The sequence below is a fragment of the Phaenicophaeus curvirostris genome, chromosome 5, assembly GCF_032191515.1.
Source record: "Phaenicophaeus curvirostris isolate KB17595 chromosome 5, BPBGC_Pcur_1.0, whole genome shotgun sequence".
Taxonomy (NCBI): domain Eukaryota; kingdom Metazoa; phylum Chordata; class Aves; order Cuculiformes; family Cuculidae; genus Phaenicophaeus; species Phaenicophaeus curvirostris.
In genome coordinates, this window is record NC_091396.1 from 32,012,158 (window position 1) to 32,555,352 (window position 543,195).

The following is a 543,195-nucleotide window of genomic DNA, read 5'->3' on the forward strand; positions in this document are numbered from 1 at the left end:
ACAGAACTGCAGTACTCATTAGGACTCTCCCTTCAGAGGAAGCTGAGTAAAAAAAAGGCTTAAACTTTTATGCTACTGTAGAAGGAGAAAATGTTACCAGATTAACAATTCTTTATAGAAGTTCTTTGGCTAGTCTCACCATGTGATTGAAGATTTATTGTAAGCCATCAAACCCCATAATTTCCCACCCAGGAGTCTTTGCTTTTCAGCCTCTCACTCATCTGTAGACAAACTTGCTGAGGAGAGGTGCAGAGTCAGCAAAAAAGATAGACAACACGAATAATTAAAATGGAGGTTGAGTTCCCATTTGCTGCTGAAGAGTATCAATTTGCATGAGAACAGAATGAGACAGGGTGTCAGGGGTGCTCCACAAGGGTGGCTGTTGTATCTGTTGGCATTTTTGCTCTCTGGGAGGATTATTCATGACAGGGATATTTAAATACATGGCTTAGAATGACAACCTATTGGAAAATTATTTGGAAACACTCTGCTCTGGATAGCGCTAGAGAGGTGTGTTTCGCAGAGGTAGAAACTGCTAATAAGTAGTAGTTAACTAACGAATGGGGATCTGCAGTGTTCACACCTGTGAGTTATCTGTAGGAAAAGTATGTTATATATAATATTATCTCAGTAACAAAGACAAGCATTCAGAAATGTGAAAACTGAAAAACTAAGGTTAGCTTTGATTTTTAATGTAGTTGTACCATTAAAGACTGTAAAGTACCATGTTTCTGTGGCTTCCTTCTGAATCCAGTGTTAAGGACAGACAGTTCTCACTTGTTCAATACTTTGTTTTCTTCCACTGTTCAATCTTAATAAGCTGGGGTTTTTTTGCACATTAAGCAAATCCTATTTTGAAGCAAGGAATACTAATTTCATCATGACACTAACCACCACCATTACACTTTTGCAGATATTATTAAATTTATTTTCGCAAAGCACTCTGAGTTAAGGGACCTGTCATCTCCACACCCTCACACCCCCCCTTTTAGGGATGCAGTCTTGAGGCACAGAGATACAAAAATCTTACTTTGGGTGCTTAATCTGAGAGGGATATCAGAGAACTTGTCTTCTCAGAGTGCAGAGAATTTTAAAGCACACAACAAATGGCCACCATAACTTTATTTCCAGTGGGGGCTTTGCACATCTATACACGAATCCCTGGTATCAGTCTCCAACAAATGAGGGACTGAAATTACTGGAGAACTGTTAAATGGTAGGTTGAAAAAATGTCATACACCCTATACATGTCTCTCTGACAGATGGGGAATAAATTAAATTCCCAGTTACTGCTCTGACATGCCGTCAGTGAGATGATAACCTCCAGGCTCACTTCACAGACCCTGTGCTCCCATCGATGGAATAGCTGATCTTGGCAGCCCTCCACAAAGGCTCAGGCAAGACAGTTGTGCGGAGCTACGCTAGTGGGATGTCAGGGTATGTGGTGCTCTATACAGCAGGTTAGTAGATTGTGGTTGTCAGTCTAGATAAAAAGCATGTTTGCCTTCAGCGTATGTATATTCTTCCACACACTGAGTGGTGTTCTTCACCCTATAATGACTGGTGATATCACTTCAGAGTCAAAATGGCAACGACCAAATCTCAGGACAGGAATCATGTAGTGTGAGCCCACACTACAATCATGATGGTGTGAGCCCAAACATCCCGTACTATTCCCATAGATAATCTAAATCAGGGCTAATGCACTAAAAATGCATTTAGTTTTTGCAACTAATGACAGTCAGGTTATGTGTCACTCATAGGCAAAGGGCAGGTCACCTTGATGGTTGTGGTGGGTGGCTGGGCCAGCACAACCCTTGGCTTCACACTTGTGTTTCCTTGGCCAATGACTGAATGTTGGGATGAGGGATGTCCTCGCATCGTATTGCAACCCATCCCACCCTACCCCATCACATCGCATCCATCCCACCACATCGCATCCCATTCCACCTCATCCCATCCCACCCCATCACATCCCATCCCACTCCACTCCACCTCACCCCATCTCATCTCATCCCACCCCACCCCATCGCATCCCATCCCACCTCATCCCACCCTGTCCCATCCCACTCCACTCCACCTCACCCCATCTCATCTCATCCCACCCCACCCCATCGCATCCCATCCCACCTCATCCCACCCTGTCGCATCCCACTCCACCTCATCACATCCCATCCCATCTCACCCCATCCTGTCCCACCCCATTACATCCCATCACATGGCAACACATCCCATTCCACCTCATCCCATCACATCCCATCCCATGGCATCGTACCGCATCCCATCACACCTCATCCCATTGCATTGCATCCCACTCCACCCCTCCACATCCCATCGCACCCCATCCCATCGCACCCCACCCCATCCCATCCCATCCTACCCCACCTCAACCCCTTTCTCCCTCCCCACCCCGCCGCGCCCCTCCCTCACCCGCTTGGTCCCGCCCCGCTGCCGGAGGCCCCGCCCGCTCCCCCTCCCTCCCAGTGCGGCGCCGCTCTGTCTCTCGTCTCTGCTGCCGGCGCCGCTCTACCCTGATTCCTGCCCTCGCCGCCTCCCCGGGCGGAAGCGCGCAGCGCGGCCATGGCGGCCGTGGACATCCGAGGTAGGGCTGGGCCGGGCCGGGCGCTGCGCGGGCGCTCGGGGCTCCCCCTGCGGCCCCGGGCTGAGTTCCGACGGCGGGGCGCGAAGGGACGAGACCCTCCCGCGGGGCTCAGGAGGCAGGGCCGGGGCGATGGCTGCTGTGCCGACGGCACCCGCTCCGAGGAGCGTCCGAGGGTGCGAGGGTGATAGAGTTGCTCCCTCTGTTAGTGCTGTGTGGGGGCGCTGGAGCTGCCGAGATAGTTCGTGTGTCTGTGAAAACTGCGCGAGAGTAGCGTTGCTAATGTGTTTTATGTCGTGAGAAGGAGCTGGGAGGAAAAACTGTACAAAAAGTAGTATTCTTGGGCATGAAGCAAGCCAGGAGGTTACGTTCAGGACCACCTGAGAAGAACGAGTCTTTCAAGTGGAATAAGAAGCTCCTGGGTGACATAAGGGGACAGTTCTGAAGTATGAAGGAAAGTGGAAAGCGCTGGCACGTGTGCAACTCGCTGCATGAGACAAAAGCAGTGGGTCAGTCTGGTGACTTAACAGTTCTTCGGGTGGGTGTGATGAGGCAGGCCAGCTGTTAGAAAAGCCAGGAAGAAAGCTGCAGCAACTGAGAACAAGAAAGGTTCAAGTGAGAATTCAGGAATATGAATAAAAAGAAGAGAACATTTTGGAAAAGGGGTGATATTTAGGTGAAGTATTAAAGAAAGATTACGTTGTAGACAAAGTACAGATTAAATTGTTGTGAAGAGTTTGAACTTTGAGAGAGGAAAGGAGGATTGAGAGGACATGACAGGGGAAATTATTTTTCTCCATCGGTGGAGTGTCTGAATGGAGTCTTGGTCAAAGCCTGTGGTGCAGTCTCAGGGAATGACCAAGAGCAGATGCTTAGGAAAAGCTTGTGAGGTGTTAGTTTGGATAATGCCACAGAGGTTTTCCTCCCTTTTCCTACAAATCCTTAGTTAATGAACGTCTACAGTCCTGTTTGCTTTTCTGACTGCTTTGTTTGAGATTGCAGCAAGGAGCTGTGTGGACGCATAAAGGCAGGAGTGCTCTATTAAGTTATTAGCTATGTGAGAACCTTCTGTCTTAATTCAGGTCACTTAAGCTCTCTCAGTGTTTTGTGTCTAATGTGGCTCGGTATATTAGGCTGAGTTGGAAGCATGTTTCTATTTTTAAGCTGTCAAGCTATTTTGCTGTTCTCTGGGTTTGTTAAAGCCTAGTGTTGGGCTATCCATCCGGCAAGGCCAGGTACAGCACATTGTGTGAATTGTTGTCCTCTTATTTTTTGCCATGGTTTGCTGGCTTGTCTCCCAAATTGTCTTGATATTCATGGCAAACTGGCAGTATTGTCACAAGCACTTTACTTTTACGTCTGTGATACAAGTTCCACAAAAATTGCTTTGAACAATATGTCCTGTTTTTTAAAGGAACAGGGAGGCAGAAGCACCATCCTTTCTTTCTCATAACCCAAAATAAACAGATAGTGCTCCCTTCTTACTGGGAATAACAAGGATATCAGGTTCATGGTTGGTTTTTTTCATCCTGCCCTTTTTTCTGAGTCTAGTTTAAGACAACAGTCTTGCTAGTTATAAAGGTGATTATATATACTGGCACTAAACAGCTATGGATAATTGAGCCTTAGAGCCCAACTTTTACATTATGCTTTGCGATACCTTTGACAGTTTATATACAGCATTATAGCTGTTTATATCTGAAGTCTGACATTCCTCTTGAGAAATACAGTAATAATGATAAAAGCAAGAAAATGTTTTATTTGAAATGTAAAATGAGAGTTTATTATGGCAAGAATGCATTTTGGTTTTGTTGGAAAGGAAAGCTTGTCTTTTGGTTTTGAAAGACATTTGGGATAATCAGTGCTACCACAACTTAAGTGCTCAATGATGGATTTTTCTGCCATATTTCTGAGATTTTCTTTTTTCATAGTGAGGAGAGAGAACAGTATACGTGGAATAACATGAATTCTTCTAGACTTTATTTTTCCCCTCTGTTCTATGAAAGAATGAGGCTGGCAATTCTGAGATTAACAAGACAAAATCATTTACACGTGGCTATTCATGCTGCATTTTTCCTGGTTTGCTGGGAACCTAGTGTTACTGTGTATTAACTGTTCTTCAGAACAAGAAGCTGCTAATAGTGCGTGAGCAGACATTTTTGAAACAGATCCAGTGCTCCTTGAGCATGCTGAGCTGTTGCAGAAGTAAAGTATTCACAGTGGAATGATGAGTGGGAGTTCTGGGTATGTACGTAATGCGTTAATGTAAGGGAATGGTTCCTCTGAGAAGAGAATTTTAGTCCTTCATTCAGTATTTGATGATTTCTCATAGCTTATGAGTTTTTTTTTTAATTAAAATCAATGAATGCCTTTGTTTCTTGCTTTCTTGTGTCTTGGAAGTTCTATTCACTGCTTGTGTTGCAATTTAAAATGGATGAATTTTGGTGTGCTTTTCAAGGTGCCTCTTGTGTCTGCCATTTGTTTTTTTTTTATTACAGATTTCACCCACATCAAAAATAACAAGCTCTGAAATATAACAGTATCAGCTGCTGTATGTCAGAGAGACGTATTTTAATAACAGAACATCTTAGAAATGTTACCAATATCACCATTTCACTATTATTTTTCACTTAGAGGTTTAGTCATTGGCCTTAGCAAAAGAAAACTCTTGATTTAATTAATAGATCTCTGAGATGTTTTACCTATTTTCCAGCTTCATAGTTTTCATCCTGGAAACTCATTTTGTAAGAAATAAACTGTTTTAAACATAACCAGGCTCAGATGTAGCGTGAGGTGTATCCATTTTTTTTTTTCCCTGTTAACTGGTCCTAACTTAATTTAGTAATTTCAACTTGCCTGAGACCTAGTTTTCAAAAGGAGTCATGCTTTGGGTTGTCTTTTTACTCAGCTAATGCTAGGGTTCATAAAATAAACTGTAAATAATACTACTGAGTGGATGTAGTGTGATAATATTATATACAGTATCAGAGCTAATTAAGTCCCACCAACACAACGTGCACACATGTGCACGCAGACCCTGCTCACATTCTTCAGACATGAAGGTATACCGGCAGCCAATGGTCAAAGAAAGAAAAATGCAATGAAAGACTATTTCTGTTGTACCTACTACAGAAGGATGAATGATAGCAATTATTATTGGAACTTTGTGTAATATGTTTTTAATTAGAACTGGTTTATGTGAGGCTGTGCTCCACCACCTGTCCCTGCTATAATCATTAACTAGTGACAATTTCCTCTTGGAGGTATTTGTAATGTTTCTGGCCACTTTGGTACTCAGTGTAGATTTCTCTTCCCAGATAACCTCTTGGGAATTTCCTGGGTTGACAGCTCCTGGATTCCAATATTAAACAATGGGAGTGTGTTGGACTATTTCTCAGAGCGAAGTAACCCGTTCTATGACCGAACGTGTAACAATGAAGTTGTCAAAATGCAGCGGATGACCTTGGACCATTTGAAGTAAGTTGTAATTTGGAACTACATCCTGGGCAGTGTCCTTTGTCTCTCCATCCAGAGGTTTTGATGGTTGAATGGAAGCATGCTGAAAACCATCTTCTATTCTGACCTTTTTAGTCCAAACACTTAGAATCATAGAATCACCAGGTTGGAAAAGACTCACCAGATCATTGAGTTCAGCCATTCCTACCAGTCACTAAACTATGCCCCTCAGCACCTCGTCCACCCGTCCTTTTAACACCTCCAGGGAAGGTGACTCAACCACCTCCCTGGGCAGCCTGTTCCAGTGCCCAATGACCCTTTCTGTGGAAAATTTTTTACTAATGTCCAGCCTAAGCCTCCCCTGTCACAGCTTGAGGCCATTCCCTCTTCTCCTGTCCCCTGTCACTTGGGAGAAGAGGCCAGCATCCTCCTCTCCACAACTTCCTTTCAGGTAGTTGTAGAGAGCAATGAGGTCTCCCCTCAGCCTCCTCTTCTCCAGGCTAAACCCCAGCTCTCTCAGCTGTTCCTCATAAGGCCTGTTCTCCAGCCCCCTCACCAGCTTCGTCGCTTTTCTCTGGACACTTGCCAGGGGACCCAGCTTTTTTTGAATTTGGGTATCTCATACTTGCTCTTACACCTTTTCAAGGAAGTGTAAAGCATGCAGGATTCTATGTATGTTCTGATATTCAAGTAAATCCCATTTTAGATATTTATGTGAGCTAGAAAAGCTGTCTTCTCTCATCCTCTCAGCTTAACAGAACCCAAGTGATGGCAGGGTAGTTAAATGTTTTTCTTTGAACAGCGTTTATGTTAGGGGACACTTTGGTTTCATAAATAGTTTGTGTTCCCATATCCTGCTGACTAGGTGCCATAATTAGTATGTAATTCCTCTAGAGAGCTGGCTTTTTAGCATGGGTGATAAAAGTATCGAGTGTTTTAAATAAACTGATCACAGATGGTTGTGTAATGAGATTGCAGCATGCGCAAATTAACTTTCTTTGCAGTTCCTCATCTGCTACACTGAGCACTAGTGAGATGTTTTAGAACTATATAAAGATGCCACAATGTGATAGGGAGTGTGCAAGCTGAGCTAAAATTTCTTTGGAAAGTCACTTGTGCTCAGATGTGGTTGCAGAGAGGCTTTCACATCAGACACCTGGACAGTCACATCATACACTGGTCCTAACGAAGCTATGTTTAAATGACATCTCTATGATGACAGATTATCTTTCTTGCTACTTATTTGTTTTCTGACGTGTTCTACTTAAATGTGTCAGGTTGTTGTAACTCCCTTTGTAAATGCAGAAGGGTTTTGATAGCTAGCTCAGGAAATCATATGCCTTTATCTACCGCACATTATATGGAAGAGCTTCCAAAGCATCAGAACTTCATCCTTTTTCTGCCAAGCCCTTTGGTAGCTCTTCCCATCCTGCAGATTTTACTTGGAGGAGGATACTTATTATGGTTGCTTCTTTTTCAGCCAGATGGTTGGAGTGGAGTACATCCTCCTTCATGCTCAAGAGCCCATTCTCTTTATTATCCGAAAGCAGCAAAGGCAGTCTCCAACACAAGGTAAGGTCACTCTGTTCTTGTCACTATTGAGAAGGCTGGCCAGTTAGTCACTTGTGTTTGTTCCTGATTTGTGTTTTAAGCATCTCTTGTTCCCCATCTCTGACTTTACCTTAAATCTAAAGAAAAGGGTATGAAGCTTTGTGATGGGATGGAGACGTTTTGTCTGGCAGTGACCTCTAGTGTGTTAATAGCAGGGATTGCCATCTCGTGGTAAAATGTGAAGAGTGCAATGAGAAAATGCGGCCCTGTGGTATATTTTGCCATGGGAAATTGATAACAGCATTCATGCCACATCATATTTACCTGTTAGATTATGCAAGAGTTTTCATTTAAAATATTTGATTATTATAAGGCTAATGATACCCTTGTTTGGGGCTGATGAGCTTATCTGAGGTGGCTAGTATGTGAAGTCACTCTTACTTTGCGCTATTTCCACCTTCACCTTGGGATTGGTTACACTGCTGAGTAGTATCTTCTCAGTAGAATATGATGAACCATGTGAAAAATGGCTGTGCGGTGTTGCAGATGCTTGGGTTTTGATTTTTCCTGTAAGAACTTAGTATTTTGGAATAATGAGGGAATCCTGTAACAGCACCACTCCTCCTCACGGTGTCACTGATGACCTTTCCAAGTTGTAAATTAAATACCTTAGCTTTTATTTTTTTTTTCCATTTGCATGAAAGTGGCTTCATTATTCCTTTTTTAAATTAAATTTGTTTCTGCATTTATGATTAAAGTAACCACATTTCAATAGTTAGTGGGCTGTATTCTCTGTTTACTGCATGTATATGTAAGATAATTTAGGTTATTTCAGAGTAAGCTGTACAGAAAAGAAAGGTAGGGCTAACGTTATTTGTTTTTTCTTAACGTTATTTGTTTTTTCTTAACGTTATTTGTTTTTTCTTAACGTTATTTGTTTTTTCTTAACGTTATTTGTTTTTTCTTAACGTTATTTGTTTTTTCTTAACGTTATTTGTTTTTCCTTAACGTTATTTGTTTTTCCTTAACGTTATTTGTTTTTCCTTAACGTTATTTGTTTTTCCTTAACGTTATTTGTTTTTCCTTAACGTTATTTGTTTTTCCTTAACGTTATTTGTTTTTCCTTAACGTTATTTGTTTTTCCTTAACGTTATTTGTTTTTCCTTAACGTTATTTGTTTTTCCTTAACGTTATTTGTTTTTTAAGTGACTTAGGCTCTGCATTTGTATTTTGGTCCTGCAGAGGACTTTGCCTTGTCTAGCAATGCTTCTCTCTTGCTTATATTGAGTAATGGCCTCCTTATATTGCAGTTCTGTACCAAAAAAGAATATACATGATTCCTTTAATAGATTTTTAAAGTTGCTTCTTTAATAAAGATGCCAAATCTAGCTTTCAGAAGGTGAGCATGGAAGTACCATGCAGCCCTTAGTTTCCTATTTTGATGCTTTTTAGATCAAGAGTAGAGCTGAGGCTTCCACAATATGCATGTTTTCACTTGTGCTGTAATGTATGTTTGGAGGAACTTAACTGGGACTTGTTTGGTAATATTTTTCCCATTGTGACTTTATGTTGTGTTCTAGGTACCTTGACTAAGTCACATAGTTCACTAGCTCAAAGGTTACCCATTTGTTTCATTTCATTACGGTGCAATTGCTATTGTGTGAGACACGAGAATGGGGATGAAAAACTAAAATTTAATGATTTCACAGCTGGTGTCGACTACGCAGGTAGAACTGCTGCAGGCCTGCCTTATGACTTCTGGGTGTTTCTTTTTTAAAAAAGTATATTTTCATTTCTTAAAGCCAAATTTTTGCCTATTTGAAGTGATTTTGAAAAAGTCTTTAGATCCAATGTTTAGGGAGAGTTACCTGTCTAGGAAAGCAGGCTGCTCTGTGGATACCAAAGCTGCTGTTCTGTGTCTTGCTCCACTTCTAAGGAAATGCTTGAGAATCCTCTTTCTTTTGAGGAGTGGGTACTGGCTGTAGTATGCACCCAGCTGTCTTGTTCTGTATATTTAAGCAAGCGTTCAAGCTTCGTAAAATGCAAGTGTTGGATGGTCCTGTCAGTAAAAAGCTTCAGACGGGATATGTTAATACAGATGGAGGAATTGGAACAAGCACTGTAGTGCAGAAGAACCAGATGGTTTTAGTTGGTAAGTAGAGGTTCTGAATCTGATTTAGCAAATTCCTTTGAAAAGCAGAAGTTTTTTGGCAGAATGTTATAATTTAGAAAGACATTCTCTGTGTGTGCTTAGCTGCCGTTGAGTCTGGGAAATCTAGCCAAGAGGACTATACAAGTTGGAGAAAGCTGAGGTCAGAAGAATGAGACCTTATGTTGTTGTAGGTTTCTACTGGTAGCAAAGGCAAGTGGAACTACTTTCAATGCAGTTCATTTCACTCTTCTTGTGTTACTCTGAAACCCCCAGCTCTTGTAAAGCGTATTATTTGTTTGTGGTAGGACAAGACTTAGAGCTGAAGCTTTTTTATCTATAAAGCAGACCTTGGGTATTTTTTTTTTTTAAATGCTACTGAAGCTCAGTCTTCAGCCAGAATTTTAAATAGATCCTGCCTTTTTTTTTTTTTCCCTTCTTCTCTCCACAGTTATTCCATTGGCTGACTACTATATTATTGCTGGGGTGATTTATCAGGCACCTGACTTAGGATCTGTCATTAACTCCAGAGCTGTAAGTGTTCTGTGCACTTGATATATACCAGTTTGTATCTGCTTTTACTTTTGATTGTTCCCCAGGCTGTTTAAAACCCTCCTTCACTGTTTTGAGGGAAGATCTTGTGTAGTATACAGCAACTTAAACCTCACTGGTTAATGAGGTGTGCCTTCGACAGTGAAATGAAAAATGGTCCAAACAGTAGGATACATTGTGAGGATTAAGGATTAGAATTGCTGAAGTTACAAAATTGGTGGAACAGCATGAGGTTCAAATAATCAAAAGAAAAATTGTATGACAAATACATATGAAATAGTAATTAAATACATATTTAGTGAAGCTTGCTTTGAAATGTTAGGGTAATGTAATATTTCTCTTTAAATTGGATACTCAGGTTTGTTTTGCTCTCTTCTGCTCTAGTAAACTATTGCTTTTGCAATTTTTTTCTGTCAGTTCAGAAAGGGTCCTGTGAGAGTCTGTTAAAGAGATTACATTCTTGGTCCAAACCTACGTATTCCATGTTCCCTTCCTAGAACAAAAATTAATGTAGAATACTAATTTTAAAATCCCTGCTTTGAAAAAAGAAAATGTACTGCTTTTTCCATTTAAATTCTGAACACTACCTTATGGTCTTATTCTGAAAGCTCACTGCAGTGCATGGAATTCAGTCTGCTTTTGAAGAAGCTATGTCCTACTGTCGCTATCACCCATCCAAGGGCTACTGGTGGAATTTCAAAGATCAAGAGGAGCGTGGTATGTTTCCTAGCTGTTCCTGTGTACTCTGGGAGAGGGAAGGTAGTGTACGGAAAGCTTGAGGCTGCACAGTGATGGTGTAGAGATGAAGCTGAGCATCTGAAGGGCAAGTTAGTGCTTCCTGTCAGGTAGGAGGAATCTTGCTCATCTGTGCTGGTGGGCGATGGAAATGATGGGCTATTTGTCTACCAAGTGGGCAACTCTTCAATGCACTGGAGACCAAAGTACATTTTCAGAAGCCATACAAGTTTGTTAGGAGGTAAGAATTGTCCTTAATCTGTCCTTCACAAAAAAAAAATCTAAAAAACTGATGGAAGAGGGAAAATGTAGGTGAAGTTTTGAGGAGAGATGAATACTGTCTTGTCATACAACAACAATACTAAGAGAACAGAAATTTTGATGCAGCTTTCTTTTACATTTTTGTTACTTGCAGAGAAAGCTAAGCCAAAAGCCAAGAAGAAAGAAGAACCAAGTTCTATTTTCCAAAGGCAACGGGTAGATGCTTTGCTTTTAGACCTAAGGCAAAAGTTTCCACCTAGATTTGTTCAGGTAAGGCACTTGTAAGCGATAGTATTACTGTACCTTCATTAGAACTTAAGGTAAGTAATTTTTGTAAGTACTTGAACGGCTGAAACTTAATAAGAATTTTATGTGCATTCTGCAATGGTATCATGGATTAGATAATAAATTTAAAATGGAAGTGTAGGATTCTCCTTTGTTATTGCAGGAATCATTAAGACCTTGGCAAAACTATGAGGGCGAATTTGATTATACAAATTCCTTATCTAATCACAGAGGGTCTGTTCTTGTCAGTTTTCAGATTTTGCTGCTGTTTCCAGTTTCCTACTTTGTGAGCTCAATCAAGTCACAGCAGGTGTCTTATTTTAGTTACTCCATTGTTCTTGAGGCTCACTAATTAGTGTGGAAATTCTTGGCATTCTGTAAAGTTGTTGTGATTACTTCTGATCATTTCTAGTAGCCATTTGTTCCACTAGGTCTTCTGTTTGGGAGCAAAGGAGATTGTTTACAGCATCTCACAAAACTCTTGTCTTGGGAAAGACTGGCTAACTGCATATTTTTTGCTTTAGTTCTTTTCAGTTGTCAGAGGAAAACCTGGATGTTATATAATGTTGATTGCGTTTTGTTTAAAGTATATTCTGTGATCCCTTCTACCCATAATCCTTATGTGTAAGGGCACATTACTTGGTTTATATTCCTAAGTGAATAGTAAGAATGGTTAAGAATTACGTCTTTGATTTTGCTGATGTGTTTTATTTTTTTTTCCTTCCTCTCTTGCAGCAAAAACCTGGAGAAAAACCCATCCCAGGTAAAATTCTAATAGTCTCACAAGACTTAAAAAATAGACTCCATATAGCAGTCTTCCAGTTGCCATATAAAGTCCTTGCTGATTCTGCTCTGGTGGTTAGTAATTCTGGCATTGTCTAATGCTAGGAAGTACTAGGTAAGAGCAGAATGCTAAGTAAGAGTTTTCTGTGGCAGCCGGAGTGAAACTGAAAAATGTTTATTCTACTTTTGCCCTTTCTGTCTGTAAAACTGTATTGCCTGAAGATCTAAATGCAGGAAATGGTCTTTGAAAGCAAGAGCAGGGTAAAAGGGTGAATGAGGGAACAGTTTAGTCAGTCCAGCATCTTAGTGATTTTGTATGGCACTACAAGCTCAAGAAAACATGTAAAGGCTTTGAGTTGATTGTAAGCAACCTCAAAACAGGAAAAGCATGAACTGTATCTCTTCAATCTATTCCACTTTTCTTACCCATATAGGTATGAATTTAGTCCTTTATACCGTTAGTCCTTATACCTTTGAAATTAGTTTTGCCCCTTTGATGTCAACAGTATTTGCAAAGTACTCTGAGTAGTATTTTAGGAATAAAAATTGGAGGTTTAACTTTCTTTTGCTGTTACTTCTTAAGTGGACCAGATAAAGAAGGAACCAGAACCAGTCCCTGAAGCTGTCAAGCCAGAAGAAAAAGAGACTGTAAAGAATGCTCAGCAGAGTGCTGGCACTAAAGGACCACCGGAAAAACGGACAAGACTTCAGTGAAGGGAGAGGCTGTTACACCTCTGGATTAGTCATTACCTGGAAAACAGGAGAATTCCTGCTCCCCTTTCTTTATATTCAAGCTCTTCAACTGAGGACTGGCAATTCAGGGACTTAAGTCTCTGTAGCAGCTTTTTCTGTAGAAACCTGTTATACAAATGATAGGATGTGACCAGCCTCAAAAAAAGGTGTTTTCAGTCTTCATTTATTTTGAATGTTGGCTTCTGGGAATGTTTTTTACATGGACATACTTTGCAGCTTCCTGAAATCTTTACAAACTCTTGTATCCTCACTCTCTGGGCCCGGCCATCCAACCAGTTTTCCACCCAGGAGAGTGTGCGCCTGTCCAGGCCAGAGGCTGACAGTTTCTCAAGCAGAATGCTGTGAGAAACTGTCAAAGGCTTTACTGAATTCCAGGAAGACCACATCCACAGCCTTTCCGTCATCCAGCAGCCGAGTCACTTTGTCATAGAAGGCGATCAGGTTAGTTTGGCAAGACCTGCCTTTTGTGAACCCATGTTCACTGGGCCTGATCACCTGGTTCTCTTGCATGTGCTTCATGATAGCACTCAAGATCACCTGCTCCATGACTTTCCCTGGCACTGAGGTCAGACTGACAGGCCTGTAGTTTCCTGGGTCCTCCCTGCGACCCTTCTTGTAGATGGGCACAACATCAGCCAGCCTCCAGTCCAGTGGGACTTCCCCAGCCAACCAGGACTGTTGGAAGATGATGGAAAGGGGTTTGGATGAATACCTTGGATGAATCCCATCTGGCCCCATAGGCTTGTGGGTGTCCAGTCGGGCTAGCAAGTCTCTGACCACCTCCTCTTGGATCATGGGAGCCTCATTTTGCTCCTCTAGCTCCTGGGTTTGTACACAGAGGGAACAACTTTCTTTACAATTGAAGGCTAAGGCAAAGAAGGCATTAAGTACCTCAGCCTTTTCCTCATCCCCTGTCACTGTTGTTCCTTCTGCGTCCAATAGGGACTGTATGGTCTCCCTAGTCCTCCTTTTATTATTTATATATTTATAGAAGGATTTTTTGTTATCTTTCACAGACTTTGCCAATCTGATTTCTAGCTGAGCCTTAGCCCTTCTGATTTTTTCTCTACACAATCTCACTTCCCTCCTGTAGTCCACCCAAGAGGCCTGTCGCCTCTTCCAGAGCCCATAAACATTTCTCTTCTTCTTGATATCACTCACTATCTCTCTGTTCAACCAAGCTGGTTTTCTCCCCTGCCGGCTTTTTTTCCGGAACATGGGGATGGCTTTCTCCTGAGCTGCTAGGATTTCCTTTTTGAAGAGCTCCCAGCCCTCATGGGCTCCCTTGCCCTTGAGTACTGTCTCCCATGAGACTTTGCCAACCAGCCTTCTGAAGAGTTCAGAGTCTGCCCTCTGGAAATTTAATGCTACTGTCCTACTAACCACCCTCTTCACTTCACCTAGAACAGAAAACCCTATCATCTTATGATCACTTAGTCCTAGGCGTCCACCTACTGCCACATCCCCCACAAGGCCTTCTCTGTTCACAAACAGCAGGTCCAGGAGGGCACCCTCCCTTGTTGGTTCATTTACCAGCTGTGCAAGGAAGTTGTCTTCCATGCACTTCAGGAACCTCCTGGACTGCTTCCTTTCTGCTCTATTGTACTTCCAGCAGATATCAGGAAGATTGAAATCTCCCACAAGAATGAGGGGCATTGATTAGAGATTAACCCCAGCTGTTTATAGAAGAGCTCATCAGCTGCTTCTCCTTGGCTGGGTGGTCTGTAACAGACTCCCATCACAAAATCTACCTTCTGGTGGGCTCCTCTGATTTTAACCCACAGGCACTCAACCTCCTCATCACCACAATCCATCTCAATGGAGTCCAAGTCCTCCCTTACAAAGAGGGCTACCCCACCTCCTCTCCTACCCTTCCTATCCTGCCTGAAGAGTTTGTACCCCACCATAGCTGCACTCCAGTTATATGAGTCGTCCCACCACATTTCCGTGATGGCAATGACATCATAGGCTCCTTGCCCTATGACAGCTTCCAGCTCTTCCTTCTTATTCCCCATGCTGCATGCATTGGTGTAAATGCACTTCAGCTGAGCTGCCAAGCCTTCAGCCCTCTTAGAGGGAACAGAGTTCATTCCCAATTGCCTGGTAACTGGAGTAGCTAGCTCCAGAGTGCCTGTATCTCCCTTAGCACCCTCAGGTGTGTTCTCCCCCACTTTCTGTGTGGTGAGGTACTGGTGGTCCTCACCAGCACACCCTCTCTGAATCACCATTGCCCCATGTCCAGGCTCATTCCTGTCTAGCCTGGGCTCAACCTCCTCCCCCTTCACATCTAGTTTAAAGCTCGATTTATGAGCTTAGCTAGGTTTTTAGCAAGGGCTTTAGTCCCCGTAGGAGACACACATTTCCCATCCTTAGCAAGAAAGCCTGGGGGTGCGTGAGCCGCCCCCATGATCAAAGAAGCCAAAGCTCCTCTCCTCATACCAAGCTCGGAGCCAGGCATTAATTGAATTCTTCTTCCTGACTTCCTGCTCCTCTCTATTTAGCCATGGGATGGAGCAGAATATTAGTTGTGCCCCAGAGCCCTCCATCATTTTCCCAATGGCCCTGAAGTCATTCTTGATGGTTTTGGTCTTTTTGTTTACTAGATCATTGTTACCAGTTTGGACTACTATCAGAGGATAGTAGTCTATCTCATGGACCAGGGAAGGAAGTTTTCTAGCTACCTCCTTCACTGATGCCCCCAGTAAGCAGCAGACCTCTCTGTGGAGTGGGTTCGGTCTGCAAATGGGTCCCTCCGTTCCTTTTAGGAGGGAGTCCCCTACAACAATTACCCTCCTCTTCTTCTTAATGGAGGATGTTTTTATCTTTTTCTGAGGATGGTGTGGCTTAGGGAAGGATTCTAGGCTGTGAGAGCCATCATCCTCATCCTCAAGGTTGGATTCCACCTGCAGCACCTGGTACTTGTTCACCAGGGGGATCTGGGGTTTTGGTGTCTGGGTGAGGGGAGCAGGTTTCTTTCATCTGGCAGGAACTTGCTGCCACTCCCCATCTCTTGTAACCCCAACCTTGCAGTCTGCAGGTGGATGGTGTTTGGACACACCAGCTCCAGCAGGCTGCTGAGTTAGTGAGAGGGCACTGCTCCACTGTTCTGTCTCCCTCTCACACTCCCTGATGGTCCTCAGCCTCTTTACCTCCTCCCTTAACTCCTCCACCATGTGAAGGAGTTCCCCCACTCGAGCGCAGGTTTCACAAGTGGAGCCAGTAACAGAGGCACGAGCTGGTGTGGGAGGGGGACAGTGCCTGCAGCCCAGGGTCTGGGTAGCTGCCTGCCCCCACTGTGGCTCTGTCTGGGTGGCAGCATCCATCCTGCCTGCTGCAGCACACGGTGCAGCTTTAATCTTCTGCCGGGTGGCCACCATAATCCTCGGTGTCTTCTGTCTAGTCTCTAGGTTCTCTCTGCGCCCTGCCCGCTCCAACTGCCCCGCTCCCAGGGGGACTGTTTAAATCTCCCGCGGTGGCCGCCGGGACCGCCCCCTCCCGTCAGGCACCGCGCGGGACCAGCGTGTGGGGGCTGTCAGGACCCCCGCACCCGCCTGGGTTTTTCTGGGATTTTCCCGGCTCAGGGAAGCTCCCACCGCCTCGAAAAGTCCGCCCCACCACAGAACTCACCGTCCTGCTGCCGGGTGCTGCTGAAGAAGCAGTGTTAATGGCTTCTCCGCGTTAAACTGCAATAAGCAAGGAAAAGGTCTGTGCCTAACAGGCAAAATGCGGATAGGAAGGAACACTAAGATATGCTTAGATAGCTGTGTCAAATTTATTTTGAGGTTTTAAGAGACTTTTCAGTGACTACTAGTTTCAGTAACAAATTACTCTGACTGGGTAGCTATTGAATGATGGAAAGACCCGTGTACTTTTTGTCCTGTAATCCAAAACTGTCCATTAAAGATGTAGATAAACCAATAGCTATTTGCTGTTGATGCAGATACAGACCTAAAATTTACATATAGGTTTACTTAAGTGTGTATTAGCTTCATTTCATATCATGGGGGTCAAGTTTGAACAGCTGTTTCTCTAAAAGTTGATAGAAGCAGATAATAAACTAGTATGAACTCTTGAATCAGGTGAAGATATAGAAAGCAGTTACTCTGGGATGTCCAAAACAAGACAGAGCTTATTATTCAGCATTAAATAATTACAAGGTGGTGCAAATAAACTTAGAACCAAAGGGCCTTTGTTTCTTGTATTAAAGAAATTCCTCTGAAAGCAAGGAGCTCAAGAAGCACCAAAACCATCACTTCATGCATCCCTATGATCATAGAATTACCAAGTTGGAGAAGACCTCTTGGATCATCAAGTCCAGTCGTTCCTATCTGCCCCTAAACTATGTCCCTGAGCACCTCGTCTACCCGTCTTTTGAATATCTCCAGGGATGGTGACTCAGCCACCTCCCTGGGCAGCCTGTGCCAGTGCACTATGATCCCTTCTGTGAAAAATTTCTTTCTGATGTAGTCTGAACCTCCCCTGGTGCAGCTTGAGGCCATTCTCCATTGTCCTGTCACCTGTCACTTGGGAGCAGAGGCCAGCTCCCTTCTCTCTACAACCTCCTTTCAGGTAGTTGCAGAGAGCAATGAGGTCTCCCCTCAGCCTCCTCTTCTCCAGGCTAAACAACCCCAGCTCCCTCAGCTGCTCTTTGTAAGACTTGTTCTCCAGCCCCTTTACCAGCTTTGTTGCTCTTCTGTGGACTCGCTCCAGACCCTCAACATGATGGAAAGGAGGATCTCTAGAAATGTGGCATGAGTGTTGAGGAACCTCAGCAGCCCTTGCAAGACTTCATGTCCAGAATAATCTCTTTGGAAACAGCCATTAAAATAGCTGGATTTCTCTATAGTTACTGATATTACTTAGTACCTGCATGTCATTTGGGGAAGCTTAATTTAGAAAGATGACTATACTGCGCTAAAGAAGATATAGGTTTGTGGGTTTCTTTCAGGGAGAAAAAGTACTTCTACACCAAGGAAAGATCTAACATTACTAGCAGAAGAAAGGCATCTTGCTTATTCATAAAGGCAGGTATAGCTGTAGTAAGAAATGGACTCTGGGACACGTAGTTTAAGCAAAGTGTTTTATCGGTCACTGGACTTCACGTGAAATAAACACTGCTGAACAGCTTGGTGCCTGAAAAAGAATTCTAAAAAGTACAGGGGCTTGAAGAAGGGCAATAAACTGAGCATGAGAATTTTTTTCCTAGGAAGCCACTGAGAGGACCAAGATTTTAGTTCCTTAGAACTTGGATAGGGCAGATTGTTCCAACATCTGTACCTCTTGACAGCTGTTTTGGTTTCTGCAGAAACATCTGATGTTGGGTGGTGCCAGAGGTCATTAAAGAAGATGGACTTCTGGTCTGATCCCATCTGAGCTAAAATGCTGGCATCTAAATCTACTGAGAGGGGAATGTGATAAGCCTCTTCGAGGCGAGTTATCTTTTCCTGGGAGAATTATATTATAAAGCAGCATGGGATATTACCAGTCAGTGTGTTGATTTCATATTAGCTGTTCTTCAGTGCTAAAGATTTGCCATGTGAGGGACTGAAATCTTCTGATCTTGTTACTTGCAGGCAAGATGTTCTAAAATAATTTTATTAGTGAGCTTTAATTTTTTAGCGAGCTTTGATATTAACTTACACAAGTGATGTTATATCAGGTATTATTGTTAAGCTCCAAGTAATTTACTGCCCAAAAGCTCTTAAGCAGCTGTCTTCTAGTCAGTAATGTTTTTCGGTGTATAAGAATTCTAGGCATTTTCTTTCTGGTATTTATGAACCATCTCTTGGTTTGGAGCCTGAACACTGAAGTCTAAAGTCCTTCAAAGCACTTTCAGAATTTGTAAAGTGCATAAATGAAAGCAAGCAGTTTGGAAATTTCTACTGTGTATCGCCTTCTTTTGCATAAAGGAGAGATTTAGTTGTACAGGAGAGCTAGCTCTGCTTTTGCTCTTAGATAATAACTATTTAGACTTTAAAAGGGCTTTTCTTGGTCTAAATCACAGCGTAGCAGGAGCTACAAATAACGTAGAACTTCACTAGAAACTTTCTCCTGAAGGCCTGAAAATACATATAAATGTCTATACACATGAACAGGTATGCATATGTGTGCATATACACACATGTGTATTTAAAAATCCAGCCAAATTATTGGAAGAGGTGCAATCTAGCTATGTCAATTCACTATGTAAAGCTGATGGTGTCTCAGCTGCAGCAAAAATGCTGTTATGCACAGAACAAAGAAATGGTCGCTTATGTGACAAGCGTCCTTCTGTAGCCACTGTGGGTCAGAGATGGGTGGCTGGTGGAGAGATATTTTCGCAGTGGGATGAGTTATGATGCATTACTGCTCTCGCAGCAATCAGAAGGCTTAATTTCTTTCTGCTAAGACAGTGGATTTCAACCTGTGGTCCACAAGGCTGCTGGGGGTCTGTGACCTGGTCCTAAAGACTTGACAGAAGGTAAGTGAAAAAATTAGACTTCCTGCAGTAGTATTCAATTCCATAGGAGCTTACACCTTTAGTGGAAATTTTAGGGGGCTACAGGATTGAAAAAAATTTGAAAAACACTGATAAGTCATGAGAGAGACAGTTACGCTTATCAAAGAAATGTTTCTGCAGTTGAAGTAGTTATGGATTGTTGTGGTATTTTTTCACTGGTCTGCTGTAAGGTCGGTGATTTTTTTTTTCCCAACTTCTTAATTGTCATGTAAGGGGACTCTTCCCTCTCTCCCCTTTGATCTTTATCTGATTATAGGACAGAAGTACAAGGCTGTGGTAACCTGAACACAACAGTGTAATCCCTTTTTTGTGTAAACTCAATGCTGAAGGGCTTGCTTAGGTGCTCAACACGGTGTGGCAAACTTATATTGACGCTTTTCCCCATGGATAACCTGTCATGAGTTCAACAGTGGAGTCAGGGTATTTTCCTGACCATATAGTAACATTTATATTAAAAGAGAAGGAAAATAGTAGGCAACTTCTAAGGGAGCAGGGAGGTAAGATATGTCTAGCAAACTGACAGAGTAATTTAGTAAGGTTTTTCTGTAACTTAAGGAGTGGTCACACAGCAGAAATACGCATTTAAAAACAGTGCTACAGACACTGCACACACAGATTTAGCAACAGGATTTTTCTGTTATTGTGGTCTGAATTATGTCTATTCCAAAAGATGTAATCTGTCATAATTTACAGCCCTGGAATGCAAGACTTACTTATACTTGAAAAGTTGTGGATAATTATTCAACAACTGCACAGAAAAGACTTCACGGAAAATAGTTTTCGTAATTTTAAATTTAAAACTTATAATAAATCTAAGGCTAACACAGGTCACAAATTTGTTCACTTCTAGGTCAAACTAATAAATTTCAAACAGTATACAGTTATGGATTTCTAGAAAGTTCCTGATAGAAACAGGCATCCTGCTGTTTTCGTTCCTTTAGTCTGAGGAACTGTATGACAAGGGGTACACTAATAATGCTGGTGGCACTCGCTAAGAAAGAGCAAGGTGCTTCTTCACACAATCTGAAGCCCCTTTGGACAAATGTTGGTAACCTCGGCAGCTGTTGGTTAGGCCTGGCACGCGCCCAGCTCAGGGTACCAGCCCACCCTGGACCCCGGGGCATGAGGCAGCAGTGTCAGGCTCTGTGCACTCTGCCAGCTGCTTCTCTCACTGCTCAGCTTCCTGCAGGGTGGTGCCTGCCTCAGACAGTTTGAAATGTTAAGCGGTGCTGTCTGTGCCAGAGTGATGGTTGGCACCCTGAAGTTGTTGCTGAAAAGCAGGATCCCTGAGACAGAGATGGGGTGGCTGGAGGGTACACCTGCAGCTGAGAAAGACAAGCATAGTAGGTTGGATTTCATCCCAGAAATGCTTTCATTACTGAAAAGAAAGTTGTGAACAGTTCCTAAAAGGTAACAGTTGCGGCTGGGCCTAATCACAGCACTATGTGCCAAAAAACCAACATGCGTAGCTGTGCTGCGCAGGACATCCTGTCTTTCCACAGTCCAGATCCCTGTCTTACAGCTGTGCCTTGATGGAGCTGCTCCCTAAAACGGGTGGCAGCCAAGCGGTAGTTGTGCCTGTAAGCTCTCACTTCCCAGTGCTCTGCAGACACATACTTTTAGAAAGGCCATTATATGGGGAAAACCGCTGTTGCATCAGTGATGTCTGTAAATAAGACACGTTGCTGTAGGGGTGTAGCAGCTGTGGCGTAGAGATAGGCTTCATGATTTTATACTTAATGCTATTAATTTGCTTCTGTGTTACCAAACATAGTGGAAGTGAATTCCTCTCTGGTTCTACCTTTTTCCTGGGTGTGTGTGTATAGCTGTAGTAGCTTTAGCAAGGTACCTGCTAAGAAAGGGCACCTAGGCATGTGAGGTTCTAGTGACCAGCTAGGAGACTAGGTTTTCTGTACTTTTTCATTTCGGACTCTAAGCTTTTCCAGATATTCTTTTGAGCTGAAGTAGTATATTCCTGCTCTACACTCACAAATTATCCTTTAACAAAAAAGTGAGAGAAGCAAAAGGCAGCCTTTGAGCTATTAAAGCAGATTTTCCCCCTTGTGGTCTAACCAAATGATCCCTTTGCTCAACGCAAACATCTATGACGAGAAGTGTGAAACTGAGCTGGGGCCTCTCCTCGCTGTGCCTGCTCAGAAGGAGAACCCTCAATTAATTGGAAGCTTGTAAAAGGCAAGGAACATGTTTGTGGTGGGCTAATATATTTGTTCCTCCCCACAAGAGCCTCAAAGAGCAGAGGACAGATGTCTGAAAGCACCCTTGCAGCCCTCCAAAATGTGGCCCGTTTCCACGTTTACTGAAATCTTTTACAGTTATGTACAGTTACACTCCTGCAAAGAGCAGAGTGTTGGACTCTGGGGCTCATGGGTCCCTTCTAACTTGAGATACTCTATGGGGGAGGCAGAAGGGGCTGTGATGCTGCCCCCGCCCCCCCCCCCCCCCCCCCCCCCCGCTGGTGCAATTGGAGGGCCGTTGGGGGCTCCATCTCCCCTCAAAGCGGGGTGCCGGGCAACGGCCATGGGGACGCTGCTGGTGCTGCTGCTGCTGCTGGTGCCGGCGGGGTGTCCTGCCGCCCGGGGGGACCCATTCGGGGGGCTGCGCATCACCGGCATGTGGGAGACGTTGCCGCAGCAGCTGAGCCCCCGCGCGGGCACCGAGCCCCTGTTCTTGTCCTACTGGGTGGAGGTGGCGGGGCGGCCGCGGGTGCTGCAGCTGCGGCCCGAGCACGGCTTGGCCACCCACCCCTTCGCCTTGGTCACCTACGGCAAGGACGGAGCTCGCAGGGAGGAGAACGCCTTCATGTGGGACAACTGCTTCTACCAGGGCGAGGTGAAGGGGAGCCCTGGCTCCCTGGTGGCCCTCAGCACCTGTGGCGGTGGCCTCCGTGGTGTGCTGTGGGTTGAGGATGGCACCTACGAGATCGAGCCCGTCCCTGACGATCCAGCCTTCCATCACCTCCTCTACCGCTTGGAGGAGGCCAGCGACCACACAGGTCCCACCTGCCAGCTGACCCCAGGGGTACTGCGGCACCACGAGGAGGTGCTGTGGTCTCTCAAGCACCGCCAGGGAGACGAGGAGGAGATGCTGAAGGACTGGTGGACGCACACCATGTATGTGAAGATAGTAGTGGTCGTGGACAACGTGGGGTTTGTGAAGTGGGGCAGCAATGAATCTGAAGTCTTGAGGCGAGTCCTGGAAGTCATCAACGTTGGGGACTCTCTGTACAAACAGCTTTCTGTTCATCTGTTTCTTGTGGGATTGGAGATCTGGACAAAAAACAACTTTATAAACATTACAAACTCTGTCAGCCAGACCCTGTCAGCCTTTAACAGGTGGCGGAAGGCAGAGCTGTCTCCACGGATGCGCCACGATATTGCTCACTTGTTTGTATATAAGGACTTTGGAAGGACCCTGGGATTGGGATTTCTGGGGTCTGTATGTGACAACCAGTGGTCATCAGGAGTTGCTTCCTTCGGTGATAGAAAGTTGTCCTCATTTGCTAACACATTTGCTCACGAGCTGGGCCATAATCTTGGAATGCACCATGATGAACCAGGCTGTAGATGCAGACAGAAAAAATGCATTATGGCTGAACGCTATGTTGAAACAGATTCATTCAGTGACTGCAGTTACAAAGGCTACTTTGATCTGCTTAGTCAGGGTGCCAGCTGCATTCGTCAGCCACCAGAACCTGGTACTTTTTACACCATGAAGCGTGAATACTGTGGGAATAAGATAGTAGAAAATGGAGAGCAGTGTGACTGTGGTTCAGAATCAAACTGCCGAAAAGATCCTTGTTGTCAGCAGAACTGTAGGTTTACTGCACGTTCAGTCTGCGCTTCTGGAAAATGCTGCAAGAACTGTAAGTTTCTTCCAGCTGGAACACTCTGCAGAGCGAGTACTGGCAAGTGTGACCTGCCAGAGTATTGCAATGGGATTTCCCCTCAGTGCCCACCAGATGTGTACATACAAGATGGAACCCCTTGCAAAGATGATGCTTATTGCTATCAAGGAAAATGTTCTTCCCACACTAAACAGTGCCAGCATCTCTTTGACCAACATGCCAGAGCTGCTCCTTTAGATTGCTTTAGAGCAGTGAATACTCGAGGTGACCGGTTTGGGAATTGTGGTATTCGTAACAATATCCGTTTTACAAAATGCAGTATTGAAAATATCTTATGTGGGAGGATCCAGTGTGAAAACATAAACAAATTGCCTGTCCTGCCGAATCACGTAACACTACTCCAGACCCCTGTTGGAGATAAAATGTGTTGGGGTCTTGACTATCACGCAGGGATGCCAATAGCTGACATAGGAGCTGTGGAAGATGGCACACCATGTGGTAAAGATAAGCTTTGCATCAACAGGACATGTACCAGCCTATCACTGCTGAAACATGACTGTAATGTGACGATGTGTCATGACAGAGGAGTGTGTAACAATCATCAAAACTGTCACTGCAGTTATGGCTGGGCTCCTCCGTATTGTGAACAGGAAGGATTTGGAGGAAGCATTGACAGTGGACTACCTCCAGACAGAAATATTTTTCAGAGAGAAAAACTGGAAGTAACAGTACTTGGTCTTATTGCTCTCTGTCTCTTAGTATACATATGTTATAAACGGGAGATAGTGAGATGGCTTAGGAAGAAAATGGCCCAGTGCCACAGAAGGTAGTATTTTTTTTCACACAGTGGAATTGCCAGCAGTTCCTAAAGATCCACCACAAAGCATTTGCCAGACCAATAAACAGCAGCTTTGGATGCTCCTGGGGAAATCTCCTTGAGCGCAGCAAACTGGTAACTCATGAAAATAACATTCAGCACATTCTGAATAGTTCTAAACTCTTGTAATAACTTTAAATGCAGAGTGAATATTACCTTTTTTATTTTAGGTTAAGAAATGCAGGCAGTAAGGCATGCTGTTCTTTTTTTTTTCTTTGAACTTTGAGCTCTTTAACTGAACTAGTTAGACAAACTATAGGTATAGCTTTTAGGCTTCATATCAACAGTTTACAAATGTAAACTTCTTAAATTACTTGCTCTAATTTACTCCTTCATCTAATGCTTTCTCCAGTTCAGGGATAGAGGTTTTTGAGAACATGTTGCTTCTGTCATTCATTAAAAAGCAAAGAGAAGAAAATTTGTCTTGCAGTCTTTATTTCACATCTGTGACATGCAGGCAGGCAAGAAATGGGTATTGCAGTGAGATGCAGGTGTCTGTGTTACAAGCTCTTCCAATTGTTTTTGGGGGGTAGCCCTTCAGGAGGGAGGTAAAGCATGGGGAACAGGGTCTTCATTTTGTGAGACAGTAGAGAAGTATTATCCAGAACATGCCATTACGTTTCTGAACCATCAGATATACAACAAAAGTGTAGTGACACCAAACCTGACATTCCAGAAGAACAAATTGGCTTTCTTTTCTGGAAAATTTCCAGTGTCTTGACTGCTGTGTTCTTCTGAGAAGTACTATGTATTTTACCATCGCTAAGAGGAGCTGTGAGCTGTCTGTGAGGTTGCACAAGTTAACTGGATTTCTAAAGTACTTGGAACTATTCTACAAGCCTCCTCCACCCAGAGTTCTTGCAATATTTTATAGATGTTTTATCTGACTATGTCAGGGGGTTTCTTTTGGTTTGCTGTGTGATTTCTTCTTAAGCTATTACTGAATGTGTCCTTTCAGCTCTACTGAGTGCCACACAGGAAGAAACTTCATATGTTGCATTTTTTAATAGGACATAAAATGTGTCTAACTGAGGAAAAAATACGAGAGTTGTGGAAATACCATTCCATAAGTTTTATTTTTTTTACATTATATCAGTGACTAGATCCTTCAAGCAGATCAGCATAAAGGGGAGTCTGTAGTCCAGATTTACAGTGAAAAGATTTTTTTAAAGGATTTTCTGGATTAAAGGCTATAATGCACCTGTCTACTACCAGAAAAATTATTTGTATTCAGAAAGCAAAGACCACAGTTTTAGCAAACATTCTATATAAAGGCAGGTAAATACCTTCCAATGTTTGGGAAGAAAGATGTTAGTGTCTCTACAAATGATGAAGGTAAACTCTTGCTGCCTCCCAGTTATGTTGTTTACAGTTTCAGACTACACATTTTCCTGCACTTTTTTTTTAAATAATTGTGTTCTGCATCCAAAAATGTTGCTTACATTATGATTGGATGCAAAATACAAAAGATGTGCTTCACAGTTCTTCATAGCTTTCTGTCTAAACCAAATGGGTCCTTAAATTCTTATCTATCTGTGTCTGGGGAAATGAGGTAACACATTGTTTGTTCCGCAGGCTACACTTATTGTCTCAATACAACATGGATGGTTTTGATAACATTAAGAAACCTTAATGCCGTGCTTATGTCAAAAGACAAGATAACTGGCCCTCGAAATAACACCCTTTTTTTTTTTTTTATGAGGGTGGTGATGGTGCTTTTATTTTCCTCAGAGAAATAAGAATTCTAATTTGGGTGTGAGCAGCAAGGGGTATGTGACAAACAAGGGGGAGGAAGATTAGGTGACAGATGAAGATGAAAAGTAACACAGGCTCTACACCCAGCGCCTTCTAACTAGCTATGCACAACTGGTAAGTACTGGCAGGCTGTTACTTTGCTTTTTAAATACATACACATCAGTGGCAGAAGTGTCAGGCTACCACCTTCATGGCCTGCTGTTGTCAATTGATAGTATACCATAAACTGCTATGTATAGATCTATGCTGAGAGCAGAGAAACACTTTGAGTCAGAGAATTCTTGTTTAGAGACCTACATACTGAAGAGATAGAGGGGTAAAGGAAGACAACTTAGGCTAGCAAGCTTACTTGTAAATGCAGTTGTGGAAGAGACAGCACCAAAATGTGGTGGTTTAAATTCTTCTCCGTGCTTAAAGATTGATCTAAAAACCCATGACTGTTTACTGGGAGGAAGCTTTCAGCAAGCCTCGGACAGGAGTATTTCTCTGCATTTTTCTTCTGTTTCTGCTTAGGCCATGTGAGCAAGACAAACATGCATCCTCCCAAAACAGTCTATGTTTTATAAAATACATCAGCTCCTTTGCTAAGGTTTTTTCCTTGATTAATACTGTTGTTTCTGATTCCACCATAGCAATTAATAACTTGATATCTCCGGTGGTTTCTTAAAATGTCCCACTACTCTAATCTTTATGGTTTCTCCACTTTGCCTTTTTTGATGTTTTAAATGGATGTGAGAAATTTGCTGATGTGTGTGTCACTTGAAAATGGAAGAGGCAGCCTGCAAATGCTGCTGCACCGTCTCCCAAGAGATGTGGGTCGGTTTAGTATGTGAAGCACTGATGGAGTGAAGTGTCTGAGTGAAGAAATATGAAATGGTCAGTGTCGGTGCAGCAAGGTATTAAGTCTTAGGTAGCTGTTAACACAGGGCAGGCCAGTAGTGGTGGGTGAAGCCTGGAACTGCTTAGGAGTAAGTTACAACCATGTTTTACCAATGTTTCTTGTTTGAAACCTCTTCCTGGCTAAACAAGACTTAAATAAATCCCTATTAATATTGCAGTTCAAGATAGAATTGTTTTTGTTCTAAGACAAGGCTGTCATCTCTAAAATACAGTAAAACTGCTGCTAAGGAACAGTATGTATCTTCAAGGAGTTTGCCAAGTACTGTTTAAGCAGAACCTGAGTTTGGAGGAAAAATAATTGATGGCCATTGTGCAAGTTTTGCTTTCCAGTGTTCTTAATAATTGGCAAAAAATAAAGATATCCAGGACAACATAACTATTGGAACTAGACTGAAACAGATGTGAAACTGAATGCTGTGCTTAATGGTTTCAGAAGTCCTCCTTTCACAGACAAGTTATGGTTCTGCTTATCATTGCAGGTGTAATTGGGCCTTGAATGCCTGTCTCCCATATCAGAGGCAGATGTTAGAGCACTCAGTTTAACATTAAGCATTAATTTTGTAGTATTAAGGCATGTGGTGCACTCTTCCTCTAAGTGATCCAGCACCCAAGCTGCCTCTCCCTATTAAATTCAGGAATCAAAATGTGCAGATGATCTTGGAACGAACACATTAAAAAATATTTGTTATTTACACTGCAATACAGAACAAACCAATCGGTACCAATTCGGTACCGAACAAACCAATTGGACCAGAGCACACGGTCCTCATATTCATCAGAGAAGTTCTTGCAGTATGTGGCTGTCCTAAGTGTTCCAAGTTTCCCATTGTCACTGTATTGCCACACTTGCAGCATGTGCTGAAATAGATAATGGTTCAGTAAGGAAATAAACAGGGATAAAGTTTGCCTTGCTATCTTTTTCTCAATATTCTATTCATTCAAGAACTTCCTGAGGAGTCCCAGGTTCATGTGGCTCCTATGTTAGATGTAAAGTTGAACTCCTTTGCCTTTTACTATTTCATAATTATCTGTTCTGTAGTGTTTTGAGAAAAATTTTCCAAATCCTCAAATTGAACGCCTCATACAGGACATGGTTAAGTTCTTATATTCCCAGTGGCTGTGGTCAGCACAGTGATTCTGTGCTATTTGTGGTTCTGAATTCAAGCCTGTGGCTGTATCACACCACAAGATAACCAGGAGCTGGCATGGATGCTCTGTGCTACCTGTCTACCTGCACTGTTTTCCCCCTTCTGCCCACCATAGAATATTTTGGGTTGGAAGGGGCATTAAAGATCATCTAGGTCCAACTCCCCTGCCACGGGCAAGGACACCTCTCACTAGACCAGGCTGCCGAAGGCCCCATCCAACCTGGCCTTGAACACCTCCAGGGATGGGGCAGCCACAGCTTCCCTGGGCAACCTGTTCCAGTGTCTCACCACTTTCATAGTGAATAAATTCTTCCTTATATCAAGCCTATATCTGCCCCTCTCCAGTTTATACCTGTTCCCCCTCGTCCTATCACCACAGACCTTTATGAATAGTCCCTCCCCAGGTTTCTTGTAGGCCCCCTTCAGGTACTGGAAGGTCGCTGTAAGGTCTCCTCGGAGCCTTCTCTTCTCCAGGCTGAACAACCCTAACCCTCTCAGCCTGTCCTGACCCTCCCGTTCCAACCCCCCTGCGAGGGGCAGGGCCACCTGCCGCCAGACCAGGCTGCCTGCTCAGCACCCGCCTCCCCCAACGGGGACTACAACTCCCAGCATCCCCCGCGGCGGAAGACGCGTGCGGCGGCGCCGGGGCAGCCGAGCGCGCCCAGGGCCGCAGCATGAAAGGGGGCGCGGCGGGCAGCGGCGGCGGCTCCGTGTCCGAGGAGGTGATCAGGCTCACCCGCAGGCCCTCAGGTAAGGCAGTGGCCGCCGGGACACCCCCCCAAACCCCTTTCCCTCGCGGGGCGAGGGGTCGGGCTTCGTCGTCGTCCGGGCGCGGGGATCCTCGTGCGCCCCGTCCGCGCGGCTGCGGAGCCAAATCCTGCCTCCGAAGAAGCGCAGGGCAGGCTTCGGGACCAGAGCTGGGCTTGGGGGCGCCAGCCCTCAAAGCGAGCAGGAAAGAAACCTCCCAGCGCCGGAAGGGGGCTGCAGGAAAGCTGGGGAGGGGCTGTTCACAAAGACACGGAGTGATACGGGTTGTTCAGCCTGGAGAAGAGAAGGGTCCGAGGAGATCTTACAGCGACCTTCCAGTACCTGAAGGGGCTACAGGAAAGCTGGGAGGGACTTTTCACAAAGCCTTACAGTAACAGGGCGAGGGGCAATGGCTATAAACTGGAGAGGGGCAGATTTAGACTAGACATAAGGAAGAATTTCTTCACCATGAGAGTGGTGAGGCACTGGCACAGGTTGCCCAGGGAAGCTGTGGCTGCCCCATCCCTGGAGGTGTTCAAGGCCAGGCTGGACAGAGCCTTGTGCAGCCTGGTCTAGTGGGAGGTGTCCCTGCCCATGGCAGGGGGTTTGGACCTAGATGATCTTTAATGCCTCTTCCAACCCAAACTATTCTGTGATTCTGCGATTGTCAAGCGTGGCCTGCATGGCTGCCAGCCAGCCACGGGCCGCTGCACCCGACTCCTTGGTCTCTGTCCTGTTTTCTTTAACCCGGGGTGGGGGTAGTTCCCCCATGGTAATGATCCTGATCCCCGTGCCAGCAATCCCAACCCAAAGCGTGAGCCCACAGGCTGCCTCCTTGCCTCCCCTGCCTGCCTGCCGGAGGGCCTGCTGGTCGGAAAGGTGCACAGACCCACCAGTGCAGCCATGAGCTCGAGCTGCAGAGCCATGCTTGTCAGGCAAAAGTATTGCCTAAATGAACCTGTTCCTGATGGGAAAGCTGTTTCTATATGTTTTCCACATATCACCGTCAGAGTACCTGTAAGGGGCTACAGGAAAGCTGGGAGGGACTTTTAACAAAGGCTTGTAGTGACAGGACGAGGGGCAATGGGTACAAATTGAAGAGGGGCAGATTTAGAGTAGATGTAAGGAAGAATTTCTTCACTATGAGTGATGAGACACTGGAGAGGAGGTTGTGACTGACCCATCCCTGGAGGTTTTTAAGGCCAAGTTGGATGGGGCTTTGTGAGCCTGATCTGCTGGAAGGTGTCCCTGCCCGTGGCAGGGGCATTGGAACTAGATGATCTTTAAGGTCCCTTCCAACCCAAACTATTCTATGATTCTATGATTTCGGAACCTAAAATTTTGAGGGAAATGGAAGGGGATGCTGGAGAGCAGAGTTGAGGGGTATCGAATGGCAGTTTAAATCTCATCACCACCAGCAGTGAGTGTTCAGTCATTAAGATGGGCTGTGTATTTTTAGATTTAGTTTTCTAACTATGTCAGTTGATTTAAAGGTCCTACAATATAGCTCCTGATGACCTTGACGCATTTACCATGAGGATTATTATAATTTCTGTGGAAGGAATGAAATAGTGCTAGCTGTAAAGAGTACAGTGTAATCCTGTAATCTTTCTAAACAGAGTTTTGACTGCAACTTTTTAAGATAGGTCTGATGCTAAACATCTCTGGCAAAAGTTTGCTGAGGAGGTGAACATATTTACAGTGGCACAACACTGTGTGTATGTGTCTTCTCTTTTTCAAATTTCCTTCTGAAGTACTAGACTGAAATCAGGCAGAAAAACCTGGTTTTATGGAAACCTAAATGACTAAATTGGTTTGTTAAGCGTTGTTCAGTCTCTCTTTTCCTGAGTTTGCTAATCATGATCTTTTTAAATTGTATTTTTGAGGGAATTTTTATGTTTAAAGGGATTGATGAGGCATAGGGAGGTCTGCAGCCTCAGGGAGCACCAGAAGTTTAACCCAGAGCCTGCTTTTAAAGACAGTGCCATGTGCTCTCTTCTTCCCTTTGCCCCTTTTCTCCCAGTTGTGCTGTCTCTTTCTACGACCCCATGAGCTGGAAAGGGGGAATAGTAGAGAGCTCAAGGAATGATAGGGAAGATACTTTTAGCCAGAGTGCAACTTTTAAGTGCTGGAAAGGAAAGACACAGGGAAAAGCCCTGTGAATACTTAACTTGGTCTAGCATGAAATACTACCACTTCTTGTCATGAAGATCTGCTCCTGTCTCATGTTGCCTTTGCTGATGAAAGCTGTGAGTTTTAAATTGTTTTTCCAGTTGTGGGTGAAAACTGGCAAAATGTATGCTTTTGTATGTACACCCCCCCCCCCCCCCCCGACATATTTAGGGATTTTTGTATCTGTAACAGAAAATCAGTGTACTTCAAAATTCTGATTACGTTTTCTGGTTTTTTTATTTTTGAAAAGATGTTGATTAAACCTTACGCTTTCTGTAGTATTGATTCCCCCTGTTCCCATGTTAATGGCTTCACGACAAATGATTTTTAGTTTTGTGGGTTTTTTACTTTTTAATTTTTTTGATTCCCATCAAAGGGTGTGTTACTCTGCACGACTGCCCCTTCTTGGAATAGATATTAGTATAGCTGAAATGTCAGCGTTTGTTCAGTTTGCTGCCACTTACATCTTCCTTGTTTGTCTGAAGCTGCAGGAAGCAGGGGGGGCAGGGAAGGTGTGGCAAGATTGCTGTTGGTATTTCTTCCCAGCTGTAGATGCATACTTAAAATAGCATTGCTCATCTTGTACATCCTTTGATCTCCTATGACTGATATAAAATACTGCTTCCCAGCAGGCAAGAAATTGTTTTACTTTCATTTTCAGTGCTTCTTCTCAAAGCTTTTACTCTCTGCTTCAAGAGAAAGTAATAAAGAAAGAGAAAGTAAATAAATCAGCCTGGCTAAACATGGGGAGAATTTGCCTTCCGCACTTCCTGACAATAGGCTTTGGATAACTTGTATGAGTATTGCTTTTTGTTTTGCTTTAAATCTGAGACCTTTGTCTTTATTTCCTGTCATGTTTTGAACTCCTGAAACAGAACAGAGTGACTACATGCAATTTGAAGTGGCTGCATGTAAAGTCTTATTCTTGGAGGTAAAGAACGCCAGTTCCAGCCCCTTTGCTGTGGAAGGGGAACCTTCCAAGCTCTAGGTGCCCTTGAGCTGCTAGCACAGCTCCTCTTGCCTGTTTCCTCATCTCTAGACAGGGTCTAATGCTCCTTGCCTTTCCTAACTCTGTTTTTCCACTCATGAAATGCTTGTCAGTCATGATCTCTTGTTGCTCAAAGGTTATGATTTACTATGGCCTTTTATGAAATACAGAATGCTTTCCTTTCCTTTCATGCAGTGCTGAAGAGTTGTGTTCCTGCTAAGGGCCGAATCGGCATCTCAGAAACAATGACATGTCCCTCAGTTATTCCCCAATACCCACCTGAAAACAGCTCATGGGTGCTTTATGGAATGAAGCATAAGGGCTCACACGCATTCAGGGTCTCTCCTCTGTTTTCAAAAAGAGTTTAATGAGAATAACTTTTCTAGACAGTGATGGTTGGGAAGGATCATGCAGATATGTAAGATGTGAATTTCAGTATTGTGGAGAAAACATGACAACATGGGAGGGTACAGCCCCCAGCAACAACAGTAATGCCTGAAGCTTTGAGCTTTTTCTCATTAGTTTTCTCTTTGGCTTACCTTAGGGCTGGGCTTCAACATTGTTGGTGGGACAGATCAGCAGTACATTTCCAATGACAACGGCATCTATGTCAGCCGGATCAAAAAGGATGGGGCAGCTTACCTTGATGGCCGGTTACAAGAAGGAGATAAAATTTTAGCGGTAAGCTCTTTCTTCTGTCGCCCCGTGTGTTCTTGAAGTGCTGTGATAAGTGATGTGCTATGAGATGCAGGTTTGCCATCACAGTACACAGAGGGGAAGGATGTGATTAATGCAATTAGATGATGTTGAGGAAGCTCCGTGAAAGAGCTACCTTGGGGTCTGGGGACAGCTTGAGCCTTAGGGAGGTGGATGCCTCTACACACAGGCCTATCTCTTCTGCCTTCTTGATTTGTTCTCTGGAGCGTTCCTTGGTGCTGCATTTGTATTTCCTCTGTGACTTAATCCCTAAGTTTTTAGAACCTATCAGACCATCTCTTGCTCACAGCAGATCGTCACTTACACACGTGAAAAAAAGGTATCGGTCTTCAATGTCCTAAGTTTCCATTTTTTGATTGGTAGTTAGCAATGACTGATCCTTTTGCTCAGGTGAATTTTTAGACTATAAAACTCAGCTGTAAAACTTCATTGCAGCTCATCAGGAATAATACAGACTGCTTCTCCTTTTCTTAGAAGAGTGTTTTAAAGTGACAGAGGTTCAATCCCCCTGTTTCTTCAGACAGTTGGCAATCATACAAGATAATGTGCTTTGGAAAGTGATGAATGAAGAAGTAGCCTCTCCTAGTGTGATATGTGATCTTTGAATATTCTTTATTTTTATTTTATAGTTGCTTGTTATGTTCCACATGTAATCATCTTACCCTCTGTAAACAGAGTGCCTCCTACTAGTTGGAGCCTGTTATTGATCCAGTAAATCATATTAAACTGTAGAATGTTATTGTAGCTTTTCTTGACAGTGTAATATTAATGTACTTGAGTTTGGGGAGTCTAAGTATCAAGAAAAGGGAGGCACTAGATGTGGTTGTAGGGGATTCAATTAGGGGCAGTGGGGATGAAACAGATAAATTAGGATGAATATCATTAGTTAGTGAATGAAATAAAGTAGGTTATAAAACCTTCTGCCATGAGAAAATATTTTAAACTAAGAAGTTATAACTTTCACGTAGATGCCAGTATGCATGCAAGTCTTATTTTGTTTTGTTACATCAATATGCTTTTAAATGTATGTTTACAAGACAGTTTCCAACAGAAAGATTTCAAAGGTAGACCAATAGAGTTAACGAAGTAGGAAAGATGTTCATAGTAATGTTGCTGTAGCTGCTCCTTTAGTTTTATTAGCTGGCAGAAGTACACCTTTGATTTGTTTCCAGTACAGCAACAGCATAAGAAGCTGCTGTTGACGCAACTGTCTTCTTACATTCTGATTTTGCGTCTAAGTAGTTTCTTTCAGTTCTTCTGGTTTTTGAGTTTCTCGTATTATCTCTCAACATAAAAATGTGTCTATAACATGAATGGATGAACATGTATCTCATGGACTACAGTAACATTCCTGAAATGCAGAATTTTGTGACACAGGAAGATTTGTCTCGTATCCTTCCTATGCTTTTTGCCCTTAAGCAGCTGATTCTTCTTTTCCTTTTTTTGCTAGGTGAATGGCAGAAACTTGAAGGATTTGCGGCACAAAGATGCTGTGGAACTGTTCAGGAATGCAGGCTGTAACGTGTCTCTGAAAATTCAGCGCAGGGTATGTTTTACTGGTTTCTTAGGATTATTTCTGGCTCAGTTTCTATGATTGAGAGCTCTCTGTTTCATGAGGCAGAAAAATAGCATCTCTAGGTGCTTTGTGTAAATCACGCATATAAAAGTTTTGTTTGAACTGTAGCCTTCTCTAGTTGACTACAGCTGTAATCATCTTTGTATTACTTGTTTGTAACAATAAGTGAGTTTGAAGAAGTCCCTGTGTCTTTGTTTTGCTGGTATATGGTGTGCTTTCTCACAGATCTCCTTTCTCAGAGGCAAAGGTTTTCTGTGAAGACAAAATCTCAGGTTCTCCAGGTTTGTTTCAGAGGCCAGACTCTCTTGTTTTTGAGAGGTCATCTTTCATGTTAGTGTTGAGATGTCTGTGCAGCCCAGCACAAAGGAACAAATGTACACTGCTGCAGTTTAAAAATACTGGCATCGTTTTGGATACAGAAAGGAATCCTAATCCACTGTTGTCATTTGAACATCCCAGGCTAGCATTGAAGTTGATGAAGGAAATACTGATCTGCCTAAAGCGTGCCAGTGGGGGGAGGTGGGTTGAGGCTTCTTTTCTGCTCCCTTAGTAAAGGAGTAAGTCTTCTGGACCAGTGTACAGAGCAGGTAAGAGAGAATTGGTAATGCCCTCTTCCTAGTGAAGACACCAGGAAATAATGTGGTGGGAAGAGCGTGACTGGGTATGTGTGTCATTGCTTCTGCTGCATGAGACCTACCCTGCTTCAGCTGCTTGAGTTCTAATTTACAAAGTGGCAGAGAAACATGAGGATGACTGGTAGTGACTGGGGTACCTGCAGTAAAGCTCAGTCCATCCAAAGCCATTCTAACCCTCCAATATGTGGAGTGTACAGGTACCAGGGGAAACCATGTTGCTCATCCCTGCAGAACCACCTGGGCCTGGCACAGAACTGTGGACTCTCCTGTGATGGGTTCTGACACAAATACTTTTTTTTTTCCTTGTAGTTACAGACACAAAATGGCCCTGTGGGTCATCAAGGCGATGGAGAATCAGGTGGGCTTCCTCTAGCAGCCATTCTTGTGCCAGGCCTGGCGCTTGCTGCGGCAGCAGTCTGGATCTTGCTGAGATATCGACAGCGGATGTGAAGAGTTCATGATCTGGATGTCACTGCGTGTTTTACACGGCTATGATGTAATTTAAAGATAGAGAATCAACGATCTTATCACAGACTGATGTAAAAAAGGATCATTGCCTATCATAAAGCTGCTGCTGATACTCTTTACATATTGATTTCGTTGCAGGGCGGATGGAAGCAGAGAGGAAAAGAGGAAGGGAGATGACTTTTTTTCATATATATAGAATGGGTTAGCTCTGCATTTGACTAATCTGAGGAGGTTTTGCCATCCCCCTCTATTTGGTACCATGAACTTTCACACACACACGCTCGCTTACTCACTCATCTGTTTGATGTTTTTGGTTGAAGGGGGTGGGGTGATTTTAAATCAAAAACATTTACTGGAGGCTTTGCCTTGTTTCCACTGATTTTTTTCTTGAAACTAATTATCCCTGTCTGAACGATGAATAAAGAGAAGCAATGTAGAGGTTATATTATTTTTTTCCATTGAATTTATGTTGGTTGTTGCTAAATAAATGCCTTAAGGAAAATGTATAAAATCTATTCTGTGGTTTCACAGGTAAAATCATCAGTGTAGCTGCTGATTTAACAGTAATATGCAGTATTGGTGAGGTATGCTACCAGTTCTGGAAAGACAGAAGATAGCCTGCTGCTAGAAAAAGACTTGGATTGTCAGAATGACTGCTGATTCTTGAGTTAGAGTTCTAAGAGAAAGCTTTCTCCAAAATGCTAGCATACCAGAGGGAGACAGGCAGACAATTGAATCACAAGGATAAGCACTGGCAAGAGATTTGGGCATGCTGAAGCTGCAGAAGAGTCTTCAAATTAGTAATGAAGCAGTCATCCCTCCATCCATCAAGTGGGTTGAAGTCTGCATCTCTCAGGTTAAGGGTCTATTTTGGGGGTTATTTTTTCTGTGGGAAGTACTTCAAATAAAGTTTTGTGTAGCAGCTAACATGCTCTCTGCAGTCAGAAAATGTTATAATGGTTGAAAGTGGGAAGCTGAGAGCAGCCTGAGTTCTTCCTGGCTATTGCTTGTTTGTGAAGACTTATATGCTGTTCAGGAGATACATTTGACAAGTGTAAGCCAGAGTAAGGCTTAATAAGTAAAACCAAAGGGAGAGGCCCCTCCTCTGGAAAGCATGTTGCTGAATTTACCTGCAGGGTCTCATTTTGCTGTGATTTGAAAGGTTTTAAATACCCCCGCTGACTTGAGCTCTGTAGGGTAAGAACTGTTTCTCTTGTCTCTAAGAAATCAATGTGTTTTATTATTTTTGTAAAAGATAAGCAAAATGCACAGTCTGGTCTGTATGATGCCAAAAAAAAAAATCACATATGCAATATACGTATTCAAACAAAGGAAAAAAAAACTGTCTCAGTGCTTTACTTATCTCTATTCTTTTTTTTGTTCTGTGCTGCACACACGTATTAAGATGGATGATTAGAACTTGATGTTGTTGTATCACAGCCATTAGAATAAAGATGCAGACAGTAAGAAAAGGTCTGTCTGGAACAAAACTCTTCTTAACCCTTGGATGAGTTGAGTCTGCAAGAGAAGGAAGTGTTTGGAGCATGTTAGGATGAGGAATTACACGAGGAGGTGATTGGTTTTATTCATTTCCTATTGAATTAATGAGAGAAAGCAAAGCCTTTGGGTTTCTGGTTTTGGGGTTTTTTTTTTGGTTGATGTTTGGTTTTTTTGTTTCACCTTCGGGAATTTTGATACTGTTCAGACATGATTGCCATCTGTGTTGCGGGCACTTTATTATGGGGAGAAGGGTTATATCCAATGCCCAGGTAACTGATGTGACTTAGTGAGCAAGAAAAGGCCCTTCTGGTGCATACTGCTCCTCTGTATTTCTTTTCACAGTTACTGGATAAATTTTAATGCTATGTCATTAACCAGGTGGCTTTTTCAGAATTTAAAATAGTAGTTTTTAGTTGGAACTTAAACCAAGCAGTCTGACCACCAGGAACACTTTTCTGTGTCTGCCACCTTCAAAGGAGTGCCCAAGGAGTACCAAACAATCCTTTTTCCAACTCCCAGCTTCTTCTTGCTCCATTTATTGGCAAAATCCTTGTGGAAAATGCACCTCAACTCCAAAACCTCCTGTGAACTGTGGCTCATACTACTTTCTCTCAGCAACTGGACTGTCTCGCATAAACTTTGTGTGTTTTCCAAAGTCTTCTCCACTGTGTGGTTTTTGTAGCCTTGAGTTTCATTTTTACATTAAACACCATGCATAAATTTTCTGTCATTGCAGATGTAGTGAATTAAAAAACCACCTAATGAGGACAGCTTGTAAATGTAAATGATGAGAGAGAGTTTTCATTTTTGCTACAACGTAAATCTCTGGCTTTTGAAAAAACAAAAAAGTTGCAATCTTGAAGACAAATAGAAAAAAGCATCCTAACTGTAATTTTTTATTTCTTTTTTTTTTTAAGAACTCATTTGCAAGGCAGCTGAAACTTTTATATCCACGTGTTTCTCTCCCATTTTTGTCTTCTCTTAACCTTATTCTGAACTTACTGACCTGCTGAGGGCTGTATTTTCATATCCATAGTTTAAAGACAAATTCATCTGGTTTGACTTCCTGTAGATTCTAGCCGTTTGTGTCTCTCAGTCTCCTGAATTGCATGTGCTAATAATATGTATTTGACTTTGGCATAACAGTGAGAAAAAGCAGCCAGACTTGATCTGAAGATAGGAAGATGCACTACTTCTAGCACTTCTTAATTAAAACAAGCATGAAAGGAGGGTGTGGGAGGGAAAGGTGCCTGGCTTTCAGTTTGCCTTTAGGTTCCAACAACTGGTTTGTTAGGTTGTCCTGTGCTAGATTAAAGAGGCCTCCAACAGTCCCTCCCTGTGAGGGGTTTCGTGTGTTGTAATTGCCTTACCTCTCACTTTGTTTTTTTTTTTTTTAAGAAATGAAGCTAACTGAGCCCTTTAAGATTCTCACTGTGAGATACTTTCTCTTTTGGAGTAGTTTCTGTATTGCTTTGTAAAATACAAACAAGCCAACCACATGCCGAGTCTTACTATTTGGCATACCAATGCTGTATCCTACAAGTTTTCCATGTAATTTTTATCTGCAAACTCTTAAATTTTTTTTATGTGAAGGTACAGACACCTACAAAGCAAACGTATGCCAACATCTAAGAGCTGGCTTTTCTTAAATAGCTTCTGCGTATTTCTTAGAAGTGGCATACAGCTTTCCCCTTTTTGTTTGCTTTCTCGAGCGCCCAAAGGAACCTGCAAACCACAGAATAAATGTCATTGCCATATGAGAGGTAAATTCCCTTAATTACAGCTTGCACATCAAAAGAGCAATCTGTTTTGGTCAGTGTGACACTAGAAACTCATGTTAAGTGCCTACATCTTCTGACTTCTAAATCCTTGTTCATACACTATGTGACCTGTGTGATATACCACAAAGGTGTCTGTCTTTGCATTTTGTTGAATGACTGCATCTCGCATTTGTACTGGCTGAGCCCAGACAGGCCCAGATTACTCCTTATTTGCCTTGTCTGCTGTATTATTTGTACAGTACTGCTTTTGTCTTCTGCCAGACCATTGGTGAAAATACTGAATGCAGTTTGGGATAGAAACAACTTTCTGCCATTATTATGATCTTTCAGTAAGTGTTGATATCTCCTGATTATTGGATTCTTTGTGTGTTTAATGGATGCATGTTGATAATGTATATAATTGGTTTCTAAAAAATACATACATCATGATGTTGCATAGTAGTAAGTAGGTTACATCCAAGTGGTCAGTAAACTTGATCTGTTCTTTTGCTGGCAGAAGCTGGTATGAGGATGAGCTTTATGAGCAACTGTTACTCCCATCCTCTCTCCTATTTTATTGATGTGTGTTTTACTTCTGGAAGTCATTTTCCTCTCCTCAGGTTGAAGGCAAGAGCAGGTAACTTAGGACACAGTGTCCCACAGGGTGGTCCTTGAAGGGAAGGGTTACTTGGAAAAGTCTGGAGGAGGGCCCTAACTATACCCTCCTCATCAGAGTTTTCCTCATGACAAACTTTAGGCAGACTCATGCTGCATCTGTGCTGCCAGGCTTGGTATGTGTCCTTGCTGGATGGAGTTCTGCTCTGTCTCTCCCCATCTGCAGCTGAAGGGGACTTCAGGACCACCAAAGCTTCCTTGAAGAAGGATCCAGGTATAATGAAAGAGTACACTGGTTTAAATGAAGAGCGATGCAGTGTGGGCTCAAACATGGCTTTCCTTGTCACATTTGAAAGCTTTTGTCCTTGCTTCTGCAGCTGTAACTGCTTGCAGGCAAACTTCATTGTAGACTGTTTATCTCTTACCTGGCTGCCAAAACCAACTTTCCTAGCCTGTCACTCTTAGTAAAAAAAAGTAACTGTGCCAAGTATGCAGGGTAATTATTCAAAGTTGCATGTGTATGACTGGAGGTCATTCACCAAGCTTTCACGCTTGTGATTGTGTCCAAGTCTTCCAGGTACATTTCCCTTAGGTAAAATTCTCATCCCTCTCATCTCTCTTCACCACCTCTCAACAGCCTAGCATTTGTGCCTGGCTTGCATTTTTTTGCTGCAACATAAAAGCCATTATAGAAAAATTGCTGCTTTTGCTCTGTATCAGTAGATACTGATATTTGTTAATTCAACTATGTCTGCTTAGTTGCTCTATACTAGCTTTTGGATGTTACTTATTCCTTTTCTTTTCCCTTTGGAAATGATTATGCATCCAATCCTGGGGAAAGTGCAGCAGAAGTGCATTGATGCTAAACACGTTAGTCTTCTGCTGGGACAGTGTATTTGCAGAGAACAAAGAGAGAAAGATAGGAGGTTTATCAAAGACAAGCAGAGTTTTGGAGACATCTGTGGTTCAGACTTGTGCTTCAGAGCAGGGTTGTCTATTTAATCTGTGGATAACAACAGCTCTGGGAAAAAAAATTGGGAGAGGCTTAGAGCGGACGAGAAAAGAAAGGCTGAAGAGAACCTGTTTGTTCTTATTCATTGTGAGAGTGTGGGGAAGTGTTCTAAAGAAAAGGAAATGACATTTAAAAGAAATTATGGCCGAGCCTAGTTCCGTAAGGCTGCTTGGGCTGGCAGGGCGAGGGAAGTCAGGAAATATGGCTGGGGCTGGTGGGGCAAGGGAAGTCAGGAAATATGGCTGGGGCTGGCTGATTTAAGCACAGTGTTTTCTGGGAATAGAGAAGTACTAGAGTAAGGAATAAGCCATGCTGCTTTTTTCATCTTTGAAGCAGCTGCCCGCTTCAGCTACTTTAGTCTAACTGGTAATAAGCACTGGATGAACCATTAGAACTACTCTGGATGTTCATAACATTCATGCAAACAGACTAGAAGCTCTGTTTCCCTGAATCTCTAAAAATTTAGAGTTCATAGAGAGTTTTCAAGGTAGACTGCTGACATTAATTGAAGGACATTGAGCTGTTAAATGGGAAATAGTCTTAAGTTAGATGGTTCTGCGGTTATGTAGCATTCATTAGTGCAGGAAAATGGTTTGATTCTTAAAGGTGTTTTTTTAGTCTAGAATGATAGATGTACTAGCAGTTTGGGGATAAAAGTTGTTAGCATGGGGATTCCCAGGTGGAACTGGAGACTGTTTGAAAGAAATTACTTGCTGAACTGTTGAAGTCCAGGTGCTATACATGATATAGTAGGTTCACAGTTACCCGAAACGGTCTTTTGCATTCATTGCTCCTCAGCATGTTTTAGTAAACCTCTAATCACTGAAACAATAAGACATGGAATGAGGATAAAAGAATTGCAATATTTAGGGCTTCCTTCACTTCCTTCTTTCTAAATATAACAAGTATAGTACAAAGTTTTGAACACAGTTCAGAAATATAATTTTAAAAGGTGAGTTGTAATCCATGATTATATGGATTTTATTTTATTCTTCCATTGTGTAAATTATGCTCTTCAGAAGGGTTTCTAGTGAACTCAGAGAAGATTTTATGCAGCTCTGCTTATGCTACTCCACAGACTGTCAGCTGATGCACAAAAAGGCATGCTGGGTACGCACTAATGGAAAATACCTTTGGCTGTAAATTGCTCTTGGAGAAGGGAAGTATTCCTGGCTTTGCCATGTTGGGATTGCGTGGGAAGGAAGCAGAAGTCAGGTAGGAAGTAAGGCCAGAAAAGGCACAGAGGTCTTGCAGAAGCAGGGGTAGTGTCAGTAGGACACATGGCAGAGATGCAGTCTGCCTGGCATAGCAGTCCTTCCGACCAAGTTCCTGCAGTGGTGTGGGGCTTCTGAGTTCCAGCTGAGTTGTCACATGCAATGTGGCTGAATTGCACCAAGACTGCTGCAAAAAGTCAGTTTGTCTGCTTTCCCAGCAATTGAAGATTACAATTCTGCAAAGAAATTACAGTCTTAATTAATTTTGTTTTTTAAATTGCTCGAATTTTTGCCCTAGCAGTGGTATCACCTTTGCCAGTTAAATATAAACCAGTGAGGAAGTGTTGCACAGACGTTGTGAAGAAATCTGATCAGACAAACAGGATTTCAGGTATTCTCATGCAAACATTTAGACATGCTGGTGTGAGGTGGAAAAAGCCTTACCATTCTGTATTCAAGTTCTCCCTGCTTGGCAAGCTTTAATTAATTTCTCCTTGAACTGCTGGAATGTTCTATTTTGGCTACTGAATTTGTTTGTAGTGTATAAACACTTAGAAAAATCCTGAACAGAGGATATAAAAGCTTTGATCAGCTGAGTGAGAACATATGGTTCTGAAACTGTGGTATGAAGCTAGAAAATAAAACCAAACACAATCCAGCACACAGACTTCTGTGACTCTGGTTTAAAAAAATAACACAGTCAAAATAGTGCTTCAGGGAAACCACTGTTCTCTGCTACTGCCATCTCTAAGTGCTGTTTTAAATGTTAGCACTAGCACATGTATGATGGTGTTCCAGGTGAACACCACAGCATGAAGATGTGGGCTGGATGTGAAAGGTGCTGATTATAAAAGATTGGCTGGAGAGGGAGAAGGGTTTGAATACCCTTGAGGATTCAACAGTTGTTGCTAAAGGAGAAAGTCTGGGCCACCTTGATGCACTGTTTGTGTGGGCTTCTGCCAATGTCTTTTGAGTTCCTGTACTGATTCTTTGAGAGACAAGCCCTGCTTTCCCAAAATGCAGGCGTATATTTTGCATAAAGCCAATACACCCTTGATTTTAAAGTGGTTAAAGGGATTTGCTCTCAGTGGCTTCATTTGACCAAAATATGTTCTGGCAGTCATGATATTTAAGACTTTTTTTCGACAGGGGCAACCATTTCTGATTCAGAGCTTAACAGCAGAGGATACAGAGGGTAAACATCTTGTATTTGGAAAAGAAAAGCAACGTTAGGCCACCATTACCGCCATGCTTCTTCTGGCAGCGGGGGCAGGTGGAAGGACAGAGAAGATGGCAGGGAGTTGTCTCTCTTGCTTGTCAAATGCTGATCTAAGAGCACCAAACTGGAAGCTGTGCTCTAAAACTTTGCTTTGCTATGGCCTTCTAGGGAATTTTTCAATGCCTGAAAGATACTGCTTTTTTGTTGGGCCATCAGCAAAATATATATGACATTTCTGTACCTAATTCTGCAAGTTTTCCGTCACCAGCTCCTCCATGCACTGGAGGGACATAAGAAGATTTTCAAGACTGAAATGGAAACCACCAACTTGAGGATAAATACAGGCCAAAGTTTTTTCTCTTAATTTAACTTCATTGTGTTAATCAGATAGATAACTTGAGAGAGAAAAATGTTTTTTCCCTGTGGAGAAGAGATCTTTGTTTGCCCTTACCAAAAGGCAGAGAGGTAATTGTCATCTGTGAGACAGGGATGGGTTAGCAGGAAGGAAACCTTAGTTTACCCCAAAGCTCTCTGCTTGAGATGCTGATTCAGAGATTATTTTGAATTGCTTGACTCGTCCTTTAAAGATATTCTGTACATCCCCTGGATGGATTGAATGGTTTTGAAAGTAGGATGCTTGTTTTGTGAAACCAGCAATAATGGCGTATTTATGTCATTTAACAATTACCCTGGTAAATTCTTTTTGATGCGTAGTATTAGTGTGATATAGCCCCCATACTTTTTATGAGGGCACTTGATATACTTTCACCATCAGAACATAATTTTTAAATGTAAAGTAGGGATGAAAAAAATTAAATAATAGAGCATATATACAGAAACTACCCATCTATACAATTACTGCCTGTTGAAGATATAATTCCTGAGCATTAGTGATTCATTAGCAATTCTTAGTGCATTGGTTCCCAAGATGGCAGGCTCAAATCAGTGCAGTGTTCTTTGCTGTGAGCAGTAGCTTATCTAAATATACATGAAACATACGTGTTGAAGGTGGTTGTTTCATGTTCCTGTAAGTTGGGAAGCAGGAATGCTAAGAAGAGTGTGGAGTGAGGAAAATGAGAAATTAATGCAAATGACATGTTGTCACAGACGGTGAAAGAGATGAGTCAGACTTGGATGTGCTAATAGATGTTACTGATGGGTGAACTCTTTCTCAAACAATTGTTAGTATGGTTTGATCGAGCTTATAATTTGGGGGCCTGTGTGTTTATCCCCAGGCTTTAACAACACAGACTGTTCAAGAGCTGACTATCATAGCCACTTCTTCACAGCTGCTTGCATAGAGAGGGTCTCCAGCAAGATGATCTGTGCCAGGATCTGTGACTGGCTGTATTGTTTTCCCTTGGTTAAGAGGATATGTGTTGATTATTGAAATGCCCTTAAAAGAGCAGGAAGAAGGCAGAAGAACAGAGAGCTTTAATATTGTACCCAGCACATCTTCAGCTTTGCAAACTGGAATAAGTGTCTAATTAGAAGTGGCTAGTTATATACACCAAGAGCAAAATCTGCCCATCAGTGGAGCTGTCTGTGTTGAAGCGAGGGGGTATTCTTCTAGCCTTTCACTTCTTTCACTGTGTAAATTGCTATTCCCCTCTTTTAGAAGAGGCTGCATTGCTATATGATTTGTATTTAGGTGGCTGAACTAGCTAAGTGATACTTTCTGCTGGACTAGAGGCTTAGCAGAAGGGAAAATTAAACCATTAGTTATAAAACCTGCTAAGTGACTTTTATATATTAAGATTGTATTCAGTATGAGCTGAGTATATTTTTAAGTCCCAATTATAACTTCTTCCTGTGCTTTTACCTGTGCTGAATTGCAAGTTAACTAGTTGCTTAATTAATAAATAAATTGAATTTCTGAGCTGTGGGAATTCATCTTGCAGGTGAGGTATGTCAGCACATAGTGTATTTTTCTACTAAGGGATGGATGCCAGTTTTGAACCCTGAGTACTACTTCTGTTACTGGCAAAAGACATATAGTAGTGGAGGCACGTGAGTAATCTCTTTATAAGGTGATACTGAAAAAGCCTGTGTTAGAAGAAGAGTCAGTGATAATATAAGTAAAGTGTGTATCATGAAAGTAGTAGGGATAGAAGCACTGCTGCTCTGGAACTGTTCAGAGTTCCTTCCAGTTTGGGCCTGAATCTAGTTCCAGTCTGTGTCTGGGACCAGAATTGAATTGATGAAGATACAATAGACTTCTCAGAGAGTGTTAAGGAGATGGTCTTTTTTGTAAACTTCTGTAATTAGTCATCATCTTATGTTTTGAAGCACTAAGGCCCATCTGAAAATTCTCCTCCTAAATACTCTTGCTGGTATTACTGCTATAAACACCTTTTTCTACAGATACAAGTATGGCAGGTTTCATAGGGTGATGTTATTATCCTTTCATTTGATCAGCTAGTGGAATTGAAAACAGACAGGGAGGTTGGAGGAGAGTTAGCATGCCTAGGTGCTGGCTGTTTTCTACCAGCTCTATTCATTAGTCAAATACAAGTTATTACCTCCCTATATAGTATTTGCTTTTCTATGTAATGGTATCATTTGACATAGTGTTATTGTATTGCTTGTCTTCTCTTTCAGTTCACTAGCACATATTTTAAACAAAATACATACAAGTGTTGAAAGCTGATGGATCCTGCTGCTGACCTTCTGTCACTAAGGAAAACCATTTGTTTATTGCCGTTTTTCTGCTATCAGTCATATATCACAATGGTCAAATTGTACTTCTTGCAGCTCAAACAATAATTATTCATTACTGCAACATGAGGAGCTTTGCTCGATGCCTTCCAAATATTGAAGCTGGTCAATAGTTCTGTCCTGCTAACTGTTTTATTGATACAATCAAAGAATTACAATAGAAGATGCTTTTTCTTTAAGCTGGAATCCTGCAGCAGTGTCTTTAAGATTCTGCTTTCTAGGAACTATTCAGCCAATTTATCAAGAAGGTGAGCAAGGTCCAACTTGCCCAGATTACTACCTGAGCCTTTTAAAATTAGGTAAAACATATTTGCTTTGCAGTTGTCTGAAGAGCTGCTGGTCTTAATAATGGTGCATGTTTTTACTGTGTATCTAGTCACTTGAAAGTTCAACATCTGGGCCTTGTCCTTTGCTGCTCGTAGTACAAATCCCGTTGGGTTTTCTTTATACTGAAGAAACTGATGGTAGAAATAGGATGATGCTATCTTCCAATTTACAAAAATATTCAAGGTCCTTATCTACTACAGCAGGCAGTGTCTGTTTGCTCTCCTCTCTTTAAAGGACATGCACAGATCTCACTCTGAAACTCCCTTGCTGGCTTGTTCTCCCAGCCATGTTTCTGCTTGTTCTGACAGTTTTTTTTGCTTTCTTCTTCTATTCTGGGCTGGTTCCTGTGGTGTTTCTCCTGACTGCTTTTGTAATCTTCTGCAACTGTGTACATACAGACCTCTGAGAAAAGCAAAGTATGCCTTTGCCCCTTTTCTGTAGTCCCTGGGCAGCTCCAGAAATGCCTTTGCTTTGGACAGAGACTTATGCTCATGTTTGGAATGGAGAGCGCTAAACCTTTTCAGATAGTATCTTAAATAATAATTCACAGTTTTTCTACTAGTTTCAGTATGTATTATGTGATTATGATAGGTTCTTATATTTCCTATCGAGCTTCAAGTCAGCTAAACTTCTGCATATGGAGATATTCTTCATGGTGCTGATGTGTCTGGCAATGTGTCGTTGATTACAAGCATTGTTCCAAAAAGAGAGCTCTAGTCCTTCCTCCCGAAGGTGAACTTCAGGTGGAGACTTAGTTGCTGCTTTCCTCCGCGAACTTCAGTCTTCATTTTCTCTCACCACTCAAATTTACCAGGAGGAAGCAGAGGACTCTTTCTGCTTACAGTTCTCTAGATTCCTCACTGTGCTTTTTTTGGAACATTGTACAGTGTTTTCTATGTTCTTGTCCTCTGGAACAGAAGCTGATCTTAAGACATATCTTAAGAGATATTATGATTTTTGGTAGAGACACCAAAGGAAAGCTGCACTAACTCTAGTGTCTTTGCTGATGTTTTGCAGGTCAGAAGAGTGCCAACCGAAAAGGCTCCCTTTGGAAGCACTGTTTTAAACAAGCTTTCTTTTTTCACAAGCTCTGAAATTGTATAGCATTCAAAGCCAGCCCTTTAGAGATGGCAGCACCCAGAAAGATTTAGGAAAGAGTGATCTAATAATACTGCAGTGAAGCATGTGGAAGAGATCCCAGCAGGTAGAGCTTTGTCTTCTGGAAGAATTTAAAAATTCTGGGACAATTTAATGCTACTGTGACTCTGTACTGTTCAGGGAGTAATACATGCATCCCCTACAGGTAGTTATTTCTGTGGAGAACCAAGCAATTAGTGGTGTTCTAACTGCTCCTTCCATTTCCAGGTTGCTCCACTCTTGTTCAGAATTGGAGATCAATTCAGAATATTGGTAGATAAGGTTCTTTTATTCACAAAATGCCCTATCCTTTCCTTGTCTTTATCTTTTCCACTTTCAAACATCAACAGTTATGGCAACAGGAAGGTTGGAGGCTAGTAAGCAGCTGGCAATCTTCCTAATGGACAGAAACACAGGCTGGAGTTTCTCCTGAATTCAGCAGCACAGTGGTGGAATCACACTAGCATTACTAACAGTGGCACAGGGTGCATTTGGAGCTTGCAGGTGTTATACCACGGAATGCTAAGCACGGAGCACGATCAGCGTAAAAAGCACAGACTCTTGAATACTATGTGAGATCAAATTTTACTTATTAAAACAAGAAAAGTGACATAGTAGTGATTAACAACAAGTGAACAATAGCAGCTTTGAAGGCAATGCAAGAGAGTAAATATAGTAATTAAGAAAGATATGTCACCAATTGCCCTATTATCATCATCCAGATCTGCAGATCCTGGGGAGCCCCTTTTGCAACAAAGATTTGGCGAGCCTGTCCTGGACAATTGCAGGGTCCTGTGCAGTGTGTCCACTCATAGACAGGGGTCTCCAAAGATCACTGCAAGAGGGTCCAGCTTTTATATCATTAAAAAAGGTGGAATCTCTAGTCTCAGCTGCCCACTGCCCCATCTTTTGGAGTGTGGCCAAGGTTCCTGAAAGGAGGTGAGGAGACAGCTGGAGAAGCTGCAATTAAGGTGGCACAGCCCAATTCTACTGATAATGTGACTGTGATGCATTTTCTCACACTCTTTGTATTAAGAATAACACAGTACAATTCTGCTGGTCTTACCTGGCTTTAATGCAATGCCATTCTTTTAATCTAGCAAGTTTTCCACAAATGAGAAAGAGTGAGGTTGTGTTTGTGGGGGAAAGTAGGTTTGACAACTATGGAGTTAGATACTAGTATTCCAGGGTTTGGTTTCCAGTGCACTTGTATCTAATTCCTCCTGCTGTTGGTGTCTTTTGTTGGAAACTTACTCTGCAGACTGTTTTTTTGATGTATCTATATTATGCTTCAATCCATTCTTTTTTTATCTGCTGAAAGTTTCCTTGCCTCAAACTGTTCCCAGTTGTAGGATACAAAAACCCGATCAATACACCAATAAAGTGAAAATATTTGGGAACCACTACCTTCATTTTGCCTCATATTTAAATTGTGCAGATTTACAAGGTGTAATAGGACAGACTCATTCTTGATGTGATTGAAGGGCATTGAAAGGCTGATTATGTCCTCAGTTATCTGTGAATGGAGGTGAATACTCCAAATCTCAGATCTCAGTCCTATTCTCCTGAACTTTAAAGAAATTATGACTGTAGTTTCAGTCCAAACTCCATTGCTTGGCTTTGTATACCTACTAGTTTGAAATGGATGTAATGTTTTGATTAAGTGGAATTGAGTTACATGAGTTTGACAGTCTGAGTTCCTCTTTATAATATTGCCTCTTAGGAAATACCTGCACTGGAAGTGTTTCTTTCTGATAGCACCATGGTCCTGAAAGAGCCATTTTATCATGTAATTTTTAATGAAATTAAAGGAGTGAGAGTATTTGAGGACAGTCACTTCTGGATGACAGCTACTTCATCTCCATTTTTGTGCACTCAACTTTATATTTAGAAGCATCCCCTGCTAAGCTACAGCTCAAATACTTGGACTTCTGCATTACCTGTACTATATGGACTACCTGCAATATCCATTTGTCTGACAACTATTCAAGTCAATGTTTAGATGGTGCAAGGTATGAGAGTGTGTGTCTATGTCTGCGTTTGGTCATAGACTTTGGATTTAATCCTAAAATACCTCCTAGGCTGCAGCTATAAACACAACTATTGTAAGCAGTAATGGGTAAGACCAGCTCAGCATGTGTCAAGTTACATGGTGGCATGTGTCAACAAAACGGCTCTTCTACAGTCACAACTATTTTTAGTGTTGGGGCATCCTAGAATACTGCAGCTGCTGCTGCCTGCATTGAGATGCTAAGGGCTTTATGCTGGCTCCTGTTGGCTCCTGCTCCTGGGATCTCTTTTGCCTCTGGGTTTTGGTACCCAGTCACCTAAAAGCAGAGCAGAAGGAATCAGAGTCTTTACAGCACTCTGGGGTTGGAAGGACAGAGGAATCAGAGACTGGGACCGTCTGAACCTGCATGCCAGTGAAACTTTAATAAATGGACTTCCTGCAGTGCTCAGAGCAAGCTGTAAACATGCTCCAAGTCTTCAGGACACGAAAAAGGACTACAGTCTTTATGAGCTCATCTAAAAAGTGGTAGTGGTGTAACTTACACTTGCTTGCTCCTGTGAGTCAAGTCCTCACAAGAAGCGTGTTTGTAATTTGGGGATCAGTAGAGGCACCGACAAGGGATCATCTCTATATAGCAGCGTGTGCCCAGTGATGCAGTCTGTGTTGTGCAACAGAGGAGGTGCTGCCCAGGACCTATTCTGTCCTGCCCCTGAGAATCATGGCCACATCTAGCCTTTGCTACTGTCTGTAAACAGCATGGTGAGCTAAGCTAGGCTAAGTGGGCATTGGCCACTAGGCACATGCTGAAAACTGCGAGAAAGCAGGGAGAAAGGAGGCATTCTTTTGTCTTTTCTGGAGGGAATAATTTTTAATTCCTTTTAAAGAACATTATATTGCAGGGGCATTTAGGCTTCAGTGATCAGAGACTTGACACCACAATCTGTTCTCATCACTACCTGAGAGGCCCTTGGCACCTTGCAGAACTGGACTGGCACATGGGCTCATACCTCATTCCCTACACCTTGTGCTGCTCTCTGAGTGTGGTAGGACATTTGGTCTTTCCCCATGCCATGATTCCCAGACCCATGAAATTGCTGATGTCTCCTAGCACTCAAATCTGATCTGCTCCCTGCGTCTTTAGCATCTGCCTTTGCTTCTGAACTAAGTGGGGCTTCTGACCATAGTTTCAGTGTATTAGGAGAGCAACATTGTTTTTAAAAAGCAAAGAAAACAACATGATTTCTGAGCAGGAAAGCACTTTTAAGGTGTAATTAATTTTATGGCAAAGTGCTTTCAAGGTGTATATAAAATAAACAAAAATCCTAAAAAAATCCTTCAACTACACAAAGCAGAACAAGTTTGGTACATTAAATAACATGTTAATAAGCATCTATAAAGTAGGTGATGGTTTCAATCTTTAATTTTTCAGTCTGTGGAGACAGCTGATGAATCATACATGGTTATGGCACTTGTGAATTGCGAGTCTCCTCATGACTGACGGTAAATGTCAAAGACACCATGTGTTGGAACAAGATATTTTGCTTGGCAGGTATGGCTTATTCAGGAAATAGGCTTCTGTTTTATATATACACACTCTACGTTGCTCAGTTGAGTGTATCGGTTCCTTGGGCACCCATTCTGTAGCAGTCTTGTGTGGTTGAATACCTCCTCCTCCTCCTCATTTAGGTAATGAGTGTTTTCTTTACTAATGGAGAAGGAACAGGGTATGATCAATGCACTTTTTCTCTTTGACACTCTTCTAGTAAGCAATAAGCAGAACACACCTGCCACCTGGATAGTTTGGAGGCACAATGTGAGCTGGGCTAGAACTGAGTTGCCAGAAGGTGAAATATTTGCAGCTGTGTCCTCTGCTATAGCTGACTTTGACTTCCTACCCAAGAGCGAGCAGGTTTCTCTTGCTGGGGCTCAGAGCTCTGGCCTGGCCTTTTTCCACAAACAGAAGAAGTTTCAGACATCCAGACTTAGCGGAGACTATCTGATGCAAAGCTTTCATCTCCTGACCTTCCAGGGCTTCTCTGAGAGAGGCAAAATCTTACCTGGAGGACCTGGCTTTGAAGTAGTTCCCTGGGGATTTTTTGTATCTCCTGGTCTCTTAGTTGCTCACTGCTACCAACACAGAGTGGATTCTGAGGATAAGTGCAACAGCCCTGGTGCTGACTTTTGAGAGAGGAGCAGAGGGAAGTGTGCGTCCCCTTGTACAAGCTTTTGGGCAGGTACAGTTGAACTCAGTGAACTTTGCTCAAAAGTGAACACTGTTCTTATCAGACAGGGTCTGTGTGTCTGCAGGCCAGTCGAAGGGGAAGCGGGAAGAAGATGGAAAATGACATCATGCTTGCAGCACTGCTAGTGAAGCACCCTCCAGAGAATATGTTGTATCCATCAGAAAAGCAGCGCAGAATTTTTCCTGCTGACCTTTGCATTTTCTCCCTTCACCTGAGAAACTAGTGTAGCTCAACAAGACTGGGAGACTCCAGTTACATGGACCATCATAACTTTTAAGACCTCTGTAACACTGGTGTCTTACTGACTGTATGAAAGAATGAAGTGTGCTTTGGCCCAGGCATGAAGGAAGCGCAGGACTGGTATGAGTGAGAGTGATGGTACTGGTTTCCTTGTAGCTTGGCCTCAGCAAGTCAGATGTGGGACAGGTATGACCCTTGTTGAGTACATCTAAAGACTAATCTTTAAAAAAAAGTATTTTGATTCTGTGACTATTCCAGTAAAACATACATCAAGGAAAACTGGAGCTTCAAGATGTGGCAAGCATCTGTACCAAGATGTATCCCTAATAGTCCTGAGTGGCCAGAGGTGCCTTTGTGCACAGTGCTGATCTTCATGTACATGTGGAACGCACCTCTGGTGGCTGCACTTTGATTCCTGTAGCTCCGTATTCTCTTTCCTCTAAAATCCTTGCCTTGTGTCTATCTGCTTCACCTATGGCCACTGACTGCCAGTGCTCCGCTGCTGTGTACTGCAAGGAAGTTGAGGTCCTGAGCCAATCTCTGTAACCTCAGGTACTCTGCTGGATGCTGGTTTTGAACTATCCTACTGTCTTATTTTGGATGCTGCCTTATGGCTGTGATGAGATAACATAGGGCAATTTATAGAGAACTGTTCACATCATATTCTGTAGCAGATTCCTTATTTCGTAGAGGAACGATTGATCCCCTCTTTTGTTGTAGTCCCAGGGAAAGTAAGCTCATCTTTGGCCAGGGATGAGTAACGGTGGGAAGTAAAGAGAGATGGAGACGTAGCCCTGATGAAAGCTTTGTTGGAATAGAGGGTAGAATTATTCCTGTGCTGTTACAGACCCTACACGCGTCTAAAAAGACCTTATATGTGAAAGTCACCCTACTGCTAGCAATGAATCTCAAAGATGCAAAATTCAGGTATTCTGAATTGTTCTGAGTTGTCACAGGTGTATCTTGGTAGAAACATAGCTGAACTGGTGCAAAGGATATTGTTGACTCTCCCTCAGGTCCTGAGGCCAAGGGTATAGTTCTGGGCTGGATGAGTTTAACTGAGTGGCAGGAACAGGAGATGCCACTAAGCAGATTTTAAGAAAATTCCTTTAAACCAACATTTTTCAGAATCTGCCATCTGAATCTCTCTTCTCATACCATGTACGAGAGATGTGATTAGCAGAGCTATTTCAAAAGCAGTGCAGTTCAATATAATGGAAAACACCTGACCTGTATTTGATTCCATTTGGAGTCTCAGTAGCAGCTGCAAATGATGCCAAGCTGAATTCTATCAGCATAGTGAGATCTCAAGAGCCCCTTTGGAGTATGCCCAGAATATAAACTACAGCTAACCTCCTTGCATTTATTAGCATGGCGGCTTTCTGAGTGGGAGTAAAAGGATGTGTGTGTGACTTGGTAGTTAAAGATGGAGTTGTGCTACTTAAATTTCTAAGGATGAATTACTGACTGAACGTGAGCCAGCACTGTGCCCAGGTAACCAAGAAGACCAGTGGCATCTTGGCTTGTATCAGAAATGGTGTGAGCAGCAGGTTCGGGGAGGTTATTCTGTCCCAGTATTTGGCACTGGTGAGACTGTATCTCAAATACTGTGTTCATTTCTGGGTCTCTCACCACAAGAAAGATGTTGAGGCTCTGGAGCGTGTCCAGAGAAGAGCAAAGAAGCTGGAGGTGGGGCTGGAGAACAAGTCTTACAAGGAGCAGCTGAGGGAACTGGGGCTGTTTAGCCTGGAGGAGGCTGAGGGGTGACCTTATTATTGCTCTCTACAACTACCTGAAAGGAGGTTGTAGAGAAGAGGGAGCTGGCCTCTTCTTCCAAGTGACAGGGGACAGGATGAGAGGGAATGGCCTCAAGCTCCCCCAGGGGAAGTTCAGGCTAGATATCAGAAAGGTATTTTTCACAGAAAGGGTCACTGGGCACTGGCACAGGCTGCCTAGGGAGGTGGTTGAGTCACTATCCAAGGAGGTGTTTAAAAGATGGGTAGACGAGGTGCTCAGGGACATGGTTTAGTGGCAGGTAGGAATGGTTGGACTTGATCCAAGTGGTCTTTTCTTTTCCAAGCTGGTGGTTCTATGATTCTATGAATTTGTTGAGGCCTCAATGCTTGGTGAGGCTGGCATTCTTTTAAATTGGAAGGAGAAAGAGAAAGGTTGAATGCTTACTGGGGTTCTATTTTGCAAGCAGTTCCTTTTTAATATAGTGATAGGAGTTCTACAGCAATGTGTCTTAGTAAAAATTGGTTTTTTTGTTGTTGTTGACTTTTTCAGGAAAGCTTGATCTCCCACTTGGCTTCAGTGGGATTTATCAGAAGAAGCAAATTCCCTTCTACCTTCTTCACAGAGAGACTCTGAAAGCAGGTAAGGGGATTTTGGCAAAGAGAGGAGAATAATGCACTGAACTGTTGCCAAAAGTTTATTTTTTTCATGTGTATGTGGATCTATATATACATGTGAATATGCACCCACATGTGTACATATTTGATGAAACCCCAACATTCCTTTTCAGTTCTAATAATCCTGGCTCCTTTAATGATGGTCAAAATCTGTACCTGTGAATTCACCCTTTAGTTGGCTCCAGCCTTTATGTTGGATATAACCCTATTCATTATGTAGCACCTCTATTTTCCTCATTCTCTGATGTTGTGTTGGGCCCATAACCTCCGCACCCTTGTGTACTAAAATCAGTACAGTCTCCTGAATCCCAGAGAGACCTCAAGAGTATTACAGATGATTGTTCTTGGGCAGAATAGGGAGATCTGATGAATTTAAATAATCTGCTTCTCCTTTACTACTCTCCACGTGCCAAGTTCAACACAGCAGATCTTTCTGTTGTATTTTTTTAAATTATTTTTCTTTTCCTTTATTTTTTTTTCTCCTTCCACCCCACTCTTTAGGCTGTACCCTTGGCATAACCATGCCATAATGCTTCAATGTTCGTGTTACAGCAGAGCCTTGTATGGCTGATCTCAGCTGGTCTGGCATTGGGAGAACTGTCCCTGCTTTCTCACCCAGCTAGCAGCATTCCTCCTTGGTATAAGTACATTCATTGCAGCCTTTGTTGTTTCCCACTTAAAGAGGTGTGTCCCAGGCACTAGCAGGCTGGTGTGTCTGCAAGCTTTCCACTAGTAGTGTTAAGGCAGCATAGTTCTCATCTGTCACTACAGCGCATCCTAGCCAGCAGAGGGATTGTGTTGGTCTAGTACTCCCTGCCAGCCGTTTTCCTCTACCTTATTTAGTGGTGAACAGGCAAATATATAGGACACACTGTTTGGGCCTAAATATCCCATAAGGCTTTATCATCACAAAGAATACAGGTGGTGTTCCTGCAGGGCTGTAACTGAGAGGTTTAGCTGTTGAAGAGGAAAACCAAAAGTAGCTGCCATTTCCACAGCTCCTTTGACATGTTTTGGTGTCTAGATTACCAAGGACTGACCATTCAACTCAACTGATTTGCAACCCAACTGATCCGTTCCCCCCCTCTTTTTTTTATCACATCTGAAAATAAAAAGAAATCCTGCCAGCAGGCAGATCAGTTCCCTGCCCTTCATCAAATAACAAGAACTAACTGTAATTCTTAGTGGAAATAAGAGAGAGGTTTGGAACAGACCAGAAGGTAAGCCTGATGTCTCTTTGCCTCTGAAAATAAGACATAAATGTGCCAAGACTCTGATAGGATGGGTTCAAAAAGGGTCAGTTTTCAGCTACTGCCTGCTCCTTTTTCCCCTCCTCTTCCCCTTTTCCTATCAGATTCTCCGTAAATCATCTCCCTCTTCTGTCTGTTCCAGGATTACAGAAACAGGGTCTGCCCTCTGTCCCTGCAGAGGAGCTGTTGAGATCTGTCCCATGTCAGCGTGAGCTCCTTGGCTATGATTTCCTCTTTGACTCAAAGACAAATTCTAGGGCAAGAGAAATCTGGGAGGAAAATGGATAAGACTAGAAAACAGAAGAGCTGAGGGATAATGTCTTGTCCTGTTGGTGAGAAAGGACAGTGATGCTGGTTTGGGGTTGGGGATGATAGGTAGAGGCTATATCTTCCTGCACATTTCTTATCCCAGGACTCTGTTACAGATGCTGTGGGAGCCACATCAGCCTGTCTCCCACTTGGCAAATTCTGCCCAGGAAAGGGGTTTTGTTCATATCCTTGTCTCCTGCCACAGCACTGTCACTTTTTTCTGCCATTCCACACATCTTCTGGGTGAGATGAGGAGTTAGCGGTGAGGTGCTGGTCTAGGAATTCACAGCCCCCTTGCAGGAGATGGAGAGAGGCCTGAAGGAAGTTAAGACATATACTCCGACTGCACTCATGTACTTCATATGGCATAACCAGTACCTTTGGAGCCTCAATGTAAGGATAACTGTTTATGAGCAATGATGCTAATGTTTTGCTATGTATTCTGCAATGATGGTGTCACTGCAACAAAAGTGCACATGAAATCAAGTCAGCAGGTGTGACAGGCTTTAAGAATTACTGGGTTATCCTATTGGAGCAGCTGAAAGAGCAGATGGCATAATTCAAGTCCCGGGGTTCTTTAGACAAGATCTATTGGGTACCAAAAGATATAGTCCTTGTATCATTGTAAAGCATGTCATAATCTTAGATTCAATACATGACAATCAAAATGTAAGTCATAAAGCATGAAAGAAAAATCGCACTATATAGGTAGGAGTTTTGGATTTGAGTAGCTGGAAGATTTTGCTGTCTCGGTCTATTGTTGTCCCCTGAAGTGCTGTGTCTTGTACTTGGCAAGATTCTAACAGAGGCAGGGTAAGGGTGTATTTTGCTTTTCAATAAGGAGTCATTTTCTAAGTAATAATCATGCAGGAACTTTTACTCCAGAAATGCCTGTCTGTCAGGTTAACATCTTCACCCTGTTTCAGAGCTGGAGATCCTTCCTTGCAGTTATTTTATGCATGAGAGTTATTGTTGCTATAGAAGGTGACTGTGATTGCTTCTGTGCAAAGATGCAAGCAAGGGCAAGGTAGAGACTATGTATATTTTCAAGACACATCGAAAGATAAATGAAATCTCTTCATGGAATAAAATAATTGGTTACAGACAGTACACTGTAAGATGGGGCCTGAGCAAGGCTAAAGCATGCGGTCTGGGAGCACTTGAAAATGCAGGGAACCAAAGATGCATACATGTGTGTGCGTGGTGGGGGGAGAGAGTGAGAGAGAAGGTGTCAGGAATGACGTGTACAGAGCAGGGTACAGAGTTCATTGGGAGGAGCAAGCCTGCTATGGATTTTTGCTGTGTTGACTGAAATAGGACCTTGTGTATATTTTTTTTGTGAGCCAGCAGGACTGTACCTGCGTAACAACTTTATTGTTATCATATTTTTTTCTAATATGAATGTAGGCCTCAGACACTGGCATACTGTTTAGGCAGAGTAGGCAACACAGGAAATATGATTTTATTTTATTAATTTGTTTTAAAATTCATTTCAGGGCTTTATCCAGAAAGAAGCAGATATCGCTGCCTCTGTTAGGCTGGGTTATGGCTGTTGATGGGAATGTTTGTGCTTTACCATTCATGATACTTACAGTGGCAGAACAGGCAAACTCTGATATATGTCTGAAGCAATATTGACATTTTTATATACTTACTCTATTACTTCAAGCAAAGTTATGAGGATGAGCAGCACTTCAGGAGAAGTGGGCTCCTATTGGCTGTTCATTCCAAGACTGACCTTGCAAAATTATGTACTTGGGCCTGTTATCGTCTGTTTTTCAGTAACTGAGGATTGAAGAAACCTGTGTTAGCCATGGAGCTTGTTGATAGATTGCCACATTCACTCTAATTAATTCTTATAAATTAATCCATTAGCCTGCAGTGCCACCTAGCCTCCTCATCCTTTGGAGAGTGGGAAGTGTGGCATGAATATTTAGAAAGATAAAAACTATTTGGAAAACATTCATGTAGTGGTCTTCTGTCTTTAAACGAAGAGGGGTAATTAATTACACTTCATCAGAAGATTTTCATCACCAGTCTGAAAATTGTTGCCCTGATACTAGCCAGCGGGGGGTTGGGGGGAGGGGGGAGGCGGCACGGGAACAGGGGAGAAATAGATTATTTTTCTTCAAAATGCAAGTCGTCTTCTTCAATGCAAGTCTTACTCTTGATTTGTAAGGCCTAAGCTTGGGAAGGAAGTAGCCAAGCTGGTGCATGACTATTATTTATTTTAACAGTCTGATTCATCTCAAAGTGATTCAGAGACTATTGATAGTAATTCTATCAGGAGTTACCATCTTTGTGGTGAAGTTGGAGTGGTTAGTGACACACCTCTGATGCTTTGTAGCTTTTCATAGCATTCACGAGTTAAAAGTATGTGGGGAAATGAAGGCAGTAAATAGCTCTACTGGGACACGGATATTAGCACCCCTGCTACCTCAAGAAGTCATCTAGAATTAGCTTTTATCTGTGGGTGGGGCTAAAGTAGACTGCTGATGGGAAAAACAACCCTGGAAAAGGGGAACCAAAGCTCTGCTGCCTACTCTTCCCAGACATGCCTTGTGGAGCCAGGGCTGCTGCTGTCCCATTCCTCCTTCCTTGATTCATCATCAGGTGAGAGGAAGTTGATGTGCTTGGGTTTGGAGAGTAGCTATGGCAGGATAGATGTTTGGCTGTGTTTCATGAGGAGCCGTGCTCCCAGAACTGAAGGAAAAGATTGAGACATTAGTAAGGATGCAGGGTGGGAACAGGATCCCCAAATCATGTTAGATGCAGGTTAGTGACGTGTAAGTAATATGTCTTTATATCCATGAACTCTACCGAATCTGCAAGAAGCCTCTGTGCCTCTCCCAGTCTTTGTACCCTACCTGTCAGTAGAACATTCTCTATCACTGTTGCGAGATAGAATTGTTTTTTCCTTGTCTTTTTGTGTGGATAGGTTCACATATTTTGTTTGCTGTTCAGATAATGATCCGACTTCTGTGGTACAGGATTGTTAATAAGTGATGGGAAAACCAAATTTCAATAACTCACTTCTGACCAATATATTTCCAACACATAGCTTCTACCTTCCTAAACAAAAAATGTATTAAATCTGAAGATTTGGTTTTCTGTAGCTCTGTAGAAACAGATTTTTGTTTTGGCACCATTAGCTAGAATCTCCTTGCATTTAGATTTGAAAGGGTTTAGCACATAGGTACTTTGTGAAAGACTACAAATGGTGACTAAACCTGGAACCACTCTCATGAAGTGAACAAAAATAGGCAGAAAATGTGGGCTGCCATGGGCTGCCTTTGTGCAGTGCTCTTTCAATTAGTTTGTCATTGCCAAGCAAGACTCAAACCAAGCTAAAGAAATATGAGTGGGATGGGAAACCATTGTTGGTTTTGTTTGATATGGATTTCAGCTTATGTTATAGCAGTATTCAAAAACATTGGTAGCCAAATTATGTTATTTGTACCACAGCAGGTTTAGGAAAATTTGGGGGTGGTAGGAGTGAGAGGAAAAAATATTCTGTTGAGTTCTACCTCCAAATTCTGCTAGATTTTCCTCTTTATCAACAGACATTCCTTCACTGTTTGATCTGTTTAATTACTGTCGGATTACAGTAATCATGTTTTTCTGATATTCAGATTAGTCACAACTCAGCCTGGACAGTTCAGAGGTCACTGGGGTAAGACTCTGGTTCTCCCTGTAAAATTTATGGGTTCAGTACTCAGTGGGCTAAATAAGGGCAAAATGATGCCAAATGATTGATCTAAAAGGAATTTATTAGTACAGACATTCTTAGGAATAAGACTGACATTGGCATGCAAAATCTGTGTTAAGGGAAAAGAAAGAAAGAGAGAAAAAAGAGAGAGAGAGAAAAGTACAAGGACACCACTTGGATTCTGGTCCTCCTCTTCTCTCTCCCAGGATGGTGGGTGCATTGCAAATAGCACAGAGTTTGTGGGTGCTTAGGGGTCTGAGGTGAGTCCAAGGTACCATTCGGCCCCTGTTTTCCCTACCAGCAAGACTGCAGCATGACCTTTCTGCAACTTCTCAGTGGTCTGAGCAGTGTGGTTTTTGAAGTGGCCTTTCTCTCTGGATTCTTTGTTCAGCTGCCAACACATGGTAGGAGGAATCGGAGCACATTAGGCAGACCAAGTTATCTGGAAGTATTGTATGCCACCATGCCTATTTTCTGAGTCTCTGTCAGACTGCAACAGGAGCAAAGAACCACAGTGGCTTGGTTGGGATAGTTTTGAGCATGCTCTGCAGAGAGGCAGAGACACTTCCAGGGTTAAGCAGCCTCTAGCTTCTTGGATCACAGCTTATGATATCAGTTCCTATCTTGTTCTTTACAAATGTGGCATTGCACCTTGCTTCAGTTCTTTTTGTTTCTGACTGTACAGCAGATTTGCTGCTTGGCTGAAGTCTGGTCACTTTGCTTCCTCATACCTCTACAACACAAGACCTCTTGCCATTCACCTGTACCATCTCTTTAAATTACCACCTTTCATTGAGTAGGTGCAGTATCCTCCTGTGTGTTCACATAGTTGTTCACAAATGTTGGTCACTTCTCCTCCTTGCAGCTTCTAAGCATGATTATAACGTGATGCAAATAAATAATCTGAAGATGGTGTTGATGAAAAATTCTCTGAAACTAAACCCACTTAGCTCCTTAGACATGCAACAAAATTGATGTTACTGTGTACTATCTTTTTTAACTGCATGCGTTGGCTTCTCTTGAACCACTGTAATTTGTGCTGTGAATTTGTAATAATAACTACTTGCCTAATCCTTAGCATCAGAATGAACATAAATTATCAGCTTTTTCATCCCAGTGTCCAAGATGGAAGTTTCTATGTACATTATTTAGCTATTAGCTGAGAGTGTTGCTTTATTGTTAATAGAAATGATAAGCAGTCCAAACTGCCAGGACCCTAAGGGCACTCATAGGCCCAAATGGCTCTGCCTATACTCCTCTGAGGCCTCACACCATGAGCTCTTGCCCATGGCCAGGAGCACTGTTTCAGCCTAGCCCAGGGCCAGAAGCCCCTGTTCCAGCAACACCTGCCCAGTGACCTGGCAGGATGCTAGTTTCCAGCCCTGCCCTGCTGAGCCCAACACATGGGATGATGTCCCTGCTTGCCTTATCCCTATGAACATGCTTGATGATCTGGACTTGCGGCTGAAAGCGGTGGCCATCTCCAGGCCTGCCCTGTGCACCTCACTCATAGGCTGTGGTACAGGGCCCTGAACATGGAAGGCTCTGCCCTGCCAGCCAGGTTATTGCACTCCGTTCCCCACCCCTTCAGCAGTCTGCCAGCCATTGTTGCTTCCTGATAAACTACCCAGTACTAAAAAATCAGGAAGTGTAGCCACAATGAGAAGGGAGGCAAAATGCAAAATCAAGAGAGATGCGATCAGGAATTAGATGCTAATGTTAACTTTGTTTCCACTGGCTACTAAAATGCACCTAGCTTTCAGCTACAAATCCTCACAGACTTGGATAAATTCTTTTAAATGGTTGAAATAATCCAATTTGGCTATTATTCTTTCTCTTGTGGTGCAATCTGAGTTAAATATTTCACATATTGCCTTACACAAGGCAAAGAACAAGCTCTCTGCTGTTATTGGCATCCTGTGCTGATTTTCCTCTCCCCATTGCTTCCCATATCCCACACTCAAGTCCTATCAGAATCGGCCAGCTCCTTGGTATATTTAAGTGTCTTGGGTAGAAGTGAGATAAAACTCTCAATAAAATGCCTCCTGTGACTCTCCTGGAATAAGGCTGCAAAGCTCCAGCACCTACCCAGGAGATGATTTATTGTTCTAGATAGAGCAAGGGCCATGCAAATCTCTTTACATTCATGTATACAAATGGCCTCCACCATTCTCAGGGATCTGAAGAAATACTGTCTCTAGTTTTTCAAAAGCCATTTTATAGTTTCTTTAAAAAGGGTAGTCTTAGCTAATGTAATAAGAATGGGACAGCTTGACATGGGTAAAAGCACTATATGCAATTCAAAATGACAAATTGTTGAAAAGTATAATAAACAGCCAGGGGTGGTGTACCTGATGTGGAGACCATTATGCGTCTTGAAGTTTAAACTGGGTAGCCCCACTATGAAACATACTTGAAAGCCCCATTTTCTGCTGCATTGCTAAGGAGCCTTTGAAAGTGCATGAGGACTTAAGGCAAGGTGTTAACTTAAACTAGAATTCCTGAGTAGCAACACAAGTAGACAGAGCCTCAGGTATGGCCATCATCTCTAGAATATCTATTAGTTCCCTCTTACACTGCTGTTCTTCTGTTCCACTGTCCCCAGTGGAATGTCATAGCACTGTTTACAGTGCCTAGTGTTACCGCTTATGTGACTGGGACCTGGAGGAGGTGCCTGAAGTTGTCAGCTACTGCTGTGGTTTGTCCCTGCAATGTGGATCTGTTTTAAGCCTCTTAATTTATTTTAGTGAACTCTAGGTGCAGCAGACATTGGAGTTAATTTAGCAAGTAAGGATGTGGACAAGTGTGGGAAGAGCTTGTGTACTGCTTTTCTTTTCCAATTACATCAGTCAGTCTAATAGCAGCTATTCCCTCTCCTTCCAAGGAGGAAAGAAATCAGTAATTGCCATCACCAGAGCAGGAGACACCCAAAAGACACAATCTTTAATAGTTCAGCAGGAGCCCTGTGGGAATCAGTAGGGGGTTTGTTTTACAAATTAGGGCATGAATGATGGTACTTAGTCCCTTACAGATGGAGGTTTTAATTGCTTCACAGTCTTTAAGATGATGATGATAGGGACTCAGTCTGTCCTTTGAGCAGTATCTGGACTCTGAGATCCTAGGATGAAGGAGGAGGCATCTTTTTTCACCAGAACAAACTGCTCTTGCAGGCCCAGGCTGCTGAATCAGATGGTTAAAATCATGTAACAGGGAAGGTGGAGTTGGTGGGCTGGGTACTGGCTCAGCAACTATGAGATTAGCATGGTATTTCTTAGCTCACCCATGGAATCGCTAGCCCGGTTGTGCTGGAGTCCCTGCTGATGCCCAAGCCATGGCTTTGCCCTTTCAAAATGGAAATGCATACTGTTAGGGCAAAGTAGTTCTGGGTCTCCTTTGGCACTGTCTGTTCAAGAAGTTTTATGTCTGAGTCTATCATGCTAGCACTTACCTATGCAAGACGTAGACTCGCTTTCCTTTTATACTGCCTACCTCCACCACAAACCCTCCTGCATGCCCCATAACAAGTCAACAAGTCATTTACAAGCCTACAGCTCTATGGCCTTGTCCTCCTGAGAAAGGGAGGTGAGACTTCTCCCAGATGGGATGGTTCCCATGCAGCTGAAGACAGTATTACAAATGACTGGGGCATGCTGGGCTTTGCTGATGTAATGGGCTCCCTGCAATTTTCATTCAGATCTGGTTGGCTGTGAGCTGGCAGAGAGCTTCAGATACGCCTCCAACTCAGATGAGGTCATCCCCGCTCCTTTTTTTTTTTTTTTTTTTTTTTTTTTCGGCTGCTTCAGAAAGTCTGTGCTGACTGAACATTTAAGGTCAGACTGCCAGTTCCCACACCACGGCAAATCTCCGGGTGCAGGAAAACCCTTCGCCCCCGTCTCTCACCTTCTCCCCCCGCCACGGCTGCACCCTTTCTCAGCACCATCACAGACCCTGCGCTCCCTTTAAAGAAAGAGGAGGAGCAAAAGGAAGATGAATTTACCGCAGTGCATTTTATAATGAACTCTCGCATCCAGCTCAAAGGAGAGTGCTTATTGGCAAGACAGTGCAGAGCTTCTGGGCCTAGCACGAGGGCAAAGTAGCTCCAGGACGAAAGAAACTCCAGACCCTGCCGCTGACAGAGAAAAACTACACGCCTTACTCTCCCTCCCCAGTCGCTCCGTCCCTTCCCCGCCCTCCCCGCGTGTGCCATGCAAAACTGCTTCCAGCCGGTAGAGGACGGAATAGGTCCCCCCGGCTGTCAGTCAATAGGAGCTGCTCTGCTCGGGAAGAGCTGATCCCGAAATAAGGAGTGACCCCGGTGGAGAGCGGAGCACGCATAGCTGGGGGTGCCCAGCCCCGGTCCCCCTCCGTGCCTGGAAGCGTCATCCCGGCTCAGCATCTTCCTTCGTCCATCCCCGGCAACGGGTAATCCCACGCTACCTCCTGCGGAGAACTGCCCTCTAACTTCAGCGCCGCCTCCAGGTCTGCCTGCACGGCTGTGGGCAGGATGGGGGTTGCAGCATCTCCCCTCTGCTCTGGGGGCAGCCAGCTCCTTCCTCTTCCTTCTCCCACGGCCGAGCCCCGCGCTGGAGCCTCTCTGGCACAGCCTCTTCGCGATGTCCTGCCAGAGGCGGAGAGCCCTTCCCGGAGCGACTGAGCGCTGGGCGAGCTCCAGCACCGCGGACAGCTCCGGGCGGCCACAGCTCCAGCACCGCGGACAGCTCCCGGCGGCCCCAGCACCGCGGGCAGCTCCGGGCTGTGGGAGCGCTAGGACCGGGCTCTGCCCGCAGAAGGGACATCAGTGCCCAGTTCTGGACCCGCTTCGTGCCTTGGTGCCCCGATTTATTGTGTGTTGCTGGCAGCCCTCTGCTGTAGCGGCACGCTGCTCTGCCAAGAAGGACGCCGAGAGATACATGCACACACGCTGCTATCCTCCTCTCTCACGAGCCAGAAGAGGGCTTATCTCTGGGCTCAGAGTCTGTTTGTCTTCGGTGGATCAGGATCTACAAGCCTGGATGGTGCATGGTTACGGTGTTGTATAAGTCTACAGACCCCAAGGTGTGCTACAGAGTTAGAAAGAAATATTGAATCTATTGCACTGTGGAGGTGTAAAATAAACCCTATACAAGCAGCCAACCCAGCCCAAGCCTCCCTGCCGCCAGCTTTGCCCCCAGCCCCCTACATCCCTGTAAGTGTTTCCTCCTCTCTCTGTGCTCCTTCCTTTGGAAACTGTAGGATGAGACATTTCCTTCTGCCAGGGTCAGGGTAAAATCATAAGCCGGGGGCAGCAACATACATCTGGCAGGGACTGAAAGGTTTTAATCCAGCCTCTACTGCAATCAACCATGGCAAATGAACCAGTGATTCTGAATGTTTATGACATGGTGAGTATGAAACAGTACTGATTTTGGGGGGGGAGGGAGGAGTGGGGTGGAAGTGGGGCCAGGTGGGAGATTGTGCTTGGAGGCAATCATCATACAAAGATGAGCCAAGCACAGATCCTCAGGGAGGCTGATCCCCACTCCTGCAAATTCCTCATCCAAACATGTCATGTTCCAACTGCCAGAGATGATGCTGATCCTGGATTTTTAGTTTGAAATGTTGAGCATATTGGGCCAGATTACAGGTAAAACCGTGCCTGATTTTCTGCAGGATCTTTCAGGAACAGCACTGGGTCATGGGAGGGCTTTTTAATTTCCCGTGTCCCAATTAAGGAAGGAGATGTGATCACCTCTCTCTTTGTTAGAGCTAATTGGCCTTTAATTTTGAGTGAGCAAGCGTTGCCAGGCTGTGGGAAAGGGGTCAGGATTTCAACCAGGGAGGAGAAACAACTGCAGACTTTCAGTAAGGACAGAGTTTCTAGGCTAATAATCTGGATCAGTCCTTCATATGCATAAGACTGTAGTTAATAATTTTCTCTGAAGGTTAATTGCAACAACAGGAATAAGAAATTGTCTCAACTGGTGAAGTTTCAACACAGGGAGGGGTACAAGGACATACCGTTTGGCAGTGTTTCCTGAAAAGTTCACAGTGTAGCAAGTGGCTTTCCTAGCCCTTATTTTGCAAGGGGAAATGTGAGTGGGAATTATCTGTGCTAACAAATCAGAAGATACAAATCCTAGCCTTGGCACAAGTCCCCAAAGAGAAGAAGGTTTGCCACAACTTCTTTGCTTTCTGGTCTAACAGAAGCTTAGAAGCATGTTCAGATGAGGAACAATTTGATGATGACAGATGTGCCCTCAATTTTTTGTTTATGAACTAATGATTAGAAAAAGTAGTTTTCAGATCTTCCATAAATTTAGTGAACTTTGCTGGGAATAACATAACCTTATGAGGCCTAGGTGCTGACAGAGCTCTAAATATTTAGCTCTAGACCTTGAACATTATGGCATGCAGTTGCTTTTTGTCATCAAGCAGTGATAACTTTCAACAAGAAGCTCGCAGAATAGTGTGGGTTTCCCTGCTGGGGGAATCCAGAGAATAGACACCGAAGAGATTAGGAGTGGGTTGCTGTACATGTCAAACCTCTTCTTACAAAAAAATAAAGTGATCTTTTGTTGAATAAACAAGCTGGGTTGCTTCCTAAGGGAAGAGGGAGTGTTAAGGACTATTTAGGTACAACTCTACCTGTATTGAAGGACAATGTGGAAAGTATTACTCCAGTGGCTTGAAGCTGCCTCTTCCACAGCTATTAGTAAAGTTGAGCTAGGTGGCGTAAAATCCTTCCCTAGATTTTGGTCTTGAGTGTTTAATGGTCAGTTGCTTGGCAGCCTGAACTGTCAACTCCCCCACGTGGTCTTCAAACAAGTCTAGTCACCCAAGCAGAGGTGGTAGCTAGTGCTTGGTAATGAGGAACTGGCATTGCAAATGCAAACAAGTTTCTCCTTAATACTTTGAGGAAGGTAAAGGGGTTGTGTTGCCCTTTATTATATTCACTGTCTCCCTTGCAGTTTGGTAGTTTGTTCTGCAGCAGGCTGTGTTCTGAACTGTCCTCTCTTGTCCACTGTTGAGCTGTCCTAAATCAGTGAGTATTTTGCTACTGAGCTTAAGAGATCTGAATATTGGATGAACATGGTCTTTGCCTTTTTTTCATGTGATTGACACCAAAGATGAAGCCCAAAGGAATTCTGGGAGGAGGGGCTTGCTGTTCATGGCCACTGTGTTCTGAGATGGTCACCTAGACACAGTGAACTGAATTGAGGTCATCAGTTCAATTCAGACTGAGTAATTTTTGCTGCTTAGCAAGCCATGAAAAGCTTCATGTGTGAGTACTAACTCCGTGGGTTAACCACGCATTAATGCTCTGTACCTAGAAACCATTCCATTTTCATATAGCATTTGTTTGACTACTGGTGAGCCACCTCTTGTTCAAGTTCTACATTATGATTATTGAGGCTACATGCTTCCTATTGCTGCTATGATTTTAACACCATGGAGTTTGGAATGTAGCCATACAAAATCTCCACTTTGTTACACTGTGGTGGGGAATTGCGGGGGAACTGGGAAATGAGCACATTTGCTTGAATGACTGTTGGAAAACTGGTCTCAATGGGGAAAAAAATAAGGCAGCTGGGGAAAACAATTAACTGGATGTAAAGCTCTGCTTTCCTCACAAGGAACATGACCCTTGTATGGCATCTGGAAACACTTACACTGCAGGAAAACTTACCCCTAGGGCAGAAGTTCAATTATGGGCTTTACGCAGCTATGAAATACCCACTCTGTATAGTCTTGTGTATTCAAAGATTATAGCCATTTATCCTTTTACTTAGTGGGTATGTACTAGACTTCTTTAGGAAAAAAGTATTTCTATTTAATGAGGTGTTTTGGACAAATAGCTGAAGCAGGTAGAACTATTTGTAGACTTATTTTCTTCAGCATAAAAGAATTGAGCAAAAATCACAGATTATTCCAAGTGTTCAGAATATACTAATCAGAAGCCATTTCCCTCACCTCTAGTATGCAGAGTAATTATATCCCATTTTATCTGCTGCTAAAGACCTTGTACACACTTGTAGAACATTGCAACTCAACCAGGAGATTTCAAAGAGCAAATACACAGGATACTGAGCTCTGATTTAAGATGTAAGTGTGAACACAGAATAACAACATGGATTAGGGGTTTGATCATAGATGAATCTTTTTGCCAATCTGAAAGCAGCTCTCACATGGACTTAATCTAAGCCAACAGCTGTTTGGAGAACTGCATAAAATAACTAGGTCTATAAAATCTATGACAGAGTTTGCTCTGACCTGTTAGTTATCGCTTTGCCTTCAGAGGGGTAAATCAAATTCCCCTTCATAACTTGCAGCTCTCTTAACTCTACTTGCCTCAATAAGCTGTTTATCATGGATCAGATAGATCAGAGAGTAGACTTTCTTCAGCCAGGACATCATCCTGTTTCCTCATCACTTTAAATATTTGTAGCTTAGTTTGGAATAGTTCACTTAATCACTGTACATTAATAAATGTTGCTTACTTAAATCAGATAGAAAAGTAACTGTAATTAGTGCCTAGGTTTAAATCTTTAACAAGCAAGATAAAGACACTCCACTAAAAATAGTCTGCTTGGCAGTGATTCACATTGGGGGCTCTTATAATATTTTCAGCTTATTGCATAGCACATTCATGCTATCAAATTAAAAGCAAAGATATTCATATCACTGCTGTCTCTCTTTTGTTACAGATACAGTTGTCCTGAATTTCCACTGTGTTTGCAGCTGATAACATGCAAAATTGTCATTTTGATCTACTGGTATTTTTGCTTACTCTTTATACTGAGCAAAATGAGCCCCTGAGATGTCCAGCAAAGGAGGAAATCCTTGGTCAGCAGGGAGCCAGGGATCAGTGATGTAGGGTCCATTTGGATGAGAGGGTGAGACTCTTCCTCAGACTCCATTGACTCAATTGACATAACTTATCTTCTCTGGAATGAATGAGAGGAAAATAAGATTCAGGTCACTGTAGATGCACTAGCTCTGACACTTGTCCCTGTCACTTCCAGCCTCAGAGAGGTAGCCAAAATGTAATTATTTTAATGGTCCTCCTATATTCTTTCAGTTCTTTATATAATTTATATCAATTGCCAGCTAAATGGCTGAAGGCAAATGGCTGATGGCAAAGGGTGGCCCTGCAGGGGACTGACTGGCGTCTCTCTTGCTTCATTGGTCAGTGGATAATGGTGTCATTGATTTGATTTCTCCATCACACGACTGAATGGATCATCCAAGTGGTCCTGAAAGAAATTCAAACACAATAGCATTCTCATCTCCACAGCAGTGATAAAGGCCCCTGTTTTGTGTTTCTGATATTACAGCAAACAGCCTCTGTTGAAATAGGGGTGGTATTTTGCACTGAGGATGCAAAATCTTATAGTCATGCATGTAGTTTCTAAGAGTTTCAGGAACTTGAATCTCACATCTGGTTTTTATTGGTGTGATGGAACAGAGCATCCTAGGAGGATGCATCTGCACAGAGGGCAGCATTTCTGGGGAGGAAGAGAATGAAGGTTGATATTACAAAACATAAGGGTTTGTAATGAATTTATCTTCCTCCGTGAAAGGAGAAGTAGTTTCAGTAGAACCACCAAGAAACGTTGACCATGAACTATATAGCCAATCAGCTTGTGGTCTCCCAGCAGAGGCTGATCAAAAGATAATCACAACCTGAGTGGCTTAGGCAGGGAGAAGAGCTCTGATGAGGTTTTTTATATCTATTAGAAGAAGCAGTCTGGCTTTTCTGTCAATCCCAGGAGCGAGGAGTTTGGGGCAAGCAGTTGTGGTGTGACAACCTGTATATGGGATTCTACAGTAGGCCCTGGAATAATGTGAAAACATATATTTCATGTGTTCTGAGAAAAGGATTATGAGAGAGTCCCTGCATTAAGAGGGCACACCAGCTATCTACAAGGAAAGGCATAAAGCTAGGGGGTCTGTATGGCCACAGAAGAAATGTTCAAAACGTTAGTGCTTTAAGTCACCTTCCCTGATACAAAATAGTACTATGGAGGTGGGAATTACTTTTCCTCTTGCATTTTTCAGCTCTGTCTTTTTCAGGATTTTGCTTTAGAATTTAGTGCCTGCTTGTGATTTGGAGGTCATGACCTGTGTGTACCATTGAAAACCAGCACATGCATTATTCCAGCATCCCTTTTTGGCTTCATATGGAAGTGGAAAAGACAGAGTATGACTCTTGGCCAGTATAATTACATGCTTTGAGACCAAAGGAATAAAGGTGTTTTGAACATCTGGCTTCAGTACATGAGAAGCCTTTGAGTCTATCGTAGAAGAAGGATTGCAAGCGGAGCACTTCATGTTGTGAAGTGATTGTTTTAAGCACTGACTAGATCGTGAAACATTTTATTATCTTTCTGGAGGAAAGAATAAGTCTAGTTACTGAGAACAATGTCAACGTGTTTGTGATTGCTGTTAGCAGAGGTCTCGAATACTCTCAGCTTGCTTAGTCAGCAAAGTAAGAAATCCTGTTAAAGGTGGTGGTCCACTCTCTGCACTATTTGTTAATTCTTTGTGAGCTGCTATGTGTGGAGAAGTGAGTCATTGCCTGACTGTATTTGGTATTCCAGGAAGCCGCATAGAGAGCAAAGAGACTTTTTCATCAAGTAGGTTGATAGCTGTGGAGTTTCTTGCTGTAATGAACTGAAGAGAAGCTCTGTGTCAATAGAGAAATTTGTGGTCTTGAAAGATTAAGTGATAAAGAAGAGACCCTAATGACTCTCTATGTTTCCTCCTTTATATGCTGTCCAAACTGAATGTATTTAACAAATGGAAAGCAAAATGCAAAATATTGCCTTTGGGAGATTTTAATTAAATTCTGTCAATTCCTAATATAACTATATAGAGAGAGTTGTTCTCAAATAAAATCACCACTTTTTAAAACACACTAAATGAAATGTTTTGACTCTTCCTTAAAATATTTGCCAGTCATCTCTGGCCAAAACTATACACCAAATCTGAATCATTTCAGTTCTCCAAAACACACTGTTGACTCAAAAGTTTGTGATTTTCTTGGAAGGGCTTGGTAGGTGTGTCATACTCTTATTTATTCTGTAGCCACTCTCAAAGCTCATAAGAATTCCCTCTTCCATTAAGAAGCCCTGGCTGAGGAATATCTGTGGTGTTTTATTTTCTTCACAGTCTTGTTCTGGGGGTAAGGTCAAAGGTAAACTGTTAAATTCCTGAGGGAAAGGAGAAAGACTTCGGCCTTGGAATTTTCCTTTGTCACTGGGTCTTTGCTTATACAGTGCATTATTCATTCTGCTGTCTTCAAACTATATCAAGTATACTGTACTGGGCAATAAACCAGAATGCTTAGATAGCAGTTGCCTGGTGTGTAGTAATGGGTTCCCCACAGCGCTATAAACATACCATACACTAGTGCTATAATGTCTTTGTTTCTAAGAGTAGTTGAACCTAGTGCTAAGCTCAGGTAATAGTGTGAGGGGTCAGGTAGACCTCAGATGCTTGTATTCTGTGCCTTCCTAGAGCTTTTAGTTGGCCTTCTGTGCTGTTTTGTTGTTGGGTTTTTTTTACAAGACTGAGTTTAGACTGTTAAACTGCACTTATGCATAATAGATGTGGGGTTCATAATCACTCAGGTAAAGTAACGGTCCCACTGCAAAATCTGTAAGAGTGATGCCATGCTATGACCCTTGTTATTATGGACCCAAAAACTCACTGGGAAGACTTCTGACTAAAGGCCAGAGACGCCGGATAGACCACTGTTGTGAATGAGAGAGGAGGCAGGGAAAGCTGCTCTCATTGCATGTCAGCAGAGACCTGAGCCAAAGATCTGAGAGGGCTGTCCAGACTGCTTCACTTTTCTTGGATGCAACATTTCCCCTCAGCATTCTCCTGGAAAAACTGGCTACTCAGAGCTTGGACAGGTGTACTCTTTGCTGGGTACAAAAGTACATGGATGACCAGGCCCAAAGAATTGTGGTGAATCAAGTTAAATCCCATTGGCAGCCAGTCACATGTGGTGTTCCCCAGGGCTCAGTATTTGGGCCGGTTCTGTTTAATATCTGTATCAGTGATCTGGATGAGGGGATCAAGTGCACCCTCATTAAGTTTGCAGATGACAACAAGTGGGGTGGGAGTGTTGATCTGATTCAGGGAAGGAAGGCTCTGCAGAGGGATCTGGACAGGCTGGATCTGTAGGCCAAAGAAAACTGTACAGGGTTTAACAAGGGCAAGTGTTGGGCCTTGCACTTGGGCCACAACAATCCCATGCAATGCTATAGACTTGGGGATGAATGGCCTGGTAGAAAAGGACCTGGGGATGTTGGTTGATAGCTGGCTGTGTGCCCAGATAGCCTTTGGCATCTTGGCTTGTATCAGAAATAGTGTGACTAGCAGGACTAGAGAAGCGATTGTCCCCCTGTTCTCAGCACTGATGAGGTTGCACCTTGAATACTGTGTTCAGTTTTGGACACCTCACTACAAGAAAGGCATTTTAGTGCTGGAGTATGTCCAAAGAAGGGCAACAAAGCTGATGAAGGGTCTAAAGCACAAATGTTATGAGGAGTGGCTGAGAGAACTGGGATTATTCAATCAGGAAAAAATGAGGCTGAGGCAAGAGACTCTGTTGCCCTCTACAACTACCTGAAAGGAGGTTATAGTGAGGTGGGTGTTGGTCTCTTCTCCCAAGTAACAAGTGTTAGGAGAAGAGGAAATGCTAGGAAAATATTATTTCACAGAAAGGGCTGTCAAGCATTGGAAGAGTCTGTCCAGGGAAGTGGTTGAGTCACTGTTGCTAGAGGTGTTTAAAAGACCTGTAGATGTGGCGCTTTGGGACACGGTTTAGTGATGGGCTTGGCAGTGTTAGGTTTACGGTTGGGCTCGATGATCTTAAAGGTCTTTTCCAACCTAAAGAATTCTGTGATTTCCCACTGCAAATGTGCTTCACTTAAAAAAAAATACAATAATTGAAAAAAAAGAAGACATTATGGCAAATCTGGTGGCAGTGAATTAGACTCTTCAAATAAATTGGGCTGAGAATCCTGGCAGGGTGTGCAGGTGAGGAAAACTAGGCTTTCTGTTTCTCTTTTCTTCTCAGACTACATCAAGTTAATCTCAGTGACAACAGGCTGACCTCAGGCAGGCAAGTCATAGAGTGAGATTGCTGCCTTGGCCTGCCTGAACTCAGAAGCAGATGGAAAACGTAAGCATTTTGGTGACACAGGCCACTGTGTTGTAGTCAGTGCCTCGTTCAAGCCTGTGAGAAAGTGATGAAATGCAACTAGACATCCCTTCTCTCTTGTATCTTTGAAGAGAGGATATCAATTGGAGGAATAAAAGATAAAAAGCCTAATACAGTGAGCTGCAGCTGAGTCCATTCCTTCAGGATGAAAGAACCCAAACATGGCATCTGATCTAAAACAATTAAGAAGTTAAAAAGTAAGTGGCATGGCCTGGATTAGCAAATCCAGTGATGAAGACAGCCCATTTATGCATAAGAAATTGATTTTTGTTTTCTTAGCAACAGCCTGGAGATGACCTCAGGAGAACAGTCTGTTTTCATGTTGTCAGGGTGGCAAGCTGGCTACCTGTCTGTGTTACTGCTGATCTTCTCCAACACCTCAGTTTTGTAGCTGACTGCTCTATGCTTAGGCATGAGATATTTTAAGAGCTGTCTCTTGACTGTGCACAGAGCATTGCTATCTCTAGCTATGGCATTCATCTCATCAACAAGCTCATTGAACCAGTACTCTGTTGCCTAATGGACTGACTTGGACTGGCTCCTCCAGGGTGACATGGAAGTTCTCACTTCTACTAGTTCTGCATGTGCTTGGAAAATTGCTCCACAACATGCTCTCCTTTACATCAGCAAATATAACAAAACCCTTACGAGTGAGGAGAACTTAGGAAAGCTGACAAAGCATAAAATATGTGTGAACTCTGCTTCTAGAGTAAAGCTTCACAGGTCCTGCTGTTTGCTATGTTCCCACATCAGTGCTCTTGAGTCAGTTCCTGCTTAGTGTCTCTAAAGTATTCATTTCAAGGCAGCCTGAACTCTTGCTGTCAAGATTCTTATGTGCAGGGTTTCAGGTGTAAGCCCAAGGTCAGCTCTAGCCTAGAGATATGGTAAGCTTTTGCTGCCACTGGAAGTTATACTTTAACACCATCTACAGTCAAAGTCACAGTCTTCTGGCCTGTTTCTGAGCAACTCTGAGAGAAATGATTGTTTCCTCTTGAAACCATATGGAAGCTGGTTTCCGATGAACTTTCTCTGGTGCTTTTTGGGGTTTTCCCAAACAGCAAGGCAGACTTCTTTTAGAACATGACACTTCTGTCAGCAAGATTTAGCCTCTGGCTCATTAGGCTGTCAAGGTTCCTAATGTCACTTGGCTATCCTTTAAAACAAACAAACAAACAAAACCCAAACCCAAACAAAACTCTCCTAGTATTAATGAAAGCTGATGTGTTGACAGTTCTGGAGACTGTCACTCTCCTACCAAATAAATTTATGCTGTCAGCAGCAAAGCAGACTCTTCTGCCTTTTATACCTCATCCCTGGTTTATAGATTAAGCTGCTCTGGTGTGGTGGCTCAGCTGGTTATCCAGTTTCCTACTTAGGCAGCCCACAGGGACCAGTTATGCATGCAGTGGGAGCTTCTGCTGGGGAGAACTGAGCATTAGTGATAGAAACAGAGCTGCTAAGTTGGAACAGCTGTCAGATCCATTTCTGAGTATGGTTATGGGAAGGTACCTGGCTGTGCATTAGTGCATTGGACTGAATTTAAATCAGTGTCCTAAGGCCAAAAGCTACGTTAGTGACCTAGGTTTCCCTTATTCTAATTCTCTGTTTGTTTCAGTCTCTCTTGTTCCTGTCATTATGCCAAGATCATGTAGATGAGATGGGGGATAGAGGGAGAGATCAATCAATACATAAAACCTGTATTTCTGCTGTGAAAGAATAGAAACAAAATTCACAAGTCTGATGATTCTTTCTCTAGCAAACAGATTCGAACTGCTAGGAAAGACAAAAATGTTTGATACCATTCTACGTAAACACTGGATGTTCTCATGTAAGTAAGATCTAGATAAGTTAAAGTATATAGCTCCTTACTTCAGAGTTTTATCGAATGAGCATGTGAGTCTATGAGGCTATGTCCAAAGAGTGAAAAATTGTTTTAAGTGGTAACTTATTTTCAGCAATGAACCTTAAGGTGTCTGGAAAAGAAATTATAAGTGAAGAAGAAATGCAGTGAGTTACGAATGATCTCTGATAGATAGGAATTCTTATCTACAGAACCAGATGTCACATGCTAGAAATGTTGAAAGCATTTTGTCCTGTTTAGTAAGTGCCTTCATCACGTGGGTCAACACATGGGTCAAATGCCATGTGGCTACTGATAGATCCACATCTTGGGGAGATGAAGGACATGGTATAGCATGAGCTCTGTTGATAATATGGTTTGGTAAACCTTCAAGATGGATCTTACTGTGCTTTCCATGCAGTCTTATTTAAACTCGTTAGGAGTTATCAAGCCCTTTTCTGTTCTCTTCAATATCTTCTGCTAGTAATTGATTCGTACTGAATACGGATGCAAGAAAAAGAAAATCTTCCTAAATGCTGGTTGCTGCATTAGGGTTTAGAATGCATGAGGACCCTCAGTGTTGCTTTCTAGAGAGGATTATAGGCTTTGCCATAAGTTAGATTTCTCTATGTACATTATGTTCTCCTAGACATCTGGCACTGGCTCCACTGTGTGTCTTGCTCTGTTTGGGACTTCTTGGAGCAGATTATTTTATAATTGCTCTGTATTTGTAATTTCCCCCAGTTCTGGATTAGCATGGTGAATGTGAGAAATAGCAAGAAGAGAGGACAAAGATGTTAAGCATGGGACTAATCTGATAAGTCATTACCTCTTTCATTAACCTGCACTCTCGGGCAGTAATCGGGGCAACTTGCTGCTTCTGGTAAGTAGAGGCCAACCTTGCTCTTGCCTCCTCTTTGTTTCATCCCTGCTTAGTTTCCATTCAGGGCATTTTTAGAGAGAGGTCAGGCTTTGTTGCTATGAGAGGATCTTTTCTGCTCTTTCCTCCTTAACCTTCTGCCTAACCTGGAGAGTCAATTACTTGGGCAGCCTTTTTTTTCTGAGTCTGTCCCAGCACTAGGAATACACAGGCTACAGCACTTCTAGAGTAACAGTGTGATGGAGGCATTGGGAAAGATGGAAAGGCAATGCTGGAGGTTTCCAAATCTGCAGAGGCCAGAGCTAAAAATTCCCATCCCCAGCTGAAATCCACCCACCATCTGTCTCCAGTTCCAACATTCATTGTTCTTGTTTGCAGTTTGCTACACCCTTCTTCACCCTAAGTTTTATGGCTGCTCATTATCCAAGGCAGCTGGCTATCTTCTCTTTGGCAGTTCTTTGGAATAGACCTCTTCTATTTTCTGCTGCTGGATTGCTCTGCTTCTTGTGCTTGGACTGTGAGAATATTGGGGGCCAATATATTGAGGAATGTGCTGTACTGAACTGAAACAGAGCAGATTAATTTCAGTGTAAGCCAAGGAGAAACAAAAGAGAAAGAGAGGGACAAACAAAATGGGTCCATTTTAAGCTAGAATGTTCTTGAGACTCAAAGAAAAGAAGTACTATAAATCCTTTTTTCCCCATGGGTCTCATAATATAAGCAAAAAAGCTGTTACTTCTGCTGAGCAAAAGCCTCTGGAAGGATAAACAAATGCAAAACACATGGATCCATGGAAATTTCAGCTGTATTTATTGTCTGGGTTAATTCCCTCAGGTAGAGTGCTGCTGGCAGGAGATGCTCTGCACCATAGTAGCCAGAAGCCTTGGCAAAGCCAGGCAAGCAGGTAGGACATCCTGTGGTTGGGGGAGGGCAGGCAAGGGAGGACAGGAAGGTATTTGTCCCAGCACCCTGTTAATTGGATTGGGCACATGTCTCCCTGACTACTGAGCATACTCTTCTGTTCTTAGTACTCAGGGAGGAAACACTTCATCTGGGAGCTGCACTAGGAGGCAAGAGAAAAGGGGAACGGGGAAGATGGTACTCATTGTACTTTTCCCTTTTACAGTCTTCAACCCTATAGGACAAATCAGAACTTGAATTCTTTCAACACTTTAAAACACCCTCTACTTCAGAGAGAAAGGCAAGAAAGCAGGAAGCAAGATGGTGTAAAACTGACATCCTATCTTTGAAATTTATCTCTGCAGTAAAGTTATGCTAGGAGGTTCATGCATCCATATGTGGCTTTTTAAGTGCTGTTTGTAATAGGCATGTTGTTGAAATGCTTCAAGGATTCCCTTTGTACTGTGTGATTACTTTGAGATGTGCAGTTCAGTGCCTTTTGCACCTGCTCTTTTTGGATAATTTTGATACAGTTAAAACTGTTGCTGGATCAAGCAAATTTATGCAGATGGAGATTTTAAAGTTAGTGTAAAGGAAAATTTTATAGTCTCTAACACAACAGATGGTAAAAACACCTGTGCTTGGTACCTCTGAACTTGAATTCTTCTTTTCATACCCACAGGACTTTGAAGCACGTTTCCAGCTGTCTATTACCTCTTTTGAGGTCCCAGAGATGTTTCATTAAAGCTGATGGTAAAGCCTATTAAATACATGAACATAGCTTCTAACGATGCATCTCATTTAGGTGAATTGTCACTAGGAATTGGCAGGGGTCATTGCTGCTCTGGTCCCTCAGTGACTAGGGTAGTGAAAGCCACCTGGAGAACTGAGGCATAATACTGTCTGTGTTGAGAGACATAAGGTGAAGTGTTTGAAAAGGCTGCTGACTTCCAGGGGCACACGAACCTTGTCACGTTATTACTCTAGCAGCTCCCCTCCCTGCCTCCTGGAAGGTGCAGCCTCAGCTCCCAAAGCCTGCAGATGAGAGGCATCTGTCCTTGGACCCTCAGTGTCTTGTGACCACGGAAGAAATGGGACAACACACAACGATCAATATGATCCAAGTGAAGCCGCTTTATTTGGGTTCGTTCTGCTTTTATAAAATTGTTTAACCTTAGCCCGCCTTCAACAGCCAGCTTCATAATTTGCATAACATAACGGAGTCGTTATAACCTTTTATAACCTTGAGGACCCTGGCTAAGGCTTCCCAACTCCACCCAGCCACAGTGCTTGGGCTGCTCAGTGTATGCTGCCACCCATCAGTGTCTCCAGCCAGTTAATTATTAATCGTCACAATATCCCCTATGTCAAGCATCTGAACTGCCCGTGAAGCATGGAGAACTGTTTTACCAGTTATCAGAAAGATTTTACTGCCCTTCCACTCATTATTTCTAAAGTTGTTCTTCTGTCAAAGAACTCAAGCACCCAGAAGTGATAGTCATCTCGCCTGAGCTGCACACCATATGACCTGGTGCGAGCAGGCACAGTAAATGGGTGAACAGGAGAGAAAGTCAAGGTTGTATCTTGGATCATGCAATAGAACTGGCACTGTAGCACTGGATATTTTTAGAATTGTAATACTGCTGCAGGATAGGTATATTGCCCATTATGAGCGACTACTGGGAAAAACACCTAAGTATTCGGTTCCATTGAAAGAAACCTAATTTCCTGTGACTGTTGACTGGCTGTTGCACGTCTCTTACAGGTGCTTCTTCTTACCATTGGTCCAGACATATGAGCTGTTGTGGGGCTTTAGGGCTTGCCTGCTCTCTGTATTCAGACTGTGGGAAAGTTTAAAAGGGAGAAATTGAGTAAAGACACACCAGAGAGTAGTCATAAAAGAAGAAAAAAATCACTCAGCTAGTATCAAGGCATGAGACACTTCTTACTGTTGGGAGTATTCAGACATGAGAACCCGAACCCTGGCTTCTTCTAGATGGGACTATTCTAGTGGGAATGGAATGGCACCAACACTTGATTTCTGGATTAGTTTTGATAACATATATTGAAACATATCTGAAAACAACCTGAAATCCTGGTTACTTTCCACTCCTTTGCAGGGCATTTTTTACAAGGAATAAATTTGATTCCTTCTGTCTTTCTGCAGAAGAAGCATTTTAAATAACATCATATGCTCAGGAACATGCAAATAAAAAGAAAGGTCCTGAAGTCTGTCTTAGCAATGTGGCATAAGATACCTTCACTAGGCTATCTCACAAATCCTTGAGCTCGCACTTTTCAGTGGTAGCTCTCACTAAACACTGTCAGCCTCTGTGCCCTTTGCAAAAGTTTTCTGGAGTACTCTGAAGGATCTCTCCTGTGAAGTCACATTTCTGATAAGCTGCTAAAGCTGACAAGTGGAGGCAATATTACACTTTCCAGCCACCATTTAAAATCCTACTGTGGGAAATCTTGAGTGATGCAGGTAAGCACACCCATTAAAATGGGATGATACATGTGACTTAAACTGTGCTCTTTAGTGTCCCTGTGAAATGATTAGGTCCTAAGGTATTTCTGTATGCTCCTTTACCCTTCCTTCTCTTCCAGGATACTTTCGTGCAGAGTGAAAGAAATGATGGTGGATCTGGCAGGATGATTTTTTGTTTCAGTAAATTGATCATAGATCATCAATAAAAATTAGCACAGGTAGGGTCAAGCTCACTCTTGTTTCATTTTCTACTAAGAGAGCATGATTGTAGGAGACCAACTCTTATTTATGTGTAATAGTAGATGGAGATTTTTTTTCTCCTTTCAGTTCAAACATAGCATTATGTTCAATGACAACACAATGTTTTATGAAAAGTGCAAGTGCTTTGAAAATGTGGGAATCAAAAAGCTCTAAATAGATTGCGTTATGCTGCCAACAAAACATGTCCTTGGACCCTAGCCGAGAACAAGCAAACCTTAATTTCAAGTAAAGCACTCGATGTTGAAAAATAAAAAACCCAAAATATTAATCCTAGTTCCCACTTCAGTCACACTTCTACCAAGTCATTCCAATCTCTGCCTTGGGTTATCTTGCCTGTAAGATGGGACAAAGTGCTCTTGTTGCAGGGGAGGAGATGCTCATGGGATCCTTGGGAGGTTGAAACCCCAACTGTTTTTTGGCATGAGATGTAACTGCCTGGGTTGACGTGACTCCCAGATGCATGGGAGGCAGCAGCGGGGTTTCTGTGCAGCAGGCTGAGGGGCAGCAGCAATGCACCCTGCTGGCAGGGCCCACCAGACCTGTGCCCAGGTGAGCATATGCCCTGTTGCAGCCTCTCTCCTGCTGCCTCAGCTGCTGTCCTTGGCCTTCCTGTCAATCAGGAGGTGGTGGCCCCCTCCCTTCTCCACCAAAGCCTGACCAGGGAGAGTAGGAAGGTTCTGCAGTCAGCTCCCACACCTGCTCCTGGCCTTGGCATTTTACTGCCCTTTGACCACATGTAGCAGATGAAAAACATAGAGTCAGCTGCTATTTCTGTCATTAGCACCCAGACATCTTTGGAGAAAACTGCTGGCTTTGTGACAAATTAAAACTGATTCAGAGGGAGCTTTTTACTTCAGCATGTACAAAAGCGAAGGGAGAGTGAAGTAAGGGGAACGGAAAGACAGCACTCAATTTGCTATTCGTTTGTCAGGGAAGCCCAAGCAACTCAAGATGACAGTGTGCGAATTCCAGACATGCCTATTGCAGCACGGTGGATATTGTTCAAGGGATTGAGGATGCAGAAGCATTGAGTAAGAATATAACACAGCATGAGCAGGCTGCGTGCTATGCTTCTTGCCAGGAAACATTAGCACCCAGTGAGCAGCATTGTGCTCCGGAAGCTGCTGATTGTACTTGCCAGTTTAAAGCAAATTTGAGTATCTCTGTGTTGTACTGACATTGCCAGCACTGGTACAAGAGATCTCCTTAGCCTTCCCCACCCCAGTGCACAATCCTTTCCCAGTCTTCTCTAGGGTGGTACTTCTTATTTCTCTGGAGAAGGAAAATGCTGTTATTCCTATTCTATAGCTGAGGTGCTAGCATGCAGAGAAACTGACTTGTCTGATTCTAGGACATGAGGAAATAGAATGAAGATGCATCAGGAGAAATTCAGATTGGACATTAGGAAAAAGTTCTTCACTTACAGGGTAGTCGGTCACTGGAACATGTCCCCCAGAGAAGTGGTCACAGCACTAAGCCTGTCAGAGTCTAAGGAATGTCTGGATGATGCTCTTAGTCATTATGGTTTAGTTTTAGGTAGTCCTGCAAGGAGCAGGACTTCATGATCCTTATGGGTCCTTTCCAACTTGAGATATTCCATGATTAGGTGCCTTGTTGCTATGTCATCTCTTGGGCTTTAACGTGGAGTTATGTTTGCGAGACTGTTCTTCCTCTTACCCAGCTGCTGCTGCCAATGCTCTGATTTCTTTTTAAGAATTGTGATAGATGTTTCAAAGCAAAGCTTTCCAGTTTACCTGTGCTCCCTTATGATGGAGTTCAGATAGCTTTGTGGAGGGAACCGTGGGTCAGAAGCACTCTTCCAGTGCTCAGGCTTTTTGAAATGAAAGTGCAAGATTCCTGGTGCTATCATGATTTCCAGTTTGAAAGAAAACTCCTAGGATTTCATATCCAATAGAATCAGAGATGGTTCTTCCTAAACCAATTAATTTATGGAGCAGTTCTGATAATATAATTCAAGAGGCTTTCTGAAAATATGTCCCTTAGTAAACAGGGATCCATGAGCTAGAGCATGAAAGATTAATGCTCTCTTGTTTCCCATGACTCTGTATAAGCCTTGAAGATAGGAAGAGGTAAGGGGAAACAGTTGGTCCTATTTTTACTCAATGACTTGACAAGAGGATTGCATGCATGTTAATCTACTAAAATTTATCCTCTGCTTTCAAAAGAAAACAATTGGTCTGAGCCAGCCTGAAGTCTTTACGCTGGCCAGTTTACACAGGTTGTAATTTAATTTGAAGGCAAATAGAATTGAAAATCTTGTGTTTTATTTGGGACTTGTCATAACAAAATGCTATCTTGGATTTTGGGGGGATAGCAACACAGTTACATTACAAGCTAGGGTTTCAGGAGGTGATGTCGTTAAACACTGCATGCACATATGTGCTCTAGGCACAGCCTGACAGACTGCAGGCTTTTGGAAATAACTAGTCTTGAAAAGGATGGGGGGAAGCATCTGTCAGTAAATAGATGGATAAAGATGCTCTGTGCTGCTTTTAAGAAGCACCAATCATCTTTACAGCTTTGACAGGTGGCAATTGGGCAGGAGGGGAGGAATAGATTGAGAGAATTGTGTGGGTGGTGAAGAAATTAATCCTAATGAATTGGAAGAGCAAATCCGCAGCGGGCAGAAAGCTTTGGATTTTTGCCCTGCTGGGTATGGATAAATGCAAGAGAATCCCTTTTGCATGCAAAAGCTAATTGGGCAATGTAATCTCAAAACCTTTGCTCAAGCTCAATTCTGACTTTCAAAGCATGAGGCCTATTCTCTTCCAGTGGCTTGCCTATAGTCTTTCAGATGGGTGTTTGAAAAAACTCCCTTCTTCATTTTTCCCTCTCTTCTGTGAAATAAAACCTCTCTGTTACACTTTTTTTTTTTTTTAAATCACTGTGCAATGGTGGGAGAACTAATTTCCAAGGCTTCTTTTCAATGTTTTAATTCCTCTTCACACAGAAGAATACATGAACAGAAGGGTGGCTAAACTGGCTCAGACCAAGGATCCATCTAATCCAATATTATTATTCTTCCCTCAGTGCCTGCTTCTGGCCACTGTTGGAGACAAAGCATCATGAGCATATATGACATTTCCTTCTAATGCTTTCACAGCTTCCAAACATTTTCAGCTCTGAGGCTTCTCTGAGCTTGACCTCTGTGTCTTTACTAATTCCTGATGGCTCTGCCTCCCATTCAGTTCTCTTGAAAATTTTTGTACCAACATCACTTGCCAGGGAGTTTGCAGGACTACTACCTTGTGGTGAAAAGCCAAGTCCTTTTTTTCATCTTTCTTTCCTTCCTTCCCTCCTTCCTTCTTCCTTTCTTTCTTTGTTTCTTTCTTTCTTTTGAAATGTCTTCATTTTGATAGGTTTTGGATCTGACAGAATAGTCAATTCCTTCCACTTTCTTCATGCCATATGCAGAACCTTAGTATATCTCTTTGTCTCATGACTAGTTACATCCTTAAAGACGTTTTCTGAAAAGTGTAATCAAAACCATTTTTTCGATAAGTTAACTATGCCAATGAAATCACTGATTTCTTCAAAGAACACTAAGAGATGGCTGTCACAGTAACTCCCTCCATTTTCTGGCACAAACAAGAAAGTTCTGATGCAAAGATTGAGTTTATTTTCTCTGCAACAACAGTGTCAGATCTGGGTTCTCCTTTTACAGGTTTGTCATAGCTCAGCCCTACAGACTTTTCTGACATGTTGGAGGAAGGATTGCAGGAATAGCTAAATGTTACTGGAGAGGCCATCCTTATAGTTTTTAGGTCTATCTAGAAACTAAAAGTGACAATGTTTTCATCTGCTTTAGAAAGCTGTGGATCCTGAGAAAATTTGAATGAGAAATAATAAGTAAGAGAGCTCTCTGTCTACAGTGCTCTTTGCTGTATACCTTGAGGTTTTCCCAACCCTAATTTGTGGGTTCATATTGTCTAAATCTTCTATGTGAGTCTACTTAAATTAATGTTTGTGTGCTACAGTGCCAAGCAGTTTCAGACTCCAAAGAAAAGAGAGCATTTATGTGCTTCCAGAAGCTCGGGTAATCTATCTTAAAGCTTTAAAACTCAAGACTTATTTATGTTTACTCCAACCACCTTCCAAAGGCTTGTTTGTGATATGAAGCATGTCATTCTCTTTCCCATCTCTCTGCTGAACCTAGTTGGTATTCTTTTTGTTGGAGGGAGTGTTTTTCTTTAGAACTGTCACCGACACAGCGTCAATTCAGCGTCAGGCTGGCCTTGCTCACACCCATTGAGTATTGCCATCTGATCACACAGATGCAAAAGAGCTTGTGCCTTGCTAGGATGGAGTTGGAAGGAAAAGAAGGTATTTTCAAGTATGGATGCCCAAACCCCTATGCTTTTAGTGATCAAGTGACATAGCAACCATGGCTACAAGACTACACAAAACAGAAAGGAAGCTCGCATCAGCATGGTGTGTTTTTATAAAGAAAGGAAAAAGACATTATTGGTGGCTAATATTGTCTGTGATACCAACTATGAGTCCCAGCCATGAACTGGGTTTCTAAGTTACATGATGAAGATACTGTATAAATGGGAACATAAGAGAGAGTTCTGGCTCCAAAGAGATTATGAGCTACATTTCATCTAGATCTGATAGGATGCATGCAAATGGTGATTTTTTTATTAACTCCATCTGGTGACCTTAACCCTTTCCAAGATGAGATCTCCCGCTGATGCAAACACTCCTTTGGTTATAATTCCCAGTCAAATACAACTTTGCTCCTTTGATAAAGTTTTACACTGACTGATTTTTTTTAATCCCTTTTTAATCTCCTTCAGGAAGAGAAGGTGAGAAAGATTTTTGAGGTTTTAAAGTGAAGCACAGTAAAATGAATTATATAATTGTTACCAAACTCATAATTCATAGAGCAAATGAAAGTTTCACATATGATGAAATATACTAGGCTGGGCTGCTGATCTTGTTTGTTTGATGAATCTGTTTACCTCTTGCATGCATCTATCTAACTTGGGAGAAGGCAGATATATAGAGTGGAAACTGAATGGTCTCAGACCTATCCATTCATCACTTGCATGACTGTCATTACTGGAGTGTTGAAATACTTCCCTGTTATATAGGAATGGAAAACTTTCTTTTCTCTTGGACTGCAGAATAATTAGCTTAATTGATAGGTTTGTAATAATTTGTATTCCCTGGCTTGCATGAGTGCACTTAGAGAAAAGTAACTCAGGGGAACCGAGATCCGCATCTGTTGTACGATATCCTTCATCTCTTGTGGGAGTTGTGTCCATATCTAAGCTGACCCTAATTGTACGGTATCCTGCTCTTGTTCTCTTGCCCTGTGTATCACTCTGGAAAGTGTGTGGTGATTTCTTTAGGTCTTTGGTTCTCTGGGAAGCATTTTTGGGTGAATGTGGAATACTACTTAAATGCATATTGTCTTATTAAGAGCACAGGCTCTTATTTTTGGTACTAATCAAAATGGAGGTGTGCTTGGAGTGTGCTTCTTCACTCCTAGAAATGAGCTACAGTCTGCTTTTGAGAAAGGTGGTGGGCCATTTTGAGCTAGGGCTGAGTACACTCTTGTTTTCCTTGACATCTGGGCATCCAGAAGGTTCTTAAAAGAGCCAAATTAGAGGGATAGTTTAATCTCAGAGCATATTTGATATTAGAGGATGTGAGCTAGATGAGGCATTTACAGTGCTTACCTCTTTTTCCTACAGTAGCCTGGACACAGTTCAAATTAGATGTCTACTCTGTGTGCAGGAGAATTTTTTGGCATGTCTCTGAGGGATCTGACAGACTATAGCATTTGCATGCCATAGTACAAATATACAACCATTTTTCTTTTCACTAATATAAGTACAAGCTAAGATGTATTTCCAGTATTTAATGAATTTCCATAGAAATAAATACAAATGGGGGAGAGGGGGCAGGAGTATTTCCAGAGAAACCTGCTACGTAAGGCAAGTTCTCCTCCTTGATCTTACTGAAATTATTTTCTTAACTTCCTTTTTCACCTTCTATTCCTGATCTCACTGGGTACATTGCATACGTGGAAATACCTCAAGATGCTTGTCCATGAAGAAGACAGCTCAATCAGTGGGGTCATTTCAGGTCTGTTTCTAGGTATACGAAACACACAGTGGACTGGCACAGAAGATTTGCCTTAGCACAAGTGCAAAATTGTGCCCAGCAGAAGGGAAACACATAGGACAGCCTGGATGCTAGTGCAACACTGGTATCCTACATGCTGAGCTGTTTAGGAGGTGAGGGAAGGAGAAGAAAGAAATTATAATTTAGTGTTTTCCAAAGAAGCTGCACTGGTGTGTTTGTGCATCTCACTGTGTAAGGATGTGTGGCTCTTGGGAGAAGCAAGCACAGAGGCTGCCCCTTTGAAGGGATAAATGCCCACATTTTAATCCAAAATGGTTTTCACCCAAAAATGTATCTTCAAAGTACTAAAGATTGATGACTAGTTGCCAGGCACTGCTGCTAACCATCATCTTTGTCTTTCAGCAAGGAATGGCTATCAAATGATATTGCAGAATTCCATGTCCAATGTCTGCCCATAAAATTAAGACAGTGGGAATACTTTGAGGGGAGGAAGGAGGTAAAAAAATGCCCCGTAGCCCCCAAATAAACCAGAGTAGAGCACATTAAACTCAAGTTATTTAAGATACTCCCACAGCTTTTTAATATTTTCCCAGCCATCATGGCATGCTGTGCATGTCAGTCATTCTGTTGTGTCTTCGTGGGGTGGGGGCAAAAGTATCCTTAGAGCAGTTTGTCAGCATCCAATAGCTAAATGCTGATAGTCAGAAATTATTACTTATTTCCAAAACTATTACTGATTAGTATTTTGATCATTTAAACAGTGTTAAAATATTTCAGCATAGAAGGCCTTAGGTCATGGATTATAAATGAGTTTCTATCTGAACTTCCCTGATAGCTATTTTTATATCAGTTTTATGGTTTGTAGAAGATAATTCTTCCAACAATGCAATTTGGCATTGTGCTAGGTTATACAACTACCATTTCTTTAGACAGTTCTGTTCTCAAGGAAATGCTCCTTGCTCTGCTCTTTTATTGTCTTCTTCTGAGCAGCAGAGACTGAGTTTTGGGGGAAGGTGTATTTGAATCTTCATAGCACAACAGTATTTCATCATTGCTATACTCAAGTCCTTTGCTTTCTGTTTTATCTCTTAAATTCTAATCTGGAGACATCACTGCAAATGCAGTTCTTCAGTAGTTATGCAGGAACAGCAGGGAGAGTGTATAATTATGGCAAAAATGCAACCCTATAGTTTTTCTTGCAGGAAAAGATATTGCAGAGAGATAAGACATTGTGTGAAATTGGTGCTGTATTTGGTGAGTTTTATCCATGACAGAACAAAGCACTGTGGGGAAAAAAAGAAAGGACAAATCACTAGCTGCAGGAATCTGTTTCCCAGTATTTTTCTAAGCTAAGCTGGTTAGGCAAACTGCCAGCCAGACTTGGCCCCTGGAACTTCTCCAGGGAAAAAAATCTCAGCTCACATTGTGAAAGGGTTTCCCCATCCATGCTGGGGAAGAGATTCCCTTCTGAGAATCTTAGAGATAAATATTGATTTTTTTTTTTTTTTTTTTTGCAATAGCAGACTAATGCTAATGGCATGCAGCCAGTTTCTGTCATGGGCACTGTGAGGTATTTTGAATATATGCCACCAAACCCTTATGTGCAAAGAGTCCTCACCCCACTCTTTTTCTGCTGCTGCTGCTGTTGGCTCACAGGATAGGCACAATGGGTTTTGGCAGGTGAGTGGAAATGAGACAGAGAGTGAGAATTTAGATGCCTATATGACATGTAAATGCTGGACTGGATTTTGGCCTAACATAGCACTTGCGTGGAAATCCAGATTCACTTGTGGGTTGGTTTGACTCCAGGCTATGAGTTGCTATTGCTGCCATTAGGAACCCCAGGGTGAAACCTATGTCTGTGGATTTTCACCAGCAAATGACCAGTGCTGGAAATGAGAGCCGAGATCCACATATTTATTGGGGATTCTCATTATCTGGATATGGATCCCACCTGTTTTAGCTATAGTGGCATGGGAAGGTCTTCCATTCAGACTGTTGATACTGGTGGTGTTAAACACTTCAGGGTAAATAGGAATTTGAAGAAAAATTTGGAGGGTCACAGTTTTGAATTAGAATGTAGTTTCCTGCTGATGAGATTTTAGGTTTGATCTGGTCCACGGTACATCTGTATCGTGTCCATAGCAAAGCAGGGAATATGAACCTCTCAAGCCCTTGTTTGGCATCCTAGCCATGGGACTATCCTTCACCAGTTTGTCTATGGATGTGTGAACATCCTTCCGCCTCCTGTTTGAACCCAAGATTTCTTCTCTGCTTTCTTTTGGACAGTAATTTTCTTTCCCTTGAAGTTTGTCTCATTTTTCTTTTTTATTTTCCTACTGAAGATGTTGGCTCTTGTCTAACAAATGTAAGCCTGTCAGCCTGCAGATCCCTTTGAAGTAGTCTGCTGTCTCCTTTGGATCTCTGCACAACAGGTTTGAAACAATATGCTATTGTGCTCTGCATTAATGTGATAGAACAAAAGGAACTATTTATTCCATTTCCTGTGGTCTTCTTGGTCCTTCTGTGACATGATAAAGGGACTTCTTGTCCCTTTGTGATGGCTGTAATTACAATGACTTTCTTGTTGCTTCAGCCTTCTCCAAATAGTTATCCATGCATGAACTTGGAAAAAGTCAGAAGTTGTTTTAACTATTTTCTTATACTTTCTTGGGCTGTTGTCCTTGGTGAAAGAGTTAATGAATAATCTTGCAATGCAAATATGAGTACAGTGTTGTCAATAAGAGGTTTGACTTTTGAGGCTAGAACTCCTTAGGAGACAGTTCAAGCTGAAAAATCACAGCTGAGACTGTTAAAAAGTCTCCTCCATGTTCTTCTTTAATTCTGTTTGTCAATTATGGTGTTGGGTTTTCAGTAGGCTATAGTGTGTTAGGCAAAAGAAGCCACTGAGATATCCCTTTCCAGAAGAGGAACTGTGGTAGATCAGCCTCACTTCTTTCCACTCCAAGAAGACAGTCCTGTAGTTCACTTCATGGTGGGAAGAACAGCAGTGGTGTTGGATTGTTAACCTTTGAGCTAGAATGTTGAGCTCATCTCTGCTCCTGATTTGCTGTGTCTTCATAGCCATAGTACAATCTATATGCTGCTATTTTCTTCCCCTACCTCTGAAATGAAGAATGTCTCCCCAGTTCATGTAAATGGTGTGAGGCTTAAAAAATTAATGCTTGTAATATATTTTGAAATTTTGCAAAATAAAGAAGCAGAGTGTTGTTGAATCACCTGACCTGAGATAATAAAAAAACCAAAAAATGCCTTTGAGTATGTCTTTAAATTTATAGAAAGTGTATACCTCAATAGTTGCCTTCTCTGCCATGCATAGGAACAATTTTCAGCCTCATGTTTTCCAGAGTAGCAATTGCTAAGCAACTTTCCCCTCTGGTATTACATCACAGGTTTACCTCTCCAGGGACAGGCAAAGAGCCAGATGGTGATGAACCTGCTCTCTCTCTCTCCCCCGCCTTGCTCTGGGTTTTTTTTGGCTTTTAATCCTTTCATCTTTACAGAAATTTCTAGGTCTGAGTCAAGCTTGATTCCTGATTCCTTCCACTTCGTAGTCATCTCTGAGGGTTCCTCTCCCCATTCCTGCTCTATATCAGCACAGTATGCCTTCAGATGGCAGCACTTAAGGGAACGTTCCTGCCAAAATAAAGCTCAAAGTGGCCTGCATGCATCCAATAAAAATTTTTAGGGTCATATCTCTGACAACAGGGGCTTTATTATTAGTCTGCTGCATCACATCCCTTCAGGATGGTCACAGCCCTGCACTTTGGAAATGATTCTCTCTTCCCCTATAACTAATTACATACAGTTTGGAGAAAAGGCAGACTGATTTTGGTGGGTAACAAACCCTTATGATGTGGAAAGAGGACTGAGTACGTTTGTTTGGATCACCTGGCAGGTCTAAGCAACTGTCAGAAGATAAACGAAAGAAACACCATTCAGGAAGAAGTACAGGTGCTCTAGTCCACCAAGACATGGAGCTCTGCCCGTTGTTAATAGGATAAGCAGACTGACTGTTTTTGTCATAGGCATTTTCTCTACCAATTGCTCTGATGGTTGTACCTCTGGATTGGATCTTGCTGAGCAATATTTCATTCCTGAATTACTTATGAATGGAGACAGCATAGTAGAGGGTGTTCCAAACTACTGTGTTTCAAACTACGCTGTACTTTGAAAGACATTAGTGTTCTGGATGTTCTCATTAGAAACCTGAGAAAAGATTCCAAGAAATCTGCCTTTGGAGAGAAAGACTTGTAGAAGTCCGCAGAAGACAGCAAAGAACTTAGTAACTGGAAGAAGGTGGTGTTAATGTTTCTTGGTCTGAGCAGATCCTAGCTAGTCACAGCATTATGCCATATCTGAGAAATCATTCAACAGCCCTATTTATTAATACAGTTCTTAGTTACATCTTTCCTGCAAGATGAAGGAAGAGGCCATATTGCTGACACTACCAGGCATGTCAGGGCCAAGCTAGTTCCAGAGTCAAAGCATCTGCACTGTGCTTCAGATATCTCCTGGTGAACTGGGGTGTAGGGTAATTATGTCCCTATGTCTTTTTTTTCCCAAGACACCTGAATCCTCTTCGATGGGAAGCCTACTTCCTGGCACGCTCTGAAGACAGGGCTGGGTGCTTACGATGTGCATAGATTTGCAGGGGTTGAAATATGCTCAACTGAGGATGTTAACAGCCTCCTAGCCATTAACAGAGGAAAGTATTTCAGACCATTCATTAGTCTGTCCTGCACAGGCCCACTAAGACTTTCATGATATCTGGCTTTCAGTCATACAAATGTTTCCTTGCGCTTTCTTACTGCCAAGAAACTTCTAAGTACTTAGCCAAAGTCCTTTTTTTTAAGCTCAATATGTTATTCCTACTTGAATTCTTTTGTATCGTTCTTAAGAAGCCTTGTATAATTCATGTCAGCCCTTCAAATGTTTGCAAATTTGTCATCTGTAGCCATTGCTTTGCCAAGCTATTAACTCTTCTGAATTCTTTTATAAGTCAATCTCGTAATTTCTGATCATTTTGCTGCTGTTCTTTTTGAATACCTCTCAATTTGTCATTGTGAATGCATATAAAGCAAAGACATTTTCACTTTACTAAGTTTATAACACATCCAGGAACCTCAGGCATGTTCCCTGAGTAAATACACTTCAGTGTAATCTTGCAAATGGACACTCTTTTTTGTTTTTTCTTACTTCATATACTTGAGATTAAGATTGTACATGAAAGTTGTCAAAACTAAGGAGACACAGCTTATGAATGTGCAATAGCATGGATAGTCCTTCTGCAGGGCTGCTTATGAGCTTACTGTCTAGGATGCGCTCTCAGCACTGGCACATGCTTCACCCATCTCCAGCAACACCCCCTCAGTGGTTTCTGCTTGATGCCCTTAGTTCCACTCTAGCCCCTTCAGCTGACTCCTTTGGGCACAGTCAGCACTGAGATTAAGAGAATCAGGTAGAAGTTGGAAAAATCCCGTATTTCTTCTCATATGGTGCAAACAATGTACTACAATACCATGTTGTATCCACAGACACTCAGGCTGGGCCATTAGTGTCATGACTGGTGTGACAAACACTTGAACTGGTGGATAAACTTCTGTTGGCTTCTCTGTGAACTTGCAAACAGAAGAGACAGGGATGTTAATTCTGCAGAGAAAGAAAATAGTTCCTTAATTTAGGCAGCTACTTAATGTTCTCTGGTCTGAGCAGGTCCTAGCAGGTCCATTAACTATCTTTCCATTAGTAAGGCTCTGAAACATAGATTGGATGAAGCATAGGCTGGATGAAACACAGGCTGGATGAGTGTTCTCTGCCTCCAGCAAGATTCAACTGTATTCTGAACAGCAGGTTACACACGTGTACAGCTTGAAGCAAAAGACACTGTAGTAAGCTTCCCCTAGAGTGGATGCAGGAAGGAAGCTCTGCTCAGGACAATGCCTCCTATCAGTGCAACAGGATAGAAAGTGGAACAGTAGTGGAGAAAGCAGAAAATTGTGAGACTTGAATTAATATCTGTGTATTGAGCTAGGACTGGTCTGCCCTTTTGTAGGATAAGGTTCTAAGTGGAAATGCAGAAGGTATCCCATTCTCACAGCTAAATCTTGTGTATTATTTTTGATTTAAAATCTTCCAAATGCATCCAAATGTTAACTGCTGAAATGCGTAGTTTCCTTTCTAAAGCATGATTAAGATATTGCTCTGTCCTGCTAATATTTTCTTCTGTCCAGTGAAATCACATTGCATCACAACATTGAAGCTTAAGTAGATTTCCAACTCTCCCTCATCATCGTCATCAGGCTTTAATCCGCAGCATTTTAGAAGCCACTGAAATAAGCTCTTTATGCTTCATGATTGCAAAGATTTTTGTGTAGGCTCATGCATCAGGCAATTCAGAAGCATACCATAATGTCTGAAAAGCTACAGCAACTTCCAAAGAAATTGCTCCTGGAGAGACAGCTAAGGAATGTACTTAGCCCAACCTGAGAGGAAAAGAGCAGGATCTGGCTGAAATAGAAGAACTGCTGAGACAGATGTGGCTGTCACAGTCCTACAGAGGCTTGGTCTGTCATTCCTCTCAAGGATGCAGTTGAGCATCTTATCTTGTGTCTCGTTTCTTAGCATGTGTGGATTTTCATATGGGAAAGAGGGAATATGTTTAGCAGTATAAATTGTAAATTTCAGGCTGTTATTTCCCAGGCAACTCCCAGTCTATTAGAGTATATTAATCTGAAGGGTGGAGAACTTTCCTCTGCAGAAGGTCCCAAAATGCAGCAGAGTGGAGTCAGTTGCATGCCAAGTGATGCCTCATCTTTTTTTTATTTCTGTAATGTGACTCTGGTCCTCAGATGTCTGTTCTCCAGCCAGTTCTCCTCTCCCAGTCCAAGTCTGAAGTGCCCTGGCCGAAGTCTGAAGTGGGGTCCTTGAGTGGGCTCCTTGTATAACCCAATGTTGCTGCTTCACCAGAGCTACACCAAGCTCTCTGGCTGCTTTGAAGCTGCAGATTTCTCAGCACTTGGATGCTCTCCTGGAAGAAAACCCATAGTTCCTCAAGCTCTGATCAGTTCAGGGAGTTGGGTTGTTTGCAAATATGCTAGTGACCACACTCGGAGAACCGTTTCTCTTGAGACTTGCAAGTTATAAACAGAGACCTTCTTACTGCAGTATTTTGTTTCCTTCACTGCTGCAAGTACTACTCAGGGAATAAAGTCTGTGATCTGTTTTGGGTTCTCTCGTCCCACTTCTGTGAGCCCAAGATTCTGGATCATGGTTTAGAAAAATGTATAGGGGGAAACAAAGTCCTCTGAAGATTCTGAGTGTTTTGCACTTGACCTTTTAGGGGTGGGATTTCACTCACCAGTTTCCTGAAGTGATGTTCCCCAGCTTCATCATTTGTGCTCTCATTTTTCACATCTGGATCAACAGGTCTCAGAAAATAATGCTGAGCTATTACTTTGATGCTCCCTGGCACACAGTACTCAAGCCTGGCTGGTCTGCATCAATCTGATGTTGCCTTTAATACTGGCTTTTGTCTTGAAGTTTAACATAGAAGAGGATTTTCCTGGTATTTGAGATATGATAGATCAGTGCATTTATTAACGCTCACACTACTCTGCATGTTTTCATGAGGCTGCTTAGGTAAATTGACTGCAGGGACCAAGCACTGTCACGCCCACAACTAAGCTTCTGGGAAAAGATTTTATACAGTGTATGTAATAAAGGCAGAGGTGTGCAGAGATGCTTCTTAGAAGTCTGAATCCTTTCATGGAGCACACTATTTAGCAGCTGGAGACTTGGGTGTCCTCCTTTGGATTTGTTGAGCCAAGGGGCTCTTCTGTGGTTAGCAAGCTCCTCCATCCTACAGAGAGGAGACATCATCTTTACAAAGGAGAACTTAATGTTATGGTGTGTGACATGGCTGTCAAAGAATAAAGGATTAAAATCAAGCCTAGGTGGTAGGGCAGACAACCTGCTATTGGACCTATCTTTCCAGGAGTGCTCCACGATCTGAAGACTAGCAGAGGGTGAGGTGATCTGGACATTTCCTTCAATCCCTTAACATGGTCCTTGCTCACTAGTAATGTTAGAGTACCGTCTGTAGCTCTAGTTCCTCTTTACTGTTATTCTCTTGCTCCTAGAAACAAAGTTTTGCTAGGGAAAAGAAAATAAACCTACTGAATTATGTGCAGATGGTGCTTTGAGAGGAGATATGGTTAAGCTAGTTACAGGTTCATCATCTGCACCTGTCCTTGGTAAAGATGTCTTTTTCAAAGTAGTATGTGTGGGCATGCACAGACATCAGAGCAACGAGGCTAGGTCAGAACAAAACCCCAATGTACCCTGGTATTCTGGCTCAGGTAACGTTTGTGTGTGATAACTACTGAAGCGTAGAAGAACATAGCAAGGATCTACACTTCCTTTGAATACAGTTTGCAACTATTTGCTAAAACCAAATTTGTTTAGCAAGTCCCAGTAGATTTCTTTTCTATGTGTTCATGCAGATCACAAAATAGGATGGGCTAGTGTCTGTTCAGCAAGGGATGGATGTGGTAGAGTGGAATATCCAGTCTGTACTAGGGTGATAAATGGAATATCACCTACTGTGTTGGCTGCTCAGAGAACATGATATCTGAGATAGCCACAGATGTGGTCTTGTCTCCACCCTCTAGGGAGCCGATTATTTAAGCTGCTGAGCACAGTTATACATGAAAGATTTTGTTTATGCACCATGGAAAATAGTGGTCTGAAGTAGAGAGGTAAAGAGAAAGTCAAAGACAGAAACTTCAGTATTACGGTATGATATTAATTGATGGTGGAAGTTAGTAGTTACACAAATGAATTGGCCTCTCTTGTCTGGAAACCCATGTTTCTGGTAGGAGTTCCCAGGAAATCCTGCTCTGAAAAGTCCCAGAACGAGATAATCTCCTAGTATCACACCATCTGCTTCTCCATCCTAGACCTACCAGAAGCATAACAATGTAATAAATATTTTTAGTTTCTTTAAATTTCTGTAAAGTTAGAGCATGGTTCACTGTCCTGGTGACACTTTCACTTCTGCCTCTGTGTGAAAGATGGATAAATGAAGACAATAACACAACAACTGATTCAGAGTATCTCCTAGAATCTAAACTATCTCCCCAGACACTGGGATCTCTGAACCAAACCAAACAGGAAATCAGGGATGGCTTAAATAAAAACTGGGAAATTTCAAATTGAACTTTGGCAGTGACCTGTATTAAAGATCTTAACTGATGCACTACAGTCTGTAAATACAGAGGTTCCTCTCTGGGTTTGAATTTTTAGTCCTGGGCTATCTGCTGCTTTCGTGAAACAGTTGCAATCTGGTTTGCTTTCCTCCCTGCTTCTCTTCACTTCTGAGCTATTCTCTGTCTCTGCTGAAGATGGAAATGAGACAGAATACTCCAGGTCCCTTTGTGTAGGGTTTCCAGCACGTTTTTGCAGGCAGTATGCGATGCAGGCATGAATAGCAGTTCTCTTTAAGGTACCACTGTATTTCATTCCCTGGCTTTTCCATCTGGCTCAAAACAGGCTGCAGATTTTTGTTTCTACTCTAAGCAATAGCCAATTTACTCCAGAGATAAATGATCACTGTTGCTGCTGTTCTTATGTTCAGAATGGCAAACCCCTTGGAAAATGAGGCCAGCTCGTGTGCATGTGTGTACAAACCTGGTTTCAAATCTGGCTTGGATTCTCTCTTCCAGCTTAGTGACTGACATGCTCACTTCAGCGCAGCTTCCTCCTGAGACAAGCCGTGGGCGATGCCAAAGTGCTGTGAGGCATTCACTGCATGTTCAGTCGCACACTGGAGGCAGATTTTGGAACACGCTGGAGACAGGGGTGAGATGAGGACAGTGACAGCCATGATTCAGAGTTGCTTTACATTTTGTTCCTGCTAACAGATTATACTGAAAAAAATTATATGCAGTGAATCAAGAGGCAAATCAGATCTTTTCTTTGAAAGAAAGTACTAAACCAGTATAGCTAATGTTCAGTTCAAATGCAGGTATGGCAGAGGTTGTTGCAGTTTGGTCCATAATACTACATTAAAGTAATTCATACACACCATTTAAATGCAGAATTGTCTGTGTGATGATTGTAATCCTGCAACACCTGGCATCAGCCAGAGAAACACTTCTGCTCTCTCCTTTATCTCTTGTAGAACCTCCTCCTAACTTGTGTTTCCTGAACTGTCCAGCAGCATGGCTCTTAGCTCCCAGAGATTGGCAGGGTGGGTTTCAAGTACTGTGGCTTTGTGCTGGGAATAAGAGTGGTTGTAGGACAGCGTGGGCTTGTGATCTGGCAGTGCTCTGCACACATGAGGTGATCAGGTCTCAGTGCATTACTCTAACATTTTTCCTTCTTGTTTACTTATTTGTTGTTTGGATCCAACATAAACTTTAACATGGAAGAAGAAAAAGCTATGGCTGAAAATGTCTTCCAGTTTAAGTTTCCTGTTTGAAATACGAAGCCTTGTTCAAGCCAGCCTCTGCAGATAGCTCTGACTTTGATAACTGGCAAGAGCAGTTCTAATTTAAAAGGCCTCCCTTCTCTTCCTGTAAGTTGCTTCTCTAAGCAAAGCAGCTGGTATGACCTGGGCATATTGTGCTTTCATTGTTGCTGTGAGACAATAGCTCAGCCTGAGGGAAGAAAACAACCTACTTACCGTACCCTCTGGGAGCTGTTACAGTAGGTCTCTAGAAACCAGTGTTTCTGTGAAAATTACTGAGACTATCTGAGACTGTCTGAAGAGTTATTCCATGAGATTTGGGAATTCAAAGAACTGAAATGAGGGCTATATGTCCATGGGAGACAGGCGTTGGTCTGATGGCTTTTGGTCTTTATCTGCTGGAAGGCTTTTGGTCTTTATCTGCTGGAAGTACAACAGAGCAGAAAGGAAGCAGTCTAGGAGGTTCCTGGAGTGCATGGAAGACAACTTCCTTGCACAGCTGGTGAATGAACCAACAAGGGAGGGTGCCCTCCTGGACCTGCTGTTTGTGAACAGAGAAGGCCTTGTGGGGGATGTGGCAGTAGGTGGATGCCTAGGACAAAGTGATCGTGAGATGATAGGGTTTTCTGTTCTAGGTGAAGTGAAGAGGGTGGTTAGTAGGACAGTAGCATTAAATTTCCAGAGGGCAGACTCTGAACTCTTCAGAAGGCTGGTTGGCAAAGTCTCATGGGAGACAGTACTTAAGGGCAAGGCAGCCCATGAGGGCTGGGAGCTCTTCAAAAACGAAATCCTAGCAGCTCAGGAGAAAGACATCCCCATGTTCCGGAAAAAAAGCTGGCAGGGGAGAAAGCCAGCTTGGTTGAACAGAGAGATCTTGAGTGATATCAAGAAGAAGAGGAATGTTTATGGGCTCTGGAAGAAGGGACAGGCCTCTTGGGTGGACTACTGGAGGGAAGTGAGATTGTGTAGAGAAAAAATCAGAAGGGCTAAGGCTCAACTAGAAATCAGATTGGCAAAGTCTGTGAAAGATAACAAAAAAATATATAAATAATAAAAGGAGGACTAGGGAGACCATACAGTTCCTATTGGACGCAGAAGGAACAACAGTGACAGGGGATGTGGAAAAGGCCGAGGTACTTAATGCCTTCTTTGCCTCAGTCTTTAATTGTAAAGAAAGTCGTTCTGTCTGTGTACAAACCCAGGAGCTAGAGGAGCAAAATGAGGCTCCCATGATCCAAGAGGAGGTGGTCAGAGCCTTGCTAGCCCGACTAGACACCCACAAGTCTATGGGGCCGGATGGGATTCATCCAAGGGTATTGAAGGAGCTGGCAGATGTGCTGGCCAAACCCCTTTCCATCATCTTCCAACAGTCCTGGAAGACTGGGGAAGTCCCACTGGACTGGAGGCTGGCTGATGTTGTGCCCATCTACAAGAAGGGTCGCAGGGAGGACCCAGGAAACTACAGGCCTGTCAGTCTGACCTCAGTGCCAGGGAAAGTCATGGAGCAGGTGATCTTGAGTGCTATCATGAAGCACATGCAAGAGAACCAGGTGATCAGGCCCAGTGAACATGGGTTCACAAAAGGCAGGTCTTGCCAAACTAACCTGATCGCCTTCTATGACAAAGTGACTCGGCTGCTGGATGAGGGAAAGGCTGTGGATGTATCTTCCTGGACTTCAGTAAAGCCTTTGACACAGTTTCTCACAGCATTCTGCTTGAGAAACTGTCAGCCTCTGGCCTGGACAGGTGCACACTCTCCTGGGTGGAAAACTGGTTGGATGGCCGGGCCCAGAGAGTGGTGGTAAATGGTGTGAAATCCAGCTGGAGGCCAGTGACAAGTGGGGTTCCCCAGGGCTCAGTGCTGGGTCCAGCCCTGCTCAATGTCTTTATCAATGACCTGGATGAAGGCATCAAGTGCACCCTTAGCAAGTTTGCGGACGATGCTAAGCTTGGTGGAAGTGTTGATCTGCTGAAGGTTAGGGAGGCTCTGCAAAGGGATCTGAACAGGCTGGACCGCTGGGCAGAGTCCAATGGCATGAGGTTTAACAAGGCCAAATGCCGGGTCCTGCACTTGGGGCACAACAACCCTGTGCAGTGCTACAGACTAGGAGAAGTCTGTCTAGAAAGCTGCCTGGAGGAGAGGGACCTGGGGGTGTTGGTTGACAGCGACTGTACATGAGCCAGCAGTGTGCCCAGGTGGCCAAGAAGGCCAATGGCATCTTGGCTTGTATCAGAAACGGCGTGACCAGCAGGTCCAGGGAGGTTATTCTGCCCCTGTACTCGGCACTGGTGAGACCGCTCCTCGAATCCTGTGTTCAGTTCTGGGCCCCTCACCACTAGAAGGATGTTGAGGCTCTGGAACGAGTCCAGAGAAGAGCAACAAAGCTGGTGAAGGGGCTGGAGAACAGGTCTTATGAGGAGCGGCTGAGAGAGCTGGGGTTGTTTAGCCTGGAGAAGAGGAGGCTGAGGGGAGACCTCATTGCTCTCTACAACTACCTGAAAGGAGGTTGTAGAGAGGAGGGTGCTGGCCTCTTCTCCCAGGTGACAGGGGACAGGACAAGAGGGAATGGCCTCAAGCTCCGCCAGGGGAGGTTTAGGCTGGACATTAGGAAAAAATTTTTCACAGAAAGGGTCATTGGGCACTGGAACAGGCTGCCCAGGGAGGTGGTTGAGTCACCTTCCCTGGAGGTGTTTAAGGCACAGGTGGACGAGGTACTAAGGGGCATGGTTTAGTGTTTGATAGGAATGGTTGGACTCGATGATCCGGTGGGTCTCTTCCAACCTGGTCATTCTATGATTCTATGATTCTATGATGTCCTACCAGCAGATGTGGCTGGTGTCATATGGGCTCCCATATGCAGCCTCCATTTCGGTATTCTCTCTCATCAGAGCAGGGATATTCCTGCTACAGAGAACTGTGGAGAAGTGCAGCAGAAGGCAAGGGCACATCATGTCCCTAAATACCAGGCATGGTGTTCAATAGAGGGTTCACTGCTAATGCGCTGTCTCAGCTGGCAGAGGTTGAGAGCTACCTGACCTAGCTCCAGTCCAATGCTCTGATATATCCTGAATACAAGAGGTTGCATAAGTTAAGTGAAGCGCTAAATGGAGGTTATACAAGGTCTGAAAAGAGCAGTGGGCAGATGTCCAGATGGGGTCAGGTTGGTTGCTGCCCTCCTGCAGTAATACTTAATTTGTGATACCAAAACTCACAAAGAACAAGAAGCATTATCGCATTTTCTGGAGGGAAAGAAAACTGCTGTACTGCTACAGGCAAGCATTTTGTGTGATATGGTTTAAGGTATCAAGACTGGCTACGCATTAAGCCAAGCTTGGGACTGCACATTTAATATCAAAGCTACTGTGTTTTTCCACAGCAGCAGTGGTCTCCCAGAAAGCATTTCTAGGTGATTTACCGAGCTAGTGCAGTATTCAAAACTACATAAGGACGCAGTGTGAAGAAAGTAGATGGACTATGCCAGGTCTCTGGTTACCTGACAGCAGAGGGATTCTCACTCATACCTTGGCAATTCAGTGACACCAGGCACCACAAAAGGTGCAGCTTATTCTGGCTCCAGCAGAAGCAGCTACCACAGCCAAAGGAGAATTTTAGCCGAATGAACTTGTCATGTCATTGCATGGGGACAAGTGTACAGCATTCACTTTTCTTGTAGTGCTTGTTTAAAATAAGAATTCGGTTGCCCTGAGTTACTAGAGATGCATCTTCACTGCACAGTAGTCATAAATGAGTTGTAAATTTAGCAGGCAGGAGCAGTTCCACCCATTGCCTGGAAACACAATTTTTGTAGCAGCACAGATACGCAGCTAACCTAATAAATACTGCTACTCAGCAGCTAATTATCTCCAATGCAGCATTGCCCTGGCATGGCCATACAGCTTTCTGCTCCAGAATTAGTTCAGCTGGGACCTGTTTGGGTGTCTGCACTGCCCTTCATGGTATGGTGGAAACAGTGGGCAGTGCTTCATGGAGGAGTGTTGCTTGCATGCACTGGACTGCAGTCTTCATCTGCTCTAAATGTACCAGGGGAGTGCTGAACTCCAGAGCAATGAAGTCACTTAACAGCTCCTCCTGAAAATTTGTCTTTGACTTGAGTAGAGTTGTGGTCATCTTGGACCTGATAGTGGAGCAGCAAGCCATTGTCCCTTCTGGAAACGATGTTTGATAGTATAGTGTTCACTATAAGTATAGTGAACTCTAAACAAACTGTTCACTGGTATGCTAGGAGCTTTTTTTTTTTCTGTAAATCAGTTACCAGTGTCATATAGATAACTACTAAATGGTGCTCCTCTGACCTACGGGTGGAATGCATCTCTGTCTCCAAGATCTCATTGTGTAAAAAGAACTTAACAAAAAGTAGATTGAGAGGTGACATACAATGGTATGCAGAAAATATCTGGGGATTCTTTAGCTCAAGATTTTGAAGATCAGATAAGACAAGTGAATTGGTAAAACTGTCTCAGTGTCAGCTATTTAAGTGAGAAGACAGATAAATAATCACACATCCTGTAGCCCCTGGATTTATGCATGTTCTGGTCCAGTTACATCAGGGACTATGGGTAAATGCCTTATGTAGAAAGGATTAGATGAGCATTTTTTTTAAGACATAATCCCAGTCAGTTGTGTGAACACAGTGCCCACTTCCGTTGGTCTGTAAAGAGTTTCAATTTGCTTGTCTCAAGATAATTTCAAAATCCCTCTTGTCCTTAAGAGAATTAGCCCCAAGGACAGGAGGTGGGGGATATATCCTAGACCAAGATAGTGTGTTTCTTTCCCACTAATGCTTCCAAATATGGCTTTTGTTTTACTCTAGTACTGGATAAATGAATACACCTCCACCTTGGGGATTGGTGTCTTCCACTCTGGCATCGAGATCTACGGCAGAGGTATGAAGAACTTCCTATTCACTACCTGCAGAACATGGGGACAACTGTATGGCTAGTCTGCTGTGGAAAAGCACCACAAACACAGCTTTTGGCAAGGGATGTTTTCAGGAGTGAAGAACTCATCTAGTTCTCTTCTTAGAGTCTGTTGTGGGCTCTGCCAGGAACTTGTGCAATTCTGTCAAGAATCACATAGTCTTTCTTATTTTCAGCATGTAACTGCAGCCTCTATAGATTGTACAAGTATGTAGCATAATGGCAGATAGGAGGGACAAAGCAATGTGGAAAGCCATTCTGTAGTGAAGGAAGGGGAGAGAGAAGGGGAGAAGTGGAGGAGGAGAAAGAGAGGCAGATCAGTGGTTGTCTTAAGAACTGCTCATGTATGTTTGTGCTAATTCTGTGTAAGAGTAAATGCATTTTGCAGTAACTCTTTATGAATGTCTACAGCCTAGAAATCTTGGAATCCGGATTTCCAGATCTTAGAAACAGTTTTTTTAAATAGTACAGTTACAAGAAAAAGAAAATGTCTTATAAGACTTGAATTAGTCTGGATGGAGTTGAAACTGATTCAAGGACCCATTGCGAAATGAGCTGTCAAGGGATTTGGGAAAAAAAGCTGTAGTGCAATGAAAGACAGACTAGCATCACAGACTCTCCATTTCCTCCTTCAGTGTTAAATGGGAATGATGTGGGATATCTCACTCATGGTATTTTTAGCTAGTGCCATGCAACAGATAATCCTTGTGGGGTGCCCTGTTCCAGCTTGAGTGCAGAGGCCATGTGAGATGAAGGCTACAGGTTGTGCAAAATGGCCTGTATGACATGGAGGGACCCCCTGGCTCTGCTTGTGTGCTTGAGGCAGCGGAGCACAATCAGCTTGGCCTTCTGCAAAGAATTCCCAGTCACTGCCTGTAAATCCCTTTGGAAGAAGAAGACGACTTGTTTTCTCCCTACTCTGGAAAAGACTTCTTCCAGCTCAATACCACCACCACCAGTCTCTTGTAGTGTTTCTAGGTGCCTCCACCACAGAACTTTCCACTGAAAGGAAGTCATGTGGGTGGGCACAGAGACAGCCTCAGAGAGTTTTCCTGGCACCATGGGAAAGCATAAGTGCTAGCAAGGAGAGAGGCTGTGGGGGCATCCTCAGGCTGACAGGTAACCGGACTTTAATACTTTGGTTGAATGGCTTTTAGACTCTGTTTGAAACTGATGTTGGCAATAGTCCAGCCCCTGGTGCTGATGCTGAGCTGCACAGACAGCTGCCATAGATGTTTTCCTGACATTGTGTTCATTCAATTACTCACAGTCTGTTTCTTTCTTTGTCAGAGTTTGCCTATGGAGGGCATCCCTACCCTTTCAGTGGGATTTTCGAGATCACACCTGGCAGTGCAGGAGAACTTGGCGAGACCTTTAAATTCAAGTAAGGGACCTTTTCTACCTTTCCTGCTACCTTTCCTGTCTCCCCTCCTTAGCCATCAGTATAGACGAAGCAGAGAATTCCTCTCCTCTGGTCCCCCTTTCCCTCTTCTCATAAGCATCCCCATTACATCTTTTACATGATCCTGGTTCAAAGGCAGCCCTGCAGGGGTTTGGAGGTCAATAAAAGAGCATGTACACCTAAACGTGTACAGGAAACAGTGCTTAACTGTGTTTATAAGGGTTTAAAAGCATACTTACAAATGAATGCAGCACTCTTTTCCCATTTATTTGATTTCTGTGCTCCCTGTTTCACCTGTCAGCAAGAATGGGAATGACTGTGTGTTACAAAGGCAGAGTGAGAAACGCAAAACATTTTTCATGAGTATCACCTCTCTATGAATATTGCACACAGCATCGGAAGTCATGTCTTGTGTTTATTGCCACTCTGTCACAAAGGACAGGCCTGCTGCTAGACAAGCCTGAGAGGATGCTGCATTAATGTGTTGTTCAAAGTGCTCAGACTGCGAGGATGTGGATCAAGGAACCGCCCATGCGAAGTGGGGTTTGTCCTTCCAGACCACCAGTTTACGTTGAGAGTTGCTGGTGACTTTTAGAATAATGAATGCTATTATGTGAATATTGGGAGAAGCAATAAGTTTCTGTATAAAGTTTTCAGTCTGCTCCTTCCTGGCCCACCCCATGGAAACCCTCACAATCATGAAAAAAACCCATCTCCTTTGTCCTACTGGAAATTTCCATTGTGGGACGATGGGCAGAGTGGGAGAAGACCCCCAGAATTGAGACTTCCCTGGTGTGAGCAGGAAAGTCTTGGGGCTGTTGCCTGTACTGTAACCTGCTTTGTGGATAAGCTGAGGATACCACTATGCCATTTGGCAGTGAGAGGCTCTGATAGCCCCAGATATGCATGTCCATGTTCTAAGCCTGTCCTTCTTGCCGATGCCTCATAATATCCTTTTCCCTGGATATGTATTGCACTCTTCACTGTATCTTTCTGTGTTTCCTGTTGTGTGTTTTCTTTTTAACTAGAGAATCTATTGCCTTGGGCACTACAGACTTCACAGAAGATGATGCAGATAAGATTATGGAAGAGCTGGGCAAGGAGTATAAAGGCAATGCGTACCACCTGATGCACAAGAACTGTAATCACTTCTCTGCTGCTTTAGCTGAGGTGGGCACAGCCATATTTTTCATTATTATTATTTTTTGCTGCTTCAGAACTGTAGTAGTGCTTACAGAAAGGGAACTGCATCAGCACAGCTTGCCAGGCCAGAGCCGATAGCCAATTCTTCTATATCTGCCCCTAATGTTTTTGGAAGTCCTCCACTGTTGCAAGGGATGGGATCAGGAGGTGGAGATGCAGCAGGTTTATCACATTTGGTCTGAACTGTGTGGAAAATTAGGAGTACCTGCATTTTGGTTCCCTGAATAGGCACTGAGCAGAAACTGCAAGGATAGACCTGGATAGCATGCATGTGTGCATCATTTTAATAACAAGCACAAGTAACCCTACATGATCTGCAGAGGAATAAAAATGGCTTATCAGTGTTCTGCAAATAAAAATGTGCAGTATTCAGGAAGTGGGTATGATTCTGCCCCTCTACTCTGCTCTGATGAGATCACACTTTGAATACTGTGACCAGCTCTGGAGCTCTCAGTACAGGAGAGACACGGACCTATTGGAGTGGGTCCAGAGGAGGGCCACAAAGGCCTGGAACACCACCCCTATGAAGAGAAGGGGCTTCTAAGAAAGATGGGGAAAAACATTTTGTCAGAGCCTGTAGCAACAGGACAATATGTAATGGTTTTAAACCTCCAGTGAACATCTTTACAGGAGTGGAATTCAGGGTTCAGTTTTCCTGCAAGAGCTTTCTCAGTGCATTGTATGTGCTTCTTCACTGCCCCATAATCTGTCCAGATAATAAAACTAAAGCCTAAATGGCTAGTTCTGACACTTCTGCTCCCAGAAGCAGAATTTACTCAGAATTTAGGTCAGTTTAAATAAACTCTTCATAGGCAAGCAGGATTTTTTTTTGCTGTTGCTCTTCGCACATGCCTATGTTTATGGTCCCTATCTAAAGTATTACAAATGCAAAACCAGAGAAGGAGCACTTCAGGCCAAGGCCCTGGATGGTCTCTAGCATCAAGACAGAAAATCGGAGCTGAAATTCCTAAAGAAATAGTTAGTGTTAAGACACTAAGCAAAAATCCTAGCCATTCAATGTGCCTCAGTCAGCAATATAGAAATACATGTGCCTGCCTTATGACAGATGTTTACATTCTTTCTGGTAAACATGGTAACTTGGCAATGACTGTGCTTTGGAGATAGGTAAGAAGTGGCACATGTTACCTTGGGATACTTCTGATCACTTAGATGAAAGACTGCTTAAAATCTGTTGAGGCAATACTTGCTTGAACTGAAAGCAATGACAGTTCTGTTCTCATTTCCCAATAGCTGAATGCTTGTTTAACTTTACAGCCTTAGTGCTTTATTTTTTCCCATTAAAACTAAGTAAACCAAAAATCAATGCATTACGGCCTATCTTGTAGAGCTGCAAGGTACAGCCTGATAGTATGCAGAACATGCTGACTACATGATGACTGGCTTTCAAGACCATGTACATATGTGTCACCATAGAGGGCAGAAAACAGAAATGATATTCATGCCCTAAACCCAATCCTGAGATTAGTCTCTTCAGTGTTTGTAATGCCTATTCTTTCAGTCTTTCATCTGTGAAGCAGCAATAATAGTAATAATTAGCATCTATTTATGAATTGACATATTATGTGGGAGTTAAAGACAGGAAACTGGAAAAAGGTATTCAAAGAATTAAAAGAAAAGATGTAGAACAAAATTTTTTACTGGAGCCAGGATTTAGCTCAGGCCACATGAAAAGCAGTCAAGGATTTTAAGTGAGTATAAATTCTTGGTCTCTGTATTGCTGTAGCCCATCCAGAAGGTGATGCTACCAGTACCACAATGCCCTTTCATCACAGAGAGGGGTCAGGGTGAGAGAGGGAATGACTAGCTCCTCTCCCTACAGCTGTTTAGGCCTTTCTGCTCATGGACATAAGCAGTTGTGGTGAGTTCAGGAGATGGTTGTTCAGAGCCTCAGTGGGTAATTCCAGGCAAGTCACATCCCTTCTTTGTGCCTAAGTATCTCTCCTTGTATGCTGGATTGCTTTGTTCATTTGAAAAGGGCTCTGAAGTCTTTTGAGGACATCTCTCTTATCTGCCAAGGTTAATTATCTGGTTTATGGATTGTATTGTTCTGCATCAGCATGAAAAACCAGAGCTTTTATAGCTCTGTGGTGATGTATGAGTCAATACGTGTTTACTAAATCTGTTTGGCAGGCCTTGAGATCTGGCTGTACAGCCATGTGCAAGGTAGCTTGGGTTTGCTAATTAGAATCCATACAGATGTTGCCCCTGTGGCTGGCCCATGGGTTGGGAAGATACCATCTGGTGACGTGGTCTGCAGACAGATGCAGCATGTGGCTGTATCTATGCAGTCCTGCTGCATATTATCAGTCCTGCTGACTGAGGTCATGATTTTGCAGAGGGAACGGGAAGGAGGTATAAGGCTGGCTCTCCCTCCCAGATCAGCTTCTCAGAATCACACCATGAGACAACATCTGTTTGTCCAGCTTCCAAGACTTGTAAGCCAGGTTCCTCATCCTCAGGTGGACTGCTGAAGCCACAGGAGAGGAACTTCACTTTCAAAGTTTTTGTTCTCTTGTTCTTTACCAGTGTTTTCTCAGCAAATAGAACACAAATCAAAAAAATACTCTCTCTACATCTGTTTAGGAATGATTTTTCTGTCAAATTCATACTTAATACTATGATGCCTCAGGTTTCACCGTGATAACTGGAAACTGTTATCTTTAACAGCTGTACATTTTGTGGTGTAAGTAGATGATGCAGGCTGACTGCTAACAGTTGGGGGCATGTCCAGACCTATGATCATGACCGTGCCATTTGGCCATGCATCTTGAAAAACCCCAGGACCGTGCCAAGTCCAGCACAAGCAGACAAACTCTGTTCAACAATTAGGAATGCCTTTGACCTGCTATCTACCTCTGAAAAAAACCCCTTTGTAGTGCTATTGCAGCTTAACTGTGTGCTGCTCTGGCATTGATCCTTTCACCACAATGCCAGGCATCTCTTCTGAGTTATCTGATGTTCCTGGCAACACTCATAAGCTGCAAGGGTCTTTGTTACTCCCCCGCTGGCACTTAGTTCTGAATTTTCCCTACTCCCTGCTGCAGACTGCCAAGCATATTCATACTTGCTCAAGACTTCGATTCCTCCCCACTTTGCCAGTTCCCTATGGACTTCTAATGAGCAGCTACTGGATCAAAGAGGCATGGCTGGTTCTACTCAAAGCAGCTTCTGTGTAAAGAAAATAGAGAATGCCCTGGTTTCAGCAGTAGTTTCTCCAATGCCATTTCATGGCAGCTTTCTCACTGAGTGATTCAGTGAACTTGCTGCATGATCAGGAGTCTCTTTCTGTGGATTTCCTAAGAAATTTTTCTTTATTGGGGAACTGGTTTATTTAAGAAGTAAAGAACTACCAAAGAGCATAAGTCTCTGCCTAGCAAGTGCCACATGCCATTACAGTTTTGAAGGAAGTTCTGATGTAAAGCAGGGCAGAACTTCCTGGTGAGTAGTCATGAGAGAGAAATCAAATGCACTACCTATGCATCTGCCCAGACTCAATTTAAGGTAGCTGGTGCACACACCACTTAATACACCTTTGCGGTCTCCCTTCACCCTCACAATCTGTATCAGTGTGGGAAGGTGAAGGGAGCTTGATATACACAACGAAAATCTAGTTAGGGTTGCCTCAGTCACTCTTCTACTTCAACATAGTCCCATGGTACCTATATTTATAAACCACTTAAGGAAATTGTGGGTTAAAATTAATAGGTTCATCACACTGGAATTAGCAATTTATCTACAAGAAGCTTATTCCTTTCATGTTGCTTATTTTGGCTGTCCCAGAAATCAAGTAGTATCAGTACCATGCTGTCTGAAAAAAACACCCAGGAGGATGGGAAATCCTTTGAGGGGTCTGACAACTGCAATTTCTGCAAAGAAAAATCAGTCAGGTCAGCAGCAGCACAGCCTAAACTTCCCATCCTGCTTTGAGCTTCTGTCCCTTTCTGCGTGTCAGTACTCCAGGCTGGTAATACTGCTGGCACACAGCAGGGATTTTGGCATTCTGCTAAGGTTATGCATGGATGGGGAATTCAGTTGGGACCACATCAACATTATGTAAAGTCCTCCTGTATCATTATCTGTTGTTAATTCACTATATTCCTGACAGCCTCTTGTGTATACTTACAGCAATATGTTCAAATGGCTCTTGAAGGAATTGCAAAAATATATATATTCTTTATGAATCGTCCTGGCTGATAAAAGAGGCTAGTTAAATGCTGACAGATAGAAAAAATACCAGCTTTTTAACATTAGAAAAACTTTTTAAAACAAAAAAGAAAGGCTTAAAATAATTAGTTTTTTCCACAATGTGATTTGTTGAATTTCCTGGCTTTTCAGAACAAGGAGATGTGAGACAGCAAAAGGACAGAAGTTACAAATTCCTGTAAAGCAGACATAAAGGAAGAGCAAGTGTTCACGCTTTCAGGAAAAAGCCAAAGTAGTTCCTGGGCTGAGTTTAAGGTCCCAGTAGCACTTGTTACTGCAGCAGTGGGACACTAGCAAGTGTTGCATGAGGTGCTAAGAAAGACATGCAGTTGCACAGCTTGTCATCATGACCGTTATTTGGGCAGAGATAAGGGTAGGTGCCTGTAGAAACAGGGAATTGTGAAATTGCTATCAGAGGGCTCTTTTCAGCACAAGACCAAGTCTCATGATTGTCCTGCAAGCGTACAATACAATTTGGACTTGTGGAAGGCGGATACTAGGCAAGGCAAAAGTATACTTTGTCACAGCTTATCCTCCCAAATATGTGTAAAGGTGAAAGACTGACTGCTTGGGGTTCAAATACGGGTATATTCGAATATAAGCCCTGCTGATGTATAGGCTTAAAGTGAGCATACAGTGCCTGAGGACAGCTTCTTTAGAGAAGATAGAAATAACTAGGGCATTGTTGGGGGGTGGAGGTTTTCTGCTTCCAGGTTCTTCTCCAGTCTGGTGATATTCCTCAGCATTCAACATAAGGATCACTCCATGTTGCTACAGATTAAAGACTCTGAAAAAGCTTTTGCTTCTTAGCCCATTCATAAACAGAAGATGACTCATTTGACTTCCCACCAGCAATTGTTAATGCTCCTGAAGATTCTGATCTAAGATAAGCTATGGAACAGTGTTCTTACCAGAGTGATGACAGTTGCTACAGCATGTCTCAGAACAGGGCAAAGCACCATGGGAAGGGAGAAAAACACCCTGAATCAGCTCCAGAACTAGAAGAGAAGGGGAATATCTCAAAGAAAACAGTCCTTCTCCCTTTATCTATGTGATTACTGCAAAGCAACTGGAATGATCCCTGTTTAAGAAAACTCTTCAGCACCTTGGTATAGGACACAACTATCAAAGAAATGTGACTTCTGAGCACCAGGGAAGACAGCCTCTTCTATTCCTCAATAACCTTACCAGTGGTGGAATCACAATAAAGGCAGTGGGTCTTATGGACCCTTTTGATAGGATATGAAGTTGGTGCTCATCATAATTAGGAAATTAATTGAGAGGTAATGATATGATTCACCTTAAAACTTGTTGATCCTGGAACTTTAACTGAGGACAATAGTGACAGGTTTTATTCTTTCCTCATGTCTTTCCTCCATCGTTCTGAAAGGGAAATAATTTCAGTCTGATTTGTATGTGTAATTTATCTTCAGTACCAGAAAAGGTCAAAACTCTTTGTATTTTGTAGCAGTTTCCCAGCCTGGAGCTACTTGTCTGTTTTGCAGCTGCTCTAGAACTATCCTACTTTATTTTTTTTTTCTCCCGTTAAGGAGGAGGCAGGCAAAAGAAGCCTGAGTCTGTGCTAGTAGGACTAGTTTGCATTTTTTTTAAATATGATCAGAGAATGCAGTAGCCCCCTGCACAAATGCGGCTCAGAAAAACCTGAGTGATCTGATATGAATGCCCCTAGAGTCACTGAAAGCAAAATTTAGTTGCATGACTGAGGGATGGTGAATAGTTAAGTATCCCTACTTGCTTTCTAAATTATTATGACTTTCTCTTATACCCAGAGAAAGCTATTAAAAAAGACTAAAACCAACACTGATGTTAGTGCACAGGGTTCACATCCACATGAAATCATTCTTCAGAAGGTTCTTTAAGGTCATTTGGATTTGAGGGATTAAAAACCCTTGAGGAAAACAGATTGGTATCTCATTATCCAGCTTCCTTTTGTACCCACTGATTCTTTTCACCACTTTCTTCCTTTAAATATTAAACAATCTGTTTCCTTATTTCTCAGCATTTCTTGATCCAAAGGAATAGATCCAGAGGACAGTGCTTGGAGATATTATCTTGGTAAATGGCTAAAATTTTAATTAATTGTTAGAGCTGAACTAGGATTTTCAGAGTAAACCTAGTCATCAAAAGCAGTGCTCTTTAGAGGGCTCTGACAGTTTTATAAAAAATTTTGCTACATCATTTTGTGGGCTCAAACAGAACTTTTAGCTGGTGAGACATACTCATCTGCAAGTATCTGAGATCTTTCCTGGACAGAGAAAAGCTTGCTGAGGTATGGGAGAGCAAGTTGGACTAGAGGTTTATTTATGTTTATTTATTTTATGTTTTCAGCAAAAATTCTCCCTGAATATCAGACACAAGATGTTCTGAAGCAGGAAGTCCCTCTACCTCTCCTGTGGGAACTGTCCTACTTTAATTATTTGCATAAACAGGGAGATAACATATTTCAGCATGAGAAGAGAGAGGCCTAAGTCAGAATTTGTATGATTGTGATTTTAGAAGTTCATTTTGAAGTTGTAGAATTTGTAAAAGTTTCCATGGAGAGAAAAAATATCTCGGGGAATTGGAAGTCTTGTTCTTGGGCTGGAGGGGCATTGGAAAACAGACCTGGAGGTTAACGAAGTGAGCTTGTCCCATTCATTATTGACACAGGAGGGGAAGAAAGTCTCCCAAAAATCAGAGGTGGCTTAGGTCAGCCTAGGAAAATTCTTTAGCATCCTAGATAAATCTGGCTGTACAGGATAGGGATTATGGACCTTGCCACACTCAAATGCTTTGCAGCCAGATGCTTAGATCTGCAGTGCTGCAATACTCAACCTAGGAGGTAAGTAACTCCCACTGCCCTGAAGACAGCAGGACTCTCTCAAATCAACCTAAACGGATAGTCTCCAACAGATAGACTCTGCCCAGTGATTCCTGCAACCTGATGGTTACAGAGTACTGAAACAGGCATCTGGCATACCCACTATTGATGCTGACACCATAGTGATATTACTAAACCTGCATGCCAGATTGGATGGAAATGCTTGGTGAAGACACAAAATCTGAGTCTCCTTGGGAGGCAGAGGATGATCTTGGTGCAATGAGGCTTGCTTACGTGTGGGTCTCTTCTAGGCTGAATGCTCCCTTTCCTTTGTACTGTTGGTACAAATCTGTTCTCACAGTAGCAGAGAGAGGCTTTGTCTTGTGTATCAGCGTGACATCAGGAAATATTCACCTCTCTTCCCTGATGGTGTGGCTGTCTTGGTTGTCCTTTGTCAATATGGTTGGAGCTTTGGTTGAACAAAGAGATCTTACTTTACTGGTAGAGGATGCGGAGCTGTACTGAAGTGACAGGAGATGGTACCCAGTACCTATTCTTTTCTCTGTGGCTATTCACCAGTCCTTTTTCAACCATGATAAAGCTGACAACATATAACAAACTTACATCAGAATCCTACTTTCCTCAGTGGAGCCTGACTTTCAGTAAATTTTCTGAAAAAGGCATGTTTGCTGAATTAAGGACCAAATAGGGGGAGTTTTTTAATCATCAGTGAATCAAACCTAAAGTTTTTCAGGTTCATCCTTAGGCACATGTGAGCTCTTATCATAATGTCATTAAAAAAACTAGGAAGCTCTCCTTAGCTTGAAAGCTATCAGAGAGAAAGTATTAAACACCAGAGAAGGGAGCTTCAGCTGGCATGACAGTCACAGTCAAAATCAGCAGAAGCTTTTATAAACCAGTCTTCAGCAGTTCCTAAGTATACAAGTAATACCCATGTTTTCCTTATTCAACAATTGCTTTTCAGTTGCCTCTGTTGTAGAGGAGGAGATAGGTGTGTTGGTTGGCAAAAGCCTACGTGCAATTCTTTTAATGGCAGGGGACACAATGCTCCCAAGCGACAGAAGAAGAGAATGAAATGAACAAACAAATACAATAACCACAGGGCATGAAAGAATATTAGCAAAGCTGTATTTCCTGGTGTCTGAGCCAGTTGTTAGTGACACTGATGGAAAAGACTTGCTTCACTGCAGCAGCTTTTGAATGTTGTTAGCTCTATGGGGAACAGGCTGTGTTTGTTTTCTGGATTTTAACTGCTATGTAAGTTTAAAAGCAGCTTGTTAATAAAGACATCCTGCACCCATAAATTATCCTCGTAGTTTCAGATGGAAGTAATTTTTTCTCTTGTTTCTGCCCATGACTATGCACAATTTTCACTGCACACAGTTAATAAATTACTATATTGTATTCCAGATGTGGCTTCTCTGCAGTGGCAAAATGAGATTTCTAGGTGTAGATTGTATATTAGTTGAAATTTATGAAGTATTTGGGAAGCCTTTAGAATGAAGGCCACTATAAAAGTATAAAATTATTTTCCCATCATTAACCTTTCCAGCCTTTCTATCCTAAATGGGTTCTCTAGCCCAGAAAAAAATGATTAGTGGGATAATTCTTATGTGCACCTTTCAGCTCTTTGCCCCTCTTGTTTTTCCTATCTACTTGTGCCAGGGAATAGTATGAGGTGGCAAGTAATTTGAAAGAGAAATCACATGCACCTCCCCAGATGGCAAGCTTTCAGCATGTCATTTCAATTTTCTGAAATAGGTCTGATTTTTCCACATGTGGTTCTGCGGTTATTTCAGGTTTTCCCTTTGATGTGATCTATCTAGCCAAAACAATTAAATGTGAAGATATTTTAAGAGTAAATTTGAAAAAAAAACCCAAACCCAAGACCTTAAGCTCTCTGGGGCTGATGTAAATATTAGTATTTTGTACCATCTATTTTATTTTATCTGCTTTTTGCATCTGCCTTACCAAACCAAACCCCCTTAACTGTTATAAGTAAGCACAATACCTTGGTGCTAAATCGGTTTATACTGTCTGGTGAACTCATCTCTAGCCATACCATCATGAAGCCTTTGAGTCTTTGTGTGTGCAAATGTCTGGAACATATGCCTCCTTTCCACAAATGAAGATGGCAAGGAAAATCCCTGTCCATTTCACCACTGCCTGTTGATAAATGAAAAGTGTCGTAGTGTGAATGAGCTGTCTAAGTGTGTTGATAGGCTTTTGAGACTGGAAGCTTTTACTTAGGAGCCCTGCCAACACTGCCAGACAGAAGGTCTTTCCCTGTTCTTATGAGTTCCTGTATTGTCTCTTCTATTTTATCTCCATCTGCTGTAGCCTGCTACTCACTAGTCTAAGGAAATAGGGCTTGCGACTGAAACACAGGATTTTCTTGGTTAGCTATTCAGCAAAAAAGTAGATGCTCTTGATGTCCATCCCTCTATGAGTATGGATTGATGTGGTCATGTTCAGCATATGCATAATGCCGGAAAGCGTGTCCCTGTTAGGCAACAGCTGTTCTTACCCACTGGTCTCGAAACAGCACCTGCTATGAGAAGGCAGTTCCTTTTCATGTCATCATGATGATAAGAATGAATTGCAATTGCTCACCCATTTGGTGGGGGAGTCATTATTTTAAATGTCACTAAAAAGCGCAGACTTAATTATATTTAGTATTCCCCAAATGGTCATCTGTTATGAGGCCACTTGCTGCCTACCTCGGCATCCTGCAGCTGCTTGATGTATGTGTAAGTGGTGGTTACAAGGATCTTCATGCTCAAAGAGGATATTGTCATACTCCAGTGTTGGTGCATAACTAATCAGCGATGCTGCTCATAATTCAGCTCTGAACATGGTTCATCAAGATGTCACATTTGCAGCTACCATGGTATAGCTCTCCACCAGTATAGCCTGGCCAGTGAAGCTGAAACAGTGCCTTGAGTGCTGATGTGTTATAAGCCAGAGCTATCTACTCCATTATCTCTGTTGTTGGCATCTCTCTGCATGCAGACTCCTGCATAGAACTAGCTCTGTTCTTCCACCACAGAACCACAGAGGTAACTGACATGTTCCAACTAGCATTGTAAGGGGAGCAAGAGTCTAGGTATTCATCCCTCTTTTCAGTGTTTTCCCCTTTCGTCACTCCTGGCTAATCTCAGCCAGACACTGCAGATGCTTCCTCTGCTTTACGTGAGAGAAAAGCCTGCAGTCCTACAGAGGACCCATAGGAGCAGCAGTGCCCTGTCTGCTGTGGAACAAAAAGGGATTGCATAGGAGAATGTGGGCTTAAATGAATTTAAAAGTTTCTTCCTCCTTTTGACTTGGGATACTACCTCCTAGAATGCAACCTTATTACTGAGCTCGTTCAACTGCATCTACAATTTCTAAGTCATACCCTTTCCTCTGCAAGATGCAGGCCATCCCTAGCTCTGCTGAATGCATATTGCATGCAGCTTCACAGCCCAGTGTCACCTCATCTGTTCTGCTAATTTCCACAGACTAGCTATATTCCCTAGATTAGAAATTGTCATTTTTTTACACAGTAACTATACAATAAATCTGTTTCAAGCAATTGATCCTAGCATGCCAGCTTTGCCAAGGTGAAACTGTACTTCAAGTGTGTTGCAAAAGCTGCATCTCAGTTCTTTTTTCAGGAATGTTATTTTCAGTGTAAACACCATGTGCATCAGCTGATCAGGAGTGCAGAGCTAGAAATATGTCCCTCGCTGATGCACTTAGATTTCCTTATTTCTGCCAGCACGGAGCACTTATACTAAGAGTTTAGTTTTTGCAAGGTGGTTAAAAAGGAGTTCCTGTGTTGTGGGTTAACAATTTGTTCCAGATGTGTGCAAGCACTAATTTCATTGTGTTGCCATGCTTCTCTTTCTATGTATATTTTTTGACTGCCCTAGTAGAGTCTACAAGCTTTGCCTGTGCAGATGTTCCAGTTTGTATCTAATGGCCTTATTCTGAAATTCTGATAAGCATCATCTATGCTTATCTGTATTGTCTAGGCCTCGTAGGAGCCAGCTCATGCAAACACTGAAAAGATTTCCCTTGGGTTTTAAAGGCTTTGATCTTAAAGTGCTATGGGGTGTGTTTTAGAGTCCTCAGGCACCAGTAAAAGCCCTCTGTATTCTCTAAGACACACCAAGGGGAATATGGTACAATAGCTTAAATGCATACATGCCCCATGTGGATGCCACCTCATTTTCAGCAAGGCTGCTAAGTGGAAGTGGCAGTGGGTGGTGTCACAGATGTTCAGTGCTGAGCACTCCAAGCCTCAGTTTAAAGACAAGAATTGAAGTAATTAGCATGCATTGTTTAAGGAATGTTTCCTCTGCTCATATTGATTTTCATGGATTGGAACACTACATGGTGCCTTTGGGAGGGCTCACTTAAAAAAAATTTCTTAAGTGTCTCAAGTTATACTTCTGTGCATCGCCTGAATTGCCCTAGTTGCGTCATCTAGCACAACACAGAACCTATTGCATTCAAAAGCTTTATCTACAACTAATCACCTCTTCACTTTATTTTGAAAGGGGCTCAGTCTCATAGACCATCTCAGATAATGTCTACCATATGACCCTATATCCAAAGCCTTCACAAAATGCAGCACATCAGTAACACTACCCTCTAGAAAGCAGAAAACTGAGCTTCTTCCATTGCTGGATGGCATTTAAACCCATGTTTCCCAACTGCTAGGCTGTTCCCTTGCCCACAATAAAGCTTTACAGGGAGGTGTTAAGGCCTTGATGATCAGTGATGCCTAGTTCTTGGGGCACTTAGGAGAAGAGTGATGGGGTACAGTCCTTACTCCCAGGGCAGCTCGTACAGTTTATTCAGTGACTGTTTAGTGCAAAATGAGACAGCTGAAGATGCTTAGAGGATCCTTTTGCATCCCTATATGGCTGTTTCTTGATAAGTTGAAATCTTGGTGTGGATTTGACAGCTGCCTAGAAATAGCACCCGAACTGTCAGGTCCCATTTTTCCCGTGTGTTTGGCTTCAGCCACAGATGTCTGAACTGCTGTTTCCACTTGACTCTGCAGATGCCAGCTGGGTCATTTGCAGCTCTTATGCAGAGTTCCCAGAAGAAGCTGCAGGTATGGAGACTTGGCGCTCTATCACGAGGTGCCGCTCAGTGGAAGCTGCAAGTACCTGCAGTGTCCGCTGAAGGTTTTGCCTGAAACAGGGACTTGTCTCTCCGTGGGCAATCAGAAGCTGTGCTCTCTGTCCCAAAAGCTGGATTCCAGTCTGTGGCAGGGACTGGCTGCCTCTGTGAGCTGAGAACAACTCACATTTTCAGGGACCTGACAGCGCGAAAAAGATGAGGAAGTGCTATGCTTGACAATGACAGCTGGGCACAGTTCACAGGAGGTTTGCAAAACTTAGGGAAGCCCTGCATTGGCTGAGGTGTTCAGACTGCTAGTAGTCCAGCCTCTCATGAACTCTGCAGGATTTCCCATCCCAAACACTTACCTGACTCAGATAAGCTATAACTAGACCCTGAGCTTACATTTCGGATTTATATCTCACATAGGTTTAACCCTTCTATGTGTGTTTCTTTAAAGTACCTTCCCTGGCCAGCTACACAGCAAAAGCCTCAGCTACTTTCTTGTCCAATGTCAAGCTCAGGCTCCACTACAGATATGTTCAATGTTATGAAGGGATTGTAGCAGAGCAATTTGATATGATGGTCAGGACTAGCAATTTGTAACTCGTAACAGTTAATTATTTATTTACTGACTCTGACTGGACAAGTATGTGACCCATCACAGAGAAGTTTACCCCTTTCAAAAGAGAAAACTCCAGTTGTTTGTCAAGGAAGAAAAAAAGCCTGTAAAATCCTAGATTCTAGAAAGATCTAAAAAAGAGTTCTGCTGGTGGAAACAATGGATGGTAACAGGGTTCTCTAAGTTTATTGTTCCAGTCTGTAGTTTTTAACTGAGACTTGCTCTGAAGAGCTGCAGTAGGTAGATTTTTCTGTGGCTTCATATACAATTGTAAAACTCCCAGTTCATCTTGCTCATTCTGGTTTATTTAAAGTCAGTTGGCTTAATCCCACTGCAGTCAGGTTTATTTGATGTTTCCTGATTAGCTAAGTACTGCTGGATGCTCCAGCACAATATCCTTTATGGCAAGGGGTAAAAACCACAGTCTTACCTTGTGCAGTTTGGTGGTTGCATCTAATTTTCTGAAGAATCATACCCTGCTTTTGTTTTTCTATTAATATCTGGGGCGAAATCTTTATTAAGACTTAGGACTGCTTGAGAACTAAACTCACATGCATGCATACATCACGTGGAGCCTGAACTGAGTCACTTCCTATGCTGACAATATTTTGCCTAAGTTCCTGGAGAGGGAGAATGAGAAATGCTACAAAATCTAGATGCAATTTTGCTGCATTTTTTGGGTTTGGCTCAGGTTTAATGTTCAAATAGAACATATCGAATACGGTTGTGAAAATTCAGCAGTATTCTTGTGAAAATGATCAGATGTATCTGATGAGATAAACAAGTAGATCAGCAAATTATCTATGAATGATCCTTAAATGCAGGTGAAGAGGTCAACTGCCTACAGACTCTGGCAATGACTCTAGCAATGGAAACCAGGGACCTGGAAGGAGATAAAGAATTGCTAATAAAGTAGTTGTCCCCAGATTAAAAATTAAAAAAAAAAAATACAGATTTCATATAGCTGTATCTGAGGTTAAGTAGAATGCAGCACTGAAATAAAAGTCCTTGGGGTGTATTAGGTAAAGAACTGTCTATGCTCCCATGTAATTTTAGCAGCTAAATGACTGCTCATTCTCTGATACCTAATGATAATGTCTTCAGTTTCACACATTGATTTTTAAACAGTGTATGTCAAAATGAAGTGAATTCCATAGTCAAATTAGCACAGTCACAGTTTTGCCGCCTTCTCCACACCTCATCAGAAATTCTATGGTGTTGGAACAAGCTAATTCCCTTATCCTCAAGGTGATTGTTGGAGTGCAGTTTAGGTCATTCTGCCCAGGCTATATACATGAAGGGCCATAAGAATTATAAAGTGGCACAGCCCATGCAGTAGTAACTGCTCCAGACTGGTTCCTGAAAATCTCTTGAAATCTCTAAGCACTGCATTTCCATTGTCAATAACAGACATCTCATCAAATAATCTCCTTAGTTGATTGCAGACAAACGCCCTCTTGGTTTTTGCAGTAATTAGTACTAAATTAAGTGTAGTTTTAGATAGGAAGAGGATGGCAGGAAGAGCTAAGGAATTTAGTATTGGCAGAGGGTGCAGTAAGAACTACTAATCCACAAAAATTGTGGGACAAGGTCTGCAGGGTGGTGTTTCCTCCCTGACTGTCTTGCTCCATGGCTCTGGGAGGGAAGGAGGATTTGGGTACTGACTAGAGTACCTGCCACAAACTTTAGGCTCCAGTATACTCATGCAGAGCCACACGGGCAGTATATTTACTAAAGACAGGCTCTTGAGGCACCCTGGCTGATCTGTTCCATATGCCTCTTCTGTGTCTGGTAAGGGAAATGCTAAAGTGTAAAGGGAAACCTTCCTTATGTGGCCTAAGCCAGACACAGTTACTAAAATAAGGCACCTGTATGTATGTGTGGTCAAATACTATGAAAGAAAGTATCTGTCATATGCAGCAGGTAGTTTCATTGGGCTGAGTATAAGATGACCTAGGAAAACAACATCTGTCCTAGCAGAGTGTAACCAAAATCAGTGCCAGGAGCATCTATGAAGAAATACAGCCCCAGTGAGAAGCTAGTATTTTCCTGTTTGTTGTTGCTGTCCCACATTTAGGAAGTACCGTATGAGGAGAAATTAAAGGGTGATGTGCTAGGATAGGAAAAGGACCTCCAGATACTGTAACTTGACAGACCCAGCATGTCAGCCCGAGGAAAAAAAGCGTGCAGCAAGAACAGCTTCTTAGGCAGCCCCATCCACCCAGTCAAGCTCAGCTTCTGGGCTCCTTGAAGTCTGGCCAGCAACAGCCTAAATATTTTTCTAAATTTTTTGAGCTGCTTGGAAAAGGAGTGTCATTGTCTTGGTTGAGAAGCACCAGCAGAACTGTCCTTTTAACCATGAGCTGCCTGGAGAACAAGAGGCCAAAGGCATTGAGAGCCATGAACTGTTTTTCCCAGTCTCTGCTATGATGCTGACAAGGGCTATGGCTAGAAGGGCTTTCTGAGTGTGTCAATCTGTTGTGTAATCATTTGCATTTACAGCTGTTTCTGACCGCAGAAGACGCTCCCTACATTTCAAACAGCTCTCTTCTGAGCAACAGGAAATGCACCCTGCTAAGGTGGTAGTGTGGATGGGGATGACATCACCACCATGCATGTGTTTTGGTACTATTAACCATGATCCCTTCTGATTTGCTCCACAGATACTGTGTGGGAAAGAGATCCCTCGCTGGGTGAACCGCCTGGCCTACTTCAGCTCATGCATCCCCTTCCTCCAGAGCTGCCTCCCCAAGGAGTGGCTGACCCCAGCAGCTCTGCAGAGCCACATCAGCCTCGGCCTCCACAAAGAGGAGCAGGAGGACACAACAGATGAGGAGTCCCCTTCTACCTCTGCAGCCCCCTCAGCCTCAGGCATGTCGCGAACCTGTAGACACACTCGAGTCTAAACTGTGCCCAGTACGCCCTCAGATAACATCCTCCTCTCTCTTGTACTATTTTTCTCAAACCTTTTTGCACACCTTAGTTTCTCTCTTCTTCAGCAGACAACACAGGGGAAGGAAGATCCTTTCTACTAAGGAGGTGAAGCTTCTGTCCCTTTTCCAAGGGGAAAAGGTGCCACTACAGTTGCTTCGCAAAATGACTGTGAACCCCAATGCTGAACTGAGGAGCATGGCAACTAAACTGGTTTCCTCTCCCAGGGCCTCCATGCTCCTTGATCCATGGATAACTGCTGTCTCTCTTGGGCATAAGACCATAGGTATGGACAAGGGAGCACCATACTGTGAGGTTCCTTCTCTGGAACTCTTTTATCTTTTTATCTCTTCCCCTACCCATGTGACTCTGGCAGTCTCCTCTCTATTTTATCTGGGTTTGCCATTCCCCTATGACAAATCTCCTGCCTACACCCAGTGAAGGAAGCAGAGCCAGAAACTCAACCTTCTCATCTCTTAGACCAGCAACAATCTCCACTCAGCCCCATCCCTTTTGGAATTATCAGGTTTCTAACTCATGTGAAGGACAAATGAAAGGTGCTGCTGTTCTACAACACCAGTTGAATGAATATGTTAAAACTGCTTTTCTTTGGGGTCAAAAAGAGGATGGGGTTAGGGCATACAGGCAGCTATTAAGTAGGTGTGGAGGTGACTGTTGACAATTATTGGTGCTTTTTGGCACAGGCCCCTTTTAGTTCCCCTAATTCTAGACAGTGTTCCTGGTTTTCTTTTTATACTAAGATTCCCTGAGAATCTCTCTCCTAGCTGGTATTTGCTGGTTGTCTTTGGGGAAATGGCCCTCCTGAGCACAAGAAGGAGGAGAGAGAATCTGTTTGGAAGGTTAGTATTTCCTACAGCTTTTCATCCTACACTCACAGATCTAAAATGTGGCTTTAGAACCACCCTTCCCCAGCCTATTTTTGAGTCAGCCTGAGAAGATAAAAAATGCATGTTGAACCCAAAGAATGTCAATCTGTTTCCTTCTCCTCCCTTTTTGGAGGTGGAGTGGGAAACATAAGGCCACATCTGGAAAGCATGGATGACCCCTCCATTGCATGGGCCACCATGGTGCCTTCCATTGTGTGCACTATTTCAGTGGCATGAAAAATGGGCGCAGCTGGCTCACTGGCCTCTCCAGGCTGGCTCTTGACAAGAATCTGGTTTTTGGACATATTTATGCTTATTCTGACAACTGACGAGAAAGCAAAGGAGGAGGAAAGGACAAGTACAGCAACTTTTCCTCTCAATTACATCACTAGGAGTTCTAGTCAGAAGATGTAGGAGAGAATAAAAGGGGAAATCCAGCCCCCCTCTCTCCCTTGAAACTCCTCTTGGATACACAAAGTAGGATGAAAACAGAGCAGGTGTAGTGTTGGAAGGAGGTTGCCATTTTAGAAATGCTACTACCAAGTCAGGAGTTCCACTTTCCACGCAGAAAGAACTACAAGCCCTTAAGTTGGGTTGTTATTTCCTCCTATTGGTTGCAATAGCATGCTAAGTCCAACCAGCTGTTTCTTTCACTCAGGTATATGGACGTGTGTGCTGTCAGGGCTGAAGGTCTTGGCTATGGTGTATATCATGCCTGCACAGACAGTGCTTAGTATTTTGCTGCGTGTGCGTGCTCTTAGTGAAGCAGGAGGCTTTGGAGAGATATGTTGGGTGGAAATATAACTCATAGGATGGCCTCACTCCACCTCCTCCTGAAGTGATGCATGTTTGGGCAACAAAATCTTTACAACAGGCCTCTCATTTTCATCCTCTGAACAAATTGCTGCAAGTTCTGTACTGAACTAAAGTCATGTTCCTTATTAACCTTGTCTACTCACAGCCAATACTGCATTGTGAGTGATTCTGCAGCTCCTGGTGTCCAGTCCAGCACAAATCTTGATTACCTTGGATTGCCCAGGGATGTTTAATAAGATTTCCATCCTGTTCTCTATCCTGCTTCCCAGAAACCACGTTACACAATGTACTGTTGCACTCTCTATTCCCCTGCAGTCATGGTCATTGTAGCCTAAACCAGAAGTGCAAGCTTCATTTGGCTGAAATTCCCAGGGTGCCTGCCAACAGCCAGCAGCACGTTATGTGCAGTGATTTTTAAAATATCTTTTTAGATCCATCTCTGGAGGAAAGTGAGAAGAGGCTTTCCCAGAGCTTTTGTCGAGGTCAGGGAAACCGCAGTCAGAAACACCTAGTTCCTGATATGACAAAAAGCAGTCAGCCATCCCCATTATGTTTGTGCTCTGCACCTGAGCTCCAGATAAAGCACCATATATACATCTAGGAGAGAATTAGACCTCCATAGGCACATTTCACACAGAAGACCCTTTCAGAGTATTTCACAAACTAAAACATGCTGAACTGGCCGTATGGTAACCTGCGCAAGAAAGCTGCATTCAGCTTCCTTGGGGACATGAATATGTGCTTTAAGTATTGGGAACAACATTTGGGGCAAGCTGTCAATGTCATTGAAAACAGGTGTTTGTTTATCTACTTCTATGTTTGTCTGTCTGTTTATGGTAGTAGGGGTCACATCAAGGAGGCATCAAACCTTTGTTGTAAATCAAAACCAGAATATATTGCAATCTTCAAAAGCATTTCTCCTCACTCCTCTCTGTTCAAGGTGACTGACCAACAATGACAAGAACAAAGGGATACTGTGCAAATAAAACATATATTGATCATAGCTTTACCTCTGTAATTTAATAGCATTTTGGATTATCAAACATGAAGACATTTTAAAAGTCTACTTTACTGTCTACCTCTGGCACAGCATGCTTCCAGTTATTACAAAATTGCTATTCTTTAATTATATCACATTTATATTTAGTTACGCATTTGCTTTCTCTTGCTGTTTTAGGGCATAACACTATGGGAAAATTTAAGATACCAACAGCTACCAATGAAAACAAAAGAGCAGCTTATGGATCTTAACAAGAGTACCTCATTGCACTGGCACAAACGCTTTACCCTTCTTCTTACTGGCAGGAATTCTGGTGCCCTTTTAAAACTTGGAGTGAGAGGGCACCAACTTTGCATATGGGCATCAGCAGCTGTGGGTGATGTCTTGAGCAGAAAGCTAATAGTACTCGGGCGAGACAGTAAGACTGAAGGTGAGGTTAGCCTAATGCTGGAATGCTAGAGTTACAATACAAACCACTTCTGGAAGTTAGCATGAGAAGAAAGAGGAAAGTAATAAATTCTCTTCTCAGCACATCTCTATCTATAATATCAACTCTCTTAATTTCTGATCATTCTTACTGAGTTTTTTTGACAGTTGGTTTCCACTTCCTGAGTTTATGATCTGAGGCCTATACCTCTTAAAAAAAGTTTATGATGTTTTAAAAGGGACAGTTGTACTTTCAGAGGCCCTGGGTGAGCTAGACCCCCAGCTCTGAGCTTGTGCTCTGTGATGAGTGCATCGTAGCCTCAGTACAGCACGGGGATGGACACAGATCTGTTCTCTTGCTCTTATTGCTCCCAACTAAGAGCTTGCATTTCTGGAATTCAGATCTGTTTTGCCTTCATGTCATTGAGGTGTCCTAGAAGCAGTCATTTCATGCTACGTTGCTTTTTTATTCTTCAGTTCTGTTTATTTGCCTCTAGGCTGGTGAGGCTCTCAGAACAAGTTAGTGGCCAACAGATTGCAACAACATTAGCTTATCTTCTTATTATATGTGTTTTATTTTCTTCTCATTTTAGTTTGTAGGTGTGTGGTGCCTTACTGACATGTTCAGAAAACTTAAGTGAAGTACCTCCACCAACTCCTTGATGTGATAAATGTAGAAGACCAAAGGAAGTAATCATCAGTGTTTTATTTTCAAATGGTTTTAAGTGACTCTGAGTTGAGGCAGCAGGTGCCGTGTTCCACTTTGTCCCTGCTGTGCTTGCCATCAGACAATGACTGGGGTTGTGGAAAGGCTGTGTAGTGACTCAAGAAGTAATTAAAAGAGGAGTTTTCATTCTCCCAGCTCCACTCTTCCATTGCCACAGGCTATCAGAACATGGCAGAGCCTTTGGCTACAGTAATATATGAAAACACCACAGCCTCTGTCTGATGGAATGGATTTGTCTGCAGAAACATGTTCCTCTCTCACCTTCAAGGTTCTTGAAGGGAACTTCTCCTGAGGGATTTCGTGTGCCAAACCACCCGGCCATGTGGTAGAACCGAGCTCCTCATCAGCCTCAGTGTTATCTCGAGAATCTTCTTCTCTACAGTATTTTGTTGTTGCTTTCTCATTTCTGTGACTTCAATGCTAGCTTTACTGAATGTGAATTCCCCTTTCCCATACACATCCAAAAGGAAATTTATCTTAGTAGGATAATTCAGGGTCAGGCCTGGCTTACTGCAGTTTTGTGGACAGTGCTTTCACCTCACCAATACGGACCACACTGTAGCAAAGACCTTTGCGACTAACTAACTGGAATTCAGACAGGATGAGCTGCCACTCATGGATGTCATTACCTTAGTATAATAGCACAATATAAGCTCATAATGTTTTGTGATACTAGTGAGCGGGCATTCACAGGTACCAAACGTAATCAATGGTAAGAACAGCATAATATGCAGCAGCCCTAATACACAAAATGAGAATGCTGCTGTGCCAGGTGTGAAACAAACACCTAAAAAAATAGTATGTTTGCAAAAAATGACTCAGGAGGGGCTTCAGGACAGCTCAGGTTTTGCAGCCATGGAGCAAAATCATTTTAAGCCTTGATTTCCCTCTCAGCACACATGCTTCTTCTGGCATGACCTGATCTTAAATCCCAGCTGCATCCTTGTACAGGTGACAGCATAGCTCGAGCCCTATCCTTTTCTTCCCACAGGTACAGTGGGAAGCTTCGTAAAATATAATTGTAAAATCCAGCTATGTAAAATGTGACCACCCTGGCTACGGCTGATTTGGGACAGGGGGACATGCTCCCTGACAAACATTTCTCCTCAAGAAAGCCAGTGAAGTGGATGAAGACATTTATAGGCCAATCCTGTACCAGCATGTTGGTTGTGTGTTCAACAAACAGCTGATACCAAAAATGCCAGCAAATAAACTTTCTAAGACTCATTCTGGAGTTTTAGAAAGCAAGCACCCTTTATCAGGCCTGGGCAACCCAAGGGAGCAATCTCTATCAATGGTGTGCAATGAAACAAGAGCTGGGGACAGAATGGATTTCCCATTTCCATACATATATATAAATTTTCCCAGAAATCTTATGCATATTTTAATACTTTCCAAGTTCCAATTTTCATGTTATGAAACTTTGCAATAGTCAAAACTCTTGCTAATTTGGAGCTGGCTCCAGCTCTCTGCTTGACCTTGGCTTTCAGATTAGTTAGGATTCCAAACAGAGGTGATGACAGGAGACATCTGTTTAGCACAGATCATTCCTTACACAAAATGTTATCATTTTCAAAGAAAGGATAGTGTCTGAAAAATACCATTTTAAGGAAAACATGCTATCAGAAGGACATTCTGTCCAACTTTGAAAAATGACAGCTCCTTAGATGAAACTTAACTGTACTTTAGCTTAAATCAAAATCATAGAATTATAGAATCACTCGGATGGAAACGACTCACTGGATCATCGAGTCCAACCATTCCTATCAATCACTAAACCATGCCCCTCAGCACCTCATCCACCTGTCCTTTAAACACCTCCAGGGAAGGTGACTCAACGACCTCCCTGAGCAGCCTGTTCCAGTGCCCAATGACCCTTTCCGTGAAAAATTTTTTCCTGATATCCAGAAACCTCCCCTGGCGGAGCTTGAGGCCATTCCCTCTTGTCTTGTCCCCTGTCACTTGGGAGAAGAGGCCAGCTCCCTCCTCTCCACAACCTCCTTTCAGGTAGTTGTAGAGAGCAATAAGGACTCCCCTCAGCCTCCTCTTCTCCAGGCTAAAAAACCCTCAGCTACTCCTCGTAAGACTTGTTCTTCAGCCCCCTCACCAGCTTTGTTGCTCTTCTCTGGACTCGCTCCAGAGCCTCAACATCCTTATTCTGGTGAGAGGCCCAGAAATGAACACAGTTGAGGTGTGGTCTCACCAGACAATATTCCACTCTGAAATATTCCACATATTGTTATCAGCTCCAGCTCTCTGCTTGACCTTGCACATGAGACAGGGAAAGGCTGCAGAGGTGAATACAGAAACAGACACATCTGGTCGGCATAGTACACACTGCACACAAGATATTATCTTCCTAGACATAAGGAAGAACTTCTTCACAATGAGGGTGGCTGCCCCATCCCTGGAGGTGTTCAAGGCCATGTTGGATGGGGCCTCGAGCAGCCTGGTCTAGTGGGATGTCCCATAAATCAAAACTATTCCACTTTTTGAAATAGCAACTTCTTCCCGCATGACAGCCCTTAACCCAAAGGGCTTTTGCGCCCGGATGCAGGGACACACTCTGCCCGACCCCCGGAACGCCGGTTTCCGGGCGCGTGGCGGCAGGGGGAACGCTCCGGCTGGCGGACCCGGCCCCGCCGGAAGCGCCTCCCGGGGCCCGCGGGGAGGAGGCGGATGGAGAGGCTCCGGAAGCTGTGGCGGGGCCGCACCATGACCTTCGGGGTCCCCCTGTTGGTGAGCGGGGGGCCGGGGGCAGGCACGGCCCGGGCCGCTGCGGGGGGTTCGGCCGGAGCACGGGGGGCGGCGGCGGCAGCCGGGGTTACGCTGGAAGGTGATGGGGAGCAGGTTTTGGAGGGCCTGGGACGTGCACCCTGCTCCGCCCGCAGGGTCGGCCTTGGCGTCAGGGAGAGGGTGAGGAAGAGGTTCAAAGGAGGTTGTATAGAAGAGGGAGCTGGCCTCTTCTTTTAAGTGACAGGTGATAGGACAAGCGGGAATGGCCTCAGGCTGCGCCAGGGGAGGTTCAGACTGGATATCAGGAAAAAAAAATTCACAGAAAGGGTCATTGGACACTGGCACAGGCTGCCCAGGGAAGTGGTTGAGTCACCATCTCTAGAGGTGTGTAAAAGAAGGGTAGATGAGGTGCTCAGGGACATAGTGACAGATAGGAATGGTTGGAGTTGATGATCCAGTGGGTCTTTTCCAACCTGGTGATTCTGTGATTCAGTGTTCTGGACTGAAAGTGAGGCAAGTGCATCTTGGTGGTTTTCCTTAAAAAAGCTGCTTATACCTGACTTCCTTTAGCTTTTCAATCTGAAGGAAGGAATTTTGTTATGTTAAGGGAATGAATTAGGATCAAATTTTATTTAAGTTAAAGTAGCAGTAAATTTCATTTAAGTAGTTGTGGTTTTTGAAAGTCAGACAGAATGTCCCTCTGACAGCGTGTTTTCTTTAAAACAATGTTTTTCCAGGCACTGTCCATGCTTTGAAGAGGATAATAATAGAATCATAGAATAATTTGTATTGGAAGGGACCTTAAAGATCTTCCAGTTGCAGCCCCCCTGCCATGGGCAGTGAAGGAAGGAATAAATCATTATGTTAAGAGAATGAAGTAGCTTGAGCAATAATAAGAAGAATCAAATCTTGGTGAGCTTGCAGTTAGAAAGAATGTGATTGTAGCAGGAGTTTAGCTTGTTTACTAGTTGAAACAAGGAACAAATCAAGTATTGAAAGGATGGTCCAGAAGGAACAAAGGACAGACCTGAGCTCACCAAGAGGGCTCAATGAGGAAGGGGATAAGATAAAGACGATCAGAGGCGTCTGAAGACGCAAAGAAACTGTGATGTGCCTACAAGAGTGGGTGATAAACTATGATAATGAGTTCCTGGAAAAGATGGATATGTAACATTTTTCTGGGAATCTATATGGATATTTATGTGTAACCAGTATATAAGTCATGTAACCAGCCTCAATAGTTGGACACATTAGGTGGGTTACTCCCTGTGTACCCCAGTGCCATTTATTAAAAGAATACCTGCTTAATAATCAAATTGGCATTGATTATTGAGTTTGGCTTTTTCACAGCATCAAACTGAAGCAGTGGTTTTGGTTTGGTAATTTGTATATCTCAGAAAATGAAAAGAATTTAGCTTGAATGGATTGATGGGTTTTAGTTACAGTTGTTCTCAAAGTCAAAGGTGAGGCGTAACTATTTAGAGTAGTTGAGATTAGAGAAGAGCTGTAGAGTCAAAGAAATAAACTAAAGTTTTAAGACAGGCTGATTGTACTTGCCTGTCCTAAGTAGAGGAGGAAAGATTAAACAACTTGGATGCACTTATGGATAAAAACTTGGGAAGAAAGACAAAAGCAGCAGCCGGGACAGTGACTTGACTTAGGCAGTCTGTTTATGCAATTTGTGTTTCATTTTCCATATATACAACTGGTTTAGAAAAAGCAGGCAAATTTCAAGGTGGATAAAGAGTAGGGCAAAGGATAATTCCAACATTTGTGTAATACTACTAGAGGAATTAGCATTATCCTCCTCAAATATTCAGCAACGTGCCTCAGAAAAATAGAGTGATCCAAAAAAGGACAGTGGCGCTTCATAGAGTTAAAGTTTAACATGACAACTTCATGAATAATTTGCATCAGCAATTCTACTCCCTGATGCTGCAGACAAATTCTTCACGTAACACTTTTCGTAAAGTGATCAAGCATAGTGTAGCAGTTGTTTAGATATCCTGCTGCATACATGATGTCCAGAACTTTGCTGCTTTCATGCTTAGACTGAATTTATTTTGTGTTCTAATTTTTTGCGACATTTTTTGGGTGCTCTGACATTATTCTTTAGTTTAATAGCACCTTTCTTAGATGCTTAAGGTTGGATATTGTTTTAGGTCACAGTCCTAGTGTTTATGTAATGCTTTGAAAGTGATGGGAGCCCAGGCAATTTAGTACTCTTTAGCTCAATTTTAACTCCATAAAAGACTTGGAGAGAATATTGAGTGATTAAATTATAGCTGTTTGGAGGTGGTGACCTGGTTGGGTAAAAAGTCACCATTGCTTTCTGATAATAAATATACAAGATTTGATATTTGATAACTAGTATATTTGATTAACTAGTATAGTAGGTGAGAGATGGAACTGATAGAAAACATCATGTCGTTGATAAAGCCTCTACATTATCTTCCCTGTGAAAATTGCATGTTGGAGAAAGTATGGCAAAGATATATTTCTTATCCTTTGTGTTCTCAAAGGGTTGTAAAAATACTATGAAATGTAGTTATTGGGTGCCTTCCAAATTGAGAGATGTCTTAGGTAGGGTGGATCCTGCAGAAATAATGTGGCTGTAGTATTGTAATGATGTTTCTGTTTTGTCATGAGACACAGAACCTTGTCGAAAGAAAAGTAAAACATGGACCAGGACTCTTCCAGTCTAGTCAGAGTGCTCAGTTGGAGTAATTTTGCAGCTTTGTGATACCATTATACAGATGATGAAGTCAAACCGTAAAGTCCAGAGGACAGCAACATAAAAGATAGAGCAGGTATTTCACCTTTACGGAATGCCTATAGGAATTGGCTTAGTTTATTTTAGAAAAGTCTGAGAAGTTCTGTACACCATATATGGAGAGTGGTGATTGCTTTTCATAGCTTGGGAAAGAAGTACCAAAATAAATGAGCTTTAGATCAGATGTTAGGAAAATATTACTTTTTGTTAGGAAGGAGCACTTGTAATGCATTTTTAGGGGAGTTGAGGAGAGATTAAACAGCCATCTTGCAGTGATATAGATTTTTCTCAGTAGTTCTTCAGTACTGGAGCTGGGACTTCAGCTTCCCAGGCCAAAGTGGACCTGTGGTTGTCCTTTCAGCCCTCCTAGTGGTTTTGCATGATTTGCTATAAGTCATAGCAGAAATTTTTGAGACTTTTATACTGCCTAGTTTCATTCCATTTCTGTTACCGCAGAGCTCCTTCCTCCAGAGACGACGCTATATAGAGAAATATTCTATTGTATTTCTTTCCAGGGTTTCATATCTCCCTGCCTTAAAATTATTCTCCCTTGTGAATACTTCAGAATATATCTCTGTTGCTGCTCAAAGGTTTCCCAAGGAGTAAGAAAAAGAAAATTTTTGCAATTCTTGTCAGTTCCCCAGCTATCTATTGAACTCTGAAAGCATCTCTGAACCTGAACAGAGTTGTGCTAGAAGATCAATTACAGCAAAAGAGACACTGAATCTGCGCACAGAATCAGAAGGAGCATGCCTTTGTAACTCTTTAAGTTCTACTGGATTTGTTGATAATGCTGAAACTGAAGGTTTCTGCTGAATTCTTGCATCTTGTACATAATTTTTTTCATTAGATAGATGCTGAACTTAGTGCTGCTGGACTTTTCATCAGTACCATGTTGTCTTTTTTACAAAAAAAAAATTGAACAGCTTTCACATCTTCCTTTTTTACACTGCATATTGGAATGAAGAAAATCCCTGTGCAACTTTTTCTAAAGGCCCCAAGATTAAAGAGATCATAATTCAATGTGGGAATATATGCTGATCTAATGATGTGGCCTTATCAGGTTGTTAGGGAGAAGTTTGGAATACATCAAGGTCGAGAAGCAGCTACAGCGTGAGAACAAGAAGGCAGTCTACATGCAAGATTACTTATACAAAAACTGCTAGGGGAAACATTGGGCTTTAGCCAAGCGTTACGTAAATATTAGACAAGATAGCAGAAAAGTACAAAAGGCTTGCTTGCTTGCTTGCTAATAAATGACTTGATTTCCAGTCATATTGATTGTCTGTGATCTTGTCCGGGGTACCTGCATGGGTTCAGTCTCCCACAATTAAAAGACGAATGATTGTCTCATTATACACATGCATATCACAGAATCACAGAATCACAGAATAACCAGGTTGGAAGAGACCCACCGGATCACCGAGTCCAACCGTTCCTACCAAACACTAAACCATATCCCTCAGCACCTCGTCCACCCGTGCCTTAAACACCTCCAGGGAAGGTGACTCAACCACCTCCCTGGGCAGCCTGTTCCAGTGCCCAATGACCCTTTCTGTAAAGAATTTTTTCCTAACGTCTAGCCTAAACCTCCCCTGTTGGAGCTTGAGGCCATTCCCTCTTGTCCTGTCCCCTGTCACTTGGGAGAAGAGGCCAGCACCCTCCTCTCTACAACCTCCTTTCAGGTAGTTGTAGAGAGCAATGAGGTCACCCCTCAGCCTCCTCTTCTCCAGGCTAAACAACCCCAGCTCTCTCAGCCGCTCCTCATAAGGCCTGTTCTCCAGCCCTTTCACCAGCTTTGTTGCTCTTCTCTGGACTCTCTCCAGAGCCTCAACATCCTTCTTGTGGTGAGGGGCCCAGAACTGAACACAGTATTCGAGGAGCGGTCTCACCAGTGCCGAGTACAGAGGGAGGATAACCTCCCTGGACCTGCTGGTCACGCCGTTTCTGATACAAGCCAAGATGCCATTGGCCTTCTTGGCCACTTGGGCACACTGCTGGCTCATATTCAGTCGGCTGTCAACCAACACCCCCAGGTCCCTCTCCTCCAGGCAGCTTTCTAGACAGACTTCTCCCAGTCTGTAGCACTGCATAGGGTTGTTGTGCCCCAAGTGCAGGACCCGGCATTTGGCCTTGTTAAACCTCATGCCATTGGACTCTGCCCAGCGGTCCAGCCTGTTCAGATCCCTTTGCAGAGCCTCCCGACCCTCCAGCAGATCGACACTTCCACCCAGCTTAGTGTCATCCGCAAACTTGCTAAGGGTGCATTCGATGCCTTCATCCAGGTCATTGATGAAGACATTGAACAGGGCTGGACCCAGCACTGAGCCCTGGGGAACCCCACTTGTCACTGGCCTCCAGCTGGATTTCACACCATTTACCACCACTCTCTGGGCCCGGCCATCCAACCAGTTTTCCACCCAGGAGAGTGTGCGCCTGTCCAGCCCAGAGGCATATACACAAGTATATGTTTAAAATATTCCTTACTTTTTAGTGTATCTTGATCCTTTGTTCTTTTGGGCTTGGGGCTGTTAGAATATTTCAGTGCAAAAGGAATTTTCTTCATTGATCTTTAAACCTCAAAATGACAACAGCTTTCAGAGTAAGATGTGTAAATCACAGTTTTCAGGCATACTTTCTCAGAAGATAAGAGTGTTTTTTTGTGAGCACCAATAAGACTACAGGAGGTAGGAATGAAACCTGCAGGAAACCTCAATTTGTAGATGTTTCCTTTAGCTCTGTAAACTTTGAAGATAAGATAGCTCTGCATGACATGAAACAGTAAGCATGCAGGAGAGAGGGATGTCACCTGGCATGGAGTATCTTAACAGCTTGAGTGCTGCAGGGTGAGTACTTCTGAAGTGTTGGTAAAGATGGCAACATCTGTGTAGATGTTGGGTTGAACTTAAGCAACCTTACAGCTGTATCTGCAAAATCTGCTGTTATGGTAGAGGGGTGTGACACTTCTGTGGTAACTTAAATGTCTTTGTCAGTTATATTGGCATCTCCATTTCCTATCACGATAATGGGAACTCTCTCCTTGTCACATGAAGCCTAAGTAGTTTTCAAGATATTTGGTTCTGTTATAGAAGAACAGCTTCATTCACTGGTACTTTATATTCCACAGTCAACTCCACCTGACCAAAAGGGATGTGTCTATCAATGTCCTGTTGCTGCTGTGCTGCTTCCATAAGATCTTGAGAGAGCAAAGCTTTTTGGTATTACAGCTAGTGGATTCAGTGTTGTACCATCCTTATGAGAGACTGAGCATGTAAGGTTACTTCTCTAGCGTGATTGGAATGTTCGAAGGTTACTGGAAAGTATTTCAGGTAGGGTATCAATGGTGATTCTAGGGCATTGAGGAAACATGTATGGATTTCAAATTGCGAAGTAGTAACAATTTTAAAAGAACATGTTAAAAAAAAAAATCCATATGCACGCACCACTTTCCAAAACTTGGGTTTGTTGTTCTGTCTCTATCTGATTCTAGACAAGGATTCTTCATATTCTGTAAGTTGCAAAATGAATGGATAGATGCAATTCCAGTCTTAGCTCCAAGATGCTCCAAAGCTAGTCTGAGACTGCGTTGTTGCTGGAGCAAAGAGGCTGTCAGTGGGATTCCCGCCTTTGATGCCTTTCCCATGTCACACACAGGGTGATATACGTGCTGTGCCTACTGTTGCCAAAAGAGAAAATGGAAGTAGTTTGGAACAGTGAAAGACTTCTGTGAATAAACATGTTTCTAAAATATATTTCTGTCAATGTTTATGCACACAGATTGTACTGCAATGCCATCTACATTGCTGCCTGCAACAGTTCAAGTTTACTTTGATAAACACTGTCAAGAGATGCCAAGAATGCATGTCATGTACAGGACAAGAAAACAGGTCAGATTAGACAGAGTCCCTAATAATGTTGCATCAACATGGTCAGTGCTTCCAGACACCATTAAAGAATGTCAGTGGCATCTCAGGCCCTTGTTAATGAACTAGTTGTCTCTCAAGCTTTTTGACAAACAAAACAAAACACCTTTCCCAGACCTCAGGATGTGAAATTATGTGTCTGTTGGTTAGTTTTGTTCACTGAGGAAGTTGGGGTCATCTGGAAACCATGACTTCTGCTCAGAAATGTTTTACAAGTATTGTGAAATGGTATTATATTGTGCTATGAGTCACTGAAAGTGAAAGCTTTACAGAGTTAATGGATAGAGAAACTGTTTTCTCATTTAAATGTGCTTAAGTAACTAAGTTTCCAAAGATTTCTTCAAATACAACATTCCTAATTAATTTCATGAAAATCTGTTGGAATTCTGAGCCCTGGGGTATGCTGAATAAAAGCTATACCTTTTATTCCCATAGATTCTGGAGGATCTGCACATAAAGGTGAAAATTCTTCTCAGGAGTAGTCATGTTTCTGAGATCTGTTGTTGCCATCAGTGTTTATGTGTAGAAACTGTTATTACATTATAGGATCATAGAATGGTTTGGGTTGGAAAGGACCTTTACAGGTCATCTACTCCAACCCCCTTGCAGTGAGCAGGGACATCTTCAACTAGATCAGGTTGCTCGGAGCTCCATCCAACCTGACCAAGAATGTTTCCAGGAATGAGGCATCTACCACCTCTCTGGACAACTTGTTCCACTGTTTTAGCACCCTCAGTGTGAAATTTTTTTTCCTAATATCTAGTCTAAATCTTTCCTCTTTTAGTTTAAAACCTATTGTCCTGTTGCTACAGACCCTACTAAAAAGTTTTTCCCTGTCTTTCTTAAAAGCCCACTTTGAGTACTGAAAGGCTGTTGTAAGGTCTCCTTGGAGTCTTTTGCAAGCTGAACCACACCAACTGTCTCAGCCTTTCTTCACAGGGGAGGTGTTCTAGGCCTTTGATCATTTTTGTGGCCCTCCTCTGGACCCACTTCAACATGTCCATGTCCCTTCCATGTGGAGGGCTCCAGGGCTGGACACACTATGCCATGTGTGGTCTCACCAGAGCAGAGTAGAGGGGCAGAATCACTTCTCTCGATCTGCTGGCCTTGCTTCTTTTGATGCAGCCCAGGATATGGTTGGCCTTCTGGGCTACAAGTGCACATCGGCAGCTCATGTCCAGCTTCTTATCCACCAGAACTCCCAGGTTCTTCTCCATGTGACTGCTCTCAATCTCTTCATCTCCCAACCTGTATTGATACTGAGGGTTGCCCTGACCCAGGTGCAGGACCTTGCACTTGGCCTTATTGAACCTCATGAGGTTTTCACAAGCCCACTTCTCCAGCTTGTCAGGGTCGCTCTGGATGGCATCCAGTCCTGCAGGTGCATCAACCTCACACTCAGCTTGGTGTCATCCACAGACTTGCTGAGGGTGCACTCGATTCGAACTTCTGTGTCATCAATGAAGATACTAAACAACACCAGTCCCAGAATAGACCCATCAGGAGCACTGCTTGTCACTGATCTCCATCCAGACATTGAACCATTGACCAATACCCTCTGGATATGACCATCCAACAAATTTCGTATCCACTGAGTAGTTCATAGATCAAATCCATATCCAGTTGAGAGAGAAAGGTGTTGCGGGGGACTGTGTTAAAGGCCTTAGAGAAGTTCAGATAGATGACATCCATGGGTCTTGCCGTGTCCACTGATGGTAGTCACTTCCTCATAGAAGGCCACTAGGTTGGTCAGGCAGGATTCCTAAGCAGAATGCTGTGAGAAACTCTGTCAAAGGCTTTACTGAAGTCCCAAAAGATACATCCACAGCCTTTCCCTCATCCAGTAGTCGAGTCACTTTATCATAGAAGGTGATCAGGTTAGTTTGGCAAGACCTGCCTTTAATGAACCTGTGTTGACTGGGCCTGATCACCCAGGTCTCTTGCATGTGCTGTATGATAGCACTCAAGATCACCTGTTCCATGATCTTCCTTGGCACTGAGGTCAGACTGACAGGCCTGTGGTTCCCTGGGTCCTCCCTCCGACCCTTCCCGTAGATGGGCACCACATCAGCCAGCCTCCAGTCAAGTGGAACTTCCCTGGTTAGCCAGGACTGTTGGAAGATGATGGAAAGGGGTTTGGCCAGCACATCTGCCAGCTCCCTCAATACCCTTGGATGGATTCAGGATCCTGACTTTATTCTTCACTTGATCCTTATACCTCATGACCTTGAACTCTACCAGTGCATGATTGCTATATCCCAGGCAGCTTCCAACCTTGATGTCCCCAATTAGGTTACTTCCATTGGTGATCACCAGGTGTTGCATCTACCCTGGTATTCGTTACCTGACTTTAAAAGTTGTCTTCAATGCATTCCAGAAGTCCAGGAGATTGCCTACAACTTGCTGTGCTGTTCTTCAAGCAGATTTCCGGGTGGTTCTGATATTGTTTGAAAATGGATTACTGATTACTACACTTGGCATTTTTTGCTTTTAGATATGTCAGTGGTATTGTTAATGTTATTCACATTATTGCCTTGACCAATTCATAATATTAAATTGCAGGACTTTAATATCTGTTGCTGCATGTAATTTTACAATAACATTTGACATATGCAGAACAGTTGATTTAAATGTTAATATGCTTTTGAGAGATGAATAGAAGTTAACATTTTCCCATGAGAAGAGCAATTCTGACTTCTAATATTTGTAGATAAATTCTGATTGCCTGTAAAAGTCACAAGTGTTACATTTGTAGCCTAGAAAAGCAATAAGTACAAAACTGGTTTTAGAATTTTGAAATGGTTGATCCCAATCAGCAAATCACAGAGTGTCGCTTTTATGCTTCAGTTATTTGTATTATAAATATTGGGTCTCTAAGCTTATTATGGTGAGATACGTCTTCAACTTCTGCTGTGCATCTTCTGTTCATCTGTGTGTATTTGAATCCACAGCAGAGTGTGGAACTGTTCCAGACAAAACCACCCCCTGGAACTGTTTGTGCTGGGGTGGAAGTCAGCATGTTCAAGCTGAATAGGCTTCTGTGGACTCCAGTTTGTGGAGCTGAATTAGTTGACTTGCATCTTTCAGCTGACTGTCAGACCTTAAAATTTCTGAACTCAACTTTTGAATCATCATCTTAAACTTTTCTTTTGATTCTTAATCTTTGAATCCTGTTTTCCAAATAAATGTTAGGCAAACAAATAGGTACTCTTTAGTACTCCAGATTTCCCCTCCATTTAATTTCAGAACCTAAAGGGACTATTTGAATTGTTTAATGCTGTTAGAATGGGCTAGTTTGGCAGTCAGGACAACTGAACTTGTGTGTTGAGCCTCAGAACCTAAAGGGACTATTTGAATTGTTTAATGCGGTTAGAATGGGCTAGTTTGGCAGTCAGGGCAACTGAAGTTGTGTGTTGAGCCTCAGAACAGGAACATAAGAACAGACTTGCCTATTTTCACTTTGTGTGTTTAGTCCTGCTCAAAGTTTGTACCTTCTTTGGGGGGCAGTGAATGTAAAGATGTAAGATTAATATTTACACTATAGTATGTTTTATCTTCATCCCCTGTTCAGTGTTGTCAATAGGGAAGTATTGCTTGACTGGTATTGGTTTCTTTTTATGCTTTGCTGCAGGTTTCAGTTTATTACTGCTTTGATCTGTGCCTAACACATCACAAGAACACCAGGTTGCCGTGAGATGTAAACAGTTTCTCATTGTAGTGTACCTCGGCTACATTTGAACCTGTGAGTAATGAGAATGATAATTTTAATAATTAATTGAAATTTTGGCTTTTTGAAAAAGAGAAGGTGGTGTTCAGAAACTGCAGCTTGGCTGCCACGGCAGGCTTGGTTTTCAAACAGCTGTAGCTGTTGGGTGAAATTCCCTTGTCATCTGACCAGCCCAAGCAATGTGTGTAATGCAAAATGACAGTGCTGTGGCTGAAAATGCCTTTTTTTCACTAATGCTCATGGAGAGGAACATATGCGTTTCTATCTTTTCTGCATTGTTCTTAGATTGGTTTCTATTAAATGCATTTTCTGTGCTTTCCAGCCTGTTATGAAATGAGCATTTTAATAGACAAAGGATTTGTTTTCTTTCTAAGACATAGAATAGTAGCATTGAAAGGATACGGAGAGTTTTTGTTGTACTTTGGCCTGTAGCCATTTGTATTTCCAGTCTTCAAAATCATTGCTTTGAACATACTCTAAACTGAGCCAATTAACCTGATACCTTGGGTCAAGTTTAATACTCTACAAGTTCTACATGCTGCATAAACTACACTCTTCTGTTTTATAACTCAGTTAGGATTGTCTCCACTTTATACCAGCTGCTGTCCTGGGTTGCCAGTATGGTATCTATGTGGTCATCTACTGGCATATTCCATCCATTTTTTAATGTAATGCAGCTCAGTCCTTCTGCAATTTGTGAATTCTAGTATACACGTTAAATCAGTGCATTCTCTTACTTTGTCATGCTTTTGAATGAAATAAGTACTAAGAGATGCATAGTTTTGGGTTTTGTTTTCCCCTAAAGGAGGCCTCTAATCTGAACTAAGGATGGTTTCAATCTGTTTCTGACAAGAAGAAAAGGTAGACTCAGTTCTGCTTCCATCAAGGGTGGGTAGAGAATTTAGCATGTGCCTGAGAAGACTCTGCTGTTTTTCTCTCTTGCTGCAGTTTCAGTGTTAGAACCAGGTGCTGTAATGGCTATTGGAAATAATTTCTTGAGAGTTAGAGCTGGCAGAGGGGGGCGCTTCAGGTTAAGACGACTTGCTTGGGTCTTCTCTGGGACTGGCAGTTAGCCTTGCTACTTTACTTAGGGAACAAATAAAAGACTTCAGTCTTCTGGGCTGTCAGATTGCCATCTTTCACCAGTCCTGCACTGCACATGCAAAAGTTCTTTAAAAAGGAAGCCCCCAAAACCTTTTTACTGTGAACACTGCTAACTAAAATAAAATAATTCATGTGACTGTTCTAGTTTTAAAACTCATGATGAATAGCTGGAGGGCTTTGCAACAGCAGTCTTGAAGAAGAGGTTAGAAAATTATCATTTTTCTTCTTCAGTGATATGTATCGTAACATTTTCCACCACTGCATAATCTGTGTTGCTAGCACTGAATACTGTCATTTGGTTAATTTAGGAATTTATGACAAAGGCAATTTGTAAACTGGCTTTCACACTTGGTGCGATAGCAGTAATGGCATTTTCTAACAACAGGGACGCCTGTAACACCTGCTGGTGCTGCCAAAAAAATTGTTATTTTGTTGACCTGAGGAACTGAAGATGGCTGCTTTAGATTATGCAGAAAACAAAAAAAAAAATAGAGATCTGCTTTAAGTCCCAAGTTCTTTTGCTGTTAGGAGTCCTCAGTGGACCTCTCACTGTAGTTGGTGACACATACAAGTGTTTTGCATCCTAAGATGCAGTTCAAGGGATCAGTCTGATGCCATCCATAACTGTTTGCATAACATACTTCCCAATGGAGAAGTGAACAAATAGGATTTTAAAAAGAATGTTATAGAAGAGAATTTTGTGTCATTTTTTTTCATAAAACATTCATTGAAGTTGCTGAGTGTATGTGACAGATGGTGCTCTTATGTCACATCCTATCTTTCATTTTGTTTTGCAACATGCAACTCTTCCATGCATGCATGATTGAATTACAACATTGTAGGGTTGAGGGTTTTTTTGTGTAGTCACTGAAACATAAAGGAATAATCCAATGGGAGATCTTTAATGGGGGGTTGTGCTAGTAGTGCTGTTAAGCTGTTTGCCTTGGTGTGAAGAAAACAGTGAGAAGTTACTTCATCAGTCGGCTGAATACATTCGAGGAACTAGACATGATGTTCACTACATCATAAGATTTTTTCCTCTACATTCTGAAGCACACAAATAAAATTGTTCCCTCACAATAAAAGCATGCAGGTATAATAAACTTCCTGGCTTGCGTACTCTTCAGATGCTAATGCCTTAACATTTAATGATGCAACTTAAGTGTATGATCCTAAACTTGGAATGAAGAAAAGTATATCTTAATTGTCATTATATGTGGTATTACTTTTCCGTTTTTGGTTAACTGCGGAGTGCTCTTGAGCTTGACTTAATTAGGATGTTGCCAGTCTGCTTTATTTGTATGGCATCCTGAGTAGCTTCTACTTCTCTCTTATGTCTGGACTAGTGGATGGAACACACTGGACTTTGCTGTTGGCCTTGGCTTACGCTGAGCAGATCCATCCATTGTAGTGCTTTTTTAACTGAGGAGTATTTTGCAAAGAATGTAGAGATTGGCTGTTTTACAAATTGGAGAGCTAAGAATACATGCAAGGCATACAGAATATGCAAAGCCAACAACTGATAATGTTACTGGAATTTTTAGTTTTAGTCTTATCCCACTTATAAATTATTCTGACTGATGACTCTTGATGCTTCATTGCTGTTTGTGTGTATGCATTCTTCTCTTTACATACAGTTAACTTAAATGAAGGTGGTGAGGATATCTTCCCTTGTCATGTAAAACCAGAAAGGAAATGCTTAAACTAAGACTAATATTTCCACTCAATGCATTGTCAGTCATTGAGTCCTTTACTAGCTCTAATGCTTCTATAGTTGCATAAGTTAATTTTTACCTTCTTTTATTGGCTTTTGAACACAGTTTTCAAAAATCTAATTGACTGAATAGCTGCCCATTGCTGCTCAGGCTTGTGTAGATCTAGGTAATCACACTCAGGGTTGTCAGCTAACTGTATTGACATGCTGTTGGCTGATTAAATAAGTGCTGAATATGACTGGTTCTGGTCTGTTTTTTCAGCAAAGTCTCAGACATCACGTTTGGTTGTTTTGACCATTGCTCAAGTAAAATTGTGAATGTATTATTTATATTTTTGTGTGTTTTCTGTGCTTTTGAAAATGATTTAATCTTAATCCTAACCCTTCTGCTAAATGAAAAGCAAAAGTACAACAGAAAGCAATTTTTGTCCTTATAGTAATATAAGGGTGATCTGAGTAAGTCTCAGAGCAAGGAACTGAGAGGTGTGTGTATGTCAACTTCTTTATTATGTAAATGTAAAATGCACTATATAATAGATGGTTGCTGTCAAACAAGTGACAGAACATGATGTGACAAAATGAGAAGCACATGACTTATTTCATGCAACAACCTTCTACTTGATTTCCCTTAGTTACAGTGTACATAGCATGGGTTTGAATGATCAAAGCTACAGAATGTAATATTTCTTTTTTTAGCTTGGAGCATGGTTTTGTAAGCCTCAACGTATCTTTCCATTACATTAATAGTTATGAGGAACAGGCAAATTAAAGGTTTTCTACTTGTTCATATTACGTCTCGGAATGGTATATACTTCATGCAAGTTTGTTGGGCAAACTAGTTTTTAATTGATGTCACAATTGCTACTTTCTGCCTAGTTAAACTACTGCGTATTGAACTATTTCTAGTGCAGATGCTTTTGCTCTGCCATAGCCACTATTTGACAACACAGTAATATAAACAAAGGCAATAAATAAGCCATAAGCTTGTCTATAGTGCTTCTGATTTCTGTTCATTAGGAGTCAAAAATTTTAAATTAACTTATTGGCTGTTAATTAACATCATACTTGTTAGGAGTTAAAAAATATCAGCTAATGAAACTGTATGGTGGGGTGTCAACCCTATTAAAATTCAGTTACAGTCTGATCCTCAAGACTTTAAGCATTATGTTTTACCCTGTCTTCAGCTGACAAATCTTCTGCTTTGATTGATTAAATCTTGAATAATTTTCAGGTTCTTTTCAGCTATTTTGAATACTTAGTTTTCTGTTTCCTGTTATGCTTTCTTACTGAAATAGTGACACATGGAGGAAACTTTTTTTTTCCCACTTTATATGAATACTATTTTTTCTGTTGTGTGTTTTGATGATTACATGTTTGCCAGGCCATCATTAATTCCTTGACCAGTTATGATACAAGTATGGTGCCAGATTTCTAGTTGCTGAAAATTCACTTGCTACCACATGATGAGTTTCTGATTAGCTTTCTGAAATCAGAGACCTGTGGCCTAGCAGCTGGGTGTTCCTATCACAAAATTTTGGTCTGTTTGTTTCTAATTATCAGTCAGATTCTTAGGCTTATTAAGAGGGCCAGGCCAGAAAGAAACTGTGGAGCCTTTATCTCCTGGCTGTTGGTGAAGACAGGAGAAGACTTCCCTGTTCTGTGAACAGACCACAGTAATTCTTGGGTACCAGTCTGTAACATATCAGCATCTAAATGTATTTGGGGACAGCCTTCACGCGATAGTGAGTAGTTTTACCTGTTTGATGGGAAATCACATTTTTTTAAAAAAAATTTAAACTAATGCGTATGTCTGTGGCCTCACTGACCTGAACTTTGGATTCTATACTTTTTGGAAAGAACATAGGTATTACCTACCTGTGCAACGTAATTGTAACGGCTCCTGGACATGGGACGCTGGTGCAAACCTCATATGTAGCATGTAGTCAGCCAGCATTGTGTAGTAAAGAGTTACCAGTGCAGCAACAGCCTGTAATGAAGGGCTGTAACAGCAGTGTGGTATGATGAAACAGGGTGGTGTTGGGGTTGGTTGGTTTGCTTATTTTTCACTTGGGTCCTTAGGGCTTCTTCATGCTTCTACCTTCCTTAGATGCGCATCTCTAGATAAAGCCTTTTGGCTTCCTGTGCATCTGCCTTAGCAGAGAGCAGCAGACGGAGTCTGTCAGGTCAAAACAGGAGCAAGAGGCTTGAGTCTTCCACAAAGTAGCTAGATTTCTAAGCTAATTCTCGAGTCACTGATGGTGTTTGTTAACAATACTTGATCTTTTGTTTCGCCTGTCCATTTGAAATGGTAAAAATGTGTAGGCAGTTTTTTATATCCTTTTGTAATACGAAAGAATAGTTTAATGATCTCTTTATGTAAATATGAAGGGTCCCTATCCCCCTATTCCTGCCCCCCCCCCCCATTTCTCTCTTTATTATTCATGTTCATGACCTTCACAGGTGTGGAGGGAATTGCAAAACAGCTAAGGAGGCAATAATAAAAGTTATGGTGTACTGGATATGATTTCCTGGCCTATGTGATAATGTGTCATTGAACCACAGCTTTAATCAGCTGGTCTGTTCAGTAGCTTAATTAGATTTCATACCCGTCAGAGTAAGTTCATGTGGCATTGTTACTTCCCTACAGAGTTTGAAAATGGTGAGACTACATGAGGTGGCAGTGAGGTAAAGGTTCCTTTGCTGCAGTTATGTTAGGAAGCCATCTGGAAAGGAATAAGAACAGTTAAAAGGAGAAGTCCCTAGAAAATGTGAGTCATGAAGCATCTGTCTTTGTATGAAGGAGGAGATTTGTGAAATCCAGACCCACAGAGTGGAAGTCTCTGACTTTACATTTATTTCCTCTCCTCCTGTACATATCTTCCATTTGATTATTTTCTTCAGTTCCTGGTATTTCTGGTGGAAGAATAGTGGGGTCCCTTAGTAAATTAATTTGGTCAGTATGCAAAGTGTTCTTTTTTGTAGTAGTCCTAACACACTTGTTTTCATTTTGTTGTTTTTCAGCTGTATCTTGTTGGAGGATCTTTTGGACTCCGTGAATTTGCTCAGATAAGATATGATGTCCACAAACTTCAAGGCAAGGTAGTTGAAATGTTTTTCTTTACGGAAATTTTTTCTTTACTTTTTTTTCCTTTACTTTTCTTTCCTTTTCTTTTTTTTCTTTCCTTTTCTTTTTTTTTAATTTACTTTTTAGTTTCATTTTGTGTATGTACTGTCTTCTAAAAGGTTACTGGGACAAGCAGACTGTTGGTTTTGGGGATTTGTCTTTCACCACTGGCTGAGTATCTTAGGGAGTGAGTAGTGTAGATAACAGTAAAGGGGCTGTCCTGTTTGCCTGTTGTGTTTCTGTGAAGTTTTTTATTGTGAGATTCATACTTGGTGAACTACATTTGGCCTTCATGATCTGCACTGTGGCGACAGCGCTGGGAAAAAAACTGGTAGTAGTTGTGCTTGTTCAGATCTATGAGCCTTCTTGTCCTATAATCAAGCAAAGCATCATAAGCGTGGTACATATGCGCTTTGAGGGGAAGCTACTACACCCTGGAGTTCTTAAGCTCTGAAAAGCTAGAAGGGGATGTCTGTATTCTGCTCTAACCAGTATTGCTTAAGACTGCAACGTCTCTTCTGTGTTTTCTTTTTCTTTTCATTATGATTCTATTTAGGAATAGTTGAAATTTAAATAAAGACCAATGCAGTGTTGGCTGAGAACCAGCAACACCAACTTTGGGCTTGTTTGTAGACAGACAAATCAAAGCAATGTGTTCTATTACTGTCTGTTTCTGTGTCCATAAAATAGAGTTAAGAATGATTCTAATTTGTTAAATAAGACATTAAAAGAGATTAGAATGTTTTTTAACAGATAAAGAGAAACAAACCTAGTGTAAAATTTACATGAAACTCGGGAAAAAATATTAAGTAATTTAAAAATGCTGTTAAAAATTCTGATGGTCGTAAAAATCTGTTTATTTTTTCACTGGTTGAAATGTTTGTGTTGGAGTAGAATAGGCTTTTCTTGTATAATACACTGACTAGCATAAGTCCTTATCAGAACAGGGACAGGTGCTTCTTTTGGGGAGTTGGACAGTTATATGCAAATTGCATATAAAATAAATAGGATTTTTTGTTGCAGTTGCTTCTTTGGAATAATAACAATATTTAATTAAATAACATTTCTCATACAGTGAGTTCAAAAGACTTTCAGAGTGTTTAAAAGAATTAAGCTTTATAGCCTTACTGTCAGAAAAAGCAGGGTTATTATTTCCATTTTACTATTGAAAAAATGGAAGTTGTAAAAAGTTAAGCAACTTCTCCAAAAGTAGGCTAGGATTTGTAATATCTGAGTGCATACTGTTTTTGATCAAGTTTTAAGGATGTGCCCCCTTTTGCAAGAAGGACTCCTAAACTTGTTTTCCTGCCAGTTCAACGGCTACAGAGACAGGATATAGAGGATCTTTTTGTGGTATCTCTCTGCTACATTTGAAATGCTAAACTATGATCCCTTTCCTTCAAAACTATTTGTCCTTTTACTTTTTCAGTCTAACAATTCTCATGGTGTTGAGAGAGAAACCATGTTAGTAGACAAGTTCTGTGATCAAAAAAAGCATTACGGTAGAACAAGTGTCTGTGTTTGAGTGACTTAAAGGTTAACTGCCACTTTCTTTGTGTATTCTTGTGGCTGAACGAGCAAAAGCTGTATAAAGCCTCTGTTATTGATGTCAAACTCATGTTTTGATGAACATTCCTTGGTAGTTTGATTTCTTTTCAGGAGTATGTTTTGGTGGTAATGCATTGGGATGGGCTTGGAATAGGGCTGGGAGATAGAGACAGAGCCTAGAGCTGTAGCTGGAGTGGGCTGGGAATGGGCTGCAAAAGGAATTCTGTCCTTTTGTTCATTTGGAATCTGGCTTGGAATCTTGAGCTAAGGCTCAGCCAGTGTGTAGGATAGAGAGACAGAGCCTAAAGCTGAAGCTGGAGGGGGGCTATTAGCATCTCCAGAATAGATGTTTTACCCATTAAGAATAATATCTTTGGATATCAGGGCTTTGTATATGCCCATCTCTTGCAAAAGTATAAAAAACCTTTTGGGTACACCTTGATTTACTCGGGGTACTAAATCAGTCATGTTCTTTCAGCCTGCTGAATGTTCTGTGTTTAAAGTGAACTTAAGCTGAGACTCTCATTGATTTAAATGCCTGTTTATGCTAGTCAGAATTCTCCTGAAACTAATCAAGGATTTCTTCATTTTCTATTGTTGCCAAAATGTCCATTAATGGTGAAATCGTTAGGTTAGGTAATTGTTTCTTTTCTGGGAAGAATTTATGCAAACCAAAATTGGTTCTAGAAAACCAGGTGTATTTACAGGAAAATCATGTGGAATTAATGGAGAAGAGATGAGGAGGTCTGTATAGACATTGTTCCAAACACCTTTATTATAAAATGGAAAACTAGGACCATGCTTTTTCTTACTCCTTGTTGTGTATGTAATTGAGTAGAGATGCTTATTTAAGGAGTTGTTTTACAGAAATTGCAACTTTAATAAATATACAGAAAATATTTCCTTTCGAGTATATTATAATAATTTATTTTTATTTACTCTGCCCCTATTGTTGTCATTCAAGGCATGTTAGAGACTTGCTGATTCAGATCTAATTTTTGAGATAAGAATCTTGGACGTGTGGAATGGTCTGTGCTGTTGGCTGACAGTTACTGTAGAGGGTTAAAGAGAAGCGACATATTAACTACCTGGGAATATTTAGGCTTTTAGGCCATCAGCAAACCATTTAGACTAAGAAAATAGAGTTTGTAAGCTCCAAAACTGCTTTGTTGAGTATTATTGCAAGACAGATTCTCAGAGTAAGGGGTAGGTATATGACTGAGCAGATTCCTCTAGGGTAAACACGCAGCAGGAGCACTTCCAGGAAAGCCAGAACCTCCAGGTCGTTTTTTCAGGAATCAAAACATCAATTAGCTTTTGAAGTCTAAAATAATTCCTGCTGCTGTTTATGTACCATAAGTGTTACTGTGCTGACCTCTTTACTGTTTACAAATTATGTAGATCCTGTTCACTTCTCCTTTGTCCTAATGCAAAGTGAGTGCACCCCAAAAGTAGAATGCTAAGAAATGAGAATAATGATAATGTTTTTATGTCTTACTGAGTCAGAGGCAGTGAAAAATGAAAATAAGAGAAGTTAGACCATTTCTCCTACATAAGATTTACCTGTGAATCAGCTGTTGCACTTTAAAGGAGGGATGGCCATTCCATGATACTCTAGAGTTAAACTCCAGTTGAAAATAAAGATACATGATCTGTTCTTTCAGAATGCCATCCTCTACGAACAATAAAATTGTAAACCTGGAAAGATTATAAAGAAGTGATGGTGATTGTGTGAAGCATCCTCATTAGTAGTGTGCTAGGAGTGTAAACCTTTCTCTATGCAGCCTAAGTAGATTGTCTTTAAAATTTCTGTAAAGGAAATGGCAGTGTTTTGAGCTCCTTAGCTAATCTTTTTGGCCAATTGACAGGCACATAATTACCTTTGCGACGCTGCTTGTAGACACCTGCAAGGTGTTAGCATTGCCATTGTCAATTCTTATTTATTGCACTTGGTGTCTTGAAGTCCTAACTTATGAAATTATATAACTGTGAGGATCTTAGCTTTCATTTTGTAATCGTAGACCTCGGAGCTGGGAAGGAGAGCACATAGATTGTCCTGGAAGCTTTACTGTCCTTTGAAAAAGAAAAGAATGAGGAGTGGAAGAGTAAAGAAGGCTAACGCGTTAACTTATGAAATGCTGACATTTTACTGTTTTACAGCAGTTCTCATAATTGTGATTGATAGTGATTTAAAGATGTTGACTGTCTGGTTGGTTATACCCAGTATTACAGTTTTAGAAAATTGTTGGTGGTTCCCTGGTGGTGTCCTTTAACATTGTGTCTTGAAGCTCACAAATGAGTGTCAAGGGACCCACAGCAGCATGCATTTTAAATAACTTCCACCGATCTGGAAGCCGATTTCCATGTTGTTCCCGTTCTTGGTTCAATTCCTTCCTCTACCACGGAGCTCCTCTCTGCCTATGAGTAAGTCACTGAATTCTAGTGACTGTCACTTTCTCAGCCTGTAACAGGGAGATAATTAATGCTGCTTTGCTTTACATAGGGAATAGGGAAGTTAATTAATTAAAATAGAAGGAATTATTTAAATTCAAGTGAATATATTTAAAAAATGCTTCCTTTAGGTTAGATCCGTTAATTCAAGTGTTTTGGGTAAGGATGAAATAGTTTAGGAGGAAACGGAAGCAGAGAACTGACCAGTTTCCATGAAGCCTTTGTATCAGGGGAGGACATAACTGGTATTTCCCTCAGGGAGGCACAGGAAACCCGTTCAGCATTTTCTCATTATTATAAGTAGGTAGTTGAGAAGTAAGTGGTATCTGCTTATTAGAATGCTTCTATGTTGCAGTTGAAATATTACTGTGGTTCACAGACATATTGTGGCCTGTTTTATACAGTGGAGTTGAGATGGTGACAACTGCAGCAAGCACAGGATTTAAATGAGGTGGCAACATCTGCCTAAGAAGGGGAATAAATTTGCGAGTAACCAGACAAAACTAAGCTGTCTTGCGGGCTGGCACATTCATGTTGCTGTCATTATGTGAAGTAGCTCAGGTATGTCTACAGGAGTTGCACACATAGGAATACCCTTAGGTATTCCAACTAAAATTGTCAGTTGGTTATTGCTTCTATTTTACCTGCCTATGAACTCCACCTGGATAGGATTTTTGTTTCCCAGCAGAAGTTTGTTTTGTTTCATTTTGTTTCATTTTGTTTGGCTTTTGTTGTTTGTTGTTTGTTTTTTTTCCCCACCCCAAAAGAAGTGTTACAGGATGAAATGTAGTTTAAAAGGTTATTGTAAACTTAGTATGGTTTCTGAACAAACTGTCATGTTTCTATATGTCACATAATTTTCTTCCTTTAAATAATATATTAAATAATATGTTTTATACAAGGTGAAGGTTTTAAAACAGAATCATGTAAACTTCTCAATATGCCTGTGGCATTTAAAATGACACAAATAATGACAGTTTTTACTTACAGCTGTGAATGTCAGCAGATTGACCCCTTCATTAAACATTTTGCAAGCTGCTAGTTCTAGATAGAGTTTCTTTATTGAAAACCATCTTGTTTATCTTATTTGAGGACCCCTATCTGTGTTTGGAAATAGTATTTGCTCTATTTGCAAAGCTACCAAAGGTACTAATAATTTAACTGAGGTAGCAAACAGTATTATAACTAAAGGTGTGTTTTCCACTTTCTTCCCCAAATTGTTCAACTAACTGAAAATTGCAAGGTATTTTTATTGCATTTTTTAATAAACCTTCATGCTTGAAATCGTGTTACAGCTCAGTGTTCCCAAAGCCTTTCCAAAACTTGACAACTTCACCATTTCAAGCAGTAATCTGGGTAGGCGAAGTTCTTGTGATTAGACTGGACTGGCAAGTCTGTGGTGTTTTTTTTTTTTGTTCTAATGACAACTAATGGACTTAACACTATTACTGCCATCCCAGGTCGTTCCATGCACTCTGCGTGTGTTATGCAGGCTTTACGCTTGATTTTGTTCCAAATAGATTTAGACTCATCCTCTAGACTTTCTGGTGTGCCAAGATTCCATACCAATGGCAAGGTCAATTTAAATTGACACTGTTATTCATAAAAATTGTTTAAATGGGTTATTTGTATTATTAGTGTTAAGAAAGCGCAATTTAAACACTCAGTACCTGCTCAGCTAAATCTAAATGTGTGTTTGTGGTGCTGTGCACTAAGTCAGGGGTTTATCTTGCTTATATGTCCATTGTCTTAAATGAAATGCCTGGTTTGAGATAGCTATCCAGGCAGCCTATACAGATGGTTTGAGAGAGAAATGCCCCCATAATATGCTTCATTCAGTTTTAAAATAGATGCTCATGAAAGATGTATTATTTTGACTGGTGTGTAAGTAAAGAGATAGAGCTCAATTCATTGTTACTAGTGAGATGAGTATCATCCTTGGTGTATGAATATATTTATATTTAATTTGACCAGGGAATGGTAGAGGAGGCCTAACTTCAGGTGCAGATGAGTTACATTTTTGGACGCATATCTTAAAGTGGGATTTATTTCTCTAGAAATGCCTACCTCTGTTCAGATGACTATAGGAGGAGCCTAAATAGAAACTTTATACTTCAAGTCAAAAGTTTAGATGTCTAAAATAAGGTGAGATGAAACCCACCCTAAATATTGTTTCCCTGGAGCTTCATTGGCAAACTAGCAGATAGCTTGAAGTTAGGGGAACTCTTATTTAATCCGTTGTTTGTGGTTGAGGTGTTATGTGATTCTGGAGATTTTCCTCCATGATTTCTTAGGAGGTTGTATTAAAAAGATCCTGTTTGATTTGAGTGTGAACAAAATCAAATGAAAATATGTTTAATTGTGTCTGGTGGAATGTTTTGGATGGGAAAGATACCCTTTCTAAACTTGTCAGCAAGGGAACATGGAATCATTTTAACGCCTGTCACTGAACTTGGAAGAATTGAGTCCTCTCATCTAGCCTTTTAGCATTTATTTATTTATAAATGCATCTTCATGCATTTAATTAGTTTCAGTAAGCTAATTACACAAGCACAATGTGGCAAGGGATTGGTGTTGGTGATTATTGTTTTCTTCTTTTTTTTTTTTCCTTAAGCAGATCAGGTTGGCCTGAATCTCAAGTCTAATGAAGACAAACAAACTTTGGCTAATTTCCTTGTGTAAGTAGATTTAGTTGATTTTCAAAGACTAAATTCATTAATGAGCTTAGCCCTAGGTCCTGCAAAAATCAAGAAAATAATACACTGAATGTTGTTTGGTGCTTTAGAGAATGTGAGAGGCATACATTTATGATTGCTTATAGGTGAAAAAAAGAAGAGATCTTAGTCATTTATCTTTATGTAACGAAGCACATTTTGCTAAATTAAGCCAGACCTTGCTTTCAGGCCTGGCCTGCTTAGTGGACAGTTTTAGAATTGGATGTTAAGTGAGGCAGCCTGGCTCCTGATTGATGGCTGTGCAGGTACCCTTTACAGTGTCTTTGTTTCTGTTGGCAGGGGGAATTTGGAACTTGTTACATCTTTTGACTGTGGTTCAAAGTCATGCAAGGTATTAATTTCCATCTTGCCATATGGTATAGAAATGAAAGGGTAGTAGAGCTTTTCATACTCTGTATTGTAGTGGTACCAGATTTTCAGACATCAGTTTTCTTTCTTGTTTTGGTTCAGTCCAGAGGGATTGTATGGAAATACACTCTTTATTCATTGTATTCTTGAAGATTTTGAATTTCAGCTGCTAGTGTTGGGTTTGTTTTTGCATTGATTTCAGCAAAAACTAATCCATTTTGCTTGAGCTCAGATGATTTCTGAACTTTTTCCCTAAACAGCTGCTTACTGAATTTGCAGACAGAGGTTATTTTTTCATTTTTCAGACATCCTTTCAGTTTAACATATTAACCACCATTTTTCTATAAAAGGCAAATATGGGTTAGAAAGATTTTTGTTGCTGTATTCTGTGGCTGACATTGTGTGTATGCTTTTGAATGATTTCTAGTGGTTGGATCTGCCTAGACGCACAGCTTGCTGTCACCACAAACAGCTTAAAGTACTATTGGACAACCAGGAGATAAGGTGTTGCCTGTACCTGCCCCTTCATACCATCTGGTATCAAGTGGAAAAAAGTGAGACCAAGGGCATCTTGCCTCTTCTGATGAACCCAGGAGACATATCAATACCAGGAGACTTAATAACCTGAAACAGATATGGGCTCTCAAAATCACAATGTGGTTGTTAAAAGTTGGGACAGTCTCATTAAACCTGAATATGGTGGTGTTGATACTAGTAATATGGACATTATTTGGTAATATCTGTGTTTACTGATGAAGAATCGAAGCTGTACTAATATTTAGCTCTGAACTATCTTTTTTAAAAATTAATCTTTAGGGTCAATCTTGTAATATTGTGCCAGCATATTATTTTGGCAATGAATATGAAAATATGTTGTTGAGTTTGACCAGTGAAGTGTTTTGTTGAATCCTTGTCAAGCTTTTTCTTATAAGTTCAGTTCCAGTTCCCAAGGGTCATTGGGCACTGGAACAGGCTGCCCAGGGAGGTGGTTGAGTCACCATCCCTGGAGGTGTTTAAAAGATGGGTGGACGAGGTGCTAAGGGGCATGGTTTAGTGTTTGATAGGAATGGTTGGACTCAATGATCCGGTGGGTCTCTTCCAACCTGGTGATTCTATGATTCTAAGTTCTTCTTTATGAAGAAAAGCCCTTACCTATCAGCTTCCATGTATACAGTGGTTGCTACTACTGTAGAAATGCAGGGGTTTTCTGCCTTCCATGCTATACCCTGTGTATAAGGATACATTAATAAACATTCCATCAAAAATGGCATGCCTCTCAGAGAGAGAGAGGTCCTGCGTCTTATATAAAGACTGGAAAAAATGACTTAAAGTTTCAGGGAATTAATATCTGTCTAGATTTAAAGTTTTTATTCTTAAAACTTGAATTCTGCACCTGCCGGGATGTGTACCATTTTTGAACTGAAGATCCTTTATGTACTTATGTACTGCTTTTGGCCAAGCTCTCTACTACGATAATTTTCATGGTGCTGCATATTGTAGCATCTATTAAATATGTCAAAAATCTTTTAGGCATTAAGTATATGTTCCTCAGTCTGTGTGAGCTGAGTTGTGAATGCCACTGAGCTGTTGAGTTTGACTTGTGAGTGTTCATAGAAAATGGCTTTAGAAGTAGGGATGCTGCTTCCTGTGACCTGCAGGTTCAGCCAGAGTTACCTGGGGTGTGGATGAGAGTTTCAAGGTACATCTCTTCTCCATAAGTTTGTGGATTGCCTGGGGATGTAGACATTATCAGCTTTACTTTTTAAAACTCATCTCTGTATGGAATAGTTAAGAAATTGGAAGAATGAGTGAGAAAATGAGATTGTGACCTAGTGATGAGATTATAGATGTGAACTAGGGGAAACCTGGTTTTTAATTCCTATACTAATTAGAACTTCTGTATTTTTATCAAATGAGTATTAGATATTAAAAATCTTGAAGCTGGGTCTCCTTTTGTTAGGGTGTTACTTTTTCTCTGAAATAAGGGATTTATTCTTTTTCTTTAAAACAAACAAAACCTGGTCCACCTCAGTCAGAGATGGCTAAAGAGTGTGAATCCCAACTGGAAGGAGGTATCTTCTTGAATCTCAGTATAAGTTGTCTAGTACTTAAAGAGATATGGGATGAAGACAAATTCTTCAGCCTTTCTCATGTCTGTCTATAGGTACTGCTGCTCTAGTTATTTAGCAGCGTGTATCTGCTTTCTAAGCATCTAAATAGTCTCTTGCATTTTTTTTTCTTTCATTCCAGAAGTTTAATTCAGTCTGTGAATTTTGCTACACAACCAGGTGCTACGTCCCTGCAAATCTAGTTCTGAATCTTCAGATGTGTCTGTTAAACACATATGTTACTATTGCTTCAGTACCTGTCTTGAACTAGTAAATACCTTGATGGCCCTGGGTGGTGTTCCAGCTTTCTCATATGCATTTGTAAGTTGTGGATGCACTTAAAAGATTGCCTTACAGTGAGTGCTTCGTGTGAGGCCTTTCATATTTATGTCCCTGAAATTGAGGACAGAATTTGAGCCCTATCTGGCATGTCTTACTCGAGAGTACTTGGTAAAAGGGAGCATGCTAGGTGTGTTCTGCACAGAAGATAACTGTTTGGATGCACAAAAGCCCAGTGGATATAGATAGTCCAGCATTTCCAAGGATCAAGTAGCTACACTACAGCTACCACCTGACTGTGCTGTCCAGCATCTGGAAATTCCAGGCAAATTGCTGAATTTGTATTTTTTTTTCGGCCTGGAGAGAATTTCTTTAGGGGGGAAGAATGTCTGTGTGTAGATAAACTTGGTCATCTGGCAGCTTTGCTTCAGATCTATTGAGCTTCTCCGTAATGAAATACAAAATGGAGTGCAAGTAGTAAGAATTCCTTTTTTAAAATGGAAGTCATTTTTCCATTTCATAATTCCTGATGGTGTTTCTGTTGTCAAGATTAGATTCAGATGAAGAAAAGGTTATTAACTGGAGAAACTCATTCTAATGCCATTGCAAGTGGAACTAATTTCAGTATGCAAAATGTCGATAGGTTTCAGATTTTTATATACTACCGAGATTTCTGTTTGGCTGCTTTAAATCTTGTCACATTGCCACAATTAATTACTAGTATTTTTGCCTTGCAATTGAAGTGATTACAAGTGTGTAATTTAGCTTCAGGCAGCTTTTAGCCAAAACATAATTTAATATCCAGCTGTTTTTCCGCTCACCTCCCTCAAGCACTAGAAGACATCTAGCTTTCCATACTTGTCTCGTGAAGCCAATAGCCATGATGTCAGCAGTTTGCAGCTCAAACAGAAGTACTGAAGTACCAGTTCCTAAATCAGGGTTTTCTACATTTCTTGACTTGTAGATCACTACAATTTTTACCAAGAAAATGTTGAAAACTCTTTAGCCCTAAATGTTTCCATTTTAAGTGTGATCTCTGTCTGCCTTTCTTCTTCTTTGTATTTTGAGGCTAGAAAGAGTCAAGTCATTTAGCTCTAGTTTGCAACAAAACCACACAGCAGTCTGAAAAAGCAGAGCCCAAATTCATGTCTGGAGTGCAACCACTAATAAGAGGGGAAAATGCATAATCTGTCTCTCTTCAAATATCTGTCACTGCAGAAACCATTTATAGGTTTGTTTGTGATTCAATAGGTGATAAATTTTCTCTGGAGTTGGTACTGATCCTCCTGTATGTGGTGTTAGGCAGTGCTTAATTGCTTTTTTTTGTTGAGGCATGACAACAAGACTTTGCCTTTAGAAACTTAATGAGTGCTGAAATTAATGTAGCTGGTGCAATGTCATGTCTTGCCTCCCTGGAGCGCAGCTCAAGGAGCATTGAAGGTATCTGAGATTGTATGTTGTCCCTGTGTGAATAGATGGGCAGCTCTGGGGTCAAGGAATTCACAAGTTCTCCCTAGCAATCCCTCCACTTCTGCACCCTCAATGACTGTGTGTGCCATAAAGCTGACTAAATGTAAGGTCAGGGATAATTCAAAGTAGGATACTAATTTAGGTATTCCCAGGGAAGTCCCTCTTTCTTCATTGATTACAGAGAACATGTAAGAATACAAGCTTTTTGGATACTGCATAGAGGAGAGAGATGACTTGTCTTATTAATATCTAAAATGTATGAATTAAAATTTTTTGCATGCATAATTCCCACTGAATTTAGTAGAATTGTTTTGTTTATGTTGGATGTTTAGCACTTGTAAGTACATCTGGCATAACAGGAAAACAGTAACTTTGCTACTCATGTTTTAAATTTAATTACACTAAATCTTATTATTATAACTTTCTTGGAATGTCTGAGGCTGTGGCAAGTAAACGTGTTATTTATTAAAAATATCTTTCAAAAGAAAAGACCACACGATGTACAAATGTCTTCCAAATCCTAGTAATCTAAAATATATGTAATTTGGAAGATGAAAAGCTTTCAGCAAGTGCAAAATATTAGAATAGGCTTTTTCTTCTTACTGTAAAACTTCACTAGATGTCAGTGTGGAAAGTATTTTTAGTTAAATGTTATGTGCACTGTAGAATCAGAAGTGTTAATTCCCTTAATACATGCAAATTTAGGATGACAGTTACTAGAATTTAGTAGTTGGGGGGTTGTCAATACATAATTTATTTGTATAAATGCAATTTCAGAACAGCAAAAGCAATTTTGATAAATTGACGCTGAATTATGGAAATTGTTTCTGTTCAAATAGCTATTGAAAAATCAAGATCTGTTTCAGTACTTGCAGGAAGTTTTGAGATTTGTATCATAAATCAAAATGACATTTTAAAACATAATTAAAAACAACAGACTTTTTGATGTTGTTTTATATCGTTGGTTATTTTGAGTCAGCGAAAAATGTAATGTGTATTTTCCTTTTTTGGTTTGCAAAAACTGGACTTATTTGTATGAAGGTAGCAAATACATTTTCAGATGGATCACGATGGAGCTTAGGTATTTAATTACACATGTAGAAAAGAAAAAAAAGCATTTATATATGTTTTAGTTTGATTAAGGAAAGGCTGAGAGAGCTGGGGTTGTTTAGCCTGGAGAAGAGGAGGCTGAGGGGTGACCTCATTGCTCTCTACAACTACCTGAAAGGACGTTGTAGAGAGGAGGGTGCTGGCCTCTTCTCCCAAGTGACAGGGGACAGGACAAGAGGGAATGGCCTCAAGCTCCGACAGGGGAGGTTTAGGCTAGACGTTAGGAAAAAATTCTTTACAGAAAGGGTCATTGGGCGCTGGAACAGGCTGCCCAGGGAGGTGGTTGAGTCGCCTTCCCTGGAGGTGTTTAAGGCACGGGTGGACGAGGTGCTGAGGGATATGGTTTAGTGTTTGGTAGGAACGGTTGGACTCGGTGATCCGGTGGGTCTCTTCCAACCTGGTTATTCTGTGATTCTGTGATTCTGTGATTCTGTGATTCCTAATGTGTAAGGTGTGCTTGTGTGTTCTGTTGACTGTAGGCTTATATGACATCTGAAGAATCAAACAATTTCTGTTCCTGCATGAAAAGTTTGGTTGTTGTGGGTTTTTTGGTTTTGTGGGGTTTGGGTGTCTTTCATTGTTGTTTTATTGAAGCTTCAGTGCTTTTGTTGAAGCGTTAAGGTTTGGTTCTATGAGATAGTTAGATCTCTCCTTTCAAATTAACTCCTTTGTGTTTCTGAACTGACACACCAAGCGAAAGACAGTGGTTTAGATATTGTTGCCTTTGGTGTTGCTGTACTGTTGAAGTAAGCTGCTACCAGGACTAATTTACCAGGAGAAGCCTGATTGAACAGTCCGTGAACCCCTGAACACAGATGTTTCTGCTGAAGTACAGAACTAAAGAGGACACCCTCTCCAATACTCTTCTGTCTGCTAGCAATGAAAAGATTAAGGCAAGAGGAGCACAGACTGCTTGCATGCTGGCTTCAGCTGCCAGTTCATGGTATTTCTCTTGACTTTACTTGCTTTTAACAGAAGCCTAATTGACCTTTCTGGTTTTTGGAGTTACCACAAAGAGGTTGATTCTGTCTGGAGTTAGGGTATGACTAAGGGAGTGATAAAGAAAAGCTTAAACCATGTGCAGTATTTTTCGAGCTTTAATTTGCATGGTAGGCACATAGACATTCAAAAGCAACGTTTTAAAAATATAATAAGAAGTGTTGACTCTGCTGGAATTGCATTCAAAAGTTGTATTTTGTCTTTATTATTTACTGCTATTAAGTATCTTTCATTTAGAGGAAAAAAAGGGGTTTTTTTTGCCTAAATATTGGCATCAGAAACTCACGCTCTGTGTGAGTCCTTACATACAACCTTAGGTGTGCTTTCAGTAGTATGTGCATTAGTCTTAGAAAGTTGTCACAGATGGAACAAATTAACCCTATAGTTTGGATATAGCAAATAATTCTTCAGTAAATATGCAAGAAATCTTATTAAAGTTCCTTCTGTATTTGTGCAACTTTTATTCAAAATAAAAACTTCTGCTTTTGCCAGTAAAGACCACATGATTCTGAATGCAAGATTTTGACATTTTTCATATTAGAACTGGACTTTCCTTTTGGCATATGTTGGTTAATCATGCAGTAATTGTAACTAAATAACATGGTGATGGTTTGGCTGAAATATGCATTTGAAAATGTAGATGTCAAGTATATGTATTAACAGCAGGTGCATTATAAGGAGTTTTGAGAGGTTTGTTAAAAAATTGCAGAGCTTGTATGTAAGTTAAGGTATGATGAAACTGGTATTTAAGAACATAAAATCTTCGAGTAGATATTACTCACTTTTCATGAATGATTCCCACACATTGGGAAGGAAAGAAATATTTTAAGTACTATTTAATGCAACAAAGGCACCTTGAGAAATTGTCTTTTAATGGTTATAGAATAGGAGACTTACTCCTCTTGCTGTTTTCTTTGTCAATGTGTTGTGATAGCTGACTTGGCAAATTCTACAACTCTTGTTCCAGGCTGAGAATCTTTTTGTGACCAGTGGTCCATATTTTTGCCTACTGAAAAGAACATGCTGTTGTGTTACTTTTCATCCTTTCTGTGATGATAAATGCATTTAGTCCTCTGATAGTAAGCCAGGTGGAACCATTCTTGCCTTTTGGCATGGTTTACACCATGGATCTTCAGCATGTTCTATCCGTTTCCCTTGGGAGGTCTTACACTTCTGTTTCTTGTTTGGAAGAAAGTAAAAAGGACATTTGGATAAAAAACCTGCACAGAATACTTAGCAAATTCCTCCCTTTGTGTTATTGGGTTGCAGGGGGAAACCAAGATGTAGCAAAGACCAGAAATGCCAGCTACAGAGATCCTGTGTTGGAGAGCTCTACCATTCTGACTTTAACATGACGGGTGTGGTTGGGTCTATACTTAGAACTGGTTCATCTTTATGCATGTGTCAATTTTTTTTTTTTACTTGCAGGAACCTTTCAAAACCAGAAATTGTCTTACTGTTAGTTCTGGACTTGTGCATTTTTTTCAGTTTAGGAATATTTTATTTTATACTGGAAGGAACAGTTTTTGCACTGAACTTTACTGAATTTACTAGCATACTCGGAGTCAGTGTTTAAGGCACTAATGTATGTTTTATAAATCAAGTAAATAAATAAATAAATGTGCACCTACAAATCAGGCTGGATGTGAAAGCATACACATTGTTGATTAGATGCTTGAGTACTTTCTTCTCAGAGCTGAAAGGCATAGAACTCTTGTTATTTTTGATGACTTTATGTTTGAGAAATCTAGATATGCTTAAGTGCTTGCTGAAGTATGGGGTGGTTCATTCCTCATGTCTGCCTTTAACTTGATTGCATTTTCTATGGCATTATCCTGTGAAAATACATGGTCCAGAGTTTGGGATTGCAGATCTTTTCTTGATCCATCTGAAAGCAAGTAGCAGATTTGGATTTTGAGAGATTGGTGCACCATGTACTCTATCTAACTCTGGGAACTGCTGCTGTAGTAAAATTTTGTTTTGCTCCTTTGCAAATGTCTGCATTGATTTCTGTCAGAGGCTGGATGAAATATTTTTTTTGTTTAACTGTCTGTATTCTATGCAGATCTTAGGAAAGAGACAAAGAACACAAAGACAGGTTTTTCAGCTAGTCTCGGCTGTCTTCCCGGTGTTGAGAAGTATTCCTATATAATTGTATGCAGTAGTCTTACCTAAGTGTATTAAATATTATAAATAATGTAGTTAAAAGATATTGTGTATGAAGTTGCATGAAATGGTGTGTTTTGCCTTGTCCTTCTCTGCTACCAACAAAACGTGACAAGTCTTCATGGGGACAACTCTGCGGGGAGGCTTAGGGTTAGGTTTGTCCCCACACAGAGCTGGTTGCAGAGCTGTCTAAGACTGAGTACCAAAGACTGTATACCTGATATTTTGGCATAAATTCAACTTTTGTTGGACTTCACAACCTTTACAAGCTTTGTTCCTTTAATTCTTTAAGTAGAATGGCACTCAACTTGGCTGCAGTTTACACTGCACTTCCTGAGTCCTGGGATTTATCCTCTCTTGTCTGCAGCTTTTCCCTGTGCTCATAAACCACAGTATGGAATATTTATGATACAGGCTTTTGTTACAATTTATGGGCGTCTTTTCTTCTCAACAAAGATTAAAGTTCACTGATCCATACAAGACTGCTGATTTTCCGTTTAGAGGAGTAAGGCATATGGTAAATGTTTTCAAAGAAGATATTCTATTGGTAGAGTCAGAACTGGTGGTTCTGGTTTACTCTAAGTTTAAAAAATAGGTGGGGAGATCAAAATGAAGAATTTCATATAAACAGTCATTTTGTGGACTTAGTGTTGTGGATACTGCAGGAGAATTTTGTCCCATCTATTTATGCTGGTGTGAGCAGATGAAAAAAATAGCTTAATACATGCTCATTGTATTCTAGCCATCATCCTTCCACGTTTACAGAGTAAAAGCTGAAGCCTTTCTCAGTGGGATATTATTTTGTGGAAAATAGGGAGGAAAGGATACACGTGTTTTAGTGAAAATAACTAACTAACTTTAGGGTAGCGTATATCACCTTATGGAAATGCTTGCTAGAGCGAGTTTTATAAGACTTTGGCAAACCAATATTTGATCAGTACGTGCTGTTATTTGCAGACAAGTGTACAACTTACTGCACTGACTTACATGGAGGGAGACTATTAAAAGCACAGTTCTCTTCTCATGGCATGGTCATCTCCTGACAGTTCCCTTGTAGTAATTGAACCCTTAATTTTAGAAGATATATTTGAGATGCAGTTTGCGCCAAAACCCATGGCCACAAATATTAAGTGTAGAAATAAATAATAATGATTATAGCTGAGAGACTGCTTGTGAAAGTGGCCTATTTAAATTACAGATCTAGGCAAACATATATTGTGAGTGACTGGGATGCTGCCTTGAAAATTAGAACGTGAATGAACCAACTCCTCCTCTCTTAATACTGAACGGGAGCGACTGTGCTAATCTGCTTTGTATTGCTGGAATGGTTTGGGTTGTAGGGGTCCTTTAAAGGTCATCTAGTCCAACCCCCCTGCAGTGAGCAGGGACATCTTCAACTCCATCCTGTTGCTCAGAGCCCTGTCCAGTCTGATCTTGAATGTTTCCAGGGATGGGGCATCTACTACCTCTCTGGGCAACCTGTTCCAGTGTTTCACCACCCTCATCATAAAATATTTCTTCCTTGTATCTAGTCTGACTCTTCCCTCTTTTAGTTTAAAACCATTACCCCACGTCCTGTTGGAATTGGCCCTACTAAAAATTTGTCCCCGTTTTTCTTACAGACCTCCTTTATGCACCGGAAGGCTGCAGTAGGGTCTCCATGGAGCCTTCTCTTCTCAAGGCTGAACACCCCCAACTCTCTCAGCCTTTCCTCACAGGAGAGGTCTTTCATCCCTCTGAACTTCAAAAGGGGATAGTGATGGTGTTCTTTGGGCCCCTTTTGTGGGAGACCTATCTTTTTCCATATCCCGGAGGTAAAGTTAGTGACATTCATAAATTTCACAGTTGCTCTCTGTCTGTTTTATTTGTTTCTGAACTTAAATGAACTGTAGTTACTGAGCATCAGTGCAAAAGTGTTACCTAGAGAATTTTTTTAGTAGCAATACATTTAGGCTTTTAACTGTACCAGAAATATTTGTGTCACAAACAAAAATCTCTTTGACTGAAACGAATGTGGAGAGGCCAACAGTTTGTTACAGTGCACTGCAGGAGTACCTGGTTTGGTAAGCACCAGGTATTCCTGCTTTACTTTGAAGTGATGCCCCTTGTCTGCACCCTGAGGTGTACCATTTTTTTCTCCCTAGAAATTCTGTCCACGTTCTAGTTGAAAAACTGAAATGTCAGCCTTAAAATGAGAAGCGGCAGCCACATTTGAAAAAGTTTTTAGGTATCACAGACTCAAATGGTTGCCTGCTTAGAATTCTAAGAATATTTTTGTGCTTAACCCCTATTACTTTTAGCCACCTAAGAATTCGTTTTAAAGTCTTTGTCTTCAGGAACCTTTCAAAGTTAAGTAAGGATAAATCTGAAGGAACAGAGGGGTGTGAAATGGGACAAAATTCTAATTTGAAAACTTTGTTCTTAAACCTCTTTCTAGATTTGTCTATATGCCTACCTTTACACTTCCAGTTAATGTAATATGAAATAAGCCTGTGTGCAAAATACTCTGAGAATGTTACATTCATTTTAGCCGCAAGTTCTACATAGGAAAAAACCCAACACCACACCCCCCAAAAAATAATAGTAAAGCCTTAAAAACTTATGTTTACAGCATTGGTTTTGAAGCGCAGACAGAATTTAATGAAAGCTACTATGCATCAAGTATTTCAATAATTTTTCAGTAAAAACTTAATATGAAGTTATAGTGTAAGTCCACACGTCTTTTCTACATTTAGAGACAAAGCTTGAATTTAAATGGGTCTTAAAGGAGCATTTGAGTTTTTGCGTGACAAGCAGACTTCTAGTACAAATGGATATTGTTTACTTTTCCTTTCTGCCTCCTAAATAATGGTGCAAGGGACACTGCCAGGCTGTTATGGCATTTGGGCTTTGTCTGCTGCCCCCATCATATTTACTAATAGAGATTTATATTCATAATTTAGCTGATGGTTCATTTGCCATTACATCTAGCTCATTTTGGCAGTATGTGTGTTGGCATAGCAGTTACAGTGGAAGCAAAATGTATGTGTTTGTATTTGGATCTTGTGGCAGATGTGTAATATAAAGGAGCTACCACTTTGGCATGGGCACTTTCCTGGCTCTGCCCACATTTTAAGTGTTCCCTGGTTATGATCTGTGATCATGGCTCATCTTGATGTTTATCACTGCTCTGTTTTCACTTCTTTTGTTCTTGTGATGTTTCAAAGATGTTGTAGAATGGTACAAACACTGTGGAAATAAAATTTTATAATATATGTTTTCTCAACTGCCTTATTGGTTCTGGAAACAATTTATAACCTGTCTGTCTCCGTTTGGCAACTGAAGAGCAGGGGGTTGCAATCAGGGCTTTAGAGATGCAGGTGACTCAATTTCTGTGCAGAGTCAAGTATGTTTAAATTATTCTACATGGATAAAGTATGTAGGACACAAAAAAGGTAAAGATTAGAGGAAATACATATTTGCTTCCTTTTGCGGGGGGACAAGGGGAAACTTCAAGCAGAATAACGTGATCTGCAGAGTGGACGTAAATCTTGCATGTACCTGTATGTTAAATATTGAGAACTTGCCAATATATATGTATAGTTTGCCTTCAAAACAGGGTTTAACTACTCTTACTCAGGGAACTAACTTACTAAAAAAAATCCTGCTTCTAAGGAAGCATTGGTTTCTTTTTATTTCTGATTTACAGGATAATTTTTACAGAGACATTTCAATCAGCCTCCTTAATTTATGTGGTTTTGTTAATGTTAAAGCTACAGCATCAAACAGTTACGAGCATTGAGATGCTGTATCTCAGTTTTACCTAGTCTTCTCCCTTTGTGCAGGCAGGGAAGAATGAATGTACGAGGAAGTCTGAGGACAGAAGGACCTGGAAGAGAACAGAAGCAGCTGTAACTTCACTGCTTGTTTCCCTTTACCTACACAAATGTGGCCGTGCAAATGCCACACGTCAGATGAACACACTAAAAATTGCTAAAATAAGGCTTGGCCATGGGTATATTGAGCTGTCTTTGTAAGTTAAATTATGGCTATGGTTAATTAAATGAAAATACGGCTCCAGCCATGTTATCTTGGGTGCTTTATTATTAAATGGAAGAAAAACATAGGAGGAAATAAAACTTGCTTCTTTACTTGCTAGAGCATTCCCCTTGTCCATACATGTATTGTGATAACACCAAGCATAATAAATAGAGTTTGCATTTAGCTCTTAGTACAGTGAGGTCCGTGATCTCTCTTGCTTCTGTGAAAGCAAGCTCCAAAGCCTGTCTGGCCGCTGAAAGAATTTGCATGTGTGATGGATGGGTTCATTTTTCTAATGAAGCATAGCTGTTGCTGGAGGTCATGGTCACAGAAGGCGAGAGGCAATCCATCTTTAATAAGGGGCAGTTCATACTATGGAGGCCTTGAATGCCGACGCAAAGATGTAGCATTTCATTTTTCATTTGATGTAGAGGACCAGTGCAGAGGCAGTACCATGTTTTACAAATTGGTTTTTTACTACAAAGACTGTGGGAGCTGTATCCTGTAGAAACTTTAACCATTTTAGGTGCTTTGGCTTAGTTCCCAAGTGTAATGAGTCTGGAGGTTGCAAATACATGTATTTCTGTGGCCAAATCTCTGATCAGATAGGGAAATCAAACCTCTGGCCATGCACAGATGGTGTCAGACTTGCCTGTCTGAGCATCCTTAGGAACTGAAGTCTCACAGGCTGCATGCTAACTAGCAGGCAGCATGCTAACTAGCAGGCAGCATCTGTAATCAAGGGGAACATTATGGCCTAGGGAAATTCTGTAGAGCAATTCCCATCAATATAGATAGAAGGTGTGTATTTTAAGTACCTCTGAGGATCAGAGGCTTGTGCTGGGGCTGAATCTGAAGGTGGATTTTCTCATTGACCAGGCAGATCTTGTAATCTGTGTTCCCTCCTTTTTCTCTTCTACAGTACTTATAGATATTTGAGGTTGGTTGTTATGAGGGTGACTGAGCTCTTTTCATTCAGATCAAGAAGAAGCAAATTAAGAATAACAACTTTTCTTCACTAAACTAGTCGTAGTTGGACTACTGTACCATGGATAGTACAGTAGTAAATGGTACTGTACCATCTAAACACATTACCAGTCTCCTTACACATCTGGTTCATTTAACACTGGTTGTGCTTAAGGTCTGAGAGTGAGAATGTTTTATTTGATTTTTTAAAATTGATTAGTCTAAAGACTGTATTTGAATACTGCATATGTGGCTGGTATCTGTTTGAGAACATAAAACTGTTTCTTTAAGTGTGAGGAATGCTAATTATCTTTTTTCCCTTTGCTTCTAATCTTAGGCCTGTGGGAGTATGTGTTACTTAGCAAAGGGAGGGGTGAACATAACTTCTTCTGGGTTCAGAAGAAATTAAAACATGGAACATATCTGCTGTGGTTCACTGACATTTCTGTTCTTAGATTTGTTCTTTGAACAAGTTTCTCTGAAAGATGGCAGGAATCAACAGCATTGTCAGTACAAACAATAGACTAAGAAAGGGCTGTGTGTTCACCAGCAAACTGGAAGTCTGGGTTTCAAATTCTAAGCATGAGTCAGGATATATTGTGTACCTATTCACTGAACACAACATTCAGGAGTAAAATATGTAGTGTGACCACAATTTTCTCTTTCTTGGTCTTCCGTGTTTCATTTGTTTAAGGCTTTGATTAGTTTGACAGCTTCAAACTAAAAAGTTACAGATTTAAGTATCTAAGGTAGTGCAACTGCAAGGTTTGTTAAATGTGATTCCTTTTTGATTTGAAAACTTCGGCTGTTGACCTTTTTCTTCAGACCAGTTCTTGTACTGTGTTCATCATCATGGTTTCTGAACAAACAACACATAAATTCATTTAAAGGAGGGGAGAGTTTGCATGTATCAACATTTAGTTTATTTGAGGTTAAGATTTCTTAAAAGCAAATATTTTTGCTGTATTCTTGTTTGTCTTGCAGGTTGATCCAGCTTTGAAAGAAAAACTAAAACAGAGCACTGTAACACTGGAATCTGAATATGAGGTAAAATAAATCTGTTGCTTGGGGCTCATAACCTTGGCTACCCTTGATTACCCTGGCTGCTGGTGGGTTGTATGTGTGTCTAACTAAAATTAGATCAGCCATCTGCCTTTGACTCACTGATGTCCAATAAAACCAAGTTTTTATGTAAAGAAAGGTTTTTGAACATGCAGTGCTTCTTTCTGAACACAGCTTTACTTTGATGTCCAGGTGCCGGGTACAGTGGCTCTAATAAATTACACACAAATTAACCACAAAATAAATTTCTGTGGTTGACCTAGTCTGTAAATATAGAGCTGATGCTGACCTTAGACATAATATGGAATGTGTATACGTATACGTTAACACTTCTACTGCATGAGTTATGATGATCTTGAGTCCAAATTACAGAACAACGTGCTTGACCTGCTTTCTCTTACTTCTTGCTTTTGAAGCTTATGTCTTTCAAACAACTGTGATTTCTTTTTCACTATTTCAGAAAATTTTATAGAGAAATATGTCACTCTTTTCTCAACTGTATGTTTTCTTCAAAAATTACTGAGCTCCAAAGTGGCTATTTTGGCCAGTTTAATATCCAGAGTTTCATAAATCTGCAGGTCTGCAAAAGCCGTGTTAAGAGAACTGGGAAAAAGTCTCCCTGAATCCAGATAAACAGATAAAGCTGAACAACAGATAAAGCTATTTAAAATAACTTGTAAAGATTTAAAATAACTTGTAAAGTTTTAAAATTAATTGGATCAAATGTCCAGTTAACACTTTGTCTGTCTCTATGACCTTTATGCTGAACGCAGGTTTTCTTTTTCTTCTCATGCCACATTCCTTTCACAAGCCGTTGAAGAGCTTGATTGCACCTGTAGCTCTCCCTGTAGCTCTCATACTTAGGTGTCCAAATGGCAGTATGTGATCTTGCTAATAAAACTTTTCCATTGTATTACTCTTTTGTGATTGGTCTGAAATAATAGAACTTACCTTTTGTATTTTTACATGCCTAATTTCACAAAACATCTGCCTACCTGCCAGGTTTGTGATGGTGTTTTTCTCTTATTTCAAACAGTTTTGGGCTGTCCCCCTTCTACAAAGAACTGTAGTTTATGGTGGAGAGAATAGAAAGACTTGATCCCTGAGTACATATGGAAAGCTCCATGAAAAGTCGAAATATAAAAATCCATTAAGTTGTGATTGTCTCTGGGGATTATTGGGTGCCTCACTTTCCGCAGTATATATTGTAAGGCTACTCTGATTGATTTATGTGGAAGAACCACAAGCAGTAAAAAGAACCACATTTCTCTGTTTAACTCGCTACCTAACCTCAAAATCAACTGATCTGTATTCAGTTATGCCTTGCTTTCTCTCCAGAAGATAAGTAAGTAGTTGAAGGATAATATTTAAATTGCCATAATTGCATTAGCTTTATGGTCAATGGTAATAAAATACAGTGGGCATAACAACATATTAGAAATATACTTGTGTAATAAGGCTCTTTTCTGATGGACAGAAATGGCAGAAGCAACCTTATTTTTTTCTTAATCTAAACTCCAGAGAGTTCCCAGGCCAAAATTCTTCCGTAGTGGTGTTTGGGTGTTAGAGAGGGCAGACCATTTCAACGAAACAAATGGATTTGCATTACCACATAATGAAACTAGATTTAGATTATTGCTTTAAACTGATCTCAATGCATGCTTCACTATGGGCACCAGCATGCAAGCATTAGGCATATTTATTTTTTGCTTCAGTGAAACCTGCGGAACTGCCAGCAGTCATGCATATACTCTGCAGGCTCTGCACTGTGTGTGACAATTTTGGTTAAATTTACCTTTATATGCTGGTGAAAAGAAAATCTAACCAATCGTTGAGTTACAGCTGACATTTAGGAGAGTGGTTTTCTGTGGACCTTGTATGTTCCAGGCTGAGGGGGGGAGTGTCTTTTTTGCCCTTTCTTTATGTTTTCACTCGTCCAAAATACAGCTCTTATGAATGTCTTCTAATTCTATATGTAGGTCACACTGGAGGGTTACACTGGTGGCTGTTACTAAATATGGTATGATAAGAGATCAAGGGCAGTCAAAAAAACAAGTTTCTGTTTTGATATGTAAAGTGTTCTTTTACAATATTATTAGCATTATATCTGCAGCTGTTACTGAAGATACCAAGCCAGCTCTTTTGAAGCATGATTGCCTGATGCATACAAATGGCTATTGGCCCTCCCTAAGACTTTTAAAAATATCTTACTGGCCTTACAGAAATGCACATCTTGAATACATACTGAATTCTTTTAAAATCTCATAATTTCTGCTATAAATGTACACCTTTATGGGCATATTGCAAAGAAAAAGACATTTCTGGTATATCAAACATATTAAAGTCTGCATTTTGTCTCAAAAGTAGTGGTGGTGATGAAAAAGGTTGTAATCACAGATTTAATCAGTTTACTGTGAGGAGATTAAAATAAATACATTTTTATCACCTTCTAATTTACAAATTTTATCTTCTCAAGCTATACAAAATTTACTTTATTTCATGTAGGAGTGTTTCTGGCAAGGATATCTCAGATCTGTTAATAATGCCATTTATCTTGTGCCTTGGGACATGGCAGAGGAGCAAGCCACCTTTCTATGTGTCGTCCACTGTTTATGAAGTCCTGTCACACACTTATGTCCACATATGGCCAGTTAGTCTTTGCCACCCCCCTTTGCCTAATGAATCATATCCACTAGTGACACTGGTACTAGTGTGAGCGTAGTTCTGCTGCTAAGCTGGGCCTTTTAGAACACACTGCAAAAATGTCAAGTGTGTGACCTGTGGCATAAGCCTAGAGTATTTTATTGTATTTGAAAGAACAAAAATATTGTGTGAAAGAGGGGGATAAAAAACTCATTAATGTGATGAGTGAGAAACATCCTTGTGGGTATTTTACAATCACAGTATATTCCTTTTCATTGGTTTAGATGCAATTTCAAAATAACATTCCTTATTTTAGCACTTGGTTTCTGTACTTCTGTGAAAATAATTGTCTGGTAGACACTAAAAAATCTGGCCTTAGTCAGTTACATCAGACCACAAAATAATGAATTGTTGTTTAGGGGTTTTCAAGCAAGTAAAAATATGTTTAAGAAGAGTTTATTAACATTTTACAATGGGAAAATCAGTTAGGTTTGAATAAAATACATGATATCCAATGGAAACCAATGTCAGCTGAAGGCAGAGCAAAAAACCAGTATCACAATAAATAAAAAATATGAAGGATTGCTATGGAAACACTAAATGAGTTATAACACAGAGAAGATTGATAAAAGATGCTAAGGACATTGGAGAGTTGTCTTATAAATAAGGTGACAAGAATATTTGTAAAAGCAGCAAAATGTTGCATGTGTTGCAGCAAAATAAGAATAAATTAATGAGGTTGTAAAATCATGAATAACCATGTTGGCAGAGTAGCAACATCCAAAAAATATATTTATATTTCTTTTAGAGAAAAACATCCTTTGTGTTCAAATTAGAAAAGGTGAGAGATGTACTTCCAAACCTCTTGATAACTAAACAAGATATTATTAATATCTATTAGACTCTGATGGTTTATAGCAGCGTTCCACGATAATGCTTGGAAGAATTCAGTGGCTACTGAAAGTCTCAATCTGGGAATGATGGTTCTCTGAGAATTTTCTCTAGGCAGGAAGATGGTATTTTTAGGTGTTCTGTGAGATTCGGCACGGATCAGGGCAGTACTGAAAACTTTTCTTCAGTGATACAGAAGAAATTGTAGAATCATGATGGATGTGCAAGCGGCACAGAAGTATTGAAGTAGTAAAAGTATAGCAAGACAGGGACAGAGTTGTTTGTATTACTTTGTAAACCAGACCTATTAAATGAGTGAAGTACTTTTTAAAGTGACCAAAGGTATTTGTTTAAAACATGGAAAGTGCAGGCCAGAGTGGACTGTGTTACAGAAAGTTGCAACCCTGGAAAATATTTAAGAGTCAGTGAATGAATAATTCAGATTGATCTTCTACTGCGATGCTATGCCACAAAGACCTAATTCAGTCTTTATGAATATAAACAGGGTTGGCAGGTATTAGGAAGAGTTGATTTTACTTCTGAGAATGGCACTGATGAGGCTAGTACTGAAATACTGGATCTACTTCTGGTATCTACACTTTAAACAGAACTTTAAAAATGGGATAGCTTGCAGAATAGTCTGAATATATTAACTCCAGGCTCCAAAGGATGCCTTAAAATAATCTTAAAGACTTAAATATTTTTAAAGGTATCGAAAATAATGGTAGCTATACAATAATATATAATATATGTAAATAAGAAGAAAGTGCTAGCTATTGAAGATTTTTTTGAACTGCAACAAAGATACTAAAATTATAACTAAGCTCCATTATTAATAGATGGGAATATCATTTGAAGACAACAGCAAGAAAAAAGGTGTTCTCTATCTTTCAGAATATCAAACCCTTAAATCTTTTCCTTCAACTGGTTGCAAGCTGTTGGATTCTGTGTGGGATAAGTGAGGAAGTATGGTGGTCAGGGCAGAGAATGCTGCTTTCTTGGCTTAAAATTTATGCATATTGAACAGGTTTTGTTCATCATAATTTGACAAATCACAAAAGGTCAATGTTAGCTCTGGACACAAGTTGTGTAAGTGTTTGTCCTTTGAATTACAGGAAAAGTATTGTAATTGCAGTATTGAAATGTTTATTCAAGAGAGTTCAAAAAGTAAAAACAGGTGTATGGAGAGGTGGTTTGGGAATTATAACCTGTATATTTATTCTCTAAAGAGTAAAAGAAGAACTTGAAGCCCTTCTAAAAAAAGATTCAAGCCACCTAATGCTCATTTGACTTAACTTTGGGGATTGTAGGGCAGAAGCATTGTTTTCCACAAAGGGACAGTGTTGTAACATAGTAATTTATAGTATTCAGTAGATGCATCAAAGTGTGTGGACCTGAGGACAGATCTAGAAGGAAGGTGATTCCTGAATGCCAGTAGCTGAAATCTGCAAATATCTTGTTGCTGCCATTATCAGTACCAGATGATTACAGATTTTGTTCTTGTTGGAGAATTAACAGTTAAGTGTATTGAATTGGTTTACTTCAGTGTCTGTGAAGATACTAGTGGCTAAATACCTTGAGCTGTTTAAGAAATGACAGAGATGTTGGGGAAAGAAAACCTCTCCTTTGTGACCATTGTGACTCTAAATGGGGTTGAGATATTCTTCCTTCTCCCTTTTATCACTCCATCCCTTCCAGGTTGTCTCCCTTGTTGGTGCAAAGTCAAGCCTATTCACAGGATTCTGACTGTCCTTCTGGTTGCGTCTGGGACAAGTGGAGTTTTCTTGCATTTCAGTTTGTTCACATGTGAGAGTTTTTATTTCACTGTGAGTCCTAATCGCTTAATATTTTGTAAAGAATGGTATTAGTTTATCACTAGTGGAAACTACTATGACTAAGATGGGAAAATTATTTTAGTTAAAAAAGTTTGTGCTGTGCATTTTATTCTGATTGGATGTTCAGACCATAGCCAAGCTATAATTTTGTTAGTGCCATCTCAAGTCTCATGTGTCATAGTTCAAAATGTGATCAAAGAAACACAAGAAGGTAGAATTCAGTGATGGGTATGGCACAAGGAGAGTTCTAGTGGAAAAGTCTTACAGGAAGACAGATATTTAGCCTCCAGAGGAAAGTTCACAGAGTATTGCTTTTTATTGGTCTTATCCCTGGAACTCATCTCGATTAAATGGTCCTGAATATTCTGTCCTGGTCTTGTTTATAATAGATCTCTTTGAACAGGATTTTTCTTAGCTGTGAGCTGTTTCTTTCACGTGGGTTGCATTTGCACTTTTTTATCCCATAAGAAGACACTCATTTCTCATAGGTGGAAGACAAAGTTAACAGTGCAATCAGACAGCAAACGTGCTTGGGACATACAAATGCCCATTATAAACAATCTTTCCTCCTCACTCTTTCTCCTCTCTCCAAAACAGAATCTTTTGTAACTGCTTGCACTCCCTGTAAGCAGTGTTTTAATCCCAGAGGAATCAACCAACTCTTACCATGTTAGGGCTGATGCAATGTGTTGTCTCAGTCACAGAAATATGTTTGAGTAGGGAAAGTGGCATCCACACAGCGTGGCTGAATTCTTTCATTTATTGTCCTAGGGATGATGCTGGCTTCTACCAGGCAGTATTGGGAGCATTTTCTTGTGCAGCTGACTAGGTGGAAATGTTAAGCACTTCTGTCATACTAATGGGCCCACAGTGGGGAATTGCTGGGTCCTTGGTATGCAATATCTCTGAAGTAACCTTAGTATAGTGTATTAGAATTCAGCTACACCACTGAGGCTCTATACATTCTTCTCATTGGCTGCCTCTGAAAACGATGCAGTAAAAAACAGATAGTTTTGAAGGAAGCTTTTGCAACCAGGCAAAGTAGCTTTTTGCAAGCATATCCTCTTGTTTGTTTCAGTTAGCCTTTTTTCCCCTCCACTTTTTTGGCCAATTTCATAAACACTATCTGGAATATTCTGTGATTGCCAGCATATGTCCAGATGATGCCCACATGGACACTCAGGCTAATTTTGAAGTACTTTAAAAGCTGGTTATACAATTCTCGCATGTTCTTTGCTTGTCAAATTGTTGTTACCCATCTTTATTTAGTGCTCAGACTATACTGTACGAAAGTACTCTGCGGCAGCAAGTTATTGTCAGAGTGAGTCTGTCTTAAGAGGCTTACTGATCAAATGGAAAAATGAGATGCAAGATAATGGTGAAGACTCACTGTGGAGGCTGCATGCTTTGTAACTAAACAATCAAACTTTTAAAAATTGAATGGCAAAGTTTCCTATTTCAACCTCTGACTTCATCATACATCTGGTAAGACTTGAATTTTGCTCAAGCGTAGCTGGGAGGTGTCACTGAGAAGTTTGAAGGCCAAGGAAAATGCGGTTGATAATTCAATATGTAATACTCCATCTTGTTCCAGAAAGTCATGGGAAGGCCAGTGTCCCACTGTACCATATTACAGCTCTGACATGAAAATAAAGAGTCTTTAAGTGTGATGCAGTTCAATAACAAAATATCCTCCAACCGTAGAAATACCCACTGCAGACCTTACCTTCTAAAATTTCCCCTTCATTCTTGTAAAATTTTAGGCAGGTGCCATGATCCTTCTCAGACAGAAGTCTTTCTGATTTGATTTTGAAGATCTGTTGGTTCTGATAGAATGAAAGGTAGATTTATTCACAGGTTACTTGTATACGGTACATGCAGCTGTATTGCTGAGAAGTAGCTTTATGATCACTGGCAATAGGCAATATAGCGAGGAGCCAACACTCTTATTACTCTCCTCGTCAAATAGGCAGAGCATGTTAGTCACAGAGAAGAAAGAGGAACGTTGTTTCTTCCAATGAGAAATTTGCCAACAGCACAAATCAAACAAACACCATTGATGTCACTGAAAAAAAATATGGCTGAAAGGATTGAAGTTGCTCTGTTAACGCTGAGCCAAAACCATAGTTTCTACACAGAGAAAAGCGTTCTGTTTCATTCTATAGATTGACAAGCAAGTTCTGGAAGAGAGGTGAGTGGAAAATCAGCAGGAAAGAGCAAGTAGGAAACAAAAGTCCTAAATTATACTACCTCTCTGTAAATGTTACCTGAATGAACTGAAGCTGGGATAGAGGAGCAAGCATGTAACCGGCAGAAGATTTGACTCACCAGTTCAGAAGGGTTGACTTTTAATAAGGTTGACTGCAGATTTGCTTTAATGTAGTTATTCAGTGGCCAGGATTTAAGTTTAATTTGATATTATTGTCTTAAACCTTGTTTAGTTGTTTCTTTCCTTATGCCTACACATTTCTGTTAGTAGTTTCATAGCGGTAACTGATCTTTTGTTGTTGTGGTAATCTCTTAGCCCTTTGCTAAGAGATGTTCACCAGAGCTTTTTCTTCTCACATAAGAACCCTGTAAAAACTTATTTTTCAGATCTCTTCAGAAGTAAAAACATGATGTGTTACTCAATATATATTTTGATCCTTGTACACCTCTTTCTTTTTTTGATTAGAGTATTTTTTTATCATTATTAGAAAGATGTACTGTGCCAGATTTTATATACACAAAAGTAAAAAAGCTCTCCATGCTTCAAGTATTCATAGTCCTAGCAAGATGTTTCAAATCAACTTTTTCTACGGTGTCAGGATGCTTTTATGGACTCCAGACAGGGACATGCTGTGGAAATCCTTCCTACCAGCCACAGAATTGTAGTTGTTTTGCTTTTACTGCACTCCAACATTGGAAAAGATCAAGCATCCCGCTCAGCCAGGCTCACTTTAATATAGTTGAGAAAGACTGTGGAAACATCCCCAGAAGTCTATCTCTGGTTGCTCCTCTTTTAGAGGATTGTGCTGCAGTAACTAGCACATACCTTTACAAAGTTTAATGTGATAGAAAGTTGGCAAGATAAAGCACTTAAAGTTGGGAAATTTCTTGGTCCTATTAACTTGGCTAGGTCTTCAAAGATGTAGATTCAGAGATAAACTTTAATAAGCAGCACCTCTCTTTCTGGTGCACATTAACCATAGCTTGATAAAACTCATGTGTGAGGGAAATATAAACTATCCTACATGTACTTCATTGCTTGAACTTGGAAGTTGCTGAATTTGGGATATTTGATCTTGAAAATGTATTATTGCACTCATGCTGTTCTTTATGTTGGATATTTCAGAGTTTCATTTTTGTTCAAGAAAAGAAGCTGAAAGTAAATGACCCATGCTTGCATTCTTTTGACTTCACCTGTAGAGCTTGTGAGTCCTTTGAACTGAGGAGTCCAGCTTGGGTCATCTGTAGGTATAATGCATAAATGACACTGAGTTATCCTCTGACTGTTTGTCAGTTAGGAGAAAACCCTGGCAAACCCTAGTTCCTAGATGAAAATGTCTGACTGATGTTATTTTGTGTTAAATATTCAAGGCTGTATATTCCTGTAGTTTTAACCTAGTGCTATAATTGCTTGGCTTACTGACTAATTTGTATCACTATAGCATCTTCACGCAGAAGTGAGAGCTGTCTGCAAACATTAATTATACTCTTTGACACCTCTGAGAAGCAGGCAAGTCCAGTTCCCATTTTTCAGATTGGGAAAATGATGTACAGGTAAATTCATGGTGCAGTTCTTTGATATGCATCTTTTACAACATAGACACTTAAAGAAACTTCTGCGCTCTCTCTGCCCAGTGATTCCCTCAAGCGTGCCAGTTCAACTCTTTGCATAGTCTTATGCTTAAATAAGATTAATTCATGAACAGTGTGTATTTGTTTTCCTAATCTATTTCGTTTTTCTAACTGAGGCACAGCCCCACATAGTGTTGAATTGGCATAATTAAATGGAAAATAACCTATGGGAAAAGAGTCTCCTAAACAGATTCACCATAGGTTAATTAATTATGCCATAGATTAAAAGTATTGGATCCCACTGAAGTAAGCAACAAAACCTCGGTTAGTTTCATCACTGCAGTTTCTGTCAGTCTTCAGCAAAGTTAAAAAGAGAAGCAGCTCTCTGGATGCTTACATGCAAAAAAAAAAAAAAAGAAAAAAAAAAGAAAAACCCCAAAACTGCCCTATTTCATCCTTTATTGAACAAAAGAACTTTGTTCTAGCCATAGCATACTGCTTACTGATATACTTGTGTACTAATAACATAAAAACTAAGCATTCTGCATTTGGGAAAAAATACCTCTTTTTAATCTGAGGATTAAATCACTAATCATGGGCTATTAAAGTACAGATTATTAAATCACTAATCACAGACATTCAGTTATGTCACATTCTAAACAATGTAAGCAACACCAAATTTATATTAAGAAAATAAGATGTTAAAAGGTGACTCTCAGAAAGAGTTGTAAGAAAAACAATAAGGCTGTATCAGTGTGATATTAAGATTTTCAGTCATGTGCAAGATAGCAGATTCAGTGTCCACCTTAATTCTGTACCTCTGCAACTGTATGTCATAGAGTTCCTCAATATGTCTTTTGTAGTCTTCAGACTGTTTTGACATCCTTGCAGGAGCAGACTAGTTTAGTGCATTTCTTTCACTGATTCTTTAAGCCATGAGGATATTCTTCCCTGGCTCATCTGTTATCTGCAAATACTATAACACTGGGAAATAATTGTCTCTCTGAGTTAAAGCAATTTCTTTCTGTGGTAATAATCACAGAATTATTCTATCAAGCTGTAAAATAAGCAGAATTTTCTTATCCCTTCTTCCACAAGTGGGAAGCTGAGACTAAAGCCAAACATTTTAAGTGACCAACCTGAATTAACTCAGCCTAAGCACCAATAGTTCTAAATGAATTTCTGCAGATTTCAATTTACTTATTGTGGCATGAAGACTATCCTGCAAGAGTAGAATTCAAACTCTTTTTAAAATTTTATTTTATTTTAAGGCTGACAAAGTATTAGGTCTCTTACTTAATATGAAGCCAGACATTTGAACCAGCAATTGAAAACTGAAGGTCTCTCTATGTCTGTATCAGTACCTTTGCACCAGACAAACTGTTTAACAAAAGTCAAGTGTGTGGCAAATAGTTGAACCTTTTTTTTGTTGTTGTTCACTATGCCTCTCTGCATAGCTGCATTTTTTTTAATGAATTTACAGCTTCTGTCAGTCCTGTACTTTTAAGAGACAGTTTAGCTGATTTAGGAAGTGAATCAGTAGATTTAATGGACTGCACTGATCTTACTTTAAACAGCTAATTTTCAATATACTTTGGGCTATTTGAGACAGGCAGGAAAAGCGGTGCTAGTTTCATCTGATTACATGTCATTGTAGTCTCCAATGATTGACTATTCAGTACATTGAATTGGGAGAAAAAGCTTTCTGATATTTAAACTGCCGGTTCATATGGATTCCAATTTACTAAAAGCTGGGAGTAGTTTACCATCTTTACGTGACGTTTCCATGAATTCAGGTGGACAGAGTCCAGGTGGCTAAAAAGAAAAATAAAATAAGAAATTAAAAAGACTCCGCAAATAAAATGAAAGAGGTTCACTTCATCTGAGAGTGGAGCTAGCCACAAGCCTGAGTTCTCATGGTAAAGCTCAGGCAATCTGAAGGAGCTCTGAACTTTGCAGCTTGTGCTGCACCTAATCAATAGAAGGACTGTCAGTTTGTTCTTATGCTCTATACTAAGATTAATTTAAAATGTAGCAACGTATGTGTCTTTGGCCTACATCTAGTGTAGCCATTTATTCTGGGGTGATAAATGTCATAAGAATTTCCAGGTCAGTGACCAAGCAAAAAGGTTACATTTTGTTTATCTGAGGTAGTGTCATGGTTTAACCCCAACTGCAACTAAGTACCTTGGAGCTGCTCACGCAATACCACCCAGATGGGATGGGGGAGAGAATCAGAGGAGTAAAAGTGGGGGAAATCTGTGGGTTGAGATAAAGGCAGTTTAACAGGTAAAGCAAAAGTTGCACACACAAGCAAAGAGAAACAAAGGTTTCAATCACTACTTCCCATTGGCAGGCAGGGCTTCAGCCATTTCCAGGGAAGTGGGGCTCCATCACACCAACTTGGGAAGAGAAATACACCAGTCACTCTGAATGTGTGGTTTGTACTCATTCCCCACCCCACTCCCTACTCCCTTCCTTCTTCTTCTTGCACCAGCTGTTATTGTTGAGTGTGGCGTTATATAGTGTGGAATATCCCTTTGGTCAGCTGGGGTCAGCCACCCTGGCTGTGTCCTCTCCCAGCTTCTTGTGCACTCTCAGCCTCCTCACTGGTGGGGCAGCACAAGAAGCAGAAAAGGCCCTGACACTGTCTTAGCACTGCTCAGCAGTGACTGAAACATCCCTGTGCTATCAACACCATTTTCAGCACAAATCCAAAACACAGCCCTGTACTAGCTGCTAGGAAGAGAATTAACTATTCCAGCCAAAACCAGGACAGGTAACTTGCAAAAATATCCACACAATAGGAAAGCATTGGAGAACTGAGATTTTTGGGTCCCCTCTTACTGATGATAATCCATTTTATGCTTATCCGCATGGACAAGGAGTCCTCTATTCTTTCAAAACTTGATAGTATCAGTTTCAAAAATCGGATAGTCCAATTGTGCTGCCTTCTGATGACTGGACAGATACCTGTCCTGTGAACTACTGATTTTTGCAGTTGCTGTTATAGGCCAGTAAAGAAGGTGCTTTCTTCTTTAATTGCGGCAAGATGTCAAACACAATCTTTATACATGGCACAAAATTGATCTCTATAAATATAATCTCTCTATATGTTCATTAGAATCTGTAATTCCTTATATCTTTAATTGACAAAAATTAATGCTCTCAGTAGATATTATCTGTTCTGTAGTTTGAGACAAAGCCATTCAGTTGTATATAATTCTTGATTGTTTTATTCTGTGAGTATACCACTGTTTTCCAGGTAGCTTTATGTTTTACTTTGAAAAACTGCCTGTTTTGTACAAACCTCCTCTCTGAAAAGCCTTTGTGAAGTTTCAAGAGCAGATTAAAATGAACTTTTGGTAGAGGTCTCCAGTGTGCATGTCTTTTTTGATAGGCTTCTTTATGTAGCCTATCTTTAGATACTACAGGTTCTGTTGTATGTATTTTAAATGTTGATTCTTGTTCAGAGTTTGAGAGCTGTTTGGAAATAGGTTGCATCCTCACAGCTGCATGGTAGTTTGTGTTTATTAAAATAAGCATTTTCCCCTTCTGTTAAAGCAAAAGGTTATTTTCAGTGCAGTTTCCTTGAAGCTTCCATTAAAATGAGATGCAAAATTCTGATTTTTCAGTCAGAGCAGATAATCATTGCTGTGTGAGATAATGCATACCTTCTCTCCTTCTCCTTTCCTCCATGTCAGCTCAGATCCCTTCCAGATGAAATGAAGTACCAGCTAATCATAAGTTGTATAAAGTAGTGAAGACAATTCTTCAGAAAGACCTTTTCCAACTCTTGCTCCTACCTTGTGAACATTTTCTGTGTTTGTGCATGTGTTCTCAGATATCTTCTGGTGAATGTTACCTAATTTCTTCTGATATCTGACCAACCTCGTTGTAATTTTCTCAGTTGCAGAAGTGGCAGAAGACTTTTACATAACATGAACTATTAGCAGCAGGTCTGTTCTGTTATAGCTGCTGAATTATTCTGTGACTATTATTCAAGTCTCTCAGTGTTTGCCATTTATTTGGATGATTGATAGTAAGCAAATTAGACCACAGGCAGAAGGCAGGATTAATTATTTTCTGGTGTATTTTTCCAGCATTTGCTGAGATGAGGTCTTGATCACAAATCAGAGGTTTAAATCCCACTGCAGTACATCATATATCATTGATAATATGCAGTGTTGCTCTATTTAGTAGCATGTAGAACAGCCCTGGTTCTGGCAGCAGTGCAGACCCCGTCCTCAGTCTCCTGTTGTCAGAGCCCCATTGTGTCCGATATACTATTCCACTGGCTGGGATGTGAAACTCGATGTCTATGTCTGCTGAGAGGTGACGTTGATGTCTCTGCCAGTAGGACTGTGAAGATGCAGTATATGTTTGTTATCTTCAACTGTAGCATGTGGTATGTGAGGTCAAGAGGATGCCTGTTCTTCATTTTTGTGCCCCTCTAAGACTAGATAAGTACTGCTGTCATTGGCACTTCTGCATGCCGTTATAGGAAGAGGCAAGGTGGTAATTGAAATCTAGATATTTTTTAAGTGTCTGACAGTTTGGTCAGTTAGCATCTCGCATATATGACGTAGTGAGAGACCTATCTGTGATGGCTGGGTGCCATGAGAAACTAAGCAATAGAAAGTGTTCCATTCCCCTCTCTAGTTAGGCACATAGATTGAATGGAATTGCACCATCTCTCTTTGTGCTAGGTAATTCGTGTGTTTTAGTATACTTTGTATTTGTGCTGACAGGATGCATCAGGTCACTGACTACTAATCTTCTGTTTGAGCTGTACCAATATTTTCACACCTACTACTTCAGTATATGGAAGACTTGCAGTTGAAGAACACATGTGGAAAAAAGAGTGAGAGAAGAAAGAAAAGGTGAATACAAGATTTTTTCAGTTGTGTTCAGATACTATAGTGCTTCCTGTCCTTACATGTTATTTATCTGCTGATAAGCAGATGCAGTAATGACTACCCTATTCATTTATGTAGCTATATGATTAACTCACTAATTTTTTTGCCTTACAGTTGAACTTCTTTTGGAGGGTAGATGAAATTTTATCCGCATAGTAGTGATACTAGTTTTCTTGTAAGAAATAAGAAAACAATTTAGAATAATACATACTTTAAATCATGGAACTGTCAAGGTGACGCTCTTATTTTTGCTGTTTATCTGCAGAAGCTGGATAAGTCTGACTTGGATAACTGGGAGAACATCAGAGGACCCCGTCTGTGGGAAGATTCCAGAACTGTTCAGAAGCAACAGCGAGAGGCTCTCCGTCTCAAGACAGAGTGAATGAACAACTTTAAGCAACTGCGCTACTTCAGTGCCTCTGGAAAAAAAAAGTCTCAGGCTGGACTATATTATTTTGTAATCCAGTGTCGGGAACAGATATGGGAGGTGGGGGTTGCCCTGAGAAATTCATGCTAGTGTATATATAAATAACTGTGAGATCAGTCCAAAAGGCAGTGTATCATATGAAGCTCCTTGCATCCATTTGCACAGAGTTCCATAGGCTGTATATATGAATTCTGAATAAAAAAAAAAAAAAAAAGCTGATTATTCTACTGAGACTATCCCATTGTTTTTCATTCCCTATCATTCAAAACTGGGATGCTTCAGCAAGGAATAACATTTCAGGAGTCACTTGTCAGTACCAGAAGTTGTCATCCTAATGAGAACAACAGTGCTGTCATCTAGATGTGTATGACCAGATAAATGCTGCTTCAGGGAACCCTTGAATGACTTCAGGCTCTTAGTCTTGGAAGGGACTCCAGAGGCATCTAAGCTGTTCAGAACAGTGAGTCCTTTTTTTGGCTAAATAATATCCTTGTGTTTCATTTCCAGGAATTTTACTGTCCTGTACAGTGTGTCAGCTGGTAATTGGTTAAGTAACATTTGTTGAGCTGTGGTTAAATTTTTGTGATTAGTTTAATGATACATTTGTGCAGGCAGGAGCTTTGCACTGGAACTTCTCAGTTTAAGTTGGAAGAATTCTTCCTCACCAAGAGCTGAGCTGTTTCTCCATGGGCAAGTATTGTAGCAGAATCTCTATATAGTGGCAAATCTCACCTTCCATGTATTATTCCATGTATGTTTCTGCATGTGCACAGGTATCTTTTTATCTTTTGATGACTTCTTCTGAAATGCTTGTCTTTTTACGTTTCTCTTTGAATGCTAAGTGTTTGCTGTTAGAGGAAACCCATGCTAACATTTGGACCCTTCTGCTGAGACAGTTCAATGAAGAAACATCCAGGCAATTCTTCAGATTAAATGAAGCTTTTGATAAGGTAGTACAACAGACTTCTAAAACCCTTCTTCAATGGACATCTTATTTCAGAAGGTCTGGAATGCAGTTGTAAGTAATTATATCTAAGGAGAACATTTTTTATGTCATAACTTAGGATCCGGTTTTAGTTGGTTGCTTGCTGATTGTGGAGGCCCCATCCTCCCTTTTTCATAGGCACTGAATTTCCTGTAGTTTCTAAGTGCATAATTGTAAGTACCTTTGAAGTGGCATCTCTGGAAAGTAATGGATTTATCTTCGCATCTCTGAGAAACACTGACATGCAGTTAGAAAATTTTCCAACTTGCCCGTCTCTTCAACTTCCGTTTTAAGAGACGGCTCTTATCTATTGACAGTCCACTGAAAGAATTTCCACCATTTTTTATGCTATTGACTCATTTATGAATTAAAAACCCAACAATCACTTTTGACAGGTACAGAAGCTATACTTTTCGCAAAATGGGGAGAGCTATTTCAGCAATTTCTCTTTATTGCCATGCGCTTGGACAATGGTTTCATGTTTTGTGCTGTGCTTTTCTTAGCCAGTGAATTGGAAATAATACTTATGAAAGGCATGTTGAGAATCAATTAAAGTCTCTTAAGTTCTTGAAGGCATTTCAGAAAAGTGGAGAATTATGCTTCACAACACTAGCAAGAGGGGAAACTTCAGTTGATTCAGGAGTCATGGTTAGCTTGGCTGCTTATTTCAACTGTCCTTTTGAAAGACATGTTACGGCACTTCTGGTTACCTCTAAGGCACCTGGGGACAACCTCGTTAAATTCCTGAATTGTTATTCTAAACATCTGTGACTGAGGGGGTGGGGGGCAGAGGTCATTACATGCAATTGTTAGTCTGAGACACTGATTGATGTTTTTGCATCCTCTTTGTAACTGGCATATACCGGTCTGAGGGTAATGAAAAAAAGGCTTTAGTGAGAGGTGTGAAGTACTAGACTGAGGAAGTCAGGTCTTCAAGTTAGTGTTGCTTAAATTAGAAATAAGGAAGTCTGGCAAGGTCTGTCTGTGTATGCTTATTGAAAACGCCTTCAAAATCCCTGCTTTGACAGTAAAGAAGAAAGAGTTCATCTCTCAAAGAAACTGTGGCAAGATTGGTCTCTTATCTTCCACAACAAGAAAAGCAATATGGCATAGAAGTGGAATCTGGGGCACTGTAGGGGTAGGGAGAGCTCAGTGCAGCACCAGCAGGTGCTGGATGGTCACCGGCAGCAGCTATCTGCAGCCCAATATGCTAACCAGGTCTTTGCATACCCTCAGCCCTGTGGATCATGCTAATTGAGTGTGTTTCTCCCATAGCAGTTCGAATTTGCAGACTCATGGATGACCCGAAAGAGATGTTCAATATCTTCTTTCAGCTGTAACACAGATGGAGAGGCTTAGTGAAAGCTGTAGCTACTGTGATCCAAAAAAGGTTTCAGAACCTGCTCAATAGCATAGTGGTTGAATTTCAAAGCTCCTAAATACATCTGAATGAGCAGCTGGGTCCTAAAAACTTTCAGAATTAAGATGCAGTTAACAATCTTGCAGATAGTGATCCTCCAAGGTCTTAAAAATGTCTTCAGCTACCCTAAAAAGGTAGGTTATGGTGTAGTAAGAGATGAGCGATGTGAATTTTAGACCAGAATATAGAATGCAGAAGCTTCTGAAAAACAACGTTAACATACCCCATCATCAGCTGGAGATCAATCTCCAAAAGCAGAGGGAGAAATCTATTTTTTTAACAAAGAAGGAGAAACCTGGAGTGATTTTAAGTTCACTGTTCATTGAACGTTTTACGTGGTCACTTTTTGTTTAGCTGTATGTGCATGTGTATAGGTGAAACTTAAAACAGTAGCTTTCATCTTCTGAAATAACTATATAGACCCTTGTCCTTCTGATGATCTTGCATTTGCTCTGAGTCGCTATGTTTCAATTTCCAGCACAAGTCCAGGGCAAGTTTCATTTTTATATCTTGTATTTTCCAGAGGCTTTTCTGTCTGCAAGAAATGAGAAAGCACAATATCATTCTTTGCAACTAACTATTTTTGTCCACTGAAGAAAAAAGTAAGAGTAAAGAAACAGAGGAAAGAAGGGAATGATCTGAAGCTCTAAGGAAAGCAGAATAACTATTTTTACATTAACATGGTCGAAGAATTTTCCATATACTTTTGTGGTTAGAAAGGCTGCTGTTTGTCTATGTTTTCAGTGTAAAACCTCTTTTCATTCTTCAGTGGAGTAAAGCTCACAAAAAAATTTCCACCCTATTTTAGACTGGCTAGCTAGAAAGTCTTAATCAAGGGAAGGTAATTGCTCACTGTTATGCCTTGTCACACAAGGACTTGCAGCCAAACTCAGCCAACAGTCTCTAGACTTAGAAACAAAAACTCCATGCAGATGTTTTTCCAAAACTTGTCCTAACCCCAGAAGCCCAGAGCAGGCTTTCATACCACTGTATCAGACCAACCGTATTTTCTTGTTGAACATGTGCTTTAACTTCATGTTTAACTGTCTTGCTTAACGCAGACAGGCAATTAAAGTTTCACTCTCCATGCTTCCTGGGCGTTGTGTTAAAATTCAATTAAGTGAGAGCAGCAGCTGGTAGTGCTGCAGAAAGAACATGTAAAATATAGTTATACACTGCAAATGTGGAGAGAAAAGTAGTATGTGTGTCATAGTTTGTTATAGAATAACATTATGTGGGGGGAATGAGAACCCTAAATTTTTCAAAAAGCCCTCTCCCCAATTATGGTTTGGATATTGTGGTATTGTAGAGCAATTTCAGCTTTCTGAAGCACAGAAGCAGCACTGCTCAAAGCCAGTCACTTGCCATGGAGATGGCCATTGTGACCAAACTGTATGTTCTGCCTCACTGGCACAAGGGACTGGATGTTGCTTTCAGGTGAGGCAGCTGTTCTTTGAGACCAAACTGCAAAGAGAAAATGGCAGGCAAGATGGATCACAATTGCCACTTGCCCAGCCAGAATATAAATGTTGCGCTTTAGCTGAACTTTGGTCATTATAGTGTCATTATAATGTCATTTTAATGTAATTAGCACACCTCCTGTCACACCCATCCATGCCCTTCATGTCTCCAAGGCAAACCACTCCCAAACCAACTCTCACTGGGCGTGCACAGTTAATTTCTAGCGCTATGCCTTTAAACTTGAAGCAAGAGCTTTTTCTCCCAATCAGAAGTGGAAAAGTGTATGACTGAAGTCAATCAGTTTCTATCCAAACTCTGCCAGAAAACAAAGGGGAACATTTTAGGGAAGAGTCCATAAAAACTTCATGGCTGAATTTTATATTCCACCCCACCCCCACTGGGATGCCATTGGGTAAGACTCTTGTGTGAGATGCACTATACGTTAACATTACAGGAGCTATGAGTATTTTTTATATATTTGTGTTTTTTCATATTCTCTACCTGCATATTGCTTCCCTCTACAGTTGGTGCTTGATTGCATAGAATCAAGGTTGGAAAAGACCTCTTAACATCATACAGTCCAACCTTCAGCCCAACACCACTATGCCCACTAAACCATGTCCTGAAGTGCCACATCTACGTGTTTTTAAGCATGCTGCTTAAGATATGTTTTTGCAAACAGTATCTTTCCCCTGGCCACCACTGAACCATTATTCTGTCACAAATTGTTATAATAAAATTGGCTTGTGTGCACACATACAAATTTCTGGAAACTTTACTAAATGTGATCCTGGTGGGTTGGACAAATTTTAAAGGACCTAAGGCAGCCCTCCTTAATGTAACGGATTTGTGCCTGTGACGCTGCTAGTGTAATATAAGGGATACAAGACATTAGTCCTAATGAGGTTCTTAGTGTGATTCTGGCAGACTGGTCAAATTGTAAAAAGCCCAAGGAGGCTTCCTTGTCGAAACATGGCAATAGTCACAGGTCATTTCAGAAAGAAGGGGAAAAAAATCTGAAAACCAGAAATAAGGGAGTACTGTGTTTTGCCAGTACCTCTGTAGAAGAAATTTGCGCACTTTGACCCAGCATATTTGGAGTCTGGCTGGGTGTTCTCCAGTTGATGGAAAAAAAAGGACCATATTTATTTAGCATGCCTGTTTCAAGGTAGTTGATGAGATCCTTGACATTCAATACCAACACCATAGTGCACATTCAGTACCAAATCCATTATGGTATCAACTATTAACCTCAAGGAGGCTCCGTGGCCCCCAGGAGTACGGCTTCCTCAAAGGCAGGATCAGAGTAAACCCATCCAAATGCATTTTCCCTCCTCTTTTTGACCTGTCTTCCAACATTCTTCCTGAGAATTAACAGCTCAGTCTCTGAGCTGCTTTTCTAATGGAGTTTGCTAATGGGGTTTTCTAATGGAGCTGTAAAATGTCACGCTCTTTTTTTTGAAGTTCATTGTAAACCAAGAATTGAAGAATAGTGGTTTCTAAATTAATTTGAAAATGTCCTGTAAAATGTAAGCCTAGAAAAAGAAACCCAGTATTATATCCCCTTAAGTATGGCACCCGGCATACACTTGGTCTCTTTTTATCTTTAGATACACAATGCTGCACTCTCTATTTTATGTACAAAGGAAATTAAATGTACTTTTTTCTTTAAAAGATGAGATCTTCATCCATCACCAGCCGTCAGTTCCTAATAATGTTGCCCAGAGAAACGTTATCTGTGATTTAGTGGCTTTAGTGGACTATCTTTTGTTGAACAGAGGACAGCAGAATAAAATTTCAGCTTAATATAGCTCTTTTCATACTCCTCCTGAATAAACAGAGGAGAAGAGGAGAGCGAGAACAAAGAATCTCGGGTTTCAGGCTCAAGTTTCTTCTGTTTTGCAATAGGATAGGGCATTTTAAGGAAGAAAATGAAGGAAAAGGAAAATGAAGAAAAGGAAATAGAAAGGAAAATGTGGAAAGAAAAAAGCTTGGGGACAACAAATAGTAAGAGAAAACAATGTTCTTTCTGACTAGTCCCTCTGGTTTAAGTAGGAAGGAAAATTTTCTGTCTCAGGAAAAACTTTTGAGCTCAAAAAATACTCATCTTAGGTCAGAAATAAAAAGCCAAGTGTATTTTGCAAGCTAGTGGTTTTAGAAATACTTTTATTTAGGTGAACTGCAATGTTTTATTTTGCTTTTTGTGTTATTCCATTCTTGATTCTCCTTCCTCAGGTACCTTAACTGTGGAAATGAAAAACCACTACTGATCATAAAACTGTGGTTTTCACTTAAAAGACTGTCAGCACAAGATGTTTCAACAGTTTCCAAAACTTTTAACAAAAAGCGTTCTCAGTAAGAGTAAGGATTGAATGGATCCCTTTCAATGATCAGGTTTCAAAATGGCAATCAGCTGGATTAAAAAAAAAATATTGTAAAAGATTTTTTTTCAGCTGTACCAGTCAGTTCCTTTTTTAATTGGTGAATGCTGGTCCTGCTTGTGGACAGGTGCCTGCCTGCACGCCTCTGTGGCTTCATATGCCAGCATTCTCTCTACCCGCTGCACACACGTACATTTGGAAAGTTCCGTGCTTGACAGTTTAACAGAGGATTTTGTTACTCAGTGACTTGTGAGAAAGGACCTACCCCTTACTGCATCCAGGATTCTTCTGTCCAGGCAATGACTTTGTAAATTTTCCTTACACTGATGGAGTTGCCTCTAAAATCTAGTTCCCCTTCCTCCCTGCTTTTGCTAATTCTACAACCTAAATTTGTTTCTGTTTAGTTCATCTTAAATAGTGTCATTTTTTTACTAGATATTCAACCAGCATGCTTATATGTCGTAACATAATAATAAGGAGCCCAAGATTTTTCCTTGTCTAAAAAAAAAAGGCATCACCCCTGTTTAAGTCCTGTCCTACTCATGTTCATATATATTTGAAGTGACTGTAGTCCATCCAATTTTGGAGTCATGTCTTACCATTATTTGGCTATCCACCCAACTGCAGATGCTTTTTTTTTTGCCTAGCAAACGTCCTGACTGGGCTGTAGATGTGGTTAAAATTAAACACATCTCTTTCAATACAAAAGTCTGAGATCACACATGTCTTGTAACAGGCCTTTTGGGTTGTGTGCTCCCTGTGAAGTTCAAACACCCTTATCAGTTGTGCTAAAATGATAGACAGCAATATCATGTGTTTTATTTTTATTGTCCTTCAAATCAAGATGAACTTGAATGCAGTTTGATCAAATTTTTAAAAGTTTACCCTGGCCCTGGTATGGGGTTTTTTTTTGAAGGCTTAAAGGTGAATTATGGCAGACAGCATTTTGCAATTTGACTTAGGGAAGTCATTGCTGAGGAACAGCTGGGAATATTAACAGTGTGTTTTGGTTTAGCTAAAACCCCCTATATTTTAGATAATCAGAAATTTAAATGTCTGAAATGCTTGTTTGAATGTCTGGTTTTGTTTATCTTCTATGATCAGCATAGAATGTGTCCTTTTTTTGTTAAGTGGGCTGAGGTTTCTGAATAATCCAGGTTATTCGGACTTTGCAGGAAAAAGCTAGGTATGGGAACCTGTACTTTCTATGGACAGACCCAGTTGGCTAGTCATTTTGGATATGGAGGAGTCTTTTATCTCTTATCTTTCATCTATTCAAGAAGATTTCTTACCCCTGTAATGCATTATTCACAACAGAAATTAAAAATAGAGCAGTCTTTGTCCCTTGAAGTTATACAGGGATGTGCAGTGTTATCTGACAGGTCCATTTTTCTAACACATACTGCAAATGATCTTAAAAGTGCAAATATAATTTCCTGGCAAAGCCAGATTTGCACATTACTACTTTAGATTAACCTCACTAACTTGATAGTGTTCTCTGCATGTATCATATCATACATGGTTCTCCCAGTTATTTATCCTGAGGTGTCTATTTTTTCCCCTCCATCTTCTTTGCTAGCAGTAGAAGGATGCACAGGATTTTATACAGCTCTCTAAGGTTGAAAACATCAATATTTCTTCTCCCCAAAAGGATAATATCTTCAGTTTTTTTAATTTTTTTTTAAGTTCTGTTGCTAACAAACACTATCCACTTTAATTGACACATATACTATACAATATAGTCTTTTTGCATTCTCTTTTCCATGTGTTCAGGAAATGCCAAGAAACTAGTGGAAGAACTGGTTTTAGTTCTCTTCTGTGCTCTCTATTCAGAGATACTGCAGCAGTTGACCAAGGTATTTCTGTGCCTTGTTCTTTTGTACTTGAAGAAGTTTCTTTTGCCTTCAGAGGATTCACCACTGTTGGCTTTCTTTGCATAGAGAGGTATAGCAGAACATCTGAAATTTGGAAAATACATAATACCTTAAGGTTAAACGTGTTTTTTAGAGCGAGTGCTCTATGTACCAAATATATATAGGTAGATACACACGGACATGTTTAGAAAGCCCCAAAGACTGCCTTCCCCTTTCTATATACGCGCAATGTAGAGCTGGAGCGTAGCATCCCTTTGCAGTCACTGCTCTTCCAAGGCGGGGACTTGCAGGGATCACCTCCGAGGGGCAAGGATGGTTGCCTTAGCAGGAACTGGCTCTGCAGTGTGATTGCCCACCAGCATACATAGAAGAGACTTTATTTACTCTCTTGTAAATGTAGCAACTCTGTAGAAGTCAAGTGTCTAGGCAAACCTTAACATCAAGGCACATGAAGACAGTGATCACCTCATTCAAAGGTATCAAAGGTAGATGTCTAGCAAAGTGGGTGTTGAACTGTGCTCCACTGCTTCTTCCCCTCCACTGATCTTGGAAGGTGCTTAGATGATAAGTTTTGATCACTTTGCCTTTATAAGAATCACAGAATTCTTTGGTTGGAAAAGACTTTTGAGATCATCAAGTTCAACTGTACCTGTCCACTACTAAACCATATCCCCGAGCACCTCATCTAAGGTTCATTTTGAGTGAGCTGGATCCCAAGAACTGTCCTTATTTACTAAGCAGTCTGGGGAACTTCATTTTTGGCTTTTGAGGAAGTTAAGACAAAACCTTTGGATGGGTGCTAGCAAAAACAGCAAAGGCCTGTGTTCCTCTGCTGTTTGCCTTGAGCTTCTCTCCCTGAACCCTATGTAACGGGGTATGTGGACTTTGAATGAATTTGAAAATTAAGGCAGTTCTAATATTGCCGTATTTTTTAAATTTATTATTTCTTATTCCTCTTGTACAGCTGCTGAGTTTCTTGGCAGCTTAAATAAAGATTATCTCAGTAAATTATTATTACAAAGGTTGACAAATATCTTGCTTCATCACACTGGTGTTCAGATATAAATCACAATCCCAGCATTGCCTACTGCAGAGGTAATGCAACTAAGCTACCTTTCTGAGGAGCGGAGTCATGGCGTGGACAAGGGGAAGGCATATTATAGACTTCCTTGGGCACAACTGAATGCAGTCCTGCCTGCTACATGAAATAAGCTAAGGGAATAAATCTCTCCTACTTCAAATCTCTCCTCCTTCCCGCCCTGTTCAATGTCTTTATCAATGACCTGGATGAAGGCATCAAGTGCACCCTTAGCAAGTTTGTGGATGACACTAAGCTGGGTGGAAGTGTCAATCTGCTGGAGGGTAGGGAGGCTCTGCAAAGGGATCTGAACAGGCTGGACCACTGGGCTGAGACCAATGGCATGAGGTTTAACAAGGCCAAATGCCGGGTCCTGCACTAGGGGCACAACAACCCTGTGCAGTGCTACAGACTAGGGGAAGACTGGCTGGAAAGCTGCCTGGAGGAGAAGGACCTGGGGGTGTTGGTTGACAGTGACTGAACATGAGCCAGCAGTGTGCCCAGGTGGCCAAGAAGGCCAATGGCATCTTGGCTTGGATCAGAAACGGTGTGGCCAGCAGGTCCAGGAGAGTTATTCTCCCTCTGTACTTGGCACTGGTGAGACCGCATCTGGAATCCTGTGTTCAGTTCTGGGCCCCTCACCACAAGAAGGATGTTGAGGCTCTGGAGCGAGTCCAGAGAAGAGCAGTGAAGCTGGTGAAGGGGCTGGAGAACAAGTCTTACGAGGAGCAGCTGAGGGAGCTGGGGTTGTTTAGCCTGGAGAAGAGGAGGGTGAGGGGAGACCTCATTGCTCTCTATAACTACCTGAAAGAAGGTTGTAGAGAGGAGGGTGCTGGCCTCTTCTCCCAAGTGACAGGGGACAGGACAAGAGGGAATGGCCTCAAGCTCCGCCAGGGGAGGTTCAGGCTGAACATCAGAATAAAATTTTTCACGGAAATGGTCATTGGGCACTGGAACAGGCTGCCCAGGGAGGTGGTTGAGTCACCTTCCCTGGAGGTGTTTAACAGACAGGTGGATGAGGTGCTGAGGGGCATGGCTTAATGTTTGATAGGAATGGTTGGACTCAATGATCCTGTGGGTCTTTTCCAACCTAGTGATTCTGTGATTCTGTGAAAAGCAAAGTTTTGCTTAGACTAACCTTCAGCCAAAGATCATTTTGTATGGGCAACAAGGTCAGAGGATCCATGTCTCCTCTAACTCAACAGGGAGAAATAAGAAGATGTTTTCTGCCATTAAAGATAATCCCACATACAGCAAGGGCATGAACAGTGTGTTGGCAATCTGCCCCTGGGAGACTGCTTTATTGATGCTGCTTCAGGTTTCTTGCAACATGCAAAATGGCATTTTTACAGTAGAGAGCTGGCATAGACCTTTCAGGATTATATATTGAGAGCACCAAGTTAAATACCATCTGCCTCACATGGTAAATTCTAAGTATTATTCCAAAGAGATTTGCCTGTAACTCCTCTGCAGAGTGCATAGAGGCAGCTGCCAGTTGCTTTTCCCCTCAGACCCCTTCCCATTAATTCTTTGTGGCTAAGAATAAGTGTAGTATTTGTTGAAGCCTTGACTTGTCCTCTGTTTGGGCACTCTATCCTGCCCTGGCAGCAAGCTGGGCTCTGTGACCTCCAAGCTCTTTTCCATCTGTAACTATTATCATTCCTGCTCTTAAAGAGACTTGGTAGGTTTTAGAAGTCAAGTCCTGTTTAACATGCCTTGCAAGAACAGTTGAGATGCATTGGCCTGAATTAGTTCTGTTTCAATAGGCAGGTAGGTCTCCGCTTTCTAGAGTGGGAGAAATTGCAATGCAGCTGGTGGGCTTTGTTCCTTTCTGTTGAAGGCCAAGGAAAACAATTTATCTGTAACTGGAGACTCTTTCTTCCAGTTTTGGAAGAAGACAGCACAGGTAAGTCATCTGAGAGCTTTGCACCCCTGCATCAGTGGGGCTATGGTACTAGGCAGAAGAAGACCTTAAATACTCTCATGATAAAGCAGTGACAATATGGCCATATTTATCTAGTTTTGGTAATTGTAAACTTCCTAAATCAAAAGCTAAGTATCCACAGGAGACACTGTAATTGCCAGCCAGACTTGGTGTCTGAAGACCTTCGCAAATATTGGCTTTCATACATTTGCAATGAAAAAGAGTTTGTTGGGCAGTCAGAATGGGGGCATGAAGGGTGAGGTGAGGAAGATGCTGATGCTCCTGATGATCTTTGGATGCTGTTTTATCTGGGTTTTTTCATGCTTTGCCTTCCTGAGATGTGCCTCATGCTAACTACTCTGACAGGAGATGTGTGCCTCTATTAGAGCCTGTGATATAATGTGGGTGGTGTGTCCCTTCCTTCGCAGTCTGTTTTTCATGCTGATGCAGTGGCAGCAGTCTAACCTCCAAGTGTGGAGCTCTCCACTAGTAGATTTTGGCCAGAGTTCTGTGCATGTTTTTCTGGCAAACTTTTCCGAGCAGTCCCTGGTTTACTTTCTGTAGTTGACCTACCTCAGGGATTATATGGAACAGTTGTATCAGTGTAATTACAGGATACATGATTTTTCTTTTTTTATTTTCTTAATTCACTTGTGGAACAGGAAAACATATATATTATCTCTTGAAGAGACCATAAAATGACATAGTGGAACGTCATGTATAAATAAAGGAGTTTCACTCCAGCATTCCTACAGCAAACCCTGTAACTACAGGGTATCTTCCAGTCTTTGTTCTGGGGGACATAATTTAAAAACTCCACTAGTGTCTCTGCATCTACATTTTTAGAGGAGATACATGGAAGATGTTGTGAATTTGCCTTTCACCTAGGGACAGCTGGCCACATACCCTCCAAAACCACTTTTGGGGCAGCACCAGACAGCTCTACATCCCTTTGCACAGGGGGAGAGATGTAGGAGACTGCTGCTGCAGGAGACCTCTGGATGGCTTCTGTGGGAAGGTAGCAATGTCTTCCAAAGTCTTAGACTCCCAGCTGGTTTTATCTCAAAGATTTGTCTAGTCTAATATCACAAATTGTGGGAGGCCAGGTTTTGTTCAGTGCCTCTTGCTGCTATTTTTGGGATGTGATTTTTCTATTTCAGTTGGCTGAACATGGAAGGAGTGTTGCTATGCTTTAGGGAACACTGCAATTAGATTCACTCAAAACAATCATGATTAATAATTATGACTGTTTTGTTACTAAAAAAGGAAAAGGTAGAAATAAATAAATAAATTGTGGTTACTTTGAAGGCAAGATCTGTCTCTCTTTGTGTCTCTTTGAAGGGCTTTGAACAGACCTAGGAGCATTTGGGCTATCCTTAGGGGATAGCAAAGCCCTCATTTCCATGCGTGGCAGTGAGCTTTGCTCCGGTGTAAGTAATCTGAATTCCCTGACAGAACAAGTGCATTTACCAGTTGGTGACTCCTGTTTGGTAAATCCCAGATAACTGCAGCTGCTGGGCAAATCAAAACTGTGTTCCAAATAATTAGCAGAAGTATTTGAATCAATAATGGCAAGGAAGCCACTGGAACAGCTTTCCTGAAACAATTCAGTGAATAAACATTGAAAATTCTCAGTCCAAGAGAAACTTGTTTACCAAAGATAGCTTTTTTTCTCCCTATGAGTACATGGCCTGAGGCCTGTGGTGTCTAACAGAAGCCGTTATTACCTGAAATCACACTTCATTAGCCCATCAGAAGCTGAACTGGAGAAGTGTCACGCTAGCTATTGGCTCTGTTTGGCAGCCTCTTGCTCCTCCTGATGTCGCAGTGGATAGATGTCTTGGTGTCAGGAAATAGTGCTGACCTGGGAAGCTGCTGCTTGGTGCTGGCAGCAGTGCTGTAGACGGGCTGGGATAAGCAGTGGCAAGCGCGGGCAACCCCATGGAGCTGTGAGCCTGTGTGCTGGGAGGGCAGGGCAGTGCTGGTGGCTCAGTGGAGAAAAAACATCTGTTTTCTTCAAGCTTCTGTGGAAATGGGATATACTGTGCAGTGACAGCCTGGCAGTGTTGCAGCCGCTCTCCATGTCTCGCCGAAGCTCAGTGCCTGGGTTCTGGCAGGACTTCTTCGCCACAAACAGGCAGTCTGTTCAGGGGTGGGGAGGGCGCAGTATTCCCTATCCTTGTGGCAGCAGCTCTGCAGAATGTCTCTGGAGCTTTTTGAGACGCTCTTAGTGTTTATTTTATATATACACACACCTAAAGATATATTTGGTTCACCTTTGACTTTATTTCATAGGAGCTGAAAAAGTGTTTCAGTTGGCCCAAGCACATGTGAAAGTGCCTTTGAGTTAAACGCATCTCTTAAAAAGTAATGAGTCTTATATCCTGTATTGAAACAGAAGGTAATCTACCCTGTGCTTAAATTTTCTGGAGAGGTAACTCATGTTTCTGAGTTTACTAAGGAACTCATTTCTATATTCCCAAAGGACTAAATAATTAGCCATTAATACAAATTTTATACTTAAACAATCTGATTGGTAACTGAAACGTAAAGTGAGTGTGCTGGTTTTATACACAAAGATGTTTTCTTCATCTAACCTCACTGTGAAGTTGTTACATGAGGCTTGCATGCTGCTCCAAGACATCTACCTCAAAAGGGCTTTCTGATGTATGAGCAAATGTCTGGTTTTAGCAAATCACAAATTTAGGGACCACAAAAGGTGTGGTTACAAGGCTTTCAGTCATCCATTTCTTCTATGAAGTTTTGCAATGAAAATTTTGGAGTGTTTATTGAAAGAAGTATCTCTCCATAGTCCTTTTATGTGTAAAAATCAGAGACAGAAGGGCCTTTTCTTCTTAAAGAACAGTGAAATCCAATGTCAGTCCATGAGTTTTGGCTACTGACAATGATCCTAAGTAGAAATGTTTGTATTTTCTTAATCTTCCTAATGCAGAAGTGTTTCACAGAATCCCTTGCTTGAGGTAAAATCCTCCCTCTAACAAATGAGGTCTTATACCAGACTAATGTGTCTTGGCTTTAGATAAAAACAACCATGTTGCTGCTTTTTTCTTCCCTTTTGATCCTCTGTTGCGGAGATTTATTGCCTGCCATTTATAGCATTTGCAACTTGCAATTAAGGCTTCTATTTTGAATACCTAACGCATAAGCAAGAATTACCATAATTTAGTATTTGGATATGCCTCTCAAACCATAGCAGAAAAAGAAAATGTTTCAGATGTGAGGTAAAAGCATTTATAACTAGAGAAAGTTTATAGTGACCTAATGTTGTATGAATAAACTGTAATTTTATTAATATTTTCCCATCAGTTTGAAGAGCTCCCTTGCACAAAGTCTGTCTGATATCATCAATAGGCCGATTTATTATTATTATTGTTATTATTATTTTTAGCAAAATTGTGAGTACATCAAGCATATGGAGCAAGAGAAGTTTAATATTTGCACAATTAACTCCTTGTTATCTAAAATTTCCTTGTTTAAAATGCTAAGCCGGCTTTGTGAAGTAGAGACTGATTGGACATTCATGTCTGGTCTGTAATGAATATTAGAACATTTGATCTATGCATCCATGAGCATAGAGTCCTTCCCTGGAAGGACAACTTACCCAGCCTGTGCACTTGTCCCCAGGCCCCTCTCTCCCCAGGGCCACCCAGGAGTGGCAGGCAATTGGCAGGGCTTTTCTGGTGCCTGTCTACTGGGAGGCTTGTGTTTGAGGGAGCATCTGGCTGCTACATGTGTGATGAACCCCACTTCTGTGTGTCTACTGTATCTATTTGTACAATCTTATGTCAAGGACATGTGAGGACTCAGAGAGTAGCTAAGGTGGCAAACAGCATGGGAAATTTGGGCACTACAGGGCTGGTCCTTTAATCATGCTGAAGGACTGGAAGACAAGGATAGGCAGGAGAAAGCCTTGCCTAGCCCAGCCAAAGAGAAGAGACCCTGTTTGACTGTTACCTAAAGAACTATGCTGAGCTGTAAGTCTGAGCCTTGGTTGTTAGTGTTATGTAAAGGAAAGAAATAATAAAAAGAAAGAAATGCTCTTGTTCCCCCAAACACCTTTCAGATTAAATCACCATTTGTTGGCTAACAGGAAAATTGGAAATTCCATTCCAACAGAGATGGGGGAGTGGAATGAAAGTCCATGTATATTTTTAGCATCCCTTGTAATCATGTCACCTTTAGAAATGAAAGCATCAGTGCATTAGAGTGGAGGAATTGGGAAGAGGACATATTCTACCAAGAGAAATGTCATGCTCAGAGTGAATTGACTGAGTCACGCATTGACTGAGTGATATCCGTGCTGGCCAGGGCAGACTCATCTCTTCCCTCCTGCTCTCTTCCTCCCCCTCCCAGCTCTTCAGTTTTGTTTGACTTCCTCCTTCATGCATCTCTGCTAGCTGTCTCCTCACACATTTCTTTCCAGATGTTTCTGCCCTCTGAACTATATCCAACCAGAATAAAACCTGGCACGTGCAAGGTGCTTTGGGATGTTTACCCAGAGTCCTGCCCAGAGGTAGGCAGCCCTGGCAAGGTGACATTGCATGCCTTAATGGAAGCTACTTAGTAGTACCTTTTTTCTTTTATCTTTTTGAATAAGAAGAAAGTAGATCTAATACAAGGAAGAGAGGGGGCATCTGTTCAACAGTGAATGTTTATTTGCTGTTCACCTCTGAAATGCCAGTGAGCATTTGTGCTGTCTAGTTTGAACTGACTCTTGGCCTTGGAGAAATTACTGATGCTGCTCTTGAAAGAAATTGTCGCTTACTTTCTAAGGAGGTAGAAAAGGTCTGTCACAGTCTTCTGCTGTAATCATGGATGGATTGTGTCATTGCTCTGCTCCATCCAGGAAAAGGGAATAATTCCTCTTTATTCCTACCCTTTGCCTAGCCTTTGTAGTCCGATGAGAGGCCAAAAAATAGTTTCTCTGCTTTTACACAATACCCAGAACAATGATCCTCTGCAGTGGATAAATTCCTTGGTGCCGTTAGCATGCAGCTCAAATCGTTAGTCACTTGTAGCTGTTCACCCTGTGCCCCTGGCTCAGCTCTGGCAGGGGTGTGCAGGCACGAGCTGTTTTGCACTAGTTTTTCAGCAGCTGTTCAGTGATGAGTGTGATATTTTCACCCCTGGCAGTTAAGTAAGCAGGAGAAACAGGTTCTTAAGGAGAATTGACTGCCGCATGCCAGGCCACTCACTGCAGCTCTCTGTGCCTTGGTGAAGGTGCCATCTGTGCCTCATATCACCTTCCTTACCCAACAAGGTGGATGTGTGATTAGTGCTGTAGTCTTTTAAAAGGCTTCTGTTGTCCAGGAGCCCCCTTTATGTGCCTATGAGTGGTGGACAACCCCCACCTCTTTCCCCTTCCTCCCTCTGCTTCTTCCCTTGAGCACGACATTAAATCCATTCTCCATTGTACTGGCGCTGGCAGAAGTGTGATGTTTCTTCCATGTGCCAAGACTTTGGTCTCGTGTTTACACTACTTCCTGCTGCATGACAGCCACCCATAAATTAATGAAGCCACGGTGGTTTTTTTCTCCTCTATCTCGTGTGTCTTCACTTGACACACAGCTTTATGACTTGAATGAAGGCAGAAATTGAAAACTTCACACTAAGACAATGGAGGTTACTTCTGAGAGCAGTAAGACCACAAAAGCATCAAGCAAACATCACTGGAGGAAGGTGACGTGAGCTGGGAGGCAGCCTGCTCCTGCAGCTGCTGTGCTGCCCCTGGAGCTCCTGAGACAAGACATGTGTTCTGCCCCTGAGATAGGGCTACACAGGGCTCCTTTGGCACCTGGGGAGAGGTGCAGGCTCAGAGTAGCCACATTAGGCTGCCTGCTCAGAGTTGCTTGCTACTTTTATGTGTTTAGCCTGATCAGGGATGAGGAAATTTTTCAAAGAGTAAATGTGGCTTTAGTAGATTAACATTGTTTTTATTTTCCCCAGGCAACAAACCCATCAAAAAAGGTCTCCTACTCACTTATTTTTTCATCTTACCCACTTGTTAATTATGACAATTTCTATTTGTACAACACTCTCCTAAGGATCTCCAGATATTTTTTTCTAAAGTTTGGTGTCTATTTTTAACCTAATTTTATAGATGGCAAAATTAAGAAATAGAGAGTTTGATGCAACGAACTCCTTAGATCACAGCTGTGCTGGGGTGAGAAGAGGTGAGTTGGCTGGCTGCTGGAGCCTTGCTGGCAGATGGAAAGGTGCAGAGTTGCTAGGAAGGCTTTAGGGCTGCCTACTGCAGGGTGTGGATTGAGTTGTACAGCCTTCCTCAGCCTGCATCTGCCCCTCATCTACCCTTCTTCTAATAAAAGTGAGTTATTCACATCCAGAGTTGTTCTCTCAGTGACTTGGGATTGTTTTACAAATCTGGGGCATGGCTTTGTCATCCACTTGTGTGCACACACTGGTGTAGGGAAAAAATCAGAAGGGCTAAGGCTCAGCTAGAAATTGGGTTGGCCAAGTCAGTGAAAGATAACAAAAAATCTTTCTACAAATATATAAATAATAAAAGGTGGACTAGGGAGACCATACAGTCCCTATTGGACACAGAAGGAACAACAGTAACAGGGGATGAGGAAAAGGCCGAGGTACTTAATGCCTTCTTTGCCTCAGTCTTTAGTCGTAAGGAGGGTCGTTCCGTCTGTGTACTAACCCAGGAGCTAGAGGAGCATAATGAGGCGCCCATGATCCAAGAGGAGGTGGTCAGAGCCTTGCTAGCCCGACTGGACACCCACAAGTCTATGGGGCCGGATGGGATTCACCCTAGGGTACTGAAGGAGCTGGCAGATGTGCTGGCCAAACCCCTTTCCATCATCTTCCAACAGTCCTGGAAGACTGGGGAAGTCCCACTGGACTGGAGGCTGGCTGATGTTGTGCCCATCTACAAAAAGGGCCGCAGGGAGGACCCAGGAAACTACAGGCCTGTCAGTCTGACCTCAGTGACAGGGAAAGTCATGGACCAGGTGATCTTGAGTGCTATCATGAAGCACATGCAAGAGAACCGGGTGATCAGGCCCAGTCAACATGGGTTCACAAAAGGCAGGTCTTGCCAGACTAACCTGATCGCCTTCTATGACAAAGTGACTCGGCTGCTGGATGAGGGAAAGGCTGTGGATGTGGTCTTCCTGGACTTCAGTAAAGCCTTTGACACAGTTTCTCACAGCGTTCTGCTTGAGAAACTGTCAGCCTCTGGCCTGGACAGGCGCACACTCTCCTGGGTGGAAAACTGGTTGGATGGCCGGGCCCAGAGAGTGGTGGTAAATGGTGTGAAATCCAGCTGGAGGCCAGTGACAAGTGGGGTTCCCCAGGGCTCAGTGCTGGGTCCAGCCCTGTTCAATGTCTTCATCAATGATCTGGATGAAGGCATCGAGTGCACCCTGAGCAAGTTTGCGGACGACACTAAGCTGGGTGGAAGTGTCGATCTGCTGGAGGGTCGGGAGGCTCTGCAAAGGGATCTGAACAGGCTGGACCGCTGGGCAGAGTCCAATGGCATGAGGTTTAACAAGGCCAAATGCCGGGTCCTGCACTTGGGGCACAACAACCCTATGCAGTGCTACAGACTAGGCGAAGTCTGGCTAGAAAGCTGCCTGGAGGAGAGGGACCTGGGGGTGTTGGTTGACAACCGACTGAATATGAGCCAGCAGTGTGCCCAGGTGGCCAAGAAGGCCAATGGCATCTTGGCTTGGATCAGAAACGGCGTGACCAGCAGGTCCAGGGAGGTTATCCTCCCTCTGTACTCAGCACTGGTGAGACCGCTCCTCGAATCCTGTGTTCAGTTCTGGGCCCCTCACCACAAGAAGGATGTTGAGGCTCTGGAGAGAGTCCAGAGAAGAGCAACAAAGCTGGTGAAAGGGCTGGAGAACAGGCCTTATGAGGAGCGGCTGAGAGAGCTGGGGTTGTTTAGCCTGGAGAAGAGGAGGCTGAGGGGAGACCTCATTGCTCTCTACAACTACCTGAAAGGACGTTGTAGAGAGGAGGGTGCTGGCCTCTTCTCCCAAGTGACAGGGGACAGGACAAGAGGGAATGGCCTCAAGCTCCGCCAGGGGAGGTTTAGGCTAGACGTTAGGAAAAAATTCTTTACAGAAAGGGTCATTGGGCACTGGCAGAGGCTGCCCAGGGAGGTGGTTGATTCACCTTCCCTGGAGGTGTTTAAGGCACGGGTGGATGAGGTGCTGAGGGATATGGTTTAGTGTTTGGTGGGAACGGTTGGACTCGATGATCCGGTGGGTCTCTTCCAACCTGGTTATTCTGTGATTCTGTGATTCTGTGATAATATGTTGCTAAAGCATCCCCAATGCCGCCTGAGCGTGGCCTCTCCAGCTCCCCAGCAAGTCTTGGCCGAGTTAGGGAGCAGACCTGTGTACACATAAGCATTTGCTTTAGGGACTTACCCATCAGTTAAAGTGGAATTACATGCTTAACTTACTAAATTACTCTAGGTTTCACTTAAGTATGTAATTAAGCATTATGTACTCAAAAACATTTGTAGTGCTGGGGCTTAATGTCCTGCTTCCATTTCCCTAATAATACGGGCAAATTACCTCTCTTGTCTTGTTTTGCCCAGGTAACATTTCCAGATGCTGGGATCAAAGGACAACTGAGACAGGAGGAGATACAGCATGCAGGTCCACGGGAACACTTCATTGCCCTGGAAGGCCGTCTCAAAGCATGAGAGCTTTTCAGAGGTCCAGATATAGCTGGAGTTGCTTATTTAAATGTTGCACAGGGCCATATCTTGGCTGTCCTTCAACCCCAAGCCTCTCTTCAAGGGATCTTTCCCTCTGTGGGTAGGTTGGGAAGGAGCCAACCATGGTCATTCTCAGCCCAGTTGCCAGTGGGGCTGTGTCCCAGAACCACCTCGCAGCCAAGGGCTACTTGCTGTTTAGCGAGCTCAGCTTTGCAGACCAAAGCACTTCCAGTACTTTCCCTGCCAGTGGTTTCTCACATTTCTCTTACATTGGCTTGTATCAGAAATGGCATGACCAGCAGGTCCAGGGAGGTTATCCTCCCTCTGTACTCAGCACTGGTGAGACCGCTCCTCGAATACTGTGTTCAGTTCTAGGCCCCTCACCACTAGAAGGATGTTGAGGCTCTGGAGCGAGTCCAGAGAAGAGCAACGAAGCTGGTGAAGGGGCTGGAGAATAGGCCTTATGAGGAGCGGCTGAGAGAGCTGGGGTTGTTTAGCCTGGAGAAGAGGAGGCTGAGGGGAGACCTCATTGCTCTCTACAACTACCTGAAAGGACGTTGTAGAGAGGAGGGTGCTGGCCTCTTCTCCCAAGTGACAGGGGACAGGACAAGAGGGAATGGCCTCAAGCTCCGCCAGGGGAGGTTTAGGCTAGACGTTAGGAAAAAATTCTTTACAGAAAGGGTCATTGGTCACTGGAACAGGCTGCCCAGGGAGGTGGTTGATTCACCTTCCCTGGAGGTGTTTAAGGCACGGGTGGATGAGGTGCTGAGGGATATGGTTTAGTGTTTGATAGGAACGGTTGGACTCGATGATCCGGTGGGTCTCTTCCAACCTGGTTATTCTGTGATTCTGTGATTCTCCAAATTGCTATCAGCGTCCTGGAGAGACAGCAATGGGTCAAGGCAAGCTGCCCCTTCCTTATGGTTAAACCAGTATTGAAGGCTATGAATTAACAGGGCTGACGAGCCACTGTGACCACAGCCTCCCACCGGAGACAACCATCTGCAGAATGAGGCCAGGAAGAGCATTTTGCTCAGGAATCCAGACTGCAGCAGATAGGGAGCTCATGAGCAGAAAAGTATCTGAACCAATAATGGCTGCAGGTGATGCCCCATGTCCATCAGCTCCTAGATGCTGGTGTCTCCCAGACAGTGCTTTTCAGAGGGAGGGTTCGCCTAGTCCCCATGTAATTTTGACAGGCTTAGTCTACAGCATGACAGCAGGCAGAGGAACGATATGTTGCCTCATAAGGAAAGGAGTGCTGTGTAACTTACGCTTTCTTGTCACCCTTCTCAACTTTCTCATTATGTGTACATGACCTGTAAAGATGGGGAATGTAGGTTAAGGAGCTAAACCCCATTTGGTATTTGTATGGTTTTAAATACAAGAAGAAGGTTCAGGGGAAGTTAATCCTTTTCTAATGCCTCACAGTGCCTTTTCAGAGCCAATTTGCCAAAGCTCATAGAAGGTGATTTCACTTTCTCATATGCCTGACTTTTTGGTTTTTTTGCAGTTTGGTTTGCCCTGTGTTCCTTTCTTCTTTGACCTGACTGGGTCTGTCTTCTCTTCTGACATAAGCATTGTCACAAAATCTTGGAATAGAGCTAGACTCCCTCCAGGCTGTCTTCTTGCACAAGCCACACCATCTAAACTCATTGAGTAATCCCTGCCTCAGGCCCAGACCTTCTGCCTGAAATAGAGCAGATCAGTTACAAATGTTAGATATTAATTTTAAAATATGAAGTTACCAAAACCTAGCTGTGTTCCAGAATGCGTTGTACCAGTGGCTGGTTGATTCCACTACTCTGCATGTGGGGCCTGACTCTATCTTGTTCTTGCATACCGCTAAACTTCGCTTGTCTGTGCAGGTAGTTCCAGGTCTAAAATCTTGTGGTGTCTGAAGAGCCTTCTCCTAGCCAAGTTTAGTGATTATTTCCCCTAATTTGTAGAACCATATTCCCCAGTGTTATTTGGATGTTGCCTCCTACATCCTCCCTCTTAAAGCAGGTGGCCTGATTATATAGGTAATGAAACCTCTGTTGTGCTCCTCCAGACTGTTTCATTTCAGGGATGGATGGACTGACTCTTTGATCCGTGGGAGAAGATGAACAGCAGCATGACTGGTGCATACTCTTGCGTCCCGTGGCAATGAGCAGGGCTTGGTCTATTCCCAGTTTATTTTCTCTTTAATAAAGCATGAGCCAGCTAGGACATTACTTTAACAGTGTCACCTACGGTATGTCTAGTCTTTAAGGAGAGCCAAGCTGCTTATCTGAAAAGATGCCTTTGGACCAGGTGTTTGCTTCAGCCTGCACTAGAAAGGGAGATCCCTGGCCCACAATGAGTGCCGCTTTCAGTGCCCTTGGACTAACCTGGCTCTCAGGGTAAGACTAAGAATGCTGTTTCCACTATTCAAACAGAGGATCGCCTGCCCACACTGAATAATTTCTGCTTCTTTTTTTTCCCATTCTAGAGATCCCAGTGACAATCTCTGTGTCACTTCAGTCTTATTGTTTAATTCTTCCTATGCTTTCAATTCAATTTTACATAGCTTGTAGCAGCTCTATTACTTCAACATAGCTTCATCCCACATCTCCTCCCTACTCAACTCCTCTCTCTGGAATAAACCTTGGAAAGGTGAGTGGGTGGCTGTGGGGTTGTGTGTCTCAGAGAGAGAAGCAGCTCTTTCCAAATTTCTGCCCATCATGCAGTTGTTCAGCAGCTGAACCCTCTACCACCACCATTCAATTTTTATTTTTTTTTTACAGAGGCGCGTCCTTGTCTCTGATCTGCTGATAGCAAATGTCTCCTTTCATGTCCTACATCAAGGCTGTTGCTTTGGCCTCCTATCCCATTGCTCCTCTTTTTAATGCTGTGCCAAGCATATTAATGTCAGGCAGCGCCTGGAACCCTTGGCTTAACTCCCAGTGCAAAATCCTCTCTTTGCCCACCTGGGCTTTGCTGGGCCAGGTCCTTCCTGGCCCCATGTGTGGTGTTGGTACCACCCAAAACATGGCTTTAAAATTGTCCTATTTATTGTTCTTGGTGGTGCAGAGGGCTGGACAACTTGCAGCCCAGCTGGCCCTGCTATGTCCATCTCTAAATGCATCCTGCTGCTCTCTAGTGAGAAATGCCTGTGGTCCAAGCCTGGCATTTGGGACCAGTAGGAGAAGGGGCCCATGAAGTAAAATACCTGTTGTGGGCAAATATGGGTGTGTTGTCAAAGCAAAGCAAGTTGGAAGACCTGCTGCTGTTCCCAGTGCCCAGCTCCTTTGGGAGCACATGCCACCTCCTCCCCCGGGCTTTGTGCGGTTCTGGTCTGCTGCCTGCAGTTCAGCTACTTGCATGTAAGCTTTATCCTTGGTCTAAATATATTGCAAACCCATTGAAAATCAAGAGTAGGCTGACAGGGAGAGAGACTGGCTATAAGGCAATGGAGGAGAGTGGGAAAGGGTGCAAGTTATTTGACAGGTGATTTATAATTATGGCTTTTCTTATTCATCCTGGTGTAGCTGCATGCGAGCCAGTTGGACTGCTTGATATATACCCTCGTGCAACTGGGTATTGGCTGTGGCATTAGTATGAACGTTGCCTCATTGCAATACAGAGGGAAAGGCTCCTCATCATCCACACCCCTAGTGCACAGGAGGGGTTTATCCAACCTGCCTGATGGCCTGCAACGTGCTGCTGATACCCAAGTTAATAAGGCAAGGGAGGATGTGGTCACTGTGTTGCTGACAGCCCCCCTGGGCAGCCTGAGTACTGCACATTGTGACAGCTCTGGCTGGCTCCCCGCTTAGCTGGTGATGAGTCACCTTGAGTGCCTGACTTCTTGATGAATCCTGGAAAAAACAGGGCAGTTAAATGTCAGCCAGTTGGGAACATTTTCAGCTGGGGTAAGTTAAAGTAGGTCCACAGCAATCAGGAACACTTGGCCACCAGCTACCCACCTTGAGACTTGGCTGGTTCAATAGCATTCACTGACAATGAATTTGCTGGGATGAGGCTGGTGAGATGGTCCACAGTTTTTAAGGAAAGCCTAAGTTGCTCTTACCATTTTCTCCCAGGCCCCAGCCTTATTGCTGGGGCCAGATATGTAAAGAGAAAGGCTCTGTCTTCCCCTGCTTCTCAGGAATTCTGGTAAAGAAGCAGCTAAGAAAACACCTCAATTTCTGCTTAGTATACAGTTCTTTCCAGCTTCTCAGCTGTCTCTTTAGGCACTTTAAAAGCTGATAGAAATTATTGATCTCATTTGCCCTCTGTATATCTTGACTTATTATTTATTTGGAAACCAGAGTCTTGAGATGCAGAGGAAAAGCAAAGTTCTCCTCATGGGCTGGGACAAAAATGTGCTTTAGTGTGTCTGAAATCTATAAGGCAGCATTGTGTTTCCATGGGTTGTGTGAAATATCATGTCCCCACATGGAGAAGACTGACACACTTTAGTGCTGTGGAGAGGATTCTGGCCTCCTGGTCCTCTAGCAAGAACCTCTCTTGCTACCACCCTTGTGTGCATTTGCTCAGGTGAACTCACAGATCTGGGGAACAGTAGTTGCTGCTCAGGAGGAATGCTGCAGCCAGCATTTTTGCCTATGCCCAGGCAGCTCCTGCCTTCTAGAGTGGGTCTTGATGGTTCCAACTGAGGCATAAGAGATAGAGATAGATCTAACTCTCCTTTTCTAGTTAGTGTTGGACAAGCTTCCCTCAGAGCTACAGGTCTCACATCAGTTCTTATAAATGGCTTTGATGGTCAGTCCTAAGAGCATGGAGGGAATGCTCAGTAAAGAATATGGTTGACTCTTGAACCCTAGGGGCAGTGAATCACCTTTTCCAACAGCTGCACTCAAGAATGACACAAGTTTCAGATGACCCACCTGCAGGAAATAAATATTAAAAAAAAAAAATCTTAATTCTGGACACTTCTTGATCTACTTCCCAGCTATGTTCCTTCCCCACCACCACCTGTTGTCTGCAAGAGCACAAGTTTTGCAAGGAAAATTGCTGTGTGACTGCTAATAGTTAAATGCAATTTTGTTTATTGGTTGTTTTAGAAAACATAAAGAACAGCTAAGTGCACAGACAGACTGTTGCATCCAAATGATTTACTGTTTTGCCTTTTATAGCTCTTGATTACATCAGGTTGCTGCATCAATATCTTGTCTGTTACAGTCCAGACTGATGAGCCAGTAAGGTAAGGAATATTATTGCTGGGTGGTTTTCTAGTTGATGTGGTAATTAAAATAGCTTTCCAGGGGGATGTAGTGAAGATCACTCAAAGCTTGGAAGCAACTTAAACTCATGCGTGTTCAGATGCTTGTCCAGGCTAGAGATCTAAATTAAAAATACACTGTTTTCATAAAATTTCCAGGGTATTTTGCTTACCACTGGCTGGCTGTACTTGAGCAAAACCCTCGCCTGAGTATATTACTGCATCTGTCTTTGATCCAGGCTGCAATCTAGAAGTGAAAATATCTGTCTGTAGCAAGAGATGAGTGAGGGCTGTGAATCCAGATCCTGATTTACAGCTGTCATGGAGCTGGACTCCAAAACCTCAAGGATATAAAGCTGTTTGAGTACAGTTGAGAGAGAGGCACCAGTAGCAATGACCTTCTACAGGCCAGGATTCACAAATTTCATCTCCTTCAAAATATCATCAGGGTAGGATCTAGGACTCAGTGCCCCAGCGCCACATTAGGGTTTGGCTTTGCATCTGCAAGTTCATGGCTCTCCTGGAACAGTGCCTTCCTGCCTGCCCAACAGCTGAAGAAGCGTGTGATGGGATTTGGCTTTGAAGACCCAGCAAACCTCTCAACAGCAGTGTATTCCCTATGTCCTGACAGCTCCTGCAAGGCCAGATCTGAATCCAAAACAGACTTCACTATGTATTAGAAAATCTACACCTGCCATGTTGTAGTCCTTTTCTCTTCTCTGTCCTCTTCAGCAGGCAAAACAGCTTTTGCTGTAGGATGCAGAGGGTGGTGGAGCAAAAGTGACTAAGGTTGTGTGCTCAGCATATTTCCACTGCAGTGGCACAGAGCAGCTGGGGCAGGGAAGAAGGATGAAGGAAAGGGGCTCTATGCACTTTGGTAAAACTTTCCTCACAGTGAACAGAAAAAGTGGAGTTAGAAAAGCAAGTACTAAACCAGTTCATTGGTGCCTTAATGAAAGAGACAATAGTTATGACTTTAAGCCACAGATGCACAGAATAGGGGAGGCAGGGAGAGGAGAAGGAGGCTCCCTGGCAAGAACCATTTTTGTCAACAATTCAATTTCCTACTGTAGCCAGAGCTTGTGCCTCATTCATGTACATCTCTAAATCAGATACTCTTCATACTCCTGTTTTTTGCTGTGAGCTAGACACAACAAGTGATGGCAGGAAATTGAACACAGGACTGCATGTCTACGGCTGCAGGGAATGTGATGGCACTAGTAATCCAACTGTCTCTTTCTGGTGGCTCCAGAACTTGCTGAAATACAGTATAGAGCCTCAGATCCAATTTCCTGCTCTCCTTTATCCTGGGTGTACGCTTCAGTTAGAGCAACTGCCTGTCCTTATCAGGTGATCCATCATATTAAAACAAGGGAGGAGGAAAAAAACACAGCAAAAAGGAAAATGAATGCTTTGCAGGCTTTGAAGTATTTCCCCTTTCATCCTAGCCCATAAAACTTTAATTTAGTTTTGTATCCTGGCTCAAGAATTTCTCTCTCTGTCCCAGTGCTCTGATCTGCTCAGTCCAGTTTGCACACTGGTGGAAACCAAGCAGCACCTGCACCCACATGTGCTAACCTGGCCCATTCTAACTTTCCCTTTTGGACAGGGTGGAGGCAGGTGCCTTGCAGGACAGTGGCTTCACATGTGCTGGCTAACACCATCCCATGCCAGGGATGCAGGAGGATTGTTGCTGCCTAGGATAATTCCCTAGCTCATCTACTTCATTAACCAATAAAAAGCCAGAGTGTAATGCCAGGGACCTTATCCTGGGCTGGTGTGTGAACTAGGAGGACCTGCAGTGTGCAAGGGAGATGCAGGCTGTGCCAGAAGGTCTTCATGCATGTTGTACTCTTCTCTCTGAGAGGCTGAGACAGGGCCAGTGGGACTACAATAGCTTTCAGTTCAGTTCAAGGTCAGGAGCAAACCAATGACCTCTGTCTATGATCTTGCCTTTTATTAGCAGACATCAACTCAGCAGTTGTCATTAAAGGTCTGGGGCTGTGATGTTCTGGACAGAGTCAAAATTTCATTCTGCTTCTATTAATTCATCTTAGAAGATGTTGGATGCAGCCTTCTGCTGCTCTGCACTGCTTCTCCAGGCTCTTCTGCAGCTACCGTAGTGTTGTGAGGACGATACTTCTCAAAGTGACAAAGTTCCAGCTCCTTTCTGTTGGATCAGAATTTGGCTTGATCTCATCAGAATCTGTACTCTTCTAAAAGGACTGGAAGCTCTGTACATCCCCCCTGTGCATTGCAGTAACATTGTGCTGGTCAAGACCTTGTTGCACTTGTGTGTGTAAATGCATTGGGTAAGTGAGAGGTCCCGCATTGGCAGCTGTGGGTGAGGATGAGGATGGATTGTCCTCAAGTTCTCCAATAGCCCAGAGAAAGCTGTGCAAAGTTCATGAGTTTGTATTTTCTGAATTAATCCTACAAGATGCAGAGACTCTTGACCTGGCTGAGAGCAATGCAATGTTAAGACAGTGCCTGGTGGCTGAGCCTAGGTGCTTGATGCTTCACAGTCAGGGCACCCAGACTCAACTTTGCTGTCATGGCTGCTGAGAGGTGCAAGAACCTTTTTCAGGCAGCAGAGCTCTGGAGGAAGTATGTGCATGTTTTATTTGCTGTGTGCTGATGAGAAATCTGTGTAGAGAACTTCCCCGGCTCAGTCTCTCAGCATACTGGGAAGTTTTTGTGGCAAGGACTAGCACTTACCTGCATGCTTCCATCAAAAGACAGAGGTGACCTGTTTTGGAGTGCTTCATCTCGTCACTTTCCCGAATGGTACCTGGGGTAAGGAGGAAGACTCGATGCTGAGAATGAGCCCACAGCTGCAATTACCTTCAGGAGAGAAAGGTTTCAAGTCCCTACCTTCTGTCATGAAAATCACAGTCATAAAATTAATTGCTGATTTCACATTTCCTGATACACTATGAAAATGATTAGACACAGCAGCAGCTGGGCGAAGTGATGGGACTCATCGAGGCTTTGCTCCTTCTAATAATACCTTTTTTCTCTTTTATTATTTTCTCCCTTTTTTGAACATGCATTCATTGTTCATAGAAGCTGGCAAAGGACTTAAAATCTCACTTGAAGAGGCCCTAGAATGATGTTAAGTGGAATACCATAGGACTGTAACTATATTGGGTTAAGTAAAGTCTCAGTCCGTTTCTAGATGCAGCTGAAAACAGTGAGAAGATGGCAGTAGGGACAGTAATGAGAAGCAGAGTGCAGTAGTTCATAGCAGAACCAGCTGAAAGGGAATCCAAACACTGCAGGTGCTGCTCTTGTAGCGTGAGCAAAACCACGTGACGCTAGGGAAGGAGGCTGCTTTGAGATGCTGCTGCTCATGCAATGCCATTTGCCTCAACCAGTAAATATTAAGTCCTGTAATGAGCCACATAATGTGTGTGCTGAACCACACCTTCATCTGCTTCGGCTTTGCAACCAGTTGTCAAGAAATTAGCCCTTGCAGCATATTTGGGAGGTGTGTAATGCCCCCTTACATTCAAGGGGTTCCCTGGCACTGCTGAGGCTCCTGGGGTAAGCCAGGGCAGGGCTGGGAGCAGCTCCTGGTCAAGTGACTTGGTCTGCATGTTGCTGGGACTCATGAACCTGTTCTGCTGCATGGGTGGTGACTGAGATATGTACCTGGAAATTGCTTCTGGTATTGTGAGTATCATTGACTTCTATATCAGGAATAAATTGAGGCCCTTCTGAGGACCTGATGAGCTGAGTGCTGGCTGAGGCAGGGAAAAGCACGTGGAGGCAGTGGATGGTGAGCTCATATGAGTTCACAGATGCTCCCTGTCCCAGGAGGAGGGGCTGGTCGCAGGACAGGGGTAAGGGCTCTGCCACCCCAGAAGGACTCCTGTTAGAAACTCCTTGGGCATAGCAGAGGCAGGTATCCGAGCAAGGACCTGCTCCCTGGCATCAACCATTGCTCTCCACACAGGCAGCAGTGCTGGGGCAGCAGCACAGTTCCAGGGGGCTGGACCACACCTGCAGCTTGTCGCTAACCTGTTCCCACCCTATTGGACAGCCTGCTCTGAGCTTGCACCTGCTGCCTGCACCTCCCTGAGCACCACAAAGCTGCTTCTTCAGCTCCTGCCAGCACCACAGGGAACGTGGCTCTGTCTCTAGCTCCTGTATGCCGCTGGCCTTTGAGGATACATTTCCTCTGAGCTCGGGTATTTGCATGAGGTTCTGCTGCTCTTCTTATTAAGGTAAATGGCATTTTCTTGTGGTTTAGCCTTTGCAAAGGGCTTGTGGGGTTAGCACCTAATCTGCATGTATGACATCTGCAGAGAGCCATGTTGTGACTTCTGGGCTGGGGTCCTGAGGCAAGAGGGTTGTGTGGTCTTCCTTTGCTATCTGTATTTGTCTGGTGGTCCCTCCCATAGCTCTGGTACCTGCTGGCATGCTGCTATGGGAGGGACCACCAAGCTTGGAGAGCTACTCCAAGCTCACAGTTTATGTGATGTTTTGACAAAAAGAAACATCTAAATCCACATCCCCACAGCAATAACATAAGGGGGGGTTGACATTTAAGGAGAGTGTGCAGTGAGAGGAGCGAGGGCGAGAGGCATGAGCAGGTGGGAGATGGTGTACAGAATGGGTAGAGGACAGGACAGAGGCTGAATGTAGGACTGTGTACAAAGCATGGGATAAGATACATATTGTGTGTAAAAGAAACCCCTTTAGAAAGAAAAGCAGGGCTACGAAAGACCACTATGTCTTTTGTGCACATGGCTGAGCGTGCCTTTCTCCTCCACAAATTTAAATTCCTTCCATCTGAATCCTTTTGACTGTTCTGAGGCTGTGGTCTTGTCACAGCAATACTGTGGGACTGCTTTGGGCTGTGACAGTGTGCCTAGGACAAACAGGTTATGTTCAGCAGGATTGAAGCTTAGATGTATGATGCATTGTAATTTTGCATTTTTTTTAAACATTGAAACAAGGGATAATACTCTCCTAAATTCAAACTTTAGGAGAACCTATTTTAGGAGAACCTATATTACTACTTTGAGTGAGAACCAATGTTTTATCCACCAAAACCAAGACACATCAGAAGGACAGTTTGGTGACATAATTAGAGACTTAAAGTCAAAGCTTCAGTGCTGAGGGTGGTGGCAGAACTCGTGTGGAGTCCCAGTGGCAGGCCTCTCCCCAGGTAGACTGTCTCTGTCCCTGGATCTCACCAGAACAGTCTGGGGCCAGACCCTGCACCCAGAACTCATCCCATAAGTGTTTCCTGAGTCCAGCCAGATGTGGACAGAGGCTACGTGTCTTCGAGGTAGATGTATATCTCCAATCTCTACATGCACAAGCCTCTCACTCCTTTAATTAAACTGTTTACTTTCCTTAATGGTCAATGTTAATTTAATTTATAGGGTTTCTTTTCCCCCTGTTTTTTATAAACCAGAATCAAGGTCTCCTGGAGGGAAGCACAGCTTTCTTCTAACCACTCAGGGGGAAGAGACAATCTGACACTCTTCACTTCATCCAGATTTTTACAGGAAGAGACACTATTGCATAGGAGACTTCTATAGATGTATATGTATATTTTTAGTAGGTCTCAGCAATTTTGCTAAGAAAATTATTACAATAAACTTAGGGAATAGTAAAACCTTATTCTGTCTTTATCCAGCATTTATTGTTTTCCCCATTGGACTGTACTATCAAGGTCTGTAGTTGTGCTGTCTGGTACCATCCTCTGAGGTTGGGGGCCTTCAGCTCTGGCATCTTGCATGTTCAAAGTGGAAACAAACTGCAGCATGAAACCTTGTTTACAGCCCCCACAGAAATTGCTGTGAGGTTAAAGGCACGGGCACCTACAGCCAGAACGACATTTTCTGCCTGTGAACTGAGCACCTACAATGCCTTGGCAGGCACCACTAACGTACTTAGGTGGCTACAGGGCGGCTGTGGGTCTATTGGCCACCTGAGCTGCAAAATGGTTGGGAGGATTTGGGTTGCTGATGGTGTGGTATACCCTTAGGAACTGAAAGCCAACACAGGGGACAACAAGCTCCTGCTACCTGTATGCTACCTGCAATATAACCTAACCCTAACTGCTTTTCTTTACCAATAGCAGCACTATTTATCCTGTTAGCAAGCCCACTGACCAGGGAGTAGCTTACCCAGAATTTGAAGATACAGGTAAGGGGAAGAATTTGAGAGAGGTAAGAGAAACCCAGCCTGAGTGTGACATGTGGCTGAAGAACCATCTGCTGCTCTAGAATCATTGTGACTCCTCCTCTCCATGAAGCCCTGGCTTAGTTTTAAAAATGTGCATTTGTTTTTATGCTACTACCCAGTACATGGTACAGGAAGCAGAAAAAAAAAAATCTTAGTGCCAGTATTTAACAAAGAAACCAGAGTGGTGGAGGTACAATTGATTTTTGTCTTTGTTGGGTTACAAAATCAATGAAATGTGAGATTTTCCCATTGATTTTTGGAATTCAAAATTATATGGGGAAGTTGTTCAATAAATTGACTACTTTGGAAGCCAAACCCTTTTCTAAGGCTTTGTAAGACATGTATGACAAGCCGTCAGAATATGCTGATGTGCTTGCAGGCTTCTCACTATGCTGCTATCTGTTGCTGTTGTCTGTCATGCCAAACTTCCTCCTTCGAGGCCAGGCTCTTTGGTCTTCACTGGTTGTGAGGAGTAGAACAGATCCAATCCACTATTGTAATCTGAGCCTCGGGTACTTGTTCTGCAGCTGAGAAAATAAGCGTATCACCAGAAGTATTAGGGCTGGTTGCTAGTTACTAATCACCGCGTTTGAAAGGAGCGTTATGGATGTGCCCTTTGTCCTGGAACACACCCCAGTCCTGTAAGAAATAGAGTCCCATTGGTCCTTCCTGGAAAAAAACTTACATTATAGAACACCTCCAAAAAAAAAACCCCATGTTTTGTAACAGAGTTGCTATTAAGCTGTTGCTGTAAGATGCAGTAAATAAGGAATGTCTCAACCTAAGAAGGTCTCCCTGAATACCACCTGTGGTTGGCATTTAAAATGCTGGAAAAATCCCCTTTGAATGAATGCTTGTTTCCTGCGCCAGGATGCGCTGACTTGGCAGGCCTTGTCTCAGGGTGTTTGCCCTGTGTGTGTATGCTCCACCACAGATGTCTGCTTTCTCTGCAGTGGTCAATTTATGGACAAACACAGTTTCTGAATCCAATGTTAAAATGGAAAAGTTTGGAATTAACTTGTGTCCTGGATTCCACCATGATCAAACTCTGGTCGTGAGGTGTGCCCTTGCTTTTCACTGTCATGTGGATTCTTTGGAAGATGTCACTTCTTATCAGAAGTTTTCAAGGTTTTGCATGGCCCTGGACTCCAAATGACTAGCTCTCTTTAGGGGTTTGTGTGTGTGGTGTTGTCTGTGTGTGTCCCATGTTAACTCACTTTAGGTCCTTGTTCATTTGCACAGAATACCTTTGGCCAGCCCAGACCAGGATATGTTTGTGGTATCAGCCACCTATACAGGGGCTTATCTCTACATTTCTCTGCACTCAGTTGTGATGATGGTGAAGATGATTGCACAAAGAACTGCCCTTCCTTCTGAGCTAGACCTGAGGAATGTGGACTCTGACCCCAGACTAAATCTCCTGTGAAGCTCTGCAATGAGACTAGAGGATCATAAAACAACATATACCTGTCACAGACATATCTGAGAGATTAAATGTGTATTTCAACCATTCTTGATCAGTGCACAAAGAACATACAAGAAATGAGCAATGCTTCATCCTTCCTTGTGCATGTGAGCAGAAATCTATCTGCTATGACCTGTGGAGGAATTGCCCACTGGTCACAGGAAGGGCCATGAAGACAGTGTAGACTGTTCCAGGTGTCCCATGGCTTGACCAATATGATCTTGTGCACTGTTGAGAGTGTTTATGTAAAGCCCAGCTTGGCTTGCAAAGCAGGCTTTTATCGGGGGGAAAAATAAAGCACAGAATTTTACATTTAAAGTGGGTTCATCTGCTTTGTAATCATAGATAGCCTTGAAGCTGCCCTCTCCGTGGTGGTTCCTTTTCACTTTCCCCTATAAAGTAATTTTTTTCTCAGATTTGGAACTTATTTCAAGGCTCTGCAGATGCATCATACCAATAAATGTCATATTATCCCGTCAATTCTGACACAAACATGAGCAGGGACCTGATGAGGGATGAAAAGCAAAGCTATGAAAAAATAGCATGACGTATAACCCAGGTTCACCAAGACAAAATCTTGAATGAGAGAAAGGGGCTGCTTGTATTCAAGCAACAAGGACAACTGTAGATTCTGTTTGTGGCCATTCTTGGCTCCTAAGGCTGAGGGCTGAAAGATCAGAGGAGGACAGCAAGGTAGTGGGAGCAATTTGTATAGCCTTACTCAGCTAGACATTTTCCAGGGAGTAGCCAAACCTGCAGCCTGTGTTGTCTGATGTAATATAGCTGTAATATGGCTATATCTGCCTGAAATTTTGGATGGCAACTGTGTGAAATTCTTACCTGTAAGTGTGGAACATGCAGTTGGTGAACGAAGGGGAAGGAATAGATACTTTCTGACTCAGCTAACGCTCCCAGAGTTTCTTCCAGAACTTGGACACTGGCAGGTTTTTCTGTGCCGATAGATGATATTGGCCTGGCAGAACAAGTCAATGCCTGTTGCGCATGTTGTCTTTATCAACAGTGTTGATAAAAACAGTGCCAGCAGAAGATTGAAGCCATGGGATGCTGAAACCACGGATTAAGTTAGAAAAATCTTTTCTAGTCTTAGATGGACAAGGAAGGGAAGAGCAAAGCCTGCAATTCTTGTTCTGCTCCAAATCTCAAGAGCTTAGAGACAAGTTTGAGAGTGGGGTTAAGGTCCTGACTGCTCATGGGAAAAGCATCTAACTGATGCCTTACTGGTTCATGAACAACATTGCTTACTTCTGGTTTCAGTTTCAAGTGATCATGGAAAGAGTCTGGATGGGAATGGGTTTTGCTTTACAAATTTGCTGTTCTTGTTGCACAATGTAATTGTTAATTATGTTTGTCATTCAGGGAGAGTGAGGCAAGCTTTTAGGAAAGAAATAGTGTGTGTTCCTTCAACATATTAGTATTTGATAGTGGTTTTGGTTTAGGTGAGGTAACACTTGAAACATCAAGTGATCTTGGTATTCATTAAAAACTGACAGCCAGGTTTGTTTAGTGATATTGTGCTAAGCAGCCCAGGAGTTTTAAATCCCTATATTTTATTAACTAAAGCTAACATAAACAAGAGGGTTTATTTTTTGCTTGGTTTACTTTTTATAGTGGTATTCTATAAAGGGTTTGGATGCTTTCATCGCAAGGTAGTATCCTGCAAGCTCACCCTTAACACTAAGGAGATAAAAAATTTAATATACTCCCTCTTGTGATGAACAATTGCTGTGTGAACTGAGCAACATAAGATCAGGCCCATGTGGAAGGGAAAAAAAATGATGGAAATGCCAGGGAGCATTTCTGAAGTGTGTTAGGCATAATTTTATGTATTGAGTTCAGAAGATGAGATGAAATGAAAAAATTGTATAAAATAAAGATCTCTATCTCTTTTAAGTTATTGTCAATTGTAAATTTGTATGTTGCCCCTCTTCCCCTTCCCCCCGCCCCGGCTTGTTCCTACTTATGAAGAGTTTGCACCACTGTTTCTTTACTCCAGACCTGCTCTTGCTGAGTCTTAAACACAATGGTTGTTTGGAACCACCTGATGATGAGCTATGGGTTGGGAGAGTTCCCCTATACCACCTGAGGCAGTTTCCTTCCCTCAGTATCAGAAGGGACTAGAGACCTGCTGCCCTTGGAGTATTTTCTCCTTGGCAGGGTTGTGAGGTTTGGAGGTGACCTCCTGGAGATCAGGTGACACTGGCCACCATCAGGGTTCCTGCATCCACTCAGTCTTGGATTTCAGCCACTGATGCTGTGCTGTTGATTTTATGTGTTGATGTTAATAAGGGCTCTTCCACAGCTCCAAGAAGACTGCTGGCCATTTTAATGCCTTGGCCCACATGTGCGCATGTGCCCGTTTGCCCCTAGGCACCAGGAAGCCCTTCCACTCCCTGAAGTCACACAAAAGCATCATTCAGGTGTGCAGCCCTCTGTTGGGCTGGCCAGAACCTTGAGCTCGGGCATCTCAACATGTGTTAGATCTCACCTAGTCCTCTGGCTACATGTTCCTACATGGTACCTTGCTTTGCTTGGGTTATCTGGGGAGATACAGGGCCGAGTCAGGGAATCACAAGGAGAGACAAACTTGTGTTCAAACATCACAATGTACCTTGTGCAAAGCATAAAGCTACTGCCCTCTTCCACTGCCCTGGAAACTAGCCTTCAGTCATCTTCTGCCAAAGTTAAATGGCAACTTTGGAGGCAACGTGTATTTTTTACCTTAAGATGACTTGCTGTCTCACAACTTGTTATTTGACTTTGGTTAAAAAAAATGGCTGGGTGGTTTCTGCAAGCAGAAACTGAAGCATGCAGCTTCAAATGGGGATGCCAAGACCAACTCAGCCCGTGTAATTACGTAGCCTATATTTAACCTCTTAGAATTGTTTGGCAGATGCTTCAAATTTCAGATATGCAATCAATATCTTCTGCTCTGAGGCTCAAGAACCAGGGTCTTCTCCTCCCTCACTTTAAATACACAAAGTCAAGTCAATATAGCTGGAGGGCAGAGGAGCGATTGCAGCTCAGTGAGTGTATATTTCTATCTTTACATACCCGTGGAGATCTCACAGAGGGGTGGGGGTGTGTGTGAGTGTGAGTGTGTGCACGTTACATGCCTTTATTTAGTTTGGAAAGGGTTTGCTCTGGTTTCGTCACGCCTCGCTTTAAACGATCTGAAAATCCTCCCCTGGATTCAGAAGAATAAATATGCACGGCTTGTAATTCTGTTGCAGCTCTCGCTCCCAGCTGATAGGGTGACGTGGAGTTTTGGAGGCTCGCAGATTGGCTTTTTGATTTGGCTTCTCGCTGCAGTTGTGCAAACCTCGCTGGCTCCCCGGAACCGGGCTCAGTGCTTCGCCGAGCACCGTAACGCTGGGGAGCCCGGACCGAGACCCGACGGTGGGAGAGCGGGAGCGGGGAAGCCCGGCAGTGTCAGGGGCAGTCTGGGGTACAATCCATTTTCCCCTCTCCCTCGACCCCCATTCATCTCCGTCCTCCTCGGCCTCCTCCTCCCCCTCGCCAGATCTCCCTTCCCTCCCCGAACTCCAACCGCACGGCGCTGAAGATCGAGGCCGGTGGATTTATCAACGATTTCACCTCCACCCCCACCCCTTTTTCCAGATGCGCCTCCCCGCTCACCCTGACAGCTGCAAAAGCGAGCGCAGGTTTTGTAGCCAGCGAGGCAACTTGGACTGACATGCCAAGGCGACCCCCCCGCACAGCCCGTCGGTGAATCACCGGGAGATGCGATGAGCTCCCTTTAGGAACCGGAAGGATTTGTACTGGGGAGACAGCGGGGGCCCCCGACCCTCCACGAAAGAAAAAAAATATATAAATAAAGTCAGGAAAGCGACCAGAAGGGGTAAGTACGAGGGCGCTCCCCCTGCTCCGTAGGAGACCCGAGGCTGGCGGGGAAGTTTCAGGGCTTCACTCTTCGCAGGCGGGGGGCTCGGGGGGGGTCTTTGCTGTCCCTCCCGCCGGGCTCGGGGGGAAGGGGACTTCACGTTGCCCGGGAGCCGGGAGCTTCCTTCCTTGGCGGTGTTTTCCCGGAGCCGCGGCGGCTCCGTGTGTGTGTGTGAGTGTGGGGGTGTGTGTGGGTGCGTGTGTGTGCGCTGCGGGGGGAGGGCTTTGCCTCCGGAGCGGGCGCTGCGGGATGGATGCGCGCTGGGAGGGGGCACTGCGGGGCCTGGGAGCAGCCCCAGCACCGGCATCCCTGCCTCCCTCCTCTTCCCTTCCCTCCCTGCCGCCCCACACCGGCATCCCTGCCTCCCTCCTCTTTCCTTCCCTCCCTGCTTCCCCAGCACCGGCATCCCTGCATCCCTCCTCCTTCTTTCCCTCCCTGCTTCCCCAGCACCGGCATCCCTACATCCCTCCTCCTTCTTTCCCTCCCTGCCGCCCCAGCACCGGCATCCCTGCCTCCCTCCTTCCTTCCATCCCTGCCTGCCTCCTCCTTCCCTCGCTGCCGCCGCGGCCCGCAGGAATGCCGGAGAGGCTCTGCCCGGGGCTGCCGGGCGGGGGAAAAGCGCCTCTCATGCAGTGCTATAAATTTCCTTTAAAAAAAAAAAATCCTTTTTTGATGATTTTTTTTTTTCACCCCGGGCGGGGGTCCCGGTCAGCTGTCGCGCTCTGTCTGCCGGGGCCGGCTTGTTTACCCTGGGTGTCAAATATAGCTGCTGCGCCAGGCTCTGCCCTAAATAGGGCACGGGGCCGCTTGCGGGGCCCCCGCAGCCCCTGGCTGGCAGGGGGAGAGAAATTATACACGCACACGCACGCATGCGAGCTGACCTAAATGTTGGATAATTTCATACTCTTCCTTCCCTCCCAGCCTTGTTTCAGGGCTTTGTTTTTTTTCCCCACCAGCGCCTAAAGTATCCGTCGCCCGGGGTGGGAGATGAAAACCTTGCAAGTGTTTTGGGTTTTTTTTTACAGTTATTCTAAGACATGAGGCTGTGGCAGTTTCTCCCTCACACCCCCAACCTCCCTCCCCTCCAAGTGGAGCTCTAGCGTAATGGTTGGGTTTGTGGCTCCTCTGTTTGTTCCCGGGCTTTTTCTGTGTATTTCACCCTAAAAATGTGTTTCAGGTTTAAGGTGAGATGCTAGAGGAATGGTGGTGGTAAGAAGGGGTGCCTTACGCGCATCCCTTCCTCATGCTTGTATATGTATTCCTTTAATTTCTCACATCTCTCACAGAGCCAAAGGGTGATTTTGTTGAGCTGGTTTTCATTTCTGGAAAGGACAGGGCTGGAAGACTTAGGTAACAGCCAGCGGCATCTTCCCATTCAAGAGTGCTCATCCTGCTCTCTGGGTGCCTGGCAGGTGGCCCGGGAGAGCAGAGCTGGCTTTGGGGGCTGCTGAGACACAGAGGCTTTGAAGGTGCTCGCTGGGTTTGGTGCAGTGGGGAGAGGCATCACTTCCCCACGGCACAAGCATTTCTAGGGAGTCCCTAATCCTGCTCCGTGCACTGCTGTTGCAGGCATTTGTTTACCCTGATCACGATTTAGCTAAGAAAGTAAGTCGTGTTTGGTGCTTATGTTCAGGCTCCTGTGGTCAACTGGAACAAGACTTGTTTCCTGAGCTGAAGCAGTGATCTTAGAAAAGAGCACGTCCAGCTGCTGCTGCGGGCTGGCTGGGGAAGAGTGAAAGCAGCCTGGGAGCCCTCAGCATGCAACGTGGTGGCAGGCAAATCAGTTACCTCCCTGTTGTAAATGAAAGGATGTAGTATCAGCCAGGATGGAGAAGGAGAGGACGGAGTGGGAATGGATAGAGCGCTGTAAGTAGAAGGTGCAGTACAGCAGTTCTAGTAAGCTGATGGTCCAGGCATTTCCCAAATGCCCAAGGTGTGACAGATTGTGGTATTCCTGCTGCTGAGTTCCTCTGTGAGGGCAGTGGAAATGCAGGTAGGCTCCCAGTCTCTGGCAAGCTTCCAGTGTGCTTCTGGGCACGTCATTTAATCTCCCTGGGTCTTGTTTGTATTGTTAATGATATTTTTCTACCTGTGTGCAGATGCGGTGAGGACATGGTTGCAATAACTAGTGGGTGATGGGGTGCGAGAGGGATGGTGGATGGGTAGCCAGCCATCCTACCGCCTCTCTGCACAGTACCTGTTCCTTGCAGGTAGACTTTCCATTTCCTCTGCAAAGCTGCCACATTGAAAAGATGGCACTGGGGATTGCAGTTGCCATCACCGGGTAGGATAGCTCATTCCATTGCCCTGGGCAGCGTGGGAGGCATGCCCTGCGCTGTCTCAGACACCAGCACCCAGAGTGCACATGGAGTGGGGTACCAAGCATGGCCTGGGTCACGCACCGGTCTGTGTTCCACAGGCTCTTGCTAGGCTGGTGCAAGGGCAGGAGCTGCCCAGCCTGACCAGAGCAGACTTTGTTGTTGGTTCATCGTGGTGGTCACAGGGCATGTAGGTCACTGCTCCTCGGCTTGGCTGACTTGTAGGAAGGAAGGAGGTACTCTGTTTCCTCTGACTTCTTCTGGAGCTGGGGGGACTGAAGTCAGGTGTGGCTGGTCTGAGTGTGGCAGATGGTATGGTACTGCTGATAGGGCAGGAAAGGGGTTTTCTGAGGTTCTGGGCTGACCTGCTGCCATATCGTATCCCTTGGTTTCAGAGGGTCCTTCCTGCAATAGGCATCCTCCATCCCCAAGGCAGGGAAGTGCCATAACAGAGTGTGTCAGCACTTTTTATTAGAAATCAAGTTAAGATGTATTCCATCTGCCAATATTTTCAAGTGAAGCACTATACAGATAAATGGTCTGTCTGTTAGGCTTTTGTTTGCTCGTTTTAAACAAACAGCATCAGTCTCCTCCCCTAAGCTTCCCCAATGACCAAGTGGCGTTGACAAATAGTTCCTTGTTCTTTTTTGTTGTCATGTTTCAGATGCCTTTCATGTGCTTCAACAGTTAAAAGAAGATGGTTTTGACTGCTGGCCAAATTTCCATTTTTTTTTAAATCAGGCAGTAATATCTAATTTTATATATAAATACAAAGCGGAGGAAATTAAATTACACAGACAAAAGCATGTTCTTAATATGGAAAAAAACTCTGAAGCCAAGAAATTGATAGTTGTGATGCTCTGGCTACCGTCACCCACTGTGTTTAGGTATTGTGGCATAGATTAATACTGTTGTTGATTTACTGTTTAGATAACTGTAACTCCTAAAGCCATCAGGCTGGTTGGGGGACCATGTTTCAAAGTGCCTTCCAAATGTCTCGTAAATTATAGTCTGTGTCCTGAAGAGCTTAATGCATTGAGAGATACATGAGATCACAAGCTGTTCTTGGGGCACCTTTAGAACGCTTTCTGTGCTGCTGAGCTCATGGTCCTGCATTTGCTGATTTCAGTGATGTGGGGCTGTGAGATTTGGGTCTGAAGACAAGCTTGCTGTCCCTGGTCACTTCCAGAATGACATCCAGGAACCACCTTGAGTCTCCTGCAGCTTAAGTGGGCTGCTGGGTCGCTTGGGAACCGTATTTGGATAGTAGCTGGCTTCCCTCCTTCCCTTCTGTTCTCTCTGCCTTAAAGCTTTAAACTAGAAGCTCTAAATGAGGGTCATCGTGAATGTGCATAGTCAAGGTTTAGCACAATGGCCTCCCAGTCCCCCCTCTAGGCATTTCTGTAACAGGACGTGCAGGAATAGCACAGAATTGGGCAGCAGGGATGTGTGATGCCATTGTGAAGGTAGCACCACCACCCCATCTTGCCAGTGTTGCAATGAGAAGACCCAGGTGCCAGTGTTCCTGTGGCACAACATTGTGAAGTAATTAGTTCACCCCATAAGATGCGTGTATAAACAGGTGATGATCATGGCCCCGTGCTCCTTCAGCTCTCAATTTTCTGGTAATACTGTCTTTAAATCTGCTTGCTGGAGCCTTTGATCACACAGCTGAGCCGTCGCTGATATGTCTGACGGTTGACATCATGGGAGAGAGGGGAGCTTAGGGCTCTTAATGTTTCTTTTATGATAGCTTGTTTTCTAATGAAACACTCCAATGAGGATTTTCCCTCATAATATATCAGGGAGCTTTTCCAGAGCACTCAGATTTAGGGAGAAGCTGCTGTTTTCATTCAGCATTTCCATTCACTAGCAGATTATTTCTAGGCTGCAAAACTGGACTTGCTCTGTTTGCTTCCTTCCTCTACTCTGCTGTCTTTTACCTGAGCCTCCTAACTCAGGACAGCAGCAGAGGCAGCCAGGTCAAGAGCAATCAGAAATACTAAATATCTTGTGCTGCTAGGCATGTTTTGCAACCAGAGAGGTGTCAAAGAGTTTTAGAAACTATAGACTTATGAGAATGCTTTGCCACTGCTTTCATCATCACCCTCTCCACAGCTGATACTTGGAGGCTATCTCAAAACAAACAGCAGCACCCTCCAGGAGCAAAGCGGGACACTGTTTTAATCAAAACATATGTAGCAATGCAGGGATGTACCTGTGAGAGGGCACTTAGGCCTTGCTACTAAGGGTGTGTTGAAAATGACCCGTCCAGGAGTGAATGGGGGCCTCCAGTGCCAACAATGCAAGGTGCCTTGCCAGTGTGCTCGTACGCTGTGTGCAGATGAAAGATGCTTTCCTCCCCTGGGCCAGAGCCGGGGCAAAAGCAGGGAGAGTTAGAGCATGTCTGCACCTCACTCTGTGGTTGGGCTGCAGCTTGTTTTGGATGTATCCTAGCTCACCTCAATGCAAGTAGTGGTAGGAGAGTCTGTCACCAGGGTCTTGGCAGTCAGTGAAACCCACTGCTGCGTCAGCTCCACAGCTTCCTGCACCCCAGCTGGGGAAGGCAGCATGGCCTCTGCCATGTACTGCTGGTCTACCCTGGCTGGTGACAGATGGGGACTCGGTTTAATGCTTGGTGTAAAGAAGCTGTCCTTTTGCCCTCTCTACTGTTTACAGTCAGCAAAATTTGTTTGGGGGCATTAAGGCCTGGATGTCTTGTTTTACCAGCTTGAGGTGGACCTTCCGTGGTGGGAAGTAGTATCTTGATGTTAAGCTTAAAGTTCACTTTAATAAGCAACCTTAACCTCTTCCATAGTTCTGGTTGGGATTGCTCAGTGACCCTTGAATACATGTGTTGATTAGGAAAAAATGGAGGTAGAGATACGTCTCTCGTTTGTGTAGCAGAATGAGGCTGTAAAATGTTCCAGGAGGTGTTGCAGGACTTGCTGCTCCAAGAGGCAAACCTGCCCCTGTCCATGCCGCTAATATCCTTGCCATACTTGTCATTTGTACTTAGGTTTCTGCAGCCTTCTCACCCTGGCTGCTTGTTCCTGCTCCTGTCCTACCCTCTGCAGGATGCTGTGCAGTGGCGTGTGGCCAAGTGATGGGTCCAGCTGACTTTTCAGCCAGATCGGTTCCTGACTTTATTCATGGCACAGCCATGCAAACAATTATGCCAATGAAAAAGGGAGAGCTATTGCAGAGTGGGAACAAATGAACAGGGGTGGAAAATGCTCAGGTTGGCTTAAGAAGCCCTTCTTCCACCTGTAAAACCGCGGTCTGAATTGCCTGCAGCAGTTAAGGCTTGGAGTTGCTTCAGCCTTGAAGTCTGCTTTTGATGAGATGGATAATTCTGAATGCAAATTAGTTGCAAAGAACTCAAGAGTGATGGGGTCTGTAAAACACTTCTTAAGCTATTAAGAGGCACAAGAATTAGTGGGGAAAAAAAAAGGCAAAATAATTTTTTGTATAAGATCTTCCCAAGAACATACACAAGAGTTGATCCTGATCTAAAAAAAAATTAAAATTGGAGAGTCTAGGACAACCTGTTTCTCAGATGCAACATGCCAAATGGACTCAAGTTCCTCAAGAAGAGAATAAAATAAGATCTTCCCGTCTGCTCTCAATTCTTTCAAGTCCCTTGAAAGCTTCACACTAGCACTCAGCACTTCATCAACAACAATCTCTCCATGTTGAAGCCTCCAGACTGCATTCCCTGGCAGTGCAAATGGGAATGGTGCCAACTGTTTTGTTAGGTTTGCACCCACGAAACCCACTAGCAGGGAAGGACCTGGCTCCTTGTCCTCATGAGGTCGCAGCAGGCTAAGTTTATGCTGCTGCCCTGTTCTTGCTGAGGGTGTTGTGCTTAGGCAGTATGTATGTCCTTGGGGGACATGTCTGCCCCGAGGTTGACTCTGGCTCCCGTGGGAAGATCTGAGGATCAGAGCGAAGTGCAGATCTCGGCGTTGTTGTTTTCAAGGTGCAAGGCAAGGTGGGTGTCTCTGTGTGTGCTTTTCCTTTACCAAGGATCCTGATGAGGAATAATGACATGCTGCTGCTTTTGTTATGGCAGCCCCCAGACAAGAATGAGCCTTTCAAAGCTTGGGTTGTAGGAAGCAAGCAGAGGGGATGCTGTTGGAGTTACACACGATGAACTCTTCTCCTGTCCGATGGTCTTGGAGATTGGTGCGCTAGACTTCACCCTCACATGAACTACCACCTGCTCTCACTCTTTAAGCATAATTTTTTCCTTCCGTTTATAACCTTCCAGAGTAGTTTCAGGTTCAGTTCTTCTAGTAAATGTTTCTTTTTCTCTAACTTAAATAATCCATCTCCCCAAACCTGACCTGACAGATGTTTCCCCGGCAGTGACCCTGTGCATGCAGCACACTTCATGAAACCCTGGGAACACATTGGGAAATGCAGCACCAGCAGTGACCCTGCTGGTGTCTCCGCTAAAAATAAAGCCTATCCCTCCTGGCAGTGTTGGGGTTTGCTTTTAAGTAGGTAGGCAGTTTTACCCATTGGCTGCAATGTGCTCTGCTGCCAGGCAGAAGGCACAGCTTAACCTTCAGAGCACGGTGGAGCTGCTTTCCCTCTGGGGAATCACACCAGGAGACTGAAGGTGAGAAGTTGCTTAGCTGCACTTGATGCACCTATGTCACTCCCAGCTTCCCTGTTACCTGCCTAGATGCATCTCCTTGCTGCTTCACAACCTCTCCCTCTTTCCCCAGCTTTGGCCTTTTTTCTCCTCTGCTTTTTGTTCTTAAATGTATAGATTTATTCATGATTCTTCAGTAACTGCCCCAACTCCCCACTTCCCGCAACAACTCCATGCCTTCTAGTCTTCCAACTGCATCCCTCACATGTTCAACACCCATTTTGTTTTCTCTGTGTAGCTTTCTGCCTGTCTCTCCAGTCCGTATGGACCTTGCTGCTGGGATGAAGGAGGAGGCTGGCCCACTCAGGAAGCACGTGCTCAATTAAGAGTTGGAGTTGATGGTCTCTAAGGTCTTTTCCAACCTAATGATTGTATGATTCTAAGAAGGACCTTTCCAGTGCTCACCATACTGGCACATCAGTGAGTTTCACAAAAACTGACAAAAGGTTTGGTGGTCTTTTAAATGTCACGTTCTTGTGCACTTCATTAAATGTGCACTGGTGGTGCTGGTGGCTTGCTGACTGGCTGGCCAGCACAGGGAGCTCCAGTATGTGCTGCCTCTTGTTTAGCTGGTTGCTGGGTTTAGGAAGAGTTGCAGGGTTTGCTTTGGGAGTAATGGTTAGGGGAAGGGGCATGGAAGTGTTTGCATGTGTGTCTGCAGGGATAGCAGAGGGAAGGGAGAATGGGCAGAGGGATTACTGCAGAGTGAAGAGTTGCAGGGATATAGGGCTCATTCATTGAAAGCCCATTTTTATTCATTTGCCTGCTCACTGAGCTTCTACAGCAAAATGGATTAATTTAAAGGCTTTTCTTGTCTTTAAAAGTGGTCGTGCTTTTGTCAAAGGCCTGTTGTATTTGTTCTTCTACCTGCTTGTGTCACTGACCTGAATGAAATTGTAATGGTGCCCCTGCCTCAGGTAATGCTCTCCGTGTCCCACTGCTCCTCACCTGCTGGCAGTTGGAGCCTCTTGCTCCTGTTCTGGGCAAAGAGTTTTTCCATTGCTTGTGATAGGTTTCAGAGGCGACAGGAATTACTGTCATCAGCAATGGCAGGGACGACTGGGTTTGGGACACTGCAGAAGTATGTCTGAGCAGGAGAGGCTTTATGGGTTGAGGGAGCAGGGGACATGGGCACAGTGTGGAGCAAGGCTGTGAAAACTGGTTGTTCGTTCCTGACTTAGCTGTTGCTCAAGTCAGTCCTCCACTGAAAAGCCCAGCAAGAGAGGGACACTGTAATTTTCTTACTTTAGCCTTGTCTAGGTAATATTTGGTCTTCAAAGCAAGTAGAACACATCTCAGTTTTAAGTTTCTCTTTACAGAAATGGATGGAAAGACAGTTTTTTCAGTGCCCTAAGGAGACTCAAGCTTCTCAGTAAAACTGGGACTAGCATCAATAATAAAGGCTGTACCCCTCAGTGGTAGGATAGAGGCTATCCTCTTGTTTTGCTTCAGTGGCTTATATAGACCATACAGCAGGTGGCTGTGTGGGATGAGCACCTGCATTAAGCTGGTGACTCCTGTCATTGTGCTGCCAGGATGAGGCAATTCATGATGCTGATCCAAGGAGACAATGGGCACATGGTGGAGCAAAACAGCTCCAGGCCTTGTTTGCTGGGGTCTGGGGTTGTGGGGGAAGGAGGATTTTCACCTTCCCTTGTCTCTTTTCAGTGCGTTTGGCTGGTGTGGTCATCTCCCATGACTCAGCTGCTCCTGTTGGCAGGGCTAGTTGTACCAAATTCAGGGCCACTGTGGAGCACTGGGAGGAGTGAGAAACCAGAGTGGGATAGACAGGGATACAGTTGGTATGGAACAAGCAAGAAGATGCCCCCAGCTGATATGCGTGACATGACTTGCAAAGAGGAAATAGGTGAGACTTTTCTTTTGGATGTTTATGTTATATAAAACGTTGCCAAAGCTTCTCAGGCAGCTCCTCCAGTAGAATAAGCTGGGTCTGCGACTTGGGCTCATTGGACCTATGCTGATTTACTCGAGAGAAAATCCGGTCCTGAGGACCTTCTGTCTTATCTCTTTTGCCGGTCTTCAGCTGATGGTATGAAGGTTGACTGGGCTGGAAAGGTAGTCCTCACTTTTAAGATGACTTTGTGTAAAAGGAGACTTTTGGAAGGAAGAGTCAAGGGAGGGAAATTGGTGTTAAGTAATGCTCTGAATACAATGAAAATGCTACTGCTTCCACTTTGGAGATAAATCACAGCATAATTATTATATCTTTGCTAGAAAATCTTCTGATGCACGATGCCCAGCATCCAGCGTTCAGATGTTCCTCACTAGTATCTAAAACTTGCTGACTGCTGGGAATTACAGGAGCATCATTGCAGGCATGCTAAATGTGGCAAGGGAGGAGCCTTTTAGTTTTCAGATAGGATGCTTTGTTGTATGCAGCACTCCCAAGCTGGCTCACAAATTGGCATATACATATAGGGAATCTTGATTTTCTTTTTTTTATCTTCTTGAAGGATAGTCACGTATTTACCTGGTTTAGCCCAGTGCATTTTGGGTGTGGGACCTGTTTGGTGCTCTTGGCAGAAACCAAGAAATAAACCTCATGTCTTTCTTTGGAGAAACAGCAGTGGCCCCTTGTAGTCATCTGTTTCGGTTTTTTTCATGGGAATTTTAAATCTTTGTTTTTGTGCCCAGTGGAAAATCCATGATTTCAATGGGGTCAGGGTGTCCAAGTGGGTTAAAAAGCAGCTCCATTAACCTTCTAACAACCCTGTACAGTCTGGTCCTTTGCGACACCCTCAGAGAAATATCTGACACATGTTGAGACCATGGATGGGGCAAAGGAGGAGGTTAGGGCTGTTGCAATAGTGGGAGAGAAAAAAAAAAATGGGTATTAAGAATGACTAGCTCCAGATGATATTTTGGATTACCTACCCTTGACAGGACAGAGTGGGGCTGGCAGCCAGGGAGGACGGGCCTGCAGCTGAAACAGACTGTAAGCAAAATGTGAATTATCCTGTCTGGTAATGCCATAGTGAAGAGCAAATTTCTGCCTTTCTTTGCTGTAGAGATCAGAGTGGTATATGGCTTTATACAGCCCACAGGGAAAGCCATCAGAGTGTGCAGGGAGAAGAAATGAAGGTGGGGTAGCAGGTAGCCTTGAAACTGCTGCCACTTACTGTAATTGCTGTAGCAGCTCGTCTTCCGCTGTTTGTTGTCCATGCTGTCTCTGCAATTACCATATGGTAAATATGACTTGAGTCTCTAGCAAATAACAGAGCTAATATTAAGAGAGAATTTGTAAACAGCTAGTGCATAAATGAACAAAGAGCAACAAACAGCCTGGACTTATGAAGAATGAATTAATCATGGTACATGTGGGGTTTTATTTTTTTAAAAACAGTTGCAGAATTAGCAGCTGAAAAAACACTGAAGGATTAAGATATCTAAATTGTCAATAAGAGATATGTGGGGAAATGTGCCAGTAATGGGTGAATTCTTGTTTGATAACTGTGTTCAAATGGGTGGATTTACAGGTTTTGGCACCTTCCAAGTGAAGTGGGAGGTATTTTAAGGATAACCCATAGCTCAGTGCATTTTTCATGCCTCCTGCTGTGCTTAGATCTGCAGAAGCAGTGAGCGTGTTACAGTGTATTTCCCGCCTCTCAGCTGGAGATCCTTCCTTTTTGGTTGAAACTCTGGAAATCTCTACTTTTGTTCTTTGCGTGCCAGTCAGCAGGGCACATCCCATGCAAGCCCTACCACATTGGGGGCACAGCAAACAGGCAGGAAGAGCGTCGAAAGTGAGTACCACAGTGACCTTCTGTATATCAATCTCGATTTAATCTTTGTAACACTCCAGTACCTCATGAAAACCTGCTGTACAGCAGAGCTGAGGAGTGAGACTTCACTGCCCAGGCTCAGCTTTCCTGCTCCAGTAAGAGCAGATCTGCTGCTGGTTTTGTATGGAGCAGGCACTGAGGTACAACTCTCCCAGATTCTCGGCTGCTTCTGACTGCCTTGAAGATGGAGAACCCAGAGGAGATGAAGATAAATGATTAAAGTGCAGCTTGGGCTAATTTATAAAGATTAAAATAAATTTGTGTGCTTTGGCCAAAGAATAGCTGCAGAGGAGAACAGCTATTTACAAGTATCTGAAGCATGTAAATCTCAGGCAGAGAGGAGAATAGTTGAGAGTGCTCCAAGGACAGGATAATGAGAACTAGCAGCATAAATTTTTTTAATTTCATCCTAAATATAAGGAAGATGGCTAAAACCTCTGAGATAAATTACATCATAACAGAATCTCTATGGGAAGTTGTGGAAATGCTGTCACTTGGGTAATTTAAAACTGAGCTGGACAAAGTGTTGAGAAATAATGTTCACAAGGGGAACAATGCAGTGGTGACCCCTGAGGCATGGGCCAGACACCCCTTCTGGCTCAGATCTGACTAATTCTGTGAAACCTGTGCTAATTGGGCTAAATGAGAGCCTGTCCTGTCTACTTTGTTTCTGTTAATAGAGAAGCATAGAAGTCTTCAGTCTAACATGACAAATGACAAGCCACTTATTCCCTTCTGCAGTGGTTAAAATTATTTCTGAGTGTAGCTTTTTCCTCCTCCTATACCCTCCCTGTTTTCTGCACAGTTTCCTACTGCTCTGTTTGTGCTGCTTCTGCTTCCATTAATTTTTTAAATATTTTCTTTCCCACCAAGCTGGGAATGAGCCCTTCTGAATAGACTTGCAGAGGACTTATAATTTCTGTTGTGCATGGTGTGGCATTTTTGGTAAAAACATTTTTTGTTGTATTTGGGCCAAAAAAAGAAAAATCCCCAGAAATTTTCTTTCTCCTTGGATGAGAACTTGAGAAAAAAAAGAGGCCTATTTCCAGAGGACTGGAGCAGTGTGTGCCCCTGCTGCCGAGGTTAGCACCTGTCATGACTGGCTTGTGGCTGCCCAAGGAGCCCACGAGGCAGCCCGGGAAGGGCTTCCTGCCTGGCTACTTGTTGCATCAAATCCCACGCATCACGTTGTTTGTTTAGTGGCTTCAAATGAGTGCTTTGTATCTTCCTTAACCAATTCTGGATCTAATGAGGGTGAGATATGACTGCAACGCCTTTCCCCCCTTATTTACCACTTAATCCGGCTCTGTGTACAAGTAACTACTGGCTTTGCAACACAAATGCACTGTTGACAACAAATCATAAGATCTTTAATAGTAGCTGTTGCAGATCTGTTACCAGAGTGCTAAAGAAATGTCACGAGTTGCAACTGTCATCTTTCCTCTAGGATGCTGTGAGTCAGAAGGTGATAAGTTGCACTCTGATGGTGGCACCTGAACCAGCAGTATAATATGTCCGTGAAGCGGAAGCAGTAAATAACACACCCTGTGTGACACCACCAGCAGTGCATAAAACGTCTTTTACTGACAAGAAGTTTGCCTCACACTGCTGGAATATTTTTTTTTCCTTTCATACCCGCTCCTCAAATGGTCTTCGCTGCTCTTTATAAACCAGCAAGGCAGTGATGACAACCAGTGCCTTGAAGGCTGCTGCAGAGGAGTCAGTGCCTGTTGCAACCCCATGCATTGTTGGGTGGCTACTCCAGCTTGTCTCTGTCAGCTGCAATCTGTTGCGCAAGGAGGGGGGCCACCGAGTGGATGACCCAGTAACTCCACTTTTTTATTTCCGTCACCGTCCTAAACCTCAAAGAAATTACTTTCAGCCTCTTGACTGTGCCTTTCACATCATAGGCATAAAATCAAGGGCCCAAAGAATGCGCTTGAAAGTACCTGCCCTCTCAATTTGGGGCTGTTTGGACTGCAAAGAATGGTGGTTTCAGATGTGCATTGGTATTCAAAGTTTGCACTGTGTTTAGAAATACATCAAATGCAATAAAAAGACTGATGTTTTAAGATCAGCCTCTAAATGTGCCTTCCTGGTGAACCAGAAGATCATGACCTTTTGCCAAATGTGCATATTTTTGCCACCAAAGTGCTACAGTGAGCTCCCAGGGCAGTTAGTACCGAGTGCCCCGAGTACACTAACACTGACTTTGCTTGGACTCCATACCTGCACTTCTTTACTTTTTATACTGTGAGGTTGGCTACTGAGCACTGGCACAGGTTGCTCGGAGGGGTTGTGCTCCTTTGTCCGTAAATTCAAAAGCCAACTGGACATGGTCCTGGGCAGCTGGCTCTAGGTGGCCCTGCTTGAGCAGGGGGGAGGTTGGTCCAGATGACCTCTGGAGGTCCCTGCTGTCTTTCTTCTGTGTGAAAAGACCACTTGCAAGTCCTGCAAAAACAACAGCGAGATTGTGTAATAGTCATAAAAAGATAAAAAACCAAACCTCATCTAAGAGCAGATAATACTGCTTTTATGCAGGAGAAAGGCAACTACTAATCTATATGTCAGCCTAAATACCAGGTTTTGTTTTCTGAATGTGAAAAAGTCTACAGTTGTGGGGTGAAAAAAATGAAAAGGGTAATGCTCACTGTCCCCTTAGCATGAGGAATCTCAGATGTATGGATGTGTATGGGGAATGGAAGAGCAAGCACACTGCAGCTCCCAGGGAGGCTGCATTAACCCACATCATAAATAAGGACAGCTCTCAGAGTGTGGCTGTAGCCGCTCATTGAAGGGTTTTCTTTGGTGTCTACCTCCTCCTTTGCATGTCTGTGTGCAGAGCATAAACTGCAGCCTCTATATCCATATATATCCTTCTATCTTGTACAGATGTTTTTCAGCTGGGGTGAGAGTGAGGAAATGAAATGCCCCACCAGTCAAGTGCAGCCCGTGCAGTATTGGAAGGGGGCAATTAAGTATGAGCATCTTTACGGCTTAGCTATTTATAGCACTGCTTCTCCAGGAGCATTACGGGTACTAAAATACAGAAGCAAACATCATGGACCAGTTCCCTGGGGCAAGTTGAGTGTTCGGAGGTTGCTCCTAGCCATACACAGACTTGTGCTCCATTTGAGTCAGCCCCTGGGATCACCAAATGTAACTGGATTCCATCACTGCAGCATTTCTATAAAGGATTAGTAGACCTTAATTGTTATGTCAATTAACAACCATTTACCCCACTAGAATTGTAGGAACTATTCGAATTAGTAGAGACACCATCTTGTAATTATTAAAAGACTTGCTATGAGAGCTAGACTCTTTATGGTAGCTTTTTACATGGTCTTGAGAGGAAAAAGAAAAAGCTGCTTCTGACACTTAACGAGGGGGTTATTCTGTAGGCAGCTAATTCTGGGTTTTGACATGTTTACTGTGAAATGCAGAGCAGCAGGCACCTACAGCTCCCTGCCATAATGTTTCCATAGAGCCAAACTGCAGGGATCTGTCATAGCCTAAGCATGAGTTGCAGTGCTTTTTTTTGTTTTCTCATAAAACTTAGCTGATGTGGTAGTAGGGAACTGAACTGCCTCTTGTTGTGCAATAACCTGTGTAAAGTCAGTTTGGCGTCTGCGTTTGTGCTCATGTCAGATAGGCATGTGCCATCAGTGTGGTGGTTTAAGGCCAGGTCTGTGCTTGGAAATTTGCATTTGCATCTGACAAAACAGATCTAATTACACTGCTCTGGCTTTTGGCTTAGAGGTGAATCTTAACTTACAAACTGAGTTGTCTTGTACTGTTGAGCAAAGGGTTTAATAGTGCTTGAATAAAAAACAATTGAAAAGCATGCTTTGTTTTATATTAAATATTTTATTTTACTTCTGGTAAGGGGGGAATGTGAATACCACTTCTGTTGAAATTCAGTTATTTGTGTTCTTCAGCAGAAAGGATATAATTTCCATTTTTGCCAATGCTTATTTAAAAAAAAGTGCTCAATCAAAAAGCTTTTATGTGTTTTAGAGCTGAGGAATAAGAGACCCTATTATTAAACTGAACCTTATTTCTGTCTCCTCCAGCTTTGGAGTACAGCTATAAGATGACACTAATATCAACGCTGTGTCTGATCTGTTCTGTGACAGATGCTTGTGGAGTACACAACCCCCTTGATCTTGAGATGTCTCTGACTGGCCCTAGAGCAGCACCCAAGGGTGAATGGGACTCACCAGCACTCGAATCTGATCAACAGCCTTTCCTGGCAAGTCTAGAGTAAGGGGAAAGAGGTTATATGTCCACATATGTACTTTGTGTGTCTGATTTATTTGGGGGGTGGGAGACAGAGGGTAGGAGACAGTGGTGCCAGACAACCTCTTCTTATTTGCAGGTCAGATTCAAATGTTTTTATGATGATTTAAGGGGAATTTTGTCTAAATTAGAAATTATTAGAGACTTAGAGCTATGCCTTTGGTTTTGTATTTACTGAGCAGTCATCCTGGGAGTTTTGTACGTGGAGGTTAGATGTTAGCAGCCATCACTGTGTTATGTTGTCTCTTGATTTGACTGCTTGTTGTGAATGCTTCCTTTTGAAAGTATCCTTGCCATTAGAGTCATGTGAGCAGCTGTATACTGAAAGCTAAATTATAAGGCATCAATATAGCCTTTCCAGCTTCCTACCTCACTGTAGGTCCACAGCAGACAAACCATCAGTGTTTTGAACTCAGCTATTATAGAAGATGTTAGGAGCCTTATAGTTATCTAAAAGTTATTTTCTATTGCAGGCTTAATTGTGACAGGCATGGTCTATGTCACTTTCTGGACTGTCTCCAGAAGTATTTCAAGAACTGATCTTTTTATTTATGGGTTCTATTTATGGATTTATGCATCATGTGGCAACCAATGCCAACTTTTGTAGAGGAAGGAGTTCCCTCTGCTCAACTAACTGTTATGCATTTTCTCAGAGCCTTGCTATTGAAAACTAGCTCGTTCTGTTGCATAGATGCTTTCAGTTCTTTCCCTCTCATTTGCACTCATTGTATGCTTTGAATTTATCCTACCAGACAGGGGACACTCCGTTCAGTACTGCTGCCCCTATTGGCAGGTATTCAATGTGATAGCAATAGTAGGACACAGATTAGTGAGGGAAAATTACATCTGATCCTAATGGTATAAGGCCAAAGATAACCCAATACCAACTGACTGCACTGTTGCTGCAGTCTCCTGTTGTCTGCATCCTGCAGGACCAGGGCAGTGACGTTGTTGGAATGACACTTCTGTGTGTCAGATGTGAATGTGTTGCATGGGCATCAGAGGACTGACACTCTGATGCCTCCTGTGTGACTAGCAGTGACTCAGGACTGTGCTGCAAGCCTACCTGGAGGCTCAGTCCTCAGAGCTGGACTTGCACTGAAGGGTGGCTCTTGTCACAATTAGACCTGCTGAGATCAAAGCTGCTACTTAGTGGAGGGGCACAGGACATGTCTACTCCAATTTGAGCAGGCCAGAGCTGTGTAGATCCCTTTCAGTGATTCCTGGACTGACTTTAGTTGATATATTTTAGGGAAAATGTGCACCTTGTGTAAGCAACTTTGCTGAACTAGAGAGTGAGTTTTAACTCTTTTGTCCTCTGTCATCTGAATGTTAAAACTGTTTCCTCAATGTTTTATTAACAGCAGTTTTAAAATTTAATAGTTTTATTCTATGTTATAAAGCCCTTTTGCACCAGTTCCCAAGAGGGGATGACAGTAAGAATGCTTCATTGTGTTTTTCAGATTGGTTAGGTTAATGCTTTTCATGTTAATGAACCCATATTAAGATCTTATTAGACAGTGTTTCTGTGGGCAGAATTCCTGTTTATCCCACTGGGGAGTTTTATGCGTGTCAGAGTTGCAGGATCAGGTCGTTACTGTATCGTTTTAGAAAATGATGGTGACTTCCCTTTAAAGTTAAAATGTTTGTCAAAGCAAGTGGAAAATAGTGAAGAAACATTACGCATTCTGAGATTTTAGTCTACAACCTATAGCCTGACTTTAGAGGTCCAAACACATAACCAGAGGCTACTCTGATAGAGATTGTTTTTGAAATATATGATTAGCTTGAGGAATAATAATAAAATTACTCTCTGCTTAAAATCAAATTAAAAATTTAAGAAGGATTGGCAAAGTCCTGAAGCATGGTGAGGAATGGCGAGCAATAGAAGCCATCACAGAATTACAGAAGGTACACAGATAATGTCAATTACAGAAGGTGGTTGTTCAGCAGAGAGGGAGGTTGGTGGTAGTAGTGATTTATTTCAGAAGGCAGTTTAGTCATTGTACTATTCCTAGGCAAGACTCTGAATTTAAGTGATATTTAGACTCTTAAATCATCTTTGAAACCAAATTTAGGGGCTTGAGTCACATAGATGTTTTTGAAATTACTCCTGTCTTTCTGTCATCCATTTCTACATGGCTGATCTTGGAAAACACAGCACCTACTGGCTGCTGTACAGTTAAGTAGGAGCTGAGAGCTGGAAGTGTCAAGAGGTTGGTGGATATCTGCCAACAGTTGCAGTACAGAAAAGGATGATCTGATGTGCCCGGAGTGTTTTTGGAGCTGTTGTGCTTGTGCTGTTGGTCTCTGTGTGCACCTTGAGTCAAAGGCACCTGGAATGTGTCATCTTTACTGTGCATGTGCACACATCTACCTTGCAGCCCAGAGATTTTGGGCTTGCTGCTCATAGCCCCTCTCCACATATTCACTGGCCCTTTCTTGGGGATTTCCCAACATCCTGCAGCCAGAGATCTGATAAAATACCATGTGAAGCGGAAGACACAACGGGAGTGTCAAACTGAACTCAGGCTTTATGGGCTGGCTAGCTCAGTCTTCCAGACTTCAAAAGCTAGGACTGGGGCTGGCTAATGTCTCATAATCAGGCCAGGGTCCCTCTACTCCCTGGGGGCTCACTCAGGCACTGGGGTGAGGGTAGACAGGCAGTTAAGTAGGCTAATGTGAGACAATATGTCTTTTCTGAATTAGTCCAGGTAGCATGAAGAAGTGTATTGTTTTTTCATATCAAGGGTGTCAGATATGGATTTGTGATCCTGATACTGCATAATCAATTCTCTCCCCTCTGCTGTGCTTTGTCAGGAGCAATTTTGTTCATTTGCAGTCCTTGTTCACGCTTTCCTTCCTGTTTCACTTGTCTTTATAGATTTTTATCTGAAAGTTGAAAATGTTTTTGTTGATATCAGGAAGACTGCACCTGCTTTTGGAAAGAGTCGAGCAAGAGAACATGATGATAAAATAGCCATTTGAGATGCATTTGTTAATGCTGATAGCATTAAAATGTTGCCTGGAATATTTACAGTGCAAAGGAGAGAGGAGGGACCTGCTCAGGTGCTTAGGGGCCAGTTCATCTCTTCGAACTGCTGCCATCTGAAGGTTAGGCATCTGCTTTAAATTCTCTGTCTGGCCCTCTCGAGACCATGGAGAGACATGAGAAAGGAAAAAAATCCCTTTTGGAGGTGTGTCTCTTAAGTACATCTTTTTGGTCAGAACAGGGGTGGGACAGGAAGGATTGTCACCTGGAAGCAGCTGTCTCTTTCCTCTGACTACAAAGGGAACCTAAATTACTTAATTTAACTTACTGCCCAAGATTTAGAGAGTTTCAGTAGGGGAAATTAATCCCAGCCCTACTGATTTGGCAGTACAGACCTCAATGAAAGTTAGTGGGAGTTAAGGCTCTTGAATCTTCCAAGTGCTGTAGATATTGTTGCTATTAAGTTTGATGTTTCCTGTGAGATGCTTGGCTGTGTCTGGACTAACAAACGGGATTTGTCAGCTAAGCCTGATACCAAATTCTTCCAGATGCCTGTTATAAAGGAAGGAGAATAGTGTAATCTATGGCAATGTGAAGGGTTCAGAATCCAATTTGAAGTGGTACAAGCCCTATAGCGATGTAGGCTGTAAGTGACAGAAGCCATTTTGGGGCAGTGATATGTCCAATCTATGTGATTCATCGATCAGCTCCTTTGTTTTTGCATGGTATTTTAAGTTAGAGATTACTTTCATTTTAGAGAGCATTTTAAAATATATCAGTTTCTTAGGGATGCAGAGAGAATATTGGTGGGTACATGTATTTTGCATTATCTTCTGGATTCATGAGCACAGCTTTTTCTAACTGTGGTGTTTTTGTAGGTTTCTGTGGCCTTTTAAAAGCAGGATTATTGATGTAAAATGTGATTGTCCAGATCACAATGGAAAGGTTTGTGAAAAGTGGGCTTTACCGAGCATGAGTTTTCTGCCCTGTTTCTGGGCTGACAGCTTTACCTCCTAATGTGGAGGCCCTGTGCCTCAGAAGGTTAGGGAAGCCTTAGGACCCTTCTGGAGACTCTGCAGCCTACTGTGGGGGGGGGGAGCTGGCTATGGGGATGGTTTGGTCACTTAAGTACTCCATAATTCATAACTGAATTATGTCCTACAAATGCACTTCATTTGGAGGTTGCTCACTGGCTTTAAATGGTGCTTCTTGTATTGCTAGTGATTCCTTGACTTGTTTTATCCCATGGGTGGTGAGACGGGGGAGCCTTTAGATGTGGTTTCTTGTGCTGAGTTGAAGTGCTGTGTGCTGGGGAGCACCATGACATCACTAGATGAGTGGCAGCTGAGCACTTAGTACTCCTCTTGCATATGTTGTAGGTCAGTAGTGGGCTATTATACCTACGCACTTTTCCTCTGAGTTACTTTTGTAGCAGTTGATCTTCATCTGCTGGGCATGTAAACGCTGCAGTTTGTTAGTGTCCTTGCTAAATACCTTCTTCGAAATGACAGAGGCACAACCCATGCATCTCTACCAGTACACTTCAGTGGTGACATTCTGAAGTGTGTTTGGGTAATGTTGCATCTTTGTTTTCTCTCATGCTTCCCTTCCCCCTCTCTGTTTTGTTTGTTTCAGGTTCTCGGCCTTTTTGGATCTACACAGTGGAAGTTGCATCTTGTATATGGCGTGGTTAAACTTGCAACCTGTCACCTCGGCCTTCCTCCATTTTGGGCTGGTTACTTTTGTACTGTTTTTGCATGGTTTGCAGGTGGATGCTGGCCTGACGGGAGACTCAACAAGTTCAGTACAAAACAGCTCGTGTTCAGGATCTTTTGACTGCAAGGAAGGTGTTATCTTGCCAATATGGTACCCAGAAAACCCATCCCTGGGGGACAAAATTGCCCGTGTTATTGTATACTTTGTCGCACTGATCTACATGTTCCTTGGAGTCTCCATCATTGCAGATCGTTTCATGGCATCTATAGAGGTCATTACATCACAAGAAAAAGAAATCACAATTAAGAAACCTAATGGAGAGACCACAACAACCACCATTCGAATTTGGAATGAAACTGTTTCCAACTTGACCCTCATGGCTCTGGGCTCCTCTGCTCCTGAGATCCTTCTGTCTCTGATAGAAGTGTGTGGGCATGGATTCATAGCTGGAGACCTGGGGCCATCTACAATTGTTGGCAGTGCTGCTTTCAATATGTTTATCATCATTGCCATCTGTGTCTATGTGATCCCTGATGGGGAGACCAGAAAGATAAAACACCTGAGGGTTTTCTTTGTCACAGCAGCATGGAGCATCTTTGCTTACATTTGGTTGTATATGATCCTTGCTGTCTTCTCTCCAGGTGTGGTTCAGGTCTGGGAAGGTCTGCTCACACTTTTCTTCTTTCCACTTTGTGTCCTTCTGGCTTGGATAGCAGATAGACGTCTACTTTTCTATAAGTATATGCACAAAAAGTACCGTACTGACAAGCACAGGGGCATTATCATAGAATCAGAAGGTGATCACCCTAAGGGAATAGAGATGGATGGCAAGATGATGAACTCCCACTTTCTGGATGGAAACTTAGTGACTATGGAGGGAAAAGAGGTAGATGAATCTCGCAAAGAGATGATCAGAATCCTTAAGGACCTGAAGCAAAAGCACCCAGAAAAAGACTTGGACCAGCTGGTAGAGATGGCTAACTACTATGCCTTGTCTCATCAGCAAAAAAGCAGAGCCTTTTATCGCATTCAAGCTACCAGAATGATGACAGGAGCAGGCAATATTCTGAAGAAGCATGCAGCTGAACAAGCCAAGAAGAGCACCAGCTTGCATGAGGTGCGGCCAGATGAACCTGAGGAATTCATCTCCAAAATTTATTTTGATCCGTGCTCCTATCAGTGTCTTGAGAACTGTGGTGCTGTTCTCCTGACAGTGGTGCGGAAAGGAGGGGACATGTCCAAGACCATCTATGTGGACTATAAAACAGAGGATGGCTCTGCCAATGCTGGTGCTGACTATGAATTCACGGAGGGGACTGTTGTCTTGAAATCAGGGGAGACCCAGAAGGAGTTCTCAGTGGGAATTATTGATGATGACATCTTTGAGGAAGATGAACATTTCTTTGTGCGACTTAGTAACCTCCGTGTTGTAGAGAGTGAGGAACCTCCAGATCTCAGTAACTCCCCATACCCAAAGGCCATATTGGCTTCTCCTTGTGTGGCCACAGTGACTATACTGGATGATGACCATGCTGGCATCTTCACATTTGAGTGTGATGTTATACATGTCAGTGAGAGCATTGGTGTGATGGAAGTCAAAGTCCTAAGGACATCAGGTGCTCGGGGTACAGTCATAGTACCATTTAGGACAGTAGAAGGAACAGCGAAAGGAGGTGGAGAAGACTTTGAAGATACTTATGGGGAGCTGGAGTTCAAGAATGATGAAACTGTGTAAGTACCCTCTTAATTTCTGTTCCTGGGTCTATTTTTGTTGTTTAACCCCACATTTTGCTTCCATTACAGGTGAATGCTGTAGGCAATGAACGCTCCTTTCTTCAGCTTTCCTTCAGTTTCCCTACTTACCTCTTTCAGGCAAGAACCGGCAGCAGGATTTAAGAGCTCAAAGCTCTTGTCCCTTCCCTCTTGGGAACAACAAAGCAAGGCTTAGAAATACTGCAGGGGGACAGGAGTGTAGGAGGAAAATATATATCATTCTCTGAGATCCTGTACTAAAGCTAAGCGTTAAAGGAGGGTTAAAGTGGAGAGAGAGAAGAAAAAGGGTGAGCTTCTACCTGGCTGAGCAAATACGGGAAAGCCTCTTTTTGAACACCAGAGATAGAGAGCACAGGAGTTTATTGCTAACCCTAGATGAAAAGTTTACACCAGTTATTCCCAGGCAAGCAAAAGCTGCTCAATAGTCATGGGGCTTTATTTTCACAGAAGCAACACATCATACCAATGTCCCTATGCTGCCTTTGCAACTTGCAGGTCCATGTGGCAGCTGATTTGCAGCACAGGCACGGCTGCAAGCTGTTCTGCAGGACTTGTGAAATCCTTCAAGCCTCTTTGTCCTTGTGGTCTACCATATTCCCCACATCACCTTTCTATGATGTCACTATGTCTGTTCTTGTACTACCTGTGGTTTTCCCCCTTGAAAAATACCATGGCAATTGGCAATAATGGTCTAAAGCACTGCAGCTCACAGCCTGTCCACGTGGCTCCATGACCCAATGTTTTCACACAGAAGAAGTGAAGCAGAATAGTCTGCACCAGTCTTGTTAATTCAGCTCTTTTATTGTGTACAGAGTGGCTGATGTGAAACTAGGAAGTAATAAAAACCAGAGAGGTGATAATGTCTAATTGCTTTAAGTACCTGCTGTTAACGTTAGTGGGGAATGAGAAAAAACCCTTAGCTGAGTAGGAGAGGGAGGAGAGTGTGAACCTGGTGCTAAAACTCCCTAGCTGTAAGTGACTAGGTTCCTCTTGTTAACACCTAATCACTTGAGTCAAAGGAAGAATTGTACATACTTGCAACTTGTGGCAGAGGAAGGAAATCTTTGTACCAAGCCTGCCAATACAGTACCCAAAAGGATGTTAATGTATTAAATGCTATGGACTAGGGATGCCCTAATTCAATAGCACCTTCTGCCTTAGCTCACTAAACCATTTAATCCAGCTAATATCCACAGTCCTGATGCTTGATTGTAAATACATGTTCTTCCCTATTAAGGGAAGAGAAGCTCCTGGTTAGCTGGGTTCAGCCATTAGCAGAAATGGAAGAGAATCAGCTGTCCTCATCTGGCCTTGTCAGGGAGATGTGCCGTGCAGGTTAGTCTCCTTAATTGAGCCACAAGCTGATTTCTCTTGAGAAAGACAAGAAGAATGTCAGCTGTGTGGTTACAGTCTCCTGTGAGTAGACTACCTAAGATATAAGTACTATCTTGCTTCAGCCAGATCTTGAATAAAAGAGACTTTTCTTTCTTGAAAAAGACCCATCATTAAAAGGCCAGCAGATTTTGGGTACCAGAGAAATAGCCCATGAGCCATCTTATTCCAAACTGTACTTAATTTTGTCTTTGAAAATTGTGACAGAAGGTCAGAGCATACCTACAGAGATGATTCAATTAGATTAAAACTTATCACATTCAGCAGGACTGTGTGAATCCTTGTGGGACAGACAGAAAGTGAAGGCAGCCCAGAAAACAAGTACATGTTGGTTGCTTAACGCTGTGGTTTGTGACCAGAGACAATGACCTAGAGCATGAATGAGGCGCTTGTGGTGTGCTTAAAACTGTGCCCACACCTAGTGCATTCATGTGGCTTTCACTTCTGCATCAGAAGACTGCTGGGAATAAAGCTGCTAGCCACAGTGGCCATGGAGACCAAGTGGCTAGCAGAGATTAATTTCTTTTGAAGCTAGAATTAGCACGGATGACTAACGTAGCACTTAATCAAACTAATAAGCCTAACAAAGAAGGAAATCATGTCAGCCAGCAGGCTGCCTTTATTCACTCCTGGGTTTAATTTTAAATCTCCAGGTCTCCTGGGAATGGAGTTTGGGGCTGGGAACACGTGAGGGTAGTTTTCAGTAATCAGCCCTTGGCCTTTAAATTCAGTGAACACAGGTCTGTTGCTGTACTTCGTTATCTCTTCTTTAAGGTACAGGTGAAAGCTGTAGAAACTTGGATGTAATAATAGATGGGTTTAATCTCTTCCTCTTTCATGCTTTCTAAATGTAATGGAGAAAAATAATTTTGAGCAAATACTCAGACTGCAAGCAAGCTTGAGGTAATTCAAGTATGAATTTGAAGTTCAGATTGCTAATATTACTATTCCAACAAGTCCTATATGGATTTCGTCAACCCTAATTTGGGTAGATGGGTTAATAGGGTGTTTAGGACAGTTTTGCTAACCTGGAGGACCATATATAAGTGACTGCTCATGGTATTTCTTGGTACAAGCCTGTATGACAACATTGGGTCACCAAATAGCTGGGGTTGCCTGGCTGAATGTTTTAGGCCCTGCCTCTTAAATGCCTGGGCACTGAGGGGAACCCACCATGAGCTACTGATGTCCCCTATATACTAAAGGGGAGACTGAGCAGTGCAGAACAGAGGGGAAAGCAGGGAGAATAAGATGGACAATGCCAAGGACAGGGAGTCAGAAAGCAACGAGAAATTACGTGCTTCCCCGCTTCCATCTAATCGTTAGGCCCTTGCTTAGGAAAGGCAGAACTTGGGTACTAATTTCCATGCTGGTGCAGGAGCTGCTTGTGGATCAAGTCCTGCCTCTCTCAATGCTTTAACCTTGTCACTTTGAAAAGATTTTGACTCCTGGAGGAAGGACACGTACTAACAGCATCTCATGAACACAGTTAAGACAGTGCTAAGCTTTGCTGTGACTATGTACGTATGCTAAGGATCTGCAGAACTGCAGCCACTAAGGAAGCACTGGTGGGTGTAAACTAGAGGGGAATAAAAGCTTTAATTCATGCTCTTGACTTGTTTTTGAAACGTACACATTAAAAAACTTGAAATTGTGTTCTGTAGCAGCAGGTGATCTGTAAGTAGTTTGTAGGTTGGCCTCCTTATGTGTAGCAATGGCTAGATTAATCTAAGGGGCATTGGATTACACAGCATCCGTGAGATTGAATTACAGGAAATGCGCTACCATCTACCAAATCCCCAGGGCCAAGGATAAGCACTTTCCCTGAAAAATAAATGGAGAAAGAATCTTCTCTTAAATATAACAAGGTAAATTAAACTATCTCACTGTTGTTTTTAAGAGGCTTTCCCTAAGATATGTGGGACTCAAATAAGATGTATTGGTGCAAACATACAGAATGAGAGGGAAGTGGATCCTGCCACCGGCTCTTGCTTATTGCCTCTGTGATTCTTTCTAGACTAACATGGTCAAAGTTTCCTTACTCACGTTTGGGTGGGAGCACAAGAGAAAGCAGGATGAGATGAGGAGGCTTGAAACAATGCTGTTATTACTGAATATGGTCTTAGGCAATGTGTGTATATGTGTGCATGGATTTGTATGGGTGTTGGATAGCTATAAATCAAGCCCTATAATCTTGAATGCTGTCACCTGTTGAGAATGGAATTGATCAGATATCAAACATTTGATTATACAGCCACTTTTTCAATGCATCTGTTATTTCTAAACTCCTGCTTCAGTAAGGGTCAGAAATGACCTAAACCACTGAAGCAGAATCCTGGTTCTCTTGTTGACTAAAAGGCAACTCAAGAAATCAAACCCCAAACAGGTTTTTTTTTTGCAAGATGACTGAACACTTTTCTATTAAATGTTTTTGTATGGAAATAACTGTTATGTTTTTGGAGGTATGAGAATGTAGAAGAATTATTGACCCAGCTGCTTTATCCTGTCCAAGCAATAAAGAAATCATTAAGAGCAAGCAGCAAAAAGTAAATTGGGTTTTAAAGGATTTTCTTTTAGCAAAATAGAGGGAACTCTCAGGAAGTTGTTGCATTTAATTTAGATTTTCTGTGTTTAAATGTTTTCCTCTGTTTAAAACTTTAATTTCATATGGAAATTTGTCTATGTTGCTTTAGAAGGTTTAGGAAGAGACACAAATTGCCAGTAGCTAATATATATGCTAGCTAGAAACTAAAATGATAAGTTCTGCTGTGGCCATGTCACTTGCAGCAGCTACACTGAATTAAGGTTTAGGTGGAGCAATTGACTTTGTTACTTGCCTGTGTTGCTGGTTGCTCAATTACTTGCAGGACCTGAAGGCCACTACAGGTGTAGCTGCCTGCGCTGAATCTGTAGTTCCCAGAGTATTGCCTGCGTCTTAGGAAGGAACCGGATGTTGGGAGACGCTGTGGTATTAAACCGATACTAAATGGCCTGCAAAGCTTCTTTGCAAAGTCGACACTGCTGAACTTCGGTAACATGTGGAAAACCACAGTCACTTACCTATGAGTGTGTAAGGCAGAGCTCTTAGTCACAGAAGGCCCGTCTTCTCTGTTCATGCAGAGACTGCTGGAGACAAACATGTGGAGCCTACCTAAACAGACAGTGAGATTTTTTTTTTTTATTTTATTTTTTAATCTTTAGGATTTGGGCAGGATGTTTTGTGCAAGTTGCATGTTGCCTCTCCTTGTTTCAGGCTGCTGCGTGAATGGCTGTGGCTGCTCCACAGAGTCACTGTGAGCGTTGGGCTGTCTCTGAGTTCATGCGTAGCTTGGCGGGTCTGGTCCTCTGAAGTGCTGCCACAACACTGAGCAGTAGAAAACCTATTACATTTCTTCCTCTTGGAGGCTTCAGGCGTTTTCTGCCTGGGGGCTCGTGGAGCGTGCATGTATATATGTATGTGAAGGCCAGAGCTGTGCTAGAGGTCCTGCTGTCTAAGTCAAGCTCAGGTCAGTGCTGTGCTTCAAGGCTGGTGGTTAACAACTGGTCCAGGCAGCTACTACATGCTGCTGCTGCCACCCTCTTGCCTGTGTGCCATGTTTGGTGGGAAGGTCAGTCCCCCTTTCTCCTCCTTTTCCTCTCCAATTGTCCCACACTTGGAAGCAGAGATACCTGGGCCCTAACCCCTTGTTTGTGGTCCTGCCACGGTGGCTGTTAGCTTCTCTCAGCAGATCTGGCAAAGGTGATAGTGGAGAAAGGTGAACAACATTGTCTGTTTGAAGGGCATCATACTGAGGTTTGGTGTAATTAATTGTCCTTCCTTTTTGCCATTCAGTGCTTGAGGAAACTGTCAACTTAATTTTTTAATTTGATTGCCTACACAATCATGGTTGTGGCATTTTGAGGGGAATGCTATTAATGATGCTTAGTTAAATGGTATGATGTTTGTAAGCAGATCTCAGCACTTTGCAAAGGAGATTGAGGGACATTATTCTTATTTTGTAGTTGAGGGAAAAATACAGAGAAAGTAATTTCTATTTCCTCTGGATTACCCAGCAGATCAGAGGCAAAGACAGGAATAAAACTGATCTCTCTGAACTGTTGGACTGTTCTGTATCAAGAGAAAGGTCTGTGACCATTGAGCTTGTAATTTCCTGTTACTCAGCACCACACTGAATTTATACGGGTTCACTGACCTCTCTCCAGCCATTGCAAATCAGAATGGTACAGGTATAGTTGGTAGCTGCAATAGCTCACTATTCCCCCAAGCTGTCAATGGTAACTGTGGTTTTGGGTGCTCATTTTCCTAAATTAAATTTTGGTCAAATGGCATGGAAGTGTGCTGAACCTACAGACCTTGGTTGATCTATAGCAGCTGTCATGATTTCAATTAATGTCTGAGGTCATAAAAAAATTATTTTGGTAATGTAGTCTGAACTCTTGTTCAACAGCTCCCCTAGACCATGCTCTGATCTTAATGCTCTGGGCTCTGAGGAGAACAGCTCTCAAAAAATTAAAACTAATTGGTGAGACTCCAAGTGATGCAAATTTGTTGTGTGGGGCTGATGGTTTCCTTCTCTCAGAACACTTCCTTCCTATTAAAGCCTTATTGAGATTGAACTTGAGACTGGGTGCTCCAAACTCTTCTCCAAGTTGTTTCCATCAGTGGGTAAGCTCCTTCTGGCTTTCTCTTCTTACACCTTCACGTAAATTAGAAGTTCTTGATTCCTATTTTAGTTCAAATTAAGGGAAAACAGTAGCAGCTGTCCCCAAGTTAAAAAAAAAAAAAAAAATCATAATTTCCTTTGCTATGCTGCCAGTGGTGAAAGGCTATTCTATTTGCTTCTTGCTGTAAAATTCTCATGTTAGTGTTCTTAACAGTACCAGTTTCTAATTTAACTGAAGTTCTTCACATACACACACACGTGCTCTGTGTTTCTGCTGTAGTCCTGCTGTGAGATCTAGGTGGTGTGACCTGCAGGGCATTAGTGAAAGGCGTCAGGGGGCTGTTCCTGAAGTGCACATAAAATCAGCCAGCAGAAATGTGAGACTGTGGTGCCATCCTGGGAAGAAGAGAAGCCCTCAGCTGACCTTTACCTTCCCAGATAGCCCTGTTGGCAGGTTTCAGGGGGGACAAATTTGCCATCTGTTCATGAAAAAGGACAAATGACATTCTGTCTCAGAGACTGCGACTTCTTGCCCATCAAAGGAGAGGGCATTTGTATGAGTTTATATGACAACATTAAACAGGGGAGGCCTGGGACCCCAGCTAAAAAGAGAGGCGTGTGGTAGAGATTGGCTTTTCGGAGCTGGCACATGCTCTAATCTAGCAAAGAGGCTCCTGGGAAGCTCAGGGGTTCCTGTAGTAGGAGGCCCTTGGAAGGGACATTCTGGTAGATATCAGAGAGGGCACTGGTATTCCTAGTCTAGCGCAAACACAGGGAAATTCCCCCTGCCAAATGACACAACCAAGTTTTGGATTTCAAAATGAACAACAGTCCAGAACTGGTCCAACATAAAACAAGTTTACTGTGGTTTGTGTGAGCTTTGCCTCTTTTACTCATACTGGCTTATACTGATTTAGCACAAACACTGGCTGAGTAGAAAATGGATTGAGAGCAGACCTGAAGAGAAGGCCTTGGAGTGTTGATGGATGAGAAGCTCAACGTGAGCCATCAGTGTCCACTTGCAGCCCTGAGAGCAAATCGTATCCTGGGCTGCATCAAAAGAAGTGTGACCAGCAGGTCACGGGAGGTGACTATCCCCCTCTACTCTGCTCTCGTGAGACGCCACCTGGAGTACTGCGTTCAGTTCTGGAGTCCTCAGCGCAGGAAGGATATGGATCTGTTAGAGTGGGTCCAGAGGAGGGCCACAAAGATGATCAGAGGGCTGGAGCACCTCCCATACAAGGACACGCTGAGAGAGTTGGGCTTGTTTAGCATAGAGAAGAGAAGACTCCAGGAAGACCTTATAGCAGCCTTCCAGTATTTAAAGGGGGCTACAGGAAAGCAGGGGAAGGAGACTTTATCAGGGAGTGCAGTGATAGGATGAGGGGTAACGGTTTTAAGCTGAAAGAGGGGAGACTGAGATTAGAAATTAGGAAGAATTTTTTTCCTGTGAGGGTCATGAGGCACTGCAACCGTGAATGCCTGGAGTTGTAGATGCCCCAACCCTGGACACATTCAAAACCAGGCTGGCTGAGACTTTCAGCAACCTGATCTAGTGGAAGGTGTGCCTGCCCAAGGCCGGTGGGTAGAACTGGATGATCTTTAAGGTCCCTTCCAACCTAAACCATTCTATGATTCTATGACATATTGGAGGGAATCTAACAAAGCCCACGAAGATGATTATGGGAGTGGAGCATCTCACCCGTAAGGAAAGGCTGAGAGAGCTGTGACTATTCAACCTGGAGAGAAAGTGACTCAGGGGGATCTCACCAATATACATAAATAACTGAAAGGAGAGTGCAAAGGGGATTGGAGCCACTGACAGGACAAGAGGCACTCACAAAGCATATGAGATTGTCTCTGAAAATTGACAGACCATGTATCACTCCAAGTATGTGCTGGGTATTTTTTCCCACCCACAGTGGGAATGTTAATTACAGCAGTAAGTGACTGATCAGAGTGCCAGCAAAGTTTCTGACTTAAATATGGGCTTATACTGTTCTAAATGAGATAAAGAGAACAACAGAGTCTAAAATTTCCGCAGCCAGAGATCCTTTAGCATGTTTCTGTTGTGGCTAAATAGGAGCAACTGATCCTGGTGAAAGGAGGTGGCTGTTTCAAATAAGAGGTGATTTACTTGTTGCCACCAATGTGGCTTGCTTATTATTTACCTCATGTCAGGATAAAAGGTGATAAAAGAATTTGCAGTGCTAGCTGTAGAAGCGCTGGGGACCAAGTTCATCCTCTGTTTAGCTTCAGTGCAAACAGCAGATTTAAAGCTTGGAGGAATGTGGTACATATTTACAGCTGTCGCTGTCTTAGCAGATGGGATGTTGACAGATGAGGCCCCTCAAGTCTCTGTCTGGGTGCCAGCATGTAATGCTGTGAGCATTTCAGCTGAAGCCAGTCCTGGTGTTGAGCAAACCCTGGCTGCTCAGCGTTTTGGGCCCTTTGGGCGGGTTATACTGGAAGGGCAGCAAGGTGGAAGTCTTAGCATCAGATGGGACCAGTTCTTCCTGCCTGGGTATGTAGGACCTGACCTTACGAGGCTGAAGGAGATGACTGCAAGGCTGCCTTAAAGCCTGAGCAGCCTCACATGGCAGAGCCCCAGAGTTTGACTGTTGTGCCTGGAAACCCTCCTCTGGACATCAGATCCCTGACAGTCTCCAATATGTCCTGCTGCTGTCCTTATAGGTGATGGTGTGGAGCACTTCTTAGTGTAAAGGGCTTGATACTCTACACCCTGTGAGCAAAAGCTATTGCTCTGATTGCCTAGTCCTTCTGTTACATGGTGAAAGAACTCCTTTGGTGGTTTTAGGTACTATGAAGAAAGGAGACTTTTTCTTTCTGCCCTGTGCGCCTCTCCAAACAGAGCTTCCAGGAGTGGTTGCTCCTGCCTGTGCTGTGGCTGTTGTGCTGAGTGTTTCATAGAAGGTTTAGCTGCTGCTGTATCTCTTTGGTGCTCCATGTAAAAGTACGTTGTGAAAGTGACATGAAATAGGAGTTACCTTTTGTGATTCTGCTTTTCTTTCCATGAGATAAGCAAGCCAAGCCAAATGGGCACTTCCCTTATAAAAATCCCCACCTGAGCGCTGTGCTTGCTCTGCTTTTATCCTTCAGAGAAAAAAGTGTCATAAAGGTATCAATATTTAATGTAGAAATTCTGCTCCACCTATCTATGCTTTATCTATCTTCCCTTCTGGGTTGGTGTTTCCTTCACCTCATCTGCTTGCAAGTTTTGGCTTAATACCATTAGTAAAGACAACTGGACCACAATGCTGATTAGGAAGAGGATTTGCCAGCATGAGTGTATTGACTGTGCGAGACTAAATAAGCACTAAGCATACTGTTTTCTAAGACATAAGAAATGCTTCTTTATTTTGGGGTGGGTTGTTAACTTTAATAGCTCATAATAGTTTTATCTTTCTGTAGTAGAGTTGTGAAGACAGAACATGTGAACTGACAATTTTTCACAGTTGTGTCCTGTTAGCTGACACCACCAGAGGTGAGCAGAGCTGTGAATAATGCAGAAGTGCAGTGACTGGGCTATGTATGAGCAATAATTACTTGCCTAGCAGCCATGCTGCAGGATTTGATCAGCTGTATCCTGCAGAGCATTACCTGAAAGCTGTAGCAGGGTGAACTATATCAGATGCCAGGCTACTGCTGGTGTGCAAGTCTGTAGCACTGTGGAAGTGTGAGGAGCTGTGTGCGCTTTATTTCAGCAATGACCATGGTGTTTGTCCTATAGAATTTTCTATAATTAGCAATTTCTTGGGATAACTGACTGTCTTGTTCTTTTGCAGCCTGACAAGTGGAACAGTGCTAGACATGGTCTGTGGGAGTCAGAGCTGATGGCAGCTTCAGTAGGTCATTAGACTTTGTGGTGGGCAGCTGGTGCTAGCTTTCCCTTGAGGTGACAGAAAAAAAATAGGCTCTGGGGCCTGATTATTCCATCCTTTGTGTGGCACAGAGCAGCAGAAGAAAAGCATAACAGATGTGACATCTCCCCTGGCTTCACAGTAAGCTGTAGACATCGGTGGTGGAGCAGGAGAGAAGTGTAGAGTGGTTTCCTTGGTGCGTACCCCCTATAGGAGAGGGTAAAGAGCACAGGAGCTGTTGCCTTTGATGATGGGAGAGCATCAGTAAGCTGACAGATGGATTTTTTTCTTCTCTGAGCTGTGTGGGGAGCAATAGGTCCCACATATGTTCCTGTGTGGTGCTTCTGGGAGCCCAAGGAGCTGATGTACGGAGTATTCGAAGGGTACCAGTCCCCAGGCAGGCTGTGCTAGGACCGTAGTGCAGCTGATTTTGCAAGCTTGGTGCTGCAGCACCCCTGGGGAGATCTAGTTCATGAGGAAAAACTGAATGAGTCCAGACTAAAATGGAGAGCAAAATCCAAGGGTTGACATAGGCCTCTGGGAGCATCACTTTGGGTATTCAAGTGATAGAAGCATGGTCAGCCTTGGGGCACAAGCTGCCTTGCCCTGAGATTGCTTTGGCTGTCTCTGAGGAACCAGAGTAGTCATTTGCAGTTCTGAGGTCTTTGAAGGCAGGACAAATGTATAGGCAGGCTGATGCAGGGCAGGAGAATCTTGCCAGTGTGCACTGGAGCCCCTGTTTGGCCTGGTCTGGGGCTGTCAATCTCCTGCCTTTGGGAACTGCTTCTCAGGGTCATTTCTAAGGAGGCTTAGACCTCCCTAGTACATCTAGCCTGCCACATGACACCTTGTGTGGTGCTCTGCCTTCTGACCCTCACTGGGAATGGAGCCCAGCAGCCACTCAAATGAGGGATTTCTCCCTTGTGGTGCGGTTCCCCACATCACAAGGGTTTCTCCCAGGTGGCAGGGGAAGGAGTTCACAGGCCTGTGAGCTTGTGAAGGAAAGGCTTGGAGAACAAGTGTGCAGCAATAACAAGCTTCTGCAAGGATACCTTCCTTCCAGTTTTGGGGGGAGGTTTCTTTTTAAGTGAATTACATAGAGTAATGGCCCGCTCCCTGGAGGGTACATCTAATGGAATTACAGGGTATCTCTATCTTGTTCTGGGCGGTGAGAGCTTCCTCAAACCACTGCCCAGAATACTTGTGAGACACCCTATAATTCAATTAGAAGTACCCTCCAGGGAGCATATAATTATATCATATCTATGAAACCTAATGACAGCCCATTCGTATCACATGGTGAGCAACTCTCTGCTGCTGCCCAGAACCTTTCACCGGTAAGGAACTAATCTGCTTAGCGCAGATTGAACTCAGTGGTGTACAGCACTTACCTAAATGCTTCTGAAGGGAATCCCTGCCAGCGGAATAAACCTGTTAGCAGCATGTGAGCATCACTGCCATGGTATCCCTCCTTGCAACCCTTGGACCACTCCAACTGGGGCTACTTGCCTCCACTCTTGCCATCTTCTCTGACTGGTGTGGTCTCTGAAGCTTCCTTGGAATTTTGAAGGATGGAGAATTTTCTTTAATATTATAAAATTGTCTTTTTGGTCCTTGTTGGGAAGTAACAGCCTGTGATGCAGTATGTGCTGAAGGGATTGAGCTCCATAATAGGCATTGTCCTACCTTCCTGATAGTCCGTAAAATTTTGATACAAGTTTATATGCTCTGGAGAGAGAAATAATTGTGCCTGTTGAAATGCAGCAACCTCCATTGTGAACCACAGCATCTGAAATGGTTCAATGCTAGAAGTGAGGAACACCAAAGTCCACCACCACCAAGGGGACTTCCATAGGGTACTGCAATTCAATTAGCTCTCACCAGAGGCATCAGCTTGAATCGATCTTCAGAAAAGCAAAGAGGGAGGGAAGAGTGGGGACTTGGAGTGATTTTGAGTACCTAAAGAAATCAAGTGGAGGAATTTCCTTCCCCACAGTAGAAGTCCTGTGGAAAAGTGTCAGCTGCCTCATGATTGAAGGATGCGCCTAGTCCATACAGGTCTGACAATGCACTGCTGAGACTGTACTGCCCCCAGTCCTCCTGTAGTTCAGCAACTTCAGATGGTTTTCCCACAAGGTTCATCCACACACATGAATAATTCCATCTGCTTGTCACGAGATTGTAGTTGCTGTGAGTACTGTTGTGTTGATGGCTGTCAGCATCAAGGTGTCTCTTTGCCCTCAAATCCCAGAGCTCTGAGTGAGCTGAACACCTCTGGAACATAATATGGAAGGGGGAAGGGACCTTTTAGAGAAGATGGAGGCAATGGGTGAGTAAGGCAGGAGAATGTTACGATGACCTTGAAGGCAATGGATCTGAATCCTAGTGCATGTCCTTGACGGGCATTTTGTGGGTGAATCACCAAAGATGGAGCAGGTGTGTTTAGATAGCGTTCTTTCCTTGGGGACAGGGAAATAGCAATTCACTTAGCTGTGATTTGCTAAATACTCTGGAGTAAGGCAGATAAAGAACAAGGTGATTGCAATGAGAAAAAGAAAGGGATGAGAGTTTCTTGCTGAGAATCCCAGGGCCTTGATCTTTTCCCCTGACGTGGGGCTGTGGCTTGGTTTCTTGTTGTAAGGCTAATACTTCATCTAGGACTTCAGTCAGTGGAGGTGTCTTAGACGTGGATTGAAACGTATCTCCTAGGTTCTCCTCCACTAACTGGTAAGAGAAGAAACTTTTCAGCCTAGCTGAGTCAAGCCAAGGGAAGGAGGATCCGTTTTCTGCTTCCTGCTCTTTCACTGCTGTGGTTTGTACTCTGTCCCTGCCCACTCCCCCCCCCTAGAATAACCATAGCACCTTGGAGCCTATCTCCTCCCACTACCTATTTCCAGTGAATGCTTCAAGCCACACCAGGAAGCCATGTGATCTTTTTCAGACAGCACTGCATTTAATTGAGTATGAATTGGAGCAAACAGGGAAGCATTATGCTTACCCATGCACACCTTCTCCTTTCCTTTTGGCATCTAGGTATCTGTAATGACAATCCTCAACTCTGAACATTCCAACAAAGCAAGAGATTTGGCATGAAAGAAAATGCTGGAACATTGTCTATATCCCAGTAGCTCTCAAGCACCATATCCTGTCTAGAACAGGAGACATAGTTGGGCAAACAGTTGTAGCAGGCTCTTTCCTGGCTGTGTTAGGATTGTGTTTTCACCACAGCTCTGCAATAACTCTTTCCACAAGGAAATTATTTTGGATAAACACTTTGGTTTTCTGTTCCTAGGGGAACCGCTTTTGCCAGCTGTTTTGTGCTTCACCTGGCCTTGGAGTTACATGCTTTTTCTGTAATAAGGTGGTGGGACAGTAGTATGCCCAAATTTATATGACCTCCTGTAGACAGAGCACAGAGAGTGCCCGAGGAATGTTGAGGTAATATTATTTGGTTACCTCAGGCAGTTTCTTGTACCAGTTAAAGATATTTTGTGTTTATATTTCTCCTATGATATGGAGGGGTCCTGAATCATTCAACACGTTGGGCAGGAGGATCATTTTATTTACCAAGCAAAAGCCAAGTGCCTATAGGCACACTGTGTTTGGCAGCCTGCAGTGGTGATACAAATAAGGCAGGGGATGACTGGGGCCAGAGGATGCCTGTGTCAGGCAGGTTTGGGGCTGGCATGGTTGACAGCGGTGTGCCTGTCCCACAAGGAGAGGTACACCACTCTTGGGGAGCACGCAGAGACTGAGGTGTGAGCATCTGAGTGCTGAGCATCCTTCTGGGTGCTGAATATCCTTCAGTGCTGGACTGTTTATGAGAGAGAGTTTGTGTGGTGCTTAGTTGAAAACACAGTCTCTGGAGAGCAGGGCAGTCGGCACGGCTGAGATGCAGGGACTCAAAACGTTTGCTTCTCTTCAGCAAGAGCACTGCTGCTGTGAAAATCACAGCCTGCCTTCCTGCATGGCTGATGAGTAGGACCAGGCGGGTGGGGACAAAGGCTCCCTGGACTGGTCTGTCCAGAATCACCTCTGAGATGCTTCAGTCACTGTGCCCAGATGGGGTGCTATGTTAATCGTCTTTGGGAACAGAGAAAGGTTGATGAGCTTTATGACATGTTGTGGCACTGCTGCCCTCGTAACCCCCAGCTCTTGCAGCCCTCTCAGAGGAGTCTGCTTGGATCTGAATGTCAGCTACTGCTGCAAGGCTCCTGCAGGGATATGGTGTCTTGCCAGAGCCCTGCCATTTAAAGCATCAACCTCTTGCTAATCCCTTAGCAACTGTGGAAGGACTGGTCTGTCTTTACCTGTTTGCAACAACTAGGCACACCATCCCCTCTCTCTGTCACATGCACAACACATCTGTTGTGAGCAAAAGGTGGTGCTGCTGTCTCTTCCCTCATACTGTCCCCAATAAGGACTTGCTTCCAGACCCTGGTGAATATCTCTGTGAATTCTGGAGCCTGAAGACATGTCTACAGAGGTGGTAGGGGCCTGCTTATTAGCTGACATCAGGGTGTATAATGTGGGTACATCCCCATCTCAACTTGTGTAATAAGCCCTTACTCACTCAAGCCCCTCTCCAGAGGTTATTAGGATCTCTTAGCAACTTTAAGTTTCTTTTAGCCTTGTCAAGCCTGAGAACCTACAAGGAAAAGCTTTTTTCACAGTGAAGGACAATCAACTTGGACTGGATATATGTTAGATTTTGCTATTTCTAGGAGCAGGAAGGTGCCTGGGAACAGTCATCATGAGTTTACTTTAGCATATTTTGTCTGACTAACTCAGCTGCTTTCTGTGATGAGATGCCCAAGTCATTGGCTGTGGAGAGAACCGTAGGTATAGTTTACTTTGGCTTTTGGTTTTTGATGTGTTCTTCCAAAGCATCATTATAGCCAGGCTGGGGAGATATGGCCTTGATACGTGACTACAAGATGAATTAAGAACCTGTCTGATCTGTCAGGCTGAAAAGGTAGCAGTCAGTGCTTTGAGCTTTAACACGTGGTCATTTCCTAGTCACAGCCTTGAGGAGTCAAGGTAAGGCCTGAACCATTCAGCATCTTCATCTGTACAAGGGGTGATGGGGTGACATGCAGCCTTGCCCTGGTGAGCCCATGGGGAACATGGTCCAAGGGGAAAGTTAATATGCTGGAGTGTGGGTTGCTGGCCAGACGGGCCTTGGTGTGTGGCAGAAATGGGCCAGTGGGGGCCTTGGGAGGCTGGGCAAGAGAAATGTAGATCTAGTGCCTGGGATGGGGTCAGCCATTGCCCAGGTGTGGGTGTGGGCCCCCTGGCTGGTAGTGGCTCTGCAGGGAAGCAGCTGTGCTGTGGGGAAAAGCTGCTTAGTTCATGCAGTTTAAACCAAATCAGGATTGAAGTGGTGCATTGATTTATCAGCTATGTATAATTAACCAGCAATCAGTGAAGTATATAAGGAGGATCAATATCAGCAACACAGTAGAGAAGCCACAGCACTGGGCACCTACGCGATGCTGGTGTTCAAGTACAAATGTCTAAGTACCCTTCTGTAACTGATCCCCAGAAGTGAACTGCATGCTCATGCATGCAGTTACATGGCACCGCAGTGTTTCTGCCTCAATGGCTCATGGTGCCCGGGGTAGGTCTTGTGAGACCCTATGGGCTTAGCGGTCCCTGTGGGAGTAAGTCAGAAGCATAGCATATCTAATGTCTTAAACATTAGCCCAGTAAGTCACTGCTACTGACTTGAGTTTTTGCAGGCAGTGGCAGAGAATTATTCTTTGTAAAAGGTGGAAGCAGCTCTGGCCCTCACTGGGATGTCAAGGGAAGGTCTCCCCGGGCTGCCCACTCTCTCCCCTGCTCCAGAGGATGTCCAGGCAAAGCTGTTGAGCTAGAATTTTCCACCCAATGTCCATTTTCTGCTTTTTCTCCCATCTGAAACGGGCAAGTGCTCTTAAATAATGACCAGCTGAGATGTTGCTTACACACATCAGAGCTCATGGGGGGAGCACTAGCAGCTCATATCCCAGTCTGGCATGGGTCTTCCTTGCTGAACCTCCTAGGTGGTGTTAGAGGATGTCCCTTTGCATGATGGCTATGCACGATATGTACTCACCATGTGTTGTTGATCTTCTGTCTGCACAGCTGCGCATGGACATTGTTGGCTGCTGGAAATGGCTGAAGACATACAGCAACATACTCTCGTGGTGATCTGTTGCTTTGACCTTTGAGTGGTATTTCTAAATTTTAAGAATCTGGCACACACTGAGGTTGCTGGGACAGAAGCAAGTGCCACTGGGCTATGCTGTTGTATGAAACTGGCTGTGGCCAGCAATAGCAGATTTGGCAGAAAGGGAGAAAAAGCAGAAGAAACATTCCAGAAATAATAGTCAAAAAAAGTACTAATGATAAGGAGGGGAGAAGTGCCATCTTCATATATCTGAGATATCATGTGGAGTAACACAACAGCCAGCCTACCTGTCATTCAACCCTGACATCTACTTGAATTTCTTCTTTTTTTCTGTTACCATTCAAATTATAAATAGAGTAGTCCTCTGAGGGCCTGAGCTGAAGCCTCTTACGTGTGATAGAAGGACTCTTGCCTTAGAATGGGTGGAGTGAGTTGTGTTAACTATCTCTTTGCTGGTATTTGCTTTTTTTAGTTGTTGGCAAAGTTAGTTCCATGTCATTTGGACTTGATCAGTTAAGAGCAGAGGCCATGCAGTCATGGCCACTTATTTAAAAAACCCCTTCTCAGGCAGTCCAGGTGTCTCTAGATAGCCATGTGCCATGGGGACATGTGAATAAATAGGCATAAAATTGGGCTATTCGCATGAGATTTTAACCAAGGTCTGCCAGAACTGGAATGTAAGTAAGCACTGAAATGCTGAAGTCTCCTATGGAGTGGAAGGACTTTCTTTTCTTAGCTGAGAGGGTGTGGAGATGTCACAGGCCCAGAAGATGAATATGTGAGATATTCTTTGGGAACTTCAGTTTTTTTGGTGCTTTTTCTTTGTGAAAAGTAGAATAAAACAGCAGTTTAGACCCCTTTGGCTGCACACCATTTTTATTTTTGCAGTAAGTTGGAAGTACAATAGGAAGCAATAAGAAAATGCGGTAAATGGTAATCCCTACTATTAGAAGCCTTTCCTGCAATTGTTCCTGCTCTCCCTGGATTTAACTGGGAGCAGTTATTTGGCACTTCTGTTGTCTTTCTTGGCCTGGATAAAGATTAGGAAGTTTTCTTCCGAGACTTACAGGACTGGACAGGCGCACACTCTCCTGGGTGGAAAACTGGTTGGACAGCTGGGCCCAGAGAGTGGTGGGAAATGGAGTTAACTCCAGCTGGAGGCCAGTTACAAGTGGGGTTCCCCAGGGCTCAGTGCTGGGTCCAGCCCTCTTCAATGTCTTTATCAATGACCTGGATGAAGGCATCAAGGGCACCCTTAGCAAGTTTGTGGATGACACTAAGCTGGGTGGAAGTGTCGATCTGCTGGAGAGTAGAGAGGCTCTGCAAAGGGATCTGAACAGGCTGGACCAATGGGCTGAGTCCAGTGGCATGAGGTTTAACAAGGCCAAATGCCAGGTCCTGCACTAGGGGCACAACAACCCTGTGCAGTGCTACAGACTAGGAGAAGTCTGTCTAGAAAGCTGCCTGGAGGAGAAGGATCTGGAGGTGTTGGTTGATAGCCGACTGAACATGAGCCAGCAGTGTGCCCAGGTGGCCAAGAAGGCCAATGGCATCTCGGATTGTATCAGAAATATGACTGGCATGACCAGCAGGTCCAGGGAAGTTATTCTCCCTCTGTACTTGGCACTGGTGAGACCGCATCTGGAATCCTGTGTTCAGTTCTGGGCCCCTCACCACAAGGATGTTGAGGCTCTGGAGCGTGTCCAAAGAAAAGCAACAAAGCTGGTGGTGGGGCTGGAGAACAGGTCTTAACGAGGAGCGGCTGAGAGAGCTGGGGTTGTTTAGCCTGGAGAAGAGAAGGCTGAGGGGAGACCTTATTGCTCTCTATAACTATCTGAAAGGAGGTTGTAGAGAGGAGGGGGCTGGCCTCTTCTCCCAAGTGACAGGGGACAGGACAAGAGGGAATGGCCTCAAGCTCCCCCAGGGGAGGTTCAGGCTGGACATCAGGAGAAAACATTTCACAGAAAGGGTCATTGGGCACTGGAACAGGCTGCCCAGGGAGGTGGTTGAGTCACCATCCCAGAAGGTATTTAAAAGATGGGTGGATGAGGTGCTGAGGAACATGGTTTAATGGTTAATAGGAATGGTTGGACTCGATGATCCTGGGGATCTTTTTCAACTTAGTGATTCTGTGATTCTGTACTCCAGTCATTGGAGGGGTTAAATCTCAGTGATCAGGATTGGAACTGTGACATCAGAGATTAGATCTAGAATCCCATTTTGCTGGTGGCTGATAACAGGATCTTATCAGCCTGCCACTCTTATTTGATTACCAACACTGCTAATGCAGAAACTGAGAGGGAGAGATGGGAAGTTGCTATTGATGGCAAATCAATAGGGATGAAGGTGTTTTCATCAGCCTCAGGGAAGGTGGCATATTCACCTGCTAATTGCAGTCTGCAAATCCCAGAGGGAATGCCCTGGGCACTGGATATTGTCGTGGCAGCTTGTTGTGCTATAGGCCCAATGCTAGAAGAAATCAGACTTGAAATTAAAGCTTTTGGCAGTGTCCTCGTGTAAGCTGTGCAACAGTGTGACAGAGCCACCCAGCTCCAGCCTAAGGTTTGCAGCATTCACTGAATTTATCAAACATACACTGGGAGGATGGAGAACAACTGGCTATTGTACAGTGGGGCTGACTGCTCCCACTGTTTGCATTCTGATTCTCCATTAAACAATAGGGGCTTGTGCGGTTGGGAATAAGACCAAGCCTCCACTTTTTTTTTGTGGAAGAAGCCAGGTGGAACTTCATTTTTTTTCTCACTATTTTTCTCTGTGCATAAACTTATATGCATCTTCTATTTCGTCTCTCTCCCTGCCCCTCCTTCATTTTTCAGTTTGCTTGTATTTTCACCTACAAGTGCACCTGTGCTTCATATGCTTTAAAAGTCCTTGGAAAAAGTAGCCAGGATTGGTAAGTAATGCAAATATAGGAAAAGCTGAGGAACATCATACATGATGTCGGTGTCACCGTAAATGAGTTTTAGGAGATTGGAAATGGCAGTCTCTCATACAGGCTCTTGTATTCAACATGCTGTGGTGGATACAGACTGGAGCACAGATGGTCCTTAAGTTCCTGGTGACTGGAAGCCGGAATATGGAGGGGACACCATCACATTCCCTTCTGCTCTTTCCTGAATTAGACTTGATGATGAGCAGGACCAAGCTACGTCCTACCATCACTAGTTATCTGTGCAGAGTGCTGCACCCTGACACAGGACAGTTAGTGGCAAACTGGGACATCACTGGACCCAGCTAAATGATGTTAAATGCTCAGTGCATGTAAGCAGGTCACACATTTCATGGCACTTTTGGCATCAGGTAGGGAACATAGCTTTGCTCTGCACTGTTGATTGCTGATCTCTGTTCAGCCATGGGAACCACATGAGACGGAGACTTTTAGACATGGCTAAGTTTCAAATATATTTGTTCATAAATACCATGTGTTACAGCCATTCCTACTTTGCTTCTTCTTAGGCTTCCTTTCCACTATTAAGATTACATTTTTTCTGTAATAAACCATGTGAAGCTGAGTGTGGCTCTGCCATGCCTCAGTAACCCACACCTGCACAGGCTGCCTGAAGCAGGAGCTGGGGCAGGATGCTTGCCAAGAGGGTCTGCAAGGGTGCACCTCTGTCTGGTGGCCTCTTGAGCACAGCTGCTTGAGATGAGCATATGACACATCCGGTGAAGGGTGGTTTTGTGCAAAATCCTTTCCTGGGTTGGACAGACACCTTTCTTCTCTTGCATTCTCCATTTAAGACCAAAAGAGACTATTTTAAAAAATCTTGTGAAGAGCATGTTCCATTTGTATGATTAAGTCCTAGAATTGCCAATAATGGCAATCACAAATTAATTCTGCCCCCAGTGTGTATAGCTATAAAATGATATTTAATTACACAATTACAAACTGTTTATCTGATAATCAAATAAACTCTCAATGTCTTCTACATGGAGAACTTCGCATGTGAAACATCTTGTCAGATTTTCGCAGTCTGCTGTAGTCTCATCAGTTTAATTATCCTGATCCTGCCACATGCATCTGAATTGACCTATGCCTAATTCTCTCCTAATTTGTACCGAGCCACTGGTATCCATCAGAAGATGCTCCCTTCTCATTAAGAGAGTTACACTGGTGTAAGCCAGGCAAAATAAAGGAGTTTGTCCCTTATATAGGGGTTGTCAGCCCTTCTTAATTTTTGGGACCTTCAAAATATTCTAGGGGTATATGAACCTCTTTAGAAACATCTAACTTTGTTTTATAGTGTATAGCGGTCTTGGTTTTTGCAGTAACCTTTCATGAATCCCTCAGGAGCAGTCTGCGATCTGCCATCAAAGTGGCAGGCTGAAAGCCGCTCCTTTAAGCCTTTTAGGCAAAAATTCCCTTCCAAGTCAATGGCTGTGTATTATTCCATTCACTGTCCATTAGCACTCCACTTTGGAGGGTGAAACAGTTAACTTCGGAGCTATTTTAGCTGCAAAACATAGGTGGCCTAAATATGCCTGCAGCAGTTCACTCTTATTATGTGCTGTTATGTTTAATTGCCAGTATGTTGTGTAAGAGCAGTGTACTAAACTCTTTTCTCATGAATGACTCTCAGAAGTTCTGTCTGTAATATATAAAGAGGTTCACTGTACTGAGAGGTATTGTGCTTACCAATATAATGTGGCTTTGTGGTATTTAAATAATGAGATGTGGTTATGTTGTTGATGTCTGCAGTGTATGTAAAGAGAAAGAAATACATTTGGGTACTCATTGCTGTCATGCCATGGGAAAAAATTAATTCTGCCATCATAGTGATATCCTTGATATTCCCCCTTAATTTGGTTGATGTAGTAGATGTGTCTGAATGCTACTGAGCTAAGACCTCAGGCTCAAAACATCACTTTCCATAGCAAAACCAAATCATGCTTTTTAGTGGGAATCTTTCTTTTCTTTTTAACAAATGGCTCTTGATTTACTGTTCCAATCAAGAAGCAAGCACTTGTCTTAGCATAATAAAATAATAAAATAACATCCAAATGATAGTGATAGGCTGGCATGTAGTAAGGTCCTCTGCTGACCAGCTGATGTCTGAAGCATGTGCCCTTCCACCTGCTAAGCCTAAAAGGTGGAGGGACCAGACAGGCTGCCGTATGTCTACAGTCCTCACAGATATTGGCAAAGGCCACTTGAAACCACTGTTCAGGACCGGGCTTTTGTACCAGAGTCTGAGCTATGGCAACAGGGGGGTTCCTCTGCAGTGCTAGCCACAGAGCAACCAGCACAGGCACAGCTTGGATTCCAGCCTGGCACAGGTCTGTTGTATTGTGCTTCTGGCAGCTGCTGAGGCAAAATCCACCTTTGCTGGCAAAAGAAACAAATCAGACTTTTATGTCTCCATTTGCCATAGCTGAACAGGCTAAGATTAGATTAGGTATAATTTCTGTTGGGATTTTTTCCCAACAGTGATACAGTCGAGCATCTTATCCCATTTTGGTCAAGCTTAATGGCCTTATATGATGAACTCTTGCAGCTCTAAGTGGAGTAGTTTAAGAAGTGGCTCTGCTCAGCTACTAGCAGTCCTTGTGGCAAAAAAAAGTAGTGAAAGCATGTGTGAGGGGGCATCTAACCCAGGCCAGGACCAAGGCTCCTCGTTTAAAGGCTGGGCAGGAGGGCTTTGACTGGCCAGACTTGTGAGCTGGGACTACTCACAGGGAAGCTGAGGCAGCTGCAAGAAGGAAAATCTGTTTAAATCTGTTGCTAACGTGACTATGGGTACTGCAGACCTGCCTGACTGCAAGTAAGATGAAGGAAGCTCCATTTTTCTCCTGGACCTGCCTTGGGTTTACTGTGCAGCCTTGGGGAAGCCACATCACTGCTCTCATCCTCAATTTCTCCATGTGCAAAATGGGGGTAATGTAGCAGCTGTTACCTCTTCTAGTACTGTGTTATCATGGAATGTCTCTTTCTTGCCTTGGGTCTTGTCCCTTGTCGCTGTTTCTTGCACTGCTCTGTTCCAGAGAGACCCAGAACAGGGCATCTCTGCCCTAACAGGGGGTATATAGGAAGGGTCAGAGTGATTTTGAAGATGACTGAAACTGAGTCAGAAGAGTGTGCTGCCTTACCAGCCTGCCCAGCTGTAGGTAGGGATGAAGCTGAAGACATTTCTCCTGCATTTGGTGCCAGTATGGCAGGGCACTGGCTTCAACAGAACTCCGTGTGGGATCAGGTCCTTACACATATCAAACAGCATGGGATCAGGAGAATGCAGAATCCAAAACCCATGTAAAGCATGGCATCATCAGTGTTACGGTCCACACAGGAATCAACATTTCTTCCTCCTGGGGAACAAACAGGTTTTTCAACTGCATTAATTGAACTACACATTAGCTTACAGCTTAGCATCCTTTATTAGTAATGCAGAATACTATTACTTGGTATTGGACTGAGCAGAGTAAAATCACCTCCTGCATTAGACTCTGGGTTTAATGTATAAGTAAATATTATATGATAAACATAGAAGAACATTTTATCTCAGATGGAAGGAAAGATCTTTTAAATTTTACTTTCAGGGTATTGCCAGCTTAGCAATCTCAATACTGTATTTCTTAAAGAAGTGTTTGGAACACTATCCAAATGTTCCTACCTGTGTTATAAATCTCACTGTGTACAATTATAACAGGTCATTTTTGAAATCTGAATTACTTCTCATTGCTCCTATGAGGTCATGTACTACTGTGAGCACTTATACTTTCTCCACTCTCCTTCTAGGCTACTACCTAGCTCAGACATGTCAACAGGCTTGAGGTGTCTCTTGATAACTGGCATAAAGTAAATGGGCTTGTTCCAAGAGGTAAAGGGAGAAGAATAGTTTTTTCAGATGGAGGCTTGGTCAATAGGAGCGTTTCTTTGCTGAAGGACTGCATTTGTGCTTGGCTTAAAATAGACAGCTAGACAGAGTGCACAGAGACTAACGTGGCAACTCAAAACCTTGTGAAAATCCTGGTAGGGTTTAGTATGAATTCTCCCGTAGCAGAGAGGGGTCCCACTCCAGCCTGCTAAAAAGGTCACAGTCCTTGAGATCTGGCGCTTCCCCATCAGGTGCTTATTGCAGATAGCAATTTATGAAACTTTGGTTTATCAGCAATTTAGAATTTATTACAGTAAGATTGCAAAATTCCCATTAACACTTAATGAAGTAATTAAAAATTATTCAATTATGTTATAACAAATTGATCAATTAATTTATTTGAGTAAAAAATAACAAGATTCACTCCTATTTACTATGCAGTATGATAAATATATATATGCAAACACAGAGAGAGAGATGTATGCATACAAGGACATATAGATATCTAGGCATAAGAAAAGTACAGGTCATGACAGATAGAGAGAGGCTAGCCTGAAAATTTCCCTCTTGAGATCAGTGAGAAGAGCTACATTCAATGCACCAGCATTCCCAACAGGCGATGGTTGGCTCTCAAGGGGGAATGACTTCACCTAGGGCCTTTTCATTTGCTATGTTAGCAAATGAGATCACGTATTACACCTGAGAGGCATTCCAGCTCAGGGAGAGCCAGGTGCTCTTTTTCCCCAGGGTGCCTAGTCAAGATGACTGATTATCAGTCCCTTTATTCATGTGATAAGGGAGTTTTTTTCCCAATTATAACAGTTTCAAGTAGGCTGAGGGGCTGCCTTGGCATCCCCGATGACTATGGTCTCTACACAATGGGAATTTTTCTCTCTATGAAGGCTGTGTTCCACTGGATCAAATAATAGCCCAAATAAAGGAAAGAATGCTTTTTTCTAAGTTCATCAAAAAGGTAATGCAAGGCAGCACAGAGTGGCCTGTGTGGCTAGGGAGAGTGAGAAGAAATCCCACTACTGGTCCTGGTGCTGGAAGAGTCATGGGGAATAGTGTCCTGGCTCCTCCAAGCTCAGTGGCTGGGTTTCCCACTGTGGTGGTGAGCTTTTCCCACTACAGGTGAGCTTGGTCTCTATGGGAGAGTTGTCAGCATGATGTTGACTACATGGTATGATATGCTGCCCTGGCTGTGTTGTTGGACAAGAAGCATACAGTACTTAAAAAAAATTAATTTTCCTTTCCCTTTTTCCAACAACTTCACAGCTTTAATGTTATCCAAGCCCTGGTCTCTCTGTGTGAGTTACCTCTGTTCATTAGCTCGTATAAGTAAGCTATTCTCAGTTTTCCACAAACAAGATAGCTGTGGAAAAAGAGACTGGGATGCCTTCTGACTTGTCTATCAGAATCAGGTTTTCCTGTGTAGTTATAAGGCCTTTCTTACTGGAGAAAGCAGACAAGGCCTTGGCTGACTGAGTTCCTAGGTTAGGCTTGCAGAAGTGGCATTTAACAAATACATAAAGAAAAATATGAATCTTGACTTGAAGAGCCTATTTCATATGGGAACATTTTTTTGGGGGAAAAAAACCCCAAACCCCAGCAGCAACAACAAAACACAAATTACAGAGTCCTTCTAACACTCACTGCACTCTAGGGATCTAAATATGTCTCCCTCTAGCTTTAAAGTATCCAATTAGCAAAGCCAGGCAGTCACGAAGGAGGCCACCAGCCATCTCTGAGATAGACACATGTGACTTGCTTGGCAGTGTTTGCAAGGTCACCCCTTTCCCGTCTTTCCCACCCCCAAAACAGGCATAGCAGGGAGCATCTGCCGTCCATCTCCCCCTAGGGAGTGACAGGGAAGGTGCACTGGGAAGATGGGAAGCATGACTGATGGCAGTGTAGCCATGCTGAATTATTGCCTCTTGTGTGCAGAGCGGAGATTTGCTTTTGAGATGCTGGGCTCTGAATCATCCATCTCTTTCTTTTAAAGGTGAACTGAAGAGCTTTGCATGGGGGAAAGAATTAACCAATTATTTAAGAGCACATTAAGCTTTGAGCACAGTTACATATACTTACTGAAAATGAGGATTGAAAATCACTCCCTCCTTTATTTATTCTCTATCTGATTTTTGGTAGTTGCTTTTGTCTAAACAACAGTACCAAGTAAATGAGTGTTGGAAAGGGTTACTGTGTTTTAGTGCTGTGCTTTCTTAAGTACCTTGTGTTCCCTCCTTTTGTCTTGAAATGCAGTGATCCTGGAGTGGAGCTGCTGTTGTATCTTGAGATACCCTGCTCCAGGAGAGTGGGCAGTGCTGTGCCATGGGGGAAGTTTTGGGGCCAGAGCAATGGTTATCATATGGCCTGGGCCTGAGGTGCAGTGATTAAAGTAGAAGGGTGGAATTACTCTTGTGTGGCTGTCTCTCTGTCCTCCTGCTTGAGCATATCCTGTTTCATCCTGGCTGCTCTTCCACTCAGGGGTTTTAAGAATCCAGAGCTCAATACTATTTGAATTCTTGCTCCTGCCCTCCTGCTGTGGTATCACATGAGGATGGGCTGACATTTCCCTTTACAGTGGATGAATTGCTTGCTGATGTTTGGTGTGGTCTCTCCCAGAGATCAGCATCTCCCCAAGACCCTGCTTGGGCTTTATTGAAGTACTGCCTGCCTGCCTTGGAGGCTCCCCAGGATGTTTCCATCTTTTTTTTTTGTTTTATTGCTGTAATGAATCTTCCCAGATCTCTCTAGCTGGAAGGGTGGGAGGGATGGAGAAGGGAGGTTTCCTACCTAGTGCATTGCAGGCTTTTATTGACTGCTAGAAGTACCAGTAAATCTGGAGCTGGAGGTGGACTGGCATCAGCGAGTAGGGCACTGAGTTCCTGATGGGGATTTATCCTGGTTCCAGGGGGGTCACTGCTGCTCCACTGACCCACCAGCAAACATAGCTCAGCTTCAAGATTGAGCTAGGCTTACAGTCTTGGTGCAGCCGAGTGAGGTGGCTTAGCTGCATCTCCATGGCTTGGGTCAGCGTATCTTTGCAGACCTTCAGCAACCTGGGGTGATATAAATCTGACAGAAAAGAAACCTACCCTGAAACATCCTGGCTGGCACTGATACGATGCTCAGCTGCCTGGCTTCCAAGAAGTTTCCAGATAGCTGCTTTATTTTAGCCGATATATATATATATTTTAGAATTCACAGCCTCGAAATCCAAAATATCTCTATTTTTAGGCTTAATTTTTTTTTCCTGTTAACTACTTCTCTGTGTTTCAAAAGCAGTGTATGTCATCAGTGAGGCTGGTGTGTGGCATGTTTCCCTGCAGCCTAGTGGGACTGGACCCTGCAGCCCCCAGTACTGCAGCACATGGCAACATCTAATTAGAGGTGATAGCAGTGCTTTGATAGTGATGAAATCTCTGTTCTTCTCCAGCCTCCATTGGGATATTTAAACTCTAGATTGGATAGCCTGCAGGGCTTGCATGGTCTCTCTTGTTGGAAGATTTAAAAATACAGATTAGGTGGCTGTGTGTCAAGATGTAGCATGGGTAAAGTTTGTGTTGGCTGGAGGTGGTGTCTGCCAGTGCCGGCAAGGGGGCTCTCCCTAATTTCCTCTGTGGGATACCTGCCCTTTGGCACCAGTGCTTCCTGTAGTGTGGAGATGGGACCATCATGTCTGGAGCAAAGGCAATAGTATCAGTGGTCATGCATCCTGGAGGACCATGAGCTTTGAGAGCACTGCAGGATCCAGCCTGGGCAGCTGGAGGCATGGAAGACAGGAAATATGGAGTTATGCGCATTGCTGTGCTGTGCCTCTCCTCCTGCTCTGTGGCTGGACCACAGGCCCTGAATATCTTTTCAGAAAGCATTAATGCAGTCAAACCTCAGGGTCATCACACAGATGTCAGCTCTGAGCAAAGGTGTCAACAGTCCTTCCTAGCAGCCTTCAGAGAGGGCACACTATGATTTTGTAGTAAACAAGTATTTAATACCTACCAAAACATTGTAAACAGTATTTGAAATACTTATGAATAGGGGTTGTTTTTTTTTCAAAAGAAAAAGCTATTAGGCAGTAAATCTACTGGGGTTCTCTATGTAGATTTTCCCACTTTATCACATTTAAATATGAGGTGCCAATTTAACACTTGCGCTTCTTAACTTCAGCACATGCATAAACAACTGCATCCTCCTCTGATTTTCTTTCAGAGATGCTTTTGCAGATTCCGCAGTAAAAGATGTGCGTCACCTGAATTCCTCTAGGCTGGAAAGAATGGCAATGTTATGTCTCTTTTATTTTTGCCATGTCCCATCAGAACTGTGTCAACCAGGTGAAATCCAGGGATCTGTACAGCTCACGACATCTTGCTGTTAGGATATGCATACAGTGCTGTCCTCAGTTGTGAATAAATCATAAAACCTCTAACCTGCACTCCAGGTCAGACAAATAATAAAGGGGCCTCCCTGTAAGAGAGCCTGTCCTTGGTTTTCTCATTGAATGTCATTTCCTAACCACTCCACCCTCAGAAGTTCAGCAGGTTTGATGAGAATCCCCATCTCTGCTTCTGCGAGCTCTTCCCTGCTCTTTTAAAGGCAGCATGAATCCCAGATCAGTGTGGTGACAGAAGTCGTGGCCCCTCCAGCAATGGCAGTCACTTCTTCCTCTGAGTCGTTCAAATGAGCAGTAGAGACAAAATGTAACTGCAGCAAAGGGACTGCCTAGTACTTAAGCTAGAAAGCCCAGCTTTTATAACTTGTGGCATATAAGGTATTGATGTGGCTCATATCTCATCCTTCTGGCTTTCATGTTGCTTAATTACCACCTTAAGGAACCCTTCAGAATGTGGCTCTGCAGTTACAATGAAGCATCCTTGCGATATGACCCCTTCTCCATCCTTGGATAGGAGAGACCTACACAGAGGTCTGTGTCCCTTCCTTATGCTCCTCTCATTTCTTATGCCCTTTAGATAAATGCTGGACTGTGAAGCCTGTATGCTGGCTCAACACCTAGAAGGGACATTCCTGTCTCTCTTGTGAAATCTGGATACTTCTTATAGTAATTCAGCTAGAAGCAAGACTATCTTTTCAAATTAGATTTCAGTACACTGACTGCATTTCTGGCCAGGATCTGGCAGTTTGTTGGCCAGACAAGATGAAAAGAAATAGGGGGAAGATGTAAAAAATGTCAGATTCTTAATGATGTTCTAAAACTGGTGATGCTACAGAAATGGACATGGATCTCAGCTCTGTGAAACCAATTCTCACATCCTTAATTCATAGTTTGTATCACCTGAACAGTGGGGCCAAATGTCTTGGCAGGGGAGATGATGGACAGCATCTCTACCACAGTGCACTCAGTGTAGTGCTCTGACTTTTTGAGGTCAAGCTGGGTAAGCAAAGGGCTTTTTTTTTCGTGGATTGGCTAGCCAGCTCTCAAATTAGCCTTACTGCTCATCCTCTGTTGTCTCTGGAATTTATAGAGAAGAATGCCACTACTCTGCTGTTGTAGTTTACCGTCAACAGTCACCATTAATGCCTGCTTTAACTCGGAAGAGATTTCTCTCTTCCCTGCTGCCCCTTTGCCTCCCAACAACTGCAGTCAATGCAGTGCCCTGTCTTACAGGGGAAGGCGGGCAGGGAAGGAGACAGCTCTTGGTGAATTCTTTACAGAAAGGGTCATTAGGCACTGGAACAGGCTGCCCAGGGAGGTGGTTGAGTCACCTTCCCTGGAGGTGTTTAAGGCACGGGTGGATGAGGTGCTGAGGGATATGGTTTAGTGTTTGATAGGAACGGTTGGACTCGATGATCCGGTGGGTCTCTTCCAACCTGGTTATTCTGTGATTCTGAATTCTCTCTGGAGAAGCAGCTCAGTTTGTGAAGTGTTACAAGGATGACTGATAGTCTACAAAGTCCAAGAGGTAATCCCTCTGAAGAAAGGAGTATCCTTCTTTTTCTATCCCAGCTAAGCACAATGACTATTTTGGCTTTTATAACAACAGGACATTCCTCGATGACTCTAGCCTGTTAGGGAGGGATAGAATCCACGTGTCTAGAAGAGACAAGGGAATCTTTGGCAGCAGGCTGGCCAACTTGATGCAGTGGGCTTTAAACTGAAGGACTTGAGGAGCCAGATCCAACGTGGCAATGCTCATGTCATTGCAACCATTTGAGGAATAAGCCAGTCCAACCAGAGCAATGACAAATATTCTTTAGCTGCCTCCCAAGATGAAGACTGGAAGACTAACCACCTCAAGTGTGTGTATATTGATGCACACAGCCTGGGGAACAAACAGAAGGAACTAGAGCTCTGTGCCCAGTCAGAAAGTTATTATATTATAGGAATAATTGAAATGTGATGGGACAATTCCCATGACTGAAGGATTGCAATGGATGGCTATAGGCTGTTTAATAAAGACAGGCAGGGAAGAAGAGGAGTAGTTGTACGCTATGTTAAGGAGAACCTTGAATGTATAGAACTCAACTATGGCACTTGTGGATGACCTGTCCAATACCTCTGGGTCAGAGGGGTTGTCTCCAAGAGGGCTTTTACAATAGGCATCTGTTAGTGACCTCCAAACAAAAAAGATAAGGCCAATGATGAAATATTTGGGTCACTGAAACAAGCTTTGGGTCAGCAGAACCTGGTTCCTATACATGACTTCAACTATCCAGGCATTTCTTGGAAGAACAATACAGTAGCTCATATGTCATCCATCAGGTTCCTGGAATATGGAGAGGACTGCTTCTTTACACAAATGTTAGATGTGCCAACCAGAAATGAGGCACTGCTGGACTTTCTACTCACAAACCAAGAAAACCTGCTTTGTAATGTATTGGTTAGTGACAGTCTTGGCTGCAGTGATCACAGTATTGTGGAGTTGAGGATCCTGATGAGCACACTGAAGGTTAGTACTAAGACAACGGTTTTGATTTCAGAAAAGCAAACTTCAGTTTGCTAAGAACTCATTTGAGATTCCATGGGAAGCTTCCATGGAGTGAGGAAGGATAAAGGAACTAGTGAGTACTGGGAGTTTTTCAAGAACACTCTCATAAAAGCACAAAAACCAGTTCATCCCCTTCAAAGGTAAGGATAGCAGGCAGAGCAAGAGAACCCCTTGGCTTAACTGTGAGCTTCTGAGTCGGCTCTAAACCAAAGGGGATACACACAAGAGATGGAAAACCAAATTAATTCCCATTGAGAACTATAACGGCTTTGCCAGGGTATGCAGAGATACAGTTAGAAAAGCAAAAGCTCAACTCAAATTAAAACTGGCCAGAGATGTCAAAAATTACAGGAGAGGGTTCTTCAAGTACAAAAACAACAAGCAAAAATAGAAGGAAAGTATTGGCCTACTGCCAGGGGTGAATTAATCACCAACAATGCTGAAAAGGCAGAGGTTCTCAACACTTTCTCTGCCTTTGTCTTTACCAGCACTGTTTGGTCCTAGGCCGTGGGAACAGAACCTCAGGTTCATGCAAACACAGACCCACTGTCAGTGAAGAAGGAGTTGATATGTGAACTATTACAGGAACTTAATCCCTACAAGCTGATAGGCCCTGACAATATCCCCCTGAGGGTGTTAAGAGTGTTGCCTGATGTTGTTGCGAGGCTGCTCTCCATCATCTTTGAGAAGTCTTGGAGATCAGGGGATGTTCCAGAAGATTGGAAGAAGGCTTATGTCACCTCCATCTACAAGCAGGGCTTAAAGCAGGACCCAGGAAAGTCTTACTTCAGTTCCTGGGAAAATTAGGGAATGAATCCCCTTGGGGGCTATCACACGTCAAATGAAGCACTTAATTGGGAAAAGCCAGCAGGGGTTCACCAGGGGCAAATTGTGTGTGACAAACCCTATTGCATTCTTTGACAAAGTAATTTATGTCATTTCTGACAGATGTTTTTCCAGCCTGTTCTTGAAGATCTCTGATACAGATATACCTTGATACAGATATACCTTGATACCTCTGATGCAATATACCTTGGCAACCTGTAGCAGAATTTCACTATCCTAATCAGTTAGAAAGAAGTTCCTAATTTTTAAGCTAAGCTGGCCTTGCTTCAACTCCAGCCTCATATTGTTTATTCTGTTTATTGGGAAAACAAAATGTGCATTTTTCCCTAGATTCTTTGTTCCCTCAGTCTTTCGTGGATAAGCCTTTTGCGTCCTTGAATGCTGTACTTAAAAGTTACACTTTCCCTCCTGTATTTTCTTCTGTAGAATCATCCCAGTTCCTTTAACCTTTCTTCAAACAAACCAGTCCTGCTCACCCTCCAGTTTTTCTCTTTGTTCTTCTGTGGACTTATTCCATTTGGTCCACGTCTCTCTGGAGCCACAGCACTCTGAACAGCTGTACTCCAGCTGATGCCTTTCCAGTTCTAGGTAGCATGGAAAGATGGATTTGTTCCCACGACAGCTGGTCCATGAATATCTCTGCACCCTCTCTAGTTCCTGACAGCCCATTCTGATAGTTCATTCTTTCAAACCCTTATTTTGTCCTTCCCAAGCCAGTTAAAAGTGAGTCTCATCTGTCTCTGTAATTAGCACCGTGGGCAGAAAAACCTTCCCTGTTTGTTGTGGCTGGAGGCACACTTGCTGTGGTTACTCTTCCAGCTCTCAGCCCTCCCTCTCAGCTTTGTGCCACTGCAAGTCCTCCTTTTCCTCTCTTCCGGCCTCTCCTGGTGCTCTCCAGGACACCTGCTTTCCTGTCTCTGCCAGGATGCACTGCCTGCTGAGCACAAGCTTGCAGGCCTAAGGACAATTCACTTCACACCCTACTTATGAGAAGGTGATTTTTGGGAATGCATCTGTCCTGATATACCAGTATTCAGCCTTAACTGGCTGCTGCAAGTGACCTGTAAGTCTTCTTCCTCCTGTTGCATCTGAGTTGTGTTTGTCGCTCTGGCTGTGGGAGGAAGGACTTTACTAATGCCTGTCTAGCTCTCTATATTTCTTGAAGAACTGTGAAGTCTGTGACATGCTAAAAATATCCTTTTTCATACCCAGCTAATATTTTGAAATGTACTACTGGTCTGGGGCAGACATCTTAATCCTATTTTTGGAAGATCATTTGGCTAATTAGGAAACCTCCTGGTGTGTCTGAGGGGACATTGTATTTCTACTGCGCCTTGGTTTGAAGATGGAGCAAAGAGAGAAGTATGTTCTTCTCTGGATGGAGGGCAAGAGGGAGATTATCAACAGGATGTGCTCTGCACTCCTGTCACGTGCTGTCTTGCCACTAGTCCCCTTACAGACGCAGGAGACCTTGGGATGGGATTTGCACATTCACAATGTGCTTCTCCCCAGCCACAAATGGCAGGGGTGACAGGAGGCACTGTGGTGTTCTGTGTGCTTACAGAGCTGTTGGTGACACCCCACACAAGGGTGATGCTGATACGTCACACAGACATGCTCACAGGGGTTGGCAGGGGGCATCCACTTGTGATGCCTCCACTTGCTGTGAAATCTTGTCCATCCATATATGATGGGCTCATGCCAGAGTCAATAGTGCATGGAATCAAAGGAATTTTTCCCCATGCCAGTGGTACTCAATAGAGGTAGATGCCTGTGTGGCCAGGCCGGCATCACTTCTTTTTCTCTGTCTTGCCTCCCAGTGTAACGTAAACCTGGACAAACGTGATTGTAGGATCATATAGTCATACAATGGAATGGGTTGGAAGGGACCTTAAAGATCACCCAGTTCCACAGCCGCTGCCACGGGCAGAGACATCTCCCCCTAGATCAGGTTGGTCAAAGCTTCATCCAGTCTAGCCCTGAACATCTCCAGGGATGGGACATCCATAACTTCTCTGGGCAACCTGCTCCAGTGCCTCACCACCCTAATTGTAAAAAATTTCTTCCTATATCCAATACAAATCTGTGCTTTTTCAGCTTAAAAATATTAACTCTTATCCTATCACTGCACTCCCTGATAAAAAGCCCCTCCCCATTTTTCCTGTAGGCCACCTTTAAGTACTGTAAGGATGCTACAAGGTCTTTCTGGAGCCTTCTGTTCTCTAGGCTAAACAAGCCCAACTCTCTCTCAGTCTGTACTCAAAGGGGAGGGGGTCCAGCCCTCTGATCATCTTCATGGCCCTCCTCTGGACCTGCTCTAACAGATGCTCCCTTTGTGGAACAGCACGAGGCAAATGCCTAAATTCTTCTTGGTCTTATCCCTCCTCATTCCGTCCTCCCACTTTGCCTTTCACTCTTTGTCTCAACATTCCTTGTCTGTGTGCATGAAGATTTTGGAACTATCTTGGAGAAGGTGGCTGAATTGCCACCTCTGATTTAGCTACACTGCTGACACAGCCTGGACCTAACTGTGTGGGTCTTCTGAGAAATCAGATTGAGGTGCCATCCATTAACCACATTCTTCATCCCCAAAAAGCTGCATGCAAGCAGAGTACCTGAGGCACCAGGTATGACTAATCTGTTCCAAAACTCCTCTGAGCTAATAAGAGTTGCTGCTGGGGTGAGCAATAGATGTATGAACAACTCCTCAAAGATCCTACGAGGAAAGGAGCAAGAGTTTCTCATTTTCTCCTGCAGTCACCTGAGTGAGTTGGTGGGGCTGGGTATTTCTTGGAGGAGTCTTTCAGTGCCAAAGTATTATGCAACATCAATAATCAGACAGTTGAAGAGACACTGGGATAACTGGGAAGAGACCAGGGTGTGTGTTGGGGATTTTCAGAGAGAACTTATAGAGAAGAGATTTTCTTTCTCAAACCAAATGGGTCTGTGTATCTACCTGTGAACTAGAGATAGCCCAAAGAAAGAGACTAGTGAAAAACATTGGGGAGGAGGGAACGGGTGAGTATGGTCTGGCAGATAATAGCAAGGGGTAGCAAAACCATGATACGTGAGCCTGGAGCAGGAAGGGAGGGTGAGCTGTGCTGCTGCCCTGTATTTAGTAGGAGCTTCTCCTCTAGTGCACAAGGCTTTTTGCTCCCATTTGTGAACAACGTTTCTATGAATTAGACATTTCTCTGAATAAGAATAGCATCAGCAGTTGTACAAATTATCATGAAAGAGTCTTCAGGCTTCAAGATGGGAGCTGAATGCCAGCCAGGGACAGGAGAAAGCAAAGACTGTTTTAGAGACTTCTAACACAGCTGGGGGTGCTGCAGGCACCATGCCCAAACCAGCTGGAGTTGGGCACTGCCAGGATGTCAAGGTGGATCCAACAGGTCACTTGCTTGATGTAGCAGATGTCTGTTATTCTGTCATGGGAAGCAGGGTAAGGACAGGGCCCATGAGGCACATTTTGGGAAGTAAGGAACTGCAGCTGGCTTTTCCTCTTGGAAAAGCATGCACAGCTGGTGGTGACAACTGCAGATGAAGAGGTAGAATGAATGCCTGGCATGCTTTCTTTATCTGCTTTTTGAAGATCTCAGGAGGCACTTCCAGGAGACATCACCTTGACAGCAGAGATCTCAAAATTGTTTCCACCCCTCTGAGACATAGGGAAGTGCACCAACCTTTACTGTGGCTATATACAGGACTGCTTCCATGAGTATCTTCTAAAACATCACTCTTGGAGATTGATGTAATGTTTGCTTTACACAGCATTTCTAGCATTTGTTATTTTTAACTGCGTACCTGTGGTATTCTCAGCATGTTGATTGCCTCTTTGAAACTTGCTCTTTTTTTTGTGGGATGTCATAGTAATTTATTGAATGTGAGATGAACCCTAAGTTGGCCATCAGCTACCATTCTGCCACCCTAGTAATGCTGTGTAGGTACCAGCAACTTCAAGATGAAAGTCCCTCGGATTTGCTGGCACCCCTCTGATGTACCCAGATCCTAGAAACCAGTCTGAAAACATTCATCTTGTCCCATTTCTTGTGGTGAGCTCTTAAGTGGTGAATGCCTAGAGTTCAAAGGAGACAGCATTGTATGGTGGTTGTGACGGCACCAGTCAGACCAGGAGCTGCAGGCAGGAGAGATACTGTAACGGATCTGTAACCTGCAAGTGGTGGTATAGTCCTAGCATTTCTCCCTCTGTTCCCTCATCAAGACCTGCATGCACCATGCATTTCTGGGCTTTGAGTGTACCCACCTCCAGCTGTTTTGTGCAAAATAGGGATGCTGGTACCACTTGATCATGTCCGTGGCTTCTAGCCAAGTGCAAGGTCTACTGGAGCATGAGCCCGTGGGATACCGTTTTCTGCCTTCCAAAGTCAGGCTTAGGTCACAAAAATTTGGTGTCACCATTTAGATGTATGCATACATTTAGATGTATGCATACATTTAGGTGTATGCATTGCCCCCAGTCTGATGCTCCAAACCTGAGAGCTTCCCCACATTCTGGAAGGGTGTTAACCACGACACAAGTACGTATGATACTTTGGCCTCCAACACTGTGGAAAATGTGATGGAAAAGGAATTTCAGTCCTTGATAGGAAGCAGTACAGCTAGACATGGTCTTTTTAGCTCTAATCTTCTAGGTAGCTTGAAATTGAACCTTTCATCTCTCTCTAAAATATCTCCACTGGCCCCTTGAGCTCCCTCTCCCTCCCGCAGAAGTGGCTTTTTTCAGGTCAAGTGTTTTTTGTACTAAGACATCTCCTTTGCCTGCTTTCCTCAATGGGCACTGATGTGACATGCAGAGCTGAGCTGTCAGAGCTCTGGGGTATTTTTTGTTCCTCCCTGTGATAAGCTGTGACACTCCAGCATCCCAGCTCCACAGGCCATTTCTCCACGCTTTTGTTCACGTTTATTTGTGATTGCAGCAGGGGTCAGGAGCAAAATGCAGTGGCCAGAGGTGTGCCCAAGACAGGGGGTATTTTTGAGCTTTACCTAAAGACTCCATAAGGTAAACTGCAGATTATTCCTTCTCCCTTTCTTCACTATTCTTCTCCTCCCACATTTTTCCCTGTTATTCTATATTGTTGTGGCCATTATCTTCTTCCGTCTGCTTCTCTGTGTCTGGCTCAGGGGAGAGTTTTGTGGGTGGATCATGGGCTGTTTGGGGCAAATTTACATCCCTTGGTGATGCAAATGAGGAATCACATTATTGGAGTTGGTAGTGCTGAGCAGCATAAATGAAATGATCCCTGCAGGCTTATTTCCGTGGAAAGAAATAATGCTGTATATGAGGAAGGAGCTAGCCAAGTGCAAGTGGAGCTTTTTGTGTTGCATCTTGTTTGACAGCCATTGCAATGAATGAAATTTCACCTGTGCCTCATACAAGAGCCAGCTGATATGTGGGGCACTGTGACTTCAAGATCTGGGCCTCCAGCCAGCCTGCCGACCAAGGAAAGCTGGAAGCCTGGGAGAAGCTACCTGAGTTCAACTGAGAAAAAGCAGGTGGAGGAGACCTGAAGTGTGGGATCCCCAGGGCTGTGAGGGACATCTCCTTGTAGCCAGCCTCACGCAGGGAGAGAACCTGGCCCTTTTGCTAGCTGATATGTGGGCACTGACCTTTGAGTGAAAGCGGATCTGGTAGGCTGATCCTATTAAGATTTTTCAGCCAAAGCCTCCCTGATGTTTTTACCCTCCGATGTATTCAGGCTGACCTCTGTCTCCTATCTATGTTGCAGTAGCATCTCTGGCTTTAACCCTCTGGTGGCCTGGTGCTGTTTAACCCCGATGAATTGGTGCACTGGGGTTCTTCAAAAGAGACACCTGGGCTGTGAAGACAGCAGGGACCTTGCCAGCAGTGCTGTGTGCAGAGGGAGGAGGCTTTGCATTTCCAGTAAAATGTGAGAAGGGTTGGATTAATACCAACACAACGTCTGGTAACACCCTGAGCTTTGCACTTTTATATCTGGAAACCTGAGCACTGGCACACAGGATGCTGCAAGAGGTTCGTGTTCTGCTCCCACCACAATTCAGAATGGTGACTGTTGCAGTGTGGCATGATGTCTTCTGGCAGCTGCACATTTTCCCCTCAGCTGCCTCCTGTGCAATGGCAGTGGCCACCAGATGCTGGTACCTGGACCAGCAGGAAGAAACATTCCACCACAAGGACATTCTGCCACCACTTCTAGTTGTTTAGGTCCCCGTATCCCTTGGCAGCATCCCCCATGGAAGTCTATCACCTTTCTCTCCTGGGCTGGTCTCCCTGCAAGTCTCATCTATGTGGAGTCAGGCACTTGATCCACACAGTTGCTGGGCCGGGGAAGAGGGCAGTGTGCGGCCGTGCACTAGCACAGCTCAGCCAGCTGGCCGCCACTGCCTCCAGTCAAAGGCCATCACTTCATTTCTGACTGCAGCCCGATTACTGCAAAGCAGTTGCGGTGTGCCAGATGCCCGAGCAGGCTTCTGGGGCTGGAGACAGGACACGGCTGTGGCTGTCCCCATACTATCGTTACTGGGGATATGGGGATGCAGCTGTCCTGGAAAGGAGAACTTCAGTCAGAACTAGATGAGGGTCCTTCCTGGGAAGAAGACAAGCATCTTCTACCTCCTTAGGGTGCTAATGGGATCAGAGTGGGGAAAGTGTGATGTTGTCTTTGGGGCTTCCTCTGAGGGGATCCAGCGTGCAGGAGAGGTTCGCTGTTAGGGATGCTGCTGAGCAGTTTTACTAAAGGGGTGTTTGCATGTCTTCAACCAAGCATTAATTTTGTCTAGGACTATTCCTCCCTTTGCCAGACCATCCCCAGAATCTGTTTTAGAGTAGCTGGTATGCACCTGTGCTGTTCCCCCTTGCTGCAGGGGGGAATGTTTCCAGTGGGGAAGCACTGAGGTCTCAAAGCAGAGACACCTGGTTATAAAAGAGGCAAGGTCTGTCAGGAAAACCTCTAGCTCATTGGTTCCCAGTGATCCCATCAAGGCTGGAGAAGCAGCGAGCTGCAGGGAGAATCATGTTTTGCTCTCTCCACGAGGCTCAGTTTCTACCTTTCACTTTCCTTTGACCGTGGGCAAGGTCAGAATGTGTCACTAGTGCCCTCGGCCATGAGAGGAAGCCCAGGCTCCTGGTAAGCAACCCTGTGTACAGAGCGGAGCAGCAGGGAGTAGATTTTGCTCTTGCCATGTCAGCTTAGGCAGAGCTGGAAGGAGAGAAGTGGGGAGCCAGAAAGTGTGGTCAAACTGGGGAGCAGAACTCAATCAGGACACCTCCCCCCCCCGCCCCAAATCAGGGCAGGCTACTGGAAAGAGCAAGCAGGAAAAATAACCTTTCCTTGTTTGAAAATCTGTATAATCCAATTATGTTTCCCACTCAGAAGTCCTAGGCAAGGATTTTTTTTTTAAGAAATCATGCATATTGACTGTGTTCAAGATGCTGTAGTATTGAACAAGATCAAATGCTGGAACGTATCAGTTCTCATCTAGCAGGTGCCCTGACAGGGAAGCCAACTGGAAATCCTTAGAGAGATTACCCTGATCTCCTCACAAAGAGAGAAGCATGGAACAGAATAACTTATTTTAAATATTAATTCTAATTTAACATTAATTTTGATTTTGTTGCTAGTGGGTGGTACTACTCTGACATTCCTAACAAGCTGAAATCGTCTTAGATACCTTAGTCTTACAAAATTGAAGGACAGCACAGATGCTTTGTTGTGCTTTCCGCAAACTGGTGGAAAATCTGCAGTTCATTTGAATGTTCATCCATTTTGGTGCTTCCTTGAATAGTGTGGAAAAGCTCTTGGAAAAAAACCAACCCACCAATGTCTCGTAGTGGTGGCTTTTTTTTTTATTCTAAGGTAGGGGAAAAAAAGCTGTAGTCATTCCAGGGGGAACAGTTTAATTTGTCAGTACAGCATCTCAGAGGATTTACAGAGTAGGTATAAACCACTTGTTGGCAAATGGGCTCTCCATAAAGAGCACTTTCCACAGCAGCAGTGGTAACAGTAGATATACATGGATGCTAGTATACCTGAAGATCTTCCAAGACCTGAACACTGAGCCTTGTACTGCTGTAATGATGTTGAAAATATTGCTGAATTTGGAAAAGGAATCTATACATTAGATTTGTTGCTGTAGACCACTGCCAACTATGGGACTTGTGCTGTCTCTGCAAAAGTCAGGACTAACTTTGGCATTCACTTCAGTGCACCTTGGCCTGAGCTTGGACTTGGATAACTTCGAGATTTTTTGGTAGCTGTTTGTTGATAAAGCCGTGCTGTGTACAGATGTCAAGAATGGCCAGGCCATCTCTTCTGCACTTGTGTGCACTGGTGTATGTTAGTGTGCACTGGTGTACGTTAGTGTGCACTGTCAGGACTCATTACTAGTTTTGTTGGGTCACCGTAGGGCTGGGCTGACCAAACTTACAACAGGTTCTCTAAGCAGCATTGTAGGGATTAGTCAGGTTGGGGCACGCTGCTAAAAGAAATCATAGCCCATTATGTGAATTTCATGAGAGGTATAAGCATTTCTCCCCTGTGCCTCTACACCCTAACTGTGCTAGAGATTCACCCAGGTATGTGATTATGTGGAAGTGTTATGCAATGAGGACTTAAAAAAGCACCATTCTGTTTTGCAGCAGTTGGGAGGTTTTTCCAAAGCATTTAGCGACAGAACTGGTACAGCCATACCAGCATCCATGGCTGGGCAATTCCTACATCTTTTCTGGATGCAGCAACATCTGTTTGCTGCTGTAAATATGTTATGTGATCCTTTTTGTCCCTGTTCCACGAAATTTGCAGATTTGCTGATAGAACTGGTTGAAATACAGCCAAACTCATATTTGTTGGGATATTTCCTCCACAGCACTGAAATATCAGGATACTATCTTTGTGTCCTGACTATGTGAAGAAAAGAAAGCCCAAGATATAGCCCCTGCTTCCCCTGAGCTTTGTGTGAGCGTGTATGTGCATGTATTTAGGGATCTTTTTTCCTCATATGCTGTTTATCTCACAGGTTTACTTCAACTGATAAGATTTTACAAACTTGCTGTTTAGAGCATGCATTGTAGACAAGGAGGTGACGATACAGCCTTTGGGAATCAGACCCTACTCTTGCTTTTGCAAAGAATCCTACCCTTGGTCTTGTGAAGGGCGAGGGCGGAACTGAGCATAAATGATATACACTGAGACAGAGCTGTCTTTCAAAATAAGATGCTTCAGATTGTTCTAACGAAAGTAATGAAAATTCAAAGAAAAACAGAAGATGACTGCAGGGCTTTCTTTTCCATGCTCAGTCAAACCAAGACTTTGGCCTTTAAGCTTGGGGCTCTTAGAGTCACTTGGACAATAACCTCTTCTCCCTCAACCCAGCTATCATGCTTTTGGGATGGCTGCTGATGACCCTGTTTCGCTTTGGCAGGGATGAATCATGCCTGTGCATATTTCAAGCTGCAAGAAACAGCAAAGAAGGGAAGGAAGAAAAAGTCTTTCTGCTGTAGGAGCACCTCCCCTCATGGTTGTTCCTGGTCCCTCTCTGCTGGCATCCTGTCTGGACCCTCCTTTCTTTTACAAAAAATCCAAAACAACAACAACCACCCCCTCACCCCCCCACCCCCCCAAAAAACCAACCCCAAAAAACAGACAAGAAGAAAGGCCCTGCTGCAGGTCTCCTGCCTTTGGCTACAGTGTCTAGGGTAGAAGTAATGAGTTGTTGTGCCTTCGCAAAGGAAATAAGACCTCAGCCATTATTCATGAGCTGTAAGGGTTAAGGAGATTAGCTGTTTCAGTGGATTAGTAAAGGGCTGTGAGATCTGCTCATTTCTTTGTGGCTAGCTGTCTTGTAAGTGGATGTGTTGAGCATCCAGAAATAATTGAATTATTTGTGCAAAATATGGGCCAGGCTTGTTTCACTGAGGCAGGCATTCCCTTCCTGAGCACTGCTTTTGCAGCGCGAGGTGCCAGCCAAAGACAAATAGGAAGAGAACCCTGACACAAATGTAGTGCATTAAAGCTGGGGTTGTTTAGCCTGGAGAAGAGGAGGCTGAGGGGAGACCTCATTGCTCTCTATAACTACCTGAAAGGAGGTTGTAGAGAGGAGGGTGCTGGCCTCTTCTCCCAAGTGACGGGAGACAGGACAAGAGGGAATGGCCTCAAGCTCCACCAGGAGAGATTTAGGTTGGACATTAGGAAAAAATTCTTCACAGAAAGGGTCATTGGGCACTGGAACAGGCTGCCCAGGGAGGTGGTTGATTCACCTTCCCTGGAGGTGTTTAAGGCATGGGTGGACAAGGTGCTAAGGGGCATGGTTTAGTGTTTGATAGGAATGGTTGGACTCGATGATCCTGTGGGTCTCTTCCAACCTGGTTATTCTATGATTCTATGAAAGTGCCAGTTCCTCATTTCTCCTTCTCCTTCTCCCAAACCAATAAGACTCACCCCTGAAATTGTTTCAAGTGAGGAAGTTCCCCTTTTCCCCTCTACCTCTCCACAGCTCAGCCAGCCCCTTGGCCATCTGTTCCCCAATGCTGATGGCTGGGGATGGCTCTGGTACCTGGGCAGGGCTACTGCAGGCAGCCCCTGTGGGATCTGGTGCAGCTCCAGCATCAGTGCAATCATGGGGAGCATGTGTGGGGACTTCCCTGGGGACAGGGCAGACAAGCTGCTGAGGATAGTCTCCCCGCTTCTCCTCTGGCTGCTGGGGACATTGCTCAGCAGGAATAACTCTGTGCCAGACAGCCAGTATTAGTCTTCTCCAGTGTGAGTGTAATAAAAATCAGTTGCCCTGAGTGGTGTGAAATGAATTTTGGAGGCATACTGAAGCCTTGGTTGTAGATTCTCCACCTGTTTCAATATCTGAAAAATAATAAATTTTTTATAGATCCTTGAGGCATCTCTTAGGTATGGGAGAACATACCAGCTTTTTGTGCTGGTGTTACTTCTGCTTGTGTGTGGCTGCTTGGGCTAGAGGTCCCTGAGGTGTCTGGTCAGGGTTAAAGCCATGGGGAAACGTGGGGTGGGGAGGTGGCAGAAGCTTGGATTCTTTCCCTTTTTTTTCCACTGAGCTCCTGAGCACACTGACAAGTTACTAGCTTCACTGTGTCTCATTTTTTGCTGTTTGTAAATGGGAACACGTTTCACCTCACAGGGCTGCTGCAAAGCTTAATTAAGGTTTGCAAAGTGTTTTGGTGCTGTATGAATGCCAGTCACTTTAATTAATAAGATGAAACGGCTGTGCTCTCTTAGCTTCTTCGTTTACCTGGGTGTGAGCAAGAAGCATCTAGTGCAATGATGTGCAATACAGCTGATATTCCACACAGTTATGTTTTATAGATACCCTGTTTTCTTGAAGGCCCTTTGGGATGCCTTACTGACCTGTTAGACTTGCCTGCTCCCAAAATGGACATCATCTTTGGAAACCAGGGATGAATAATACCAAGCCCTAAGTTGTGAGGGCTACCTTACCACTGTGGGTGGTCATCTGGCAGGGCCTGTGGCAGGATGCAGCAGCAAGCGTGTCCGCATGTGTTTTAATATCCTGCTTTCTGATGCCCAGAAAGCAGAACAAGCTGCATTGTGCCTGGACCCAAAGGGCTCAGTGGTGTGTAATGTCAGTGGTGAAGATCAGCTGCTCAGGTTGAGCACTGTCTAGCAATGGAAAAGCTGTGATTGCAGGAGAGGAGGTCTGTGGTGATGTGACAGGAATGGGGAGCACCTGAGGCTTGAGCTCTGTCAGTGGGGTCTGTGCAGCCAGGCACAGCTGCGATGCACACACGCTAGCAGTGTGGCTCAGGCATGGATCAGGGGCAAGAGCCGCAGCTGAAAAGAAGCCCCCCTGATGAAGGAGGGGATGAAGGTCCCAGTTGAGACTCTGGGGGTGAGCTGGCCTGGGGAGGCTCTGCTGAGGCTACTTCTAGTTTGTTCCTTCACAGCAGGTCTCATCAGCCAGTCAGCCTGGAGCACTGGGAGCTGGGGCAGCTCACTCAGGGTTCTGCATTGTGGCAAAGAAAAGAGGACCAGTGCAACCCATGGAAATTCCTTTTCTTTCACTTTCCTTAGTTTTGCCTGACCATGTTCAAGGAAGGATTTTGCCAGCTGCATCATCTACATCTTTGTAGAAAAAGGTAATTTCACATTCTTGAGAACCAAAAATGTCTTGGAGGAAGAAGCTAGCAAGAAGCTTGTTAAGATAATTTTTTTCTTAGTCTTCCAGGTGCTAAATGCTCTAGAGAGTGCTTTCAGGTCTGTCCCTCAGTGCCTGGCCCAGATCTCCAGCAGTTGCTGTGTCCAGTGCCATGCAAGGCAGGGTTGCTTTGCTTTGCAGTGACCCAGTAATGTCACATGCTGGTCCAACAAGAGCAATCCAGAGACCAACAGCCCTACATTTCTGGCTGCTCTAGATCCAGATCTGAGCATCTTTGGTCTGAAATAAGGAATGAAAATGTGAGATCTGCAGTCTCTGAGTTTCCAGTGGGTTTGGCTTTGCATCTGGAAAATGCACCATAGCTACTCCTGTGAGTGCTCTGCTATCTGGGTTACTGAGGGCAGGTTGTTGGAAGAGTAGTCCTAAGTAAATTTCAGTATAAGGGAGAAAGAATTTACATGAGTGCTCTCTGTTCCTGGGCAAGTACCCCAGATGAATACTTGTGGAAAGAGCCCTCTGAAAAGCCCTTTCTTGGAGCTATTAATAATCTATCTTTGCCCAAATTCTTGTCTGATGTAGACACTAGGTACAAGGCCTCCTCTTCTCTTTCTTTTTTGTTTGTTTGTGGGAACTGAATGCTGTTCCCCTTATGAAGTATATTCCTTTCCTATGGCTTAGACCTGTCGTTCTTCACACTGAGAAGGATGGAGCAGCTTTGGAGCCCCCATCTACACAGTAGTACCAATCTGTTGTCTTTCAGCCCTTCCATCTGAGTGTAAGTGCAGTGTGGATAGGTCTAAGCCTTAGGTCAAGGGGATGGTTTTCTGAATATGAAAGTTTTCCCAGTCTGCCCAAGGCCAAGCCTGTGGAGGCTGCCTAGTTTGATGGATCCAGGACCCTTCTGCCTCCTCCTCCTCCCTTGCTTGCCTCCTCCTCCTCCCTTTCTTTCCTCCTCACCATGGCCTCCTCAGCAGAAACAAGGAGGAAGGAAGATATTCTGCCTAATGTTCACCCACCCCCTGAGGCTGGTCCCCACCCTTCCTTCCCCCATCAGTGGGTAATGCTGCTGCTGAAGGCACTGCAGGCTGGCACACCAGCACATCCTCTCCTGGAGGAAACAGTGTGGGCGGGCAGGAGATCTTGTGTCTCCTGATGAGGATGATGTTTAAGCAGGTAGGTATCAATATTGGTACACTCTGTTAGTATGCATTGCTGTGTCTATCTCCACAGCTATTATTTGTACTACAGAGCAGCACTACCTCTTATCTGAAAGTCTGCACCACAGGATGAGTAGGTGTATGTGTAGTTGACTGCTTTATGTGAGCTGCCGAAGTTGTATGTGCAGCCCACTGAGGTGCTTGTACTTGAACACCAGGTGCATCTCTCTCTTTTCCACCTCAGCCCTCTGGGTCAGGGTTTTCTGGGTGATTTCTCAGCAGTCACCTGTGTGCTGGACTAAAACTAACCTTTGGCATCTGATTATCGCACCACAGTTCAGCCTTCTGAGCAGAAATCCGTATCATCTTTCTGACCTTGTAGAATATGAGTAACTCAAAGCATGGGCAGCAGCAAAGGATCAGTGTACTCACAGACTCTCATGTTTCTTCTTACTCATCTATGTGTGACCCTGATGTTATATCACATCTTAATACATTGTCCACGATATAGTGTGTTAGCGTAGTAGCAAATACCAGAGAGAGTCACAAGATCAAATTAAGATCCATGACACTGGCAGATTTGATTTCAGGAGTGAATTTACAGCAGGGGCTGGATACATAGAGTCTAATCTAAGGCAAATATTAATTTCAAAAGTATAAGCTGGATCTGTAAAGGCTGATGGAATTATATTAATATTTTTACATTTTATATAGCCCTTTCTGCTTATAGAAGTCATAACATGCTGTTATTTAAAAGGGTGGTCAACAGTCAGATTCAGCACAGATAAGTAGTAGGTGGAAGTAAGATGTGTAATTCTTTGAGTCAGTGTTACGAGACTCTCAATACCTCCTATGCAAAGCACAGAGGAGTGTGCTTTCCTGATGGCATCTTCACTGATGAGAAGGTCAGTGGCCAGTAAAGGACACTGTCTGGGTGCAAGACTGGAGAAGAAGTGAAACTACATAACTCCATCAGTAGGTTTAACTCCTTTTAGAGGCTTCCAGACCTTGCTGAGGACATGGGGAGAGGTAGGCAAAAAGCCACACCACCACCATCAATGATGAGGTGGAGTTCAGCCCACCTTAACTCAGAAATATCCTCATTAGAGGACCAGTGATACACAGTGGCTGAGCTGTGATGGAAATGTGGATGCTTCATTATTGGAGGACTAGTTGGTACCATACCAAGCAAATATAGAAGCATTAGGTTTGGTCCTGACTGGGTAGTGCTGCTCATTCTGAAAAGAGCCACTGACTTTGGCTGAAGTCAGAGCAGCATGAAGTCATGGGATGTGCTCCTGTCTGAAATAAGGAGGCAGCGAGCCCTAAAGGTGATCTCAAAGGATTTGATTGAAAGTGTAGCCAGAATTGGAGAGTTTAAATGAGTTCAGACCTCTTCAGAGAGAGTGAGGCTGGAACTTCAGTTCAAGAGGCCTGGCATTGCCAGGATGATGCCAAACACAATCCGCACACTGTGAAAACAGTATCGGTCTACTCAGCCTTTTCACTGTCCAGGTGTGGAAACTCCTTTGAAATCTCAGGAGCGGGGTTCAGTTCAAATGCTAGCAACAGAAGTTCAGAAAGCGATTTTTTTTTTCTTGCTATAATAACATTTTACTTCCAGGAGCATTGGCTGAGAAACTCAAAAAAACCCCATTCATTCATTGACAGATTTCAGCTTCTCAGATACATTGCGTGACTGTCCCACCATTGCCTGGAGAGCCCTGCAGGCCCTGCAGGCAGGGGGATAGGTGGCTTATCTCCCTGGTGACTGGAGAGGGGAGCCTGCAGAAAGGTTCCTGCAAGTTACCTGCGGTGAGGACCAGCTGTCTACATGCACCCTGGCCTAGACAGAGCAATTTCGACAGACGAGTTGGCTGCATTAGAGCACCTGCCTCCTTGTAAGGTATTGTTTTGTCAAAGCTGGGGTGCCCTGTCTTAGTTGCAAAGCTGCATGCAGTGAGGCTGTGGGAGCAGGAGCATTTCCATGATAGGGGAGTTGCAGGGCTGCTGACTCACTGTGCATGCCAGCGGCACTGCTCTGCCACAGAGGGGGAGGGAGACAGAGCCACTGCAAAGATTGGTTGAGAGATAAGGTCACCTAGTGCCTCCAGTCACCAAATCAAAGTAGCTAGGATTTTCACCATGTCATTTGCCCTTGCAGAGAAGAAACAAAACCCCATACATGCTACCCATGGATAGATCTGCTAAACAGCCCTGAATTCATTCAGATGCCTGATTTAAAACTACGTGTCTCAGGGACGCGATTCAAGAATTAATGAGTATTGGGCTGGCCTAGTTTGGTGCATTACTGTGATGCTTGTGGTTAATTCTTCCCAGGCTTGAACTGTAAATGCAAAGGTGCTGTGGTGTTTTCTTTACCGGGGAAGCCCATGTCAGGCAGCAGAGTGGCTTCCTGCAGGAGCAAGGAACCTACTCAGACATTGTCACCTCCCTAAGTGCAGGGTACCTTCCTGCAGCTTGCTGCAGCTGACAGGACTACACAGCAGCTAGTACTTTGGAAAAGGCAAACCACTAAACCCTACCAAGACAAATCTCTGTGCTGCATCCAGAACCTTCTGCATCCAGAACCTTCTGCATCCAGAACCTTCTGCATCCAGAGCCTTCTGCATCCAGAGCCTGCAGGGAGTATGGGAGTGATGATAAAGCACACGTGACAAGTGTTAGTCACATTGCTAACGAAGGGCTAGAAGGCACTCGCAGACCACAGACTCTGACTGGATGAAGGCTGCTCATGTGGGTTTTCTGGCCCTGAAGTAAAAGAGAACTTGTTCTTACAAGATTTCAGGTCAGGTTTTTCTATCAGAGATGCATCTATTCAGGATAACCATCTAAGGGAGCTCTTCAAAGTGAGATGAAAATGAAGGGGGTTGGGAAATTCCTCTTTTGCTTTTGAAAATAATCTACTAGTATGGCAACTGGGGATTTCCTTGGGCTGGTCCTCTTGGCAATTTTTAACTTCCCCATCATCTTCCTGTTCCAGGCTCCCAGTTCTTGACCCCAGTCCTTCCCTGAGGTAAATAAAATGTCAAGGCAAATTATTTAAAGAGGAAGTATTAGCAGATGTTGTAGGAAGAGTATGAGGTGAAAGTCTTTTCAATGTGGTGGACACGGCTGCCTGGTTAGAGTATCCTGCCCAACATGACACTACGGCTGTTTGCTTACTTTCTTTACAGACCCTTTGAGACAGATGAGTTGCAGTGCTCCTTGCATGGTTTGTAGTCCTCTGCCTGGCATTTTTCATGGCTCCCTTTACACATTTCAAATCAGCCATCAAAACACAGCCACAGGAGAGCCCGATGCAGACAGACAGGCTTAGGCTTTCTTTTAGCCCAACTGGTCAAAAATAGACTTGGGAAACCTGTGTGAATCTTGGACGGGAGTAGAAAGAGCAGGGCAGGTCACTGTTTAAAAAGTGACAGATGCTTTGCTATTGCGGCCAGTCTGGTGATCACATAGGGATGCTCTGCAGGCCACCGATGCTCCACAGACCATGGCCTAAGAACCACTGTCTGCAATATGGATTTTTAATAACTTGGCCGCCATGTTCTTTCAATCACTGAAATATTTACTATCCTTTTACTGCTCTGCATTGGCTGTTCTAGTTCAAGATCCCAGAAGTGTAAGGTTTGACTTTTCTCTCAACAATTTTCAGCTTTCATAATGAGCAGGTTGCATTTTCCGGTCAGAACAGAGGGATAGGAAGTAATTTCCCTTAATCTGCTCATCGAAGTCCAGCCAGAGATTTAACCTGTCTCAGAACAGGGGTCACCAATCCTCTCTCACCTGTGGACGTGTCATTGAATCAGGGGAGCAGTGGGGGGACTGTTCCCTGCATTTATCCAGTGGCGTAGCAAGCATTTTCAGGACCAAAGGTGGTAGGTACCAATGTGTTGATTACACACATGCAGGCCAGTGCAACCAAGCTCGCAGCCAGAGACATTATTGCTGTTATCAGCTTGAGTCTTACAGGCCACTACATGAGTCCCAGGCACAGCGCCAGCATGCATGTGCTCTGCTTGTATTAGTTTTATCACAGTATTTCCAGCATATGCCACCATTGCTGGGCTATTTTGGATTTGTGTGGGTTGACCATGGCTGGATGCTAGGTGCTCACCAAAACTGCCCTATCGCTTCTCCTCCTCAGCTGGACAGGGGAGAGAAAATATAACAAAAGGCTCATGGGTCAAGATAAGGACAGTAAGATTACTCAACAGCTTCTCTTCAGGTCTGCTCTCAATTCATTCTCTGCCAGCCTGTATTTGCACTTGGGATTCCCCTGACCCAGGTGCAGGACCTTGCACTTGGCCTTGTTGAGCTTCATGAGCTTTGCACAGGCCCACCTCTTAAGCCTTTCAAGGTTCCTCTGGATGGTATCACTTACTTCCAGTGTGTCAACCGTGCCACACAGCTTGGTTTCATCAGCAAACTTGCTGAGGGTGCCCTCAATCCCATTGACCATGTCTCTGACAAAGCTGTTAAACAACACCAGAACCAGTACTGACCCCTGAGGAACACAAGTTGTCATTGGTCCTGGTCTCCACTTGGACACTGAGGTATTGACCACAACTCTGTGAGTGTAACCATCCAGCCTGTTCCTTATCCAGCAAGTGATCCATCCATCAAATCCATGTCTCTTCAATTTAAAAACAAGAATGTCATGTGGGACAGTGTTGAATGCTTTGCACAAGTCCAGGTAGATGATCAGTTACTCTTCCTTTATTTACCAATGCTGTAGCCCTATCGTAGAAGGCCACCAAATTCATCAGGTATGATTTACCCTTACTTGAAGCCATTTTGCCTGTAACCAATCACCTCCTCATTTCCCATGTGCCTCAGCAGAGTTTCCAAGAGATTCTGCTGCATGATCTTACCAGGCACAGAGGTGAGACTGACAAGGCTGTAGTCCTGGGTCTTCCTTTTTTCCTTTTTAAAAATGGGAGTTATGTTTCCCCTTTTCCAGTTAATGGCAACTTCACCAAACTGCCATGACTTTTCAGATATGATGGAGAGTGGGGAGAGATCGAGTGTGGCCTAGTTCAGCTCTCCTTCCCCCTGCCACAGTGATAACAGAGGCAGTTATCTAGGTCCTGACATCAAAGAGACCAGCCCTGCAGGCTGGCAGGGGTTTTGTGTAGTCTAGTGAGTAGTCTGGAGGAGCCACAGCCAAAACTCTCAACCAGAGGCAGCAAGAGTATAAATGTGAAGAAGTGGGATCTATGTCTATGCAGCATACTGCGGAGTGGCTGGGTTGTAGAAAGGATAAAACCTCTATTTTAGGCCTTTAATTCTGGACATGTCTGTGATGCAGCTTGTAGAAGAAGAACTGAGAGTTTAGAACAGTTGCAGTAGCTTGGAAAGTAATACAATCAATTTTTCATCAGATTTACAGGTAGCTTTCAGCCTGTGAGTAGCTCTGTACTGCTGTGGCTATGTTGCTAGCAGCCCCCAATCTAGCTGCTGATAGCCAACGTGAATACCTTGACACCACCTATAGTTACAACAGTGATTGCAGTACAGATGCAGCCCTCAGCCTGAAAATATTGGCCACTCTACCCATATGTAAATCTCAGTGCTTATATTTATTTGTGTCAAGAACTGAATTAAATGGAAATGGATGGCTTGCCAGGACTATAAAAATGTCAGGTCTTCAGAAGAGCCCCATCTCTGCAAGAGCATTTGAAATATTGCATATATATTGGAGGGCATTAGAGCCAAATGAAAAGATACCAGACAATGCAATAAACTCAGCCTTGCAGCCTATTGTATCAGGTCTTAGAAGAAAAGAGACTGCAGATCCACCTTGTGATAAATAAAAGTTACTCTTAAGGAGCACAGAAGGCTCTTTGAGTATATGTAGAGGTGGACACAATTTCACTACATTATGTGAGATCTTTTTCCTCCCATTGAGCTTAACAGACAGGCTCTCTTTCATGAGTTCATGTTCAGCTTCTTCAGAAAATGACATTAAAGCAGGGAGTAGGTTTTTAACATGGGGCGGGAAGTGAGCATGGCATGCAGCAGTTATGTGAGAATATGTGAGAATGAATATTCCTTTTGACAATTTAAATATATGGTGCTCCTTTAAACCTGAGCAGTTAGATTGGAAAACAAAACTCAAAACAATAAAAGCAAACTTTCCCCTCAGTCTCTAGCCCCAAGACCGAGCTGACTGGAATATGAGAACATGGTGAGAGCCAGATATTTGCATAGTCCGAGTCTTGTTTCTCAGCCTTAGGTTTTCTGCTGTTGCTGCTTTAGTCTTTGTCTGATGTTTCCTCCTCTTGCATCACAATTGTTATTTTTTTGTTCCCTTTCACAAAGCAATATCTAACAAACAGGCCTTTTGTGCATTTTGGTTAATAAGATGAGGCTCAGTTCAGACATCGTCTCTTAGTTTCCTTATGAAGAGGATAGGCTTTTATCCAAGACATACACTACACATCTGTCACCTTTGGTACTTCTGGCAGGCCGTTCTCCAGAGACGATCAGGACTCAGATGAGAGAACCACTTCTGAGATGCAGACCAGAGTCGCTTGTTAAGCACTCTTTAACAGAAGCTTCATCTCTAGCTTGTTCTCTACAATCCAGAGTATTCAAAAAAAAAAAAAAAGTGTGATGATTTTGTTATCTCTCTTTCTTGTCCTGTTGCTTGACCCAAATGCAACAACAGCCTGCAAGGAGAGCATAATCTACTACAGTCTTCCCTTGGCAGCCAGCACACCAGATTGTGTGCCTATTCATAAGAAAACAATAACAAAAAAAATCCTTCTATCTTTGGATGTAGTCTTGTCTTACGAGCTCTTGAAAATCATGCCAAATAAAAGGCAAAGCTTGACTCCTCCTTGCTCACACATTGCTGGCATTTGAGGAGCAGTAAAGTAGTACAGATACATTTGCAAACGTTCCAAAATCATAGTATGTTCTCTAAGCCTTGGGCTCAGCTTTCAGCACTCTCTCTGGGCTTCAGACAAGAAGCAGACTGCCTCGTTCTTAGCTGGTAAGTTTAGACATGCCTGTCAAGTAAGTGCAGCTCTAGCTCTGGTGGTCTTGGCTATACTCAGTTTCTGTCCAAGAGCTAACGTGGCCCGGCTCAGAGGGGTTCATTCCTGATGGGCTGGTGCAGCCAGAGGAAGCTATGAAGGCTTTATGGGGTGGGAGTTTCAACCCGTGAAATTTCTCTGGACAGTCTGGTTGGAGCCATCAGACCTTGGCATTGTTCAGTCATCATTCTTCATCCCTAGCTGCCATCTACAGGAACCCTTGTCTAGGAAAGGGTCTTCTCCCCGCCTGGGAGCCACAAGAGCTCTGTGGTGCCTGCTGGGTGCTGTGAGTGGAAGCCACAGCTCTGGCTTTAATTCTTCCTTTGATTCCTGTCTCATTGGCACACTGCAAGGGTAAATGCATGAAAGGACTTAGCATGTTAAGTGTCCTGTAAGAGACCAGGTTGCTTGAAATGGCTGTGGCCTTCCTGTTCACAGCAGGACTGTAAGCTCTGCCAGCAAGCCTCGTAATTGATAACCAGCAGAGGTCTAAGGGTATGTGGCTAGGTTTTATCATTCTTGACAAATCTGCTGACTTCTTGGTCTGTGAGAGCTGGGGACACAGCAGGGGTCTTCAGTGGACTAAGGAGTTGAGCTGACCCCAGCCTTCATTCGGGTTGTCTGCCATGTGTCCCTACCTAGGTGCCATGCTGCAGGACACCCTCCTGCCGGCAAAGAGACAAGGTCCATGGCAGTCAGGCTTGTCCTCTCTTGACAGCTTTGTCCTCCATACAGACAGCTCCCTGCCTGCCTCTGTGCTGTCGTGTTGGTCCTCCCAGGGATCCAGACAACATTGCAGAGGAACTGCTAGAAGTAGAGCCGGGAAGGGTGGGAAGAAAAGGAAAATGAGGCCCGTGTCCAGGAAGACTGTGCTGCTAAGGGCATCCCTAACGAAAAAATCCTGGAAAGGGAGAAAACACAAAAAATCATAATGAATGTCTGAGGCCAGCTGGCTGAGCTGCCTGGTGAGATGGAAACCTGCCAGAGTTACCTGCCTCACTGTGAGGTGTGAAAACAACCCACATGCAAAGCCTTCAAGAGTTGCTTTGAGGCCAGAAAAAGCCATTGTCTTATTTTGTATATAGTAAAGCAAGATTTCCAGTCTGCCTGGAAGTGACAGTACATGGCTGGAGGAGGGCAGGCAGGAGAGGTGGTGCTTTGAGGTTACTCTAGGGCATCTTCTCCACTCCTGTTCTTCAGGGTAGGGCCCTTGCCTCTGCAGGAGAATTTCTCTGATAGCTTACCTTGTTCTGGTTCCTGCAGCATGACTGGTCATCTCCAAACATACTGTGCTTTTCTGATATCTTTGGTAGACTTCATTGGGCTCTGCTCTGTTGAGGAAACTGGAAGCACGTTTGTATTTCCTAAAAGCTAACACCTACCCTTGCTGTGAGACGGAGGTTGGTTTTTACACGAGCTTTTATCAGGCAGGCTTTCCTCTGTCCTAGTGAGGACTGAACAGACACTCGAGAACCTTATTAGGAGTTTGGCCTGTTACTATTAAGTTCCATGTCTTGCCATTTCCTATAAGCTCGTGTTTGTTTCAGCAGATTATATGATCTTGTGAGCAAGGCAAGTGATTATAGGGCAAATTATCTCTCTGTGTGCTGCCTTTCCAATGACTCTAGCTACAAATATGGTGCAATAATGGTAGAACGTATTATTGCAGTAAATATTTAAAGTTGCATCTTAGGCTGTCTGAAGCCAGAGCCGTGGTGGAGAGCTGAAATGTTTTCAGAAGCTGATGAGGATGCCAGCTTGATTGCTTTCTTACTTCTAAGTAAAAAGTTAATTAGCTATTTATGTTGTTGCAAACTGTGATGGCCTAAGGATATGAGTGGCAAAGTCTCTAGGGAGAGGAAATACAAGCCCAGTTGATTGGTGTGAGTTCCCAGTAAAAAGCAATTTGAGGCAATGCAAACCTTTCTACAGGCTTAAACAGAAATCCCAAATTTGAAACCGAGAACATTTTGGCTATAAATCCCTCATGCTCAGAAGCTTATACAGCAATATTAGTTGAGCTAGTAAAGCATATTACCTCTCCTTAAAAACCTTGCTTCTATTTATTTATGCATTTCAAGCATTCTCTCCCCTGTAATATTGAAGCATCTTGAATTATTAATGCATTCATGCTTATGAATGTGCTTCAGAGGCAAAGGATGACTTGTTATCATTTTACAAGTGGGGAAAGAAGTGACTTTCTTGGAGTCACAAAGGAGGACACTGGCAGACACAAAGCAAGAACTGCATGGTGACACCTCAGGTAATGTGATTCCTCTGATTAGGAGCCTGAAATGGAAGAGGCCTATGCTCTCGCTACGTGCCATTTGTAATTTAACTCCACGTTATAGAAAATATATGGGATTGTGCTGTAATTTAAAGCAAACTTGGCCTTCATCTAAGCGAAGGTGTGGGCATGGCTGACTTCCCTATTCCTCACTGGTGCTGCACTCCAGCAGCCCAAGCACCTCCTTTGATCAAGTTGATGCTGCATCAACTCCTCCCTCACACCCTCATCCAAGAGAAGGACATACAGAGCCTTGATGTTCACTCATTTATTTCAGAACTCAGTGGGATAATGAGTTTAGATTGAATTGCATGACTGTATAAGGCAAAATGACTGTCCAGGCTTATTTCATGTCAAAAGTTATTTTTAATAGACCTCTCAAAGGGAAAGGAGAAAAATCTTGATGAAATGTGACTGCTATGGTTCAGACTACAGTTTCCTGAGAAAGAAGGTCTGTCTGAGCTAACCTTTATGTTCATCACCTTTCCAAAGAGGACACCAGAGAGAGCTCCAGCTTTACTGAACCAGTATGAGCCTCGTGCCATGGAGGATGGAGGTCTCATCAACCCTTGCCTTGATTTTAGGGATGCTTTATTTTATAGGCACTTGATTTTTGCCAGAATTTTCAATAACAAGCTGTGATTCTGAGGTCTTTGAGTTTTATTTTCCCAGTGACAAATACATAGATTTGGGTGGAAGCTGGGCATTCCCTTTCCCAATGAAATTTTTCCATGCCTCAGTTTTTCATGACTGAAGTGAAAATATTAGTATTTAGCATTATTTATTAGTTGCTTCTATTCTGTTTGTCCTTTGATAGGAAGAGTTCTGGTACAGGGTGGTACATTACTCTGTAAAAAAAACAGGAAGAGATTCCTGAAAACAAATTGTTTTTTTGAAAAATACTGTACCTTTATGATTGAGTCTATGATTTATAACCATTTATAATGATTCTTTGATTTATAATGGAAACAGGAACTTTGATGTGTGACCCCATCAGCATTTTCCAGCAAAGATGTCATTCTCTGAATAGCAAATTTAGCCAACTAATGAGGATAGCATGTCTGAGGTACTTTCCTTATTTCACTGAAATAATGCGTAGATCCCTAAACACCTGTGAGCCACAGGACAGCCCCTGCTAATCTAATACTTTGAGTTATGTGCACCAAAGTGAGATTTTGGCCAACATATATACTTACTCTTACAATGTAGGATGATCAGTATGGAGAGCAGGAGGCAATAGTCTCAGTTTTGTTCTTTGACAGCCAGGCTTACAGCATCTTTTAATCCCAGATTTTTCATCAACCGTGGGGTTTTTGATTGGTTTTTTTTCCTTCCCTCACCCTACACTGGCACAGAGGACATCATCCATGAAACATCAACCAATGCCACTTCCTCTGTGACCTTAGCTGTCCTCGGGTCTCTTGGCTCTGTACCGGCCAGTTCTGCCACTGTATTTTGTGAGCTCTGGCAGGAGCCTGTTTTTACTGAAAAGGAGGTTTATACGGTTGAAACAGGCTCCTTGATTTATCCCTATTTTAACATTTCTGCCTGTGGGTGATTGAGTTTAATTAAAGCTAACTAGTAAATATTTATCATGACAGAAATAGGTCCAGGTTTGTCTGTTAAAAATACCACACAGCTTGCCTCTTTGGCTGCAGCTAACTGAACTGAAGGCTTGGCAATTTAGTTAATACTAGCAAGGAAAAAACCTCAAACCCTGCTGCCACAAGCTTTTAACCATGCAGCTCTCCCCTGGCCAAGGAGCACCTCTCCCCTGAAGCGTTGCTGTTCCCTGCATCCACATCCCTGCCAAAGTGAAGACTGTTGCCATGGAAGCCTCATTAAATCTGCATCTTGCCAGGCTAGGGCTGCAGGGGCCACAGCTGTATTTTTAGCCGGAGGTGGTTGCATAAGGGGAGCGGGGTGGGACAGAGATGTGCCTTACATCTCGCCTTGATGGAGGCTTGCCAGGAACCACCACAGGCCAAAAGACATGTCCTGCTCAGGAAAGCTCTCTTGGATCAGGCAGCCCTCAGTGTTGTTAGAGCAGAGCACAGGGAACATGCACCAAATGGAGCTGGTCTTAATGGCCAAGCAGCATTTTGGGTGGTGGCATAATTCTGTGGAGCAGCAAGGGCTCCAAAGAACAGCAGTTTCTTTAGATTAGACTAAAAATAACAAATCTCTCTTGACTTGGGCAAAACCTTAACACCTGGAGCAGTAGGAAGAAACTTATCCAAGCTCAGCTGAAAGGCAGCACTGCACTTGTAGCCATGAATATTTTGGGGGAAAGCAATGCCACATAAGCATATAGCCCCCCCCAAAAGAAGGAAAACACAGAATCATAGAATGGTTGGAATTGGAAGAGACCTTAAAGGTCATCTAATTCCTTCCCCCCACTGCTATGGGCAGGGACACCTCCCACTAGATCGAGCTGCTCAAGGTTCCATCCAACCTGGCCTTGAACACTTCCAGGGAGGGGGCATCTACAACTTCCCTGGGCAACCACTGTTCCAGTTCCTCACCACTCTCATTGTTAAGAGTTTCTTCCTAATGTTTAGTCTAAATCTTCCCTTCTCCATTCGCCCTAGTCCTATCACTACGTGCCTTTGTAAAAAGTCCCTCCCCAGCTTTCTTGTACACCTCCTTCAGGTATGGGAAGTACCCACTTCTCCAGCCTGTCCAGGTCCCTCTGGATGATATCCCATCCTTCCAGTGTGGCAAGTGCACCACTCAGCTTGGTGTCATCTGCCGACTTGCTACGGGTGCACTCAATCTCACTGTCAATATCATTGATGAAGATATTAAATAGCAGTGGTCCCAGTATGGACCCGTGAGGGGCATCACTTGTCATGGATCTCCATCTGGACATGGAGCTGTTAACCACTACTCTCTGAATGCAACCATCCAACCAATTCCTTATCCACTGAAAAGTCCACCCATCAAATCCATATCTCTCCTGTTTAGAGAGAAGGATGTTGTGAAGGACCATGTCAAAGGCCTTACATAAGTCCAGATAGATGACATGCATTGCTTTTCCCATGTCCACTGATGTGGTTACCCTATCATAGAAAGCCAATAGACTGGTTAGGCAGGACAGAGAAGTCTGGCTAGAAAGCTGCCTGGAGGAGAGGGACCTGGGGGTGTTGGTTGACAGCTGACTGAACATGAGCAGGTAGTGTGCCCAGGTGGCCAAGAAGGCCAATGGCATCTTGGCTTGGATCAGAAACGGTGCGACCAGCAGGTCCAGGGAGGTTATTCTCCCTCTGTACTCGGCACTGGTGAGACTGCTCCTTGAATACTGTGTTCAGTTCTGGGCCCCTCACCACAAGAAGGATGTTGAGGCTCTGGAGTGAGTCCAGAGAAGAGCAATGAAGCTGGTGAAGGGGCTGGAGAACAGGCCTTATGAGGAACGGCTGAGAGAGCTGGAGTTGTTTAGCCTGGAGAAGAGGAGGCTGAGGGGAGACCTCATTGCTCTCTATAACTACCTGAAAGGAGGTTGTAGAGAGGAGGGTGCTGGCCTCTTCTCCCAAGTGACAGGGGACAGGACAAGAGAAAATGGCCTCAAGCTCCACCAGGGGAGATTTAGGCTGGACATTAGGAAAAAATTTTTCACAGAAAGGGTCATTGGGCAGTGGAACAGGCTACCCAGGGAGGTGGTTGATTCACCTTCCCTGGAGGTGTTTAAGGCATGGGTGGACAAGGTGCTAAGGGGCATGGTTTAGTGTTTGATAGGAATGGTTGGACTCGATGATCCTGTGGGTCTTTTCCAACCTGGTTATTCTATGATTCCATGATTCTATGACTTGCTCTTGGTGAAGCCATGCTGGCTGCCATTAATAACCTCCCTGTCCTCCATATGCTTTAGCATAGCTTCATCTGTTCCATGATCTTCCCAGGTACAGAGGTGAGGCTGACAGGTCGCTAGTTTCCAGGAGCCTCCTTTCTACCCTTTTTAAAAATGGGTGCAATGTTACCATTCTTCCAGTCATCAGGGACTTCTCCTGACTGCCGTGACTTTTCAGGTGTCATGGAGAGTGGCTTGGCAATTAAATTAGCCAATTCCCTCCCAACTCTGGGATGCATCTCATTAGGTCCCATAGACTTATATATGTCCAGGTTCCTCAGGTGGTCACGAACCTGATCCTCCCCTACGTGGGAGAGGCTATACACCCCTGGCCCCTGTCTTGCTGTCCATTGACTCAGGAGGAGTGAGGAGAGCAGTTGTCAGTGAAGACTGAAGCAAAAAAGTTGTTGAGTACCTCAGCCTTCTTCCTGTCTGTTGATGAGGTCACCATTTTCATCCAACAATGGGGTGCACTTTCTTTAACCTCCCTTTTCTGTTTGATGTACCTGTAGAAGTTCTTCTTGTTAGTCTCCACTTCCCTTGCCAAGTTCAGCCCCAGCTGCCCCTTGGCCTTCCTGACCCTATCCCTACACAACCAGGCAGCATCCCTATACTCTTCCCAGGATCACTGTCCCTGCTTGCACTGCCTGTGCAGTTCCCTCTTGCTCTTCAGTTTCATTAGCCTGTCATGACTCAGCCACACTGAACTCTTCCCTTCCTGATTTCTTACATCTGGGGACTGAGTGCTCTTGTGCTTTATGGAAAGCATCCTTAAATATTTGTCAGCTCGTTCTGCTCCCTTGTCCCCAAGGACTATATATCCCAGGGGGTCCTACTGTCTAACTCCTTGAAGAGCTGGAAGTCTGCTTTCCTGAAATACAGTGTCTTGACTATACTCTTTGCCTGTCCCATATCCCTCAGGACCTTAAATTCCACCAGTGTGTGATCACTGCAGCCCAAACTGCCTCCGATCTTGATGTCACTGATAAGCTCACTTGCATTGGTGATCACCAGATCCAGTATTGCATCCCCTCAGGTGGAGGTGTCTATTAGCTGAGTTAAGAAATTATTTTCAATTCACTCTAGGAGTCCCATGGATTGTCTAGAGCTTGCCGTGCTAATTTACCAGCATATGTCAGAGTGGTTGAAGTTCCCCAGTATGAGCCTGTGAGTGTGAAGCCTCCTGTAGCTGAAAGAAGAAGGATTCATTGGTAGGTTCTCTTTGATCAGGTAGCCTGTAGTATACACCAACCAAAAGGTTCCTTTTGCTGCCATGGTCTTTCATTCTGACCCACAAGCTTGCAGCCTGTTCATGGCTACTCTTCAGAGACAGCTCTTCAAAATGGAGCTAGGTGATATCATAGATGCTCAGGGTGAATCCAGTTGTGGGTGCAGTCTTACAAAAAAATCCATTTTTCTAATCCATTTTGGAAGGACGAATTTAAGCCCATCTCACTGTTTGAGGAACACAGGGCACTGAAGGATCTTTAATCTTCACTTACTGAAAAAAAAACCCAAAACCAACTAACCAACCAAACAAAAAAGCATTCCACATAGTATAGTTACTATTAGTCATTTCGAATCAGATTTGCTGGCTGTGGAAGACAAAAAATCCAGCAGATTTTAGTGTCTCAGCACTATCAGGATTTCTTGGCTCAAAACATGAGTCTGGCCCTTTCTCTCACAGCACTGAATCCTAGCAGTGCTAAATTCTCAAAAAACCCAGATTCTATCTTGAATTACACCTGGGCAATCTTGCAGTCTTCAGTGGGTCTCACAGAAACCAACTAACCAACCAAACAAAAAAGCATTCCACATAGTATAGTTACTATTAGTCATTTTGAATCAGATTTGCTGGCTGTGGAAGACAAAAAATCCAGCAGATTTTAGTGTCTCAGCACTATCAGGATTTCTTGGCTCAAAACATGAGTCTGGCCCTTTCTCTCACAGCACTGAATCCTAGCAGTGCTAAATTCTCAAAAAAACCCAGATTCTATCTTGAATTACACCTGGGCAATCTTGCAGTCTTCAGTGGGTCTCACAGATGACCAGGAGATCCTCATTTAGCCTGCAAAACTGTTATTGTTTTTGCTGAGGCATGAGAAGGAAAGAGTCCAGCTTGACTGTAAACGAATAACTCTTGTCTCTAATAAAAGCCATCTCTTTCTTTGGAGGCTGTGAAAATCTGATCTGAAGCAGTTGGGCTAAAATTAAAATAGGCTCCAACACTGTCATCCTGTACAGTCACACTCTGTCAGAACAAAGTCATATGTGAAGCTCCAAAGGCTAGTAGGGACTGTTACTATCATTGCTTTTCAAAGAGATGGCAATATCATTAGAAGCTTTTTTTTTTCCTTCTTTCCACAGTCACAGATCTCCAAATGTCTCTCTCTGCAGGAGACACCAACTGGTAAATAAACATTAAAAAAACTCCTAAAAAACCAACAAAAAACCCAGCAAACAAACAGAAAAGAAAATAAAATTACTTCTAACTTACTGGAAATGGGATGTGACCTGGTTCTCTGTAGGTGAGTGCATCTAACAAAGCTTTTGCAGCTGCAGGCTACCTCTGCTCTAGGCCACCTCTGAGTCCTCCATGGGGAGTTATTTCCAAGCTTGAGTCTGGCTCTGCAGAGCCTTTGCAACATTAGGACTGTAAACAAAGTCATTGCCTGTGGTTTGCAGGGGTTCACAGGCTCTATCTACTGTTGTAGGACATGCAACTCACCTTTGGTCTTGCTGTGAGAGTAGAGCAAGTGATGTTTTGCACAGGCAGTCTTGTTTCTCCTTGTCCAGTGTCATGACAGTGAGTCTTTCACAGCTCAATTGGGAATAAAGTGGGCTGCTCATACTACTTCAGAAAACCCTAAATGTTCCTCTGACTATGATGGCTCTGACTCTGTATTCAAAGACCCAAGCTGATGAGCTGCCTGCTTGGTCGTGCCCACCAACCCAGAATGGCACCTGTGGGCTAGGGACCTGGCAGGCACAGGGCACTTCTTGCTGTACTTTTGTAGCCTCTGTGCACCAGCAGTGCTGCTGCAGGTGGGTCACAGGGCAGAAATAGGCTGCTCTGCTGAGGTATGGAGCTAGTACTGCACCACTTCGGCAGCAGCCCCTGGTGCAAGGGGTACTCCCAACAGGGGGGAGGCTGGGCGACTAATTAGGGAGTGACCAAGGGGGCTCTTGCTCGTGTTAATTGTGCCCAGCTGCTCCAGATGATTGCTGCCTATCAAGCCAAGCAAGTCTTTGTACCCTCTCTGCTTCAGCTCTGCTCTGGAGAGCTAAGAAAAGTGCAGCCTACGCACCCGTGTGCAAAGGAAAGTGCAGCCTACGCACCCGTGCAGAGGCAGGGGTCAACCTCAGACCAACGAGGTGCATGTTCAGTTCCAGTTCGTGAATGATCAGCGTCAGTCTGGGGGGCTTTTAGCATTTACAGAGAGTTTGTTTCTTAGCATGTATTTTATTCAAGTGTCCTTCTAGGGTGCCTGAGGAAGTGTGATGGCAGGGAACAGAGCTAGGGACAGCATCTGAAAAATACAATAAACCACTGATAAACACAGACAGACACCCCAGTAAACAGACAGACAGAGCAGAAGGCTCCTGCTCCTGACATTCTCCCTGGCGTATAGCAGTTTCCTTGTAAGAGCTCTGACACTCACTGCAGGGCACATGTGAAGCGAGCTGGAAGAAAGCGGAGGCTGGAGCAGGGAGTGGAGAGGGAGCAATGCTTAGGCACCAATGGCATTGCAATCCAATTACGTTCTAGCTGGGCAGAGATCTGGCATGGGACCTCCTTTCAGAAAAAAATCAGAATCAGCTCAAAAAAAAATCAAGCACGCCTTTTTCTTCAGAAGCTCTTTATCTTGGGATTTCAAGTCCTAAAAAGCCTTCTAGGTCCCATTAGCGGGGAAGGCTCTTGATGGATTCAAGAAGTTACAATTTTAAAAGAGGTCTAGGGGGATAAAGGGAAAGCTCATTAAACAACAGCCCCACTTCTAAAACCACAGGGAATTCATTATAGTGGTCTGCATGAGGTTTTTCAGAGCAGTTGTGTCACTAAACCCCCAAAGACATATTTACTGATCCTGATGTGAAGCATGCTGCACTCACCACCAAGCTGAGTGGAAGACCAGGGCTGAGAGAATGGTTATTTTCTGTTATCGAGTTAAGGTTCTAAACAGATGGCGAGAGGCATGTGACGGCAGCCTGCAAACACAACGTTCAGTGAGAATTTGAAAGGATTTACACCAAAGTATGGCTGGGCTTTGTTAGGACAGGTCAAGGCAAACAATTGTTCAGCAGTGCCATCGAAAATTGAAAGGAAGAAGACAGAGTATTCAAGGTGTTGAGGGAGTTGCAACAGAAGGATTTAGACAGCATGAAGGTGAATAAGATTTGAGGAGCACGTTGGATGAGGGTAGGGCTAGCTCTTAGGACTGATGAAGGGCCTTCGCACTAACTCTTGCCATGAGGGAGAGGAGGCAGAAGGAGACTCCTGTCTGTCAGTCGGAGGCTCCAGGAGGAGTTCAATCTGTCTCTGATGTGGACTGGTAAGCAGGCTTTGCCAAAAACACTTCCCAGAAAGCTGAACCCACATGTGAAGGCTGAGATGGGACTAAGTGTTAGGGTGGAGATTGTAGCATAAAATGACAGAGGGATATGTTGATTAGAGGAGAACTGCTTGGGTAGGTTAGGGCTGCACAGGCTGTGGTCTGTTTCATTTGTTTGATGTGGTCATGCCAGCATGCAGCCTTGTTTCTTTCTCTGGCTGTCCTATGAGTAGGCAAGCTGTGGGGAGACAAGAGGACGTCTGGCAGCCACGAAGTCATCTGCAAAATCAAGCAAGGCTCAAAGGTTGCCCTGCTCCTCGGTTTAACCACTCTGAAACATTCTTCTTCACTGCAAAGCTGACTGATTACACTATTTGTGTTGAGTTTATGAACAAAGAGGTGCCCTTTTTATGGTACAAAGCTCTGGATTCTGGAAGCACAAGCCCAGAAAGGCTGATCTTCTCCTGAGAACCTGCAGCTTCTCCCAAGGCATTAGCTCCTGGAAGCTAATGAATGGTCCTATTTGCTTTATCCAGTGTGCTTTGATAGGTAAGAAATAGACTAAAAACAGTCACGAAGAAATGAAATAGTGTAACTGAGTATCCTCTAGCCTATTTTCAGTGCTACAGAAGAGAAAAAAAACCAGTAAATCTGGTCCAGTGCACAGGGCCTTGCATAAAGATGCAAGATCTTGGCTCTGTGTGAATGGGTGGATATGCAACTTCAACACTGCTGTGGCAATTCAGTGTGCTGCCCCTTATCTTAGTCACAAGAAGGCTGTGACTGAAGCCAAAGCACCCTCATGCTGGCTCCAGCTCCTTTTGTTCATGTATAATAATTTTATTTGCAGCATGCAGAGCGGACTCATTTCAGGCTGGCAGCTGCACAGCATTGTTTGCAGCTCATTAATTTCCTACAGATTGCTGCCTTGCTGCTCGGTTGAATGTAGTGCAAGTCCAATGGCTGGGCTGATCACTGCCCACTCAGCTGAAAGCACCGTCTGCATGTGTGTGTGGGAAGAGCAGGGCAATGGAGGGAAATGAGAGACTCACAAGGCTGATGCCTGGAGAGGTTTGCAATGGGAAAGTTTGCTTTGCTTCCCATTGTGCTTGATGTGCTTTCAGCACTGAAATCTGGGGATGCTGTCACATGCAGGACCCAGGAAGAAGGTCTAGGTAGGTGCAGGAGGTTGGGATGTGCCAGCAGCCAGGCTGAGAATTGGGATGGGTGAAAATGTGTGTGTGGGGGTGGTATTCTGAGCTTTCTTGGAAAGCCAAATTTTGTTGCAAATGCAGTAGATGTAGAACAGCAAGTCTTGGGAACAGCCACCTTAAGAAGAGCTTTTGGTCTCCAGCTACATTGTTTGTGTTGGAGAGAGCAGTGCTGTGGGCAGTAAGTGTGAATCTCTGCTCACAGCTGCATGTCTGTGCTGTTCCTGTGGCTGTTGCCAGCCTGATGGACATGAAAGTGGAGATTGAGGACCTGTAATCCCTGCCTGTAATCCACCTTCACTCCCACCACAGCATGGCTCCTGTGGCAGTAGGATCTCTCTGGCCATCAGCCTCCGCTCCTGTGCCAGGTGGCTTGTTCTTGCCAAGGCTGGGAAGCCTTGGGCAGCTCTGTCCCCAGCTGTGGCTCTCTCTCTGAGACAAAACCACCCCAAATACGCCAGGAGCCAGCTGAGAACAAAGTCAATATAAGCGTGTGAAGCAGCAGGGCAGCAGAAGGACTTGAGTGAAACTCCCAGATGGCTGCTTTTGGCTTTCAGGCAGCAGTGGCTAACATGCCTCTGCTGGGATGCCATGCAATGCTACAGGTTTGATTTCAGGCACCCCACATCAGAAGTTTTTTTTGCAAACTCGTTGGGAGTTCAGAGAACTGAATCTTGAAGAAAGATTTAAAAAGTTGTATAGACCTCAACTGAGCGGAGTTACAGCCAGCAGCAGCTGGCACGCAGCCCTCCAGAGCTGTGCCAGAGGGGAGGATGTGGGTGATTGTCTTCAGGTTGTTCAGGGGGCAGGGAGGAATGACCTGAGAGTGCAAGTGGTTTTCAGCACTCACAGGAGTAATGAGCTGAGGCAGGGATTGGCTCAGTGCTAACCCATGGGCAGCGAGCTCAGGTCAATGCAGAGCATGTTCTCCCAAAAGAGCAGCCAGTGCCCGAAGACCAGCCACTTGGGTCCCTTCAAACCTGCATAACAAAGCACTGAGTTATGCATGGCAGGGCCATGCCATCAGGCAATGCTGGGGGCTAATTTTGACTAACAGCCTTCAGCGGTTTTTGCCCTATGAGGAATTTAAAGCCTTCTGGGGCTGGTGAGGGTTGTTTTGAATCTAGCACTTCTCGTTCCTCAACTTCATCTCCCCCTTCATACCCACCTTCTTGTCCTTACCACCATCTCCATGGCAACCTTGTTGCTGAAGAATACAGAATACATCTAAATATAGCTTCCAAATCTCTATGCCTTCAATGAAAAGCCTAAAACCAGGGGTGACAGCTTGAAGCACTGGGCTGATAATACCAGCCAGTGATGAGTGTCTTGCAGGTGGGATTCAGGAGTGCTGTGGTAAGACAGAAGTCTCTTCAAGCTGAATGCCAGTTCCATATTTGCTCACAACACGTCAAGGGGCTCTGAGGTAGTCCAGCCTACCCTCTCCTGTCCAGGGCACTCCTACTTCTGCACCCTGTCAAGTTTGTTTTGGAGCCAACCTTTAGGCCAAACAGAAACATCTCTAGTACTTCATTTGGCCATCAACATCCACCAGGGGTTTTGACGTCCTAGGCTTTTGTTGTGATGCATTAGACTAAGCTGGAAGCAGAAAAAATCGAAAGCCTTTAGTAAGGAATAAATTCTCTTCCTTTCTTCTTTGTCCGCCTTCTATTTTTTTCTTAAATACTATACTGTGTGAGGTTGTGGCTGAGGTTTTGCTCCTTTTAAGGTACTTTTCTGAGGGAAAAAGGGCACAGCATTTTCCCCAAGGAGGGGAGAAGAGAAATGTCTGTGCCCAGGGCCCTGTCACTACTTTCTTTGCACCTACACCAGGCTGGTACCCACCAGAGCTGGTTTCATGAGCTGCCAAGTTGAATTAACTCTACAACATAAGTCTTTATCATGCAGACCTCAAAAAAATAGCTCCACAAGTCATCAAGACTTTGTCTGCTCTCCCCTGGGCCCTGAAGCATCAAGTCTGGTAGAGTCAGCAAGAAAAAGCTGACCTGCAGCAGACCAGGCAAGAACCTGCTTGTGTCTGTACACACAATTTCAGTATTCAGGGCCAACAGTTGTGAAGGTGATGCATAGATCATCTTTTCTAGATCTAGATATCTTTTCTTTCAAGATGAACTTGACAAAGATTATAGCTGAACCTGAAAACATTTAATTTATTGAACTGAATAAGGAGAAAAAAAACTGTGGAGTTGAGGTGTTATGCTTGTAAACCCTAACTTTAATATCTCAGCTCAGCTGATCAGCAGCATGGACTCAGCTGAGAGAAAGGGGGTTTGACAAACTCTGGTTTTCCTCTTTGCAGAAATTCTTAAAACTTAATTGTGGCATCTTTCCTTTCATGATTCTTTGCAGGGTTGTGTGGCAGTGGGAAGTGAAGGTTGGGCTCCTGTGGCAGGAAACAAGTGAAACTGACTAGAAGCAGAAAGAGACCCCTTTAGTTTTGCCATTCATGACACAGGAAAGATAACAGGCAATTTTATTTTTTTTTTATCAGCTATCTCTATACATCTTTTTTTGGTAACACTTTGAAGTTTTCTGATACATGTAAAGACTTTTTAAAAATGTGGCTTTAGTCTCGGCTATGTCCTTTTAATTATCATGTGTCAGCTACTAAAGCTTTTTCAATAGTTCTAATGGAAACATGAGGCAATTTACTAATTAGCCAAGATTACATGGGGAATACACAAAGGAAAATTGCCTTTCTGTGTCAATATTTCTTCCTTTATCCATTATAAAGACCTGGTGTGATGTGGCCAAACTGCACCACTGACAGCCAGGCAGCCACGCAGAGTCCCTGAGCTCCCAGCAGTCCTAAGCAAGGTCCCATGTAGTCCCAGGGCATGGAGAGGCATGCATGGGTTTGGACTGGGTCTTGGTTTCTGCCTCAAGGTACAGCTACTTGTTGCACGCTGTCTTCCTCTGCAGAGTTTTTCTGCCTACCTGTTGCTTGCTGTAGAGGAGATGGATGTTTGTGGCCCTGGCTCTTGCAGGAATGAAGTAGAGATGCCCCGTGTGCTCCATGTATAGCAAGGGTAGGAGCATGCAGAAGGGCTCTAGGTTACCTAGGCAGGTCCCAGCCCCTGCTTGAGTGAGGGGGGACAGCAGTGGCATGGTGAGTTCTCCTTGCTATCTGTGCTGGGAGGCAGCACCAAAAGCTCCCCTCCCCTCCCCTTCCCTCCCCTCCCCTCCCCTCCCCTCCCCTCCCCTCCCCTCCCCTCCCCTCCCCTCCCCTCCCCTCCCCTCCCCTCCCCTCCCCTCCCCTCCCCTCCCCTCCCCTCCCCTCCCCTTCCCTTCCCTTCCCCCACCATAACTTCCACCATAACTTCCCATGACTTCCCATAACTTCCCTTCCCATAACTTCCCATAACTTCCCATAACTTCCCTTCCCTTCCCATAACTTCCCATAACTTCCAAGTTATACCTTGTCAGTCAGGATGGACATTGGGAAGGACTTTCTGAGGGTAAGGGAATGAAATACGTGGAAATGTTGATGAAAAACCGTCTGTATGGTGAAATTTTCAATAAGAAGCTGGACAATCACCTCCCTGTAAGGAACGGCTTGGTGGGGCTGGCTCTGCCCAGAGGCAGGGTGATAGCTGAGTGCTGGCAGTTGCTTCCAGCCCTGTTTTCTGAGGTCTTTTTGGCATAAGGGAACTTCAGCAAGGAAGAGAAGGTGTCCTGGAGAAATACAGAGCTCCCTTTAAATAGGAGCCAAATCAGATGAAGCAGAATAAGTTGATACTTATGTGAATAAGGCATGCTTCCAACGCCACTTCAAGCTCTCTCTGTTCTCCTTGCTTACCTTCATAATGGCTACATAACTGTAACATCTTCCAAGTGACGAGCTCAAAGCAAGTAGGGGCTGTCCTTTATCAAATAACAATCACAGCCAAGGCATGGATATAGAAACTGAAGCACAGAAGTACGAAGTGACTTGCTTGAATGGCTTCAGGCTTGCCTGGAGAAGTATAATATGTAGGTCAAGTAGTGATTAGTGCTGCAGGGAACCCTATTTTAATCATAAGATGGTAACTAATTATCATCTGGTTATCCTTCAGGCCAACTTGAAGAAAAAGATAAAACATCCCTTTTTTGGGGGTGCTTGTGTCTATGACACCTTACAGCTGACTGGTCTGATAGTGAGGTGGTCCAGTCTGCCGCCCATGTGCTTGCTGCACAGAGTAGGATGGTTCTTGCACAGCTGCTCTTCCAAGGTCCTCATGAATGACACAACCACTTTCTGGAAACTGGCCTGCAATGGCTTGTCTTCATCTCCTGTACTAGCACCAGTTTTTCTGTAACTCATACATCAGTAACTTACATATCAATGATCTGCTTGAAGCTCTGTCCTGACAGCTTCTCTGCCCTGTTGACATCTGCTTAGGCAATTCGTACCAACGTCTCCTCTGACCTCAGAGGCACCTTCAATTCTTACCCGGCTGCTACAACAAGCTGTGACCATCACCAGTGGCTGCAGCTGAATTACTTCAAACCTGTTCCTCCCTTTGTAATCCCCATAGGAGCCCAAAATCTTCTTCATGAGCATGAGCTTAAGCCTAATATGCAATGTGTCTGTCTTGGTCATACTCTGGATAGGTTCCTAAATTATCAGGATTTCCTGTTGAAATGGGGATCACTCAGCATCTCCTTGGTGAGTTTAGTGACTCTGCTTTGGGGTCTTATGACTCTCCCCTTCAGAGAACTCCCATCTTTGCTTGTGCTATGTGACAGTATAATCCTTTGTTCAGCTGGGTTCTTGATGTGCAGCTCCATGTGATCATGTGCATCATACCAGGGCTTCTCTTGCTGGCTTCTTCACCTTGCCTGTCAGCACTGTCTCGTTGCCCTATTAAATATCCACCACCACCACCCCAGCAGTGAGGAGAGCAAAGACAGCTCCCTACTGTGCATAGCCTGATTTAATCCCCTCTGGTTTACCTCAAATGTTAACATCTTACCTATTCAAGATTTCTGCAGTAGGACTTCTCGATGAGATCTTCTGGCAGAGTGAATAGGCCCTGTCTGTAGCTTCCTATTGAAATCCCAGACCAGTACAGAGCTCTGGGGAAGGGTCAGACTGGTACCACACACTTTTAAGTTCATGTTGGAGGAATGTGCACGCGCAGCAAAACAGGTGAAGATTTGGGTGTATCGAGACACGTCAAGAATTCTATGACTTGATCCAAGGTGTATGCATTAATGATTCATATTGAGTTACCGAAGATCTGGTACTTCTCACTGTCCAAGGGATGTTTACCTTGGTGTCCTGGCTGTTTTCCATCCAGTCTAAGAGCATCCTGCTGGGGGCTGTAAATCCTGACCTTGCACAGCCCTGCCTGTTTCAATGGTGTACATTATGTGACATCTTCTGACTTACACTTTTTTTAAAGCTGAGCCTTGTTTCACATTCCAAAGTCACACAGACACATCCTCTTAACCTCCTCAGCAATAATTCCTGCAAATGAGAGTCTCCACACAGAGAAATACTCAATATTTTCTAGCACATTAATCAAATAACCATCCAGTTGTTGCCTTATATGTTGGAAGTGGACATGTTGTCAAATAAAATGATTTTATAGATTATTCTCTGTACTCCCCAGATGGGGAATTTAGCAACATCATGTGCACGAAGTCCTTTAGGAGAAGATCGATGTCTATTCATTTCATCTTCTGTTGCTTACTCAGGGAAATCTCATACTTAATGTTGCTCCCTAGAGGAGCTTTAACATGCCTAACTTTTAAAATCTGTTGTTGTTTTTAAGTGCATATTGAAAGGAGAGCACAGACTGCCATCATCTGAGGGCTGCTAGTGGCAGCTTACAATGACCCTAGAGAAAAAGGAGAGAACAAGCAGCTATTCTGACTTCTGTAAGATCAGGTGGTCCCCAGGAATGCCAGCTCTTGGCTTGCCCTGCTGTGTCACAGCTGAAACCAAAAGGATTGCTCAGTCTGCTGAAAACACCGACAGAACCTGAATTAAAGAACTCTTCCCACAATATACACATGCAAGGGCTGAGACTGAACTATGCTATGGCTTGGTGCTGGTGATGAGGCTTTGGAGTTTGCAGAATGGCTTCTTGCTGCCAGCTCCCAGAGATTCCAGGATTTTGGATGGCCTTTGTTTTGCCCCACTTTTGAGGTGCCTGAGACATGTCTTGGCCACAGTGAAGCTGTGAGAGAGAAAGGGGAGGTCTGGAAAGTGTCCTCCTTGCCCCACATGGGGCAAACAGAGGCTGGGGAATGAAAACTGGTTGGCTGAGCAAGGTGGGTTTCAGATCCCTTGCTTCCCATCATGGTGAGAATGCCATCAGGGCTGCTGCACCGCCAGCCCTTCTCATGCCCACCTCTGACTCTTAATTTTAAGAAGTTGTCAGGATGTTTTTGCAGCAAAATGTTACTGCACCTCCTGCTCCCCTGCACTCTCTGCCTCTCGGTCTCCTGTCACATCTCTTGTATTAATGCATTAACGTGATGTCTTCCCCAGGGCGGTGTTTCGCTCCAGCCCTTCTCCCCATCCATCTACTCCACTCTGCATGCCTTCTGAGGAGGTAGCTTTCAGTGTGGCTGCAGGTGAGAGATGAGATTGTGAGGAAGCACTCTGTGTTTTGGCCTCCCGACAATTTATAACAGCTCAGAATGCAACTGTAGTTATGGTTGCTTTCATAGCCGTGGAATGGAGCAAGATGCCTGCAGTGGCTAGAGAAGCTGCAGGGCCCAGGGAAGAGCAGCCTGATGGGCCACTGGAACTGCCCTCTGTCAGCGCTGACCTTTCTGTGGTGGCAGTCACTGGAGCAGCCAGCCAGCTGAGAGAAGGGCACTTACCCTCAAGGGAGCAAGCCCAGCCTCATGCCCCTATCACTGCAGGCTGTAGAGCGACCTGGGAGCAGTGATGCTGCTCTTCCCTTTGCTGCAAAATCCTAGCAGAAGGTTTACCACACCCCATCATCTGGCACTGAGTCTGTGAGCTCTCACCCACCTCCCAGTTTCACTGCTCAGTCCCTGTAAAGTTCTGCCGTGCTCTTTTTCTCCTTGCATGGGAAGGTCTGGCAACACACTGGCTCTGGAGCAAGAATGGGCAGTGGCTGTGGTTTGATTGGAACCCTCCATCCCACACCACCTGACCACAGATGGTGCCAGGGTCCACACAGCCCACACCTCTGGGCTCCTGCTCTGGGTCCCCAAGGCTTTCAGGGTGTGGTGGATCTGCTGAGCGCTCCACCACCTCTCAGAAAGCTGGGGAGGTTGGGCACCTTCTTCTCTTTTGAGACTCATGTTGGGCGAGGGGTGTGAGGTTTGGCCTGTGTTCATGCAAGGCATGTGCAGCTTTAGTATATGGAAGTTCTGCCCCTCACCTATTGTTTCAGAGCCAGGTAAAAGGTTCTTTCCTCTTTATGGCTCATAGCAAAGGAGGAAAAAAGCAACTTACTGTATTGGTCACGAGATTCAAACACCCTTTTTTGAAAAGCCGCCTGAGGCTTGAGTGTGCGGTAATGGTTCAGTTTGCTGCAGTGCTGAGATAGTCTTGAAGTCCAGAGGGTTTGCTCTCACTGTTACCTGACCCAAGGGGACTTGCTTTGCAAAGCCAGCGTTTTACTGGGTGGCCCTCTGTGGATTCCCACCATGTTTTCTTTCTCTTTCTTGATTTTTGTTTTTTAACACCAAAAAAAGACTGCTATAAGGAAGTCTCACTGCTGTGGGACTACTTAGTAGGCTGCATAGAGTTCTCTGTACTTAACAATATGTGCACACCCTGAGTTATTATTCCTTGAGTGCACAGCTCTGAGTATTCATTGCAGAGATGAGGGACTTGTGTGACATCAGGCTTTCTATACAGACAGCCTATGGCCAGGGATATAGTCTGCTGTGCAAGCTTCCTCATTAAATGAGCATTCCTCCTCTGCTCTGGTGTGCACATACACCACTCATGGGGATGGGAGAGCCACCTTGTAAAAAAAAAAAAAAAAAGAAACTAACAAAGAAAGAAAGGAAAAGAAAGTTGCTGTATAAAAGCAAGCTCAGATGATGTATATGCCTAGCATTCATAGCATAAAGCCTTAGAATAGCTTTGTTGCAATACCTAAGCTGGCCCATGGGAAACAGAGTGTGTGGGGTTTTTTCTAAATTTTTGCAGACAAGCAATACTGAGTAATTTGGAGTTCCTAGGATGAAAAAAAAACCCCAACCCATAAGCAAATGATAATTATGGATAGGATTTTAAAAAGCATCCCACGTTCAGGAAGCACTGGCTGCTTTTGAAAATCCCACCTTCTGTTTTGTAGTATATGAGTAAGGTTGAGCAAAGGTTGTTCAAACTCTTCCCCCTATCCTGGATGCCATCATTTGAAAGACAGGGTTTGGTACCAAGATAAAAACAAAAGCCAGCATAGGGGATAGGATTTCCACAGTCAGAGTGCAGAAACAGTTATGACGTGAGGGTCACATTGTGGGAGGGCTGAATAATTTTGTAGTCGTTACTGATATTGGTAAGATGCAAGTGATAACAATTAATCAACCCTCCTATTCTCTGTTGTGAAATGATGATTTTCAGGGGACTGCTGGCAGTGGTAGCATCCCCAGGATGCAGGGCTGGACTGCTTCTTCTCTGAAGCACTGTGGGATCAAAGATACTGGGTCTATTTAATGCCAAGGGCTACTGGCTGAGGTACTTAGAGATTTTTAGCTTGGGGCTGTTTTTCCAGGCTGCACAATTGCTGGTCCTGCTTTTCTCCTCCTTTGCAACCCCAGTCAAGACCAGTTGCGCACAAAATGCACCAGGAACTGATCTGAACATTGAGGATGGGCAGGGATCAAGGGGCGGTTGTCGCTGCAGGGCCACGTGTGGGTACAGAGCTGAGGGAAGAGGGGTTCACTCTGACAGGCAGATATCAGAGCTGCAGGTTACAGGGATTCTCCATATCCTGTGAGGTCAGTGGGCATCTGCCTAGCAGGTGGGTGTTGCCAGCAGAGAGGCAGCGGCATGGTGCCTGTGGGAAGGGTGTGCCCATCTGCTTTTGCATGTGTGTGTGTGTAAGCGTGTGTGCATGGTGGGTAACAGAGTGAGGGATGCCTGCTTCTCTGGTGGCCATCAGACGTCATTGCCCACACACTGAGCCCTGAGCTGCTGTGCTCATGGCTCCTGTGCCGCTTGCTGGTTTGCTGGGGTATCAGAGCTGTTCTTTTCTAACTGCTTTGCACAGTGTACCCTGCCATCATGTCTCTGGGTTAAACAGAATATTGGCCAGTGTCACTTGCAGGAGTGGGACTTTAGCCTTTCTCAAGGGCCATGTTGATCTTGTTCAGTGGGTGAGAAAACTTTGACTAATGTCCCAATTCAACTCTATACCTTCTTCCACTGTTGCTTCTCTATTCCCTTCCCCCTTTATGCCCTTTATGACACTTACTATTTTTCCATTCACAGCAAAACAGTTCACATCAAGGTAATTGATGATGAGGAGTATGAAAAAAACAAGAATTTCTTCATTGAGCTGATGCACCCCCGCATGGTGGATATGAGTTTGCAGAAAGGTGTAGTACTGGCCCTCCAGACTAACATTAACGTTCTTCTTTCCTCTTCTCTACCATTTCCTGCCTCCTCTTCCTCCTATGTCTCGTCTCCAACTGCTCTGCCTTAAACACTGCTGTGCGCACCCACTGTGTCACATGGTACCCACAGGGAGGGGAGTGATACTGAGGCTGGGGAGAGGCAAAGTGTCAAGGGGGGCAGAAAAGAAAGGATGGAGGGCAGTCCTACTTGTTCAGATTTCTACGGCAGCTTGAGATGAACCTTCTGCCATCCCCACCAGAGGGTCCAAGCAAATTTTGTAGTGTCAGTGGGAAGATCCTGGCTAGAAACACGAGTACCTCAGGAGAGTGTTGCCTGGCTCAGGCCCTACAGAGTGTCCTGGTCAGACCCATGTTAGACGAAGAAAAGAATCAAGGCTTGGCAGAGAAGTGGCTCCTGTAATTTCTGAGAAGGACTTGGCAAAGGCTGTGCAGCCCCTGGTCTGATTGCTGCAGAGCAGCTCTGGGAGTGGGAGACGGGGGCAGGGAGGAGCTGATGTCCTGCTTTGGTTCACCTTAGGTCTTACAGCAGCTCTGTGCATTGCAGGGGTACTGGAGGGAGCCAGGTGAGGTAGCAGCAGGAAGAAGGGGCCAGCCTACTGCACTGCCCAGGGTATTTCTATTTGGCCTCAGAGGCATTTTAGTCACATTGTGATCCCTGTGAGACCCCAGAAAAGCTGTCTGCTTCTAGGGAATGCTGTATCCTCACTTGAGGAACAGGTCAGGAGGAAGAGGCAGATGCTATTGAGGAGAAAAAGCAGTAAGAGGTGCCAATTTTAAAAAAAAGGAAATGAGAAATACCAGCCTCCTTTGCAGCTAATAGAGCTGTAGCCTGCCAACAGAGATTCACTTCACCCCACTGGTGAATGTGTCTGTGAGTGCCCATCTCTCTGTCTTCACCTCAGGCCCCCAGCTTTGAGTCCCTGCAGATTTATTATTAATTGTAAGGGTAGAAGAAGCCATTGATCTTCCAGCTAAAATGCAGTGGGTACCCCAGGGTGGTCCCCGGTGATTTCCAGGCAGCACTTTCCATTACCATGTGACACTGAAAAAATGCACTGCAGAAGTCACTTTCCACTAACCATCAGCAAGGTCCTCCTCCCTGCCTCCCTCCTTCGTCACACCCTCACCACCTCCCTCTGCCTCTAACACCCTCCCGCTCCCCAAGGAGCAGCTGCGATGGATGCCCCATGTCCAACAGGCAGGCCAACACACACCGCCCCGCCAGGGAAGGGGCTGTGTGCCAGGAGCCTGCACCACCACTGCTGCTACTGCTGCTACCGCCTCGCCTTCAGCCAGCTGACCCGCTGTACACGGTTGTCTCTCTTATTGTCCCTACAGGAAGACCATAAGGGTTAAGATAGTAGATGAGGAGGAATACGAAAGGCAGGAGAATTTCTTCATTGCCCTTGGTGAACCGAAATGGATGGAACGAGGAATATCAGGTGTGAGATCCTTTATGAAAAAAAAATGAAAAAAGAAAAAAAAACCAGAATCAAGTCTCCAAACCCCAAATCCAGAAAACACAGCCCTCATTCTCCTCCCTCCCCTCCCTCCTTTTCTCCTCCTCCTGTAGATGGGTCGACTTTTATTCTCTGCCCGCCTGTATTCTCACTTTCACCCTTCTTTGGTGTCATTTCTGCCTTTTAGAGACCAGCTTACTTCTGATCCTCCTTTTGTGCACTGCTTGAGCCTTAGAGGATGTATTATTTTGATTAGATTTTCTTGTCTTGATCTGTTTTTTGTTCTGAGCACACCTTTGCTGTTCTCCCCTTCTCCTGCTCCTTTGCCAGGACCCTGGGGAATGTGAAAGGCAAGAAAAGATTATAATGCATGGCTGCCCCTTTGGCTCCTCCCATATGCCCCTGTGTCTTTCCCTCTGTTGTTGCCTGCCAGTGGCATTGCCTTGGTGCTCTTGGGTCCCTATAAGGCACAGTGAAGAGTCTATGAGAGAAAAGGGAAGGTATGAGTTATCTTGTTTTGCTTTTTTTTTTTAAAAAAAAAAAAATGGTTCTCCATGTCTTTCATCTGAAAACCCCCTTATTGTGTTGCAAACAACCAGTCTGTTGTGCAGAGGGTGTGGAGCTCGGTTAAGGTCCTACTTCATCAGCAGTAAGACCCAGGATCTCCCAGCAGAACAGGATTAAAGTGGGAATAAACCCTGACTTATGGTTGTGCCTTGCCTATGTGTGTCTTCGTCCTTGTCCTTTATGTGTTTGACCCCTTTCTCACCGGGCAAGTCTTGCCATTCATTGGCTTCACCAGCTTTGAGGTGGCCTGGGAGGGCCAAACTTTAAACAGAATCCACCTTCCAGGTGTCTGATACAGAGTAGAGACAGATGTGTGCCCACAGCCTTATTTCTGCTCCCATGTGCTGCTGCCGGTGATGGGAACACCTGGCAGCTGACCGTGCATCTCACAGCTTTCCAATGTTGAAACATCTTCTGTATCTTATCTGACCAGCATAGCAGCTGCCCTCTGGCTACTCTGAGCTCCAGCGCATGGCTCTGCAGTATGTTCAGGATAGACGCAACTTGCACTAGCAGGTTGTCAAATAACAGTGTCATTTAGCATCCATGAATTAGTAAATTATAAACTGAAAGAGGATTCATAGTTTAATGTCATTAGATCACCTCCTGCATCTTTTAGACAATGAAGGACGTTAGGTTAGGAGCACAGGACCTCAGGTTTCACCCAAATCCAACTGCCCTTGATCAGAAGCAGTGGCCAACCTGCCATATGCCATAAGGTATGTCCCAGCAGTTAATTGCCCTCCAGGGTAAAGATGTGAGCACAGCTTCTAGGTAGTTGTCTGGCCTCAGCTTGTAGCCACTATTCTCACACTTTTCTCCTTTTGCTGAAGGAACTATATAGCATACTACACCTTCTGTGTAGGTACCTGCTCACTGTAGTTATATTACACTCAGATTTCTTTTGGGAGTTTAAGCCCTTTTAATCTGTGTTAGCAAAGTGTTCAGCCCTAGATCAAAGTCTTCAGTTCTAGAATCACCTTGGGGTCTCCTCTCCACATGTTCCTCTTCCCATCCACAGGGCTCCCACCTCTTTCTCACCAGGTACAGGAGGAAAATCACCTGCCTCTGGATCTCTCCTTCTTATGTACTTGGCATCTTGGAGCATCACACTGAAGTTTCTGCTCTGCTGTCTGCTCTCTGAGAGACCTGCATTCATTTCTAAGCCAGTAAGCTTCAGGATAGAGTCAGGATCAAGTGTTTTTTGTTAAGTAAGTCCTGCATTTCTTTTTCCTGTATAGGCCATGTTGCATCTGGCTGAATAAAAACACGTTCAAAAGAAAACCAGAATAGCCCTTAAGGTGGTTCAGTTTTAAAATGTCCTCATTATTATTAGGATCGTGATACCAGACTACTGTATTGTAGGTGTCTCATTTCCACCAGCATCAATTGGAGACAGTATCTGATTTGTAACAGGCAGAGAGGAGATCAGAGCTGGGCTAAATGAGCTGCAGCACAGAGCTTGCAGGCTAGCTGTTTCCCCTGCTGCAGGTGAGGGTGCACCCTTGGGTGGACCCTCTTTAGCCAGAAGAAATGAAGGGCCATGCCGAGGAGGAGATGTAGAGCCCTGTTTGGCCTCTTCAGAGAAAAGTCAGAACAAGAGCACCATGCTTTTAAAATCTAAGAGGCAGGAGATTAAAATGCATTGGTAAATCTTGCTGGCACAAGGTGGCACAGTCGCTACACTAATTCCAGGGCATCTGGAAAGATCCCCAGTGCTGTAGTGCTGCACACAGGGGTATCTCCCATGAGTGTACCTTTTGCCTGGGATGTTACACGAGGCTTTCCCATGCGGAGCATTGGGAATGATCACCAGCAGATGCTGTTGCCAACACTTTCACGAGGTACACACATGAATGGCTGGCTCCCAGTGGAAAGAAAGCAGCCTGGAATGTGCACAGGCTCACACGTATTTGGGGAACCATGCATCTTGCCGTACCACAATGGGACAACATGATCTTGCTGCCTTCCACTCACATATTCTTGCCATCATCACGCTATTGCAGGGGCAGAGTTTGGATGGTTTATTTCTTGCAAAGCACATGCACAACTGATATAGCCCTGAAGACTGCAAGGTGAGCACAGCCATCTCGGCGCAAACAGGCCCCTGCAGTGCTGTGTGGATGCTGCCATTGCCATGCATAAACAGATGGGGAAATTCCAAACCGCAGCCATGTAGCTGGGACTTCACTTGGTTTTGCTGTGGTGATGAATGGGCCTCACGCAACTCACACAGCAAGGGCATATCACAGCTCCTGCCTCTCCTGGGAGGTTCAGGCTGGGTTACTTCTGATGAAGAGTCTCTCTGAGTTTTGGCTGCCCATGTATTTTTTTCCAGCACTGCAAAAGATGTGGTTTTCTTGACAATATCTTTTGTTGTTACTCCCCACTTAGATCTGTCACACTGAACCGGTGCCTAGGGTGCTGGTAGGAGTACTGGATGTTCTCAAACAACTCTTCATAGTCTCTTCAAAACATCTCTTCTGGCCCTACTGGGAGCAAGGCAGTATTGGGCACCTCAGTTGACTGGCAGGCGTGTTTGGAAGTAACCTGCGATCCGGGTCATGCAGAGACAGTCAGACTACTGCAGTCATGCCTGCACTATCACAGCTTTGTGCCAAGGGCCTGCACTCCCTCAGGACCTCACCTTAAGGACACAATCGAAGCAGCAGTAATGAAATCAGTGATGAAAGTTGGTGCCCTGAAGGGCAGGCAGAGCTGATGGCTGGGCCCGTGATCAGGGAAATAGATGTGTGCTTCTCAGAACAGCCTGAGGCAGATCTTTGGCAGTCTATTTTGGATACGGAACTTGTTCTGGAACCCCATGCTATTAAAATCCCCTGTACTGCCCCTAAGGGTACCCACACCGCTGCTAGCTGTTATGGCAGCAGTTTTAGGTAGACACACAGTGAAAGAGGATAGCAGGCAGCAGCAGGATTTGCATTACTGGCTGTGCTGTCCCATACATGTGTTGGTACAAAGCAGTCACCACCAGTCAAGGGAACATCTGCTTGCCCTGCCTGGAGCCATGAGGTAGAGAGAAATGACCTTTTTTGGGGCTTCACAGTTAGGTGAGACTGTGCATCTTCAGGAAGGTCTCTCTGAGGGCCAGGTCTCATCAGGGAATTCATCCTATTGCTCCTGCTGTTTGCACCTACAAGCACCTTACCAGGGAAAAAACATCTCTATTCAGGAAGGCACCTGTGGTGGTTCAAACATGAATACCTGTATTCAGGTTGCTCAGGACTTGCACAACACAAGGCAGCCACTGAAACAGCCTTTTGACTGAAACATTTTGCATCATCTGTAAATGCTGCACCTCACTGTTCATCCCCAGTTATATCAGTGCCAGGCTGTTTTGAGTCTTTGTGGCACTCAGTTCTTAAACCTGGTCATAAGGAGAGATGACCACTTACTCCTGTTCTTTACTTCCCCTCTATGTAAATGCTATGCCTTACAATACCAAACTTTGTGTCGCAGCCCATTTATTCTTTTTCACCAATTGCTTTCTACAGCTGGACTTTTTCAAAGCCTTTCTGACTATCCAAACAAATCACATCAAGTAGTTTTACTTTAGCAGCTCTTTTTGTTGATGTGCTCCAATAATTCAAAGAGATGAGAACGGATCTGAGATGGGTGTCTTGCCAGCCCAGCCTGTGATGAAGACCGATACTGACTCAGTAGTGGCATATCAGATGCAAAGAACACTAGCAAAGACGGCGGTTGCTGCAAGCTGGTTATATCGAAGTGAATAAAGGAAAAGAAATCAAAGGGAGGCTCCCATTTTTTGCTTGGCAAAGATGATAAATGTTGATTTTCTCTATCCTCCTGGACACTTCACAGGTTTCCTGATATTTTTTGTCTTTTCTATTTCTAAGAAATGAATCTTGGAATCCTTCTTGGCTCACCTTTTCTCCTTATGTGCAGTCATGTAAACTGAATCCTTGTCTACTGAGCACTGCAGTGATTTGAAACCTCCCAGCACCCTGAGCCATCTGTTTTTCAGCACCATTTCAAAGTGTTTTCCTTTATGACAACATGCTGTCCATTGGTTTGACTCTTGCTCTTGTGGCAGCTCTGGTGTAGTGTCAGCTCACAACTAGGACCAAGGATTTTGCTGCTGTCCACCCAGCAGGATTTTGGAGACATACTTTCTTTACAGATCAGTTTTCACATTTTGTCTACAGTCCTGGATTAAAGGAGAAAAACTTGCTTTGTTTTCCCTGCATAAAGTCAGTCTTCTGTTGAAATTGTGGTTAAATGAGAGAATACGGCTCTTGGCACAGTACTATAAGATTCATCCTCTGGGTTGGTGCATAAAGGCTGAGTCTTGAGGGTTACACTTTGTAACAGGGACCAACATCATTCATGCAAAACTTTGCTTCAGAAAGCTTATCTCCCACAAGATACAACTTCACTGGAAACGGGAGCACAGATGGCTGGCAAGCACTATTAAACAGTTTGCCTGTCTTGGGAAGATTTTGTCTGAAGTCCTCTCAGCTTTCCAGCACAGAGTCAGCTCCTGTGGACCAATCTCATAACACTTCTTCTAATCAAGCATCAGCACCCCTGATGGGAAAGCTATGTGCCCCAGAGAGAAGGCGTGGCTGGGAGCTGCAGAGTAAGGATTAAACTGTGAAGGAAAAAGGATTCCTAGCTTTGATTGATCCAACAATTTATCTGTATCAAAATATTGATGAAATGATGTGACTTGGTAAAAAGATCTGTGCCTGGATAAGTTGCATCAACACATGAGCACATGTTCTGCAGTTTTCTGAAGTGTGGGCAGATGCTGAGAAACCTCTTCTTCCATCAGCTGCTGATGACAATAGCAAAGAAACATTAGCTCGCTGTTACCTCCTTCCCTGAAGGTTTAATAATTTTCTTGCAGCTCTGTGATTAAGCTGAACACTTCTGATTCTCCTGATGGAGAGGAGTCTCTTGAAGTCTGCAAGAGCTTTTCTATTGACTTCAATAATAACAGCATTCAGGTTAATGCTGCAAAATCTCTTCTTTGTTTAGGCTATAAAAAAGACATGTTTATAGCTCTTCACAGTCCATAAGGGAAACAGTTTGCTCACCTCAATGAGCAAACCTGGAGGCAGAGTCTGTGGACAATTAGATCTGAAAGACGGCGGGGGGATCCTTACCTCTTTGGGGAACTGAGCCTGCAGTTTCATGATCGCTGGGCTTCTTTGAATGCACATGGGGTGCAAGCATGTGTTCTCCTTGCCTTTTGCTGCCTATGACTGCCCTGTTGTGTGACTGCCCTGTTTTATGACTAAGGGTCTTCTCAAAATCCAACCTCCTCTCCCTCCTTAGAGCTCACTCTGTAAATCCCAGGTTTTTAACAAGGATCCTCTTAGCTGTTCAGTGACTTCCTGGAGTTTTTAGGGATATTGATTAGACAAGATTTATGTTAATGAAGAATGAGTCCAGAATAAAACATGCAGCCTCATCAAACTCTCTCTGCGCGGTAAAGAGCAGAAGAAAGATATTTCACTATTTAGAAAAAGGCTGTGACACAAAGTTAGCATATTGGGTAGCTGTAAACTACAGGATTGTCCCATTGCTGGTCTCCTGCCATATCAAGCCTGGTTCCTCTTGGTTTAACCTTCTTTGGCTTCAGTAGAATTAAAGCAGGAGGGAATTAAATTCCTGATCTGTAACTCACACCAACACGCATGTCACAGCAGGGTTTGACCCTAATGTATGCTGAAAACATGCGGATGAAAGAGTTGATTAGTAAATGGGCTTTTTTAGCAGCTACATTTAGGTCTAAATTGTCTGGTTTCAGGGGTGGCAGGGGAAGCTGAGTTTATGCACACGGTTTTGACTTTGCCTAGTATAAACCAGTCCTGCAGGGCAGAGAAATACCAGTAAAGGAGGAACTGGAATCCCAAGCTGAAGGCTTCAGGTCTCCTGAGAGAGTCAGTGTCACCTACCCTGTCTGTGGACCGGCGTGTTTGTCCGCATTCACAGCATGCAAGGGTTAGGTAAGGGGTACTTGGGTCTGCTTGTTTGGCTTTGACTGCGGAGCTAATTTTAGCAGCCCTCTGTAAGAATATGCATGGCAAGCCTCTGAGACTACCTGAGATGCCAACAACAATGAGGTGGCCTGGCTTGGCCCTATGAGGAGCATGGCATGCAGAGCAGGAGTGCAGGATGGGGAGAGGTGCCCTGGCAAGGGATCGAGTGATGCAGCCTGGGCTGGGGGCAGTGGAGGGAGGCTTGTGGGATAGGAACAGCATGGGGGCCATCAGCAGGACTGGTACAGGTGCAGCATTCCCAGATGGACTGTCAGGAAACATTACAGGTCAGGGCTAGGGGCACATTAGCAGATGCATCTGCAGGAAGGAAGCTGTAGTCCGTGAAATAATTTTCTTGCTTGCGTGCACAGCATTCACTCAGAAATATAAAGATAAAATAATCCCTTGGCTTTCTGTTTGCTGTATTCTTGATGTTTCATTCATAGCTTTATAGGCTTCTTCAAATATTCATGTGTCATATCATAAGTGAAAGGGAGAAAAATAGTTCTTTTGCAGGCTCAAAAGCAAATAGTGAAAAAAATAAACTCAAATCCCAGAGCACTAGAATAATGGTTTTAAAAAACATAGGGAACCAATGATTTTTTTTTTTTTAATAACCACGGTAGCTTAGGGGCCCAGTAATATTTCATTATACTAAATTTGAACACTGAATTGACCCATTGTACTAATGCTTGTAATTGGAAAAGGCAAATTAAATTTCCCCACATTGTCTGGAGAACCAGAAAATCATGGAATAGTAAGGAGGCCACAGGGTAGCATGGAGCTGCAGCAAGAGAAAGCTACAAGGAGACTCCAGATTCATATACAAGGCAGTTAGAGGCCTGTTGGAGATGTCTAGGCAGAACTGTGTGGAGGACAGGAGCGTGTGTGGGCAGAGCAAACATCCCAGTGTTTCTCGTGGCTCTGTGGCACTGTACATGTTACAGAACATATTCACAGATGGTTCCTCCAGAGGTTTTTGACTCTGAAAAGGAAACACGAGGTATGTTCAGCAAGGAGCCCCTTCACTGACCCTTCCCCGTTCGCTGTGCCTCTACCTACCTGCACAGACAAGGGAGATCTCCCTGAGTGCCCACAATATTTACAGCTGAGGAGACAGATAGGCAGATGAAGACCTTGACTGGGCTGATGCCTGTCTGCAGCCTGCCGGGAAAGCTGTGCCTGTGGGTGCTACCCAGCGAAGCAGAGACGTGACTGGGAGCTGATACTCAGGATTAGTTTCCCTGGCTCTGCTACTGATGTGCTGTGCAACCCTTGAGGAATCGCTTAGGAAATCACTTTTAAACCAGCACAGATACAATTAGGTGTCTCTGTATAAAAGCACTTGCTTTTTAGAGGCTTGAACTGGCAAGCCTGAGTAAATTAGCACTTCTGGACTCCAGCCCACTTCTGAGTTTGCAAAATGTTCCCTTTAGCTTCTCTTTGCTTGCTTTACCATCTGTCAAATGGGGCTGCTAATACTGACTCAGTCTTTGTACAGAGTTTTAAGCTTCTGAGACTAGAAGTGCATGATAATAAGTGTTAGTAATTACAATACTGTCATTGCATGCAACCAAGTCTTCAGGGACTAGTTTGCTGTTTGAAGGACAGGCAGAAGTCAAAGATAAGGCACTGAGCTGGTGCTTGGCCCTTCTTGAAGAGGATTCAGGTGTTTCTTCTATATGGACTCTCCTGTAGTTAGTTCAAAATTTGAATGGAGGCTGTGGCTTCCTAGGGGTAATGCCTAAGAGGGATCCAGCCAGATGTTTCTTTATGATAGCCCTGGAGAGTGGGCAAATCAAGGCAGGGGAGGGCCAGGACGTAACTGCCCAAGGCAGAAAGAGGGTTGGGCTGTGCCTGTATGGAAATTCAGGGTTACGTCGTCCCTTGTAAGGACCTTTGTCCCCTTCTCCCCCTATCTTTCCACCTCTAATCTCACAGGATCATTTCCTGTGAGGCAGTGGCAACCTGCTGCAATGATGTTGCACAGCATGTGCCCATGCAGCATTGTCAGGCAGACCTGCACTTGGGAGCAAAGAGAGACAGGAAGACTCAAAGCAGTGATGCTTTGCATGTGCCAGTGCTCCTCTCTGCACCCTGACCCTCTGGGGTGTGGGGTAGGCCTAGGTGACCCAGGATGAAGATGGTGCACAGCATTGTTACCTCCTGCTGTATTCCACACTGGGGGCCAGCACTCATTTTATAAATGCCTGCCTCTGATGGTGCTTCTCTCAGTGAGCTGTCCATTGTCCCTGGCCGCCCTCTTTTCTCAGTCACCCATGGGTTTACTGAGGTCTCCTCAATTGTGCCAAGCCCCACCACGACCACATGCTCCTGGCTGAAGCAGGGGTGCTTCCTGTGCCTTCAGATCAGTTTGGGTTGTGTTAAGCCCTGATGGCAAGTGTAACTGTGCCCTACCCTTTTTCCCTTCCCCTCCTCACTTCTCCCCACCCGCATCTCATCTCTGCCTTTGCTTGAGAGGTTATGACTTTGGGAAGCCGGTGCCTCTGTGCTCTCCAGCCTCCTCTCCATCTCACTGCCATGGGGTCTTCTCCCCAGCCTTCCCCCGGCATGCAGCCCCAGCAAAATCGCACACTGCCTTGCGCCATGTCCATTGCTCACTGACAGCTGTCTTCTGCAAAACAGCTTTTTCCTCTGGGATATTAACATTTTCCCTCTTTTCTTCTCTCTCCCCGTCTTTCTCATGTTCTTCTCTCCCCACAGCCTTGCTGCTTACTCAAGGTAAGTGCTTTTTCTCCTTTCCTCTGCCTACTCTGTCTCTCTTCTCATCCCCTTTAGTCAGCCCCCAGAATGTTTGTGTTTGCTGTGTTGTAGACAACCCCACCTCATGGCGTTCACATCCAGCCAGAACTAGTTCAGAGCAATGCATTAAGAGCATGACAGTGATTGACGTCTAAGATCCTTCTCAGTATTCCAGGTTTTTCCCAGGGTTTTGGGAAATGATCCAGCCAAGGTTGCAAAGGACAACATGCATCTCTGGCCTGGTGCTGTGACTCAACCCTCTCTTCAGGCAGCTCTTGTGCTTGGCTTGTGCTGGTGCACTGGGAGCACGGAGCTTTTCTGCATGGGGCATGATGTAATGTTGTCTAGGGTGAGAGAGGGTGCAGGTCTGCACAGGTGACCCCTTCCCATGCAGGATCAAGCCATGCATCACCACTCAGTGCATGCACCTGGGTGCTCTTCACTTTCATCCTGGAGGATCCCAGGGATGCACCCAGCACCAGAGCAGTACTACTAGGGTGTAATAAGCATCAGTATCATTTACCTTGCACCCTCAGCTCTGGCTCTGCACTCTTCATCTCCTCTCCCCATGGCAAGATTTTATGTGTATTAATACTGAGCCTCACCCCCCCACAGTCCTTGCCTGAGATCCCTGTTACATCAGTCTCTCTTGATCTCACTATGATGCAATGTGCCTCTCCTGTATTTTTCTTATTTCTCCAATTCCAGATACGATTATAGTTGAATTTGCACTAAAGAAACATTTGTCAAAGGGTAAGGACAGACATGCAGGGTACAGAGAGGAGCTCAAGTCTGACAGTTTTGCAAGCAGAGTTGAAAACTCTGTGTTTGTGTGAGTGTTCATTACGTCTGAGCTGTTCTGCAAATCAAAGGAGCAGCATCTGCCGCACAAGCTTCAGTCCGTACTGCTTTTCAGAGGATGCCCAATCTGCTGTGCAGGGGATGGCCTGAACCCATTGGATGTTGGGCTAATTAGGAAATTGCTAGTGGCAGGCAGAAGTCCCCAGCTCCCCAGATATCAGCTTAGGGTGTTTATGGAAAACTCCTTGGAGCAGTTTGGACACTTTCCTTTGTTACTTCTTCAGGTCCAGAAGGACTAGAAATAAGTTGAGCACAGCTTCTTTCCCTGTAATTTCATTGCTTTAATTCAGTAGCTGCCTAATTTGATCAGAAACCCCGGGAACCAAATAATTTCTATTAAAATGACATAACTTTCCTACCTCTGTTGTGATCCAGCTCGACTGCTTTTGGCAGCCATTGTTGGAGAACTTGATCACCTGCTATGGAAAACTGCTTTCCAGTTAATACAGTAAAGCCACTTCTCTGTCTCGGGGGGGGTTCCCTGGTGTGTCCCCCTTGCCGAGCTGTGCCAGGGTGCCCTCCATGCACACAGGGCATGCTTGGCCCATGGTTTGAGCTCACAGTGCTCATCCCGTGCATGTGCTTCAAGATAGTGGCTGGTTGGAGAGTAGAGCCCTGCTCACCGCAGAGACACGTGCTGGAATGTCACTCAGCGGCAATCATGGCTAATCAGCAGGGAGAGAAGTGACGTTCGCGTTTAGTCCGTGTCATGTTAGATTTAGGTTACATGGAGGCGCAGCAATCTTTGTAAAAAACCCTACATTATTGAACATTTCAGTGGAATCTGTTGGTCCCACTCCTCATCCCCTCCGTCCCAGAGCAGCTCGAACAGATTTTCCCAGGCAGAGCCCCGTTCCCTCCGGCTGTCTCCCTGAGACCACTGGGTGCCCTGGCTCTCCTCTGCAGCCCTGGGGCACCCCGCATCTTCAGAAATCCATGAGGGGCCAGCAGTGGCATGGTCCCCACTCACTGCAGTGGCTCTGTCTCTTTGCAGAAGCCCTGGGCTGCCACAGTGGATGAGCCCAAGTGAAAACGCATCTCATCCCAGCAGACTTTACCTGGGGATAAATGGAAGATGCAGGTTCTGCCTTCCCTGCTTCCCCCCACCCCCCAACCTTGCAGAGCCCTCTCTGGGAAAACAGGGCTGTGAATTTTACGCAAGGAAAAGTAACTGGACAGGGGAGAGCCTTTGGCACAGATTCAACTCAGCATGTTTCCTCCAAACGGGCTCTCCTAGCTGGACTTGCAAGGCTGTCCAAAGCTTTTGAAAGCCTTGCTTGGCCAGGTGTCCAGTGCCAGCTGTGGCAGCTGCAGAGGACCAGAACTGTGTAAGGTGGCTGTGGAGTGTCTTTGAGAGTCAAACATGGACTTTTTTTTCAACTTCTTTGTTGCATAACCTTTTGTTTTGGCACTGGCAATGATCTTTCAGTATACTCTTCATACAGGTAATATGTGATACCAAAGAGAATAGCTACTCCCATTGTCTCAGCTATTGCAGGCAATAGATGGGCTGCTGTGGTGGTCTTTCCAGCCTTTGAAAAAGTTACTGTAAGCCTGAGCAGGGCCTTGGCCTGCAAGTTTTGGGGCTCAGGAGGTTCAGATCTGTAAAGGGATGAGGAGTTATCTAAATAGTAGATGCTTCTCTACCCTCATTTCTGCATATTCACCCAGTTCAAAGAAAATATTACTAAATATGTTTCTTTATGTATTAAAACTCATGGGGTCCACTTTGCAGTGGGGGAGACTGGAAAGCAGAAGGCACGAGCTGATTGGCCTGGCAGGGACAGTCATGTCAACAGCAATCTCAGGGCAGAGCCAGCAGTGGAATAATGTGCAATTCCCAGCCCTGTGCCTTAGCCTTACTCTCATGAAAGTGCAGCATTTCCCAGTTAGCATTAAGGACACTGGGGCATGTATATGGATGTATCACGCCTCAAAAATAGCTTTCAGGGCTAAGTAAGCAGATTCCTCCCTTTTTAGAAAGCAGCCGGTGCTTCTGTGTGTGCATGTGTTTCAGTAAAGGGCATATCGATATGCTAACCTCAAAGCCAGAGTGTCTTTTAGCCAGCGGTCTTCCCCAGTTGTGACTGATGGCTTGACAGTGCTCTGGAGAGAGAAACTCATTCATGCTTATTGTTTACTTTGTTTAGCCAGGATTGTGTTTTATTGAGCTGCAACAAAATATATCCCGTTTTAATTGTCGCTTTAATTTCTTCTTAGCAGCACAGTCCCCAGAAGGGGTGACCTTCATGCAGATACATGCCCACTCTAGAAATGGATGGAGACGAGATAGCTTGAGGGGTGTGAAATGGTCTTCTTAGCAATCTTTCATAAATACATTGCTGCTTTTAATCCAATTTATTCAGCAAGTGACAGAATACAAACTGGTATTTTGTAGTCTTGCTGCATTGCCTAGATGATGGGTAGCTACCTCTCTAATGGTGTTACAGGGCCTTCCCATTGCCTGTTTCAGCTTAGAGGGTGCAGTAGCCTGATTACCCCATGGAAATGGGCTGTATGATGTGTCCAGAGAACCACAGGCAATGTCCAGTTCCCATTTGGTCCCCCTAGTCTGAAGATGGTTGAGCTAGCCAGCACTCCTGGGGTACCTAACTTCCAAGAGCAACACATGGTGCGGTGCAGCAGCCCCAGCTTGCTTAATCTTAGCGGGCTGTGCATGCTTCTGGGCCCCTCACCACAAGAAGGATGTTGAGGCTCTGGAGCAAGTCCAGAGAAGAACGACAAAGTTGGTGAGGGGGCTGGAGAACAGGCCTTGTGAGGAGTGGCTGAGAGAGCTGGGGTTGTTTAGCCTGGAGAAGAGAAGGCTGAGGGGAGACCTTATTGCTGTCTACAACTACCTGAAAGGAGGTTGTGGAGAGGAGGGAGCTGGCCTCTTCTCCCAAGTGACAGGTGACAGGACAAGAGGTAATGGCCTCAAGCTGCACCAAGGGAGGTTCAGGCTGGACATCAGAAAAATATTTTTCAAGGAAAGGGTCATTGGGCACTGGAACAGGCTGCCCAGGGAGGTGGTTGAGTCACCATCCCTGGAGGTGTTTAAAAGACGGGTGGATGAGGTGCTGAGGGGCATGGTTTAGTGGTTGACAGAAATGGTTGGACTCGATGATCCTGTGGGTCTTTTCCAACCTGGTGATTCTGTGATTCTGTAGCCTAGATAGGTTGCTAGCAGTTGATGATGGCACACACCTACACACCAGAGCAGGCAGGGTTTAGGGGGCTCCTCTCTCCCCACCTTCCCAGGGAGGAAGTGGAAGCAACCCATGAGGTCCTGCCAAGCTCTTGTTCGTTGCTGGCATAGCCAGACCTTATCAGGCTTAATTGGGGTTGACAGCAGGGAGTCCAGGGTGCAATTCGCATAGAAAAGTAGGTACTGATGCTGATACAAACAGAAATCAAGCTAGTTAATAATTAAGCTGCAGCTTGGTGGTATTCACCTTGACAAACTTGACCTTCCAATTTAAAAGTCTGTCTCTTCCCCCAGCCCCTTGTGTTTTATTTATCACAGCCCTTTGCAGGCTGATGCACCAGGGTTATGTGTGATGCACCTCAGCAATGCCTTGTCCTTCCTTCTTGGAGGAGCCCCTCCCAAGATCTCATCCCTACACTCAGTCCCTCAGGACATGGAAGCCTGTGGCTAACGTAGCCTGTGTAGAAGCATGCCCCGTGCTTGCTGCAGAGACAGTGGCCTCCTGCAGTTCTGAAGGCAGACTGGTGCCCCATGCTGCTGTCTGAAGTGCTTCTCTGAAAGGCAGGAGTATCAGGAACGTGCTCTGCCATTGGAATTTTGCAAGTGTGTATTCGCTCTTGGCTATTGGATCTGTACACACAGGACTCAACTCAGTCCTCAGCATCCCATGGGAACAAATAGACTCAGCAGGCCTGGGGCAGTTTCAGGTTAAGGTCTGGTGTTTTGCAGGGGTTGGCACTGATTCATGATACAGCATGTTTAAGTGTCCTAAATGATAGGTGGGGTGAAGTGGCAGATTCATGTAGGTGCTTTGTTTTGCTCTTTGGAGATGCCTGACTCTCCCCTGAACTGCATGGTGAATATAGAATGGGGAAAGAGACATGTCAACTGGACTCTTAAGCTTGCCCTTCCTACTACAAACAGCACTGCTCTAACTTCATAGGACAATCAGCAGCCTGGTGTGTGGCACCTGTGGATCACTTGCATGAGCGCATTGGGGAAGATCCAGCACAATGCTGACGTGTGACTCAAACTCTGTTTGTCTCCTGTATTAGGATAGAAGCTCAGTAAAAATACGATAGCAGGTCTGATGTTTTCAGATGCACCTTTGAAGTCTGCTAGATTTCTGTGCTTTGCTTTTCTGTTCCACATTCACAAGTGTGGTTGCTTTTTAATGAGGCGTGAAGGAATTACCTCCTTTTTTCATTATCTGCAAGCATCCTCTATCAACATTTCTGTGAGGTACCCATTTGGAGATGCTGTCTGTGCCTGTTCTCCTGCAGCTGACATTGTAAGACTTAGACTAGAAGTGGTATTCAATCAGCTGCCCCATAGGACGTCCTTGATGTGGCTCCTTCACTGCCCCAGTTCACGGTATTCACCACAGAGGAGCTGCGTGGTGACAGCAGGGCCTCCATTATTCATGTCTTGGTGGACATGCTGTCAGAAAGCTGCAGGTCTTTGTCACTGGTCATCTTGTTCCTTCACCATAACTGGCCTATCTTGGCCTTGAAGGTGCCTCTGGTGGCACTTCTGCTGACAAGGTGCCCTCTGAATGCAGCACAAATCCCCCAGCCCTTCAGTGCTGTGCTAAGCACCAGTATCTTCCCTCTGGTGAAGTATCCAGCCCCATGCTCATGTTGCAGCCAGCACTGGGGCCAGCAGAGCTCTCTGTCAGCTCCTGGACGTGAGCATGTCCCTTGATTTACTCTCTTCTGAGAGCTGCCGGGCAAATGATTGCTATTCTCATCAAATCATCGAGTAAGCTACAAGTGTCTTGCAGAGGCAACAAAGCCACCTGCCAGCAGCTGAAGGTCCTGCCACTGACCACAGACACAGGAATTCCCATGCAGCCTGCCTGACAGCCTTGGTCACAGTCAGAAGAGATGAAGGAGGTCATCCTCCTCAGGGGAGGGTTTCAGGTCACACACTGACTTGTCTGGCATGGATATATAAACCAGCATGAGCAAGACACCAATGTTCTGGAAAAAAGCTGTGTTGGATAATGCTTCCTACAGAGAGGAGAAGGCTTTCTGCACTGTGTGTGCTTAGAGACGTGCCTGCAGCTCGGCATTGCCTAGATAGCTAATATTTGCATGAGGCTCCATGTTGTCCTACCATGCCAAAGGCTTTTGTCAAATCAGTTAAAAGTGGAGACAGGTTTGTTGCATTGTTTCTCCTGCAGATGTTAAGCTGAGGGAGTTCTGCCGAATATTCCTCGTTTTCAGGGCAGCTCCGCTGGTTCCAGATATTTGCATTCCATGCTGTGCAACTGCAGCCAGTGGGCGAGAGCCCAAGGGACTGTGCTGCCAGCTGCGTCCCTCAGTCATTCTGATACAGTTTACTTCTCAGCAAAGGTTGTAGTAAGCCAGACTGTCCCCAGGTCTGGGCTTTGCAGCCCTGCTGGGATGGCGACTGTGCTTTTGCTCAGCTCAGTACTGTCAGCACATGTCAGCATGTGCTCGGCTTGTCTGCCAAGCTGGGCTTTGCAGAGATGAAGGTGCTTCTTCCCCTGAGGAGGTTATGGTGGAGTTCAGACAGGAGAGAACTGTATGGCAACTGTCATGTGAGTACTGTATTTTCAATGATGAATATACCTTGTCATCTTCATACACTTCCAGGTAGAGGTGGAGACAGAGGCAGAGACTGGACTTTCTAGATCTCTCTCTTAGTAAACTCCCCGTTTAAGTGAATATAAGTAACCTGAATCTTGTTCTTGATTATTGTCCCCTCATACTTCCAAATGTAGCATATAGCATAACTTTTTGTCCATGTTCACTCCTGTTTCTGCACTTCTCTAGCTCAGCTGCCTCGTCCCCTCTGTGCTTGTTTGGCCTTTGCCTGTAGTTGCTCCTCGGTCTCCTGGCATCCTGCATTGTGCACCTTTTACCTACTCTTGTGCTCCCCTGTATTTGTAAACTTCTGGAGATTCTCAAATCCAGAGTACACTGTTTGAGCTGAGCAGTGATGACTTTAATATACATCATTGATTTCAGATGATGGATGTAGTTATTTCTGCTTCTGTGATGGGTTATAATGTCACCTGCCACAGGAGTTATTATATATTTTATTAAGTCTGCAGGTTTTGCAAGGCTTACTGTCTTTGCAATCAGTCAAGGTAGATTGGTGAAGAGAAGGCAGAGTTTAGAACTAGATTTCACTGGGACTTTATAATTTCTGTGTGATTTTTGGTGTAGAGTATGAGATATGCTGGAGCCTACATGGGATTAATCATACCGGAGGAATTACATGGGGTGTTTGTAAAAGCTACAGGAAACCTTGGGTAACATCTGGCCCACTTCTCAGCCAGAACAAGGTGTTCTGCGTTTGTGATACCCACCCAGGTTCTGCAGAGCTCCAGCTCTGCAGAACTGGGTGTCAGACATAGGAAACTGTCAGAACATAGGAAACTGTCAGAACTGTCAGACATAGGAAAGCCAGGGGAAATCCACCTTCTTTCTTGAGATGTCAAGTCTTATCAGAGAGCCCATCAGCACATGCCTGCACTTGAATGTGTGGATGGGAGAGAAGACCTGAGTTCAGGGCCAGGGACAGTGCTAGGGTACCTTTACTGTTGGTTGGGATGCTCCTTCCCATTCACACAACCAGAACCTTCCCAGGTACCTAGCTGGGTTTGCTGGGGCATCAGCAAGGTGAGCCTGACACAAGGTCATCTTGGCATGCTTCACCTCCTGGGAAGTCCCACAGGGCACCTCTCCTGCCTCATGGTGCATCTGCTGACCTTGGGTCCTGGTTTAGTTTCCTCTAGCAGAAACTAAATATGAAAAAACCCCACTTGGTTTCTGACTTCTTCCTGTTCATTTTTCCAAATGCTAGGAACACATACGTGTGTGCATGTGTGGTTGTGACTGTGTGTCTCTGAGCATTAGCTCAAGCATTGAGTGGCACAGAGTGTCAACAGTGATTTTTTCCAGTAAAAGGGGAATAAATAGATCCTATCTCTTGTTAATTCAAACCAGGAAACATGCCAGGGCATTAAAGCTGTCTTAAAGGACACTTGTGCCAAGTGGCAGAATGAATTGGTACCTCAGTCTCCCCAAAGATGTAGCTGCTGCAGGGATGATGGGAGGATGTATGTCATCCAACAGCGCCATTGCTGGCTGAAGAAACATTGTTGTTGTTGTTTGGGGTTTTATTTTAATAGATTAAAACCATATTGTGTATGTTCTTGGTGACTAATTGATATTCAGAAATCTTGGTCCTTTATTTCTGTGGTCCAACACTCCACCACTGTCCCCCAGATTGCTGCGTGAGCTTAGCAAGCTGTGAAGGGGCTACAGAAGCCCATGCTCAGGCCCTGCAGAGAAGCCCCTGCAGTGCCTCAATGCTCCAGGGCTGATGTCTGCAGCTTGGTGTTGACCTTGCTTTTACAGAGGTGGCTGAGAGGAAGCTGACGGTTGAAGAAGAGGAAGCCAAGAGGATTGCAGAGCTGGGCAAACCAATACTTGGCGAGCATCCCAAACTAGAAGTTATCATTGAGGAGTCCTATGAGTTCAAGGTCAGTAGTTGTCCCAGGTGTCCTCCAGAAGGGGAATACTGTGTGGCATTGAAGAGTACCCATGGAAAGAGGAACTGAGGAAGCTGAGAGTGGCCGCATCTGTGGGGAAAGGGCTGCTAGAAGATGAAAAGGCATATGAAATGCAGTAAAGTATGGGGAAAAAAGTGGCAGGGGATGTATCTGCTGGTAGGCAGAGGTGAAGGGAGGAAGACAAAAAGGCCTGCTTGTAGCAGAAGCCAGCAGGAGCAAAGCTGTCTCTGGTGAGGCATGGGTGAGGGAAGAAAGAGTCTCCTCTGGAGTAAGGGGTGTCAAAGAAGCAGGCCCTGGTGATGTTTGAGTCAGCCTGTCCAGGGAGAAGGTGGGTCCAACTGCTATCATGGCTTCATCTGACTGATAGGAGAGTCCTTGTGGCACCTCAGCAGTTTGGGAAGGGTCAATGAGACCACAGTGCCCTGCAAGATCAGCCTTGCCTGATAGCAGCCGGTTTAAATGCTGTGCATCTTTATTCCCATAACAGAGCACCGTGGACAAGCTGATTAAGAAGACAAACCTGGCTTTGGTTGTAGGGACACATTCCTGGAGGGACCAGTTTATGGAGGCCATTACCGTCAGTGCAGGTGAGGGGGATGTCAGAAGACCCACACCAACATCCACAAAGTTCATGCAGCCTGGAATGAGATCTGTCTGGGCTCAAGAGACAGCATCTGCCTATTCAGTCATGCTCAGCTCTTGCATGTGTGATGGTCATCAGCAAAGCCAGTACAAAGAGTTCCTCTACTCCATATGTACTGGACTTTTGCAGATGCATTAGGTGGGAGCCCAGAAGATACATCTTGTGTTGTGGAGCTATCCAGGATGCCAGTTTTCAAAGACTTTACTTCTGCTGGTTGTGCTCCTGCTGCTTCAGTGGTCTGATAAACAAGCAGCAAACTCCTATAATAGCCAGGCTGCTGGCACCTGGTGTGCCCAGTGCTGTCCTGTTCAGGTAGCTCCTGCTGCTGGAAGATGTCCTGTCTGCTATGGCCTGTAGAGTCTCTGGGAGTAGGGTGTGTTACTGCTTGTGGACAGGAGATGTGGCCCCAGGAGATAGCAGCTGGTGGAGGGAAAGGCACAGACACCTTCCAGCTGTTGCCCAGAAAGCCTGAAAGAGCTCATTGCTTCCAGAGCCGGGCAGCCATGGAGCAGTCATTTTAGGCATGCCATGTCCCCGCCCTTAATGGCACTTCAGTGCCTTTTGGATCCTTTTCTTGATTGCTTGGCATCTTTTCCAAAGGGCTGGTTTCCACCCAGCCATAGTGCAGGCCGCAGACAAGCAGCTAAGCAGGCGCTGTCACCATTGGCCACAAGGGCTTCTTCTGATGTGAAAGAAGAGGTGCTGGTATTCAGTTTTCTTCTTTCTAGCAATTAAGAGGAACTGCTTCTGTGGAAATAGTGCTTCCATCCTTGTAACAAGCAGGCCTGTCTCTCTCTTTCTCCATCTCTCCCCTTCTCATGCGATCTTCTCTGTGCTCCCTACATGCTTTCTCTTTTTTACTGATTAATTTACATCATCCTATATCTGCACAAAGACCAGCAGTACTTCCAGCCTGGGGGCTGATCTGGCCCACCAGGCTAAGGAGGGAACCCCTTACAGGAGCTGCAGTGCTGCTGCTAATACCCCTACACACATGAGGAATTTCTTGCTGGGGCACTGCTAGTGAACGGCCCATGCTCTGTTGCAGGATGACCAAGAGGTCACTCCAGTTTCCCACTAGTATCACTTCCTGCTGGTTTACCCCACCAAAACATAGCTTGCCCATGTGACTTCATGTTGCCCCTCAACAGTAACCTTCACAGGCTGACTACATACTCTGTGACTACCTGTAGATGGAAACGGGGACGGGGATGGACCTGCTCCTCTGCATTGCTCTGCCAACTCCCAGCTCTGCAGGCTCTGGGGTTTCCCAGGAGGCACCCCTCTCCCTGAGCCTCACCCCTGCCACTGAGGGACCTGGTGTGCCCTGAGCCCACTGCTGTGGCCAGCAGCACACCACCTTGTCCCAGGAGAGTAGCATCCCTGGAACCCTGGGTTGGGGGGACAAGCATAGACTGCAGTAACCCTCGTATTCTTGACCCATCCCATCAAGAGCACTGGACTTTTCCTTCTGCGTTGTTTGCAGCGGGTGATGAGGATGAGGACGAATCCGGTGAGGAGCACCTACCATCCTGCTTCGACTATGTGATGCACTTCCTGACAGTCTTCTGGAAGGTGCTGTTTGCCTGCGTGCCCCCCACTGAGTACTGCAATGGCTGGGCCTGCTTCATTGTGTCTATCCTCATCATTGGCATGCTCACGGCCGTCATCGGTGACCTCGCCTCCCACTTTGGCTGCACCATTGGACTCAAGGATTCAGTGACTGCTGTTGTCTTTGTCGCCTTCGGCACTTCAGTACCAGGTGGGGTGGCTGCAGGGAGGGCATGAGGTGGGAGGAAGGTCTTCTGGTATCTCTCCTGCCCATGAGGAAGCAGTTCCATTATGGAAAAGGGGTTCAGGCTGGGAAGGGGCTCCACAGCACCCTGTCTATAGGCAAGGTCTGCACCCCACTTGGTGGCAGCATGAGGTCCTTGGATAAGGGAGAGTGGATGTGCATCAAGAAAGGTCCATGTCCCAACCAGGCCAGTGCCACACCTGAGCCTCCCTCATCCCGTAGGCATAAAGGCTTGCCCATTTCTCCTGTCAGACCCCCATTGATTTCTCCTTTCCTTCTCTTCCAACCCCAGACACGTTTGCCAGCAAAGCTGCAGCCATCCAGGATGTGTACGCCGACGCCTCTATCAGCAATGTCACAGGCAGCAATGCCGTCAACGTCTTCCTGGGCATCGGGCTGGCATGGTCAGTGGCAGCGATCTACTGGGCATCACAGGGGCAGGAGTTTCAGGTGTCAGCAGGCACCCTGGCCTTCTCTGTCACTCTCTTCACCATCTTCGCCTTCATCTGTATCAGCGTCCTCCTCTACCGTCGGCGACCCCACCTCGGCGGGGAGCTGGGTGGCCCCCGGGGGTGCAAACTGGCCACGACATTGCTCTTTGTCAGCCTCTGGCTGCTGTACATCCTCTTCGCCACCCTGGAGGCCTATTGCTACATTAAGGGGTTTTAGGCGGTGAACGGAAGGTGCCGCCGGTGGGGGGGACCCCCTTCCCCATTACCTCACTGGACACCAGTCCTGGAAGCACGGTTTCACCAGAGGGGACAGCTGTTTGCTGGGGACCGTCGCTGCCCAGACTGTCCCATGGCTGGGTGCCAAGGGCAAAACCATCACAGAGTGAAAAACAAACAAAACCCACCCAAAAAGATACAAAAGGAAAGAAAGCAACAATGGCAAGTGTTGAAATAAAACAATAAACCCAGCCACTGACCCCATTTAATGAGATTAAGAAGTTTCAGTCATCTCCAAAGGCCACCTCTCCCGTAGGGGCTTGTCTGCTTTCCTCTAAAGCACCCCTCCAGTGTAAGGAGATGTTTTCTTGTTTTTACTGGTTAGGAATTGCAGAAGGCTGATCAGGAATTTTTTTTTTTTTCCTTTTTATTTCTTTCTTTTGCTTGTTGCTTTTTAGTTTGGGGGTGGGGCACGCTGCTTGGTTATATTTTTTTTCTTTTTTACTACTAAACCAGAAAAAAATGTTTAAAATCTACTCTAAAGCTTCAAGCTGCCGTCAGTGCTGGAATTGAACATATGTATTTTTTGAAGCCACAAAAGACTGTGACACAGTCAAAGAACTTTTTCACTATTACTCATTTTCTCCCTTGCCACCTTCCATTTCTTTCTTTTTTAAGAACATCACAAGACTGATATATTTTTAATACAAACACAGACACACAGATACACACACACATTCAGTGACAAAAGGCTGGAGCATGTAGCATCTCAATCACCTGCCTGGGCTAAGACAAAAAAAAGGAGGGATGGGGAACCCAAACCCCAGCCTTCTAATATAATAGGTATCATGTATATTTTGACTATGGCATTTCTCTTTGTATAATTAACTTTGAGCTTGTGGTATTGCAGGGAAAGAAGATTATGTTAATTTACAACTGATAAAGAAATAAATGGCTACCCAGGAACAGCCAGCCCTTTGCGGGGAGCAAGGGGGGACCACAGAAAGCAGTACTGGCTCCTTGGCATGGTGGTGGTGGATATGCTGCATGGTCCTCCTGCTTGGAGGCAGAAATTAATTCAGGTAAACCTGGATAACATATCCATATGTTCCTAGCGCCATCTGACCACAATCTGTGGCTTGGCTGCCCTTTCACTCATTTGCTACCCCCGTTTTCACAGTGCCTGCATCTTGCTGATGGTCTTTGGCCATTGAAAGTTATGGGCTTACATCCTGCCACCCACATCAGGACTCTTGTAGCATCTTGAGTACATTTTAGGAACACAAGACAGACAAAAAGGCGTCCTTTTAATTTGAAGTGGATTTCTTTTTAAGGAAAAAAAACCCCAACCCCATGAGAGTATGTTATGAATTATATTAATGGCTGCAAATTGAAATGTTGGGTTAATAAAAACAAATAAAAACCATACCTATATCTATATAAACAGTGCTATCTAGAAACATATTTCTTAATTGAGAGCCCTTGGAAGTGGAAAAACCCAGTGGTTAAGCGGAAAAAAGTGGTTAAAACCTTTTTTTTAAAGTGTTTTCAAGATGAAGTTAATTTCGTCTATCAAGAAACAGGTGCTGTAAAGGGAAACATCTTCATGAAGTTCCCTGTAATGAGCCAAACCTTAGGAAGTTGTGAGTCAGAGAGGAGTTGCCAAAAGGTACAGCTCTGTCTGCTGCAGTGCTTTCTGCTGCCCCAGGAGGCAGGGAAGAGGTGGCCGCAGGTTAGGAAAAAAGTAATGGGAACAAGGTTGTCACGGACAAAAAAAAAAGAGATATAACATTATAGCAGGTGACTAGATGAGAGTGATGGTGGTCTGTAACACACAGATGAAGTATTTATTTTCATACAAAATGTTTATCAGATATCAATATCTCTATATAAATACGTATACACATAAGGCAGGGAAGAATGAACCTTCTCAGAGGAGCAGCAGAAGTGTTGCTGTTGGAAACCCACTGTGGGTGAAAGCCGTTGGGTTTGAAGCTAGCAAGCATCTGAACTGCCTCCTTAAAACCCCTTCATCATGCCTTTGGGAAAGGGCCTGAAAAAGACAGGCAAGAAACTCCGAGGCCAGGCTCCACCAAGCTTTTTTGGTCCTTCTGGCCATGCCAAGAGCCACCGAGAGCAGCTGCTGCCACCACCAGCCACCACCACCACTGCTTGCCAGCTGGGGACCCCAGAGTGCACACATGTGAAGCTGAAAGTAAAATTACAAAAGCTCCCTGAAATGCTTTCTGTGGGGGTTTAAAGTGCAGCTCCCAAGGGGGGCTTTGTTATCATTGCTGGTTTTAATTTGGGCATATAAAGTCTGTTGAGCTCTTATTTTACCTGTGCCAGCTCATCCACTGCTGGGTAAAGCCTGGCCTGGGGAGCTGCCTTGCTGTTCTGTTGCTTGTGCTGTATCCGCCATGTGCTTTTCATCTGCTTCCTTCTTCAGCTGACCTCGAGGAGGGGGCGTGGGGGGAGAACTGGCTGCCGTGAGTACCAGCTGCATGGGGACCTTGATGCCCTCCATGTACGCGGGTGATCTGCGCCAGGCCAACAACATCTGTGGAGTGTTTCTTTCTTTTATTTTTACTTTTTATTTCATTAAAAAAATGCAAGCTAAAAAAAAAAGTAAGTTTGGTGCCTTTGGGGAATTTTAGATGGTTTTGTTTGGTTTTTTTTTCTTGCTGAGGCTTTTATGTTTTATTTAGGTCTAGCTATCAGTTTGCTTCTGTTTTCCCTTGGGCAGGTGCCTGGACTCGGTCACACTGGCTCTCGCTGGTTTGCTTCCTATCCTTCCAGGTCAGTACTGCTGAGAAGACCCCACAGCGCTTGCCCTGGCTGACTGGCAGAGAGGAGATGGTGTTTATGTTGTCATTGCTCCTTCTGCTTTGGTTCTCCCATCAGCTTCCTGTGGCAGCCTGCAACAGCAGGCACACGCTTACCTTTCAGCATCTCTCTTCCCTCCATCCCCTCTGCTCGCCAAGCCACCTTCACTGCTGTCGTTGACAGTAAATAATATGCCCTGACATCAGGAGGGGAAAGCAGAGGTGATCAAAGGAGCTGCTTTGTCCCTGGCAGCTGCCATGGCATGGGGACAATAGTGTAAAAGGGCCACACATGGTGGAAGCCCAGCAGTACCTCTGGCTGCTTTCCTGCTCTGGTGCCACGGAGAGGCACCCCCAGCACCCCACAAGCTTTGCCATCCAGGTGGTGCTGCGCTACATAGATGCCAGTCAAAAATCAGCCTTTGGGTAAAAATCAGTTTTGCAAAGAGGCATCACTCGCCCATCCCTCTCAATCTGGTCAGGAATTGTGCCCTTGTATCACGCTGCCTCCTCACCCACCATCACCACTGACTGCCTTTTTTCACAGCTGGTGCAGCCCATAACCCTGGTGGGAGCCAGGGTAGAAGGACCCCCCAGTAGGGCACCTGCGATGTAGGAAAGGTGGCTTTGGTGAAGTGCTGCACATCACTCCCAAGGGGCTCAGCAAAGCACACTGGCCCAGCCACAAAAAAGCCACTGCCCTGCAGGACTGAGTGACAGGAGCATGCAGGCATCAGGAATAGGCTGCAGTACGGTACAGTGAGAATGAAGTGTTTATTAGAAACAGAGAGCAATTACTGTGGTGTTGGTGCAATCAAAGCTTTTCTGAACGAGCACAAATTAAATACAAAAATATTCTGCGATGCACATTTCCTCTGATTCCGTGGCTGGGGCTGCTGGACTGATACGTAGGCCGTTTGTTCCTGGTGTGAGAGGACACCACCACCACCCTCCGTCTCAAAGCAGCAACATGACCTCACCTCAGCCGGATCTGCAAGGAGAAGCCCCCATCAGCATGCAATTGATGCCACCTCAGGTTTCAATTACCCTGGCCCACTGCTGCAGTGCCAGGTAGAGACATGCCTGCCCGCATGTCTCCATCAATATAAGCACGTTGCTTTGGGAAAACATTTTAGGGGACAGACAGTAGTGCTATACCTGTAAAGGTAAAAGGTTGGTAACAAGACTTTTGAGGAACGACCATCATCTAGCTTTTGATAGCACAGTAGGACAGATACAGATAGTAACAGGAGGGTATTCAGGAGATCAGGTCATGCTTGAACATGTCATCATTCAAAGCCAGGTATTTTCAATCTATCCTCAGTTGCACTTTGGTGTTAGCTGGTGGCAGGCCATTCCTCATTTCATTCACCTGAAACTGCTTTAAAAAAAAAAAAAAAAGACAAAAGCTTTTTTTAGGTTAATTTTGCCAGGAAGTGGTTGCAGCCCTGATCTTAGTGTAGGAGCCAGCCTGCAGGAATAGGAGCAGCAGTTGCTGAGCCCTGCCAGCCCCAGCCACAAGCTGAAAAGTACTCATCACAAAGAACAACCTTTGGAGTATTATATGGAAAAAAAATGCTTTAATAACTACTGCCATCTGTGTGCATGTGACAGCAGCAGCCAGCTTGTTAATAATGGAACTATACGTGCCAGTACTGCATGACACCCAGCAGAGAAGGCAGGGATTCCAGCTTGCCTCTTCAAGAGGAAGCGATTAAGAACCTCCCACAATTTAAGATTTTTTTGAGATGTTTAAGATACCTGAATTAACACCATGAGTAGATTTACCTGCCCAGAAACATACACATCTGCCTTTCTTTCACCCATGGGGTTCTGCGCTTTGCCTAGCAGCATGTGATGGTGGAAAGAGATCAGCAACCCAGGCCCAGAAGGCATCCCGCAGGCAGTCAGGGAGTCGCTCACTCTTACCCATGGCGCCAGCAGCAGAAATCCTTGGTTCTTCTCCATGACAAACTGGGAAACCCAGCCCTTCCCCACACTTGGCCGCAGAATGTAATCTCTGGCTAGACGTGGAACCTGCAGCCATGATGTGAAGTTGATGAACTCATCTGATGTTCCTACTGCACCTAAATGTGAGCATTCACCAACATCCCAGACGGTATCACTGCTATTGCCACGTATGTGACAAGCTGAGTGGGAGCTGTGGCTCAAGGAAAAATTGTGACCTACCTGGAACTCACTGCTGGACATGCACTCAGAAACTGGCCTGCTTTGAAGAATGGCATAAAAAATAACATAGGTCTAGGAAGCACTTTGAAACTGGTAACAAATCTAGATGAATTAAAGAAATAAACCATCCAAGTAAGACTAGATGGTGTAAGAAGTTAAGTTATAAATTCCTTCCTAGGAATATGTCTCTGTTGTCTCAGAATATAAGCAAGCAATTACACTAACCGTGGTCTCATTTTGTGAGGATTATTTGCCTACAACTTGGGTGCATGGAAAAGACATAAGAAAAAAAGAAACCTCAACAGAAAAACTTCAACAGTGCTCTCAGAAAGTCCCCATGGCACCTCCTTGGCACTAAGGCAGACTGTACAGAGCATGTGTATACCAACACCATGGCTGTCCAATAAGCTCTTAAAAAAGCTACCAAAAGCAACCCATTGCCTTTTCTTCAGTAGCATCTTGGGTAGAAAAATAACAGCAAACCCAAAAGCGGGCTTTTTCTGGCCCTGCTGTTTTTTTCCTTCTTGTTTTATTCACAAAGGCATGGAAAACACCTGATTACTCTCCTTGCTGTAAGAGCATTCTGTATGTGGTAAAGCCCTTTCAAGTTCTCCACTTTCTCCTCTTCTACCTTTTCAGCAATTGTTTCTGCTGGATTGCTGCCTGCTGGGTCTTACTTTGTGTTTGCACATTCATGCCAGCTGCTTCACTGCAGGTCATCACATGCTTCTCTGCTGAAACTCATCCTGTTGTCTTTGCAATTTCTCAAACATTCTAGTCTTACCCTTCATTGGTACTCACCGCTCCTCTCAGCTGGATGTCACCAGGAGATTTCATAGCAAAGCAATTTCCTAAAGCTGCTGATGAATATCCTCAGTAGACCTGGACCCTGGACACCCACTTGGAAAGACTTCCGCAGAAAGCTGTCTGACTTTGACACTGAATTCAATGTATTGTGAGTCTAAATAGGTTCTGTTTCCTCAGCTCACTTACAAGAATGTCTTCTGGGACAGTGCCAGAAGCCTTACCAAAGTCAAGACATATCACATCTAGAGCTGACCCCCCCTAGCCATGAAGCCAGTTATCCTGTCAAAGAATGGAATCAAATTAGTTTGATGTGATTTGTCTTCAACAAAACAGCAACAAATCCATTCCAGACATTTTTTTTACAGGTTTATAGATCTACCTAGGGGATTAAAGAATAACTGGTCCGTAGCTCACTCTTGTAAGTTTTCACAGAGAGATATTAGGACATTAGGTCTACAATTCCTTAGATTTTTCTTTGTCTGTAGTTAGGTGACGTTGCTATGCCATCCTAAAGTTCCCTGGAATCTCACGTGTGGTCTACAACGCTCCAACACTAATCCCAGGTTTCATATTTTTCCTTTTCATGCTTTAGGATGTCAAAGAGCTTTCAATCCCCTTTATTGGTCTCTACTTCATTTCCCTTGCAGTAGGATAAGTTTCTTATTGGGATTTTGACCTTAGCTTTTTCTACCAGTTCTTAGGACTGTTTTATCCTTGGAAGATCTCTTTACAGAACTTGCCCACTAGTTTTCTGAATTAAATCAGTTTAAGTACTCTAGATTAACTAATTTTACAGAGGTCTGGCATTCAACTACATTTCAGGTTAAAAAAGCTTGCAGCAAACATCTGAATCTTAAGACACTCAGCTCAAGAGATGTAACAGTTCACATTCGCATTAGGCTGCACATGAACAGATCCAACTTCAGCCACCTTCACATAGATTTGCCTGTTATAATCTGCCAGCTCATAGCAAGAACATCCAAGTCACTTCAGAAATAGCTCCATCTCTTCAGCCAAATGCTGTGTCAACTCTTTTCTGATATGTTGAAGTCAGCAGGGCTTACTTGAGTGGTCCCAGCCAAAATCATGACTGAGGGAGGTAGCAATGATACTTCGTACTGTGTAAAGCCAGAGCTGTCCTGTTAATGGGCAGTCAAACTCTGCAATTTTTATTGCTTTGGAGCACAGCACCGAGACACCACGGAAGAACTCATTTCACCAAACTGAGGAAGGCGGTCACACACAGTCCTGAGTCCTGTGTTCCTGCCAAAAGACAATGAATAACGATCTGTTTTGTACTGGGACTGAATTTGCCTGTTTTAGTAAGGTGAGCTGAACTCATCTGCACTTGACTCCCAGATCTTGCACTGAGGAGCTAATCTGAGCTCCAAACTAGGGCCACCTAGTTGTGAGTTGCATGCAGGAGAGCCGAGGCTGCCATTCCTGCTGGCACCAGTGAGGAGGCAACCTCAAGCTCTGGGAGCCACAAAATTCTGCTGCCCTCCCTCATCACTCAACATGCACCCCTCTGCCTGCAGCACACGTAGGTCTACCATAGGCAGGGAGCAGAGAGCCACCCACCACCATTGTCTTGTCCCAAGGGGATGCCGGCTGGCTAAGCAGTGAGGCCAGGACTTCCCTACCTGGGCTGAAAGCCAGAAAACCCTGAGCCCAGTCCCAGTGCGCTGAAAGAACTTAAGATAGAACGTATCTTTATTCATGCTTCTATGAGAGGTGGGAATATAGGTTCTTGCTGCAACATGTAGCACAGAGCTTGTGTTGTTTTCTGAAAGCAAGCTAGACACCTCCTGGTGTGCCCAGGCAAGGCGCTTTTGAAAAACAAAACCAGCCATTGAGATCAGTAAGCAGACCCTTGCATACAGAATGGCAGGAAGCATCATTGCTTCTGAAAGAAGCCAGCATCAGGTTCTCAGGCAAACACTGCATAGAATGTACTTGCTGTTGTACTTCTAGTTCCTGAGGCAATGTATTTTTAGCCCACTTTGTTTTCAAGGTGTTTTCCGAACTAAGGAGCACCATTTCTGCAGATCCTGCTGTCCAATTTAATATCAGCTTTTGGAGCGTTACCAAGTTATTTTGCCTGAAATGGCTTGCAAGGCTGGCTGCTGGGAAGTCAGAAGGTCAGCATTCTGCATGTGGATTTTGTTAGTTATGTCAAAGATAAGGTGGAAAGAGGCAGGGGAGGAGGAAAAGTCTTCTGGCAATATCACCCTTGGAAGCAGAGACAGAAGCAAGCTCTTTGTAGTTCTTTTGACTTGCTTACAGAATGACTGCACCACCAGGGAAGGGGTAAAGAAAGGCATCTCGCAGTACATCATGTTGACCCCAGAAACAGGAAGTGTAACCAAAGAAGTGCTTTTTAGTTTTAGTATTTTTTCCTATTTTCAATTAAGTCTTGGAGAACTCCAGACATAACTATGGCATCTCCCTTAGCCCCAAAACCTGTTACCTTGGTAATAAAAGGAAATTAGCTTGATTTGCCATTTTACTCTTGACAAATTCACACTGGCTGCCACTCATCTCTGCATTTTCTCCTTTCATCATTGAGTTTTCATCTAAAGCTAACAGTCTTCACAGAGCTCCTCTCTTCCATCTACAAAGAAGTCAGGCTGTGACTACTATACAAGCAGAAAAACCTCCCCTTGGGACTGCAAGTGTCTCCCTTTTGATATGCAACAAATGAGTTGGCTCCTTATTATTTGCAAGAGATTTACGTGTGATTAAGTGAAATGACATAGACAGTGATGAGGAAACTGCTCACATCTCCTTGATGGAAATGGTGTGTGGCCTCATCTTTCATAGACCTGCTGCTGCAATCTCTGATCAACAGCACCCCCTGTAGCCTAGGAAATAGTATATTGTATATTTTACAATAGCGGCAGCTTCCCAGCATAGCTTGCTACTTGTCACCTCTGAGGATTAAAAGGCTTTGGACAACACCTAGAAGACAGTATGTCAGGCTCTTCTGTAGTGAAGCCCGACTTGCAAAACTAAAGTAAGAAGGCTCCCAAGGTAAGCAGGGACGAGGAGACATGTGGTGTAGTCCCTGTCTTCTATCCCTAGCTTAGAGAGACTGTGCTATGAGATCCTACCTGGCTGCAGGTCTCACCTTCTGTAGGCACCACTCTCCTGCTGAAGCTTCATAGCCTTTTGAAGCAGCCTTGGCAGATTCAGGCAGCTACCATCAAACCACAGAGAAGAACTCTGGGGCATGTTTCAATTCGACGTGGAGGCTTACAGGCAGGAGAGAAACATCCAAATACCTCAGATCCCAACCAGAGCCTGACACTTGACTCTGGGAGCACAGAAGTCCCCTTCTTTCTTGTATTGTACCACACAGGCAAAAGAACATTATGTGGAAGGCAGTAGTTCTGGAAAGCAAGATGCAACAAGAAACCACCACAAGACACTGGAGCAAAAGTTATCTATTTTATTAAAAAAACAAAATCAAACAGATGCTTTTCAGTCTAACAAACAATGCCATAGGCAGAAGCGCGCTAGGCAGAGTAAGTTCAACAGAAACTCAGGCCATGTAAAACAGTGCCTTCACACAGATGAATCCCACTGTAATGCAGTTCCCTCCAACACACTACATCCATGCAGAAAAGGAAAGATTTTTGCTTCTGGGAGGTAGAGCAAGAAACTTGTGCTGTGGAGTTCTGGTTCTCTTCTCTGTCCCACCTGTTTTCAGACACCATTCAAAGCAGACCTAGAGAGGCCTATGAGGACTTGAAGGATGAGGAGAGACATGCCCAGGGTCTGCTTCCAAGCACAACACTAACAGCCTTCATGCCCCAGCTTCAGCAGGATGCTACTGGTGGAAGGCAGAGAGAACATGCTTACCACTGCCAAGTGATGACATATTTGGCCTGGCAGCCAGGGGGAATGGCCATTTATCTGGCAATAAAAGTGATAAGGGAAGAGGGAAGCCGAGGCAACTGCTCTCTTCAGAAGTTTGGACAACTCACGATGGGCTTTACAAATCAGGACAATACTGTCTGCCCAATCTTCTAACACACAAGTCCAGAACAAGTAACCCAAACTCTATCCAGACATTATGCAATCATGCTGGTTGGGTCTTACATACCAATGCACAAGTGTTGCCTGTACAAACCCAGCACATCCCAATGCAGGGACTCTGACTTTTCTCATGAACATAAAAGGGAAAGCAATATGATGCCTGGACCACAATCCATCCATAAAGTCAGCTCTAGTATAGCGATATGAATACCCACCAGTACCCAAGATAACATCAACAGCCATCCCTTGTTTGGCTTCCTTGAAGAACTGACCCAGTTTTAATTGCAAACTACTTGTAAATGCAGGCCTTTTACACGGGAAGGATCCAAAGATGAGGGAAAGGAGGTCTGCAGAAGGATTTGTGTGATAGGCAGGAGCGACAGATGGCTGGTTTACTGACATTTCCAGAAGGAAAGGATGCTGTGACTTTTAGCAGCTCTGAATTCCCCCTGCAATCTTGTGGGGCGTTGCCTAATCCCAGTGGCTAGCTGACAGAACTCCTATAGGCATTGAAACGGCTGCTTTTGCTGGATGCATCTGTACATTAACAAAACAAAATACCACAAGCAGCCAGAGCATTTAACTCCTAAATCTAGCATGTTAAAAAAAAATGAATTGTTTATTTTTTTTTATATACAGTTGGATTCACTCTTTACTCCTACAATAGCACTAATGGGACAGGGACATTTGTAAGTATACACTAAACCAAAACATATCAACACAAAAGGTATGCCCTGGGCATTTAAAAAGAGCAATCAAGGAGGTGGGAGCTTGCAGGCCAAAAAAGCACATACATTGTATGTGAGAAGCCATGAAGATCCAGCAGCTAGATCTGCTATTGCTAGAGACAATTTCTTTATATTATGGTGGTGTGATGTGTATCAGAGATTACCAGAGGTGTTTTCAGCCATGCCAAATACTCTAATTAAACTCCAATCTACTTCCCAGAGGAAGAGTTATTACTACTCTTAAACAGTTATTTACGAAATTTTTTTTTTAAACTTTCCATTTTGCCAACAAGGCACTAACTTACTGCATGAGGACACTCTTCCTGTGATGTGTTTATCCCATACTATTGTCATGATGACATGCCACACAGAGAAGATGCTGTGTTGCAACAACTTTTACCAAAGCAACAAAGCCTAAAGGGGCAAGCCAAGTCTCTCCAGTAACACAACACTGTTACAAGCAACTGTTGGTATGACCTCATATCAGCACAGCATGTCATCATGCCCAACTACAGGTTCTTCATCCAGAGATGGGAGGCACAAGGATCACCAGGTCTGAAGTGGGTGGCTGCTTAGAACATTTCCTATGAATGTGCAAGTGCTGCCAGAGGTAGGAAATGCACAAAGCAAACCTACATGTGCCCCATCACACTCTGCCCAAACCTAGGATTGCTGATATGAGTGCCCCTGCCCTAGTGCTGACTTTACAATTGTATCTGAGATTAAGTAAGAAACAGCTCTGATAAACTACTGGTAGCTGAAACAGCCCACGCGGCATCCAAGAGACCAGGCTGCTCAATCCAAGCCTTCACTGTTACTGTAATGTGACACTGGAGTGTGATAACACAGGAGGTACTGATAACAGTGGATTGGGTGAAGAGGATACTCTAAGCCAGGCAGGCACACCACTGTGTAGGAAAGGAGCTTGGGATTTGTGACCACCAAAGACAAGAACAGTCATTGCAGACAGTCCTTTACCAGTGAGAATGGCACAAGAAGTAAATCAGACTCTTGGGGAACAGCAGCATGACTGTGTCTTTCTGCACTGAAAAATACGCTCTTTGCTCTTCAGCAAAGCAGAACAGGCAGGCTGATGCTGCTTTTAGCAGGCTTCTCAAAATTTTTATTGCTGTACAACATACAGATAAACATTTTCTCAGAGAGGAAGATGCAAGACTTCACTCTGCTGACAATACTAGGCCTATGGCTCCCACATTCTTCCTACAGCATTAGATCCAATGCGTGGCACGTTTTTGCTAAGCATGTCTTCTGAGCCTGAACGGTAATGCATTTGCAATTCATTTCTGTCCTGCTTGCAAACAAGCACAGAAACTACTTTTGTATGTCCCTAATACAACCCTCCTCTCTCCCTACTTTAAGCAGCTTTGCAGTGCACCAATTCTTAGGTGAAGTCTGTGCTCTCTCAGAAGCCCAATTGCCTGTGAGCTGCACAGGGCTTTACAGTAAGAAAAAGAGGAGTTCAGCTGCTCTCAAGAAGCATTTGGCACTCTGTACACATCTGCAAGCACTAGTCATGCCGATACACTTGCTCCTTTTTGCATGGAGGTGTTAAGTTTTGCAACTGGATGATGATTTGGTAACAGAAATGAATGCATTACTGTAATCCATTAAATGCAAAGTGTCCCTCTAGCCCTAACAGCCTTCAAAAGCAAAGGGAGGAACAGAACAGTGACTCCAACCCCTGTACAAAACAACTGTACAATTTACATATATATTTATATACAGTAAATAAAATTCTCTTTGAGTCCCAGTGAACTCAATTTTATGTCATCAGTAGCTGTTCCAATTTCAAAAGTCATGATCCTGCTTCCTACCACTCTCCAAAGTGTTAGTATTGGCATTAAAAAGCAATTAAAAACAAACCCAAACCAATTATTAAAAAGTGCAAACATTCTGGGTGCAACTTCAGCTACATTGGATGTTGCTGATGCTGCATGCTTGCTCACAAGCAGCAAGGTGTCTGTCCATCTGTTGCTGAATTTTTCTTTCCTTTGGGTCGTCTCCTTCCTTCCCTTCCCATCTTCTGCTGCTACACCAGGCGACCTACTGAAAAGTCACAGGGCAAAGAGGAAAAAACACAAAACAGAAGCAATTGAAGCAAGGAAGAAAGGCAAATTAAAACCAAAAGAGCACCTGATTGATAAAGATACAGTAACAGCCTCTGCTGCAGCCATGGCCCCAGAAGGCTGAGATCCCAGAGTAAACTGTGAGGCTGAAAACAACCAGGGAGTAATGAGACAGCCTTGCTGAAAGGTGTTGAATGAGTCACAGAGAGCCCTAGGGACTGACGTATTTTTAAACACAAACCACCACTTTCCTCTCTGCCCCCCTCCTTGGAAATGGGCACGCAGTCTGGGCAAACAACTGGTCCCACCCGTCTCTCCCTGCTCTTCCGCCTGCCATGGCTGATGGAGAAGCCAGGCCACCCTGCCACAATCTCCCCAGCGAGCCGCAGCCAGCTGCCTCCTCCCCTAGCAGGCAAGCAGGCCTTGAAGGAGGCAGGCATGCAGCAGGGGGAGGGCAAGCCACCGCTCCCCACCTCTGCAACAGCAAAATGGTCTCCCAGCTCAACACTTCTTAGAGACCTGCCTGCACCAGAAACTCTGAAGCTTATCAAGCTACTGAATCTGAGGCCGGTATACAGCGTACTTAGAGCTGGTGGTCCCAGGACCCTCCTGAGCTATTAGTGTCCCTGTGGAAGGTGCAAGGATGCTGTTTGGCATCTCAGATATGCATATCCTCACACCTACCTATTCAGGAAGCTCTTGTTAAGCCTCTCAAAGGTTCTTAAAGAATCTAAGCTGTTATGGAATCAGAGTGACAGCTTTGTGGAGTATTTACAGGTGAAAAAACAGTGAAGAGAAGGCAGAAGAGTGATTTTCAGAAAAGAGAAAGGTTACTAGACAGACTTTACTGGGATCGGTGCTAATTGACGTGCCCTGTCACAAGGGGTGAATATTGTAAAATGCAAAATTATTCTAGACAGTCATATTTGAAATTGACTGCACAGCTCTGCAAAAGGCCCTCACAGAGCTCAATGACCAGCTCATGAAAACAGCAGATTGATTTCAGTGTTTATACATGCAATGCAGTGTGTGAGCAGGGACGACCTGCCCTATACTGAGCACTCTGAATGACTAGGAAAGAGGTTGAAGCTGCAGTACATAGCTCTTAAAATGCCTCTGCTCAGCTTTTAGCAGCAGACAAAAATCAAACACATAAAACTGAGGACATGCCAGGAAACATCACTACCTCAATTTATAAGGCTTAGCTAATCTTTATCTTCAGTTCTCTGTTCAGCCCATCTTAAGAGGACAACACAGTAATATAAGATAAGGTAACCAAAAAGTTAAGGAGGATAGCAAGAGATGCAAGAGGACTTCTGCCATTAAGGAAATGCACAGCTAAAGTCATTTCAACTTGGAAAGAAGTCTAACAAGATGTGTGTTGGAGGCCTATGGAACAACAAGTGGCAGGGGGAAGACAGGTAGGGGAGCACTGCACACTTTTCTCACAATCTAAAATAAAAAGCACCCAAAAAAGGTAAAAGTTGTTCTTCAAGCCTGATAAAAGGGTGTGATTTGCTGCCACAAAACAGAGAGGAGAGCAGACCTTCACCGAGACAGAAGAATCTTCATGGGAAGTTGTTCATGTTGTAATGCAATGTCAACAAACCAAAACACCTAAATCATTACTTGCTAGAAGCAGGGAGAACAGGGTAGGTGAGCATTCACCCCATAGTTGCAGTATCCTATTTTAATCCCTTAGCAATGTACTGTCTGTCCCAGCTGATGACACAGTGCTGGACTTTGATGATGCATCAGAGCTGCACGTTGTTATATTTACACCTCTTATGAACAACGTTGGCTTCAAGATGTTTCTGTATTGCTATTCGTGAACACAGGAGAGCAGAGGAGAATAAGTTTTGGGAGACATGGTTATCATGGAAGAAAAAAAATAGACAAGATACTCACTGAAAGGATTAAGGCCTTGTCTTTTTCCATTTGGGAAACTGGTCAGGCTACCTGTAAAACCCAAGAACTGTGTTAAAGGCAATAAATGATGTGGCATGAAAAGGGGGCCTCCCCACTGCCTACTGCCAGAGGGCAGGTTCAAAGGAGCTCCTCTGAGCATGCACACAGCAAGTTCTGCCAGCACTTCTGAGGATTCATATGCAAGAGTCAGACTGATGTACTTCAGATGAGATCTTAAATACCTGGTGGTGTATTATCTGAACGCCATGAATTCAGTGGTTTGGTGTGGGCAAGAGGCAACACTTAGATGGTTAAACTAAACTGCAGAAGGAGGAAGAAGAAAAAAAGGATGCAAGCAGTGCTAAGTAGTTTCGCAAAACAGTTTTTGCCAACACAAAGATAAGCAAAATAACATGTAGACAGGGGGCAGGCAGAAAAGAGAAGGTATAAGCAACATAGATAGCCCAAGTTACAAATCTTTAGCTTGGACCAAACAATCAAACAAGTGTCTAAAATCAAAGACTTGAACTCACACCTGGCAGAAGAGCACAAACAGACTGCAGAGCTATGACTGTGCCATGAGACACAGGCTCATGCACCCTACACCAGATGGAGCTCAGGGCAAGGGCTCTCACCTCAACAGTAAATCTGTTCCTACCATGTGCTGGGTACAGACAGCTCAGGGATTAGAGGAGCTCTCGAAAGCATGTTACATTTCCTGCTGCTCAGTCTGATTTAGATGAGGGATTTAGCTGGAAATGGGAAGTTCTGTCCCTAGCCAGAAGCAGTAAGCCTGTTGCCACCCTCCACTATGCCCCAGCCTAAAACTTATCTTTGATTTAAGCATGCATCTGACCTGACTGCACAGCTTGCTTTCTACATTAAGTACTCTGCACACCCACAGCTAAAGAAAACTTAGCTCTGTACAAGAACAAGATAAGCAGAAGCTCAAACATCAGGGGCGAGACTGCAGAAGCCCTGGAGGATGGGGAATTGGACTGCAGGACAGAAGTGGAACCACTGAGAAGGAATAGAAAGGGCTGAGGAAAGGTGGCGGTGGCCGAATCTGAAATGGACTGTAAAGCACAACCTGTTGTCTTTAGAGATCATTAATAAGAGAAACCGTATAAACACAGTAAGTTACTCCAAGTATCCAAAACACCAGCCTTGTATCGGCCATCTGCCCTGGAGAGATCAGAGGAACCATTGTTGTTCACTTATTTCTGTGCCTATGTATGAAAAACAGAGTTCTGTTGCTAAGAGGTAGATTCTTCCAGATCTAATTTGGACTCTCTCAGGGGGCTGACAATTAAAAAACTCAGGGCCTTTACCAGCCACTGCACACAGCCCAGCACCAGTCAGCTGCCAGGTTAAGCGAGAATGTATCTGAAAAACCCCACCTTTTACACTCGATGCAGCTAAGATCACTGTGCATTGCTGTGAATGAGGCCAATTTGCCTTTGGAAAGGGTTAGAGAGCTCCAGGTAAGTTGATAAAAAAGGCAGGAGTGCTCCCGGCTGGGCAGAGCACAACATCCCAGCAGCTTGGTAGGGCTCTGTGCTTTCTGTCAGTTTGGCCCCAGACATCCATGCTGGGAAACTACCCTGAAGTTCATCACTTGTCACTCCAGAGGCAGAGAATTGTCTTCAGCTGGCTGTCTTCAATACAAACACAGGCCCATACATGGATACCTACAGAACACAAAACCACTCCAAAACAACACTTCACCTGTGCATAACGCTGAAATGAAAGAGACGAAGGACAATGGTCTATAGTGACAGCAATGTACTAACATACACCTGGGAAGCCCTTGGGTATTACAGGTTAACATCCTATCATTCACAGAGTTTCATAATGCAGAGTATTTGCTCAGCCTCACAACTACACTGTTTTGAGTAACAATTCCAGCCACGCTAGATTAGGACAGATGCCATTCAAAAGGAAAAGCCTCAAGAAAATCCTGGCAGCTTATTACAGGTAAAAATAATTCCTCAGGTTTACTGTGTAAAGCTCTCGCCTTTGATGGTGGGGACACGTTACCACAAGTCCTTTTGTCCTCAGCAGAATACTGATGTCCTAATTCATACTGTTAGTATGTCAGTAACTTTCCTCGAGATTAAAGGTGACAAACTATAGCATCTAAATTGAGGTTGAAAGGGGGATGTCTGAACAAGTCAGACAAACACAAGCCCTGAACCAGTGGAGCTTGTTTACATTCTGATTAAATTGTAATTGGATGTACTCTTAATTTCCTTTTATAAATTGTCATTACCTGGTTAGTTTTTTCATAGCCTCTCAGACTGCTGTCAGCTTTATACCATCATTTGTCCAGAGGCAGTGATATATAGAGCATCCTCATTCCCAGAAGCCTCCCAAGCACGCAGAGAATCGGTCACTTCTGCAGATACCAATAAGAAAGGTCCCAAATATCTTTGAATTAAATCTGCAGTTTAGATTGCCCATTCACTGGAAACCTCTCTTCCCACACCTCTTGAATGGATGGACAACAAGACAGGGACCAGGGGAACAAAGTCCCTCCCACTGTAGGAGGAGAACAGGTTGTGACCACCCGAGGAACCTGAACATACACGAGTCTATGGGACCTGACAAGATGCATCCCGAATCCTCCAGGAATTGGCTGATGTGGTTTCCAAGCCACCCTCAATTACATCTGAAAAGTCATGGCAGTCAGGAGAAGTCCCTGGTGATTGGAAAAGACTAACATTGCACCCATTTTTAAAAAGGGTAGAAAGGAGGCCCCTGGAAACTACCGACCTGTCAACCTCACCTCTGTGCCTGTGAAGATCATGGAACAGATCCTCCTAGAAGATGTGCTAAACCACATGGAGAACAGGGAGGTGATTTGAGACAGCCAGCACAGCTTCGCCAATGGCAAGTCCTGCCTGACCAACCTAGTGGTCTTCTATGACAGAGTGACTACAGCAGCAGACAAGGGAAGAACTACTGTTGTCATCTATCTAGGCTTCTCTAAGGCCTCTGACATGGTCGCCCACAACATCCTTCTCTCTAAACTAGAGAGATATGGATTTGATGGGTGCACTGCTCGGTGCATGAGGAATTCATTGGATGGTCGCATCCAGAAAGCAGCGGTCAATGGTTCAACATCCAGATGGAGATAAGTGATAAGTAGTGTCCCTCAGAGGCCCGCACTGGGACCAGCCCTGTTTATCTTCATTAATGACAGTGAGATTGAGTGCACCCTCAGCAAGTTTGCAGATGACATCAAGCTGAGTGGTGTCACCAGGCTGGTGGTCGATGTGCCTGAGAGATGGGATGACATCCAGAAGGATCTGGACAAGCATGAGAAGTGGGCTTAGGTGAACCTCACAAGGTTCAACAGGGCCAAGTGCAAGGTCCTGCAATAGTCAGGGCAACGCTGCTATCAATACAGGCTGTGAGATGAAGGGATTGACAACATCCCTGCAGAGAAGGCCTTGGGGATACTTGGTGGATGAAAAGCTGGACATGATCCAGCAATGTGTGCTGACAGGCCAGAACAACCACATCCTGGGCTGCATCAAAAGAAGCGTGGCCAGCAGGTCAAGGGAGGTGATTCTGTACACCATTCTGGTGAGACCTCACCCGGAGTATTGCATCAGGCTCTGGAGCCCTCAGCACAGGAAAGACATCGACCTGTTGGAATGGGCCCAGAGGAGGGCGCCAAAAATTATCAGAAGGATGAAACATCCCTCCTGTGAGGACAGGCCAAGAGAGTTGGGATGGTTCAGCCTGAGGAACAGAAGGCTCCGTGGAGACCTTAGAGCTGCCTTTCAGTACTTAATGGGGGCTTACAAAAAAGGGGACAGACATTTTAATATGGCCTGTGATATGACAAGGGGTAATAGTTTTAAATTAAAAGAAGGGAGATTCAGACTATGTATAAGGAAGAAATTTTTTACGGTGAGGGTGGTGAAACGCTGGAACAGGTTGCCCAGAGAGATGGCAGATGTCCCATCCCTGAAAATATTCAAGGTCAGGTTGGACGGGGCTCTGAGCAACATGATCTAGTTGAAGGTGTCCCTGCTCACTGCAGGGGGGTTGGACTAGATGACCTTTAAAGGACCCTTCAAACCCAAACAATTTATGACTGTAATATTACTTCTCCTTCTTTCTGTAGTATTTGCTCAGCTCAAGTATAAAGTGACATATTGTTTAATTACACACCCTGTCTCCTCCACCTTCCCTTTTTAATTAAGACATTTTGATCCTGTTTCTGGATTGCACTCTCTGTAGCTGGCTGTTGGCACAGATGGTGTCTGGGTTCCACCCCAGAAGTCCTCATGGCCTGTGAAACACACCCAACACCTACCATCTGACAAGCTCTTGGATAGCAATGCAATCACGGGATCTAAACTGGCAGAAGGAAACTTCCCGTCAGCTGGCAGAGGGACATTTCACCACTTAATCCCTTCGATCCTCTTTGGGCATGCACAAAATGCTGACTTTGTCTTCTGAATTTGGAAGAATATAGAGGTAAAACTCAACTCCAACATTTTGCAGCAAGCACAACTAGTATAAAGCTTTACTCAGAACTACAGTTGTCGTCTCTGAGATCACTGAACTCCAATTAATCTTAGGTCCAGTAACTTTCCAGCAAAGCTTTACGGTGTGTGTCTATCTCATCTCAAGGACCCTGCCTTTTGACTAATGCATAGAGCTAAATTTGTTCTTTGATCACAGATGGTTCCCCCCTTTAACTCAGGCTTCGCAGACTGCACTGATGAACGCTAACTTTTAACAGGCTGTAAATCGGTCTGTTTTCCTTCCACAATTCCTTTAACAGATCAAATAATGGCAAAGACTGTTTTCTGGCATACTCTGAGCTACAACCCCTCTCTGCCTATTCTGTCCCAGTTTAAGAAACCATTTGCAGGCTTCTGCAAGCCCTCAAAGGCTAGCTCTTCGTGGCTACTCCATTCTGAGATCTAGAACAGCAATTTTCCATCTGAGTTACCCCTGTGATAGAAACACATCTGGTTTAAGCAGAGGGGCAAGAGCTGTGCAAAAAGGCCAGGCAGCAGATTTCCCATCAACTTTCTGGGTCAACATAAGGATTGAAAAGCAGAAGGGATGCTGACAGACTGGACAGTTGTTTTCCTCACTGAAGAACCACTGGCTGGCAGCATCACACATTAGGTTACCACAGGCATCAATAACCTACTGAGGAGGGGAAGACAGACAGAACTATGCATCTCAAAGATTTGATCCAAAGCTGGGAAGAGCTCAAATTCAGGTTTGTCCTTATGTATATCCCAGTTAAATCCCTCCACATAAATCTCATTTAAGACTATCTAGTGCCCAAGAAGCATATAACAGTACTTATTAACCTATGCCCTTTACTTCCTTCTAGCAACATTATTTCCATCTTTGGATGGAATTGGTTGCAAATAAATAAATAAATAAATGAGAGAAAAAAACAAACTAAAAGCAAAACACTGACAAAATTGCATAAGCCTTAACATTTGTTTTCCTTAGCATCTCAAACCTTGCAAAGTTTGCATTAAGTCTTATTTTCAAAATCATTACAAGTGTTCAGTTTGCCTAACAGGAGGTGCACTCACCTGGAATGATGACCTACTTCATTTTAGTCCTTACACTGCTGGATACCCAACCAGGATACTCAATGAAGTATATCAAGAGGAAACAATGACTTTCCTTGCTTCCCTCCAACCCTCCCACAACCAATCTAGACCAGACAAACCTTCCCAACAAAGCTTTTGTTGAAAAAGAAACATTTCCATGACAAGTTTTTGTTTCATCTGACTGGCAGTTTACAACTGAAAGTACAACATCAAAAAGGTTCCCAACTAGCTCTTGGCTTGAACTCAAAGCGACCGTATCCCCAGCAGATGTCTGGAGGCCATGGTACTAAGAAAGAGAACAAATACACAGACTAGTTGACTGGCTGCACGCACCCACGATCAGGATAAGGGAAAGCTGGAGAAGGGGTAAGCTGCTATTTATTTCTCAATTTAGAAGTTCTTGTGAACAGAAACCGGAGCAAATGTCAACTACCACTTCTCAAATTCATGGCTTCTTAAAAGAGATCCATCACAAACTTACTGCACCTCTAGAGTACTCTCCCTCAGTTCTTTCCTACACATTAGTACCTCCTTCCTGCATTACTTCCTCTTATGCATTTTAGTCCTCACCATCATTTAGCGCCCCCTCAGTCCTCCTTCCACATAACTTATCCATTCACCTTTGATCCTCAGGGCCTATCAGGCCTTTATTAGCTATGTGGAGCAGTCTCATAAAACAAGCTCAGAGCCTCTTTTTACTCCTTGTTGTCCTCATACAACAGAAGAAACTATGAAAGGTCAAGGCTGTGTTCCCAGCCTTACTTGAGAGTAATCAGGACAATGTCTTGCTGCCCTCTTTTCCTTTCGCAGGGGCTCAAAGATTCACATTTTTTTTTACTTCTCTCTTTTTTTTTCCCCCTTCCTTAAAAGAAATTTTGAACAGTTGGTTGGCCAAGGTTGCAAATTCCAGGGAGTTTTATTCCAGGCCAAATAGCAATAAAATTCATTTGGCATATTCATCTTAATGGGAAGGTAAAAAAATTAAGGAACAGGGTTGCTATTTTTGTCTGTCATTCCTCAGTAAGGTACCAATGACTAAGAAAAAAACTTCCACTAAGCTAGGGAAGCTGAATGCTTCTCACAGCTGACGAGTAATGCAATAGGCTTATTATGATAACTAAGAAGTCTGCAAAGCACCTAGAAAGGGAAACTTCCCAAAACCCAAAAGGACCTACTCACTTCCCACTCATGCTAAGCCTGAGGAAAGAACTAAGGAAAGGTTAAGCCTGGGTAAAGAAAGCTACCTACCCTTCCCAACAGGCATGACTGTTATAACCAGTTGTCCACTCAGCCAAAACACCTGCACAGGAAATGAGTCCCCTGGAATCTCCACATTTACCTTCTCCTGCCAAGCAAGTCTGCCCACAGTCAAGAATGACTGATAATTACTGAACTCGGGCAGAACAGTTTCAATCCATAAAATTTCCAAAAATAATTTGGTCCAGGTCCCAACAGAAGATGAGGTGAAGATTAAAGAGGAAGAAAAGGAAGGAGGGTGGGTTGGTTGCTCATGCACTAATCAGAAAGGAAAACATGTTATTCATATGCCCTATTTCTCCCTCAGTTCTAGAGCTCAGTTTAACTGTGAAAAAGGGCAACAATACAGCATTGCACTTTGAGTTGTTCTCTCTGCATCATCCACTTTCCTGTACACTGGATTTAGCAATGAAAATAAATATTATTTTTGTTAGTCAGCAGGGTCTCTGGAGGATGACTGGGTCTGTGCTGGCTCATACATCATCCAACCTACATGGCTGAGACAACAGAATACTGTTAGCAGTGTATTACTCAGAAGAGACCTGATCTGAACTAGAGTTTCCAAGGACTTCTATGGTACAAGCAGGATTCTGAGCAAGGATCGTCTTTTTGCCCTATTTCTGCATAGTGCTTAGCAGAAAGGTCTGTGATGAGGTATATAAGATAGAGCCATAACAAAACTAATGAATTACGTTTGCATGACAGGGTACTAATCCCATTCATTTTCGCACACAAACTGTATGGCACTTTTTCTCACTTCGGAGAAAAACAGATTCCCAAGTTCCCTGTAACTCCAAGACAGTCCTTTATTCTCATGCCATGGGGAAGGAAAGGCACTCACCTCCTTCTTTGCTGACTCCCAAGCACCCTTTCAGCTCCTGAAGGGAGATTGACTTGTCCTTGTTGAGATCACAGTAGTCAGTGAAACGTCGAGCACATTTCTTGGGCTTGGCTTTCTTCTTTACATAACGCTTGAAAGGCTTCAGCTCCCGCTTGTTGATGTCATTGCTGCTGTTGTTGTCCAGCTGGCTGAAGTACCAGTGTACCACTCGCTCCTCAAGTGTGTGGCTGGGGTCTGGCTCAGAAAACCTGAAAGAGAGAAAGAGCACAGGCCCCCAACAAGTGGGTGCTCTCACCAACACTGTCAAGCACATGCTGAAGACCCAAAGCTGCTTGCTGAGTCAGATAAGCACTATGCCATATTTAAAGCAGGTAAAATATGCAGGTCTTATAATCTTCTCCTTTTGGCTGGATTCTTTTGAAAAGGGTGAACTTTTTCTGCAAATGTCGTTTAGCATTAAAAAATGGTGCCAAGCAATTCCTGGAGACCAATACCCTCAGTAGCTCTGGTTGTCCTCACACCAGCTGCTGAAACTCTGCCTAATCCCAGAAAGATCCCCTTCAGAGGGCAAGAGGCAATCTTCACGGGCCTTTTGACCTTTGGACTTCCATTCATATTGCCATCAGGAGAGCCATGAGTGTCAGCTGTCACGGTAGATTCTGTGACACCAACATCTAGACTTCAGAAAGTGAACAAGTTAATTTAATGGAAAATACATTCATTATTTGAAAGTGTCCTTGGCAAGATGCAACATTCTTGCTCTATCCACTTAGATCATCTGAACTCCTGTTCTGTGTTTTCAGCATATTTAATACTTGCACATGGCTGATTTATATACAAGAATTCCACAGCAGACAAGCCCCACAAATCCATTAAAAGCAATACTACAAAACTGGCAAGTTCAGTTTGCTTCATTTCTTACTCATTGTGACATTACAAGTTTGGCTTTATTTGGTTCACATTTTCTCTCTGTGGACGACAACAAACAATATACGAGAGGAGGAGAAGAGGAGCAGTAGGAAAAGTAACAGCTGAAGATGCAAGAATACAGAATGCTGTCATTCAACATCAGGCCATCACTGAACAGGCACTGTCATACCGTTTAAGGGGTACCTGTTGCTCTGCAGTAGCAGTGGGAAAGGGGTTCTTCCTCAGTGATACCAAGAACTAGGGAAGAAACACTTTCTAAAGAAGAATTCTTTTAAAATTGCATTAAGTTAGTCTGTCTTTTCTCCAGGTGATGAGTGTGCCAACAGAGAAAGCTGAAACGATGCTGACTTGAGCGTTTTTACCTCCCAGAAGTAAAGCATTTCAGTGCATGGAAATTAGTGGATAGGTAGTCAGACATGCTACACTGGCACCGGTTGCTCTGACTTACGCCAAAAGACATCTCCAGTTGCTGCCTACATTCCTTCCCCAGCAAGGAGGGGGGTCAGTTGCTGCAGGAAGCCAGATACTGGTGCAAGTTTGGGGCATTCTAGCTGATGGGGAAACATGAACCCAAGTACCCTATAAAATGCATTTTAAGACTGTCACCGACCTTATCTCAGAAACTGGTAGGATATATTTAAATGGTCGCTGAAAATTTCTTTGTTGGGAACTAGAAAGGAGAAAATTCTTTTGACCTTCCAGTATGACCAGTTTTACCTCTAAAACACAGTTCCAGACGGAAAAATAAAAACTCCACCCTACCACCATGGTAATTTAAATCACTAATGAAGGGAAGCCTGCAACATGCAGAAAGCAAGTGCTGGAGCTTAGATGGAGAGCAGAGATCCCATTAATCTTCTGTGATAGCTTTTACAAACGACGACAAAATTTGGAAAGGTAGCCCCTATCCAGAGACAAGTAAACTCACAGTAGGGAGACGGGAAATAAATGGTACAACATTTTTCCCAAAGTTTTACTTGAAACTTTCTCCATCATTTAATTCTTAGCTGAGAAGCAGTCTAGCATTCAGTCACAGCATCTGGTCAATGTGAAGTGGCATAAACACAGTGGAGGTGGAAGAAGAGGTTGGGAGTAAGTCTGGCTTAGTTTTGGGAGCCACCTTTGGACAAAAAAAAATTGCAATAATCTCCCCTGGAAGCTAAGGGAGTGCCCAGATTTTTCAAAGCCTTGAAACTGTATGCAAAGACAAGAATGACAGGAAAGAATGAAAACACATCCTGTGGCTTGTTTTTATGACATTTAACACAGCCATTGGCTTCTCTCCCTTTTGAATATAAGCTGGCTATCATTTGTAGACTAGCATGTTTCCAACAGCCACAGGGAAGTTCTGTATTGAAAAGTACAATATTCTGCTTTTACTGAGAAAGTGGAATAAAGCCTGAGCTTTTGGATGTGAGATTCCCCTTGTCCACACCTTAGCCTGCCCTTGGTTTCCTTAAGGTGCACAACTAGAGAAGCAGAAATGGAGAAAATAGCAGAGCATCTTAGAACCAATGGCAGAAAGACAACAGTCAGGAACACAAGCTTCTCTCTGCCTGCTGAAGAAACACTCAGAAGCAGGACTTAAGAGTGCCTCTTTTTCAGAGGTACACCAAGCAGGAGCTCTTATGAGTTACCGAGAGAGGTAATACAGCTCTCTTTAGTACTTCCATAAAGAAAATAAAGGAAATCCACAGGCTAATACAAATACATTGACTCATGATGATATGTCTTGTCTGAAAACTACAGCACACTATTGGAGCTAAAGACAATTAGTTTAACTGCTGTGATTGTAGGAGGAAGAAAGGCATGACCATTTTTGAGTTTTTACCACTTACTGTTGGCTGGTTTTGCAGGACTGCAGTTTCTGAGTTGGTTTTTGATGATCATTCAGAAGTCCAGCACAGGACGGATTCACATCATCTCAGTGCAGCCATATTTCCTTGGCTCACAAAATTACATGATACACTAAAGAAGGCTGAGATTACAGAACAATAACTAACTATCCTGACTTTGACAGCTGCCCACTCAAGACACATGCACCATCCATGAAACATGAATTGATGCAACTTCACAGAACTGCTAAGCCATCTAGCTTTGATGATGTGCCATGACAACTAGAATACCTGCTGGGTCAGCTGAAATAAATCTGGGGGCTCCAATTGTCCTGCAAGAACAGACTTTGTAGGAGTGTACCAGGGGAATTTCCCTCTGTTACCTCTCCATTGCTGTTGCAATAGAAATAAATCTGCCCTCAGATGCAAGCTTCATTTGCTAGACTGCCTCTCTACTCATTCAGACCATAAAGGAGTTGGAAAAAAACAAGAAAGAACAAAGCTGCCCTATACATTCCCAGCTCCCAGCAAAACAACATCTCTTGCTCCAAAACCAGTCACACAAAAATCCACTAAATTCCAGTCTCTCACTCCAGTGCTGTAGCAGCTTTGTAAGACCTAGTAAAGACAGACATAAACAAAATGCACACAGCCTTCTCAGTCTTCTCATGTTGACTACATTACAGCTGCACTGTTTCTTCCTAGCTGTTCCTCTTTAGCACTCTATGGCAAAACAATCAATCCTAAAAAAATTGAGTGCTGGGGAAGCGAAGAGCTCCGTGCAAGCTGATTTCCCAAATTTAACTTGCTATTGTTGGATTGCTTCTGTACATAAGCCAGCAAATTTAGCTTCATCATGCAGCATAAGTCCACCCACAGTCCAACAACTAAAAGAAGCATGGTCTGTCATTAACAGCCTAGGACAGGGAACCTGGTCTCTCAAGCTTTCTTACTAATTTGTTGGCATTAAGTATATAGTCTTCTCTAAGTAGGCTTTTGCTCCCCCCTTCTGTATAATGTGCTATCAGTTGCCTAATAGGAAGAGAATGCTTATTTCTTAGATGTCTTACATTTCAAGATATGTGGGTTAAGATACTTTTACTTTTAACAATGCTATTTTCCAGTCAAGACAATTCTACAGGACACCTTCATATCATCTGGTTTAAGTGGGGTACAGGCAGAAAGCAAAAAGGCTATGAAATATAGAATCATAGAATCATAGAATAACCAGGTTGGAAGAGACACACCGGATCATCGAGTCCAACCATTCCTATCAAACACTAAACCATGCCCCTTAGCACCTTGTCCACCTGTGCCTTAAACACCTCCAGGGAAGGTGACTCAACCACCTCCCTGGGCAGCCTGTTCCAGTGCCCAATGACCCTTTCTGTGAAGAATTTTTTCCTAATGTCCAGCCTAAACCTCCCCTGGCGGAGCTTAAGGCCATTCCCTCTTGTCCTGTCCCCTGTCACTTAGGAGAAGAGGCCAGCACCCTCCTCTCTACAACCTCCTTTCAGGCAGTTATAGAGCACAATGAGGTCTCCCCTCAGCCTCCTCTTCTCCAGGCTAAACACCCCCAGCTCTCTCAGCCGCTCCTCGTATGGACATGAACTCATGTGGACATGAACTTCTGAATGACATGAACTTTCTTGAATCTGCACTTTGCATGCAATCTGTAACACTTTCCAGGCCTTAAGGCCTGTTGCAAGAAAAGAGTTAATTCAGTGGCGAAGAGCAGGGACGAAGGGGAAGTATATAGGGTAAAATATACAAAACCACCCAACGCTAGACATCACTCATTTACAGATCCACGTATAGTGTGCAATCACATTATCCTCCACTTACCTCTACCATCAAAATGTCATATGTCCCACTAAATTCTACTGAGTAACCTGAAGTCCATTCCTACCAAGGCTGATCCTTTGCTCCCTGCACACTGTAACCCTGTTGCATCCCACTGCACAGACCCACAGTACTGTTGCTGTGACAGAAAACCCCAATACAAAATACTGCTTTGACAGAAGGCAAGGTTGCAATCTCTGATGTACCCAGCAGATGATCACCTGTTTAAAGACCTTTAGAAAACAGATTATTGTGTGATACCAACTTTACGCACCAACAATAGCAGCTAAGGCAGACAGAGGAAAAGGGAGTAAGACCAACTTAGCAACACCTAACTGGACTGCAGAGACTATAAATCTGAGAGAGCTATTCCAGGATGAAAGAGCACTGATGGACAAGAATCTGCTGGCAGAAATAGAGCAGAAAAACAGTTAGCCCAGTTTCAACTCTTAACATACATGGCATGTTTGTAGTTGCGATGTCTACAGAAATTAAACGTTTTAAGTTTCTATGACTTGAAAATATTTGGCAAGGATGTATACCTTGTTTGCTGAACAAAGGATGGGTGAAAGCAAAGCAAGGACAGGACTGACCCTGCCAGTCAATGACCATGACAGCATTCATGATACCCACCAAGGTGCCTGGGTGAGTAGTAGAAAGCAATAAGCTTAAATTGAGGTAAAATTTGTAATTGTTCTTGCTTTCACTTTTGAATCTCCTTTTGTTTGTGGTTGTCTAGTCTGAAGTTAAAAGCTGTAACGGTGGAACACAGCTTGAATCAAAGAGGATTACTCTAGTGGAATTGCAAAAGGATCATGTATTTGTTTTCTTATTCTCCTTTTCCTGTAGCCTAGGAACCAAGAAGCCAAAAAAAAAAAAAAAGCTGTGTTCAGACTAAACAAAAGGGCACTTATGGAGACCAAATTCATTATCTGGAATGCATAATTCCTTTGTAGCTAAAACAAGTTATCTTCCTATTACAGGCCCAGTTTTTTCCTCGCCTCCAGCTAAGTTGTGTATGAAACACTATTCTGAACAACTTTTCTGAAGATTGAGGGATAAGCAGGTTTAAAAATCACCTCCTTTCACTCCTCATTGACTGTTCAAAGATCCCCCTCTTACATGAATTCTGACGTATCCTTAATTAGGCTAGAATTTCCATAGGAGCACAAAGAAATTTGTACCCAACTTCAACTGAAATGCAATCAGAGTTGGTCATTAACTTCTCTGCACTGTTTGAAAGTGTCAGTCTTTATTAAAACATGGCTTGGCTTCAGAACACCCTGGAGATGTGCTGAGCTGTGCTTGTCTGCTTCAAACTGCTCAACGAGAGAATGAAAGGGAACCTTGGGGGCAATTTTCTGAAGTACTTTTTAGGGCTATTACATGGAGAATAATTGGCAAATTAAAACGAAGGGACATAGCTGCTGTGTTACATAAGGAGGGGCTGTTGTAAGCTGCCCTTTTAACTCGAAATGCCACAGGGCATTAATATTTTTGCTGATAGTGTAGCAAGCCATAGTATACATATTTTGGCAATAAAACCAATTTCTGAATTGGCAGGGACCAAAAGGAGTTTCTTAGATAAGGAAACCCAGGCCAGGATTCCCAGCTTAGGCCCTGTGTAATATGAGTAGGTCCAAATTAGAAAATAGACTGAAATTTACTAAAGTCTAAATTTTAAGTAGTGCTGGTACTACTATATACTATTTATATGTAAACAATTTCAACTATGCATCTTTCCAAAAAGGATACCAAACACTGGTTAATAAACCAATTTCCTACAAGCCCTCCCTTTATGACTTTAAAAACATTTAATAACAAGATGTGCCTTGGAGTTATTATATAAACTTAAACTAAAGAACAAATTTACCAGAGATTTTCTGTTTCAAAAGTCTAAATTAAGTCTACTTGGTTGTTTTGCTATAATATAAACCAGGGCTATGAGGAAGGGAAGTTCTCATCTCATTTATATTATTGTAAAAAAAGAGTAATTCAATTAAAGTCAATAGCTTTGAACTTGCTTAAATGAGACAAGACCTATAAGGGATTACAAGTTTGTTTTAAGCATGCCCAATTAAAAAAAAAAAAAAAGAAGAAAAAGAAGTAGTCTTATCAGGTTTTACTTACATGGCCTGCAGCAATCTAAGTTGCACAGACTCACTTTGCTGGTACTAGATTGTTTTGTTTGTGTCAAATTTAAAGTGTGCAGTTTAGCATAGTTTGATGTAGTATTTTAAATGCAGATCGCTACCATTTCTCCCCATGCTCCCCATCCTCCTTCCCCCCCCCATAAAGCTAATATGGGCATTACAAGCCACAGATAACTTTACAGCATAAATAGGTAAAGCATTGAAGACATTCAGCAAATGCAAGAAGTTTTCACTTCTCATATCCGGATTCAGCCTAAAGGCTGCAGGGCCATCTAACCTGATTTCCTGTATATTAGACTCACAGAACATGAACCAAATTACTTTTCGGACCACAACTTGGGTTTGACTAAAGCAAATCTTTCTGAAAGGCATCAGGCATAAGATGAAAGCCTTAAGAGTGAGGGAATCTGTCACCTCCCTCATGACTTCATTCTGCCTTAGAACTGCCCTTACTTTAAAGAATTTTTGATCACAAGTTTGTTTATACTCAGCTAATCATGTTCTTCCCTGCTAGACTAAAGAGTCTGTGCAGAGCTTTTGTCCCTGTGGAGATACTGACATTACACAAAGTCATCTTTCAGTCCTTTTTTTTCTTTCTTTTAATAACCAAGGAAGGCCGAGCTCCTAAAGGCTTCTCACTGCTAGGCTTTTTCAGCCCTTGGGACTTTGGAAAAGCCCTTCTCTTATATTTTAATGTTATCACTGAAGATGCATATTATGTGCCAATATAATTTCTCTGCTGAGAAACAGGAGTACTCCCCTCTCTTGCCCAAAACTTCTGCGTGCTCCTTCTCTGGTTGATTAAAATATGGAGGACAATATATGGGGCCAACTGACATAGGGTACAGCTTGCTGTTTGCCTGGCCTGCCCTCCACAACAGGTATAAGCTTTGCTAGTGATACATTAAAAGATTATGTTAAACCATTGAATGCATTTGTTCAAACACTAAAAAAAAGCCCAGGAGGATGAAATGTTTAACACTGTAAAGGAACAGAAAGAGGGAGGCTACAGAGGAAACCAATGTGCATTTAAATACAGAATCTGCTCTGCAACCGTTATGGCAAAGACGGAGACAATCCTGCAATAAGTGAAGCTTGCCTCAACTAGTAAGACGACCGTCTTTAAGACATTAAAACTGACAGGACTGACACTAAGAATCAAATAGCCAGCTTTTCTTTTCAACATGACCTTCTCAGCAAACCTGGGCCTGGAAAACAGAGGGTAAGCACCCTCATAAAACTGGATTTTGTTAGTTTTTAAGGCTGGAAAATGAATTAGCCCTTTGATTGACTGTATAGGTAAACTATCCCTTCATCTTGGAAAAGAGCTTTCATTTCCAGTGCCAAAGCCAAGTTAGGTCACCCTGACAATTTCAGATATTCCTGAAGAGAGAACTCAGGCTATTCCTTCCCATGGGAATCCTGGAAAGCAGGACTCATTACACAGACAGCTTCCCAACTCTGCAAAATCATATGAAATGAAAGTTGTACTGATTGGATTTTTATATAAGTACCAAAAAAAAATCCTTGAAATGCCTTTTTTCCCCTCCAAATAGATGGTCCCATCATGGCTTGGTGGGATGGAAAAGCTTGACCCATGTTCTTTGGGATATGTGCTTAGCCTCGCTGATACACATGAAAGTTTATGCCAGAGCAGTCTCCTGAATTTAATCATGGCTGTGGTCAGGCAGAGTATTTGGGTGGAAGCAGTCTTTCGCCTTACGAAGGACAGCCTGTGAAAGGATTTCTATTTCCCCTGGCAATGGTCTGCCAACACTGGAGCTGAAAATAAATCAAAATGACTACTGTGTGAAGAGCTGGCAAGTGAAATATTGGACCAGAAAGGCCTCTATTGAAAGTTGAGAAATACACAAAGCTCGGGGAACATGAAGAAGCAAACCTGCTCATTTATAGAAGTGCAGTGGGTACACACATCCCCAATCTCTACAATATTGGTTCATATTAAGCTTTACTTCAAGAGTGATGATTACAGTGGCTGGGTTTCAGTCTCAGTGTCAAAGATGCCAAATAAATTTCAAATACTCTCCAGGGCTTCCTGCCACCCCTACCCACTGCATTTGAACCATGCAAATTAGACAGAATTGACATTGGAATGCTTATGGCTCAGAGAAAACTATGTATTTCCCATCCTTGGGGCATTTTTCATCCTGTTGATATGAATAAAGACATTCTAGGCACATACTGCTAATTCAATAGGTTATGAATACTCAGCATGCACAGCCACTGGCATGATTTGTAAGATCCAAATGGCAAAGTTAAAACCATATGGGTTCACTAGCAATCCACACCAAAACCAAGAGGCACAGAGGTCCCACCCAAGAAGATTTTTGTTTTGAACACTTACAGATGGCACTGCTTCCTTCTACATTTTTAAAGCGGACAGCAAGGGATCAACATTAATCTCAATAAGCTGGAGCAACACGCACAGGTGTAACATACGTACAGATGCACCTGTTTCATCTCTACAACCCTATGAAGATGAACACATCAGTCATCATGACACCCCTGCGTGCTAAATTAGCACTAACTCCTTGTATAGTCAGGGGAATCTAGAACCAAATAAGCCTTGCCTAGCTGAGGCAATATAGCACTTTTAAAATCCATCATGTTCCATTCTCGCTGTTCTGTCCTGCTGCAGTGCATTGCAGCTGCCGCACTAAGGGGATTTGTTATAATCAAGCAGAAGGGGGAGACAAGACCTCAGCTTTCCTCCAGTTCCCCAGAAGCAGAATTCTGTCCACCTCTTTCAACTGGCCTGAACTGCTGCTCCTTCCAAGAGGGATAAACAGGCAGCTGGTCAGAGGGGACAACCATGAAAAACAGCTCCTCTCCTCATCAGCAGGCTGGCTCTGGCCTCACAGCAAAACCACAGCACTAGCACTGCCAAGAATTTGGTTCGCATTCTTCACTCCCTGTGGTAGCCACTAGGCCACACAGTCTCCTTCAATCCATTTGCATTTTATTAGGCATCTTCATGCACCAGGGGACAAAAGAGCAAGCCACTTCCTCCCACTGAGCTCTCATTTCACACTTCAAATGGGCCATATACTAACCTTTATGGTGGAGCAGCTGCCAGGGAGGAGGGGTGGGAGGAGGCAGGCAAGGCTAGGATGACAGGACAGAGCAGTGTCTGAAGATGCAGCCACAGGTCCTCTCCCAGCAAGCGAGAGGAACCTGCATCAGCACAGAGCAACACCTTTTCCTCCCACCCCCACCTCAGGGCCATACAGAGCTCTGCAGTCACCTTGGTGGCGTTCAGTCCAAGTGCTTTCTGGACTCACCTGCCACCCCCAGTAGGTGCTGCTGAGTTAATAGCCTGTACCATGTCCGTAGTTAAAGCATCAAGTAAGCTGGTAATAAATTCAACTTTCTTCCCTTCAGGGCAGCCTGCAGAAAGAAGAGAGAAGGTTTAATAGAAGAAGACACAGGACTGGTCTCCCACCCCAGTTCAGCAAGGATCAGACAGAACCTCCTTTGTCTGTAGTATGGCAGCCATCATCACAGTCCCTAAGGAAAGGCAGAAGAATTCCTCAGTGGGTTTCTCTGCATGATAATTTGTCCTGCAGCTTTCGTCCAGGCACACACACAGGGTCACCAACAATATCTGGCAGGAAGACTGTCATTAGCTTTATGGCCTCTCTCAGTTTCTTACCAGCGTAACCACAGGGATGTGCTGGAAGTGCATAGCAGATGGGAGTTCCCATGGTGACATTTGCAGAGAAGTTTACAATACAAGTCGTTACCCCCTGGTTCATCCTCCTCTGCAAACATGGCTGTTCTGAGGTCCTAACTGACCGCTTAAAACTTGCAAAAGCTAGGACTGCTGCTTGTGCTCTCCTCTTCAGGCACAGAGTGTGTTGCCTGCCAGCAGCTATCACAATAATTCAGTTCTTTGCATGATCACACTGCATGGGAAATACATCAGACTAAGTCAACACATGGCAATCACCCCCAGTCACCGCTGCCTTAAGCAGGACAAAGCAGGCTGAAGACAAGCTTGGTAACGATTTCCATTACTTAGTGCTGAGGCTGTCTAGTTCCCTACCATCATAACCGCAGACTGACAGAGCTTCCTATCCTTAACACTGCCAGCGTGTTATAACACAGCTGAGATGAAATTCTCCATCTTCTCACCTTTATGAGACAATCTACGCCATTTCCTTGCTTCTTAAAGGAGCAAAACCAGGCTCCATTTACTACCACATTAATACTGTAACAGTTGCTCTAGCCTACAAAAGAACATGCATACTCAACTTCACCATCTCCAGAACTATTGTCCAAAATCCATCATCTCCCATCCTATTGTCTTCTCTTGAAGCAACAGAAACACCATCACCACATCCCTCACATCATCTCTTTCCCCAAACCATGATGCACTACAAATTAATCAGATAATTAAGGCAGCAGGCATCAGAAAACAGCCTACCCTCCCCCTAACAACACATAGCAGTGTCAACACTTTCTGCTTTTCTCAGGCAAGCAGAGAAGCATCTGTACCCCAAACGGAGCACTAGAAAACTTACTGTAATGCTCTGACAGCTGAAAGCAGCTTGCAAATTGATCTGACAAAACTCCCTCCTTCGCAGCATTACAGGCTCAGTTCTCTGCAACAGCTAACCAACAGTCCCTCGCCTGTCTCCATATTATGTGCACTACACACACGCACACCCCTCCAGCACTTGTTTTGGCACATGGTCCAGAAAATGTCAGCATTGTAATGGGTAAGGTGCTATGGCAGCCAGAGTAGACCACTCACTTAAAGAAGCTTTTTGTTGTAGTAATGAGAAGGTTGAAAAAACATTCGTTAGAAGTCATCTCCCTGGGGCCTCAGCATCTCACCGTCTGCAGGAATTAGCAGCTTGCCATTTGCTATATGCAAGCAACATTCTCCTACCTTCTTTCTTTCTTCTGGCCACAACCATGACGGAAGAGGGTATGTATTGGTGTTCAAGGATTATATCTTCCCCACCTTGGCCTCTGCAGGGTCTCTTCACACAGGCCAAAGAGCACACCACCTGCAGCACTGACAGTCTGAAGAATGGGCAAACCTCTAGAAAAGGAATAAGCTAAGGGGTCCCTCTTGCAGATCTGAGTGCAAATGGAATGATAAGTCCCAAATTAAAGCAGGAATTTTTCTTAAAATTCAGCTCTGCTAAGAAACAAGAGTGGAAAAAAAAGTAAAAAGAAATATCCTCTCATCCCCTGCAGTTCTGGCTCACCAGTGAATTTTTGCATACAAGAGCAGCTGATCAAACAAACTTCAAGTCTACATCAAACGATCATGCAGCACAGCACCTCTCAGGCAGACAAACCAGGATCAGAGCCTGCATCTCCTACTGTCTCCACAGACAAGGGTATTTTCAGTGACAAGAACCATCATGCTAGCCAATGCAGCCAAGCACGGAGATGAAAATTTACTCAGGCATGGAAAAGTGGCTTGAGCTGGAGTATGATGCTGGGAGCAGACCACTAAGCTACAGAGCATCATGTGTCCTCTTCTGTATCAAGCAGTTCTTACCCCCTTGTCCAGCTGCAGTACAGAAGGGGAGGGAGAAGAGAAACAAAAACATTTTGCCCTCCTCAGAGATCAATGTGTCTCATAGAAAAAGCCAAGAGCAAAGGATTATCACAGAGGAGCTCTGGAGAGGCAGGGGGTGGGTGCAGGGAGAAGCAGTAAAGCAAGGGGAGAAGGGGAAGAGGAAGAAAGGAAGCAAGGTTATTTTATTTTAGCATGATTTCCTAAGGAAATCAGCCTTAATGCAATAATTTAACTGGTTTCCCTTCCTTTGCCCTCAAGTAATACTTGAACCAATTGGCCAATTTCATTCTAATGTGAGAGGGATGCAGATAGGAAATTTTGACATGACTTGTGGAAATGAGAAGCTGCATAGAAGAAAACCCTGCTAGGGACTGCAGGGCATGAGGTCAGGAGCCAGCAGGAGGAGAATTAGGAGACACAGAGCCAAATATGGAACAAATCTCATTTCCTTCGCTAACCTGCTCTGGGACAACTCACTTTACACTAGCATGAGAAGGAACCAGGAGAAAGTGCATCTAGAGCTGCTAGCTATTTCTGCAGAGTTCTTGGTCTGTACCACTCCCTTGTGGTGGAGAGGGACCAAATGTGTATTCCGATTTCAAGCAGTCAGTCCCCACCTAGGGGACCCACATGCCAGTGAGGGCCCTCACTCTGCTCCTTAGAAAGGTAGTGGGACAGGAAGCCCAGAGCATAGGCAGTTAGGATAGCATTTTTGAGAGCTGCAGAGACACCTATGCCCAGCGTGTCTTCCTAGCAGAAACAAGGTAGGCAAACAGTAAGTTATGGTTTGTCACTCTGTTAAAAGGGAAAAGCAGAATACAAACCAAGCAGCTATAAGAAAAAGTGGCTCCTAGGCAGAAAATCAGAAGTAAATTCCAGCCAAGTGAGCAGCCAGTATTAGTTAAGTTACCTTAGTGTAGCAGGAACACTGCCCTGCCTGGTCTCTGCAGTGTCAGGGAGCCAGTTGGTCCACTGACAATTGCCAGCTGTGTCCTTCCTCTTTTGTTGCTCAGAGGGCATCAAGCTGCTGAGAAGCCCTGCTAAATGGAAAGGATCCTGTCCTGGCCAGACTTGGAAGATCTTTCAATGCTGAGCCTGTCTTCCCCCACGGGACATCCAGGCATCCAGGTTTCTTTCCTGATTCCAGACATGTTTTCAAAGAAGGGCAGACAAGCAATAAACCAGCCCCCAGAGCACTCTCCCAGCCTTTTCCAGTTCACTGCTGAAACTGGAGGCAATCCAAAATAACACAGAATAAAACCCATGGTAAAACATGCGCAGCAAGAGGAATTCCCCATCTCCTCAACAATATTCTTGGCCTCACAAGGAGGCCCAAGAGGAGACAAAGGGAGAAGGCAGAGACAGGATCCTGTTCCTCTCTGACCTGGAAGCTCTCTGTCCTTGAATGGATCATCAATCTCTGTGCTCTTCGATCTGGCATCGCTTTCACACACTGGGGTCTCATAGCTGAAAAAGGAGAACAGCAGATGCTAAACTATGTGATGTAGCTTTAGAGTCATCAGACTGTAGAAAAGGGGTGGTCTTATCTGCTTACTGCAGGGGAAGCAAATAAACCTGCAGAAGAAATATTCTCAAGCATTTGTCTGCTTACAGACAGTCAGCAACAGCAGCAGAAGTGAAGAAAGAGGGAAGACTATACTCTGAAGTACAGTATCAGCCCAAAACCACAAACAGCACTGGGCCCACTTCAAGCTCTTGTAGGCACAGGCTGAGCTTTATCCAAAGCTGCCCCAGCTCTGCAGAATCACTGTAGCTAGCAGAGTTTAGGTCCCAACTCCTACTGGCCTGTTTTTATAACTTGTCAGACCAACAGTTTGTTTCCAAACACCAAGAGAGAAAAATTCCCCACGTCATTTTAAGATAGAGTAACTTAAAAGAAAAATCTGTCATGGCTTAAAAACTATCAACAAACAACCAAGCAGTCTTCTTAACCTGTTCTGGTCAGGACCCAAGTGGATGTAGCATGGAAATATAAAGCAAAGGATAATGCAACAAATCTACTGCTCTTTTCAACTGCTCGCACCCCTGACCTGTACTCTTGAGCAAAGCCCTGGTTCCAGCTACCACCCAAAAGCAGCAAGCCAGAGGAAAAAAAGGCAGCTTTGCATAGATACTTAACTCAGAGGAAAGTAAGGGTAGCTGCTACTATGCACCAACTCCTACAGAGAAGGAGTTGCACAGTAATATTTCAACAGGGAATATCACATACAGCATTACTAGCTCTCGGAAAGGTAGTACAAAGCTGACTGCTTCAGAAGTAGGAACTTATCTGATATAGCAACAGTATTTTTTTATATTTCATCAGGCCTATAGTTCTTACCGAGTAGAAGTACCAGGCAGGGGGCGTCCTGTGTCCACCAGGACACACCAGCAGTACCCAGTCGACTGGTGGCATTGTACTGGTTTGTAGAGCCCTCCAGGAGCACACTCAGGAATAACGATGCCCTCGCGGGGGTTCTGCCTGGCCTCCTCCAGGGCGCTCTGCCTTTCTTGGTCACAGGAGTGAACTTTCTCTGGAAGGTGGGAGGTAGGTTGGATGGGGTGGGGGAAAAAAAAAAAAAAGTCAAATCAAGATCACCTTCCTCAGCTCAGCAGGATATGGGTAGCCTTCACATCAAGAGACCTTTGTGCCTGTTTCCTTCCCAAACACCTGCATATCTACATCCCTAGGCACTTGGGGACTTCTGGGTTGACAGTTTTCTCCTGCATTTGGCTGTGACATGAGCAGATTACGGATTATAGACATTGACTGCCAGGTGCCCAGCAAGCCAGAAACAGCAGGAAAAACTGTTCCCGTTCACCTGGGTTTTGGAACAGAGCTATCAGATAACAAAAATTCACTATTACTGCAGCCATGGGGTAAGCATTCCCCAGATGATATTTTCATATACTGAGCTATCATTAATTGTGATTTGTATTTTCCTGTTAAACAAAGGAGGCAAACACTCTGCCCTGCCTCCACTGTCTTTGTCCAGACTGCAACACATTCCTCCTTCTCAATAGCGTCTCTCCAACACTATCCCCAAGAGGAGCAGGAGGTTGTTTTAACACTGCCTTATCCAGTGCAGAGAACACCTGCACACACCTTGGTAGGGAAAGAATGGAATACCCCATGCAACCCACACTGCCACCAGCTCTCCAGCACACGCCACCATTTTCATCACTTGGAGGACAGATGGCACTCAGCATTGCTTCCTTACCCATCCAGTATGAAGTAACACCCTGTCCTTCAACAGAGTATTACACAGGTATTTCTGAAGGCACCATCAACGAGAGAACACAGTACACAAATGGCACATATCAAAGAACAGGAAGAAGCTCAGAAGTGGCTTCTGCAGCCAGCCTGCCATCTTCAGTCCTAATGCCACCTCTTCAACCACTGCTTGCAGAAGTGTGACACGTGGAAACGCGCCAAGCTGCTGCCTCTCACTTGGAGCAGGTATTAGAGGTGAGAAAGATGCACAGAACACCTGCAGGACTTTAAGACCTATTTGTCTTGACAGCCAGAAGTTCTCAACCACAAGCCTTCAAACATTCTGGCCCTTTGAGGAGCAGAAAAATTATTTCAACTTTGGAAACCACTGAAGGTATCAGAGAGAAAAAAAAGCACGCATGTAGGACAGAAAGCAGTCAAGGCAGCTGATCACAGGATTTTAAAACACATCTAAGTCTACAGTAAAAAAGACAACAAGAACTCCTAAATTTTGTCTTTAAGAGACTGACAAAAACCAGAAGCAGGAAGAGTTGTTCTCTCCTTCCTTAACTTTCCTCTCCCTTACAGTTTACCCTGATTTTCTTTTCATAAATAAGCTGCAACATCCAAAGTTCCTTGCTACAGCCAAGAATCACCTCAAGCTTTCAATACATAAAATGATCCAACACTGACAGGACATGACACCACAGGTTCGTACCAAACCTGTAGATTTTTGCATGTCAGCCAGCAGGCATGGCATGACCTCAGCATCCTGCCCCCATGACAGGCTTACCACACAACCAACACATGGTCACTGTTTCCCTGCCTGTTTGTACCCCATCAGTTACATATTATATTTTGGTGATAATTCTGGGGTAGAGAGCAGGATTTGTTCTGTATTTGGGGAACAAAAGGTATGCTGATTCACAACTAGAATTCCTCAGCTTGGTAGCAGCAGGTACAGCAGAGAAAACTGCAGCAGGTCTGTACAGTATCATCCAAGTACAGCACGCTTTGGGTACCAGAAGTACTTTTGCTGTTTTATAATTTAACTGTAGCTGCTAGAGAGTCTCAAAGATCCTGAATGATCTCCCTCTCCTCAGCATTTCAGATCACCGTTGAGGCTGGGAATGTGAAGGGCACCCAAACTTTGCCACACACAAATCCACACAACCAAAACACAGAATAAAAACTTCTAAGTGTCGGCAAGTCTGACTCAAGCAGAGGGAAACTTGATCAGGATGGAGCAGGCGGGGATAAAATCAACAAAACCTGAAAGGGAGCTTAAGCCTCAGGTGATATTTAAGTTGATTTCACTTTGTTGACAGATTTCACATCTGAAAAAAGCCCTGTGACTGTTCCCAAACTGTACGTGGACAGAGAAGTCATTGAGCGAGAGGCCTGCAGGCTCCTTAAACCACTTACATCACAAGGGGCCCCCCACCTGCCCACAGACCACTGACAGCATTTCATACTTTAGCCCTCAGGTGAGGAGGATCATTCATGCAGCTTGGGCAAGGAAAAATGGGGCAGAATTCCCTATCATCATTTTATATGATAAGCAAAAGGAAAAATCCATACCAAACCAAACGAAAAAAACCACCCAAACCCCAAACTTCTGCTGAAGAGAACTACATTCCAGGAATTTTTCTGTCTAAATCCCCAAAGCTTCCTGAGTGCATGAAGTCAAACCAAGATCTTTCAAGTCCTTTGAGTCTTACAAAACTAGCACTAAAAACATCTCTGAAAAAACAGTGGCTTTTTGGTGTATGTCAGGATGAAAAAATAAAAAGCCACTTATTGAAATCAAGACAGAAAAGAACAAATGTCTTTTAATAAGATAGTATCTTATTTTACATACATTGCAGTTAGGTATGCAAATTGCACAATATGTGCAAACTTACAAATCAGTTTGTATCATACCATAAAAAATGATTCAAATAAAATCTCTGCATGTACACTTATTAAGAGAAATCTGTGTGAATGCAATAGTCACAGTGTTTACTACCAGAATACAGAACTAACTGGTCATTCCTGTTTGAAGGGTGTTTAAAGGTCAAGAGAAACAAATGTTACAGGTTTTGTTCAGTTGACATCAAATATATGCAATGATACAAAATTTGCCATTGTTGCCAATATCCAGTGTCCTGTCATCAGCAATGATAACAGGAGAACTGAAATAGCAGTGAGATTTTACTCATTTCTAGCATATGCCTAGAAGTACCCACTATGAAAGTCCCATACACTCTATTGCATCCTGAAATAAAAAAACACAGACATACCGGGTCACACCAAAAGCCCAACTTCTGTTTCACCTCCAGTCATGACCGAAGATAACGCTTAGAGAACAGAGAAATGGGATGAGCACATACTTCTTTCCCCTGTGTATTTCATATGTCAACCAGTTGTGAATCAGAAACTTGCAGAGATAGACACAGAGTTTGTATTTAGTGAGTAGCAATGTTTTTTCCCTTCCAGCATTTTGCCTTGCCTCCCCCTCAAGCTTTTACTGACTATGACATCCCACAGCTAGCTCTGTGCCTTGACTACATGCTATGTTGCATACGGATCACAGCACATCCTTTGGTTTGATCTAAACCTGGCTCCAGCTAGTTTTGTTTGCTGACCCTAGTTCCTCTGAAGGATGAAACAATGAACAGTTTGCAGTCATCCCCCCTCCCTGCCTCTCACCATTTTACAGATTGCTACTTCACCTCTTTTACATGCTGAAGGTATGATCCAAGATCTACCTTCCCCAAGCCAGAGTGCATAAGAACAGCAAACACATTTACACTAAATGGAGGATCCGACAAGAGCCTTGTGGAAAGTTCCTTCAGTGACTTCTGCCCACTAAGCAGAAGAAAGTATTAACCAGCACTAGTCCCCAGAGAGGCTCTTTCCTCCAGGCTACCACTCTAACAGCACTCAATTCCCTTAAAAAATAAACATGAATGTTAACAGTTGGAGTCTATTTCAGCAGCCAGCAAAATCAGCTGGGAAATCCATACCATCAGCTTCCCTAGTATGGGACTTGGCACAAACTGCATACACTGTCACCCTGAAAGACAGTCTCACGGGTAATGAAGGGACCATCAAATGCTATCCCAGCTCCAGGACACTGAAGTCAGCCTGTTCCTGTCAGACTGCTTACTGGAAACTTTGCTGTTGTTGCCAAGGCCAGGTTTATGAAGGATAGCAAAAGCCTATGACCAAGCTGGAAGGTTTAATGCCAGCTATGAAAATAAGCTGTCATCTTAGAAAGAAGTATATATTTATTATGCGTGCAGGGTACTTAAAAGCCCATTCCCTGTTTGAGTTAATGTGGGTTGCAGGCACAGAAAGATAAAGAAAAAGGTTTTCCTTCTTTCCCTATATTAAACATTTAGAGAAGAATGTTTAAGACAGCATGTCAGTGGGACACAAACAGCCTTCCCAGGAGCAACAATAATATTACACACATCTTTTTTTTTTTAAAGACACTGTCTTATTCCCATTTTCTGCCATCTTTGCTTTGACTTAAGACAACCATCAGTAAAGAAGTTGTGTAACACTTGCCAACTTGCTGTTGCTGGGAAGCAAAACCTTAGGCAGACAGTAAATCTAGATTACAACAAATCAAATTACAGAAAAAAACTAGGGAATGCACACACAAAGGAGATGATAATCACTGGCAGAAATATCCATTTTTCCTTAACTGCTGAGCTGAGCTCTGAAAGGCTAATTGTTTGTTCATTCTTACCGTTATCTGCTTCTAGAACTCCGTAAAACATTTTTAGAAGTAGTGTCTCTGAATCCATGAGCTATTACAGGAAAACAGGACTTGGAGGTTTGGACAACTGCAGTTATATATTATTTATGCAACATTTTTCCCCTAGTAATGACCTTCTGTGAAATACATGGTCAGATTCATAAAGAGGTCTCTCATTCCTGATCCCTTAAGCACACGCGTTCAAATTTACATCTAGTGCCTGCACAATAAAAATAAAAAAGATGGATGCGGTAAGGGACTCATATGACTGTCTTAATAAACTAGGTGGTCATTAAAAAGATGGGGTGTTTATTTACCTCACAAAGCCCAGGAGAGAGGGTGTCTAGCAGCATCTAACCTAAAGGCTCATGCTTAACAGCTTTCATGCTTGGCTTGCAGGACTACATGGAGGTAGCAAGCTGCTCTGGGGACAAGGCAGCCTCCCTCTAGCTGCTCTACTGACACATACCTCTCACTGCTATCAGAGCCAACCACGAAGGCTGAGAGGATGCTGTAGATGATTAGGGTGGGACATAAGGAGGATTTGCCATCCAGCCACAAGAGGTTTGTTTTTTCTTTAATATTGGTCTTCTACACACAAATTGTTTCTTATTAAAAGATGACTGACTGCGACACCAAAACCACCTACCTTGAAAGGATCCCTACACCCTTAAAAGACAGGAATCCTTCTTCCAAACCAAGCAAAAGAGGGCATGCAACCTCCCTCCATGCTTCTGTCCAGCCCCAGTGAACCGCTGTGAATAGCCTAATCACAGAGCTACCGGCTATGCCAGGCAGGGCAGATTTCCTTCTCTTTGCCTCTGTCATTTCTTTTGACCAGAAATTCTGTCTGGACTGGGGAAACTTTTCCCATGCAGCTCCCACAAAAAGCTTCAGTTTTATTGAACAAGCATTCATCAGAAGGGGAGGAAAAAGTCTGAAAGATTCTTGACCAGCCCTCATTGTTAGTGCTGTAACAGGGACCTGACTTCAAAGCAGCATTACAACAAAACTGAACACATGCCTTTCCCAAATTTCTTTTTTGTTCAACTTCCAGCTCTCCCATCCATGAGGAACTAGAGCAACACAGAACGGAAGGCAACCGTATGGCAATCTAGTGCCAAGTTCCTACTGACAACATGTGCCAATCTGAAAGTGAGGACTAAATGTCTTTGTGCCCCAGTTCTCCTTAGCGAGAGAAAATGTCTTCCTGTCTCCCAGGGAAGCTTAATTTAAGGAGTGTTGATCTCATTTTTATTTTGCCTGTCTTTATACTGCTTTGGCAGAGAGGAGGAGTCTTGAACTGGTTATTGTATCATACCATGTACACCAGCTTAAAGGTGCTTTTGCATTAAGGTCCTGTAAGTGAACAGGACCCAGGGCCGCTCTTGGATAACATCCTGGTACAGAGCTTACAAAAGCTGCAGGCAGAAAGTGCAGCCTCATTCCACAGAGGACGTCGAACACAGGTTATATCAGCAGCCCAAATCTTGGAGAGGAAAGAGAATTTGAAAAGCCCAGCGTATGGACATGAACAAGGACTGTCAGGATTACCAAAGCAGCATGGCAAATAGGCCCTAGCAGCCTGTCCCCTGAGCAGGGCTGTGGGTGGAGGGAGAGAAACAACCCCTTCAGTGTTTACAAAGAGCTCAATAACAGCTGAGCAAATACAGCTCATGGGGATCGCATAAATCTCTCCTCACCTCTGTTAGTCATCAGCATTGCTACCCACTCCACCTCATTCTGTCTGGAAGCATGGTCCTTCCAGGGTATTCTGACTAATGTAAAGGTAAAGAGAAAAAACAAACTTTGCAGGTGCTCCCCATGCTGTACCATTTGAGAAGTCCTTGCTTTACCTTGGTACACACTCAATTTTGCTTCTCAAGGCATAAGCTACAGAAGCAGCACAGGTTATTACACGTTCCAGTGCTGAACAAGTACAATGCAAAGTTTTAACAGATTCCTAATAATTCTAAAACATACATTGTTCCAAGTGGCTTATTAAACTTCGGCTATCCAGGAACACATCCTTGCCCTACCATTTTTCTTCTGCTTAAAATGATAAAGCTGCACTGCATTTCCACCAGTGGTAAGTGATTAGAAGTCTATTCAATCTCTACCCTCTAGCTTGAAAATAAGGAGGAATAGCTGAAGGAAGCACTGTCCCAGGAATTACAGTGAACTTGCTGGGGGACATTTTGATGTGCACTTTATGCTTACTTTGCAGAACCTGTGAGCATTGGGTACTGCCCAGCTTATCTGCTTCACAGAGTTTTCAAACTATACAAGAATAAAGCTCCATGCCAGTGCATCCTACAACTTGCTGGTTAGAAGCTACCTGTCCCTGCAATTCTAACTCAATTGTCTTTCAGGTAGGGCATGGACTCTTTCTACTACCCCATCTCTCAAGCAGTCAGTCACACAATCCTAGCTCTCCTAGAGCTGTAGCCAGACTAGCTGAAGGAAGGCAGAAAGAGAACAATATTTTTTATGACTACAGTACTTCATCCTGGAAAAAAAATGCAAATATTTGCATGTTCATACACAGTGAATTAGACAAAGCTCTGATTAAATTCCAGTTCATTAGAGTGTATGTTGTTTCATTCTTATAGGCAAATGAAGAAAATGTAGACTACATATAATTACTATGAGATAGTCACCTAACACTGCAGTTAAAAACATGCTTCAAAAGAAGAGGTCTCAAAAGTTCTCTGTGAAACAGTTCAGCATTGAATGTGATCATTAGATTTGTCTTGTATCAAATTAAAGGACATTTTGGCTAGTGGAACATAGCATCCAATTTACAGACTGAAATTCAGGGAAGAATTTGAAGTCATCTTGATAAATGGTTCTAAATCAGTGGGATCACAACTTAAAAGTATAAACCATAACCATCAGCGAGGAGAAATCCAGTGCATGGAGAAGAAATTACTGGTGAGACAGTCAGACTTGGGAAAAAAATGGTCAAGAGCCTAAGTAGATGACAAAAAAGTCTGCAACTTCATGACACTGCAAACAACAACAACAACAACAAGTCAAAAAAAAATGCCAGTCTAACTGTGGGATGTAGTGACAGAGGCTTCACATAATAAACAAGCACTAAAGATTAGTGAGCATTTCAATCAGCCCTGTGTCCATCTCTGGGGACTGCACTTTGAGGGAGAGGTGGACTGTTCGGCAAGAGCAGGAGAGAGCAGAGGAACAGGCAGTGGTCTAGGAAACTTGATCTGTGGGAAGAGGCTGAAAGAATTCCATTTGTTTAGTCTAGGGATGACATTCAGTCTTCTGAAACATAAAAGCTGTTATTAAAAAAAAAAAAAAAAGATGGTCATAGATAATTTTTTCTCTTCCCCACAGGTAATTCAAGTAGCAGTCAGTTTACTTGGAGAAAGGAGATTTAGGATGATATGAAAAAAAAAAATGGTGATTAACTGTTCATTCATTGGAAGTGGCAGTGGGATCCCTGTTGCTGCATTAGAAACAGGTTACTCTCATCAGAGCTCCTGTTAACTGGATACAATCCCAAGTTAAAATGGGGAGGAAAAAGCCATGCAACCACTTCAGATCCCACTCACACAGACTAAGGTTGCTCCAGCAGATCCTAGATGACTGCAGCAACCTCTTTACAAACATAGCCTAAAGTCTTCAAGATATTTGATCCGGTTCATGTTTCTAGATCTTGGCATCTGATCTTCCTGATGCTCTTGTTTGCTATATTCGTATGACAGCTGTAGCTGTGCAGTACCTTACCACAGTAAGTTCCTGCAGTCTGGCAAAGAAAGTTTGGCACCAAAATGCACTCCTCTTCAATTCTTTACATCAGGATGGTTCCTCAGCAGCAGAAAAGCTACACACTTTAGAAAACCTTAGAAACCACCCTTGTGTTTTTGAGGGGAAGCTAGTCAGAGCCTGTGTTTTCTCTTCCCTAACTTCTCTTTTCCATTTCACACAGTCTCTTAGCACTGTTAGCTTGTGGCATACCTAGCTTTGAGATAAGCCACCTGTCTTCAAACACTTTCATTCATTTTCCCTACATTCCTTTCTGGCTGCACTCTTTTCACATTGAGGAATGCTACTCAATAAAACGAGAAGCCATAGGTGTTTCCACTAGAGTCATAACATTACTGGGAAACTATTTTCACTTCCACACCTGTTTTTAATAGTGCTTGGAACAACTAGCACAGGAATTGTTGGAGAATAGTCTACCTCTGCCAGCTGGAGTATACAAGCATGCCATTTTTACAGTATTGTAAGCATATAATTATAGGACACCAAATAGAAAGCTGTAGAAAACTGTCATGGGGGTAAAAAGTATTTCAGACTGGTCCACCTAACTACAGTAACATATCTCTTTTTATGCTACTTCTGGTGAATAAAAGGGCATAAGGGAGACAATTTTATGGTGTGATGAGTTATTTCATGTAATGACTGATCAGCTTTTTCCTGCAGTATTTAGCACTTTACGAGGAGGCAGAGGGAATTGCCTCTGACAGAAGTGCTAGCACTCACTCTTGGACACTTAGTTTGAGGATGGCTGATGCTGGGAAAAATGTTCAGGCTTTGGTAGTTCAATGACCTAATGTATGGTATTCAGACATCAGACACAGGACAAACTGCAGCCACTGCATCAGTGTCAGGAGATGGAGGTAGTCCTCTTCTACGCTCTGGGTTTAAAGGCAAGGGAAGGACTACAGGGCAATAGTATCTTTTCCTCAAATGTCCCAAGCTACTGCTCCACAAGCCCGCCTCATATTCCTGCAGGGCCTCACACATTTCACTTTTATGATCTAATCTGTTACCAAGATCCACTGACGTGAAGAACCTCTTCTTTACTCTAAGCCTTGCAACAGAAGAAGGAAGCTTTTGTGGGATAGGGTAAGTTTTTTCCAGCAGTTCTGGAATGCAGCTCTGCTCCCTCACAGCCTTGTTCTCTACTAGGTGAAATCCATGCCTCCCTGGGCAATACTGGGGGCAGCAGACACTGGTGGGGGATACACTGGTCTGTGTATCACTGAACACATTTTTTTTAATTCAGTTGTCTCCTGGCAAATCACTTGAGTCCTCAGGTCCATTATCTCCAAACCCCATCCAGGCTTTTGGTTTCAGGAGAAGCCTTGGACTAAACCTATTCTAGGTGGAATCTATGAGCACAGAATCATAGAATAACCAGGTTGGAAGAGACCCACCGGATCATCGAGTCCAACCATTCCTATCAAACACTAAACCATGCCCCTTAGCACCTCGTCCACCCATGCCTTAAACACCTTCAGGGAAGGTGAATCAACCACCTCCCTGGGCAGCCTGTTCCAGTGCCCAATGACCCTTTCTGTGAAAATTTTTTTCCTAATGTCCAGCCTAAATCTCCCCTGGAGGAGCTTGAGGCCATTCCCTCTTGTCCTGTCCCCTGTCACTTGGGAGAAGAGGCCAGCTCCCTCCTCTCTACAACCTCCTTTCAGGTAGATGTAGAGAGTAATAAGGTCTCCCCTCAGCCTCCTCTTCTCCAGGATAAACAACCCCAGCTCTCTCAGCCGTTCCTCATAAGGCCTATTCTCCAGCCCCCTCACCAGCTTTGTTGCTCTTCTCTGGACTCACTCCAGAGCCTCAATATCCTTCTTGTGGTGAGGGGCCCAGAACTGAACACAGGATTCGAGGAGCGGCCTCACCAGTGCCAAGTACAGAGGGAGAATAACCTCCCTGGACCCACTGGTCACACCGTTTCTGATCCAAGCCAAGACGCCATTGGCCTTCTTGGCCACCTGGGCACACTGCTGGCTTATATTCAGTCGGCTGTCAACCAACACCCCCAGGTCCCTCTCCTCCAGGCGGCTTTCTAGACAGACTTCTCCTAGTCTGTAGCACTGCATAGAGTTGTTGTGCCCCAAGTGCAGGACCCGGCATTTGGCTTTGTTAAACCTCATGCCATTGGACTCTGCCCAGCAGTCCAGCCTGTTCAGATCCTCCCTACCCTCCAGCAGATCGACACTTCCACCCAGCTTACTGTCGTCCGCAAACTTGCTAAGGGTGCACTCGATGCCTTCATCCAGGTCATTGATGAAGACATTGAAGAGGGCTGGACCCAGCACTGAGCCCTGGGGAACCCCACTTGTCACTGGCCTCCAGCTGGATTTCACACCATTTCCCACCACTCTCTGGGCCCAGCCATCCAACCAGTTTTCCACCCAGGAGAGTGTGCGCCTGTCCAGGCCAGAGGCTGACAGTTTCTCAAGCAGAATGCTGTGAGAAACTGTGTCAAAGGCTTTACTGAAGTCCAGGAAGATACTTTGTCATAGAAGGCAATCAGGTTAGTTTGGCAAGACCTGCCTTTCGTGAACCCGTGTTGACTGCGCCTGATCACCTGGTTCTCTTGCTTGTCCCTTTAAAGGTTAATAAATAAAAAAATTAAAAATTTAAAAAATAAAGGTTGAGCCTTTATTTTTAAACAGGTCCTCCTTATTTGTGGCATCTTAGAAATTTTACAGTTTTGCTTGTGAAGTTGACAGGAACTTTTCAAGAGAGGCAGGAAGGTGAGTCAATACATTTCATCTGTCTGTATGTATCAACATATGTTCAAACAGATGTCTGAAATACAGATCCATGTAGAAGCCTGTGCTGACTGCTGCTGGTATATACAAGTGCAAAGCACTTCACTACTAAAGAATTACTTCAGCAAGTACACCTTCAACAGGAACCAGCTTCTGCTAAAAATCAAACTAAGCTCCATTTTCCCTTTATCTCTGTATGTCCTAGTAATGTCATGTCTGGTGCTGGAACACACTTCCTTTCCTTTTCCCCTCTAAATCTTCAGTAGTTTTAAATGCAGGATTTCTTCCCCACTACCTTTTACCCCAGCTTCTTGTACCTTTGACACCCATTGCCCTCCTCCTACTGCTCCCTATCCACTTACCTTAACTGGCAGCTGCAGAGCCGGAGTTATGACTCCATGTCTAGAATAAGTTTTCTTTCTTTGGGGGATGGGAGGGGGGAGTGACTGAATTCTTTGGGAATGATTTATCACAGAGTACTCAGGGGGAGCTTCATTTATTTGACTAGTTTAACACCTATGGATGCATGCCGATTATTATACAATGTTAATTTTCCCACTTGTATACTTTTCAGCTTTTCATAGAGCAGATTAACTGGTCCCCAATGGCATGTTATTTAAGACTTCATTTGCTGGCTGTCTGGGAAGAGTCCTGGTCCTAGATTCTTCCATTCCCCGTGCTTCAGTGCTCCCCTACATACTTCACCACACCTGTAACACTGAGACCACGAGATAATCACACTTAGGTGTGATATACATCGTGCCTTCAACTTCCGGGAGGGCAAGGAGACACCTTCCAAGCAGTGGTCAAAAGAGGAAGGGGTGGTTGAACCACAGTTAGGAAAGTAAGGACAGGAGGGATAGAAAGTAAGGGGAAAACATCACCACACATCCTGACTTCCAAGGAGGCAGGAACTCAGAGAAGAGCATAGAGATCTGCTATGAAAAAGTAATGTAATAAGTAAGTTTTCATATTACGCTCAACAGGAGCTTCTCTTGAGATTGTTTTGTTTGGTATCAAGCCAGAACTTAAATGAAAATTAATTCAAAACCAAAGCAAAACAAATCCTCGCAAAAAGGAGTGGGGAGGACTAATGCAAAGGTCAGAGTTCTGGCAGGTAGGATAGTAAACCGACATGTTTTAGTCTAATAGTTTCAAATGGTCAGAGGAGCAAAAGCTTTCTGACTCACTGTTTTCCTTCCATGAACCCTTGTTCTTGACATCACTGACACTTCTTTTTTCCTCTTCGGTTATGGGTAAGTTCAAAGGCCACAGCTCCCAGGTGTTATGCCCAGAAGGGATGGAATTATCAAAGCATCCACCAAAGAGGACTGTAGTCAGCGTTAAAGATGTCATTCCCAGGCACCAAAATTCTCCAATTCCAATGCTACTGTAACATCATATTCAGATGTCACTAAATCACACTTGTGCTTGGCTACCTCCCATCCTCAATCTGCTTTCTTGCTGAAGTGAAAACAAGTTTTGCTTCCCCACCATCTCCTCCACCTGGTGGCCAGCCACGGACTTTGAGAAATAGCCTACAACCCTGTAATAGACATTTGGACACCAACATTAACACAACTGACACGGAAAGACAGTCAGTTTGTAAGTAACACAACCAGTTTAGCACAAAATAGGAGAAAAGTAGAAGAAGCAGCAGCATGAGGTGGAGTGTGCCAAGAACAGGGTGAGACAACTAAGGAATGAGGCTGAGAATATGCAATAAAGATAGATGAGAAACTGCCCCTGTTCAAAACAGTGCTCTGCCTCATCTGAGGCAAATCATCTGCAGAGGCAGAGCTTTCTCTGAATTTATCTCTAGCTTCCTGGTTCTCTGCAGTGTTCCATACTTCCAAGCACAAGGAAATTTGCTCCAACTCCAAATAATCTATTCCATACAAATTGGTGCACTGTCTTCCCACTCTGGAAAATAATGTAGGTGTTCAAGCTCCTTGACATTAGTCCTCAATGCTAAAAAGACAAGTCCTAAAAACAAATCCAACTCCTGTCTTGGTTGGTTCCAGTGTATCCCACTGAAACAGGCATATTCCTTTTTAAGAGCAAATCAGTAGGCCCTCTTATATGTTGATTGGTCTCACCTGACAATCTGACGCAGGAGGAACTACACCGATTCTCAATATAGGTAGCTTTAAAGCAGACTCCTTGTTAATGTATGGGATCCTAGAAAGACTCCGGATTTAGATATGGCTAAAGCAACATACCATGAGTACATTTCCCCCTAAAAGCAATCATGATCTCTGATCCTTAAAGCATACACCAAAATGGTATCATTTCCTAGGGGAATACTAGAAAGAAGGAGCTATTTTGGGGTGCCATGTGCATTTTCTTGCCTTTTTTTCTGCAAGTGGGAAAAAACATAAGGTGAGAACACAGAAGAAAAACAGAGAATTCAGGTCCTGGTAGCACACTTGATATAATCACATCACAACTCACTATGCAGACCTCTGGGGACAAACTGCACCCAAGAATGCACAGACTCCCTTTGGGGTAGATGGTGGGGGTGCTTCTGCTTCTTGCAGAAGTATATGCAGACAAGTTGTTCAAGTTGTTCCTCCATTTGCAAAGCCCTAAAGTTTGCGCTTGAAGTGGATTCTGTTAGCAAAAAGAAAATGTGAATACCACCATTCTTGTTTCCATAGCTTATTTACAGTTACACTCTGTCCATTAAGAGCTCCTGACAGCAGAGAACTGTTACTGGAAAGCTGTCATATGAGATGTCTGCATGATGCCTTGAGTGCCAAAGCTGAACAGAATAGGCCACTGGGAGTTGGCCCCCATTCAACAAGCAAGCTTTTGAAATAAACAGATACTGGTTTCTTCATTAGTTCTTTTTTTTTTTTTTAACTAGGTACACACAAACCTGTCTTCAGCTGCTAACCTCTATATATTACTCATTCTTCCTTTCAAATAACGTCATGTTCAAAACCCCAGTGACTGCAGAATATTTACTTGAGGCTGCTACTGCTGCTTTCTCTAGAGCTGTTTATTTTTCCATGCATAAGCTCATTACATCACTCTGTGGTTTTCTTAAAGGTCATCAGGGTAAGCTGGATACAGGCAGGAATCTCTTGCTAACCAAAACCAAATCGCTAAGTAGCACAAATGGATTTGGAGATAACCCAACTCTGGAAATGAACAGCCATGGATTCCTCAGCAGAGATGGAGTACTCCCAAACAGGCAGCCATTATATTTATTTTGTCCAGCATTTTAACAGAGGATGCATTACTAGGAGCTTCCCTAGATTAAGAACTGTAAAAGAAAAATCATTTGGACTGTTCATGCTGGAATATGTAAGGCAGGAAAGTAGGAGGCAGAAACAGTGAAAGTATTATGAAAAGACAGTTCCCACCCATGTCAATTAGAGAATAACCATTGCAAAGGTCCCATCTCTATTGCCTCCTGCTTTGGCAGTGTTCAAAATGACACACTGCAGAAGGCAGTGCTAAATAACAGGCTTAATTTGGAATGAGTGTATGCACATACGTGGGTATGCATGTTTGGGGGAGGTGGAAATCAGTTAAAAAACCAAAAATGTCTTTGGCATCTTGCCATAGTGAACAAAATAGTATTTTGATCTAGATTTTTCACTTGCCCCGAAAAGAAAAACTGACTTTTAGGCTTTCAAGATTCAGTAAGAGGCTGAAGACTTAGTATTCAAGTACAGAAAACCAGTAACTTTTCTTCTACTCCTCAGATCAAGTGTTACAGCATGTTCACGTTTTGGTTCTGCCTCTGGCTGAGAGGATCTGAACCCTGCATCTCATCCCACTGAGAAAGAGATTTAGTTGTCATTTCATTCTTTAAGGTGAGCTGTGGTAATAGCACTAGGAATCCATCCTAGCAATGCTGTTTTACCTAGCACAAAAAAATACACCAGCAAAACACCTAAAGACACAGATTCTCATTTAAGTGCTCTGTTCACCAGCTAGAGTCATTCTGATTTTCCTGATATCTAGCTTAATTAGCATTTACACATGCCAAGCAAAACATAAATGCTCCAAGAGAAGACTGTTTCAGGAGAACCTCTTCTGTTTGTCAATACTAAATGAAAGGTGGAACACTGACTTCAAATATAGCTCTTGCAAGATACAGGCTGTGTATGCAGCATGGAGCGTCACCAGCTCTACAATGCTCAGCTACCTGCTGGTTGGTTCATTCTGAAGACTAAGATCGATCAGAGACAATGACAGCAAACTACAGAACCTCTTTACCTCCAAACAGCAATTCTTACATTCTTCTCATAGTTGATACAGCGATGGTGCTAGCTTCTAAGATGTCCAACCAATGTTAGTGCTGATTAGACAGCAGCACATGTCCTCTGACAGTAGTATCTACTGCACTTCTCTTCAATGTAAAGAGAGACATGGAACAACCACAGGGAGGAGAGAGATTGGGGTTAAGCATTTCAGCATGCAAACTCCAAGGAATAGGGAAGGCTTTCAAGAACAAGGCTAATGAAAAAGAACAGAAATAAAAGAAGACTTAAGCTGGATATTACAAAGAGAAAAATGCTAAGACTGAGTTCAGACGGCAGAGCAGCTTACTGTAGGAAGAAGTGAAATGTTTATTGCCCAAGACATTTATGCTACATTAGAAAATACTGCTCTTCATACAATACAAACATTCACTAGCCCTAAAACAGTAGACTAGATGACCTAGGCCTTTTGTCACCTCCAGTTTCAGTCATCCAATTAAATGGCTGCATGAGGATACCAGGTTGTATCTGCTTCAAGACAGTAAGTGCAAGCTCAGAGAGATAATATAGCTGAGCAAATACCAAAACAAAAAAATCCAATCTTGCATTAACAGAACTTGCCTTCATCCCTTAAAAATAAATGAAAAATCAGAAGCGTGCTGAGCATTAATATTTCCAGCTGACAAGGGCCAAAAGCAATTAAAAACATCCCCTAATTTTGCATGCCAATCTCATGACAGCTGTTCAGTCATCTTCAGCCAAGACAGACTTAAAAACATTTGAAGAACTTGGTTCTAAATGAAAATTATCTTCCCCAGCTTTGTTGTTTGATCCCACCAACACTACATTGCGTTTTAACAAATATAAGAGATGAAAGGAATGAAAGGTACTAAACAAGAGGCCTAGGCTTTGCTGGTTGAAAGAAACAGACTAGAGTAGCCCACAATTCACATCAGCTAAACCATAGTGTTATTTTGATGAGGCAGTATTTCTTGATATCAATAATTTGGTATAAGTAATGAAGATGTGGAAATTTGGGTCTAAAGTTGGCAACCCAGTCTCTTAATGAGATCCTAAAGCAAATGAGTGCCCATCAAGGCAATCAGTGAGGCTGAGTCAGATGAACCACATATCCTTTTAACTGACTGTAGGAAACCACCCCTTATGGAACTCTTGACTTTTCCAGAAGATCATTTATTTTTTATTTGTAGCATGCATGCAGAATAATTTTGTTTGAATAACAGAAATGATGTTAGAACCGATTTAAAAAAAAAAAAAAAGTGGACAAAAGTAAACTCACAAAAGGAACTCTTCTATGAACAAAACTCCAGTTTACATCAGGCAGCTTCCTGAGGAAATATTTGAACAAACTGACTGGCTTTACAGCATGAAAGCCAACCTACTTTGGCTCTGTTGGGGCAAGAAAGAGCCCATATCCTTTCTAGGCCTTCTGACAGGCTCTCAAGTAAGAGACCCTCCTGCTCTCAACTACCTTTGTAGCCTCCTAGGAAGCAGATCTAGGAACTCTTATTTCCATTGCAGCTACCACATTTGCTGCATTAGAACAGAAGCTGGTCTCCAAGACAGGTAAGAGCCATTACGTAGGATTTTAATATTAATTGTCACCTTTAATTGCACTGTGAGCTACTGGTTGTTCCAGCAGCTCAAAAAAAAAACCCAAAACTGCATTTGGTTTCCCATGAAAGATATCCTTAAAGAAGAATGCTGATACTCCTACAACAACTGAAGCTTCTGGATGATTCTCACTGGCAGTTTCTATGCAGATCACACTGCTACAAAAACAATCAGGAGGTGAGGCATAGGAGACTTTCTAAAACTGGTATCTGAGCAATGATGGATATCATCCTGCTAAGAGCTCTTCTCCACTCCACAGTAAAAGAATCTCACTAACCTAGCACTGATTTCACTCTGCTGTTGGGAAGGAGCACAAGAAGGTTAAGGGAACTGCTGAGTGCCATGAACGCTTTCTAGCTAATCCAGAAATAGCAGATGACCAGGTACTTCGGGCTATGACAACTGATCTGTTCTGGGGACTGGAGTTATTCCCAACAGCTGTCCTAGGCATATATTGTTTCATAAAATATATGCAATAGTAGGCGTTCCTATTTCAACCTTAAAGTAAGCCCATGGCTTCTTAAGGCAATGTTCTTCTTTTGATATCCCCTCTACCTTCTTCCTGATCAGACAGAAACCGTTCTTACCAAGAATCCCTAACATTCCTCTTCAGATTCTTGTGATTTCAGTGACTCCACACAGTTTAACCCTCATCTCCAGTCTCAAGATTTACATACTAATTTCACATCTTCCTGCTCCCCTATATCCCATTCATGTTCATGATCTTTTCTTTGCTGTCCTTTTATGGTTGGCTCTTCCTTTATCCACTCTATTACCCACAAAAGTACTTTTGACATTTACTTAGGCCCAGACATAAATAACCTACTTCCAGGTGTGAAAAAATCCAATCTCCTTTTTTTATCAAAAAATATCCCCTGCAGAGGAGAATCTTGAAGTTGCTAAAAGAGAAGGCCCTCCTCTATATTTTCTCACCTGCTTAGACCAAAACAAAAGCCCTGATCTCAGAATCAAATGCATCAGTTTGTACATCCATGAAAGCATGCTGAACAGCAAAAAGAATAAAGATGACACCTGGTTGGGACGAATTAACAGATGAAGGCATTAGAAATTCCCCAGTTTTGGTTTGGGGAAACAGAAACACCCCTCATCACACATTGATTGTGGCCTTCTGGAGACAAAAAAGGATGCTATCAGAAATTATTTTACAGCCTGCACTTCAAGTCCTGCAACACTGAAAAGCAGCAGCATAGCTAAAACAAAGGAAGAAAAAAAACAAGAACAGACAACAAGGGACTACAGCCTAGTTAAAAGAAACCTTTTTTTTTGTTTTTATGGAACATTACCTGAATTCCTTATACTGGAGCTGTTTAGTTTGGAATCTTTGATGACCAAGTGCTTAATCCAAAGGGTGGGTGCTGTGATTTCTGAAAGAGAAAAAAACCAACTGCCTTAAACTACAGCAAATAGTGAATACACATGGTTTTTAATTATGAGGACAAGACATTTGCTACAATCATATCTTAACTGATCCACCATCTTTGTAGAGATCAGCTCATCCCCTGGTGAGGTCTTCCACCTCTTATGAACCACTATTTCTAAATATTCCATAAGGTTATCTCATCTTCCCATGGCAGAGAGGGAAGCTCTCAGCTTGCAAAACATTTTGTTTTGGGAGTTTGGGGGTTTTGGTTTTTTCTGCCCCCTCTCCCCACCCCCGACCCCCCCTCATGCCTCTACCCTTCACTTCCTAAACTCTCAAGCCTAAATGCTTTCTCTTCAAAACTTGAAGATCTCAAAGATTACATTGTGTGCTATAGCATATGTTGGTTTCCACTAAAGCACATATGAACTCTAGGCTAAAGAGAAGTCAATCCAGCCCTTAAATATTGCTTTAAAAGACCATAAAGAGCTGACCATAGCTTTGTCGGGTCCCTAAAACAAACAGCAACAAAATCTGAAATAAATAGGCAGAGAAATAAAGATATTTCTGGAAAGATTTTAAAAGAAGCCTGTTAAGGAAACAAATTATGGTTAGAAAAGCACATCTGATGCACTACAACCAAGATATTCAAACATAAATTGCTGGAAAAGTGCTTTGTAACACCTCAGAGGAGGGGCTCTATCAATGTCAATAAGCAGCAGAACCTGACCTAAGCAACATAAATGGCACATCACCAGCATTTGCTTAGAACTGAGCATACCAGCACTCAGTATCGTGGACTAGAGCTCCTAAAGTGACATTTTCAGAACTGATATTTTCAGAAAAATTTTCAGTTTCCACAACAGCATGCTTTTAATACTAAATCTTGGAGTTTGTCTTAAGTATCTCTAAGAGGTAATTCCATCAGTTTTCCTGCTCCCTGTTGACATTTACATGGATCTGCTCAGCAAGGGAGAAGCTGGCTGACTACAAAAGAAACTGATTTTACATTATAAGAGCATGAAGGAAAAATTGAAGGGAAATTTTCCTTCCTAAATGTTTTCAGCCGCTTTGATTGAAAGCATCATTGTGACTACATTTAAGGACTATTTTTTTTTTAAATATGGAAATACAGGTTTACTACCGCTGGAATATCACTGTTCAAAGTTGGTTTAACAAAGGCTGCCTTATCTGCAGGTTTCACTACACTTTTACCAACACTCAGTCAAAATATGCTCCTATAAATACATATGCCTACATACTTCAGGTTTTTTTGGTGGGGAGAACTACATCAAATTAAACACTGGGTGAGAGGCAGGAAAGGGAGAAGCACAGAACTACAGAAAGTCCATAAACTAAAGTGATGGACCCAAACTCCTAAATCCCGGATGAAATTTAGCTCTGGTTCTGCATTGTATAGTCTGAGTATATCTACAGCTGAAATAGGAGGAACAATTGAAGTAAATAGGTGCTAAAGAATGGGTCAGGGCCTTCAGATGCACAATAATGCATATCTGTTAGTAAGGTTGAAAGGTGGAGAAAAAAGAATTGTGGTAAAAGAGGAGAAGAGAAAAGAAAGAAAATTAATCCTTCAGGGTCTACCATAAAGATTTATTTTCCATCCAGTTAACCCAGACATCTTTTGGAATACAGGTAAGCAACACAGACTCCTCCGAAAAACAGATCTGTGGAAGGAGTAGATTCTCACTGAGTTAAGAGGTGCAGTTTATCAAAAAGACAGGGTGTTAAAGAAATTATTCCTTAGGAAATGAATACAACTTGCACATTGAAACTAAACAGAGGGCAGATACAAAGGAAACAGAGCCTAGAAGTGCAGGAGAGAATTTTTTTTTTTTAATTTAAAAATACAGCAAAGACAATAAAAAACACTCTTCTGCAAAGGAAAATCATGTCCTAAGAGAAGATTCACCGGGATCTGCATTGCAATGAAGTGAAATAATTTTTAAAGAGATTGCTGCTTTGTGATTCAAACTATGGACAGGAAAGTTTAAGTTATCTGATCTACATTATCTCTGGCACTGCTCTGTTATGCCTTTAGGGAGTGGGAGGGGAACTTATGTCTGAAATTTGAATTTTCATTATCTTTAATATAGGTGAAAACATAAGAAAGGTTAACCTCCATCTTGGAGGTGTTTAAGTCCAAGAGGTATCACATTTCAAAGGCAGCTGAGTGTATTTAATGCCCTTCAAAAAAAAGTCAGCCCCTTGTGGACTGAAGGTAGGCACCCAAAAACAAAGCATGAAAAACATTTCATGTTTTTATTGTCCATTTATGTTGCTATCAGCTCCACCCTGGTTGCACAACTTTCAATACACTTGTTTTCAGGAGCCCAGCACATCTCAAATTCAGTAAAACTGAATGGAATATGGACTTTAAGTCCTTCAAAAATCCATGAAGAGTCCAGCCCTGACAGGTAAATTGTTTTGTCCTTTTATGTTACCTGACATTTCTGTAAGACACCAAGTAAAGCTATTCCTCAGGAAGACCAATCCAAGACACTGGGACAGTATTCCAGTGAAGTCCTGTTAACACTTTACTCAGATAAAGTCAAGAGATTGTCCAGGATGACACCCTGAGATGCTTAGTTCAAACTTCGGCTCCAGACAGGGTCGGCTATAAGTACAAACCAGGTTGCTCATGGTTTTCTCCAGCTGGCTCAGAAGGGAAGGACAGAATATCACCTCTCTGGACAATGTGTTCTAGTGCTTCATTGTGTTCATGGTGACTAAGTTTTCTTTCAATTCAGCCAGAAAATTTTGTTTCAATTTATGACTGTTGTATCTCATCATGCATTGCTGTGAAGAGCCAACCCCTACCATCTTAATAATGGTCTGTTAACTACATCATTTTTCAAGAAGTTATCTCAGTTCTATTTGAATGACCAAAATGTTGATTACTCACTCCTGCATTTCATTAGTGCATTCTTTCTTTTGAATATCTATGAGCACCATAAGGCCAGAAACTTAAAGGCCAGAAACATGCTGTGATTACAAACAGCACACTAATACAACAGCTTGCTGCCAGGGCCATCTTTCTTTTGATATAAACAAGAGATAGCTGGCATGGCTTTAGTCTTCTGTTTATTTGAGGATGCGTTTTGCTCTAAAGGCTTTGTTTCTTAAAGTTCACAAGACGATTCTCGGACACCTGTGATTACTAACTGGAAGTGACAGCTACAACATATGGCTACTAAATAAGCTTATTCTAGCAACAACAAAAAACACCATGCCATCACCTCTTTTTACAAGAGTGCAGGAGGTATCAACAGCATCACCTACCCTTGCGCAGTAGTCTCCATTTCTGCCTTTGAGCCAATTTAAAAAGTCAAGTATAGCAGTTCAGTATGAAAATGTATAGGCTTTCCCTCACTGCTTCAACCTCCACTGTTTCAAGTGGGTTAGAGTTGTTCAGACTTCAGTCTTTAACTTGACTATATTGGTTGTGAGTTTAAATCCACAGAAAATATGCACTACTTCTAAGCAATACCCAAGATCAAAGCAGCTGCTAATAGCCTATTCACTATCCAAGGACCACTATCTCCACTGGTAAACTTTTATGTTTGTATGTGTAAAAGTCTTGAATCCTCTGTGATGACAGTAATTTTATCCTTGTTGCAAGGCTTCCAATGGACTAAGGTCTAATATTTCCTCTCAAAAACACAATCAAAAGATTAGTCCATTTGAGAAGGAAACTGCCTTGGTGGGCCATGAATTAAGTGGGCGCAGAACACTGACTTTATTTGCTTAAATAGTATGTGCGTCAATGAAAGTAATTGCTAAATAAAGAAACCTCCCAGCAATTTTATTCCAAGTCAACATTCACAAGCTGTGGTTTAGCACCACCCTCCCTTTCGTGAAGCTGTAACACATTGCAGAGGTTGTGAAATTCCCAGCATTGGTATCATGAGCATGGCAAGAGCAAGGGGGTAAGAACAGTCTGAAGGAAGTTGCAATCTCTGAGTCAATTCACATTTTTTTCACTGTGACACTTCTTCCTCCAAGATTATCCTAGGAATCTGGTCAACTGGTGTTATTGTTAGATTCCAGGGAAGAGGGAGGATGTAAAAGGATTAGGGAAAATGCCTGAGGTCCCAAGGGCATTGTGAAATTTGGATAACTTATGAGATTCACTGACTTTTCTACTTTGCAGGATAAAGAAAGCATTTGAGCCATAAATCCTACAGAGGGAAGCAAATTTGTTACTATTATTTTTTTAAGGAACACTCTTACCTTCTCCATCGAAAATAGGCTGAGTTTCCATGGTAGGTGTTGGTTTCGAACCATCATCTGAATTGAGGGTTAAAAAGAATCGAAAAGAAACTACCATTATTGAGGTAAATACTATCTACTCTCCAGTACTGTTGAATGATTGGGATTTGTACATGGCCCGGCCAAGTCCAGAAGAGAGAGAAGACAGACAGAACAAAAACAAATTACTCAGAGTATACACCAACAGCTGTTTTACATAGCAAGCATGCACTGAACACTATCCTTAGACTTAAATGAAGCCTCCCTCTCTCCCTCCCTTCTCCCTCCACAAACCATTGCTCTGCATCTCCTGGTAGTCACCCCTTGTTGCACCAACCAGGCAGTCGCCTTTAGCTTCAAGTGGCTATGTCCCACACAGGACATTTCCTGAGACGGAGGTCTAGAGCTTGTTTTCCCACTGTTTCTTCCTCCTTATTCTTTTCATTCAGAAGAAAAACTCTTCTTCTGAAACTTACCTGTGTAGAACATGGCACCAGCATTCACTTGCAGAGCTGTTAAAAAGGGATGGTCAAAACCAAATCTTTTTTCTTACAATGCATCAAGGTGTTCTCCAATTGCAGTGCCGTGACAATGTTTACTAATTGCAAATTTGTGAGAAAAGAACTTCTCTTGCATTAGGTTTTTCATGTGCAAGAGTGCTCCGTGTGTTCTGACCACAAGTCTTTCATAATTTAGCTTCAACTAAATAAGACTCCACAGAAAATACAAATCTCAAAATTTAGAGATGGACCACAGGGAAAGTGTTGCGTTTACAGTCCATTGGGCTTAGTACGTCTACCTATCCTATCTACAGACCCAGCATGGATTCAGGCTGAATCTAATTTCCTCAACACTCAGAGGGATCTGGATGTCAAGCCCCAGCTTGGACCATCGTTACATAGCACTAGGACAGCAGCGTACGGCAAAACTTGTAACTGCTGCCAAGCTAAGCAGGAACACACTGTAGAGGAAAGTATTTTGTTACTTTGCAAGATAAGAATGTAGAACACTGCTGGAATATAAAGTAAAATGAGATTAGCCTAGAAGAGTCATGCCCCCCCCCGCCCCTTTTAAAAATGCAGCAGCTTTAAAAACCTACAATTTGTAACAACTATTTTTCACATAAATTATGGGCAACGATGATACTAGACAATAGCAAATTGGGCAGCAATCTAAAATGGAAAGCTGCACAGCAACAATAAGTTGCAGGGAGAAGTCTATGTAAGAAAAGGCAGGCTTGCCACCATCTCCACAACTTTATCATATGCACAAGGAAGAGGCCATTTGGAGGAAAGATGCATGGGACAGCCCCTCCTAGAAGTAGCAATAACTGCTTTCAGCCTTCCCTTCTCCTAAGAGACAACTGGAAGGGGAAAAGAAGGGCAGAGATGGAAAACAGAGGTTTATAAACCATTTTTCCACCAATACTGTATTTTCAGTTTTATAAAGTAAGCAAAAGCCTAAACACCTATTCCACAGATCATTAATTTTATGCATTTCCACAGAAAGCAATCTAATTAACAGAACGCAAAAACATGTTCATAATTCCATTTCAACCTCAGTTCCACTGAAGGAAAGGTTGACACAGGTGAGCAAGAGAAATCTTGTTGTCATTCTCCCTCTTCAACATTGTACTGGGGTTTGTGCTTAACTGCAAGCATAAAAAAACATTTGGAAAAAAATACTTACCATTCCTCAAGTTAACTCTTGTTCTGAGCTTTCCCGTTACTGAGTATTACCAGTAGCATACATAAGCGGTATTTTTCTTTAAAAGATGAGCAGCTGATTTCTTGGAAAAGATCCCTGAATTTTACTTAATTTACAAGAAGAAAGATTTAGCTGTTTAAAGAAATCTTTGGATAAAAGTAGTTAATCTTCACTTTTTTGACAGAATATGCTGCTCTGCTTCTGCAAGATTCCAGTAACCACATATATAGCTTGCTGTTTCATTAGAATGACATTTCACACTAATGTAATCGGCATGGTTGGCTTTATGGATTGGGAAACCAAATCAAAACTGCAGAATTCACAGAAAAGCTGGAAAGGTGAATAATTACAGTTATATGAAATAGGAAGAAACCTGGCATAAAAAAAATTACTAGTATGTTAATTAGTTTATTCCTATTGTTCTCATGAATGCTTCTGCACAAAGTAATTAGACAATTACTTTTCAGATTTAGAGCAGCAACTCAGAAGCCAACAACGGAGAAAAATTAGAAGTAGATCTGAGCCAAAAGACTTTATCCAAACCATTATATGAACTTTGGCAGAACAGAGGATGCTTCCAGTTCAGGGGGTTTCTCTTAGGCTTGTATCTCTCAAGAACAGAGACAGTAGCAATTATAATTTGGGAAATACATTCTTCTTGAAGAAAGAGAATTTTGTAGAAATTTTGTATAAAGTTAACCGTTAAGTTACTGAAGGATATCAAACAGTAACAGAATAAATGGAGCAAATAAACAAAAATTCCAAATTAATCTTTGTACTGCTTTGTTTTTAAACTAATCTCAGTAAAATGGCTGTGAACAACACAATCATTTCCTTACCATGTTACTAAGGCCAAATTGTCACCAAGTGCACATTGCAGCAGCACCCAGTACAGTGTTAAAGAGTTTTGCAAACAGAGGGAAGTATAATTACTCCCCTGTTATTCAAGCAAGCACAGTTCTTTCATCACACATACAAGAAAAAAAAGCAATAGACAAAAGCCCTGTAATTACTTTCACCATATTTCAAAAATCAAAAGCAGGGATATTTCTGATCATTTTTTAAAGGTCGTGAAATAGTCACATAAAAGACAAAAATTACACTTTATTAAAAACACCATGCTCACTTCCCAGCTGCCAGTTTCTTACCCTGAAACTACAAATTTCTTTCTTAAACTGGAGAATTCTCAGTAGTGTTCAATGTTTCAAATTAGCTTATGGCAAAACGTTTCACTGCCGTTCCCTGTAGGCAAAATAACAGCCTTAATACTTGTCTCTCGTTCAATACACTGTTCATCACACTGAACATTCGTTCCACTGGCCTGTTCGCTCCTGGTAAACAAGGAACAAGTTCTATTTTGCATACTTGAAAATTCTGAACAAAAATTTGTACTTCTTAAAGAAGCATTTTTAAGGAGAACAGAAAAGCCAGGCTATTCCAGAGACCTGGGTTCTTCTGTGATATTATACCAGACGAACAAGATATTATTACTTCAGAGCCAAAGGTCATGAAATACATCCATCAGGTACAACCTATTTCTTTATTCAGAAAGCTATTAAATTCCACACTTTCAAAAAAAGGTAATTAAAAGCAACAATTCCTCATGCAGAGCACGTCAGAAACAGAGGGATCAAAGAGGTCAAGTGCTTCCTAATCCCTGTAGATGGCAATGCTTCCAGATCAGGAACTCACATAGTACAGAACCATCAAAGAATTTCCCTTGGTGGCAGAATATTCTCAGAGCCTTGATGAAGAGTGTATTGGCATACTTCTCTTCCATGTTTTACAACCCACCATTAATATCCACTTTGGTTTTTTACAAGATAACCACTTGAATACAGACAGCGTCACTTATCAGAATACCTCTGATGGGACATAGTTTTAAAGTCATAAAACTCCTTTCCAGTCAACCTCCTTTTCCTACAGTACACCTGCAAAAGCTGAATTGACCTTTTTGATGCAATTGGTGTCATCTTAAAAGCAATTGTTTTATCTTATCACTGGTAAGAGTGAAACTCTCCCTACGCGATTTTCACATTCACAGCTATAAGAAACCCACTTGCACTACCACTGCCAGAGGTTTGTAAGCTTAAGAAAAGATTCTGTTGTATTAGTCTGACTATAACTCGGACCTCCTGTTAGCGGTAGGCAAGAACTCTTTATTCTCCCACTAGATCTTCCCTCCCTTACTCTTATCCTTTCAGAATATCTAGCAAGCATCCACATCCAGAAGGACTGCAGAGCGCACTGGGGTTGAGGGACAAGGGGATTCAGCTCATGAGAAAGGTGACTGTTAATGTTTTTTAAGCTGAACAACAAGTGCTGAGGCCACAAGCAACTCAGGTTAGGTCAGGAGAAAAAGTAAACTCCCCAACATAGAAAAAACCATAAATTGCTATGGAACAATGTGAAGTAACTGCTTGTTGCTGTGAATCACTGTTCTTGCCTCAAGCCACCTTAGGGAAGTTGAAGAGAGTGGAAAAGTTAAGCAACTTCTCATATCCCATCTCCTACTAGGAAAAACAAAGCCACTGCAAAAGTCATCCATATACTTGCATTACCATGTTAACAGACCAAGATCTATATTCTTCCTATGCAACCTCAAACCTTCAGTACATCCCTTTGTGTTCTCACTGGAATCCCTGAGACACTCTAAACATTTCTACCATTTAAAAGAAACCCATTGGAAGGGAGAAGAGCTTTCCTAGCCTTGAGCACTCCTCAGGGACTTAAGTGATGCACACACCTTTCTGTGGCTTTAGTGACTCTGGTCAGATGCAAGGAAGATCTGCCAGGTCAACTCAAGCTCCCTGTATCTGTGCCGTTCCTGAATGTTGAAGCTGCAATATTACAACATTGACATTTCTATGTATTATCCCCTGGCTTGGGGATAATGTTGAAGCTGCAATATTACAACATTGACATTTCTATGTATTATCCCCTGGCTTGGGAGTGTTGTTTTAAATGTTTTTAAAAAAAAAAAAAAAAGACAACAAAAACTGTGTTTGCACTGTATAGGAGTCTTACACAAAATCACATGTTCACAATCCTTCCTTACATCAAGTGAAACAGTTTCACCAACTCGTAATTAATTTAAATCTATGCAACTCCTATGCAGAGACACATCGCCAACATAAATGCAGAAAGTTAGCAGTCATGCCAAAAAAATGTGAAATTCTTCTCATCCAGCCAAATCAAGATAATTTCTTGCCAAGCAGCTGAAATGGAAATGTATGAATACAGACAGACCTCCCTCCCAGGTTTTCACACCCTTTTCCAATTCTATCCAATTCTATGCACGGAGATTAGACAGCTGTTAAGAAAAAAAACCAAACCAACTTTTGAAACCAAATTAGCAAAAGCAAGTTCCTCCTCTTCATTGCTTTCATTTTAAGAAACTGCAACATTGTGCTTCCTTCAGATATAACAACCCACAAACACTTGGACACAGACCGAAACATGGAAAAATTTTGCAGGAAAAAGTAAAATATGCCTAAGTGCTGAACATGAAAGAGCTGTGTATGGCTTAAAGAGCTCTTAACTGCAAAGGCTGACTTGCACTGTCACTACAGTGATTTTTCCTTTCCTACATCAACTACTCTGTCTGCTGTACAGATGCAGGCAGTATTTACTGCAACACCACATTCCAGGCATCATCCAGATAGGACAAGAAGCCTTACCCTGCGCCTTATAGAAGGCATTAGTTCCCCCCCTCTTCCTCCTCACATCTCCATTGCAGGTGCGTCAACATGAAAAAAGCCACTCAAGCCCCAAGGACTTTGTGGTCCAATGTAGTCAGTGCATTTGTATGGCAGCACAATTCTTTGTCCTGCAAGAAAGCCTATCCCACGCACAGACAGCTGGAAGTAACTCTGACCCTGTGACACAATTCAAAGCCGCCTCTGTTTGGCTTTTTGATTCCAGATTGACACATTCACTGCCAGGCGGAGATAAATGCTGCTGGGAGGACAATGCTGATCTGCTCCAACTATTCTTGTGAAGAACATTTTCAGAATAATAAACAAAAAAAAACATTGGTGTGCTTAAGTGTCTGAATAGAACAGGAGATAGACAGAGAGGGGACAAGAGGCTGGCAAGTCGATTGAAGAGTTAATTGTCTGGGTGTACAATGAGTTTATTCTGGCTGCAAACAAAGAGCTCCCTCTTTCTGGGCCTGGTCCTTCAAAAGCAAATGTATCAAAAGAGGTCTGGAGCAGGACTCTCTATTAATAGCAATGCTCTAGTCTCTGGGATATGGTGGCTTTAAAACTGCTGAATCCTGAGATTCAGATACAATCTCTCTAAAATCCAAAATCCTCACTTACTCCTTAAATTCTCAAGGTACATCTACAGTAATTAGCCAAAACAAACCTGCCCTCTAATGTCTCATTCTTTGTAGCTTTCAGAAAACAGCTTATTTTGAAAAAGAAAGGCACAGCAAGATATTACCCCTCAGACACAATGCTGCAGACATCTTCCCCAAAATGAGATCCAGTTTTATTATTTCAATTATGTATCATTTAACAGGAGTCAGTTTAAACAAAACAAGTGGCCCTGAATGTCTCATACTTCGGAAGATACAGAATCCCAGTCCACATCTGAAACTGCATTTCAGAGCTTGCACTATAATAGGTCAAACCCATACAATGTCCAAATACACCCCCTGCCTCTGGGAAAGTTCAGATCCAAATTCAGATTTGAACTTTGCAGGTTGAACCAAGTCCTATGGTAATTAACACTTAAATACCTGATTCACTTCTATAAGTTATGCAAACCTTTCTGGGGAGGAAAAAAACCAAATCTGCCTAGTACTGCTGCTTGCAGCTGAAAACTACACCATTACACTTTACCATTCTGATGGCAAAAATCTTTACAGATTTTGGTGCCAATGCGGAGACACATACATGTTATTCTAGTATTCCATATGCTGCAATCACGAAGATTCAGAGAATCAAGCTGAACCAGTTGTAAACATTTTAATGATGTAAATTTACTTCAGTACTTGCCAAAAATTGGGGGTTTTAACCCACTTATAGAAATGCAGCATTCCAACTAATATTTTTTTCAGTTATATAGACATGCTTTCAAGCAGAAGCCAAAGCAATAACCTTAAAATAATTACAGCCAGCATTTAGAGCACTCACCTAATTCAAACTTAAGACCCGTCCTTCGCTCTCCCCTCTCTCAAGCTAAGATGCCAGCTATAGTGCTATCAGCTCATTTGGGAAGACAGCAGGGAGCCACAAATTTGTGATCTCTTGTCCCCATGAGTAATAAATGAGAAGTTCAAAACCTTGAAAAGTGAAATAATATTCCTTCATTTTCAGCTAGTTTGTCTCACAAGTGTGAGCAGTAAACTGCAGTTTTAACCAGTTGTGTAGGCTTGGACTTTTGGACAAGAAGCAGCAGTATCTCTCAATTAGCCTGAATACAGAAGTAAATCAGAACAAGGAATCTGTACACAGCCCTGCTATTTGTTCAAAACTTCAGCATTTTCAGTTCATTTTTGGGCCAAAGTCCAGCACCAAAATATTCTTTCCTATCAAAGCAATTTGTGCATAAAAGATGGGCAGAGGAGCAGATAATCAGATTTCAGTTTGATTAATGGAGCATTTCTATGGTCAAATACAAGGAAGTCTGGATGGAGACCTGTCATTTTGCATAGGTTTACCTTATGCAAATTCACAGTTTTCAGACTCTACAGCCAAACTCCTACCTAAAAGGAAAACCAGGTCTCTTCAAATATTTGGAAGTAATGGGAAAATAAATGCCCAAGACCAGATTTGAACCTTATCTGCTAAGAAGGAGAAGCAGGTAATAAAAGGTAGTTTGAGACCATTTCCAGTTTAGAGTTGCACAAAAAGCTTTGTTTTGATCAATGTGGAATCACTCAAGCTGTGAAGGCATTGTCCGCTGCCATCTTTGGAGACTTGTTATTCCCACCCTCCCTCAACAGTCCCCACAGCAGTTTCATTTGTCAAGCTAGACATAAATCACGTGGCATCACATGACTCAGAAGTACACCCTGTTGTCACCAGCCCTGATCTACAAAACCAAGCCTTAAGTCCTTCAGTTCCTGCCCCAAAGAGAATGACAACTAGCTTGGCAATGCTTGAAATTGTCTTGATTTAAGTAAAATTCACTTCACTCCCAGAGTGACTCAAATTGATAAGAGGGGAAAAAATCCCGAAAAAATAAAAACCTATAAACCATTCAAAGGCTCTTGAGGGAGCTGCTAAGCTGCAGCCATATATATTTTTTTGCTAATCTATCATTTCCACTGTATCAGATTCGACCATTTCTCTTTTTGAGGAGAGTTCCTGTCTTCCCTCATAAGCCAAGTAGCCTAATTCTTTAGAAGAAGTCAGTATTTCCCTGGTATTGCCTCATCTTTTCTAGCCTACTGCTGTTCTTGTCACCCTGCTGAGATAAAAATCAAAAAAGTAATTTCTTAATAGTATAAACTATGCAATACTTTCATCTTGAAAAAACATATTCCCAGATCCACAGAGTCAGAATTCATCCTCCTTTGTATTTTTCATATACCTCATGAAATCAGCTAGGCAGGAGCAGAGACAACACCAAAATCCCTCTTTGCCCTACAGTCCACTGGTCCCTCTGTACAACTTGCCTAGAAAAGCTAAATGTGTTATACACCTACACGTAAATCTGTTTACCTCACAGTAGATAACTTCACAAGAGAGCATTTTGCAGCACACAAGCTGCAAACCTATCCTCACCAGACATGTGTGAGCATGGTTGAAAAATGCTAGTTCAACTACTCGTTGAGGAATGACAAGTACAGCAAAGCTCAGAGCCCCTGCTCAGTTTTCAGGCTCTGCTTCGGTTATCAGCTAAGTTTTTCAGACACTATCACAGCCTGCCTGTTGCAGCAGACTGATATTTCACAGGTTCCAGCAATGGCTAAAGACACCTGTGACCACCACTGAGCCTGTCTATTTTCCTTATGTACCAGCAGCAGTTTTCAGTGGTATAAAAGCCTCAGCTACAATGACACATGGAAAGGTTATCAGAATACCTTCAGACCTGCAGAAAGCAGCTCCCTATAGAAGTAAAAAATATTTTTCAATCCACTGCATACTTAGCTGTGCTTCAAAAGTCTAATGTCATTCCCCTACTGATAAACATACCCAACAAGAAATGGAGAGATAGCTAAAAGCACCAAGTGGACTCGATGGCTTTTGAGATCAGTGATAACTTATACCATCGAAAACTATTTGTTATTAAAAATCATGACTACCTGATGCTTGCTGAGGAATTATGACATATTCCCTAATGGACAATGCTAGCTGGCTGTGGGGATGGCACTCAGTTGCAAAACCGAGTCTCTTAAGCTCATTTTGACCAGCAGACCCCTTCACGAGTCAGCTGGCATAAAAAAGCCTCACTGTGGTAAATGCAACTCAGCAATTATATGGCTGTAAATCCAGCACTTCCTGTTTTCTCTAGAGAAACGGATCAATGTAATGAAAAGGAGAGTTAGTATCGGAATAAGCTTGTTCTTCAAGGAGATAAACAACTGAAAGGAAATGAAACAGCTCTAATACACAGTGAATAAAGAAGAATCAGGCCCCACATCTGCATAACAAAAGTTGTATCCAAGTGCATATCAATATAAGTTACAACCAAATTATTTGGAAAAGGGCATGCCAATCTGTAGAAGGGATGTTAAGCCATCTTGTCCCAAGGAGCACTGTCCATAGCAATAAAGGGACAAAAGGGAGGCGAGTCAGGAGAAGCAGTACAGTACACATAGCTGCTCCAGATAGTCCTGGCATTAAGTTTCCTAGGAGAAGTGGAGAGGATAGGCAGAACACAGGAAAACAAAGCAGCAAAATTATAAGGGCTGGGTAAATCACAGTCGTCTTTCAGCAAGAGTTGGAATACACACTATTAGGAACGTCTGTTAGGGTTTTTTCCCCCCCACAAGCAGAAACACCCTCCAAAGCATCAAGACTACTTACGCAGTGGAGTCACTGATGAGATCAAGGAATCAGCAATAGCCAGCATTGAGAAATATTAAAAATAGATAGAAGGAGGGTAGGAGAGGAAGAGAGGCTTGCTTTTTTAACAGCTTCCTACTTGGTAGGAGAACACATTTTCATCTCACCCTGTAAGCACTAGAAAAATGATAGATACTGCAGGATTTTAAACCACAGTATCTTAATTTTGAATCATCTTCCATTTGGCTTACTGCCTTGAATGACCTTTGAGATGGAACAGGAAGCAAAAATGTTTCTGCGCAAAGAAATATTTCATTCAAAGCACCGTATCTCATCACAAGGACTTGAGATTGCCTCAGACTTGGAGGGGAGTTTGCAGAAAGCTCTACAGGACTGTTAACAGCTGCCTGATCACAGCTGGCAAAAGCAACAACCACCATATTATTGTTCAGTTTAGCCTCTCTGCTTTAATTCTACCTACAATATACCTTGCTTTCTCTCAGGAGCCTCTGCTTTGACATGAAATATTTTCTGTTCCCCCCAACCCCACCTTCTTAACTACCTCTCCTGAAAAGCTGTACAGAGTCTACAATGAACTCCACTTGGCCACTGCTAGGCTCTGTTAGAGACCAGAGATCCTGCAGCTCTGGGAAGGAGAGCACAGATCTGAAAAAGCAAGAAAGGATACTGATTCTGATCGTAGACTGTTTTGCTGAAAGACGAAAAAAGTTAGTAATTGTTATGCAAGCTTCATATGAGTAATGATCAGATCCCCAGCTTTGGGAATGCTTTAGTAGCTACCCGAAATATATGGTGGCCTGGGGCAAGGGGCATGAAGCATGTGATTGGAATCAATCTCTGCCCTCTCTCCCCAACATCACACACATTGCCCTTTCACTCCTCTCCTTCCAGCTCTGGTCGCTTCAAGAGACTCTATAAATTCCCCCACATCTTCAAGGAATGTGGCCTATAAGTCGGGGGTGGAGACAGCAGCAAATTTCCCAGATCAATGGCCATTTGAAATTCAGACATATGGCTGAAGCCCTACAGCTGCGTGTGTTAATTACCACACGTGCCCCCTGTAAAGCAGTCCGTTAAACACAAAAAGAAAACAGAAGAGAAAAAAGTCATTCCAAGGGATTAAGTAAACAGTCTAAATTTTTGACCCTGCTCCCCCAGACACATGTCCGTATACATGAACATAAGCTCTCTTCCCTTCTCTCATCACCTGCATGCTGAGGAAGCACAAGACCCCTTCCACCTCTACACATGTGCGTTGAGCCTATCTCAAAGCATACTTTCCTCCTTCCAGATACCCCTCCCCCCTTCCCAGCCTCTTCTCTTGCCAGCCCCTCTGCCTCTCTCCTTTAGAAGACCAATTCCTGGCTGACAACCAGGCTACTCGTGGGTTTAAAACATGCCTTTTCACTTCCTCGGCAGGCAAAGAGAATGGATACCTCACTGCTACATCTATAGTGCATATGTTCAAATGAGGGAAGAGGGGGGAAAAAAAACCTAATTATACTTTGTTCACTGCTTGTTTTTGCAGTTTTTCACCCCCAGGATCATTAAGAGTAGAGATTCAGAGCTTTAGTGAGCAAGCACAGCACTGTTCTCTAACTATGCTGCTTCAGCTAGTTCAGCCCAGGATGTGAATTTAGTCTTAAGGAGGTTTTGCGTTTGATTATGAAACTGAAGGAGTAGTTTTTCTATATGAGGGAAGGAACGGGGAAGAATAGAGGGTGGCAGATAGGCAGAGCCCCTGAGTAGTGCTGGAAGGACCACCAAAGGATCTAATGTGCTTCAGAAGGAAATTTGTATGTACAGAACAAAGCATGTCCCAAATGTACACAGGGTACAAGCGACACTACATTCTCAAAACTAAAATACTTTTATTTTAAGAGGAAGTTTTTTTTCTCCAAGTTACAGACTGCCAGCCATCTACACACTGACTGTTTAAACGAGCCCAACACAATAGTTCAGAACCATCACTTAAAGGCATATTTGTGACCAGCTGAACAGTCAAGATAAAACCTGTCAAGTCCTTATACTTGAGAATTGTTTTGCTGCAGCACCTGAAAGTCCCTTCAGAATCTGAGCACCAAGCTGAGCACAGTGACTTGCAGTAAAAGACATGGACACAGCCCAGAGAAATTTAGTCTTTCAGCAAGACTTCTCCCATGCCTAGCCTTTGTCAAAGCATTTTGCAACGCATCTTCTTTGCTATCAACATAAAACAAAAAAACAGGATAGAGCACATGGAGGTAAGTATTATCTTCACTAGGTCTTCTCTAAAGAAGCTTTAATTCCCATAGCTGCCATCTCAGGAACTTGAACAAACATTGTGGTTGCCTCTCTAGCGTCCCTGTGCCTTATTTACAAGCACACGTGCTCTGTATGCATTCAAGCTCTCCCACTACAATTTCATCCTCTCTTATAGAGAAATCTTGACTAAGCTTATGGGGAAAGGAGTTGAAAGGAAGATATTTCCAGTCCCTTGACCGAACCCCCTGCATCTACAACAAAACATTTCCTGGTGCATTACATTGATTTGAAAGAAAATACCACTAACATTCAGATGTCCAGATTCTTCTGAGGATGTGAAAACTCAAAGAAAGTAGGGGCATGTTAGCCTGGTTACAGGAAAACAACTTCCAGCCTCACTTATCTGCAAACCCAGCAATTACTGCAATTTATCCTCAGGTTTATTTTTAAGAAACAAACAGCTACAGAAGACAGGAAGTCTAGGACTATTAATTTCAAAGTTATAATGATACCGTTTTAAGGGATCTAGGGAAATACATAGAGTAAAAATAAAACATCATAGCACGTTCATCCAGACACTCAAAGATCATGGGAAGAATTCTTTTAACAACTCTTTAAAAAAGAAAAGTTGAGGACATATAGCTACAAAGTATTTAAGTGACAACAGGAACCCACAGATTCCCAGAACTATTCCATTTCTCTTGATCTGTAATTGGTCACACTAGAAAGCCATGTATACCACATAAATAGTTAATAATACCTTAACAGATGTTGCTTAATCAATTGTTAGTCTGCTTATTAGATCTACTCACCAGGCTGCTCAATACCATGATTTAATAATTTAAAAACCTGTCCTTAAGACATTAGACATGAGTAGTCTGTAGATTGCTATAATAACACTTGTAAACTACAATTTTATTAAGTCATATTATATAGACTAACCTACCGATTAGAACTGTTGCTTTATAGATGAAAGCAAAATTCTCACATTATATCAAACAAAAAATACTTTAAACTGGGATTTGCCCTCTGCTTAAACTTGCCAATGAAACTTTCTTCAGCCTCAAATTTGATACATATGTTTTGAGGCCCACAAAAAAGGTCTTGATGAAAAGTAAACAATTTCAGACAAGCTGGTGATGTGGGGACGCAAAAGGATTTTTTTTAACTTTACTGTTCATGTAGCACATTTAAGGTTTAATTTTTCTTCTAGACCTTAATATTTCAAAAATCTGTTCAGTCTACAAGATAAATCTAAGTGTTTCTCAGAGCAATCCTCTACTCTGGTAAAGTGATACAGAATACACAGTATTGTAAAATTACATTCATCTGTTCTCAGAAAAATTGATCACAACTCCCAGGTAAGAGTTGGGTTCTATCAATCTCATAAAACGTGTGATATTGGCAAACTACAATCGCCATTCCTGTGAACTTCACTTGCTTTCTACAATCACGTTTAACTGGAATTCAATAAATGATTTTGCAGATTATGTACAGTATGGGATAGCGATAGGAAACAGAATTCTTAGTACCTATGAACTCGCAAATCTACCTATTAAAGTAATAGTATTCTTTACAGAATTATTTTTATAATAGAGAAGCAAACTTCAGTTCCACTGCTAAGGTTGCTCAGAAATATGAATGAGAGAAACAAAATCTTACGTGCTACAAATTCCATCAACATAATTTTTTATTCACAGCCCACTCAGGCCTTTGCAGGACAGTGATTTTGTTGTACTAATCTCTTCCAGTTACTTTTCAGTCACCTGATTTTCATTCAGGTTTAATGAAAAGCAACGCACATTCTCCCATGGGTGACTTCTTGTCCTCTGTTAAATTTTATCAGGGTAGACTGAGAAACTGTCACCATCAGCGCACAGTAGGACAAATCAAGCTTTTGCACATCCAGAGGACTTAGAAGCATTAACGTTGCACACAGAGCAAAATACTGTTTTCAGAAAACAGACTTATTATACATGCATAGCACAGTGATTTTCCACCTAGCTAGATTGCGACAGACAACTCTGTCCAGAAGCACCAAATTGTATATGAACACTTGGCGTACACATGTATGTATTATCCAGAAAAGACCTGACAGAAACATGTTAGCCCTGGTCTAGGAATATTATGTAACAAAGTTAAACACTTCAGAAAGCAGTTTTTGCATTAATATTCTCCTTTATCTAGACTTATAAACCAGTACATTATTTATTTTAAAATATACGTAACACACGAGATCCAGAAGAATTGTTTGTGTGGCACTGCATACTTAGTACTTGCTAATGTTCTGCAAAAAATTCATCATAGGATGCCGTTCACCAGCTAGAACCATCACTTGACTTCGTATTGCCCTAGTAAAGTGTGTTTCTTCTACCCTGCTCATGAGGGCCAGACAAAATTTCTTTATCTTTCCTGTATCCTCCACAAGCTGCTAAAGACATCACAGAGCATTTTCTCAGTATTTATGCGGTTGGAGAGGTAGGAATAACTAGGAACTTGAAGCTCCCTTTGTGTAATAGTACAGTTTTGTTGAGATATATCAATACCCAGTTGAATCCAGAAAGAACTAGAGAAGGTAAAGACCAAAGTCCCAGTCTCAGGTTTTGGTAACATTTCAACTTGACATTTTTGTCAAGATACTATCTGTCTTCTGAGATATTAACCACTGTGGAGGTTGTATGCTCCTCTTCCTGCGAGCAGACAGCAGGCAAATTACTGCAAGCTGCACCTGACTTCTTACCACCAGCAGACAAACCTTCCAGGACTCCATGTACAAATGGTTCCATTTATTTACATCAGCACAAGCCATTCTCTGCTTAGCATTCCCTGAGGAGAGTATTCACTCTTTCTTGCTCAGTCTAATTACTGACTCAAGCTAATGACTCATTACTCATTCAAATTGCTCAGTCTACTGGCTGCATAAGTAGGCCAATAACATTTTCTAGAGGTAAAACTCTTGGAAACAAGCAGGAAGAAAGCCATAGAGTAGGCCAGCTTGCCCACAACTGCAGCAGTGCATTTCCCTGCAATGAAGCATTTAAGCCCATTTCTCACAGTTAAACCCACAAAAAGGAACCCAATTCTAGACATTTAATTGATATGAATTTCAAGTTGTTCACCCTAGGTTCTTGAAATCATGTCGGTGTATCTTCTGTAGGCTGCAAGCTCCTTGGGCAAAGCTTTTTGCAACTCCATACAAGGCTCATGTCTATATAGAATCACAGAATCACAGAATAACCAGGTTGGAAGAGACCCACCGGATCATCGAGTCCAACCGTTCCTATCAAACACTAAACCATATCCCTCAGCACCTCATCCACCCGTGCCTTAAACACCTCCAGGGAAGGTGACTCAACCACCTCCCTGGGCAGCCTGTTCCAGTGCCCAATGACCCTTTCTGTGAAGAATTTTTTCCTAATGTCCAGCCTAAGCCTCCCCTGGCGGAGCTTGAGGCCATTCCCTCTTGTCCTGTCCCCTGTCACTTGGGAGAAGAGGCCAGCACCCTCCTCTCTACAACCTCCTTTCAGGTAGTTGTAGAGAGCAATGAGGTCACCCCTCAGCCTCCTCTTCTTTAGGCTAAACAACCCCAGCTCTCTCAGCCGTTCCTCATAAGGCCTGTTCTCCAGCCCCCTCACCAGCTTTGTTGCTCTTCTCTGGACTCGTTCCAGAGCCTCAACATCCTTCTTATGGTGAGGGGCCCAGAACTGAACACAGGATTCAAGGAGCAGTCTCACCAGTGCCGAGTACAGAGGGAGGATAACCTCCCTGGACCTGCTGGTCACACCGTTTCTGATCCAAGCCAAGATGCCATTGGCCTTCTTGGCCACCTGGGCACACTGCTGGCTCATATTCAGTCGGTTGTCAACCAACACACCCAGGTCCCTCTCCTCCAGGCAGCTTTCTAGACAGACTTCTCCTAGTCTGTAGCACTGCATAGGATTGTCGTGCCCCAAGTGCAGGACCCGGCATTTGGCCTTGTTAAACCTCATGCCATTGGACTCTGCCCAGCAGTCCAGCCTGTTCAGATCCCTTTGCAGATCCTCCCTACCCTCCAGCAGATCGACACTTCCACTCAGCTTAGTGTCGTCCGCAAACTTGCTAAGGGTGCACTCGATGCAGATCATCCAGATCATTGATGAAGACATTGAACAGGGCTGGACCCAGCACCGAGCCCTGGGGAACCCCACTTGTCACTGGCCTCCAGCTGGATTTTACACCATTTCCCACCACTCTCTGGGCCCGGCCATCCAACCAGTTTTCCACCCAGGAGAGTGTGCGCCTGTCCAGGCCAGAGGCTGACAGTTTCTCAAGCAGAACGCTGTGAGAAACTGCGTCAAAGGCTTTACTGAAGTCCAGGAAGACCACACCCACAGCCTTTCCCTCATCCAGCAGCCGAGTCACTTTGTCATAGAAGGCGATCAGGTTAAAAGGCAAGACCTGCCTTTTGTGAACCCGTGTTGACTGGGCCTGATCACCCAGCTCTCTTGCATGTGCTTCATGATAGCACTCAAGATCACCTGGTCCATGACTTTCCCTGGCACTGAGGTCAGACTGACAGGCCTGTAGTTCCCTGGGTCCTCCCTGTGACCTTTCTTGTAGATGGGCACAACATCAGCCAGCCTCCAGTCCAGTGGGACTTCCCCAGTCTTCCAGGACTGTTGGAAGATGATGGAAAGGGGTTTGGCCAGCACATCCGCCAGCTCCTTCAGTACTCTAGGGTGAATCCCATCCGGCCCCATAGACTTGTGGATGTCCAGTCGGGCTAGCAAGGCTCTGACCACCTCCTCTTGGATCACGGGAGCCTCATTTTGCTCCTCTAGCTCCTGGGTTAGTACACAGACGGAACGACCCTCCTTACAACTAAAGACTGAGGCAAAGAAGGCATTAAGTACCTCAGCCTTTTCCTCATCCCCTGTTACTGTTGTTCCTTCTGTGTCCAATAGGGACTGTATGGTCTCCCTAGTCCTCCTTTTATTATTTATATATTTGTAGAAAGATTTTTTGTTATCTTTCACTGACTTGGCCAATCCAATTTCTAGCTGAGCCTTACCCCTTCTGATTTTTTCCCTACACAATCTCACTTCCCTCCTGTAGTCCACCCAAGAGGCCTGTCCCTTCTTCCAGAGCCCATAAACATTTCTCTTCTTCTTGATATCCCTCAAGATCTCTCTATTCAACCAAGCTGGCTTTCTCCCCTGCCTGCTTTTTTTCCGGAACATGGGGATGGCTTTCTCCTGAGCTGCTAGGACCACCCTTTTGAAGAGCTCCCAGCCCTCCTGGGCTCCCTTGCCCTTGAGTACTGTCTCCCATGAGACTTTGCCAACCAGCCTTCTGAAGAGATCAAAGTCTGCCCTCTGGAAATTTAATGCTACCGTCTTGCTAACCACCCTCTTCACTTCACCTAGAACAGAAAATTTTATCATCTCATGGTCGCTTAGTCCTAGGCATCCACCTACTGCCACATCCCCTACAAGGCCTTCTCTGTTCACCAACAGCAGGTCCAGGAGGGCACCCTCCCTTGTTGGTTCATTCACCAGCTGTGCGAGGAAGTTGTCTCCCACGCACTCCAGGAACCTCCTAGACTGCTTCCTTTCTGCTGTGTTGTACACCCAGCAGATATCAGGCAGATTGAAGTCTCCCACCAGAACGAGAGGCATTGAGCTAGAGATTGACTGCAGCTGTTTATAGAAGAGCTCATCAGCTGCTTCTCCTTGGCTGGGTGGTCTGTAACAGACTGCCATCACAAAATCTACCTTCTGGTGGGCTCCTCTGATTTTAACCCACAGGCACTCAACCTCCTGATGGCCACAATCCATCTCAATGGAGTCCAAGTCCTCCCTTACAAAAAGGGCTACCCCGCCTCCTCTCCTACCCTTCCTGTCCCACCTGAAAAGCTTATACCCCACCATAGCCGTACTCCAGTTATATGAGTCGTCCCACGACGTTTCCGTGATGGCAATGACATCATAGGCCCCTTGCCCTACGACAGCTTCCAGCTCTTCCTTCTTATTTCCCATGCTGCGTGCTTTGGTGTAAATGCACTTCAGCTGAGCTGCCGAGCCTTCAGCCCTCCTAGAGGGAACATGGTTCGTTCCCAACTGCCTGGTAACTGGAGTGGTTAACACCAGAGTGCCTGCATCTCCCTTAGCACCCCGAGGTGTGTTCTCCCCCACTTTCTGTGTGGTGAGGTACTGGTGGTCCTCGCCCGCGCACCCTCTCCCAATCACCAATTCCCCACATCCAGGCTCGTTCCTGTCTAGCCTGGGCTCAACCCCCTCCCCCTTCACATCTAGTTTAAAGCTCGATTTATGAGCTTGGCTAGGTTTCTAGCAAGGGCTTTAGTGCCCCTAGGAGACCCACGTGTCCCGCCCTTAGCGACAAAGCCTGGGGGTGCGTGAGCCACCCCATGATCAAAAAAGCCAAAGCCCCTCTCCTCGCACCAGGCTCGGAGCCAGGTATTAATCGAATTCTTCATCCTGGCTTCCCGCTCCTCTCTATTTAGCATTGGGATGGAGCAGAATACTACTTGTGCCCCAGAGCCCTCCATCATTCTCCCAATTGCCCTGAAGTCATTCTTGATGGCTTTGGCCTTTTTGTTTGTTAGGTCGTCATTACCAGTTTGGACTACTATCAGAGGATAGTAGTCTGTCTCGTGAACCAGGGAAGGAAGTTTTCTAGCTACCTCCTTCCCTGATGCACCCGGTAAGCAGCAGACCTCTCTGTGGAGCGGGTCCGGTCTGCAAATGGGTCCCTCTGTTCCTTTTAGGAGGGAGTCCCCTACAACAATCACCCTCCTTTTCTTCTTGATGGAGGATGTTTTTATCTTTTTCTGAGAATGGTGCAGCCTAGGGAAGGATTCTAGGCTGTGGGAGCCACCATCCTCATCCTCAGGGCGAGGAAAAGAAAGAAAAGTAAAAAAGCAGTAAAACAAGTTCAACCTAACCTTTGCCTTTTGTGAGGTCATACATTTCACCAGCACCACTGTACCACCCCCAGGTTCATGGAACTGCAGATGCTATTTCCACCTTTTGCAACAGGGAAACAAAGAAAGCCAAAACAGGTGTGGAGCTTTACACACTGCAAAAGACTTTATGAAAGAAAAAGGGAGTACATACTGCTCAAGACTCTTCATGACTGACACTGACAGTCCACTCAGCCTGTATTTACCCTAACCACCACCTTTTAATCCCAGATTACAGAACCAAGCCCCCTTTCCCATTTTCTTCATTCAGCTCATACTAAAATGGTATCAACACCTCTTCGCAGTGTCCAGAACTGTTAACCACTACTGAACAAGTATACACACTTAGATTTTTCTTTTTTTCCTCTTCACACATTTCCAATCTCTCCACTTTTAATTAACTGTTTCCAGTTTTAAGAAGGAAGACCAAATAACTTTGTGAAGATAAGCAATGACATGGCTGCTTTTTATATTCCCTTATCTCCTGACCACCCTCTTTTTTTAAAATCTGTTTAATGACTGCAAAAGACATTGCTCATGGCGGCAATATGCCAAATCTATAGCTTTGAGCTCCTAAAGCCCCAGCATTCCTCAGAAAAAGAAAATAAGGTTTTGTTTTGTTTCGCATTTTCTTGTTTTGTTTAAAACGTGTGGCACAACTTCCCTTTGAGTTGAAAGGAACATTCTGCATTCTTTAGGCAGGGAAGAAATCCAGTCATGTTGGCTCCAAGGATGCCTTTCACTGCTTTTTAAAACATTAACAACCTCTCAGTGGGAAAGAGGGGGCAGATCCAGCCCTCTAGGGGACAGTGTGCATCTTCCAAGCCTCTCAGGCCTTTCAAATTAAGCAGCAACTGGAGTAAATTAGTCCAAGAAGCTCCTTACGAGAAATGACTGTACAAGGAACAAGCTGGAATAAGGAACAGAAAGCAACAGAAAGCTGCAGGTTCTGGATATCCTAATCCCACCCAAAGATAACTGCATTCCTTGACAAAGGTCCTGGAAGCTTTTTCTTCACTTGCAGGCCAATTTCAGCATAGAAACAACAATGGTAAATGTCTGAGCTGCGAAGTCCACACACCAAGCATGTCCTGGAGAACCTGGAATTCCATTCCACCTCATACAAACATGCCTCCATCTCCCTTGGCACCAATCTGCTCTGTTTTCCAGCAACAGAGCACTTCTCAGACTTGAACAAATCAATAAGTCCTATTTTAAAGTTTTAAGTTTGGTGCCAGTTTAACTTGATTTAAATTACTTTACAGGGCAAAACATATGAGTAACTAGCATCACATCATGCAGCAGTGTAAATATGGACAACCAGAGCATGAGATTTGAAAATAAAAAGGATTTCTTGCCATCACTATTGCCTATTCTCTGCAGAAAGCTCCACAGAGCCACTTCTGGAACTACATGCCGAGTCACATGACCATAAAGCCATTTCATTTTCTTTTCATCAGTAGTGAGCTTATGAGTGGAATCTCATCTTCTAGTGATCCCATCATGCCAACTGACGCCCAGAAATTAGGGCTGAACAGGAGGCCAAAACATTTGGAGAAAGAGTTATTGATAACCAACCCTTTTGTTCTTCCAATATTGGTTTGTCTCTTCTAAAGGAGAGCTGATATGCTAGTAAAGTCTTCAATTATTATCCAACAGCTTAAGCCTACCAACCTGCACTGTTTCTAATGGAGAGCTGCCTCCATCCAAAAAACTATTTTGCCCTGAAGACTTGAAAGGCACCAACACCACACAAGTTTATTAGCTCCATGTTTTACATTCCTTTGAATGTAAAACATTACACTGAATGGGACAAAAGAAATAACGTTAGATTCTTAGCTATTCCTTTTCTTCCTGATAGCACCTATTCTGTGCCAGATAACGTTCTTTGACTCAGAGACTCTCATCCAAGAATGGAAAGAGGAGTCTGCTGTGCAGTGGGCAAAGTCTAAAAGCTCCTATGTAAGATGGCAGTTGTCCAAAGTTATGTCCTAAGTTTCTAAGATGTGCTCTTATAACAGAAAGGTCATCACTGACCCAGTTCTGGCTGGGCCCCTCCTCATCTTTTTGTCTTTTTGCAAAGGGCAGTCTTTGCAGGAGGAGTTCAAACACTCAGCTAGAATGGATTGTTATATGCATGCTGGCTAGCCACCAGTCTTCAGAAAAGCCAGACCTCCAGCGATGTCCTTGCTTCAAGGAAGCCAGGCTGGCTGTTCTTCATTCCAACCTCTTTACAACAGGACCCGATACTGGAATTTTAAATCAAGCTAACTTAAGTCAAGAAAAAACACTGATAAAGCCAAAGTCAGTTTTAGATAAGGTATTCATCACTAGCTGAAACAGTAATGCTAAGTTCATCCAAATTTTCAACTAAATTATTTCAGCTTCTAAAAGCCCTCTTAATTTTAGAAGGCTTAAGTAATTGGTCACAAAACTTTTCTAACATGATGGAGAAAGGTCAAAGTGACTTGCACAGGGTCTTCCAACAGATATGAATATATTTAGAATTGGAGGGGACAGAAGGTTTACATGATTGCTTGAAACATGCTGGCCCCAAAAGGAAACATTTTCCTTTTCTTGACAGCTACTGCATAGGATGTTTCTGCAGCCACATGACCAAGTACACCATTACTGAAACAGAATGCCACAGGCAGCACAAAGGAGAATCAATGTATAATATAAAATTTAGATCGATTAATTCCATTTACAATTGTTTGGGTTTGGCTTTTCATATGTTCCAACCTCTCAGTTAAAGGGAGTGAAGTAAGAAAAACAAGTTTAGATGTCTTCCCCTTTTGCTCCTGTTTCTTACAAAAACCAGTCAGCTGCTTCCCATCCTAGAACAGACTAGGACATTCAGGTAGAAGCCTACAAGCAACGCCACTCAAAAATGATGCAGATTTCAAGAGCCATTTGACTTGCCTGTACTTCATGCTAGACTAGCAATGATTGCTAAGTGAATTACAACAATGTGTTCAGATGAAAATTATACGTTAATATGTAATTACAGGTTTATACAGACATATCCTTATATAAAATAAGAAGCAGGCTTTGGTTTTAACTAAGCAGCTTTCCTTGCATCTTTCTTTGTCCTACCTTTCCCTAAACTCCTATACACAACCAATGGACTGGACAGCAGATATGCTCAAAATGCATCACTGCTCTAAACATAGCAATCTATAACTCCTGTTAAGTGTTTTCAGGACTGGACTGAGAGTCCATGAAAGATGTTCTAAAAATTAAAGTGTTGGGATCAAGGTAGGTATTTTCCTGTGTTTTGAAGTGTCTGGAATAATGGGTTCAAGAGAGTGAGCAGTAAAAATCCTGCTTAAGAAATCAAAAGAGGAATTTCTCCAGGAAGCAGCCTTCATCCTCACCAGTAGGAATGACAACACATTCAGCACTGTTTCACCTTAGTAAGGAAATTAACTCAAAAGTTGACTCTTAACTGGGTGGGGGAGGAAGAGGAGGGTAGAAAATCAGGGTGTGGGACAGCCTAAAGAAACTTGACTTCTCAATGCATACTTCAGTGGTCACCTCTTCCAAGACTATTTACAAGACTACTTACATTTCCCATCTACAAGAAGGGTCGCAGGGAGGATCCAGGGAACTACAGGCCTGTCAAGTCTGACCTCAGTGACAGGGAAAGTCATGGACCAGGTGATCTTGAGTGCTATCATGAAGCACACGCAAGAGAACCGGGTGATCAGGCCCAGTCAACACAGGTTCACAAAAGGCAGGTCTTGCCAAACTAACCTGATCGCCTTCTATGACAAAATGACTCGGCTGCTGGATGAGGGAAAGGCTGTGGATGTATCTTCCTGGACTTCAGTAAAGCCTTTGACAGAGTTTCTCACAGCATTCTGCTTGAGAAACTGTCAGCCTCTGGCCTGGACAGGCGCACACTCTCCTGGGTGGAAAACTGGTTGGATGGCCGGGCCCAGAGAGTGGTGGGAAATGGTGTAAAATCCAGCTGGAGGCCAGTGACAAGTGGGGTTCCCCAGGGCTCAGTGCTGGGTCCAGCCCTCTTCAATCTCTTTATCAATGACCTGGATGAAGGCATCGAGTGCACCCTTAGCAAGTTCGTGGACGACAGTAAGCTGGGTGGAAGTGTCGATCTGCTGGAGGGTAGGGAGGATCTGCAAAGGGATCTGAACAGGCTGGACTGCTGGGCAGAGTCCAATGGCATGAGGTTTAACAAGGCCAAATGCCGGGTCCTGCACTTGGGGCACGACAATCCTATGCAGTGCTACAGACTAGGAGAAGTCTGTCTAGAAAGCTGCCTGGAGGAGAGGGACCTGGGTGTGTTGGTTGACAGCCGACTGAACATGAGCCAGCAGTGTGCCCAGGTGGCCAAGAAGGCCAATGGCATCTTGGCTTGGATCAGAAACGGTGTGACCAGCAGGTCCAGGGAGGTTATTCTCCCTCTGTACTCGGCACTGGTGGGACCGCTCCTCAAATCCTGTGTTCAGTTCTGGGCCCCTCGCCACAAGAAGGATGTTGAGGCTCTGGAGTGAGTCCAGAGAAGAGCAACAAAGCTGGTGAGGGGGCTGGAGAGCAGGTCTTACGAGGAGCGGCTGAAAGAGCTGGGGTTGTTTAGCCTGGAGAAGAGGAGGCTGAGGGGAGACCTCATTGCTCTCTACAACTACCTGAAAGGAGGTTGTAGAGAGGAGGGTGCTGGCCTCTTCTCCCAAGTGACAGGGGACAGGACAAGAGGGAATGGCCTCAAGCTCCGCCAGGGGAGGTTTAGGCTGGACATTAGGAAAAAATTCTTCACAGAAAGGGTCATTGGGCACTGGAACAGGCTGCCCAGGGAGGTGGTTGAGTCACCTTCCCTGGAGGTGTTTAAGGCATGGGTGGACGAGGTGCTAACGGGCATTGTTTAGTGTTTGATAGGAATGGTTGGACTCGATGATCCGGTGTGTCTCTTCCAACCTGGTTATTCTATGATTCTATGATTCTATTTCAATGAGTACAAATCAGAGGACACAGAGAAGGGCTACAAATAAGAATAATGACACATCTAGTGAAGGAAGGAGTGTAAAGAAGGATCACTGCCTAATGCACGGAAGAGTGAGGTTTCTAAGTGCAGCTAGGGTTTAATCCAGTGCTGCTCCAGCTAGCCAAATAGTTTTATGTTCTGTTTAAAAACACTTTCAACACATATAAAGCCACAGTCATGACATTGGCTCTCCTGACTCCCAGTGTACTAGACACAATGATAGCCTTTCTGATCTCTAGGGATTTTACTGAGAAAAGCTCAGTAGTAAACTTCAAGATGAATAAGCAGAGGTTATTCTATGCCAGCTGCCCCTTTGGGAAGATTTGCTTTCAAGCACTGCATCTCAGCTGAGGAGCAGAGAGTACCATTTTCGGCTCCACAGTGTGGTGCACAAACTGTTATCTTATTTCTACTACTGAATGGGGAGGTCTAAAGGCACACATGCCTCCCATACACTGAACTGGTTAGAAGCTCATGTTCTGAGTTCTCAAGGGACTTGGCTGGGCAACCTCTATTACAAAATAAGTTGCTGAAGCACAGGACTCCACTCACCTTTCCTTCCTGAATTACCCTGGCTTGATGGCTTATCAGTTACAGAACCTAAAGGAGAGGAAAAAAGAAAAGACATCTATTTAGATGCTGCACGACCACACATAAATACAGTGAATATCTCAACCCAACAAGTGCTTTACTTGCCAACAGCACAGTTTAGGACTGAGAGAACTTGTGGCTTCAACTAACTGGGATGGCATAAGAAAATTTTATGCATTAAGTTGTTAAATCAGGATGAGGATAAACAAGAAATCTTTAGTAGCTGGACTTGAAAGAGCTCAGAGCAGTGTGCTAGTAAGAAACCTGGAATAAATCCAAGGGCAAGAAGCAAAGATCAATGAGTCACTTCTTTCATTTACAAATGTCAGGAAGAACAAATCAAAAACAGGTGGAGAGAGTGTGCAGAGAATGTGACGGGCAGTATTCTAAAGGAAATGGATTAAGTGGGACAATTTGCAGAAAATGCATTTCAACCAGCCCTTGAACATCCCCCAGCTGTTTGAAAAGATGTACGAATGAGATCCAGCATGTACTTGAACAGAATACATCTTGGCTTTTTTAACATAATTTAGATCTTAACATAATATGTGGTTCTACACTTGTTTCTGCAGTTTGCTTTAGTGTTTCACACAGTTTGCCACTAAAACTTCAACTGACAGTGAAAGTTCTTTGGAAAAAAATCCATTAACAAAGTGTACGAAAATGTACTACAAGTTTTGTGTTTGTTTTTTTTTAACAGCATTATTCCCAGGAAACTGATTCTTCATGCACCATTACTAAACAGTTCCAGTGATTACTTATCCTTTAGGAAACATGGATCAAAAGCCAGCTCCAAAGGAGGCAGCTCTGACAGGCCCAATAGTCTGGTCTAGACAAACTGTAAATGTAAGCTTTCTTGCCTAGGCATTTTCACTTGCAGATCAGTTCACCACAGATCTACAGCTGAAGTACAAGTAGAAACCATATACCCAGTGCTAGTCAACACAGGCTCAACTTCCGTGTGTCTTTCAATAAGCCATGACTACTTTCCTGGTAACACAATTTTATAAATGGCTCAAGACTAAATGAACAGATCAGCAAAACTCAAACATGCCCTACTAAAACTATATACTGGGAATGGTGGAAGAAAGTCATATTCCAAGGTTTAAGACAACTTACTGTAACAGTCCACCTTACACAAAACCAGGGTATTTAATCTTATTTTCTTTCCATGGACCTGTGAAACACCAAGCATCCCCTCAAGCTACATTGACTCACAGGTTCCCAGACAGTTTTCCCACTCAAATCTAACTCTCATGCAAGTCACTACGTTTGCTTGTCTTGCCACAAAACATCCTATAACCAAAAGGGCACTGAATAACATCAGAAGGACTTAAAAAGAAACAAGAAGTTTGACTGCTGGTGTGTTCATATCTAAAGGGCAAACACTGCAGGGCCATACGAAAATCTAGAGCCCAACCTCATCTAATTTGACCCATGGGCTGCTGTACTGAATGATGGGGAGAGAAAAAACAAACATAGCTATGTTTCAGGTACAGAAAATGACTGATTCGAGCCCAGTAAACCATAGTGCAAAAGAGCAGTTTCAGGCTGAGAGCCCAGAAGTACATCACTTAATAAACCCATGAGTAATAGTCTAGCTCTGGATCTCCCTCCTGTGAGCTCTGGTGCAAGCCCAGTGCCATCCAGCCCCATAATACAAACATTAGGATTCTGGAACTGAGCAACATGATCAGAAGACCCAAATCCACTATAACAGCAGGACCCCAGATTTGGGGGCTAGTAGTCAACAACTATCTTTTTTTTTTTTTTTACAGAACCACCTTATCAAGCTTAACTAAAGTCACTCTACAGGCAAAATGATTCCACGGCCCACTCAATACAGATCGAGAACCACTTCTTTAAAATACAACTCATGGAAAAACATTATCCCATCTGTTATGGGAATTTCTAGATTTGGTGTACACAGCAGCACTGCAACTCTTGCCTGGGCTACCATTCTCTGTTGCCTTAGTATTTTTTCTCAGCTTTGCAGGAGTGTCTGCACCTTAAGTGCAGGGCAGACGTGCCACGGCCTAAGGTCCCTTGCTGCTTCCAAATGCCAGCAAGCTCAAGGGAGATGCAAGCACACACAGCAACACAAGCACAACCCCCTTCAGTTATCAAATTAGTATTTGTTGAAGCCACCTCCACAGTACCTGAACACACAGGAGTTTTGTTCTGTACAGAAGAGCCACTAATAGGCTTGCCATCAGGTGTCACACACCAGCAGTATCCAGTGTAGGTATGGCACTGCACCTGTTTGATAAAACAGAGAGCGGGTGTTTAATTTCTCACACTATCATCCACCACTGTCCCAACCCAGGCACATCACACATGTATCAGAGTGAGAAGATCACACAGAAGAGTATCTTCAACATTGTTCTTTTCTTTCTCCCCTTACCTCCTTCCCCAAAGTAAGGCTATTTTTCCTATTCCAACTCCTTTAGCTGCAAATCAGGAGGCAAAATTAGTTACAAGTAGTCAGCTAAGAACACTTCAGTCTGGCAACACAGCAGTTGTGTCTCAGCTTATTACACACTCCACTAAATCCCATTTACTATTTACCATTAAATACTTGTCCCACTGCATCCAAGCTGGGATGTGGAAAGGCCACTCTGGCCCAATTCCACAGACACTGCTTCAGAATAGCATCTGTAGGTGTTTTGAGAGCATTTTGTTCAGTAAACATGGCAGGAAAAACGCAACAATGACTTGTTAATAAGCCTTCTCCAGAGACATTTAAGTTCTTTCTTGTTACTATGTCTTGTTACTACCCTTCTAGTACAAGCAAGATCCAACATGCTTGCACTTCATGTATTGACAAGGACTTAAGAACATTTGATGAAGGCTCTGATGAGCCAAAAGGTACACAGCCTGACATTCATCATGCTTAACTTTACAGCTCTGCTTCTAAATTGAACCTCTAGAGTTACTCAGTTCCTTCCTTCACTACAGAAGAACATCAGAATTACTAGGTCAGATGTGGACTGCTAAAACGCGAACAGATAAATCCCAATCTAGCAGGCTGGTCTTTTTAACATCTACACAGATATTAAGCTAGATGAAAATACCGTGCACCTCTGAACTAACAAATCTAATTATAGCCTTTGCCTCAGCTTTCTCGGAGTGGTCAGCATTTGGATGATAATTGAGATGTCTTTGACTTCCCTTGAGACAGAAGAAATTGATCATTGTACATTTGCATAGCTGGCATCTGTGTAAACACTAACAGGTTCCAAAATCCTACCTAGCAAACAAGCTTTCAGTTGTGGCTGAATGTGCACATAGTATTTCCAGCATCTTGAAATGGTACAGAACTGCCTATGTTACTATAAGCCAGAGATAGATCTTTCAATAGATTTCTGAAAAAAAGCCACGATATGAGAAGGTTTTAAAAACTGCCTTTGTATTTTATTTGTAAATTGCAGTCTGTCCATTCTCTCTTTTCCCAAATAAGTTCCTTGAAACCCATTTCCCATTCCAGCCCTCTCCACACAGAGGAGTGATGGGGTATTTGTGCCATTCTCTTCACCAGAGATCCTTCAGTGCTAAACCAGTCATTCCCCCTTGCTGACACTGGCTCTGATTCCCTAAGGTAGTAGAATTTGTTCAGAGGCTTAACAGTCCTTTTTAAAAGGCTTTGAGTATCACATAAAACATGACCTAAGAGCAATTATAACATGGTACCGCATGTTTATCTTGGGTTTTACTAAAGTGCAAATCAATCATTTTGCCTCAAGCAAATTCACTTTTAGCAGCCAAAATCAATGATAACCTCATGTACCTATGTTACTAAAGTCACTGTCCCTGCTTTCTGCACACCTTCATTTTTATTCTCTCAATATTTCACAAAATTGATTGCAAATTACTCAGAAGTACTATGACTATAATTAGTAATAATCCAGTCGCAAAATCTTGTTGCTCAGTTTATTCAATTGCACATACAAAGCAAGTGTCATGGAACTGCTTGGATTTCTGTATTTAGTATTTATGTTTGCTGACCATTATTACATTCCCAATACCACAAGAAGCTGTCTTGATGTCTGAGCATTAATTGCAAAAATCTTACCCAAAGATGAAGCCAAATTCCAGGAGAGAGTCTTGAATTCATAAGGCAAGGCTATCCCATGTTACACTACAGAAAAAATGCAGTGTACCCAGCATTTTTAAAAATTAAAGTATTAAGGACTTGATAGCCCTTTAGCCAAACCTTCAGAAAATAACAAACTACCAACCTGTCAGCCTCACCTCTGTACCTGGGAAGATCATGGAACAGATCCTCCTAGAAGGCATGCTAAAGCACATGGAGGACAGAGCAGTGATTCAAGACAGCCAGCACGGATTCACCAAGAGCAAGTCTTGTATGACCAACCTTTCTATGATGAGGTAACCACATCAGTGGACACAGGAAAAGCAATGCATATCATCTATCTGGACTTCTGCAAAGCCTTTGACACACTCCCCGACAACATCCTTCCCTCCAAATTGGAGAGATATGGATTTGGTGAGTGGTCTGTTCAGTGGATAAGGAATTCATTGGATGGTCACGTTCAGAGAGTAGTGGCCAACAGCTCCATGTTCAGATGGAGATCCATGACAAGTGGTGTCCCTCAGGGGTCCACACTGGGAACAGTGATGTTTAATATCTTCATCGACAATACAGACAGCAACATCATTACAACCTCAGCAAGTCTGCAGATGACACCAAGCTGAGTGGTACAGTTGTCGTGCCAGAGGGACACAATGTCATCCAGAGGGACCCGGACAAGGTGGAGAAGTGGGTCTGTGTGAACCTCATGAGGTTCAAAAAAGGCAAGTACAAGGTCCTACACCTGGGTCTGGGCAATCCACAGTTTCAACACAGGATGGGGGATGTTGTGATTGAGAGCTGCCCTGTGGAGAAGGACTTGGGGGTTCTGATGGATGAGAAAGCTTGACGTGAGCCAGCAATGCATGCTTACAAGCTAGAAGGTCAACTGCATGCTGGTCAGCATCAAAAGAAGCATGGCAGTAGGTCAAGGGAGGTGATTCTGCCTCTCTATTCATAGAATCATAGAATGGTTTGATTGGAAGAGACCTTAAAGATCATCTAATTCCGACTCTGCTGCCAAAAAGTCCCTCCCCAGCTTTCTTGCACACCCCTTTCAGGTACTGGAAGGTCTGTTCTTGTGAAACCCCACCTGGACTACTGTGTCCAGTTCTGGAATCCTCAGCATAAGAAGGATATGAAGCTGTTGGAACAGGTGCAGAGGAGGGCTACAAAGATGATGAGAGGGCTGGAGCACCTCCCAAGGACAGGCTGAGAGAGTTGGCATTGTTCAGCAAGGAGAAGATAAGGCTCCGAGATGACCTTCCAGTACCTGAAGCTGGGGAGGGACTATTTACAAGATCATGTACTGATAGGACAAAGGAGAATGGCTTCAAATTGGAGAGGGAAAGATTTAGAATAGACATTAGGAAGAATTTCTTCACAATGAGAGTGGTGAGGCACTGGAACAGGTTGCCCAGGAAAATTGTGGCTGCCCCATCCCTGAAAGGGACAGGTTGGATGGGGCCTTGAGCAGCCTGGTCTAGTGGGAGATGTCCCCCCCATGGTTGGAACTAGATGATTTTTAAGGTCCCTTCCAACCCAAACCATTCTATGATTCTATGAACTGGGTCCTACATCCAGAGTTTTCAGCTTAAAGGTTGGGGAAAAAGAAACAGGTAGTGACATAGCATTGAAAAAGTGTGAAGGCAATAGCTGATCCAGTACCATTTCTAAATACTGTGTCTAAACACAGTCTGCACAAAGTGTTAACTATTCCAGAGCACTTATAGTAAGGAATCTTGAAAATTCAGGTTTTTACTTTAAATTTTTCCAACGATCCTAGGTTTGCAGTTTTGTTTCAAAACGCCATTTAAATCTTCTACGTGAAAGTCTACCTCAGTCTAATCCTACTCCCACAGTACCTAAATTTTTAAATACTATTATAATCAGAAGTGTAACTGAGTAGAAGTGACACCTGTTTACTGCACAGATCTATTCTTCAGTTATTGAGTTCACTTGGGGTCTATCAAAATACATCTTAGAAAATGCTTAACTTATTTTGGCTCTCAACCTTCTACAATTACGCATTGAGTCAGAGAAGCACATCATCAATTTTATATGTAAAATGAACTCGATTGCCAACCAACCTACAGCTACAGAATGCTCATTACTGCTGGAAAGGCACATGATAGAATTTGATAGCTCAAATTAACATACACCCGTCCAACAGCTGACCAGTTTAAGTTATATAATAGGGAATCAAGAGAAATAAAACCTGCGAATCATGAGGTCTTCCAACAGATTCCTCATTAACAGCTGCACTTTCAAAAATCAAACTGCAGTTTAGAGTCCTGCAAGCACCTAAATAAGACACTGTTCCTACTTTTCAGGGGTGAGAGATATACCATCTCAACTGTGACTCAACTGAAGGATGAAAAGCATGAGGGACAAACCCCCTAAAAATTGCTTGCCACCATTGCTCAAATTAAGAGTGCAACAGCAGCGCCTCAGCTCCCCCCTGCCATTAAAATGTGTGAAATCAAACAGCAGCTAACAATAGCCACTGGCCACATGAATAAACACCTGGTCTTATCACATTCATTACAATATGAAAACACTAAAAGCAGAGTCACTGGCAGATGACTCTGCCTCTTAATTTCCTGAGGGAAAATGACACTGTTGTTTGGATTTCTTCAGTATCTCCCTGACAATGCCAGAATCAGATTATCAAGCAGTCCAAAGCTTCTCAACAAGCAAACAGCAGCATCCCTTTGACAGAGGAGCATCAAGATAAAACATAAATAGGAGAGAAATTGCATGCACATGTATGACAGAACAGGGGCAAACTAGTAATTCTGTAATGGCTGAAACCACTCTCTACAGAGTTACCAAAACCAGAACTTTGCTGCCAAGGGCTGGAGAACACCCTGGACAAGCACTGGGCTGAGCACAGGAACAGCAGCACTCACACTAGCCTTTCATTACTGTTCAGACAAACATTTTGGCAACTGATTCCTATCCTGTTGCAGATCGGACACATTTCCTAGTTCCTTCCACAGTGGAGGGCAGAGAGGCGAAGGGAAGTAAAATGTTCCTCCTGCATTCAAAGCAATACCTCTATAAGAGAAGAAAAAACATACAGTTTTTGAATGGCCCTGGTGAAGGTGAGGACAAGCAGCAGAGCCTCATGCCATGAGCGCAGGCAGTAGCAAGGCACCAAACTCCAGCTGAACCCAGTTGCTCCTTATTGACACTGTAAAAACAGCTAAATAAATTGTGTTTGATGGGCATGGTTGGACTTGATGATCTGGTGGGTCTCTTCCAACCTGGTTATTCTATGATTCTATGATTCCAAGCCAGTATGTCTTCTAGTCTGACCCACAGGGCAGAAGCCTCAGTATCACACCACAGTTCTTCAATGAAGCCTTTAATTTGTTCAAGCCATTGAGGATCATTTATAAAGTCCTCTGAACTCAGGCTAGGGGTGCACATTCAGCACACTGGGGTGATGGCCGTTCATCCTAATTCTAAGTGATGATGCCTCTGTTCTGGTTTAAATGACTTGCCGTACTGCTTAGAGCCTGGATCTTGTCATACATTCTCCTAGATTAAGAGTCAGCTGACTCTTGTCACAAACCCGCTTTGTCTTTACAGTCAATTTTAGGGAGCTATGAATCAGTCCACATCTTAAGTTTGAGCTTCTTTGGGACTGCAATCCCTTAAATCATTCTAGTCACATTTTCTGTTCCCTGTGCACATTTAATTCTTCCCAAACAACATTGTGTAGATAAATATTCCCACCAGAGCTTTACACAGCAGCCACCTCTCCAAGTCTATGCACTATTTGAGAAATGCTTCCTCCACAGGAATTTCACTATTCATATAACTAGGGAAAGAGGTGATTTATAGCAAAAGAATCTTACCCATGGTCAAGGGTATTCCCAACATGCACTCTGGCATAGATACCATTTTTAGCTCTGAAAAGGGATCTTCAAGAGAGGCTCTCTGCTTCTGACACAGAATGTGACCCTTTAAGGTTAAGAACGATCTTACATTGTCACTTTTCTTAAGAATATCCACTCCTGCTTTAAGAACCTAATCCTTTGGTCTCTTGGCTAGTGGTACTTTGAAGAAATCCTGTATATAACTGAAGTTGCTACCTCCTTACCCATCCATGGGTTATCTTTAGCTCAACATATAAACAAGAAATAACGAGAGCAGCAGGAAGAAATTGAGTATATAAGTAGCAGATAAATCTGCAGAGCGGTATTCAGAGAGCTCCAGCTACCATCTTTTATAGAAGAGATGCCTTAAAAAAAAAAAAAGCCAGAACCTTCTATTAATTAAAACCCAGATTCTTTATGAAGAAAGAGTTTCTTTAATTTAGCAAGACAGACTGTGTTCTTTCCTTCTGAAAGGAGAGGTTAAGTCCTTGAAAGCTTAGTACTGCTAGAGTATGAGCACTGAATAATGGAATAATAGACAGCATCCAGGGAATGCAAGACATGTCTACACAGTGCCCTGCAGCACGATGCTGCATTAAGGAATGAGTTTGTAATTCTGCCCAGCATCATGCTATGCAGAAAAAGACTTGTGAGGCCACACTGAAGGCTAGGGTTCCCCACTTTAGAAAGATGTCTGTTTGTGTGATTTAGGAGAAGGCAGGACTTTGTACATGCATTAGCATAGAACAAAAAGAAACTATCGCTATGGACCACAATACAAATCACATTTTCCAAAGAGACTTGTATTACCAGATGTGGAAATGCTCTGGAAGCTACCTGATAAAGGAAAAGTGCTCTGAGAAAGTCAGCCTAATCAGTGATCCCCTCATAAAACAACAGGTTTAACTCATGTACTCACTTTAAGAGAAATCCAAGTGCTGCATCATAACTGTACCAGCAGTTGCATTTTTGAGAGCCCTATAGTCAAAGAAGCTCCCAAGGAGACTCGCTCTCAGTCACTTGTATGCAGACTTGCAAGAACAAAAAAACACAGCTACACAGTGGAAGGTGGCAGCAAATAGCAAGACACACCACAAATCCCCACAGGACTACACCCCCAATGCAGGGTTAACATTATTCATGTTCATATTAATCTGTCTGAAATGGATCTTGTTTAAAACCTCAGCAACCTTTTCTAAAAAACTGCTTGGGGGAAAACTACGAAGAATGCAAGTCTCTCTCAGTCCATGGCAACAAGCCCAATGGCACTAGGCAGCAAAAGAAAGTGTGCAGATTAGCCAGTAGAGTCTGTTGTTTATGAAGAACAGATCACAGCAGGTTAAGTGCAGCATGGAAAGGGAATGGCATTTATGCAAAATGCAGCATAACAGCAAAAAGGAGAGAGAAAGTATTGGGAACAGAAACCAGTTTTAGTCATGTCCAATTTTGCACAATGGTACGTGACCTCAGTTATACAATTAATCAAATTACTCATATAAAAAAAAAAAAAACATTCTTATGTTGTGAATAACTCAAATTTTATCTAGTTGCTTATATTACTGTGGGCTAAGTGCAGAGAGCTTTTGTTACAGGAAGTAATATTCCCCACGCAGCCTGAAACAGAGAAAAAGCAATTCCAGAGCAATTCATCAGGTCTACTCTCATTTACAGGCATGTCACCAAGCCTACAATGCCACCACCTCTTTCATGCTGCAAATCCATGCCACAGTTTTAGATGCATAAGCAGTGCCAAAAAGGGATTTGATAAGATCTCTGCAATACACAAATTCCCAGAATAAGGGAAACAGCAGACATGGTGCACATAAACAGTTATGAAAACCAGTGCATTAACAGGTGGCTGCTCCTTTTCATGCAGTACGCAAACCATTGTAACTAGCCAAGTCTAGGAAATCTGGCCATCCAAGCCATAGAATTGGTGGCAACACTTCTTTTCAGTCTAGACTTTACAGACAATGAAAAAGGACAGATTATACAAGTGTTTAAGACACACAGGATGTGTCTCTAAGGTAAGGTTTAAATGCAAGCTGAAACAAAGTCTTTGCCTTCAGGCCTTCCTCCCTTCCACCCTTGTAACCACATTTAACTGTTGGGTCTCTGGGCCCTACAGGGAAGGGTAGGAGTAGATAAGGCAAGTTTGGCCTCTCCTCTGCAGCCCCTGCCCAATGCTGCACATGCTGCCAGTCACAGAACATAGAGTAGCTACGTTCCCTTCACCGCCCTACAGCCCCATCCAATTTGCAGTGGATCCAGTCCAAAATTCAGTTTTCATAGAATCATAGAATAACCAGGTTGGAAGAGACACACCGGATCATCGAGTCCAACCATTCCTATCAAACACTAAACCATGCCCCTCAGCACCTCATCCACCCATGCCTTAAACACCTCCAGGGAAGGTGACTCAACCACCTCCCTGGGCAGCCTGTTCCAGTGCCCAATGACCCTTTCTGTGAAGAATTTTTTCCTAATGTCCAGCCTAAATCTCCCCTGGAGGAGCTTGAGGCCATTCCCTCTTGTCCTGTCCCCTGTCACTTGGGAGAAGAGGCCAGCACCCTCCTCTCTACAACCTCCTTTCAGGTAGTTATAGAGAGCAATGAGGTCTCCCCTCAGCCTCCTCTTCTCCAGGATAAACAACCCCAGCTCTCTCAGCCGTTCCTCATAAGGCCTATTCTCCAGCCCCCTCACCAGCTTTGTTGCTCTTCTCTGGACTCGCTCCAGAGCCTCAACATCCTTCTTGTGGCGAGGGGCCCAGAACTGAACACAGGATTCGAGGAGCGGTCTCATTAGTGCCGAGTTTTGCACTGCATGCAGTTTCAGGAGCTTAAAAGGACAGACTCAAGATACTTTCAGAGGAAGAGCCACTTAGTGCTGCTTTCAGTGTTTACCCATTGTGACTGCAATTTAGTTTCTAATCAAGAGGATGATGATAAACCACAAAAGCAGCAGTTCAATCTGGTTAAGATCAAGCAAGTTGTGTGAACTACATTTACCACTACCAAACACAGCTCCCAAGGCTTCACTGTTAATGTTTTTCACCCCTGCAAAACTATCAAGGTTTTCCAACAACTAATTAGACAAAACCCCAGATGTTTTGCACTCTGGTGGCGAGGACAATGGTAGGCCTGAACACCTGTGTGCACATCTACAAAAAAAGAGGCTGAGCTCAATATTTGAAAGCAAATCATCCACATCCTGACTGCTGTAACAATTAAGATATTAAAATATACTAAGTAGACGCATGTATCTTTGTTTCCCATTCGATCAGAATTTTTCTTCTGCCCAAAATATCCCACCAGTAACAGATACACAGAAGTCAGAAGTTGTTGAAAATGTTTCCCTAGCCAGCTCTATATCCAGAGCGTACACTGAGACATATGCATCTGCTTACATTCTTGTTGGGATAGGGATTCAAGGCTGAAGAGTATGGTGGGTATCTCTCCTTGAAACTTTGCAGAATGGTGCTGCTCAGTTCTGGATTTTGGAGTTTGGATGAAGCAACTCTCTAGGTACTGAATCAGAAAAAAAAATTAATAATGGTTCAGAACTGACTTCAACAAGACCTCAGGGATTTCAAGAACTGGCCTACACAGCTTCCACACAGAGCGGAACCTGGGGGTGCCAATTTTGTGCTGAAGAGATGTAGTATCCAAGCCACCTTTTTTCATGAGTTGCTGGAAGAAAAAACTGTTTAGAAACTTCACAAAAAAAAATATCAAAGTTTAATTAACTTGCACTAGGAGCTAAAGAAAATATTTGTCTCAAATGCAGGTTAAAACCAGCTAGCTTCCTTGGACGTTGTTTTTCATTCACACCTTATCCAGGGACAATGATCTTAAATGCTGCAATATAAAAAATGAAGCTGTTTCCTGAGGTATGTAGAACATGGGGTATTTTTATTACCCAAGGAATGATATGAATTTCAGTTAATTCCAGCTACAAAGGGATCAGAGGTTTCCTCCATCATGCCAGGTAAAACAAAAGCATTTTAGTGTTCACAGATAACACAGAGCAGATGAAGAATGTGAAATACAGCTTGGCTGCCAGCTGAAAACACACAGGTTTTGTAAGCAGTTTCACACTGCCCCTCCACTGGCAACACACGCTGGCCATGGAATGTGAAGGAAAGAGGCCCAGCAACTGCTCCAAAATCCAGACATTGGTACCAACCTTCCAAACAAAACTGTCTGAAACAAAGCTTTATCAACTGCACTCTCAATCCAGCTTGTTAGGAGAAAAACGTCACCTGTGATCCCTGCTTTACTCTCCAAAAGGTTGATGGACAACTGACAGACATTGGAAAATCAGCTTTACTTCACCCTTTTTTTTTTTTTAAATAAAGTTTAATATGGAACGCTTTGTTGGCCCACTGTGCAAGGTTTTATAAGTATTCCCCTCCAGTGCCAACATAACCTAAGTAGCTCTACACAAAATCATACTTCCAACAATTGCATGTAGTTAGAATGCAAGAAGCTACAGCCACCTCATCCCACCCCCACCTTCCCAAAATGCTCCATTGTACACAAATATGATGTTGCTCCAAAGAAGCATGCAAAGTTGGCAGGATAGATAAAGCTTTTTCCACTTTACCATTAAAATAAAACAAAACCAAAAACACTCCCACACACCAGATAATGAGAGGGTAAAGCTGAGGGGAGGGGGAATAAAACTTTTTGGTGGGTTATCACAAAAAAAAAAAAATCTTTCCTCTCCTCTTCCCTCAGGCATCACAGTGTTTGAACAAACCCCAAAGCTTTGCCTTTCTCATCTTCTTAAGGCCAATATTGATTGTATTTTAGATTTTTTTTTAACTTCAAAGGATGTTGTAAACAACTAATGAATCCCAAAATTTAAGGCACAAGATCTCTAGAGTAGTGCTAGATGTAGGGAAGTTAAGGCAAAAAAAGTTGCATGATTTACCCAAGTTCAAAGTAGAGGTCATCAGGGTTATAGGATCTTGGCTTTTGAGGTACATACTAAACTGAGCAGACAGCATAACCCTCCTCCTCCCAGTTAGGGAATGGCACATGAGCCACTTTTAACAATTAGTTCAGTTAGCACTGGAACACTACTCAGTATGCTAGTGGTAACAGAACAAAGTATCACTCTTCATTTCTATCTGGCCTCTGCAAACTATTCACAAACTACTCTTCCTCTCCGTCTCCTTCATGAGAGCTTTCTTTTTGCCATAAACACTTCTTTGGAGTTCTGTAGGACCTCTCCCAGTCTAACTGCTTCTGAAGGATGCTCAGTGACCAGGACTGACTATTCATTTTTTACAGAAATTAAAGGCCAAATCATAACCCTCTTCTGCTACCCCTGCCAAAGCTGATTGCTTCTCAAGAGAAGCAACATTAGGAAACAGTCTGCAATATCAGCACATCATTTAGTCCCAGCAAGTGAACAGTGAAGAATCAAAAATCCAAACAAAGCTGTCATCACCCCTCTGCCAGACCTTCAAACTCGAACAGGACATAGAACAGGAAACCAGGAGTCTGCCACTAACAATTACTTTGTAGAGGGAAAAGAATAAACCATGCTTTTGCTTGGATAGATGAAGCACAGGTAACTGCAAAAGCAGTGTGGTCCACTCTGTTCTGTGTGAGCCACAGCTCTTTGCGGCTCATCTTCAGGGAAAAATTGATTTTCCCTGCAAGCCGTTTTTGTTTCTGTGCTATACTGGGAGGTAGATGCCATTACATTTGCATATGTCTTTTGAGGTATGGTGACTGAATCAAAGCTTCCAGTTGGTTGAACAAGCTTTCAATGCTTTCACTTGACTGAGTCAGAGTGTGCACCTGCGCTGCTATCATCACATGGCTCATGCCTTAATAGTGAACCTCCTGTAGCCATCAGGAGCCTGGCAGAAGGAAGCCAATGGAAATTTTACCTGCGTGAATGATCCATCCTCATTGCATTCTGGGATGAAGACTGCTTCCTGGGGTTTCTTTGCTTGTTCCAGTGCTTGAGCTCTTTCTAATCGACACTTGCTTTGACCAGCATCTACAAAGAAAAATCCAAAACCCGCTTAGATTGCAAACACTATTTGACGTCTTCAAAACCTACACAAGATGCACCACGCAGCTTCATGGGGAAAAAAAACCCCAAACAAATAAAAGGCACCAAGGAGCACTACCTGCACATTAACAAGGCACCTATGGAGTTAGCAGTCATGATCCCAAAGACAAATCAAACTACAAGCCAGTTAATGAAGAGCTTCCTAATTTTGTTAGGCAATAGTTTTGATAGTCATCCAAAGCATTTGGTAGCTTTTTCCAAGAAATACTGGAGCAGCGTCCATGCAGTGAAAAGCCTTTCCAGAGGGAGCTGTGTTTGTGTTAATATTAACAGCCTGAAACCGGATGGCTGAGCATAAGCCAAGTAATTAAGGCCCAGAAGTGAGGAATGTGGAAGAAGGGATGGCCCAAGCAAAGCTGCTTCTCTGAGAAACTCTCCTTTTACAATGCGAAAATAACCAGCCACCCATCCAAACTTCTACCTTTGCATAGTTCAGATAAGATAGATGTGCCATTGCCTGTGCTTTCCTAAAAGCCAGCTTCTACCTCTACTCCCAGTGCTTACAGCCAAGTATTCATTATGTTTCCTCATATCAGTTACCCACTTTGCTGCAAAGAAGAAACACTGCTCTGCAAGCAGAGCTTGAAGGGGTTAAGATCTCAGCTCTGTACTTACTTCAGATGAGGGCAGCATGTAGCATGACCTTAAATCCTTCCAGGTCTAGCTCACTGTTACAGAGCATAGAGCCAGATAAGCCTAACACTGATGACTGATAGGTCAAAGAGGAGAGGTTCTGCCCTGCAGAGACACCGATTTACTCAGTGTTTACATTTTAAAATACATCTAATGGTACTGCTGTTCATTCTGGAAAAAAGAAGGAAAACAACAAACATCTGTTTCCATGGGACTGACACAGGGACTAGCACCATCTTCCTTTTTCCACTAATACAATGACTGAACGATTTTCAGTGCAGAAACTGCAAAATCTGATCAGAATCTTTCAGCAGCACCATAGGGAATGACTAGGATTTAATCTCCATTCTACAAGGCACAGAAATCAAATTGGTTAAGAAAAAGAACACTGGATGCCTAAAGATCCCATATGCTGCTTTAGAGATCACAAGCTTCATGAACAGACTAACTAATACCAACACTGAATCAGAAAGCCAGCCTGGGTTCTCAGAGGTACTGAATTCACATTGCACAGACACAATAGCAACTTCCATCTGACCACATCTAGATACAGAAACCAATGACAATTGTAAATAGTTTTTATAAAGAGAAAAGACCAAAATTTTCAAGCAGAGTGCTTTATTTACAGAACTGATGACTCAAGAGACTAAGTTTCTGGTTTGCCAACACAGTTTCATTTTATAATATCACACTACTGCCCTGGAAGGATTTCACAAATTTTCTGAAATTACAGAAATCAAACCCTTCTCTTTGGAAAAAGTAATTATTCATAGCAATAGTACTCAACACAGATGCCTGTAGCTTATAGGCTCTGGGTTACAAAGCAAGAGTGCATATATCAACTCTTCCATTGACCCACTAAGCGACTACGAGCGGTTCATCTCATCTCCCCAGGACCTTGTGTCCTTTCTGATCCCATGTTACTCTCCTCTTTAGGCTGTAATTTGTTTGTGGCATGTTTGCATTATACCCTTAGTGCACAGAGCTTTGATCTCAGGTGACCTATTACAAGCTTGTATAAAGAATAAGATTGTTACTCACAGAATAAAAAGACTTTCTTGAATAAAACTCACACTGAATTTTGAGAAGCAGTATTTACTTTCCTCATAAGCCATGATAAGCTGGAATTTTGTTTTTTCCCCTCTGCTTGCCAAAGTGACCAGATGATCAGACCTTGTTTGCATACCTACTGGAGGACAGTCCCACCAGTAGTACTCATTTTTTCAGCTTAAGAGAAAGCACTGGTAATGCTGTTAACTGAGACACCTAACTATCACCGCCAGATCTCCTGTTCAAGCTTAACAGTCTAGTCGTGCTTGGCATAACAGAAGACATTATTACAAAACCAGATGGTGTGGCTGCACTCTGTTCTATACCTAGGTGTCTGACTGAAAAACACCTTCAAGTTCTGCTTCACAGAACACAATTATGTAGCAAAAAAATCAGCACAGATCATGCAGACCTGAAAGAAAAGGAAAGCAAAGAGTTGGGAATTTTTAGGTGACATTCAAAGCATAGAATCACAAGTGAAAGGATTGTTTCTAGCCTCTCCATCTGATGATACAGGACTGCAGGCACGCATGTACAGTTCATCTGCTGAACATAAAACAGAAGCGTAAAGCATTTCCACCTAACACCTACTTTAGAGCTCGCACATTCACAACTACATGACTGAAACTGGATGTTTCACCACATATAGCTGGTAGGAACAAACGTTTTGTGCTGTCCTTTGTCGTGCAAATATATTAGGAGATCAGGCAGAAGGGAGACTAACTCCAACCTTTGTCCAATTTGTCTAATGAGAAAGCATGTACACAATCAAATCTTTAGTATAAGAATATAATGTAAATGTTACTGCTAAGGTGACAGTGTTCCTCCTGGAAATTTTAACTGGCCTTTATAGATTGAACTCTCTATTCCACCCAGTCACCCTCACTGCAGCACACCACCACTACACCACAGTGTTTAAGAGCTCGTCAGTGTTGCAGCATCCCCTTTTGCAATTCAACCCTTGGCTCAAGTGATCTCTCTTCACAAACTGCTGCTGAAGTGTAGAGAAAAGAATTTTTCTCCTGTTCATGAACATTCAGCCCTGATCACTTCTCCCATTCTTCCTCATTGATTTCCAAAGGTCATGCCAGTCCTTTTACAGCCTTGACTTGAAACAACCACCTATATACCATGCTGGCTGGAGAGCTGTGTGCATACTGCTATCTTTTCTGTCTGTCATTCTACAAATCAGTTCCAGTAAAAACAGTGCCTTTAATATCAACATTTACCAGTTTGTTTTTAAAAGGACTGTCAATCCTTCTCTTCCTCACTCCATAGGCTAATATTTTTACAGCGTTTGCATCAACATGTGATTTTAGCAGGATGACTTCACCTTGCTATTTTTGCTTTGTTAATTAGAAAATGTAAAATATTACATAAGTGCCAAGTGTGAAAAAGTAGCTAACAAATGAGATGCATTACAAATTTCACTAAAGCCTAATGTTGTGATGTAGATTTATATATCCTATTCTGCATTTTGATTGTTCACCTGAGTGTTTCAGCACTTTTTTCTTCCTTCTTAAAAGAAGTTCTGTAGGGTATCAAACACCAAGCTTATAAAACAAAATGGCATTAATGCATTCCAGCTTCATGGTCCAGACAGAATAAATAGGAATTTCTCCCCTCTCTTACATAAGATGAAAAATTGAAAACAGGATGACTTTTTTTAAAAGGAACTGTTAAATAATTTGACTTTAAATATCTTCAAATTTAGGACAGTTTTACTGCAGCTCAGAAAGCTGCCTTTCAAAGAAAAAAATCATTCTCAAGTTGGTAGCTGGCAACTGCAAGCTATGTTTTTGACATCTGTGGTCTAATCTGCACAATGCAGGTGCACATAATTTGGGATTTTGCAATGAAGTTGGCTAGTTACCATGGTTGATCTTATCCATGAACAGTTTATTCAAATAAGACCACCATGTCCCTCCTAATATATACACCGCACTCTTGAATGGGGCCCTAGAATTCCAGCACCCTCTCTTCAACAGAGAGAGGCAGTTTTGACACCACACAACATCATGGTATAAAGACCCAAGCTATCCTAATACTAGAAAGAAAAAAATCTTCAGCCATGCATAACACCAGCAGTAAATCTATAAAATGCAACCAAAAAAAACCCCAATTTAATTTTAATTCTACTTTGCTTTTATCAAAAGCTCAAAGGGCAAAACTTGATCCAAGCAGCTTATGAGCTATTCCTAGTTCCCTTAGGTATCTGCCTCATATACAGGCCAGGTCCCCACCACGCATGAAGCAGTCCAACTACACTGAAGTCAGCAGATTCATACCCATTTACTCCAGGCAATGATCTGTGTCTTTGCATAAAACACGCAAAAACGGAATCTGAGAAAACTACAAAAACATGCCCATCTGTCCCACAGGCTGTCAATCATTCTCCAATCACCCCATTGTTTCCCATTTCATTTCTGACAAGTCCTCCCCCTGCAACCTCCAACTTCTTTCTTTTCATGCCGATGTGCTTTGCTCCTGCTTTGATATCCACATATCATTTCTACTTCAGTTCCCTAACCTCTTTGGGGCATACCTAAATAATTTTGCAAATTTAGACGTGTGTTAAGAGCATCATTTCAGATTTTATTTAGTAACTGCTGCCAAGAAGAAACCCACTTTATCCTCCCTTGACTAGGAATAAGAAAGTTCAAAGATGACACATATGTATCTTGCAAGTGGACTAAACAAAAGAAGAACGGCTTCAAAAAAAATCACCTACTGACCAAAAAGAACAATAGCTAGAGGCAAAAGATTACCTTCAAACAACCCATCACTAGTGAGAAGAAAACCTTCCTTTCCAGCATATTACTCGGTTCATCCGGATGTCCCAGGAGATGGGCTGAAGACCCCCGTTACATTTCCCACCAGTAACCTACAGGTAGGCTCATTCTACATTATGACTTGTGACCTAAGAAAAAGCTCTATACCAACAGACTTTCAAAAGCAATCATTACAGATCTAAAGGGAAGTTTTTAAAACCCTCTTACCCCTTTAAATTAAATGGTCCAAACAAGTTCCTAGAAAAAAAACAGTTAACATAGAATTTTAATTGGTTTTAAGCCACAGATATCCAATATACCCTAACAATCACCACATAATCTTGACTGCTTTCCAGCACTCAACAACAACTACTTGTCCTTCAACCCTGCAAGTTTTGAGGCACAACTCTAATTTGACATCAGATCTTAAGATGCCTGCTGACAGAAGATTCAGGTAGGAGTGCTTGGCTGTGTATTTTATGCACAGCTATGCTATCTGGAACTATTCCCTGGAATCTCAATTAGGCTCCATTTGTCATGGATGCCGTAGTTTGACCATTTAAAGCCACTCCTGACTTTTAACCCTTTGTGATGTGTAAGGGTTCTGAGGGAGTTCAGATTATTTAGCACCATAGGAATTTCATTGAAAGTACATGAGGAAGCTAGCAAGGAGCAAGAGCTCAATAAGTTAGAGTTCCCAAAGTGCTGCCAAGATTTCATCTTTAAAGGTCTTTAGCATTTTGAGAGAGAGCAGAGCTAAGCTGAATAAAAAGGTTCTGTTCTCACTATGGAAACCATTCTGCTTGCCTTGGCACAAGCACAGTTCAAGTTATCGACATATGAAATTGGAAACCAATGGTAACCTGAGGTGTGCAGAACTATGCCTTGCTGTCTACAATACACTTTTCCTAATTTTAATTACCTGGGTGTTTCCCTACTCAGAAAGGAAGCACAAGTAAAAATCCTCATTTCATAAGGATAAGTTCTTTAATATATTATCAAACACAATTGCATGTGACAGGGCTCAACGGCCCATGGGAACCCTTCCAGTTCTACAGCAGTTCCACTGTAGAGCATCTCTGTCATGCAGAAAGCAAGCAAGCTGTTCAGGGTAAACCCAGTGCCCTACTGCGGCAGTAGAAGGTGCTCAAACACTGCTGGTGAAACCTTCCTTTTTGCAAATACAAGATCCAACCTGGTTATTCTATGATTCTATGCAGACGTGGCCAACTGCCTGTAGTAATTCCAACCAATTTTTATAACAGTAGAAAAACTTTCATAAACAAAAGTCAGGTTTAAATATATGCCTATTTATCCTTCCACAGAGATTTTAATGAGTTTCTCCTGTCACATTAACCAATTGCTAAAAACATCTGTGCCATCTGCCCTCTGAGTCAATTGTGTTCTCAGGAAAGGCACTCAACTTGATTTTTCACTTCACTGCAGAAGCAAACCATTTGTGTGACAAGACCCCAATATTCCTTAAAGTTGCGACTTCGTCTTTAGATAATGCTGAAGAAGTGCTGAACTGAGAGAGCAGTATCATCACTTTTAATGTATAGCAGCAGACGGGCAAAAAAAAAAAAGAGGTCATGTAAAAGCTTGCATGTATTGTCTTCTTAATTAGCTCGGCATAGAAAGGTTGTGTATGTCTGAAAAGGGACTAGACATCTAATATGCACCACATATTATTCCCCATTCCATATTTCTATCACTCAAAAGGTATTTCAGGTCCTCACAGGCACAGGTAGTAAGGAAGATTTCTTCATTGAGGATTTGATTTTGCATTTCCACAGGACCAGCTCCTTTTGCTTTACAGACACATATTACACCCCTTTTTAAGTGACGTCTGTGACCTCTTCACCTTCTTTTGATAATTCAGTTCTTACTCCTGCCACCTAACCTAGACTCTGATACCTACACTCACATCAATGCACAATTTCAATCAGATTACTCACAGACCATGGCACTAAACTCAAAGGTCTATGAATCCAGTTTCTTATAAGGTAAGACTCCCATTCCTGACCTCAAAAGCATTTGAAATCCACCTACCTTTGCACCGGCCACGGTGTGTCACACTCAGACTTGACTCGCGGCATTTGGCTCTCTGGTAGTCACACATTGACTCGTATGTTCTGCCATCAGAGGCACAGAGAGGTTTGGACTGGGATCTGGAGCAATGCAGGTTACACTGAGGGTCTCTGTCACGATCACTTATTAAAAACTGAAAGAAGTGAAAAAAGGAGGGAGAGAGGAAAAAAAGCATTGGTTTTGTTTGGTTTCCCAAAACAAAGCACAATGTATTTTGTTTTTATGACAATAGCAATATGGCCTATAATGCAGTTTAAGCTGACTCTGCCTGAAGGGAACTTAAAATGAAATACGCACATCTTTACAAAAAAAAAGCTGTTTTCATTCTATTTTCTTTAATGGAACGGAAACATTACTCACCCTGCCTCACCTCTGAAAACATAAGATGTGCAAAGCCAAACACAACCCACACGGGAAGGGCAACACTGAGTCACAACAGCCCAGCTTGCCCCGTGCCCTGCTGCAAACAACATCTGGCACTGGACAATTTTAGTCAGAAGTGCAAGAAACTTATCACCAAGGATGAAGGAACCCAAAAAACTTATCAAGATCAGCCTTGGTAGCTGAACCACAGATGTAACCACCTTTCTATCACTAGTAATTTGGGCTTTTTGAAGCATTACTTATGTCATCTGTGGACACCACCTGCAATAGCATACCTGCGCACTCTCAAAGCCACGCTTTGTTCCTTCCTGATGACATCCTGCTCAGCTGGCAATTGCATTCCACACATCCCACAACCTAATTTCATGCTATGTGAAAAGCCATTTCCTTTTAGAAGTTTGAATTTGTCATCTTTCTCAATACATTTTCAAACATTTAGTTCTGATGCAGCCTGTTTTATATAAATGTGGCACTGTTTTCTGGTCAGTCTTTCAATGTGAACAACCCCAGCCTCCCAGTTCCTCACCCAGACATCCTCTGTACCAATCGCTCCTGTTTCCCTTCTCTGAAGACAGTCTGGTTTCTGCCTTACCTTTCAGAGATGAGGAAACCCACAATGCACATGAATGAGTCCCCATTTTCTGTCCTCTTGTTCCCTGCAAATCCCAACACCTGCCAGTAGTTTAATGTTGTACCCTCACACTGTACTCTGAGCTGCGTATAGGGATACCCAAGTCTCTTTCCCAAGTTCATACTCTCTTCCCAAGGACCCTAACTGCCAGTCCTCTCTCCAGAACCATTGGAAGAGTTTCACCAGGACATGATAGTAGCAGCCTTTTCTATTTCCCATGCTACCCCACTTAAAGGTCTGACAAACCACTATTACCCAAACCCAACCACCTGCTCACAGGAAGATTTCAGGGAACTCTTGAAACAAGTCTCACGAGGATTAAGCAAAGAAAAGGGAAGTTAAACCTGCCTCGCACTTCCTCTTCCCAAGCTCTCATCTCTTAAGCCTCTTGCAAGCCTGGGGAGGACCAGATTTGCACTCTAATACACCAACAGCCCAGCTTGCTGTCAAAGCAGTTATGAGCTCAGCAGTTTGGAGCTGGCTGGCACGTGGGCACTGACTGACACCCTGCCTGCAAGCACAAAGCCACAGCTCTCCAAGTGTGTTGATAGCTGGATGCCTTTACAGGGAAGTGTGAGTCATTGCCATAATCACCTTGGTGTTACAGTTGCCTACAAAGCTGTCTGCTGTATGCTTTGAGGTGAAAGCTGTTGAAAAAACATTGCCTGAAGCCTAGTTTGGGTTGGTTTTTAACCACTTCAAAAACATGCATCTCTGAAATTTGTTTTTTTGACATTAAAAAAATTCTTCACCCCCTTTCTCTCCCCAGTTAAGTAAGATGAAAAACAATTGAAAAGTTGCATATTTTCATACAAAAATATATTAACTCTGTACTGCTAGATCTTTTGAAGAGCCATGCATTACTAAAAAAACCCTATTTAAACATGACAGCTGGGAGAAGTAAGCAAGGTCTGCACTTGTTTTAATTTGGGTGGGGCAATTTCTTCTCAATATCTCATCTGTCAGGGACCTGCCAAAATTTGTAACAGCACTGAGTTTTTAAAGTGATTTTGTTCCTTTTCTGCCACACTTTCTATAACCTGGCAACACCTGTTCCAAGTGGGAAATTGGAAAATTTAAACCTGAAGGCAATTTTAAATGGTTTATAGAGACCTGGACTAGACTATAAAAACACTGTAAAGCTGTACCAGATTTTTGCCTAATTCTTTGTCAGGCGTTGGACATCACAAGTTAGCTTGGAATTGCTTTGGCTACAGTAATATCCTTCTGTAGCCTCTGAGGTGCAAAGATCATCAGAGACTGTAAACATAAATCAGACTGAAGATGCTGAAGCTTCCTTCCAGCGTGTGATGTCAGGGACTCTGAAAGACTCAAGGCTTTTCAGCTGTCTGTATAAACAGCCTTTAAAAGCAGAGCTGTCCGATAGCACAGTATGGTGCACATAGAGGGATTAAATATTCAGTTAAACACAGAAGCCATTCTGGTTTAGAAGGAATGCACGCATGTGCCATTTATCACAACTTTAAGGGCTTGAGCTACTGGCATGAAACTTTTTGCAAATTCCTGGTGTCAGAAGCAGAGTTTCATGGACCAGAGGTGCACCAAAAAAAGCTAGAATACTGGTTCCATGTGTCAAAACACATTACTTATTGAAAATTCATCTTGCATCACGAAAACTCACCTAAGCCTTCTACAGCCTGTATCAAAATACTTAGCATAAAGGAGCCTTGCAGGCCAGGAACACCTCTCCTCCCATAAAGAGCAGCTCTAAAGTACAGAAAGTCCTTCTCAGGGCTGACATAAACAAGCTAAAACTAAGGCTATGGAACAGCTTTCCTCTGGTGTTTCCACGCAGAGTGACAGGGAAGAACAGCTCAGCACTGATTAATTACGAGGGCCTGAGGAAACACGCCGAGCACCCCAATGCAGTCTATGAAGTTCTTGCCTACCCAAATTAAGCCAAGAACCGCTCTATAAATGAAAAAAAAAAAAAATCAAAGCATTTTTAGCATTTGTAATTTGGATTACAGTAAGGAGCCCACACAGCATGTTAGGTGCTTTCCAGACACTGAAGATGCCACACCTGCCTTGCCAAAAAAAGTTTATGGTTTACATAGTTGCACAAGATGGTGCTTGTTTCATTTGGCTAGATTATAATTGTAAAAGTCTGCCTTAATTTCCACAAGGATCCAGGATCATGCCTGTCTGATCAGGGTTCTTCTCACGTGATCAGACAGCATTGCCAGAAATGCATCTCCTTGAGATGTTACTGAAGGCCTTGAAAAACTTCCCTTTTCCATAGGACACTCACTCCACCATATCTCAGAGCCCTCATGTTTGCTTGGCAACCCTACCAGCTTTCAGAACGTGTAACAGTGGTTCCTTGTCCTGTTTCTAGCTGGTAAGCATTCTGGCCAGAAGTGATCATCACCACAGACCAGCCAGAGACATTTAACATACTGTTTTGAGTGTCCAACCCCTCCTGCCCAGCATGGAGTTTTCCTTCTAGCATTTGGCCTCTCTAAGAATGCCAACTGCCCTCCTTTGCAAGAAGCCCTGGCTAGTTGAAGAAAAACACTGTGCAAATGCCAAAACGTGTCTGCCTGTTGGGAGAGCAGTTTACCATTTTAACAGCTACAATTACAACTCCCAGTTCTTTATTCTCACTTCTGGCTACTGATCCTCCCCAAATATGATCAAAGCAGTAATACGATTCTCTGGTCCTTTCAAACCAAGCGAAGCATGGCAAGATTCCACCTTTAACAGCAAACGCCCTATTATGACCCTTGAAAGTCAAATGAAAGCTTGTACTTCTAACAGCTTCAGTATGCCTCCACAAGCAAAGTCTTTGCAAACATTAGAACAGACGTGAACAGAGCTATGCTTGGTGCTGTCCACAGAGACATACACCACAAACAGATCTGGACTCAGGGAAAAAGTAACCCTGCAGAAACATGTACAGCATCAGCAGATTTCCAAGCTTTCTCTAGAAAAAAGAGGGGAAATTATCTTCACTCTGAGATTTCTCAAAGTTTGTTTGATACCTGTGTTCCCATTTGCTTCAGCTTCCAAGACAAATGGGACTGGGGATGGTGTCACTGGCTTATCAGCCTTTTCCTTTCCTCCCTTTTCCTCCATGAAAGAAGAACTATTAAAATCAAAATTAAAGAAGAGGAAAACCCATAAAAACCTCCTTAAAAAAAAATCACAAAAAACTATCTGGAATAATCTGTTTTCCAGGGAAATGTTAAAATTGACCAGATTGCAAATGGCATCCCTTAAATGTATGCTTAATACTAAAATAAGCAAAAAAAACCACCAGTGTTAGGCAACAGTATGCATATTTTCATAGCATTTGTTTATATTTAATGGAGCCTGCAAAGCTCCTATACTGGTCAGTTTGAGTCCCAGCCCTAAAGAGCTTCCAGTTCTATGAAGCTCTCGGAGCATCTTACACTAAGCGCTGTATCTGTATAAGGACATAAACCTCCTCCTTTAGCAAATAAATTTACACAGGTGCTTGCAGAAACCACTTCCCAAACTACTTTCTGCTTCTTCAGACTTGAAAAGAAAAAGGAAAGATAAGAGGTCAGAATGAAGTTAACTTCACCAACAAAGCATATCTGTTCTTTTTCTCCACACCTCAACACCATTGCTGACAAACAACAAACACTGATTAAAGGCTTTTTAATGCCTGTGAAGGAAAGCAGACTCCTTGCAGCTGCACAGCAGCTGGGAACACTTGTGTTATTTAGCAGAGAAAGGTCTGACCCCACAAGTGAAAATGAGCTTGGTGGTCACTCATTCTATTCACCATCTGGGTACATTATAAGCACAAACAGAACAGCACAGCCCTTTGTGATGGGGATAACAAGAAATGGCCAAGGCATTTCAGGACCAGAGTTATGTGCTTTAGTAGGGCTTCAGGGAAGAGGGAGCAAGGGATACAAGCGACATGAATGTGAGAAAGTGGAAGTCTATTAAGAAATAAATCTACAAGACAAGAGTCCCTACAAAACAATACAGAGGTACCTCTGCCATTTAGCAGCTTCTCTTCCAATTAGTACTGCAGGCCGCTGCCTAACAAAAGTAAAGAGATTGAGAAAATAGCACATGCTATGCCTTACTCATGTTCTGTCAGACTTCAAGTTTCAAGACCCTTAGAATATGTCTTCAGAAAAAGTAATCAATCTAGGCATGCTCACATGGCACAGCTCACCCACCCATTGTCTAAGCACGCACACTGGTCCTAAGTATAAATGAGCAAGCCTTTCCCAGGGAGAATTCCCCAGGAAAACCATTCCATTTGGTACATTAGAGGAGACTATATACTTCTGGAATATTTTGTTCCTGTTGGAAGGCATCGTTTCGTGTGTCCTAGTTTTAACCTCACAGATTCATGCCTTGGTTTAAGGCTCCAAACTGGTACAACCAGCCATACTGGAGGCAGAACTGGAGCCAAGTCCCAGTTTTAATCATGGCTAGACTCTCAGCCCCATGGCTGGTTGCCTACAGGGTGCAAAGATTCCACTTCAAGCACGGGTTTGGGCCTTCAGCCAAGTTTCCTGCCCTAGAACCAGAAGACTAGCAGGCCTCAAAGGTGTGAAAGATGCTGCTTTAAGCCAGAGATGAAAAATAGAAATTTTAGAAAAATAAAAAAGAAAACTTGAAAGCCTTATAAATTCTGGCAGAAATGAGACTGCCAGGATTGCAGTCTTCCAATGCAGAAAGATATCAACCAGACAGAACCACCACAACTACCAAAAGCTAACCAAGGTGTCCAGCCTCTGTCTTGAAAGTGCCTGTGCAGCTTCAGAACGCATCTTGTGAAGAAAAAGTTTTTGAAGCAAGCTTCTTGGTAAATTTGTGTTTTAGAGTAGGGGGAGGAGGACATTTATTTTAATATTCCCTCTTTGTAAATGCTCACAAGTTTGTACTTCACTCACATCTGGATGACTTTGGTTTCAGAATGTGTTTTTAAACCAAAGTTTCTCAGAGTCCTTAATCTTAACAAGTTCCAGGCCTTGTGTGGGTATTTTGTAGCATCCTATGGTTTTATACCTTAGACTTAAGGTTTTCACAACAAATATTAGAAGGACACAGCACTTTCCCCAGATAGGAGGACTTAGGAGACGAGTACCAATCTTTCATTCCTCGAGTCATCTCACCTGCAAACTGAAGAGTCTAGCCTAAGTTAAAGCACCACTTACGTTTCAACCCCTTGCCCCCCAGCTGTGCAAACAAGAACAGGTTCAAAGCACACAGCCTGTGCTTGAGGATGATGGAAGCTAGACAAACATATGGAATCACACCACAAAGCAGGCAAATCCTGGATGTATTTGTATGACTTGAATTCATGACCGTTTTCTGCCGTTACAGGCTAGAAACCTTACTTTTCTACAGTGATCCTCCCTTCCCCCCTACCATACTCCCTCAATCTGTTTTGTGTAAGCCACTACAACGAAGGAGAGCACTCAATTACTGAGCTTCATCTGCTAGATGACTTCTAGCTAGGAAGCAACACCTCAGTTTACTTCCCAAACTGATCCCCAAACATGATGCAGCAGCTATGCTGTTTTCAGCAGATGAGATACTATATCCAAAGAAGTTGCTTAATGGCATATTTGAAGAACCAAATAGTTCAGCAGTAACCCTTAGGCTCTGACCTCATCCCAAAGAAGCTCTACTGGGGTTTTTGTTGTTGTGGTTTTGTTTTTAACAGAAAAAGATTGCAGTCAGGGAGTGGACTTTTAAAACTTTATCTCCTTTTTCCTTTTGAGGTGCAAGCTTATACAAGTGCTTAACTACAGTTGACTTGTCAGAAGAAAAGTGTCAGAGACATCAAGGACAAGAAGCTAATTTCAGATTTTAAAATAATCCTTTCTTCCACAGATTTTCTTATCTATTTGCATGTATCACCTTTATAAAAAGTGACTTTGATTTTATAAACATCAGGTTTGTTTAAGCATCTGCTAAGTTGTACCACAGATCAGTATACCAATCAACTGAACCGAGAAGGAAACCAAAACTCTGAAATAAAAAATTAATTTAAGCTCAAGTCTCAATTCTAACACACAACTTCTAAACCTATCTAGTAAGTTTGGCAATATTAAGGTAGAGACTAATTTAATTGCTTTGAAATAACATTACTTAAGCTTCTGTCAAAGCTCGTTCTCCTACTGAGATTATTCTTGCAGCCAAGATGACATGCAAGCCTAGAACAAACTTGAGATTAAATTTAATTTGTCAAACGCATTGACAAGAGAAGGCATGTTTAACTTGGACTACTTCTACTCTTTAGCTTTGCTACTATACATGTTGAAGCAGAAAGAAAATCCAGATGTTTGCATAGTCAGGCAATAAACTTCTGGTACCAAAGAAAATGACAGCAAAATTTGCATCGACATAAAAGGTAGAATCTTGTCTTTAGTAAATCGTATTGTTTAATAACCCGATCCAGTCGTTCTGGTTTAGGGAGCCCTCTGCTTATTCTGCATAACTTTAAAACAAACTCAAAACATCCTTCTGTATAACTTAAGCCAAGTCAGACTCCTTTGATTAACCATACTTCCAATTTCAGTTTGTCATATTGATATTAAGGCTGCTGTTCTCCCCTAGCAAATATAGCAGGATTACAACTTTGTACGGTCACTACACTGCAAGAAGTCAGTTATTCCATTGTAATGGGATGTTTTCATCAAATGAAGCTCTCAGGAAAGCAGAAAGGTTAAAGTAATGTCAGGTGAATACTTCAGCAAAGGACAGTACATCAAGCAAGATTTCTGGGAAGAGTTTTTTTACACAAATGCTATCATGTTGAACGCTTAAAACCATTGCATGCATTCTTCATGATATAGAGCAAACCCTCTTTGCCCTGATTCTCTTGAACCATGGAGGAGACTGGGGTACATGCCTTCTTACCCTTAACCATATAAACCACTAAAAGTCAGTTCCAGGGTTTGTAGAGTTCTGTGCACTCAGATGGGAAGCTTTTCCACATACAGAAAGTGGCTATAAAAGAATACTTTCTTTAGCCTATTTTTCCCCCTTGTACTACGTCTAGTAGGACTGCCTTTGCAGTCACCATAGGAAAGCTTCTTGCCCATTTACACGAGCTTGGAGCACTGCCAACAGAATGGGCAAGCTGTGGGGCCATCAGTTCCAAGTTCTTTAAGTGTTAGAAGATTGACATTTACCTAATTAGATCCAGCTGTGTAATCCAAAGTAATCTTCCCCTCCACCTATACTTAGTTCCTTCCTGCCAATTCCACTAGAACCTTTCTGGGGCCTATCACTGCTCAATAACAGTGCAAAACCCTTCCTTTCAATTTGTCTCAAAATTTCACAGAATCATAGAATAGTTTGGGTTGGAGGGGACCTTAAAGATCATCTAGTTCCAACCCCCCTGCCATGGGCAGGGACACCTCCCACTAGACCAGGCTGCCCAAGGCCCCATCCAGGGATGGGGCAGCCACAGCTTCCCTGGGCAACCTGCTCCAGTGCCTCACCCCTTTCATGGCAAAGAAATTCTTCCTTATGTCATTTCTACTAATGTGAGCTTGCCAGTGTTACAGTAATACATTTCACTATGCTATGATGAACACCATAACACTTGTTGTTTCAAAGGGTAGAAGGGTCTTGATACCAAATAAGCATCTTGCATGAGTCTTTGCTATGCAATGCGGAGCGCACATTAACTGCAAGCATATTTTGCTGAAGCTTTCTTAAATGAATAACCTATTTGATTAAGTACAAATTCTCTGTTGAGCTTCCATCATTAGCCTGATAGCTACAAAGGGCTTCCCTTTAAATCCAAAGCCCTTAAATTTTGGCTTTAGCACCTACATCAACTCATACAGACCTCTTTCTCTTAAGCACGTCCTTATGCCGTCTTTCTCTCAAGGATTCAAAGTACTTTCCCCTTTCCTTCCATGCTACTGCTGAAAAGCAGGGCACCTACGTTAAGTGGAGTCTCCAAGTCAACTGATAAGCTTTCTAAACATCCCAAACTGGGAAGATGATAAAACACATTTTCTCCTCTCATCACTCATTCTCACCAATAAGACAAAACCTTCTGTACATGCCAGAGACCAACCACTGCAGAAAGCATATGTAAAGTCTTACCAAAGACAGCTTCGAAACCCCCTGAACGCTGTCTCCTATGCGAAAACCATCAATTCCCTTTACATGCACACACACAACAAAACAGACATAACCAAGCTTATGTCAAGCCACATACTCTTTCCCCACTGTCTAGTCAACACCACAGTCTCACTTGAATAACAGCCATATGCATTAGACAGTATTATTGTAAACAAGGTGGGTATACAAAGGGGGACTACCATCTCTGGAACCGTTCTACTCTGCTAGCAGATCATCACATGAGAAGATGCGATGATTAAACATAGTTTACAAACAGTTTGCCAAGCATATCTTCAGAGCTGAGCTCCAATGGAAATACAACTATACAAAGGCACTCCTTAGACTAAAATTGTTTTGTTCTGTAGATCTTTGAGGATGGAAAACGCCACCCATTAAAAATCCATAGCTCTACAAGTTTCATTCCTTCTTAAACCAATTCTTCTAAAATGCTGAAAGAGGAATTCAAAGTGAAGCTGGCATGCAGCCTTCATTATGGCTAATGTTACTGCTGCCAACAGCAGAACCAAGAAGTAGATGTTAGAAATAGCTGAGCTCATTAGTTCAAAACGCCGCAGGGGCTGACTGCCCATCAGTAGAGGCATACTAACTGTATGCCAAGACTAAAATTCTATTGCACAAGAGGGGTATGAAAAAAAGGAGATACCATAAATGTTAAAAAGTTTGCTTTTATTAACTATATTCTTTACCACTACATGATCCAAAGACAATGATTAACCAAAAATAACTCTCTGTGGAAAATGGCTGCATCATTCGACTTTACATGTGCTATCATCAACACTTCAGTGTCAAAGCTTCTGAAGCACTATTACTACTTCTGTCTGGAGACATATCTGTCTTGACATCCCTCATTCTATAGGCCTACCTTTCCACCTCCAGAGAGATGTTCAGCATTGGGTTCTAGCCCCATCAGCTATGTAGAGTAATAAGGGAGGTTGCCCTTATGTATTTTATTACTCCTTTAAAGTATCAAAGACAGTGAAACCGAAGAAAAAAAATGATAGGGGTTTCACCTTATTCATACATAATACCACTTTCTACTCTTCAGAATAGCCCTCCAGTAGGGAGCTTTTTTCATCATAAGGATCCCTGGCTTGGCTGCTTAACCCTCACTGCTTCAAGCGTCGAACCCACCTTGGTGGATTCTACAGTGACCTAAACAGACATATTAAGTCTAAGGCAAAGTTTAAATTCAGAACCAAAAGAACAGTACTGCTAACCAAGAAATCTGCCAGCCAGGAACTCAGAGCAAGAAGGAAAGAATTGGAAGAGGATGTATGAAACAGAACTAAAACTCCAGTCAAATGTCAGAAAAAAATAAACTTTTTCCCCAAAACTCCCTAAGGGCAAGAGTCATTGTTTCATTACTTTCTTCTGCAGTTCCGTTTGCATTGTATTTTACAGTATTAATAATTCTCATCTTTCTACTTACATTTAAATGAAATGCTTCCATTAATTTTGTAGGGGTAGCCACCTGCAGACTTTAGCCCTTTGTTCGAATTTAGTGCTGGACAATACTTTCTCAGACTGTAAGGCAATCAAAGCTTTCTGGGACAGCACAGGCAGTAGGAAAGAAGGTTCCCCCACTGTTAAAAGTCTTTCTGGATCACAAATGAAAACTTGCTGTGCACAGAAGGTTCAGGATATGAACCTCAGTTCTGCTGGTATGAAACTAACTTTGCTTCTTGTTCCCACCTTAAAAATAAAGTCACTTAATATGACTATCTAAATATATGATAAAAACATTGCTGTAACAGTCAAGATGAAAGTACTGATTGAGTCAGGAGTTGGAAAACCCTCAGAGAGACAGTTCTAAGATAAAATGCTCATATGAAGAAAGAATGAAGGATCTTTGGTAGCTGCACTATGGTTAGCTTTAATACCATGATTTGGTGTCAGCAGCAGCAGACATTCAGAAAAGTGTTACTGTACTGCAAACACTGAAGAGTAAATATATCCCAATTACTGCAAACAGGATTGCTTTACAGTAGTTACTTATGCCTGTCTTTGAAGTTGTGGCAGTAACCTAGCTGCTGATTGCTCAACTTGAATGGGGGGGAAAAGTCAAGCATCTCTACAGCAATGCCATTTACTGCAAAGTCAAACTGCAACACCACTTCAAACTAGCAAGTTGCTAGTGAGTAAGGTTTTCTAGCCTGTTCAACTAGAGTTCACAAGCCTTCCAGTAGCTTGGGGATACCATGTTGCATTTTAACACTACTGCTGAGCTACTCAGCACTATTACTATGACACTAGCATGAAACTGTCTTAGCATGAAAATCTGCTTATGCAGGAGAATTTTCCACCCTTATGTGACAGACCTGCTTTGTATAATGTTCACAGCAGATCTACAAGGAATCATAGAACACAATCACAGAAACACTCAGTTTGGAGAAGACCTTTATGATTGTTGTGTCCAACCATTAACCTAACACTACTAGGTCCACCTCTAAATCATGTCCCTAAGCACCATGTCTATGCATCTTCTAAAGACCTCCAGAGATGGTGACTCAACCACTTCCCTGGGCAGCCTGTTCCAATGCTTGACAATCCTTTCAATGAAGAAACTGACCATTTCCTTTCATCCTATCACTTGTTCCTTGGAAGAGACCAACATTGGCCTCACTACGACCTCCTTTCAGGTAGTAGTAGAGCACAATAAAGTCTCTCCTAAACCGCATTTCTTCAGACTAAGCAACCCCTATTTGTTGGGATTGTCAGCACTTATAGGACCTGTACTCTAAGAACCTTCACAGCTTCGTTGTTCTCCACCACCTCAACATCTTTCTTGTAGTGAGGGAGAACATAACTACACTGTCAGGGTTGTTGCCATGAGGGGTACAGTTTTTAATATGTAGAAATGGAAGCAAAGACAATATACAAGAATCTTGATGCTCCCCCAGGCTGCTGGTATGAGTTTCCAGAGCAAGACACAATGTTCCTCTCCCATCAAAGAGATTCCTGTCCCCCCACCTCATCACATTATCCCTATATCTAGTCCCCACATCCAAGCAGAAAGATGTTAGTGACTGATCTTCATACAGGCTGTTCACTTCCTCAGGTTGACAGCTTTTTCAAATTTTGTACTATAGAACTGCTTATTTTAGTGTGTTTGCTTTCAATTTGCAGACAGGGTGATTCCAGCTACACTGAACTATTTTTCACACTTTTGGTGAGGAGCTACAGAATGACCATGCCAATTTCCTTGTTGCTAGAGGCATATGTTCTCTCCTTATTTTCTATAAATAAGTTTTACTGCATTTCTGGCTTTACAGTATTTCACCTTAAATGCAAGTGAAGTTAACTTTCATTGTCACCAAGAGTCTTGTAGCCAAAAGCCATCCAAGCCAGTGGGGTATCTTCATACATGAGCCGTTCAGTCCAGGACTTGACAGCTTTTGGTACAAGTAGCCACTTCTCATCCGAAGTTTCACAGCATACCCCAGGTTAACTTTCCTTCAGCTGCACTTAGTGGGGTTCTAGAAATGCTCAGCTAACTTGATGGTAAAATTTGTACGTGTTCTATAGTGGAAGCTAAAAAAATAACATATGTATTGGTCTAATTTTGCTGTCTGCCCTCCTGAAGGGAGCAGGGTATCAGTCTTAAAATAAGCAAATATGAGACCTTTGCACAATAAATCCTTGACACAGATAATTGGCAAGATTATTGCAGTCTCTCATCTTCCTTTTCAGGACATGTTATTGAGAAAGCTGTGGCAAAACAACTGTGGCTTTATCTGGATTCCTCAGATTTTCTGGATCTCTTTCCACCTGGTCTAAGACCTGGCTTCAGTACAAACACATACTCAGGCTCACTGGTCAGACTTCTCACAGCGGACAAAGACCAAAATGACATTTCCAGTTGACAGACTTAAAGTGATACCAGCTTCCACACACAGTTTTTGTGACTGCCATGAGTAAGTAGCACTCATACCACCACCACACTTGTAGGAGCACAGTGAGCTTATGCATAGGGCTAAGCAGTTTTATTTCTTCATACCTCCTACAGCCTGCAAGGCTGCTGGGCCTGACCCAATCTGATGGAATTTGCTTTTCTGATCCAAATGATTAAGGTTCCTCCTCTCATTGGAGGATATTGCCCACCTTTCCAGAAGCCTGGACCATAGCCTATAAGATGAGTACAGGAAGAAGTAGCCCCAGAAGGAAGAAGCAGCAGAACTTGCTTTATCACTGAATAGCACAACTGAAGTCAGACTGCTTACTGTTCATGTAATACCATACTGCTTGAGGGGATAGTGGGCAAGCCAATACATTGGCAGGGAACAAGACAAGTGAAGTATCAGTAATCCTTCTCCCCAACCACCTGCAGCCACACATGTGGGAATTACAGCGTGCGTTTCTCCTCATTCAAACCAGAAAAATCTAGTAAATCACTCTCCCTCACTCTACTCAAATATAAGTCTCAGGAGAGCTCTAGTCACTATAGCTATAAAGCACTGCAGCCACCACTTGAGGTTTGTTTAAAAGTAGATAGATGGATAGCAACGATGAAGGCCTAGACTATGGTGGTTGGCATCCACCCTGCAAAAAAGCACCTCAGTACTATCTAAATATTAGCAAGACCAGTGGCAGTAGAATTCAGGGCAACCAGCTCTCAGTGGGCTTCTGGTTGAGGAGAAGCTTGTTCTGGAGCAAAGGGCCCTTCTCTCTCCTCTCCCATCTCCCTGAGCTCAGCAACCTCTTCAAGCTGAAAAGTTATCCCAGGCACTAGCTGTCTCAATAAGTACCTAAAAAAAAAAAAACCTTTACATGTATAATCACTTATCAACACACTACTTACAAGCTTTTTTTGTCCATACCAGGAGACAAGAGATAATAGCAGTGGGAATTAAGGTTAAGAAATCCAGGGAAATTCGGCCTTACAAATAGAAGTGGAAGAGTTAGAAAAAAACTGATTGTGTTATTTGATAGGATTCCAGGCAGATACTAAATCAGTTCAGGTCAACTGTGACCCAAGAGAAATATCTGGTTTGACTTAAGAGATTAGGCTAACAGTCACTTTAAAACTGGTTTTGTAGGTGCATGAGAAATGGTTGTGCACCTGGTCTGGCTATAAGATTTCACGGACCATTGAAAATTAAAGATGTGGCCTCCAGTAAAGATTCTAGCCCAATTCTCTCTGAATCATCTTGCTTATCCTTGCCAGTCCTGATTTCATCCAACTCTTGCCATGACTGCGTGCTCCACACATTTCTCCGGTCAAGTTGCCTTGTTATCATACACCCCTAGTTTCTCACTCTTACTTGCCCACTCTTTGTCTTTGCTCCTTTTTAATTCCAATCCTCTTAAGATCCCAAGAGGTTCTACAAATTTAATAAACTGTCTTCCAGTACCTACTTGGAAAACACTGAAAACATTAAAGCCAAGAAGAGTCATCTCTGCTCCTTCCAGCAGAAATTTGCCAGCTCTTGCACACAGAAAGACCTCCTATAACTGAATTTGAAAGGCTTTTTTTCCCTCAGCAATTATATTAACATCTTACTTACACAAACATTGTTACCAGTGCATGCACTCGGTAAATTCTTCGCAGGTTTATTCACATGCTAGGCTGCTGGTTCATTCTCATCCCTCATCACTGTTCCAGCTCCTCCCCTCCCATTCTCAACTCGTCCAACTTCCTAAATTTTTTCTGTCTTCCCAGTACCAGTTACAAGACAATACAACTTCATTAGCTAATTTCTTATTTAGAAATCAAGTAGAAAGAACTAGTTATTAACCAGACCCTCAAAAACCGTAATCATCCTCAGTAATCTATCTCTGTCACTGGATACTATTTCAATTCCCAATTATCTGTTACTGGCTACAGCTCAAGTATGAGCATATTCCCTTGTTTTCACAGGACCTCTGACTCCAGACTACAGAGAAATAAGTCAGTTAATGTTGGCCCATCAAGCCAGATGACAAATTTTAAAATGTGAAAGCAGATTTTATTTCTATTAGTTTTCAGTGATAAGAGAAAGATAAGAATAGCCTAGTATCCTATTGCCAACAAGCCTCTGGGTATCACATGCTAGCTGGCCACTGAAGCAGTAGCTTAGTTTCCTGCACCACTACACTACAGATACACCTGGGTATCAAGACAGTGCCAAGAAAGGATTAGCCTTACCTAAAATAAAAACAGAGTGGGAAAGAGCAAATAAAAAATGTAAACTCAAATTATCCTTAAGAAAATACAAACCATCTGAGAACAACACTGTTGTCCTGCAGGGAATCCATCTCTGGATTCAGACACATTCCACCCAGCTACCTAGAGTCTGCTAAAAGTATAGGTATGTTAGGGCTCACGCAGGACTAAGACTTGTAGCAATTCCCACTGCAAAGTCTCTGCCAAGGAGCTTCCTTCTTCCCTCTCCCCCCACTACTGGAATTTCCTCATTTGTAAGCGGAGACCAACACAAACTTCTTAGAAAAGTTTGCAGGGTATTTTAGTCATCGTTAATCCTGAAGTAAAAGGGAGGGAAAGTTTCAGTAGGTAAAACCAGAGCCAGATTTTGAACACCTGGTTTAGGGGAGGGAAGGTCTGAAGTCTGCATGCGAAGAGGTTGACAGGAGTATTTGGCTCCAACATGCAGATTTATGCCCCTTGCTTATTTCATCATTCTCCATGTTCATAGCCAGAATGTTACGGAGTATGAGGACTGCCTTGAAACAGAGATCTTCATCTGGGAACTCTTCTTGAAATGGAGCCACTTAAAGTCATGGAAATCAAATAATCCTCAGGTATGCAAACAACAACTGCTCTGCAGTAACCTACACAAGAAATACTTGACTTTCATTACTTTCAGATAAAATTCTTCCAACGTAGTACGAAATAATTCAGATGGAAAGAGACCATTACTGGTGTGGAGTAGCTCTACTCCTGCTGGTGGTGCCACATGGTATATTCACAACTAAATGACACTGGAACTGCTTCTCTTTATCACACTACTTGTTAGACAGGGCTCCCCAGAAAAGGGAGACAACATCCACAGCAATAGCTACCCAAAGGCAATCATACCAGGATGGAGTAATGCAGGCAATGTATAGCTAGGGTTTGCTCTAGCTAGCTTGTCAACTTCTTTTTGTCAACTTTTCCCTAGGCATCTCACTCAATTTTCTACTTAGAATTATTCCCCCAGCATGGGCTCTGGAAGAGGGGACACGCCTCTTGGGTGGACTACAGGAGGGAAGTGAGACTGTGTAGAGAAAAAATCAGAAGGGCTAAGGCTCAACTAGAAATCAGATTGGCAAAGTCTGTGAAAGATAACAAAAAATCCTTCTATAAATATATAAATAATAAAAGGAGGACTAGGGAGACCATACAGTCCCTATTGGACGCAGAAGGAACAACAATGACAGGGGATGTGGAAAAGGCTGAGGTACTTAATGCCTTCTTTGCCTCAGTCTTTAATTGTAAAGAAAGTCGTTCTGTCTGTGTACAAACCCAGGAGCTAGAGGAGCAAAATGAGGCTCCCATGATCCAAGAGGAGGTGGTCAGAGCCTTGCTAGCCCGACTAGACACCCACAAGTCTATGGGGCCGGATGGGATTCACCCTAGAGTACTGAAGGAGCTGGCGGATGTGCTGGCCAAACCCCTTTCCATCATCTTCCAACAGTCCTGGAAGACTGGGGAAGTCCCACTGGACTGGAGGCTGGCTGATGTTGTGCCCATCTACAAGAAAGGTCACAGGGAGGACCCAGGGAACTACAGGCCTGTCAGTCTGACCTCAGTGACAGGGAAAGTCATGGACCAGGTGATCTTGAGTGCTATCATGAAGCACATGCAAGAGAACCGGGTGATCAGGCCCAGTCAACACAGGTTCACAAAAGGCAGGTCTTGCCAAACTAACCCGATCGCCTTCTATGACAAAGTGACTCGGCTGCTGGATGAGGGAAAGGCTGTGGATGTGGTCTTCCTGGACTTCAGTAAAGCCTTTGACACAGTTTCTCACAGCGTTCTGCTTGAGAAACTGTCAGCCTCTGGCCTGGACAGGCGCACACTCTCCTGGGTGGAAAACTGGTTGGATGGCCGGGCCCAGAGAGTGGTGGGAAATGGAGTTAACTCCAGCTGGAGGCCAGTTACAAGTGGGGTTCCCCAGGGCTCAGTGCTGGGTCCAGCCCTCTTCAATGTCTTTATCAATGACCTGGATGAAGGCATTGAGTGCACCCTTAGCAAGTTCGTGAACGACACTAAGCTGGGTGGAAGTGTCGATCTGCTGGAGGGCAGAGAGGCTCTGCAAAGGGATCTGAACAGGCTGGACTGCTGGGCAGAGTCCAATGGCATGAGGTTTAACAAGGCCAAATGCCGGGTCCTGCACTTGGGGCACAACAACCCTATGCAGAGCTACAGACTAGGAGAAGTCTGTCTAGAAAGCTGCCTGGAGGAGAGGGACCTGGGGGTGTTGGTTGACAGCAGACTGAACATGAGCCAGCAGTGTGCCCAGGTGGCCAAGAAGGCCAATGGCATCTTGGCTTGTATCAGAAACGGTGTGACCAGCAGGTCCAGGGAGGTTATTCTCCCTCTGTACTCGGCACTGGTGAGATCGCTCCTCGAATCCTGTGTTCAGTTCTGGGCCCCTCACCACAAGAAGGATGTTGAGGCTCTGGAGCGAGTCCAGAGAAGAGCAACAAAGCTGGTGAGGGGGCTGGAGAGCAGGTCTTACGAGGAGCGGCTGAGAGAGCTGGAGTTGTTTAGCCTGGAGAAGAGGAGGCTGAGGGGAGACCTCCTTGCTCTCTATAACTACCTGAAAGGAGGTTGTAGAGAGGAGGGTGCTGGCCTCTTCGCCCAAGTGACAGGGGACAGGACAAGAGGGAATGGCCTCAAGCTCTGCCAGGGGAGGTTTAGGCTGGACATTAGGAAAAAATTCTTCACAGAAAGGGTCATTGGGCACTGGAACAGGCTGCCCAGGGAGGTGGTTGTGTCACCTTCCCTGGAGGTGTTTAAGGCACGGGTGGACGAGGTGCTAAGGGGCATTGTTTAGTGTTTGATAGGAATGGTTGGACTCGATGATCCAGTGGGTCTCTTCCAACCTGGTTATTCTATGATTGTATGATTCTATGATAACTGGATTTTCTGATAAAGTTTACCACTTTCAGGCTTACATCAGTCATCCTTCTCCCTATAAGCACAAAATAAAAGAGATTCCCTCATATCTTTGATCAGGACCAGCCCACTGAAAGCAGCAGTACCACGATCCTCAACACATTGCTTTTCCCATTCACACAGTCTAGTTTCACTAACTGAAATAACAAGATGTAAGACACCAGCAATCTATCCCATCAGAAACATACCACACTTGCACTGCAGAAATATGACTAAAGGTCTGTTTCCAGTGACCTAAAAATCAATTGATCATAAGCTCCTCCAGTAACTTTCTTCACAGATGCTCTGCCTACTGAGACACAGACACATAATTTTATTACCCTTAAACAATGCCCACATATGCAAAGGATGTTTATTCAAAAACAGAATTACTTTCTTTTTTTGTAGAGTCAGATATTAAAGAATTAAACCAGTTGGAGATTTCTCCAGCAGCTTGCTTGTGTGAAGACTTAGTCTTACGGTCATCATTAGCAGAATCATTCACTGACCTCTAGACTTCCTCCCCACAAGCTGAAGTGTTTGCGTTGGGTTCAAATGCTGGAAGAATCTGTGTCCTAACCACAGGGAATTAGGGTTCTCAAGTCAACTGACTTAAGCTTACAAAGCTTAAGTTCTCTTTGTCAAGAACAACAGAGCAAAGCTGCCTGAGAGGAGTAAGTTATTTAGCCTTAAAGAAGCAATACTGGTAATACATCGGGAACACTAGAGAAATCCCATAGCTTTTGACAGTCTTAAGAACTGTTTTACATGGTCGTAACATATGCCACTAGCTTGGTATTCTAAGTCTCAGAAGCTACGCGTTGGCAAGAAGCTTCAATTCAGCATTTAAGGAGAGAGAATGATACCTACAAAGAAAACTTGCAGGGGGAAAAAAGGAGAAAAAAACATATCTGAGCGTCAGGAAAGACACTGTCAGAGCTCTAAAGAACAGCAGGCAGAACAGGAAAGAAAAGGGTCAAGCAGAAGCCCAGTATACAAGTCACAGAATATTTAACTGCGAAGATCTTTCCTAAGACTTTCAAAAAAGATGTTTTCAAAATTCTGTCCATCACAAACATGGTTTTAATTACTCTCATCTCTAGCCAGCCCAAACAGGTCTTATCAGGAATGATCTTTATCTACTTGAGTCTTTCAGTCCAAGTCTCTTGTCCACAATATTCTGTAAGATTTAGCTCCTTGCACTTCACAATAAAAACAATGCCAAGAATAAGCCTTTTTCCTTCCAATATGTTTTAGAAGCAGTGAGAACACCACATCTAGTGCTAAGGCAGCTCATAGGTAGTATCACTGTTCTACTTTTTACTTCCCTCCCCATAAGAACTCTTATATAGGAAGCATGCACTTCTGCAGCAAACTAATACAGCAATTAGCATGAATGCTATTTTTGACACTTAACACCTACAAATAAGCAGCCCAAAATAACTGAGTGTTACAGAAAACAGTGAGAGACTACTGCCATCCCAGGCATTCTTAGATAACTTGTCAGAACTCTTCAACTGGTAGCCTACAGGCAGCATCCCAGCCCCAAGACAGCAATCTCTTGCCACTCAGCAAGCCTGCTCTTTGCACTGGAGAAACGGAGTGCAGGAGCATAGTGTTAAGGGGGAGGGCAAGTCCTACCATAGTAGTCTGTCCCTTGAATAATCAGCACCTCTGAGTAAGAGTATTGCTGTATACTGATGCAATGGAAACAGTGATCCCAGTAACACCTCCACTATCCCAGAAGCAAAGCGGATGGACACGTCTACACCTCCATCCCAAGGCATCGCTATTTCAGTGGCTGCAAACCAGCCTCAAGGCACCAGAGGACTGCCTGCAGACAAAGCCTTATGCACCAGATATGCTCTCCTCCTCATTCTCCCCACCCTCAAGCCCTCCTAAATTTCATCATTCCCAGGTCATTCAGTCCCCTAAGTTGTAGACAGGGACAGAGAAAAGACTAAACCCCTACAATGCAGGAGAAAGCAGTTAAATATCTGCTATGCCACCTGGACACTCACAGGTCTATGGGGCCAGATAGGATCCACCCGAGAGTACTAAGTGAGCTGGCAGAGGAGCTTACCAAGCTACTCTCCATCATTTATCAGCAGTCCTAGTCAACATGGGAAGTCCCAGATGACTGGAGGCTTGCCAACACTGATCTCCTTTTATGACCAGGTGACCCACCTAGTGGATGAAGGAAAGGCTGTGGATGTTATCCACCTAGACTTTAGTAAAACCTTTGACACTGTCTCCCACAGCATTCTCCTAGAGAAGCTGGTGGCTCATGGCTTAGACAGGTGTACTCTTTGTCAGGTAAAAAACTTGATGGATGGTCAAGTCCAGAGAGTTGTGGTGAATTGAGTTAAATCCACCTGGCAGCCAGTCACAAGCCGTGTTCCCCAGGCCTCAGTTTTGGGGCAAGTCTTGTTTAATATCTCTATCAATTACTTGGATGAGGGGATTGAGTGCTCCCTCAGTAAGTTTGCAGATAACACCAAGCTGGGGGTGGGCAGTGTTGATCTGTTTGTGGGAAGAAAGGCTCTACAGAGGAATCTGGACAGGCTGGGCTGGATCAAAGGGCCAAGGTCAACTGTATGAAGTTTAACAAGGCCAAGTGCTTGGTCACGGACATGGGCGTGCAGGCCAATTGCCAGCTAAACACAAGCCAGCAACATGCTTAGGTGGCCAAGAAGGCCAGCAGCATCCTGACTTGTATCAGAAATAGTGTGGCCAGCAGGACTAGAGAAGTGGTTGTCCCCCTGTACTCAGCACTGGTGAGGCTGCACCTTGAATACTGTGCTCAGTTTGGGGGCCAAGTGACTTTCTCCCAAGCGACTGCAATAAGATGAGAGGAAATGGCCTCAAGTTGCATCAGGGGAGGTTTAGATTAGATATTAGGAAAAAAATTATTTACTGAAAGAGTGGTTAAGCATTGAAACAGGCTGCCCAGGGAAGTGGTGGAGTCATCATCCCTGGAGGTGTCCAGAAAACAGGTAGATGTGGTGCTTAGTGAAATGGTCTAATACGCACAGCGGTTTTGGGCTGACAGTTGGACTTGACTATCTTGGAGGTCTTTTCCAACCTTAATGATTGTATAATTCTAATGGCCAGTAACTTCACTAGATACTACTGCAGCAGTTCTTTCTTAGACACTGGTCTTCACCTCCCTGCCATGTGTTTCCAAGCCTGTGCAGTCCAAAAATCCTTGTTTGCTCCCTGAATTACAGGCAAAGGACCATGTTTATTTGCATCATCATCTTTATCAAGTTTCTTATACTCCAAGCTTACCTAAGCTTATCCTAAATGAAATGGGCCTGACACTCCTCTACTCCCCCCAGCCCATCTTCAAGATTTATTAGAAAGCATAAGATTAGCATTTATCACATATGTGGCAAGGAATACTTTTTGGAGGAACAGTTTTTCCTACTGGGCACACTCCTACTCTTAATTTTAAGTGAGAACATACTAGATTCTCTAATGTATCTTATCCCAAGTTTTAGGAGAGTGCAGGAATGATATTGGAAGAGTGTCTTCTCTGCTGTTCCCAACAGATACAGACACAAAAATGCTCCAGACATTCTTTTTTTCTCTTTTGAGCTTTAAGGCAGAGATTCTCTGAGGTGCTGTGCAACACATGAACAAAATTTGGGGTACTGTTTAAGAACAGGAATGTCCAGAATCCTATCAAATGCAACAGGATACATACTTGGCCGCCTCTTATGAAATAAAGAGAACTTATTAAAAATATCAGTTTAAAACATCACCTGTTCACTTGGCAGGGCATGAAAATATCCCCATTAACTGGAAACTGTATTAGGCATTGCCAAACAGCTGTTTAATGGGTATATATTTTAAGCATGCTGTGCAGCTTCAGAGGTTTTACACTTCTAAGACTTCTTTTATCTGTGGAGCATAGCATATTTACTAGGAAAAAGGCTCTGCCACATACCTGTAAAGCAGGCATTAACCTGCTCTAGGTGAAATGGTAGCTCAAATTCAAAAAACAAGCCACCATTCCCCAGGTATCTAATGCATGAAAAGCTATTCTTCCCCAGGTTCTGGTCATGTTCATCATTACTCACCAAAAGCACATCCAAGAGAAATGTGTCACTGTGGCAAGATGCAGTATACTGTTAACTCCTTATCCATCAGAGCTCTTTGTCTGAGCAATCACAGCTGTGAAGGAAGCACAGGCTCCATTTACATGCATTGTTTGAAATTTCAGGAAGCACTTGCTGATGCAGCCCGGCTGCCTAATATGGATGAATAACATTAGACAGAAGTGAATGAAGTGGTGCTACTGCTTTAACCGAAGTAGTGCAGTGAACACCTTTCATTAAGGAAGAATTAAGCAAGAACCCATCACTGCTGTTATATACTGCTGCACGAGTATTGCACTGGGGACAAGACAAAACACCACTATGCACTGTCTGAGATTTTTCATCTGTCAAGGAAAGGCTAGGCAGAAATACACAAAAGGTGCTACAAAGCTACAGCCAGTCCACTTGTGAATATATGGCATACTTACTGTGGACTGACTGACTTGTTTGGGCTTTTAGAGAAATTATATATATACACTAAGTCCAAGTTTAAGCAGACTCAGATTCATGCAGTTGAAAGAGCAACATGCCATAGTTTCTTATAAAATTAGATTAAAGCTTCATTAGTAACTTAGAGACATAAGATACTAGCTCTCAGTAGCAAAGGGGCAAGTTATTCCTTTATTAGCTTGCAAAGGCCTGCTCCACACCTCCCACAGCAGCTGGCATGTTCCCCTTGAAAGGAAAAGGGTCAAAATAGAGTAGGAATATAACAGTAACCTGATGCTCCAAGTTTGACAGAGAGACTTAGATTGTCCATAAAGGACTCTGGAGCTTTCCATCACATTTGACATGTTTACTTATTGTTTGAAAGACTTGAAAATCCTCTTAAGTTACCTAATCACATCCTGTGGCAAGTTGAAGATACTTGACATTCCTCCCTTCCCTTTCTCCACCTTTGGGGCAAGCTAAGTGTAAACATGGCACCAACACAAGTACAGCAGAACCAGGTGCTATTTAGGATCTCAGAGGAGTACTCTGTGACCTTAGAGGTTAGCACAGCTCAGGAGGTACAGGTACTGTCCTTTCCCATCACTTAACTGGCCTGCAAGATAGAAAGCATTGGAAAAGGCAGTAAAGGGTAAGTTTCTATTCCAGTGCTGACACTTCTCAGCTGCAAACGTAGAAACACATGGCAGCTCCTTTGTAAAAGAGCAAATATCCACCTAACTAGGAATGGGAAAAGGATAAGGCACCCCAAAACAAGCAATGGGACTGCATGTGCAAAACGGCAGAGACCTCCTTCAAATTCTTAATTTATGGAGGCCAGACAAGAAGTCAGAAAAAGCAGTCAGTCCAATGTGGCACTTAATTCTCAAGACTATTCACGGCTCAGGTAGATTCTTCCTGAAAATTTCCAGGGCAATTCCTTTGGACAGTTCCCACCCTGCAAATCTGTGGCAGAATATATAAACTGCTGACAATCGAGCTTCGTAAGCTTACAGTAAGATCAAGCAGGACTGCTGTTAACATCATTTCCTTTCAGGGAAACCCACTCAACTTCTCACAAGCTCAAAGGTAAAAAATCAGATCTAAACCTGTAGCTTTGTGGGAGACCAACAGCCATAGGCATTGGCAGAAGCACCCAAGGCAACTACTCAAAGATGCTTCAGCAGCTGCATTCCAGCTCTTACACCTGTTTTGCCATCTCAGTATTGCTCCTCCCTATCCAGCACAGGAATGTCCACCAAGTTCAGTTTCAAACAAGACTGACTGAAGAAACTCAGCAACACAACTGTAATCCTGTATAGTATCCATGATAAAACCAGAAGCTGAACAGTCCAATTCAATGCTTGATGATTGGAGTACAGATCAGTGAAACAGTGGTCAAGAGCCTTGAAGCATTTCCTCACCTGCTATGTAACGATCCAGTTTCTAGATCTGGGCAGAAGCCTGACAAGTTTCTATCTTTACTTATTTCTTATTTAGAGAAGTCCACACTGCACAGAATGAAGCAGCAGGCAGCATCTGCTTAACATCACCCCCCCCCCCCGCCCTGATATCTAGCCATGTCTGTGCAGAATTGCTACATGGCAAGGTAACTTTAGATATTTTAGAACTAGGAGATACGAAGATGCAGTAGGCACGATAGGAAAAGAGACACCCACTGAGCTCGTTCAGAAGCTTTATTCTTCCCACTGAAGTAAACAAGCCAATGAACTGAAGAAGAGAAGGATCAGGCAACTGTTTAGGTAGCTGTACCTCCACTGTATTAATTATTAGGATAGGACAAGAAAAAAACAGTTTGTGATTTACTTCATTTAAGTATTCAAGATCCTAAACGCAGTGAAACAAAATCTTTCAATTATTCGGACAAAGCCTTAACACACTAGGGAAGCACCACTTCAAAGAACACAATCAAAAAAGAAAACTCTTATTTCATCTTAGGCTCATTTTTTTACCAAATTGAAGCTATTTAGGAGTTTTCCAACTTAAAATACAACCTGAGAAATTTACCAGAACAGAAATTCTCCAGTCCACAAGAACATTCAGATTAGACTAAGTCTTCAAAAACCAGATGCATAGCTCTATCTTTGTTCATTCAGTACAATCTACTAATTACAACTTCCATTGTTTTTATTAGTTGCTTCCAGAGGTAATTGCTCAATTTCCAGTTCAAAGCGCTGAGCACGTAAAAAAGTCATCTTTGAAACACCTTTATCAGTACACTGTACACCAATGCATACAACTCCAGATGTCACAAATGGCCAATTAATTATACCATTGGTCAGACAGACTATTCAAGTGGAATTAAAGCATCTAATTAACTTTCACCAACTACATACTGAAAGCTGAACTACTACATCATTATTAGAAGCCACAGTAAATTTAAAGATCAGATTTAAAGGCAAGAGTCTTGCAACCAGTTTTGATCTGGAAAACTCCTTAAGGCATGTTCTAGTTTCCCTTCTTGGTAGTAAGCATTTGCAGACAGCTAATTATGCCACCAAACACCTTTCTACCTTCTACAGCCACACAAACACTGAACGTCCCAGGTTTCACTCCTCAAATGAACAAGAAACAGTGTTAGAGAGCACACAGAGCACAGCATTCAAAGCAAAGCAGTTACTTTAGTAGATTAACCTAAGTGATTGGAGCTCACTCCTCTAGCTCATAGACCTCCACCTGCTCCAAGCCTGTATAATCATCCATGGCTCTTGCACTGTAGATAAAATGGTATGTTTTATCCGTGTTTTGTGAAGTACACCAGGTTTTGTACCACACTACTGATGCAGTTCTGTGCCATGCAATTCTGAAACTCTGTCTTGGCTAGCTTCCCATTTTAGTGCCAGAGTATCTGATTCTTTTCTTAAATTCCCTTTCTCTTACAGGAAGGAATACTGAAAATCTTCCTCAGTGGGCTTCTCAGAGTTTTATTGGCAGCCTAAAAAAGTACTCCCAGATGCCACTTCTTGGATGCTTGACGTTCTATAATATTTAAATAATTCAAGTTGGGAAGTATTTCCTGGATGTTCTCCATTGTTCCTCCTCGTACAGTTAGAGCATAGCTGTGTCCTCAAAACACACATCTCCAGTTACTTCTCACTGCTGAGCATTAACACTGGAGGTGGGTGTTCTAGATAAGCCAGCCATTCTTTCTACAGCTAAAGCCACTAGAGGGCATTGAAATTTACTCTGAAAATGGGATTCAGTGTGAGAGAGGCCTTGCCCAGTGCTTTAATAGGGAAGTCAGATTCTGGTACTGGCTTTCTTTACTCAGTCCTCTGTCCTCAGAGGCTACATCACCACTTGGATGTTTATGCCTAGAACCACATGGAAGACATCCTATGGTTCTCATACCCAGCATGTCTCCAAGACACAGGCTAAGGACCCTCACACTAGCACCTTGGTCACCCAAGAGTACTAAAGGAACCAGCAAAGAACTGGTGAAAGTGCTCACCAGCTCACTCTCCATTTATCAGCAGCCCTGTTTAACATGGGAGGTCCCAGATGGCTGGAAGCCTGACAAATGTGATGCCCATCTACAAGAAGAGCTGGAAGGTAGATTCAATGACTGCCAGGCTGACTTCAGTACCAGGCAAGCTTATGGAGGAGTTCATCATGAGTGTGCTCACCAGGTAGGTACACAACAGGACAACCAAGGGATAAGGTCCAGCCAGCACATGTTCATAAAGGACAGGTCCTGCTTAACTAACCCAATCTCCTTCTACAAGGTGACCCATGTAGTGGACAAGGAAAAAGGCTGTGGATGTTATCTACCTAGCTGTTGACACAGTTTTCCACAGGATTCTCCTAGAAAAACTGGGGGCTCATGACTTCAACAGGTATAGTTCTTGCAGGGTAAAAAAACTTGCTGAATGGCCAGGCCCAAAGTGTTGTGGTGGAGTTAAATCCACCTGGTGGCTAGTCACAAGCCATGTTCCCCAGGCCTCAGTTCTGGTCTTGTTTAATGTCTCTATCATAGATCCAGATGAGGGCATTGAGTGCTCCCTCAAAAAATTTGCAGATGACACCAAGCTGGAGGAAAGTTCTGTTGATCTGATTGTGGGAAAAGTTCTACAGAAGGATCTGGACAGGATGGATAGATGGGCTGAGGCCAGCTGTATGGAGTTCACCAAGACTAAATGCCAGGTCATGCACTTTAGTCACAACCACCTCACACAATGCTACAGACGTGGAGATTAACAGCTGGAAAGCTGCCTGGCAGAAAAGGACACAGTGGTTCTGGCCAATTGCCAGCTGAACATGAGCCAGCAGCATGCCCAGGTAGCCATGCAGGCCAACAGCATCCTGATTTGTATCAGAATTCACATGGCCAGCAGGACTAGAGAATGGGTTGTCCCCCTGTACTCAGCATTGGTGAGGCTGCACCTTGAATGTTGTGTTCAGTTTGAGGGCCCTCATTGAGGGGCTGAAGCATGTCCAGAGAAGGCCGATGAAGCTGGGGACAGGTCTGGAGCACAAGTGTTATGAGGAACAGCTGAGAGAACTGGGATTATTTGGTCAGTAGAAAAAGCAGTTGAGGGGAGAACTTATCACTCTATACCTACCTGGAAGGAGGTTGTACTGAGGTGGGTGCTGGTCTGTTCTCCCAGGTAAAAAGTGATAGGGCAAGAATGGCCTCAGTTGCACCAGGGAAGGTTTAGACTGGGTATTAGAAAATTATTACTTCACCAAAAGGGTTGTCAAGCATTGGAACAGGCTGCTCAGGGAAGTGGTTGAGTCACCATCCCTGGAATGATTTAAAATGCGCAAATGTTGTACTTAGGGACGTGGCTTAGTAGCGAACTTGGTAGTGTTCAGTGGCTTATGGTTGGACTTGACTATTTAAAGGTCTTTTCCAAACTAAACAATTCAGTGAGTCTGTGATCATAACTGCCTTAATGAAAGATTTAAGCCTTTACCTTACATCAGCAAATTTATCTCATCAAGCCACAAGTCACATCAACCCGTATCTTCCCACTCTGGCACACCTCTGTGTACATCGGTCAAGTTTTTGCCATCTCATTTCAATTTTTTTGGTAACTTGGACAGAAGAAAGGGTTTCCTGAGCATTCCCTGCCCCAGCTGCAAACAGCAATACTGTCTTCTTCACTTCTAGGCTAAGTTCAACATTGCTCTGAGTTCCAGACCTACTTTCCTCATTCCCGTCATGCGTTGTCCACAGCTGCAGAGTGAATGCTTTAATGTACTGTGTTTACATACACCCATGACAGATTTTCCACTTTCGCATGCTGCAAACCTAAACAAGGAGAACTGAAGGCAACTGACAATTCTGCATTCAGATTTAACAAGCAACAAAGGCGCAGAGAAGCCCTGTGCGCAGCTGAATCATTTCACTGTTCTGTTTCAAGCAAATACTTGAATATTTGACAATGCAGAAAAAAAAAAAACCAGTTGTCAAGAACCTGGCACAGGTTGGCCATAGGACTTAATAGCAAAGAGAACATAGATGTTAAAAACTCAAATTAATAATGTTCACTATCTAGACTAAAATTAGTTCATCACACCCATACCTGAGGGCTGAGTTTCCTTCCCCTATTCAGACGAAGGCCTTTCAGGGTATACATAGGGCCAAACCCATCCACCAAAACCTCTTCAAAATTCAGTTTCTAGCACACTGTAGATAACTGTTCCAGGTTCTGAGGAGCCATGTCGTGCACTCAACTGCTGCTCCACTTCCAGTTTGAGACCAACTTGCCCAGGGCACCACTCAGCAGTGTCATAACCAGTGTGATATAACCACATAATTCCAGAGGTTGCTTCTTGCCTTTACACAGCTCAGTAAGGGGAGTACAACATGATACAAAGTATGTGAGTTTAAAACATCTCAGGGACATCCACCTAGGTCCACAAAGTCCAAATAATGCTCTTACCAGATCATACATATGCCTTCTACAGTTGTTGTCAAAGGAGGGCATCTTTGAGTAGTTCAAAAGTACATGTACCTCAGATTAAAATAATAGAATAATAGAGAAGCTGGCAGATCCTGGAAACTTAAGATTTCTACCCCGTTTGGAGACTGTAAGCAAAATTACAAACTTCTTGCAGTCCAGCAAAAGACACAATTCAAAGACAAATATCAGAGAAAGGTTTTAGCTTGGAGTGAAAAAAAAAAAAAACACAACACTTGTTACAAGATAAGAGAAGTGAAGTTTACATCTTTGATACACGGGATATTTAAGTAGACAACTTAAGTATGTGGGCAATGGCTTTTCTCTGAAGCTGCATTCTGTTCAATTATTTCATATTCCTTTGCAACTATCAAGCACAGAGCACTAGCATTATTATATGTCAAGTTTCAGCAGATGCAACTTGAACTCCAGAAGAAAACTGCTCATAAATTAAAGCTAATGTAAAGTTTTATTTCTATACTATGCCTAACTGGATAGCACTGATATAACTCTAGCTAGACTTTTTGGTAAGGGCTAAACATGCATTCATCAGAGAATCAAAGTATGGTATCTTGTCCACACCCAAGGACACAGAATACGAGATCCAGATGTTCTATAGATGTTCCTGTAAGTTTCCCAGGTTGACATTTGTCAGGAGCTACCAAATCTGGAACTCCTCTTTGCAAATTGTTCAGTGCCAAGACCAGTAGTAGTATTTCTTCCCAGTTAACTACACGCTCCGACCCTTCCTAAAAGGGAAGATGAAAAGCCTAGGTTTGACTGTGACAGCCTTGCAGCGCCACGCCAAGAGTTTCAGAGGCTCTGCAAGGAGTCAGAACTTGCAGAAATGAATAGCATCTAAGTGCTTGAATTCCTGTGGGATTTAGCACCCATCACCCACCCAACTCACTGCCAGAGAACTTGCATCAGTATCCCTAGATCTGAAACAGCAGTAGCACATGGAAGCTAGAATCCCTTCACAAGTAAGGTGATGAGACTTTAGCCTCCCCTGCTGTGGAAGTCACATGCCCCATAAGTTGCACACATGCCTGCAAAGCAGCTGTTCTCCATCAATATAGAACTGCAATACTCTGAAAGTAGAAGCACTCAGGTTAAAGACAGTAGCACAATCCATACTGACTCTTACATTCATATGGGAAAAGAACCTGGAAGTATTCAGTGAATTTGAGGCTACATCTTTAAAAAAAAAAAAAAAAAAAACAAAACAGTAGAACACATATGCATATGTTAAACTCTGAAGATGTAGTCTAGGGACATTGGCATCTTTCACAACAAAACCATATACAAGCCCTGGTAAAATACCCACACTGCTTTGGAAAGGGTTGAAACAGTTGACTTCAGGGCTAAACCAGTTTGTCTGATGTGTGAACTCCACGTTGGTGCCACTTGTGAAAGCACAGGCACATCCGTTAGCAACTCTACTGGAGGCTTTCCAGGCCAAGGTAGCATTACTTCTTCCGTCTTTAGACTAACAGTGTACAACATGTTCTGACCAGATGGTTTGGGTTTACAGGGAAAAGTTTTGGTAGCAGCATGGTGCAGAGGTGGCCTCTGTCAGAGGTGCCTCTGTGAGATGTCATCAGGTGCATACACATGCTGGATACAGCTGGTTCCACAACATACCCACTACAGACCAAAGGTGAGCCCATCAACCAAGTGGGCAGTGCCTCTGAAAACACTTAAGAAAAGGCAAAATGTCACACAGCAGGGGGAAATGAGAAGCCTCAATATCAACAAGGTCAGAGAAGGAGGCACTCCAGATGCCAGAGCAGAGATTCTCCTGCAGCCCATAGAAGAGGCCATGGTGTAGCAGGTATTGCCCTGCAGCCCATGTAGAGGATGCCATAGTTGGACTCTTTCTGAAGGAAGCGGCAGCACCTAGAGAGCACACAATGGAGCAGAGTTTTTGTGAAAGGTCACAGCCCATGGGAAAGACCCATGCTGGAGCAGGGGAAAAAATTACAAGGGGTCTGGCAGCTGGGCAAGATTAACCAACTACAGCAGCAAGAAGAAAAGCATAAACCTTCCCAGTCTGCAGATTATAGATACCTTCCTCACACTTCAGCTAAGAGCTGCCCATACCACTTGGTCCTGAGGATAACTTAGTGCCACCTTGCCTATTGTTACTGTTGACTGTAGCATAAGCAAGAGCTAAGAAATACAGGGATAGTCTGAAATCTAGAAAGGAAGCTTTCCATGGCATAACTGAATAATCCATCAAATAAATCAGCCAAGAGAATAAATAGGGAACAAAGTGAATGCAGATGATTAATTACAGTTCAGTTTAATCTTGTCATGTTGACTGACACTAAGTCAGAGGTTCTGAGCTCTCCCATCTTCCACAAGAACTGTTGACCTTTCAGACTGATAAAGAAACAGCTGCTTTTTGTTTTTCTTGTCTAGCCTAAGAGCTTATATTGCAATTACCAGAGTGGATTCCAAGCTTCAACTAAGAGAGATACTTGCCAGTTATTTATTCAGCCCTCCACAATTGCTTCCTTAGTAGCTTGTAGGGCTTGTTGAATCATTGCCATTTGAGTTTAAAGTGGGATGACTTTACAGTCTTACTGAATTTACACGAAGGCTTCTCCCAAAGAGAAAAATCACACTTAAAGGGAAGCTTCCTACAAAATCAAGCTCACTGTCTGAAAGCAGTAGGTCCAACTGAAACCATTCAAGCTGAGCAGCCTCTGCATACAATGCTAGATTTAACATAGATGGCACTCTATATTACATCTAGGAAGACTCCCAGCTATACATTCTAACTATTAGAGAACATAACGACACTGGGTACCATCAGCTTCCTCCCCGGGAAAAAAACAAACCAAGAGTCATATCTCTTGCTAAAGTAATGGGAAACTTCCTCTTCACTTCAGGAATCTGGAGCTCCAAGCCAAGCGCTCAAGATGAATAACAACCCAGACAAGAGCTTCATCTGAAGAGCTGATATTGGAACCCAGTAACTGCTCTATCAGCAAAAATAAGGACAGAGCTGGGGAACAAGGAAGAAATTATTCTCTGCTCTTTGGGAAATAAGTTCTTCCTTAAACCCTGTCCCCTGTGTATTTTAAGGTTTCCTCTATTCAGAGCCATCAAATCCTGATTGCAATTTAGTACAGGGCATTAACTAAGCAAGCTTCATCACTGTCAGCATTTATAAATGCTGTCTTCAGTATCTTGTTGAATCTAGCAGTGACTTCATTCAAATGCTTTGTGTAAACAACACTTGGCACTGATGTCAATCACTTCACAACAAAACAGATGCCATATTTTTACATCAGCATCTGCTGGTGAAACAAAAGCTATTAGCAAGTCCCACTTAAGCAATTTTAGATAAGTATGGGTCTGCCCATCTGAACACTGGCATAAGATTTAACAATATTATCTCTTCTCACTTGATCCTAATTGTTTGCCTTAGGAGATGCATGGATATGCATGAACATTAGTCTGCCATCCAGTAAAGAGTTGACATGCTTGGCTTAAGTTGTTTGTGGTAATCCCTAGGTTTGCTTTCTAATAAATACTAACCAGAGTCAAGCCAAAGATAGCACTCTATTTTGTCCTCTTAATCTGAGGTGACTTCATCATGTCTATCATCAGCCTTCTGGCACTTTCTGAATGTAAATGCTTGTATTCTCCATGGTTTCATGCAAGGTGAAGACAAAGAAGTGAAAGTCATCTTTAGCTTTTGCTCTGACGTGCTGCCCTTAATCATTGCACTGAAAGGTTGGTTACATCTCTGCACCTGGTAAGAGTTTATCAAAGCTGAACAACCTGAAGAAAAGCATTTCAGGTGGAAAATGTATGTGCAGTTTAACTTTATTTACTTGCCCTGGTGATTTCCAAATACAAGCACAAATTCCTGAAGTTAGACTCACTTTTGCCAGGAGGAAAGCTTCAAGTAGGGCTCAGCAAGAACTTCCAGGTTCAGATCTGTCCTCCCACTCTCCTTGCCCTGCCTGAACAGAGCCACAGAGTATACAGATCTTGGAGGGTGTGAAGCAGTTTGACAAGAGTCTCAACATAAGTAAAAAGCGAGTCAGAAGCTTTTGATCAAGGTGACACTACCAGTGTCACTTGGAAGCAGTTATACTGGAGGCTCCTCTCTTAATATCAGATGTGGACATTTTCTTAATAAAAGCAATAAGCTAAGAGTTGCATGGGACACCTAAGAAGGTATCAACAATAAGAACAGTTACTGTGATAAGATACCTGCCTTTTCCTTAACATAGGGAAAAAGAGATATGCCTTTGGGATTCTGTTCTTTGCTACAGAGAAAAACCTGCTGACAGCTGAAGTTAAGACTTTCTGTTTGGGATTGTCATTCACTCAACAGCACAAGTGTTGCTTGGGGCTTTTAAAGCTTCAACTAAAAATCAAATCCTCTTGGCAAATTTCACGGGATTTTCCTTTAAGAGGATAGTAGCTTAGGTGACCGCTCAGTTCCAACAGAACACTTTTTTCTGCCAACACACTTGTTACTTCAGGGGAACTGAGTAGAGGACAAAACCTGGTGGCCTTGGAAAAGCTAAGTCTCCAACACCTACAGCTAGAAAAACAAAGACTGCTTTGGAGCCAAGCAGCCTGCTTCAGTGTAAGAATATTTAATTTAAAAAAGCAAACCATGATCAAATTGGAACACAAAGCACTTCTGGAGTTCACTGTGAAGAGAATGCTCAGCTCCCTGAAGATTCCTGAAGTTGAGCATCCAAAAAATATATTTAGGTTGACATGCTTCCTGACAATGGGTTTAATCATCACGAATATCACCAAGAAAGTATGTTTATGCCCGTTTTGTAAATGTCTGTAGAAACTGCAGTTACTACTTCTGCAGTTCAAGCCTAAACTAGAAAGAGTAAAGTAAGTGCAAGACCAGTTACTGCCACAGAGAATGCAACTGGCACTACAGAGCACCTAACAAGCTGCAGCCCATAGAGGACATCATTGATTTTCAGTCCCAAACCTAAGGGTATGATTCCTACTCCTAAAAATACTGGATGTACTTAATAAAGAAGGAAAGATAGCCCATAAACACTGACAAAGACCGAGGAATGCTGGTAACAAACCTGAAAAATTCTTAGCAAATTCCTTCAATGTCTACCCCCTTATGAAAGGCACGAGCCACTTGTTAGGTAGCATGACCACCAGCCACCACTGAAATATTGTCTTCCATCATTAGGTATTACCTATTCATATATCCAAGTAGCCACTTTGCTATCACTTCAGATTTTACCCATAAAGCTGCAAGGTACCATCTCTAGAATAACAAAGACCTTTAGGTACAGCAGCCAGAAGCACCACGCTCTAACAATCAAGAGGTAAATCTGTGGACTTGTATATACATGCAGTGCACTTAAGATATCCTATCCCAGGGCAACTGCTTTCAGAAGCTAAGTTAAAGCTCTAGCAGGATCGATTTCTGCATCTAGCATAATTTTCAGGTGTATTTCAGATGTATCGCATCTAAGTGAGTGCAAATAACACCAACAACAGCACTCAGAATCCAACTGGCTACGTTTTACTACAACTGCAAGAAGATACGGCAGCAGGGCTGCACTACTACCTTAGGCAAAATCCTTTACCTGGCAGAACTGCAAAGCATTGGAGGTGCAAATTGGTATTGTTTTTAACTTAAAAGGGAGGAGCAAGTTGTTCTAGATTTACTTATTTTTAGATTGAGATACAGAAAGAGAAATAAGTGAAGTTAATCTCTAGAACTCTGTAGCAGAAAAGCAGTGTTCATTCACTAAACAGCCCTGTTCATTTTACACCTGTCAGTCTTAGGGACTTCAACCTTAGAAATTTGCTTCCACTAAGACTGAGAAATGCACGCAAACACCCACTTTTCCCCTCACAGGTTTGGAGCAGATTGTCCTCCAGTGTTCCAGATACATACACATTTTTAAAAGCTACTTTTGCACACAGCTTATTTGCTGTTGCAACACTTGCTTCCTCACTTTTAATAGTGGAGGAATAAGCCAAATGCAAAACTCAAGGCAGAAGCCAATGAGTTACCACCATTCTGTATGGTAACTAAAACCAAATCAGAATTAGCTACTTGGCTTAGACAGAAACCCCTTTATCTGGCCAGTATCCACAAACCCAATTAATATCCTCTGTTGGGATATTACACCCAAGAGCTTCTGGCTTTTAAATTATTAACATGCACCTCAGTCCACCAAGTATTTGTTTAAGCCAAAATGTAGACTTCATGTAAATCTGCTTCAAAGAAACGGGAAGAGAAACATTTTGAGGCATCAGATAGAGTAGGCTCTTTCATCTTCGTGCTACTCAAAGGAGTCTCTGCTGCAAAAGATTATCATCCTATCTGCCTCTGACTAGCATGTATCTGCTACACACAGAAGGAAGATCTGGAGACAGCACACATCTGTATGTCTTTCCCAGGCATGTATCCCCATGGTACATTAAAGGATGCCACTACATTCAGCAGTTGTTTTCACATGAGGATGCTTCCTAATCTATTTGATCTCTGGTTCACTCCCCCTCTATACCAGCAATAGCCACACTGCTGCTTCTGCAGCCAGTGGAGCAGCCATGAGTCCACTTAGTTTTTTGGTGGCCATAAAATATAAAATATTTACCTTTACATTAAGAATACTGGATTGTTTTCATTTGCTGGGATGTCAAACCAAAGAAAAAGTTCTTAACCAAGTATTCTGGAAGTCCACAAGAGTATAAAGCAAGAACTATTCCATGTGTCACAACAAGCCTAAGTGTAGCAGCCAAGCTAGTGGCCTTTTCTCATCAGAAGGCAGAGTATAGCTTCCCCATTTAAGTGATTGATCTCAGTCATGGAACAGGGAAGAGAACAGGATGGACAACATTTTCCACATTCCTTCTAGTCTGTGACCCAGCTAATGGCAACAGAGGACTAGTAGCCAAGAGAAACTCTGAAACAGAATCTGCCCACTAAGTGTTTGGAACCTCTCCCTCCCTATTTGAGGACCAGCACTTTCCTCTAGATGTGATTCCAACTGTCATTAACTGGACCAGCGGCCAAGAAAACCTCAGAAAAGCAAGTTATTTCATCTGTCTTACTTCCCTGTCTTCCTTACTCCTACACACCTTCCCTTCCACTTCCTACTACACATCTTCCCTTCCACTTCTACAAGTCTTTCTATCAGAAGCTCATCCATGAGAAAGCCATCACCTTTACCAGCCCATCAACCCCAGCTTATAGAGTCATTTGAGTTGGAAGGGACCTTAAAGATAATCTAGTTCCAACCCCACTGCCATGGGCAGGCTTTAATCAAATCTCAGTGGCACAGAACAGTAGGCTTCTTCAACTCTGGAAAGGGTGAAACTGCATTCTTTTGCTTTGCCATAGGTCTCAGACCAGAGAAAAATTATGTTGGGCCAATGGTCTTCCATCAGCAGACCAAATTTAACTTTAGACTGACAGGGGCTCTCATGTAGCCTACAGAGTCAGTCTCCACAGATTCAGTCTATGCCCTGTGCTGAAAGAATGGCGCATACAGACATCCTGCTTCCCTACCCTTAGCCACTCCAAGACAATGGGTCTGCAGCAAGGCAACCCAGTTTACAGAACCATGGCACATGGCTTGAGTCTACACTCAGGTACTGAGCAGAGCGGCCCTATATGGTGCTTATCCGTACTACTGTCCCCTGCTCATGTTCATTCATGTTCTTCATCTAGAGGCGGTAATTGTTCCTTAGGAACTCCAGCTTCAGCCCAGGAAGGGAGTCTGGGTGCCTATGGCAGAGCAAGTTATCTGCCTACATGCACCAGTTTCTGTACGGCTTCCTCCACCTGCAAGGGAGAGTCTGCCAGCAGCACTGGTGGGTTGCTTGTCTAGGCTTTGCTGCCAGACTGTTGGACAAAATCCTGAGCCAACCTTTAATGATGCAGCCTCTCTTCCTGTCCTAACTAGTGTTACTTTCCCATTTCTAGGCACAGGTGCTTCCCCTCAAGGTCTAAGTTTGGTCTCACTTCACACCTACCACTCACTTCCCTACTACATGCCACTCCAAAGGAGAACATCTGCCAGTGGGCCCTCAAAAGCACCTGGCTTAGCCACAGCCAGTGGGAGGCAAAAATGCACAAACCCGACATGCAGGCTTGTCCTCCCAAACAGGCTACAGCTGGGAGACTGCCAGGGAAGAGTTTGATAGTGCAAATAGTTGGAGGTTCATGGGGGCTTCCAGGCCACTGCTCTGAAGTCTGAACACAGCCACCCCAGAGAAGCCAGCATGAGACACATCTGGCAGGACATTCTTTAAGCAACACTGTTATTCCAGGCTGCCACTAGCACCATTCAGTCAAGCCCAGGCCAGTCTTAAGGCCACCTTGGAACGGTGGCATGGACTAGAATAAGCCAAAGCCTCCTGCTCCATCACTCCTCCTCACGCTGTAGAGACTGCTCTTGTGGCACACACAGGTCTTCTACTCAGCAAAGGCCTCCCTCAAAGCAATGCTGTAGGGTAGCAAAACTATATTTGTCTCCTCAATTTTGTAGGAAGAGCATTTGCAAGTGGGCAGACCTGCTATACTAGCAATGCTTTTCTCACCAAATGAGCAGATGATTCTCCTTTAATGCTCGTGAACATTGCTAACACTATCTACAGTGTTACTGCAGCACCCCACAAGAATCTAAGTTTGATAAGGAGAAAGAACATCCAGGACAGGCACTATGAGCCTGATTTCAATGTAAGGCCTCATCCTGAGGGAGCTGACGGCTCTCAGGCTGAAGAGCTGTCGATAGCCTGTATGAGGTCACACACAAAGAGCTCCTTTGTATGGTGGGTGGCTGTTTTCACTGCCCTCAGTGCAAGTGCTACAATCTGGTGTGACTGGCTACACTTTTCTGTGGTTACTCTCCTATAGCTACAATGCCTCCCCAAAGGCAGAGTTGCATTCTCAGTCATGACCAGAAGGGTTTCAGTGCCAGAATACTTCCTCTGACCTACAGGCAGTAAAGTCAGAATACACAGAGCTTCACAAGGCTCACATGTAAGCTGCTGAACACAAGCCTTACCTACTCACACAAGCAAGTCAGAAGAGAGAGAGTTGCATATCAGGTTCACACATCCCAGTAGTTTTCTGTATAAGCAAATGCCACACACTGACCTCACACCTTACCGAGAAAGCTCCAGCACGGAAGCAGCTCACCCACAGCAATGGCAGCCTTCAGTGCTGAGGCTCACAAATGGAAGAGCTTCTCACAAACAAGTATAGGAAGTTTAGAGTCCTACCGATGCAACAACAGTAGACAGTCTCGTAACACAAAAAAGTAAGATTCATACTTAAGTTTACAAGTTGTAATATCCATGTCTCTGACTGAACTTCACTTGAGGACAAAGAAGTGAATTATCACCGACGCATACCAAGCTTGGCTCATGGTCTGCTGTGCTGCGAAGTCCCTGGATGGAGTGTCAGCACCAGAGACCTCACAGCAAATGCCAGGGGCTGTGACAGGAAGCCATCGCAGCATCAAGCAGGAGGCTAAGCACAGCAGTCTGCACGTCAGCAGCCTTCAGACTTGAGGGATTAGCTTCAGTTTCACCTATGCTGCCTCTGTGTTTAGCTTTTAATCATGTAAGCATCAAGTTTATTGTGTAACACTTAAGTGCATCACCAGATGTGCCAGCCCCAGAAGAACTGGGGATTCAGAAGCCAAGTAGGAGACAAATGGGTTTTTGTTTGTTTGGGGTTTTTTTGACATAGTAATGTCGCAATTAGTTTGAGATGGCAAGATAAGAACATCTAAGATATTTAAACGGTAGTATTAATATTTCAGAGCTACTATACCACTGAAATAAGGTTTACAGTCATCTTACCAATTGCTTCAGGCCATCTGGAAATGAAAGAAGCCAAGACAGCATCTGCTCTGCACTGATGGCAGTGAAGATTACCTTTGCACATGATTAGTTCTAGAAACTCAAAAACTAGTCCAAGAAGTTCTCATTGTAGGTGTTCCACCATCTACAGAGCTTGCCATCAGCAGAAATAGATGAGCAGTTTCCTTTTCTGTATCACATCTTTCTGTGGCCAAAAATCTTTCATTAGCAGAGATAATTAACACGAGTGAACTTAGAAGCTCAGGCAGTTAAAACACCAACTCTAAGATGACACAGAGCAAGTCAGATCATACAGTGTTTCATTCTTTTAGAACAGGATCTACTGTTCCATTACTAATTTATTGAAACAACGTTTTAATACTTCTCCACACAAGAATTAACCCTGTTCCTCAACACAATTGCATAATGTGCAAAACAGCAAGTCAGATCAGCTTCTTTGCTACAGAAAGGAATTCAGCTGTTTAATGTTAAAGCTCCAAGTAGGAACAAGCAGAAGGACAATAATTGGTATGGTTCTATATATCTGTCTTGTTACGGGACGCTTTTCTGAAGACTCATCTTTCAGTACTTATTTATTCATTAAAAAGGGAGTCTCTCCAACAGTAAAGAAATCTAACACATTGAAGTGTTTCAGTTGTTACTAATCAGTTTAGACCTTTGCAATGCAGGGTGATGATTAAGCTTAAAACAAGAAGCAAAATTAAATCATTGAAAACCTATTCTAAGCTTTACCCTCCTGTATTTTCTTCACATGAAGCCCTTTGCTTTATATTTTTTAATTGTATGTAATTTCCTAACTTCTTCCCACTGTGAAGAAAACAGTCTCCCTAATTTTAGTAGAGTATGCCTAAGGACACCTGCTTTGTGGACATACACATGCACCAGCAGGTCTGCAGTGAGAATACAGCAGAACACAGGCTTCTTGACACAAGCTGTGATGCTGCTTGCTCCTCCAGAGTGAATGGCAAAGCTGCAGGAGACTTTTCAGCAATTTTTGTCAAGATTCTTATTTGGGATTCTAACTAGTAGCCAGCTGCAGCAGGGCATTCACATAGCTCTGTGGCACTCCAGTTCATGCATTGGAGTCTGTGGGTTTCTTTAGTTTTATTATCTACTACCTTCCCTTTGCAGCAGCACCGAACTAGACAGTGTCATCCCACCCTACTCCTCCCCCCATCCCATCTCCAACTAGCATGCCTTTCAAGGAGGGATACAGGATGTTTCCACACATGTAACTAGGAAGAAAATTAGTGACTGCCCTGCCTTCCCCTCAGAGGACATTTCTTAGTCCTCTGCAGTTACTAATTGGTACAGATCCCCAGTCTTCCAGAAATCCAAGCCTGATCCTAGGACAGCTTTTGACTGCTGCAGTCAGGTTCTGCTCCTTCTGCAAACATTCACCATTTTCTTGTGCTAGTATCTGTCATTACTGTCACCAACAGCTGTCTGCCATAAACACAGTTCATAATGGCCAGACATTATACTCAAAAAGCAGGGGTCCTATCTTTCTGAACTGGAAAGACAAGTCAATTTATTTTCCAGTTGAGGGAAAACAGAGCGTAGTGGCACAATCTATTTAATCTGCTCTGAAAGAGCTCTGCTCAATATATCCTACAGTGGAAGATGTAAGAGCTAGTCCAGTACAGCTCTCCATCTATCACTTTGGAGTCAAGAAAGAGAAACAGCAAGACTTGGCTTGTCACACGATTCCAGATCTCCTACCAGCAGACGCACTCGCAGGAAGAGAATATGAACAGAAGGTAAAGCTCGATTATCTTTTTTCACAAGGCAACATCCTTCAGACAGACATTTTCCAAGTATAGCCAGTTGATTGCTTGCACTGTGCTCTTTAGATCTACACGAGCTGAAGTGATCAAGCAATTGCTTAACAAAGCAGAAGTTTTTCTAGAGTCTGTCAAGTGAGGAAACAAGTCACACAGCCTTGGGCTTCCAAGTTATTTATAGCATACTCAAGACAGTAGAACTATTACGGGGCTTCATGTGGAGCAGTTAGTAACCATCACAGGGCCACAGCATATGTACAAAAGCTACAGGTTTTGTACAGGTTATTGATGCTTCCCAAGTCTAAGAGATTCAAGTCACTGCTCATACTTTTACAATAATGGGAAACACCAAGCTTTGTACAATGTCTTTTGAGAGCGAGAAACACCTCAGCAAGACAGTAGATATTAGCTGCACTTGATTATTTGAATACCAAGGTAAATTATATCTTGAACTAACTCACTTAATCTAAAAGTTTGATCCCTTATTGGCACGAGAGATGTAGATCAAGAACTTGCTTCAAGCATTATTGCTGTGCATTTAAACTCATTCAGTAGGATTAAAAATTGCTGTTGACCTTTAAAAGCATTTCAGCTTGCAAGATTAAAAATTGCTGTTGACCTTTAAAAGCATTTCAGCTTGCAAATATTGCGGTTCTAGTGTTTACCATAAAGAAAAAGTGTGGAAGGGTAAATATCACACCTAGCAATTGAACACCTACAGGCTCAGACCCCAGAGCTGCAACACTGACCCTCCATCCAGCAAGAGTTCCTGACAGGAATACACTCTTGATCAAAAATCAGTATGAGAAACATTGATGTAACTTAGTAATCAGCATTAAATAACTAATAATTAAGAATTTTCTTGTGTACATTGGAATCTAAAGTATGGCGCTATACTTACAAAAACTTTGCTGTGTCTAATCACTAGACGACACAAAGCTCAGGGGCCTATCATATCAATCAATGTGGCTGCAAATGAGTAAATCAAGCTGCCCACCTTCGCATGCATTTAAGCATGTCACTTTGAAGGGTGAGAAGATAGGCTTCACACATTAAACATCCTAGAAGTTCACGGCCTTCCATATAAGAGCTCATAAGTTAAAGTTTTAACTTCTTAAAGTTTTAAGGTACATACTTCTACTGAACTGTAGACATCAGTGCTTGCAGCTGATGCTCTCCCCCAGTCTGGAAAGGGGAACTAGCAAAGTCATAGAAACATCAAAGTCAGTGCATTTACTTCAAGCAAAAAGTACATCAGTAGTCCTTTGTATTTGGTTTTCCACTCTCCTGAAGTGGCTTCCATTCCAAAGATGACACAGCACAGAGAGCAATTAAGCTGCCTTGTAAAATACAATATATAAAAAAGCATACATGGAAACTGTTTGTTAGACAGAGTCACTATGCAATTATGCACTGCCATCAGGATTTTTTATTTTGTTCTTTCAGTTGCCCTTCATTAAAGCATTTAGATCCCAGTGATGATGAAGGGATGTAGTCATCCAGCCAAACTCACCACCTCAAAGCTCCTCTCCATTTAGCACAACTCCAATTTTTGTGTTTATGCTTGATATCGGACAATACAGATATTGACATAAGCACCTCTGTTTCCCCATCCTTCAAAACACATCTCCAAGAATTTATGGCACAGACTAATTCTGAGCTGCCATGTTCTAACAGTTGCTGCTACACATCTGGCTGTAAAAGAAGCTACATGGCACAGCTGAACACAAGGATACCAGTGCAACAAGTACCCTTCCTCAGCTCTGAGATACATTTAATAGTCACCACGGCCAAACAGCACTTCTACTGAAAAAAAGGAGCATGGCAGTTAAGTCCCTTATCATAGAATCATAGAATAGTTTGGGTTGGAAGGGACCTCAAGGATCATCCAGTTCCAACCCCCCCGCCACAGGTAGGGACACGTCCCACCAGACCAGGCTGCTCAAGGCCCCATCCAACCTGGCCTTGAACACCTCCAGGGATGGGCAGCCACAGCTTCCCTGGGCAACCTGTGCCAGTGCCTCACCACTCTCACACTGAAGAAATTCCTCCTTATGTCCAGTCCAAATCTGCCCCTCTCCAGTTTATACCCATTGCCCCTAGTCCTGTCACTACAAGCCTTTGTGAACAGCCCCACCCCAACTTTCCTGTAGGCCCTTTCAGGTACTGGAAGGTCACTATAAAGTCTCCTTGGAGCCTACTCTTCTCCAGGCTGAACAAGCCCAACTCTCTCACCCTGTCCTGGTATGGGAGGTGCTCCAGCCGTCTGATCATCTTGGTAGCCCTCCTCTGGACCTGCTCCAAGTCCACATCCTTCGTTAAACCTTTGCCCCATATGGATTCCAAAGAGTCCCAGTCTTGCCTAACTGTGGTGTCAGTTAATTAGATACCACATTACGCAGCATTACAGGCTGATGGGTCAAGAAAGCACATGAACGCATCCGACGCGCCTGCAGAGATCAAGTTTTTCCACTTACCCAGAGCTGTATTTATTGCAGTGCTGGCTGAAGAACAGCTACTGTTTTGCAGCTCTGTGAATTGCAAGCTCTCCTGCGGCTCTGCAGCGGTGCTGCAGCAGTAACATCAGCTCCCTGGGAGGACCATATTTAGAAGAGATGCTGGGTTCTGCCCCAGAGCAACATAATAGTTCGGTAAGCGAAATTAACAGCCCCACTAAGAGCCAAACGTTCTCAGATTAAAAATAAAAAAAAAACCGCAAAGCTAGACACCTACCGGGAGAAGTCTGGGCTGAAGGCATTCGGTTTATTGCAAGGATTCATTTAATCCCTACTCAGGAACATAATAAAAAAGGAAAAGTCCTAAAGCTACGTGCCAGGAACGTTAAACGCGAGGCGAGCGATATAAGAACGCGTCCCGCCGTCCTTCCCCCTCCCGTGTTCGCTCTCCCCTGCCACCAACACCAAGGCGTTAGCGCCGGGGACGCGCTCAGCCCGCACCGGGGCTCCACCTGCGGCGCCGGGAGGGAGAGGGGCGCCCACTCACCCGGGGTCCCGCAGCTCGGTGCCCGGGACGCTGCGGCAGATGCAGCAGCAGCATCAGCGCCAGCAGGAGCGGGCAAGCCCCCGCGCCGCGACAGACCCGCGGCGACATCGTCCCGCTGCGGGACCACCGCCGGCTGCACCGTCCCGGACCAGTCCCGCGCCCCGGCCATGGGGATGCCCGTTATAAAGCCGCGGGGGGGCGGGGCCGAGCCCGGCGCGGACCAATCGCGGCGCGGCCCTCGCGGGCCGCAGCCAATGGCGAGGCGGCAGCGCCCGGGAGCGGGGCGAGCGGGGCAGGTTGGCCCCGGGCGGCGCCGCCCACGTGCCCGCAGCGGCCGGAGCGGGGGGAGCCCGGGGGGGGACGGTGAGGGGCACGGCTGAGAGCCGGGCAGCGGCTGAGAGCTGGAGACGGGGAGGTTTGGGCTGTTGGAGCGGGTCCGGAGGGGGCTACGAAGGTGATCCAGGGGCTGGAGCACCTCCCAAACGAGGACAAGCTGAGAGAGCTGGGCTTGTTCAGCCTGGAGAACAGAAGGCTTCAGAGAGACCTTATAGCGACCTGCCAGTACCTGAAAGGGCTAAAGGAAAGCTGGGGAGGGACTCTTCACAAAGGCTTGTAGTGACAGGACTAGGGGCAATGGGTATAAACTGGAGAGGGGCAGATTTGGACTGGACATAAGGAGGAATTTCTTCAGTGTGAGAGTGGTGAGGTACTGGCACAGGTTGCCCAGGGAAGCTGTGGCTGCCCCATCCCTGGAGGTGTTCAAGGCCAGGTTGGATGGGGCCTTGAGCAGCCTGGTCTGGTGGGACGTGTCCCTACCTGTGGCAGGGGGGTTGGAACTGGATGATCTTTGAGGTCCCTTCCAACCCAAACTATTCTATGATTCTATGATCTTTATCATAGAAGCGTAGAATCATAGAATAACCAGGTTGGAAGAGACCCACCGGATCATTGAGTCCAACCATTCCTATCAAACACTAAACCATGCCCATCCTTCTTGTGGTGAGGGGCCCAGAACGGAACACAGTATTTGAGGAGCGGTCTCACCAGTTCTGAGTACAGGGGCAGAATAACCTCCCTGGACCTGCTGGTCACACCACTTCTGATACAAGCCAAGATGCCATTGTCCTTCTTGGCCACCTGGGCACACTGCTGGCTCATGTTCAGTTGGCTGTCAACCAACACCCCCAGGTCCTTCTCCTCCAGGCAGCTTTCTAGACAGACTTCTCCTAGTCTGTAGCCCTGCACAGGGTTGTTGTGCACCAAGTGCAGGACCCGGCATTTGGCCTTGTTAAACTTCATGGTATTGGTCTCAGCCCAGCGGTCCAGCCTGTTCAGATCCCTTTGCAGAGCCTCCCTACCCTCCAGCAGATCAACACTTCCACCCAGCTTAGTGTCGTCTGCAAACTTGCTAAGGGTGCAACACTATATACGCTACATAATTTATGTACTATTACATATATACTATATTATACATGTATATATACACTATATTATATATATAATATGGTGTAGTATAGTATACACTATATACTATAGTATATATACTATGCATATATGTACACATTATAGTATATGTAGTATATAATGTATACATACTATATACTATGTAGTATTTATAGTATGTAGCGTGTATACACTATTGTGTATATACACTACATACTATAAATACTACATAGTAGTAGTGTGTATAGTGTATACATGTAATATAATGTATATAAATATACTATCGTGTATGTTGTATATAGAGTATATTGTATACTCTATATACTACATATACGATAGTGTATACATATAGCATAGTGTGTGTATATATATACACACACTATAGTGTATGTAGTATATAAAGTATGCTGCATAGTGCTTTGGACGTACTGATGGGCTGGTTCCACCAGCCAGGGAGTAAGTTCGGTGCATGGAATTACCTCGTGGTCCGTGTGCTGTTTTCCATTGGTTCAGCACTCTTGGGCCAAGGCTGCTGCAGAAACAACTTTGTGCCTCAGGGAGTGTTGGACATCTTGTCACTTCCATGCCAGGGTTCAAAGCATGGCTCCCACACAGCCACAGAGGTACCCATCCCTGAAGATCTCCCCTTGCTTTCCCAACTGCAAAAGCAGCCCTACAGCCCATCGCTCTACATAGCCCAGCTAAGCCTAGAGACCCTGTTGTGGAGATAGTGTGCTTGGAGTCTTTGGTACCCCCTTGCACTTGGAAAATCTTCCCAAAATCGAGTTTGACATCTCCCAATGTGTCCAAGCTTTAGCAAACACTACATGATGTGAAGCCTGGGCAGAAACTGAGTGTTCTGTCACGCAATAGGCAAGTAGGTGTAGCTGTGGAGCAGGAGCTGGAAAAATAATGAAGGGTGGGCATCTACCAGATCGTTACCCAGAGATCTGTCCAATTAGGAGCTAAAGAGAGCGCAGTACCGTGGCAGTATAATGGCAGTAAAATGTAGACCCCAAGCAACAGAAGCATGGAGCAGGGTCAAGCCTCTGTCAACCTGCTGACTGAGTGGTAGGGTATCTTGTGAACTGGACTGACTTGCATTACATCAAGTTCTTCCTTTTTACATGACAAGCATGAGTTGATGGTGGGCATGGCAGGGCAGAGGCCCAACATTTTGCAAAACAGTATACATGACAGGTCATTGCTGTCCATGTGATAGTGTTAAGAACATTTTCATGGGACCATTTTGTGGTGCTCTTATGGAAACACACACGACCAGCAATTTCTTCATAAAGGGTATTTAACTTTCTTTACTCGGTGACCTTACAAGAGCCAGTACTCACACTTGTAAAAATTCCCTAGAGTATATCCGCTAGGTATGGGGAGAGGCTGCTACACCCACACAACGAACCTTGTTACACAGCAGAAGTCATATAATTCTGGCATCTTATCAGAGCAAAGCAGGCTGTTTAGCTGTAGCGGTTGCTTTAATCTTTTTTTTCTTTAAAAAAAAAAGTATTTATTTAAAAAATGCCAGTACGTAGCATTTTGTCATTAGCCTGGGCAGGATAAGCCGTTTGTTACTCACGCAGAGGTCTGCCAGTATTCATTATTCTTGGCTTGCAGATCTCTCTAGAGCTCCAAACCTAGCACCCCATACAAGCCTACCGATGTACCTTAGTCTTAACGCTCACCACTCTTTGCTATCCTGGTCCTAAGCTTTGCCAGCTCTTCTTCAATACGGCCTGTGGTATCCTCTGATTTTCCATTTCAAAGTCTCTCTGATCCACACCTGAACGTCTGCCATTCCACATGACATAAGCAGAGAGACCTTGAGGGGAAGTTGAGGGGGAGAGCTGGTAAATCTGAATATGAGTGTCCTTGTGTACATCAGGATCAGCTCTGTTGAGGTTGGACAAGTTATACCAGTGCACACCTGACATCTGTGCAAAGAGAGGCACAGTCTAGTACAGTTTTGTTGAGGCAGTGATCCCACCCTGAAGTACCACATCACCTCATAGTTAGTCTTGATTAAATTCCAGTCCAGATAACAATATCCCACTTGCCTACATTCCCCTCTCCAATTTCATAGGGAGTTTTTTTTGCATCTAACCTACTTTGTGTGATGCCTTCATGTGTTTTTTATCACTTGCACTTTAAACGTGAATGTGTTTCTTTGGTGTATTTTCCACAAATGCATACATACCGGGATCTGTCTGTTATAGAAACACTCAATACCACCTTGAAAAAATGGTTGTTCTCCTAACCCTGTCAGAGAATAGCAGCTACACTGGAAGCCTGTCCTCCAGTGCCTGTGAGGCCCTACACTGTCAGCATCTTAACAAAAAGCAAAAGTTCCAGAAAGGTTCAGAAATTCCCAGTAACTGAAGACTTTGACCCCTTTCTGGTCAAAGCTGTTCGTAACCTTGCAGCATGCATCTCAAACATCGACCAATATTCCCATGGCCAGGTGTTTCTCTGTAGGGCCATATATTTCCTTTGCAGATAGTAATCACCCTAGTGCAAGAACCAGTCCAGAATAGACTCTGTACCCTTCACTCAGCTGTTCTGAGCCCAAAAACCTTAGTAAAAACACCATCAGGGAGTACATCCAGCCCCATGTTAAAGGCACCAGAAATACATGCCTTTCTTCCAGTTGCGAATCACATTCACCACTGAAAATGTGTCTAACTCTTCAGTACACTGGGTCTGATACTCTAGCTGGTATACATACACTTTACTTGTGTGTCATCTTCAAAGAAAAACCTAAGTAAATAAAACAAACTGCCCAAACAGAAAGTTTTGTGCCACTGAATTGTCTGTTAATTTTCTCCAGATTTCTGGCAAGTGAGAAATGCCTGCCTTGGGCGTTGGTGGCACTGCAGAGATGTTGATGAGCCGAGGGGAGGCTGGTGTCCAAGCATGAAAGGAATTGAGCTCCTAACCTTCTCACTTGAGCTCTTCCAAAAATCCCTGCCATCACTCTGAGGATGCAGTGCCAAATGCTGCACTGGCACAGTGCCACTGCAGTCAGTGGTGTCTCACCACCAAAGAACTCGCCCAGGGTGATTAACTGAAAACTACAAAGAGAGAGGGACATGGAACTAGAAGAGAAATTGTTCTTCATGTCCAGGCATTTGTACACCAGGCCCAACCTTTGGATCTTTCCGAAGAATATGTAAGCCCAGCCATAATGAATTCAACTATGCAATGCTGCTGGAGGAAGTACTGGAACTGATACCGTTGGGGCTTGTATATACCAGATGCAGCCTACAGCTTGCACCTCTGAAGACTTACCCCAGCGTGTGCCTGTATGTGTTGATGATTAATATCTTGTTGCTATGGTACATATATATCATGTTCACCACCACAAACCCATGGCACAGGATGTATATATCCATGGAATCATAGAATCATAGAATAGATTGGTGGTCTTGACATGGAATATTGCTGGCCTTGACAGCTGTTCAGGGAGAATTATTTGATTGCTTTGATTATTTTCCTCTGTTTATACTTTTCTTGTCCTCTGACAAGTTTCAGAAGGTTGCTGTCCTCCTTTGAATCGTATTGGCACCCACAGCAGAACCGTCATGGGATTTGCCTACCACAGCTTCCATCAGGGAACACATCCCTTCTTGCACACATTTATCAGAAATAATCATTCACACTTACCATAAAGTATAACCCGCTGCCTCCAAATATGAGCTAATTGCTCTTAGAGATCAAATTAATGCTAATTGTTCTTTTTTAAGCCGGTGGACGCTACAATTCCTCCTGCAGCAAGTAGAGACTTAGTTCACTTCTTGTCACAAAAGGAGTAAAGACGACTATGGGGAATTTTGTGTGAGATTGATTGTTGTAGGTTGTAAGGATGAAGATTTTAGAGCTATGTTTTTTAATACCATGCCTATTGATTCATTTGAATATTTATAATCTGAGAATTATCCATTGCTGCAAGGCCTTAATTGCTGAGAAATTGCAGCAGTGGAAGAACCTTTTCTACTATCCCAAATCTTCATCCAAAGTTGAGTTCAGGGCAGGCCAGAATAAAGATTGAAAATCCACAATTGAGCGCACTCATGACCTTACACGGGCTGGTATAGCAGCCACAGGATGAGAGAGGCTTGTGCAGTCACCCTGAACTGAAGTAAAATACAATTTCCCCAGCTTCACAGAGACAGGTTGAATATGGAGGTAATGGGGAGAAGTAAGTTTGACTCACAGTGATTGCGAGGCTGGAAATCAAAAGTCATTGAATTCACATCACAGCATAGAACAACTTCACAGTGTCATCCCACCGTCAGCACAGCTGCTGCTGTGGGCAAAGTATTCACACTTGTTAAGATGTAGAGTCACATTGCTGCTAGCATGTCTTGGGGCATGCCTGCTGGATTATGTCAACAAAAAGGAGTCTCATCTTCTTATGAAAGCTAATTATATATATGTCTGAATGAAACAGAAACCCTGTTACTAAGTGTCTTACTGGGCTTTTCATCCTTGAAGCTCCTTACAGAATGTTCACTTATACTTGAACAAAAAGCTTTATTACAAGTACGACAGGGTTGTAAGTCTTTTTCCATTTAATCCATCTAGAATCTGCCACTTCATTCTGTGTAAAGCTTTTCTCTAGAAAGTATATTAACTTCTGTAGGTCCTGGCTGCACTTTTATGGTTTCCCAAAGAGTTGCTAGTAGTTCTGGTTAGCTCCTCACCACAGCCAACCCTCACCTCTCAGCAGTGCCCATGCATCTGATCCTACTAGCTAGCTATATCTTCATGCCTGTATGTTATTTCACCACAAGAAAAGTCTGTTGGCTGTACACGAGTATTATTATGACAACAAAACAAAACCCAAAAATTGAATGCAGTGAGGTGCAAAAAGTAGCAAATGGGCAGTGAAGCCCATTTGAGCTCCAGGATAGTTTTTCATGGTGCTGAGGCATATACCTGTTTTTAAGGATGGAACCTCTACAATGACCTGGCTGACATTGGTCTGTAATCTGCCAACTCCTTGAAAACAAAAAGTCTCCTTTTTTGCCTTTTTATTCTTACTTATGTTTTACAAATTCTAGAGTATAATGTTGATAGTACATATGAGGCCCAGTGCAGTGGTGGTGAATGATGGGTATTTATGTGGCAGTGGAAAATAAAATTACTCTTCCAATAATCTATCTAATAGATTTCTAATGTTCATTGTACACTTTTTTGAATTTCATGAAGTAAACATAATATCACTCCAGGCTCTAAAAAGAATGCTAATCAACCATATCTTTAGCTTTTAGAATCTTTAAACGTACTTAGCAACTTGCCAGTTTTTTTTTATTTTGAATCAGCTATGAGATTGAAGTTGGGTTGGACTCCATATGGACTCCAGAAGTGAGGAGCTCTGTTCCAACTTCATTTATCAATCTTATCAAGGCAAGGATTCTTTCTGCTCATCCTGTCTACCTGGGTGGGATAGATGGAAAGTGGGTGGGGAAAGAAATACCTCCGTGCTGAAATTTTGAGGACTGGGTGCTCTGGGCTGCAAATGCAAGGAAGAGCAGGTGGTGAATCTCCCACACATGAGCACTCTGCCTACACAGAGCAGGCTCACCATCAAAAGCACAAAAAGGGGGTGGGGAGGAATATCATGCCAGGGCACATGGAAGGCAGGGTCTCTTGCCTAACATCCCCCTCCATGTGATTCTCCATCAGCACAGACAACAGCAAAAAGGAGGAGGAAGCAGCTGAGAATCAGGCCCTTTGAGCTCTACAAGTCATAGCATTGGGATTAATTTCTGTCACTTGAGCACATTTACCTTATCTCAGATCGATGCTCAGTTGAATGCAATAAAGTACTTTTGTCACAGGTCGGCACCCTGCTCATTTGCCTTCTTCCATCAGCAGTCCTTAACCTGAGGAAACTCAGAATTGGAATTCTGTCCTAAACGGCATGAAAGCAGCTCAAAAACATACTTCAGCAAAGAAGTCCTGGCATCATGTTAGACACTCTTTGTCTTCTGAGTTGGAGAGGGAAAATGGTGACAAAATGACAGAATACAAATTCTAAGATGCCTTGATCCTGCAATTTTTCACCAAGGCCGAGAGTAACACTCATTATCAAACAGGCAAAGTTTGGTTTGTCTTGCCTACCAGTTTCTTAGCACTGATTAGTCTTCACACTGACACCAGCAAAACTGCACTTAAATCACAGCCCTGAGAACCAGCTACACGTATCCAAAGCTGAGCAGAGTTCAAACCTCAGCCCTGAGCTGATACAGAGTCTTTTCTGTTTTAAATTGCCCACCCACTCACTATTCCCAGCTGCCGAGCCACATAACGTTCAAAGACCACACACAAGGTGCAAGAGCAATAGAGGCCTGTTGGAAATTAAAGTGCAACAGCTTAGTCAAGAGGATAGGCTCCAGCGCTGCTGCTTAAAAAATGGGGGCAAAGAATGAGGACAGAAGGGCAGACGGAGACCGTGGGAGATCCGTAGGGAAAGTGATGGGAATCTACTCCGGAGTATATTTTACAGAAATCCCCTACCACCAGCTCACAGATCAACAGTGAGACAGAGCTTCCTGTATGAAGAAAGGCAAGAAGCAGGTCAGAAAAGGATGTGGTGCTTTTCAGGGGGTAGATGATACTTGGATGCCAGGGATTGTTCTTGGTTTGTTAAAAGGACCTGTAGCTGGTCAAAAAAAACTCTCTCTGTTCCTTATTTCCCTGTCTTGAACAAATGTCAAGAAGTGTAAGAGTCTCGCACAAATGTTGTGCTATCTCCTACAGCCCGCAACAGACAGTAAATCTCTCAAAGAGCTCTGGTTTCTTCTTTCCAGTGCTGCTGCTGAAGGGACCTTGCTCTGAAAAACACTTGTTTGAATGCCGTGTAACCATGTCATCTGTTTCTGTTCATCCTATCAAAAGCTAGAAAGTGTTGCAATACCACTCAGTGGTGACACAAAGATAGGAGCACATCAGCACTGTCACACATCATGGTACAGCAACCACAGTTTTAGAAAAGAGGGGGACCGTTCTGCTGACCCTTAGGCTGCGATTCACGGAGTCTGAGGCAAACTGGTGAAAATTGACCTTATCCTGAACATATCTGCTCAGATGTCTAAGTTTGCTGTTATTTTGCACAAAAAGAGACTATTCACCTCATAGCATTTTAAAAACATTCTTATTTTTTGTCCCATTGCTTCTATACATAAAGAATGTGTGTTTATATGTTTATACATCGATTTTGTGCTTAGTCGCTAACCAAGGTTAAATACTTACAGGCTGAGTCAAGCTGTACTCTAAATGTGGGCTATTTTACCCATCGCTGAATGAAACGGCTTCACTGCTGAGACAAGGCAATGTTGTAACAGCACACAGCACAACCCAGCAGTCGGAACAAGAAACAACGAAGGTGGTTTCTAACAGAAAGCATCCAGGGTGTTTGAAGAGGCAGACCACCAGGGCTCTGTGTGTATCATCCTACTCCCTAGTCCTCAGCTGGGATAGCAGCTCAGGAGAGATGAGAGGAGAAAAGATGAAACACAACACAACATGATCTTTCTTACTCCAGCTCTGATTTCTGCTAGCGAAAGAAAGCAAGCTGAGGAGTCGCTAGAAGGAAAGACTCACTCAAGTGCCCTTATACCAAATACTCTGATATGGTAGTTTGAACCCAAAGCCACATATCATAGCTAGCAACTGTAATGATCAAAACTAGAACCACAGATGCAAAAGTGCTTGCAGCATTTTCAGGCTCTTTAATTTGATCCCAGATTTGGGCGTCCAAAGCTGTTCAACAATAAACAGAGCAAAAGGTACTAAGACTGGAATCTCAGTAGTTAGTGCTATTACACTATTAGTCTCGCTACCTTCTTAAAAAAGTGGTAAATGTGCAAAAAAATATAAGCGTGCGTATATACTGCTTCCTTCTTCTCACCCCTGTGAGACACTCAGTGCAAAAAGAAACCTTCCAGCACACAAGCACTGGCAACCAGCTTTTTTAAATATTCCAGTGATACACTGTCAACCTTTTGCTTTTGATTGATAGGCTTTGCTAGGGAAACACTGCAGAACAAATGTATGTGCATGGGTGCCATCAAATTAATTTTAATACTCTTTTTAACTCCCACCCCCCCCACCCCCACCCCTTCCACCCACAGGCTTACAGAGTTATTCTGGAAGACATGCGAATCCTAAATAATGGGGGAAGGGAGGCTGGGGATTAAGGGACATCTGAAGAAAGTAGTATAAAATTGCACTGAAAGCAAAAATCCTCCCACCATAACCTACCCTTGTCCACCCCTGTGTCAACAAATATGCAACCAATTAATGTAATTGCGGAGTTATTTATGGTGCACAGGAAAGTGTAGTCAGGGACTCTTAGAAACAAGGTTGTAGGGATAGGAACGCCTAGGTTTCCCCCTCACCCCCTCCTTTGCAGATGTTTAAGTTGACTTGTGGTGTCCATGTGTCTCATAACCAAGAGCCTGTCTACTTTGCAGGTGTTGCTGGCTGCATGGGGGTGGGTAAACTGGATGAAAGGAGACCTGGAAAAGAGTTGGGGTCTTCTGATTTCAAACTGTGACCAAAAGATATTGGTTGGTTTTAGATATTTCCCCCCCACCTTTGCAGCTTACAAAAGCTCCATACTTAATCCCTTCAGATGACCCTTCTGACAGCAGCAACAACATTTGAACACAACAAGGGAAAAAAAAAATTTAGCTCCATGATTTGATTGTTCGGGGTGACAGTTTTGTTACTGTTCAGTGCCCTGCAGAAGAGAGGTTTTAATTAGAGCTATTGAGTGGTTTGAATTGGCACAATTAGGGTCAGCATTAATGATTGCTGCATGTGTTCTTTTGAACAGTAAGGGCTTTTTTTAGCCCACAGACAGGAGGGGGTAGCAGCTAATGAACTAGGAGAGTGCAAATTATCTCTGCAAAGCTAGGGCAAGTGTAATACACACTGGGGATGAAGTAGAGAGCAGGAAGAGAGACCACAGCTTGTGGGGCTGATCTGGAAGACTTCCCAGTGGAGTCCTGAGCATCATCAGTCACCTCTGCTTCTCATTTGTTTCCTCAGGTGCTGAGGCCATATAGCTCACTGACAGAGATGCATTTCTTGAATCAAAAGGGAAGACTTCAGAGAGGCAAAGCATATACAGTGTTTTCATACTGAAAAATACAAAAGGAGATGGGAAAAAAAGGACTGCATTCTGCTTTAAAAACGAGGACGTGCTCATGCAGATTGGTACACCTACGAGTAAGCTTGTAGGCTTTTCCCTCCTCCCATTCACTTCAGTGTAACACTAAATCAGTTCAAAGAAACACAGCCACATAAGACCTATGTGTATTTATGTACAAGCACCTCTCCTGTGTATGTGTGGAAATACCTCCTAAATATGCAGACCTGCCTTAACTGCTCTGCAGGTGGGTGCCAGAGCCCCATGCAGGTGACAGCTCTGCCAAAATTGCACAGCATGTGCAATTTAACTTAAAGAGAAGGGCTCCTGGAGGCATATCTACGATCTCCTCAGAACTTGCAGGTCTCCTGAAATGCACCCATTACACAGCCTCTTCCCAACCCACATGGTCCGTAGAAGCATGCAGAAATGCTCCTGGGTTGCAGGAAGAATACACTCCCTTGCCACTCCAGCAGAGTCAAAGACGCTTCCCTTTCACTTAGCTGCTTGTTGGGGAACACCAGCCATTTGAGTGCAAGGACTGACTGGCTGCAGGACCTGCCCCACTCCTTTGAGGAGCCTCCATTACCTTGGGCCATGCAGGTCTTCCCCAAAGCATGAGCATTTTAGCTCCAGACCTGGAACAAAGTTTTTTGAGTGCTCTCATTTTGCTAAAACTACCTTTCAATCAGGCAATATATTAGAACCTCAGGCCTCTCTGCACCTTCGAGCTACAGTGTGACTTCGTTCACATTCCAACTCCCTGGTGTAGCAGTTCCTCGCTGCCCTCCACTGTGAGCAGTAAGGGACAGCTATTTCCTCCTGACGTGTGCGACACATCCCTTTTTACCAATGGTGGGGTGACCCTCTGATGGCTGAATCAGCCTAGAAGTCCTTTCTGGCCTCCAAAATACAGATAGGGCATCACTGGTAGGGGTACCTGCATGCCTGTCTCAGGTCTGGCACTACCAGCTGAGTCAGATGCTGGCACTTGCCTCTTAGTCTGGCCCCTGAATGTCTGTGTAGCCCAGCAGGCCCACTGTAAAATGTTATCTCTAATTGTCTGCAGTAGTAATTTCTCCTGAACGTGACCCAAAGATACACTGTCAGGCACCGAGCATCAAAGAAAAAGTTGATGCTTCAGTAAGCTAAGCTAGTTGGTAAAGCAGAGGATAGCAGCACACATTTATGTACTGTCAGAGGACTGATCCTTCTACACTTTTCAGAAAACATTTTCAGCTAGACTTTCTGCGGCCGTCCCAGAGTGCAGCCACCAACAACTAACCACTGAAATTTTTGAGGCCAAGCATTAGTACCAGTAGAGGATGCATGCCCAACCATGCTTTGCCTTTGTTGGCAAAGCAGATAAAGCTTGGTGCAAAACTGAAGCTGAGAAGCTGAATGAGATTCTGGGTGTGCAATCTCAGTTGGGAACAAGCCAGATACTTCACCTTTCAAACACACGAAAGAAGAAAAAGGTGCCCAAAAGATGGAGAGAATGGCGCTCTTTGGTGTGGTTAAACAGAGATTTCTGTGTCTTTCTGTTAGCTCTTTCCACATACTTTAGTGTCTCCTCTCTGTCTAAACAAAATCTGCTTCTGTAAAAAAAAAAAACAAAAACAAGAAAACCCCAATCCTGGCTTTATTTAAGTAGGTGATTTAAATGATATTATTCTTATTTAGGATACACAACAGCTCAACACATTGGGAAATAATCAGATGCAAACAAAGGACAAACATATGGTTTGCGCCCGAAGTGTTCATGTTCTGTAGGCCTATAACAGCAAAAGTTTAGTCTGCGAGGTGAAGATTAACCAGTGATGATGTTGCAATTCCTTTGTAGCCTATGGATGGATACAAATCCAATGGGCACTCACAGCTAGGATAATTTCACTTAGTTCTCACAGCCCAAGACAGCAGCCTGAACTAGACCTCTTCCCCTCAGGTATGGGTTACCTATGGGTTTGCCACACCTGTGGATTCATAACAAGTTCTTCATCTTAGTTCAGTTCTTCTCTGGTGCTAATGCCCAAGATCCACAAGGTCCAGCCTTGTTAAGGATCTTTCCCCATGTGTGCCAGCAGCAACAGGCAGAGGGCTGGCGTTGCTAGTGGGAGCTGGAGTTGAGCCGATGGGTGGCTGGAGGGTGAAAGTAGAGCTGCAGCAGCTGCTGAAACATGGCAACCACCTGGGGCAGGGCTTTACCCCCAGCAGGGCTCCAACCCTCAGCAGTGGGGTAGTCCTCTTGGGAGCAAGCAGCACAGCTGCAGGTGTCTTCACCTCACTCAGCACCGCTGAGTAGAGAAGACATCCCCCTGCCCTGGGCTGGCAAAGAGCAACTGATTCCACCAGGGCTCGGCAGAGAAGCAAAAATTGGAGTGACAGGGGAAGGACAGAGACATGGGGGACATGAGTGCTTTCCCCTTTTGCCACTGACTTCTTCAACATCATCTCCCCCAAGTCTCTCTCAAAAGGACTTCAACCACATCCAGCATTTTGGCTTGGGCAGACTTATAGCATTGCTGAGCAGATCCAAAATGACACCTCACACATTCTTGAAGGTGTGAAAGAAACAACCAAGCTGAATCATTTCACCACTTTCAGGCTACTAGATTTGATATCGTAGACTTGCCAATGAACAGGCAAGGACATCCACAAACATTTCATGACCACCTTCTTTGTTATTAAACAGCCGTGAGCTTTGGCATTAGCTGGAAAACTGAATGTGCAACTGCTCAGAGGTGACCTCCACCTTCACTTTCTTATCTTATATCCTCAAAAAGACAAGACTTTTCAGTACCAAAGTAGATTTACATTGTAAATAAATATATTGATAGTTTTCATATAGATCAGTTACAAGTGAATGATAATGCTGCAGCATGGAGGATAGAGATGGGGATATCATCGCAGGCACCAGGCTGTCAGCGGGATGCTGAAGTTTAGCTACATGGAAAGGGTGTGGAAGCTAATGGATGTGAGAGGGGATATTGTGAGAAGCTTGAAAAAGCTACAGATGGTGTTGTGAGGGCTGGCTGGATCCCTCAAGTGGTTAAGGGGAATGTGTATGGGCAACAGCCACACCACAAAACCAGCTGGAGTGTAGCACTGGGGACATTCTGGGAAATACGACCTTGCCAGGCCAGTTCATGCTACCAGTAGTAGCATGTGAGGCTGAGGTAACCTGGCTAGTAGTATCAGAAATAAGAAATTCAGGTATGGATACTGCAAAACTAGGACTAATGAGGAAAAAATGTTTATGTGCAGGTTGTCCCTCTTGATTAAAGAAAAGAAAGGGAGATGCAGAAGTGGCCAGAGGGGTCAAGAAATACAGAAATGGATAAGAAGATACACAATTCCTGAGGTTGAGAGTCTCTGGGGGAATTTGTCAAGCAGCCCCATGATTTGATCACTGCAGCTGAACCCAGGCAATAGACCAAACCCCTTGTTCTGGCCATGCCCAAAGACCCGAAGAGTCAGACCTGCTTCCACCTCTGGCAGAGAACAAGGGCTGGCAGTGCAGAGGGGTTGCTTTCACTTGCTGGCAAGTAAACAGCTGGACGGACAGACTGAGCATCCTGACACCACCACACTGGTGCCTACTCCAGGTCAAATGGCATTAGCAACTGCCCAGCATTTCATAACAGGTAGGATTTAGGGTATTCTGGGTTTGGTTTTTTTTCCAATTCAGTTAATACTGATAGACTCTTGGGACTAAAGACAGTGCCTTTTCTATCTTCAAACTCATGGTTTACACCCAAGAAAAGCGTCTTCGAGGAAAACAATTTGCACTGAGAAATAAGTATTGCCTCTCTTCTGCCTTAGTGCAGGCACCAATTATGAAATATGAAATGCATGAGCCTATCAATCTCTGAAGTGGTACTTAGCAGTTCTGCAAGCACTCCCAGCAGAAACTATAAATGCAGACTACAAAAACATGTCAGGAAAAACAAGTTGCTCAGAATTTACTTAACCTAAGCTTTGGCTGAAGTTTTGATACAGTCAATTTACCGGAATTAGTCAACCCATCTCCAACTTAAAAGAAATACATTTTGACTTTAAGCTCTACAACCTTTCATTCACTGTCCCTCAGATCACCTATAAAGCAGCAAAGACTTTCCTTTTCATAACTTCTCCATATTGGTTTTTGCCATACCACTACATTTCTGTGCGGCAGCCAGACCAGCACAACTTGCTAGCAAACTGGCTAAGCTATGGTGATGAATGACCCCCTGGAGACCAAGGCGTGAGATATCTCTCCTTGGCCTGAATACAGAACAGCAAATTTCTCCTCGTGGCCTTTCTTTCACGGTCCCAGGTCCCCTTCCCTCGGCAGGTCCAGATTTTATTTTAGCTTAGACATTGTGTAAGGAAGCCAGTAGCCCTCAGCACCCAAAGCATCAGCTCTTCTTTCCTAGGGCAAATTGTTTTCTGTCACTCCAGAGCTCCTGTGTCCTTGTCCTCTGCTATAACCTCTTCTGAAGGCAATTTTTTCTCCAGCCTCACTACAAGGAAAATAAGTTACTCTGACTCTGTATCTAAGAGCACTTTGGAAAACCCCAGTGTTGCCAAGATACTGGCCGGGGACTGAATGAAGCTGAATATTTTGCTGAATGCTCTCTTGCAGTACAGAAACATGTGCAAAGTCAGTCTTGGTATATTATTAATTTAGTAACTAATATCCAGATCCATAACTAATGCAGAAGTGTTTATGAGAAAGCAAGAGAAAGCTAGGAACCCTTAGCACAGCTGGCAAGAGGAACCACCATGAAGAATTCCCCACAATTTGAACTACTTATCCAGTTGCCTTTTTATTTAATTGTAAGTGACATCCCTTTTGGGCCCACCAGTTTCTTTTTTCTTCACTCTTAAGCAGATTTTTCAACAGTGTTGCCTTGTCTGGGGGGAAGAGTAGATTTACCCTTTTGACCTGTCAAGGTCCCTTCTCAAAGAAATGAGAAATGTCAGGCAAACAAGTTCACATTCAGTCATGTTTGCTTCCAGAGCAGAGTTCTTTCCCTGGTTAAGTAGTGGGACAGATCTGAAGACATGGCTCGGGAGGCATGTAGGTCTAGGCTCAAGTCAACAAGCTGATAGGCTTGAAAAAGCACAGCTAATATCAGGAAAAAGCAGGAAGAAGAGCAATGTGAACTGCACAATAATTTAGGCATACCATCAGAAACATCAATTCTGATGTAAACTGTTCAGATTTTGTAGGTAAATCCATCATTCAATCCACAGCCACACCAAACTCATATGCAAGGGCTTCTGCAGATGGGAGGGCAGTAGAACTTCCCACCCACATGACAGTTTGATCAGCACCTTTGCAAAGGTTATGGCACCCAACAGCCCAACTCCTTTGCAACCACCTTGGCCAGGTTCCGAACCTGTGCTAGGTACAACATACAGCAGAGGAGCTGGCTGGAGAAGAGGTACCTACATGTATGACTTCTAAACTTTCCAGAATCCCTCCTTGCACTGATTTCTCAGCAAGCTTGAGAATATCTGCACTTACTGGAGACCCTACAAGAAACGAAGTTTGTGACTGCAGGAGCATGTGACGTAAGATATATGCACTATCAGTTTGGAGTGGTGTTTTAAATCTACTTGAAATGAGGAGCTAGAGCGATGATCTTATGTTTAACACGTCTTCACCGCCTTCAGCTGTGCCATTTGTGCTGCCAGCAAATTATTGACTTTCTGTTAGTCTCATCTCCTCTGTTCTTGAACTAAAGCGACTCAACATAGCCTTCCTTAGTGCTATGGCAGCAAGTGGCTGTCAAGCAAAAACTCACACAAAAAATGTAGGAAGTTGTGAAAAATTAGCATTTTAGCTCAGTCCTTAGCAGGCAAACTTCATCAGAGGTGATGCTAGTTGAGTGGCACCAGGTCCCTCAGGGAGAACCAAGGTCCAGGAACTACAAATCAGTACAGTCCTGCTATCCAGGTAGCTCTGAACCAGAGTGTCTCAGGGCTTCAGCACTATCAGAGTAAGGTGGTCCCAAGGAAAGCTTCCCACAGGGAGTTATGGCAGGGACACGGGTAGGAAAGGCAGAACCTTAAATGTAGTGTAACTATGGTAAGTACAAATTAAGAACATTTGCTGGGTCCTTTAGCTGATGACATATCACAGGCTTTCCGAGAAGCCAGTCCTTGATTTATGATTTAAAGTCCAGTTAGCTCATACTATAAAATACACAGAGCCTGCCTGGACACAGCCATTCATTGCCACAATAGTCCCTAAGACTGGTCAAGGTGTGTGGGGAGCTGATCTCCTTCTTGGCCCCTACAGTCCTTTCCCTTCCAGTGGGTAAATTACCAGCTGCCTGGCTGGTGAGATGTCTAGCTCATTTTTCTCCCTCAATGAAAAGCAAAATTGGAAAGATGAGCAAATGCCTGTTGAAATAATGACTCCATGTAAATGAAGGAGGGACAGATTAGAAAAAAACAAAAGCAGGGGATGGGGCTTTAAAAGCATGAGCAGCAATTGTCCAAGCACTGGCACCAGTGCATCATGGAACTCAGAAGCTGGGAAACAGTGCTATTGAAGCAAATGCAATATCCTTTCCTGAAAATTACAGGAAGCCAGTATCTTGTCTGGGGCAACAGGATTAACTCACTCTTCTGTAAAACATCACGTTCCCCTTGGCAAGAACAGCCATTAGAGAATTACATTATATGTTACTATTTTTAAAAGGACTACTGTGCATAGTTCATAGGAAGAAAATCCTTTCAGCATCACCTTTCCCAAGAGTAGCTGTACTCCAAGAGGTCAGCTATCTTGGTGGGAGGAGGCAGGAACAATTGGCCGGGGGCAGGCCAGGGGAAGAAACAATAATAGGCCCCATCATCATTTTTAGAAACAGCAGGTTGCAATGCAACAACTCCCATTGGTCCCTGCTGAGAGGGAGTTCTGTAAGGTAACTGAGGTGATTCACCCTCTGGAGTCCCCCTGGTCCTGGAGAGAAACAAGATGAATGCCTTCAGCTGGCTATCCAGCTTTTGGGAAGCTAGGTTGGCAAAGAGGGTATACCACCTCAAGAGCTGCAGGACTGGACTCCCTCAAATGTACACTAGATGAAGCCTGTGGCTTTATTTTTTGCTTCTTAGTAATATAGATATTATGTAATATAGATATTATATGTGCTTAACAGCACACAAGTTTTACTCTTCTGCCAATAATTTAGTCACATGCCCAAGTGTTGCCAGGTCATATTAGCACTTCTGGAGTACCTTTCCCACATAGGTATTGCTGTTATCTACCAGGGGAATCATCTACAATTTACAATTGCTACAATTGGAACTAAAGGCAAAACTCCCACTGCCCAAGCATGGTATTTCCCCATGGGACCTCAGCCCCGCAGCACCCCTTGAAGGCAGCAATAGCCACCATTATACTTTTCACAAAGAGATGCTTAACTAGACTGTCATGCGTGCGCAGGTTACTGAGCAAATTGAGTATCTAATCTTCCAACAGCAATTAACAAGTTCAACTCTGAATTTGAGATGAGATTGGTGGCTATAGTAGCCTTCATGGTTTCTGTGCTGACATTTCATGACCCCTCTCTATCACCTACTTCGTGTAGCAAGGAGCTGGTCCACCCTGACTCCCACTAAGCTGTTCATGCTCCCAAACCAGTACACAGAAACACACAGAATCAGTAGGTTGGAAAAGACTCACAGGGTCATCAAGTCCAATCATTATTATCAATCACTAAACCATGCCCCTCAGCACCTCATCCACCCGTCCTTTAAACACCTCCAGGGATGGTAACTCAACCACTTCCTTGGGCAGCCTGTTCCAGTGCCCAATGACCCTTTCCAAAAAAATTTTTTTCCTGATGTCAAGCCTGAACCTCGCCTGGCAGAGCTTGAGGCCATTAAAGTACCAGTGGCAATACCCTTTTTCTTCACCATATTAGCAAGGATCCAGCCTCACCTTCACATTCACAGGTATGTTTGCAGTGAGAATGACTTTTATTATATATTGTTACATTACACAAGGCCTGAGCCTTTGGGTCGCAGCAATGTAGGGAGTGCAAAGCTAGGAGTCTCAGCAGGCATCTGCGCAGCACCCATGCCATGCTGCCCAAGCCACAGGACAGACAGGGAAAGAGAGGAAAGAGCGTAACGGAGTCCAGCAGAGGCACTGCTATTCACAGTAGTCCTCATCAAGTTCGGTCCTTCCCCACACATCATTCTCCTGAGTAGGAAATAAAATTAGTAACCTTGTCTGCTCTCTGCAGATGTTTGGATTTCTGGCCAGGCTGGCAGGGGGAATATAATTTAAGAGCATCTAGCCTCATGCTTGGTAAATTGGGCCCATTATACAACCCACTGTCTGTATGTATCACCTTACATATAGAGTACATATTGATGAAGGAGAATTTTTGCACACTGAATAACATCCATATGTTACCCAGGAGATATTTCCTGTTCTTGGTGCTGCTTGTTTTGACTGTTATCTCTCAAGCTGAAGTGTCTAGAACCATAAAAGCCACAGCCAAAAAAAAGTCAGTAACGTAAACCTCATCAGTATGTATGATGGACACTCAGAGGAAAATATTCCATGATGCATTGCCTTGTTTTCCACACAGCTCAGTTAGGGCTAGAATGCCTCGGACTGTTATTCTGCTTTAACCCCCTTCCATTTTCCTCCAAGCAGCGAGGGTGAACTCAGAGCAATGAGGATTTTCTGGCCCCTTAACAATCCCCTTGTCCACCAGACTTCCTCCTTTCATAGCCCCCATGCGCTCCCTCCCCTCTCCCCCAGGGCTAGTTAATATGTGCCAAATCCTGACACCCTGAATGGTTTCCCAACGCCGACACTAATCAAGTTTTCGGGAGCAGGTCAGCAGTGAAGGAGCTGAAATTCGTGTGAAAAAGTCCCCAGGATGGCCCCGGTTCCTCACACCTGCATGCCCTATTCATCTGCACTGTTTACACATTGTCATCCACAATTAATTCTTTCCAGGGACGCTCCACTGCCTGCCCTCCCGTTGCACAGGGACCCCATTCGGAGCTGTTGTGTCTGTTAAATTGAGCATGGTGTGCTGCGATTAAATTAAGTTTTGTGGCTCTCTCACTCTCCCTCCCTCCCCTTCTCTTTTCTCTCCATTAATAACGATTCCTGATGGAGGATTGCTGGCACTGGCGTAAAGGGGCAATTACAGGCACTAAAAGTAGGGGAAGAAAAGTTTCTATGTGGAAATGTGAATGGGAACATCTTTTCTGGCTAGCTGACATTACCCTCAGCACGAGGTGGGAACCACAGCCCCATGCTATGTCCAGGGTACGAGGAGGAGAAGAGGGCGCAGGGATGCACATAAAGGTCTCCCACAGACAAAGCAAACCACAAAAATTTGGATTTGCAAGAGTCTGTACCCTCTGGCTACAGCTGTGTTTGCACATACATGTGGCACACACCAAGCCAGACTACTCTTCTCCAAAGATGCCAGACCAAATGCACCAAGGAGAAATTCCCTAGTCTAGTGGGCTATCAAGTCACCTCCCTGCACTGACATGCTGCTGCGCTGTGGAGTAAAACACAGGATGAGAAGGGCTCACTGGAGATGAGAAGGAAAAAGAGAAGAGAACAGGAATTTGACCAGCTTTTGCAAAACATCCATGAGGCAGAGCATTTTTTTTGCAAAACGGTCTTCTTATGTGTGAAGTGTACAACTGGTTTTTATTACTGGGATGGCTGTGAAGTCAAAGAGCCATTTTTGCTTAGAACAGAAATGTACAGCTCTCTGAGCTGGGTGGATTTGGCTTCACGTCTCCACCCACTACCACAATTGGGCTGCAGCCCTCTGGCACCATACGCTAAGTATCCCCACAGAAAGAAGGGCAGAGCTCAGACCCTTCCAGACAGCAGACTGGAAGCTTTAGCTTTGGCCTCAGCTTTGGCCAGGCTGAGGAGCAGCCTCTATGTGCTGTCCACTCATGACGAAAGAAAATAAATACTTTAGAATCATCTTAAGTTCTGAGGCCCTGGTATCATGGTATCAGAAAAGACATGTTAAACAAAATTCATTGTTTACAAGCACAGTCTTTTAAGGCTTGGAAAACAGCAGCCTCTCTGATATTTTATTCTATGCAAGCAAATGGCCCCTGCAAGAGAAAAATCTTCATGTCAGCAATTAAAAAACAGCCTCCTCATAAAGAGTGCTGTAAAATATTGCTGCATGCACATATGAAATGTGCTGGAAAGCACATGCTATATCTCCCTCTAGTGCTGAACCACTACAGAATAACAACCTAATCCTGCTACTGCTTTCTTCAGCTGGAGTGTGGACTTCTCTGTGGCAATCCATGGTTAAGCCCCATAAATGAATCAGGAAGGTAGCTGCCACATGTGAAGCCATCTTTATGGGATCAGTGCTCTACAGCAGATGGATTCACAGAGATTAAGAAGCCTGAGAGTCCTTGAATTTAGTAAGGTTTTAATACCTCCTAAATACCAGTGTGCATCCAGGGCATACCTGTTTGGGTTTGGGGTTTTCTTTTGCAAGTCTCTATTCAATCTGTATTTCCCCTGAAAACTAGGCAGCTGTGCTCTTAACAGGCCTGATCAACATTCATCCCATGGCATCATAGGTCATTGGTGCTTGGTACAGAGCAGTATCGGGGGAAAGGAGCCCCTTCATGTGCAGTAGCTATAGTTATTACCCTCCCAATCATCCTCCCTCAGAGCAAAAGTGGCCCTGCAGTCCTTATTCAGGGAATGGGCCTGCCTTGGTCAGACAGCATCAGTTTTTATCCACTGTCTGTATCCTACCGCACCAGCCCCCTTCACCACCTGCACCTACAAAGACAGTCAGACTTGATGAGGTTATGCCTGTTATGGCGAGGTGCCTGGCAGTTCACACCAAAGCTGTTCAAGACTGCAAATCTCATATCTTAATGAGAAAGGACGCCAGGCATCGAGGTGCTGCACAGTGAGCACTGGCTGATTTTGCTCACTCACAGTTTATAGTGTCCGAAGAAGGTCCTGGGGACTGAAGGGAGCAGAGGCAGGCCAGATTCAGCAGGTCACCTGGGTCAGAGCTCAGGATTCAGAGCTAGCATGGGCAGCAGATGTGAGCCTACCTAGCATAAAGTGGACATGCAAGCAAGGCAACAAACACAGCACTAGCACCATGCTCCTGCTTACATACTTCCTTGCCCAGCCACCACAGCCTGCTCACACAGTCCTTCCAACCAGACACAACCGGCACAGAGCACACCAATTCTAGTAACAGCCTCTTGTTAAAACACTATCACTCAGCATGAGAGCAGCAGCTGAGCCAGAAGCCACTCCATACCAGCCAGTCATGCTGCACCACCAGCCGCAAGCACTCTCCCAGACCTCATTGCTTTATCCAGCCTGAAGGAGAATCAAGACTTACCCTTCCTTCCAGGTGGGTAAAATCTGCCAAAAAAACAGCTGAACACAGGTCTTTATAATGGAGGCTTTCAAGCAGCCCCCATGGCAGGTGTTGCGAGCAGCCCTGCCTACAAAAACTGGAAGGAAGGGTCATAATTAAATTCTTTTCCTGCAGCAGAACTACTAGTACTCTTATGAATATAATCACCCCAAGTCCTGCAAGCTGTGCACCACACTTTCCTCCCACTGAAACCATTGAGAGTGAAGGATGTTCAGCAAGCTATACTGCTCAAGTAGTTAATAAACAATTTACAGAAGGATGCATGGTTTTGAAGTGCTCTATAAACATATATTAATCAGTCATTAAATAATTAAGATTACACTCTGCTCTTTTTCTCTGACACTCCCAAGCTGATAGATGTTCCTGTAGCAATGGAGGAGTACACTGATGCAGGGGGAATGCAGGGCTTGGGCCGGCGATGCTAGCATGGGACCTTTGCTCTCCAGCCCTCCAAAAGTCAAGCAGGGCAAGCGGAAGGGGGCTGCAAGAGGTGACATGCAGGAAGGAGGCTTTCAATTTTAATGGCAATTCTTATGATGACAGTCTATGCAAATGGGTACATGAAAGAGGAGAGGAAACAGACTGGGGGAAGGGGGAGAGAAATTAGCTCTGGTTCAGATTTCAAAGCAAAGCCAGGAATAATTTTTGGAGCTAAGAATAGTTGCAATGCACCTTGTTCTCCTTGGGCTCAAGCCCTGCATAATCCTTAGGCACAGAGTCTGAAATTACAGTGGGGGGGGAGGCTGGGGTGCAGGGCAAGGCCAGCCTGCACAGTCCAGGAAATGCGGCTGTCCAGGCTGCAACTCCATCACCTTTATGATTCCTTTGTGCCACCAAAAGGGACTACTTAACAAAGGACCAGGCCCTCAGCTTTCGCAGGGCCCTTGCAGTTGTTTTGCAAATGAGATTGCTTGATTGGTGAGCAAAATCAGAGATCTTTTGAAGCTGTCGCCAGGGAAAGGGGGAGGAGAAGGGTTCAGTTATCCCCCACAGTAAGTTGTAGGATCTGCCTGGTCCTATTGAGAGCTGTCGAATGAACCAAAGCAACTTTTGGATCAACTGTTAGGAAAATTCCTCAGAAAACCCAAGAAGACCCTATGGTCACTTCTATAAAAAGAGCAGGGTCTGCTGATGCCCTAAGAGAAACTCCTGTTTCCATTGCAGCCCCCTCACCCAGTCTGAGGACAGCTGAGCCATAGGTTGCCCCCACTTCAGCCAGCCCCTGAGAAGGTGAGCCAGGGATCTTTAGCTTGCTGGAAAATCTGTTGTCTGAAATGCAGATACATTACCTGGTGTGCAGTAAGACGACCTCTCTACATGACTGAGAGAGGTAGTTCTTTATTTAGATGTTTGGGCAAATTCTGGACGTTCTAGGGAACAGACCCTTCATATTTTGGACCAAATCTGCTCGACTGACACTTAAGTACAGCTTCACCGCTAAGTCCAGGGGACCAGTCTGCATCCCCCAGAGAGTTTATTGGTGTAGATCATGTCAACACCTATGCTAGCACTCACTAGGAGATCTCCTTTTTTGATCAGAAAACAGTTTCTGCAACACAAACAGTGCCTATGGGAAGACAGGGATGCTGCTGACAAGAAATGATGTTTTGTTGGACATGAACCAGAATGGAGCACTTTGCCTCAGCTGCCCCAAATTTTTCGTTTTAAGTCAAGTTCAGTATCAATATGAACTTTCCCAAAAAGGCCTCTCTTCTTTCCTGTGCGTGGAGCTTGCGGCTGAGCTGCATTTACTGAGAACAATGTGGACCTTGCCCAAGCTTTATGGGAGCTGGGCCGATCTCCCAGGGAGCACAGCCCAGAGGAGAGAATGGGACCCAAACCCAAGGAAAGGTGCCGCCTATGTTAATGTTTAGCAGACTTGAAATGAAACGTTTCATGTCAGCTCAACAAATTGAAACAAAACATTCCTACCTCAGAAATGTCGAAGTGCTTCACTTTGATCCAAAAAATGTCAAAACAGAACATGGGCACATTTCTGAAGATGACTGTTTTAATTCCAGGAAACTGTTCTTTCCTATTTTCTTGCCCCAGTTTGTTCTGTTCTGGAAATCAGAAGCAGAAATTCAGAATTTCACATAGTTCTACTTAGAGTCAGTTATCACAGCAGGGACCAATATTGCCTATACACGCATGTCTGGGTGAGCACTCTCGTTTGCACATGTGCACGAGGTACATTCACTGTGCCTTTCAGTAGCACCCCCAGGCCTCTCTCCGGACTGGTTTCATCACCCATACAGCTGCCAAACCTCCAGCCCCGTGACTAGAGTACGCCCTTCAGTCTGCAGTAGGTCCCAGGGTCCTGGGCATTCCCAGCACAGGTGTGCTGCTTAACACAAGCGGTGGATATCCACAAAGTATCCTAAAACAGGGTGTTTATGATACACACAGCCATCACTAACATCACCGCAGGGCTCACACACAACCCGATGCTCTTTAGAGTCCTCCTGCTCTCAGCCAGGGCAGGTACTGGTTTTGGTCTGAACTTTGTTTGGTGCTGATGTGAATAGCGAGGAACTAGAAAGCTGCCCAGAGCAGAAAGACCTGGGGGTGCTGGTTGACAGCCGACTGACCATGAGCCAGCAGTGTGCCCAGGTGGCCAAGAAGGACAATGGCATCTTGGCTTGGATCAGAAACGGTGTGACCAGCAGGTCCAGGGAGGTTATTCTCCCTCTGTACTTGGCACTGGTGAGACCGCTCCTTGAATACTGTGTTCAGTTCTGCACCCCTCACCACAAGAAGGATGTTGAGGCTCTGGAGCAAGTCCAGAGAAGAGCAACGAAGCTGGTGAAGGGGCTGGAGAACAGGCCTTATGAGGAATGGCTGAGAGAGCTGGGATTGTTTAACCTGGAGAAGAGGAGGCTGAGGGGAGACCTTATTACTCTCTACAACTACCTGAAAGGAGGCTGTAGAGAGGAGGGTGCTGGCCTCTTCTCCCAAGTGACAGGGGACAGGACAAGAGGGAACGGACTCAAGCTCCACCAGGAGAGGTTCAAGCTGGACAACAGGAAAAAAAATTTTCACGTAAAGGGTCATTGGGCACTGGAACAGCCTACCCAGGGAGGTGGTTGATTCACCTTCCCTGGAGGTGTTTAAGGGACAGGTGGATGAGGTGCTGAGGGCCATTGATAGGAATGGTTGGACCTGATGATCCTGTGTATCCTTTCCAACCTAGTGATTCTGTGATTCTGTGTGATTCTGTGTGATTCTGTGTGTGTGAACTGGTTTGAATAATTCCTGCTTTAGGGAGCAATGCTAAAAATAGTGCTTATTGAAAGAGGGAGGGATGTGGGAATTACACAACTTAAGTATAATTTGACCATTGATCTTAATTTATATCGCTGAGGATTATGGATCCTCTGCCCCTAGTTATGGTTAAGAGCATTCTAATATGGAGAAAGGTAACACACTGCTAAACATGCTCTGCATGCCAAAGGTGAGTCCACAGGCCTATTTCCACCTCCGTAAGTGTAATCCTAAAAATTACTGCATCTAGTGACAATTGGACGACTTCATGTGGACTCGATTTACAGTGTTCTTGCCCTCCAGCTGAAGGATGCAATGTGACTGCCTGTGTCACCAGCCTCCTGGAGAAAGTGCTCCCCCCTCACTGCCAGTAAACAGCAAAAACAGGGAATAAAGTCTCACCCTGTGCTTCCCCTGCCTAAGCTTTTTAGTCATTCTGTGTTTCCCATATGCTTGGGATAGCCCTTTCCTTCCCAAAAGTTAAAAGAGAAACTAAATTATCTTCGTGTATTTATTTTTCACAGTCTTTCAGTCACAGAAATTTATCTGCAGACAGGGTCCCTGGATGCCAGGTCCTATCTCCTTTCTTCAGGTGGAGGTGTCTGCACATGGGCACACTATGGCTTTCTTGCAGTGGTGGGATAGTTGATATGGCCAGATAAGCCATGTACACCTTAGTCCTATGGACCAGGCTGGCCAGGACTGGGTCTCTGCTCTCCTCTCCTTCCAGACTCTCAGCATACGTTGCCTAGGTTTCCCTGCTACAAACCAGAATTTCCCTGGTCCCTTCGCCTGGGGGAACTTTTCTGCATCTTGGTCTCTTCCTTACTGGGGGAAAAAGCTTCTTTAAGTATCTCCCAGGAGGCATTACTGCAAAAGCAGAAAGTCTCATCAGTCCTGAATATATGCTATTGCACCAGGAGATATGTTTCTCTCATTTTGTATAAATAACCCCTAATAACTCATTCTGCTAGTTCTCTCTGACTTTTCCAAACTCATTCATCCTCTAAGCATGTAAAAATAAACTTCAGGAACAATTCATATTGCATTTACAGCTAAACAAACTCCCTTGGGTTCCACTGTTACCCGAACAGTACCCTCCAGTCTCATTCCCTGTGGGTTGGCAGGAGCACAGTGCTTGCAGGCTCTCTCAGAGGCTTGGATTTGATGCAAAAATCAGTCTCCTTGTAAAGACCTTGCAGTTCCTTCATGAGACTCCTGCAAAAGTCTAAAAGAACATCCAGAAGGCCTTATCCATCACCAGTCTGTCCTGGACTGTGAGAGTAGAGTGGATCAGAGATGGGCTGGCTTCCAGGTGATGATTGTTCCCACCTCCTATAAACAGCTAGCAGCAGCCTTGCCAATTGCTGGGATGCATCCCTAAATGTAAGAAGAGTTTAGGCTTTAAAATGTGATGCAGATGATTAAGAGATAGTCCTTTTAGGGATAAAATTGTAGTAACATTTTGTGGAAGCAGTATATCACTTCTGAGAACCAAGGCATGCATTGTTTTAAAAATAAAAGATACTAAAATAAAATAAAGAAGAACCACAGGAACACAGGAAACCTGCATGTAGGCTTTGTTCCAAAAGTCTCCCCAGTGAAGCTTCAGATGTGCTCTTTTGCCATCATCCCCCTCAAAGATTATTTCAAGGCTGTACTAACATGTGGATCATGAGTGTGGCTGTTACCATGGGTGCATATTTAATCAAATGGAGCCTAATTATGTATATTACCCAATTTGGCACTTTGAGAGCACTTCAATGATGATTCTGCTGCTTATCTGACAAATAACATGGTTATTCAGTAAGCTGCATATGTTTCAATATTGCAATTTTGTTCTTTGATAAGAAACTGTCAGGCTAATGAGAAGCGCTTTTCACTTGCAGAGGCATAGCTAGTATTAGCAAGCAGATTCAATTAATTATGTTTAACAATCTAATAAATATATTTAGGACTCTTTGTGCTGTGCTCAGTCACCTTTAAAAAAAACTTCATTGTTAGGCACCAAAAATGAAATGGTCTCTTTTTTCAAGGATGAGAGCACTCTTAAAAATTCAATTTAAGATTATAAATTACAATGCAATTAGCTTTAAAAATAGATTCTAGAATTGATGCTTGTCTTTAGCTTTAAGACTGAAAACAAATTTTTTATACATGTTTCAGGTTTATGGGAGGCGCAATGATTTTTCAGGAACGTATCAGAAAGAAGTTGGTGACGTTAATTCTTGTTCCCTCACTATATGAAAAAAAGGCAGATGATTTTTGCTTCTCCCACCCTGCTACAATGCTCCCTGGCACCAGCAGAAAACAAGGCTTTTCCTGTGACACCCATGGAAAGGAGGAGACTGCCAGCAGGAGGACAGCGGTGTGGGTAGTGACCAAGGCTGCTTGCAGAGCTGAGCCATGCTTCAAATCATCAGTGACAATGAGCTGAGACACAAAAAAGGAGACATCTGTCAGACTTGGGTCAGCAGGGGTCAAGCTTTTGGAATGTTGAGCAATCCTACCTGCACAGGTACTACTCCATACAACATCTCACTTCTTTTGCTCTGTCTTTCCACCAACTCTTCACTCACATAATTTCCTCATTAGTATGTTCAGGGAAAGAACAGAGAAAGAACCCCTGGAATTTGCCTGCACCTTTTGTTTTACCTTTCATTCCCATCACACCCACACAGCTGCCAGGAGAAAGACATGCCGTCATCAGGAGAACCTGCTAGCTTGAGCAGCCTCTTCCTTCCCCTTGCACCAAACAGATAATGTGAGGAGAAAGAAAGATTGTAAATTACCAGGTGACTAGAAGCACAACCCCTTCTGTGCTCTTCTTCCTATGACAAGGATTCTTAAGGTCTGCAAGAGACAAATATGTGAATCATAGAATAGGTTGGAAAAGACTTCTTAGATCGTCAAGTCCAACCATTCCTATCTGCCACTAAACCATGTCCTTGAGTAAAAGGAGTTATGATGGGTGCAGAAATGAACTGTGCTTAACAGGGAAATGGTGTAACAGAATAGGAAACCATCCATAGAAAACCATGCAAACTGCGAGGGGTCTAGTTAAGACTAACAGTAGAAAAGCGTGATCTGCCGAAGTCAGCAATGACGGGAGGCTGGCAGATGTTCCCGTGTTTACAAGAAGGACTGGAGGGAGGGTCTGGAGAACTACAGGCCTGTCAGTCTGACCTCTGTGCTGGGCAAGGTCATGGAGCAGGTCATCTTGAGTGCTGTCACACTGCATATGCAAGACAAGTGGGTGATCAGATGTTGTCAGCATGGGTTCATGGAAGGCAGGTCCTGCCAAGCTAACCTGATCTCCTTCTATGACAAGGTCAGCCACTTAATGGATGAGTGAAGCCTGTGGATGTAGCGTACTTGGTCTTCACTAAAGCCTTTGACACTGTTTGTCACAGTATTCTGCTTGAGGAACCGTCAGCCTCTGGCCTGGACAGGCACACCCTCTGCTGGGTAAAAACTGGTTGGATGGCCAAGACCAGAGAGTGGTGGTAAATGGAGTTAACTCCAGCTGGAGGCCAGTTACAAGTGGGGTTCCCCAGGGCTCAGTGCTGGGTCCAGACCTGTTCAATATCTTTATCAATGACCTGGATGAAGACATTGAGTGCACCCTACACAAGTTTGCAGACAACACTAAAATGGGAGGAAGTGTCAATCTTCTGGAGGGTAGGGAGGCTCTGCAAAGGGATCTGAACAGGATAGATCAATGGGATGAGTGTTAACAAAGCCAAGCACCAAGTCCTGCCCTTGTGACACAAAAAACCCGCAAAGCACTACAGGCTTGGGGAAGAGTGGCTGGAAAGCTGGCTGGCAGTAAAGGACCTGGCAGTACTGGTCAATAACTGACTGAACATGAGCCAGAAGTGTGCCCAGGTGGCCAAGAAGGCCAATGGCATCTTGGCTTGTATCAGAAATGGTGTGGCCAGCAGGTCCAGGGAAGTGATTCTCCCCCTGTACTCAGTGCTGATGAGGTCACACCTTGGGTACTGTGTTCAGTTCTGGGCCCCTCCCTACAAGAAAGACATTGAGGTCCTGGAGCGAGTCCAGAGAAGAGCAATGAAGCTGGTGAAGGGGCTGGAGAACAAGTCTTATGAGGAGCGGCTGAGGGAACTGATGTTGTTTAGCCTGGAGAAGAGGAGGCTGAGGGGAGACCTTATCGCTGTCTACAACTACCTAAAGGGAGGTTGTAGAGAGGTAAGTGTTGGTCTCTTCTCCCAGGTGACAGGGGACAGGACGAGAGGGAGTGGCCTCAAGCTGCACCAGGGAAATTCAGACTGGACAGTAGGAAAAAATTCTTCACAGAAAGGGTTATCAAGCACTGGAACAGGCTCCTCAAGGAAGTGATTGAGTCACAATCCCTGGAGGTGTTTAAAAGACAGGTAGATGAAGTGCTTAGTGCTTAGGGATTTAGTAGTGGACAAGTATGGTTGGACTTGATGATCTCAAAGGTCTTTTTCAACTTAGGAATTAGGATTCTGTGTTTCTATGACTAGTTAAGATTGTGGCAAGAGGACAGAGGAAGTAACTGTCAGGATGACCCATGTGATGTCCAGGTGACAGATCACTGATACAAACACAAGTTGTGGCAGGTTGGCTTTGAGAAAATTCATTTGGAAACCCATTGGAGAGCCCAGTGTCTGATCAGAGAGAGGACAAGGACCCTCAGCCCTCGCAGCCCCAGTGTGGAGGGGTGAAAGACCCCTCAGTGCCAGTTGCCCACTGTCATCAGCACAGTCCAGTGACTTACTTGGTGTGGCTGTGCTCCATTCAGATGCAATAGTCTTGCTCCAGATGGTCAATTAGTATGTGAATGAGCCAGTATGACTGGTGTTTGTATGGCTGTTACTGTAACGTTCAGGTTAGATGCTGATTGTGTATAATTGAACCATTAGTAATAACACACATAATAGTAGTTGGAATATGATTGTCCTAGTAAAAGATGGGATTATATCATTGAATATTCCCCATATTGGTTGTCATCTAATTCAGCCAGTGGTCTCTGTGCAAAGCGGTCTTGAAGTTCCCAGCTTCAGCTGCTCTGTGACACCAGACTCCACACAGCCTTCCCTCCCTCCACCATCCCCCACATCATTAAAAATAATTATACTCTTGTCCCGTGGTGTCCAGGTGCAACAAGACACCTGGTAAGTCTCACCTCTAACTACCGCCTCAGCTGTGCTGGAATAGCAGTACTGCAGATGCTGGCTGTGGGGCTCAGCCTGCTCCCACCAAAGCACTGGACAAGCTGCTGAAGGGGCACCCCAGCTCTGCTTAGCTACCCAGGGCACAGTAGGGAGCCACAAGTTAGTCAGAAATGTTCCACTGTATGTCAGCACACCCAGCTATCTGTATTCTCCTTGGTTTGTAATTTTCCATCAACCTCCATTTTCCTCCAAATCTCTTTGGTGTACCAATTAATACAGAGGGTTTCCATTTACTGAGGCTGTCCAAACCAGCAATACACAAATACCCCCCACAATCGCTGCCAACAGCTCGTAATACATTTTAACTGCTCCTTGGCCTTTGATGTGCTAGCCTTCTGGGCAACATTATCATTACACTTTATATACCTCCATAGGTGAATGCAGAGCTGCACAGCGGCTCGCATACGCTAAGTGCAAGCTAGAGTTTGCTTGTGTCTGAAATAAAGTGTGTTGTCCTAAGAACCATGCAAGAATTGTGCCCTCTTTGCTAGCAAAACCCTGAACAAGCCCAAAATAAACACCAATAATATCCTGGCCTCTGGAGAGCTTATTTTCAAAGTGGATGAGCAAACGTAGGAAGGAATGGAACAAACCAAAAGAGGCACTTACCTAGGGAGAAGCCTTAGCAGGAGAAAGGAGTCCTAGTAGAGTCTGTAATTGTGGGCACTGCATCAGGATAAGCAGATAGTATACCTTGCACATGTGCCCAGTCTGGAAGTAAAAACACCATTCTAACTGAAGCATCAGATACAGCCAATTCAGGAAAACATAACGCGCAATTTTTAGGGAGGCAGGGGCATTGCAGTCCCAGACTGGGGCATTCTTCACAACTTTGAGGCCATTTATGGCTTTGAGGCCTCTCTTAATGGAAACAGTTATGATTGCATTTCTCAGGGAACATAAATCAGCATGGGTGGCTCAGGCTGATGACTTGGAAGGGCGCTCAGCCCAGCTAGGAAAATGGGAAAACACTCAAAGCCCTGGGAGCTTCATTGGAGATGGTACAGGTTAGCCAAGGGTGTTCCACAGTGGCCACACAACTCACAGGTACTTGCAGAAGCGGGTAGCTCCCTGTACTGATGGGTGCACAGTGGGGTCATTGGGAAGTGGAGCAAAGTCATTTTTAAGAACAGTCATTGGAGTCCCTGAGCCTGGCCAGTGAGGGAGTAGATCCTGGCCTTGCCCAGCCAGGCTGTAGCCTCTGAACTTTTCTACTGTTCTTGCGCTTCTCTCTGACAAAAGGTGATAACTGGCTCCCCCAGTCTCCAAGGCCATCCTATAGCCGCAGAACAAAGCCCTGTTCATCATTGCCCTCCTCCATCCACAGATCTGATAGTTTGTTGTTGTTTTTTGGGTTTTTTATCATTGAAAACTATCTTTGATTGAGCAGGCCAAAGCATCATTTTCCTATTGCAGTCATCATTCAGGTGTTCAAGGCCAGGTTGGACGCGGCCTTGGGCAGCCTGATCTAGTGGGAGGTGTCCCTGCCCATCACGGGGGGATGGAACTAGATTATCTTTAAGGTCCCTTCCAACCCAAACTGTTCTATGATTCTGCATAGAACACCCTGGGCTGTGCCTACACAACAAAGACCTTGGTGTACCAAGCATGGCCAGCCCCCAGGCCCTCCAGTTCTGCTAGGGATTCACACTGGATTAAACTAGGACTACCCAAAAATAAACTGGGAGGGAGGCAGGGAATGTTGTTGCTTGCAGCATGTTGCTACATGGGTCCCTATAAAAGGAAAGAAACCTTCCCTTCTCCCCCTTGAAAGCACTAGGGGATAAATAGATCACAGAGAGGAGCTATTTAAACAGGTTCAGGAGGACCTGGTTTCAAGCAGGGCTTGGAACACGGAACAATAGGCTGCCATTTTGAAGCAGCTAGAGCCCAGGGTGCTCTTGACAATGCAGTGGAAAACACTGTCACAGGATATGACCCTTGCTTACAAACTAAACGGGCCCTTGAGATTTCATTGTGCAGTGGCTGCTGACATGCAAACCTAGTGCTGAAAAACATCAACTGTGCTTTCTAAAAATATAAAAAGTGTAGTGCCAGAGGGAGGATGGCTTGGGATGGGAGAAGGGAAGAGGCTGGCGTTGTTGCTGCATCGCTGAGAGATTTTCGGGAAGGCACTATGCCTTTCCATGCCCCACTGAGAGCAGGGCCATGCTGAGGACCCCACTCAGAGGAGCCACTGTGCTATGCGAACAAGCCCCCAGAGGAAAGAGACCACAACCCTCCAGCAAGTTTTGCAGGCTGGAGATAGTCCTCCAAGCAAAGCTGTCAGTTTGCATCCTGGCTGTGACTGAGCAAAGAACAGGGGTGCTGCTACCTCTGAGGAGCTCCCCAGGTCCTTCCCTACCAGGACAGCAGGCTTCAAGACCTTGGAGAGGTTTTGCTGCCTGGCAGGTCTGAAGCTCATGGCCAGATGCACCCACACAGGGCAGCCCAGTCTCTGCCACTGGGGCAGTCCCAGCCACCACTGCCTCCAGCAGCCCTTCCCAGCCCCCTAGAGATGAAGGGGCTCCTCAGCCACAGGAGAGACGAGTCAAGAAAGAGATGCAGAAATGGTTAAAGTAGCTGGTAAATAAAATTCTCGGTAGAAACACATTATTTGGGCAGAGAAATACATCCTTTCCAGCAATGCGACAACCCCACACACTCATGCTCCAGAGAATCATGGCTCAAAAATTGTAACAGGTTTTGTTCTGTTTTATAAAGAAAAATATGAATGTTTGAGCTTTTCCTAATTGCACTCTGGTTTCTTGAACTTTATAATTGCATTTTCAAACTTTTCTTCAAATCCCTGAGGGCTACGAGCATCTACATTTTATTATAAAATAAAGTTGAGAAGCTCACCTAATGTCCACAGCTCTGGGGCAAACAGCAAAGATCAAAAGACTTACACTAAAGTGAGGAGAACAGGAAATACTGGAAGTCTCAAGAATGGACACCCTGCAGTATAAGTGTCTTACCATTTTTCTCCAGTGTTGCACAAATAACACTTTTAGAAGATATTTTGCTGTTTTAACAAACGTCATGTGGGTGAAGTATTTTATTTGCCAGCACAAAGAGCAGGTCTACAGTGGTACTTAGTCTCTGAGAACAATGTTTCTTGCAGACAAGAGCTGCAGAAAAGCTAAAACTAAGACTTCTGTCTCAGACTAAGGGCACCAGAGGAGCTCACAGTTTCCACAAGCATGTTGTGTGCTCTGGCTTGCTGCTGTTCACAGAGCAGAGAAGGTTGGGAAACATCATCCACAATCAAACCCAGACCTGACCTTCCATCTTTAGCCTGATCCATATAGAAACTTATTGCCCAAAAGGGGCAGGTGGGGACCATCCAACTTCCTTCATCTCCAAAGGCACTGAAAGAACTGCCATATGTCTTCACAGGGATACCTCTGGTACGGGGCAGATCACTGTGACAGATGTATCAGCCTGTAAAGAGCTTTGTGATCCTCCAAAAGGAAAGGCTGATCTGTGTGCAGACTCATTATCATGCCTCTTGAAAGTATCTGGCTTGTAACAGCCTGATTACTGATTGCTGCTTGTAGGAGAATGTGATAGTCTCTTTTGCACCAATCTAGCCAGCTTTATTTACCATAACACTTGCAGAAACATTCTTTTGTGGAGATCATGGCTTCCTTTGGTTGCTGTCAGAATGAACAAATGGAAATAAAAACATCCCCCTAGTAATTGTGTCCTACTCTAATTAAAGCAAGACAAAAGCATTGCACTGCTTGGTTTGGCTCACAATTGTCTGGGTGCTTGGACAAGTCCCCACACATGGGCTGATCTCAGGAACACCAATAACCAAAAGACAACAGTGGCCAGTTTGTCTGTGGAACTCAAAGCCGTGAGCTTTCCAGCAGCTCAGAAACTCTGCAAAACATCCAGGAGGGTGAGCAATACGTTTGGCTCCCAGACTGGGATCCAGCCTGGAGGTGCTGCTAGAGCTGAGCACACGCAGGCCCGAACAGCTGCAAAAGGTGAAGGCTGACAGCGAAGTACACAAAAAACCCAAAGATTTTTCAACAGTTCTCTTGAATTTGTGGCCCATCTGCACCACGCAGGAAGGCAAACGGCTAAGCTGAGGCAGAGTGCAACAGCACTTCAGCAGGATGATGGAAGAGAGGCAGAAATTTCCTTGCCTGTGTCCTGTAACAGGGGTAAGGAAAGAAATAATGCTAGCTCTCTTCCCCTGCAAGAAAACACCATGACTTCTGCATGTCCTGCCTCTTCAGTCTGAATCAGCATCCCATTACAACAGGTACAATTGCAAGAAAATGGCAACAAAAGAAATGGTGGGAGGAAAAAGAGCAAAAGTCTCTTAAAATCCAAACTTAAAAGTAGTGGCATAACCACATCGCTAAGCATTCACAGAGCTTTCTCTGTAAACAAACAGATGACCATATCCAAGTATTGCTATACACCCAGATATTTATTTAGGATTACTCCACCAGTTGATTGTGGATCACACAACAGCTTGGCCAGTAGTCCAGGACTGACCCAGGGGTGGCTTGCCTTCAAACAACCCTTGAAAAAAGGTTTCAGGTGCCCCACCTCAGCTGCAGCGCCGCCTTGCGAAGCCCTGCTGTCCCCTCTGCCTAGTTGGGGTGCTCCCTCTGGGCCTCCCATCGTGCTATAAGAGCTGTGCTTTCACACCAGCCTTTCTGTGACTGGTGAGAACCAAAGCAGGCTTAAAAGAAAACCCTTCTGTAGCAAGATGGGCTATGGTCCTCTCTTATTAAGCTCAGATCACTTCAGGAGCTTTCCCCACTCCTTCCACCACACAGGAGACAGTCATAAAGTTGGAAGAAATATCTAGACCAGCCCTAGGCATCCCCTCAGTGACTTCTTGGTTCTGAACCTCATGAACAAGCGCTATGTGGCTGCTGAGGCCATTTCTGCCTCTTAGAGAGATCTTAATTGCTAAGTAAGCTAACATATCCTCTTATTGAAAGTCCTGACATGCTCATGGGGTAGAGAAGTCTGACCTTCTAATACACACAATCTACAGCTTCTCTGCAAAGTCCGTGAGTAAACAAAAGGGTAAGACAGAAGAGAGACAATATAATTTCCAGGCACTGCAGTCAGTGATGCAAGGATGCCAAAGGAGCAGACAAGAATCAGGCAAAGCCATGGGCTCCATGGTGGCCTCAGCAGCCCTGTAACTCTGAAGTGTCAGCTTGACCCTCCTAGGTCATTAATGCACTGAAAGACAGCTCTGTTTTGGACAGCATTATAGAATCATGGAATCATAGAACAGTTTGGGTTGGATTATTATTATTTCCAAAGGAGAGATTTTTCTGCCTCATCTTGGGAAGGATGATGGCTGAGGGCATCATGACAGAGCTGAGGGATAAAAGGATATGGAAGTCAGCATGTCAACAGATAATTTACTCAAATTGATTTTCAGGTGAGAATTAAAGCTTCCAGGTGGCTCAAGTTGCTTGTTTGCTGTCTGGAACATTGTCTCAGAAGCTCAAGGATGGTATCCAGGGCTGTGTCAGGGCCTAGGCTTTTGCGCCAATACCTATAAAAGCACTGAGAAGCATGAGGTGCCCTCCTCTGGTGCCACATAGCCCAGCTCTTCCAGCAAGAGTGGCTCTGATGCACTGCTACTCTGTGACCAGTGGAGCACCTTGCTTGGATTTAATCCCCTTTATGTAGCCTGGTCCTTACATGCCAATAAGAAGTCTTCCTCACAGCCACCTGGGGACTCATTTCTATGATTAACCCCTGCTGGTAGTTTCCATGCCTTCTCCTTGACAAGGAAACTTCTCTCTTATTAAAGCAATTTGGCCAACCTTCAGATAGGAGCTTGGGAAGCAACAGGAGGGGAAAAGACTGGGAGGTGAGTCTGCCTTTTTGTAGACAGCCTGGTTCTTCCCTGGGGTTTGCGCAATGGTCTCAGTGTCTTTTAGTAATCCTTGGCTATTCCTGACCATCTGATTTCTTACTTCCCACTTTCCTAGCCACGTCCTTTATTAAACTGTCAGACTTATCATGTAGGAAGAAGAGCTACTTCATGCCCCTGATGGAGCAATTTAAAGCTGTGGAGGTAAACTCAAGAACAATCTACTCGATTAAATTATTTTAAATAAATAGCTTTGGTGCAAGTGAAGCACACTCACCTCAGCTCAAGCTGCAATTGTCCCTCACAGATCTTCAGCATCCACAGTTGGAGAGTGGACAAGGGACTAGGGAATCTTCTGCCGCACAGATCAACTCTTCCAAGCTCACGCCAAAGAGGCTTCTCACCTGACCCAGAGGAAATATGGAATTTTCTAAATAGTTATCACCCTGCAAAGCTCAGAAGAACAGAAGACAGGGGTCATTTTGCCCGTAAAGCTAAGAGCAATGATCATAGAATCACTTGGTGGGAAAAGACCTTTGAGATCATTGAGTCCAACCATATCTGTACTCTACTAAACCATTTCCCTGAGCACTTCACCTGCCTGTCTTTTAAATACCTCTAGCGATGGTGACTCAACCACCTCCCTGGGCAGCCTGTTCCAGTGCCTGATAACCATTTCGGTGAAGAAATTTTTCCTGATGTCTAATCTGAATCTCCTCTGGTGCAACTTGAAGCCATTTCCTCTCGGCCTATCCCCTGTTATTTGGGAGATGGTAGGCCGAGAGGAAATGGCTTCAAGTTGCACCAGAGGAGATTCAGATTCAACTAGTCAAGGCTATACCGATCAGATACAGGCTTAAGGAAGGTCCTGCTGGCCTGCTGACAGCATTTTACCAAATTTTCAAGGAAACATCAGCTGTCAAATTTGTATAAGCTGTCTTTGATATCTAGTCCCTAAGGAAATGAACAGTCAAGATTAACTAGATGCGCCAATTATATACTTAACAAGTGATTGCAATAGATAACAATCAATATCTCTCTTCCCACGGGAAGAAACAAGCATCACGGACATCAACACACTTCTTTCTGTGGAGTTCCTCCCCGGAACATCCACCCTCAAGGTGAACCTGCTCTAGTACCTCACTGACACCCTTCCTGCAGGCATAGGTGGCAAAGCCAAAACCATCTTCTGTATCCAGGAATGTGGGGTGCCCCTTGACCCATGCAAGGATTCCCTTCCCATCAGCAAAGGGAGGTTCTGCTCTAGGCTTCTCCCCATCAAGGGAAAACAGAGACTCTCCCACATATCGCCACGTTGCACTGGCTGTTATGGGCTGCGTAGAGAAAACAAAGCAGCCCCCACAGTAGTCAGAAATCCACAGCAACCTGTGTTTGCTAATCATAAAAATCATCCTTCTCCAGAAGCGGAGCTCACTGCCTGGAGTAACATAAAACCCTTTAGGGCATTTTCACCTACTGAAATGTTTGTCTCAAGGGCTGAAATGCCTCACTCACACTCCTGGAAGCAGCCTTCCTTTCTCCAGAGCTCCCCACACAGCTCAAGGCATAGGCAATGCCCACCTGCCAGCAAGCTAAAATTTAAAACAATCTCTGTTTTAGAGGGCTCCAATCTTTGTTTAGAATCAGCTGATTTTCCACTGCTAACTGACCAAGGGGTGCTCCAGCTGACACCCTGGGGTCCTCTCCAGGTCTCTGGCTGAGACAAAGCCATCAGTAAAATCACTGGATGGTGCACTATCCCCTCCTCTGGCTGTTGAAAATAAGTGTCACTAAACCAGACAGATGCTTGTGCTGTGTCTTAGCAGGCACTAATTTAGCCCATACAGTGTGCTCTTGCATCACTTGTTCTGGGCACAACTTAATTGCAAAATTAATTATTTTCCTATCAAACAAAAAGTGTATAAGAGAGTGGCAAGGGATTGTTTAAATCCTGACGGACGCTATATGGGATGTGAGTAAGTGTAAACAACTTTGGTTCCCGACCATGCTTGGGACCACTAAGAAAGTATCACTGCTGGGGTAGGGAGACAGTGAACAACCATCAGTGGGGAATAGGGCTCAGTTGCCCCTGGGAAGGGTGGGCACCAGGATGGGGCCCCCATTCATGCTGGAATGCTGCAGCAGACACGTCTGGGCAATGAACCACGGATCAGACCGCTGCCCATCTCCGGCGACTGCAGGAGGCCTCCAGAACACGCTGCCAGTATCACGGCAGGACTGCCAGCCCTGCTGCAGGGAGCCAGCAGGATCGTGCAGAGCTGGAGGAGCCTCTCCAAACCCCCTCGCCCTGTCACGCTCCAGATGTGCTCCTTCCTCATGACGTGACAGGTAGCTGTCCCCAGCACGGAGCTGGCATGGCAACGTGATGGCACCCTGCATGGTGGTGAGGAAAAGGGAATACGGCCAACACCGTGGCATCAGGCCACAGATGCCCCAGCCAAGGGTACATGTCAGCTTGTGCCCAGACTGCTCCACACCAGGTGTTGAGTGGTTTGCATCACAAGACAAGCCTGTTCAATTTGTTCTCATTTCTGACCCTATCGCAGGAGGCTCAGATACAAGCAGAGCTAACCACCACCCCAAACACACAACTTTTCCCATGACAAGGCAGACTAGACCTAGATTTTAATTGGGGATCGTCCCATTTAAGCAGGCTCATGACAGAAGTGAAGAAAACATGGACAAGACCAAAATTGTAGCCTGGGGGAGCCACAGCTGGAAAAAGTTGTGACAAGAAATCATAGAATTGCTAGGTTGGAAAAGACCTTCAAGATCGAGTCCAACTGTCCACTACTAAACCGTATCTCTGAGCACTTCACCTACCTAACTTTTAAATACCTCCAGGGATGGTTACTCAACCACCTCCCTGAGCAGCCTGTTCCAGTGCCTGATAACGCTTTTGGTGAAGAAATTTTTCCTGATATCTAATCTTAACCTCCCCTGGTGCAACTTGAAGACATTTCCTCTCGTCCTGTCACCTGGGAGAAGAGACCAACACACACCTCGCTACAGCCTCCTTTCAGGTGATTGCAGACAGTGATAAAGTCTCCCCTTGCGAGTGTCCCTGCAGAAGCCCTCCCTCTGCAACTCCCTGAAAGCCACTCCAGCACAGTGCCTGCTGTGTGGACAGGGCTCTGATGGGCAAATTGCCTCAAAATCACACAGAAATGAACAAATTGCTTAGCCACACACACAACCATACAGTGAGAAAACCTTACCTGAGCAAAACGTTTGCACTAAACGCCAAGGTCATGTCTCAGATTTTGAGTTAACATAGTGTGAGATCTGGCACAAATCAAGTCACTACTGCTTTTATCAGGCACATATGCTGAAGCATGGCCTTCAGGTAACAACTGAGCTGAGCTCTACTTACAGTGAATTCCATAAAAGCACAAAAGACATGACAATCCCAGCTGCAAACTGGAAAACTGGACGTCACCTCCCCATCAGTGAAAGGAGTACATGAGCCATTTCCCATTTATCCAAGGAATTTATGAAGCTGCGTTATGAAAGCATGGAGTACTGATTCCTTTGGTGTCCTTAAAAGAAGCTAAGTCAAAACCACAGCTCAGTTCAAGCTCCAACAGGAAGCCTGCAAACTTATATACAAGTTTTTTTCAAATGTCTCTTTTAATGCCTCACATTTGTTAAGCACCCTGCGATGCCCGGTGTATCATAGGATACCTCTGCATTTGGAAGTATCAATAAAAAACTATCTAAGCCATGTTACCTATGTTGAGACTGTGTCGTTTTAGGTCTTTCATCCTTAGAGAGCAAACAGGCTCTGGGCATGCAACCACTGCCCTCAAGTGGCACAAGCTGTGTAGGACCTTTCAGTAAGCGCCTCAGCTTTGCAAGGAGAAAGCAGTTTGTGGATGGTTGAGCCATGAAAGGAAAACAAGGAGGCCATTTAAAGAACATCTAGAAACGTATCTTTTAAGAACTGAGCCTGGAAAGAAAGAGCATGCTTTGCCTAGAGGTGAATCTAGGGGCTTGTTTGGCTTCTCCGAGGCCAGCTTCCTCTGCTCAGAGGTAGATGAGGTGGCCATGAGGTCAGCAGCAGCCCATCCCAGGCTACCAGAAGCATCCCGTGCACCACTGCTTCCCAGAATGGGCGTCTGCTCCTTCCTCCAGCTGTGCACCTCAGTGGTCCCACCTGCCAGGTCACACCACCACCAGCAGCAGCAGCTTTAGAGCTGCTCTTTGCAGCTTTTAGCAGCTCTTTGGCTGTGTCTGAATGCAAACCGCCAGCTCTGGTGCTCACGTAAAACAACTGGATGTCCCCAGCATGAATTAGGATGAAATAATGATCCAAACTTATTCTGCTTTTCTCAATCAGCCTCCCCCTTGGTTCCCATGGTGTTTCCTGTACTAACTACTGGGAACCAGCAGGAATGCTTGAAGAGCAAACAACTAGCAGGCATTTTTTTAATTATTGGGGTAGTTGAAGCATTCTTCTACAGCCCTGCAAAGACAAAGAGTGAGCACATTACAACATCGTTGTTTTAAAACCCTAAGCTGCACTGAGCTTGCCGGGGGGTGGGTGGCAGAGGGGGCAGTCTCGGGGCTCCCAAAGCAGTGATGCTGTGCAACCACTTAGTTCTTTGACTTGACCTTTCCCACATATTCTGACAAAACTAAGCACATAGTTAAAAAGGCAAACACAGTAAAAACAAGCTTTCCTTAGGCTGACTAGGGATCTGCAGGAGAAAAGCCTGATGGGAGGGAGAGGAAGAGAAGAAGGAATTGCTGTGGGTCTTGCTTCTGTGTTTTCTCCTAATTCCTATGGGCCTTGTCCCTGTGCCACTTGTGCAGACATTACTTGTGCCTCGAAATCTTGCAGATACCCCAGGTAACATGAAATGCATGCAGCACTGCAGGCTATCTCCTCCCACCTTGCTTCTCCAGGATTCAAGCAGCAAGTATGTTTTGGCACCACAGCAGCAGAGAGGTCTCAAAGCACCACCTGCAATTGACAGGGAAGGTCCCTTGTCCTCAGATGTGGTAAAGTCACGTTCACAAAGGTGCAGAAGAAGCCTGGGGCACAGACACATGTAGAGCTGCCAGCACAGCTCTGTCCCACGGCACTGTAGGCGCTGCTCCTGCCCACCCAATGCGGGATGCCCATGCTGGATTCCAGAGCTGTTGTTGGTGCTTTTCTGTCCTGGCTGCCAACCTGGAAAACAAAGTCCCCAACCAAATCAAGAGCAACTGGGAAAGAACACCTCCGACATTCCTGCTTGCTGCCAGCAGCATTTCCAAAGCAGTGAGGCTGGTGAGGCCAAGCCCTCCAAGCTCCCAGATGAGTATGAGCGATTGTAACACCATTCAGCAAACCTCCCTTGCTAAAATCCCCCCATCAGAAAGACTGCAAACTCGTAACATAGCTATCCTATAACAACCTCTCCTCTAAAAGACTATTTTAGACCCAGGCTTTTTATTCTGCAATCAGAAGGCAAGATTTTGCCAAGAGGGAAACATTTTCTTAAGTAAAACGACTGAAGGACCAAGTTTGGCAAGCAAAGGATTTGAGCCACAAGTAATCTCACCAAAATCTGCCATAGGCGTGTAAGGTTCCAGCATTCACTTTGCTCTAATTTAAGGTGTTTAGTTCTGTAGGTTTCTGGAGTACCATGTCTGAGCTAGGGGTTTTTCAGGTCACTTTGCTCTATAAATGAAGGCAAAACTTGGAAAAAGATCAGGGGTCACAGCACCTAATGAAAGGGCAGGAATTGTGCTGTTCCCCAGCATGGCAGATGCAGCAAAGAGTGTCCATCTATGAGGTGTACAATCACAACTTGCCTGAGGAAACCCAAAGGCATGGCAGTTGCTGTGGTGGCTCTGTCACAGCCCACTTTAAAAGAAAGCGAGGTTTTTTTTTTCCCCCCAGTACAGCACCAGAGTAATTAAAAAAATCACTCAAGACATATAGGTGTCCACTGTATCTTTTACTAAGTAACACCCATCCTCTTAAAACACTGGATTCAAACGACTTAACCCACACAGGCCAGAGCACAGACAGAAAAAATCACAGCCAGAAGTGGCATCGCTTTGCAACGCTAACACCCTGCTTAACCAGCCCATAACAGCGGGGAGAGCCCTACCATTTCCTGACATCAAACCAAAACTGTCCGCTACTGCCCCCTGCAGCTGCACGTGTTGCAAAGAGAAAAGGAGAATGGAAGAAAAGGAGAAAAGATAGGAAGGGATATAAGAGTTATAACAGACAAATAGTTACAAGACATGAAATAGTCACCACCTTAGGAACTCCACGCATATCAGCACATTTCTTTATCCAGTGGGTTAAGATGGTGAGCATGCACACACACCACACAAATGCAAGACAAGACAAACAGAGAGGGACAAGCAGAGTTGCAGAGAAAGAGAAAAGAGAGACAAAACATACAGAGACAGAATTAGAATTGCACAGAGAGAGTGTTGCAGGACTCCACAGGGGTTTTTAAACCCTTGTCCCCACCCCTCACTGGATCAGGTAGGGGGCACAAGTACCAGGCTCAGGCACGCCCCTTCTCCCTAGACAAATCCAGACATGCTCTCCAGCACTGCCAGCCTTGCCCCTAAGGCTGGGGGCAGACACATGCTTTGAGCCATTCAACTCATGCTGCACCAGGTCCACACAGGCTCATCATAGCATCATGCCCCTGACAGCTTTTGCTGGGCAAGCTCTGCCCACCAGGTGCCACAGAATCCCTGGCCATGCTCATCTGCAGTTGCTGCCCAGGGGGAAACCCCACCACGGTTCCCAGAGCAGCCAAGCACTGCTGCTGCAGCACTCCATGGAAGGCACGCCTCTTCCACACTGAAGACTGATGCTTATGAAAACGCTTCATCCACACCTCTATGTTCTCTTACACATGCACTCAGACTGACAAAGTACACTGAGGACTCCTCCTTTAACATTTCATGCTTATTATCTGAAGTTTTTAAAGCCTAAAGGACCTGGCCATTCCACTTTTTGCTATGAACTAGGTCAGCATTACTATCAAGGTTTTATTTCAGAACATACAGGCCTGTAAAGACACAGCATCAGGTATTTAAAAGGAAGTTAGTTTCCCCCACACCTAAAACACTCGGCGACTGCTTTATTGCAGACCCATCTTCAAGAACATTTCAACACTGTCCAAGAAGAGGCACAGTCACCAATACTTTATTAAAACACACCAGAAGCAGAAACATGTTTCTTTATACTTTATTAGAGCTATTTAATTCTCAAGTATCAAGAATTATGGTGCTTTATACAATATTATTACCACAGGGCAGTGAAATGAGCATTTTCTTAGTGTAGTGCAATTCATATTAAATGAAGAGCTTTTAAAATGAAGGGTTTTTTATCAGTACCAACCAGCACTTAATCTGCTGACCTCTAACTGAAACAAATAATTCAAAAACACAAAAAAAAATACCCTCTGGAATAAAGCATTATGTACAGCACATGTAGAGCTCTTACATGCCTAAAGCTTTTAGTGTAATCTGAGCTATTACACCACTGTTCCAAGTTGCTATTCACAGTTGAATATACTGGGAATTAAGTGTTCAAATGACTTTTCTTGAGTACAAAAAAATTGTCTGCTTTAGTTATAAAGAGCTCTGCCAATATACACAATCTATACACTTCAGACATTCACAAAAAGATATGAGCAAGAAAAGGGTTATCAAAAACGCTTAATACAATTAGTCAATAACCCTTCCCACCATGGTCCACATCTACAGATTTCCCCTGTCCCTCCCCCTCCCCATCCAAGCCCTTTCCCCACAAAGTCACATACTTACCACAAGTGTTAGCAAGTATGGTTTAAAAAAGGGCCCCCAGGGCAAGTTACTTATAGTTCAGTTGCCACTGTCAACAGATCTGGACCTCGATCTAGACCTCTGCTGATCCTCAGATGATGCAGATTTAGATCTACTGGAAGAATCACGTTTCTGGTTCTTCTCTGGCACTGGAGATCTACTAACCGATCGAGACTTGCTCCGGCTCCTACTCCTTGATCTGCTGTAAGACTTGCGGCTGCGTGAACGGGAACGGCTACGAGAATCAGACGAGCTTCTGCTACGAGATCGTGAACGGCTTCTGGACCTACTGGGGAAACAAAAAGCACTGGTGTTAGCCACAAAACATCACAGACCACAACAATAACCAGGCGATTCACTGGTCTCCAGTCTAGTTGCCTGGGTACTGACTTCAAAGCTTTCTTAATGAATATTTAAGCACTATTTGAGTTAACAGAAATCCATACCTGTGCCTTTTGCTGCCTTCAATTAGTTTGATTTTCCTTCCATTTATCTCTTTACCAGAAAGCTTTTCAATAGCATTCTTTAAATCACCGTAAGAGGCGAATTCAACCACCCTACAGAAAAGAGGACCAGGGGGGAAACACAAAGAACACAGCTCACTATTCCAAGCTGTATTTTTTATGATAGAGCAAAACATACTCTTGGAGAAAGAAAAAAAAAAAATAAAAAAAAACCCCAAACTCAAAACACCTCATACTAGTCAGTGCAGTCATCCCATATAAATACTCAAGCATGAACTGAAGAATTCCCCTCCCCAAATAGCAGAGATTAAGTTTTCACAGGGCAGCTAAATTAAACCATTAACAGCTGCTGAGCACTGGAAGCAGCCAGCTTCCCTCCCCAGAATATTCACATAACATTTATAAGTATTACTCTACAGCTTTCAAGAGATGACTTTACAGGCTTACCCTTCATTTAACTTAGGTCTGTGTGCATCTGCAAAGGTTACTTCCCCAGCTTGTCTCATGAAGTCTTTGAGATCCTAACACAAGACCAGTTATGTTATGCAAAGAAATGAAATTAATACTATCTATATATAAACAGCTTAATACAAAAGAATCTTATAACTACTAACAGAGAAGACGTTAGGTAAGTTACAAACATGGCAACTGCCATACTTGTATTCTATCAAAATTGAATTATCTATATCAGGGCACGAAATAAATGAAAAAAAAAAGCACATTGCTTTAAGCAAAATGCTAATGAAGTGTCTTAACATTAAGGAAAATTTTAGTCTACAAAGATTATACAGATTAAATAAGAAAGAAAGAGGAATAGAGAAAGAGTGAGAGAGAGAGAAATAATAGAGGACATCTGTATATATACTGGACTGAGTGTGAAATATTGCCCATATATTTTTGTACTATTTCAGTCTTGATTTACATTACAAATCTTAAAATGCATAGAAAATTACATTTACGTAACACCAATTATTTTGTGCCCCATATGTCATTAAAAATATAGTTTACTTTACCTTTATTAACATATCCCTAGGCTAGCCAAGCAGCAAACTGCATTAAGCGACCGGAGATACCGCCATGACATATGCCCGACTGGCTCTTCACCACCCACTTGACGAACACTACCCAGTCGATGGAAGCCATTAATCGCACTGCGCTCCCTACTGGGAGACTACTGATGGATCCAGACATTCGCTATGCTTGATGTTACCAAGGACCACTTTACTGCGATCAGGATTCCAACGACCACCTAACTTCGTATCTTTCAACTCTTTTCGACCAGGACCTCGTTATTCGGAAGCGTTACAGGAAGAACAGCTCTCAACTTAGGAATCAGATCTCGTTAACGCTCTGGGATCGCTGCAATGTGGCACTTCAAGGAGTGCATCGATTACGTCTAGACCGGCAAACACAGATCTAGAGGTGGCCAAGTGACACTGTAGGAGCTGACTGGAAAGTCAACCAGGCCCGACCAAGAGTGACCAAGACTGAACGATTAGGATAACCCACAGGCACTCCTCGTCATAAGGCCAACGACACAGATAGGCTGGCAAATAAAGGGTTTAATATGTGGTTAAAATGGATTTTTAAAACAAGAAAAAAAATTATATATCCTCAAATATACATATTATTATTATTAAAAATTAAAATTAATTAGTTTTCATTCAAAATATTTAAATTACATTATTAAAAATTACATTAATTACAAACATTTTAATAAATTAATTTAATTTTAATTAATTATTTTACAAAATAATTACATTACATACCCATTAAAAGAAGTCAAAATAGTTAATTGTGTTTCAACAAACCTGCCAGCTCACTCTGGAAGACAAATTTTCTACTATGAGGCGATTTTCTGTTCTTAGAGGTGGAGCACTTCTGGTTGGAAATAAAAAATTGAGACTCTTATAAGTCATTAAAATATAACGGCATATTACTGTTATTAAGGGCCGTACCAATAACCAGTATCAGATCGCCATTACTATTACAATTTCACTACAGGACGCCCCGAGTAATGCAAGACAAGCAGCAAGTGCTTTGAGGGAGGAGCATAAAGATGACTAAGCATATTTGAGACATTTTGTAATTCTCATTATACTACTGCCACATCAAACGGTTGATTAAGGTGACAAATAGTATCTTTTCATCTCCCATTTTATGTCACCTTCTTTTATCAGGTAAGCCCACAGTATTCTATTTTTAAATGATGACAGTTCCAAGCTATACATACCTCCTGTCACTACGCAGGCGACGGCTACTAAAACGGTCAGAGTACCTCCCTCTGCCTCTACCCCTAGAGCGTGCTCTTGCATGCTCAATTGTAACCCTAGGAATAAAAAGAGAAAAGTAAAACCACACGTTTCTACGTTTTTCTTCTTCCATGTTCCTTCATAGCTACAGTTATTGGGTAGAGATCCCACAATATAGCTTAAACAATAGCAATAACACAATGGAGATTAAAATTGACTCACTTCTTATTTTAGGTATTCAGGTTTCTGCTTACTTACCTCTCACTGCAAAGCTCTTTTCCATCCAATTCATAGACGGCATCATCTGCATCCCTGGGATCCTCAAATTCCTGCAAAATAACGGCAGTAAAATCGTAAAAGTAGGAAAATATACCTCCAATAAATTAACACTTAGTCGCCACACAGCTGGCGTGGCCAAGCACATTCAGGGCATGGTCTTTAACCATTTCCAAGGGGACCAAAGGCACACGAGGGACGCCAAGGGACAGGGCACAGGACCACACTCACCACGAACCCGAACCCCCTTTTCAGATCGATGTCCCGGATGCGGCCGTAACCTTTGAAGAACCTCTCCACATCCTTCTCCCTAGCGGCCGGGTTCAGCCTCCCGATGAAGACGCGGCAGCTGCTCATGGCTGCGGGCGCGGCGGCTGCGGAGGGCGAGGAGCGTCAGCCCCGCCCCGGAGGAACGAGCCCCGCGCGAGGCCCCGCCCCCGCCAGCGGGCACGCGCACCCAATAGGGAACACGCCCAGCTGAGGCCCCGCAATGGGCACGCGCCGCCGCGCCCGCCCCCGCCCAATAGGGAACGCGCACAGCTGGGGCGCCGCCCCCGCCAATGGGCACGCGCCGCTCCGCCCAACAGGACCGCGCCCGGCCGAGGCCCCGCCCCGCGCCCGAGACGCGGGCCCCGCCCCCGCCGCGGCGACGGGGGAAGAAGCCGACGCCATCGTCCCGGCACAAAATGGCGGCGGCGCCCGGCGGCCTTACCCGTGGCGCAGTCTCCGCGCAGAGCGCCGGAGCGGGGCGAGGGGGAAAATCCGCCCACCGGAGACAAGAGGGCCGCGCAGCTGAGAGCTCCCCCCACAGCCTTCCCCTATCCCCGCCCGCGTCGCAGCGCTCCGCAAGGGGACGTCCCCCCGGGATGCTCCGCACGCCCCGAGTCACGAACCTGCGCTGCAGGGCTCGGTGCAGGGTAGTGAAGCGCTGGGACGATCGGCTACCTCCTCCCTGCGCGACGGCCGGCTCCGCACTGCCGCGAAATGGAGGCGGCCCCGGCGCGTCACCGGCGGCGCGCGCTGCGATTGGCCGAGGCGGCGGCCACGCCCCCCCCCCCCGCCCCGCGGAATCTGGGTCACGGGGGGAGGGCGTTAGGTAACCGGGGCTGCCTGCGCGGCGGGGAAACGGTGATCCCTCACCTGGAGGGCGTCTTGAGCGGGCAGGGGAAGCACTAAACCAGCCTGTGTGTTCACAGTGGGGCTGTGGGCGAGGTCTTACGGGAGCAGGCGTTCCGCTCTTGGCCCAGGGCGTGCTAAAAGCAAGGACGAGGGGAGAAAAAGTGCGTCATGAGCAGCTGATCTGCTTGCGTCTTCATTGGGAATCGAGACTAATCGTAGAATCAGGATAAGACCTCTTGGATCATCGAGTCCAACCATTCCTATCTGCCACTAAGCCATGTCCCTGAGCACCTCATCTACCCATCTTTTAAATACCTTCAGGGATGGTGACTTGACCACCTCCCTAGACAGCATGTTCCAGAGCCCAGTGACCTTTTCTGTGAAAAATATTTTCTTGTAATGACATGGTAGAGAGCTGGGCTGCATTTCTGTCTTATGTAACTGCAGGATTTATCGCAGCTTGGCTTCAACATGGTTGCGGTGAAAGCGACAGCTCATCCCAAGGGGCGTTCAAAATGCAGAAGGCATCTGGAACTCGGAGATACACCCACTAGTTTTCTCATAGAGACAGAGGTTGCTGCTGTCATTGCTGAATTTGTACACTCTGGATCATTTGGCTTTACACAGCGAGTTAGCTGGCAATTAATAGCTACATCAGGCTGACCTGAGGACAGTATATCCCTTTTGACGGCATTTCCCTAGCTTGTCACCGGGAGTCCTATGCTGCCTGCAGTCCTACCCCCTACCCATTCTCCTTGTGGACTATGAAATGCCATCTTTGTTACACCCGTTCTATTAATCGTCTTTATGGCGATGAACTTCTCTTTTTCATGCTTAGTCACTTGATGTGAATTTCCCTGCAACAATACCCCACATGACACCACTGACATCATAGTTCTATATGACTCCCTCCCCCCCTCTGGCTTCGAACTGCATTACGCAGAGTCTCCAAACTGGGAAAGTTATTTCTGCTACATGCAGGCAATGATTCACCTGTTTTTCTGTTTGATTACAAAGCTCTGCACTTCCATTCTGCACGGTGTCCGAGTCCACAAGAAAAGCAAGAATGATGCATGCGTGAGAGAATCTGCAGTAGAGAGAGAACTTTAAGCAATGAAGGACATCACTTATGATTATCCCTGTGGATCATAACCCTTACATGCTGAGAAAGATACATTGAGATGTGCCACCTAACATTTAACACTGCTAATTTCATAACGAGTTACTGTGCTCTAGCAGGTGCCATGGGAACAGGCAGTCCTGTTCCTGCTAATACTGGGACCCTCCCAACTGCAGAGTGAGATGGTTTACAGAGCTAAACCAGCTGTATAAAGCAGAAAACAGATTTCTGCTGGTGTAACTCCATGAAAAACAGCTTGCAGTGGCATAAAAACAAGGGTTAGTGCTGCACAGAGAGGAGAGGAAGGGGCAGGAGCACCTCATTAAGGAAGAGCTGTTGATTTCAGCTGTGTGAAACTGCAGCCTAAAAATCATTGTCCTTATTACTGCAAGGCAGTAATCTGCTCCCTGCATCTCATTTTTCAGACCACTGTGAGAAGAGGAGCAAAAGTCAGGAGGGGATCTGGTGAACCACTGTAAAAGGTTCCTGTGTTACCCGAGGGCGTTACCTACATAAAGGTCACATGTTTTTTTTATTCACATGGGCTTGCATGAAGGTCATGAGCAAGCACAGCTGCTTCCTGCTTAATTTTTCCAAGTTTATGTTAATGGAAAGGAGTGTTTCTCCCTTTGGCTTCTATCTGTTTGAAGACCACCTCAGGCTTGTTACTGTTCTTGCTGCTCGCTAGGCCAGTGATGTCCACACCCCTGCCTCCCTTGCTACTCTGGGCTGCTGAAAGCCACACAAGTAGCCTGAAATCCTTCTAATTAATTCATCAAAGTAATTAGGTAAATACAGTCACTATTTGGAAGCAGAAAGATCATGAGGCAGAAGACGACTAAGTGAAAGCTGTAATGTCCCAGCTACCTACCATTACTATCTGGTACTGCTTGTGGAAGATAGTGGATAGGGATTAACTCTTCACTGTCTCTTCCAAATTCAAAAATTAGATGCCATCTTTGATGAAACTAACGAAGCCTAAATTCAAAACATGCAAGAGGAGGTGTTTCTTCACCATTTGGTAGTAGACCTCTGGAATAACTTGCTGGAGAACGCTCTGGTTACAAGAGGTTTATATGGTTTCACCATACTGACAGCTTTAAACTAAAGGGGAAGAGAGGACAGGAAGAAAAAGCAGGAGAGAGAGAGGGGGGGGAGAGAGAGAGAGAGAGAGGGAGAGAGGGGGGGAGAGAGAGAGAGAGAGGAAAAGAAAAAACTGGGAGCAGAAATGTAGTTAGCATCCTCTCCTGCTACTGGTGAATATATTTGTTATTACTTTCATTATGGTTCTCCACATTAACATCCTCTATCTTTCTTTACTTTCTCCTTTCCTGTACACTTGTTTGCCTATGCATACACTGTCCTTTTTTTCCAAGGATTTGTGAACTAACATATTTCTCTTTCCATTAGACTAAGTGTAGCTCTCTTAAAAGGATGCAGCTGTGAGGGCTCAAAAGCTGCTTTGCTAGAGTCTCTAGAAGTATGGGAAAAACTAAACAGAATTTAATCTTTAAGCACCAATTGCTTTTCTTCAAAATATTTGGAGAAAGAAAATGAAAAGTGACCTAATAAATAAAAGAATAAAAGACATTCAGAAATAACTGTCACTGGGTTGTTCCATTTTTCCACTATCCAGGAAAGCCAAACTCTTGAAAGTTCTTAAATCCAAATATATGGATTTCTTATATGTTAGTGCCAGGCTGAGAGTCCTTGCCCACTAACCAGAAACTTCTTTAGCTGTAACACCCTTTTTCTGCTAGACTAATTCAGGGAGAAATGTGCTGCTGTGGGGCTGTGTTACTCAGCAGTAAGCAGAATTAGGGACACTGACTGAGGACCAATCATCCACAGTTTAAATGTATCCTCACACCTTCTTTCAGCTGGCTCCTGCTGGAGCCCTTTGGATACAGTTCCTCATGCTCACCTTTCCTAGCCAAATGCAGTAATTAACATCCTATCAATTAAAGCTCAGCAGCAATATTCAACTAGTCCCAGAGGTGCCGCATGGTGACAGGGGGCTCTGTAGCTTATCACTGAAGTTGCAGACCTTAGCTCTTAGTTCAGGTGAGACCATTATTCAGGGCTGTGCTAATGACTATGGCTCAGGAAAAAGTGGTGGAGCCAGGATCCCACCACCTCCTCCTCTCTAGAATATGGAGCCAGCACTGCCTGTGTCTCTGCAGTTTGCCTCTGTGTGAGGCAGGTGAGGTAGATTGGCAGCAGAATAGTGCATCATCACATCAGATTGCATCCCACTACAGGCTGATTTAATACAGATAATACAAATAGTATTGATTTAATACCAATAAGGAATTACACAACATGACGTATTTTACAACAAAGTTTAGGTTAGCTTTATGATTTTATGTTGAATTTATGCCAGCTGCAGAAGGACAAGTGATACCTGGTCCAACACAAAGCTTACGGGTACAAAGTGGAATTTTTTTTTTTCCCCCTTGGGTTAATATTTGAATCATCAGAACAAGTTTACACCAAGCTCAGTGTGTTTAGTTGTAGGTACTAAATGTTAACTCATAAGGAAACCTCATGATGCTGTGAGATCAAGCTGTAGACTGCTACAAAAGCACTTTACTGGATCAAAGCTATTTGTAAACCTTCAGAGGGTAACAGGAGAGCTTCTGTATGATCATGTGTCCTTCCTCAGCTGGCCCTTTCAGACCTTTCCTGAAAGCCACCCGAGTCCTTTCCTGATTTAACCCAAAATCAGATGTGCTCCCAAGTGCAACCACTACTCTCATGACCATGGTCTGCCATTACATTTCCAAGCAGCTCAAATCATACCAAATCTTTGTTTTGGCAAACTATCTTCTTTGTTCACAGAGACCCAGGGACTAACATTGGCAGCAGGTTTTGTTTTCAGCAGACAGCAGTTTATAAACACTGAGCATGCCCTGTCATCTCCACCTTTTGCTTAATTGATACCCATTGTTATCTTAAAAAGGGTGTGAAGAACATAGTTCATAACAGGGGAAGAACAGGATGAAGAAAGTTCACGTATTCACAAGCAGCCAGCACTTTTAATCCTTAGGGAACTCCCTAAAGTAACTAAGGAACCATCACTGAGAAATCTGTAACACCATCCTGAATGCTTAACTTTCTGGCAATGCAGTGATTTTATGATTGGCAAGCTTAACTTCAAAGGTCAGAAGGGAATGGAATGAAAGATTAAATCATCAATTTATAAGCACTTCGATTCAGTAAACTGGTAAGCTGCTTGTGCCAACAATGCAGGCAATCAAGAACCAGCTGTTTCAAATTAATCCAATACTCTTTATTGCAATAACTAAGGTAGCAGGCAAAGGGGAAAATAGAGACTATAATAAAGATTTTAGTCCATTTTTCTTAAGCAAACATGAAAATGATGAGGTAAAATTCATTGTAAGCGGAAGAACAACCTTTTCATAGTTTACATTCGAAATACCTCCTTGACAATTCTGGAGACAATTCCTTTGGGAACTGGGGATATTTTCTTAGCACAGAACCATTCAACACCTGTGTTATTAAGCAGGTACTCCTTAATGCGACGCCAGGGTACACAGGATAATTCTGCGTAATGTGTCCAGCTATTAAGGTTGGTTAGATAACTTTTATACTGGTTAAACATACGTATTCATATAGATTCCAGGAAATATTGGTTAAGAATACGTATCCATATAGATTCTGGGATACGTATTACATATCCATTGTTTTTCCAGGAACTCATTGTCATAGTTTATCACCCACTCTCATCTGCACATCACAGTTCCTCTGTGTCTTCAGAAGCCTCTGATGGTCTTTATCTTATTTCCTTCATCATTGTGTCAGTCAGAGATAATTTTCTTTAAGATACACAATGCTTGATTTATTGCTTGTTTCAACTAGTAAACAAGCTAACCTCCTCTTACAATCACATTCTTTCTGACTGCAAGCTGGTGAATATTTGCTTAAGCTTATTCTTATTATTCCTTAAGCTAATTCATTCCCTTAACATAATGATTTATTCCTTCCTTCAAGAGCATGTAGTGTTAAAACAAGCAGATGAATCAGCCTGGGAAGAGTTTCAAAACTGAAGACAAGAACAGAAATGCGTGGAATTTTTATACCACTATAGTTACTCAGAAAAGGTGTATTCAAGCATTACAACTCTCTGAAAGTGCTGATACCAATACAGAGATCTTTCTTTTGATACTGCCTAAAGATTCAGGAGTACATGGTGTTCCAGTAGATATGATTTGATGCTACAGTCCATTCACTGGAAAACTTAATGCAGGTTTCTGCTCTGAGCTTCTCTTGTTTGCTGTTCTCTTTCCTTCAGTTTTACTGACTCAGTTTTCAGGGCTACTGTAATATCAGCTGTTCTGTTTTCTGAACCAGAACTATCGCTCCTCCCCTTGGCAGAGCTCTGCAGTCAGAACAGTAGTAGCTAGATCCACATCTCACCACTCCACAGCAGAGAATTTACCTCTAAATGCTTTTTATCTGCTGAGCACTGTAGCACCACATGGCATCAGACCCTTGAGCTTTAAACCATCCTGTGATCTGTGTGACAGTTAACAGCAGAGAGCTAGGGATTAGGGAGGACGCTGGAATTCACACTTCACCTAGCATGTAATGATTGCCACCCAAGCCCTCAGGAAGACAATTTCATTCTCTTGAATATTCCCTTACAGCTACAAATGCTGGAAAACTTGTCTAAATGAAATACAGAGATTCAGGTGGGACAGCCCTCAGGGCGCAACAGCTGGAAGGCTCTAGAGAGGATTTCACACACACCTCTTGATCATTAAGCATTTGGCTTTGGCTGAACAGTGCTACTCTCTGTGTAGACTTTGAAGACCATAGGCTACAAGGGTCAGCTTGTAACAAATTCCGCCTGAAAGCCCTGATGGAAGTGCACAGCAAGCTGCTGCCCATGCCAGGCAGCAAAGCAGCAGTAACCTGAGGTCACATACGTGTCTCCAGCATCGCGTCCCCTTCTCACCTACCTCAGCAGGCTTCTGAGGGGCTGTCACCCAGCCGGGGTCAGGGGAGCCCAGGCAGCATGCAGAGCTAGTCATCATTATCAACCCTTTGCTTCCCTCAGCAGTTTACTAACACGGTTAGGTTTGACAGTAAGTTTCTATCCATACCTTAGTTTCACAAGGAGTGGTTTGGTATCTCAGCCTGGTTCCCAGACCACTTCTTTCTGGTTCTGGAGGTTTCGGTTAATTAGCACTAACTTGGTGTCAGAACTTAATGAAACTTTCAGTCTCAGAGACAAGGGTTCTTCTGCCTCTAAGTATGGGCACAAGGACCATCACCAGGAAATGCCAGAGCTGCTGCTTGACTTGCCCACTTCAAAGGGAAAGGCAACTCATTTCCCAGACCTTCCAACACCAGCACCTGCGCTGCCTTGGGCTTGCTAGTGCTGTGTGCTGGGTCAGCTGGAGTGGTGGCTTTACTGCTCCTGCTTAGAAAAGAAATGCACCGGCAGGCATCCTGGGGCTGTCAGGATGCTGCAGAGAATGAAGCCAGGAGTGCTGGTTCCTGCCAGTGAATCATAATCTGTTTGATTTAGCTTTGCTTCCTCTGCAGTTCCTACTCCAAAATGCCTGCTCACTTAGCACAGGAATTGGTGTCACCTCCCATAAGGAAATGTTGATGGTGCAGCTGCCTTCCCAAGTTCTGCACTCAGATCCATGATGCTGATACTTTTTCAGCATTGAGCTGAAAACATCCCTTTTAGTGAAAATATACTTCATATACTTTTGGGGCTTTGCTCATGATCACAATGGCCAGAAATCCTACTAATAAGTTGTACATTAAATTGTTTTAGTAAGATTACATGTTTTGGGGAATAGGCACTTTTTTTTTTTTTTTGTTCTTTCCCCCAGACCATTCAGTAGTACATATTGCACCTATCACTCTAGAATTAAGCATTCACCCACCACAATGTCTTGACCAGGTGCCTGCCAGCAACAAAAGACATGATTATGCAGATCTCATCTGTTTGGCATCATTTCTGCAGCTCTGAAATAGCCAAGGCATCTCTCATGCAGCCCCCTGAACTGCACAGTGCATTACCTAAAGATGCATCAGTTTTGTGAGGATCTCATTCTGCTACATGACCCTCCAGTTGCTAATTCCCAGCACATACACTGGCAAAAGAGTTTTCTTTTATTTCTGTTGTCAAATTCAAGCGTCAGGCAGTACATAAGATAAGCAATAAGCACAGGCCATTCTTTCTGGCAAATAAAAAGCTGGGAGGCAGAGAGCCTAGCAGGCCAGTCCATCACTGAGTACTTGCCCCAGCTCCTCACCACCACCTCCTGCCTTTCCTAAAGCACAGGAACACACATCCCCTCCCTTGTGGCTTCCACTGCTCCCTTTGGGAAATCAGTTTAATAAATGATATCATGAGGAGCAGGTTTTTTTCCCTTTAACCCATGTCTGCCTTTCAGAAATGCTTGTCACACTGAGTTTCAAACTGTTGAACTGGGGTAAACGCTCTCTTTTCCTCACTGAGGACTGTTCCCTTTGGATGGTAGTATCAACCTTCCTTAGCTGTCCCTGCTCAGCTGAGATACCCATATTTACCCCCTTTAATCTTTTCTTTTAAGGCCTTCCAGCCTGTGATAATTTCATTGCTCATGTGACCTTTCCTCGGTTTACCTGCATCTTAGACTTAACTACAATACCACTGATTAAAATTATAAATATCACACTGAATATGTGGCTGCTCCCTTGGGTGCCTCCTGCCCCTCCTTCCCATCTGTCAGTGAGAGCAAACCTCCTGGCAGCCCTGGGGGCTTTTCTTCAGGAAAGGCTGAATTCATGTTACCAGGTTGATGTGGTCAACCTCTGCTGCTCTGGGCTGTGTTGCCAAGAGAGGAAGGAAAATGGACACCCTAGCCGATGAAAAAAGGTATTGATGAGCCTAGCTCAGCTGTCTGACTGAGATGGAAATGCAGGCATTACGCCACTGGCTTTGGCAGGCAGCTTCATGGCAGAGGGGAATGGTGACCCAGGGAAAATACTAGCAGGCTCTCCACTCGATGTGTGACACATTGCATCCAAGCAGTGCATACAGGGAAACTTAGAGAGTTCCTGAGAACTGCGTTGGGGTTCATTCAGTCCTATTTTGGGGTTGTCTTTTTTACTAAGGTTGGGAAAAAGGAGCGGGGGAATAAAAGGACTTTTTAAAATTTCATTCCCTATTTAAGACAAGGCAATTTTAATAATCTTTTGGGTTTTACCTGATTATTGTCACATTCGAGAAAAAAATTGATGACTTCGTGGTTAAACCACCAGGTTCTCTGATTACAAAGGTAAAAGCAGCCGTGGCTATGTAATAGCTGAGTGCTTTGTGATTTAGGCTTCATGCTTTAGTGGATAGGTAGGTAGACAGATGAAAATTCAGGCAAGATCTGCCCCTATGAAGCATCAGCAACAACACAATATCACCTGAACTTCTGAAAGAAGGAATAAAGGCCTTCACCAAACAGTTAAGCTCCATTATGTTTGTACATGCTAACTGTTGAATTTCAACAGCTAAAAGACATATTGGCTCACAGCTGCTTCATTTAGAGTTTCATTGATCTTACTCTGTTGGGAGCTTATAATGAATACCAGACCCCATATCCCTAATATTTTCTATGGAGACAGGCAAAAGGAAAACACTTAAAACAAGGCAAGCTTTCTTGGAGAAGCAGTGGAGGAAGGGAGTCCCCCTCAAGCATTAATACCCCCCTGCTCCCTCACCAGACTGAAAAGGAGACACATAAAGTTTTAAATTAACTTTTTTTTCCAGTTATAGAACCCAGTAAAAGAATAAAAAGATTTCTGGCTTTGGACATTTAAAAAAAACCTCCAAAACCCACATATTTTGTATTTTTTAAAATTGCAAAGGAAACTGCAACAACTGCCCAGAAGGGCATTGTGTCTGAAAAATGTCGTTCCTCTCATGTAAGAAAATGTCTCCACATTGCTCTGGCAAAGAAAGAAGCTAGCTCTGCCAGCTGCAGGGAAAGATGATCACCCCGAGCAGCTGCGGGGATTTGTTTTCCCAATAGCCATTAGGTCCCACAAACAAATTTGTCACCCATGCCCTGAAGAAGTCAGCAGGCTTTTGCCCAACGAAGAAACAAAATGCAAGTATTCTGCCAGGGACTATCTGGCCCAAGCCAGGTGAGTACATTTCGGATGGGCTTGTGACTCTCTGCAGGTGCGAGTGCCAGGACAGAGTCTGTAGACAGGCACGACCTCATGATGCACATCCTAGAGATGGCTTTCGCAGGGTGTCCTGGCAGCAGTAGCCCTGCTGCAGCACTGATCAGAGTCGCAGTTGAGCATGTGCTGTTGGAGACAAGAGCTGCCACTATTTCAGATTTGTGTTGCCTTGAGAATCTGTTCTGAATTAGGTGCCCAGGCAGGTACATTTACCAGCTCCTTTTCAACTTGGTCATTGTTACTGGCACCAGTAAAGCCATCCTGGAGTGCCAATAGGTGGCTGCTCTAACAATAAGGAAGCCCAGCTTAGGAATAACACTTTCAAGGCCCCATTCTTGGGCAAGTGTTGCATAAAGTGATCACAATACATGTTAAAATCAGTCAGCTTACCTGGACCTTGCCTCAAGGCTTCCCTAGTATCTAACCAATGGTGGTGATCCTAATTTCTGGTCTAATTTCCATCAGGGTTATTTTAGACCCATTTATACCTGTGCCAGCACTCTGGTTGCTAACGGAGATTTGTTGTGATTTTTTTTTTCAAAACATTATCTTAATCTTAAATACAAATCATAGATTTGTTGGGGTCAGAAGGGACCATAAAGCCCATCCAGTTCCAAGCCCCTGCCAGGGGCAGGGACATCTTCACTACCTCAGGTTGCTGAAAGCCTCATCCAACCTGTGCTTGAACGTTTCAAGGGATGGGGCATCCATGGCTTAATCCTGTCCCTGCACTCTCTGATAAAGAGCCCCTTCCATTTTTCCTGTAGCCCCTTTCAGGTACTGGAGGGTCGCTGTAAGGTCTCCCTGGAGCTTTCTCTTCTCCAGACTGAACAACCCCAACTCTCAGCCTGTCCTTGTATGGGAGGTGTTCCTGTCCTCTGATCATTTTCGTGGCCTCCTCTGGACTCATTCTAACAGATCCATATCCTTCCTTTGCTGGGGACTCCTGAACTTGACACAATACTCCAGGTGAGGTCTCAGGAGAGCAGGGTAGAAGGGGAGAACCACCTCTCTCACCCTGCTGCTCACGCTGCTTTCAATGTGGCCCTCTTTAGCTCGACAAGAGCCAGCAATGTGCGCTTGCAGCCCAGAAGGCCAACTGTATCCTGGGCTGCATCCAAAGAAACGTGGCCAACAGGTTGAGGGAGGTGATTCTGCCCCTCTGTTCCTCTCTTGTGAGACCTCATCTGGAGTATTGTGTCCAGTTCTGGGATCCTCAAAATAAGAAGGATATGGAGCTGTTGGAACGGGTCTAGAGGAGGGCTACAAAGATGATCAGAGGGCCAGAGCACCTTCCATAAAAGGGCAGGCTGAGAGAGTTGGACTTGTTCAGCCTGGAGAAGAGAAGGCTCAAAGGAGATCTTACAACGACGTTCCAGGTCCTGAAAGGGGCTACAAGAAATCTGGGGAGGGACTATTCATAAAGGCTTGTGGTGTTAAGACAAGGGGGAACAGATATAAACTGGAGAGGGGCAGATTTGGACTAGGCATTAGGAAGAATTTCTTCACCATGAGAGTGGTGAAGCACTGGCACAGGTTGCCCAGGGAAGCTGATCTTTACGGTCCTTTCCAAACCAAACTATTTGATGATTCTATGATTCTCATCAATCAGCTCCCCCAGGTCCTCCTCTGCCGGGCAGCTCTCAATTGCATCATCTCCCACCCTGTATTGACGGATTGCCCCAACCCAGGTGTAGGACCTTGGACTTGGCCCTCTTGAACCTCATGAGGTTCACACAGGCCCACTTCTCCAGCCTGTCCAGGTCCCAAACTTGCTGAGGGTGCACTCAATCCTGCTGTCAATATCATTGATGAAGATATTAAACAGCATTGGTCCCAGTACAGACCTCTGAGGGACGCAGATTGTCATGGTCCAAATTAATCTTCCATATACTTGGCATCGCTCCCATATCTGGCAGCACTGGCAAGTGTGGAGGCCACCCCAGGAATGTTTTAAACCAGCATTAGGAGCTCAAATAATAGACACATTAGACTGAAAGCAACTGGCTGGCACAGCAGCTGCCCCCAGCCCAAAAGGCAGTGGTGTCTGGGTGACGGTGTGTCACACCGGCACTGCTGGAGGGAGTCTGTGTGTTCCTCATCCCATTTAGAATCATAGAATCATTAGGTTTTATGAGACTTTTGAGATCCCTTCATGCCACCAGGGCTTGGGTGGACAGTGATGAGATGTTGCTGTGTGGGTTTTTCCTCCCATGAAAAAGGCCAAGATGGAACAATAATTTGCATCCTCAAAGCCAGACAAAAAAGTCTCCAGTACTGGAGGACAAGGATGGCTTTGTATAAATGAAGAACGGGGAAGAAACAAAGGAAGGAACATGTAATCTCCCTAGACTTCTCATAATTGTCTCTGCCAATTGCAGGAAGAAACTACAAGATACTAATTCTTGGTCCTGCCCTCACAGGGACCAGGACCAACCCAACAACTGATAAACCAACCAAAGCAGAATGCTTTGCTCCCTATTGCACTACTAAGCAAGAAAACCTAATTCCAGGGCCTCAGAAGTACCCCAGCACCACAGACCTCTCTATCCAGACCCTTCCCACACTCCATTCAACTGCATTATTACCACCTTGTTCCGAAATTCCTGATTTTGCAGCCAAAATGCAGTAAAGAAGAAAGCTCACCTTCCCATATGGCTCTCCCAGAGTCCCCGCTGACCTGTCTTGCACTGGGAACAGCAGTTTGATTCCCCAGGGCATGGCCCTGACTGGTTTATCTCAAACTAATCAGCCACAAGGCAGAATAAGAAGGGAGTGATTAAGTAGCAGGTGTTGTCCTTGTCACTATACTTCCAAGACTGAGGAGAATCAATACCTCTGAACTGCCATTTCTGTCAATCCCTCCAGGAACAGCCTGTGCTGGAATAAAGGGGCCAATCCTTGGGGCAATGTCTGGATCACTGCATGCAGAAGAAACTGGAGCTCAGAGCTGAAGCAGAAGTCTGAAAGAAGACATTCTGAAAGTGTCAGTAACAGCATTTGTCTCTCTGCCTGCAACCTGTCCACAGGTATGACCTGGAAAAGGTTACTTCAGTATTCTTTGCCTTGTTTTTCGCCTTCCCTGCCAACAGGGACAGCGTGGGCCTTCATACCCACTATGATGCCGTGAGGACAAATTCACAGTTATTTGTGAGGCTGTTGAAAATGCACCAGGGAAGCACAACAGCAGTAGTCAACAGTTTCAGTAACAAACCAACTATTTTAAGGCTTCCTAGAGGATGCAGCTATTCGGAGCCAGGTTACATTTACAAAAGGAGACACAGACTGTAGGATGGCAACAACTTTGTCTGCAGGGTGAACCCAGGATCATAAATCTCTTTGAAACAGCCATTGCAGGGACACTGCTGCCAGCCTGTATGGGCTGATGGAGATGGAAGAAAGTAATTTGTGCAAGACTGCTGTCCTATCCCATCTGCAGGGAGCCTCACACTGCCCTGCAGCACCCAGGGATGGGAGCATAAGGAAGGAAACCCAGTGCTGCAGCCCCTTGGGTGCTAAGTCTCCTGCTTTTGGTTGCTATTGGGCTTGTCTAAGAAGGCTTAATTGACTGCATTTTCTTCAACAGAAAAGCTTTGCTACTCAGAAACCTGGATCATGGTCCTCTCAATATGTAAAAATTTCTAACTTGAGTTTAAAGATGGACGTTAGAGACTTTCTAAGTGTGGGTAGCACATTAGCCCTTCTTAAGGGAGGGTCTGCCCAATTGGCACAGCCAGTGCAGAAGCAAATCCAGCTGCACGCAAGCTGTGGTGAGCAGCTCTGCCTAGCCCAGCCCCAGCCTTGCTAACAGCATCCCTTGCTGCCATCACTCTGGAAGGAGGGTGTGTGCTGCCTCTGCAAACTCTCTAACCTCTCCTGCCACCTGTCTGCCCCTGGACCGCAGGGAGATGACAGACCTATATGTGGGAGGTGGAAGCAAGTCTAATTAGATGCACACCTTCAGACAGCAGTGGCAAGGGGAGGGACACCTACCTGCTGCCAAAGCTTCCTAGACATTCTTGAGAATCCAGTGCACACTCCGGACCACTGTGGCTCCCCATCCCTCCCTGAGAGCATCAGCCCTGTGTCCAGTAGTGCCCAGGAGCTACCGGCTGCCCCAGAGCTTCTAGGCACCATGGTTTGGCACATGCAGGACCAGGGAGAGCAGGTCTTCCCCATGAAGCAGGTTCCCACAGCCTCAAGTGGGATCCAGAGGCCTGGAAAAACCCCACCTGCCAGGCAGAGCTCCTAACACAGCATAGTCTTGAGCAGTGTCCCCTAAAGTAACTACAAGGAGACCCCAAGCAGCATGCGTGGAAAAGCAGACAATGAGACCAGGATGTTTGTACTCTGAATGCCAGTATGTTGGCACCAATATGTGCTTTCTTGCCCCCAAATAATTTTTTGCAGATGTAACGTGCTAAGCCTGAGCTGTGTCCCCCAGACCCACTCTAAGCTCAGTGTAGGCCAGATGACAGAAAGCTGCCAAAGGACAACCACACGCTGAGGCCCCCTTGGGTCTCTTCAGCTCTGCTGTGTGCTCGGCTGGGCTTCACTCAAAGTTAAGGTGAAGACTTTGCTGGCAAACATTATCCTCCTGCAAAAGGGAACAGAATTGGAAAGTCCATGCTGTGCATTTGTCCACCTCTTCCGCTGCACCCAAGGATGTCAGCTTGGTGCTGAAGGAGAACATTGCAGTTTTGCCAAGTACTGCAGAGGATGAGGGATAGGGGCTGGCAGCATGTCCCAGCCAGACCCTGCTCTTTTCTTACAGCACTTGGAAGGGTCCCTTCTCCATGGCCTGCTGAGCAAACACTTGCTTTGCAAAGCATGGGGCTCACTGGCAAGTAGCCTATTGGCATCCTTCTGCTCTCAGGAGGGGGAATCCTAGATTTTGTGACACCCCTAAAGTCAAGTCAGATGCTGGGAGAGCTGTTAATGCAGGGACAAAACTATGGTACATCAAAGGATGATTTGATAACAATCCCACCACAAAGCTTTCCAGTGGTGGTATTGTGGCAGGCACCAGCCAGGACAGTGAGGAAAGGCTCCAGACACATGTGATCCTGTTAAAGAGTTAAAGCCTGTGTTTGTAATGGGGCTGGTGTGTCCATGGCTTTGTGTTCCTGGAAAACCCACATGTATGGAACATCCTGTTTGGGAGCTGGGCAGTATAGCTCGCCGGATGGCAGGACGCCTGGGAAGGGCAGGAGCCCATCTATCCCCTTTCCTGAGCAAATTTCTCAAAGTGCCTTTGTGGCAGGGTCAATGTCTTTGTGGTGAGGCTGTTTTTCTTGAAGAGGTGTTTGTGCATGCCCTGGCCTTTCTGCCCTTTCTGGGATTTTTCCAGACCACCCACCTCAGGCTGGCTTCCCTGGGGCTGCGCTCATTTCTCATTGCAGGCACAAACCAGAGGTGACAAATTATTTCCTATGAGTCTAACAGATAAGAGCTGCAGAACAAGTAAGGCATGTTCCCTGGTTCCCAGAATTGCTGTGGCAGGAGAACACAGCCCAGTGAAAAATAGTAATAATTTAAAAGCAATTCTTGGAGGCCATGGTGCCCAAGTGCCAACGTTCTGCTATAGGAGCGCAGGCACAGCCCACAGAGCTCCAGTTTCACAGTGGCAAAACTAGAGCAAGATCAACTTGCTGTGTGGGAATAACTTAAGGAATAAATGGAAACTGAAGGAAGGCAGATGTTGCCTCTTCCTTTTGCTTGTTCCTTGAACCTGCCTGTTCCTACATGGAGAAGGAAAAAAAAAAAGTGAATATACGACAGAATTAACATCTTTGAGGACTTTGCTTTCAACAAGTTGGCTAAAATGATCTCCCTCCCTTTGTCTCTCTCTCCCTTTCCTATTACACCACCAACAGTTTTCATTAAAAGAAATGACTTCTCATTAGAACAGTTGCCTCAAAGGGCAGAGTTACCTTAGGTTTTCACAGCAAAGCAAACAATAGAAAAGGACTGTATGTAGCACTAACAGAACAAGAGTTCATTCCTTTGCAGCTTCTGCCATCCTCCCGGTGCAGCACAATTACACAGAAGGGGGAAGAGCAAAGCCTGAACTCGGCCTCACCTCTGCACTCACACCTGCACTGTCTATACCCAGGTATTTGAAAGATCCCTCCAACGGCTCCTAGTACTGCCCTGCTATCTGCTTTGGATTAGTAATTTGCAAATCAGAGCTATCTTCCCCCAAACACAGAGCTATCCTCCCTCTTCCTGTAACTATCCTCTTTTCTTTCTAGAATTTGAGTTTCATTAGCCATTTATTATATTCACCCCTTCTTCCTCTCCAAGTCCTCTGATGCCATACATCAGCTCTTTAAACCTTTCTCCCCCTCTCCTTTCTCATCTTTAACAACTTGGCCAGTGTCCCCTGAATTACTGTTCCCAAGGGCCCCATCAATGACAGAGACACCACAATCAGCCACTGGTGCTATAGTCATCAGTGCAGGTTCCAAGCCCAGCAAGCAGGGGACTGCAAGAAAACCACAGAACAGTTACTTCAGATAGTCCCCAAAACACATGTTCTCTCTTTACATCAAATCTAGACCCAAACTTATTCCCTCCTCGAGGCCTCTCCATGGCTTTTGCCCAGCCCACACCTCCTGACACAGTCAACCTCCCTTCCTTCACTGCTATTGCCTTTTCTCCTGTGCACAGACCCAGCAGGAGCACATTTCTAACTGCTGCCATGGCAGAGCCAAGCAACTGCGTGTCCTCTTCCCAGCTCCCTTCCTCTCCATTGCTGACTGATCATTGTTTCTGGCTGCCAGGAAACTCAGACCTCACAGGTTATGCGTTTGATCTGGGGAGCAGAC

General features: G+C 43.6%; 7 protein-coding genes and 1 long non-coding RNA gene across 23 annotated transcripts; 5 read left to right on the forward strand and 3 right to left on the reverse strand.

Annotated features, from left to right (window-relative positions):
• The first annotated feature begins 2,472 nt into the window (after positions 1-2,472).
• Positions 2,473-13,297, forward strand: MED6 (mediator complex subunit 6). Its single transcript, XM_069858168.1, has 8 exons — positions 2,473-2,602; positions 5,917-6,076; positions 7,536-7,627; positions 10,207-10,289; positions 10,916-11,024; positions 11,458-11,573; positions 12,324-12,351; positions 12,955-13,297. Exons 1-8 carry the CDS (start codon positions 2,581-2,583, stop codon positions 13,083-13,085), a joined length of 741 nt encoding a protein of 246 aa, XP_069714269.1. The 5' UTR covers positions 2,473-2,580; the 3' UTR covers positions 13,086-13,297.
• An 8,864-nt stretch (positions 13,298-22,161) lies between these two features.
• Positions 22,162-25,413, forward strand: LOC138720666 (disintegrin and metalloproteinase domain-containing protein 20-like). The gene has a single exon (XM_069857016.1). The coding sequence runs from the start codon at positions 22,162-22,164 to the stop codon at positions 24,316-24,318; it is 2,157 nt and encodes a 718-aa protein (XP_069713117.1). The 3' UTR covers positions 24,319-25,413.
• Positions 25,414-28,780: 3,367 nt separating this feature from the next.
• On the forward strand, positions 28,781-135,237 carry SYNJ2BP (synaptojanin 2 binding protein). Of its 6 annotated transcripts, none has more exons than XR_011337537.1 (9): positions 28,781-28,918; positions 32,620-32,756; positions 34,243-34,338; positions 100,173-100,245; positions 101,569-101,662; positions 102,709-102,850; positions 118,350-119,477; positions 131,760-131,939; positions 134,857-135,237. XR_011337537.1 is itself a non-coding variant. In XM_069858314.1 (7 exons), exons 1-7 carry the CDS (start codon positions 28,843-28,845, stop codon positions 118,590-118,592), a joined length of 861 nt encoding a protein of 286 aa, XP_069714415.1. In that variant the 5' UTR covers positions 28,781-28,842; the 3' UTR covers positions 118,593-121,382. The 6 variants fall into 6 exon arrangements, 2 of the variants coding, with proteins under 2 accessions (XP_069714415.1, XP_069714416.1); XR_011337539.1 differs by having other exon boundaries at positions 134,860-135,237; XR_011337538.1 differs by having other exon boundaries at positions 118,350-119,174.
• Positions 55,607-330,867, forward strand: SLC8A3 (solute carrier family 8 member A3). 2 transcript variants are annotated; one of them, XM_069858226.1, is made up of 8 exons: positions 55,607-55,611; positions 233,687-235,498; positions 307,978-308,084; positions 318,904-318,921; positions 327,403-327,527; positions 328,045-328,144; positions 329,687-329,962; positions 330,288-330,867. In XM_069858226.1, exons 2-8 carry the CDS (start codon positions 233,733-233,735, stop codon positions 330,662-330,664), a joined length of 2,769 nt encoding a protein of 922 aa, XP_069714327.1. In that variant the 5' UTR covers positions 55,607-55,611; positions 233,687-233,732; the 3' UTR covers positions 330,665-330,867. The 2 variants fall into 2 exon arrangements, with proteins under 2 accessions (XP_069714327.1, XP_069714328.1); XM_069858227.1 differs by lacking the exons at positions 55,607-55,611; positions 307,978-308,084; positions 318,904-318,921 and adding an exon at positions 309,462-309,565.
• On the forward strand, positions 125,106-177,562 carry COX16 (cytochrome c oxidase assembly factor COX16). The gene is made up of 4 exons (XM_069858331.1): positions 125,106-125,212; positions 141,472-141,549; positions 162,759-162,821; positions 177,170-177,562. Exons 1-4 carry the CDS (start codon positions 125,153-125,155, stop codon positions 177,284-177,286), a joined length of 318 nt encoding a protein of 105 aa, XP_069714432.1. The 5' UTR covers positions 125,106-125,152; the 3' UTR covers positions 177,287-177,562.
• A 2,541-nt stretch (positions 330,868-333,408) lies between the features above and the next one.
• LOC138720667 (uncharacterized) lies at positions 333,409-336,412 on the reverse strand. Its single transcript, XR_011337454.1, has 3 exons — positions 335,418-336,412; positions 334,647-334,869; positions 333,409-334,479 (listed from the first exon to the last, which is right to left on the reverse strand). It is a non-coding gene; the product is annotated as an uncharacterized lncRNA (long non-coding RNA).
• Positions 336,413-341,693: 5,281 nt separating this feature from the next.
• SMOC1 (SPARC related modular calcium binding 1) lies at positions 341,694-478,817 on the reverse strand. Of its 7 annotated transcripts, none has more exons than XM_069858287.1 (13): positions 478,707-478,817; positions 435,343-435,514; positions 428,649-428,761; positions 416,926-417,025; positions 414,728-414,775; positions 390,259-390,315; positions 385,931-386,011; positions 367,612-367,804; positions 366,655-366,737; positions 363,013-363,118; positions 352,951-353,198; positions 345,250-345,300; positions 341,694-343,321 (listed from the first exon to the last, which is right to left on the reverse strand). In XM_069858287.1, the coding sequence occupies exons 1-13, from the start codon at positions 478,812-478,814 to the stop codon at positions 343,305-343,307; spliced, it is 1,377 nt and encodes a 458-aa protein (XP_069714388.1). In that variant the 5' UTR covers positions 478,815-478,817; the 3' UTR covers positions 341,694-343,304. The 7 variants fall into 7 exon arrangements, with proteins under 7 accessions (XP_069714388.1, XP_069714387.1, XP_069714386.1 ...); XM_069858286.1 differs by having other exon boundaries at positions 341,694-343,318; positions 390,259-390,348; XM_069858285.1 differs by having other exon boundaries at positions 390,259-390,348.
• Positions 478,818-522,311: 43,494 nt separating this feature from the next.
• On the reverse strand, positions 522,312-526,908 carry SRSF5 (serine and arginine rich splicing factor 5). 4 transcript variants are annotated; one of them, XM_069858318.1, is made up of 8 exons: positions 526,812-526,906; positions 526,150-526,292; positions 525,901-525,971; positions 525,624-525,719; positions 525,202-525,271; positions 523,838-523,911; positions 523,373-523,483; positions 522,312-523,212 (listed from the first exon to the last, which is right to left on the reverse strand). In XM_069858318.1, exons 2-8 carry the CDS (start codon positions 526,273-526,275, stop codon positions 522,966-522,968), a joined length of 795 nt encoding a protein of 264 aa, XP_069714419.1. In that variant the 5' UTR covers positions 526,276-526,292; positions 526,812-526,906; the 3' UTR covers positions 522,312-522,965. The 4 variants fall into 4 exon arrangements, with proteins under 4 accessions (XP_069714419.1, XP_069714418.1, XP_069714417.1 ...); XM_069858317.1 differs by having other exon boundaries at positions 522,312-523,215; positions 525,202-525,268; positions 526,812-526,903; XM_069858316.1 differs by having other exon boundaries at positions 522,312-523,215; positions 526,812-526,903.
• Positions 526,909-543,195: the final 16,287 nt, after the last annotated feature.

What these genes read in the sequence shown, in the direction of transcription:
- SYNJ2BP (XM_069858314.1), top strand. Translation starts at nt 28,843, where the DNA reads ATGAAAGGGGGCGCGGCGGGCAGCGGCGGCGGCTCCGTGTCCGAGGAG. An exon ending in CTCTGAAAATTCAGCGCAGG is followed by an intron (nt 34,339 to 100,172) that starts GTATGTTTTACT and finishes GTTTTACTCTAG; the next exon opens with TACTGGATAAATGAATACAC. An exon ending in TCTCTGCTGCTTTAGCTGAG is followed by an intron (nt 102,851 to 118,349) that starts GTGGGCACAGCC and finishes TTTGCTCCACAG; the next exon opens with ATACTGTGTGGGAAAGAGAT.
- MED6 (XM_069858168.1), top strand. Translation starts at nt 2,581, where the DNA reads ATGGCGGCCGTGGACATCCGAG. An exon ending in AAGGCAGTCTCCAACACAAG is followed by an intron (nt 7,628 to 10,206) that starts GTAAGGTCACTC and finishes TTCTCTCCACAG; the next exon opens with TTATTCCATTGGCTGACTAC. An exon ending in CAAAGATCAAGAGGAGCGTG is followed by an intron (nt 11,025 to 11,457) that starts GTATGTTTCCTA and finishes TGTTACTTGCAG; the next exon opens with AGAAAGCTAAGCCAAAAGCC.
- SLC8A3 (XM_069858226.1), top strand. Translation starts at nt 233,733, where the DNA reads ATGGCGTGGTTAAACTTGCAACCTGTCACCTCGGCCTTCCTCCATTTT. An exon ending in GGCCATTACCGTCAGTGCAG is followed by an intron (nt 328,145 to 329,686) that starts GTGAGGGGGATG and finishes CGTTGTTTGCAG; the next exon opens with CGGGTGATGAGGATGAGGAC. An exon ending in CTTCGGCACTTCAGTACCAG is followed by an intron (nt 329,963 to 330,287) that starts GTGGGGTGGCTG and finishes TTCCAACCCCAG; the next exon opens with ACACGTTTGCCAGCAAAGCT.
- COX16 (XM_069858331.1), top strand. Translation starts at nt 125,153, where the DNA reads ATGGAGAGGCTCCGGAAGCTGTGGCGGGGCCGCACCATGACCTTCGGG. An exon ending in CCTTCGGGGTCCCCCTGTTG is followed by an intron (nt 125,213 to 141,471) that starts GTGAGCGGGGGG and finishes GTTGTTTTTCAG; the next exon opens with CTGTATCTTGTTGGAGGATC. An exon ending in TCCACAAACTTCAAGGCAAG is followed by an intron (nt 141,550 to 162,758) that starts GTAGTTGAAATG and finishes TTTGTCTTGCAG; the next exon opens with GTTGATCCAGCTTTGAAAGA.
- LOC138720666 (XM_069857016.1), top strand. Translation starts at nt 22,162, where the DNA reads ATGGGGACGCTGCTGGTGCTGCTGCTGCTGCTGGTGCCGGCGGGGTGT.
- SRSF5 (XM_069858316.1), bottom strand. Translation starts at nt 526,275, where the DNA reads ATGAGCAGCTGCCGCGTCTTCATCGGGAGGCTGAACCCGGCCGCTAGG. An exon ending in AAAGGGGGTTCGGGTTCGTG is followed by an intron (nt 525,972 to 526,149) that starts GTGAGTGTGGTC and finishes GTTATTTTGCAG; the next exon opens with GAATTTGAGGATCCCAGGGA. An exon ending in AAAGAGCTTTGCAGTGAGAG is followed by an intron (nt 525,720 to 525,900) that starts GTAAGTAAGCAG and finishes TTTTATTCCTAG; the next exon opens with GGTTACAATTGAGCATGCAA.
- SMOC1 (XM_069858285.1), bottom strand. Translation starts at nt 478,814, where the DNA reads ATGTCGCCGCGGGTCTGTCGCGGCGCGGGGGCTTGCCCGCTCCTGCTG. An exon ending in CAAAACTCCTGTGTGTTCAG is followed by an intron (nt 414,776 to 416,925) that starts GTACTGTGGAGG and finishes CCTCTCCTTTAG; the next exon opens with GTTCTGTAACTGATAAGCCA. An exon ending in CTGCCTGGTACTTCTACTCG is followed by an intron (nt 366,738 to 367,611) that starts GTAAGAACTATA and finishes CTCCTTTTTCAG; the next exon opens with CTATGAGACCCCAGTGTGTG.